Genomic DNA, 535621 nt, shown 5'->3' with positions numbered 1-535621 from the left:
TAACTCTGTGATACCTAATTTCAGAAACTATCGCTCGGAACGGTGGAGTGATGTGAGATGATGGACGGATGCTGATGAGTTGCGTGTCAGATAGAATTAGCCACAACAAACAACAGCCAACAATCAACAAACTGAGCAGTCTAAGAACTCTCAGGACACAAGGGGATGATAAACCCTATTAAACGGTTCAAAGGGGATGAGAAACCCTATTAAACGGTTCAAAGGGGATGGAAAGCCTCCTAAATGGTCCACAAAGACACAATAACGTGCAAATTAACCGCAATCCGCGGAAAAAGAGCAGATGATACATCATCACTCACAAATTAAGAGGAGAGTTCACCTTCGAAATCTCCTCAACAAAAATAAATATATCAAAGAGCTTATTAAGAGTCACCTTCAGACCGAATAACTCATAACCGATAAAAAATCAATAATTCAGCGAATATCAGCTGAAATGCTGCAAATCCGCGGCACCAAACAATCATCAAAGCGATTTGATTCGCGACAAAAATAAATCAAAGAGACTCACAAGAGAGAATCCATTGCGGAAACTCCAGAATCTCAAATATTATATAATCAGAAGCAGAAGAACCTATAACTCTGATGCTCGAAAACAAAAGAGACACCGCTCAAATAAAAAATCGATAATGTCAACGGCATATCGACAGATCCTGGGCAAATGTCTCAAACAAAACCATGTAGAAAACAACATCATCTACATAAAAATAAATCAAAATCAGACAGAAACCACAGTTTCTGGAAGATTTTCAAACAACGAGATCCGCGGAAAACACCGTTTCTGCAGGATTATAAGACAAGACCGTCAAGAAGCTTCCAAAAATGGCATAAAGTCATCGTCACGACTTCGCTACAAATGGCGAAGAAGCGACAATTGCCAGAAGCTTCGAGACACAAACCCTTTTCATTTTTCACAGTTAAAGAGCCTCAATCACGGAAAACACCGTCGCGAATTCGCAACAAATGGCGAAAGAACGACAATTTCCAGAGGCTCCGAGACAAAAACAAGTTGATTTTATATTCTAAACGTTAGGCTATAGCTAGTCTATAGTTGAAGTATGGAAATTGATACATAGATTCTTTAAACTATGGCACTGTCGTCAGACGAAGCCGAATAGTATCCAGGACACTATGGTATCTCAGAGAGCCACCAACTCTCAAAAGACCCAACAAGTTGTACTCACAATCAATGCAAGTGACTCTGACGAAAGACAAGAAGTCTTTAAGTGGCAGTTACAGATTGAAGAAGAGGAAAGTTGTCTGTATTGGGAGTACGTAACCTAATACGCAAAGAGCGTGAAGACAACGAGTTGGTAGCAATAATTGCACAACAAATCTAGGGCTGGTACCCCGAAATTTGAACAAGATCTACAAATATCGCACCATAGCGAGATATAATACGGTCTAGAATGCCGACAGGTTGGCGTTTTTATTGCTTTCTGGTATCAAATCCATACCGATTGATAGCAAAACGTCAGCGATGAATCCGCGGCAAAGATAGTTATGCAAAAAATTCACACTCATAAATATATACGTGTAACGGGAAGCAGAGCGATCGTATCTCTTTAACACGCTAACCCACTGCCCCAAATATACACATTATATAAGAAATCTAAAACAAACAAATCTAAATCAGTCTCAAAAATTATACGAGCAATCTTCCAAACCATAAACTCAACCATCCGGCTAGTAAGTCTCACCCACGATCCCATCGTTCCGAGCGCAGTCCTGTTAAAATATCTCAATTCCATAATGAACCTTTCTTCTGTTCAGATGGCACAAAACCAACCCAATCATCGATTGGCACACGTGTCAAGAGACGAAGAGAGAGCCAGACCACCAGAAATCCGCGGCCCACCAAGACAGAGTCCCACAAGACACCGTCCACCACATCGAAACGACATCCAAGAACAACAGGTCACATATGAACAATTCTTTCATAGAGATACCCCGTTCGATTGGGACACGGTGCAAGAATTCGCGGACAGGGAAGCAAACTGGCCGATCCCATGGCTGCCACAATCACCATTCGATGGAGCGTCCCTCAGACTCTATGTCTGGAATGGATCTCGCCCGACACCCGCGGATCATTGGGAACAGACGGTTGCTCGAATGCCGTTCCTGGCCGACCAGGAGGAAATCAAGAGTTTCGCCTTGAAATTCGCTCGAGCAACCTACGAATGTACCCGCGGAGGAAAATCCAGGCGATGCCCCTATTGTGGGAGCCAATTACTGGGCGAGCCACTTTACGACCATGGCATCTTTGAATGCCCATTCGGAAAGCTGCCAGAACCAGATCGCTTCCGCTTCCTTGCCATCAATCTGGTCTCGTACTGTCAGCAGTGCAATTCGAGATCGGCAACGCATACGGGATGTCGGCCAGTAAATTGCCTGGTATGCAGAAGCCCAGATCACTCCCTGGCATCCGGAATCTGTTTGGATCCAGAATTGAGAGAGCTAACGGCAGAACAACTTCGTGACAGAGCTAACCATCACCGTCGAGACTACCTAAGACACATCCGCGGACTTCTGGCGTCACCAAATAACCCACTCCAATACCGCTTACCGTCCGACTCCCCATACATATCTCTGTACAGAAGAGAAGTACCCGCGGGTGAAGAAAGACGAGGACTACAGATACTCAGAGTGGAAAACAACGAGTTCCCAGGAACTCGACTTGCCGAATACCGCGGAGCACCAGGCAGTCTAATCAGAGAATTTCTAACTCTGCGTCCACCAGAATTCGACAACTGGAACCAACTAATGATTCCCATCTTTGATGAGGATTCAGCAAGGTATCTAGAAGAAATTGCTCGAGTGGTGACGAGAATCAGAGAAGATCCAAATTCAGCCAGAACGGTGAGTATAACCGATAAATACTAAAATCAATAAATAATCAACCTTACATGAAAAACATTATGTTCTTTCAGTTCGAACTACCCGCGGCTCCACATGCGAACCAGAACGGCGTCAGACTCCAACACCAGAATCCAGTGTTGCCAGCAGAGCCTCGAGCTCGCCCAGTTAATAATCGACCCGCGGATGTACCAAATGCGAATCAAGCGATCCGCAGAGAGCAACCACTGGTTGAGACACCGATTCTTCGTGCAGACCCGCCAGGACTTAGAGCACCACCTACCGTGCCACCATATGTACCCGCGGGAACAACGAACCAAGCCAAAGCCAGTGCAGCGAAGAGCAGAGCCCCAACCAACTACATGAGAAGACCACCTCCTCGTCCACTGACAGAGGATCCGGGGTCCCAACCGTGTTCCAGCTCACAAATCGCTCCAGCTACGTCACAGTCGACAGTAAGAACTTGAAAAGAACTAAAAAACCTTAACAAATGAGTTATTCCAGAACTCGAGTGCACAAGCTGCCAGTTCCTCGACAATCAATATTGATAACATGTTCAACCCAGAGACTTACGCGTCAATGGGTCCGTGGTCGAACGAAATGGAGCGCAGAAGTACAGTTCCACTGAGAACCAATTTTGCAAGTGTACCCGCGGGAATTGAGTCACAAGAAGCCCATTCTCAGGATAATACTCTAATTGAGGTAAAATAATCTAACAGAAGTCCCCTAAAAACCATGAAAATTCAGGCTTCTCAAATACAGCCAGCCAACAACATGCAGATGATTCAACCCATGAGCCACCACAGCTCGAATTCTGCCCACAACGAGGTATATTTCAACAATTTTACAGCTTGAAATAGTAAAATTCCTTATTCCAGGGATCAGAATCTCAAAGTCGTGGCAACTCAAGGGAATCCGCGGTTGGAAGACCCAGTTCACAAAACTCATGGCGATCAGCCAGTCCTCAGGTATAGTAGATAGCAACGAAATACCAATAAATCAATATGAAATTGACTACAGGACCAGCTGGAAGCTAATCTCGAAAGAGAGATCCAAGCGAACGCAATCTTCCACTGTCACGAGCATCTACGTGTTGATGGGACACCAATGAGACCGGCATTCCAGCACAGAGCTTTCCAAGAGATCGTCGGCTTAGCACCAGTTGAGAGAACCGCGGCACAAATAATACGTATCCAAACACTCCAATTCATCATCACAGCTCAGAAAGATGAGAGAATGGAGGTATACCACTATCAAAATCCGCGGCTGATCAAAGACTACCTGGACATGCTCATACGTCTTGGAGAAGCGCTGTCAACCACCGACATAATGGTTGTCAAGCTGGAGAAACGCCACAAAACCAACGTCATCCAAAAGCGAAGAGCAGGCACGGACATCTTTCCCGTACCGTCGTTCGATCTGTGGACGCACACTCACGTAGCCAACTCGATGGAGTTTATCCTTGGAACCGGAGAAGTCGGAGTCACAGAGCGTATCTACAACTTCAACGCTCGAGAGCCACGTCTATGGTTCGAGCTCGATTACCCAAGAGACATCGACCTCCCGGCAGAACTCCAAAGAGCCCGTGAGCAGCAGATGCTACAAACAGTTCGACCGACCGAGAGATACCACCCGCGGACACTAGCCCAGTTGGAAGCAACATCCAGACTCCCCATCCCCTTGGACATCGGTGCAATCCACACTCAAATCGAGTGGATGACACTGTACCTTTCGGGAACGTCGCTAGTTGATCAGAACCATGTCCCAGAATACAAAATCATGGCATACGCAGAGATGCTCAGAGCCATCCTGGAGCTCCTCATCTATCTACGCCAAGAATTCCACTTCGATCCAGCAGTCCGTTTTATCGACTGCGGAGAAGAATTAGGTGTCATGGCGGCCCGCGGACACAACATTGTTGCCCCCACTCTGAGACTCTTCGCATACAAAGATGTGGTCCAGGTGAAAGCATACCTTCAAATCGTCTGGAGCTCATTGATCGAAGCACATCAAGACAAACCAGAGGAATGCGAATGCGTCACCACCCCAGAGTGATCGATCCGCGGCTGAATATTGATTGTATCCGCGGAAATAACCAAACAAATCCTACTTGACCTACTCGTGTATTTTTGATTTCAAAATAAATTTGAATTCATATAAACTGTGTTCGTCTTAATGCTCTATAAATACAAAACAAAATAAAATTCTCAAAAACTTAAATACACACGGAATAAAGATTTCTTCAAAAAAGACCTTGTGAAAAAATGCATAACTACCTGACGCAGAATCACTGCTGATGAATTGCTGTTTCTAACCGCAAAAGACCAATGCTGACAAGCTAGCATCGCTAGTGTCACACACCTTTGCGTGGTTGACATGAAAAGGGGACAAGAAATGGGGCTCCCCTTATAAGCCCTTGTCGACCAAGTCCCCGCGATCGTATCTAGCGGGCAATGGTCCGGAACAGTCACAAATTACTGCTCTATTCAGTTTGAGTTACATTCTGTGCGAACGAGTGACACAAATTTCCAGTTTCGAAATCATGGACACATGATTAGATGTAACTCAGGAAGAAGCTAACACCCTTCTTCCCCCGTGGAAAAGGTACTGAGGAGTATAAAATCAACAAAACTAACCCAGACCAATCACAAATTATTGGTCGAAAAGCCACAGATGCACAAATTCATCTATCGGCTGAACCCAGATGCACAAATCCATCTACCCTCTGAACCCGATCACATAGACCAACGGCTAGGGATGCCTGCCGTATGGACCCTGATTTTCACCCACAGCACACCACTAGTGTGAAGTCGTGGGCACACGATTAGGTGTAGGTCAGGTCCTGCGAGTCTACGGGCAAAGAAAAGCACGCATACCATGAGTGCTCAAAGAAATCAAGACTGTGACACACACACAGGCACACCATTAGTGTGGGGTCGTGGGCACACGACTTGGTGCAAGCAGTCCTGTAAGCCGAAGTGGGGAAGGAACGGAACATGACCGAAGACGGACCCGCGGAGGCCCATCTAAGAGCTACTCATGATAGATAAGTCAAGTCCTAACTCGCGACTTCCATCATCTCAAGTCGCTCCACCACCGAGGCTAACACCCCTCATTCTCATCAACATTATTTTTTCTTACAGTTATCTGAACTCCCTTGTCTCTGACAAATCTCCAAGGATGCTAAGCCGTCTTAGCCGCCGTACTTCTAGATCTCCCTTGACGCGCAAAGAGCGCTCTCTTCCAGTTGAAAGAGAGCAGACCCGCGGCAAAATCCGGTCGAAATCGCAACCGAAGTCCGTAATGACCTCGATTGTCGGTCCGACCAAAACGGCGATCACGAAAACTGTGACCAAAGCGAAAGCTCTCAATACGGAAGCTGAAGCCGCGGTTCAATTTCTCCAAGATCCCAACAACAAATACCCCGATGATATTAGTCAAGAGACCATTCAAGCAGCCACATCCCTTGTCATCAACATGAAGACAGTGATGGCGAGAATTGATGGTTTCGACGCATTCATCTATGACCAGTTCCAAAAGCCCGCGATCAAAAAGTTACCGGACAGGGAAACCCTTCTCCGAGACGTCACGGACGCACTCCGCAGAAGCGGAGCAGACGGGTTGCATAAACAACTCACTGCTCAAATCGCCGAAATGGAGCAAATCCTAACGGCTTTTGGAACACCACTGAGTAGCCTCCAACCACCTAACCAGCCCCAAGATCCACAATCTTGTGAAGCGATTACTGAAATGGAAAACTACATCTACGAAGCAAATCACAGCCTAGAGACAATCCATCTGGGTGATGAGCTGCCTCACTCTCTAGACTCTAGAGACGAGTCCGCTTCCAGTTCACATCCTATCACCTCGTCTCAAGACCGTGAACTATCCATGATGTATTCCGACAGTGCGTTTCCAGATCGTACACGAGAAATTCAGCAAAGACTATTAGCTGAAAACCGCCGGTTGAAAGAGGAGAACGCTCAGCACATTCGTGCTCAATATGAAGAAGAAAAGAGAAGATATGCTGCCAACATGCAAGATCTCCAATACCGAGAATCTCTTGCAGCTGAACTAGCGAAGGCTCAAGCCAAAGAGGATAACTGGATATCGCGGCTCAATCAACACGTTGAGACAAGACAAGCACAAGAGAATGCTAACCAGGAATCCGCGGGTGTCATTACCACCAGCTCGCCGTTGCCACCGTTCGAGCCGCCAACCGTAAGAACAATTGCTGATCCGGTGGTAGAGTCTTTCGAACCGGTGACTGACAACAGAGTTGTACCGTCCCCAGCTCAAAGCCAAAGCAATCCAGCGGCAATTATTGTTCCTCAAGAGGAATATGTACAGGAGACTCCGATCCTGCGCACAGCACATCAGATCTATCAACAGAACATTGAGCCGAGAACCGCGGAATCACTACAAAGCACCCGCAATCCTGTTCTAAACGACCTAATGAATGTCCTCTCAAACATTGCCCAAAACCAAAGAGCAACAGAGAGAAACATTCTACAGCAAACAACCCACATGGTCCAAGATATGGAACAGAGACTCGGTGCACAAATACATGAAAGAGCTGAGTCCTTAAGATCCAGAGCAACTAGCAGAAGATCTCGGGCCAGAAGTCCAGCCCGTTCGGACTCAAGTTATGCGCGCAGATACGAACGCGGTGATCCTTCCGACTCGGAAGACGAATCAATCCAGCCGACACCACCTCGTAACGCGCCGACCCACCGAATCCGATCACGCAGCCCAACGCCGATACCTCGTAACAGAGGTCTGAAGCTGGAAGTCAGACTAAAACTTCTGCAAAAGTTCGATGGATCGAATGACTTGGATCATTTCCAAACATTGTTCACAAAATTCGTCCTTGAGGACACGGATCTGAACCCGGAAGCAAAACACGCAGTGCTGATGAACCACATTACCGGTCCAGCTGCAAAATGCGTCTCACACGCCAGAGACCCCTCAGTCGCCATTATGATGACATTCTCAGCACTGAATAAAGTCTATGGAAAAGTGAATAATAAACACAATCTGCTCAGAAAACTGCAAAGTTTACCATTCCATCAAACCGACCCAGAAGCCATGCGGCTAGACGCGGCCTCTCTTACCAACGTCCTACAACAGCTAAAGGACAAAGGAGTACCCGCGGATGATCACATGACTATGTGGGCGATTGCGTGCAAACTCCCCGAGAACATGCAAAAAAGCCTTGCCAAATATACTGTCAAGATGGGAGAAGGTCTAACCCACGATCTTATTCTAGACAGAATCAGTCGAGATATTGAGACGATGGCAATGGAACAAACGTATGTCAGTCAACGCAGTCCCCCAGCCAATGAGCTGACGGGATCTTACGCTACTGTCAACTTTGCAAACGCAACACCGAGCAGACAAAAATCCGCGGTTCAGTCCAAAGGAAATAACCCAAGTGGTACCCGCAAGCCAGTATACGATCCAAAACTGCTCGAATCGGAATACATCGACCCGATTACAAAAGCTAAATTGGAGGGTATCTACGCTCTAGGACCAAAAGGTGTCAATCTCAGAGTCATCTACCGCACATTCCCTTTCCACGAAAAGGAAGAAACCAAATGCAAGGTATGCCGCGGAGATCACCACGAGATCCGATGCACCCTTACAAGCAAAGCATTCCGAGACATGTGCAAGACGAAAGGATTGTGCGCAATCTGTACTCGAAAACATGACATCACAGCTTGCGGTTCCACCTACCGTTGTGGATATTGCAACGGAGCACACCACCTCGGCGGCTGCCCACAGAAAGAGTTCTATAGAGACATGAAGAACTACCCAAAGGACGCTCCAGAAGTGGCCACGTTTTTTCGTGCCCCACACACCAACAAATCGAAGTAAAGGCATTTCGGCAGACACAGAGTCAAAAGTACCGAACTCTGTGTCAAACGCTGACTTGCCAACAGCATCTATCACTAACATTTGCTCTATTACTTCCGTTCCTTGTTCTACTGATATTGTCTCCCAAAATCATAGTTCTCAACCCGCGGTTGCAGAAGGTAAATGCCCTCGATCCGCGGTTCAATCCGTTGCAAATCCCAAAACAATTTCCTATTTCAAAAATCTTGTTAAAACTAATTACGCCGAAAAAGGTGATCCAGAAAAATTGGCCTTACAGCTGTTCACTCAGTTTCTCAAAAGATCAGAACATCATGTCCACTCGGCATTTGCTCCGAATGATACAACACGTCTCACTTTCCTTTACCTGGAAACACCAGACGAACAGCCTCTCCTCTGCCTAGTCGACTCAGGCGCTTCGTTGTCACTCATTCTAGAAGCAACAGCTAAAAATTACCAGCTACCGGTCTTGAAACGAACTAGACTGTCAGTCCAAGGATTCGGATCCACCACATTCGCAAACTCAAATATTTACGCATTACAAATTATGTTACAAGAATCCAAACACGATCTATCAATTATGATTGTAGGATCACCCACGCTACCAAAAACTCAGTATCGAGCTCCAATACTATCTCATGAAGATGCAAGGTTCTTACAAAGACAGAACATTGACATGAGTGCAGCTATCAATAGCGGCGATTATAACGTCCACAATATTCATATGATCATCGGTAACGACATACTGTCGTACATCACAGCACAACCCAACTATTGCAAATATATACTTCCCTCTGGCAGAGCGTTGGAAAGAACTATAATCGGAAACATTGTGCATCCGATACCAAAGCTAGCCTTATGGAACAGAGCAGTTGATCCACCGTTGTCAGATGAATACCAAATCGCTATGAATGTAGCCAACACTCTGTTGAGTAGCTCTGAACCAGAAGACGCTATGACGAAACTGACTCTCCAAATTGCCGAGATGTACAGGTTAGAAAACCTGGGCATTGAAAATCCTTCCGTTTTTGACAAATTCAAAAAATCCACACTGGATCTCCTACAGGAGTTCTTCGATACTGTCAAATTCAACGAGGAAGGCAAACCAGAAGTTGCTCTTCCATACAATGGCAACGAGTCACGTCTAGCTGATAATTACAACGTGTGCTTCAAGAGATTAGTCAGCTTGGTCATAACTCTGAAAAAAGGCGTAGACCTACTCTCAAAATACGATACCATCATTTCTGGTCAAGAATCCGCCGGCTTCATTGAGAAAGTAACCGCGGAAATGCTGAAAGCTAAGGGTCCCAAATACACTATTCCCCACCGAGGAGTGGTGAAAGAAGACTCACTCACAACAAAGCTGAGAATCGTCCTCGACGCATCCAGTCATGCCAGAGGCGAACTCTCGCTAAACGACTGTCTCCACGCCGGAACCAACATGATTACCCCAATCTTCGGAATCCTGATAAGGATGAGATGCCCGCGGTTCATCATTGTTGCTGACATCGAGAAAGCATTTCACCAGGTGCGCCTGCAACCTGAATTCAGAAATGTCACAATGTTCCTATGGCTTAAAGACATTACAGCTCCAGTATCCGCGGAAAATATCGAAGTGTATAGATTCCGTCGAATCCCATTTGGAATGTCCAGCAGCCCATTCTTGCTTGCGGCGTACATTACCTATAATCTAGACATAAATCCCCATGAATTGAATGAGGAAATCAAAGACAACTTGTACGTCGACAATGCTTTATTCTGCACAAATGACAGATCTGAGATTGCTACGAAAATCAAAGGTACAAAATTCATTTTCAAAAGAATGGATATGAACCTGCGGGAATACATCGTAAATGATCCAGATACCATGGAATCACTTCCAGAATCAGAAAAAGCTCAAGCCACCACTATCAAACTGCTAGGTTACAAATGGAATTCTACAGAAGACACTCTCACAGTAAAAATTGCTGTGTTGGATATTGACCACCCCACAAAAAGAGATGTTGCTTCCAAACTTGCTGAGACCTTTGATCCCCTTGGACTTGTGTCACCTATCATGGTCCCTTTCAAAAGGCTCATGCAAAGAATATGGGAAAATGGCAAGAGTGTCAACTGGAAAGATCGAATTCCAAAGGAGTTACTTCCAGATTGGAGAGCCCTGCGGAACATCTTCATTGATAGAGAACTCACAGTCGCGAGACAACTCACGCCAAATTACAATTATTCCGAAGTCCATCTGCTAATGTTCAGCGATGCGTCCCAGGATATGTATGCGGCATGTTGCTATGCTTGCTACATCGTGAAAGGTGAAACACCAGTTGTAACTCTGCTTACCAGTAAGAACAAAATCCGTCCATCTAAACACGAGAGCTGGACCATTCCAAAACTCGAGCTACTTGCAATCCAACTAGCCTCAAATCTTGCGTGTGCCATCGTCGCAGAGCTAAGAATCACTATCAATTCTATCAAACTGTTCACCGACTCTTCCTGCAGTATTTACTGGGTTCTTTCTGAAAATAACCCCCGGCAATGGGTGGCTAATCGGAAAACGACGATCAATGACAATATGAAAAAGATGGAAGAGTGTGGAATTCCCACTACCATCCATCATTGTCCCACCAAGCAAAACCCAGCTGACTACGCAACCCGCGGAATGAGTACCAGAGAAGTACAGAACAGTAAAATGTGGTTCGAAGGCCCAAGCTTCCTGAAAGCTGATCCATCAACATGGCCATGTATGATTGCAGGAAAAGTTACCTGTCCAGCTGAGTTCCGAGAACTGGTGTACTCCGAGATCCTCGATCCGGACACCAAAAAGAAAAGGAAACCACTCATGGAGAAAAAAGTAGCCAAACCAGCCGAGAATGTCCAGCGATCCGCGGTTGAACAGAAGACAGACGACACAGTCATGATTCTAAACAGCCAAACGACGAGACCCGGATCTTTCATCCCATATACAGTAACAAACTCTCTTCAAAAATTGACAAAAATTGTTGTACTAATATTAAAAACATTCAGCACAATCAAAAACAAGTCTTGGGAAAGTCCAGTAATGACTCAGTTCTCAAGTTCTGACTGTCCGCTACATCAAGCGAAAGTCGCCAGATTGCTCATAATCACCGAACACTACAAAGACTGTGATTATCTAGACTACTCATTCCCGTCCGATATCGAGCACTTCACTGATACTTATGGAGTTCGTCGGGTACACAGAAGAATTACATCTCCAGTACTTCCACAGGAAGCCAGTGAGCCAATTCTCATCCACCCGCGGCATCCATTGGCGAAACTCATCGCTCGCGAAACACATGAAATCAATGGACACATGCCAGAAGTCTATACAACTTCAGCCATAAAAACGAGATATTGGATCCCGAAATTGGGAGGCATTCTAAAGAACGTGATCCGCGGTTGTGTCAAATGCCAGAAAGTAAACAACTTTCCATTCGATTATCCATACACCAAAGATCTCCCACTATGCCGGACCACTCCGTCCAAACCATTCTCGAAAGTCGGCTTAGACTACCTTGGTCCAATCATGTACCGCGGTGACGATGGTCAAACCAATAAAAAGGCATATGTCTTGGTCTACACCTGCTTGATAACACGTGGAGCAGTGCTGAGAGTTGTTCCAGATGGAACATCACAAGATACATCCTCACCCTGAAAATGATTTTCAGAGAAATTGGTGTACCCAAGGTCATCTTCTCAGACAATGCTTCCACATTCAAATTAGGCGGTTCCATGATCAATAAAGACATCGAAGATTCAGTATACAGTCATTCCCTCGTCTCATTCCTAGCCACCGAAGCTATCGATTTCAAGTACATCACACCCCTTGCCCCATGGCAGGGAGGAATCTACGAAAGAATCGTGAAACTTGTCAAACACCAGCTAATAAAAGAGTGCGGAATACGAACTTATGACTTCTACGATCTCCAATACATTGTATCAGGTGCACAAGCTATGGTTAACAATAGACCACTAATTCCACACTCAAGAAGTCCACGTGACATGATTGCTCTCAGACCCATGGACTTTATAGCCCCAGGCGTCATGACTGAAATTCCAGCAGACTCAGACAAGTCAGATGCGCTCCCAAGGAGCACAGAAGCTACTGTACGAGCTCATATCGACAAAATGGAAGCAGCCACTGACAGACTCTGGGAGACTTGGTCCAATGGATACCTACTCCATCTCAGAGAGAACATGCACACCAAAAAACGCTCTTCGTTATTACGACCCGCGGTTGGACAATTGGTGATTATTGTTACCAAACTTCTAAAACGGCACAAATGGCCATTGGGACTAATCGTTCATGTCGAAAGATCAAAACGCGACGGACAGATTCGATCCGCGATTGTAAAGTGCAGAGGCAAATTATACTCTCGTGCAGTCTCTCAGCTGATTCCTCTTGAATTAAATCCACTGAACCGCCCTAATATTGCAACAGAGGAAGAGACAGAAGACACACAGGACTCTAGTCCAAGAGAGCTACCAGCACCCGCGGTTCTGTTCGATCCAAACATGAAATACGCCCCAGAGCTATTCCCGTCCAAAGACTTACCAAACATTGCTGAATGTGAAAACAAAAACCCCGATCATAAAATAAATGAATCAAATATTATAAATTTACCACTGAACCTAAACACCGATCATCTTGAGAATAATGTAGTGTCTGGTGATACAGATGACGATTTTGAAATCATTGAAAAGAGATTGGGAACCGCGGATACTTTTCAAGATCCACAAAGAGTCTTACCGGCTGAAGCCGCGGATGACGATATTTCGGAGTTGCCAGCGGGCAGAGTTAGAACATATCTTTCTCGAAAAGCCAAAGAGCTTCCGATCAATTACGTTCATCACGCTGACAGTCGGGAGACCGCTGGCACCCTCCCCCCGGGAATGTTGTCAACTATTTCCCTAAAGACAAATTTGTCGACAACTGAAAGGCTGAATGATGAGCCCCACATGGTTTTCCCCGCAAAACTAGGCTCATCATCGCCTTACTAATCTCTTATTTCAATATTGTTCCAATCTGTTCACTAATTCACTTTATTTATCTCTTTTTAATCTCCTGTTATCAGGAATATTCAAATAATTATAATTCAAATTACCGCTCTTAATTCCCTTTTGTCAGTAAACACGCTCTATCGCTCATCTACTCTCCTCCGCATCAACACTATCTCGTTGTCGGCGGCCGCGACGCGTGTCCGCGTAGCGGTCGACCGCGCATCTCATTCCAATCTCGTACAACGAGAGAGGACCGTTCACCTACTTTTTTGGTAGAATGCGTGAGAGTGAGAGAGTTTTCCGGCGAAATAGATCCATATAATTTTCCAGGACTATTTCTAGCCAATTTAGCGCGAACTGACGCTAGGAAATTCCTAAAAACTCCACCTTTTTGGGCCCTTTAGGCCAATTCAAGCGATCCGCGGTTGTGACCGCTCATTTGTCTACTAATCGACCCGCGGCACTTCCAGCAGGACGCTTCTCTAAATATATAAAATTATCTCTCTTAAATTTATCTAAATCTTTCGTAAATAAATGGATCATTGTCTTAAAACTTGTGTTCTGTTGTCGCATTGCTCATCCTCACACTTATAGCCGTTATTCTCACATTTTAACCAGTTAGGGAAGATTTTATCCGGAGCGGGTCTGTCTCCGACCGCATTTAAGGCCCGCCTCCACAGAAACCACAAACCCGCTTCTTCGACCACAACACTGAAATCCAGTCCAAACAAGTCGGCTGCCAAATCTAAATATCTGGAACCCTCTGAATCTTCTGATTCAGAAATGGAGGAAGATAGCGATGCCGATTCAAACTATGAAGAACCTCTGGCAAAGGTATTTTTGTTTTTAAAGTCACTCGCTTTGGAAAATAATGTTTTTAGAAAAAGAAACTGATCAAAAAGAGAAAAACTCTCAAAAAAGAGTTGGAAGAGGAAGGTTCCGGAGAGGAAGAAGACTCCCAAAAATTGAAGAAGAAGAAGTTGGAAAAGCCAAAGAAGAAGCGAGTAAGAGCACCTGCTCCCCGAATTGAGAGAACGGAGCATCAAAAGAAAGTTGCGCTCAAAACATTGGAGAAAATATATCAACAAACTGATACACCATCATTACCACTGAAAAGAGAAATAGCGGAAGTTCTTCTCACAACAACGAGAAATGTGAGTATTGGAAAAAGTTATTCAAATTGTTGAATATTTTTCAGGTTAGTCGATTCATGAATTACCGTCGGAATAAAGAGCGAAACCAAGGCAAATATGTAAAAGTGAACAAAGAAATCAGTAAAAAGTTAGAAGAATTGTTCAAAATAAATCCGAATCCAACAACGGAAAGAAAAAAAGAAATTGCGGAGGCCAACAAGTTGAAACTACAAGCAGTGAGTTTTAATTCATGAGTAGTTCATTACAGAAAAACCATTTCAGGTTTCTAACTGGTTCATGAACAAAAGGGATCGACTAAAAAATCCCGAGAAATGGGAAGAGTTGAATGAACGGAAACGATTTTTGATGAAAAGGCAACATATGAAAACGAAAGCTCACAATCAGGTAAGAATGATGTAAATAGCAAGGTGAGGGCAGCGGCGACGCCCGGTTTCCGCAACCAAATTCTTCGGTCCCGGTTAATTGTTTTTACAGTATTGTTTCTCAAAAACTGCACTTTTTGCTTAAACAGTTCCCATAAAATCAGGCTATAAAATTCTATACAGTTTCAGTCTATTAAAACATTTTGGGGGTACTCGATTTTAGAACTCGGAAAGATAGAACTGCGACAAAATAAAACTGCAACAATATATAACTGACTAAAATAGAACTGAACAAAATGGAACTGCGACGAAATGGAACTGCACGAAATGGAACTGCTACAAAATATTATAGAACTCTAGTTCGAACGGAGCGCGTTTGCATTCGTGACTTTTTAGAAGAATTATAACCAATTTTCGAGGAGAAAAGTCGACTATAAATACTTATTTTATGGAGATAAAGTCTTTGTCTATTTAATAGTCATCAAAAAACTGTATAAAATAATATTAGATAAGCCCAATAAGCGTTTTCAAAACCAGTGGTAGAGTTCTATTTTGTAGCAGTTCTATTTTAGTCAGTTATATATTGTTGCAGTTTTATTTTGTCGCAGTTCTATTTTTCCGAGTTCTAAAATCGAGTACCCCCAACATTTTGAAAGCCTTTTTTTCGGGTTACTGTATACATTACTCCTCAATCACTTTGTGAAGTGTACACAACTTTTTGGACTAACTAGGGAATGCCTCCAGGTGACCCAGACGTCGAGGGCAAAAACTGAATATATATATATATTTGGAATCAGCGTTTTCTCATCTTTCCAATGATATATGTCACAAACCATAAAAATTACTTTAAGTAAGATTTATTGGCTCTATTCCAGAATGAGGTATAAATTTTGGCTGTTTTCAGTGGAAAATGACCAACTTTGGCAGTGTTTTTCAGTGTCCCCTGATTGTCCGAAAAACTCAAGTTTATTTGGGTTGGACAGAGCAAAAATAGTACATCATTTTTAAAGTTAACCATTTTTTGTATGGACACTACCATGAAAGTTACAAGTAAAGAAACCCATCACTCCCTGAAATCGAGTAATTTCAATGCAAATTAGCGAAAATTTGGAGATTTTCACTATGTCAACCTATAACTTTCAAGATAGTGTTCCTACAAAAAATGGTCAATTACAAAAATGATGTGCTATTTTTGCTCTGTTCAGCCAGTACAAAATTGAGTTTATCGGACAATCAGGTGACACCGAAATAGACTGTCAAAGTTGGTCATTTTCACTGAAAACACCCAAAATTGATAACTTTTTGTCCGGTACTGTACTTTTCAAATATTGCGTTTCGCAACTTTCATAATAAATGAATGAAGTATTCTAAAACAATGTAATGTTTTCATTTCAGCTGAACGGAATCCCTCCGAAAGTAATCTTCTTCGATGAAGATCAGAAGAACTACATGAGAGCAAGATTTCAAGAGTTTAACCTCCCAACAACAAAACAATGCGAGCTCTGGGGACAAGAAATCAATTTGACTGGCACCCAGGTTCGGAATTTAGAGAGAAAAAAGCTTTAAGATACAACTCATCAGTACAGGTTTACAATTTCATCAAAAAAGTAAGAGAGTTCAGTAGACCGGGAGTTCGAGAACAGCGAAATAAGAGGAAGCGAGAAAGGCAAAAAGGAGCACCAAAAGTAAGCCAGTTTAAATGTCATTCTCCCGTATTATTTGTATCATTTGTTTCAGAAACACTATCGTTTCGTTCCAAAAGGACACCCACCACTTTCTGAGGAAGAAGCTCTTCCCATCATTAAGAGAGTTCTCGAGGAAAACCCGGATTACGTAGAAACAAAAAATGGAGTGTTGATGAATCAAATTTACTGGCCCAAATACAAAGTAAGCCAAATCTTGTATGTATACGACTAATATATTACTCTTGTTTCAGATAAACAACTATATCAGACACAATCTACAACAAGAACCCTCTGCTAAAAATGGGAAATTTTTAGAAGAAGAGTTTCAAAAACATCAATCTATTTCGTTGTCTCATGCCAAGGATTTGTCCAAAACGTTGGGAATCAGTATCGAATATGTGAGTAAACTTATGATACTTTCAAAAGTTCCATCAATGAAGTGATTCAGATTCGGAACTGGTTCTCCACACAAAAACGCCGTACTTTGGAGAAGTATCTCGACGAGAAGCAAGAGCTAGACAGATTGCCTGCTCAAATGAAGATATTGGAGATCGAATATCTAAAAAATAATGTGATCAATTCAATTGAAGTGGCGGAACGAATAGGAGGAGTTAAGATCGTAAGTTTTTACTTTAAAAAAAATATACCTACATTAGCGTGCAATGAGCAACACAATTTCAATATTTTCATTTGTTTAACTAAAAACATCAAAATTGGATATCTTATTGCTACTGTACTTTGAACTAACAAACGCTCTTCTAATATTTGAATATTTTGACAACACTATTTTCTCACTATTTGTCTTCTATTAAAAATGTTGTTTACAGGCTCTTGGTTACTTCCGGATGAGAAGAAAATTGGACAGAAAAAGAGGAAAGAAGGTCCCTGAAGAGAAAGATGTCCCAAAAGTCAGAAAACGTCGACAGAGCAAGAAACCTTCCAAAAAACAGGCCATCACGCAAGAAGAAAGCAGTGATGATTCAGATGAATCTTATGGTGATTCAGATGATTCAGATGATTCAGATGATTCTGAGAAGTCTTTCACGGATTCAGATGAATGGGACAGCGACGATGATGATGAAGTCGATAAAGTCTTTAAGAGGGAGCCCAAAGAAGAGCCAGAAGATGAGTAAAATCTTCTATTCTATCATTTTCTGTTTCTTTATTTCCACAGTTCCTCGTTCTCATCTGTTCTCTTACTTTTAATTTTTTCGGGTCTTCATCTCGCTTCTAATACCTCCAAACTCAATTTTCATAACTTCTTCAAGTCTTTCACTTTCCCTCTTAGTATTTGTAAAGTGTTCTCTTCTGAATTCTTGTCTTCCGGGTCATTTTTAATTTTTTTAAATCTAATTTATTTATTGACTGGAATATAAATCATGCAAATTAAACAGGAGTCCGGATCATGCCCCTCACGAGGCTAAAGACCTGGTAGGAGGGCGAAATAAGAGGAAAGCAAGATATTAAGTCCGAAGGTATGGGGAAAAATGGGGGGAACGAGAATTAATTGTCATGAGGAGAAAAGATAAGAATGAAATGGGTGAAGTAACCGAAAAGGGGAAGAGGGGGCAAGGTAAAGAGCAAATTCACAGGGGGAGATCATAGTCTATTAATTGAATTATTGAGCAGGGAGACAACGCAGTTGATTACAGCGGAGTAAAGCTAACGAGGATAATTTGGAAATGTGAAGATCGAATTTGAGATCTGAGTCGGTTAATAGACCCAGATCCCGTACTACTGTAGATTCGGAGATGGGGATGGAGTCTACATGAAATGGGTGACGAGAGTTTTCGGGACCTAGCCTAAGAAGAGAGGTTTTGGTGTGGGCTAATGGGAGAGCGTTGGCGGAGGCCCATTTGGATACTAGGTTTATACCGTGTTGGAGGAGAACTGGGTCGTGGGAATACAGTTTAATATCATCAGCAAAAGCGGCAAAATGAATGTTTGGTGGGAGTTTCAGGAGTAGGTCGTTTATGTAGATTAGGAATAAAAGGGGACCTGATACAGTTCCTTGCGGAACACCCGAGGGAATAGGAGAGATTTTATTGTCTAGGGATCCGTTAACCATTACTGAGAAGGTGCGTTCTTTAAGGAAAGCTTTAAACCAGGAGATGTAAAGGTTTGACAGACCAAAGTTTGCAAGTTTTTTGATCAAAATAATGTGATCTACCTTATCAAAAGCTTTCCTAAAGTCAAAGAAGACAACGTCTAGAGAATGGTGAGTTTTCAGGATTCTTTTATAGTTTGCGGTAGAGAAGACCAGGGAACTAGGGCAGGAACGGCGAGCAAGAAATCCGTGCTGGTGGATGGAGAATCGGTGACCTAGGTCCGTTCTAATTTGACGGCAAAGAATTCTTTCAAAAATGCGGGCGAATGGATCGGTGAGCGAAATGGGACGATAGTTTTGCGGGGATGAGGGGTTCCCTTTTTTGAAAACTGGGATGATAGTCCCATGTTTCCAAGCGCTGGGGACAATAGATGTTTTGAGGGATTCAGAATAAATGATAGAGAGGGGTAGGGCAAGGCTGGTGGCGCAGTTTTTTATTATGTAGTAATTGGCTAGGTGAAGGGAGAACCCACATTTTGGCGGAATTTTGGTGATGACTTGCTCAATTACCCAAGGGGAAAAGGTGTCCCCGGGTGACTGTTGGTGGGCGGAAGACGAGGGGTTATTGGGAACAGAGGAAGATGGGGTGTGGGAGCTAGTGTTATAGTTGGAGAGGAATTCGGAGGCAAATATGGATGCTTTGGAGGAATCTGAAGTAATAAGGTCTGTGCCAATGGATAGATGGGGAATTTTAGACCTACATTTGAGCCGTTTATTGATTAAAGCAAGCGCTGATCTACTGTGTATGGCGGATAATATATGTTTTTCCCGGCGGAACAATTGTTTTTTGATGTCATGCTGAATTTTTTTTAGGCGTGTTTGAAATTTTCGCATTACATCGGGCGCAGGACTGGGAGACTTAAGGACTTTTGAGTAGGAGAAGCGAGCACGTTTGAGCTGTCTGGCCAGATTAGATGGACCACGGGGTTTGGTGGGAGGTATAGTGGAGGTGTGTGAGACAATTAAACTGGAAAGAATTGTAATGAATTTATCATACTTATCGGAAGGAGATGGGTGGGTACTGAAGATTAGGTCCCAGTCGGTAGAGGCCAGCGCTGCGTTTAAATCTCTAAAGTTGCATTTGCGGAAGTTCAGGCGGTTGCAGGGTTTGGGGGCTGGGAGGGTACCGATAGGATTGAGATAAGGGGGACTAAAAACACAATGAATAGATAAATGATCGGAATTAAGGAGAGGTGGGTTTCTTTCAAGTTTGAAGATAGGGAAATCGGAAGAAGATATGATGAGGTCAAGAATGCTGGAGGAGGTTGCGCCGAGTCTGGTGGGAAAAGTGATGTGTTGGGTAAGCCCACGCGAAATTTGTGTTTAGACATGGCGTCCAATGTCATAGTCCTGTCTTAATACGTTTTCTTCCATCATAATTATTCCCATTCCCCCTAAATTTTATCGTTTACATTGTTCTTCTTACTTTTTTTCACAATATCATCAGACCCCTATCTTTCATGACGTGGTTCTTTCAATTCTTGTGTTATTATGTTTCTTAATAAACTTGAAAAAAATACATACCTACTCGACAGTCACATCAGGACCAGACCGGTACTAACGCCGACCAAGATACGGTCAACTTCCTACCAACTTCTGACCCGGACTGACTCTCGACTTTTCAGTGAGAACCTGAAAAAAAACCCTGAAGATTTTCGGTCGTGAGATAAAAATCCACTTACATAACTTTTCCATTAGGCTTGAGCACCTCCACAAGGCCTCCAGAACGAGTATCATGGGATTCAGAAATATAGAAGATCCTAAACGTATCGTCTGTTTTCGGATCGATTCCGATCCACTGTAATACCCAGAACGGTGGTGTTGTGAAGGAGGTTTAGTCGCCGTAAGGAACCGACTGGTCATCTCAACAACGACAAACGGGGAGGCGGTCAACTGTTATTTAGAAATAAGGAGGGCAGACCTCGCTCATTGCACCCTTTCTTTTGTTTCTTGCGTTGCCATTGATTTTCTTTATTTCCTTATTTTGTCCATTCCGTTCGCAATACCTGAATTTTGCAGAGTTATTCAAGGATAAATTGATAATCTTCTGAATATCTAACAACGGTAAGTGTTTGTAACTAATTGCAGACTGAAAGTTTTTACTAAATTTATTATTTCTATTGAACGGAGAAAGAGAGTGAGAGAGAGATAGTATAAAAGAGGCGCAGCATGAGAGAGGAAATATATAACCCACATGTAAACGCGTTGTCTCCCTCAGCACTGGCGTTTTTCGCCGCGTTTTCTTTTAGACAGCAAAAATGGAAAAATAAATAACGTTTTCAGTCTTTGTGGCCGCTTTGAGACCTGACAGACGGGGAGAAGATCTCATGAAATTCACTAGGTTTACTTTATAAAGAAAATGAAAAAAACGAAGAGACGGGTGCACCTTTGGCGCGTTTACAAATAAGAGAAATTAGAATGTGGGTATAACCGAACTTTCCTCATACAGAAGGAATTTTTTTTTGAATTTTAATACACAAAAATAGTTTTCAAGGAATTTTTATAATTTAATTCACTGTAGATCCACTTAAATTCATCAATTTACTCGAATTATAGCTCAAAATATCCCAAAAACTCCTTTTTCAAAATTTACTGTGGAGAAACATGTTTTTCGGGAAAAAGGTCCCCTTTTCAGTCTGTATGGTTAGTTTTTGCTAGCAGTTCCCACAACGTAAGAGGTTTTTTTGTTAGCTGGTGTACCTTCGCCGCGTAGAATTGTCGGTCTATCTTGAGGCTTTATAGATGTTTGGAAAAACCTCTTGGAACCACAGAATACTTCTGTTTTCAGTTTTTAATAAACATGTTTGTGGTGTTTTCTCGAAAATTTGTTATACTCTTTCCTATAATCGAAAAAATAGTTTTTTTTTATTTCAGATGCCTCGCTCAAGAAAAGCTCAAGAAGTGTCCACAGTTTCCAGCCCGGTGAGTATTAATTTACTAATTATAAATTGAGAAAATTCGAATGACAACAACTCCTTCTGGCCAAAACGTTTCAACCACTTTGCGTTATTATCCATTAACTTGTCTTTAAGTTGCAGAGGGCCACCCGCAAAGCCACTGCATCCACCCCGAATTCATCATCCACCGAACCGTTAGCCAATGTACAAACTCCCAAGAGGAGAGCAGTTCACCTTGATGTTACAACAAGAGTGAGTCTATATTTTTATCGAGAAAACAAAAACAATTATCTGATCTAAGCTTAACATTACTTTTTAATCGGTTACAATCATTTTCTAGCAATGTCCGAGTGAATGAACACTCATAAATTCTTAGTTTCTATTACCACTACATCAATAATTTACAGAAGAGGTCTGCTTGTCGTCCCTCAACCTCTACTCACCATGTTCCGGATTTATCGGACGAAGATGAACTATGCGATCCAACTGAGGTCCGATCTCCAGTGAGTAGAATAAGGGCAACGCATTCAGTAAAGTTTGATTTTCAGAAAATTCGAAAGTCTTCTCGGATTCTGGAGAACGACAAACCCGCTTTTTCGTCCAAATCGCTGAAATCCGATCCAAATAAGTCGGCTGCTAAATCTAAATATCTGGAACCCTCAGAATCTTCTGATTCAGAAAGCGAGGAGGATAGCGGAGCCGATTCGAATTATGAAGAGCCTCTATCAAAGGTATTTTTCGTTTTAAAGTCACTCGCTTTGGAAAATAATGTTTTTAGAAAAAGAAACTGATCAAAAAGAGCAAAACTCTCAGAAAAGAGTCGGAAGGTTCCGGAGAGGAAGGCGATTCCCGAAAATTGAAGAAAAAAAAGTTGGAAAAGCCAAAGAAGAAGCGAACCAGAGCACCTGCTCCTCCGAGAACGGAGCACCAAAAGAAAGTTGCTCTTAAAACAATGGAAAAAATCTATGAAGAAACGGATCGACCAACATTAGAAATGAAAAAAAAAATGGCTGAAGTTCTTCTAACAACGCCGAAAAGAGTGAGTATTGGAAAAAGTTATTCAAATTGTTGAATATTTTTCAGATTAATCGATTTCTGAACTATCGACGAAATAAAGAACTAAACAAGGGAAAATTTGTTAAAATCAACAAAGAAATCAGTAAAAAGTTAGAGGAAGAGTTCAAAGTAAATCCGAATCCAACAACGGAAAGAAAAAAAGAAATTGCGGAGGCCAACACGTTGGAACTACAAGCAGTGAGTTTGAAATCATAAGTAGTTCATCACAGAAATGTAATTTCAGGTTACCCTCTGGTTCTTACACAAAAGAGATAGAGTTAGAAATCCCGAGAAATGGGAAAAAATTAATGAAAAGAAACGAATTATGGGACGTGAGGAACGTTTGAAAATCAAAGCTCAGGTAAGAATGATGTTGATAGAAACATACTTTGAGTAAGATTAATTTGTTCTAATCCAGAATAGGGTAATTTAAAATAATTCGTTTCGCAATTACGACGTTTCAAAACCATAAAACAAGCAATAGGTTTTGTCAAAAATCGGGTCAGAAAACTTTTTATCTATTTCTTGTTTTTACATATATTCCCAGGGCTTTTGATACACTAAACATTTTCAACAGACCCTAATATGCAAATGAGGTGTGGTTGCGAAATGTCGTAGTTGTTAAATGACGCAATTGCGAAATGACTATCAGCGAAATTTGTGTCGATTTTTTTTTTCATATTCATCAGATTTGTAACTTCTAAAGTTTCTATTTTGGAATAGAAGCGATTTATTTATCGAAATTAGAAAACTGAACACATGAGCAATTGGTGTGTGTTCATTTATTAAAAAAAAAGAAGTTTTTGAATAATGTTCACTGAATTACTTTCAGAATAAGTTGAACCCACGCCCTACAAAACAAATCTTGTTCAATGAAGATCAGAAGAATTTCATGAAAGCAAAGTTCGAAGAGTTTTACCGCCCAACTACAGACCAGTGTGAAGCCTGGGGGCAAGAAATCAATCTGACTGGCACCCAGGTTCGGAATTCCGAGATAGAAAACTTTAAGATACAACTCATCCTTCCAGGTGTACAATTTTATCAAAAAAGCTAGAGAATATAGTAAGCCGGGAGTTCGAGAACAGAGAAAGAAGAGAGAGCGAGAAAGGCAAAAAGGAGCACCAAAAGTAAGCAAGTTTGAATGCCATTCTCCCGTATAATTCTTATTATTTATTTTAGAAACAATATCGCCTTGTTCCAAGAGCACACCCACCACTGTCTGAGGAAGAAGCTCTTCCTATCATTAAGAAGGTTCTCGAGGAAAATCCGGATTACAAAGAAACAAAAAATGGAGTGTTGATGAATCAAATTTACTGGCCACGGTACAAGGTAAGCCAAAATTTGAATGTATACAATTAATAGATTACTCTTGTTTCAGATAAACAACTACATCAATCAAAAACTACGGACGGAACGACAACAACGCAAGCTAACTCCTCAAAATGTGAAAGTTTTAGAAGAAGAGTTCCAAAAATATCAATCTATTTCGTCTTCTAAAATCAGGGAGCTGTCCGAAACATTGAAAATCAGTAACCAATATGTAAGTAAACTAATGATACTTTCAAAAGTTCCATCAATGAAGTGATTCAGGTTCGGACTTGGTTCTCCAAACAAAGACGCCGTATTTTGAAGAAGTATCTCGTCGAAAAGCAGGAGGTGGACAGCTTGCCTCCTCAGATGAAGATGATGGAGATAGAGTATCTAAAAAATAATGTGATAACATCTATTGAAGTGGCGGAACGAATAGGAGGAGGAGTTAAGATCGTAAGTTCTTATTTTTGAAAAAATACACCTACAGTAGCGTGCAATGAGCAACACAATTTTGAAAACATCAAAATTGGGTATAGTATTGCAACTGCACTTTGAACTAACAAACGCTTTTTTAATATTTGAATAATTTGACAACACTATTTTCTTACTATCCGCCTTCTATTAAAACTTTTTTAACAGGCTCTTGGTTACTTCCGCATGAGGAGACAAATGGACAGAAAAAGAGGAAAAAAGGTCCCTGAAGAAAAAAACGTCCCAAAGGTTAAAGGAAACAAAAAACGCCGACAGAATAAGAAACCTTCCAAAAGACAGGCCATCACGCAAGAAGAAAGCAGTGATGATTCAGATGAATCTGATGGTGATTCAGATGATTCAGATGATTCAGATGATTCAGATGATTCAGACGATTCAGATGATTCAGATGATTCTGAGGAGTCTTTTACGGATTCAGATGAATGGGACAGCGACGATGATGATGAAGTCGATAAAGTCGTTAAGAGGGAACCTAAAGAAGAGCCAGAAGATGAGTGAAAATCTTCTATTCTATCATTTTTTGTTTCTTTATTTCCATAGTTCCATCTTCTCATCTTTTCTCTACTTTTTTAATTTGTTCTTGTCTTAATCTCGCTTCTGATAACTCATAATTCAATTTTCATGATTTATTCAAGTCTTTCACTTTTCCCTCTTTGGGTATTTCTATTTCTGAAGTGTTCTCCTCAAAATTCTTGAACTCCGGGTCTTTATCTACGTTCTTTAGATGCGTCATGGTCCTGGCTTCCTTCAATATGTTTTCTTCCATCCTAATTCTTCCTGTTCCTCTAAATTTTATCGCTCACAATGTTCCTTTAACTTTTTTTTCTAAATATCATGAGAGCCCTATCTTTCATGATGTGGTACCTTCAATTGTTATTTTCAGGAGTTTCTTAATAAAGTTGTAAATATTAAGAGAGGAATATACAATTCCTACAGAATTGTATCTTTTTGCTTGATGTAAGAGTCACAGTTACAATTTCTTTGTCTTGACCCTTTCATCTTTCCGCTCTTTGATGGTTGGCCGTCTGGCTGAATCATCATCTATCTCATACTAACCTTCCTCCAATGTGTTTTCTTCCATCCTAATTCTTCCTATTCTCCGTAAATTTTATCGCTCACAATATTTTTTTTTTCTCAATATCATCAGACCCCTATCTTTTATGACGTGGTACCTTCAATTGTTGTTTTATTCTGTGTTTTTTTAATAAACTTGAAAAAATACACATGTATCAGTTGCATCCCCTGGTTTTACTGAATCGGCCCCTCTCCTTAAATCGCCAATGGACAGGCGCCAAGGTAAAAATAGAATTTTTGAGAGACTAGGAAAAGTACGAAAATGAAATGCCCAACCGGGTTGGTGAACTCGATTACCTTTCTTTTTAGTATAGTTTCATTATTATTTTACATTATTCTAACTGAAAACATCAAACGTCGAACATCCTTTCTTGTTATCGGAAATGTATTTAAAAACAAATACAGTTTTATACTTTTTCTCCCCCGCTGTCCGCACTGCCCCCTTCGACCGAGGTCGCTAGCGCCCTCATTTTTTTTTGTAACAGTAGGCTTCTTGATTCTTTTCTCTTTTGTTTCTACCTACTGTTATATACAGTAGCGAGCATAAGTGAGCACCCCTTCGTTCTTTCATTTATATCTCAGCTAAAACAAGTCTGTTTTGCATAAAACTTTTTTTTTGAAAGGTAGCCAAAGTATTCAGCAATAAAAACTTTTTTTGAAAAATTTCTATCACTGTTTGTTTTTCCGATAATCGATTTTTCCTGATCTTGGTTTGAAAGTTAAAAAAAAGGTTTTATTTTTCTCTTGCAGTCATTGGGTTTTTTGTGTCAAAATGTTTGAAAACACTTCAATACAGTGCGCCCAACCGCCCCTAGATTTTGTGGTTCCAAACAAAACCAGAACAGATACAAAAAATCTGTGATGACCATTCGATTCAGGGTACAAAGAAACCCTGCCGGCCAAATTTTCATGATTTTACCACTTTTCTTATAAGCGTACCACCAAAAAATCATTTTTTCAGCCGTCCAATTTGGATAGAACCACCTGGAAAATCGAATTTTCAGTTGATTTTCAAGAAATATTTTTCTTGGAAACATTTTTAAATCAATCGAAAGATTTTTTTCTGTTGTTTTCAAACAGTTTCATAATAATTGTGGCGTTTTCAACCCCAAAAGCAAATGTTAGCCACCTTCGAATTTTCACCAATCTAAAATCTTCAGAACTTCGGAACGAGTATCTCTTATCACAGATCACGTATCATTGTGAAACTTTCTGGTTAAATTAATAGAGACATTTATAATAAAAATAAGCAATGGATCTGTAAAAATATGCATTTTCTGAAAAGTTATACTCCCGGTTCTCGAACCCATTCCGACCAGATTCTACTATTTTCAAAAATTGTGTCCAAGATATGAATTCTTGGATCTGACTAAAGAAACATTTCAAAAAATGTCAAAATAGTGCTGAAATGCATTGAAGTATAGACAATTTTTCATCGGTCATTAATCGAATGGCCATCACAGATTTTTTGTATCTGTTCTGGTTTTGTCTGGAACTCCAAAATCCAGGGGGGTCCTATCATTATTGGACGCACTGTATATCTATTTTTGCCTGTATTACCTTTGTCCCGGTATTCTCTTCCCCTTGTCATTTTGTTTGTTTTCACTACCCTCCCTTTTATCGTTTTAACATTCCCTTGATTTTTACATTTCTAGGCCCTCCCTGTTTTTTTCACTCGAAACAGTCTCATGAGGTACCGTTTCGAATATTTTGTATCTCTATGTTTTCCTTCTGGTCGCAATAAATAAAAAATAAACATTTGATTCTCAGTGATTTAGAATGTCTTCTCGGATCCTGGAGAACGAATCCGCTTCTTCGATCAAAAAGCTTAAATCTGATTCAAATATGTCGGCGTATAGTTCCGATTATGTTGAAACCTCTGAATCATCTGATTCAGATAGCGAGGAGGATAGCGGAACCGATTCAAATTATGAAGAGCCTCTGCCAAAGGTATTTTTGTTTTTAAAGTCACTCGCTTTGGAAAATAACATTTTTAGAAAAAGAAACTGGTCAGAATGATGAAAACACTCAAAAATCATCAAGAAGATCAAGAAGAAGGTTCCGGAAATAAAGATGGCAACTCCCAAGAAGTAAAGAAAATGCCGATGAAAAGAAAAATAGCGGAAGTTCTACTCACAAAAAATAAAACAGTAAGTATTGGAAGAAGTTATTCAAATTATTGAACTGTTTTCAGATTAATCGATTTCTGAAATACCGACAAAAGAAAGATCAAAACAATGAAAAATATCTTAAGATCAACAAAGAAATCAGTAAAAAGTTAGAGGAAGAGTTCAAAATAAATCCGAATCCAACGACAGAAAGGAAAAAAGAAATCGCAGAGGCCAACAAGTTGGGATTACGAGCAGTGAGTTTGAAATCATGAGTAGTTCATTACAGAAATGTAATTTCAGGTTACCAACTGGTTCTTAAAAACAAGGCGTGAAGCTGAAAATCCCGAGAAGTGGAAAGAATTGAATGAAAAGAAACGAATTTCGGATCGTGAGCGTCGTAGAAGAAAAAAAGCTGAGGTAAGAATAATGTTAATAGAAACATACTTTGAGAAAGATTATTGGCCTCTATTCCAGAATAAGGTATTTTCAAATAATTCATTTTGCAATTCGATGTTTCGCAACTGCAATATTTCGAAACTAAAACGCTTCGCTACCGTTCAACTAGCAATAGTTTGACCTAGTTTTATCGAAAACCGGGTCTGATAACTTTTTTCTATTTCTAACAAGCATTTAAATGTAAGAGACAATGTCTCGCTCAAGCCACCAGGCCATGTTACACATGCACCAAGTTGATCCGGTTCGGCTGATTTTTCAATATAATAGTACCCTAAGAATTCTAAGAATTTCATACCATACCATATTAGGCTCTGCCCCCTTTGACCTACCGAAACGATCAATTGAAGTTGAAAATTGAAAATTTTTCTTTCGAAAGATAGGATCAAAATCTCTTCAGAAATGGATTGCCAGTCTTATTTTGTGCATTTTATAACGTAACAACTTTTTTCTAACTGTCCTGCATCATATAGAAAAAATCACTTTTTTGAAAAATTTGTCTATTTTTTCATGTTTTTTGGATTTTTCGGTTGGTCGAAGTACTGCAGTCCGACGTAAATCTATGATGATTAGATACATATTTGTGTGGGCTATCTGAAAAAAACAAAGACTTACCCCAGATTTGGGTGTCTAGCCGAGTTATGATCCAAAAAGTGACGAAATTTGATGCATTTTAACGTACCCCCCATGGTAAAAAATGGCTGGGTGACAAAAATCAAAAATATTTCTGATTTGAGTTTTCTAGAGCTAGAGTAGTACTCACACAACTTTTCAGACAATTCTGGTTGAGTTTCAGTGAGATACAGACACCTCTTCAAATTTTTCGAGCCAAAAAGTTTGAGCTCTTGTAACTTTCCAGATTATGACTCAAAACCTTAGAAACTTTTAGAAAATGATGAAATATACTTCAAAAACACAAATAACCAGCTGAAAAGAAAAATTTTCATTTTTTCAACTTCAATTGATCGTTTCGGTAGGTCAAAGGGGGCAGAGTCTAATCTGGTATGGTATGAAATTCTTAGAATTCTTAGGGTACTAACATATAAGACGGTTGAAATTTCAAAAGTACAGATAATTGAAGAAAAATTTTAAAAATTCAAGCATTTTTGGACCACTCCATTAATATTGTTTTCTTTTCTTTCCCGTGTTTATGCCGTTAGAAAACATAATATAAAGCAGATATATTCAAAATCCAACAACTTCCTTTTTATCTTAACAAACCACATATTTAAGTGAAAAAATTGGAGCAGATTTATTAAAATATAAAAAATGGACAGAAAATAAAAGAATAGACAGGGCAGATTTTCCAAGTTACAAATTCTGGACCAACATTGAAGATCTGAAAAAAGAAAATTTTTCACGTGAAGTTTATTTTGGAGCAGATTTTTCAATTTGAGAAATCTGGACAGAAAAAATAAATTTTGTTATTTTTGCCGTGAGTTCCAACTCATCCGTTGTTCGTGGTTTTAGGGCAGAAATTGAAAAGGGAAAATTCTGGATCGGGTGGTATGTTAAGAAGGTGAAAAAATAAGAATTCTGAAATTTAATATATCTCATTCAACAGCTGCAAATATTATTAATTTTTCGATAAAGGAGGAAAAATAAAATTCTGAATACGCTGAAACCAACCTAAACAATTGAAACCGAATAAATATAACAGAATTTTTCTACATTTGTTACGTTTGAGTATTGTTCGGTTTCAAATCATCAACACAGCCGATGCGAAGTGAGCAAATTTGGAACCAAAAAGAAAAACTTACGAAACTTCGAAGTTCCACGTGTGCGAAAATTTTGTTTTTGACACATGTCTCGATCAAGCCACTAGGCCATGTTACACATCTGCCAAGCTGATCCGTTTTTCCTGATTTTTTGATATGTTAGTACACTGAAAATTCTAAGAGTTTTATACCACACCCCATTAGGCTCCGCCCCGTTTGACCTACTGAAATATCGAGTAAAGTTGAAAAACGAACTTTTTTCATCCGGTAGTTAGGATCTAAATCTTTTTATAATTAAGATTTCAGTTTTATTTGTACATTTTATTAGTTTAGAACTAATTTCGGCTCTTTATGATTTAACGGGGGTTTTAAGAATTAACGGGGGTTTTAAAAATAGACGGGGGTTTTAAGAATAGACGGGGGTTTTCAGAATAAACGGGGGTTTTGAGAATAAACGGGGGTTTTCGACAAGTTCTATTTACTTATACTAAGAAAACCCCAAAATGGTCAGAAATGACTACACTCCCTCCAGTATACATTTTTTTCATAGGCTTTTCCAATTTTTTTGGTTTTTTTTTTCATTTTCTCATTTACTTATCTATTTTGTACGTCGCATTGTTTTTTGATCAGAGAAGTGTTTTTTTCCTCTATTCGTTTTGAAAACTTCCCGTCAAGTTGATACTTTTCCGTGAATCTAGAGCGTTTCAAACTATTGCCCTACTTTCTTTCTCAAAGATAGCCAAGGACAATACTCAGCGTGAAAGGTCAGATGATGTGGAAAATTATTTAGAATTTTTCACGCGTAGGAGACCGTGGATAGGGGCTTTGTTCAAGGAGGGAATGAAGAGCGCCAACATTGAAAAACGTCTTGACATTCCATTAGCATCAGTACGATGTTGGTTACCTTCAAAAAGGATGGAAGTCTCTAAGAAAGGAAAAAAATCCGGCCGACCAGCAACAGGCAACACTTGTAGGACTCGAGGAATAATCAAAAAAAAATCTCCCGCAATTATGATATCAGCATAAACAAGATCGCTATGGTTCTAAAAATCAATCGTGGGAGTGTCCAAATTATTGTCAAAAGGCACTTCGACCTCAAGTCCGACAAACTATGTCAAAGACAGTCCCTTTTCGTCCAATTCCAAGCTTCACAACTTGAAAAATCGAAAAAGTTGCTTTTCAATCTGCAGGTCAACGCTACCCGTATCGCAGAATCCCTTCAAAGACATCTGCTAGAAATTGGTGAGCTTCCAGATTTACTAGGAAAAAAGGTTAATAGAGCTAAGCCTGAAGCTTCTGAGCCGGGCACCGACCCAGAAGAAGTCGAGTCACTAGGGAGAGCTCTAGTCCAAAGCTATGTTCCGATTATCGACGAAAAGAAAGGTATCATAGCCGACCTACTTCGTATTAAAACGGACTATACTGTCATGAATTGAACGTGAGCGTTCAAAAAAAAAAAAAACGGACTATACTGTCATGAATTGAACGTGAGCGTTCCAGCTTCTCCAGAAGAAAATTTGGACCAACTTCCGAAACCCAAGAGTACAACAACTCTTCGATAACACACATAACACCAACAACTATAGTAATCAACAAGGGCAAAACACGCCAAGATATCCAACTAACACCGAATACTCTAAACAACCTGAACATTCGGCATACAGAGGAAACTCTCAAGATGCCCGTAATGCGCAGAATCCAGAAACCAATCTGGAACGTTCGAGAAGTCATAACAATGAGTCCGTCTCAAATCAACAACGGTTTCTTCAAAATTATCCACGCTTCACTAGTGAGTCCAACCACCAATTAGAATCGAAGGTGAACAGCAACATCGACCAAACTACATGCGAACTCTGCCAAGGCAGATATCCTCTCTCCGCTTGCACAGTGAATAAGGATGTACTCATGAGATACTGTGCCACGACAGGGAGATATGGAATGTACGTCCCTCCTATACGCAATCCGCAACTGTCCTCTACGTCTGATGAAAAAGGAAGACGCCGAATGAAAATTGGAAAAGCCTATGAAAAAAAATGTGTACTGGAGGGAGTGTAGTCATTTCTGACCATTTTGGGGTTTTCTTAGTATAAGTAAATAGAACTTGTCAAAAACCCCCGTTTATTCTCAAAACCCCTGTTTATTCTGAAAACCCCCGTCTATTCTTAAAACCCCCGTCTATTTTTAAAACCCCCGTTAATTCTTAAAACCCCCGTTAAATCATAAAGAGCCCTAATTTCTAGCTTTACTGCATCATGTAGAAAAACAACTTTTTGAAAAAAAGTTCAATTTTTTTTATATTTATTGAATTTTTCGGTTAGTCAAAGTACGGCGTTTTAAAACAAATTTATGACGATAAAAACATATTTGTGTTGGCTATTCGAAAATATAAATACAAAATTTTGTCGATGGTTACGTCTTTATTAGAACATAGAACAATCACCTCTATAACGAAGCCTCAGTGGCTTTTATACATAGAAAAGGGGGGAGGAGTTTTAATATAAACAATAAGTGATGTGGGGGAAGGAATGTCGGGGGATAAGAATGTGAGGATGAGGAAACAATATCAATCAGGAAGCAAAGGGGAAAGTGCAAAAGAGATCAAAAGATTATGATTCATCATCAAAAAGGCACCCGGAATCGGGTTGACTCCCGGCTCGGCAATTGACTTGGCCTAGGTTGATGGATTTCGGTCTGAGTTCGATCTGATTTGCCGTTGGCTTCCATCCCTGCTTTTCCCTCGGTTTCGCTCTTCTCAGTGACTCAGGTCTGCTAGTTGTCGGTCGTATCGGTCTGATAGCTCGTTTTGTCGATCGATCAAGTATCGTTTACTAGGTTTCGATTCCTGCTCTCTCGTTTGACGTTGGATGTTTAGACTCATAAGAGAGAGGCTCCCAGCAGCAAGATTTGGGAGTTACGTCTTCGATTGTTGATTTTTTCGGCACATTCGTTGTGCAATGCACCGTTTTCTCAAGTTGACTGAAACTGGAGATGTCCATTTTAGTCTTAATTAGTAGCACGTTTCAAATCTTTGTTTCGTGCTTCAGTAGGAAAAAATTTCCCAAGAAATTCTCAGAGGAAGAATTCGATTTTCTTCGACTTGCTCTCAGCTCCTTTTTGATCTGTTGTAGAACACATCCTCGCATCGTGTGCCTGTCCGATATTTTGAATCCAAATATCGAACACCAACTGGCTCCTTTAGCTTCATCGTCAGCCAGAATCGCTTTTCTGGCACTGTCACTCGTGTGTCCAGTCCGCGGATTTCTCATTTTTATCGCAACGTTGACTTCTGCATTCTCTGTCCAGTTTCGCTACTTTTTCCTTTGGTTGTTGTTGAGCAAATCGATCTTCTTTCCTCGGTGGTGATGTCCATAAATTGACTCTCCCCAGTGCCTGGAGAGTCTGGCTTGTAGTGGTGATGTCCATATGTCCAACTTCGTTAGTCGCTCGCCCTCCCGGATGGAGTGAGAAGTCGTTCTCCCCGCCCGGGGCCACGCGGTGTTGATCAGAGTTCAAATCCTCGATGCACCATATTTACAAAAAAATATAAAAATTTTACATTTTTAGTCGAAAACTATTTTTTCCAAAAAAAAATCAAGAGCATTTAAAAAAAAATTTGAAAAGTTTTCAAAATGGGCCGATCGGGCTGGACCAAGCTACGGGCCGGGCTACAAACCGAGCCGGGCCGGCCTGTGTCAAGTCTAATCATCAGGAATGACAAATATCCTAAATTAGCAATACCCGACCCGGGTCGGGTAATGCTCGGGTTACCCGGGTTTACCCGGGTCGGGTTTTGTTCGACCCGGGTAATACCCGACCCGGGTCGGGTACCGGCGGGTTACCCGGATACCCGAATTACCCGAGTATCCGGGTTTTTGTCAAACCCGGATCCCCGAGTATTACCCGGGTTTTTGAGCCCGGGGCCGCACTCTGGTAGTTCTTAGGTTGGTTTCAGCGTATTCAGAATTTTATTTTTCCTCCTTTATCGAAAAATTAATAATATTTGCAGCTGTTGAATGAGATATATTAAATTTCAGAATTCTTATTTTTTCACCTTCTTAACATTCCCTTTTCAATTTCTGCCCTAAAACCACGAACAACGGATGAGTTGGAACTCACGGCAAAAATAACAAAATTTATTTTTTCTGTCCAGATTTCTCAAATTGAAAAATCTGCTCCAAAATAAACTTCACGTGAAAAATTTTCTTTTTTTCAGATCTTCAATGTTGGTCCAGAATTTGTAACTTGGAAAATCTGCCCTGTCTATTCTTTTATTTTCTGTCCATTTTTTATATTTTAATAAATCTGCTCCATCTTGTTTTATTCTGACTCCATTTATTATCATGATTCTTGAAAAGTTGGCACAGATCTGCTCTAATTTGGAAATTGCAGCAGTAATGAATGATTTTTTACGAATCAAGTAGATTTTCTGAATTTTTCAATTCCAGAACCATAATTTAAACCTATTTTGAAAATTTAAAAGTATTGCTGCTTAAAAAACAGATATTTCTTATTTTCACACTTTCAAGTAGTAAAATCAAAACTTTTGAAATATCAAGCGTCTTATATTGAAAAATCAGCCGAAACGGATCAACTTGGTGCATGTTGGTGCATGGCCTGGTGGCCTATGCTCGAGCCAGTCATAGATTGTCTCTTAAATATGTTCCCCACTAAACATTTTCAACTGACCCAATTATGCAAAAGATGTCTAGTTGCAAAACGCCGGAGTTTCGAAACGACGTTGTTGCGAAATGTCGCGGAGCCAATCTTTACTAATAATATTCAAGAGATCTGTCTGTCTGTCCGTTTGTCGCCGACTCTACCGCCTTCTGTACTGAATCGTTTTTAATGAAATTTACACAGATCGTTTGAAAATTTTCCCCGGATGATGCCCGTCTATTTTTTTTAGTTCCAATAGTTCCAAACTAGGTCAATAGAGAAAGTGGTTTTCTAACTTTTCACTGCCATTCATTTCCGAAATAGGGAGATAGAAGTTCTCGGGAAAAAACAAGTCCGTTTATCATAAACTATTTTTTCAAAAGTAGCTGAAATATCCAGTAAAACTGGCATATGTTATTTGTTGAAAGTGATCGGCTGATTTTTTCGATTATTGATTTTTCCTGATCTTAGTTTGAAAATTTGGAAAAAACTTTTTAGTTTTGAACTAGACCTTATAGTTTTTTTTTAGTTAAAAATGATGAGCAATGTTCAGGAAAACAAAATATGATGCTTAAATCCTTCTGCGCATCTTGATCACCGTGAGTCGCCGAAAAAAACAATTGGTTGAAAATTGCGGAAAAAGATGTGTATTATATTTCTTAATATTATTAAAATTGAAGATCATGATTTTGAAAGAATTTTTGTTTGGAATTTTTTCACTCAAAAAACTTCCAACTTTTACCCTATTTTTCAGGTTTTTTGATTGTAAAACAGTGACAACTCGCAAATTTGTATTGAATTTATAAAAAATTAAATTAATTTCAGTCCATTTTTTTTTAATGATCAAAAAACAGGAGGTATACTCATCTATGACCGCTACTGTACACTAGCAAATGGTGTGTTCAAAATTTGAGTTTTTGAATAATTTTCACTGAATTACTTTTAGAATGAAGACATCAAGTAATCAAAAACAATCTAATCTTTTTTCAGTTGAACAGACCCCCGAAACGAATGTTGTTCAATGAAGATCAAAAAAATTTCATGAGAGCAAGATTTCAAGAGTTCAACTATCCGACAACAAAACAATGCGAGCTCTGGGGACAAGAAATCCAGTTAACTGGCACCCAGGTTCGGAGTTTTGAGAAAAAAAGGCTTCATAATACAACTCATCATTCCAGGTGTGTAGCTTCATCATAAAAGAAAGAGCGTTCAGCAAACCGGGATTTCGAGAACGGCAAAATGAGAGGAAGCGAGAAAGGCGAAAAGGAGGACCAAAAGTAAGCCGGTTCAGAGCTCTTTCTCCTCCAGTTGAGAGAACGGAGCACCAGAAAAAAGTCGCGCTCAAAACATTGAAAAAAATCTATCAAGAGACTGATAGACCAACTTTGCCAATGAAAAAACAAATAGCGGAAGTTCTCCTCACAACTCCGAAAAATGTGAGTATTGGAAAAAGTTATTCAAATTGTTGAATATTTTTCAGATCAATAAATTTTTTGATTACCATCGGAATAAAGAACAAAACGAAGGAAAATTCGTTAAGATCGACAAAGAAATTAGTAAAAAACTAGACGAATTGTTCAAAATAAATCCGAATCCAACGACAGAAAGGAAAAAAGAAATTGCGGAGGCCAACAAGTTGAAACTACAAGCAGTGAGTTTGAAGTCATGAGTAGTTCATTACAGAAAAACCATTTCAGGTTTCCCACTGGTTCAAAACCAAAAGGGATCGACTAAAAAATCCCGAGAAATGGGATAAAATTAATGAAAAGAAACGAATTATGGGACGTGAACAACGCAGGAAAATGAAAGCTCAAAATCAGGTGAGAATGATGTTAATAGCACGGTCATTATCCGTCTTCTATTCAAAATTTCGTTTACAGGCTCTTGGTTACTTCCGGATGAGAAGAAATATGGACAGAAAAAGAATAAAGAAGAAGAAGTAAAATATGGTTAATCGGAACATAAACTGCTTTTCTTTTTTTGAAAATTCAAATGTTGACGTCTTCTGTTTCTGACGACTTTGCACTGCCACCGCCACCCTGCCACACGCCGAAAAGATTGTCTATACAGTACGCGCCCGCGCCAAAAAGATTATGTTGAAACATCTGAATCTTCTGATTCAGAAAGTGAGGAGGATAGCGATGCCGATTCAAGTTATGAAGAGCCTCAACTGAAGGTATTTCTCTTTTTAAAGTTACTCGATTTGGAAAATAATATTTTTAGAAAAAGAAACTGATCAAAAAGATGAAAACACTCCAAAATCATCAAGAAGATCAAGAAGAATTATCCGGAAATAAAGATGGAAACTCCCAAGAAGTAAAGAAAATGCCGATGAAAAGAAAAATAGCGGAAGTTCTACTCACAAAAAATAAAACAGTGAGTGTTGGAAGAAGTTATTCAAATTATTGAACTGTTTTCAGATTAATCGATTTCTGAAATACCGACAAAAGAAAGATCAAAACAATGAAAAATATGTTAAGATCAACAAAGAAATCAGTAAAAAGTTAGAAGAAGAGTTTGAAATCAACCCAAATCCAACAACGGAAAGAAAAAAAGAAATTGCGGAGGCCAACAAGTTGAAACTACAATCAGTGAGTTTTAATTCATGAGTAGTTCATTACAGAAAAACCATTTCAGGTTTCCCACTGGTTCGTAACCAAAAGGGATCGACTTAAAAATCCCGAGAAATGGGATAAAATTAATGAAAAGAAACGAATTATGGGACGTGAACAACGCAGGAAAATGAAAGCTCAAAATCAGGTGAGAATGATGTTAATAGCACGGTCATTATCCGTCTTCTATTCAAAATTTCGTTTACAGGCTCTTGGTTACTTCCGGATGAGAAGAAATATGGACAGAAAAAGAATAAAGAAGGTCCCTGAAGAGAAAGATGTCCCAGAGTTTAAAGGAGTGTGGATACGTCGACAGAAAGAACAGGTCATCAACCAAGAAGAAGGCTATGATGAATCAGATGAATCAGATGACAATTCAGATGATTCAGACGATTCAGAAGACATGGACATGCACAATTCTGGTTCAGAGAATTTCGATTCGGATGAGTCTTTCACGAATTCAGATGAATGGGACAGCGACGATGATGATAAAGTCGATGAATTCGTGAAGAGGGAGCCTAAAGAAGAACCAGAAGATGAGTGAAATCTTCTATTACATCATTTCTGTTTGATTATTTCCGAAATTCCATTTTCTCATCTTTTCCCCTTCCGTTTCAATTTGTTCTCGTCTTCATCTCGCTTCTGATCATTATAACTCTATTTTATGGTTTATTCAAGTTTTTCACTTTTTTCTTTTTGCGTCTTTCCATTTCTAAAATGTTCTCCTCTGAATTCATGTCCGTCCTGTTTTCCTTCAATGTGGTTTCTTTCATCACAATTCTTCCTTTTCCCCCTATATTGTATCGTTCACAATGTTCTTTTCGAATTTTTTCTTAATATCATCATGCCTCTATATTTTAAGATGTGTTTTAAGATGTGCCTCTATATTTTAAGATGTGCATCATTGTTTTATTCTGTGTTTTTTATTAAACTTGAAAAAATACACATGTATCAGTTGCATCTCCTGGTTTCACTGAATCGGGCCTCTCTCCTTAAATCGCCAATGGACAGGCGCCAAGGTAAAAATAGAATTTTTGAGAGACTAGAAAAAATACATGACAGAAGTGCCAAACCGGGTTGGTGAACCCGATTACCTTTCTTTTTAGTATAGTTTCATTATTATTTTACATTATTCTAACTGAAAACATCAAACGTCGAACATCCTTTCTTGTTATCGGAAATGTATTTAATAACAAATACATTTTTAAACAAATTTTATATATCGAGTAAATCTAAATCGAATTCAGTCATGTTTTTATTATACTTTTTCTCCCCCGCTGTCCGCACTGCCCCCTTCAACCGAGGTCGCTAGCGCCCTCATTTTTTACTTTGTAACAGTAGGCTTCTTGATTCTTTTCTCTTTTGTTTCTACCTACTGTTATATACAGTAGGTGGAAACAAAAGCGAGCATAAGTGAGCACCCCTTCGTTCTTTCATTTATATCTCAGCTAAAACAAGTCCGTTTTGCATAAACGTTTTTTTTTTGAAAGGTAGCCAAAGTATTCAGCAATAAAAACTTTTTTTTGAAAAATTTCCATCACTGATTTTTTCCGATAATCGATTTTTCCTGATCTTGGTTTGAAAATTTAAAAAAAAACTTTTTATTTTTCTCTTGCAGTCATTGAGTTTTTTTTGGGTCAAAATGTTTGAAAACACTTCAATACAGTGCGTCCAATATTGATAGGACCCCCTAGATTTTGGGGTTCCAGACAGAACCAGAACAGATACAAAAAATCTGTGATGACCATTCGATTCAGGGTACAAAGAAACCCTGTCGCCCAAATTTTCATGATTTTACCATTTTTCTTATAAGCGTACCACCAAAAAGTCATTTTTTCAGCCGTCCAATATGGATAGGACCACCTGGAAAATCGAATTTTCAGTTGATTTTCAAGAAATTTTTTTTCTTGGAAACCTTTTAAAATCGATCGAAACATACTTTTTCTGTTGTTTTCAAACAGTTTCATAATAATTGTGCCGTTTTCAACCCCAACAGCAAATGTTAGCCACCTTCGAATTTTCACCAATCTGAAATCTTCAGAACTTCAGATCGAGTATCTCTTATCACAGATCACGTATCATTGTGAAACTTTCTGGTAAAATTAATCGAGACATTTATAATAAAAATAAACAATGGATTTGTAAAAATATTCATTTTCTGAAAAGTTATACTCCCGGTTCTCGAACCCATTTCGACCAGATTCTACTATTTTCAAAAATTGTGTCCAAGATATGAATTCTTGGATCTGACTGAAGGAACATTTCAAAAAATGTCAAAATAGTGCTGAAATGCATTGAAAATAAGTATAGACAATTTTTTCATCGGTCATTAATCGAATGGTCATCACAGATTATTTGTATCTGTACTGGTTTTGTTTGGAACACCAAAATCTAGGGGTCCTATCATTATTGGACGCACTGTATATCTATTTTTGCCTGTATTACCTTTGTCCCGGTATTCTCTTCCCCTTGTCATTTTGTTTGTTTTCACTACCCTCCCTTTTATCGTTTTAACATTCCCTTGATTTTTACATTTCTAGGCCCTCCCTGTTTTTTTCACTCGAAACTGTCTCGTGAGGTACCATTTCAAATATTTTGTATCTCTATGTTTTCCTTCTGGTCGCAATAAATAAAAAATAAAAAATTTGATTCTCAGTGATTTAGAATGTCTTCTCGGATCCTGGAGAACGAATCCGCTTCTCCGATCAAAAAGCTTAAATCCGGTTCAAATATGTCGGCGTATAGTTCCGATTATGTTGAAACCTCTGAATCATCTGATTCAGAAAGTGAGGAGGATAGCGGAACCGATTCAAATTATGAAGAGCCTCTGCCAAAGGTATTTTTGTTTTTAAAGTCACTCGCTTTGGAAAATAACATTTTTAGAAAAAGAAACTGGTCAGAATGATGAAAACACTCAAAAATCATCAAGAAGATCAAGAAGAATTATCCGGAAATAAAGATGGAAACTCCCAAGAAGTAAAGAAAATGCCGATGAAAAGAAAAATAGCGGAAGTTCTACTCACAAAAAATAAAACAGTGAGTGTTGGAAGAAGTTATTCAAATTATTGAACTGTTTTCAGATTAATCGATTTCTGAAATACCGACAAAAGAAAGATCAAAACAATGAAAAATATGTTAAGATCAACAAAGAAATCAGTAAAAAGTTAGAAGAAGAGTTCAAAATAAATCCGAATCCAACAACGGAAAGAAAAAAAGAAATCGCAGAGGCCAACAAGTTGGGATTACGAGCAGTGAGTTTGAAATCATGAATATAGTTCATTACAGAAATGTAATTTCAGGTTTCCAACTGGTTCTTGAAAACAAGGCGTGAAGTTGAAAATCCCGAGAAGTGGAAAGAATTGAATGAAAAGAAACGAATTTCGGATCGTGGGCGTCATAGGAGAAAAAAAGCTGAGGTAAGAATAATGTTAATAGAAACATACTTTGAGAAAGATTATTGGCCTCTATTCCAGAATAAGGTATTTTCAAATAATTCATTTTGCAATTACGACGCTTCGCAACTGCAAGATTTCGAAACTAAAACGTTACGCTACCGTTCAACTAGCAATAGTTTGACCTAGTTTTGTCGAAAACCGGGTCAGATAACTTTTTTTCTATTTCTAACAAGCATTTAAATATGTTCCCCACTAAACATTTTCAACTGACCCAAACATGCAAAAGATGTCTGGTTGCAAAACGTCGGAGTCGCGAAACGACGTTGTTGCGAAATGTCGCGGAGCCAATCTTTACTAATAATATTCAACATATCTGTCTGTCTGTCCGTTTGTCGCCGACTCTAGTGCCCTTTGTACTGAACCGTTTGTAATGAAACTTACACAGATCGGTTGAAAATTTTCCCCGGATGATGCCCGTCTATTATTTTTAGTTCGAATAGTTCCAAACTAGGTCAATACGTGAAAAAGTGGTTTTCAAACCTTTCACTGCCATTCATAGGGATATAGGAGTTCTCGGGAAAAAAACTTATATAACTTTTTATTCTTCAAATTAATTCATTTCTTCAAATTTTCGTGAGGTATTCAAAAGCTTGTACTACAAATCTGGGGTCAGATCTATTCTGCAAACTTTGAACCATTTTTTGCTATAAACAGACGGATATGGACGAGATAAGGAAGATGTTGAAGTGTAGGTTAGACACGGAGCTAGGGCGTGTGAGTACTGTGAGGGTGATTTCGCTGTTTTTTTTTTCGTTGTTCTATTTTGATATGCAACTTAAGAGACTAAATTTTGAAAAGATTTATCAGGGGTGTGAAGCGTATGGTCGCATAAACGCGCTCCGTCGCACAACGATTAGCACGGTGCCAAAGTAAAGTTTAGCGTTGGTTTTTTAATTTAATTTATTTATTGACTGGAATATAAATCATGCAAATTAAACAGGAGTCCGGATCATGCCCCTCACGAGGCTAAAGACCTGGTAGGAGGGCGAAATAAGAGGAAAGCAAGATATTAAGTCCGAAGGTATGGGGAAAAATGGGGGGAACGAGAATTAATTGTCATGAGGAGAGAAGATAAGAATGAAATGGGTGAAGTAACCGAAAAGGGGAAGAGGGGGCAAGGTAAAGAGCAAATTCACAGGGGGAGATCATAGTCTATTAATTGAATTATTGAGCAGGGAGACAAATTTACCGGGGGGGGGGGGGGAGGAAGTCATGGTTTGTTGTATCTTTCAATGAAAAAACGCGACGGGCACGTACTGCGACTAGGGCGAATTCAAAACGTTTCGTTGCGGACCTTACGCCTCGCACAACTTTGATGTATAGCAGTTTTTCCGTATTTTTAGTCAGTTGTTCGACTGTCGCGGGTTTTTGAGGCCCATTCTACTAAAAAATTATTAACAATTTCAAATCAAAAATTTATTTTAAATTTCGCGCAAAAATTTCTCTGATTTCAGCGGAGCTCGGTTGATTTTAGTTTTACTCCCAGACTCCAGGGTTAGACAAATCAACTGTATCAAAGAACCAGATAGTATTATACTAGTTTTGTATGAGCATTATCAAAAGATAAGTATGTCGGTTAAATCGCAGCTGACTCTACAGTGCTCCACATAATCTCACTCTTACTTCATCAGGTTCAAAAACTGAAGTTTTCGAAATTGTCGGGTGTTCATCCAAGAAGTAAAATATGGTTAATCGGAACATAAACTGCTTTTCTTTTTTTGAAAATTCAAATGTTGACGTCTTCTGTTTCTGACGACTTTGCACTGCCACCGCCACCCTGCCACACGCCGAAAAGATTGTCTATACAGTACGCGCCCGCGCCAAAAAGATTATGTTGAAACATCTGAATCTTCTGATTCAGAAAGTGAGGAGGATAGCGATGCCGATTCAAGTTATGAAGAGCCTCAACTGAAGGTATTTCTCTTTTTAAAGTTACTCGATTTGGAAAATAATATTTTTAGAAAAAGAAACTGATCAAAAAGATGAAAACACTCCAAAATCATCAAGAAGATCAAGAAGAATTATCCGGAAATAAAGATGGAAACTCCCAAGAAGTAAAGAAAATGCCGATGAAAAGAAAAATAGCGGAAGTTCTACTCACAAAAAATAAAACAGTGAGTGTTGGAAGAAGTTATTCAAATTATTGAACTGTTTTCAGATTAATCGATTTCTGAAATACCGACAAAAGAAAGATCAAAACAATGAAAAATATGTTAAGATCAACAAAGAAATCAGTAAAAAGTTAGAAGAAGAGTTTGAAATCAACCCAAATCCAACAACGGAAAGAAAAAAAGAAATTGCGGAGGCCAACAAGTTGAAACTACAATCAGTGAGTTTTAATTCATGAGTAGTTCATTACAGAAAAACCATTTCAGGTTTCCCACTGGTTCGTAACCAAAAGGGATCGACTTAAAAATCCCGAGAAATGGGATAAAATTAATGAAAAGAAACGAATTATGGGACGTGAACAACGCAGGAAAATGAAAGCTCAAAATCAGGTGAGAATGATGTTAATAGCACGGTCATTATCCGTCTTCTATTCAAAATTTCGTTTACAGGCTCTTGGTTACTTCCGGATGAGAAGAAATATGGACAGAAAAAGAATAAAGAAGGTCCCTGAAGAGAAAGATGTCCCAGAGTTTAAAGGAGTGTGGATACGCCGACAGAAAGAACAGGTCATCAACCAAGAAGAAGCCAGTGATGAATCAGATGAATCAGATGACAATTCAGATGATTCAGACGATTCAGAAGACATGGACATGCACAATTCTGGTTCAGAGAATTTCGATTCGGATGAGTCTTTCACGAATTCAGATGAATGGGACAGCGACGATGATGATAAAGTCGATGAATTCGTGAAGAGGGAGCCTAAAGAAGAACCAGAAGATGAGTGAAATCTTCTATTACATCATTTCTGTTTGATTATTTCCGAAATTCCATTTTCTCATCTTTTCCCCTTCCGTTTCAATTTGTTCTCGTCTTCATCTCGCTTCTGATCATTATAACTCTATTTTATGGTTTATTCAAGTTTTTCACTTTTTTCTTTTTGCGTCTTTCCATTTCTAAAATGTTCTCCTCTGAATTCATGTCCGTCCTGTTTTCCTTCAATGTGGTTTCTTTCATCACAATTCTTCCTTTTCCCCCTATATTGTATCGTTCACAATGTTCTTTTCGAATTTTTTCTTAATATCATCATGCCTCTATATTTTAAGATGTGTTTTAAGATGTGCCTCTATATTTTAAGATGTGCATCATTGTTTTGTTCTGTGTTTCTTAATAAACTTCAAAAAATACACATGTATCAGTTTCATCCCTGGGGTTCACTGAATTAGGGTAAAAATAAAAATCTTCCGAGAAGCTTGGAAAAAATACAGTGAATTTGAAAAAGATACATGGCAGAAAGAGGATTCTAAAATAAATTAAGAATATGCTAGTGGGGGTTACAGGGTACTGATGCTGTTGAAAATAATATGCGTATTCTTTATGTGGTTCTAGTAAATAAACTTCTGGAAGCAACCCGCCCCCACCGGCTATCCCGAAACCCACGTCACGGACGAGCTTCCAGGAATACTGCCTTTCCCCTTTACGGACCTTACACACTGTCTCGGTCTAATGGTGCATTGTAGAGGTTGGATCCAAAGTGGGTCAAAGCCTGTCCAGGACAGATCCTGCACTATTTACTAACCATCGTGTATTACAGTCTGTCCAATTCACATCTATGTCTCGAACTCTGTCAGATCTGACTTTGTCTTTTGAACGGATTCCATCACGGCCTCCATGAGCCGTGAAAATCGATCGGCAACATTTTTTGAAAATTAACCAAAACTAGCTGTTGTTTTAAACTTCATTAAAATCATATTACATATATCTATCATTTGGAGACAAGAAACATGAGCAAGTATGATTTTCCAAGGTTTCAGATATTTGAATATTGAAGATAGAAGATGCATGCCTCGGAGTAAATTCACGAGGAGAGATGACCATAATTTGAGGAATCGCGCCAACGTCTAAATGTTACATATATGTTTTTTCTAAAACTCGACTTTCTATAAAACTGAAAAAAACTCACATGGATCTTCGCTATTTTTGGAGAAATTATAATGGGTTTTTGCAGATTTTTTGTGAACTTCATCAGGCTTCATGAATAAATTGCAGTTGGATAGTTGAATAATTTCACAGTAGTATTTCAGAATGAATATAATAGAGAATAGAATCAAAACAAAAATAAAAGAGAACAGTATAATTAAAGATGGAGCTAGGAAGTCCATTGAGAAGTTGTGGGAGTGGAAAAGAAGAGCGATTCTCAAAAAGATTATGAACAGATTTATTTTAAGAAGGAAGGTGGGCATATCCGGCTATTTTATCTAACAAAAAATAGAATATCAGGAGTTTTTGAGCACCCACAAAAGTTGGAGATAATCGCAGTTTGACGTTGTTGTGGACTTTTTGTTATTTTCATTTTGCAGGATAAGTTCTATGGTCAATGACTATTTTCCACCAAACAAATAACTGTAAAAGGTGATGTGCCCGGTGTCTCTGGTTAGGCCGTTATCTCATGTTTGATTTTCGTGCAAGACGGTGTCTGAAATTTTATTTCAGGTTTCTTGTCCACCTGTCTTGAGACTCAAATTGATGAAGTACAGTACCGCTTGAAAGGCTATGAACTTTGGCTGTTTTCCGTGGAAAATGACCAAATTTGGCAGTGTATTTAGGAGCTTTTTCTCACTTTGACAAACTGTAACTCTCGTGGTAGTGTGCCTGCAAAAAAAGATTAACTACAAAAATGATGTGCTATTTTCGATCTGTATAGTCCATGCATATATTTCTTTGTGGCTCAATCAGGGATACTGAGACATCCTCTCGAATTTGATCATTTTCAACTAAAAAAGGTCAAATAGTGCACGGTACTACGTGCCAAAAATTTTACCTTGGTTGCGCAAAGTCCCCTTGTGTCTCCTAGACTCGACTTTTCTTGGAATCAATTGTGACAACACTGGCTATACTTTTCTGAAAATCACATTTTTACTCATATTCGAATCGTTTTTTTTATTCGGAACCTTTGATAAATAACCACATAATAAAACCGATTTCGCAGCTTCCCGATATTGAGACGACAATAAAAGACAAATTGTCATATGAGTGGATGTGTTGGCTGACAGAATGATAGTGAAGAGATAGTTGAAGTAATTGAGAAGCAATCTGAAAGTTGAAAATAGATCTCTGACTGAGCCTATTGAAAAAAAAAACCTACAGTAATCCATAGGCATCGGAATAATACGGCTCCAGAGCCGTAATTAATGCCAATGGGAACTCGGCAATAAAAAATGTGATAGTTAGAAAAAGTACTAGTTTTGTGGTTTTTCCAGAACCATTATATGCATTTGAAGATGATATTTTTATCCGATTTTTCTCATTTTTTCGTAGTTTCCAAATCAGAAAAATTGTAGCGATTGGGAACAAGATGGAGGGGATGAACTGAATTCCAAAGTTCAACATGTCTGAAAATTTCTACTCACTTTCGATAAAAACGCATCAAAACTGTTGTAAGCTTTGTACACCATTAGATCATTTCCCATGAAAAACTCAGAAAAATCGAATCGATATGTGACAACTTTTTTGGGTTTGCGATCACAATCATTCGTAGCATTTTCAGAGAGAATTATGAATTGGAAGGAACCAAAAATAGATATAGACACATTGAAAATTAGAATGAACAACACAAAATAAAATGCTGTTTTTGGATTAGATAGTTTCTCAAATTTCGGGTTCATTGGATTGCGGATGACCAACGTTCTGATCAAAGCAATACTAAAGTTGAGCCACGTGGATGATCTTCTGGAAACATCTTTCAGCAACTTTAGTAGAATATCCACTAAGACATTCAAATAAGATGTCCCAGAGAAGCAAGTTTCCAAGTTCTCATAATAACTTTTGACTTTCTGCTCAATTATATAAAACTGCGAGTACATATCTGAAACTGTCGCTGCAGCCATAATCAAATTGATAGATGAGGTTCTCATACACGCTCTTGTTAACACAATAATATGAAACAAATTAATTGAGAAACTAAAGATAGCTATATGGATCTCGAATCCCAGAAGAAAGCTCACGGTATTTCGGAGATTTGTGTAGAAGGTGCAGTCTTCAGACATTGTCAAAAAATATACGAAAATAAATAAGTGAAAGGTGTTACATGACTCAATTTCACTTATAAATATGAATTGGCTGGCGACACTGAAATTGGTTTGTTTTCGAGGAGAAAATTCACATTTTGTTTGTCAGATTGGAGATCAAAACAAAAAACACAAAGATTGAGTTGAGTCTTGTTAACACTTGTGTGTTCCGATTATGAAAACTTTTTATTGTAAAACTTTTAAAAATATGTAAATCTTACTTTGAGAGAGTGTCATGGTAATAATGATTGTCTCATCAAGTAGATTTTTAATGGATTGTACAAATCAAAAGTAGAGCTCCAATTTTGTAGTTCACAATTTCTTTGTACAGACACTCACTAGAGAGTAATGACCATTTTAAGGGAAAAACTCAAAAATCGCACTATTTTGCGCTGAAATGAATCGATTTGAGGGAGAAATTACTTTGTAGTTATGTAATTCTCTAGGGAGCGTCCGTACAAAAAAGTTGCCAACTACAAAAACGGAGTTCTATTTTTGGTCTGTTCGGTCCATAAAAAATTATTTTGTGGGACAGTTAGTTTCACTATGACACACTCTCAAAGTTGGGCGTTTTCGACTGAAAAAAACAAAACTTAATATACTTTTGAGCGGTACTGTATCACCCATTCACTGGTGGCTGGCCGCTTGCTCAAAGTTCGGCGATTGAACAAGGTGTGGGTCCCGTACTTTTAAAACTTTTTTATGTGAGAATTAAGAGCCGCCGTAAATTCGAAATCCCGCCCACACCTCGTCCCCGGGCCGAACTTTGAACGAGTGCTCAGCCACCCGCGAATTGGTAATGTTTCCAATAGTAATACCTATCTCACATACATATAGCCCACCTTATTATTCTAATTAGAGGCCTTCTGGCAGTGCGATTGAGAATGGACAGGTGGAATCAGATAAGTGTGACATCTGCAGTTGTGTAATCCTGGAGAGCGGTGTGTACTGCCTAATTAGAACCAGTCATTACATGCTTACCTAATTGTAGGATCGTAGCCAAAAGGAATTTATAAGAATTGCAAGCGGAGACCTAAATAAGTTTTTGCACTGCTGTAAAAACATCTGCCCGTTATCGTATCAAACCGCTGACAGTTTCGTCGATTCTGGCAATAGAAGACCCCAACGTCTGTCAACTTTCCCATAATCCCTACGTCGGCCACCATCTGCCAAATGCCTACTAATTGTCATAATTGCTCACCAATCACCCGTCACGTGACCCCCTTCCCATAGTCTTATCTACACCGTTTCTCTCATTTCTTTCATTTGCACTCATATTCTAATATGTCTTTTACTCATGACCAGGAAAATGAATTGATTGCTGAAAATGAGCAAGTCATTTCTTTGAACCAAGACACCGAAAAAGCACCTAAACCAAAGATGAGCCCGGAGCTTCAAAAAATGGTTGATGCGATGGTAAGTGAATTATCGATTTTCTTCTTTCTTTCAATTAACAATTTCAGTACGCCTCCCTCCAGCCCCACAAAAACGTCTTCCCATCAGCACCCTTAGCAGGACAACCCGTTATCCCAACCGGTAGACTTGCCAGATGCATCTGCTCCCCAGATTGTACTAAAGAGCTTCCACAACCAGAATACCAAGTCATCAGGGATTCAGAAGAAGACAAGAGATGGATGGTGGAACCCACCCCGACAGACTTCTATCTGCCAATGATTGGTAAGACAAAGGACGGTGAGCTAGTTGGTGTCAACATTCAGATGCATGTCAATGAGAATGGCACTAAAGCCTTTGGAACTATTCATTCGTTTTGTGCTCTTCGGAAGTAAGAAATTTCCAATTTTATTAAATGTTTTGCCTTTTTTCATATTACGAGTATATGTATATGAAGTAATTCAACTCGTAGATTGCACAGTGTTTACGCAGTCCTTGTTTCCAGAAAGCTGAAATTATTATGTTCATAAGTTTTTGTAATCTGACTAAAACGCTGCCTTCGCTTTAGGTACATAACCACACAGTATCAAATCCATAAACGTTCTCCGATATTGTGATGACATGAAAAAACAAATAATCATATGGATTCCAGAAGTTAGAGACAAAACTATAGAGAAAACATACTGAAAATAAACGAGAGCCAAACTGAAAACTGTTGTGTTTCAAGGTACGGCTGAATACTTGAATTCTTACTGAAATCCTTCTTCATTGAGCATAAGCAAGACTGGATTCAAACCATAGGACAGCGCCATTGGAAACTCACCAATGAAGAATGTCAGTGTGAGGTAGAAGATGAGTTTCGTGGTGTTTCCAGAGTCAGACTTTGATACAAACAGATTTTGTCTCGACTTTTCGGCTTTTCGAATTTCAATAATAAGAAAAGTGGTGAAAATTGGAAAGAGGATACATGGAAAAAGCTGGAGTAAAAGAATAAGTGTGCAGGCATTTCAGAAGTTTAAATTCTCACCTTAGAAACCACGCCTTCTGTACCATAAAACAGTTTGTAAACCATATAATCATTGTCAGTGAACCAGTCTGAGAATCCACTGTGTAGTAATAAACGCTCATGGTTTCATTATCTCTGCACTCTACTGCATCCACATTTTCAATCAACCAATTTCCTAAATATTCTACAACTGCTAGCGGGAAGCATAGCACGTAGATCACTAAAATCACGGTGAATGCAGTTTTCGGCTTAGACAACTTCTCATATTTCGGATTCATTGGATTTCTGATGACTAGAGTTCGAATAACAGCTATCGACAAACTGAGCCAAGTTGAGCATCTTCGAGTGAAATTTCGAAGTGCACTCATTACATTTTCAAGTATAAATATGTTGTAATATGTGGCTTTTGAATAACAAAGATATAAATAAATGAAAATTCGAATAATTTCATGGTGTAGTATATACGATTGGGAGCAAATGTCTGAAAGTGCGACAGCTGCCATTATCAAGTTGATACATGTGGTTCTCATAGACTTTTTTGTAAGAACTGTGAAATGAAGAATATTCATAATGACAACCAAAGTAGACAGATAATGTTCTCGATCGACACAAAACTGCACAAATGGAGTAAACCAATTGAATATTGAGCACAATAGTTTAGCTGTAGATTTTTCGACGTTTGGGAAATATGATTCGCAGCTAGTTTCCATTAAAGCGGTATGGCTTAAAGCAGTTGTGAAGGTGTCTACCTATGCTTTGGTCCAATCAAATGAAAATAGTAATAGTGTTCCGTTTTTATAACTTGTTTTCAACCACTTAGGTGACGAATATTAAGAACGGCAGGTGGATAGACAAATTTGATTACGGGGAAAGGAGTATGAGTTAACGAATGTAAAAGCCACGGAAAAATAAATAAATATCAAAGATCGTAATAGCAGCCATCATGAGATTCACAGAGGATGTTCTCATAGAGGCTCTGGTAAGAATGATCAAATGAAAATAATGATGAAACCACAGATTACTGATAAATAACAGTTGTAATGATTAAACTCGCAATGCGAATTCTCTGAAAATTTCAAGTACATCTCTCTTGTAAAATAATACAACTCACTTCAATTTGATTCTCAGAATCACACCAAGTCAAGAATTTTTAAAATTAGGAAATGCAACGTTGATGCAATTTTCCATTAGAAATGAGTAAGCTAGGAAGCAAAGGTGTTTGTTGTAAAAACAGATGAAACACCAGTTCAGGGAGTTTCTGTTAACACACGGCAATGGGAAAAGTGAAAAAAAATGAAAGCAACGTGTCATTGTTAAAGATGGACTGAAGTCACTTCTGGACATCCGGGTCTTCGAGTGGACAGACAGACATCTGAACATGCGCTTTGATAGGCTTGACACACAAGCGCCCGTCCATGTATTTTAAGTTCTTGTTTTTAGGTGATGGTCGGAGATGATTGACTTTGGACGCCCTCATTTGGATTCTGAGTTCACAACTTTTCAGAGCACTTCAGACTCACGCTCACTTTTGTCCGTTGTTCCCACTGTATCATAGATTTCACAGTGGCTCTATATTGAGATGACATGAACAGACAAACTATGAAATGAGTTGAGGTGTTTAGCGAGAATAACATTGAAAACAGATTCCAGAAGTATCGGAGAATATTTCTAAAAAAAATTGTGTGCGCAATTCTCCCGATACTAAAATTGCAACCTACATTAATCCCGGAGTTTCTATAAAAATATAGCCGAGTGCTGAATTTAAACCAAACGGGAACTGAGCTATGAAAAATGTGAAAGTGAAAACGAGTACTAGATTTGTAGTTCTTTTTGAGTCCGCTGTTTTGCTAGTTGATAAAATTTTTCTCCGGTTTTCATCGGTCTTCCAGAGTTCCTTTATTAGCAAAAATGTGACAACAGGGAATAGAAGACAAGGGATCAGCTGGAATAAAACGTTTCTGCAAATGAGCTCTGACAAAACTCACATTCGAAAACGCTGCGTCCACTGCATGGTATGAGTTCAAAATGATTGCATCATTAGCCAGAAAAGTGTCTGAGACACGGTTGTAAAACGCATGAATAGTAATGCTCGAATTACAATATGACTCTATATCATACGACTCAATCGTAAGCTCAAACATTTTGAAGATACCGAGTGAAATACCCGTTAAAAATACAGCAATAATAATGAAGTAGGCAGTTTTTGGTTTTGTTAAGTTCTGAAAAAATGGGTTCATCGGATTCCGTATAACAAGGGTTCGAATAAATGCAATGGATAAACATAGCCAAGTGGAGCATCTTCTTGAAAAATCGGTGAGCATGAAAAAAGGGACTTCCAAGAGAACAAATCCATATGTTGTGGTTTCTAAGCAGTTTCCGAGTATTCTTGACAGTCTGATGTATAGTTGTTCGAGCCCGTGAAAAAATGAGCAGATATCAGAAAACGCTATAGCAGCCATGATGAGGTTTACAGAAGATGTTCTCATAGCTGGTCTGGTTAGAATGATGAAGTGAAATATGTTGATCAACACACAGAATACTGTTAAATAAAATTCATATTGCTTGAGTTGAAAAGTGAAATTCCTGACATCGTTAAATTGGTAAAGACAGTGATTGCAAATGACTCACCTCATGTCTTCTTGAAATCTACATAGACGTAATGCAGTGGGTTTTTTGAATTTCGGAAACTCTATATTCCTACAGAAATCCATTTTAGTTGTTCTGAAGTTTTTGTGAATTTGTTGTCTGGAGTAGTAGACTATAGCTAATTCATTAGTCAGCTAAGCGTGTGTCAGATTTTTTTCTGTTTACCTTTCCCCCCAATCCGAGTTTTTAATTTTCAAACTGTCTAATTTCCGAGATTGTCTACTGGTAATCTTTGTGTTTTGTATCTTAATTAGAATCGTGAATCATATTTATTTTTCTTGAGAGAGATTCGCCGTTTGGCATATGTAAACTGAAACGTCTTGTTTGTAGCCCACATAGCATTACATAGACGGCAAGGCGTCAGCGGGAGCAACTTCGTTTTGTGTCTGAACTCAAGAACAATAACTAGGAAGATTAGCTTTTGTAACCTTATCTTTCGAGTAATACCCACATGACACCACTGACTTCACAGTGTCACAAGAAGAATATCACGACCGCGCCAACTTTAACAGTATTCTTTTATTTCAATAATTCAAGTTTCATTTTTTCTCTGAGGATAAATTAACTTTGGAATAGAGTCTGTGTCTAGTTTCTGAGAATCTTCTGAACCATTCAAAACAGTTATTCGGAAACAAAGTTTTCGACTTAAATTAATTTTTCCAATCACCGCCAGACATATGTTTTTCCAATTAGTTTCATGGGAAAACCTTGTTTTTTTGCTGTAGGATTTTTAAGTTCTGTTTATACAATATCAAAATGGAAGAATGTCGAAAATATGGATTCCCATACTTCAAAAAATCTACCGTATTAGTGTTATGTAGGTTTCAGAATACCTTGAGGTTAGTTTGATTTGAAATTACACAAAGAATTTAAAAACTATAATTCCAGATTATTTACATATTTGATCCTACAATATAATTTTCATATATCAGTCGTTTGTGGAATAATCAATTTGTTTCATTTTATTATCCTTACCAGACAAACTATGAGAACATCTTCTGTGAATCTGATGATGGCTGCTGTGGCCTTTTTCGATATTTGTTCACTCTTTCAGGAGTTTAAACAGTATTATGATATATACATTGCTTCTGACTCGTGTCTATCTCCCGATTCATATGCTTCTGTTCTTTTACAAAGATGTTCTTTTGCATTGACCAATTACTCAAGAAGATACTCCACGTGGGTATGCTTCTTAATTGCATTCATCAGGACAATTGTAGTTCGGAACCCAATGAGTCGATTTCATGAAAACCTAACAAAACCGGCAGCAGGATATTTAGTTATTTTGGGAGTATTCCTGGCCAGTGCCCCTCTGGGAGTTCTGAAGTTGTTGGAGTTCCAGATTGAATGGTCTGAGATTATTTCCTATTGTGATGAAAACGTCACTATAGGATTTTATCACAACAGTATATCGGATCTTTTTGTCGCGAATAATCTTATTATCCTCAACACATTTTATGTAACAGATGCCGTAATATCAAATGTGCTTTTTGTAAAGATTTATATAGACAGTAAAACATCATTTCAGTTAATACCTTGTCTACTGTTCCCTATTGTCACTTTTCTATTGATAAGAGAAGTCAGAAATGTCGAACAAAACAGGAGACGATTGTTCTCATCAGACAAATTGGCTGATTCCAAAAAAGCTACGAGATTCGTGTTGTATTTCACAGTGACATTTTCCATCGCTCAGTTTCCTTTTGGACTTACCGGTTCTGTTCTATATTTATTTGAGGAGATTCCGGGAATGTCGTGAGTCGAAAATGAAGAAATTTTTTTAATTATAGTGTGTTCTAGAAGAATTCTTCACTATTTATACAATTTGTTTTCGACTATGTTCACTGTGAGTACAGTAACCCATTTCATAGTTTGTATTCTTATGTCATCTCAATATCGTGACACTGTGAAGTCAGTGGTATCATGTGGATATTACTCATAAGAGAAGGTTTGTAAAAGAAATTTCTTATTTTACACTCAGTTATTAGAATTTGATTTAGATACAAAGCAGAGTTGCAACCAGTGTATTACCGACAATCACATAATATCATGTGGATACATACCAAGATATGACTCAAGATTCAAATTTAGAGTCAATCTAAACCTTTAATGTTCGTATACTGATATCGTAGCTTTAATACTGTCCCCTTTAAACAACTACTGTAATATCTTCCAAAACGTTGGGCTCGAGTAGTCATAAGATAGAAACATGTTTTACCAATCGGCGACTAAACCTCCTTTTCTACACCCACATGGGCTCGCACCAACTAACTACCGTCAACGTTGCCTAACTTGCCAGATAGGATTCCTGAACGCTCCCAGCTTCACCATTTGAAAGTCGAACTCAGCTTTGAAATATAACGCCCCGCAATGTGAACAAACTTTATCCATCTGATGTAGTGAGGATCGGGTTGTGCATCAGTAGCAGCTACTCCGAAAAGAGCTCACTGATGTGCACATTTGGTCATCGTTGACGTCCTCGTCTTCTGTTGTTCTTCTCAAGCTCTCTGGTGTCTGGCGATAATTAAAATCTTCGTACAAACTCTGAATAAACTTTAATTTTTTTTCAAAAACAAGGTCAGTAAACATACGATTAAAAATCTTTCCAGAATGATTCTTCGGGAATTGGTGAGGCTTTCCAGAAGAGAATCATATCTGCGTGGACATCTTTCTCTTTGGCGAAAACAAAAAAATTATTTAACTTCAGAGTAGATATATATATATGTGCCAGTCGACCTGACGGCGACTAAACCTCCTTTTCTACACTTAGGGTCATTCACTTGTAAGACTGCAAAAAATCTGACCAAGATTTACAGCGAAAGTATTTTTTATGACATCATTTACACAATGCACATTAATCAGAAGACGACGATTCATTCAAATAATTAATTGTACATAACAACGATACAAACTATAAAACAGTGTTAGATGCTCTTCAAATTTGAAACTTGAGTGATGTCTTAGTGTGCATCCACAAGATATTATGTAATTTTCGGTAAGGCATGTCTGGTCGCAGCTCTGCTTTGAATCTAAATTAAAAACTAATAACTGATTGAGAAATTTCATTTAGAAACATTTTCTTTCGAATAATATCCACATGACACCACTGACTTCACAGTGTCACGATATTGAGATGGCATAAGCATACAAACTATGAAATGGGTTACTGTACTCGCAGCGAACAGCATCGATAATAGATTGTATAAATAGTAAATTATTGTTCTAGAACACACTAGAATTGGGCACATTTCTAGATTTTTGACTCACGATATTCCCGGAGTTTCCTCAAATAAATATAGAACTAAACTTGTCAGTCCAAAAGGAAATTGAGCAATGGAAAATGTAAGAGTAAAATAACGCACAAATCTTGTAGTTTTTTTGGAATCAGCTAACTTGTTTGATGAGATTAATCGTTTTCTGTTTTGTTCTATGTTTCTGACTTCTCTTATTAATAGAAAAGTGACAATAGGGAACAGTAGACAAGGTATTAACTGAAATGATGTTTTACTGTCAATATAAATGTTTACTAAACTCACATTCGATACTACGGCATCTGTTAAATAAAATGAGTTGAGGATAAGGTGATTATTCGCAACAAAAAGATCGGATAGACGAGTGTAATACAGTACTATTGTAGTGTTTTCATTACAAAAGGAATCAGTCTCAAACCATTCAATCTGGAGCTCCAACAGCTAGTATCAAAGAAGTGAATGATCTGAAAGTATTAGTTCTAAAAACTTTTATTTTATGTGATTTCAAGTCAAACTAACCTCAAGGTATTCTGAAACCTATATAACACTAAAACGGTAGTTTTTTTGAAATGTGGGAATCCATATTTCAGACATTCTTCCATTTTGATATTGTGAAAACTAAATTTGAAAATTTCACAGCAAAGAAAACAACGTTTTTCCATGAAACTAATTAAAAACACAGAGAGTGACTGGGAAAAAAATTAATTAAAGCTGAATACTTTTATTCCGAATAACTGTTTTGAATGGTTCAAAAGATTCTCTGAAACTAGACCCAGACTCTATTTTAAAGTTAATTTATCAGCAGAGGGAAAACGATTGTTGGATCTGAACAAACAACATACAATTTTCATTTTGAAAGTGCTTTCTTACCAACATCGACCTCTGGTGTGTGTCCGCAAAGTGCGAGAGACTTTGCAGTGATACGGTATTTCGATGACATAAAGCTACCAACTTTGAAATGAAGAGGCAAGTGAAGAATGTAAGAATGTTTTTGTAAGTATCTTCATGGCGTTTCGAGACTTGGCAGACTTACAGAAATCCTGTAGTATTCAGCAATAAATTCATGACCGATGAAATCAGTCCGTACGAAAATTGAACAATGAAAAATGTCAAGCAAGTTTATTCAAGTTGAGTGGTTCTTTGTGAATCATTTAGTTTCCTAGTCGAGATTTTTTTTCCATTTTTCATTGTTTTTCCGAAGTTAAACCACGAACAACAAAGTGATAATAGGAATGAATATACATAGTGGCATCAGCAAAAGACACTTTTATTTAGTTTTGTAAAATCTAGACGACAATTCCCATGAGAGAATATCGACCTGAAAATTGTGAAAAAAATCATCAGGAACTCTTCGTCTTGTAAAAATAATTCAGAGAGGCCATACCAGTGTATTGAGATGTGGGCACTGTGATTACAAGGAGAACATCACGACCGGATGAAAAAGAGCCGCAACATTTGTGTTTTGTTTTCCTGTGACGCTCTATATGCCCGATTTCTTTTGAAGTTTTCCAGGACTGTCTTTTGAAGTTTTCCAGGAACACCGTTATGTAATTTTTCCGAGTTGTCTATTAGAAGAAATTAGCGTCTACTTTAACAGACATCTTTAATTTCAATCATTCAAATTTCATTTTCTTTCTGCTGATAAATTAACTTTGGAATAGAGTCTGTCTCTAGTTTCTGAAAATTTTTTGAACCATTCAAAACAGTTATTCGGAAACAAAGTTTTCGACTTTAATTAATTTTTTTCCAGTCTCCCTCTGCTTTCTTAATTAGTTTCATGGAAAAACGTTGTTTTTTGCTGTGGAGTTTTCAAATTTAGTTTTTAACAATATCACAATGGAAGTATGTCGGAAATATGAATTCCCATATTTCAAAAAATCTACCGCTTTAGTGTTATGTTGGTTTCAAAATACCTTGGCGTGAGTTTGATTTCAAATTACAATTAATTTAAAAACCATAATTTGAGATCATTCACTTATTTGATCACAGCATATAATTTTCATATATCAGTTGTTTGTGGAATAATCAATTTGTTTCATTTTATTATCCTCACTAGACCAGCTATGAGAACATCTTCTGTGAATCTCATGATGGCTGCTGTGGCAGTTTTCGATATTTGTTCACTCTTTCAGGAGTTTAAACAGTATTATGATATATACATTGCTTCTGACTCGTGTCTATTTACCGATACATACGCTTCTGCTCTTTTACAAAGATGTTCTTTTGCATTGACAAATTATTCAAGAAGATACTCCACGTGGCTATGTCTCTTGATTGCACTCATCAGGACAATTGTAGTTCGGAACCCGATGAGTCGATTTCATGAAAACCTTACTAAACCAAGAGGAGGATATTCAGTTATACTGGGAGTATTCCTAGTCAGTGTCCCTCTGGGAGTTCTGAAGCTGTTGGAGTTCCAGATTTTTTGGGAAGAGCGTATTTCTGATTGTGATGAAAACATTACTGTAGTAATGTATTTCACTGGTGTTTCGAATCTTTTTGTTGCGAATAATCACCTTATCCTCAACTCATTTTATTTAACAGATGCCGTAGTATCGAATGTGAGTTTAGTAAAGATTTCTATTGACAGTAAAACATCATTTCAGTTAATACCTTGTCTAATGTTTCCTATTGTCACTTTTCTATTAATAAGAGAAGTCAGAAACATAGAACAAAACAGGAGACGATTGATCTCATCAAACAAGTTAGCTGATTCCAAAAAAGCTACGAGACTTGTATTTTATTTTACTCTTACATTTTCTATCGCTCAGCTTCCTTTTGGACTTACCAGTTCAGTTGTATATTTATTTGAAAAGACCCCATTGTCGTGAGTCGAAAATGAGAAATGTCCTAAATTCTTGTGTCTTCTAGAAGAATTCTCTACTTTTTATACAATCTGTTTTCGACGTTACTCACTGCAAGTACAGTAACCCATTTCATAGTTTGTATTCTTATGTCATCTCAATATCGAGACACTGTGAAGTCAGTGGTATCATGTGGATATTATTCAAAAGAAAAGGTTTGTAAAAGTAATTTCTCATTTTACAATCGGTTTCAAGTTTTTGATTTAGATACAAAGCAAAGTTGCGACCAGTGTATTACCGACAATCACATAATATCATGTGTAGAGCTCGAAACAGGACGAGCTGGGACGTCCCGTGTCCCCGTCACGATTTTTATAGAAGCCACTAATAAAGTTGACACCTTTCATAGAAGCACAAACATTATTTAAAGGATTCATCGTCTTCTGATTAAGTTTTGGTTTTAAGTTGATGATTGGAGATGGTTGACTTTGGACGCCCTTAATTGGATTCTGAGTTCTTATTCAGTACACACCAGACCAACCACGTATCACTCACGTCCACTTTTGTCCGCTCTTCCAACAGTATTCTAAAAATATCGGAGAAAATTTCTTTAAAAAATTTGTGAGTAAAATTCCCCGGATACTACAATTGCAACCTACACAATTCCAGGAGTTTCCATGAAACGAGTGCTGAACTTAAACCAAGCGGGAACTGAGCTATGAGAAATTGAAAATGAGTACTATTGGAGTCAGGCATTTTTCTCCGGTTTTCATCGGTCTTCCAGAGTTCCTTTATTAGCAAAAATGTGACAACTGGAAAAAGAAGACAAGGGATCAGCTGGAATAAAACGTTTCTGCAAATGAGCTCTGACAAAACTCACATTCGAAAACGCTGCGTCCACTGCATGGTATGAGTTCAAAATGATTGCATCATTAGCCAGAAAAGTGTCTGAGACACGGTTGTAAAACGCATGAATAGTAATGCTCGAATTACAATATGACTCTATATCATACGACTCAATCGTAAACTCAAACATTTTGAAGATACCGAGTGAAATACCCGTTAAAAATACAGCAATAATAATGAAGTAAGCAGTTTTTGGTTTTGCTAAGTTCTGATAAAATGGGTCCATCGGATTCCGTATAACAAGGGTTCGAATAAACGGAATGGATAAGCATAGCCAAGTGGAGCATCTTCTTGAAAAATCGGTGAGCATGAAAAAAGGGACTTCCAAGAGAACAAATCCATATGTTGTGGTTTCTAAGCAGTTTCCGAGTATTCTTGACAGTCTGATGTACAGTTGTTCGAGCCCGTGAAAAAATGAGCAGATATCAGAAAACGCTATAGCAGCCATGATGAGGTTTACAGATAATGTTCTCATAGCTGGTCTGGTTAGAATGATGAAATGAAATATGTTGATCAACACACAGAATACTGTTAAATAAAATTCATATTGCTTGAGTTGAAAAGTGAAATTTCTGAAAAAGTTGATTAGATAAAGATATTGATTGCAATTTACTCACCTCAAGTCCTCTTGTAATCTACATAGACGTAATGCAGTAGGTTTTTTGAATTTCGGAAACTCAGAAATCCATTTCAGTTGTTCAGAAGTTTTTTGTGAATGTTTTGTCTGGAGTAGAGAACTTCATTGGTCTGCTAATCGTGAGTCAGATTTTTTTGTTTAGCTTTCCTCTCAATGCGAGCTTTTAATTTTCAAACTGTTTGACTTCCGAGATTGTGTACTAGTATGTTTTGTGTTTTGTGTCTTAATTAGAATCATGAAACATATTTATTTCTCTTGAGATTCGCCGCAAAGCATAAACTGAAACGCTTTTGTGTGTAGTCCATACATATAACTTTACATAGTCGGCATGGCGTCATTAGTACCAATTTGGTTTTGTGCCTGACATCAAGAATAATAACTAGTAGTATTAATTTTTCAACCTTGTCTTTCGAGTAATACCCACATGACACCACTGACTTCACAGTGTCACGATATTGAGATGACAGAAGAATACAAACTATGAAATGGGTTACTGTACTTGCAGAGAATAACATCGAGAACAGATTGTATGAATAGTACAGAATTGTTCTAGAACACATTAAAGTTAGAGGCATTTCTTCATTTTCGACTCACGACATTCCCGGAATCTCCTCAAATAAATATAGAACAGAACCGGTAAGTCCAAAAGGAAACTGAGCGATGGAAAATGTAAGAGTAAAATAAAATACAAGTCTCGTAGCTTTTTTGGAATCAGCTAACTTTCTTGATGAGAATACTTTTCTACTGTTTTGTTCCGTCATCCGGACTTCTTTCATTAGTAGAAAAGTGATGGTAGGGAATAGTAGACATGGGATTAACTGGTTTCACTTTTGTCAGACATTACAAATAATTGAAAATACTTTCACTTACATTGGAAACTACAGCGTCTGTTGCATAGAAAGCGTTCAGAATGATCCGATTATTTGCTGTAAAAAGATCCGACACATGATTGTAATAAAATCTTGTAGTAATGTTTTCATCACAATAGGAGACTGTCTCAAACCAATCAGTCTCGAACTCCAACAGCTTCAAAATTCCAAGTGGGGCACTTGCCAGGAATACTCCCAATATAACTAAATATCCTGCTGCCGGTTTTGTGAGGTTTTCATGAAATCGACTCATCGGGTTCCGAACAACAATTGTCCTGATGAATGCAATCAAGAGACATACCCACGTGGAGTATCTTCTTGAGTAGCTGGTTAAAGTGGAAAGTGAGCTCTCTATAAGAAGAAAGGCATATGTATCTGCAACGATACATGGTCCATAGAGCGCTCTGAGTCTAACATAAAACTGTTTAAACTCTCTGAGCAATGAACAAATATCGAAAAAGGCCACAGCAGCCATCATGAGATTCACAGAAGATGTTCTCATAGCTGGTCTAGTAAGAATGAAAAAATGAAGTAAATTAATTGTTCCACAAATAACTAAGACATAATAATTGTTATTTACAATTAGATATGTTTTAGATCTGGAGTGAATCGTTTTGAAAAATGTGGTTTCGACTCAAACTCACCTCAAGTGTTCTTGAAACCTACATAACACTAAAGCGGTAGACTTTTTGAAATGTGGGAATCCGTATTTCAGACATTGCTCCATTCTGATAATGTGAAAACTAAACTTCAAAATTCTTCGACCAAAACAAGTATATATCCCTTTACTAGAAAACATGTTTATCACAAAGATTGGAAAAAGTTAATTAGAACCAGTAGACTAGCGTCCCCCGCCTCCCGGATGGCTCCGCAGGACTCGGCTCCGCCTCGTGCGCGCTTTTTATCACCTTGCGCATTAGATTCACGGACCATTCTGCATAAATAAAAAAAAACATGTTTTGATAACATGTTTTCTAGTAAAGGGATACTTGTTTTGGTCAAAGAATATTGAAGTTTAGTTTTCACATTATCAGAATGGAACATTGTCGGAACTATGAATTCCCACATTTCAAAAAGTCTACCGCTTTAGTGTTTTGTAGGTTTCAAGAACACTTGAGGTGAGTTTGAGTCGAAACCACATTTTTCAAAACGATTCACTCCAGATCTACAACATATCTAATTGTAAATAACAATTATTATGTCTTAGTTATTTGTGGAACAATTAATTTACTTCATTTTTTCATTCTTACTATACCAGCTATGAGAACATCTTCTGTAAATATCATGATGGCTGCTGTGACCTTTTTCGATATTTGTTCATTACTCTCTCCCGATCCAACTCACCACCATTTCATACGGTATTATCTCTCTTTCAATTGTTCTAAACTTTGTTGTTTCCTCTTTTTGTTCCTATAATCATTTTAATCAATAAATTTAACCGTATTGGTGACGAATAAATCCACATTTGGGGACAATTCGGGGCACATACGGCGCACTTACGGCGTGCTTATGGCAAAACATAGAGGCGTTAGCGGCTGACTGTCGGCAGAGAGCCGCGTAAAACTGGAGTTAGCCGCCCGATTCGAGGTGAGTCCCAACTGCTTTCTTGACACGCTCCGAATCGGGCGGCTAACTCCCTTTTTCATCGGCTAACTCCACGGAAATTACCTGAGTTATTTCTGTAACAGGTTTCCCCTTTATTATAGGGATCGCTTCTATTTCTCAAAGGGATCGTGAAGGTGTGCTTCAATTACAGTATTTATGATTACATTATTATAGCGACGAAATCAATATACGAACTGAATATACAATGTGTTACAATGTTAGATCGTTTCTAAATTTAATTCTTGAGTCATATCCTGGTATGCATCCGCATGGTATTATGTGATAGTCGGTAAGACGTCTCTGGCCGCAACTCTGTTTTGTATCTGAATCGAAAACTAATAACCGATTGTAATATAAGAAATTTCTTTTACAAACCTTCTCTTTTGAGTAATATCCACATGACACCACTGACTTCACAGTGTCTCGATATTGAGATGACATAAGAATACAAACTATGAAATGGGTTACTGTACTTGCAGTGAATAACATCGAGAACAGAAGAAATAAATAGTAAATGATTGTTCTAGAACACACTAGAATTAGGCACATTTCTAGATTTTTGACTCACGATATTCCCGGAGTTTCCTCAAATAAATATAGAACTAAACTTGTCAGTCCAAAAGGAAATTGAGCAATGGAAAATGTAAGAGTAAAATAAAGCACGAATCTCGTAGTTTTTTTGGAATCAGTCAACTTGTTTGATGAGAGCATTTCTCTGTTTTGTTCGACATTTCTGACTTCTCTTATTAATAGAAAAGTGACAATAGGGAACAGTAGACAAGGTATTAACTGAAATAATGTTTTACTGTCAAAATAAATGTTTACTAAACTAACATTCGATACTACGGCATCTGTTACATAAAATGTGTTGAGGATAATAAGATTATTCGCGATAAAAAGATCCGATAAACGGTTGTAATAAATGCGTAAAGTAATGTTTTCATCACAATGGGAAATAGTCTCAGTACATTCAATCTGGAACTCCAACTCACTCAGGTATTTTTTGGCGAGGGTTGGGCAGTGAAAATGTTAAAAGGGCCATGTGGCCATTGAATAGGGCAAATTGCCCACAAAAAGGGCCACATGGCCCAGTGGGCACGAGTTGGGCACCTGTTTGGCCCCGGTTGGGCACCACATTGGCCCGAAGTGGGCACAAGTTGAGAAATCGCGCTCTACAGCACACGCTGATTTTTCACCACGATTTTTCTAATTTATTTTGTTTCTTTTTCAATTCTTTCGTCCTTCTATTTTATGCTACTTTTTTCAATTAGAAGATGAGACAATCTACACAGATCCGCCGATAAAACAGGTAAGACTCTACTATTTTCTTTTTTTCTTTTTATCTTTCAGTTTTTGACAAATTTCAGCTTAACGAGAAATAAATTCAACAATACGAGCATCATCATCAACTACGCGTTTCGGCTACTCCACTGCTCGTCTCTGTTAATTTTCGCATTTACTTTAGATTTTTCGTTTTAATTTGTATATTTGTAACTTTTACTAAAAATTATATTCTTCTCCTGTATTCCTATTCCCCATTTTAAAGTTTGACAAATTCTAGTTTATTTTATTTTATTACTCCCCATTATTACTGAAATTTACTATTTTGTGTTTAATTTTAATGAATAAATAGTAGAAAAGTACAAAAATGTGTAATTGGTTAATTATAGTGCTAAATGGTAAGGAGCGAAAGGAGAGGAATGCCGCTCGTTGTACCAAATCTCGGCACTTTGCCCACGAAATGGGCCATGGGGCCCTCAAAATCGGCACGAGTGCCGGCGTAGGGCAGGCGCCGCGGCCCTTTTCTCTCGGCCATGCTGCCCATTTCGTGGGCAAAGTGCGAAAAAATACCTGAGCAGGTATTTTTGGGCAAGGGTTGGGCAACGAAACTTTCAATTGGGCCATGTGGCCCGTGAATAGGGCACAGTGCCTACAAAAAGGTCCAGGGTTGGGCCACAGATTGAGAGATAGGAAATACTTGGCGGATGTGGGCACAGGTTGGGCGCTTGGTGAGGATGAACGGAGTGGGCACAGGTTGAGAAATCGCGCTCTACTGCGCACTCTGATTTTTTGCCACGATTTTTCTTATTTATTTTGTTTCTTTTTCAATTTTATCGTCCTTTTATATAATTCTACTTATTTCGCACAGAAAATGAAATAAATTTAAACTCGACTTAACAGGTAAGAGAGTATTTTTTATTTGTTTTTGTTTACTTTTGGTGAAATTTCAGCTGAACAAAAAATGATTTCAACAACACAAGAATCACCAACTACGCTCTCCAGCTGCTCATTTTCTTCTATCTTTAATTTTTTGCATTTACTCTGAATTTTTTGTTGTAATTTGTATATTTGTAGTTTTTACGAAAAATTATTTCCTTTTCCTGTATCCCTATGTTCCATCTTCTAGTTTGACCAATTTCAGCTTATATTATTCTATTACTTTCCATAATTATTGAAATAATTGTTTTGTGTTTGAATTTGACAAATAAATAGTAGAAAAATACAAAAATTTGTAATCTTGTTAATTATTGTGATTAATGGGAAAGAGAAAAGGGAGCTGAATGCTGCGCGTTGAACCGAATTTCGGCACTTTGCCCACGAAATGGGCCATGTGGCCCAGAATATGGGCATGATGGCCCGCGTAGGGCGGGCCATACTGCCCATTTGGTGGGCCACATGGCCTATTTCGTGGGCAAAGTGGCCCAAAAATACCTGAGAAAAGTTTCAGAACTCCCAGAGGGGCACTGGCCAGGAATACTCCCAAAATAACTGAATATCCTGCTGCCGGTTTTGTTAGGTTTTCATGAAATCGACTCATTGGGTTCCGAACAACAATTGTTCTTATGAGTGCAGTCAAGAGACATACCCACGTGGAGTATCTTCTTGAGTAATTGGTCAATGTAAAGAAACATCTTTGTAAAAGTACAGAAGCATATGACACGGTTAATAGACACGGTTCAGAATCCATCTGTCTATCATAAAGCTGTTTAAATTCCTGAAAGAGTGAACAAATATCGAAGAAGGCGACAGCAGCCATCATGAGATTCACAGAAGATGTTCTCATAGTTTGTCTGGTAAGGAATCCAACACTTGTTTTCCGAATAACTGTTTTGAATGGTTCAAAAAATTTTCAGAAACTAGACACAGCTATAGCAAAGTTAATTTATCAGCAGAAAGAAAATCATTTTTGTATCTGAATAAACAACATCCAATTTTCATTCTGAATAAGCTTTCTCACCAACATCCAATGCCGATGTGTATCCACCAAGTAATATATATATATGGTATTGAGATGACATAAAGTTAAAAACATGGGTTGTAGTGATGAAAGTGATAAGTGCCAAGAATAGGTAAGCGAATGTTTCTGTAAGTATCTTCAGGACACTTTGAGACTTGGCATGATTGTTTTTCCAATTTGAAACTTACAGAAATCCATGAGTTTTCACAAATATGTATCAGAAACCTTCTTACATTCTTCACTTACCTCTTTCTGACACTTATCACTTTCAACACAACCACTCATTTCATAGTTTGTACCTGTATGCCATCACAGCATCACTGCAAAGTCTATATTACTTTGGGGATACACATCAGATGTGGATGTTGGTAAGGAAGCATTTTCAGAGTAATAATTGGATGTTGTTCATTCAGATGACTCCATTTCCTTTAAAGTTTTCTAGAACGGACAGGTATTGAGATGACATAAAGTTAAAAACATGGGTTGTAGTGATGAAAGTGATAAGTGCCAAGAATAGGTAAGCGAATGTTTCTGTAAGTATCTTCAGGACACTTTGAGACTTGGCATGATTGTTTTTCCAATTTAAAAACTTACAGAAATCCATGAGTTTTCACAAGCACATCAGAGTTGTTGGGAAGTAAACTCGGAAGTTAGACGGAAGTGAGTTTTATTTCGACAATATGAAACGAACTTCAAAAATATGAAGTAAATATGTTGCATTGATGGTTTTACTACCGTTCGAGCATAAAAATTCCGAAATTTTTCTTATCCCTTACCAGTAGACCCGAAAAAGCAGCCGAATTTGAAACCCGGAAGTCGGAAGTCGGAAGTGAAGACTTTTTCAGGTCTACTGGTAGGGGATAAGAAAAATTTCGGAATTTTTTATGCTCGATGGGTAGTAAAACCATCAATACAGCATATTTACTTCATATTTTTGAAGTTCATTTCATATTGTCAAAATAAAACTCACTTCCGTCTAACTTCCGAGTTTACTTCCCAACAACTCTGAAGCACATGACCGATGAAATCAGTCCATACCGTGTTGAAAGTGATAAGTGTCAGAAAGAGGTAAGTGAAGAATGTAAGAAGGTTTCTGATACATATTTGTGAAAACTCATGGATTTCTGTAAGTTTCAAATTGGAAAAAAAATCATGCCAAGTCTCAAAGTGTCCTGAAGATACTTACAGAAACATTCGCTTACCTATTCTTGGCACTTATCACTTTCATCACTACAACCCATGTTTTTAACTTTATGTCATCTCAATACCATATCTATATTACTTGGTGGATACACATCGGCATTGGATGTTGGTGAGAAAGCTTATTCAGAATGAAAATTGGATGTTGTTTATTCAGATACAAAAATGATTTTCTTTCTGCTGATAAATTAACTTTGCTATAGCTGTGTCTAGTTTCTGAAAATGTTTTGAACCATTCAAAACAGTTATTCGGAAAACAAGTGTTCGGCTTTGATTAATTTTTTTTCAATCACTGTCTGACCCATGTTTTTCCAATTAGTTTTGAGAAAACGTTTTTTTTGCTCTGGAAGTTTTAATTAGCTTTTTTGATCGTCGTGCCACACATATTTTCTAGAAAAAGGAATGATGTTTGTTTTGGTCGTAGAATTTTGAAGTTTAGTTTTCACAATATCAGAATGGAACATTGTCGGAACTATGAATTTCCACATTTCAAAAAGTCTACCGCTTTAGTGTTATGTAGGTTTCAGAATACCTTGAGGCGAGTTTGATTTGAAATCACATTAAGCATTTAAAACTTTAATTTCAGTTTATTCACTTCTTTGATCACAGCATATAATTTTCATATATCAGTCATGTGTGGAATAATTAATTTGTTTCATTTCATTATCCTTACCAGACAAACTATGAGAACATCTTCTGTGAATCTCATGATGGCTGCTGTCGCCTTCTTCGATATTTGTTCACTCTTTCAGGAGTTTAAACAGCTTTATGATAGACAGATGGATTCTGAACCGTGTCTATTTCCCGATACATATTTTTCTGTACTTTTACAAAGATGTTTTTTTGCATTGATCAATTACTCAAGAAGATACTCCACGTGGGTATGTCTCTTGATTGCATTCATAAGAACAATTGTTGTTCGGAACCCAATGAGTCGATTTCATGAAAACCTAACAAAACCGGCAGCAGGATATTTAGTTATTTTGGGAGTATTCCTGGCCAGTGCCCCTCTGGGAGTTCTGAAGCTGTTGGAGTTCCAGATTGAATGGTCTGAGACTATTTCCCATTGTGATGAAAACATTACTTTACGCATTTATTACAACCGTTTATCAGATCTTTTTATCGCGAATAATCTTATTATCCTCAACACATTTTATGTAACAGATGCCGTAGTATCGAATGTTAGTTTAGTAAACATTTATATTGACAGTAAAACATTATTTCAGTTAATACCTTGTCTACTGTTCCCTATTGTCACTTTTCTATTAATAAGAGAAGTCAGAAATGTCGAACAAAACAGAGAAATGCTCTCATCAAACAAGTTGACTGATTCCAAAAAAACTACGAGATTCGTGCTTTATTTTACTCTTACATTTTCCATTGCTCAATTTCCTTTTGGACTGACAAGTTTAGTTCTATATTTATTTGAGGAAACTCCGGGAATATCGTGAGTCAAAAATCTAGAAATGTGCCTAATTCTAGTGTGTTCTAGAACAATCATTTACTATTTATTTCTTCTGTTCTCGATGTTATTCACTGCAAGTACAGTAACCCATTTCATAGTTTGTATTCTTATGTCATCTCAATATCGAGACACTGTGAAGTCAGTGGTGTCATGTGGATATTACTCAAAAGAGAAGGTTTGTAAAAGAAATTTCTTATATTACAATCGGTTATTAGTTTTCGATTCAGATACAAAACAGAGTTGCGGCCAGAGACGTCTTACCGACTATCACATAATACCATGCGGATGCATACCAGGATATGACTCAAGAATTAAATTTAGAAACGATCTAACATTGTAACACATTGTATATTCAGTTCGTATATTGATTTCGTCGCTATAATAATGTAATCATAAATACTGTAATTGAAGCACACCTTCACGATCCCTTTGAGAAATAGAATCGATCCCTATAATAAAGGGGAAACCTGTTACAGAAATAACTCAAGTAATTTCCGTGGAGTTAGCCGATGAAAAAGGGAGTTAGCCGCCCGATTCGGAGCGTGTCAAGAAAGCAGTTGGGACTCACCTCGAATCGGGCGGCTAACTCCAGTTTTACGCGGCTCTCTGCCGACAGTCAGCCGCTAACGCCTCTATGTTTTGCCATAAGCACGCCGTAAGTGCGCCGTATGTGCCCCGAATTGTCCCCAAATGTGGATTTATTCGTCACCAATACGGTTAAATTTATTGATTAAAATGATTACATGAACAAAAAGAGGGAACAACAAAGTTTAGAACAATTGAAAGAGAGATAATACCGCATGAAATGGTGGTGAGTGGGATCGGGAGAGAGTGCTGCTAATCGTTTTCTCCATCATTTCTGATTCGACGCGAGCTGAAAAATAATAATATTCCTAGGTCAGCAGTTTAGGATTTTCGATTTTTCCTCCGTTTGGCAGCTAGAAATGTAAGATTAGTGTTTAGAAGTAAGAAATAACAATTTTTATTGGAAATGTGGAAAAAAATTGTCAAAATTGGTTTCGAAAACTCAAAAATCGAAATTCCAGAGTGAAACCTCGAGTTCTTCCAGATTTTACGAATTTGACATTTTCGTAGGTAGTTTTTGCGATTTTCTGTTTACAAATATCTTGAAAACACCGCGAATTTAGCTGTCGAAAACATTTTCAAAAAATTCTGCTAAAAATGCGAAGTTCACTTTGGAATGTGTTCCAAGAAGGTGCGAGGAGTGCATTCATATGTGACTGAAGGTAAGTGTCGAGTTTGGATGTTTTTTGGCGAAAAATGAAAAATTTTCAACCTGTTACTCCAAAATTTCGAAATCTTTGAGAACAACATGAGCGAAACTGTTGATACCTAAATTATTTCTCATTTCAGAAGGTCGAATACTAATAAATGCCGAAAAGATGGAATATTTCCGTGCCGAGAAGCGAAGACTATCCAGTTCTCGTCCGATCGAATCCACATCGCCTCCTCCTGAACTAAAAGCGAGTAGTTCTGAAATCTCGACGTCTTCTGATGGGTCTTCTAATGGAAGTTCCGAGGAAAAAGACGAAGACATATGAAATGGAAAAAAAAATGAAGGCTGAAGAAACTCCAACGGATCCAGAATCTCCATAGTCGTCCGGAATCGACGACTGCTTCAAGAAGTTCTGATTCAGTAGCACCAGTGAGAAGGGTCACGCCCCCAAAGAAAGCGGAGCCAAATGTCAAGAAAGAAGACACCAAAAAGGGGCGATTTCCCGTCTTTGAACTTTTGTGCCAAATTTCAGAAAAAATGTTAAGAAATTAACAGGAATGTACCAGTTTGAAGTTTCTCAGAAATCTCCATCAGTGAGGCCAAAATGGTATATTTAACGTATATTCAACCTAACTTTTTTCTAGAGGAGGTATCGACAAACGCTAAAGTGCATTAGATCCATTGTTTTGAAACTACTTTGGTTCCAAATTTCAGAGAAAATGGAAACAAATTAACAGGAATGCACTAGTTTGAAGTTGAAGTTATTTTGATGAAAGTGGCAGAGGCCAAAACTGGGCATTTCCTATAACTATTTTTCTAGATTTCTCAGAGATTCTGTTGTCAAATGAGCTGAAAATTGGCAGGATAACTATCGATACCATGCTTGTTTAGATGCACGTTACCGTTACACTCTACCTATTCTAGAAAAATAGTTATGGACTTTGTCCGGTTTTGGCCTCTACCACTTTCATCGAAAATTAGGAAATGCAATTTTTCAGAGATTCTGTTGTCAGACTAGCTGAAAATTTATCTTGCCAATTGGTCCATAACTATTTTTAGTCCATAACTATTTTTCTAGAATAGGTTGAGTGTAACGGTTACGTGCATCTAAACAAGCATGGTTTGGATAGTTATCCTGCCAATTTTAAGCTCAACTACTTTTGTGACAAATCATAGAAAAAAAGTGTGTTTCCCTCTTGTTGTTGTCATACTAGAAGAGAAGTCTCTGATGCATTCGTCCATATTTTGTGATGTCGCAAAACACGTTCTTCGTGAGACCTAACCGATTCCTGGTACCTTTGTACACCCATAATTTTATTTCGGGTAGACCCAATAATTTTTAAAAAAACAAGAATTTTTTCCTAAAATGAGTCAGTATTACAAAATAGGAAAGTCTAATTAAGCACAATAATAATTGTTTATTGACAGAGAAAGTGGAACGCATTTTTTCGTGAGTGGAGTTCGATCATGACAGCAATATGGAACGGTATCAACAGAGGAACATGTCATTTTCGATCAAAAAGCATATAAAAAGATAAGGAGCTGAACTACAAATGTCAATATTTCTCATCAGTGTGGTTTCTCTTCTCACTCTCCATCTCATACGTATCCAATGATTTGGGCGTAAAAGCAAACGGCAGAAGTCCATACGTAGTAGTTTCGATGATCTGTTCACTTGTTGAAGAGGCGAGAATGACCTTAATATAAAACGTTCAGTAAATTTCACCATAATTTTGATACCTTGTAGTCCCCGAACTCAATGAGGAACTGCCGACAAATGCCACATGGAGAGCAAGGGTCCTCTAATTCGGTGGCTGAAATACTTGGAATGTTTTTATTAACCACAGTTTTTTAAATCTTTTTTCCAATATTTGTCAATTGTTTCCAACGTATCTCAATAAGTGAGATTTGTGATGTCGCAAAACACGTTCTTCGTGAGACCTAACCGATTACTGGTTGATTGAAATGTAAAACATAGTCGGATATGGAGTTTTTTTGATGTTGAAAAAACTATTGAAAATTTTTGTCACAAGTTATCGTTATATGTGTTCTGAAATATTGGAATCGGCCATTGTACAAATCTGAACTGGATCAAAGCAATTTATTGTTACAACTAGAACGCACAGGGTCATAGAAAGTCCGTATGAAGCATTCGCGCTCCAAAAAAATTGGGTTAAATTAGCACGAAATTCAAAAAGTTTATCCTAAAAATTTTGGTACTTTATGGTTTAACGGGTGTTTATTTAATTAACGGGTGTTTATATAATAGACGGGTGTTTTGAGAATTAACGGGTGCAATACCAAAGTCTAAGAATAAACGGGTGTTTATAAATCATTTTTTCAGTAGTTTTCATTTTTTCTGTTCATTCACTGTTTTACCATTTTTTGCTATTTTCTATCGTTATACATACATAATTTTAATTATTTGGTGCCCAATCACTGATAAGTGTCTTCTAGCATCGCACGCGTAAAACTGATGAAGGGTTGTTACTCGATACGCTGTACTGTATTATCACGGCATGCTTCTTCCAACCGCGCTCTACCGAAACCAAAGAACATTGTGTGCAAAATTGAGAGATGCAGAGAAAAAGAGACAATTTTCAAGGGCATTTTGGTGGAGCGTAGTTGTAAGAACTTCAGTGATTAAGACTAATCGATTGATGTCCCAACGAGGAGAGATGAACGCAAGCTGAGATTTGAAAATCCGTAAGTGCCCTATTAGGATATTCTTTATGTTATATTGACTTCCCCCACCATTCTTATCTGTGTCGGTACCGGTTAGACACGGTCAGTTACGCTGCGTGAGGTCTATACTTATCCGGGCTGTGGGTTTTCTCACGGTAGACGCGGGTTTGAATCCTCCCGATCTAGAGTGTGTTGAAATTTCAATATTAACTAGGGAAGGATCCCGAGTCGAGATGGAGTTATGAGTAGAAACATATATCACTAGAACGGAAATTTTGCGCAGATTTCAAATCTGTGTTCCAATCTTGCAGAACGATTCTCTGAAAAAAGTTATTCAGGTTTTGTGAGTTCTCAGTACTAAAAATGGAAACTTTGAAGTCACATAAATCGTCCAAAAAGTGGATTCAGCGGAAATGAAATGGACCAGAATGCGTTTCAAATGACGGGGAATATTTTGAGCTATTTTTTGAAGAAAAATTTTTTTCGACTAATTTTGAAGTTTTTGGTGGCCAACCCATGGGCGGAAATTCGATCAAAATTTTTTTCGGATTTTTTCTTAAAAATTGTTGTAGCGTGGTTGTAAGTGATTGAAATAAGAGTTTACATCGATTCATTTATCAGATTATCGCCAAGATGGCTTGAAAACGTAATTAGAAGTGAGGTGGATTGATCAAAGGGTTTCACTTTATACGCTTCTTATCATCGATGAACAGAGATATTCAGTTAAAATGACAATTTTTAAATGCTTTAAGCTTGAAACAATCATGTTTGTTAACAGAAACCCATTTTTTGGATCATTATTGACCCATCTACCATTTCTGTAGATTCCAAACGAACACCATTCATAAAAATTTTCAAAAAAAATTTTTGCAAAGAATTATGTAGTTTGACGTGTATGGTTATAGAAAACTCAAAGATCATGATGAAACATGTTTGACGATGCAAAAAACGAGTCTTTTTATTCTCGCAAAAAACAAAAATGAAACAAAAACCTGGAGAGGAACCGAATTTCGGATTTTTGGGTTTCCTATGGTTAAGAAAATGGGGTCAGTGCTCAAACTTTGAGCTCATTTTTCTCCATTCCTAGAGGCGTTCTGCAAAATTTGAAAACAGTTTTGGAAGTTTCAAAGTTCAAGCTTTTCAACCATATAGGTCGTGACGCGGAACTCCATCTTGACTCGGGATCCTTCCCTAGTAAGAAACGTGATAGTTTCTTCCTTTTCTAATTAATTCCCTAACACTTTTTTTTCCAAAAATCAACTGATGCAACGACGGATGACGGAATCAAGGATTAGACTCAGCGACAAGGACAATAAAAAAAACCAGACTTGCAAAATTCCGGGCCGGCCCGGCCCGGTCGGCCCGGATTTGAATTTTTGAACTTTTTTCACTACAATTTTTTGTTCAAAAATTTATTTTCTGAAAATTTTTCATATTTTTCCTCAAGTATATTTTTCAAAAGCCTTCGAAACCTACAAAAAATTGTTTTTAAGAAATATTTTTCAAAAAAAATCGGGAAATTTTCGAAAAAAAAATTTGAATTTTTTTCAGTACTGAACTTCCGGGCCCACCGGGCCGGGCCTGGCCGGGCCCTAGAAATTTTCATTCCGGCCCGGCCCGGCCCGGCCCGGCCCGTTGCAAGTCTGAAAAAAACTTTCAGACTGAAGATATGCTGGCTATGATGATCCGGGATGATGCAAGCGCTAATTTGAAATCTCCCAGTGTAGAAATTAGTTTGAAGCGTAATAACTCGTCATAGGCTAATTTTCGGACCTGGCTCCGAGAGACATTTTTCTTTTGCCGAAAATTCAGAGTCGAGCCACATTAAAAATCTCAATTTTTGGAATGCCGGTGCCCTCTTTTAGCTCTGAGTTTAGCCTTCTTTCATTCGAGCATATTTTTTTTTAGATAACCAAAGAGTGTTAATCATCAAAAAATAAATAACGCCGCCTTTATCATAGATTAACTTGAAGTGGATGATTGAGCAAGAATTGTTGAACAGCGTAATACATCTGTGGTGCTCTCCATTGTTACGCCATAAGTCCGGCTCCGCGGATAGTTATGAAGCTGAGCCCATCGAAGAGTGGTTTGAATCCAGCGATTTGTCTGTCGAACTTCCATGGAGTCTTCTTCAATGTTCTACGGAGTCCCAACTGATCGACGAACTGTTGTCCCATCATGAAGTTGCATGCCATGTCGGTGTCACCGTAGTAGACGAGCACACGAGCGTGGTTCTTGACAATCTTCTTGATGAATGGAGTCATGTCGGTGTATTGCTTTTGGTAGGTGGTGGTCACCTTGTCGGTAGAAGGTAAGAGTGTTTGGGATGGGGTAGTGATAGTTAAGTGGGACTATATTAGTTTAGAATGGCTTAGATCGCCTAAGATTGGCTGAGATAGTCTGAGATCCACTAAGCTAGGCTATGGTCAGTTCAGATCGGTCGAGATCGGTTAAGACAGACTAAACTTGATTAGGATTGGCTGAGAATGTGTAAGCCATGTCTTATTGACACTTCACGGCAGTTAGCAGAAAATGTCTCAGATAGACAAAAATGCCTGGCTAATATAGTCTATGACTTACAAAGCTTTCCTAAGGTATCCTGATACCGGTTAAGTTGGGAAAAACTTATCTAAGCCTGCTGCAAATTGGCTGTAGTTCACAATTGGTTAAAGTACTCCATTGGCAAAACCATGTTTAGGTGCTGTTATCAACCTACTCTTACCTGCAAATATCCCATTTTCCAAGGTTGAACGGAATGTGGATTGCTTTGCAAGTATCCAGCGCTATGCTCCAGCTCAGAGACTCGCATCAACAATGTTCTGGAACTGGTCTATCACTTCAAAAATTGCGGATATCCTGCTCAAATCGAAAAATGATGTGTTAGAAATGTTTCCACACTTATTAGCTCCGCACAGTTCTTACAACTACGCTCCACCAAAATGTCCTTGAAAATTGTCTCTTTTTCTCTGCATCTCTCAATTTTGCACACAATGTTCTTTGGTTTCGGTAGAGCGCGGTTGGAAGAAGCATGCCGTGATAATACAGTACAGCGTATCGAGTAACAACCCTTCATCAGTTTTACGCGTGCGATGCTAGAAGACACTTATCAGTGATTGGGCACCAAATAATTAAAATTATGTATGTATAACGATAGAAAATAGCAAAAAATGGTAAAACAGTGAATGAACAGAAAAAATGAAAACTACTGAAAAAATGATTTATAAACACCCGTTTATTCTTAGACTTTGGTATTGCACCCGTTAATTCTCAAAACACCCGTCTATTATATAAACACCCGTTAATTAAATAAACACCCGTTAAACCATAAAGTACCAAAATTTTTTGACGTGTTGAAAATTTGTATTTTTTCCTTTTTTGATGAATTCGATTTTATTTTTGTGCTATTTTTAACCGAAATTGATTTTTCGATACAAGAACGCTACAAATCAGAAGCGGGAGTTTTTTATATTCTTCTTTCTCAAAGTTTTGAATAAAAAAACTCACCAATTGCCACCAATTTGAACTTTCTGTGTCCCTTTGTGAGTGCCGAGGTCAATGCACTTCTCTCAGCACAGATTGTGGCTCCATACGAGGCATTTTCATGGTTGGCTGAAAAAAATCATTACAGAATTTCTCAAATTAAACTTTTCGTTACTCACCACCAATGATGACTTCCCCATCCTCGCACACCACCGCAGCTCCCACTTTGAAGTTGCTGTACTTGCTGGAATTTCGGAAATGAATTATTAGAAAAACAAAAAGTAACTTTTACCAGTATGCGAATTGCATCGCCTCGATCGCCTTATCCACAATGGATTTTTCGAAATCGGTGAGGTTGGCTCTCGACGAGGTCATTTCTGATAAACTTTAAATGTTTTTAAAATCAATAAACATCAAAAATATTTTTTTAAAGAACCCGAACAATGATTCTTGTGAAGAAGAAAGTTGTGACACTATTCCCCGTATTTCCCTGTCGATAGGCCACGAGGGTTGGTACTGATAAGACAACGATGCGATCAGAAAACCATTGTTTCGTCGACATCGACACTAAATTATTGTGATAAACTACGGTTACGCTGCAGAGAGTGTCAATGTACACTTTGATGAGATAGGAGGCGAGAAAAGGGAAAACTTTTTAATGATTTATTGCAGAGTGTACGAATGGAAAAATTGAATGTTCGATTATTTATTTAGAGGTCGAAATAAATACAAATGAAGTTTAAAGTATTGTCAAGAATTAGACTGGAATCTGTGGGCTTCCTGCAACGGGAATGGAAACTTCTGGAACACTTCCTTCTTGAAGAGACTTTGCTACTCGAGAAGCAATTTGGAAAATGGCTTCGAGTTCCTGGAAAGCAATAGATATAGAAAGAATAAGAATAAGAATATAAACTCGCAATTGGGAATTGTTTTCTCAAGTTCTCGATGGCTTCATTCTGTTGGAGAAGAGTCTGATCCAGGTTATTTAGAATTTGAGTGAGTTGATCGAAGACACTTCCAAGATTAGCAACAACTTCACTGACTCCCGAAAGAAGTTCACTGACAAGATTGGTTACTGTAGAGAGGAGAGTGGCAAGAACATCCTGAAAACAATAGAATAATGATATTATTCTAGAAGCAGTGGCTCACTTGGTTTTGGCCAGAGAGCAAGTCAGTGAGTTGACTTGTGATTTCATTGATGCTCAGAGTATCATCTGAGAGAATTCCAGTGATTTTCTCAACAAGTGGTGCTGGGAGATCTTCCAAGAACTTGGTCAAGAATGTGGGAAGTTCAGTGAGATTTCCAGTGAGTGGCAGTCCCAATCCACCTGGAGATCCTCCGAGAACACTCAAAAGATTATCAAGAACATCTTGATTTCCTCCGAGAAGACCATTCACAATTCCTCCGATTCCTCCATTATCTCCACCAGTAATTCCTCCGATTACTCCTCCAATACCACCTTCTCCTCCGATGATCCCTCCGAGTCCACCTTGACCTCCTCCAATTGTATCTCCCAATCCAAGACCTCCGAGTAATCCATTTGGAGCTCCAGATACAAGAGCAATTGAAGCAACGACAGCGAAGATAGCTTTGGATGCGTACATTCTGGAAATCGAATATTGAAAAAAACAAGTGTATGTATTGAAATGAATTGAAAGTGGATGATGGTTTGTCGAGAGTCCGTCCCATCTATTTATACTCTGAAATAGAGAAATGATCTCTGTCATAAATTAGTCTGAAAATAACGGATTGATTGACAACTCTGTAAATCTTACCCACTCTCCATAGACAAACTGAATATGTGATTAAATTATGGTTTCAGATGAATGTGGTCCTTCTTGAAATATTCAATTCTTACATTCTCTGATCACGTCATACAGACTGACAATAATACGACGATTTGCATAATCTGAAAACAAACAATTGCTCAAAAACCAAGTCAATCTAGTTAAAATATCAAGCACTCAGAAGTTCTGAAATAATATAAAAGTGTGGTCGGAATTCCCAAAACTTCATCAAACCATTTCTCCCTGTTTCAATACTTTCTAGTATCATTCACTTCATATCATTTCCAGAATGTACGCATCCAAAGCTGTCTTCGCCGTTGTCGTTTCAATTGCTCTCGTATCCGGAGCTCAAAATGGATTACTCGGAGGTCTTGGATTGGGAGATACAATTGGAGAAGGTCAAGGTGGACTCGGAGGGATCATCGGAGGAGAAGGTGGTATTGGAGGAGTAATCGGAGGAATTACTGGTGGAGATAATGGAGGAATCGGAGGAATTGTGAATGGTCTTCTCGGAGGAAATCAAGATGTTCTTGATAATCTTTTGAGTGTTCTCGGAGGATCTCCAGGTGGATTGGGACTGCCACTCACTGGAAATCTCACTGAACTTCCCACATTCTTGACCAAGTTCTTGGAAGATCTCCCAGCACCACTTGTTGAGAAAATCACTGGAATTCTCTCAGATGATACTCTGAACATCAATGAAATCACAAGTCAACTCACTGACTTGCTCTCTGGCCAAAACCAAGTGAGCCACTGCTTCTAGAATAATATCATTATTCTATTGTTTTCAGGATGTTCTTGCCACTCTCCTCTCTACAGTAACCAATCTTGTCAGTGAACTTCTTTCGGGAGTCAGTGAAGTTGTTGCTAATCTTGGAAGTGTCTTCGATCAACTCACTCAAATTCTAAATAACCAGGATCAGACTCTTCTCCAACAGAATGAAGCCATCGAGCACTTGAGAAAACAATTCCCAATTGTGAGTTCTTATTCTTATTCTTTCTTTATTTCTATTTTTTCAGGAACTCGAAGCCATTTTCCAAATTGCTTCCCGAGTTGCCGAGACTCTTCAAGGAGGAAACGGAGCAGTTGTCCCAGAACTTCCAGTCCCACTTCCAGAAACTCCACAAGTCCCAGTCTAAATTACAACTAAACGAACAATTGATTGTATTGTATATATTCTGTCTTGTAAATAAATTATCGAACATTCAACTAGTGTGTTCAATATTAATTAGTGTTCGTTACTTTTGGTTTTCAGACAACACCGGGTAAGATGTATCATAGTTCCAGCAGGGATCGACCTGAGTCTGTAGGGTAGATTGGGTTCAGATCCTTTCATAAGCACAATACGAGTGTTAAGTAACAAAAGTTCCTAACTGTTGGGTGTCATACGGTACAGCGGTAAAGGCTAAAACATTAAATTGTTTAACGTTATCGTAGAAAACTGAAATCATAAACTACGGGCTAATTAAGGGTTACTAAATTTTTTGGGCTAAAAAACCAGGTGTATTATTTATTATATGAATAAAATATCTGGGGCCATTTTATCAAGTAAAATATATTAGTTTGTGTGCCATGAAATGAAAAAATGTTTTTCAGTCATACTTTCCACCATTTAGATGTTAGAAATAAATTTCAAGAAGTAAAACAGATACTCTCAGACTAGAGAATCATTTTTTGTTTGAAAGTCTAAAGTTTTGTTCATTTTTACCAGACTTGTGTTGGGCCGAACCGAAATCTGAACTATTTTGAATGAAAAAACCGAAATCTAAGTTTCCACACGACTCAGCCAGTTTTGAACCAAAATTTGAATTTTCTGTTTTTCCTTTGAAAAGGACAAGTTTTTACTAGAATTTGAAAATCAACCAAAAGTGTAGATGTCCAATAATAGAAGCACTTTCACACTGAATTTTCAAAAAAAATTCAAAACATTTTGTAAAATTAATAAGCGTTAACTTTTGAATCCGGGCTAACCGGGCGGGGCCGGTCTGATTTGACTAGTCTGATTTTCACTTGACTAGTCTGATTTTCACTGAACGCTTCTTTTTTTCGATTTTGAATGATGGTTTCATCATGACGACTGCCCCATTCTGAATGAAACAAGTCATCTGCTATCGCCAACGCCAAGGATACAAAGGACCACCCATCGTCGTCAATGCATGAAGACATTCCTCTAACTTAGGTGACTCTCAAATTGAGAGTGCGTTAATAAACCGTTTGTATAATTCATTGTTGGATATCTCTCTAAGTTCACTATCTCTCACTCATTGCGGTCGGTTCGGGGTTCACCTGCCCAATAACTGTCGCAACACAGAGTATTTAGTGGTACTTGAACCATAGATAAGCCATGTAAACCAAGTTCGAAAAATTCTTCGGATTCGAAACAGTTGTCTCGAAATGTGCAACTCATGCTTCGTTACAACAAAATATATGAGATACTGAAGACTGCTGCTTGTTTTTTTTTGAAATACCATCTATCGGCCTATCTTTCTTGAAAGATTAGAATTCAGTATCAAAACATGTTTTTGATTCAGAGAAACATAACCCTCAGAATTAATAAGATGTGTGCCTTGAAAAAAAACTTTCATTCAACGAAAGATTGTTATGTTCTTCTCAAAGTTAATTTTCAAGAATTTTGTCTAATGTCAACAACGTAAGAAACTGGCTGGTCTATTAATCACTGCCGGGAACTCTGCCCTAATGAGAAATGCAATTTGGACAACCAATATTGTAGGCCAAACATCATAAGTGGCACATCAGCAACTGTTCTTATTGATTTTCATACAATTAATAACCCAAACTCAACTAACGTTAGATATACCAGCAACATAGTAAGCTTCACCACTTTCCCATTTCTTTCGGAGTTTTTGTTATAATAATGTATGCTCCAAGAACGTGAAGAGAAACTTGAATAGCAGATAAAGTGTGTGAAGCCAGCTTGAATAGTTCATCTGATTCAAAATAGTATTCCGATAAGTGGAACTCATGGTCTGCGACGAGAACTGTGAGAAAGTAAAGACGGAAGATGATGTTGTTTTGACAGTATCAAACTGTCAGCAGGAAAACAACGTTAATCAGTTGTATGGAAGTTATAACTATCATTCAAGCATTAGATATTCAAAAAGTTCACTCATCTGGTACCAGTAGACCTTAAATTTTCCACATCCAACTTCCGAATTCCATGTGTCGAATTTAGATGCTTTTCAGCTCCACTGGTGCCAGGTAAGTAAAATGATGGGATGTTTTATGATTGAAGAGTAGTTATACCTTCAATACAACTAACTAACTTTGTCTTATTGCCATCACTTTAATACTGCCGAAAAAGTTTCACTTCCGTCTTACTTCCGCACAGCTCTCTCTGCGATCTTACAATGTATGCTCAAATCGGAATGACAACAAATGAAAAAAGTGTTTTGTATTCGTTTAACAAAACAGCAGAACAATATTTCTAACTAATGAGTTGCATAAAACTGAATCGAGTCAATGATATCAAGAAAACAGGTTTATTCAGAGAACAATCCATTATGCGTTGCACGGGGAGACATTCGAACCACTGCCAACTTGTTACTCTTATAAAATCTCTTGATTCCCAAAACTTTCAAGGTTTCTGTTCTATAAGGTTTGTGAATAAGAAGCATAGTAATGGCGAAAAACAATCCGTGTGAAGATATCATAATCACCGAAAAATTGGTATAAGCCATATCGTAATTATTAGTGTAAATTGTTGATAAAATATAGCAAGCTGGAGTCATGATCACCACAAATGGAAGAGCAACTTGAATACATACTGCTCGGAAGAATTCTCGTTGTAGTTGTGTAGTTCGTTGTGATTGAGATTTGATTCCGAATATGAAGTTGACCGTTTTCGCAAAGAAAAAGAAGGTTTGAGTCCAACTAAAAATGGCGAATAATCCAATATAGAAAAAGTTTAGGTATTCATTTCCAACCATGAAGAACGTCGGGTGATTGACTATTTTCAGTGATAAGCAAGGAAGCTTTTTCAGAGCTATTTGTCTTGCAACTGACTGATCCGGCATATTGAGAAAAGCTGGCACGAATGCGTTAAGTGCAATGAAGTAGTTGATGAAATAATGTACCGCTCGTTTGAATCTGCGGCTTTGAGTATCACAGTCCAAACGTACCAAATAGTTGTACCGATTTTCGAAGAACATAGTGACAGCTGGTCCAAAAACTGACAACGGAAACTTGAGAAGATGAACTGGAATTCGGAAAACTTACGAAAAAGCAATGTAAGTCCGATGTAACCTTTGATCCATAGAGGCATCCCAATAGATGAAAGTACTCCAATCGAATAACCTCCGCATATAGGAAACACTATTATTGGGAGTTCAAGGATTGCCCACACGTCATAAGTAACGAATCTGAAAGAAATTTTTGAAAAACTGTTTTATAATTCAACCCACGTCATATGCATTAACAGCATAGAAAACTTCATTTTTCCCATTTCATGTGGGGTCTTCATAATGATCATGTATGCTCCAAAAGTATGGATCGGCACTTGAATAACAGATAAGCCATGTAAACCAAGTTCGAAAAATTCTTCAGATTCGGAATAGTTGTTTCGATATGTACAGGTCATGTTTTGTTACAACAAAATATATGAGATACTGAAGACTGCTGCTTGTTTTTTTTTTGAAATACCATCTATCGGCCTATCTTTCTTGAAAGATTAGAATTCAGTATCAAAACATGTTTTTGATTCAGAGAAACATAACCCTCAGAATTAATAAGATGTGTGCCTTGAAAAAAAATTTTCATTCAACGAAAGATTGTTGTGTTCTGCTCAAAGTTAATTTTCAAGAATTTTGTCTAATGTCAACAACGTAAGAAACTGGCTGGTCTATTAATCAACTCTGCTCAAATGAGAAATGCGAAGTGAGAGGCGTCCGAATAAGAACCGCACTGAGAACTGCCTAAATCAGAACTAGTATCGATCTCAATTCAAATTATTAATTTAAATTTTTATTTGTTCATGTCTCTTGGTTTGATGAGGTCTTGGGAATTCCGACCACACTTTTATATAATACTATTTCAGAACTTCTGAGTGCTTGATATTTTAACTAGATTTACTTGGTTTTTGAGCAATTGTTTGTTTTCAGATTATGCCAATCGTCGTATTATTATTGTCAGTCAGTATGACGTGATCAGAGCATGCAAGAATTAAATATTTCAAGAACGAACTCATCTGAAACCATCATTTAATCAGATATTCAGTTTGTCTATGAGAAGTGGAAAACATTTACAGAGTTGTGAATGAGTATTATTCATCTGACAAACTGATGCACACATTCATCTGTTCAAGTGATAGTCGGTCAACTGTTATTATGCAAATTCATAGTAGAAACAAATGTTTGAGTGACCGTCTGATGTTCGGAAATCAACTATTTTGAATAAGTGTCTAGTTTGAAAAACAGAAACTAAAAACAGAGAGTTGCTCAACAATCAATCCGTTATTTTTCAAACTAATTTATGACAGAGATCATGTCTCTAGTTCAGAGTATAAATAGATGGGACGGACTGTCGACAAACCATCATCCACTTTCAATTCATTTCAATACAAACACTTGTTTTTTCAATATTCGATTTCCAGAATGTTCGCATCCAAAGCTGTCTTCGCCGTTGTCGTTTCAATTGCTCTTGTATCCGGAGCTCCAAATGGATTACTCGGAGGTCTTGGATTAGGAGATACAATTGAAGAAGGTCAAGATGGACTCGGAGGAATCATCGGAGGAGAAGGTGGTATTGGAGGAGTACTCGGAGGAATTACTGGTGGAGATAATGGAGGAATCGGAGGAATTGTGAATGGTCTTCTCGGAGGAAATCAAGATGTTCTTGATAATCTTTTGAGTGTTCTCGGAGGATCTCCAGGTGGATTGGGACTGCCACTCACTGGAAATCTCACTGAACTTCCCACATTCTTGACCAAGTTCTTGGAAGATCTCCCAGCACCACTTGTTGAGAAAATCACTGGAATTCTCTCAGATGATACTCTGAACATCAATGAAATCACAAGTCAACTCACTGACTTGCTCTCTGGCCAAAACCAAGTGAGCCACTGCTTCTAGAATATTATCATTATTCTATTGTTTTCAGGATGTTCTTGCCACCCTCCTCTCTACAGTAACCAATCTTGTCAGTGAACTTCTTGCGGGAGTCAGTGATGTTGTTGCTAATCTTGGAAGTGTCTTCGATCAACTCACTCAAATTCTGAATAACCAGGATCAGACTCTTCTCCAACAGAATGAAGCCATCGAGAACTTGAGAAAACAATTCCCAATTGTGAGTTCTTATTCTTATTCTTGTTATTTCTATTTCTATTTTTCCAGGAACTCGAAGCCATTTTCCAAATTGCTTCCCGAGTTGCCGAGACTCTTCAAGGAGGAAACGGAGCAGTTGTCCCTGAACTTCCAGTCCCACTTCCAGAAACTCCACAAGTTCCTGTCTAATTCCTAATTAAACGAACTTTTATCTGTTTTGTATATATTCTGTTTTGTAAATAAATTATCGAACATTCATCTTTCATTCAGAGGTATGAAAATAGTATTCAACTTTTAACTTTTGAATTCAAAGGAAATTTCATGAAAAATGGAAAAAGTTCCGACCACGGCAGGATTCGAACCTACAATCTTCTGCTCCGTAGGCAGACGCGTTATCCATTGCGCCACGCGGCCACATTTTTATTGGGAATAGAGGTGTCATGATGAATCTGTGGAAGAAATTGGGGGACATAAGAGAGTGGGTATAACAAGTGCACTGTGTCTGTTGGCTGGTGAGATTCTATTCAAATTTTAGATCTTGAAGCTCAGACTTTCCAAACCATCCAGTGTTCAAATTATCTCTTTCCAGAATGACACCGATATCTGTCTGTGTGTCGGTTTGTAGCGATTTCCATCGTTCCCTTTCAAGCAATAGTAGCATAGTACAAGTCCTGAATCTTGTTCTGGAACCGGTTGAAATTTGTATCACATCCGTCAAATTTCGATGGCATTGTCGCCGCCATCGCAAGGAAAAAAGAGAGAGATGAAGTACATTTGTTGAAATGATCACTATCCTTTATTCTTCTTCTTTTCTTCAACGGAGGATTATCCAATGGCGCGTAATATATCGTGGAAGAGAGAAGAGGGGGGACAGCTACCGAGTTTTCTTTCGGTTTTTTTCGCAATAAGCTATTGCGCCATTGGAAATGATAAAGGAGGGAGGGGGGATAATGATAAGAATTTGTGTCGGAGACAGGTTGAGGAGGGGGAGAACGGAGACGGATTGATATGATAATGGAATTTATGTTATTATGGTGTTGAAGGGGAAGGAGAGTTCGGTAGAAGTTTTGAAAAATGGGAGAAGGTAGAAAATCCGAGCATCAAAATTGATGGGACAGAATGGAGATTCAAATTTCATCGGCATACACACACGTGCGTTGCGAGGAGCAAGGTCCGCTAAATTTGAATTTTCCGAGTGGCGTCGCTGCTTATATTGAAAGATACGACAAATGGACGTAAAATTTGAATTTGGCACTCAGCCAAGTCTTTTTCGGCACCGTGCCAACCGTTAGAGCGTTTCCGAGATGTCTCGCACTGCTGTGCACACAGGCAGCTGATAGTGAGAAGCGGATTGATTTGAAATTCCGTTTATGCGCTATTCACGTACTGAAAGCTTCTTTGAATTAGTGAGATTCTGAAAAAATCTGAAAATTTTAGTTTTTTGATTCAGAAAACTTCAAAAAAACTTTATATTCTGTTTTCAATTTTAGTGATAACGAAAATCTTTGAAAGTGTGTCACAGTGTCACTATGCAAGTTTTTGTAGAAATTGTAGATCTAGATCTTCTTTTTTGTGGTTGAAAACCTCTGTGAAAAGTTGCCGTCCGACAACTTATTCCGGTCCAAAATCCCACTATTTGCACAGTGAAAAAATGAGCAACCTTTCGACCGGTACTGTAGCTTCTCGAATAAAATCCCACAGGACATTTTTGAATCTTTCCCAATACTCGAATCTAGAATTCTTTCCTGATCATCAAACCTATTTTCCACCGTCTCTTCTTAATTCTCCCTCAAAACAAACCTTCCTGAAACCTGATTTATCTGCCTGTTCATCTTTCCTCATATTTTTGAATTATTGCGTCAGAATATTCGAAAAGAAAAAACCTGAAACGAGACGTATTTGAATTCAAAGTTCAAAAAGATAGAGGGAAGCCCCGCCCACTTTTCCGCGGAACAGGTTGCAGGAGATATATAAGGGAATCCCTCGGAATGTTCGAAGGCAACATTTTCTTTTTCTTTTTTGTGTAGATCGTATGAAAACTTGAAAACACGCTCCACCGGACATTCAAACATTCTTAATTTCCAGATGAAATCCTTCGCCATCCTCGCTTGTCTTGTCTCCACATCCACCGCCTTCTTATTCGGCGGACTTCTCGGCGGAGGCGGAGGAGGCGGAGCTTGCTGTGGAGCCCCACCACCACCACCACCAGCTCCAGCTGCCGGAGGATACGTCACCGCTCCATCAGCTCCAGCACCACTCTACCCATCAGCTCCAGCTCCAGCTATCCCATCCGGAGGGTACGCCCAGGCGCCAGGAGGGTTCGGAGGACTCGGAGGAGCCGGAGGATCTTATGCCGCTCCAGCTCTCGGAGGAGGACTCGGAGGATTCGGTGGAGCACCAGCTCAAGGAGGATATCAGGCTGCTTCAGGAGGATTTGGAGGGCTTGGAGGTGGACTCGGAGGAGGATACCAAGCAGCTCCAGCTCTTCAACTTCCAGGGTTCGGAACCCCAGCTCAAGGACTCGGAGGACTCGGAGGAGGATACCAACAAGGGCCAGCTCAAGGAGGATTTGGTGGACAACAAGGAGGAGCTCAAGGAGGATACCAATCTGGACCAGCTCAAGGAGGAGCTCAGGGAGCCCAAGGAGGATACCAACAAGGAGGAGCCCAAGGAGGATTCGCCGCCCAAGGACAACAAGCCCAGGGAGCTGGATACCAACAAGGGCCATCCCAACAAGCACCAGCTCAGGGAGCCGGATACCAAGCCCCAGCGGCCCAAGGAGCTCAAGGAGGATACCAAGCCCCAGCCGCCCAACAGGCCCCAGTCCAACAACAACAATCCGCCGGATACCAAGCATCCCAACCAGCTCAAGTGTCTGCTCCAGTGTCCCAAGGATACCAACCAGAGCAGGTCCATCCAGTCGCACCAGCTCCAACTCAAACTCAAGGATATCAAGCCGAGGCGCAAGTTCAACAACAAGTCACCGCACCAGTTGAATCAGTTCAAGCATCCGGATACCAATCTGCCGGAGCCGCCGCTCAACCACAAGCAGGAGGAGCTTATTCTCAGGGAAAGCACTAGATGAATTCATGATTCTAGGATGTGTTAATTTATTTTGAAATTTTGTCATTTTGTTTTGTGTTTGCTTTACACCAAATTTTTTTTTCTACTGCAATAAAGTACGCCGATTAACAGCCGGCGATCACCGAATAAGGTGGTTTATAAATTGTTGTTCTGTCATATTACACCCGGACGTTTTGTAACCGAGACATTTTGAAACTGGGGAAAAAGCATGTTTGTCAAGGCCCGGGTACTTTTTTTTCGCAAAAAAGTCTAATTATCGACAATCGTTCAGAAGAAGAAAATTCGAGAAGAAATTCTGAAAAAATCATAAAAAATGTTCACATTTTCTATGAAAAATTGAAAAAAATGTCAAGTCGTTTCTGGAAGTCTAAAGATTCTGCGCCTTCCATTTCATTGGTTTTATCCACGTGGTTTCGAAACGTCTCAGTTTCAGTATGGTTTCGAAGTGTCTCCCCGTCTAGTGTCTACCCAGGAACGTTTCGAAACCAGACATTTTAAAACCGAGAATACAGTTCCCGTTTATTTTTTGACCGTTATTACTATTTCAATTGTTCCCGTTTAGTGGCAAAACGTCTTGGTTTAAGAACATCCAGTATCAAAATATCCCTGTGCTTGCATCATTTAATTCTCAGCCATTTTTACGTGACCATCTTCCCCCGTACCTTTCAAAAACATACCCCATAAAAAATAAACTCCACGTGACCCTTCCTGAATTCTCTCCCCTCTCCCCCATTATCTTAACAGACACGTGTCTTTCTGAAATTTTCCGCCCAACTTTACTTCTCTATCAATCCTAGAAAAATGAGTGAGAGCAATAAGGATGACGACATTCATAGCAAGGTAACAAATCTCTTCCGTTAAAAAAGAGTCATATGTTCAGAATGTTTCAAGCGAAGAATCCCAACGATCACAGTCACCGGAGTCTTTTGTTGAATCAGGAGTTGTGTCAGAATCGACGAAAGATTTGGGAGCAACGTACTCAGATGAAGAAGACGTTAAGGTAGGAAGACTTTCCGTTATAAAACCGTCCTCCTCAATTTCAAAATGTCGAGGATGTTGGCAACTACGTGTTCTGTGCCTTCATGATGTTCGGATTCGGATCCCTCCTTCCATGGAACATGTTCCTCAATATTGCATTTGATGTGAGTACCTGACCACAGCAGTGCGAGCCGTAAGGTCGCGAAAATGCGCTCCGTCGCACAACGGTTGGCACGGTGCCAAAAAGCCAAATGCCAAATTCAAATATTTACGTTGCAGACCTTACGCTTCGCACCTCTGTGCCTGTACCGTACCTCAATAGAATTTTTCAGTACTACACAATGTTCAAGCTTCGGGAAGAGAGTGGACACGCCAATTGGTTCGCTTCGAATTTCCAAAACGCAATGACGATTTGTGCGCAGATTCCAAGTCTCGGATTCAGTGTGCTCAATATTTTTATCGCGTTGAAGTGAGAAATTTATAAAATTAAAAACTATCCCATGCTCCCTGACAATTGCAGAGGAGACCTAACTCGTCGAATGGGTACTTGTCTTCTCATTGTCCAATCCATGGTTTTCGTCACTGTCCTCTTCATCTACATCGATACCAGCAGTTGTAAGAGCACTTCCGACTTTGAAATTATTCCAATATTCTAGAATTTCAGGGATCCCAGTATTCTTCGTTGTCACCCTCATCTCTATCATTGTGTTGAACGCATCGAATGGGTTGTTTCAGAATAGGTATTTCGCGTCAAAGGCGCGCCAGACTTCAATTTTGAGAATTCAGTTTGTTCGGTCTGGCCTCTCCGTTTCCATTCAAGTATACGAATGCAGTGATTATTGGACAAAACTTTTGTGGGACCGCTGTGACTGCACTGGCAATGTTGACGAAAGCAGGTAGGGACGTTTGGTAACCAGACGTTTCTAAACTTTTTGAAATTCTAGCAAGCGATGATATCCAAATGCGTGCAAATCTCTTCTTCGGCCTATCCTCTGTCGCTGTAATTGTCTGTTATATTCTTCTGAAAGTTCTAAAAAAATTGAATTTCTACCGCAAATTCGGAGAGCTGAAACCCTCCTTGAATAGTGTCGAAGGAGAGGAGGCGAGCACTTGGTCGAATATTCGAGAAGCGTTTTCAAAGGTACGTTTCGCAACCGCTGCGTAGTTGCGAAGTGTCCTTTTTTTAGAGTAAAATGCAATTTCTCAACATTTTCCTATTGTTTTTCGTCACTCTTGCCCTATTCCCGAATGTTTGCATGTATGTGACAGATGCTAAGAAGGGCGAGAAGCACGATTTTGTGGTGTCAGGTAACATATCCGGACAGACAGACACACGAAGAGATCCCAATTTTCAGAAAAATACTTTATGGACGTTGTAGTTTTTCTTAATTTCAACTTGTTTGCATTCATCGGAAGTTTGATGGCTAACTGGGTCAGATTCGTAAGTTATTTCTCTCCTCTCTCTAGACTACAGTAACCCAATTCCAGCCGGGACCCAACACCATCTGGATCCCCGTCGTCGCCCGTTTCTGGTTCATGTTCTATTTTCCGGCTGCCAACTACAATCCGATGGATTTTGCTCGTGCCTACCCGGTCCTTTTCGGCTCCACGTGGCTCTTCGTCTTCAATATTTGCATTTTTGCTCTGACCAGTGGTTACTTGAGTTCTCTTATCATGATGTATGCACCAAGATCTCACGAGGACCCAAAAATCCAACGAATGGCTGGAATGATCGCCTCGTTCTCCTTGATTCTTGGAATCGTAGTTGGACTCAGTTTCTCGTGGCAAATTCGTCTCTTTATCACTGGTTATGCATAAATTATTTTTATTTTTGTTGTGCTGTAGAACATTTATGTACGCCAAAAGAGGCCGGCGTTTCCCGGCGGTTCCATGGTGTAGCGGTTAGCACTCAGGACTCTGAATCCTGCGACCCGAGTTCAAATCTCGGTGGGACCTATCATTTTTTGCATTCTTCGAAACTCATTTTCTGCTTACTCTCCCCCTCTAATTTGCACTGTCTAACCCGAAAAGTGTCTCGTGTGAAACATTTTCACCGTCCATTCACAAGTATCCCATTACACGCGTCTTGCACAATACCTCTTTCTCATTTCACAGCGTCTCATCCGAAAAGTGACGAGAAGCGGAAAAAGTGAACAAATTACAGAGAGGGAAAACACAAACACACTGTTCAGTATGTATTTCTAACCCGGAGAAGGACACAGAGGGGGGTCACTCACTCACTCTTTTTCATCGGGAGTGAGAAGATAGCCATCGCTTGTCTCTGTTTACACGAACAACACATATATTTCTTTTTCCCGCGAAAAAGGGAAAAAGTAGGAGGAGGAGGAACGGAAGGAGATACAAATATACACACAGCACCACGCTCATCATGATTTATTATGTATTTTCAATTTAATACCGTCTCGTTCGTCATCCGCATCGTGGAGAGAGGACGGGGAGGATCATCCGCCTCCCCCACGGCTTTAGTTGTACTAAACGGACTTCAGGATCCACATAAACACTTTATCCTTTTGATTCAAAAGTTGCAAAAAAACGATAGGTCCCACCGAGATTTGAACTCGGGTCGCAGGATTCAGAGTCCTGAGTGCTAACCACTACACCATGGAACCGACGGCCCAGAGCGATTGGGAAAGCGTAAATAAACGACGGGCGAGGGTGGCCTAGAAAGAGACGAAAGGGGAAAGAGTGATAGGAAAAGAGGAAATTTGTAGTGGCTTTTTAGTGGACTAGCTTCCCAAATCGGTTATTTCTAGTCCCTCCGTGTAAATCTAGGTTATATATCATCTAATTTCATCTTCAGAATATTCCTCTTTCGTCTTCGTCTTCCGATTTAGTTTCAATGTTTGTGCTTATCATTATACCAGGATAATCATTTCGCTCTTCTCGTTCCGATTTCTCTTCTCTTTTCACCTTTTCCCCTACACTTTCACCCTATTACATTTCCATATTCTTCTTCTTCTTTTTCTTCTTCTCATTTACTTTTTTTCCAAAAAAAGTTTGATGGAAAAGGTAGAATTGAGGAAAGGAAGGTCGTATATAGCAGGGAGAGAAAGGTATAATTCGAATTAGCATCTATTTTTTTGTCGTGACTTGAATATGTATCATTGAAAAGAATATATAAGTTTGAACGTTTAAATTGCACCTATGAAATCGTAAAATTTTTTGTTTGAACAATTGGAAGACCTCTTCTCTAGAATTCTCAAACTCTTTTTCGTTTTTTTTTTTGTTGTTTTGAATTTTAATAGCAGATTGTCAAGATTTCGTTCAGTATTTGAAGCGGTTCCCTCATTTTTCATGAATTTTTGATTTTGTTCTTTTTTTGAGTTGCGAACTGCGATGAAGCTTTTTTTAAATACTGGCATTATGAAACCGTTTTTGGTTTTCTTGTATAAAAACCAGACGTTTCAAAACCGATTTGAGAATTAAGACACTTCGAACCAGTCACAAATTTTCTAGAACAAACAAGTGTGAGAGATAGTTAATGATCTATTTTTCTAACTGTGTAGTAAAATTGTTCGGGTTCTTTATCGAAATTCAAATTTTTTCGAAGTTTTCGAATTTTTTTGAATTCTTTTCGCGAAAAATTCAAATTTTCGACTATGATTCAGAATTAGAAGAAGTCCTGAAAAATCATTTAAAATTTTAACATTTTCGATGAAAAATCGGGCCCGTACGGAGATTCTAGTAGAAACGGTCTTAACCAAAAATCTGGAATCAAGAGAATTCTGAAAAAGGTTTCAAGTTTTGGCTAGAATCTAGATGAACTGAGATACGATTTGACTTGGTTAATGTTGCCAAAAATGCAACTTCGAAATCCTAAGGTGGCAGTTTTGAAATCATATTAAGAACCCTCGCAATTCTAGCTTTCAAAATAGATAGGCTCCATCTGAAATACTTCAGAGTCAGTTTGATTTCCACCTCAATTTAATTGAAAGTCTGTTGGTTGGTAAAATAGAGAACAATTACTTTTTAAACACGGGTTAAATGCAAAAAAAAAATCGTGTGCTTATAATTTGACCTTATTCATTTTATCTTGTTTTTCTCGTTTACTAGGCCTCGAGGGCAAAAGCTAAATATAAAATTGGAATCAGCGTTTTCTAAGCTTTCAATGATATATGTCACGTCCCATAACTCCAAACTGACTCCATGATCTTCCCTAGTAAACATTCGGAACCCCTTCAACATCGAGTTACCAGTCAAATCATTACATTTGAAAACTCTAAACCCATGACCGACTTTCCCAGATTTCATTTCCAAACTTTCCACCAATCGGTGTCTAGTTTGACACCATAAATATCTCCCCCCCCCCCCTAATCCTAAAAGCAGCTGTTGCTCTCCTCCTGTACCTTCTGCTTCTTGTCCCATTCCATTCAGCCCCACCACCCACTTCGTTAACATATACATCCTCTTTTCTATCCTTCAAATAACAAGTAAACACTGATTTAGTTGTTATGAAGGAGGTGATGTAAGTACATTCATTTTGACCGTATTTACATACCCTTCTCTCTTCTCTCTTTTTCCCTTTATCTCCTTCTCTCAAGAGGGAGATGAGGTCTCTTGTCCACTCGACTTCTTTTCCCACTTAATGACCAATTCCCCCCTTTTTGACAAGAGAGAACAAGCAACTTCTCTGGGTTATCACTATTTGGTCTTCCTGGTTCACACTGTTTTTAGGTTCTTAGGGTTTTCAAAACGTTGAAGTTTTTCTCTACTGAACTCATTTCTCTGTAAATAATGGATACGCTGAAATTACGAAAATTCTGAGTTAGTTATCAGATTTTGCTCCCAATGAAAATGAAGCTAGATACAGTAGTTTTCTACTCGGAATTATGAATACCCAAACTTTTTTGTCTCGGCTCATTTTGATGCTAGAAAAATTTTGAAGACAGATTCTGAATCCTCAAGATCACTGCTTTTGAGCCACACTGGTTTGAAAAAAACAATAATTTTACAGTTGAAGATTTTTCAAAACTTCAGTTGATCGTTCATCCAGTGTCCACTCTTACGACTTATGTGTGTGAAATTCAGCTGTTTTTTCAGGTCCACTGATATCAGATTAGTAAAATGTTGGAATTTTTGTGCTCGAAGGATAGTTATACCTTCAATGCAATTAATTATGTAAACTTGCCTTAATGCCGTCAGTTTCATACTTTCGAAAATAATTTAACTTCCGTCTTTACATCTGGTTCACAGGTTCTAAACTTCAAAAAACCTAAGCCGCTGAAGGATTTCAAAACAGAGACACTTCAAAACTAAACATCTCCATTCTTAACTGTTGCGAACTAGGTCTGTCCGTTTTTGAACTACATAAGAATCTACTTGTATTGGATCTTTACCATCTGGTTAAGATTCGTACTGGTTCTCATTCGTTCTTATTCTGATGATTTTAATGCTGATTTGATTTTGGCAGTTTTTATCCGGGGCAGTTTTCGTTCGCTCTCATTAAGGTAGCACCAGCAAATGCAATGTTTCAGAAAGTCTCCATTTTACGATTCTTCGGTTTCAATATGTCTTAGTTTTTAAATATACCGTTTTGAGACGTCATGTGCCCTTCCAAAAATCTCAATCCACTTGCCACGACTCAAACACCACCACCTTTTGTGTCTTCTTCTCCCTCCACTTCTTTTTCTCTTTTCCCTTTTGAAACTCTTTGCTCAAAAACAAGGAAGCTCACCATCTTCTCTCTCAATCAACTCCGGTGCGACGAGAAAGAAAATGAAACTTGATCTCTATTGGATTCCAATAGGAAATGAAGAAAAAAAGAACTGAAGCATTTTGGAGAAGAGAGAAGCGAATGGAAGAGATAGACTAATTGCTTTCAATTCTTCCTTTTGTTATTTTCAAACGGAACGTTTCTTTTTCTGCCGTTGTTTCGTTTCTAATTGATACGTTGAACTTTTCTATTCTCTCGGCTTCTTCTTTTTTTTCGTTGTTGTTGTTTCATCTCAAATTGCATTGTTTTAGTCTATGTGGGCGGTCGATAGAATATAAACAAATCAGATATCTCTCGATGTGTGTGACATGAAAATTGGCTTGTGTTGGAGATTTATAGCTCTTTTCTGTCAAAATTTTATACAGAATTTAGTTCTAGCAGATCGTCCAGTTCACTTCCTCGCACTTCAACAAACTAGCTCAATTTTTGTCATAATTATGTATTCAGGAAATGTCTTTTGAGGGAAATCTACGAATTTTGCTCTTGCCTTTAACTTCTTTCCGAAAGTCAAAAGTTCATTTTGTTTCGAGAGTTAATCCTTCTATTTTGAGGGACCAAGGAACAATTCATTATCATTGAAAACCTGAAAATGTGACGATTCTAAAACCGTTTCCTGGACTTCGAATAGAGACAGTCCGGTTCCGCTAAATCTCACTTCAATAATCATGTATCTCGGCTCAATTCAATCTTAGACCGACGCTGAAACCAGCTTTTTAGAAAATTCTGTTTCAGCAAAATTTTCATTTTGTCTTCATTTTTCTTTCCTTCAGCTCTTATTTTTAGAAACACGGCAAGTGCAAAACTACCATATTACGAACAGAAAACAATATCGCTCTTGTCATTTTCAGAAATTTATTGGGGTTGGCTGGCCATTCTGGTCGGCCCGGATTCAAAAAATGTGCGCAGTTTTTTCAAAAAGGTTTTTGAAATTTTTATCAAAAATAGTTCAAAATCCTACAGTACCGCCCAAAAGTTTATCAACTTTGGCTGTTTTCAGTTGAAAATGACCAACTTTGAGAGTGTGTCATGGTAATACTGATTGTCGCATCAAGTAGATTTTTAATGGATCATACAAATCAAACGTAGTGCTCCATTTTTGTAGTTGACCTTTTTTAACGAGCACTCTCTAGCAAGTAATTTCTCCCTCAAATCGACCAATTTCAGTGCAAAAATAGCGCGATTTTTGAAATGTCGTCTTAAAATGACCATAACTCTCTAGGGAGTGTCCGTACAAAAAAGTTGTCAACTACAAAAATGAAGATCTACCTTTGTTCTGTATAGTTCATTAAAAATCTACTTTGTGGAACAATCAGTATTACCATGACTCACTCTCAAAGTTGGTCATTTTCAACTGAAAACAGCCAAAGTTGATAATCTTTCGGGCGGTACTGTTAGTACGCTTGAGTTTTTATCAATATTAAAAATGAAGTTGAACATTCGATTGTTTTGCAAAACAAAAAACCAAAAAAATCAAAAAATTCAAATTTTCGTACTGAAACCCTGCCCTGCTCCATCAGACTTCTTCTGTCTTCTTCCCTCAATATCACCTCGTTACCTTCCCCCCTCTCTTATTCATCCTTATTCCTTCCGCTTTTCATCCTTCTCACTCATAATTTGACAGTCAACAAGATATTAAGGAGAGAGACGAGGAGGCGGCCAGGCGGTAGCGTAAAAACAAGCTCTAACTCAAGTGCAAATAGTGCAAGGATCTAGTTTCCACGCTTTTAATTACAAAAAGTAGGGTGACGGTCGTGGTATATTGGTGTCAGATTATTTGATAATCCCAAGAGAAAAAATCTTGTCCCCGGGTTCCCAATCTAGCACAAGTCTACTGTACCTACAGTAACCTACCCAGCACGTCACTTTTCCTCGTAGACAGTTGCTCATCGCCCTTTCTGATTCATTATTTTCCCAGTTGATTTACTCATACCAAAATGTCGGCATCTCCCTCTCTCTTCTGAGTGTAAATCATTTGAATAGTCGTCGTCTCCCCTCCTGTGCACACACCTCTGACAGGGGAGTGACCCAACCTAACGATATACTCAGCTGTCATCAGTTACACATGTATATTGTCATGTGGTGGTGGAGAAGAAAAAGAAGAGAGGAGCCATCTGGTACGAAGTTTTTGGAGAGAGGTAATAAGAAAATTGTTTGGAATTTAGATCTGTTACTTAAGACATCATTGTCGTCGGTTTTACTTGTACAGTACCGTGCAATAAGATATACAATTTGGCATTTTTCAGTTCAAATTGTCCAACTTTGAGAGTGTGTCATGGTTTCACTGATTGTCTCACTAAATATATTTTTTATGTATCATACAGTTCAAAAGAAGAACTTTATTTTTGTAGTTGTCAACTTTTTTGTACGGACACTCTCTAGAGAGTTATAGTCATTTTAAGACGATAGCTCGAAAATCGCACTTTTTGCACAGAAACTTTGTCAGTACGTAACTTGTTAGGGAGTGTTCGTACAAAAAAGTTGTCAACTACAAAAATGAGGCTCTACTTTTGTTCTATTATATGATCCATTTAAAGTTTTACTTAGTAGGACAATCAGTGGTACCGTAACACCCTTCTTTTTACTTCAACTTTTCTTTAACTCATTTTTCTCATTTATTTTAAGTAAAAATTAGTCTATTATCTAGAAACTTACGCGTCTTTTTAAACAAACTGTTCATCAGTACATATAATGCTGAAAATTTCGAATTCTGATTCTAGAACCAAATTTTTTAACTTACGAAACGATTCGAGATATATTTTTTCGCCCCACCGAAACCCCATTGAGAAAAGTCTATTTTTCTCTGCGTCTCTCAATTTCCCACGCAATTTTTCTAAGTTTCGATAGGGCGCAGTTGTACGAACTTTCCCGTAATGTTAGCCAGATTTTACAAAAATTTAGTGCATTTTCCTAGATCTCTGTTAGTTTTCACAATTTCAGATTTTCAAAATTATATTCAGAATCTTTAAAATTTTCAGCTAATCATTTCTAGTTGACCTTCCATGGCATTTTGATGGCCTAGAAACCCCCTCTCTCCTAGATCCTTTACCATCATTTTTTCATTTTCATGTTCTTCATCTTCTCTCCTTACTTTTCTACTTTTTTCATTTCATTGTTCTCTTCCTCCCCTTCTTCCAAAAAGAAACTGTTACACATACTTTCCCTCTCTAAACCAGTTTCCCCTCTCTCCACCTACTGACCCATCCAAGTTCATTCCATCTCTATCGAGAGAAGGTTTGATACTCATCTCTCCTCTCCTAATTCTCTCCTAATCATTTCCTCAAATAATCCGAAAAAGTATCTCCTTAACACAGGAGCCAAAGAGTGACCCAACATGTTCAGAACGATGTTTTTTCTCGTTTTATTTGTTGAATGTATTTGAGATGGGAGGGGAAACGGACATGGGAAAAAGATCACTCCGGACCTGTTGGTTTTGACCCAATCAGTTCCTTTTTTGCGATTTTTCTTGTCAAATCTTATCGTGTTCTAACCTTTTAACGAAATTTCAAACATTTTCAGACGAACCTGCTTGAATACGAAAAGAAATGAGGAGAAGCTGAAGAGAAATTGACAATGAATCTGAATCCGCATGTGAGTTTTTTTTGCTGAAGGGGTTTCCATGGTAAAAAAAAAGTTTCTATGACTCAATTCACAATCATGATTAAGTTATCAATAGAGCAGGTATCTGAAACTATAGTCTGAAATTTCGGAGCGTAGATTTTGTGCGCTCTACTGAATGGTCTACTAATATGGGTCTTCTTTTCCTGAATGTGACAGTAGAGACATTTCGAAACTGTGATGTTACTGGCGCAGTACCGTGCAGGGATATGCGGGACTAAAAATTTCGAAAATTCAGAACTTATCCAATTTTTTGTTGGAAATTTCCGAATTATTCTTTTCGGGAATTCCTGAAATTTCGGAAACTCGGTTTCTCAAGTTTTTCATAGGCAAAAACTATAAATGTGTAGTAAAAACTAAAAATTCTGTAAATTTTGACACATGTGTGACGTTTTGGCACCGTTGGTTTTGCAGCAATTTCTTTTAATTCCGCACAAATTCCTATTTTTATCATCACGAAAATATTTGAAATATTCGGAAATTTCGGAACCAAACTTTATCCGCAAAAAGTTCTCGGAAATCGAAAATTTCCGACAGTTCCGAAAAAATTAAGGAAGTTTTCCGACAAAAACAGAACTCGAGAGACGCAAAGAAAAAAGAGGAGTTCGATAGAGCGCAGTTGTAATAACTGTGATATTCGAATAGGCTTAGTTTCAAATTGTCCCATCATTCAATTTCCATTTTCAGCTGGCCTCCACCTCGTCCACCTCGACATCTTCCACTTCCTCCGCTTCATCTTCCGAATTCCCACGTGTCAGTGTCCAATCCAGACATGCTCCTCGCCTACCCCACCACCTCTCCATAAACGGAGCAACTCAACAGACTCATCACCCAATTTACGCGTGCTCCGATGAGAATTCCTACTACGCCTCACCAATATTTCTGACACGAACGATAGACGAACCTCCGAAGAAGCCAGCGCCCACGTTGAGTCGACAATCGACGTGTCGACCGACAAGTCAGTTGTATTTGCCGAGTAAAAAGAGGAAAACTAGGTGAGTAAGGGTACGGTAGATCTTGAACGCGCGGTACGCGCTGGTGGTTTGACGCTGAAACGTAGAGAAAAAACTAAAAAAAACGCAATTAAACTCCTTCATTACTTTCCTATTTTTATCCCCTCATTTTCATATTTTTTCTCCCATAATAATTCTCATTAAATTACTCTCTCTCCCTTCCCCTCACCCAACTCAGTTCCATTTTTCCGTCATCTCACACCTTCTAATCTGATGAACATGTGGTTTTTCACCCCTAATTAGTTGTTTCTTTTTTGAAAATTGAAAGAAATCGAAAAAAAAAACTCAGTGGGGTGCCGAAAGTCGTCGCCACCAAATTTGTATCTCATTCATGGCGAGTCGTCTGGGCGCAGGAAGTGTGGGTGGGAGAGAAGAAGAAGAATAGGAATTGGGTCAGTTTTTTGAGGGAGTAGAACCAGGAAGAGAATGGGATGTTGGACTTTTAGCTAGATTTTTTGGGGTTTTTAGGTTCTGGAGATTTGTGTATGACATCTTGTGCTTTTTGACAGGTTTGAGTGTAAAAATGCACGTTTTTTGAGTCATGAGTCAAAAGTTTGGCTCAAAACCTGCATACATAACTTGGCACGGTTCAATCATCTGCATCTTCTTTCCTAACATAAGTCTCTATTCTCAATATTCCTCAATATCACCTGCAACTTTTTTTACATTTCGATTGAGCGCATTTACAAAAACCATGCTATCTTAATAGATACCTGACAGAACCTTTTGTATCTTGAGTCGTTATAAGAAGACCTCAATTGTCCATAAACTCATATTCATACACTTATGCCTCATAACTTAACTTACCGCCGTGACCTGACTACCACATTATTATAGAACATTTATCAGGCGTATCTAATACATAAGTTAGTTCAAGTAACGGGAAAAGTTCCAATTCCAATAAAAAAGCTTATTATAAAATGAAACGGTTGGGAGAGTTTCAATTTACCAAGATCGTGTATTGAATTTACGTTACGCAGATGTTTTATTCGTTCATTTAATCTAATTATTCTTCTGGTCATAGATACCCGAATATGTGGAATTCTTTCTTAACATCCCAGGCTCTCTAGACTTCTCGGTTTTCAAAACTTGTATCTAAAAGTAGTTGAAAAGCAATTTTAGTGTTTTTTCTTAGAATAAACTCTTTAAAACCGTCATTTTACCGTTAAAACCCGAAATATGAGAAGTTTTTAATGACTTTCAGACCCGCTCTGCCCGTTTTGAAGTAAGATCCAAAATTTCAAATTATTTTGAAAATGTACAGATTTTTTTTTTGAAAAAGTCTAGTTTTCAACGTAAAGTTTGGAATTCAAGAAAAAACTGACTATGTATGTATGGTAATTTAGGCACTTTTACTTTCAAGACGATTTGATACCAGACATTAAAAATGTCATATTTTGCCACCAGCAATGTTACCGAATTCTCCGTATCGAACCTCCTGGCGCCTCCAAATCTTTAAAAAAGCTTCGCTTCGAAAGTCCAATAGTTTTAGTTTACCTAAACAAAAAAGTTCCCGGAAAACCCGACAATTCCTTGAAAAACGCTGAATACCGAGTAATTTGAAATACAAAATTTTCAAGAAACCTTCTCTTCCCTTCTCCATCTTCTTATTGATGGTTATTCTGCTTCTTCATAGCTTCACCAGTTCTTCATTTCTAAGCCCAGTTTCCTTCCGTTTTTCTCGCCGTTTCTTTCTTCATTCTACTCACCGGAAGAGCCACTAATTAGCTTTCGCTCCTCCATTCCTTTCCACTTTCTTTTCTCCCCATCGCCGTCCTCTAACAGCTTCTTCATTCTTCATTTTTCAAACATTTTTTCCGCGTTTTTTACTGACTGGAATTGTCTGAAAGCTCCTGAGGAACAGCGGACGGGAAACAAGAAATTGAAAAAAAGTTTTTTGATGAAAAATGATAAGAATTATAAATCGGAAATAGGAGATGGAGGGTTTCACATTTAATAGACCGGAGGTTGTCAGTTTTTTCAGTTTTAGTACACATACACAAATTTTATGACTTGGTCTTGATACTGTAGATTAGAGTTACCAAAAAAGGAATTGTCCAATTCATGAGTTAAACCATTTCTAGACATTTCTCCAAAAGGAAAAACGTCCGAACTTTTGTTATTGCATCATCTGACTAAATTTCAAAGTAGACAGGATTCAGTTGTCAGTTTTGATGTAAGGATTAAACTATGTGTCAAAATGATTTATAGAAATCACAATTTTTGAGATTGAGGATGTAGGTACTTTATTCTGTTTCAGTCATACAGAGTCATTTTTCAATTTTTCAATAGGAAGTATATTCATGACATCACCGACCTCCAGGTTTCGGACCGTAAAAGAAAAAATGATTAGAAAAATATGACGATGATATTTTTATACTCATGTTCTGGAACAGTAAGCACTCAACATTCAAAACATGTCTCAATCACAGATTAGGAACAACATTTTTTAGATACAGTACCATTCAAAAAGTTTTTTACTTCCTGTTTTCACTGGAGAGTTAGCAAATTTTGAGAGTGGGTTTCGGTGCCACTTCTTATCGTCAATTTGGCTCAATTCCTAAACCCGGGATTTTTGAAAAACATGGGTCCTCTAGAAATCAAGCACCAGAAAGACTTTATTTCAAGGTAATCACTACTCCTAGAATTCTAAGCCTAGCAGAAAAAATATTACGACGAGGACGCTGCGAGTGTTTGACCCAGATAATTTCAGAGCGAAATCAGTGCTCTGAAACATTGAGGACCCATGTTTTTTTTTCAAGATACCCTGGATTTGGAATTGAGCCTGTCAATTTTCGAAGGAATTCAAGAACAAATCTAGACCCTCACTTTTGTACGAAATTTCTTTGAAAAGCCTCAGATCAACAACGTTATTTTACTTTCGAATCGCCATATTATTGTTCAAAAAAGTGAGATTTAGGAGCTGCATAACTTGATGGACTGTAACTACAAAAAAGAGCTCTTGGCCTACCATTCTCAAAAAATTAATCTTGTCACGGGCCGGGGTTTGAAATTCAAAAATGTTTTGAACTATAATAAATTTTGAACGAAATATTGAAATTTTTTTGATTTTTTTCCAAAAACTTCGAATTTTTTGCTATACTTCAGAATTCAATCAAAAGCTTGTTATGCATCAAGAAATTGGATTTTTTGGTGTAATATTCAAAAATGTTCAAAAAATTTGATCAAAAAATAGGTATCTTCTTGAAGCCGGGCCGAAATTTCACAAGTTTGTTGAAACCATTCAGCACTGTAGATCTGCAGTTTTCTTTCGCTTTGTTCTCACTGTGTCCCATGACTCTGACCCATTCTTTGACCTCTTTCCCCCCTTCCCTCTCCTAAAAACTTCTGATCCATACCCAAAAAACTCCACATTGATCTTGTTTCTGATCCTTTCTAATCTCCCGTCACTCTTCTTTTCTTTTGGTGTGAAACTTTGCGTGACAATGCCATATTCTTCTTCTCCTCCTTGTTCATGCCCATCTTCTTCTTCTGAATTCAGATGAACATTGAGTCTTTTTCTCTCACTTGTTCCCACTTGTATTCTCAAGAAACAAAAGAAAAGAGGGGAGATGCTCCTTCAATAAAATTCACATTTCGCAAAATAAAAAAATAAATAAAAAGAAAAAGAAGGAACCAAAAACTCTATTAAATTTTATGATTCCTCTTTCTTCCAGGAGCAGCAATATAAACTTTTTTTGCTCGAAAGAAAAGTTGTTCTCCGTGACGTGCTCCTGGGAGCAGGTTGATTTGCTCCCGCGAGCCAATCTGTCCTCCACTAACATATGTCTTCTTTCTTCTTTTTTTCCCATCCCGCCAATCGAAAAAATCTCGAAATTAATCATTTGACAAGCTTCTTTCTCTCTTGTTTTCATCCGTTTTTTTGCTACTTTTGATTTTTTTTTCTCTCTTTTTTTCTATTGTTCGTAGTATCTCAAGTTCTGAACAGAGTTGACTCGGGTTACGGGATAAAAGAAAAAAAGAAGATCATTTTTCGAATGTGACGTAAATATCAGGAAGAGGAAACGGAGAAATGAGATAAAATGTTACAAGAAGAAAGAAAATAGAAATCACGAAGCAGGTGTTCAAAATCAGGCTGCGGTTTTTTTCCAATTTTTTTGTTCTGTAAAAATTTTGAGGTAGACTTACAGTTTTTTTAAATGATTTTTTGATTTCTGCTCTCAGGACAAGATTCTACAATTGAGATTAGATCACCTCGAGACTAATAGTCTAGATTTTCAGATAGTGAGATCTTTGGAATTTCTTCCACAGAATCAGATTTGACTCTACGCATTCTTCTGTCCGGATTTTTGATTACAATAATTTTTTGGGTGATCAAAAAAAAAGTGATCGAGATTCGGTACTGCCCTATTCAAAACTGCTCGAAATCCAACTTTTATGAATCAGGATCGAATTACTAAACGCTATATCAAATCCATTAGACCCTATTCAGATGGTTCTGGTAGTTCTGATTTGTACCACTTCAATTTTGGATAGTTTTTATTTAGGGCCGCCCATTTTTGCCAATTTCCAGTATGAAATTGGGCTTTGACGTCTCTGAACTTTTTATGATGAGTTTTAGTTTCAGTTTATAACTCATTATAAGTTTTAGTCCAACTGTTGGCACGGCAGGTGCAAATACTGAACACTTCCCAGTTATCCCAAAAATTCCATGTTTTATGTTCTCGTCTTTAAAAAATTACTGACTCCTACTGACTCTTGTTTATCACTGATTGTGAGATTCCGGATCTGCTACTCAAGAAGTTCCGAAACATTCCGAAACAATTCCAATCATTTGTACCTGAGTCTATTTTGATTTTAGACAAAAATCGAATCCACTGTGGGAACAACTTTAGTTTCTGATTTCTAAACGTTTGTTTTCTGAAATTCCAATACAACATTGACTGACTTGATCATACCTCATTTATTTCGATTTTTACAAAATCTTTTACTCAGCCTTCCGAGAAAACTGTCCACATCTTTTTATGTTTTCTTTTTCTGTAAATCTATTGAATTCTCAATTCCTTGCTTTTCGGCCAAAGGCAAAATGTCAAAAAACTAGAAAAAAATGACCAAAAAGTTACTAACCTGACTTTTGGGACAGTTGATGCAACATATTGGGTACCGAGATGCACTATTTGAGGTCGAGATTCTAAAAATGTAGTAAATTACGTAGAAAATAGTGTAAACTAGCTAAAAACAGCAAACGTTGAGCATAAAAGTTACTAATGCACCATGTTGAGGGTTAAGTACATCATATAGAGATATATTGACTGAAAATATTGAAAATTGATAAAATTCAGATGGTAAATGGTAGTGGATGGTAATAACTTTCTAACCATATTCTTTTTTCTGAAGTTCCAATTCAGCATGTACTAAAAAATACCTTCATCCCGTTTTTTACCCCTGGAAAATAGCATTCCTCCCTCCTTCATTTCATTTTTCGTCTCATAAACATCTAAAAACCAATTTGTGACGCTTCCCCCCATCCAAAGAGTCAAAAATGCTATTGTTTATATCTGTTTGTCCCCAAAAGAAGTCATTTTCTTCTGTCTAGTTACGCGACTCGTCTCCCCCACCAATTTTGTTTTAAAACTTTTGGATTAGCGCCTCGTCTCTTAGGCGAGTACTATACACACATACACACCAACCGTCTCATTTTCGTATGTGTTGGTCAAAAAGAATAACATTTTGAGACTTTATTTTTCTTTGGTTTGTTGCTGCCTTTTCGGAAAAGTACAAAATGTTGGGTACCGTAGGTCCACATATTCATACTTGCAAATTTTCAAGACCCTTCAAGAAACGGTACCTATTTTTTACCAAATTTTACACTGAAAAATTCAATTTTTTGATTCATAGTTAGCTTTTGATCGAATTCTGAAATATAGTCAAAAATTCAACGTTCTCGGAAAAAATTTCAAATTTCTGTTCAAAATTTAGTTCAAAATAATTTTCCCCAGGGCTGTCCGGGCCGTGAAAATTTTCGTCGTGGCCCGGTCCGGTCCGTTGCAAGTTTGCACATATTGCGTGGGATAAGCATAAAGATCAGAGCGGTCACTCAACATTCTGTATTCCTTGTTTGCAGAATATTGTGTCTGACTTTTCGGGGTGAAGAAACATTGACTTATTGTACCGTTGGGAGTAGAGTAGTAAGTTGAAATGGAGAAGAAGAAGGAGGCGTTTATTTTCGTGTTGAAAAGAAACATATTTTCGGCGCAGATTTTTTGGAAGTGGAGGAGGGAAGGGGGAGAGTTCAGGGTACATAGAATCATAGCGCTTCTGATAGAACAAAATTTATTTCGATTTTCAGCAAGACATTTTTAGTGAAAAATAGTTTCACAAAACCTCTCTTGACGCTATTTTATTCAGTTTCCGACGAGTACTACCCCCGACTCTTACGACACCCACTATAAATAAATTCCTACATTTCTAATATTAGCTCAGCACGGCTCTTACAACTGCGCTCCACCGAAATGCCCTTGAAAAATGTCTCTTTTCTCTGAGTTTCTCAATTTCGCACACAATTTTCTTCGGTTTCGGTTGGGCGCGGTTGTAAGAATTTCCTGAACCGATTAGACTCAATTTCATTTATTTTTCAGTTTTTCGGTATTCTGAACTTTTATACAGTAGGTTGTTAACTTCCGCAGTTTTCAGTGCGTTCTTGTCCCACAGTTCCACGTTTTGTAGAAATTGTAGATCAAACCTCGAGATTTACTGTTCTTGTCGACTACTTTTTAGTCCAGAATCTCCCTGATCATCAAAATTCCAGTGTGAGATTTTCGAGATGTAAAAGTTGAAAGACTGTACCTTTTCAGGGAGTTCTTGTACAAAAAGTTGTTAACTGGAAAAATGAAGCTCTACCTTTGTTCTGTATGGTTCATTGAAAATCTACTTGATGCCACAATCAGTATTACCATGACACACTCTCAAAGTTGGTCATTTTCAACTGAAAACAGCCAAAGTTGATAACCTTTTGGGCGGTACTGTATGTACGCTTGAGTTTTTATCAATATTAAAAACGTAGACCAAATTGTACATCTTACTGCACGGTACTGTAGTTCCATTGAAACACTGCCAGCTCAGTGATTTTTTTTTCAAAATTTTCAATTACTTCAAATTTAAAAAGGAACATATTCAAACCTATATCATCTAGTTACTTAACTATCTCTACCATTCCAAAAATGGATCCGACCTCCTCCCCCCTCCGCTCCCCAATTTGACCTATTGTTTGATTATACCCGGATAGACTCCGTTTACGCCTGTCAAATCTTTTCTCCGTATTTATCATCCCCCTTCTCCTTTTTCTTCTTCTTCATACCCTACTACCACCACCATCTAACTCATTTCCTTGTTTTTCTCTCCCTTATTTGACCCCTCTTTTTCTGTTTTTTCCCGTTTCTTAATATTACTCCCTCGACGGCTCTAATAAATATTCTTTTCCGTTTTTTTGCTCCTCATCCGACTTCCCCCCGACTATCCCGACAACTCACATAGAAGAAAAGAAAACGAAGAAACATCCGGTTTTGGTTTCGGAATAACATGTTCGGTTGAGAAGACGAAGAAAAACTAGAAGACAGACAGATTTCTTGTTATTCATCCTCTTTCACTTTTTCTGCGCTCGTTTTGTCGCCTTATCAAGAGAGTCGACACTGTTGTGGATTGAGATTCTCGACGAATGAAGCCCGAGAATGGAGCCGCGCCTTGGCACCCGGCCAAAAGGTTTACAAAGATAGAGGGGGTGGAGTTCTGGTCCTTAAAACTGCTCCAGTTTGAAATAATACTAAAATGCAGGGATAAAACCGTGCGAGCTAGACCTGATACCAATAGAAGCTGACGACAGAACAGTCCGATGCTTTTAGTTGGTTCTAGCTCGTATCAGTTTTAATACGGGCGGTTCTGACTGGTCGTTTTAGAACCATTAAAAACTGAAATATGTAAAATCTGGAAAATCTGAAACTAGACATTTGGAAACTCAGAAATCTTTGTTGGTTTGGTTTTGAAACGTCTGGTTGAAACACTAAATCTTTGGAGACGCGGCTTTCAAACGATCTATAAATTTGGTCACAGGTACTTTCGACTACATGGAGTCCATTTCTCCCATTAAAACCGGATAAATGTCTCTGCGAGCCGAGTTATAAGCTCTCAAACTTTACTTATGGTCAAGCTTTTTCACATGAAATTCTAAATCGGCAGCATACCGCGTCTCCAAAGACTTGCTTTGTCAGAGCCGAGTATTTCACCAAATATGACCCGTACTGGTTCTAATAGCACACCCCGCTCAGCGTGCAATAAAAAATCATAACGTTCAGTTAGATAATTCCCCCAGCACTACCAATACCTATAACTCTTCCCAATATTTTCAATTTTCAGGAGCTGCCTGGGCCGGCTAACCACTCTCGAAACCCTCCTGCTCGTCTTCCTTGGCCTCCTCATCACCGCTCTTCTCTCTGTGTTATTTCTGTGGTTATGGGTACTTGACGGTTACAAAACGTTCACTGACGGTCGTCCAATATATCCACAACCATTCGAAAACTCATCGGTGGCCGTCGATCGATCGGCAAAAAATCATAATGATGTGGTGTGCACGTCACGAGAATGTGTACGTCTAGCCGGCTTTTTGGCTGAAAATTTGAATTCAAAAGTGAGTTTTTATTTGTTAATAACAGGCATCTCAAGTAAAATAGTTTTCAGATAGATCCGTGTGAAGATTTCTACGAATTCGCGTGCGGTAACTACGGATTGAACAAGAATCTACCGGCTAACAAACCACTTCGTCATACGATTAGTGATGTGCAATCACGACTGAACAAACAGGTCAAATCGATGCTTCAATCTCCGATTTCACAAAATGAAAAGTCATGGGACAAGTTGGCGAAAGGATATTATCAGAAGTGTTTGGATGAGGAGGAATTGGAGGCGACTGGCGTCGAGGCGATGAGGGATATTTCGAAGAGAATTGGAGGGTGGCCAACTTTGGAAGGTAGGAAATAGTCTGGGTATCTGAAATTATCAACCTTGTAATTTTTCTATTCATTTAAAGAAAAAATTGTAGGAATTGGGCAGGTTATGGCTCCTCAAAATGGTAATTTTTAAATGAAAACTGTGTGAAAAATCTGTGCAGCCATAAGTAGTTCAGTTTCAGCATTGAAATGTTTTTGACTACGGAAATACAAATAATCAGTAAGTTCTGAATTGCTGAAATTACGCGCTTTATTTTTATAGTTGACAAATTTTTTTGTACGATCCCTACAAATAGAGATAGGGTCTGAGCAAGCGGTCTAGCTATAGCTAGAATCTTTAAAGTTGGTAATACTTCAGAAACTGAAAATTTCTATGACAGCTTGCAAGAATCTCAAAGTTGTCAACTACCTATATTTGGTTAATCTACTCGCTATTGGCATCATTTCTGCATACTTGTCAACCGAATCGAAGGCCGACACTGATAGACGCGTAACTCGCTTCAAACTGGGTTTCAAGAGCTGTAAATATAGCAAAATTAAGCTCCCAGCGAGATCTATAACTGTGAATTAGTGTGTGTCCTCAGAATTTGTTTCTCGAGAGATTTCTCGAAAATTTCTCGAAACGGTCTCGAAGACACATATTGCTGTGAACTACTACCGGCCAATATGGAAAAATTTTTGGCCATTTCCGCGTTTTCCAGCATTTTGTTCCAGCTCGTAGTAAGTCACAGCCATACATTTCGCCGAGATCTACATTTTGGTAAAATCCTTTTAAAAAATTCTTTCTCGTTTCCAGGCGACAAATGGCAAGAATGGACGCATTCCTGGGAAGAACAACTCGCCCTGGTGCTCAACCTCACTGGTGTCAACGCAGTGATTCTTGAGATGGCTGTAACCCACGATCCCTCAAATTCCAGTCGAAGTGTCATAGAGCTCGACCAACCAAAATGGGGAGCCGGATCCCGTTATCCATATCTCTCCGGAGCCAATGATCCAATGCTCCGTAACTACACAACACTCATGAAATTGACTGCAGTGGCACTGGGTGCTGATCCTGCAGTGGCAGATCGAGAGATGAACGAGGCGATGGAATTTGAGTTGAAACTTGTGAATTTTTCTGCGGATGATATGATTCGGAGGGATCCAGAGAGAGGAAACAATCGATTCGAATTGTGGCAGTTGAAGAGTGTCTTTCCATTCGTGAGATTTTCATTTTGAGCCCCTGAATTTTTAAGAAGTTTAAAATGAATGAAAAAAAAGAGTTTCAGATAAATTTCGAGAAGTATCTGAAAACAGTCTTCAAGGAGTTGGTAGATTTGTCGCCGAACCATACAGTGATTGTCAGAGAGATTGATTATTTTGTTGGAATTCAGGTAGGACTTGTAATTAGTCTGGAGGAACCAACTTAGAGTGCAGTAAGATACACAATTTGGTTTTTTTCAGTCGAAAACGGCCAACTTTGAGAGGGTGTTACGGTATCATTGATTGTCCCACCAAACAAAACTTTTAATCGATCATACAGAACAAAGGTAGAGCTTCATTTTTGTAGTTGACAGTTTTTTCACACGAGCACTCCCTAGAAAGTTACATATCGACTAAAGTAATTTTTCCCTCAAATCGTCCAGTGCAAAATAAAATGGTTTTTGAGCTGTCACCTTAAAACCACCATAACTGTTTAGGGAGTGTCCGTACAAATAAGTCGTCCACTACAAAAATGGAGCTCTACCTTTGTTCTGTATGGTTTATACATAATTTACTTTGTGGGACAATCAGTGATACCGTAACACCCTCTCAAAGTAGTTTATTTTCCACTTAAAAAATATCAAATTGTATATCTTACTGCACTGTACTGTATGGTCTCTATCCAGGGCCCAAAATTCAAAACTATCAATTTCCAGCACGTGCTCCAATCCACACCGAAACGAGTCCTCGCCAACTACATCTCGTGGCGACTGGTCCAAGGTGGGCCTACCGGAGACTATTTCAGTATGTTTCGTCTGGTAAAACTCACTCACCGTTTTCTAGTATTTCCTCTTTTCTCCTTTGTACTTTTCTAACAATTTGTCTTTTTTCTCTCATAATTTTCAGCTTCTACTTCTCCAAATTCTAATGAAAAAAAACTGTGACGTGAGGTTGTGTCTTCCAGATGAAACGTACTGTTTTATTGTGTCCGTTGTCTCTGCTGAAAATTCAGTCATAACTTAACTAATCATTTAATTTTTGTCAGGTTTCTCACCATTTTTACCGCCAACCGCCCGAGAGCCGTTCTACCAATTCAAGGCGAATCAGACTGGAATGTTCAATAGCCCACCACCGGATAGGTGAGTAGAGTAGCATTTTGAAATTTATATGACTCTAATGCTGAGGTCGTGGGGATTCTGAATCAATTTATCAAATTTTTCTGGGTTCAAAACGAACAAAGTTGCAAGAACATGACCAAAGTTTCTGATACTTTCAGAATCAACATTTGAAAACAGATATGGAATTCTCATGACTTTTGCTTTTACACATTTCAAAGTCATTCTGTATTTTTTCAGATGGGAAGACTGTGTAACTTTATCAGTGATCATGATGGATATGCCAGTCGGAAGGTTATTCGTTGAAAATTTCTTCGAGAAAGAGAGAGCGATGAATAAGGTTTGTCAAGGGATATCAGTGAGGTGGAAATACTATACATAAAGCGGATGGACTAGAAAAATCTGATTGGAAGCTAGGCCACCGTGGGAGTGAGCAACCGCGCTCTATCGAGCAGGAAAACATTATTACGTTAGAGCGCGGATGCTGATACCTTGTTTATAGGGCAGCTTGAAAAATAGAGTTTCTCACAATTTTGTCAGAAAAGTCGCGCTCCACAGACATTTCAAAAAAAATTGGTTTGTGAAGAGATTCCGTTAGAAGGATGGGTCATGGAGTCAGTTTTGAAGATATGGGACGTGACCTATATTATTCGAAAGCTGAGAAAACGCCAATTCCAAATATAAATTCAGTTTTTGCCCTTGAGGCCTGGTATACGAGAAAAACGGGGCCAAACTATGAAAAAGATAAAGCATTCTCCTTACTTCTCTGAAACGCGAAAGTTGTTTGCTTTATTTGGCGTGGCCTATTTTAAGCATAGAAACTAAATCCCCTCTTTTTCCCAGATGACTGAACTAACTTCCTATCTAAAAAACGAGTTCATAAAACAACTACATGTCCTCGATTGGATGGATGAAACAACTCGTCGTCGAGCCATTTCGAAAGCCAACATGATCGAATACAAATCAGGTTTTCCAATGGTTTTATTCAACGACACCTGGATGGAAAAGAACTGGGGAATGGTGATAAAACCAAGGGAGTACCTCTTGCATCTCACGATTCGAGTGAAGTTGGTCAGATTCACCGAAGAGTTGCTTCGTCTCGATCAACCATTGGATAGATCGATGTGGTTCCAGAGTCCCGCCCAGGTGGATGCTTACTACGCTCCGAATAATAATGAAATGAGTGAGTGAAGATAATGTTACAAGCTAGACCCACCCCTTTTTGCAGTCTTCCCCGCCGGCATAATGCAATTCCCGTTCCTAACTTTGGGTGTCCCCAACTACATCACGTATGGAATGGTTGGAGCAGTCATTGGACATGAGGTATCCCATGCTTTCGATGACCAAGGTGGACAATACGATGAGTTGGGAAATCTCAATGATTGGTGGGATGCTGAGACGGAGGAGAAGTTTATCGAGAAGACCAGGTACCACTCCCTTGTAACACACCAACCATCTAGAGCATTAAATTAAATTCCAGATGTTTCGTCCGCCAGTATGAAAACGTGCACGTCGTTGAGGCGGACATTCATCTCAACGGTCAGCTGAGTCTTGGAGAGAATATTGCCGATAACGGAGGTGTGAAGACGGCATTCAATGCTTATAAGGCCTGGAAATCAAATACAACGGGCATCAGTGAGCCAGCGTTGCCTGGGTTCCAGAATTTCACCAGTCAGCAGATGTTCTTTTTGGCTTATGCTAATGTGAGTTTACTTTGAGGGATATGGTTACTGTAAATAGAACTCTAAACTTTCTTAACCGTCAGTTTCCTGGCGCGCGCTCGGCGGGTTGTAATATAGTCAATTGTCCTGTAACTTCTGTAAATAACTGTGCCACAATACCGTAAATGGAAATTTTGTTGAAATTTTTATATTCACACATTTTTGTACGATCTAGGGGGCAACTCAATTGAGCTAGACATGTCTCGTCGAGCCTTAAAAGCAGACTTGCAACGGGCCGGGCCGGGCCGGAATGAAAATTTCTAGGGCCCGGCCCGGCCCGGTGGGCCCGGAAGTTCAGTACTGAAAAAAATTCAAAATTTTTTTTCGAAAATTTCCCGATTTTTTTTGAAAAATATTTCTTAAAAACAATTTTTTGTAGGTTTCGAAGGGTTTTGAAAAATATACTTGAGGAAAAATATGAAAAATTTTCAGAAAATAAATTTTTGGACAAAAAATTGTAGTGAAAAAAGTTCAAAAATTCAAATCCGGCCCGATCGGGCCGGGCCGGGCCGGGCCAAAACCGGGCCGGGCCGGCCCGGAATTTTGCAAGTCTGCTTAAAAGAGCTCATATGAAAATATTGTCAACTACAAAAATCAACATCTAGAATAGAACTTAGTCATAACCAAGTTAGTTTAAAACACTGATCATCCGTGACATCGCAGTGGGCTCTCGAATTTAAGCAAATCCTACAAATCTCTAAATGCTCGGAAAATGTTCCAAACATCCTCATAATGAGGACCTCATTGCATCAGTTGTCATGGCACAGCATCAGTTTTAAACTTGATACATTACGCAAGTCTAGACATTCATTTTTGTACAACTTTGACAACTTTTTTGCACGACGCCTCCGAATGGTTGAACAAGGGGCGGAACCAAAATTTTCTGATTATTGAGAGTCCGCGCTTTTTCTTTTCATATCTCACTAGGGGGGCATAGTACAAAAAACTAATCAACTACTAAAATAAAGATTTAGATGTTAAATAAAAACCGTCAAAAGCTGAAAATTGTAGCTGCTTATCTGAAATTTCAACTGACTTCTGAAACTTCGGGTCGCTGTAAGAATTTCAGCGTCAGTTAATACTCCTAGTTGCTACTCAGTCATTTTTCCCTAGCATTGAAACTGAGCCAGTATTTTTGTGAGTAGTTTTGCACTGTTTTTTGCAGTTTCGTGATTGAAAATAGGTCAGAAGACAGGCGGATTGTACCAGCAAAACTCATCAAGATTCTGGAGCAGATGTAGGAAGTCCTGGAAACCAGATTATCTGAGAACTCAAGTCGCAGTGTCATTGACCTACGATGCAGATTTCATATTATTTATAGTGACCTCAATCGTCTGTTACACTGACAAAATTTTTTGATTACAGTGTCAAATATCGTCGGTTACAGTGACCAAAATAAGGAAAATCAGTGATCCAACATCTTTTGAAACAAAACTCCGTATCCCCCACCCGAGAGTCGCTACTCATCCAAATCCATTATCTATTTCAGAACTGGTGTTCCCTGGTCCGTCCGAAACACTACATCCAAATAATCCTAACAGACGTGCATGCTCCATCCAAGTATCGCGCAATGATACCACTCCAAAACCGTCCAGAATTCGCGAAAGCCTTCCAATGTCCTATTGGATCTCCGATGAATCCCGAAAGGAAATGCCAAGTTTGGTAGTTTTTTCTCTATTTTCTTTTTGTGTTTTTTGTAAATTTCTCTGTCATTAGACTCCGCCCACTTTCAACATGAGAAGTGGGCGGAGTCTCTCTCTACCCCCACTCGCAACCGGTTTTCTCAATGTGCAACATTTTTAAAAATTTCCCAAAAATTTGAATTTCCCGCCAAAAAGTTTTCGTCCCCCTCCGCTTTACTTCCTCCCTCCCCACCCCACCACTTGCCCCCCGAGTGTCCGTTTTTTCTGAAAATTTCTAGTTTTTCTCTGCTTCGATACCTGAAAATCGCTTCCCTTGATCTCATTATTTCTATCTCCAAAGTTTTCTGAAAAATAATAAATAAATAATACATTTGATTTAAAAAAAACCAATGTCATTTATTGAGTGTTTGAGTCTGAGATGAATGAAATGTGAGCAGTTAAAAGAGGAGAATTTGAAGGAGGAAGATGGGAAATTTTGGAATAGAAAACCCGTAACAAAGATACAAGAAATGGGCAGATTTTGGTGGGGAAAAGAGATAACAAAATGGGAGAAAAAACTGAAAAAAAACTACAGTCACTACTGGGGAAAGAACAACAAAAAAGATCGAGTCGAGTCGGAATTAAATGACGGCGCCCATTCTGCGAAGCTCCTTCTTCATCGCGTTGATCTCACGCTTCAGCTGACGCTCTTTTTGGAGAAGAATTCGATTGTTGTCGATGACGTCTTGGAATTCTCTGAAAATTATGGGAATGTCGAGGGATGAGTTTTAGAGTTTCAGACTGCAGTCAGGGTCAGAACTACAGTACCGCTCGAAAGGCTATCAACTGGCCGTTTTTAGTTGAAATTGGCCAACTTTGAGAGCGTGTTATGGTAATACTGATGGTCCCATCAAGTAGATTTTTAATGAATTATACTGAACAAAGTTTGATCTTCAACTTTGTAGTTGACCACTTTTTATACGGACACTCCCTAGATAGTTAGGGTTATTTCAAGACAACAGCTCAAAAATTGCACTATTTTACACTGAAATAGGCCGATTTGAGTGGGAAATTACTTTGTTGATACGTAACTTGCTAGGGAGTACCTGTACAAAAAAGTTGTCAACTACAAAAATAAAGCTCTGCCTTTTTTCTGAACAATCCATTACAAATCTACTTGATGGGACCATTAGTATTACCATGACACGCTCTCAAAGTTGGCCAATTTAAACTAAAAACGGCCAAAGTTTATAACCTTTCGAGCGGTACTGTAGCATTGGTACGAATTAGAACCGTCCGTTTAAGAACTGGTTTGGCCTAGAACAGAATCACATGGAAGTTCGTTTTAGAACTAACTGTTTTGAAACTAGTACGAGTTAGCTCTGGTACGTATAAGAACTGCCGAATTACAACTAGTACGAATCATAGCATGTCAGAATTGGAATAGATTAAAAATACCCGTTTCAAACACTAATGGTATTTGGAACAATTCAGAACCGACCTAACCCGGTTTCGCCCGTATTAGAACTGGGACAAATCAAAAGAGTCAACTTGCTCTCCGCTCTACTCATAAATAAACCACTCGGTTCAAAATTCAACAATTCGATCTTCTCTATTTCTGATCTTTTCCCCTTTTCTCATTCCTCCCATCTCTTTTGTTCATCAAAGTTGTTCTTTCATGGACTTTGGTACACCCCGTTACAACACCTCGTGATAACCGTATCTCTCTCCTTTCCTATCTTTCACTCTTGTTCATTGATATGAATCGTTTGACGATCATCGGTATGAATTGTCTGTGAGAAAAATAGGATAGGATTCATTCATAATACATATGTAAATTAATTGATCAGAGATGAAAGAGCGGAAGTCAAGTAGACGGAGTGAGATACTAATATGCTAATTGTGGGAATCTGATGGTCATTGAATACCACAAATCTGTAGCACTGACTACGAAAGGGAAGTGGAAGCTCCAGAAATTAAAATGTGATTCCGATAATCACGAGGAACAATTCAAGATTTTCAGAGAGATGACAGAAGTTGTCAGACTAATTCAAAATCTTATCCAGCCTCAAAGATTTCCAGTTTTCAAGGAGAATCTGAAGTCTCAAAGAAGGTTTTGGAAGGAAATGTTGGAATGTATCGTTCCCTTAAATTCCATTCATAAACTTTGGAATCCTGTACTTCTGAGCTCTTTCAAGTGCCTGCCTCCATTGAGTACCCCATACGAAAACCCCATTACCCATTTCTTTGTCGTTCCCTTCTTCTTTCTTTTTCTTTCGAATCTATTTCCCTTTCTTCTCAAAAAAGAACCTTCACATAGATCATAGAACCACCGGGTTCTTCGACACAACTGCCACATGGTCTCTCTCTTTTTCCCTTTCCATTATCATCCCCTCTCTTCACGTCACTCGTCTCCTCTACTATTGTGTGTGGCGCCCCGGTTCAAACAGCAAACAGCCTCGTGGCCGCCGAGTCCAGACACTTTTGAAGATGGAGAGACGTAGAGATATGGGGACAAAGTGTGTGGAGAGAGAATTGCGAAATTGTGAATTTTGGAGTCTCCACGATATTTTTGAGTGTTGCGAAATCGGAGAAATGGGACGAAAATATAGTGACGAGTGTGAGAGAGAAATCTCTGATTTCTACGAGAAGAAGGAGAACTCAAATATTGATCTTTTTATGGGGAAAAGACACTAAATTGTACTAGAGATCACTTGGGGTACGGTAACTAGACCCATAGAAACATTGAGCCATTCTCCTCTAGTACGTCCGGATGTCCACGTTATCACTAAGGATCCCAGAGACATCTTATAAGCGTCTCAAAGTATGACTGACGACATCCGGACTCACAGTCATTGACTGTGAGTCCGGATGTCCGTTAGTCTGGTTACGGTATCTAGACTCCCAGATGAATCAAAGAAGTGTCTTCAGGTATCGGCGCGGTACCAATACAGGGTGCGGCAGAATTACCCGCACAAAAGTTTGGCGCCATAAAGCAAGGCGATTGACGCAATTCTGGCGCGCGTATTATTTAAATTTTTGTTAATTATTTCATTTTTTATCATTGTGCCAAATTTCAGATTGATCGGTTTTGTTTTAGGTAAATAGCACCGCCGAGTCCACATCGCTCTTCTATTTTGAACCTTTTCAAAGCAGGAGTCCCTCCGGTTGACATCATTAAACGGCTCGGAGTCCCAAGTAGAACCGTCTATGATTCGATTTCTCGTTTCAAAAAGCTTGGCACGTTTTTGGATAGATGTGGGAGAGGCAGAAAACCAACAGTCGTGACTCCAGATCGGATTAAAGCTGTGAAAGAGAGAATCAGAAGAAATCCACATCGGAGCATCAGAAAAATGGCGAAAGGTATGAAAATTAGTTCACGTTCGATGGGAAGGATTGTCAAAGACAAGCTGAAACTTACCTGCTACCGTGTAAGAAAAGCAGCCATTCTCTCGGAAGCTACAACGAAGAAACGGCTCGAAAGATCAAAAAAGCTCCTTCAGCGCACGCGCAATGGTGAACACTTGGTGACAGTGTTCTCCGACGAGAAGCTGTTCACGGTACAGGCCGAATTCAATCCTCAAAATCATCGAGTACTAGCTGAGACATCTGAGGAAGCTTTTGCCAACGGAAGGACAATTCATCAAGCCTCTCACCCCGCTAGTGTGATGGTTTTTAGAGCAGTGTGTGCTGATGGCAAGTCACCATTGCTTTTTGTCGATCAGGGAGTCAAAATCAATAAAGAAGTCTACATTTCGCAGATTTTGGAAAAGACACTTCTTCCCTGGGCCCAGAAGCACTTCAATGGACGTCGCTGGGTGTTCCAACAAGACGGCGCACCAGCACACACTGCCAAGTTGTCGCAACAGTGGTGCGAAACCCATTTGCCTGCGTTCATCCCGAAGGACGAATGGCCACCGTCCTCGCCAGACCTCAATCCTTTGGACTACTCCATCTGGGGGGTTTTACAAAACAAGGTCAACGCTAAACCCCACTCAAGTATCGAGGCGCTGAAGAAGACCCTGGTCAAGGAATGGGACGCTTTGTCTCCGGAGTACCTGCGTGCAACCATCGATGCCTACCCTAGACGTCTTCGTGCTGTCATCGAAAAGAGAGGAGGTCGGATGGAACAAGATTAGCTGATAATTGTTGATATGGTCATGAATAAACTTTTTGTTGATTCCCATGGTTTTCTGACTTTTACTTTTTTAGATATAGCACATATAGCTTGTGCGGGTAATTCTGCCGCACCCTGTACAGAAATATTGGACCATTGTCAGTACGACGGGATGTCCGTTTCAGTCAGTGGTGGGCGCGGAGTGAAATTAGTGACTCTCCCCGTGGCGGCAGCGGCCACAGCGCGGGGGGAAGAGAGCGCGAGAGAGCGCGCCCCACCATTGCCGACAGCGAGAGACGCAGACATTTCTCCTCCCCCGTGGATTTTGGAGTGAAGCTCAGCTTCACTCGCGCCCACCACTGGTTTCAGTCTGACTACGGTGCCTAGGATCCTAGATCATCAAACTTCGGACCCTCGAGCTCCAGAGACAAAAGTCCTGTGACTGTCTGTGGGTCCGGATGCCCGATACCTCGCGGTGTTCGGGGTTACGGTGCCAACGCCTTTAGGAACATATTACGATTGTCCGAATGTCCATTAAACGGGTTACGGTACCTAAGTTATGTTCTTGGCACTGTGCCAATCAAGGAGCTTCCTAGCTTTCATCCGGATGTCCACGGGTTACGATACCACAGCCGTCTTAGACGTCTAACAAGTTCGTATATGTATCCGAATGTGCAGTAAACCCTCCAAACCCCTCAAACCTTCTAAAAATTCTCAAAGAAAACTCCTTTGGTGAGAAAAAAAGAGGAAAAAGGTCAGATTTCTCATTAAAAACGATGACATTACACCGTATGATCGTCGTCGCGGGAGCGTGTTTTCGCGTGGCAATGATAAGATGAGTGATGTGTGTAATAATTTTTACAAAACTAGAAAGAAAGATCAGTAACTCGATATGATGTCAAAGAATGTAAAGAGCACAATGACCTAGAAAATTCTAGAAAAAACCTAGTCCCCGTGTCTATAAATTTTGAATTTCTGATACTAAAACTCACTTCTTTCTTCCCATCTTTTCGGCTCGCTTCTTCTCACGATATCTGACTGCAGCGATTCGATTCAACGCACGTCTTCTATCAGTCTCCTCGTCGACCGACGGCTTCAGAACGACTCCACGTTTCTTGAATTTCTGCTTCTCCTCCGACATATAATAATCATCGGAAGCCGGCGTCCACGAACGTTCCGAATCACGACGACGAAGATATGAAGGCGTCGTGGATTTTCGTTGAAGACGTGAGCTGGCTCGTCGCATTTCAGACGCTGGGATGTAGTCGTCATCGTCGTCTTCTTTTTGAATGTAGTCGTCGAAGATATCTTCTTGTTTCGGAATACATAGAAGTGGTCCAGATGAGAAGAGATCGGCGTCGGAATTCTGAATCCGCGGTGGATTCTGTGGATTCTGAATGTGGGAAGGTTGAACTGAAGGCGTCACCATTCTGAAGAGATTCGCAGAAGATGAAGACGTCGACAGATTGAAGTTATAGACTGGATGTTGGTGAGTATCGACAAAGAGTCCGATTCCAGAATCTGGAGAAGAATTCGACGTCATCGAGTTAGAAGACGTCATCATGGGTTCCTCCTTGAAAAATGCTTCTGGACGTTTGAAGACGTCGTCGTCACTCTCCAAATAGTGATTCCAAGCCTAAAAATTCAAATGTTGAATCTTGTCCAAAAGGAGTCCAAAATCTACCTCCCAATCGACAGTTTTCGACTCATGCTCGACGTCCAACTCGAATTTCGACACTTTTCTCTCATGCTGTGGTGGCATGCCGAACTGGAACAGAGATAAATCAATAGAAAGAGGACAGAATACAGGATTATGATACCTCATCTGTTCGAGATGATGGAGCTGCGAACTGATCGATCGATGATTTTGACGGTGATCGGAAGAGTGGGGAGCCCTGAGAAAAGAACGGGTTAATTTGCATATGAGTGGGTGGGAGATAGCTGAAGAGTGGGGAGGGGTTAGACGAGTGCGCGTCCAGGTGAGTGTCGGGATGTCCGGATATCCAGAAACAATTTTTCGGTATGATTCTTTTTTTTAATTTCGACTTTGGATTGAAAAAATAACATTCAAAATTTCGGTATATTTTCTGGAATTTGAAGTATTTTTATTGAAAAATTTAAGATTTTTGCAACAATATTTGATTTTTCGAGAAATTTTTGCAGAAAAAGTGAACAAACATGTGTTTTTCTTCGAGAAATCGCAGGTTTTCTAATGACCGAAATCGGAATTTCATCGGCCCAGCCCGTCTGCCCGGAGTTCGTGATTCAAAAATTTGTTGAGCTAAATTTTGAATTTTTTTCCGAAAATGTCGAACTTTTTTTCCTATACTTCAAAATTCAATCAAAAGCTCAAAAAATGGATTTTTGATGTAAAATTCAAACAAAAAATCACAAAAATTAGGTAAAAAATAGGTAACTTTTCTTCGTGCCGAAATGTGTATTTCTTCGAGAAATCTCTGGTTTTTCTAGAAAAATTTCGAATTTTAGCCAAAAACTTTGTCCGGGTGCCCAACTTTTTTCCAAAATAAAAAAAACAGAATGAAATAAAACACTGTGAGAAAACTCAATCACTCAAAAAAAAAAGCTCAAAATGATAGTTTTTTAAAAGCGATTCCAGAAAAAACTGAAATTTTTCACACACTGTTAGTCTCATTCTTCTACTAGGGGTACTCCACTATTTTCGATGAATCTCCGTACCATATTATCTCCGAAATTCGAGAAATCATGCATCAATTCAGTGGTACTCGAGTGTCCGACATGTCCTTGTGGTATCTGTTGATTCTGTGTCTGATGTGGTTGTTGTCCGTGATGTCCTTGATTCTGCCACGTGTCGGTGGGTCGCCATGCTTCCAGCTCAAAACAATCAGTTGTTTCTATGCCATTTCTACGTGGATCTCTGCCGCAAACCGTGATATTCTTCCCCTCCCAAAATTGATCGAGTTCGAGTTCGTCTGAAGGCGCGGCGCACGGTGCACGCGGCTTCGTATGCCATGAGTCGAGGTCGAGGAGTTCCAGCTCTTTTATGACTTCTTCGTCGTCCATTGGGACGCCGAGGAATGGATCATTGCCGAAACTGGTGCTGAAATTTGAGTTTTTATCTCTTTGCGCATTTCTGTCTATTTTTGAATGTAAGTGCTTCAAAATTCGATGAAATACAGAAATTCTTAGTTTTTTTTTTCTCGAATTCCTTACGTTCTCTGTCTAACTGAATCGGAAAAATTGTGTGCAAAGTTGACCAATTGATCGTTGATCGGTGCGGTGATCTGCAAATTTCTTATCAATTTCTCTTTCTCCATCATTTTTCTCACAAACCTTCAACGGCTGCTGATAAATATTATCTCTGCGAAGCGGACAATTCGATACCGCTTGGGCACCGAAAGTGGTGAGACGTCCCACACGGGAAAACATTTTGATGGTGAAGTTTTCGGATGTGAACGGGTGCGGTTTTTAGGCTGAAAAATGAAGAATTGAAGAAATTTTGGATGAAAAGAGGTAATATAAAGGACAGTGAATGCGAGGAAACGTTCAAGCAGAGTTTTCCCGTTTTTTCAGAAAAATCTGTTGAGCGTGCAATATTTTTTGAAGAATTAACCTTCAAAAATTTGTTTCATCCTATTTACTTTTAATAAATACGTCGAAAAACGATGAAAATTCACGGAAAACAGCAGAATTCGTTACAGCTTGAATTTTCAGCGCTGCTTAACAGCGCTAAAATGTGTGTCGATTTACGGTAAACTGTAAGCTCTTGCGAAATTTCGGAGTGTCGTTCCTAACGGTAAAGCTTTACGGTTTTACGGTTTAGGCTTTTAAGGCCTTAATAAAGGGTTAACTTTAATAGTGCACAGTGTGCACAGCTCAACAGAACTGTACAATGTTCCCTTAAAGTTTATATAATAGCGTTTATAAAATAAATTATGTTTTAGCGCATTTTTATTCAAATTTCACAACTATAATGTCTTGAAAACTAAAAATTTGCAATATTTTTCAGTATCGTGTAAGTACACGCTTGAGAGCTGAGCCCTGTACACTGTACATACTGAAAATACAATATATTTCGTAAATTGCAAACATTTTTCGTATTATTTATGTGAAATTTGCCGTTTTTTCTTAAATTCTGAGGAGAAATGGTTTTAATAAAGCGAAAATTCCTAACTTTTCGACTATTTTGTAGAGTGTACACTGAATTTACACTGTTTTTTTTCAGAAAAAAAGTATTGTTATTTTTTTTCCGTCCATTTTTGCAATATTCGTTGATTCTTCTTATTCAACTTGTACTTTCGTTAGTAGAATTTTTATTGTACTAAAGTTAAATGCCGCTTATTTATCTTTCTTTTTTAACTTTGCTAAGTTTCAATAGTTTTCTGCGAAAAAAAGTGATTTTTAATAATTTAATATTTTAATTTACCTTTTTTTTTTAAATTAACATCACTTCAGAAAAATTAAATCACCCCAAAACAACTAGAAAACTGCAAAAATCCCTTGAAAATCCAGAAAAAAACTCAAAAACTCATCGAAACAATCGAGAAGCTTCTATCATGCAAATTGCATCATGACTCACTTTTGCAGTGCTTCAAGCCATTAATTTTTGGGAAAAAATAATAATAGCCGAGAAGGAAAATGATAAATCGATTCCTATAATTGAGACGATTGACCGTCGAACCAACGGAAACACACACACAGACAAAAACTTGTGTGATAAGATGAGAAGAACAAACGGTGGAGAAAGTGGAATGAGAGGGGCGCAGAATGAAAAGGGAAACGGACTGGGGGGAAATATCATAAAAAACGAGGAGAATGGGTAGAGAGAACGGGAAATAGGAGGAGTCGGACGGGCGGTCTGAGGGGAGAGATGGGTTGAAGGAGCAGGAGAGAAGGTCGGGGAGGGAAATGGAGAAAAGAAGAAAAAGAAGAATTGTTTGAATTACTATTGGTTTAACCTCCTAAATACTCGAAGTAAATATTGGCTTTCTCAGCTTCTTTTTGAATCTTTTTGCATTTTGTGAGGTTGGAAATAAAGTTCACAGGCTAAAAGTTATATGGATGGAGGGCTGAAAATATGGGGATTCTGAATCTGTTTTCTGATTTTGAAAACGATTAAATTGAAACGAGTTATTCAGGCTGAAAGTCATAAGTCATTTTAAGTAATTGGTTATAATAAGCTCCGCCCTCTCTGTCTTCATCATAGAATTTTTTTTATTTTTCAAAAATAAGTTTTCATGATACAGTATACATACCTATTTCAAGCATAGCAACATTCATAATATTTAACTACGGTATTCAGAAGAAGTGGGCGTGGCTTAGTTTGCCGATGTTGCAAATTCGAATACTCGCATGTCTTATGGTAGTTTGAGACTCCGCACAAATAATTTTTTACACCAAGTTTTCAAAATTTCTACGACGAATACAAGGAGGGTGGAGCTTATTATAACTCGTTTCAGAAACGAGTAATTCAGGCTGAAAATAAGCTCCGCCCTCTCTGTGTTCATCGCAGAAAATTTGAAACTGTCATGTTAAAAATTATGGGCGGAGTCTAAAACTACCATAAGACACATGCGAGTTTTCGAATTTACTTTTTAAAGCCACGCCCCCTTCTGAATACTGTAGTTAAATATTTTTGGAAAAATGAAAAAAAAATTCAAAATTTTAGTTATTCACAAAAAATAATCTCGTTCAAAAATCGTCGAACATCTCAAATAATGTCAACAGGAAAATAATGCATGTTTTCGTTTTCTTCAGTGACTGGTTTTTGAGATTTTGGGATATTGAATAAGATTTGAAAAAGGAAAAGAAAATAAGAAAAATTCATATTATTAAAACGCGCGGTTTCAGAATCTTGACGTCAATTAGTTGAAAAAGGTTACTTCATTTAAAACGACGAAAATCGGGATTAATTTTTTTGACAGAATTGGGGAAAAGAAGGACCCGCTAGCATAAAAATATGTGGGATCTTGTACATTATCTGTCGAAAGAATAAGAAGGATAAGGGAAGTTAATACAAAATCAAAATTGGAAAAAGAGGGAAAAAAGTAGAAAATAAATTAAATAAACTAAAATTAATTATAGATTCTCTCTAGTTGAGTTTCGATCCAAAAACGATTGAATTTTCGTGATAAGCTGATATTCTTCGTGTCGCGGATCGCCAGCGAAAAGGCCGCATCTTACGGAGAGACGATTTTTGGCAGTGGTGGAGACACGTATTAGGAGACGGTTGATACTGTCGGCGAGCGATGGGAACTCCTGGAAAATTGAGAGATTTTAGAGAGGATGTCTTTTTTCCTAACTAGAGAGATCATGAAGTCAATTTGGAGATATGGGACGTAACCTATATCAATCGAAAGCTGAAATCACGCTGATTTTTAATATACATTCAGTTTTTGCCCTCGAGGACTAGTATTCGAGAGGAACAAGGTGAAATTTCGGAACAAGAGATAATTATTACCTCTCTGACACGCGAAAAATTGGAAAATTTTCAATTTTCGCTTGTTAAAAAGGTAATAATTTTACATTTTTCAGCACTTTCACCTTGTTCCTCTCGAATACCAGACCTCTAGGGCAAAAACTGAATATATATTTAAAATCAGCGTGATTTCAGCTTTCGATTGAAATAGGTCAGCCTTCGAGGTCTGGTATTCGAGAAAAACAAGATCAAAGTTCTGAAAAATGTCAAATTATTACCATTTTAACGCGAAAATTGCAATTTTTTAAAATGTTTGCGTGTCAGAAAGGTAATAACTCTCTATTGCTCTGAAATTTCACCTTGTTTTACTCGAATAACAGGCCACAAGGGCAAAACTGGATATATATTAAAAATCAGCGTCATTTCAGCTTTCGATTGATATAGGTTACGTCCAATATCTCCAAATTGACTCCATGATCTTCCCTAGTAATATACTAGACGCTTTAAAACCAATATTTATGCTATAAAATTGAAAATGTGATGGCAGTATTCCCACATGTCCAGATTCCCATAAAACCTACCGTAGCCAAAATCATCAACGCCGGTGCCACATGTTTCCATACTTTATACGATGACGGAAGTTCTCCATATTTGTGAAGAGAATGAACGATATCACAAACGACACGGGCGGTCTCCAGTGACTCACGGACTCGGTACTGAAAACATTAGGTGGATTCTCAATGAGTAAATCTTCCCCACTTTTCTGGAAATTTCCGCCGCAAACACAATTGCAAAGAATCGTCTCTCCGGATCAGCCAACGAGAGCATCTCGAGAATCTGAGAGTTTCCAGCGAACAAAGCGGGCACTCCCTCGACGATCTCACGTATTTGACGTAGTGGGAAGCGTTGATGAAGTGCGATTCGAATGAGACCTTCGTAGTCAAGGAATGTTCGATGGATGAATTCACAAGCGATTTGACGGATTTGACGACGTTTTTCTTGGAGTGAGAAGTCCGATGGGTCTGGAATTAATGTGATAATGTAGGTTTGATTTTCAGATTCAAAAACAGGCGGGCACAGTAAAATTAGCATATAAGGCCCGGGTACCAGAGTTGAGCGGAATGCGGTTTTTGAAATGGCGGAAGGCGGAAGGCGGAAAGCGGAATGAACATTTTTTGGGCGGAAAGCGGAAGGCGGAATTTAGAAAATATCGGCGGAAAGCGGAGAGCGGAAGGCGGAAGCGAACATTTTTTGGCGGAAGGCGGAAGGCGGAAAGCGGAATGGAAAAAAATGTCTAAAGGCGGAAGGCGGAACACAATGTCGCTTTCAAAAATACGATTTTGGCCTTATTTTATAGTAAAAACACTACAATGGTTAAATTTGAGTTAAATTTTGTTTTTTTTATAAACACTGATAGCTTTGCTGCAAAAAACCACAAAAATATCAGTAAATTGGAATAGGTGATCAAATTTTTCAAGCTGAGGAAAAAATCTTCAAACAGCGGAAGCTCAGGCAACTCGATATTAATCTAATGAGACGCCACACTAATCTAATCACAATCTAATTAGATTAGTGGATTTTGCTTGCGCAAACTTCGTTCGCGCCAAGGATCCAAGAATAAGTCAGTACAAAACGCTCAAAATTTTTTTCAATTTTTGTTTTAATGTTTTTTTTTCAAAGTTTTAATTCTCTATTTATGTCTCGAAAGTCTGAAATCGTTGCGAAATAATTTCGTTTGCGGTTTTATCGACTTTTTCACGATTTTCCATTATTAAAAATTTTATTTTTCGGTTTCTATGGCTCTTCAAGTCTTCAACTGCACTCTTCAGTCTTCCACAACTTCCATCTGGTTTGGAAGAAAAGTCAACACTGCGATGAAATCATGAATAAATTCTTAGGTAAGCAAATTGTTTCTCTTACAATTAACCGTGAATAATAGTTCATTGTTCAGGTATAAACGTCTACTTCTTCAACATCAGCGCTCTCTACACAAGCTCCGAAAGAAGATTCTTTTGTGAGTTCAGAAATCAAACAGGTTTTTGGTATTAATTTCGTTCATTTTACAGTAAAATTCGCTGAGTGGACGACAACGGGAAGAAACCGGACAGAGAACAACTTGGATTTTTTCCACTTGCAATGGATTTGCGACTAATCTCTAATGTTTTTTTTCTGTTATATTTTTTGTACATTTTGATTGTCAGAACTCTTGTTTTTATTCGAATAAATTTACTATTTCTTATTTTACCTAAAGAATTTTCAAATGTTACAACTAATTACACAAGATTCCACGTCAATCTAATGAGACCGCGCGCCAATCTAACTAGACGGTACGCTAATCTAACTAGCTGCGGCGCTAATCTTATTATGCCAACATAGCATCTAATCTAACTGACGCCGCGTCTAATTAGATTAATATCGAGTTGCCTGAGAGGCGGAAGGCGGAAAGCGGAAATAGGAAAATTTTTGGCGGAAAGCGGAAAGCGGAAGGCGGAATAAAACATTTTTCGGCGGAGAGCGGAAAGCGGAAGGCGGAAAGAAAAAAGTGGCGGAAAGCGGAAGGCGGAAGGCGGAATTCCGCTCAACTCTGCCGGGTACGTAGCGCCAAAGTTCAAATTTCAAATTTTTCCGAATTTTTTCGCGAAAAAGTAAAATTTTGGACTATTATTCAGAAGTAGGAGAAATGCTGAAAAATCACCAAAAATGTTCACATTTTCGATGAAAATATGTCGAAAATAAATTGAAAAAATTGGGTCATTTTTCGAAGCCGGGCCTTTCCGGGCTTTGACAAGTACGAGAATCAGCAATAACGTTTTTGAAACTTTTTTTTCACAAAATGGTTCATTTTCATAATTTGAAAACAAGTTGCAAAACGTCCCATTCTCAAAATAGCAAGCTTCAAATAATAGTGGTTTCTAGGCCTTTTTAGGCGTTTCAGGCGCACTATGGCATCTCAAGGCTTTTCAGGCCGTGTTTAACCCGCTAAGGTTGTTTAAGGCTTATTTCAGTATTTAGGCGTTTTTAGGCACTTCAAGGCATTTTAAGGCACTTTAGGCTCATAAGGCCTTTCTATGCTTTCCTAGGCCGTCTAGTCATTCACAGGTCGTGTTCACTTGGCATCTTCCTTATTTAGGCAGTTTTAGGCCTGGTAAGGCCCTACCGGTGCTTTAGCAAACAAGAATTTTCAGGCATTCTAGGCTGTTCAGGTCTCTCAAGACATTTCTACGTGTTCTAGGCAGTATCGATTCCAAATGTAGGTCTTTTTTTTTAGAGAATTTAAGGCCTTTCAGAGCAATTCAAGCCGGTTTTTGGCGTATTTCAGATAGTTTTCACCGTAATAATGGTGGAAAAGCGAATTTCAGCAAAAACTAAATCTATTTCCAGATTTCCCGAAACATTTCTTTCTTCTCCTTACCATCATTCATTCTCTTTGAATCGAAAACTTCAACCAGAGCATGAATAAGAACACTCTGTTGAATATCCAAATACGCTCCCGTCAGCAGCTCCTTTTCCTTTTTATCCGCATCGAAATCGTATCTGAAAACCGCACTTTTGGGGGTTAATCTTTCTGTTCTCTTCTCCATTTAAACATACGCAGGATTCTTTTTAAGTATTCCCATTCCCTGATTGTAAAGGTGTCTCGCCTCGTAATTTTTCAGTTTATTCTCCATTCGACATCTTTTATTACAGAAGTTAAGAGCTCGAATGAAGCAGTGGAAATGGGCGGGCGATGAGAGAATTCGTCTGTAATTTATTAAAACACTGAGAAGTGCTCTTAAAGAGTATCTACAAACCTATCACATCTAAAAATCAACGAGGGAATTTTGAGTACATCGTTCACATCAATTCCAGTATCATCTCGAATCCACGTGGAAACTGATTGAAGGAACAGAGGAAATGGAATCAGATGTTCGTATCGATTGAAGAGAGTGATGAGTGGTTGCTCGAATCCAGGTGGTGTCGAGGATTTCAGAGATTCCATGAATATGTTGATGAAGATCGGAAGGGCGGCAACCTGGAATGGGATTTGTTTCAGAATATTTCAAACGATTAGTTTCATTTTATAGAGAAATCCATATTATCTCAGCACAGTACTTACAACTGCGTTCCACCGAAATCCCCTTGAAAAATGTCTCTTTTTCTCTGAATCTCTCAATTTCGCACACAATTTCATTCGGTTTCGGTAGAGCGCAGTTGTGAGAAACGTGCCCTGCTAATACCGTCCCATTTCAGATACTGTAACCGGACCATTTTTAAAACCGAAAAATATCGAAACCAAGCGATTTTGAAGCGGAAATTCCGTCTGAACGGTTCCAAGCATACTTGTCAAAGCCCCGGCCAGACCTTTTCAGCTAAATTAAGACCTGGCCCGAAGGCCTGTTCAAAAACGTAAGATTTATCGGTTCCAGGATGTTTCTAAACCTTTCGGATCGTTCCCCAACTGATATAATAATTTGTTGAATTTAGTGGGCGGAGCCTATTACCTGATCCTTGACACTACTTCTACACATCGCTTCCAACACTTTCTTGATATTCTTGCTCTCTTTCAACAACTTTAATCGTCTCTCCTTATCACTCGCTCCAAATTCTTCTTCTTCTATCAATTCAATATTTGCAGACTTCTGACATTCAGCTACAATCGTCATTGATTCCGGTGAGGGTAGACTATATGGATAGATGTTAGTGACTCGTGAGATCTGGGATTCTAAAAAGTTAAAAGAACGTTTCAAACATCGAGATACTCACAATTCTACCTCGGATATTCACAAAATTCGGAAGATCTTGTTCGATAATTGTCAAAAGATATCGGACTGGCATCCGATTGAATATCGATCTGTCGTACATAAATCGTTGTAGAGAAGCGTCTTGTGTGTGCAGATACTCTCGATATGTTGTGAGGAACAATAGGGCAAAAAGACGTTTCGGTATGGTACGAGCATCGAATAGGTCACCGGCGAATGCGTTCTGAAAAAATAGTATGAAATTACAGACTTGCAAAATATCGCCCCGGAGCCAAAAAATGTTTCAAAATGTCTTTGAATATTCATCAAAAATAGTCAAAAATGGTATGTAAGCTTGTGTTTTATTGATATGTAAAAACAAAATCAAATCGAAAAAAATTTCAAAAAATTCAAATTTTTGTACCGTGAGCCGGACCGACCGGTGAAAAGTCTCAAATCGGCCTGGCCCGGTCCGTTGCAAGTCTGTGAAATTAGGTCTGTCTGAACATCCGGATGTCTGTTGAATTTTTGATATTTCTGGGAGGCATTGATGTTAATCCAAATTTGCATACTTATCAAGGCTTGATTTGAAAATGAACCTTTTTTTTTTAAATTTTTGTTGATTTTTCAGAATTTCTTCTGATTCCGAATGATAGTTAAAAATTAACATTTTCGAGAAAAAAATTCAAAAAAATTGAATTCTGGTGACAAATACCCGGGGCGGTCCTTGACAAGTAAAGTAATAATCCAAATTTGAATGTCCAGATGTCTGTCTGTTTGTTCACATGTTCGTAAATATTATGTAGAATTGACAGAAACTCGGACTATATGTCATTGTGTCCGGATGTCAAACGGATCAGTTTGAATTTTTGAATATTTCTAGCATTTTCTCAAACTCTCTTTCTCTCTCAGCTCACCTCCACAAACTCCTTACTGAAACCCCTCTCTTCCCCTGATGCCGTACTATTTCCGAAATCATCGACAATGTCAGCCAACAGTTTTGAAGCGGGCAACTGGATATGATCGAGTTGTACTTCCAGCCAAGGCTGTATACTCAATCGGAACGTATTATAGAGTTGAGCGTTTTGAAGTGCGAAGATTGCTCGGAGCACGAAAGAAGTGTTGGTACCGGATCCTTTAGTGACTGTTTGGGATATGCTTCTGGAAAATGGAAATGAGAAGAGTTTTCGGGTTTGAGTATGTGCGCTCTATTAAGAATTACGGTGTGTACTTCACGAGGATGAATTACACGACACTATCTATGTCTATCCGCATGTTCTTACTTTTTGAATTTTTGAACTTTTTTCACTAGAATTTTTTTTTCTGAAAATTTTCCAAATTTGTTCTCAAGTATAAAAAATCAGCCTGAAGCGAGTTTTGAGACCGCAAAATAGCGAAAATTGCTCCCCGTCGTGCAATTTTTTAAAGTACATTTCGATAAAAATTCTCCTCGTCTGTACGTGGAATGCATTCATAATTGTTCATTTTTCGAATTTTTTCTTGAAAATTTTTGAAAATATTGCTTTCACGTACAGGACGAGGAGAATTTCTATTGAAATGTACTGAAAACTTGGACGACTAGCATCGAGTTTTGGCATTTTTAGGTCTCATAACTCGTTTTAGACTGATTTTCAGACATGAAACCAAAATAAATGTATCTTTTTCCTGGCTTTCTGAAAAGATTCATGTCAAAAATTCTATGTTTGGGAATGGTTTTGTGTCCCCGTTTGAGAATTTTTTCCGAAAAAAACGGAAAATTTTCGAAAAAAAAAGGAATTTTTCTGTACTGAAAATCCAGGCCGAAGAAATTATGATTTCGGCCCGGCCCGTTGTAACTCTGGTTCTTACCGTTTCGCCACCTCGATCTCATTCATACATCTCGTCATCAATGCATTCTTAAGGACTGCCGCATGATTCGGCCGTGTCATCAATTCGACGGGTCGTTTCACTCCTTCACTCGAGTATTTTCCGAGATCATCGAGACGAGAAGTCATAATACATGTGTGAACAAAAATTAGATGTGTGCCAAATGTTGAGGTGACCTAGAAATTTGAGGTTGGAATGACACTGGAAGTGTATTTTATATACACTTCCAGTGTCTTTTTTCACGTTTTAATTCAATTCTTCTACTTTTTGCACTGAAAATCCAGTATTTTCTGGTTTTCAGACGTCACAATGGATAAAAAAAGTCCCATTCATCAGAATTGTGTAAAATAAAGATCTCTATCTTATGAGCCAGAAAACGTGAATTTTGGTCAAAAATTGACTTCAACGGAAAAACGAGTATTCAGAATGATGAGATTTTCAGCAATTTCAGCCAATATATATATTTCTGAAAATTTTAACAGTTTCAGAGCCTCCTCAAGTACATTATGTGCAATTTTCGTTTGAAACAGTTTTCCACAAAAAATGTATACTCAATTTTCTGAAAATCGGTTTTTCTTTATAAAAAAGTCAACTTCTTACCAAAATTCACGTTGTTTGGGTCATTCGATAGAGAATATAATTTCAAACAATTCTGATGCATTTTCATCCATTACGACGTCTGAAAACCTAAAAAAAAATACTGCGTTTTCAGTGCAAGAAGTAAAAGAATTGAATTCAAACGTGAAAAAATCGGCTTCACATTTCTTGCAGTTCCTTTTCGCAGTGTGGGAGACCGTGATTTTTTCCATTTTTCTTCGAAAATTTGAACATTTTTGATGATTTTTTAAAATTTCTTCTAATTCTGAATGAAAATGTCGAACATTTGACTTTTTCACGAAAAATTTCAAAAAAATCGAAGAAATTTTACAGTACCTTCTCCCCAGCCAACACCCTTCTTCTGGAAATTTCCAGCCATTTTTCGACGGAATGATCTGGTGGTTGGACGGCACCCGTGTTATTCGGCGGATACTGTGTGAAAAATGGTACAGCTATGAGGGCGGAGAGCACAAAACACTCGTGTGCATCACCGAATGGAGATGAATCTACAGTAGTCCACAGTGGAATTTGTGGACGTCGAGGCGGTGGACGAGAGGATTCTGGTTCTGAATCCATTACAATAGATTCTTGAGAGTTGGCAATCATTGATGTATCCTGGAAACTTGTATCCATTGGTTCGTCTGCTTCAAGTGGATACGGCATTGGTTGAGTGATGATTGTAGTTCTGAATACAAATTTGGTGACTGTAACGACTTCTCGTTCTCTCCATGGCTCTGTTGCGGCTAGAAGAAGTTCCACAAGACAAAATGCGAGACGAGTACACCATGGAGCAACGGCCATTTCTGATTGACGGGCGTCTGGAGATGGATTGGGATTCAAGACGGCGTCAGCCATGGATAGAAGACGTCCAACAACGATGGGAAGGACTTGACGATTCGAATCGCGCACCACGTTTTTGTAGATTGTGGTTTCTGGAAGTATGGATACTTTTTCAGTTTTTTGAGCGAAAAATCTGAAAATTTGATGTAAACTTGTCAAATTTTGGACCGAATTCAAAAAAAGGTGCTCATTTTGACCAAAATTTTTGCATTTTTTAAATTTAACATTAAAAAATCCAATTTCTTGATGCAAAACAGATTTTGATTTAATTACAGTCAAAAATTCGACATTTTCAGAAAAAATTTCAAAATTTTGTTCATAATTTAGTTTTAAAAAATTTTGGATTTCAAACCCCGGGCTAGGCCGGGGAAAATTCTGTTTTCGGCCCGACCGGTCACAAGTTTGAGTTTTTCAGTTTTGTGAACGAAAAATCTGAAATTTTGATAAAATTTTGTCATTTTTCAGCAGTTTTGGTGCTGAAAACAGGCCGAAAAAATGCAGAAGCTAGGCCATGATTATTCAGAAATATCATTTTCATTTTTCATTCAAAGAATCCATAAAATTCGCGAATTTCTACCTTTCTCAACCAACATCGGTTCCATAAACTCTAAAAACTGTTTATCATTCAAATGATCGACAGCCAATCGACACGCGAACACACAATCGGATCGACGTTCTGCGAATTTATAGATTATCCGTCGAGCGAAATATGGGTACAGTGTGACTATCTGAAAATTGTAAAAATAGAAATTTAGGTGGGAAATTCTAAATATACTTTTCCTATAATGATATTCCTCTTACTCGTCCGGCCGCCAGCTGTTTGATGATCAATCAGAGCATTCACAATGGAGACAAGATTCTCGGGCATTTCGATAAGCAACTGAAAATGAAATTTCAGAATTTTCAGATAATTCCAGAATTGTTTCTATTACTCTCTCCATAACAGCGGGCCCATGCTCGAAAAGTAACCCATTGACAATTTCTTCGATTGTGAGAAGTGATGGCTGATAACTTTGAAGCAATATCAAATTTTTCGCGGTCTTTTCAATACGTAACCGATCGATCCATGTTGGGTACGAGGACAGGGATGGGTCATTGTCTGTAACAATTCGGAGATGAAAATGCAGAAAAATCAGTTGTGTGGGAAATGGGAAATTGAATAGCCAAAGGAACTTCGAGACTGGAAATCTACTGAAACTCACACTGAATTTATATGAAAAAAGATAATTTTTGAAACTTTTCTGAATTTTTGTTCGGTTTTTCCAGTTTTCATATTCGCCGGTTTTATGAACTGTGCTCCACAGAAATTTGTAACGTCTTTCGGTGGAGCGTGGTTGTTAGAACCGTGATGTGCTATTAGAAAGATAAAAGCTATTTCAGAAGATTTCAGTTCGTTGTTCCTTTGTCATTCGGATCAATTTGCAGATTGCTGATGGACACAAACGGAATTGTGTACAAAGAAAAGGAAAACTAGACGCGGCCGTCGGATAAACGTTTTAATTGTCATGATGCCATAATTATAAATTTCAGTTAGGTATCTCGAGATCTCTTAATTATCTTCGTCTATTTAGTTTGTTCATTCAAATCTGCTAATCTACTGTTACTATGATTATCTTCACCTATCTAAATACTCGTGGCAATTTCATGCGACTACAGAATAAATTACACGTTTTTCAAGCTGAAAACTCTGGATCTAATTTCTAGTCTAATTCTTAACAGTATAATAATTTTATGTTCAGAAAGTTCCGGGTGATTTTCACATCATTCACACATTGTTCAGCCATCAGAATTCACTCTTCGATACAAACACGTCCCGACTTGTCTTCGTGTCATCACTACCCACATTTCTTGATTATTTTAACTAATTCCACCATTTCATTGATAAATATGTCTTTTTCTCTTCGAATCGCTTGTTTTCTCGCTTCATTCAGATCCATCGGTTCTCCTTTTCTCGCTCTAATATCATTTCCGGATGAAGATGGAGAAGAACTCGAAGAAGCCTTAGCGGCGGAAGCAGCCGGGCCATCGGACGCCCCATCTGTCGCTGAGGAACTTCCAGAAGTTGCGGAAGTTGCGGAATTTGCGGAATTTCCAGAATTTGAAGAATTCTTGGCAGAACTTCCAGCATTCTTAGCAGATCCGGCTGTCTTTTTTGGTGTTTTTGGTGTTGGCCGTTTCTTTTTATGAACAAGAGTTCCGCGAAGTAGTCGACCTTTCACTACACCCCAATCGACTCTTGCATGAATTTTCGCTGGAATTGAGCATGGATCGAGAACTGTAATCAGCGGAGTCACCAGAGAATCCTAGAAAAAAATCGATAAATTATTCTTAAAACCTAAAATAACTACCGGCAGATCAGGATTCACATTCTTCAAACTTGATTGTGCAGCGGCGACTTCGAAAAATGTCTTTTTTCGCTCCCAAGAGTTCTGAAAGCTTTATTAGACTAATTGTCCTATTTATACAGCGAAACTCACTTTAATTTTAGGTTCTATACATTTTTCCGTCTTTTTTTCGTCCATTACGACGCTGAAACACCTATTTTTCAAGATTGTATCAGCGAAAAATGACTTGAAAATGAATGAATAAAATAATTTTCGAAACAAAAAAGCGCAATGCAAACGCGCTCTATTGAAGCCAGCTGTGTACTCCTCTCGGAGAATAGTTTAATTCGGATTTTTACCCAACTTTGCAAGTTTCAAGCGGAAAAAACGTTGTTTCTCGGCATATTTCGCAGAGAAATAGTGCAGATATTAAAGAAAAACAGTTTAGGAGTGAGTTTTGATCAGAATCAATTAATTTTAATTGCGAAAAACTTCAAAATTTCCAACTTTCAGACAACTGTCCGAAAAATGTCTGCAGAAAAGGCGGGAGCTGCAGGAGACGGGGAAAATCAAATTAAAGAAGAAATTACAATTATTCAAGAAGGTAATCACAACAAAAAATCTCGAAAAATTAACTGAAAATGTGTTTTAGGTAAAGCAAAAGTTGGATTTCATGGTCCTGTCTTCTATAATCCGGTTCAGGAGTTCAATCGAGATTTGACGTTTGTTATTTCTAAAATATTTTGAATTTTATTCATTTTCAGAGTAACAGTTCTTCGCCAGTTCTCTGATGATCACCAGAAATTCCAAAAAGAGCAAGCGGAAGCTCAAAATTCGAAAAATTCCAACGGAGAAGAGCCGCCAAAGAAGAAAAATAAACTGGCGATAAATGAAGATGGAAAAATTCGAATTCTGGATGCCCTCTCGGCTTCTGGTCTCCGTGCACTTCGATTCTCGAAAGAAGTTCCGAATGTTGGATTCATTATGGCCAATGATTTCTCGGATAACGCCGTCGCATCGATTCAGGAGAATGTGAAATTGAATGAGGTTGAGGACTTAGTGGAGGCTCATTTTGGTGATGCTGTGTACGTTTTTTCGCATAGAAAACTCATTAAAAACTATACTTTTATCTTCAGAATGACTATGATGGAGCACCGTGGAATCGACAAACGGTTCCATGCCGTTGATTTAGATCCCTATGGAACTGCGTCCACATTCCTCGACTCGGCAGTTCAATGTGTTGCTGATCGTGGAATTCTGATGGTCACTTGTACGGATATGGCTGTTTTATGTGGAAATACACCCGAAGCTTGCTATAATAAGTATGATGCGGTGACGACGAGAATGAAGTGTTGTCATGAAGTGGTGAGCAGACATCGGAAATCAGAGATTTTGCTGTTTTAACGGAAAAAATACCAAAAATTCACTGATAATTTGTATTTTTTTCCTAAAAAACTAATTTTCCGAATTAAGGTGAAAAACTGGAAAATAGCTGCCGAAACCCCTAAAAACGCTGATTTTCGCTAGAAAATGGATGAAAATTATAATTTTTCAATTAACAATAACGCTGAAGTGTTGAAATTCAGACTGTAAACCATGAAGCAAGACGAAAATTCGGAAATTTTGTTTTTAATAATCTAAAGCTTTAAAAAAATATCTCCAAATGGACAGTTTTAAAGAGAAACTTTATTGAAATGATTCTGAAAATTCTTATACTTTTATTCACAGAATCCTAAAAAACAGCAGAAAACCTCTTGAAATTATTCGAAAAATTCCGCCGATTCAACTCGAAAATACACAATTTTCTACCGAAACTCTCTGAAAATTTTCAATTATACGTGAAAAATAGTTTTTTCAGCATTTTCAGCCAGAAATAAGCAACAATTGAACAAAACAATCATTTTCCAGGGCCTCCGAATCTTGCTCCGTGCAATCGACTCTGCTGCAAATCGCTATACTCGATACATCGAACCTCTCGTCTCAATTTCCGTGGATTTTTACGTTCGAGTATTCGTCAAAGTTCATACTGGAGCATTTCAAGCGAAACAGAGTGGAACGTGAGAGGATTTTCAGCAATTTTCAGCAAAACAACACAATTTATCAAATATTTTCAGAAAAGTGGGAACAGTGCTTGTGTGTTCTGGATGCCATGCAATGGAGCCGTTGCCAATGCTAAAACGAGGAGAAAACAATCAAGAGAACAAGTATTCCCTCCCAACAATCCGTCATTCACTCACTGGACCTGATAGTCTCTGTGTTCATTGCTCCCATCGACTCCATCAAATCGGTCCGATCTATTTGGCTCCAATTCACAGTAAACCATTTGTCACTTCTCTTCTTCAACGTCTCAAATCGACGCCAGAAGCGGAGAGACTCGGAACTCACGCACGTCTTCAGGGAGTTCTGACGATGGTCAACGAGGAATTGGACGAGATTTTGTATTATGAGCACGATCAGATGGCGAATACAGTGAAGGTGTCTGTTCCGAAGGCACAAAGTGTTCGATCCGCGATTCTTCACGCTGGATTCAAAGTTTCCGGATCGCATTGTAATCCAAGAGCGATTAAAACGAATGCACCGATGCAGTTGATATGGGATATTTATAGACAAGTGGTAGGGATTATTACTGTGAAACTGCAGAACTGGGCCAAAACGGGCCGGCGAAAAGTTTTTAGCAAAACAAAACTCAGAAAACTCGTCAAACTCAATATTATAAGCTCAAAAATATACCAAAATGTAGATCTCGATGAGTTCTATGTCTTTTATATAATACGGGCCGGATGGCTACTCGTTAATGTGCCACAGGCCTGGAAAAAGTGCCAAAAACGCGAAAATGGTCGAAATCATAATATTGAGTTTGACGCGAGTTACGCGCCGGCCCGGTTTACAAGTATGCTTATTACTGTTTCAACTAAAATTCTGTAACCTAATTCAGGCCAAAGACACGAACGTCGACCGTGAGAAACGACACGCAAAGGAATCCGCTGGTTACACGATTCTCGGCCATCCCATCACCAACACCATCAATTTCTCCCTTCATCCTGGAGCAATTGAGCAGGCGAAAAAGGAGAATTTGGTACGATTCCAGTGCAATAAAGGAAAGAATTGGGGACCAAGACAGAAGGCGAAGGGATCGGTGAACTCGACAAAAGCGGGATTCCAGTTGACACATGTGGAGGAGCATAAAAATTAATTAATTGACTTTTTTGAATTTGTTATTGTTGTTGTTCATCTTTTTTGTTAGTATTTGTACCGTTATGAATTTGTCTCTTCTCTTCCCCTTTTATCATCAACCGCACTATTCATTTGATTGATAAACATGAAAAAAAAAATGAATATGTCAAGTATGTTTGTTTTGTCAACATCTTGGAATAATTTTGAAAAATAGATATTTTTCACAAAAAAAGTTTTTTTCAGTCAGTGAGGTCCAATGATTACGATTTTATCGCCAACTACGAAAATACTCCATAATAATATTTGAAAAACTAAAGAAATTTTTACAACTTCCATCGGTATTTCCAGTGGATCATAATGGGTGGAGCCTAATTTCAGATACAGCCAGCTTCACTTTTTAACATGACTTCCACCCTGCCCAAAAAAGGACAGGGTCTCCAAAATTTGTACATCGGGTCTTCAAGAAGGCCCTGAATCAGTGTATTGATTACAAAGATAACCTCTTTACCGCGAGAATGTCATCTGCAGTGTGTACGGACATCTCACGGGTTCCGCGCGTCGCTATGTTTTGTGTGGGAATGTGGGCGGGGCCAAGGAAGAGATGGAATTTTCAATAACAATGAAAAATTTTAGCAAATCAAAACTCAGAAAACCTACAAAAAAAGTGAATGAATGAAGAAACTTCCAAGGGATACAGTAATCCTAATGAGCACCCAGAAGTTATTGGAAATTTGAAAACGGGCCAAGTAACAAAAATTGTTCTTTTTGATAGAGGAGTGTTGATTTAATGAAAAAAAAAATTGAAAGATCTTCTGGCATGCTAAATTTTCACATCAAAGGAAAACATTTGCAGGTTTTCATACCAAAACCGAGATGATAACTTCAAAAACGAGATAATGCAAAATTAGGCGTGAATTTTGGTATGAAATTTTCTTTGTAATTTTCTTTCTTCACCTGATAAAAAAAAAACAGAAATTAAAAAAAAATCTTCCATCTTGACCTGACCTGGGCCTGACCTTGCCCTTTGCCCTAACTCTAGTTTTGATGAAAACTAAAGGTCTCTTCAATCATTGTTGAACAATCAACGACGTTTCACTAAGGTACGGTTTGAAAGCTGCTTTTCTCAAATTCTCGTTCAAAAACGGTTCAGAAACAGCGATGACAGCAACAAGAAGCTCCAAGTGGACACTTCTCACAGTTGTGCTCATTGGGATATTCGTAGTTCCAGCGACAGCTCTCGTAGCTCCAACTCCAGCAGAAGCTCCAGACGCTTCAATTGCTCCAAAACGTAGTAGACCAGAGAAACACTCTGTCAAATACAGTGGTGTATGCAAATCACCGGAATGTATGAATTTGGCTCATCAGTTGGTTCGTACTTTTTTGTTTCAATTTTTAGAGTTTTCGGCTTTATTGGCTTCTAGACGTTTCGAAACTGTTCTATTCTAACACTATTTCAACACGTAAAAACATTTTTTATTCCATATTAGCTACAGTACCGTGCAGTAAGATATATGTACGATTTGGCCTTTTTAGTGGAAACTGACCAACTTTCAGAGGGTGTTACGGTATCACTGATTGCCCCCAAAGTAAATTATGTATAAACCATACAGAACAAAGGTAGAGCTTCATTTTTGTAGTTCACAACTTTTTTGTACGGATACTTCCTAGCAATTTACATATCGACAATGTAATTTCTCCCTCAAATCGTCCCATTCCAGTGCAAAATAGAGTGATTTTTGAGCTGTCACCTTAAAATAACCATAACTCTCTAGGGAGTGTCCGTACAAAAAAGTTGTCAACTACAAAAATGAAGCTCTACCTTTGTTCTGTATGGTTTATACATATTTTAGACACTCAGTTATACCGTAACACCCTCTCAAAGATGGTAATTTTCAACTGAAAAAGGCAAAATTGTATATTTTACTGCACAGTTCTGTACATATATAACTGACATCGAACACAATCGCTCCACCCAAAAGCATAAAGGATTTATAAAAAATAAGTGAACCATTATCGTAACAGTTCCAAAATGTCTAGTTTCCAGGTGTCCTAGTACCAGAATTTCAGTTATGACTAGTTTTCAGCATGACTGGAGAAACATATCCGTGGATCCATGCGAGAACTTTTTTGAAGCTACGTGTGGGAAGCATAGCGGTTTTTATGATAGCAGAGTATCCAAGAAAACTATAAAGGTTGCCCAATTTCTTGATGGTAACAAATTGCTAATTATGTTTTCACGTTCTCTATTTTTTTCAGATTTTCTGAAAACACCACAACCATCACTTTCGCCCTCCAAATCCGGAAAGGTTATGAAACAGTTTTACGACTTGTGCGAAAAATGGAAAGTTATGAATGAAACTGAACAGAGAGAAGAACAATCGAAGGCCATTAGTGACATGATCAAGAAATGGGGTCCAATTCCTATGTTTGATAAAAATTGGAAGGAATCTGACTTTGATTTGAACGGTCAGTCTTTCAGGGTTTGGTACCTGATTAAAGGAGGACAGCAGTCATATTCTTCTATTTCAGATTATGATAACTCAGACAAAGGAGCCTTCGTGGAAGAGTTTTTCAACGCGGCCGTGTACTCCTCTCGGACAAGATTTCTGTTCACTTTCTCGTTTTCTAACTTTTTCCAACAGATTTTCCCAGTTTTTTTGCGATATAAATTGAAAAAAACACGAAATATTGTTGAAAAAAGCAAGAAAAATAAAAAGAAATCATTGTGTCCGAAAGGACTACACGGCGGAAGAAACTCGCGTGGGAAAACTCTTCCACGAAGGCTCCTTTTGAGTCAGAAAAACAGGAATTGTAGCGTTTAGAGGGATTTTTAGCGTATGTTCCAGTGTTGAAAGTTTCTTAGAATTGTCTAAAGTATCATAATCTGAAAAAAAAAGAATATGACTCCTGCCCTCCTTTCAATTCCCTTTTTTCAGAACTGTTAATGAGAAGTGCGTCATTTGGAATCTTGGACCTTGCTTTATTTATGGTGGACATTGAAGATGACAACCGAATCCTTCTCAATTACGATTACGTGTTGAAATCGAATGATTTCGAGAATTACAGGACGGTATTTGAAGTATTAGTTTCTGTTTGGAAAACTATTTTATTTCCAGGAAGCATTGAGAAAAAAAAACCGTGTGGACCCAAATGTGATTCAAGATGATTATAATAAACTGGTGAAGTTGAGCAAATACTTGTATATGGTGAGTGAATCATATTGTATGAAAGATAAAAATTATTTTTCCAGAACATCGAATTCTATTCGGACAGTGTAGGGGTCCCGCTTCCTCAACTCCAAGCTAAAGTACCCAGTTTGAATTTTGAGAAAATTTTGAAGCGTCTCTTCCAAGAAAAACGGCAAGATGAAGTATGGGAAAACATCAAAGACAGAATAACTGGATCACATATTCCTTACTTCTTCCACAACTATACCAGTGTAAGAATTGTAACAAAAAACACTGCTCTCAAACTTTTATTCAGCTCGAAGAAACTCTTCAACACACATCAAATCGTACTTTGGCGAATTACATTGGAATTCACTTTATGAATTCGATCAGAAGCACTGTTGGCCTTGAATTTCGTTCAGACAGATGTGCTGCGGTATGTTCTCAACAATTTTCTGAAAAAAAAAACAATTTTAATTCCAGGAAGTTGCCGAGAAGCTTCCATTAGCCTCCCATATAAATTTCGCCCTCAATCGTTTTGACAAAAAGAATATTCAATTGGCTTCTGAAATGGTGGAAGATATCCAAAAGAGTGTTGTAGAAACTATTGAAAAGTCTACTTGGCTCAATGAGTCCACTAAAACGAAAGCTATTCGAAAAGTGAAGACAATGAAGAAAGTGATTGCATATCCGAAAGAATTGGAAAATCCAGCAGAGTTGGACGTCTTTTTTGATTCGGTGAGTAATTGAGAAAGAGAAGTCTTTGGAGAAGCCAAGTTATGAGGTCTTAAACTTTTCATATGGTTAAGTTTTTTCACATCGTATTCCAAATCGGTTCCCCAGCGGTTTACCTGTGCTCGAATGTTGGAAAAATGAGAACATCTTTGAGTATACTATACGCTGATTTTGAATTCCATATGAAAAAGCTTATCCCGATAGAAAGTTTAAGAGCTCATAGCTCGACTCGTCGAGACATTTAGCCGGTTTTGATGCCAGTAATGGACTGCCCGCAGTCGAAAGTACCTTTGAACAAATTTATAGATTGTTTGAAAGCCACATCTCCAAAGACTTTTCTTGTGAGCTCTATTGAACTATTGAGCAAATTATTTTCAGCTTGATCTATCCGAAACAAATTCATTTGTTGTTGCCAAAAGAGCAGTCGGAAGATTTCAAATCCAGCAAAAGATGAATTACATTTCCAAGTTACTTCCGTATTTTCCGAAACTTGAATATGCCAACGGTAAAGGATACTACGATCCTGTCTCGAATCTCTTAACTGTAAGGGCTGAACTTTTGGATGTCTCACTTTTCGATTCAACGTTTCCAAAATATGCGAAAATCGCTAGAATCGGAGAGGAGATCGGTCATGAAATTGGACGTGCTCTCGACCCAATAAACAGAAAACTAGATAGAAATGGAGAATGGTTCACACCGGAAGACGCAACAGAATATGATAGAAGAGCTCAGTGTCTGATTGATCAGTACACCAATTATGATGATCCGTATTTTGAATATGTATGAGCAGAGTTCCTGGGAAAAAGATTATGGTTCATCTTTCAGCTGAATGGAAAATCAACAATCCGTGAATTGACTGCTGACCTGATTGGTATCAATGCATCGTGGAAAACTTATGAGAAAGTGGATTTTTCGAAAGAGCCCAGTGTTTTTGGATTCGAAGACGCGAAGCCACGCAAATTTTTCTTCCAATTGACAGCTGTGGTAGAAATATAAGCCGCCACAAAACGTGAAATTACAATCTCTCCTTTTTTAGAATTTCTGTAAAGCAAAGGGGGATTATCTGTTTGATGGCCACCCAATACCTAGCTTCCGTGTGAATGGAATCTTCTCGAATATGAAAGAGTTTTCTGAAGCATTCAAATGTCCAGTTGGATCACCAATGAATCCGGTCAAGAAATGCGAACTCTTTTAGAAAATGATACTTGAATACATGTAATAATAAATATGTAAAGTGTTTTTTTTTCTTATGACATGAAATTTATATGAACATGAAATTTATATGCGATTTCTCAGAGATTCCTCTGTCAAATGACCTGAATTTTTGATAGAAATACTAAACAAAACATTCTTGTTCAGATGCAATTTAGCGTTTGTCAATATCTCTTCTAGAAAAAAAGTTATAGGAAATGCCTTGAAAAGTAACAGGTAATCAAAGTAATTTCTCTCTTATGTTAACCATGAAAATCTTATAAAACTTTGGAGTTTTCACTCTGACCACCTATAACTTTTCAGGGAATTCCGGTACAAAAATGATGCCAACTACAAAGATAAAGCTCTAGGCTTGATCTACAATCAATTTAAAAATAACCACCGTCACACACTCTGAAAGTTCACCATTTTTCACGACGAACAACAATAGTTTCCAATTTTTTAAACGGTACTTTTATGAGATTAAAATTTAAAAATCTATTTTTTAAACGATGTCACGTAAAAACTGTGTTACGTATTGGAAAACCAGGGCCGTGCGAGAAAATTCGAATAAACCGTTTGAAAAATTTTAATAATTTCTTTTGGTTTTCAAAAATTATGTAATAAAATATGTGATTTCTCGATTTTTCCTGAACCTTCTCCTAATTTTGAACTCAAAAACCGGTTTCTGAGGGATCTGTCCTTGAAATACTTTCAGTTTTCATACAGGTTTAAGATGTTTGCCTCCGAATATCTCATTTTTTCAGAAAGGTTTCTTAATTTTTTTTTTCAATTTTTCGATTTTTTCGGTCAATATTTTTTGAAACAAAACGTTGTTCGATCTTGCCCTAATGCTGGGCGATATCATCGATATCAGCGATAAATTTCAATCAATGAATACTTCTATTTCCAATTCAAATTACCCTGTGACTTGTGTATTGTACATGCACATACATCATCATTCATCTGCCCTCTTCCTCTCAATGCCCTTTTTTCTAATTCTCTTATCACTCACCCACATACATACAGATCATTCTCATTACACCGGTCAAAAACAGTGTGTGTATCTAATTGAGTTGACTTATTGATTATTATGCTGATATTTTTCCTAGTTTTTCTATTTTCCAGTTTACTGGAAGTGACGGTTTCCATTAGGATTCAATTATCGTAAGTTTCTCTTTTCAGAGTTATAAAATTTTCTTGTTTTCTCACACTCAGAACCGGCCAAATCGAGGGAAAACATCTGAATGCGACATATTCTCCACTTGGAAATCAGTCTGCAATCGTGTTCTTCGGTGTTCCATACGTGGAACCTCCAATTGGAGAATTGCGATTCAGAAAGCCACGTCCGCCGGTACCATGGGATGGGATTCTGGAGACGAAAGAGTATAAACCAGCGTGTATGAGCAATATGACGTGAGTTTTTTTTTTCCCTTCGATTTGTACCAACAGGGCAGCCAACCTATGTAGAGACTACACAATACAGAGATCACTTTTCTCTTGGCAACACAATTTTTATCGATTGGTTGTTTCCATGAAACATTGTTTAGATAACACACTTGACCAGTCCAACCTTCTGATAACGGAGAGCATGCCAGTCAGCATCATTGAAAATTTCAAGTGGAAAAGACAAACAGATAGACACAGAAAACTGAAAAATTCCGGAACATGTCTGAAAATGTGCTGAAAAACTAGATTTGTGGACATCTGGACACACCGATGGACCTTTTTAGTCGACTTTTCCCCTAAATCTTCATTTTCTTTTGACAGTATCCACTCACTTTCTGCACGGCTGACTTTTATAATGTATAGACTAAAAAAACTCTAACCTTCTGAAAAATTAATTTTTGCTTCGAAAATACAAAGTCGGAAGACATTGACTCAAGAAAAGAACTGTTAGACCTTTAGACCCCTAAGACTCCGCCCACATTCCCAGACCCCCATACAAAACATAGTGACGTGCGGAACCCGTGAGATGTCTGTACACACCGTCATAGATCCCTCAGCTCTGAGCAGTCTGTGTATGTTATTTCTTCCTCAAGGCCTTCCTTAAGACCTGAAGTACAATTTTTGGAGACCCTGTCCTTTAGTGGGCAGGGTGATAATAGGGCTCGGAGCCATGTCTCTCAAAACTACAGACATCAAAAATATTAGTCCATGTGCCATTTCAACATCAAAGGCACTTGTTCTACAGCAAGATATTGCTTAAAATTAGGGCAACACTCAATCAAAACAAACAAAACCGACTTTTTTTCGGCAATGATTTTTCTACTTTTTTTCTAAATCTATTTAATTTTCAAGTTGAATTCGACAAAAGTAATACGAAAATCCGAAATTCTAGCTTTCTCGATCCCGCGCCGAGAACTGGAAAGTTTTCGATTCATACGCCTTGTATTTGCTGAAAATATTTATTCCAGAAAAACCTACAAAAATGACATTGGCGGCCCGATATCTGAAGACTGTCTGTATGCAAATGTGTTCACGAATCAGTATTGTTTGAACGCGGTACTCTATAAATTTCAAGTTTCATTTCTGATTCCTTTCCAATTTTAGAAGAATTGCTCTGTAATGATTGCTATCCATGGTGGTGGTTACTTATTCGAATCTTCATCTGCCTTCAACCCACAGATTCTGATAAACAATTTCGTAGGACAAGGCAGAAATATAGTGGTTGTTGCAATCAACTATCGATTAGGAGTATTTGGATTTGGCCACTTTGCTGGAGATGTTGGAGAGAAGAATTTGGGTCTTTTTGGTTAGTTTTGGATCAAAGTTCGGACATTTTTTCGGACAAACATACATTTTCAGACATAATGGCTGCTGTGAATTGGGTTCGTAAAGAAATCAAAAGTTTCGGAGGAAACAAAGATAGGATCACTCTACTGGGACACTCTGCGGGTGCTGGATTGGTTACGTCGGTAAGTAACAAGCACATGGGATAACCATTTTTCTTTGTACTTTAGTTCTCAAACTCCCCGTTAACCAAAGGATTGATTCACCAACAAGCTATAATGAGTGGTCCATTGTCGAATGTTTCCAAACAGTCGAATTACAAAGCAACTACAAAAGTGGCCCAGATTGTTGGGTGTCTGGATGAAAAGTTTGGGTTCGAGTGGTTGGAAAAGAGTCAGATTGAGGAGGTGAGGATATTTTTATGGTTATACATAAAGAGAATAATAAATTATCAGACAAGACAACATTCCTATAGACAGGGGGGTATTCAGTCAAATCTTAAATTCACGGGTCTTTTGGTGGCAAAATTTCTGCAAATTCCCGTCAGCAATGATTAGAAAACGGGAAACTCCGTAAATCTAAACACCGGAAAAATCCATTTTACCACGTGCCCGAGTTTTTGCAGAAACTCGGCCATGGGCGTATCCTAGATCTCTAACAAGGGAAGTCTTTGGAGGCGCCACTTTCAAACAATCTATAGACTTGGTTATAGGTATTTTCGACCACGAGGAGTCCATTTCTGCAGTCAAAATCTGCTAAATGTCTATGAGAGCCGAGTTATGAGCTCTGAAACTTTTCATATGGATAAGCTTTTTCACGTGGAATTCCAAATTGACAAGTAGCATACGCAAGATATTCTCATTTTTGAGACGTACAATCACGGGTAAATCGCTGAGGAACACAAATGGAACCGCGCGGTGGCGTATATACCGCCGATTTGAAGTTCCTTGAGAACAGGCTTAACCATTTGAAAAAGTTTGAGAGCTCATAACTCGGTTCGCAGAGATATAGCAGGTTTTAACTGCAGAAATGGACTCCCCGTAGTCGAAAGCACCTATACCGAAATTTGTAGGTCGTTTGAAAGTGACGTCTCCAAAGACTTCCCTTGTCTCCAAAGACTTCCCTAGATTTCAGGCGAGCGCATTTTCCACGTTTTTCTAAACAAGAATGCAATGCTCACTGATTTCTATACAAAATGTATAATGCTAGAAAGCTGAAACCATAATTAGAGACCGCAACATTTTTTTCAAACTCATTTTTTTATAAAAATTTCTATCTTGGCCATACTTGCAACGGGCCGGGTCACAGTACAAAAATTTGAAAATTTGAATTTTTTTGAAAATATTTTGATTTTTTCGCAAAAAAGTCGAATTTTCGACTATGTTTTTACATATCGATAAAACTCAAGTGTACATAGGATTTTTGACGATTTTTGATGAAAATTTTAAATAATTTCGAAAAATGTTGTGAAAAAATTGTGCTCATTTTTTGACTCCGGGCCGACCGGGCCGGGCCGGGCCGACGGGCCGAGCCGGGGCCGGGCCGATATTTTGCAAGTATGATCTTGACCTGTTCTTCAGGTAAATGGAAGTACATTCCCAAAATTTTTCCCGAAAATATTCACATTCTCCGAAGTTACAGGACCTTTTAGTCAGCCATGGTTTCTACTGAATTCTCTTGAGGAATTCTTTCGGTTTCCTGACCACGCAAAAATTGTTTTCTGTTTCACGTTCAATCCGTCAAATTTTTGGAAAATTTAGGAAAGTTCGAACCAGAAACCCTTTGATTCAAAACGCAGCGTGTTATCCAATGAACTAAATGAGCACAAAAATGACGCTGATAATAGGAGAATATATTATTGACGTGATTTTTTTTTTAATTCAGGAGAATTTTTTGAAGGATTTTCAGCATATTTCGAGATAAATCATCAAATATCTAAAGTTCTACAATACGGATTTTTTAATTTCTAAATGGGACTAGATCGAAATTTTGCGTAGATTCTGATTCCGTCGAGAAACGATGCGAGTCTGACTTGCATTAACCTGAACTATCGGGAAAATTGATTTTCTTTTTCAATCTGTTGTCTTCTGACATCGAAAAAATCACATTTTACGAATCAATGAGCTTCCAAATTTTGACCCCAGGTACCTGAAGAGATTTCCGAAAACAATATGTCCAAAAATATATAGGTAATCACTGTAAATTTTTTGAAGTGATGCCTCGAAGTTCAGCTGGCTCCCAAAAAAATTCTACAACACGAAAATTGAATTTTCTTTCAAAACCTATTAGGGTATGTCCAGAACTACTAGAAACAGTAAAAAACGATGCGAGTCTGACCTAGAACAACCTAAACGTGACATTTTTCTGAAAAAATCAAAACGTTTTTTGAGTTTTCTGAGAAAACTAAACATTTGGGTGAAACGAAAGTCTGTTCATTGAATTCTACGTACTCGATTACATAGGGGTGAAAAGTTTTCATTCTGTTTTAGCGTACTGGGCTCTCAGGGCAGACCGTCAAACATTCTGATAATCTCCCCATGACGTCCCAAGAGAAGAAAATGAATAACTCCGCCCACGTTCATTGCGGTCCCTAACCATAATTATTCTGAATCTATTTTCAATATTTTTCTAGGGTTAAAATGAAAACAGTTACACCAGTTTCTGTCTGGAGTCATTTTCAGCTGACTTAAACCCTTGTACCTCGGTTCATTTTGGCGCTAGATAAATTCTGAGAATAGATTCAGAATCCTCACGACGTCTGCTTTCCACTCATGTCTAACACATCCGGACTTACCCTCAAAACTGTTCCAGACCTACACCTGCCTCCGCTCCAAATCTGCCCAAGAACTCCTTGACGCTGAACTTTATGTCATGGAGAACACCACGTACTACTTCGGAGCCCCTCATGTTGACGGAGAGTTTATTGTTGATTACCCCGAAAAATTGTTTGAGAAGAAAAACTCAATCTTTCCAATTAACACACTTCTCGGAACCACCACCGCGGAACTCAGGGATACCATGTCTGTTTTCATTGAATTTCTCTTTAGTGACTCTCTTTTTGGGTTTTCCAGATACATAACTGACCCGAAAAATGCTCATCTGAAAGAGCACCTGTTGAACAATATTTGTGAGCATGTCGCCTATGAGATTTACTCAGAACCGGAGAAGTTTGTGGAAAAGTGTGTGAGCTATTACCAAGATGGAGACCATGCTCAGTTTCTGTCGGATGACATGGAATTCTACTCAAGAGCCATCAGTGTTGCAAACGTTCATGTCAGCAAGGACACCAAGGTTTATATGTATAGGTAGGCTGGAGACATTCGGACAAACAGAGAGACAGACAGACACTTTCAGTTATGCATACAGTGGAGCTGGTCCCGCCTTCAACAAGTATCTCGACGTGCCTTCCCCTCATCACTCGGAAGATTTGATCTACATTTTTGGAACTCATCGAGGAGTAATGCAACCGAAAGATTATATCATTGAGAAGTTTTATAGTGGAATATTCGCGGATTTCATCAATTTTGAGGATCCATCTCCATCGAAAGAGCAACCATGGTTACAGTATACACCAGAGAAGAGGGAATATTTTGTGATAGATTTTGATGAGAACTTTACAATGCCAGGGATGAGAGAGAACTATTATGCAGATGCTTTAAAGTTTTGGAGGTAACTCCGTATCTCTAGTCGCTACCCATCCAATCCCCCCATATTTTCAGCACCGCTGGCACCAAAACCTTCAGTGAAAACTGGTCCCCCTCCTTCGACACTTTTATTATAACCAATGTTATCGGCCCAATTGTTGGCAACCTTACAAGAATCTCCGTTGACGTCGATAAACCTTTAGAATTGACAGACGAATTGTTCGTTGAACGAGAAAAGTTTTTGCAAAAACTGAAATCGGAGAAGAACGTTGAAATGGGGGAAATTAAAACTCGCGCCGGAAATGGGAATGGAGGAAAAAGAGCTGTGGCAAGAAAATTGGAATGGGTGGAGAGAGATTTGGGAAGTGCAGAAGAAAAAGAAGGTGGCGGTGGAATTAGTGAGTTTTTGAACCTTTTGGGTGTTTGGAACAGTAGAAAAAACGTGACTTTCAAATATTTGTGAAAAGAAAATTGGAATTTCTCGTGACTCATTATAAAGCAATGAATAAATTTGGCGCTTATGAGGTCGAAATTTGTAATTTCTGGAATTTGAATTTTAAGATCTTTAAGGTTTTGATGACGAAATGGAGATCGAGTTCTTGAAATTTTCAGTCTGAAAATATTTTTGTGTTTTGTCTCATTTTTCCAAAACCCTGTTTTATTTTTAAAAATATGCACCTCCAAAGATGAGAGATCCAAGAGATGCAGAGTGTGCAGAGAAGCAAGACACTCTAGTTTCTCTGGGCCGTCTCTCTACTAGAGATACCTCTAACCTTTAAAAGTGGATATCTCCAAAACCATCTATCGAAAATTTGTCAACTACAAAAATGGAGGGCTAGGTTTGAACATTTTGAATCCATAAATTTGAACTTGTCCGACAGTTTTCGGCCTTGTAACGCATTCTCAAAAATGTCGTATGGTCGCGCGTAACCTTTTTGAGGTCGCCCATTTTATCAGAATTGAAAATTGATCAATAATGTAACTTGCTTCAACCAAACTTGTCAAATTTTGGACAGGCCGGGCCCGGTCAAGGAAAAGCACCTATTTTTACAGAATGATTTGAATTTTTTTCGAATTTTATACCAAAAAATCCAATTTCTCGACTAGTTTTTGATTGAATTCATATTTATAGTAAAAAGCGACATTTTCGGAAATTAAAAAATTTCGTTCAAAATTGAAACTTCGGGCCGAAAAAATTCCGATTATGGCGCGATGTAGTGGTAATGTGGTGCAGACCGGGCTAGAATAACTTTTCGACCAAAATTTTTTTGTTTGTATTTCCTCGGCCCTTAAAAATCTGCCATCCAGCCCAAAGTAGGTCAGTGTCACAGAGCTCGCCGAGATCTACATTTTGGTATATTTTTCAGCTCTTATCTTAGAGTTTAAACCAAGTTACGCGCTGGACCAATTTGCAAATAAATTGATCTCAATGATCCCAGTTTCTTCCCCTCCCATTCCCCCTCATTTTTTCCAGACATCCTCCTAATAATCTTCGCTGGAACCCTCATCGGCGGCATTCTCTACGTATCAATATCTCATTTCTGTCTACACCATCGATCTCGTGAAGGCTATCAACTCTTGAAATGAGTTCACTTTGACGCTTCTATGAACCCGAACCTAAAAATAAATCTCTTCTCCGCAACAATCTTCTATCTCTTTGATAAACCTTGATTCAACAGCTGATACATTTTGATGGTTGGCAGAGAGAAGTTGTAACACAGAACTTTTACATTTTAGTACAACATATATATATTCCATTCTTCCTGGCAGGAGAAAGAGAAGACGGGGGGAACCACCAGTGAAAAGTCAAGCACGGATTAAATTTCGTTGTGGCGTGAGCCTTCTTCTCTTTCTTCTTCTTCTTCTTCTCCATCATCATCTCCCTTCTTTTTGTGTAAACTGTTTCGAACTCTCGCTCTTTTTCTCTGTTGAGAGAGATATCTTCTAATTATTCAATCTCATCTCCTCTTTTCATTTCTCCCCTCCAGCATCTTCTTTCCACTCTTTATATATGCAGTCAGCCAACCGGATCTTCTTGAGCTCTGACATTGTGTACTACTTTAGTTAATGAGAAAAGTACATTTTGTTTCGTTTTTATTTATTGTTTTGTGTTCAAATTTTCTTTATTGAAGTTGAAAGTAATATTTGACTTCACAATTTGGAAAGTATGTCACTAAAGTCATATTTTTCAGACTTGCAACGGGTCGGGTTTTGAGCTTACATGGGGTGTATGACTATTTTTGATAAAAACTTCAAAAAACTTTTTTAAAAATTCTGAAAAAATTGCTCACATTTTTCGAATCCGGGCCGCGCCGGGCCGGGCCGAGATTTTGCAAGTCTGATATTTTTTGGTACATGTTTAGATCAAAAATCGAGCTAAATTTTTATTGAACACTTTTTGAACGGTTTTATTTTATACACATACCAAAAATTATGATGCTGGGACTATGATTCCGTGGTCCGACGTCAAAATCTGTTGATCGTAAGAAAGAAAAACGCGCCAAAGGCACGCCAGACCTCTTTTTTCGAGAATCTGTGTTTCAAAAAGTTTGTGCAATAAACTATCCTTACCTTCAGCCGGCACATCCTGTTCGACTCAAAAACCACTAGACTTTATGTTTTTTTTCCAAAAAAAATCTTGATTCACTTCAAATCAACAAGTTGATTCAATTAGCTGTAGCCAATGCATCGGAAATCTGGAGCCACTTTACGATTTTTCTTCTGTTTAAAAATAGGAAATGAGGAGTCCTGGATTTGTTTGTTTGATTGGGGTGGCTTTTGAGGGTTTTGGAAGAATTTCAAAAAGCAGCTTCAAACTTTCGCTGCTCAGATTCTGAAAATCTGAACTTTGCATCTTCTCTTGCTGAAATTCAAGCTATTTTTAGCAAAGCTATGAGTCGATGCATATCCGATTAAAAATCTGATGCACCATCTTCTATCCGCTTAAATATTCTAATGATGTTCTAGACTAGAAATCGGGAATACTTGATGTTTCATTCGTCTGAATTCTTCCAAAAAGTCATTTTCTTATTTCACTCAAAAGTGCCTCTGACCTCTCTCTTCCAGAAAAAAAGACTCAAAAACTCATTACTCAAAGAGTTCCCTTCTTTCTCCCTCCCTTCCCAAATACTTCCTTTTCCCTGTTTTTCCACGAAAAATCTCAAAAATGTTTCTGCAATAAAGGCGGGGAAAGGCATTTCTCCCGCTTCCAGTTTTCTTATATAAACAACATATTGAGCTGCTCGTCCCAATCCAATAAATCTCCACACATGTCGTCTTCTTTTTCCATATCTTCCTCTTCTTTGCGATTTCCGTTTTCAAAAATATAAACTTCAAGTTTTGATCTCCGGCGTCGATTCTATGGAGTTATAGTAGTAGGGACTTAGTCATCGGAAAATACCATGTTTGGTGTCGATTTACAGAGTCTCTAGTGCTGTAAATCGACACTAAAGTGACTTTTTTATGCAGGAATTAGTTTTTATAAACTAGTAAATCGTTATTTTTGGCTAAAACTGTTTGAAAATTGTACCAAGTTTGAAGGCTTTTATTCTTAAGTCTTACAAAAACTATTATTTTGGCTTTTTCCAGTTGACATATCGACATAGTAATTTTTTCCTCAAATCGTCTCATTTACGTGCAAAATAGAGTGATTTTTGAGCTGTCCCCTTAAAATGACCATAACTCTCTAGAAAGTGTCCGTACAAAAAAGTTGTCAACTACAAAAATGGAGCTCTAGGTTTGTTCTGTATGGTTTATACATAATTTACTTTGTGGGACATTGATTTCACGAATCATAAGCGTGCACCCAAGCAACATCAGTAACTGATCTTTCGCCTTAATCTTATCTATTTTCACCCTGCCCACTGAAGGACAGTGTCTCCAAAAATTGTACTACAGGTCTTAAGGAAGGCCTTGATGGCAATATAAAATACACAGAATAAATCCAAACTGTGAGAATATGACTAGCGGTGTGTACAGACATCTCACGGGTTCCGCGCGTCGCTAGGTTTTCTATGGGGGTGTGGGAATGTGGGCGGAGTCTTGGGGGTCCAACGGTCTACTGTATGTAAAAAACACAGTTATTTTCTTGGACATTGTAGTTTCGGAGCAAAATACAATTTTTCTGAAGTGTAGAGTTTCTGAAATTGTTTGATGCTGTTCAAAACTTTTAAATAATTCTACTGAAATAAAAAAATGTAACTAACAAAAATGAAGATCATTCGAGTTTTCCAGAAATTTTTTCTAACTTTGTACTCAAAAACATGTTTCTGGGGTCTGTCCTTGAAATGCTTACGGTTTTCATACAAATTCAAGATTTTTGCATCCGAAAAACTCATTTTTCAGGCAGTTTAATGAAAATTTCTCGGTTTTTAGATCAACATTTTTTCGAAAATAAAAGTTCTCGCACGGCCCTGATCCGGAAGTCCTGATTCTGACTCATCAAATTCAACCGAGGTAGTTTAGTCAAAAAGTAGATTTCTTGCATTTTTTCAGTTGTTGAGAAACAGTTGTATACTGCTGCAAACTGTCCATTTATTGCTTAAAAGTTTTTACCAAAATGGACTTTCATAGTCCTACAACATGCATACTCTGCTAAATATCACCAATGCACGCTCCAGCTAATTACGGTCTCTACCTCTCGATCCATACCATATTTCATTGCCATCCACACCCCTCTCCCCGAATGAATAAAACGAGTCAAACAAAACCACCATTCTATCTCTCTAAATCTCCTCTTATTTCTGCATACATAATCCGTGTGAATGACCGTGTCCTCGGATCGGTTCGACCTCAAAGGAACACTAATAGGCCTCCATTTTGTGGGAAACCGTAGGGAACAAGGAATTGGAAGAGAATAAGGAAATAGTGTGGATTTGGAGAGAGACAACAGAGAAACAGAGAGTGACCATTTCATTTCTGGCGCCTCTCGCTTCTCTCGCCTATATTCCTCCTTTTCTCAACAAACCGTTTTTGGTATTTCAATACTGTTTTCCTCTTTTTTTGACTGCGGCAACTGAAAGCGAGATTTTAGACAGAGATTGGAAGTTTTCTTCCACTTCAAGTAACAATTTTTATAACGGTGTTGGTGGAGATCTAAGATTTTGAAATTGTTGGTTGAATTCATGATTCATTTGTATCTAAAGGCTTCTGTAACACTATTTCAATATTGTTAACCTATAACTTACCTCTTCTGAACTCTAGTCAAACTATTTTATTCATACTTGTAAACCGAACTGGCGTGTTGCTTGCTTAAAACTGAATATTATGCGCTGAAAAATATACCAAAATGTAGATCTCGGCGATTTCTATGTCCGTGACTTACTAGGGGCCGGATTGCTTATCGTTAACGTGCCGTGCGCCTGGAAAAGTGCCAAAACGCGAAAATTCCCAAAAAAGCTATTCTATCCCAGTCCGTAGTAGGTCACGGACATAGAATTCGATGAGATCAATATTTTGGTATAATTTTCAGCACAGAATATTCAGTTTTAAGCGAGCTACACGCCGGACCGGTTTGCAAGTATGACTTTATTGTTCATAATGTTCCAGGTCACTAATAAGCTGACCTTTCTCGAAGAAACATCTGTTCACATCACCAATGACACTCAGCAACATGTGTTTGACTGAGAACGAGTCGATGTCTATTACGTTTTCGCACGGATCATTGTAAAAATAGATTATAGTTAAGGTTTTTTTTGAGTTTGACTAGTTTGTTGTAGGAGCTTATGACTTAAAGAACTCACCACAATGCTTGTTTTAGAAATAGGCGTCTTGGTGCGTTTACTAGGCCATTCACAGGTCAATCGCAGGCTTTCAATGCCTGAAATTTTAAGATAGATGAATTTCGAAAACTGGAGTTTTATGTTTGCCGTAACTTCCAAATGTCCTGGTTTAGAATTGTGTTGATTTGGAAGTGGCTAGTTTTGTAACGTCCCTTGCTCTGTTTGAGATTACTGTTAAAACTATATTTTTCAACTGCTATCCAGAAAAGTTTTGAGGTTTTTGTAGACTTCATAGAAACATTTACTAGATGTTCTGTTTGCTATTGTAAATGCTATTCTAATCACGCTGATTTTAATGAGAATCATGGAAAATGTCCCAGTGGTTAATTTTGAGCATTTAGGTGACGTTACAGTACAGTTTTTACGGTAACTTAACATCACTGAATTTTACTAAACTTCTCATTTTAAACTCCTGTAATTACTAAGTAATTTTATCCCACCATCATGAGTTTAACCGTTAATTTTTCTTATACAGAATCGTTTTTTTTAATTCTTCCCTACTTCTAGAACTTTGCACCCCAGTCAAACCTTCATTTCCTGCAAATTCTCCCCTACAAACTGATCAGATCTGTCATTGAATGGCACCATTCAGACAGAAACATTTCTGAAACTATGAATCATTTTGATTTATTTATGTTTTTTTTCAGAAAGTTCAAAAAACGATCAATCCGTTTATCCTGTCCACAGTTTTGTCCTGCTTTCTCTACTTGTTTATTTGTTGTTGTCGCTCACAAAAAGTATTATAACAGTACTACTTTATTACAGTCCCATTACATTTTTTTCCATTCAAACAGGTCTAAAAATACTTTTGGTTTTTCCTTCTCGCAGCTATCCTCCAAAATCCTTTAAAAAACCCAAAAATACCCGTCAAAACGTGTCAAAATTGTGTCGGTGACAGCTGTTCCATCATGTACTTTTTAGCGTCCTCTTGTCTCAGATTCGATTTTATTTTGATCCCTCACTTAATTTAATTTAATTTATTGACACAAAGAAAAAAATCAGTAGTTAACACTTCCACCCTCAAAAACAATAAAACGAACACTCGTCTTTCTTTCAATGACACATGTTTTTTGTCTTGTTTTCTTCTCTTCTTCCTTTTGCTTGTTCCTCATTATTTTTAGACGTTTGGTTGTTGGGTGTTGAGGTGGGTTCAGTTCATGTGTAGAGATGTTATACTCATGTTTTCATTGTTTGATTTTAGGTTGAACTTGATATTTTTAGTGAGGATCTTCCAGTGTTTTGTCAATTTTTTTTTTCGTAGCGAAATGAAACTTTTACAAAATCTCGAGGCTCATTTAAGGACGGGCTAGCCAAACTTTTCCTTCAATTTGGTTGACTGCTGCGCTAATTTTAAACAATATCTTGCTGCAGAACAAGTGTATTCAATGATGAAATGGCACATGGATCAATCTTTTTGATGCCTGTAGTCTTGAGACTCATTGCTACGAAACCCAATTATCCCCCTGCCCAATGAAGGACGGGGTCTCCAAAAATTGTACTACAGGTCTTCAGGAAGGCCTTGAGGAAGAAATAACATACATACAGGGTGGCGAATAAGTATACGACGCTCTTAATTCTTGAATATTCGGCGGGAAAACGCTTGAATCAACAAAAAAACGTTATTAATAGTTGGAATGTTCAAAATAGATTTAGTATACAAAAAGAATTCGAAGTTGGATACTTTGGCTTTGATACAAGCCATCAGACGTGAGACGCCAAAATCGCCTGTGCGCCGCAGGTAGTCGACGTCTACTTCGTCCCATATCTTCTGAAGGGCGGTCTTGAGAGCAACGGCCGTGTTGTAGGAGATTTCTGATAACTCGCTCTTCAAATATTCCCATACGACAAAATCGATCGGATTGAGATCCGCCGACAAGGAAGGCCGAAAGTCGTTGTTCCAGAAGCCGGGAAAATGAGAGAGATGATGAATTTTGTTGATTTGGAACTGTGGGACGTAGCCCAATCTTGTTGAACGATGAAAAAGAGTCCAGTAGAGTGTTGAGCTGTACAGAGGAACAAAACATCCTTCAAAGCCAAGTTTTGGAAGACCCCGAGTTGATTTTCGCATTTTTAAAAATAAAAACTAACGAAGTTCTACCGTAAGATGTCACCGCGGCCCAGACCATCACAGTTTTAGAAAAAAGGTAATTAGGGGCCTGATAACGTTAAGGGGACCTACTATCATCTTTTGATAACAAAAGTTTCTGCTTTTGACGGTTGGAAAAAGGTTCAATAATAAAATGTTCGTCATAAGTCCAGATCACGCCCGATACGCGGCGCACAGGCGATTTTGGCGTCTCACGTCTGATGGCCTGTATCAAAGCCAAAGTATCCAACTTCGAATTCTTTTTGTATACTAAATCTATTTTGAACATTCCAACTATTAATAACGTTTTTTTGTTGATTCAAGCGTTTTCCTGCCGAATATCCAAGAAATAAGAGCGTCGTATACTTATTCGCCACCCTGTAGACCGCTCGGAGCTGGGGGTCTATGACAGTGTGTACAGACATCTCACGGGTTCCGCGCGTCGCTATGTTTTGTATGGGGGTGTGGGCGGAGCTAGATGACGGTCTGACGAGTTAGTTGAGCAATTTTTTGAGAAAACTGTGCAGAAATTTAGTTGACGTACTCCTTCTGACTCTGAAAATTAAAAATTACTTTTGATCAGACTTGCCACGGGCCAGTCTGGCCGATTTGAACCAAAGTTTGAATTTTTATTCAATTTTGAAAAAAGTTCAGTTTTCGACTAAAAATTAAAAATTCTATGAAAAAGTGAATATGTATGAGAATTTTGGAAAAATTTCAAAAAATAATGTTTAAAAATTAGTACCCATTTTCGAAAAGTTTGCTTTTGATGATTCTGTTGCAATATTAACTTTTTAAATTTTTTATCTGTTTTGCCTAGATTTTTTCTACTCCTATGTATTCAGTAACCTAGAAGACCTTCCTGGCTCCACCAAGCAAAACATAGAGACAGGCGGAACCCGTGAGATGTCCGTACACACCGCTGATGGCATTGTTACAGTATTAGAGCCCATTTTATTCTTGTTATTTCTTATTCAGGGCCTTCCTTAAGACACGAAGTACAATTTTTGGAGACCCTGTCCTTAAGTGGGCAGGGTGATCAATGATTACACTGCGGTAGTATTTTAATATCCCAGGGAAAGAAAAAAAACTAAAAATCATTGTGAATAACGGAAAAAGAAATTAAATTAATGACTCTACATAGAGAGAGATGTTTCATTGAGAGACGCGGAGAAAACAAGGAAATGGATGACATCGGATCAAAAGAAGTGTCAAAAACAAGAGGGTCTCAAGTGTACTTTTCCGTTTTTTTCTCACTTTTTTTGAGAATGAAATTGGAGAAACCGACTGACTGATTCATAATGAGGTCATGTCAGATGCAGTGCGGCTGGCGCGCCTTCGCCGCTTTCCAGTCTTATCATCGTCCCTAATCCTCTTATCACAGTTATTTAGTCTTTGCTCTTTTCCACCCTCTCTTATCTCTATTTGGCAACAAAAAAATTCAAAAATAATATTATAAATTCACAACACTGCGCCGCATGGCTTTAAAGGCGCATCTAATTTATTAGAAATTTCGCGGAATGGTCTCGTAGTTGAAATAGATCAAATACCGTACTTTCGAGCTTTGCAGGTCTAAAAATAAATGAAAATAATGTTTTTCGCTTCGAGACCATTTCGAACAAATTAGATGCGCCTTTAAAACATGCGGCGCAGTGTCGTGAATTTATAATAAGTTTTGTTGGCTTCGAACAAAAAAAAAGAAATTTAGTAACCATAAAAAGTGACATGTTTGTTGTTGTGGACTCCTTGTCATATGCAAAAATATTGGATTTTTTAGTTTTGAGGTGTCTTGTCCATGATGGCCTAGAATCCCAATATGCATATTTCTTAGGCCATCAAACATCCTCCTTGTTTTTTTCACACCTCTCAGTTTCAAAAATGATTTCATGACAAATAAACCATTTTTCAAATAATATTATTTCCAGATATCGAGAGCAATTTGTAGAAAATTTTAATTATTTGCTGTTTTAACAACAATTTCTGTGTATTTTGATAGCGACAGGTGCTATTAATGTAAATAAACATTCAAGTTTTTATCCGGCTGAAAATGATAAAAAGTTGCATTGTTTAACTTCTAAGAGTCAATAAACGCATATTTTCTGGCGTACCACTGACGCGTTTCGAGACGTTGAAACAACCGTAACCTGATGAGATTATTCTTATTTGTGTTCTTTCTAACTAAATACTCTCTAAATTAGAACAGCTAACAGATTGCGGATGAGAGTGTTAACCACAATTTTTCTGTTTTCATTGAAAATGACTAACTTTGAGACACTGCCAGGGTGTCAGAACTTATGTTATGGATTTAATGTTTAAACCACTGTAAAGTACTAACCAAGGTCTCCATTTTTGTAATTGATCACTTTTTTAAACAATTCCTTTTTGAAAAGATGTGATCGGAGAAAATAGTGGAGCTCTCCGCTAGGATTCTCCGGTTTCTAACATCCCCTGCTTCCCCGGACAATAACTTTTTAGATTGAAATTTTTCGGAAATCCTATATATTACAAAAATAAAGCCCGTAATTTGTTCTCTACACTTTAAAAGGTTCAAAAGGATGGGATGCATTCTTTTCCATATTTCATTCCATTAAATTTTAGTTTTGGGACGAACAAACACACAGACATACTTTATTTTGTTGACTACTAATACATATTTTCTAAACACGTTTCACTCTTCTTTTGACAGTTTGCAACCCATAATCCTCCTCTGTCGTTGTTTTCTTTCTCTGTTTTCCACTCCTTCTTTTTGAACGCTTTTTTATAAAAAATTTCCTTGTTTCTGACTTATTTTTTAAATATATTTTTACGAATTTCCAGGTGCCATCTAGTGATTTTCCTCTCTTCATCTAACAATGCCTGACGAAGAGGAGACATCTCGATTAGCGTGGACGAAACGTCTATCCCGACGACTAAATAAACGAAGCTCCTCCCTAATCGCGTCTCTTCTCGGAAGTAGAAACGGTGCGACATCCAGTAAAACAATAAATGAACCGACAACAACTGAAGATGAACTAGATGAGGAAAGTATGGAAGACGTCAAGAGAAGAGAGGCGATGGCTGCGAGAAGAGCATCTGCTGCTCCGAATGGAGACAATCGAGTTGGATCGAGAAGTGGCGGAGGCAAGGAGAAATCCACGTCGAGACGGAGAAGTGTCGACAGGATTTGGGCGTATAAACTTAAGGTGGGTCTAGTTTTTTTAATGAATTTTTGTTTATGATCTACAGTACAATATTTTTTTGAAACTGTATTTGTCAAGAGAGGGAGAGAGAGAGCGCAGAGAAGCTAGAGTGTCTGGCATCTCTGCTCCCTCTCGCGTAGGCAACCAATCTTCGATAGCTTATATCCCGAAAACGTGAGGAGCTATGAAAAAGTTGTCAACTACAAAAATGTAGGTCTAAGTTTGATTAGTATACCAACCAATAATTGGTAGTCTGGGATTACATGTCGTTTTGAAACAGATGTTTCAATTTTGGATTTTGTTTACTGATAGTTACAGTATCGAGAAGCTAGAGTGTCTGGCACTCTTACCTTGCTGGGAGCTCTTTAAGTGCTGGAAGCAATTCTTGGGCAAACTCTCATGGAGAGAGCGCATAGAAGTCATACACTCTAACTTCTCTGTGCCCTCTCTCTCTCCTCCTAAAGCATTTGTCTTCAGATGTGCGTATCTTGAAAACCTGCAGAGCTATCAAAAAGTTGTCAACTACAAAAATAATCAGTTTAAAATTTCCTATATTTTAGTAGTTGGTAACTCTTTGATATCTCTGCGAGGCAGAGAGATAGGACGCAGAGAAGTCGGGCACTCTAGCTTCTCTGCGCACTCTTTTCCCCATCGCTCATATTTAACTGCGCGCATATCTCTAAAGCCTGATGTGCAATCTTAACAACAAAAATCAAGAACTAGATTTGATCTACACAACCATTTCAAATTTCTCAATATCCCATGATTTTCTCCGAGTGATCTGTCAGATCCTTCATTTTCCGAGAATGTCCCCCCAGTTGTCATACAAAACCTTTCTCCTGAATAACCTCTGATTATAAGTGAGTAACTCTCTTCTTGCCCAAAGTATTTGCATTTCGAATGACGCAGGTATTGAGTTTCCCTTCCCCCCAGAGAATTCCCCTTTTTCTCCCGTTCTTCGGTTCATGGTCATCGGTTGCCTAAATAGGAGTAGACTAGATACATTTTCAGATATTTTCTCTCATAGAGAAAATATTCAAAAAGAAAACATACATATAAATAGAATTAATGTTTTGATCTTGATCTGTTTATCTGAAAAACAAGAAGGAATCGTAGTTCACAAACAAACAGAGAAGCCGTATACGTGGTTTTTGAGTGGTGGCCTATAAATCCAATTTTGTAAATCTAGGCCACCTAGGTCAAACCTTACGACCCGTCTACTACTCTGTTAATAAAAGAATTCATAAGTAATGAGCTATGTTCTCTGGTCGCTTTGGTCTCTTAAAGTTTTTGTTTATCCCTGGGAGCTCTGGAAGGGAAACAAGTAAGAAAAGTAGTCGTCTAGTCGACTAGACATCATGAAATTTTCTTGAGTAGTTTTTTGATGACGATGTTTCTGGAAGGATCTTGTATGGGGAGGCACGTGACTTTGATTCTTAGGGAATGGTTAAATTTTCAATAGCTATTAGCACGGCCCGCTTCTTACAACCGCGCTCTACCGTGCGAAATTGAGAGACTCAGAGAAAAAGAGACATTTCTCAAGGTCATTTCGGTAGAGCGCGGTTGTAAGAAGCGTGACGTGTTAATATTAAAGATAACTGTATGACACTTCCATTTGTAGTCAGTGCCCACTCCATCAACTTTGACATATCTGTTTTTTCAGAATTTTTCTTTAGGGATGAGTAGAATTTTTGAAATCAGCATACCTGAGTGGACCTACACACAAAATTATAGAAAATTCTGAAAGTCTGGAAATTCATGACTTCTCCACGAGGAGTACACCAATTGCCAACTTCAATGCGTTGTATCTCGGTTCATTTTTGACCTACTTTCAATTTGAAATTAGCTTCAGAATTCTCACGTCTTCAGCTTTCCAGTCATATAAAATACTATTTAAAAATGGTAGACTGTGTCGTGTACTCCTCGTGGACAAGATGGAGGTGAAATCTCATGTTCTGGAGCTGGAACTGCCATTGACCAGACCCAGAGATGCTTATAGGGATTCCTAATTGATTACCAGCTTACTAAGGAAGGTGATCGAGTCAGTTTGGAGTTATGGGTCGTGACCTGTACCATTGGAAAGCTGGGAAAACGCTGATTCCAAATATATATTCAGGTTTTGTCCTCGAGATCTAGTACTCGAGAAAAATGAGGTCAAATGTTGGAATAAAAAGAGAAAAAATTGAAAAAAATTGAAAAAAAATTTCGTGTGTCAGAAAGGTAATAATTTGACATTTTTCAGAACTTTGACTCTGTTTTTTTTCGTATACCAGGCATCGAGAGCAAAAACTAAATATATATTTGGAATCAACGTTTTCTCAGTTTTCCAATGATATAGGTCCCATGTCTTCAAACTGATTACATGTCCTTCCCTAGTTATTGTTTACTCACCTCCCAACTTTTCTTCTTAAAACCATTCTTCGATTTTTCGATCTATCACCTCTCCTCCACCAACCTTTTTCCAATATGACCGCTCTCAAATTAGGTGTCGCGCATGAATTCCGTGACTTCCGGAGCAAAGTGTGTCGCCATTCTTCTTCTTCTTCTTCGAAAAGTGTCATTCGAAACCCAAAACTTTTTGCAACAAGGGAATGGGAAGAAGAATATCCTCTGGGTCCATACATACATCAAAACGTGTTTGCGTCAATAGAAGAAGTTCTTCTTTCTCTTCTTCTTCTTCTTTTTGCTCTCTTGCTCCAAAAGAAGAAAAAGAAAAGAAGGCCTTCTTCTCCCTCTACGTCTCTATCCCCATCTGAACACCGCCTCTCTCAGAAGTCTATGATATTTCTCGTGACGTCTTCTTCTTCTTCTTCTGGTCTCTCTCTCCTCTTTCCGCCCATCGACTTCTTCCTTGGGAGGCAAGAGCAGCAGCAGCTCTCCGCCAAATGACGAGAAAACGACGTCAAATTTATGAGGTCTTTCCAAAAACCATTCAATTAGATTCTCTCTCTCTCTCTCTCTTAAACATCATAAATCTTGAGGGGTGTTCCCCTTTTTTGAATTTGCATCGTAATAGTGGGCGCGCGGGAAATTTGAATTTCAAATTAAGAGGGAATTAGTTGGTTTTGAAAAGTTGCCAACTATTTCGTAACGATACAATTTTTCATACGGAAATTGAATTTTGAATGAGTTTTCGGACTAAAAAAACAAAAAATTTTGATAGTTTACAGTAATTTGAGTACTATATTTTTGCCGGTCGATCAATTTTGATCTACCCTCCGCATTTTAGGAATACTGTCGTGCCTAAGGATGGCGGTCAAAAATTGGTTTGATCTACTCATTTGACACGAATACAATATTGGTAAACCGGCATCCCATTTTAAACATTTTCTTTTTTGGAAATTCAATTTGGAAATTTTTTGTGCTGTTTTGGTTTATAAAATTATCTTTTTTATTGGGAGCATCAATTTTTAGCTAATTTAGGTAAAGATAGTCAATTTTATCAATTTTTCAAACTTCTAGGTGGAAAAATTATCAATTTTTGTCATACCGCAAAAATTGGTTTAAAAAACTTTGAAAAGTAAAAGTTTAGTACTTCATTTTTGTGTTGACTATATTTTGGCGCGAAGCTTCCAAGAAAAAATATGGGTCTGAAAACATGCGAAGTTTTGAATAAAATTAATTTTTAATTTTTGACTATGCTTTTAAATATCGATAAAAATTCAAGCTTACATTGGGGGTTTTGACTATTTTTGAAGAGGGGCCGACAAAAATTTCAAAAAGTTTTGTGAAAAAATTGAGCCCTTTTTTGACTCCGGGTCGACGAGCCGATCTCAATTTGACCTATTTTTAACTTCAGGGCCCAATCTTAATTACAGTTCAATTACAGTTAATTATCAGTACATAAAATTTTCAAGTTTTCTGATTTTTCTTCCTCAAATCATTTTCCAAAACTCCCGTTCTTTGCCCTAAAATTCCTCGTTTTCCCCTTTTCCGCTCCTTCTTCTCCCCCCAATTTTCAGCTTCACTGATTTTGTCCCATTCACTCACTACTAGTTCTTTTTTCTTCCTCTTCTCTTCCTTCTGATGACTAAACATTTCTAGAGAATAGAAAAGCCGAGCTTTCTTAACTAGTCATCTATGAAAAAGCTAAACGATGTCCACGTCATTCATTTTTTATTTTGGAACAACGAATCGAATGGTCTTCTTTATAAGTACCTACTTATTCTGTCTTCTCTAAAAATAGTCCATAAAAATGAAAGCAGCTCTCTCTGGCTTCTGAAGTCGTAACCTCGTTTTGCGCTTTTTTCGAAAAGAAGGCAGAATTTTGAATTCAATTGTGGGGTGCCCCCTGACGAAGCACATCTAAACTTTTGGCTTTTGATTTGTGGCCTAACTTTCATATTGTTGGAAAACTAGTCCTTAGGTTAATACACCACTGCGAAAAACCACGAGCTAATTTGCATTATTCAGAAATAGTATGTATTAGTTATTATTTTTGCATGATGTTCAAGAAAACAAGTTTAGAAATAGGGAGAGATTATGAGTGAGTAATATTAAACTATTTCGAGATCAAACAGGATAAAAACCTCCCGTTTTGAAACCATGAAGAATTCAAATTGTGAAAAAATTGATAAATGACGTCCCGAGGATTCTGAATCTGTTTTCAAATTTTGAATCAGTTTAAGCCAAATTAGAAGTAAATTTGTCACAAACTTTAAAGTCTAGTAGCTGGGCTCAATTTGACGTTAGACAAATTTTGAAAACAGATTCAGAATCCTCATGGCATCAGCTTTCTAATCATATAATTTATATAAAGTTTAGATTTTTGCTTACTGTTTAATTATGCCAAACTGAATAAGAACATCTCGTTCTGAAACTGGCACATACTAGAATCCTTACATCCATTTTCTGATCTTCTTTGATTCCTACCGGTTTCAATTTTTTCATTAGTCTAAAATGAGTAATGTTGTTGAAAAACACTCCCTTGTCCCGAATTAAAACCACCCGTTTGGAAACCGGGACGTTAGAGTACTGTATTTTTTTATTCATACCTCTCTTTCATTTTAATAATTTCCTGATCTTTCTTCCCAATCCCTAGACTCTTGGCGCCTCCTGACAGAAGATTCCTGCACAGAAATAACCAATAAAAATCACTCCACCATCGCCATCATCCTCCATTTCAAATATCTCTGTCACTCTTTCTTATCTCTAATCCATATCATTTCTATTCCATCCCCCCTTTCAAAAAAAAGAGTCAGTTGTCTTTTTTCCCTCTCTGGACCCCACTTCTGATGACCACATCACTTTGAAATGTTTCTCGTTTTGCCTCGTCTTTTCTCTCTTTTTCACCATCAAAATTCGAAACGTTTAGGTATTTTATTCCCCAGATAAGGTCCCTAGAAACGATGAGCTCGGCGTCTGTCGTTGACAAAAAATCAGTAAGTACCTCTATCATTTCCTTCTACTTCTTTCCTAGACCCCTTCGCATGGATTCTTTTCGACATTTTATATATGTATAGTTTACGGAACAATTCGATTTCGCAATGTAATTGCATTTTGAAAGTATTCCCATTCTTCTTCTTCGTTTTTCTCCTTCTTTCGTTTCGAACTTCTTTTCGTTTCTCAGTTATTCTTTCTTTCCCATCTCGTTTTGTGGTTGGTTTTATTCTTGGTTTTACTGTTTCAGAGAAAAGTTGTACTGTTGGAAAGCTAAGAAAACAAAGGTTCTGAAACTGTAAACAAATTTTTTGTAGGTGAAAATTTTGGCGACATACAACTTTTAAATTTCGTTGAATGATAAGTGATAAGCATCTTTAACAGACTTGCGACGGGCTGATTCAATTTTTTTAGCAAAAAGGTCGAATTTTCGACTATTATTTTTTTTAGATATTGAAGAAGCCCAAGCGTGCGAGAGATTTTTGACCATTTTTAATAAACATTTCAACAAATTCGAAAAAATGTGCACATTTTTTGAACCCGCCGAGATTTTGCAAGTCGCATCTTTGATAATTTTCATTCTGAAATAAATTTGAAATCAGATTCAGATCACCCACGTCTTCAGCTTCTGAAAATTGGTGTCGTTCATCTTATTTTTTGATATCGCATCATGTTAAATGACGGGACATCTTCGGTTCTGAAACCCAATTCAAAATCCCCACCCCCTTGTTTCCCGATAACTCTAAATTCTTTTTATAGACCTACCTTTTTCAGATGTTGTTTATTTCTTCTAGGAACCCATCCCCTCCCACAACAAACTTCATTTTAGACATCCTCTGAAGTACTCTCTTCTCAACCTACTAGTGTGACTCCACTCCTCTCGAAACAGGTTATCCGAGAAGTCAGTCAATAGCTAATTTACATGGCGCCACACTGGTCGAACACATTTGTACATATGTATGTACAGACTATTTTTACTCATGTTGTTAGGTAGTTAGTGGGGGAGTATGAATTGCTACGTATAATGTTGCCAGGTTGGGGTAGCTACATTTATTACAGTAGACAGCGCCTCTGTATGCAATTGTATCCAAATATGCTCGGTTTAGCTTTGAGTGTATTGAGTCCGCTTGTTTTTAAGCTTTTTTAAAAAACATGAACGAACAAAAATCCCGAAAAATTCGAACTGTCTCAAAAATGAGTTCTCGGAGGCAAATATCTTGAAATTATATGAAAACAGTAAGGATTTCAAGGACAGACCCCAAAAAACCTATTTTTGAGTATAAATTAGGAAAAATCACTATTTTAAAAATTTTTTTTAAAAACTTTCAGCAGAATTTTTACCGATAATTTTTCGAACGGTTTTTTCAAAAAGTTTGGATCATTTCAAGCTTTGCTTTTCATACCCCTTCTCAGCTCGTTCCATCGCAATGGCTGAAATTTTTAATATACTCAAGTGTAGCCCAGGAAAAAAAAAGAAAATCTGGAATTTGTTTTAAGATTTTAATAGATACAAAAATCCCCCGAGACCTGATGCTATTAGAATGTCAATACCGTTTTGAAAGATCAGAATTCATCTAATTTTATTTCTGAAAAGCTGAAATTTTGGTTTGGAGTGGTGGAAGTTGAAGTCATGAGGATTCTGAATCTGTTTTCCAAATTTGTTTAACGTCAAAGTGAGTCGAGGTACATTTGTTGGATTTTCTTCTAGTACTGACAAATTTACTTCTAATTTGGCTCAAATTGGTCGTAGATTCATTTTAAACACATGCTCAGAATCCTAGGGACGTCAGCTTTCTAATAGCATCAATTTTTACCTATTTGATAACTTCATGGTTTCAAAACGGGAAGTTTTTATTCAGAAATATGCAAATGAGAAAAAAATCTCGAGTCTTCAATATTCCGGTGCTTAATTTTTCTGAACACTCAGTGATGTTACAACCCGAGGACCGTGTGAACACCACCCCTGGCTCCAGATGAGCACACTGACTCTGGCTCCCATGCTCCACGGGTTCAACCCATCTGCGTCTCTCTTTGATTCATCCAAATGTTCCCGTAGGGTTCTCTCTGTTTCCATCCCTCACAAAATCCTCTTCCCGCCAAGAGAGAGAGAGAGCGGAGAGAGGGAGGGGGCCGCCCGAAAAGTGTTCATTTGTCTCTCCTTCCCGTCCCGGGCGGGTTGTTTGGCCTTCGGGTTAAATCGATTTCTCTCTCTTTTCTTCCTCTCTTGTTCCCAAATGATGACTCATTTCAATCCATCCATTCCCTCATGTTGACAGCTGTCTCATTATTATACGTACCTGCCTCATAGTTAGCCTAATTATCAGTTTCTGAAAATTTTAATGAGAAATTCAAATTTCCGCCTCAAAAAGTTGTTTTCGACTCGACTACTAGTTTTCCCCCCAAATATTTGCCCCTCCCGATTTTTCTTGTGATAATAATTCAAATATATACTCACAAGAAATCACAAGAAAAGTCGGAAATAAATCAAATAGAAACGAGTTGAAAGGGGCGGGAAGGCTTGTATGTTTCGAGAGTAAAGGATTCGGGGGAGGTCGATCACTTGGTGTCTGATCGCTATCCCTTCTTTTTTTATTTTAGAGCAGGATTTCTTGATGGATTGTTCAAAAAGTTGAATTTAGGCGATTTTGAGCATCATTTTTCTATATTTATTGCTTCTTATCAATGTCAATCAATTAATTTTGTCATTTTGAGGCCGCATAACAGCGTTCATATATTCGGAGACGCTTAACATAACTTCATTTATAGTTGGTCTGCTTAAAATTTACCCTTTTTCTTTTGGCGCAGTTTAAAATTTTTCGTTTTCAGGGAGATTATTTGAAAACTTCCCTATTTTCGGACACCGAACTCTCGTAAATCGACACAAGCCATCGTAATTTCACCCTAGAGCTATGTAAACCCACAGTTAATTCAGTAGACAGTCATAATTTAAAAAATAAGAAGAAGCTATAGTGAGAGTACAGTAGTCACCGTAATTCCACAGTTGAGCTCCGTAAACCGACGCCAGGGCACGTAAATCTACACAAGGCTCAATTTGAATACAGTAACCGCCGTAAGGCTACACTAACTTTTGTAAATCGACAGACTTGTCAAAAATCGGGCCGGGCCGGGCCGGGCCGGGCCGAGATTTTTCTTGACCGGGCCGGGCCGGGCCGAAATTTCTCTCGGTCCGGCCCGGCCCGGTCGGCCCGGATTCAAAAATGGGTACCCATTTTTACCAATTTTTTTTTGAAATTTTTCGAAAAAAAAAAGAGTAAAAATGCTTTAATTATCATACATATTCACATTTTGATTTAATTTTAAATGTTTATTCGAAAACTATACTTTTTCAAAAAAGTTCAAAAAATTTCAAAAAATTTCCAAAAATTTCCAAAAAAAAGTTGAAAAACAAGAAATTTTTTGAAAAAATGTTTCAAAACGGGCCGAGCGGGCCGGGCCGGGCCGGGCCGGGCCGGGCCGGGCCGAGATTTTTCCTGATTTTGGCCCGGCCCGTGACAAGTCTGTAAATCGACACTAAGACTAATAGGGATACAGTAACAGTTGTAAATCCACACTAGCTCAACTTCACGTCAGGTTTGCTTGAAAATCTAAAATTTCAGTTTTCGTGTTTCTCAGAAATGTAAAAATCTTTTAAAATCCTTTTTGGAGCTGATTCCATTTAGTATTGTTGAACTCCTCTTCTCTGAAATTTGGCGCTACTTTTTTCAAAATCAAGTTCTTAGCGCTGCTAAACAGTCTTAGTTCCTCTTTAGTTCCTTTTCCATATCTTCCAACTTTTTTATTCTCAACAATCCTTTTTCGATTCATCCTTAAAAGTTGCTTACTATTAGAAACTAAGAATCTCTAGAATTTCTTCCATTTTAACACTGTTAACCATCACTAGCACTCAAGAACCGTACCCCCCCCCCCCCCCCCCATCGTTTACCTTTCTCAGACTTTTAATCCGATTATTTTTCTGCTTTCCCTCCTACTACATATTAACATCCCCCCCCCCTTCCGAAACGAACACACATTGACAAATTCATAAATTTGTATATAGATATAACATAAATATATATTACGCGTCGGTGGCGACACAGACCGTGTGCCCGCTCTCTCTCTCCAGAAGAGAGACATCTAACGGTAGAGAAGTGAACCGTATAGAAATAAGAGAGCACCTGAAATTCGGAGACGCAGAGAAACGACCGGTGGTCCCCTCCTCAGGTGAGATGAATGAATGTAAATAGACATGGTCAGTGTCAATGTCTCGGCGTCTCCTCGTTTCACATGATCTCTTGCCAATTCAAGCACCACTGTTTGTTTCTCTGCAGTCTCTCTGGTTCGGACACTCTCTCTCCTCTCGTTTTCTCGCCGGGACGCGGACGCACCCCTCTTGAAAATGGTCGCCGAGACAGAGAGAGAGAGAGAGAGAGAGAGAGAGAGAGAGAATGGTGACCTGATTTCGAAGCAAGTTTTGAAAGGAAAAACCTTCCCCCTCGTTTCGAAGAATTGAACACCTTTTTTCCCTTTTATGAGTTTTTAGATGCTCTGAGTTGCTTTTTGCCGAGTCTTTTTGATCTACATATAGAACTTTGATACTGTACCCCCTCATGACATCACACTCATTTGTCAATCTTGGAATTGAGTCTGATGGAGACACATGACCTCGAGAGAACTCGTTTTCAGGGGGAGATTATTCGAAATTTTCCCCTATTTTTGGAAACTTATCTGAGATCGGACAACTCTTGTAAATCGGCACAAGAATCCCGTAAATTTACACAAGTCATCACCGTAATTCCACAGTAGAGCTCCGTAAATCTACATCGATTTCCGTGAATTGTCATGAGTCCTTCGTAAACCGACACCAATGCCTGTAAATCTACAGAAGACTCAATTAGAATACATTAATAACAGTAAGCCTACTAACCACCTAGCTCTCGTAAATTCACACCAGTCATCCGTAAATCTACACTAAGAATAATAGGGATACAGTAACCGCTGTAAATCCACACTAGCTCCCCTCCGTAAAACCCCCACCTATCCCCTTTTTACCTAAATTTAGTTTCGATTTTCAGTCCCTATCCAATTTCCCTCTGCGCCATCAATCAAACCTGTCTCCCCTCGTGTTTCCTTTTCTCTTCCTAAAAACATGAATATGTATGAATTAGGGCCATTCCGCATGAGTTCAACCTTTTGATGTAGATCAAAACTTGTTCCTTGCATTTTGATTTTTTCATTATGAAGTTCTTCTGTCACACCACCACTTTTGGTGACAACGAATTGATGATAACACAGAGCAATTCGGAGCGAGACAAAAAAAGAGTTTCCTGGTAAACAGAGAGATAAGAAAAGGGAAGAGACACAAACATCAAGGAGCAGGGAAAGTGTCTTTCATAAAAAAGTCGCCCCCAGAGAAAGGTTCACATGGATAAGGCGTTGGCATTTTTAGAGAGGTTGTCCTTGAGACTAGACAACGGAAAGAGTCACTCCTTTTTGTTCGGAAAAAAGGTTTCTCTCTCTCTCTTTCGGTTGAATGGTTTTTGGGCTGGAGGAGTAGGTGGAGGAGACTAACCATGCAGTTCTGGGAAGGGGATGAATTTTTGATTGCGGGGAGGAGTGATGGCCTAAAACTTTTGAGAATGGCGTACTTTTTTTTTGGATATTTGAGCCCAAAAACGACACATTGTGTGGTTTTACGGGAGTTTCTGTAGATTTACGAGGAGACTCTGTTCGTGATTTACGGAAGCTTGTGTAAATTTACGATGGTTACTTTAGATCGACGAAATTTTGTGTAGATTTTCTTATTTTTTCTTACTTGTAAAAGAACTTTTTTTCAATTTTTCATTGAAAAAGTGAATTTTTGAAAATTTTTCAGAATTTCTTCTTATTCTGAATCATTGTCGAAAATGTGACCTTTTTCGAGAATTTTTTAAACTTTGGCGCAGGGACTTGACAAGTATGGGAAAAAAATGAAAATCTACATAAAGATTCTACAGTAATCACCGTAAATTCACCACAAGAGCTCCGTAAATCACGAACGGAGTCTCCTCGTAAATTCACAAAAAATCCCGTAAAACCACACAAATCCAAACGTAGGTATTGACGTATATCGACACTAAAGTCCCGTAAATATACACCCAGTTTTTGTGAACGAACCTACAGTAATCCCTGTGAATCTACAACATACCTCCGTAAATCTACGTGAACCTACATGGGACACTCTGTTCTCTTCCTCTCATTTTCTAGTCCTCCCCATGGATCCAAGGTCATTTTCTCTATTCTCTTTTCCAGCCAAAAAGTCCATCCAACCTTTCTTTTTCTCTCATAGTACACCACCGTCAAAAGTTCAAATCACTCCAGTCTCTCTTCTCTTTTTTCTCTCCAAATGTCTTCTTTCTTTTCCCACCTTCTCTCCATTCTACTACTACCACTCCCTTCTTCTCATTGTTTCTATTTGTTTTACCTTCCACACCACACTCCTCTTCTTCCACTTTTTCTTATTCCCGAATCAAAATGTACAACCTTTTTTCTTCTCACCAGATGGTTATAGAGGGAAGAATTCTGGTTTGTAACCCTTCTCTCTCTCTCTGTCTCATATTATTCAGAACACAAAACATCCAAATGTTCCCTTTTTCCGAGAAACAAGACACACTGATTGAGGCTAGTTGTTGTCAGAAAAGAAGAGACAAGAAGACCATTGTTTGGGTTTCCGATTGAGATGTGGGATGTGTCGAAAAGAGAAACAAAACATTGATGGCCGTAGTTTTGGTGGCTGCCGGAAAGTTAGGCCATGAAATGGGCTCGTGACTTTGAGAAACTAGGCCACCACTCTCAAACTTTTAGATTTTTTTGCGTTTTTTAGGCCATGCTTCTCTGAAAAACTAGGCACCGTCTAATTTTTCGTTTGAAATAGTGATTTCTAGCACTTTTCACTCGTTTTTATACTTAAGAATCTTCAGGGACTAGTTTTTCAATCTGATTTTTCTAGTCCATCAGGGTCCCCGTTTTATCTCACATTTTAAATGGAAATTTCTCTTTTTTTAGGCATCTTTCCGCTGTTTCTGAATGATAAGTTTTGGAGAAACTCATAAATTTGAAAAAACTAGGCCACTACTCTTAAATTTTAGATTTTTGCGTATTCTAGGCCACGTTTCTCTGTGAAACTATGCCAAAATTTGTAATATTCTTAAAAATGCAATTTTTCACTCGTTTTTATACTAAATACACCCTAGAATCTTCAGGGACTAGTTTTTCAACCTGATTTTTCTAGACCATTAGCCGTTTTATCTCTGATTTTAGCGAAATTTCTCCGTTTTTGAATTATCAATTTCACATCAAAAAAATCTCGTGGACTAGTTTCCCCAACTTGATTTTTTTAGGCCACCTACCTCATTTTACCAAATTACTTCAATTTACTATCATTTTTTGTAAAACCGTTTTTCATGTTTTTCAACGCAATTTTTCTGAAAAATCCCATTTTTCCAACTCGATTTACCCCGCGTATTTTTTGTTTAGTTGACTCTGTTCTCTGAAAATATTTCGTTTTGCAACTCATAATTCTCTTCTTCTTCTCACTTTCCGATGCATGCGTCAGTTGTCTCATCTTCTTTTTTCTTTTGAGAAGAAGCCACGAAAATGTCTATTTAAGTGTCTGCACTCTCTCATTTCTCCACACTCTCTCATCTCCATTTCTCTCTCTCTCTCTTCAATTTATTTTTCGTTTTTCTCATCAAGAGAGCACTTTGTGAAACCCTTATCGATTATTTAGAAGAAAAAAAAAGTGTCTTGATCTACTAGAATATTTTTTTCGTTTTATGCTTTGACTATCATTTATCATTTCTATTTTCAGGAGCATGTGAACACGCCTCAAGGGGAAAATAATCAGCAGAAATCATCAAAAGAGAACCAGAAAACTAATAAGGTTGGTTGAGCTTTTTTCTTATATTTTAGAAGAAAATTTTGTAAAAAGTAGACCTAAAAATTTAATTAAAATTGAGTAAATTTGAAATTGGCGCCATTACAAAATTGCCGTGGCCTAGAAATCTCACTTCTGAAATTCTAGTCCCTCTCCATTTTTTCCATCATTTTTCGCATTTTTCACGGTCTTTTCACACGTTAAAACTGATAATTCGAAGCGTTTGATAACGAGAAAAGTAATAAAAATCGATAATTTGTCATTGTTTCTTTATTCAAGCGAGAAAATGATAACAATTCTCTCCGGTTTTCAGGAAAAAACTTCTTCAAACCAACCGCCTGTCCAACTTCCGCACTCAACAAGTAGTAGCGGAACACGGAAATCAAGCGGAAGTGGATTAAAAACTGTTAAGGTGAGAATTGAGACATTTAGGACATTTTTTCTTTAGAAATTGAAAGAAGAAATTTATTTTTTTAATGTTTTTAAGAGGTTTTAGCTTCAGAATCATAATTTTTTCTTTGAAAATTCAAAAAAAATCGCTGAATTTCAATCAATACTCAAATTTCCACGTTTTGCCTCTGGAAAATGCGAAAAATTTGTCAAAAACGATAGTTTTGTGAAAATATTTTTAGCGCTGAGACGTTTCTTTTGTCTGAAAATACCCTAAAACTTTGCAGAATTTTTAGCGTCAAAAACAATACAAATTTTGCAAAAATCATAATTCTTAATGAATTTTGAACATTTTTCTCGATAATATCAGAATTTTTCGGTCCAAAATGTCAATATTTAGCTAAAAATTACTGAAAAATACCCTGAAATTTATATTTTTACCCCAAAAAATCAAAATTTTCTATCATTTTCACACCACAATCTTCAAAAATTCCACCTAAACCCTCTTTTCCTATTTCCACGTTTTTCTTCTGGAAAATGTGAAAAAGTTGTGAAAAAGTATCAAATTTTGATATGGGCCTGTATTTTTTGAAAAAAAATCAATTTTTTGTCTAGAAATGAGTCTTCAGATGAATTTTTGACAATTTTTCATCTCAGAATCATGAAAATTTAAGTAAGATGCAAATTTTCAATTTTTTCACATTTTTTAATGATTTCTAACCGAAAATTTGGTTATTTTTCAATTTTAGCTCAGAATTACCTAAAATTTCTCTATTTTTCCATCGAAAAATGTACTTTTTAAGGTTAAACACCACGAAAAAAAAGCGACTTTTTTCCGCTATGTTTAGCATCACAAAACTCCTCATTCTTAGTCAGTCGGACACACAAAAAGACACACAGAACGGGCGGTCTTTATAACTTGAAGAGAGATTAGTGATAATGGAGAAATGAGAGAGTCGGCGAGACAATCAGACAGAAATTTCTGTTATTTGATGACAACCCCCCTCAACACCGCCGTTCTCTTTTTCGTTTCACTGTATTTTTGTTGCATTTTCTATTCCGTTATTATTAAATTGATTCCCGCTAGAAAAAATTGAATCGAAAAATGATAAATAAAATGGAAAAAGAAATAACCACCGGAAATCGACAAAATGATGAAAAATGGGAAAAAGTGGGCGGAGATAGCGAGAAAAAAGAGAAAAGAATGGAAATGTTGAGAAAAATAGATAGAAAAGAGAGAGAAGAGAGAGAGGTGTTTCCAATATATAGAATCATTCTATTGTCCCCCTCCCGATTCTCGCCTGTTTTCTATTCCGTTTTACCTTGACTTTTCAATTGAAACACGGGTAAAATGTCGACAGTTTCCAGTTATTTTATGGGAGTTGCCAAGAAAAACTCACCCAAAAAGGTATTCTTTTTGATAATTTTTTGTTACTAGAACGATAATTTTTGAGAGTTTTTAGTCTAAAAATACCCGAAAATTCGCTCAAAATAGATTTTTCATCAGAGAAACTGCATTTTTGTCGTCAAAAACCATGAAAATTTAGCCAAAATCATAATTCGCAAAAGTCAATTAAAAACGTAGTTTTAAAAATAATTTTGAGCGCTCTGACGTTTTTGTCTGAAAATATCGGAAAACACCAATCAAAATAGATTTTTCACCAGAGAAAGATCATGTTTAGCCTCAAAAACAAAAAGAAATCAGCAAAAATTAAAGTTCCTGATGAATTTTTATCTTTTTTCTCGTAAAAATTACTCTTTTTCGGTAATTTTCTTATTTGCTGTCACTAGAACGATAGTTAAAAATATATATTTTGAGTGCTTTGTCTGAAAATACCCGAACTCATTGCTCATATTTTTCTCCAATTTTGAACATTTTTCTTGTAAAAATCGGTATTTTTTGTCCAAAATATCGATATTTAGCCAAAAAGTAATGCTAACTCACACTCAGCTCAGTTTCCTGGAACGCTTTTCGAAACCCCAAAAATTCAAATTTTCCATCATTTTTACCCCAAAATCTTCAAACAATCCATCTAAACCATCCTCAAAATTCAGTAAATCCGCCCAACTGCCATATTTTTGAGCGCTGAACGTTTTTTGTGTGAAAATACCCGAAAACTCTACTCAAAATAGGTTTCTCATCAGTGAAAATGTCGATATTCAGTCAAAAATCACTGAAAAACATCCTGAAAACTATATTTTTACCCAAAATTCAAAATTTCCATCATTTTTACACCAAAATCTTCAAAAAATCCGATTTCAGCAAACCCGCCCAACTGCCGAATCCTCATCGTCATCATCATCCCACCATCAACGACGTCAACAGACTGAAATGAACGGAACGACGACAGCAAACGCCTCTTCGGGAGGTGGTGGAACATCATCTGGAGCCACGACGACGTCTTCTGGAGTGCCGACAGCGTCGACTGGAGGCGGATCAGCGAGATATTCGAGCAGTGGACGATCGCATCCGACGACTGGCGGAGGGTGAGACTTTTGAGGATTTTTGTGTGAAAATTTCAGAATTTTGAGAAAAAAAGAAGGAAATGTGTGCGACATGGTTTCCGTCGGAAAGACTGAAAACTTTACGAAGTTTCGGGCTCTAGACTTGGTTTTAAGGTCAATTTGAATGATTTTCGTACTGGAAATTATAGATTTTATTGTTTTTAACGGTGTCAAGGTACCGTGAAAATCAGAATTTGGTGACCCTTTTTACGGTTGGTTTTGATGATTTTCACTGAACATTTTTCGAATTTTTGGGCTCTAGGCTTTGTTTTGAGGTCATTTTTGAACGATTTTTCCTCTAATGAAATAATAGATTTTCTTGTTTTTAACGCTGTGAAAGTGTCGTACATCTCAGAATTTGGTGACTGACCACTTTTTCGGTCGGTTTTGAAGGTTTTTATAAAAATTTTGACTCTGGGGTTCCCAGTTTCTCCTGATTGGTGCTCCCAACGTCCCAAATTGTTGCTCTTTTCTCACTTCCCAATGTGTTCTCTTTCTCTCTCTCTCTCTCTCTGCTTTCAAAGTTGATTTCTTCGAAAATTGTTTGTTTTTCGAATCGTTTCTCATCTCTCTCCCCTCCCCCATCCGTCTCTATCTCTGTTGTTTGCACCCAGATTTCGGCGGCTTTCCCCTTCTTCGTTTTTCTCTATTTTTCCAGTACTTTTATGTGAAAACTAAAACCCGCCTCCTTACTTGCTCTCTCTCCTCGACCCCTTCTTTTGCTCCAACCCAGAAAACTACTCGTTCTTTTTGAAAATAGTACTTTTTTTTGATTGTTATGAAAGAGTACTTTTTCAAAAAGTCTTTTTGAGACAACACTGATAACGATGGTTTTAGTTGTTGTTGTTTGATTGTAAACAGTCAATTCAATTTGATAATTTATTCTATTCTGTAAACCGATTAGTCTGACAGCAGGAGGGTTTTGAAAAGTAGAAAAGTAGCAGTTTACATGATATTTACATGAAATTTGACCTTTCTGACTAAAAAAATAGGTTCCGGAATCAGAAATTCAGACCTCAAAAGCCTCAAAAGAAGTCATCTGAAACCTCCTTTTGATAACGAAGTCATTTGAAGGCGTGACGAAAAATAATTGGAGACCCGAACGAGTCTCCTCCTATAATTAGGAGAAGAGGCACTGCTTCTTCTTCTTCTCCTTCTGCTACTACTTCGGCAACTCGAATATTATGCAAATTACGCGTCTCCTTCATCCTTATTCTACTCCTTATTCTACGTTTTTACTTGCCTTCTTTGTTTCTTTTTCATCAAGGTTTTTAGCCAGATGACGAGCAGTTTTGGAGCAGTTTTAGAGAGGAATTTGGGAGGAAAAGATGGGTTTTCTAGCTGAAAATTAGGAAAAAAAGTCATTTTCTTCATAAAAATTGTCCCTTTTTGACTGAAAACCGTTTTGTTCACCAAAAATGTGACCATTTTTTACCAAAAACCCACTTTTGGAGCAGAGGGGATTTGAGGTAATTTTGAGTAGAAATTCGGGAGGAAGAGAGGGTTTTTTTTAACTCAAAACTACGAATTTTGAGTTGAAAAATAGTGAAATTTGCCTCAAAAATGCAATCTGAAACAACCAATTCCAAACTTTCATAGGAAATCTCGAAAATTTCCGTAAAAACTCGAAAATCCTGACAAAAATGTATAAGCACGACACGCTTCTTACAACCGCGCTCTACCGAAACCGAAGAAAATGTGTACGAAATTGAGAGACTCAGAGAAAAAGAGACATTTCTCAAGGGGATTTCGGTAGAGCGCAGTTGTAAGGACTGTGCCGAGCTACCAGTTTCTGAAAATTTTCAGCTCCTGCACTTCTAATAGAGATATTTTTAAACAAAATCTCATGATTTTTGAACCAAAAAAGGCTCCTCCTCCTCGCGAAAAGTTAGAAAATGATGCTCATCATGCTGTTTTTTTTTCGAATTACATCATCATCATCATATTTCATCCGCGTCTCCTTTTCTCTCTCTCTCTCTCTTCCTTCTTCCTTTTACTATTCAAAGTTCTATCCATCTATGTATATCCGCCCCAATTTTTGTGTCTCTTTCTATTCATATCTCCCCCCGTCTTCCGTCCCCCGGAGCTCAGGGCTCAGTTGAGTTGCTCCGTTGTTCATTCGAAAGAGCTTTACTATTTCCATGTTTGGAACCTTTGAGAGAAGGGGAACAATCTGGAATTTTCAATGAGGTTTCAAATTGAACAGCAGCAGCAGAAACAGCAGTCTCCTCTTCTCTTTTTCAATTTCGGAGCTCCTCTTCTGGCTGGCTCTTCAAAATCTCTTTAATGGTCTTTTAATCCCACAGATGGGCTCTCTCCGTTGTCCTTTTTTCGGACTTCCAGCAGCTCATTATATGTGAAAATCACGTTTTGCTTCTGCTAGACTGAATGCTGATCAAACTAGGAACATTTCTCTTGGAAATTATTATGATTTTCTGCAAAACACTCATTTGTAGTCCGACTAGAGTTATCAATTTGTGATGACGTCAAGGAGAAGAAGAGAGAGAAGTGGAGATAGATTATTTTTTTGTTTTCTCAACACTGATAGCCATTTTGAATGATTTTGAACGGGGATGGAGTTGAAAAATTATAAAAATTAATGGAAATTCTGGCAAATAGGCTGAAAAATGATCTAATTTCCAGCAAAAATTGTCTATATTCTGCTGAAAGTTGTCTATTTTTGAGCGATTTTGAATATTTTCAAGCCGAGAATTCAAAAGTTTTTGACTCGAAATTACACCTACTTTTCTGTCAGAATTCTTTCACAATTTTCAGATTTCGGCCCTTTTCGGTTTTTCCTCTGTCTTACGAGCACGGCTCGCTTCTTACAATCGCGCTCTATCGAAACCGAAGAAAATAGTGTGAGAAATTGAGATACTCAGAGAAAAAGATACATTTTTCAAAGGCGTTTCGGTGGAGCGCAGTTGTAAGAACTGTGCCGAGATAATATCTATATTTCTACACGATTTCTGAAAATATATTTCCGACCCAAATTTCAATTCTTTCCCCAAAATCCGTTCCCCGTCCCCTTCCAAAACGAAGAAACCGATCTGTCATTGAGAGTTTTTTGAGCGCATTCTGAGCTCATCCCGCTCTTCTTCTTCTTTTTGTTTCTTCTTTATTCCTTCTCTTCACACACTGACTTTTTGTCGTCTTCTTCTTCTTCTTAGCCCTCGGGGCCTTCTTCTTCCATATCTCCTAAACAGACTGATTCATCCAAGTGAGCCGACTCTCTGACATTGATGCTCCGCTTCTTCTTCTTCTTTTGTCGGTTTTTTCTTGTGCTCTTTGCTTTTTTGAATCTCTTCTTCCCATTTTTTTCAACAAGCATTCCATTCCGTTTCCTTCCAAAACGTCCCCCAAACGGCTACTCTTCAGTTGATACTCTCTATTCATAAACGCGGAACTAAAAAGTTGGGGCTGAAAGTCTCGGCTGAAAACTTGATCAAAGTGGCGTCGTCGTCGTCATCATTGTGCTATTCTTCACTGCTGAATCAGCGTCAGCGTCGACGTCAACACACTGCCACGTGGAGCTGTAATCAGAGAAGTGATGAAGTTTATGTGGAAACCGCCTGAGTGAGTAGAAACGTGTAGAGGGACATCAGGAAATACAGACAGACGGACAGACAAACTTAGAGAGTTTCAACTAGAGACCAAAATGCTGGAAATCCTTCTCTAGAAGAGCTTTCCTATTATAGAACCGCCCGTTTTGAAACGGTTTCGATTAATCAGTAATTCTGAAAAACGTCGTTCCCAAAGTAGACCGAATAAGAACTGTTACGAACGTGAACTGAGCGTTTTAAAACTGTTACGAATTAGAACCGTCAGTTTCGGATCTATTAGTTTCTGAGTAACGGTTTAACTTTCATTTCTAAAACTGTATCGAATAAGAACTGTTACGAAGATCAGTTCTTACCGAACAAGAACTGACCGTTTTGAAACTGTTACGAATTAGAACCTCAGATCTGAATAACGATTCATTATAAACAGTTTGAGAGTAAACGAAACGTTTTTGTGCCCTTTCCATCTGAAAGTCACTGCAATTTTCAATAAAAAACTCTAGATTCTAGACCCCCGTGTTCAAATAGGAACATTTGCTCAACAGCTCTGAACCTGTTAACCCTCCTAACTATTTCATGTTCGTTTCCACCACCTCCTCCTCCCCCTCATAAAACCTGAATCACTGAGCACATAAAGTTTCTTGTCTGTTATCTATATCGACGAACAGAGACACCTTGGAGACCCCCCAACGGAAATGAGTCATGTGATTTTTGGAGGAACGTTTTGATTTTGAAAGGTGACAAAGAAATGGTATGAGGCTATTCACCTCGAGAAAAACGGCGAAAAACGGGAGCAAAAACTGTTTTTTTCGGTAAATGAACCGAGGGAATAAACGTAGTTCCAGTACATTTCGATGCGAGAAAGTCTGAAAACTGGAAGTTTCATGATCTAGAAGTGACACTATTGTAATGATGTGCTCAGCAGTCGGTATGGTGTCTCTGTAATGATCATGTTACCCCCCTCTCGCTTCCTTCCTTTTCAACCCATTATTGCAGTGGTTGGTGGGGTTCCACGTCAACCTCCCCCACCCGTTTTGACGACAAGAAAGACAACTCTCTTAGTACGATTATAAAGGAAACGGGGAGAACTCTTCCTTCTTCGTCTTCTCGTCTCTACCACCTTTCATTCAATTCTTTTCAATTTTTTATTATTGACTTATCGGAAAGAGACAGTCTCACACTCAGTAGAGAGTGCAGAACGAGAGAGTACCACCCAGACTGACTCATTCATATATTCAACAACTGACTGAACTGGTTGACACACCTGCTCTCTCTCTCTCTATTGCTCCCGTGTTAGGAAACGAGGAGCTCTTTGCCACGTGTCGATCAAAATGACGACCAAAAAATCGTATGCATTCGCGTTGGATCTCGATGATCTCTGTAATGATCCCACTCCGATATATTCTGATTTGTATTCGGAATTCTCGACGCCTCCTCCTTCCACGTCACGAAACGCATATTCTGTATACTATCCGCCAGCGCAACGAATTGTTTTCCCGGAATACGAACTGACCAGGTTTCCTTTTGTTTCTTGTCTGAAAACATTATATTGTGACTCACTTTATATATTTTCTTTTCATTTTCCTCACCAAAAATTCCCAATTTTTCCCCGAAGAACATGAATCATCTCTTGACGCCCTCCCGTCCCTCCTGAAACATATAGTATAGGGCATTCGTGTCCCCCAGCTTCTTCTCTGAAATTCTGAAAAAAAGAAGATTCGAAAATGATGGACACATCGTCGAAGTGGGGCAGGGTGGCCGAGTATAATTAGTAGGTTTTTATTGGGGTATTTGACCTCGAATTCTTTTTTGCAGTGGTTTTTTACTAAATCGTAAAAAGATTAGCTGGGAAACGATAAAATTGGAAATTCCCTGGTTTTTGAGAGCCTGGAGTGAGAAAAAAACAGTTAGAATAGGTCTGAAATTTGCTTTATTTAAAATCAGTCTAATAACTGCCAGAATTGCATTTAACGTGGCCGGTTTCACCCTGAAATAACCTAGTATAATCTGAAATAGTTTGGCTGAAAATGGCTTAATTGTACCTATAACAAGCCTTGAGACCGCTTAATTTAACTTAAAACCGTCCAAATTTTGCTCCAAGTCTCTCCATGACCTACATTTTCCTAAAACTTCTAGCTAGGGGAACCCCGAAAATACCCAAAATTCCATCTACCAAAATACACTCAAAATAAACTTTTCTCTCCGTCATCACTACCAATTTTCTTGCCGATTTTTTCATTAAATCGGCCGTAAAAGTCGTCATTTTCCTTCCCTGACGTCTTCTTCTTCGCTTCGAAATGAAGAATTTGCGCCGTGCCAATAGATGACGTTGACACATCCCGCCGATACGTCCATCATTCCGAAAAAATTCTGTGGAAAAAAGGAAAAAGGAAAGAAGAAATTAGACAGGAGGATTTTATTAGAGCACTTGGAGCATGCACACATACACTTTTCCGCCTCATTTTTGGCCATTTATCGCCTTGCGCGTTTTTTTTGAGAAGATGGGGGGACCCAAGTACGATGAGACAGCGGAAGAGAGGGGACACATATTCTTGTGCTCCCGGAGCAAAAAAGAGGAAGCTTCACACTTTTTGAAGAGAGAGAGAGATGCAATTTGTGGGTCTCCCTGGACAAAAGTGTGGAGAGGCCGCCCATCTCCTTCATCTCTTTTTTTCTCTCTGTGCTGTTTCAGTCGTGCTCCGCCCTTTTTTTGTCCATCCGGAGACCTCTCTCCCGTTTTTCTGTCGTCGTCCGTTGGGAGTGGGCCCATCAATTCGACCCCTAATTCGATATGCTCAACGCGGCATACTCGTCGATTCTCGCTAGATTTATGTGTCAACAGACGACGCAGATTCCGGAAGAAGAAGTCGTACTAATAGCGAAGAAGGTTCGGAAGACGTCGGAATCGGAATCGGAGAAACAGAAGTGTACAGCTACAGTACCCCCTCCCGCTTCGGTTTCAAGTAAAAGACGAACGATGAAGGTGTCACCGGACGGAGATCATGTTACACATCGAAAAAAGTTAATTTTGAGAAAATGTTGAAAATCCAAAAAAATTTAGAAGAATTCCTCCTCCAAAAAGCCTATAAAAGTTGAGTTTTTTCAGCTCGTCATCCCATGCGAGAACCACTGGAGCAACTGGAATGTCGAGTCGATCGGCGGCGCGGCGAAACGATCAAGATGTGCATGTTGGAAAGTATAAATTGCTGAAAACGATTGGAAAGGGAAATTTTGCAAAGGTATGCGGTGGAAATATGCTGAAAATGTGAAGGAAATGAGGCATTTTGGCTATTTTTGAGCTGAAATTTGGTTTTTTTGGCTTAAAAAATTTGTCTGCGGGCTTGAATTTCTTTGGAAATTAAACAAAAACATCGAGAAATGATAGTAAATCGCTGATTTTTAGATAAAAACCCTGTATTTTCAGCCTGAACGAATGAAAAATTATAATTTTGATTTTTTCATCGAAAAGATTTGAAAAAGTGGGAAATGAGTAAAAACCAGTTATTCGGACATTCGTGTTTTTGGCCTAAAGTTTCTGAATTCATAGCAAAATTTTTCGAATTTTTGTCTGAAATATTGAAAATTAAACAAAAACATCGAAAACTCAGCGAAAATCGTGGATTTTTTTTAGATAGAAACCTGTATTTTCAGTTCAAAAAGATTTGGAAATATGTGAAAGTTTGAGAGAATTTGGCTTTAAAAACCGAAAAAACCTAAAAAAAAAAGGGACATCCGGACACTCGGACATACATAATATTTTTGCAGGTGAAACTAGCAAAACATGTGATCACCGGACACGAAGTCGCCATCAAAATCATTGATAAAACTGCCCTGAATCCTTCAAGTCTCCAAAAACTATTCCGTGAAGTGAAAATTATGAAACAATTGGACCATCCGAACATCGTGAAACTATATCAAGTGATGGAGACCGAACAGACACTATACCTAGTTCTGGAATACGCGTCCGGTGGTGAAGTGTTCGATTATCTGGTCGCTCACGGACGAATGAAGGAGAAGGAGGCGAGAGCGAAATTCAGACAAATCGTATCGGCTGTTCAATATTTGCATTCGAAAAATATTATTCATCGAGACTTGAAAGCGGAAAATTTGCTGTTAGATCAAGATATGAACATAAAAATTGCTGATTTTGGATTCTCGAATACGTTCTCACTTGGAAATAAACTTGACACATTTTGTGGCTCACCGCCCTACGCTGCACCCGAATTGTTCTCTGGAAAGAAGTACGATGGACCTGAAGTGGACGTGTGGAGTCTTGGAGTCATCCTATACACCCTAGTATCTGGAAGTCTTCCGTTTGATGGACAAAATCTGAAAGAGCTGAGAGAGCGAGTGCTCCGAGGCAAATACCGTATCCCGTTCTACATGTCGACGGATTGTGAGAATTTGTTGAAGAAATTCTTGGTGATAAATCCGCAACGACGATCGTCACTCGATAATATTATGAAGGATCGATGGATGAATGTTGGATATGAGGATGATGAGCTGAAACCGTTCATTGAGCCACCGAAAGATCAGATTGATGAGCAGAGGATTGAGAAGTTGATTCAGGTGAGAAGCCTTTTTTGGATTGTTTTTAGGCTGAAAAATACCAAAAATTTCAGATTCTGATACTTCAGAAAATTCTGAGCAACTTTTATCATTGGAGCATGTGCTAAAAATCGATCCAAACACTCTAAATTCCCGTTTTCCCGGCTCAAAATGAGCCTTCGTGAAAGAGTTTTCACACGCGAATTTTTTTCCGCCGTGTAGTCCTCTCGGACAAAATTATTTCTCAATTCCTCGCTTCTTCGATTTTTTCAACGAAATTTCGTGTTTTTTCTTCTTCTTTTTCAAAAGTAAATTGAAAAAACACGAAATTTTATTGTGAAAATCTCAGGTATGTGCCCGGGTGGCGTTGAGCGCCTCGCATTTTCAGGCGAAATTTGAAAATGCGACGAGAAAGAGTGTGCGAAATGGAGAGACGCAGACACACTCTCTCGATTTTACACACTCTCTCTCGTCGCATTTTCGCCCACTTTGAATTCTTTCAGCGCCCAAAGCGCCTCCATAGGCACATCCCTGGAAAATCTCTTTTAAAGGGTGTTTTAGTCTGAAAATACCAAAAATTTCAGCTTTTTATCTATTGAAATATCTAAAAATGCTCAAATTTTCAGATTTTCCAGCTCGGTTTCAACAAGGCGACCATCCTGGAAAGTGTCGAAAAAGAGAAATTCGAAGATATCCACGCCACTTATCTTCTTCTAGGAGAACGTAAATCTGATGTAAGTTTCTTTTTTTTTAGAATCCTCCCGCTTTTTTCATGTCCGTATTCACCTTGCCCTCTGAAAAAATTGAACAAATAACCTAAAAGTTTCTGAAATTTTGCTGCTGAAAATTCTAAAAGCATGGTTTCGAATTCCCATTTTTTCTCCCTTCCCGTTGCTAACCAATTTCGCATCTCTCGCTTTTCATATTAAAGTTTTTGAAAATTTCCATTTAATTTTGACCTCACGTGCCGCATGATTTCATATCAAACCATGCGGCACCTTTGAAAAATGGGGGCGTGGCTTACAACCGCACACCGTTCCAACCAACAAAATCTCTCTCTCTTCTCTCTGAATCTGTGTGTCATTTGTCTCTACAGATGGACGCGAGTGAGATCACGATGGCCCAATCGCTTCTCAGCCATTCATCTATCAATGTTTCGTCGTCACTGGGTCAACATCCAGCCGGCGTCATCACTAGGGAGCATGTGACGTCATCGTCAGCGTCTGGAGGCTCTGCTTCAGTGAGTGAATTTCTCTCTCGATCACCCTTGTGTTGTTGTGTGCACCCCAAGAAAAACTACAGTAACCCCCAGAGAAAATGCATGAGAAATTGTCTATTCCAATGTGTCCGTTACTGTTAGAAATACGTATTTTTATTATTATTTTCCTACTTCTCTATTCCCCCCAATTTCCTTTTTTTCAATATCTCTTTAATTTCAGCCATCCCGATACTCTCGATCATCCGCCACCGCTACCGGCCCCTCCATCACTACTGGATCCGCCCTCGCTTCCGCTGCCAACGCTCAGAAACATCAGACTACTGTACCCGCTTCTGGATCCTCATCATCACGAAGAAGCTCTCAGAACGATGCGGCCACCACCGCTGGCGGCACCGGAGCAACCGTTGTGATGAGTGGAACGAGACATGGAGGAGTTCAGATGAGACAACAGCCGACGAGCAGACAGGCGGCTATCAGTTTGTTGCAACCACCCAGTTATAAGCCTTGTGAGTGATTTATATCATACTTGCGTAACTCGCTTCAAACTGAGTTTTAAGAGCTGAAAAATATATCAAAATGGAGATCTCATCAAGATCTATGTCTGTGAATTAGTACGGGTCGGATTGCTATTCGTCTGAAAATCGGGTTTTTGCAATCGGTTTTTTGTTTTTTTCAAAATTTGGAATTCTCGGCCATCATGTGCAAAGTTGGGCAACGGGCGGATTTTGGTCGTTTTTTGCGTGTTTTTGGCTATTTTTCGTTGGAAAAGGTGGTTTTTCGTCACCAAAAGACGTTTTCAGAGCCAAAAACCACAAAAAACGACGAAAAACCACTTGGGGACTTGTTTTCTTGTTATTTGGTTTTCTAGGCCACCGAGTCAGAAAGTTGGGCCATGGTCAAAAATGAGATTTTTGAGCTGAAAACGCGGATTTTGACAAATTTCAAGTCGAAAAGTGCTTCCCTTTTCCCGGAAAACCGCAATTTGATTTGAAAATTGAAGATTTCTAGTGAAAAATCGCTATTTTCATTCTATAATAATCAGAAAATATATGCCGCGGGCCGACACAAAGGGCCAAAAACACGAAAATTTCCAAAAAATCATTCTACCCCGTAGTTAGTCACATACATAGAACTTGCCGTGATCTACATTTTGGTATATTTTTCAGCTCTTAAAACTCAGTTTGAAGCGAGTTACGCGCCGGACCGGTTTGCAAGTATTAAAGAATTCAATCTCTATTTTTTTGTTTAATTTTCAGCATCCAACACCACCCAAATCGCTCAAATCCCGCCACTATTCAATCGTAACTCGACAACTACCTCATCCACCGCTCAGGCATCAACTGGAATTACAGCTGGAGCACGGAAGATTGCTGATCCGAAAGGACGTATCCCATTGAACTCGACTGCTGTTCAATCTCATCGTACGGCGACTGGAGCTGTCGCGGCGAATACCGGTGGAATTCCGAGTCATCGTGACCACGCCCAACAGCAACAGTACATGAATCAACTGACGTCGTCGACGATGATGTCCAAGTTGATTAATAAGACACCGGCTGCTGGTGGAGTGAACAATGCCACGTCTACATCCTCCTCGTCGTCCACCACGTCATCTGCCGCACCACTTCAGAAATCGGGATCTCAAATCTCACACGCCCCGACGGAACCGGTGATTCGAGAGGACGACGATGAGAACAGCAGTGAGCATCAAAATGGAAATGTGCCATTGATTGGAGGTGTTGGACCACAGACATCGCCTGCCACCGCTACGGCTCCATCAGAAGACGTGACGTCTTCGGAAACACAGAAACAGCAGGAGAAGGCGTCGAGTGAGACACCGAAAGAGATCAAGTGAGTTTCTTATTGATTCCATTGCACCATCCACCTGTCACTCCCTATAGTGTAGAAAACACGCTATAATCGGAAATAATGCTTTCACCGGGGATATTTTAAATATCCTCACCTGCACCCAAAAATTATGAAGATTTTCGAAAAAATGGCACTTTTTCAGCTGAAACTTCCGGAAATTAGCTTAAAATCGGCAAAATTTGGCCGGACATCTGGACAAACAGACATACAGATTGATACATCGAAAACTGACGAACTTTTTTGAAAAAGTGAAATCTAGGATATCTGCATCACAGACAGACGGAATCACAGACATCCGGACAGACTTGTACACAGATAGACATCTGGACATCTGGACAAACAGACAGACATACTGTTTATAAATCTAGGAGCCTAATTCTTGAAGCCCAAAAGAAATGACACGAATATTCACTTTTGAGATGAAAATTCCGGAAATTAGCTTAAAATTGACTTCTGAAAATCTGGACAAACAGACAGATAGACTGAAAAATTGAAAGCTGACGAAATTTTTGGAAAAGATAGAATCTAGGGTATCTGCAGCACAGACAGACAGAATAACAGACATCCGGACAGACTTACACACAGATAGACATCTGGACATCTGGACAAACAGACAGACAGTTTATAAATCTGGGAGCCCAATTTTTGCTGAAATATACTAAAACTTCACAATTTTTTTAAATTCCTGAAAATTCCAAAAAATCACCACTTGCACTCACTTCTTCCACACACACTCTGCACCACTATTTCCCCTCTCACTGATTCTAACATTTTTTGTCTTCAAATCAATTTCTATCCTTTTTTCTAACATTTTCCGAATTTTCAGATTTTGCACATCTCATAATGAGATTCTCATTTGTCTGAAAATTTAAAGTATAAATGAAAAAGGATTGGGGCGGGAAGCTATTCCAAAATACGAAGCATCTAAAGCCTTCCCTCTATATATAATCTCTTTTCTCTCACCCTCTGTCTCTCAAAACGCGAAAAATGAAAAAAATAAATGAAAAATGAATGAAAAATGACCACATGACCTCAAAAACGTATAAATTTTCAGCACATTCAATATATATCTTTTCCACAGTTTTCTTCTAATCCTTAGTTTTGTTTTTCATTTTTTCTCACTAACTCTCATTTACTACGCCGCGACACTATATTTATCTCTCCCGTTTTCTCCATATTGATTTTTATTTCTTTAATCGGTTGTGTGTAATGGTTTTCGATGTTCGTTGTTTTGGTATAGTTTTCCGTCTCAAAAAACCATTTTCCGGCATGATTTTCCAGTTTTTTTCTCTCCCAAACTTCCTTTTTCGGTTTTTTTTCTATGTCATTCCTTTTTTTTTGAATTTTTTGTCCACCCATCCCCCGCATGTTTTCTTTCCAATTTGGCTGTAATTCCATTGTGTAGTTGAGTGTGCTCCTTTCGTTTCCAGCCCGCTCATCTGGCAGAATTTGCATCTCAACAGTCTTCTGAAGTCTCTACTCGAATCGACAACGATGTCTTCTGCTTCTGAAACCCCGCGACGCCCTTCTGAAGTGTTGGCGGAACGACGTTCTGAGCCATTGGCTGCTCCACAGCGTCAACGTCGTCAAACGATGGCTGTAGACTCGAGACATCTTCAGCAGACTCCGCCCACTTCTGATAGATCATATCCAGACGAAACGACGTTGGATCGTCAGATGCGTGCACTGTATGTGTCGACGGCTCGAACGCCACGTGGTCATGTGCTTCCGACACCGCCAACGTCGAATTCGACGTCTTCAAGCTTTATTGTGGAGCCACAAACAGCGCCGCCGGTGCTCACGGCCACGACGACGTCTCCATTGAAGACGACGACGTCACCGTACTTCAAGCGGACGTCTTCATTTAGAATGGTGCATTTTTATTAGAGATTATTTTCTTAAATTGCTCGCTGTTTCTCCTCTTCTACAATCTGATCTCATTTTTCATTTTAATTTGAACGAGTTGTTGCTTGTGCAGTTATTAGAGGTTGTGGTTGGTCGTTTTTTATTTTTTTTCACTGAGCGTGGTGATAAGAGAAGAGAAAAAAAATGAATAGAGGAGGGGTTTGAGATCGTAATTAAAATCTTTGGGACGTTTTGAAAGTGAAATTTTAGAGGCTTCAATATAAAAAGAACGCGGTTATCTTGAAGTTTTAAAAGTTTGAAGCTTCTCAGTTTTCGATACCGAGACGTTCTGAAACCGAGTCGTTTCGAAACCGAGTTAATGATATTTTTTCCAATGGATTTTCGCAGTTATTGTTGAAAATTCGATTGAAAATGTTCTGAAAAACCAATTTTGAGTTTCAGAATCTTAGTTTCAGAATGTCAGTCTGGTTTCGAAACGTCCCAAAACTTGATTTTAGAGTTATTCCATTCAAAAACTCTAAAAGATTCCTTTTTTGTCAAAAAAGTAACTTTTCAGCTGAAAATATTCCAGTCTTCCAGTTTCGTAGGTTTTGTGAAAAATTCGATTGAAAATGTTCTGAAAAATCAATTTTGAGTCCCAAAATCTTAGTTTCAGAACGTCAGTCTGTTTTTGAAACGTTCCAAAACTTGTAACCGTTACTCTATTCAAAAACCTTTCAAAAATTCATTTTTCATCAATTTTTTGCCAAAAAAGTAATTTTTCGTTCCAGAAAACATCGTAAAAATACCAAATATGCCCCCATTTCTCCCTCCCACTCCCAGGACGATTTCCCCTCTCATTACCCCTCTCTCAACCGTCTCTCAATTTGCAGGCCGTCGATGATCCACCAATCGCCATCAATGCCTCCATCACAGATGATGACCGCGATGGAATCACTGAAATTGAGCGAGAGTGGACAGGGACAGACGGGCTCTTCGCAGCAACCACCCCAGAGAGCAACATCTCAACAAATGTCCCGTTCGGCCACAACTAATAGTGCATCAAATATGGCAACTGCTGCTTCAAATCAATCAAATCAATCGGGTGCTCCTCCTTCTTCAACGGGTGCTTCTAGTCAGGTAGGCGGGGCGATTTTTCGGTTTTTTTGGATTTTCAGATTTTAAGAGTTTATTAACTGACTATAAGCTCGGTTTATTTCTCTAATCTAATTTTGGCTGAAAATACCCTTATAGCTTCTTTTCTTCCCTTTTAGCCTCCCTTATGTGCATTTTTTTCCTACTTTTTTTCCCTTTGTTGTGAAAAAAAAAAAGAGTTTTATTTGTGAATTTTCAGTGTATTTGCAGTTAGGTTGAAGTGGAAATAATAGTTGAAAATTTGAGATTTTTCGAAAATTTGAGATTTTTTCGAAATTTTCAGATTTTTTCGAAATTTTAGATATCAAAAATACATGTTTTTCTTTCTGAATGCCATTTGCTGAGAGCTCTCAGATTTCTCTAATTTTTAATTTTTCTCTCGATTTTTTCTATCTTTGAGTTATTTGCATCTGCATCATCTGGCGATTTTCAGCAGCATTTCCAACCATTTTCAGCAATATCATTCTTCAACAAAAGCGCCATCGACGTCTTCATCTTCAACGTCATCTGGAACTCATCCACATCATCAACATCAACTAACCCATAACGCGTCGTTCTCGGTCACGCCCTCCACCTATCAGATGCCGCCGACGACGGCCACGACGACGACAGTAGTCTCGTCTGGAATGCCGACGTCGTCATCGTCATCGGCGTTCCCGAGAAATACGAGAAATCGACAAACGTTCCACGGAAAAACTGAAAAGGATAAGGTATAGCTTTCAAACTTTTTTTCGATTTTTGGTTTCTTTTTCTCTCTGAAACATGTTTTTTTCTTTTTCTCATTAAAATCAATTTTCTAAAATTTTCTCTAAACCAACCCTAAAACCCTAAAAATCGCTTTCCAAAATCACCCTGTTCCTTGATTTTTTTCTCTTTTTTCTTTTTTCATTAGATCCGCCTTTTTGTCCGATGTCCCCAACGTCGTCGTTTTTTTGTGCACCGAGTGCAGCCAGCCAGTCATCACCATGTTCTTTTTTGGTGTGTCCTTACGATTTGTGAATGTCCATATGTCCCCAGTGGCCCCGCCCCCTGCGCAAAAAGGCTTAAAAATGCTGAAAATTTAAGTTTTTTGTAGGAACAGGGCTCGTTTAATATTGTAACTATATTAAAATTGATATTAGAACGTCATTTTCCCCTATAGCAATGAATTTGGGACGTTTTAAAACTGAGACGTTTCGCAACCGTTACGTCTTAAAACTGGAAAGTTTCGAGTCGAAACCGAGAAAGCTGAAATTGTTAGTTTTTCGAATCTAATTGTAAGACACCATGTGCTCACTTTTGTCCGGTTTCGAATTTTTCCGGTTTCGAATTGTCGCGGTTTCTAAACGACACGGTTTCAAAACGTCCCAGAATAGTAATCTTCAGACTTAGCGAAAATCGGATCGGCCCGGCCCGGGCTAAACTCTTTCTCGGGCCGGAATTCAAAAATGGGTACTCATTCTTTAACGAAAATTTTCGAAATTTGTCGAAAATTCAGACTAAAAGTGCTTCAAATATCATACGTATTCACCTTCTGGATTGAATGTTGATTTTTTAGTCAAAAACTTTACTTTTTTTCAAAAAAAAAAACACAAATGTTCAAATTTTGGTTCATAACAGTCCTCACAGGCCCGTGACAAGTCTGGTAATATTTTTGAAATTCTAACTTTCATATTCTCAGTTCTGAAACCCAGAATATCATGTTTCTTATCAACAATTTTCAGTTTTTAAACCAACATAACGATTTTCAGCTTTCTCTCTCTATCTATAACTCATTTAAATTCATCATTTTTCTAGGGTGGAGACGACGGTTCGGACGATATTGGCGACACGCCGGGCAACGTTTCAATCGGTGCGACCGGTCCATCGGGCACCAATCCGGAGGGAACGATTTGGAGTAAATTGACGAAGCTGACGAGACGGTTCGTGCATCGAAAACTTTAAATCTTTTTTAGAGATAAAACGTTAAATTTGAAACGAAAAAGAGGAGGGGATCCCCCCGTTCCTTATTAATTAATTAATTAATTAATTATGACACATATCACCTCACACCCTAACTGACTAATAACTGGGTCTTCATGAGGGTTTGGGTATGGTGGGTGGTCTAGAAATGTCTGAAAATGCTTAAAAATTAGCTTTCTTGAAAACTTTTTTGCTGAAAATCTGAAAATCTCAACGTTTCTAGACCATCTATACCTCATTTCCCCCGTTTTCCTCTCTATAACTCTCTTCACCATTTTTCGGGGATGGCCTAGAAATCTATCCGCTTTTCCTCTTCCAATAATCTTTTTTTATTCCAAAAAATAACTTGAATCAATCCGACAAAGCCAAATAATGCATGTAAAATTGTCTGTTTTATTTCCAGAGAAATCGTTTTTTTTTCCAATTTCCCGGTGCCTGAATTCTCTCTTTTCGAATGTTTTTTTACCGGTTTCCATTTTTTCTCTCTCTTTATTGTTCCATTTTCAGCACGTCTTCCTTCTCTCATTTGTTTCAGACATAAAGTGCTTGTGTTTGTGTTATCGTTCTTTTTTTGTGTTGACTAACCAACCTATTTTCAGTTTTTTTTTTGGGATGCGAAGCTGTTGCTGAAATTAACATTTTTGTTTCGTTTTTTTTTGTACTTTTTTTGTGATTTTTTAAATTGAGTTTGGTCACTTTTTGAGTTTTGAATTTTGAGAGGGGGTTTCGGGGCTTTTTGACCCGGGAATAGCTTGAAAATTGGAAATTTTTACGATTTCTGGAAAACGTGGTTTTTTTTTCTAAATCCTCGAGAAAAAACAGCCTAAATTTTCGAATTTCCACCTAAAAATCAATTTTTGCATTGAAAAAAGTTTTTAAAAATCTGCTAAAAAAAGTAAAAAATCTTGAGAAAAAACCAGAAAATTTCCAAAATTTTGCCGAAATTTGTCTTATTTTTCCGCTAAATTCTGATAAAAAGTATAAAATTTTAGAAAAAAACCAGAAAAATTACAATTTTTCTCAATTTTTCCGTCAAACCCCACGCCCTTTCAAACCTCGGAATTCCTCCTTTAGAATCACCCCACCCCACCACCACACACCCCTTCTGAATCTCTCACGTCTTCTGAATAATTTTCACACCCCCTAACACAACTACTACAAAATGGAATCCCATCAACTTTCTACTTCTTCTCCTTCTTCTCCTATCTTTCGTATTGTTACAGTAGCAGCACGGCGGCCGGCCATCAACCACGTGGCGGAGCATCATCACTTCATCATTCGATGTCGATGACACAAAGGTAATGAATTCTGGAAGAGACGCTGACGCTGACGCTGCCACGCCTACAGTAATCCCCGCTTTGTTCTGCTGCTTGCCTATTTGAATGTTTTTTTTGATTGATTGAAGCATGCTTTTTGGCGCCTCTTGTTGCTTATGTGCTAGTCTCGTGTGATCTCTCTCTCCTCCTCTGTCTTCTGAATCTCTGAATCCAAAACGGAGTTCAACTTCTGAAATCAACGGATTTTAGCCCATCCCAACTGTCGTCTCCGTTCACTTTTGCCGCTGCAATCGTGGCGGCGAAACCTCCTGTTGCTCCGCCTCCTCCTGTTGCTCCTCCCCCGACGATGACACAGATGGCTCCACTCCCCCCTCCGTTGCTGACGTCATCTGGCACGACGTCTTCCTTGAAATTCACGAATCGAAGGCCACTGAAGCCGGCGCAGCAGATTTTCAGAAGGCATGAGCACACAGGCACACACACGGCTTCTATTCTATTCTATCTTCTCTTCTGAAAAATATTTTTTGAACCCAATGGATTCAATCCATTCTCTCTCTCTCTTTGTCTAGGTTTTTGAGTGTATTTTATAGGTTTTTTTTAGGTGAATAGATGATTCCTGCGCGCCTAGGCTCCTCCATCCTTTTAGCCACGCCCCTTTTCCCTCCCAAGTTGGAATCCCAACCATCGTATATTTTGCAGAGATCACAATCGAGAAAGTATGACACAACCGGTTTCGAGTAGAGCTGGAACCATTGGAGCAGCTCAAGGACAACACACTGCCGCCGCTCTCGCTGCGATCCGAGAAACGAGTGGACCACTGACACCCGGTAGCCAGACGGGACCGTCCATGCCGATTCAGGAGGGAGATGTGAAGCCACGATCGTTGAGATTCACGTGGAGTATGAAGACGACGTCGTCGTTGGCGCCGGATGATATGATGAGGTGGGTATCAAAAAAAATTCCGAAAAACTTTTTTCCCGAAAGTTTTTGACCGAAAAAAAACCAAAAAAAATTTCAAGAAAATGATCTAAAAAAATTCGATTTTCGGTGACAAAAAACTTGAATTCGTATGAAAATTGTAATTTTCCGGCCCGGCCCGGTCTGGGGCTTGAAATTCAAAATTTTTTGAAAGAAATTTTGAAAATTTTTTTTGGAGTTTTTTCCAAAAATGTCGAATTTTTGACTATAATTCAGAATTCAAACAAACGCTAGTTATGTATCTGGAAATGGGGTTTTTGATGTAAAATCTTCTAAAAGTTCAAAAAAATTCGGTAAAAAACAGCTAGGTCCGAAATTCGACAAGTTTGGTCTTTGAGTACGAAATTTCAAAAAATTTTGGGAAAAATTGAAAATAACTATTTTTGAGGGTATAGAGACTGAAATTGATACAAGATGGATGTGGTATGACTTTCTCTAAAATTGTTTGAAACAAAAAGAGTTCTAGCCGACTTTTGAGATTTCTGGATACTTCCAGATCAGTTTTATTCATCCAGAATCTCAAAATTTGAAGAAAAAAATCCTTCATTTTCAGAGAAATCCGAAAAGTGCTCGACGCGAACGGCTGTGACTATGAGCAGAGGGAACGATACATGATTCTGTGTGTTCACGGAGATCCCAATACGGATTCGTTGGTTCAGTGGGAGATGGAAGTGAGTTGGAGGACATCTGGACATCTGGACACACAGACACACATAATTATGAAAATTAGCCTAACAAATAGTCGAAAAGTGTATTTTTCGAAAATTTCAAACCTAAAAAACCGCCAAATTTAAAGGAAATCAGCGGGAAAAGTGATGAAAATTTGCAAATTTACACAAAAATTAATTTGCAAATTCACACAAATACATATAGCGAAATTTTAGCTGAAAAGTTGGGTTTCTGAGTCTGGAAACCACTAATTTTGATCTGAATTTTCCATATTTTTTGTTGTTGAAAATTTTCTGATCCAGCCAGACATCCGGACCAGGGACGAGCGGCAACGCAAAATTTCGGCAACCCGGCAATCCGGTAATTGCCGACTTCAAAAATCGGCAACTTTCGGCAACATGAAATAATAAGGATTTTCATAAGTCTCTCAATTTCAGAAGAGCCAGGTGGTGCGATTAAATACTTTTTGGCTACTGGATGATTATACCGATGTGAATAACTTGTAGAAAAGTCAAACCTAGAATCAGATTTGGTTTCACAGAAACTACCGGAAAAATACTGTCCTGATTCAGCTTGAAAATTGACTAGATTTAGAAAAAAAAACTGCAAAAAAACATTGCCGGAAAAAAGCCGGCAACCCGGCAACGGCAATGCATTTAAAAAAGTCGGCAATTCCGGCAATTCGGCAACGCGGCAACGGCATTGCCGCTCGTCCCTGATCCGGACATACAGACAGACAAACATCCAAATGAACGAAATCCATTTAATTTCTAACTTGTGGGTTTTTGGGCTAAAAAAATGAATTTTTGTCGAAAATATTCTCAAAATGAGGGGTTTCTTCAAAATTTTTGGTTGAGAATCGATTTTTGAGCTGGAAATGTCAGAAAACCACTATTTTCCGCACATAGTGGTCAAAAAATTCGGGTCTGGCGTGCATTAGGCGCGTTCCGAGTCAAAAATTCCAAAGTTTAGCTTTTCCGAAGAAAACCACACGATTTCCAGATTTTTATTGTGCTGGCGTTCCTTCAACGCATTTTCGAACTCAAAACATTTTAAATAAACAGACCTCCAGACATCCGGACTCACTGATCTAGACACTGACAGACGTCTAGACATCCGGACACACAGACACACCTCCTAATATTCATCTCTCGCTCTTTCAGGTGTGCAAACTGCCACGTCTCAGTCTGAACGGTGTCCGTTTCAAACGAATCTCCGGAACGTCGATAGGATTCAAGAATATAGCTTCGAAAATTGCACAAGAACTCAATCTTTAATTTATGTTCTCTCGCTTCTCTCCGTCTCTTCTCTCTCTCTCTAACCGCCTCACGTTTTAATCCATTTCATTCTCGCTTCGTCTCGTCTCGTTTTCTTGAAAAATATATATTTTCGAAACAATTTCAGTGAAAATTTATCTGAAATTTATTCGACAATTTTATCCCCTCACTCCCTCCCCCACCCCTCTTCTCCAGTACGGTTTTTCTTCATTTTTTTTCGTTTCGTTTCAAATTTTTTTGGTCCAAATCATCATCGTTGTAGGTGGACCAGTCTGAAATTAAACCCCGCCCCCTTTTATTATCATTGTTCTATAATTATCCATTCTATTTCGTTTTTCTTTCTCTCTTTTTATTCTAATTTTTGTCTCGCCGCTGCTTCAAAACAATTGCATTTTCACCCCCATTCTTTAAACCCCCCGGATGATTTAACCACTGCAAACTTTTTATAAATTTAAGATATAAAAAACAGAAAACATATGAAAAATTCTCCCCCCGTCCCTATCTCATTATTTTATATTCGACTCTTTTTGATATTCTTATTTAAATTTTTCTCCTTTTTAGGGTATTCATCGCGTTTCATTCTCTCTCTTTTTGAATATTTCTGTCTCTAACTAATTACAGTAGTCCCTCTCATCAAGTCCCGCCCCTTTCCTCTTCTACTCTTTTTATACAAACCCTCACCACCTCTCCCCCTCTTTTTTTTCTCCGAAACATTTGTTTTCCTTGCGCTCTCTGTGATGATCAAATGAAGAAATGCAAATTATTTTATTTTTTATTGGAATCATGGGATTTCAACAATTTCAGAAGTGTGATTATAAGGTGTCTCCAAATCCTCGAATTTCAGTCTTCCATCACATCCGAGATAGTATTGACGGTGGTCTTGGTGCTGAAAATTTGGAGAATGATTAGGTGGGAGTAGTGGACATCCGGATAAACAGGCACACTGACAAAGACTTGGAAATCTGGACAAACCAACACAAAACAGATGAAGTATCACACTATTCGGACTGACATCTGGACAAACAGACAGACAGACGCTGCGGACATCCGGACACTTTGACAGACATCCGGACAAACAGACACATAGACTGACCTCTTTGAAAAGCGGTAACAAATCCAAATCGCAATACTTTTTGACTTCTGGCAGAAGACAGTCCCCTAGAGCTCTCGAACTCTCACATGTCCACTTTTTTGAGGTTTTCTGAAATAAAATTTCAAAAAATAAACAAGTTTTCCGACATACCCCATCCAAATAGTCTTTTGCGCAGAACGAAAGTGTATCCGGAGAACTTTTCTTGATTTCATTGAGTTTCTTGTCACAAAAAGACATTGGACCAATTGAAAATGCATCATGAGAACATCTGTCAAGAGTCTCGTAGAGGATGTAGTCCTTGTAGCAATTCGTGTTTTGCATGCACGCCTGGAAGTGGAGAGTTTATAGGACTTGAACTGTGGAAAATTCAAGAAGATTTCGAAAACTCACGAAATAATCATTACAATGAGATGTCAATTCATCGTAAGTCCAATTTCTCGTCTGTCCTGGAAACCAGGAGATTGATGTCCGGTGGAACCATGATCGCGCTCCTTCCTGTAAGAAATCTCATTAGTGGTATCCGATATCTCAATAATAAAATCCTGTTCCGTTGATGTCTGTACATGTTTACCACTTTTTTCCCAAATACCGGTCTTACTTTTCCGATTGAAAAATGAATACACATCAAGAATCAAATTGAATGAGAAGATAATGGATTACTAAGAATCGAAAATCAGATATAACCTTCAAACTGATATACAATACCGGCCAAAAATATATCATGTTTAGCATTTTTCAGTTGAAAATGCCCAACTTTGAGAGTGTGTCATGGCAAGTTCTGATTGTCGCACAAGATAACTTTTTATAGGATCAAACAGACCAAGAATAGAACTCCAATTTCATAATTGGCAACGTTTTTGTACGCACACTTCCTAGCAAGTTACATATCAACAAAGTAATTTCTCCCTTAAATCGACCCATTTCAGTGAAAAATAGTGAGATTTTTGAGCTGTTGACTTAAATTTGCTATAACTCTCTAGGAAGTGTCTGTACAAAAAAGTTGTCAACAACAAAAATAGAGATATATTTTCGGCCGGTACTGAATGTCTGTCTGTTTGTCCGGATATCTTCCACTCACCAACCACCAACACCGACGAACTGCGTGTCTTCCGGTTGCATCATCCCTCTGGAGACACTTGGCCTTCAGACGTTTCTTCTCGTACCAATTATGTCGGTTGTCATTATCTGTGCCCAGTCGGCAAGAGACTTCAGTTAGAAATATAAGGAACAGGAAACAAGACATTTTGGAAGAACTCATTTCAGTGAGGTGAAAAGTCAAGTCTCCCAGATTTTGAAAAAGAAGAGGAAGAAGGCTTTTCGGATCAAGTGACAGCAGCTGTTTTTATCTTTTCGAGAGTCAAAACAGATCCATTGAGAAGGATTTATGAGTGAAGTGACAAGAGTCTAGTGATTTCTGAAAAAGAAAAAGAATAAAGATCGAGAAGATACAACATTTATTACAGAATAAACATTATGGCAGTTTTTTCAGTCAATCAAAACAAAAGGTTTTATCGTTGAAGTTAGAGTTAACATGAACCGATTATTGGGTTGGTGGTGGTGGTGGAACTGGTGGGGCAACTCTCTTGGCACGATTGTCCTTGGTTTCAGCCTCCTTAGTCTCAGCTGGCTTGGACTCGGCTTCCTTAGTATCTCTCTTCACTTTTGGACTCTCGGCTTCCTTGGTGTCCGCCTCCTTGGTCTCGGCCTCCTTTTCGGCTTCCTTGGTGTCGCGTTTTACCTTTGGAGTCTCGGCTTCCTTAGTTTCGGCCTCCTTCTCAGCTTCCTTGGTATCTCTCTTCACCTTTGGAGTTTCAGCCTCTTTGGTGTCAGCTTCCTTGGTCTCAGCTGGTTTAGATTCGGCTTCCTTGGTATCTCTCTTCACCTTTGGAGTTTCAGCTTCCTTTGTGTCGGCCTCCTTTTCAGCCTCCTTCTCAGCTTCCTTGGTGTCGCGTTTGACCTTTGGGGTCTCGGCTTCCTTGGTTTCGGCCTCTTTGGTTTCAGCTTCCTTCTCAGCTTCCTTGGTGTCTCTCTTCACTTTTGGAGTTTCAGCCTCCTTAGTCTCGGCTTCCTTTTCAGCTGGCTTTGACTCGGCTTCTTTGGTGTCACGCTTCACTTTTGGGGTCTCGGCTTCCTTGGTTTCAGCTTCCTTGGTCTCGGCTGGTTTCGACTCGGCTTCCTTGGTATCTCTCTTCACCTTTGGAGTTTCAGCTTCCTTAGTCTCGGCCTCCTTCTCAGCTGGCTTAGATTCGGCTTCCTTGGTGTCTCTCTTCACTTTTGGAGTCTCGGCTTCCTTGGTGTCGGCTTCCTTTGTCTCGGCTTCCTTCTCGGCCTCCTTGGTATCACGCTTGACCTTTGGAGTTTCAGCTTCTTTGGTCTCGGCCTCCTTGTCAGCTGGCTTCGACTCGGCTTCCTTGGTGTCACGCTTGACCTTTGGAGTTTCCGCTTCCTTGGTTTCAGCTTCCTTTGTCTCGGCTGGCTTGGATTCAGCTTCCTTGGTATCCCGCTTCACTTTTGGAGTTTCAGCTTCCTTGGTTTCGGCCTCTTTGGTTTCAGCTTCCTTCTCAGCCTCCTTAGTATCTCTCTTCACCTTTGGAGTTTCAGCCTCTTTGGTGTCAGCCTCCTTAGTCTCAGCTGGCTTAGATTCGGCTTCCTTGGTGTCTCTCTTCACTTTTGGTGTCTCGGCTTCCTTGGTCTCGGCCTCCTTGGTTTCAGCTTCCTTCTCGGCCTCCTTGGTGTCACGCTTGACCTTTGGAGTCTCAGCTTCCTTAGTATCGGCCTCCTTAGTTTCAGCCTCCTTCTCAGCTTCCTTGGTGTCTCTCTTGACCTTTGGAGTTTCAGCTTCCTTGGTCTCGGCCTCTTTGGTTTCAGCTTCCTTCTCAGCCTCCTTAGTATCTCTCTTCACCTTTGGAGTCTCGGCCTCCTTAGTCTCGGCTTCCTTTTCAGCTGGCTTTGACTCGGCTTCTTTGGTGTCACGTTTGACTTTTGGAGTCTCGGCTTCCTTGGTTTCAGCTTCCTTGGTCTCGGCTAGCTTAGATTCGGCTTCCTTGGTGTCGCGTTTGACCTTAGGAGTTTCAGCTTCCTTAGTCTCGGCCTCCTTCTCAGCTGGCTTGGTCTCGGCTTCCTTGGTGTCACGTTTGACTTTTGGAATCTCGGCTTCCTTAGTCTCAGCTTCCTTGGTCTCAGCTGGTTTAGATTCGGCTTCCTTGGTGTCACGCTTCACTTTTGGGGTCTCGGCCTCTTTGGTTTCAGCTTCTTTCTCAGCCTCCTTAGTATCTCTCTTCACCTTTGGAGTTTCAGCCTCTTTGGTGTCAGCTTCTTTGGTGTCAGCTGGCTTGGATTCAGCTTCCTTGGTGTCTCTCTTCACTTTTGGTGTCTCGGCTTCCTTAGTTTCAGCTTCCTTTGTCTCGGCCTCCTTCTCAGCTTCCTTGGTGTCGCGCTTCACTTTTGGAGTTTCAGCCTCTTTGGTGTCGGCTTCTTTGGTCTCGGCTGGCTTGGATTCGGCTTCCTTGGTATCCCTCTTGACTCTATCTAAAACTTATTCTATGAAAATTTTCACAAGATTTCCTGATCATACCTTTTTTAGTCTGCTCGGCCTCCTTCGTTTCAGCCTCCTTCTCAGCTTCCTTGGTGTCTCTCTTCACCTTTGGAGTTTCAGCTTCCTTAGTCTCGGCCTCCTTCTCAGCTGGCTTGGATTCAGCTTCCTTGGTGTCGCGCTTCACTTTTGGAGTCTCGGCCTCCTTGGTGTCGGCTTCCTTTGTCTCGGCTGGCTTCTCGGCTTCCTTAGTATCTCTCTTCACCTTTGGAGTTTCAGCTTCTTTTGTCTCGGCTTCCTTGGTCTCGGCTGGCTTTGGTCCTGGATCTGGTACACTATCTCTCTTTGCACGATGTTCCTTGGTCTCGGCCTCCTTGGTATCAGCCTTCAGAGGCATCGCATGAATAAAGACCGCCAAAGCGGCGAAAAGAAGGAAGGTAAACAACAACTTCATTGCTGAACTGAATATTTCCGTATCTCTCCATCCGTTTTATACCGTTTCTGACCGGGAGGTTGGCAGTGAGAGAGTGGGAGGGCGGCAACCCGATTGCATGATTGTTTTCTTTGAATGTTGATAATTGTTGACAAAAAAAAGAAATAGTAGAGATCAAGGATACAGATACACTCTCCTCCAAACTATAGATTTCACTTCTCACTCGTCGAATTTGCGCCCTTCATTCTATTTCCTGAAATATTGGATTCCGGGTAGAAGATGGGTTCATCAAACTTTAGGAGACTGGTGTCACATGTCTGCTTGCTGATATCATCTTTGTTATTCTTGCAATCAGATATTCTTGTATTTAGAAACGACGAATCAGAAGTATAAAGAATAAATCCCGGCGACCATCCTACTTGGCGAATCAGAAACCACTCACTGGTTCTGTGAAAATTCTCATTTGTTTTCTGTGTCCTGATTTTCGCTTTCTGCAAAAAGCATTACAATTACATAAATGGAACACAATAACTGGTTAAAAATTAATTGGTAAACAAGGTTCAACCAAGGTTAACAAGGAATCGTCGTTGATAAGAAGTGTATTCAGTTTCTGAAGAATCCGAATATAGATTTGTGTCTTCTTCAAGACAATTGCATCATCCTGAATAAAGTTTTTCGAAGTTTTCGGAGCAAAAATTGAAAAACTTGAAATCGGTTCTATTCTATTTCTGCGGATATTGAGAAAATTTTTGAAGAAAAAACTGTTTTCGTGATAGGCCCGGACCTAAAATCAGAGTTTTCTTCCACCTGAGCTAGCTCGGTTTGATGCAAGTTTTCAGCTGTTTAGGGTTCATATATTTTTTTTATTTTTGAAGATCGCTTAATTTAACAGTTTTCATACAACATCGACATTGTTTTTGAAAAACTGGATTGCAACGGCTTTGGTTCAGGAATTTCAATACTGAAATTTTTTTTTCGAAAAATAATCCGATTTTTGGTTTTTGAAGAATATACTGGAGAAAAATATGAAACATTTTCAAAAAATATGTTTTCAGAAAAACAATTGTAGTGAAAAAAATTCAAACATTCAAATCTGAGCCGGAATTTTGCAAGTAGGCTGTATGTATACCAAGTTATGTTTCCAAACTGAAATTAAGTTGTAGAAATTTTTTGTTTAATCTTAATTTTTATGCAAAACGGTCAAAAAAATATTTGGCAGGTACAGATGATTGCATCATGTCAGAAATACAATCTTCGATGTCGACAATTTGCAGCTTCGCGGCATTTTGAAATTTTTGCTATCTTAATCAAATTTTGAAAAAAAATTTTCAAATTGATACGCCGTTAGCCCCTGTTCAGTTGTACAAGATCAAGTTTGAGATACATTTTTTTGTTTCTTGTGCAAAAACAGTTTTTTAGTCGATTGATTGAAACCTGTCTCTCTAGAAGACTCCCGGCAGAAGAACTTTAACCTAGAAAAATAAAACTTGGTTTTGCTCAATATACTTGATAGAGACTTTAAAAAGCATCATTCCTGACACTTCGACGAGATTTCAAAGTTAACAGACTTCTCAGCATTAATACAAATGTAGGTTGCACGTTTTCCTGTTTCTCGACTCAAAATTAGATCATAAGATTTTGACAGACTTATCTGCATCGCAATTGTTTTTAACTGTTTATATTTAATGAATGTTCCAAGATCAGGTTCAAATTATGTCCCCCAGCATCAAATGTTCGGTTTGATAAAGTTTGTTTCCGAATGTTCATATTTTCTTCTTTTCTTTTTTTTTAAGAGTCTTTCTCTTTGGTTCTTCACTATCTTTGTAATCAAACAACAAGACACAATTGATTTGAGAAAATGAAATTTATTACATTTGAAACTTTACAGAGTGTACAGAATCATGACATTATTATTACATGGAATTTGATAATATTACAGCTTATCAAAACATTTTAGTTTTTTCGTTGATTCATCACGTTCACCAGAAGAAAAGGGAACGATGGTCATCTACTTCGGCAGAGAAAATATCCTTTGGTTGACGGTCACCGGCTCCTCGGGATGGTCGCATACGTTCTTGATCGGCTTCAGCGGAGAAGAGGTCCTTCTCGTGACGGTCTCCGGCACCTCTGGCTGGTCGTTGTTGCTCAGCTTCGGCGGAGAAGAGATCCTTTGGTTTACGGTCTCCGGCATCTCTCTTCATTGGCTTGTGCTCCTGGTCAAGTCCTTGGGTTTTGGCATTCACTTCGGCTCCACGGGCTGGGCGGGATTGCTCTTGCTCGGCTCCTTGAGTCTTGGCTCCAATCTGGGCTCCGAGTCCTTGGGTCTTGGCATTCATCTCAGTGTCTCTGGTTGGGCGGGATTGTCCTTGCTCGGCTCCTTGTGGTTTGGCTTGCTCTCCAGCAAAGCGGGCTGGGCGGGATTGCTCCTGATCGGCTCCTTGAGTCTTGGCTCCGATCTGGGCATCGGCTCCTGGAGTCTTGGCATGCATCTCAGTAGCTCTAGCTGGGCGGGATTGGTCTTGCTCGGCTCCTTGTGGTTTGGCTTGCTCTCCGGCAGCTCTGGCTGGGCGGTGTTGGCTGGCATCGGCTTCGGCGGAGAAGAGATCCTTTGGCTTGCGCTCTCCGGCTTCTCTCTTCATTGGCTTGTGTTGGTCTTGGTCGAGGGCTCCTTGGGTCTTGGCTCCGATTTGGGCATCAACTCCTTGGGTCTTCGCATTCACTTCAGCTCCACGGGCTGGACGAGATTGTTGTTGGTCAGCAGATTGGGTCTTGGCGTGAACCTCAGCTCCTCTAGCTGGGCGGGACTGTCCTTGCTCGGCTCCTTGGGTCTTGGCTCCAATGTTGGCAGATGCTCTAGCTGGGCGGGATTGTTGTTGGTCGGCAGATTGGGTCTTGGCGTGAACCTCAGCTCCTCTAGCTGGACGAGATTGTCCTTGCTCGGCTCCTTGGGTCTTGGCTCCGGCTTGAGCAGTAGCTCTTGCTGGTCTGGATTGCTCCTGGTCGGCTCCTTGGGTTTTGGCTCCAATCTGGGCATCAGCTCCTTGAGTTTTGGCATGCATCTCAGTATTTCTGGCTGGGCGGGATTGTTGTTGATCGGCGGATTGAGTTCCCTTTCCAGCTTCTTGTCCGGCGGCTCTGGTTGGTCTGTGCTCCATCTCGGTTCCCTGAGTCTTGGCTCCAACTTGTCCCGATGCTCTTGCTGGGCGAGATGACTCGGCTCCTTGTGGTCCCTTTCCATGTGCATTCTCTCCAACATTCTCACCGGCTGCTCTCTTCATTGGCTTGTGTTGGTCCTGATCAGCTTGTTGAGTTCCCTTTGGGTCTTGGGCTCCGGCGGCACGGGATGGTCGGGATTGCTCCTCGAGTCCTTGGGTCTTGGCTCCAATGTTGGCAGCGGCTCTGGCTGGACGAGATTGCTCCTGGTCAGCTCCTTGGGTCTTGGCTCCGATTTGTGCTCCGAGTCCTGTGGTCTTGGAGCTCACTTCGGTGTCTCTGGCTGGACGGGATTGTTGTTGGTCAGCGGATTGAGTCTTTGGTTGCTCTCCTGCGGCACGAGCTGGGCGAGATTGCTCCTGGTCGGCTCCTTGAGTCTTGGCATGAACATCGGCCCCACGGGCTGGACGAGATTGCTCCTCAAGTCCTTGGGTCTTGGCTCCAATCTGGGCATCGGCTCCTTGGGTCTTGGCATGCATCTCGGTGTCTCTAGCTGGGCGTTGTTGTCCTTGTTCAGCTCCTTGAGTCTTTGGTTGCTCTCCGGCAGCGCGGGCTGGGCGGTGTTGGTTGGCATCGGCTTCAGCAGAAAAGAGGTCCTTCTCGTGACGGTCTCCGGCGGCTCTCTTCATTGGTTTGTGTTGATCAGCTCCTTGAGTCTTTGCACTGGCATGAGCGGTGTCTCTGGATGGTCGGTGTTGGTTCTGGTCAGCGGATTGGGTCTTGGCAGCAACATCTCCGGTCTCACGTGCTGGGCGTTGTTGTCCTTGTTCAGCTCCTTGAGTCTTTGGTTGTTCTCCGGCGGCTCTAGCTGGGCGGGATTGCTCCTGGTCGGCTCCTTGAGTTTTGGCTCCAATCTGGGCTCCGATTCCTTGGGTCTTGGCATTCATCTCAGTGTCTCTGGCTGGGCGGGACTGTCCTTGCTCGGCTCCTTGGGTCTTGGCATGAACTTCAGCTCCACGGGCTGGGCGGGATTGGTCTTGCTCGGCTCCTTGTGGTTTGGCTTGCTCTCCGGCAGCTCTGGCTGGACGGTGTTGGCTGGCATTGGCTTCGGCGGAGAAGAGATCCTTTGGCTTGCGCTCTCCGGCTTCTCTCTTCATTGGCTTGTGTTGGTCTTGGTCGAGGGCTCCTTGGGTCTTGGCTCCGATTTGAGCATCGGCTCCTTGGGTCTTGGCATGCATCTCAGTGGCTCTAGCTGGTCGGGATTGCTCTTGCTCAGCTCCTTGTGGTTTGGCTTGTTCTCCGGCAGCTCTGGCTGGGCGTTGTTGTCCTTGTTCAGCTCCTTGAGTCTTTGCCTGTTCTCCGGCAGCGCGAGCTGGGCGGGATTGCTCCTGGTCAGCTCCTTGAGTCTTAGCTCCGATCTGGGCATCAACTCCTTGGGTCTTGGCTCCAATGTTAGCTGCGGCACGAGCTGGACGAGATTGCTCTTGCTCAGCTCCTTGGGTCTTGGCTCCAATTTGAGCATCGGCTCCTTGGGTCTTGGCATGCATCTCAGTGGCTCTAGCTGGACGAGATTGCTCTTGGTCGGCTCCGTCGGTTTTTGGTGCAAATCCTCCGGTCTTGGCATGAACCTCAGCTCCGCGGGCTGGGCGGGATTGTTCTTGTTCAGCTCCTTGAGTCTTGGCTCCAATTTGTGCTCCGAGTCCTTGGGTCTTGGCGCTCATTTCGGTGTCTCTGGCTGGGCGGGACTGTCCTTGCTCGGCTCCTTGGGTCTTGGCATGAACTTCAGCTCCACGGGCTGGTCGGGATTGCTCCTGGTCGGCTCCTTGTGTTTTAGCTTGTTCTCCGGCAGCTCTGGCTGGACGGTGTTGTCCTTGTTCATCTCCTTGAGTCTTTGGTTGCTCACCGGCAGCTCTGGCTGGGCGGGATTGCTCCTGATCAGCAGAGAAGATGTCCATTGGTGCACGGTCTGGGGCGAATCTCTTCACTGGCTTTGGTTCAACGTCGGCTTGGTGTGGAGCACTATTTCCAGCAGATCGGGATCCTCGGTGTTGATCAGCATCGGCGGGTGCCTTATCAGGCTGTACACCTCTGATGAATCGTAGAGAGAATGCATTAGAATAAACCGCTAGAGCGGAAAGAAAAAGGAATGAGAAGACCAGTAACTTCATTGCTGAATTGAAGATTTGATGGTACCTCAACTCCTTTTATACCCTTTCTGGGCGGTTACCAAGGTGTTTCAGAAAATATTGAATAACAAAAAAGAGTAACGATCAAGGTCCTCCTCCTCCTCCGAATTTGTTTCGGATCACGTTGAGATATTGTACTCTTGTTTGTAATCATACTGTTTTCTCCTCGTCGAATTGTCTCGTTTCTCTTTCTTCTTCATTATTCCAAAGTCTGCAAAAATGTGTCGAATGATGTGGGGATTGTTTTGTTTAGTCCCCCTCCCCTCCCCCCAACTTTGTTGACGTGAACAACCACCAACTGATCGGCCGGATCTGATAGCGGGGGGTTTTTTGGCCACCTGTCGGTCTCCCGACGTCTGAGTCTCTTCTTTTTGAGAATTCATCGAATTCTAACTTGTGTACCCCCTTTCCCCTTTGAATTCTAGGTGCACGTCTTCAGACGTGTCGTACCGATAGTGTAGTCTTCCCGTGTTTACTGAAAACAATACTGAAATGATCGGTGTGTTCATTGACCACAACAGTTGGTTATCGAGATAAGAAAGTTGTCGGAACATGGCTAAACTGGTTTTCACCTGTTTGAAATTTCACACATCATACCTGGCTGATCAGTGTCCTTTGAGTGGATTATTCTGGAAGCTCTGTGTAAAAATTGAGCTGTGACAATGTTTCTGTTTCTGCATCCGGAAACGGAAAGTTGTTTTCAAAAAAATTGTTGACACTACTCAAGTTCAAAATATGCAAGGTTGTTTTTTACTTGAGTTATCTGCAAAGTTTATAAACAAAAACTTGAAAACAATGTTTTTCTTGGTTACGTAGTTGAGAAGAATAGATAGAAATTCCTAGAGAGTTTCTTGAACTTTTGTTTGCCGAATCAAAATTCCATTTGTAGATCACGCATTTCTTCGAAATATGATAAGCCGATAGAATAATAAGATTTTCAGTGAGAAAATTTTTTAACTACGGAATTCTAAAGGTACGGTAGTGTCATTTAAGCTGGGAACTACCAATAGAACATGAAAATTCCGTTGTTCATTTTCTGAATCAGTAACAATTTTTTCTTGAAACGCTACAAATCTAATTTTGCATAGTGAATTTTCGTCTCGGTAATTTCAGAAATGTTGGAATTCACATTTCCAGCAGCTTTTGTTGTAAAACACGAAATTTCAGGAAATACAAATGTTCATACTTGTCAAGGCCCGGATATATGGCGCGAACAATCAAAAATTCAAACTTTTCGAACTTTTTTTTGAATTTTTTCGCGAAAAAGTCAAAATTTTGACTATGATTCAGAATTAAAAGAAATTTTGAAAAATGTTCACATTTTTCCATTGAGCAAAACATTTCGGATTTGCTATCAAAGTTTGTCTTTGAAAATCCACAAATATTTTTTTTTATAATAGATCTTCAAATCTTCATTTTTCTCGTTTTCGACAACTTTTTCCCAGAAAATCTTCTTAGAAAGCATTGATAACTTCCAGAATCTCTTCTCGAACTTTGCCCAACTTGATCTTTGAGTGTCTAATTTCTTCAATTTCAGTTCTCGATCATTCACCGAAACCTTCAAACCAACCAACATACTCTAGACTTGTTTATCCCCCCTCCATCTAACCGATCGAAGTCCGTTCTGTTCAGTGACCACAACAACAACTTTCTTGGAAACAACCTGTACACAACTTGGAAGTGATTAATGGGATAAATCGGTGGAAAATCGTACTTCCTGTGTTTGAACTTGAATTTAAATTTTCGAATCCTGTCCGGAATTTGGTTCTTTGCAAATAGGGATAGTTGATTTCTGTAATAACATTTTGTTTCATTTTGTTTTCCAATCTGAAAGAAAGAATTTTGTTATTTACAGTTTCAATTTCAGACTCAGTAATATTTGATCTATACGATTAATTCCGTCATCAGGAATTCATCAAGTTGTTTTTCTAGGAACTAGTTATTAGGAAGGGGTTTCCCGCACTACACATACACATGTTATTGTTCAAATGTGTTGATAAGTTAAGAAGAATGATAAGGTTCAGAGATCTGAAATTCGATATTAGGGTTTTCAGAACTTGAAGTACTTCAGAATCGGATCTAACGCAGGTAGTTCTTGAGAATCTTTGAGAGCTCTAGGCATCGATTATAGATGTTTTACATAACACTAGAGTAAGGAAACAGTGATTCGGCACTAAAAATTATGGGAACTTTTATTTTTGCCCAAAAAATTCGTTGACTTTTTCCAGTACTGTTTCAAAAACCAACCAGAATCTTTTTGGGCCCAAAATGTTGGGAAAGCATCTGAAAGCATCCATAGTTGAAAATTTGTGCCTAAACATGTAAAGAAGATTCCGAAAAACTCTAAATCAACTTTTGGCACATACTGGCCATAAAGAATGCGACACTTGCTATTTTTAGTTGAAAATGATCAACTTTGCGAGTGTGACACGGCCTCCCTGATAGTCTCACAATATTAATTGTTCATGGATTGTATAGATCTCATGTAGAGCATCATTTTTGTAGTTAACAACTTTTTTGTACGAGCACATCCTAAGAAGTTATCAATCGTGCCAAAGAAATTTCTTGCAATTGTGGCCGTTTTTCAGTGCTAAAAGGAGACATTTTTGAGCTTTTCACATACATTCACTTCCTGTAACTTCTTAGGATGTGCTCGTACAAAAAAGTTGTCAACTACAAAAATGAAGCTCTACTTGTGATCTATACAATCCATAGACAAACAATATTGTGAGACTATCATGGAGGCCGGCCTATACTCACAAAGTTGATCATTTTCAACTAAAAACTGCAAGCGTCGCATTCTTTATGGCCAGTTACTGTACATAACTCAGTTTCTGTGCATTTTTCAAATTATTGAGATATTTTCACGTATATTCAAAGTTATTTTTTTCTTTTTTTACTGCATTTATTAATTCCCACATTTCAGAATTCCTGCAAAGGAAACAAGTGCAACCGATCATTTTCAAAATAATATTTGTATTGAGCCATTGGACCAAATTGGTAATCATTCGAGAACATGCTCTCAATATTTTGACACTTTTGAGTGTCTTCAAAAGTACTACGACCTGACGTTTGAAAGGAGCGTCTCCATTCTTTAATAAGAGAAGTACTCTTACTAGTGTTAGAAACGTTGGCGTCTAACAATTCATAAATCTAGAAACTGGGCAAAAATTCTAACTCCTATAATTTAAATGCATACTTTTCATACAATTCTGGTTGCAAAGATGATTCGAATTTGAATGATGGATACTTTCTAGTGTCCCAAAAAATCAGAATTGGTTTAAAAATTGATGAATTGTGTTGATATTTTCTCCTTCTGTAACCAACAGTGACCGGTTCGTTCTAGACTCTAGCCCAACGCTAATTACTATCTGCCAGAGTTCCGCCTGCAATTCAAGCTAGGGAAATTTCCGACTTTACAGTATCCCCCGATTATCAAAAATCCAAAAAACCAACAATAAAAAACTCATAAAACTCCGGAAACTCCCCGAAAAATTCCCATCAATAACTCCGAATTTATGACTTTCCCGTTTTCATTCCACGGGAAACGTCATAATTGAATAGAACAACCCCTATAAATACCCCCATATCTCCCGGTAGAATCCATCAGCTCTCCAGAATTATTTGGGAAGTATGAAGACTTTTCTCTTCCTTCTCTTTATTCTCGTTGCTTGTTCGGCTGTTACGAAGCATTTCCGCTTTGATACAACTGCCGTTTGCCGTGATCGTGTTACTCATTCTCTATTGGAACACTGGTGCTATCGAGTGGAGATTTGGCATGCCTCGACGTAAGTCTAAAATTTTGTAGGTTTCTTAAGGATGGTAAGAGATTAAAATCCAGATTTCAGTCTATGGAACGAGAAGTTGTTCGAAATGAAAGACACGATATGCTCCGAACAAATGACCTATACTACCCTTATTGAAGGAAATCATACTTATCCCAGTGCATATGGCGTAAGAAAACGCTTTAAAGAAATAATAAGAGAGAACAATTTCAGAATAACTACCAAATCTATACCAAAATCTACCACACCTGTACCATCGATGGACGTGAACTGATGAGAAACAGACAATTCTCCTACATCCGTGCTATTGAAGAGTGAGTTGAAATGACACCGTTTAGACTTCTAATTCTGAAATTTCAGCTCGTTGAACTACACGCTTACTGTGGATTTGTTTGAAGATGGAACAGAGATCCAAAAAACAGAGGCGACGACTGAAAGTGATCCAGATGTTTCTGATATCTTGACAATGTTGAAATAATTTATTTATGAAAAATTAACTTGGGATCATCTGGAATATCTAATAAAGCATTAATTCGAATTTTAGTAGTTTATTGTTAGAAAAAAGATAGAATCTGCGAGTCAGTGCGCCAAAGGTGCGCCAGTAACTTTTTGTTTTTCTTTTGAAAAAAAGCACGTGATTTCCACGTGGCAAATTTTCAAAAAAGAAAACTTTTCTCCGAAAACGTCAAATTAAAAACGTGACCTTTTTTTCCAATTCCTCCGGATCTCGGGAAAACTCGTGGATTTTGCCACGACCTCCACGTGTCACTCTATTGACCGCCCATCCCTAATCCACTATATTCAGCCAGTTCCCCTGCTCGTCAGTTCTCGATTTTTCCATAAATGGTTTGGCTGGAGGAGGATTCGCTGGATTTTTGTGAAGGTAAGGAGGGTCTTGGAATTTGGTTTAGGATAAGGGGGAGGCGAAGAAATAGGTCGAAATTCTGATATTGTGGCGCCATTCTTATAATAGCCTTGGGAGTTTGGCCGGTTCCCCGACCGCGTGGGGCAGTCGTTTTGGTTTTACACCCATGAGCGAACAGTCCGGGTTCGGATCCCACTTGGAGTTATTTGGATTTTTTGGTTACTTTTCCAGGAACAGAGGTTTTTGCTTGAAATATGTCACGAGGCATGAGGCCCACAACGAACAAATTTGAATTTTTCCGAGTCGCATTGCTTTGCGTGTTGAGAGATACGAAAAACAGACTTTAAATTAAATTAAATTAAATTGTCACGGGCCGGGCCGGGCCGAAATCAGGAAAAATCTCGGCCCGGCCCGCTCGGCTCGTTTTGAAACATTTTATATGTATGATAATTTAAGCATTTTTACTCTATTTTTTCGAAAAATTTCAAATAAAAAAAAAAAAAAATTGGAAAAAACGGGTTTCCATTTTTGAATCCAGGCCGACCGGGCCGGGGCAAGAGAAATTTCGGCCACCATCACCATTTCAGTAGAAAACGTTTTGCCAAATTCCTGTGTCATAAGCAATGTGTCATCCATTCACTCCACTCAATAATCCAAAAATACCACTCAATAGTCTTACCAATTTTTGAATTCAGATTTTCAAAGAATATCTGGAATTCTAAATAGCTTGGTCTGCTCAGAACAGGAACATTTTGGAGCTATTCTGTTTCATAAAACCATTTCAACTATAAAACTGCAAAAAACAAACATAAAAAATAAAATAAAAGTCACACTTGCTCTTACTGAAAAATTGTTACCTTATTTTGAAAAACTGAATCAAAGCCGCTTGAAAAAACACATAAATTTTGTGAAAAAATCCAAACATTGTAAGCAAAAGTTTTTTCCAATGTGTTCAAAAAGTAAACCGAGGCTCCAAAATGCTCCTGTTCTGAGCAGACAGTTACATAAAAACCCAGATATTCTTTGAAAATATGATAGATTATTATTGAGTGGAGGCAATACAGGACGACGGTCAATCATTCTTTCAAAGACTGACTGTATCATTCTCCTCCGTTTGGGTGACTTTGTGCCTCCAATGTCTTCGGACGTTGCAAGGCTTATCGGATGCTATTGAGTCTTTTATTGGACTCGATCGCTTCTCAGTACCGAAACTTCAAACCTACATCCGAAGAGGTCGACATATTCGGGTGTTGTAGGCTATTCGGGTGACATTAAGTCTTTTACAAGACTCGATCTCACTCTAGTGAAGAAGCTTTATATCTTGCCTATTCATTGTCTATTGGACGATGATAGGCTATCGGATGCCATTGAGACTTTTATTAGACTCGATCGCTTCTCAGTACCACAGCTTCAAATCTAGCTGATTACATATTGGAAAAGCTATTCGGATGACATTTGGTCTTTCACAAGACTCGATCTCATTCTAGTAATACAGTTTCTGTAGTCAATACCCATCCGGGTGAGGATGGTCAGTTCGCAGTTTGGGGAGTGATTGGAGTTGTCTTTAATAACAAGGGAAGAGGAATAACTCAACCCTTGTGACACGGTACTAATGACACAGTACTTATGACACAGATATTTGGCGAAACGTATGATGGTGATGGTGAAACGAAGTATTTGAGAAAATTCCAGAAGATTCATTTTCAAATGACATGTCATTCATGGGAAGATATGTATCAGGATAACTATCTCATATTTTTCTAAAAGCTTATCAAAAAAAATAATTCATTAAAAAATGTATGTTTTTTTGAATACATTCGAACGAATATTCCCCTACTCGCCGAGTGATAAACGAGACGAAATTGTAAGACCAGGTATAATTTAAGTATAGAAGTAAAGAAACCAGTTCCATAGTTTTTTAAAATCAAAAACATTTCTAACTATTAGTTTTTGGAGAAAATTAGATAATTTTTGATAATGCCAATAGACTAGCAGTAGTGTTTTATGAAGACCTTTCCGAGTCCATCTCAATATTTTGAAGGAGTTTTTATTATTAAAAAACAGCAAAGTATGCTCATTAGTCAAAAACAAGAATACGGTAATGGCCATTATTCTAACAACTTTGGCCGTTTTCAGTTGAAAGTTTTCAAATTTGCGAGTGTGCCACGGTATCACTGATTGTTCTGCCAGGTAAATTTTTTTTTTCATACAGAAAAAAAGTAGATCTTTATTTTTGTAGTTGACAACTTTTTTGTACGGACACTCCCTAGAGAGTTATATATCGACAAAGTGATTTCTCCCTCAAATCGTTCTATTTCAGTGCAAAAGTGTGCGATTTTTAAGCTGTTGTCTTAAAATGACCATAACTCTTTAGGAAAGATATACCTTTGTAAAAAATTTTCCACCAAATCAAGACCATTCGAACCCGTATAGTTCTAGAAAAATGATGTAATCTATTTCGTTGAGTGATGAAATTCACAACGCTTTTCTTCACGGTTCAGCCGTTACTCCGCTCTCTTTGATCTGTAAATCATCTGTTATTATTTTCTAGATTTCTGAAAAACAAAGACAATCTCTGCTCTGGAATTTATTGATTGAAGCGGGTTGAGTCAAAATAAGTAGATGACACAAATAATAAAGCGAGAGTTATTATTTAGAGGACCTAAAAGAATGCAGAGTTGATTTTTTGAACTGTAGATTGTGAGAAAAAAGATACATAGAGGGATAGCTAACACTTCTTAACAATCGTAATAACTCTTCAAGTCTACAATATTATATTTGAACGATTGCTGCGCTTCCTTGTCGCATTCCTGTAATATTGCCTCCATGAGAGTCGAACGTTCCTTGAGATCCAGACACTTCTTGGTGATTCCGTAGTTGGTAAAGTCATTGACAAGGGACTCCAGGTCTGGCGATTGAATCGTTTGGTTTTGAAGCTGAAATTACAGTAGATGAGATTTGGTTCCTAACTAAACTACCTAACTTGAAACTACTAATTTTTATTTAGAATTATCATAAATTTCTTATCAATGACTTATATAGAAAACTTACTTTTCGTAGGCAATTGGCGTATGGGCTCTTCAGAAGCATCATCTTCTTACAGACATGTCCGACTTGTGGCATTTTTGGGAGGAAACAGTTGACTCTGTTCATTGCTGGGCATCTCTGAAAATACAGATTTTTTGAATTTGACCTTTCATATTTTCAAAAACTTACGCCGTATCTGTCACATGTCTTCAGCGTCTGTTCAACATCAGAAATATCCAGATTGAGCGTTTCCTTTGTTCCGAACATATTTTTGTCAAAGAAAGTGCTGTACTCAATGAACATGGATTCGACGCCGGTGCAGAACGCATACATGTCCTCCACTAGTTTGAACTGAAATTGGGGATTTGCTAAATGTGATAGAAACATATCAATCTTGAATCTTGAAATCTTGAAACTGTAGTTTTTGTTCATAGAGATGGAAAAAAACGTCGCGAATGTTTTGCAGGTTCAGTTTTTAGACTTTGACAGGGTCCTACTGTTTAAATAACTGTTTTAACCGTTCTTAAGATACCGCAAAAACTGTAATGGAGGCGCCCCTGAAATAGAGGCCCACTTTCGAAAGGGGCTTGAAAAATAGAAACGCGTGAGCCTATAATACAGTTTTTTACTGAATGTAGATCAAATATAGATTTTCCTTTTTGCAATTGACAAGCGGTTATTCTCTAGATAGTTCATCACTATCTTGCAGTAAGCTTCGCAAATTCAAGAGAAATCTGCCACTCTCAAGGGATCGTTTGCACACAAAAGACGTCAATAACAATAGTATAGGTATACAGTAACCGTGTTATTCATTGATCCCTCCACTTCACTCACCCTTTCACAAGCACCTGGTTTCTCAGTTCCATTTCCATTGACGAAACAGAAAACGAGCAATAGGCTCAATAGAGGGAGAACATTCATCGTCGTCCTCGTTTGCGGTCACGACCGAGAATGAAATGGAACTCTGGAAAGGGAGGGAGGCGGGGCGTAGAGTATCCAGGAGAACAGTTGGTCTGTCTCGTTTGTTGTTTCTAATCTGTGGCGTGTCGGAAGTATAGGGAAGTAGGGAAGAGAAAGAAAAGAAATGAGGAAGAAATCCACTAGTCACAAGACTCCAATAAGATGAGTGAACCAATGAGTTGAGCAAAAATGGCTAATTGATAAACAATTTGTTGCTGTTTTCTGCAAGATTGTGTTGGTCAAGAACCACTAGTTCCAATTTTAATGCATTCTTTTTCTATAATTCCAGCAAAATCATTTAACTTCAGTCTAGTCTATTTGCTCCGCCCCTTTTCTAGTGTCTTTCTTCTAAATCGTCAACAACACTTTTGTAGCCTCCCGGATTGCGATTAATTGCTTTTTTGTTGTGCAACACAAGTTCTGTGTTCAAACAGAGAACGATGAACCCTTTGAGCTCATGTGATGTTTGGAGGGACACGCCCACCCGGAAGAATGTTGCAAAGCCGTAAACAAAGGGAAGACGCTGCGGTGATGGGTACGGTAGGTGCTAGTGGGATGAGTATGAGACGGGGGGTCTTCATAGGTTTTGTGATAGAAAATGGAGCATTCTGCGAAAAACACTTTTTGAAAAGACGGTTTTGAATATGAAAAACACGGAAAGGTTGAAAGTTCTTAGCTGATAGTTATGATGCTACCCCTAAATATTCCCTGTACTTTTTAAAGAATTTGCTTTCAAAACAAAATAGTATTTCTCTTTACCGAATCTGACCGTGGTTTTCAGGAAATTAGAAAATTGAGATGTAATCCAAGATTTGGAGCACGGTCTCCCAGTTTCCGAAAAAGAACTGCTAGGGATCTTTCGATCTACTGTCTTATTTTTTTAAATTTCGATTTTAGTATTAGTTTGATAGTATTATCCACCCATTTAATGCAAAAAATCCTGGTTTTAGATATTATTTCAGGTCAAAATGGCAATTTTTCATTTTTCATTTCGTAAATATCTATAAACAGTTTCATTTTTCAAAATTATCAAACGAATAATAGCTTAATACATGCTACAGAAGTATTTACACATTTCTGATGAATGGGGTCAAATTTAACTCATTAGTTTCCGAGAAAATAACAAAAATCAAAACATTTAAAAGCCTAGTTTACAACCGAAATGAATCAATGAAAAGCTAAATATTTATAGTAATTTAAGCACTTTTCCTCTAAATTAAAAAAAATTGAATTTAGTCAAGAAAGAAGTACTCATTTTTGGTTCCGGGCCGGTCCGATTTTTAACAAGTCTGCTAGAAAAAACTCAAAAAAGTAGTCGCCAGGAAGAGTGTAAAGCTCGCTGATTTGAAAATGAACCACTGGTCATTTCTTATTCGAAACCTACGGTGTTTTATCTAGTCATCATCTCATTCATAGTGACTCATCGCACAGCCTCATCTTGATATATGGTTTTTGTTACTGACCTCCTCACTGTGGACCACCCGTATTTGATTAATGTCATTTCTTAATGTGACCAAAAATTTAGCTTTTGACCTCACATATGAATGCAAATGTGTTTCGAAACCACAGTTAAAGTCATTTGGGGTTTTATAGCGACACAAAACCTGAGCCTCGCTCCCATTTGACAAGTGTTAACTTTACGAAAATGTGCCCAACTTTCTTGGTATCTTTTTTCAAGAACTATATTTTCATTAAGCGTTGCTCCACGCGTAGAATGTTTTTACGTTTTTGCCATTGCGATTCTTCAAATATTTTCTCAATCCATTTCTTATACACACGGTGATTTTTTCGGTACCACCTCCTTTCATTCTAGCGAGTTTTTCTCGAAAATTGCTTAAAATTTACCCAAACTTTTTTATAATTATCCGAGGTAACTGGAGGATCTATAGCAGTTAAAAAGAATTTTCCGAAAATTTTCAGCCATTTTCGAGAAAAACTCGTTAGAATGAAAGGAGGTGGTACCGAAAAAATCACCGTGTATACAATGGTACAGTATCCTGCCAGCCAAAGCATTGTACTGTGAAAAAAATAAAGTTTGGCCAAGGATTTTCAAAAAAAATTTTCGCGCCCAAAACACTTTAGTGCATTTGTGAACTAAAGTGTTTTGGGCGCGAAAATTTTTTTTGAAAATCCTTGGCCAAACTTTATTTTTTTCACAGTAGCTGCAGTTATCAACGAAAAAACACTAACTGGAGAGTTACAACTAAATTTCGATAATAGTCCCCTTACGTTCACAAATTTGAGAAAAATATAGGATACTGTAATTTTTGATCGCATTAAACTCGGTAGAAGATACCTATCACATCATTACCTATGCATTACACCGACCTATTACATCAGATTTCTTCCTGGCCTGACTGCTCCTCCGTTCTTATCGTTTCCTACCGTAACCCAAACTTGTCCGGTTCCTGATTCTCTGATCATTCGGTCTAAACTCGCTCACATACTTCTCCGCTTGCCTCTCGTCTTTTCCTTTCCTACCGAAACCCAATTCTGTTTCTTCTCTGAACTCCGTATCCCACTGGGATTGATTCTATGCTTCTTCAATGTTTCTGTTGATTCTTAGTGTTGTGCAATATGTCAAGGATTCGGAAAGAAGAATCTCGTTTCTTCGCCTCACGTACTGGTTTTTATGGGCTCTTTGATGTACGCGAAAGCATTTGAGACACGGCAATTGACCACTCTTTTTTGAAACAAACAAAGCTCCTGGGATCAATTTTATTTTCTCGAAAAAGAGAGAGAGAGAAACGACGTAAACTAGCAAAATTCTGGAGAATAGGAAGGGAAGAGTGATAGGTAAAAGGGGTTCTGGGAAGAATAAGTTCCGGCGGTTTTGAGGAAGTATGTATCATCTGGGGAAATCGAATACTGGTAAAATTCGATGATGTAAAATTTCTGCATTACCAATTACCGAGCTGTCATTTAAAAGTGTCTGAAAATCTATTTACATTTTCAAGTAAGCCTATCTTATCCCCATTTCTACCGTAATCCAAACAACTCTCTTGTTGCTGTGACTGTTGTTGTTGTTGTTGTTGTATTACAATCTAATAAATAACAACACACTTTGAATTCCGATTCAACCCCAGATGCGGCAACATTTGGACCCAATTTATTGACCACCCGTACACTAAATTAATGTTTTTTTTCTTGGTGTAACAAAGACAATGAAACATTTGGTTTCTAAACAAAGACATTTTCAGGGAATAGAGGAAGAAAGAAACTCGTTTCGAAAATAGTTGGGAATTAAAAAATGAAAAACGAGGGGTACTCAAACATACTCAAATGCTGGATATCCATTGTGTTCCAGTATCAAAGCAATCATTAACGAATTCTAATATTCGAGTGAAGAGATATTTGGAAAAGATTGGGGGAAAAATCATAAAAATATCCAAAAAACAGGTGATTTCGGGCGGGATCGAACCGCCGACCTTCTGTGTGTTAGACAGATGTGATAACCACTACACCACGAAACCGCTGGTAGAGGACGGTGGTCGCTGCCTATTTATTCTCCCCATTCCCCTCTCCCTCTACCTTTCATTACACCGCCAATAAAAGTGCCATTGTGTGCGAAGTTCTCTCGGCCTGCTTAGTATAGTGGTTAGTACTCCACGTTGTGGCCGTGGCGACGCTGGTTCGATTCCAGCAGCAGGCAACTCCTTTTCCACTTTTTTCTATATTTTGATTTCAGAAGGTAGGTTTATTCCAGATTGAGGAAACACTAGAAAATCGATCGTCACCTGGAAGGTCTTCACCAGAAATGACAAAAATGAAGTGAACTGTTTATTTATTGTTAATTTATAATTGTTTATTGTTTATTACGACTTCAGGAGTCGTGAAAAGTCGCGACTAAACTTGTGAAAAGAATATAATAGTAAAAAAGAACGAAGAGTTGAAAATTATTTAATGCACTGGACATCCTACAAACTTGGAGACGTAGTCCTGGTTCTGAAAATGAACGTTTTAGACTCAAGATCCGATATTTTCCATAATACCTCACGAAAACTTTTCAGAGTAGAATCTCCACAAGACTTTCCAAAATCTTTCTCGATACATTGCTTCTTGGCCTTGAATTGTGCACATTTCTGTTCTGTTGACATCTGAAAGGCAGATAATTTTTTAAAACTGATAAAATCGGTTGACTAAATACTCTTGACTTATCACTGAAATACCATTGAATACATTCAGTTTTGTCCTTGCTCGCCTTCAGCTGAAAATTTCGAATTTGAAAAGATTTCAGATTGATTTTAATCTAACCTTCGCAGCACACTGTGCGTATGGTCCCTTCATGAAATCAATAGTCTGACACATTTTCGAAAACTTGTTCATCTTTTCCTTGATTGCTTCACACTGGGCCCCGCTGACACAATCCATTGCCTCTTTACAGTATCCTGACATTTTCTGGAGTGTTTCGACAGTGGGGAATCCAGAGTTCAATGGATTCTTTTTCATTTCATCGGTAAGTTTTGCGAGTTTCGGACGGCATGTCACAGTTAACTGAAGATCTTGGGTTGAGCACCCGAACGGCAAGTTCTCAGAAGAAATAATGGGTATGAGAATTATGAGAAAAATGATGGGACTCATGGTTAATGGGACAAGAAAGAATGGGGTGAAGAGGAAAGAAATGGCAGAAAATCCGCTCGTCCGATTTTTTCCTACTTCTGTTATCTGTTATCTTCCTTCTTTTTTCAGGTACAGCTGTTCGCAAATCCCTTAATCTTTCTTTTCAATGTGTTTTCTCCCGGAAAACAATAACAGCTGTTATCTTTTCTTCCTTTGTCATGCGAATTTGTGTTGTCAGTGTCAGTGACCTCCCACCTTCTACCTCAACTTCAAAATTTTTCAAAACCATTTTGTTTTCTGTTTGAAAATGAAAATGTTCTGGATTCTTTTGATTCTATTTTTATCTGGAGCACTTGGTGCTCCAATACATAACTGCTCGATGGCTGATAACATGATAAGCACTCACCTGTTCGAGGTAATAAATCTAAAACCCACAGTCCCTCAATTCCTAAATTTTCAGTTCTCCGAAGCCCTTCAAACAGTTCTGGACGAGAAAAATTCTTTTGAAATGCTTCGTGGAGAGGATGAGGACAACTTCATCTTTGTGCAAGGATGTGAAACTATCGAAAAGGATTTGAGTGCTATCAGTTGCAAAAAATTGAGACTCAAAAACCTGAAAGTTGTCAGACAATGCTACGACGTTGAAATAACTGGGACACCGTTGTCTTATTGTATCAAAAGAAAATTGGACGTAAATAAAGTGACCAACCGATGTGTGAAAACATATTTGGAGCCGAAGGTGAGAAATAAAAATCAGGAAAAACAACAAAAAACACGTGATTTCGGGCGGGATCGAACCGCCGACCTTCTGTGTGTTAGACAGATGTGATAACCACTACACCACGAAACCGCTGGTAGATGCCGGTGGTCGTTGCCTACTTATTCTCCCCATTCCTCACCCCCCACTCTTTGCCACCGCCCCGCCAATAAAAGTGCCATTGTGTGCAAGGTTCTCTCGGCCTGCTTAGTATAGTGGTTAGTACTCCACGTTGTGGCCGTGGCGACGCTGGTTCGATTCCAGCAGCAGGCAACTCTTTTTTGTTTTTCTTGAAGTAGGGCTAGAAATTCCAAAATAAGATGCTCAAAACTCTTCCGTCATTGTTTTATTATTGGCATGTTTTTTCAGAACACCCAACAACTGAAACGTCTTTTCGACACCAATATGAAGTGTCTTGTGGATGGATTCAACCAGTTATGTGGACCTGAATCCGGAAAAATTTTGGAAGAAAATCTGAAGAAAATCAAATATTTGAAAGGAATAAATGAGGTGTTTGATGGAAATCTTATCGCTTTATAAATGAAGAAAAAACTGAGAATTTGAACAATTTGGACAAAAAATGTAATAAAACTTAAATAATAAAAGCTAAACCATTTGTTTTTTATTCAATTTGAAGATTGTTTACTCGCATTTCATGAAAGAGGACTTCAAATGCCAGTACGGCTTGTATTGTTTCCAGTAACTTCTTCCACATGCATCACGAATTGTCCATTTCAGACAGGCACGGTGGTTGATCCATTCGCATCCTGGTTTTTCTTGGGAATCCTGGAAAAACATCATAGATCAAATCACCAACGATCTGAACTCAAACATTCGCGAATGAGGATCCGGGAACAAATATTTTTCAATTTGCGCATTCCTCTCGCCTGCGCCAACTCCGATACACTCACTTTTCTCTATGCCACCTAGGAACATGATTTACCGTGTCCTCGGTAGTATAGTGGTGAGTATCCGCGTCTGTCACATGCGAGACCCGGGTTCAATTCCCGGCCGGGGAGAAATCCTTTTTGATTTTTGAAATCTTACCTTATCAGCATCAAAGAAATTCATAACACACGGAGAAGTGTCTTTTCGTTCCTTCAACTTTTGAGAGCACGCGTAAAAACCACCAGTCAAATATGTCATGTAATTGCACTTTTCGGTGATTGTATCCACATCAGCTTGAGTGATGTCGGAGCATCCAATGTAGGTTTTGAGGCATGTCTGGAATGCCGTTTATTGGAATGACAAAGAACAAAAAGTCACGAATTTAGAAGGACCAAAGGTTTTTCGGTCACATCACACAAAATCAAAAAGTAATCAATCATCTCACCAGTGCAGTCTTGCAGTTTTGATTGATACCAATGTGATCGCTCGCCGTGAATGACTCGTGTTGGCCTTGAATGGACTCGAATGTGGCTGAGAGAACTGTTAGACCCTGAAACTGGTTTGAACTCACTATTCAGATAGTCTAGAACTCACATTTTTACAGCTTTGAGCAGCCCGTTCTTCTTCAGGATCACAAGTTCTATCCTTGGGAATCACTCCTTCAGATTCTTCCAGAAACCCAAAAACTGGGGAAATTGAGAACATTAAGAGATAAAATAGAGTTACCCGAAGCATCTGGAACTGAAAATATTTTGATATTTTATTATCAAAAACTGAGTTTTTCAGAGAAAAAATCTTCTAGACACCGAGAAAATAGTTGAGAAGAGTTCTGCCATTCGGGCTTTCATCTCTATCATCAACAAGAAATCAAAAGAAATCTCCCCTATCCGATGAGTAAGAAACCGAAGAAATCTCAATGAAAAACCGCCACACAAATATTTTGGTTTCTCCTCTTCTTCTTCTCCATCCCATTCAACTAATGATCTGATTTCTGCCCCCGGTTTCTCTTTTCTCTCTCTGTCTCTTCCACTCCAATACTATCTCGTTTCGTTGTTCTAATGACCGCATTAAAATATTTATTGGTACCTTTAGGGCATGGGGGAAATTGGAAAAATGAGGGGCCAGTCAACCGGAATTTTACTTAAGTTGTTTTTATTGCAGAGGGGTTTCGAGGGAAAAAAAATAAAAATGAGTGGATTAGTTCCATTTGGCTCCGATCGTCTTCTCGCAGTCGTTCTCTTTGAAGGAATCTTGGGCAAACTGAAAGAAGAAGATTTAATAAAATAAAATAAAACATTTCTCCCCGGCCGGGAATTGAACCCGGGTCTCGCATGTGACAGACGCGGATACTCACCACTATACTACCGAGGACACGATAAAACAGTGGTCGTGGGGGCATAGAGAAAAGTGAGGGAGCGAGGAGACTACTTGGCGCCAGGGAAAAATAGGTCAATTAACGGGGCGCGAAAACTATAAACTAACCTTCTGCCATCCATCCAACTTATCGTCTCCACACTCCTTCTTGATATGCGTCTTGATACAATCCTTGGATCCCTTCAAGAAAGTACACGTGTCTTTAGTGGTCTTCTTGGTCTCTGATTTAAAGTCTTCCAAACATTTTGCTGCATCTTTATCACTCTTTTTCAGCGCTTGAAGCTTCTTACTGCACTCTTTGAACTCGTCCTGGAAGAGAGCTCTGCCACAGAAATCGATAGTTTCCTTATGGTCATCTTCAAGTGGTTTGCATTTCAGCTCTTTGATGCAGTCCTGGAAAATGTGGATTGCAAGCTAAAAGAAGAAAAGTAGAACATACCACAGTCTCTTTGCAGGAAGCCTTGATCTTCGTCAGATCCTTATCCTTGCTCTTGGCAAAGGCTTTCAGTTCTTTGTCGACTTCATCACTCTTCTGAATTCAAAAAAATTAAAAAAGATCTGCATAGCCTCTCACCAACCTTGACACATTTTGTTGTCTTCAACGAAGTAATAACTCCGCATGACTTCAAATATCTGGCAACCTTCGATTCGGTATCCTTATCAGAACTAGCGGCGAGAACAGAACAAACCAAAACGAATGATAGAATGATAATAGATTTCATGTTGATTATTGTGTTCTGTTCTTCTCTCCATTTCCCCTTTTATACTGACATTTCGAGGTCAGCCGAATGGATAAAAAACAAAGAGAAATATGGAAAAAAGGTGGGTTTTAGATATTGATGACGTTCCGAGATCAAGGAAGATAATGCGAAACCTTTTTTTGATTTTCGGTTTATCAGGTAAACAAGGAAATAGTCTAGAGATGGATGGCCTCATTACTTGTAATACGAAAAATGACCAAAAAAAGTTCGAGATTAAGACAATGTTTTTAACAAGATAACAAACTTTATTAAATAAAAAATTACTTGCTTATGGTCGAAACACAGAATTTCAAAATCTGATTCCTCAAAAATCTTCGAAATGTTTGTTACACTCCAGATTCCACCCACTTTTCTCTAGGCCAACATGTAACATTTAACACGTGTCCTCGGTAGTATAGTGGTGAGTATCCGCGTCTGTCACATGCGAGACCCGGGTTCAATTCCCGGCCGGGGAGAAACCTTTTTGGCCTTTTGAAAAACATCACAACTTTCTAAAAATAAATTTCACAAAAACATTGGAATGCTCATAATTTATTAGGTCATTATTATTAACAACATCAGAATTAACGTCTTCTGAAAGTTCCATCATCGAAGAAGACTCCTCCGTCAATCGCGCAATACTTTGGACATACACCTCTATTACCAGATCCTCCTGCTTGTCCTGGGTTTCCAGGTGCTCCTGGATTTCCATTGGCTCCTGGCTGTCCTGGTGCTCCCAATGGTCCCTTTGGTCCTGGTGCTCCTGGTGTTCCTGGCCCTCCTGGGGATCCTGGTGATCCTGCAGGTCCTGGTGGTCCTTGTGGTCCAGGGGCTCCTGGTGCACCTTGAGAAGATCCTCCTCCATGAGCATCTGTTCCTGGTTGTCCTGGAGCACCCGCATTTCCTGGAGCTCCTGGTGCTCCACGTGGCCCCTTTGGTCCAGCTGGTCCTGGAGCTCCAGTTCCAAATCCTGATCCAGGGGCTCCTGGGGCTCCGGCATCTCCTTGTGGTCCAGGTGATCCTGGGGCTCCAGCAGGTCCTTGTGGGCATGGACGGCACGGTGGTGCAGTGATTGGATTGCATGGTTGTGCAGGTGGTCTTCCAGGGTTTCCTGGTAGTCCAGCGGCACCCGGACGTCCAGGGCGTCCAGGTTTTCCTGGTGTTCCAGAAGGACCAGCGGCTCCAGGAAGACAACAACCTGAGCATGAATCGGCTTGACGTCTCTCACGACGGATGGTTGAGTTGTTTGGATGAGTGCGGATATGGTTGACTTCCGAGTAGATGTCACGGGCGGTGGCACGACAGAAGGAGATTTGATGATCGATTTGAGATTTGATGCCGTGCACGTAGTTGTACATCATTGGGAGGGTGATGGAGAGCTGAAAGTTTGCAGGTACAACCCTTCTGGGACACCTCTGAAACTCACCGACAAAACAGCGACCACTGAGAAGCTGACAGCCGAATAAGCCACAAAACGATAGGCATTTCTTCTCTGAATCTCGTCCATCTTTCTAGAAGGATACTTCTTTTTTCATCTATAGGTAATCCTTTTATACCAAAATTTCTTGACGAAAACAACAAGATGATGAGGAAGTTCCTCCCGTTTCTCAATGCCATTTGAACGGTTCCTTCTTTTTTTCTTTCTCTTGTTCCTTGTTTCTCACAAAAGATCAAGGTAGTGATTAACTAATTGGAGTCATTTTTATAGTTTTTTTTCGGAGAGAGTTATCTACATAATTCAATGGAAGCAAGAATAATATAAACTCGGATAATTTATTATACAGGTACCTTAGTTTGAGAAAGGCTGCAGGTAATTCTTGATAAACGACCACCACGGAATTATTGCAACAAAATATAAATGATTGCGACTTTATTATTTTCGGACACCTCTTTCAGATAAATAGAGTTCAAAAACCAAGCTGCTTATCTTTTCTCAAGCCTTCAACTCCTTCTGAACGGGCGAATCTCCACTATCTGAAATTCATAAATTCATATTTTTCCAGACTTATAAATTGAAATACTAACAGATTTCTTACTACAATACAAAATCCTTTTAACAGTATTCCTATAATGAATTGACATTGTGAAACAAATAAAGCAATGAACAGTAGCATTCAAGGTATTCAGAAAATTAAATAGTAATGCCAGACTGCTCAGAAGGACTCTGAAATTCCCGAAATAGAATATGTTCTAATAAATAAATTAACTTACAAAAATCCAGGTGTCTCTACTAGGACATACTGTAGAATTATTATGATTCCTGCCGGGAATTCCGCCAACAAATAACTTATAGTCATGTAAATCACTAGCTTAGTAGTTCTTGGTCTCTTTTTGGATACATTGACTTCGACTATACTTTTCCTCGATTCCTTGACATATTTCAACTCTTTCCCCAGAAAGAATCCAAGGAAAATGAAAAGAATACATGGTAGAATTTTGGAAAATATTGCATTCAACAGAAAATTCAACTTTAGTACCAGTTCATTGTTCTCATAGTAAATAGGGCGTTGAAGATAACCATATTCACGGACAGTGAAGTTTTCTGGGAAACCACATCTGAAAAACCTACATACTGTGAAAAAAATAAAGTTTGGCCAAGGATTTTCAAAAAAATCTTCGCGGGCTAAAACACTTGAGTTCACTTCTGCACTAAAGTGTTTCAGCCCGCGAATTTTTTTTAAAAAATCCTTGGCCAAACTTTATTTTTTTCGCAGTACATATTTGCTAGCTAGAACTTTACATGCCGCCTGTCAAATTCACAGAGAAAAAAACTTGTTTGCATTCATTCCTCTATTGCGGTCTTGCTTTCCTGTTTGCCTTTTGACTTCCTATCAAATCGTGGCCGAATGGTCTAGTGGTATGATTCTCGCTTTGGGTGCGAGAGGTCCCGGGTTCAATCCCCGGTTCGGCCCAAACTTTTTTTTTGAAAACTTACTCTGGTTTTGGATGCCAATCTGCGAAGTCTACCACGGTAAGACGGAAATGGAAGGGAACTGTGAATAAAAAACTGATAAGAGTTAAGATAATAATAATGTACCAACCAAATCGGATTAGACCTAACTTTGCGGGCCTGAAATTTTATTTTGGATTAATCCTTTTGAAGTAAATATTCTGAATATATAGTTCGAACCTTAGTTTCCGAGTACTCTTCAAACATAAGTACCTGACTAGTGCCAAAGAAACACCCAACCATAAAGAACACCTTCTTGAAAGATCGGTGATACTATAAGAAAATAGTTCAATATAGACACGAAGTTCAGACGGGGGTAGATCACTAAAAATTGGTACGCTTATGCTCAAGATGATACTGGAAGCTTTACCATCCATTTATATCTGCTCTGTCGACCATAGGAGCTAATACTGATAACATCACACTCAAATCATGAACCCCAATCCCGATCAGTAGAACATTTGTTGATGACGTCATCATAGGTTTTCTCGTTAAGACAATAAGATGAAAGATATTAGTAACGATTCCCAATGATGCGACAAAGAGTTCCATATTTGGAAAAGTGACAAAAATTGAATTGATAAATGTGTTAAGATCCCATAGAAAACGGCCAGTTTCATTGTTGAAATCAGGAAAATATCGAGAATATTTTTCTGTCATTTTGACAAAAAAACAGAGAAATTGTGTTTTGGAATGCTTTTGAGAAGGTATAACAAAGGAAATTGAATATCTATTACTCGGTAATGACATATTGAGGGTTGGTTGTTTTCAGAAAAGGAAGATAATTTTCTAATGACCATTTCTAAGTTCATTCTGATTCTGAGGGCTGCAGAAACTGAGCTCTAAAGGGACGCGAACCTGTCTGAACATTCGGATAGCGATTTCCAAGATGCAGGATTTCCCAGAAGTTAATGCTTCCCGTTTTCTCGATCGATTGTTCTTCAGAAGTGCTCTGCGTTAGTAAGTCGCCGGCAAACTCAATTATATTCTAGACAGCGCTTACTCTTTCACCCTTCAAAAAGGTTTTCTTTAGTCCCTCAACTTTACGAAATTTCAAGCATTGCACTTGAAGTCCACTTGAAGGGAAGGCAAATTCTTTTGAAAACAATCGCGTGTTTTTTTTTACTTTTTCAAAAGCTCTATCGATACTGTGGTAATTTATTTCACACAATTCTTTGTTCTATTGTAGATTTCTGAGCATATGATCAAGGAGGCAATTGGTTTGAAATTCAGAAACTCTGACTTCTATCTCCAGACAATATTCACCATATACTTCCTTGCATTTGATTGTGGATAGAAACTCCTGAAGTTTGTTTCTCTTCATTGCTTTATTTTCAACACATGAGAATTTCTATTAGGTTGATGCATAAGTTTCTTTCTTTTTTGAAGGTGTGACTTTGGCCCCCGGTCTCTAAGCGATGAGGTTGTTTTTCAACCCAAACTTTTTCGCATTTTTATGACCTCTTTAGTGGCTAACATATAATGTTTCAAGTTGGTGCCTAGACAGTCCGCTCGTGAAAACGATGGCTTTTTTGATCGCCAACCAAATGCCTGTTTTGGAAAGTTTTTTGATTTTTGTCGCATTGGTATCGAAATGATAAGATCTTCATAAGAAATTAAACGCAATTTATAGAACAAGATTTGATCTTGTTATCTCATTTTAGTTTTCAGTCGGAATGTTGAAAACAAAAAAGTTGCGATAAGACGATCGACAGCAACAAGAAACCATGGTTCAGCTGGGTTCAAACAGATTACAGAAATATTTGAGAGAACATTTGTACCAAACTATTTGTAAAAGTTAGAGGATAACATGAGTAAACTATGTCTTAAAAAAGTTTATGACAAAGCCATCAAATTAAGTGATAAAACTTGGCTGATAAATTTTTTATGATTTTCGCGCATTCGAGAAATTTTGTGTACTATACCTGAGTGGAGTCTAGGTCTCTTCTGAACGCTCACAAATAAGTCTGAATTATTTTATTGTAAGTAATCAATAGTACACACATTGATCTAAAAATGTACTAAATATCTAGTGGATTGCTTTAGAGGTAGGAGCAATAGGCCTCATCAAACTCAAAAATAAAGTGATTTTGATGATGTTGACTTCGGGCTTCCTGCGAAAAAGTACAAATGATGTGAATATTGAAAACAAAGTAAATTTAGAAACATCAATGTCTACTTTACTCAATAACCAACATTTCCACCAATTTCCCTAACTACAGTTAAAGAAATATTAAAAATACTCGCACACTCCTAAATTGCTGATCCTAACCTTTCATCAGGGACCCGCACTGAACTATCGTTGCTTAGTTGGAATGCCTTTATTTGCTTTTTATAAGTAAATGTTTTTGCTTGTTTTAATTCTGAATAGCTCACCAATTCTTGTCAACATTTTCTAGGAAAAAAATGGAGACGAAGAATGGTACCAAAAAAGGGTTCCTCAAGTGTTTTGACGTGCCTCCGGCTGAGATTAGGCGGATGGTGGATGTCAAGTCACAGGTATAATTACAATGAGTTATTGGTACTAGCCAACAATGTGTCTTATTATGTGAACTATTAGTCTTCTAGAAATTTCATACCAAAAATGACCCAAAAAAAGAAAGAAACTTATGCATCAACCTAATACTATGAGTATAGTGGATGAATGTCATATCCATCGTGTTGATAGACAACATATGTGAAGAATAGTCAAGATCCGAGCATGCAAAATTAGCTTCATCATTAGAAAATATGTAATCATATGTTTATTTTCTTCCACGCAATCACAACTTTGTTTCCATGCAGTTAATAAAACATCTTCTTCTTCGAGTCTCCCCCTTTCTCTATCCCTTTACACCACACATTCCTATCATTTACGACACTCTGGAGAGAGATCATTGAACAACAATAGAGCTACAAAATGTTGCTCTTTTCCCTCTTTCTGACCTCCATGCTATACTTCTCCCCTTCTTTTTGTCTTTCTCATCTCCTCTCAACCCTTCATTCAGTCTCGCCGCCACCAGTACACCCTTCTCCCCCACTTTTTCCTCTTTCTCATCTTACACTTGCACCAAATTTATTTATATTGGTTCTTTTTGGTTTCATCTCAGAATGAATGGTCGACGATATTCCTCATTTGCGCCAAAGCCAAAGCCTTTTCGGCTATTTGCACTTCCAGATCTTCCGCTGATAAGAATTCTGAAAGATATGGATATGTAAGGTTTTTTTTTAATAATAGAAGTGTCAAAAAATTTTGAAATACTTCCAGAATAGACTTAGCTCTATGCAGTCATAAAAGCCGGCGTGCCATCAAATCTCTACGAATCAAAGTTGACACATTTACAGTGAACGACAGTTCTAGAAACCGAGGGTTCGAGCTGTCAATCCCACCTAATATATACATAAAATGGAGTTTCGATGATGTACTTGAACACAAACAAGACTGTGGACAGTTTACAGCAAAATACACTCTAAATGACATTGATTTTCCAACGCGGTGAGTTAAAAGTTTTGAAAATTATGGAAGTCTTTATTTTCATTATTTTCAGCATCAGAAGAAACGAGGAGAATGAAAATGAGATAACAAAATGCACACTCTACAACTCCACAAAACCAGAAGAGACGCCATTACAAGAGGTTTTCGAATTGGCACCAAGAAGAGCCAAAGGAAAAAGTTATTACGTTCGGAAGTTTGTACCCACCCCACAAGCGTTTCCTGGATTCCGATTGCCGCCTACCTGGAGTCAGAACGTTTCTGGAGACTATGAAACTGCTATGGATATCTTCATCCCACTTGTAAAATATCTGTTCAATATGGAGCCTAACGGATATTGCATGGAATTTAAATGGGATAAGGACTTTGATGCGTTTTTTTATCCAAATGTGGTACAAAGACAGTTGAAAATCTTTGAATTGGCAGCGGGCCAATACTCATTTTCGGATGTATATTTTATGAGATCGGCGCTACAGTTTGTACCAGAGAACACAAAATTGACACTAGCAGGACCATTCAACGCTTTGCATTTGAAATGGGAGCAGGTGAGGTTTACTCACTCACCTTGTGGATTCGTTAATCAATTTTTCAGCCGCTCAAGCAAAAGTACATGGAATTTCAATGCGGAGTACCATGGTTGACACTTGAACTGCTTCTTAATTCCAACTTCAAACAACTAAAAGTTCACTCTGAGTATCATAAAATATCAGCAGAGGATATTCAGATGTTCATCCAAAATTGGATGAATAGAAGTGACAAAGAACTCGAGTGTCTTGATATTAACGTGTTTAATGTCCCGGATATTCATAGAAAAATTTATGGAATGCTGCCTTCGATGAATTACAACAAAAAAAGAAAATTGGAAGACTTCAAGTAAGTTTTTTTCTTTTTTTTCCATTAAAAAATATAATCATTAAGATCATTTTCAGGAGGAATAAGTCCACTTCAATAATTCAAGAAAACACTGCATACAATTCTTCATTGATGCGAGATATAAAGAGAAAAGATGGACTCGAGGCTACTATCTTTATAAGTAATGTGCATGCTTATCAGAGAAGAAGAGTTGTTTTTCATGTTTGGCATTTGAAATAATTATTTGCAAAATAGCCGACGATTGTAGGTTTTTTGGAGTTTTTAATTTAATAAAGTGCTTGTTTTTTTTCTTTCAAAGTGAAAGATATCTTATGAAATGCTTAATTAGTGATTTTTGAGAGTCTACCAAAACGATAATCGTATCGAGAATATCTCCTTGTACATCTCCAAAAAAGTTGTACCCGAAATGGAGCTATTGGAGTCAACGTTTCATTTAGTACCGGATTCAATCAAAATTGAAAAATATCAAAATTTTTGTAAAGATTATACAACTGCAATCGATATATTTGTGAATCTTGTAAAATATCTCTTCATTAATGTGGAACCGAAGGGATACTGTATGGATTTTCGATGTTGGAAGGATTTTGAAATGCATTTTGCGGAAAATGTAATTCATGAAAGACTTTAAAAATTTCCTACGAGACTGGCGAGACACCTTAGAGAATGCTTTAGAGCAGCAACACGATGTGTTTCTCTTCAAATTTCGGGAAATTTATGCAGATAGTTTTTTTAGTGGGAAAAGCAACTCATTACTGTGGTTAATTGTTAAAATGATTTTAATATCCGGACCCAGAGACTCTATGGTTTTTTTTCTCAAAAATTATCTTACATCCCCCATACCTTTCCCAGAGCTTATTTTTTCATATTTTTTGTTTGTTTTTGGGTTGCAAGCCTTTCTAGAACTTTTCCATTCCACAACTGTCTCATTTCGAAACTGCTCTTTGGATTTTAACTGCAGGTTGCAACCTATTACAACGAAATGATACTTTTCGGGAACAAATTTTAGCAAAAGTGGAAAAAATGATAAGCATCGCATAGTGCTAAAACCAGTTGAATTATTCCTAGCCACAGAAATACTTCTTCCAAGTATTTTGTGCCCCTGACAAACTTCTAGCCTCCATTGTATTCGAAAACAGCCTCACACTTTTTCCAATTCAGCCGAAAATAACTTTGAAAGTGAATAAAGTAGTGTGACCAATCCAATCCAATTTAATCGTGCTCCTCGGGCCCTAAATAACGATCAGACCCCACAGCTCATAAAACTTTCATATCCGTTCCCCCTGCAAACTAATAGACAATGAGCCCCCAGAGACCCCCTGTCTCACTTGATTTATTTCCCTCTCACGCCGTTGTTTTCCAGAGTTAACTCAATTGAGAGTATATATTCTGGGGTATTTCAGAATAACACTGTGTTCGTTCATCTCTCTTTTTCTTTCTTTTCGCTTCTCTCGTGACCACTCAGCTTCACTTCCCTTTGCTTCTTTTTCTCTTTCTCTCAACCTCTTCTCTCTACATCGCTCGTCGACGTTTATTCCCTTCAGTCCCCTTCGTTTTTTCCTTTTTTCCCACTTTTTTCATCTTCTTCAGCTTCTCCCCTTACACTTGCTCCAAGTGGTTACATCGATTCTACAAAGAGTATTCTGTATCCAACAAGCAATGCAGAGTTGTCAACGTGGCAATGGAAGACCAAAACCATTTCGTCTTCTAGATCTTCCACCTAAGATTCTTCTCAGAATCATCCCACTAATTGACATGTAAGTTTAAGTTCTTTACTCTATCCGAACCATCATCCTCATCCACTTCTTCAGCTTCGAACTTGCCTTAGCCACCCGGAAGACTCGTCGAGTCCTCAAATCACTGAAGATCCCAGTCGACCATTTCATCATTCAACATCTCGAAGGAAAGCATGGATTCAGTTTTGGAATTGAGGGAGGCACCGTGGTGTCTTGGTATTTTGTGGATGTTCCACAAGTGAAGGATCCAAAGGATTTTATGTCGTTCTTCTCGATTGAGGGGATCGATTTTCCAACAAGGTTAGTTTTGTGGGGGATTACAACTTTGAATTAGCTCCGTATCGTTATCCTTGTTGCTAGCAGCTCAGCGAATTTGAATTTGCATCATAAAGTTTTTTGTATGCAAGATAGGACCGATTTTTTAGACAATCAGGTTGAAGTTTTTAATTGCTGACTTTATCCTGAATTTGATTCTAAATTTTAATAGTGCTAAAATAAATTTATTGTTCAAAAAAGTCAATCATTTTGGCTCTAAACGAATAGAATATATTTTCAGAATCCCCACGTTTTCAGCTTTCCCACCGTATAACTTTCTATCCATTTCATTTTTCTGCTCTCTAGTAAGTTTTAGTACAAAAGATGAACCATTGAGTCGTCTCGTCTCACATTGCATGCCGTACATTAATTTGAGACGGCGCGGCTCGATGTTTTATTCATCAAACTTTTTCTCATCAGACGGCGAAACTCGAGCCTCTAAATCCCATGAGAACGTGAAAAAAATAAGAAAAAAACCCCCGGAGCATCAACAGAAGGATCATAGTTGAACTAATTATTCCAGTTGTTTTTGTTTTCCCTCTTTCCTTTTTCTTTTCAAAAAAAGAGTTCGTTATTTTTGCAGAACCAAAAACCAGAAAGAATGCTTTGATCATTGCAACGGATACGACAATGTTTCCATCTACAACTCGAGCAAACACAAATCCGGATACCGCCCATTTCGGGAGACCTTTAATGTCGCTGACATCACAAAAAGATCCAAAGGTCAGCAGTATCATAATGTGAGGTACACTCCGATTACAATGAGTGGAGCCGCACTTCCAAAGTGTTGGACACCAAATGTTCCGGATGATTATCAAACTTGTTTGGATTGTTTCATAAGATTCGTCGAAGTAGTCTTCAAGTGTGGTGTCACCGGATACCATATGGACATCAAAAGTGTGCCCAACTTTGGAAAGTTCTTCACAAAGAATGTCATCAAGAACTCATGTAGAACCTTTGAGTTGAGTGGAGTGAGACCTCAAGAGGATTCTCCATTAACAATGGAGGCATATGATATTGACTGGGTGCTCACGAACACCCCAATTAATACCAAATTGACAATTAATTGTGACAGAATTGCTGGAAATTTCAAGCTAGAAGTGGTAGGTCACATCGTGAAAGTGTCTTGTTTAAAAACAATATGTTTTCAGCCCCTAATGCAAAAAGCCATCACTTTCAACTGTGTCATGAAATTCTTCGCATACGAGAATCTGGCTCAATCCCAATGTAATCAACTGGAAATCGGAAGTGGCTCTCAGCTGAGAGAAATTGATTATCGAGAGTTTATCGCCACTTGGTTAGATGGAAACAATCGAGAATTCCGTTATTTGGACTCAAGAATCGGCGCAAAACATGCGGAACATCTCAAGAAGACTCTTTTTGATGCATTTAAAACGGAAAAATGTGACATGAAACGACGAATGGACAATTATGAGTAAGCCCTGCTTTGTTGTGTTGCATTTCAAAAACCTCGTGTTTTCCACTAAACTCTTCTTTTCAGACCCACTCCACTTCACATTTTGTCCGATTGGTATGATGGAACAGTGTACCCGAATGCACGTGACATTCATAGAAGAGATGGAATGACGGCGACGATTGTCGTTCATAATGAATGCTTCATTTTCGTGGTTTGGCACAAGAAGAGTCACAAACATTGATGATTTTAATGATTGCCTATATTAAAAAAAATTAGATTGTATTATAAAAATGTATAATATCTAGCTTCTAATAATGGAACGTAATGCAATATTTTGAAAAAAAAAGTGATGAGTTTGTTTTTTTTTGTTGAAGAGACATTCAGTAACAGGACACTTCAGGCCAAGACATTCTGAAACCTAAACATTTCACAGACATACTAGGGTAAGTAACGGAGTCAGTCTGGGACGTGGCCTATATCATTGAAAAGCTGAGAAAACGCTGATTCCAAATATATATTCAGTTTTTGTCCTCGAGGTCTAGTATTTGAGAAAAACAAGGTCAAAGTTCGGTAAAATATAGAATTATTTTCTTTCTGACACACGAAAAATGTTTTGAAAATAGTTTCAAACTTTCGCGTGTTAAAAAGATAATAATTTTCTATTTTACCAAACTTTGACCTTGTTTTTCTCGAATATCAGACCTCGATGGCTAAAATTGAAAATATATTTGGAATCGGCGTTTTTTCCGCTTTCCAACGATATAGGTCACGTCCCATAACTCAAAAATGAGTCCATGACCTTTCCTAGTAAGTGGAACACATAAATAATGTTTTTGTCGATGTTTTTTTATGATGTTTTTATTTTGAACTTGTTTTCTATTGGCCTTGAAACGTCCGGTTTCCAAGTGTACAGGACTAAATAAAAGATGTAATTTCTCTAATTCCTTGTTTGTAAAAGTTGTCACCACCTCATGAAATTTCAGAAAAGGAAAATGTTGAAATTCTAATAATAACTTCAGACATGATGAGAAAATACCCACCCGTCACTTGACAGCAAGTGTAACGAAACTATGTATTTCATTGGAAATGACCAGGTTCTATCTACTTTTATTTTTATTGATTTGTATTTTACTACTAAAACAACTGGAAATGATCCAAAGAAAGAGACGTGTATTGTGAAATTAAGGCGAGTTGATATTATCTTTTAAATTTAGTTTATAACTAAATCTGTTTCATTCTCTAGTTATTATGGCGTCAGAACTCCATCGCTTGGTCCCCCCGAACAAGCGAGAAATATGACTTTCAAAGAATTGAAAGAGCCCTGTGACCAAAATTTTGTGAGTTTTTTACACCATCTTATTTTCTTTATTCCAGGCTTGCAAAGAAATATCCGGATGTTTCCAAGACTTTGTGAACTTTCAATTTTTAGATCTATGCATCGATGACATGTTTGAACTGGATCCAATTCAATTGTGTGAGGAAAAGTTGAAAGAAGTTTTGAAAAAAAACACCGGATCAAATTTCGGAGTGTGTTAAGAAATACTTTGCTGACGTAAGTGCTTTTGAGATGAGAAAAAAAGAATTGTTGTGTTTCAGAAAGATCCAGAAAAGTTTGACTGCGAAAGCATAAAGGAGAGAGGTGAATGTGTTCTTCAAAATTTTCAAAGAACACCAAGACCTCCGTCTCTACAATCGTGCATGTGACGGACGGTTACGGTACAAGGATTGGGATTATTCGGGTAGTCAGGATTTCGAAATTAGGAATATTCCTGGTGGCGTGAAAATAGTGGATCCGAAGAGGAATATCACAGTGGAGAGGAATTCGACGAATAATTTAAGTTATTTTCTTTTGGTTTTATTAGCGTCTTTGATGTTTTGGCATATCTTGTCTGATATATTCTAAACTTGAATAAAAATTTGAAGAACAAATATTGTCTTTCAAACTTTCACATAAAAAATCAGTCAGCCATGTAAATCCTTCTGAACATACCGAATGAGAGACAACACATGTTTTCATAATTGTTAGGTCAAAGACTACACTGACTCATCCCTTCTCTTTTGAACATAAAAACCGATCAAACTCTATTCGAAACAAAACAAAACACCCGTCTCCCCATAACCTAGTTTCCGATTACCTTCTGATTTTCAACCGCACTTCATTCTCAGTCTCAGACATTCACAAGACAAGACATGTTCTCAAAAACGTCTTTTTCAACAGCCATTATTTTTATCACACTGGTCCCTCAATTCTATGCGTTCTCATATCGCGGAAAAGACGAATGGAAGACAGAATGCACGTATGCTGGGAAACATTCCATTCCTCATTGTCAGTGGATTGTGAGTTGGGAAAGAATGATGGGAATGGGCTATGAAGGGATTTAGTGAATTACGGAAACTATCGGGGAAAGTATCTGGCATATAACTATCCTTGGGAGAATTTTGGCTTGCTTTAGCTTCAAAAACCACTAGGATCATCATTTAGACACGGAAGTACGTAAGTAGTTTTCTCTAACATTCCTCACCAGGAACAACTGTTTGACCCATTCAACTTTTCTCTCAACTTTTCTTTCGTGTTCCCTCAGTTCCTAACTTTTCCACTATGCCCAGCTCCCCCAAATTTCTTCTATTACTTTTCTTATCCTTAATCCCACTATCTCACTCCGGCTCCTCTAGAAGATACGGATTAGATAGATGGAAGACTGGGTGTACTGCTGTGGGAGAGTTTGATATGAGTTATTGTGATTGGATAGTAAGTCTAGAACTTATAGATTCAAATTATATCAATAGCTGTTTCAGGTCGGAATGAAAAACATCTGGAGACATAACTCGATTGCATGGTGGCCGGATCAGACAAAGAACATGAGTTATGTGGAGTTGAAGAAGCATTGTGATGATTCTTTTGTGAGTTTTCCCGATTCTTATTGTTTTTCTAGAAAAAAAAAGTATTGCCAGGTCTGCCTAGAAAACACTGGCTGCTACAAGGACTTTGTAAATTACCAAGAACTTGACAAATGTGTGGATGATGTATTTTGGCTTGGCCCAATGCATTTCTGTGAGAAGAAGTTGAGAGAAGTCTTGGATTCCACCCCAGATCAGTTGGCTCCGTGTGTTAAGGAGTATTTGAAAAATGTAGGCTGCTGCTTTCTAAAAAACCAATACCAAACATACAAATTTTCAGAAAAATCCAGACAAATTCGACTGTTTGAGCATTCACGAGAAGGGACAATGTTTCTTGGCTGACGTTGAAAAGCACTGTGATCCAAAACTGCTGCCAATGTACAAAGAGGTCAGTTATACATATGTCTGTGTGTCTGTGATCCCAAAAATTCAAGCACCAAAGTCTCCGCCTCTTCAATCGTGCATGTGACGGTCGCTTGAGATACAAAGATTGGGATTACAATGGAGCGCAAAACGATGCGCTTCAGTTCAATGTGTTTAGTGTCAAAGCTTCGGACCCGAAGAGGGGAATTCTGAAGAATCCAGATGTTGAAGAAACAACTGATGGAAATAATTCAACAGAGGTTTAAATGAATCGACTGGTATTGTATATAACTTTTATGAAAAACGAAATAAAATAGTGTCATTCATTCCATTTATCGTCCTCTCAAAAACAACGAGTTAACCTTTTGCTCGTATTTCTTGTTTCCAGTCATATAGAGTCCGAAGTCAGTTTTCATTATCTTCTTTATAATCAACGCTTTCTTGTTCTTGTTGTATGTCGTATTTCCTGATTCCACTTTTGCTTTTGTCTGAAAACTCGAAATTCATGGTTCTGAGTGTCAGAACCATCAGATTACCTGAACATTCTCCCAGAACCCACAAGTCTTCTTGTTCTTCCCTGTGCAAACTCTATAGATTTGCTCTTCCTTCACACCATATGTCATCTCAACAATACGACGATAGTTGGCAGAAATTGGCATTGGGATGGTCACATTGTCAAAGAACTGGAAATTTAAAAGTTGAGAAGAGAATGAGAGATTGCATAGCACACCGCAGCGTTGATCGGCCTCGGAGTGGTGGTGTCCACAGATCCAACAATAATCCAACTGATAGCGAGTATGAAAACAGCAAATACGAAACATATTTTCTTTGACATTTTGAGTCAGAATAGTAGTCTAGTTGTACAGAAAGTCAACATGGAGTTATATACTGAAGGGGGGATTATGTATTACCTTTTGGTCTCTATACTTTAAATCCATTGTTTTATTACAGATGGAAATTTTGAATAATTTTGTACGTTTGTACGTTTTATGGGTCTACAAAAGAAGAGGTCGGAAATCGGGGTTACGATTTATGACGTGAAGGTTTGCTGGAGTAGGAACATTTGGAAATGATGTGTTTAGCAGGGGAACTTTTGAGTTCATGAGTTCATGTTCGTCCAGATTGTTGTATAATGAACTAATGACACTCTTGGAGAAATTCGCAGAGTTGAGGTTGATCAGTAGCTGAAAAAATGACATGAATCGAGTCCCCTCTTAAAGATTGGCATGAAACTGACAAGGGCCAGATTGAAAAAGTTTTGTGAAACTTCATCAGTTTTTTTTCTTTGAGCACCTACAGTCTTACCGTAACCTGGAGCCCGACCCCAAAACTTGTTGTATGGGTTACAAAAGATCTATAGTATGCTTGATTGAAATTTCTAGACTGTACCATGCATACATGCTCTTTGGTGCCATCATCGAGAAAACGCGCCGACGGCGCACCAGCCTAGCTGGTTATTACATTTTTTTTGCTTATTTATCATCATGAACCCAAATAATTTTAATCCGAACTTTGGAAATGTTCGTTGATTGACGCTTGATACCTTATCAACATCCTATCAAGCAATTTCAAAAAATCAAACTCCGCCCACTTCACTGAAAATTTTGATCTCCGAAAAAACGTCTGCTTTACTACTAGACATATGTGCACATATCTACAACGGAACAAATAAACATTAGGTTATAAATAAAAAATTCAATTAATTTCTGAATAAATGAAAAAGAAAATCTGATGACCAGAAACCTTGGAGAGCAAAAAAGGAGGCAGCTTAATGAAAAAAAGGAAATCATTTGATCTCTCCCAATTTTTCACTCGAAATCACATTGTACCCGGAAAGAAAGAGTCTGATGATTCTTTGAACCTGATTTTTTTTCTTCTTCTGAAATCTTTTAAAATACTATTTTTTTGAAAAGATCTCTGTCTGGTTCTTATTATTATTCATGTCTGGTTCTTATTATTATTTTCTAAAAAATAAAATATTCTCAGTAAAATTATCGCTTGGGAGTATAAAGTGAGGATATAATAGGGCAGTTTACAGGTTCTTTGAATTTTTTTTGTATTTTTTGTAGTTTTTTTTATTAATCAACGAGCATTTTTGAGCGATCTAAAATCAAGTCAGCAGTACGCATCTTTGTTGTAATTCAACAATTTCAGAAGTAGTTCAAAAAGTTTTCTTCAAAATATATTTTATGGTCAAACTCTGTCAGAACCTCCCCCATGTTCTCTCCATAGATGTGTCACTGCTCCATTTTGAACTCATTTTGTTCCAGATATCACGATACAATTTTCGTTAAAAACTATAACAACATTTCAATCATTTATGTGTCGTAAGTGGGCAGAATCAGAATAAATTAGTATTTGAGGCTAGTCTGGATAAGTTTGTGTTAAACATAACCCACTCGGATTAAGTGATTAGGTTACGTGAGTTATTATGAATGGGAGACTAAAGTGTTGTGGAGATATTTTGAGGTTGAACATTTTGAAACCGAGACGTTTGGGAACTAGACGTCTACAGTTTAATTTCAAAGTTTCTGATTATTAAATACTTATGTTTATCGATTTATGCAGTAAGTTTTTAGTACTAACTACGTGTAGCCAAGTTTCCAAGAACTTTTCGTGTTTTCTAGATGGTTAGTCACCTAACTTACCAAGAGCAACCATTTTGTAAGATCTTTCCAGAACACAATCTCCCCCTGACTACATAATTTCCATTTTCAGATATCTCCTCTAATCTCACATTCCAATTTCTGCTCTTCTGTCTTTGATCGTTTGAATTTTTATAGAAAACGTGTCGGCAGGTGAAGAAGAAGACGTAACAAAACTATAGAGTAGGCTCAGAATTTCAAAGAAATGAAGAGCAATTTAAAGAAAAAGAACTCTGGACCCGAATTAGGTTAGTGAGTAAGTGGTATTTTCTAGAAAACACAGAAGGAAAAGTTCATTTTTATGAGTTCTGAAAACATCTTCTGACTTGTTAGTATAAAAGTGGATTAGTGACCAACAGGTGGATATTTTCAAAAAAAAATTTGAAAAAAAAACTTGCATTATATCCTTTAATTATTTAAAAGTGATTGTCCAAAAATCTCAGAATAGTCACGTATTTACAGAGTTTGCTTTCCCGATTTCAGCTGGATACTTTACAAGAGTTTTCAGCTTTTCTAATTTCCAACTGATCTGTGAATTGTACAACTTTGGTAAACACTGTCTTAATTTCTGTTGTGCTTTGTTCACTCTCAGTAATAAAAGTATTCTTTTTCTTTGTTTTTCCCAATACAAAGTCTCATTCAATTCATAGAAATTGTATCACCCCATGAGATTTTCTTCTCGATCTCTTTTCTCTTTCATAATATTCTCTCATTTACGTAGGCTCATAAATGTCTGTACTACAAGCATAACATCCAATTTCATTGCTCCGCCCCCTAGTCTTCCTTTTCTCACGTTCTCATCAGTTATCAGAAGATCCTACCCAAAATCTGAAATTTTCCCTTTTTACCATTCCAACATATTTCCAGATGTGCTCACCTAGTACTTCAAATGTCCGTTTTATCACGTTTGTGAATACAAGTTACATCGAAGCGGAGAACATGGAAGCTATATTTAGTATTTTGTTGAAAATCGAAGTTGGAGTTCTTGTCTTTAGGTACGTTTTGGGATATGGAAACCAGTGTTTCACTTTCCGGTAAACTGTTACCAAAAATTTAACGGTGAATTCACCGAATCAACCGGTAATTAACCGGTAAATGTTTACCGAAATTTTACAGGTAGATTATCGGTCGGGAATTCACACTGATGGTAGCAAAGACGTTTTCAAACTAGGACATCTCAAATCTAAGACAGTTGGGAACTTACTCTGTTTCCCTAGTTGGGAAATTCCTGATATGAAAAAGTCTGGTTTTGAAATAGTGCAGGCATATATGGCCTGGAAGATCCAGAAAATTTCTGAAGTTCCGACAGCAATGGCCATCCTTTTGATGTTTTAATCTGTGCTCCCAAATTTCGGAACACTATAATTATCCTTCTGACAGCATCCTATCTAATTAGTGATTACAAATTCTTCTTCCTTTTTGTCTATTTTGCAGTTTTTTTCAAAAACAAAAAAGAATAGACCAAACTTGAAATTCAAAAATGTTTTCTCTTTTCAGTTGGATAGAATTTCTGTATTTGTTCTACTTATTCGTCTTCATCAGAGCAATGCATTTCAACCTCACATTCTTGTTCATGAATTACGGTGGCCAATATTTTTGTTCAATGCTTTCAAGATGTATTATTGTCTATCAGCAGCTAGGGAATGATCCGAATAGTAAATATATTTTCACATCTTTGTAATATAATAACTGTTCCATTTCCAGATGACCTCCATCACCTCATCCTCATTGCCAACTATGTCAGAACAATCGGTCTATTCATCGCTATGTACATCCTGCCCATATTTATGATCGAACGATGTCTCGCTACATTTTTAGTGAAAAACTACGAAAAATCTCGCAAAATCTGGGTGTCTCTCATGATACTCTCTATATTTCATCCCCTTGTTTTTGCATCTGCCATTGCTTATATTCAATGCTGGCTTCCAGTGGTCTTCCACGTCATTTCATTCTTTATAGTCAATATTATTGGGTATATTGGGATTCATATTTGTTTCTCTTATAATATCAAGAAGCATGGGTAAGGATAAACTGGGAAAGAGGAAGCTGGAAACTTGAAAAATTGCAGAAAGTTCTACCGCACAACGTGTTTCACTAACGTCAGCTATGGGTTGAGTGAGCGGTTCCAGCTAGCTGAGAATATCAAAATGTGCAAGGTCAGCCAGAATTTTGATCTACATAACATTCTTAACTTTGTTTCAGGTCTTAAAAAAAGTGCAAATCTCCATCATGTTCTTCAATATCGGTTGTTGCTCTATCCTTCTCATGGATCACTTCAAAGTGGAGATGATGATTATCTACTGGTCTTATGTCTCCTTCAACTTCTTCTGTCTAGTCTATGGGATTACTGTACCTATCATACTGTACTCTGCGCTACCGGAGTGGCAGAAGGAGACAAGGAGATTGGTAAGAAATCTTGGTTTGCGGGGAACTGAGGAGGTACATATTTCGAGTTTCAGATATTCATGTGTATACGGAAAGGTCATGTGGAGGAGGAGCCGAAATCTACATTTGGAGAAACAATGATTTATAATGACCATGCGATTGAATCCAATATTTATTTTACACAGTTCAATAAAGCGACGTTTTAATTTTTAATTTCAAGATTATCTAGCATTGTTAGGAAGATAGGTTATTAATAAGAAGGCTTTCTATAATTCTCGCAGAAATAAAAATTCTCATTACTCAACAATCCCACATCTCAAGCACATAGCTTCTGAAATACTCAAAGTTATCCACTGAATCCATTCCACAATGATCCATCATTATATCCTTGACACAGACTGCAGAATCTCTGAATCTTAGACAAGCCATGGAGTCATCATCGAACTGATGGCCAATGAAACATGTGTACTTTAGAAGATCTGGTTGGGTGTTCTCCTTCTTCATCCGACTGAGACATTGCCAGAATGGAGAGGACAGGAAATGTATCTTCTCACAGTATTCATTCGACGTTTTGAGGAATTCAGATGAGATGGCACATTTGCTGGTTAAGTTGGAAAAGCAATTCTGAAATAACAAAGAAGACTCCATGACACTATTTTCTAATCAAACCTGCATTTCATCACAAATAATTGCAACATTCTTGTAATCCTCTCTTGTTTGATTTCCCAATTTCAAAATCTCGACAGACTTCTTAAACGTGTCCATTGTATCTTGACATTCCAGAGCTTCAAATTTCTCATAAATTCCACATCCAATCTTTGTCGGGATCAAGGCCAATTCCAGAAAATACTCATAAGATCTGTCGAGGTAATCGACGACTTCCGTTTCACAGAACAATCGGGAGAACTCTTGGAAACAGAACTTTCCGTGAAAATAGGCGTGGTTTTTGAGGATTGGGTCTTTCTGAAACATAGTAATTCAAATTTCTGTCGAGAATGCCGAAGTGTGTTCGATAGAATGTGTAGATCAATCCTAGAGCTTCACTTTTGTAGTTTACAACTTTGTACGGTCACTTCGGAATAAATTACGCATCGACAAAGTGTTTTCCTCCTCAAATTGACCCATTTCAGTGCGAAATAGTGCAATTTTCGAGAATGTCCATAACTCTCTAGGGAGTGCTCGTACAAAAAAGTTGTCACTCACAAGAATGGAGTTCTACCTTTAAACTATATGATTCATGAAAAATTGGCATTATGGGACAATCACTAACACCAAGGTACTCTCTTAAATTTCGCCATTTCCAAATACACTCACCGACAAAAACTGAAACTCCCGAGTGCAATTATCAAACGATTCTTCTTGAACAGCTTTATAAAATTTGGTCATACAAATTGGAAGACTGCTATGATTCATAAAAAAGTTATGAGGATACTTGTGGAATTTCGTGTAATGGTATTCTCCCTCTCTACAAGCCATCATACGCATACAGGTCTGAAAATCAGAGTAGAAATTTCTAGAAAAAGAAAGAAGAGCTACCGCTGCCTCAAAGCAGTAGTTGGAGATGTTATGGAATTTTCCAATGTTCTTTTCCTTCTCAAACATCTCAATTTTCTGCAAACATTTATTCGCAGGCACCAAGCAATCCATCTCCAAAAATATCATCCGAACCATTCCACACTCCGAGTCATAGGGTTGTCCCCAAGGCGACAACTTGATATTAGGGTCATTCACGTCATAAGTGTCTTCGAGATTCCATGGACCCTTTGCAAGCTTGTTGACTTGAACTGGGAACCATGTTGGAAGGAAGACAATTGCACTAATGTATCCGATTGATAAAGCAAAGAATAAGCAGAGAAGAGCTAGGAATGAGAGGAATATGAAGAGGAGAATCTTGCATAGTTTCCACATTGGACACCAATGTCTGGAATGAAAACGAAATGGAAAAAAGAGAGCAGAAAAGGTTGAGAAGACAAAAGAGCAGAAGAAGACAAGCTCATTTCACTCCCGCCTTTTTGGGCGTCGAGAAATAAATGAATTTGACGGGTGAGATGGATGGAACGGCAGAAATGGATGCACTCCTTCCTTTCAAGAAGAGAAATGACCAAATGTTAATTTCCTTTCTTCCCTTTTTTCCTTCAGATGGAGCCATTTTTCACAAGATGTGGTTTCAGGGAGGAAGGAGGCCTCCTCCGTAGAAGAGTGTGAAATAAGGTTAGGGATGATGAAGAAGAGAAAGGTGAACCTATCAATCTTGGATATTAGAAATTTTGGGATGAAATGAGAAGAAATGGGATGAAATGGGAGGAGATGAGGAGGTGACGAAAAAAATGAAACACTTCTTAGATTTTACCCTACGTCGAGAGGTTTATATTCAGAAGCAGTGTGAGCGATTTCCAGAGAACCGTTCGTTTCCAAATCGACTAGAGTGATAGTCATACTGGAGAACCTAGGTGAAAACGATCTGATTTTCTGTCCAAGATTTTAATTGGATTCCTATTTTTAAAACACCATGAGAAAAACTTGGGTTATACTAGAAGTGAGCTTTATCATACGGTAATTTGTTTTATACGCGGGTCAGCTATACATTACTATATTGAACTCTTCAGGTAGGTTTTCTGACATAAAAACAGTTATTCCGGATTTTTTTTGTCAAGTTCTAAATAGTCAGTTGGACGAGTTTTTTTTTAACTATTGAATTTGAGATATGTACATCAGACTGACTGACACTAGGCGAAGCAATTTTGAAACTAAAAGCGAAAAAAAAAGTTCACAGCTTATTCCATGATCACCTCTATTCACTTATTCTCACGGCATTATATACACTGAACTTTTAAAGAATAAGAAATGATTATTCAGAGTATAAAATTTGGAAGTATCTAAAATAAGCATTTTCAATGAAACTTTTTTTTTGAATTTTGAATTCAACTGTTTTTCCAAAAACTGACTGATCATTAGCCTAGTCTATTTATCATAGCTTCTATACTGTCGATTCAAGAACACTCGCCGAGTGGGTTCAAAGGCGCACCTAATGTGTTCAGTATTCCGCGGCAGAGTCTTGTAATGGAAAAATATCGTAATTTTAGCGTTGCAGGTCTGAAAGGAACTACAAACCGTATTGAAACTATCATTTCCACTGCGAGACCATTGCAACAAATTCCATGCGCTTTTAAACCAACACGGGATGTGTTCGTGAAATACATGTCACTTCAAATAAATCTATGTGAGGAGCATGACCAGTACAAAAATATTAACTGGTTAATTTATCTTTCTCCCGCGAATAATAAACAAATTAGAAAGGTGTAGACATACTTTTATTTCTGGTAGGTCAAAAGAAAAGACCTCACTTCCCTTTATCCACCACACAAGGTGGTTTGAAAAAGACGGGTGTCCTGGTTACCGTCGTCTTCACATTCTTAATGTTCTTCTTACGTCGTCACCAATGTTTTATTCGTTTTTCTTCTCCTCCTTTTCCTCGAAAAAAATGTTTGTGTTCCAGCTGAAAAATGGATGTGCCCAATCCATACCAATACGATCTACTCATGCAGCTCCACTTCTCGGGTATAAGTCCTCCTCAGCTTGTTCATAACTTGCCATTGATTCGAACCGAGTTGAGCTCAGAAGAAAATCAGGAACGTCAATTGCTCCTGAGATCCAGAATTCATCCGCACAACAATGCTGGTGAACAGTCCAAATACGGTACGCCGATAAACTTGTTACTCAAACAAAATGTCAATTTTTAAGGCTCGATCAATAACAACTTCTGTCAGCCTGCTGCATACCAGCAACAAATGCAACAACAAGGAGTGCCAATGATGGGAACTGGCGCCCAACAAAATCATGCTTGGGCACAAGCACAACACGCGGCTCGGATGGCTTATCTGCAGCGATCTCAAATGAATTCTGGACAGCCGCCACCATCAATGTCTCATCCACACCAACAATATTACCAGCAAATGCCTTCCGGCCAGCAAGTCCCACCGGGAAGTCAAGCACCTCCGGGTATGTATACCCAACCTGGATTCTCACCATCTTACTGCTCAGAACCCGTGAATTACAAGCAGTGGATGCAAAGAATGCAGCGTTCAGCGTTGATGATGATGCCAATGTTTCGGCATGAGAGTGGCCAGGGAATTCCACAAATGAGTAGGTCACCCTTGGTTTAGAGATAATTAATCGTTTTTTAATTTCAGACCCCACTGCAAGCACCCATGATCCAGTGCAGTCAGCGACTCCGGTTAACTGTACTGGGAATGAGTCAGAAACCATTCCACTGAGCTTGGCTGACGTTGGAGAACGACCACCTACAAGTAAGAAAGAACTTGGAGGTAACATCAATAAAATGTTTCTCAACTTGAATTGTTTTTTCAGGAAACGCCCCTCACAGGATCCAGCAACACACACGGCAAGATGTTCAGATGCATTCACAGAAGGCTAATCAAGAACCTATAGTGATAAAAAGAACAATGGGCAATGACGGACATCAAGAGATCAAGCACCCCCGTCTGACTCCACCAGCTAGTGCTCATTATATCTCGACGCATAGCAATAAGAGAGGTCACCAATAGATCTAATTTCAAAAATACAACAATCCATTTTCAGATACCACTATTCGGTATGACATGGATGGTCTACTCATCGTCGACGTTACCTCATCGCCCTCAGCAAACATCACTCTGGATTCTTCCACGACTCATCAGTCTCAGAAATGTGCTCGCTCGGAGTCAATGAGCACAACGTGCCAAGAAGCCAATTCTCCGGAAGAAGCATGCAGTGGTAAGTTATATACAAAGATAAAATCACAAAGTACTATAATAGATCTCAAAATGCGTCTCAATGAACGCTTGGAGACGTATCGTTCAAAGGGCTCCGTTTCACCATCCGGAGATCATCACGCATCACAAGGGGGTCAATTTCAACGTGTAGAAGCATATCCACTCTCCTTAAATGACTGTGATCCGAGCTCGCCAACCATAGTGAACTCTTCCGGATATTACCACCAAACTTCATGTCAACAAGAGACTTGTGATTCTGTTCCAGGTACTCCTCACAAAACGTTTTTGCAGTGAACTTTTGTTTGTTATGTTTTCATTTTGTTAACTCCATTTTGTCAATAAATATATCAACAAAACTTCTTTTTCTCAGATGACACCAAAATTCGCGAAGCATCCATCGAACCTCCCAGGCTAACACCTCATCCTCCTATGAGAAGCTCTCCCGACCAGGACACTGCCGACTTGACGTACCTCCCAGGTCCGCTGGAACAATCCGGCCTTGTTCCCAAGGAGCAAGTAAAAGAACAGGAGAATGGTAGCATTTAGGTTTTCCTACTGTAACGTTTAGTTTCTTTTTCTAGACCATGCTCAAACTACCGCGTCTCACATTGACTCTCCAGCCTCAGGATATATCTGTCATCCGAAAAAATCCAAAATCCAAAAGAAGCAGTTGGAGAGAATTGTGAAAGCGAATGAAGTGAAGAGACCAACTTTTCATTTTCTAGACACGAATGGATTAGAGGATGAAATAGTGATGTTTGAGAAAATGAATACCACCCGTTTTGCCAATAAGCTCAGTGATTTCATGTCGAAGAACAATATTTCTCGAGTTCAGTTAGCCGAAATGACAGGCAAGAAATGAATTCCAGTCTCTCACAAATCTATTTTATTCTTTTTTTTTCAGAAACAAACCCCTACTACATTACTTGGTTCTTAGAAAGAAATTTCAAAGATATCCACGTAGATTGTCGACGAATCTACATTATATGGTATCTCAGATGTCGCGCGAGTCCCAAAATGCTTCAGTGCTACATTGGACTTCCGAGGATCCAGTCTTCCATTGATATGACGTTCTCCGAGAGACAAATATCTAGATTGAAAGAACTCATTCCAAAGGATACTGTAATGCAAAAAACTGTCGTGGAGGCTATCATTAAGAAAATCAATGGCGAAATCCCAAAAACTACGAAGACGGTTCATTTGACACCGAAACTTGTGAAAATTTGGTGCAACTGGATAAAAAGAAAGTAATAACTTAATAATTCAAATTCGCTTGTTGTTTTAACGTAATACAAATGTTTTCTTTCACAAAATCAACAATAAACTGTCAAACAATTTTCCAAAAACTAAAATAAAAATAAATGCGTTCGGGGGCCGCTACACCTCCTCGTTCAAGTACCACGTTGCCTAGCAATGGTAGCAAGTTTCTCTTTTTATGTGGAACTTTTTTTTAGTATAGGAGCATGTTGTCTAGCAGAAGTAAAGTGTTGTAGTGTGAAACCTAGTGCCGAAAAATCTTAAAATATGGAAAAATGCTACCGTAATAACGGTCTATTTTCAAAGCGGTATATCTTGGTTCCTAGAAAAGATATCGGAAAGTACTCAACTGCAGAAATATTATTCCAAGCTCATAAAATATTTAATTAGCTGAACGAAAGTTGACAATAACGAAACTATAATTGTTAAGAGTTTTCCAAATTTTTTCATGCGGGTGCTCCTATCGTAAAGCCTGTAATAGGAACGCGCGTAGCGGTGCCTGGTCGCAGCGGTACATCTTGGTTCCCATAGGAAAAATCAAAAAGCTATAAACTGACAAAATATTGCTGAATATTTATAGAATATTTCTTCAGCTGAAATTATTTTCATATCTTAAAAAAGAGCCAAGATAGGATGATCCAAACTCTTGTGAGCCTGTTTTACAGGTTTAACGGTGTTCGGAAATTAATGCGTACAGTAGGGTATCCTGCAGAAATCATGCTCAATGTTATCCATTGTTCTAAGAAATTTTTTCAAACTTCTGGCTTCTGACCTCTGTGCGAGATAGCTCTTCATCAACCCAGAATTTCCAAATAATCAAAAACACATTAGTCTTTTGACCTGTTCCTCTCATATGATTATTCTAATCAGTTGTTAGTGATGAATTAGAAATATCCCCCAAACATCCCCTTCTCCACTCACATCAGGTCATTCAGTCAGTCCTCACTTTCAAAATGAGTGCACTCGCCTTGTTTCTTCTCTTATCCTCAATTTTTCCTACTCTCGACTCATGTCTTGTCACCCGCGAATCTTTCAAATGTAACTGCATTATGGATAGATTAGACAGAAGCAACATTAATGGTGTATATAATCACAAAGACTACAAATATATTATAACACGGAATCTTTTGAGACCGAATGTAACGCAGAAAGGGTGTTGGACAACAGTCTTCTGTGAAAAGGGATATTCTCTCTATATTCTCGATGGAACAGGAATCGGTGGTGGTAATGTAGGTTTCAAAAAATCCATTGATTGAAAAAAAACAAGAGATCTTTTTGAGTATAGTCTCAGCTTGGTGTTGACTTCGTGGCATATGCGTCATGTGACAGAGAGAAGCTTATCTGGTCCGTTCGAGATGGTCGATTCATTCATTATTACACCTATCTGAGACCCATCTGTGTGGATGTGACAAGTTAGTTGACAAAGGGAAATCTTGATGCGAACTATAATTTTCAGCTGTGGATCTATGTACTCCCAAAACGAATACCACATTTCTCTTCGCGTATTCGAATGATATCAGCACTGAGAAAGTGAAAGAGTTCGCTGAAAGTTCTCTTGAAAATTATCGACATGAAAAGTCTCCTCATTTCACAACACTGGCCAATGTTCGTTTGGATGTTAATCTAGGAGTAGAAGAAACAATTAAATATCATTCAGATTTTGAGTATGACCTTTTTCACACCATCATTTCATAGTTCAAGTTTTCAGCGTATGGAAAGCTTCGATTTCTTCCAATCTTCCGGATCCATTACTCGGCTATTCAGACCCAGATGTTGGAAGTGACGTCTTGACATTCATTTCTAAGTTTCTTAATAACACGCAAGCCCCAATCTGTGGATCCAGAATATTCATTCTACTGAAAAGGTCTCCGGATGAAGAAGATATTTCTGCGTTGGTAGCAATCATTAAAAAATATCGTGTGGGTGTTTACACAGCAATATCATCGAACTCCTCGGGAGGACATCATCCAGAAACAATGGTACAACTGGCTGTACAGACTCATGGACTCGCTTTCTATCATGATGACAGGTCTACTAAATTTGTAAGAGATAGCTTCCAGAAAAGTTTCAAAATATTGCTTCTATTTTAAGACGGGCGGGAGCACTCCGTTCTTTACTAGTGACAGTTTAGTATATTCTATTAACATGGATGTAATTTATGAGAAAAGTACCTATTTGCCGAAACTTGACGATTCTTATGGTTACCATTATGGTTATTACTACTATATAGTTTTCCAAAGTTATGGTGCGTTTGAAATTTCATATAACCTTTTAGCATCTCATTATGACCAGGAATGACAAATGGTTTTCAATACTTCAAATTGACAATGGAGCACGGCGCAGATGCAGTCACTGAGATGTTCAATGCAACCCAATACGCTAATGTTTAGCTATTTTTCTTTCGTTTTTCATGTGATATTTTTTTAGACCGGTCATAGTGTTACGTCTGGATACTTGCGAGGTGGGGAATCAGAATACGTATTGATCATGCGTTATCTTTACAATGCGACTACAATGGATACGATGCAGATAAGAATTTACACTCTTGGGTAGAGAAAATATTATGTTTCAACTGAAAGATGGTTTTTTCAGAGGAGTAGACAATTGGATTCCTTATACATAAGTAAATGTCTTATTTTACACAATTATCATTTTAATAAAGTTGTCCTTTCACAGTTTTTTACATCAAACTGTCTCAAGGTCGAGTTTGAAATTATTTCATTTAAACAATAGGCAAAGAAAATTGTCAGATCAAACAAAACAATCAATCATCCAGCGTTTTTTCGGACGCTATTTTGATGAATTGTGTGAATAAATGAATGTTCAATTACTTGTTCCCCAAAAATTAAACTCACTTTTTTTTGCTTATATAATTGTTCTCCATTTGAAACTTCAAACGATTAATGAAGTAACATTTTTTATATGGAGAGGAAATCAATTTGCTAATTTTGGTGAATTTCGACTATTAGTTACTTACATTAAAAATGGAGATAAGCGTACAAGATTTTGATTATAGCCTTCAAAATTTTGTTTAGTAGACATGAATGTGGATCTTGACTGAAAATATGCTATCTGTATTTTACGCTCCGAGACGTTTCGAAACCGGAAATTCCAGTGCGGTTTAATGATAATCTAATGATAGGTCCAGTGCGGTCTAATGATAATGGAGCCGCTCCTATAAAGACACGGAAAAATTATATTTTTTGTGAATCTTGTGGTCATCAATTCATGGTCTCTTTCTCCAATTAGACGAGCAAGAGCCCTCAACAAGCATTGAACAGTCCCACTGTCTCAGTAGACAGCAGCTGTTTGCTACGTCGTCAATCTCGGTTTACGCACACAATATAAATCTTTAAGGTCTCCGAGACTCAACGTGTCCGTTAGCCACGTCATATCTGGGAATCTCCTAGACCTGGAGGTCTTCCACAAACACTGAATACAGCAGTTTCGGTCTACCAGAAAATAACAAACATGGTTTCTATAGAATAAGAATTGTATTTCAGTCGAAAGATTTGATTTTCCAGTTAAAAACTACGAATATCAAATAACTTGATCGATTGCAGACCCTCTCTCTGTATGAGTGAGAGCGAGAGAGCGGGAATCCAAAGGAATGGAAAGTCCGTCCAATGTAAATAGAGGCCTCGGTCACTAGATTATTATCCGTATGAAGGGGAACTCAACAGCAAGGAACACACCTTCTTTTCTGCTGATGTCAACCTTGTGACCACATTGAACGGACCGTCCATTCCTTTTATTTCTCGCTCTCCACTCACTCACCTACTCAGTGCTTTGAGAAGGCCCCCTCTTGGATTTGACCTTTTCGGTTTCCTCTCTCTCTCTCTTTTGTATCGTATATATCCCTGCATCATCTTTTAACCTACTTCACAGTAACAATTTCAGTCAGAAAAACATGCCTGATTCGGCTTCAACAAAACACCAAAGCGGCGTATTCAACATTCCGCTGGAAAACGATATTGTTCTTGAATGGAAATATCGACGAGAAAGGACTGCAGATAAAGCAATAAGTTATAACTCGTTTGTAAGTTTTTTTAATATATGGTTTTTGAAATCAGGGAGATCTAATATTTTAAAGAATGACCAAGTTGAAAATGGCTTGTTTCTTTTCATAGAGGTGTATTCTTGTTTAATTTTGATTTTTGTTTTAAATTTTGCTCTACTCATTTCATACAATTTCATTTACAGAAAATTCTAACGACAATCATGATGATGGTGATGTTTTTTTGCTGGACCATAAGATTTCTGGAGTTAAACAGTTTTTTGCAACAATGCCGCCTTTGTTATATTTATGGTTTCGTGGCTGCACTTATACTCATAAACCTATTTTTTGAACGACGAAGAATCGAGTGAGTATCGTTTCTATCGAAACTTCAATGTATAAACTTTTTCAGAGCAGAATTTTCTGCAAAAAACCAAAATGTGAAAAGAGGATATAAGCAACGAATTATGTCTCTAAAAGAAAAATCTCGTGTATTGGATAAGAAAGAATGCGTTTGGGTTTGTTTTGAAGTTTTCTGAAACGTTCATTTAGAGAATTCTTGGTTTTCTGAATTACGGCTCAACAAGTTTCAGTTTTCAATAGTCATGGAACAATTATATTCTTTCAGGAAACGGTCTTTATTGCAGTGTGCTTATTTTCTGCTTGGACTGGACTAGCTTTTAGATATGCGCAAAACGAAAAAGAAAATTATTCTGCCAAGGCTGCTTTGTTGTGTCTTCATTCTGTTATGCTTTTCGTTGACAGAGTATCAAAAATTGTTATTACATTTGCGAATCCAAAGGATACATATTGGCCGATTCAGAAGATATGGAAGATATGATTCCGGTCAGTATGATGATTATGTTTCGAGTGTTCTTTCAAAAGAAAACTTGTCTTTTTCTAATTGTTTTTTCACTGCATTCGTTATCAAATATTAAAAGTTGTCCTCTTATTCTCATACCTCATATGAAATCAATCATCCAGAGATTTTTCGGAATTTTTTTTTCTGGTTTCCCCATACATTCCACTCACCTCTTTTTTGCTTATCAATACATAATTGTTCTCTGTTTAAAAATAATCAATTACAAATGATAAATGAAGTAAAGTTTTTTGTAAAAGGAGAAGAATTCAAACCGGTAGAGAATTTATACGAAGTACGCATTCAAAGACTCGAATTAGTCACATGAACTCTCACTGCATCCGTTGGAATCAATCTTTTTGTTTTAAAAATTGGATGTGTCATGTAGAAGATCCAAGGGACAACAACAAAGTCACAGTCACTTCCATAGGGTCGCAGTGCTAGCAGGTAGGCAGATGCAGTTGGCCAGAAGATGAAGACGAACTAAAAATTAATTTTTAAAGTTTAATACTGTTTTGTGATTATACCAAGAGCGCCAAATTAGTAATATACGCCGGGAACATTGAAATAGTGATGAGTGTCAGGGAACGTTCGGCCTTCTTTATTTTAATGCTCTCCCTTGTGTGTTGTAGTTGTTTCAAGTTTTTGTATAGAAGAAAATTTGCAATCATGCATCCAGACAACCAGAAGAATGAGTTCAAAATGAGAGTTTCAGCCAGGCGCCACTTAAAATTTTAAGAATTAGAATCTATTTTTAACTTTGTTCTCTAAGTAGAACTTACACCAAACCACGAGCCTCTCCAGTGAAAGTAGATCGCACCAAACTGATATGTTCCCAGAAGTGGACGACAGTCTCCAAGAGCGGGTATCAAAGGGAAACAAAATAAAAGAGGATAGATGAATATAAAGGGAACAGAGATGCGGACAACCTTGGCGCAGATCTGGAATTCAAAAATTTCAAAAGATCTGAAAATCGATAATTAGGGTATACCTCATCAACTCGAACTGGATAATAAACAGGAATAAGTCTCAACAAGGAAAGTACAAATGGGAACAACATGGCTGTGTAATTAAAATATCCGGATAGAAGGAAGAGGGTTTTGATGAAGTGATTAGGTTGTACAGAAGCACACCAGTTAGTGATGATCCCAGTGGACGGAATTCGGATAGTGGTATAGTCGGTGGACATATAGAAGAAACTCTGAATAAGTTGGATGAGTGTTTATTTTAGCCAGCTTTCATATTAGACATTTGGTCGTCTAAGGAATTGACATGGTCTCACTATAGTCGCAGCAACTATGATGCTTACTGGAGGTTCTCAGAAAGAAATCAACTTTCTGATACATTTTCAGACTATACACTTTCAACTACAGCACATGAAACGTGTAGTTTCACAAACCTACGGCAACACCTATTCTTCAATTCTCCCGTCCGTGTCATTGGCCAGTCATACATAAAGTCTTCGATGTCAACCTAGTGTGCATACTGTAACCCGCACTCTCCCAACTCTTACCATAACCAATTGAATCACAATTAGAGTGAACACATGCGGATTGATTGCTTCATCTTTCTTCCAGAACAAATTCCGAAAATAAACTTTCAATATCTTTCCCACAATCACTATCGTTGGAGTCACATAGAACAGTGGAATGATAGCAGCCAGTGTTGGAATAGTATACGGATCAAATTTGTAGTTCAGATAAGCTGGGTCTCCGTTTATCGAAATGTTGTTCATGTCGCTTTGAAATGTTTGAAAGGAATTTGAAATGAAATGTAAGACAGAAAAAGCTGCAAAAGGAGTAAACGAGAAACGAAACTGGAGAAATTATAAGATCGAGAGTGCATAATTATTACTTTTCGAATTCTCGTGTTAAAGCACTAAACACTCAATGGTATAGTAACCTTTATCGTTTATTTTGTAAACAGAAAACACAAAGATCAAACAAGTCACAAAATTTTCAAGATGGGGCGAGTTACTCCAAGGGGGATTATAATTATAAGACAGATCAGACAAAATACTTCCTCATTCATAATTTAACGAAAAAAATCAAAATGTTATCTGACTCATGTGGACTCTTGTTGCCTCGGTGCCCTTCGGTGATGTTCTCTGTACTTTGAATATCGGATGAGTCAGGTAGAAGATCCACGAAACGAAGACGAATTCCACGTCACTTCCGTAGGGTCTCAAAGCGATTAGATATGCAGATGATGTGGGCGAGAGGAGGAAGGCGAACTGAAAATATTTTTGCTTAATTTAACTGAAATCTCTTAGATCCCAATGATCCGGCAAGGACCCAACGCCGACCGAATCGGAGGCAAAAATCTCTAATCGAGACAAAAATTGGATCAGGTTTCCCCGATTTGGATACTTGACTAGGTGGTCCAAAATTATCAGAAACTGACCACAAACGCAAAATTAGTTATATACGCCGGAAACATTGAAAACGTGATTAAAGTGAGCGAGTGCTCAGCTCTTTGTAGTTTGGTGCTCTCCCTTTTATTCCTCATTTTATGCAATTTCTTGTAGAGGACAATGTTGGCTACGGTAGATGCGGTAAGCCAGACAACCGAGTTGAGAAGGAGAGTAGTGGCTTGTTTGATCTGAAAATCTTGTGTGATTGTATGAAATTTGACTTATAGCCTACCTCATACCATGCACCGGTCCAGTAGAAATAAATACCTCCGAACTGATAGGTACCCAAAAGTTGCCGGCAATCACCAAGAGCTGGTATCAAAGTGAAGCAGAACAGAAACGGGTAAATGAAGATAAGAGGAGTTGAGATACGAACTATTTTTGCACTTATCTGGAATAACTTGTCTCATGGACTGTCACTTAAAGTGTCCCCTACCTCATCAACTTTAACCGGATAATAAACGGGAATCAATCTCAATACTGAAATCAGTGTTGGAAACAACATAGCTGTATAATTGAAATAAACGGACAACAAAAAAAGAATTTTGAGTCCATGATTGGGTTGTTGGGAAGCACACCAGGAGGTGATTAGACCAGTTGCAGGAATTCGGATTGTGGAGTAGTCAGTGAGCAAATAGAATATACCCTGAAACAAAATAAGAGTTTTGGAAACTTATAGAAGCAACTTACCAGGACTAAATGAAGTGAAATAACTGAGAAGACATGTGGATTAATCCGTTCGTCTCGTTTGCCCAACAAATTTTGAACATAAACTCTGATAATTTTCACTACAATATACACAGTTGGCACCAAATATGCCAGTGGAATGCATGCAGCCAGTACGGGAATTGTGAATGGATCAAACTTGTAATTGATATAAGCAGGATCACCATGTATTGTAATATCATTCATTCTCTGGACTAGTGAGACGAGTGAATAAAGTTATGACTAACTGGAAAATGGCAAAAAGTGGTCAGCCGTAGTATCTCGATTATCACATATAATTAGTTTGCAACCGAGATTGAGTTTCTTTTCCGCGTACGAGAGGGAAGCGGAAAGGGTGTCACAAACTTTAGATGGGGCGTTTTGAACCTGACTACAAAGAGACCAGAGAGTTTAAAAATCGTCTGGTGCGCCAACAGCTCTTTTTTTTTTGGAATAAATATTTATTTTGGTTCGAGGGAGGACAGATATCTACTGATATAACCAAAGGCAATTTACAAAATGATAACTACAAAAGAAAGAAGACTAATAAGTGAATAGAAATGTTGAGAATACGAAACTTACTAAGAAAGGTCATGGAGTCAGTCTGGAGTCATGAGACGTAACCTATATCATTGTAAATCTGGGAAAACGCTATATATATTCAGTATATATTCAAATATATATTCAGTTTTTGCCCTCAAAGCCTGATATTCAAGAAAAACAAGGCCAAAGTTGGGACCCCTTGCACGCTGCCGATATTTTTCACACGTCAGGAAGGTAATGACTTGCCAGGGGTCCAAACGTTGGCCTCCTTTTTCTCGAATACTAGACCTCGAGGGCAAAATCTGAATATATATTTAGCTTTCCAACGATATAGGCCACGTCCCATAACTCTAGACTGGCTCCACGACCTTTCCTAGTTAGAGAGGTTGAACCGTTTGACATTATATTAATTGAGAGAACAATTCAAGAAGAAATTTTCATTAAAACAACTGCAGCCCATTTTTGTCGTACTTCTTCTGTTGGCAACACTTTCTGTTGTTTAAATATGGGATGAGTAAGATAGAAAATCCATGGAACAGAAACGAAGTCACAGTCATTTCCATACGGTCGGAGGGCTACCAGGTATGCGGAGCTACCCGGCAGAAATATAAAGGCTGCCACAAATGCCAAATTAGTAATATACGCGGATAACATGGAGAGAGTGGTCACAGACAATGAAAACTCTGCTCGTTGCAACTTCAAACTTCTTCTCTTATTTCTTAATTTCCTCAGTTTCAGATAGAGCATTGTATTGGTTACTGTACTGATGAAAAACCATGCTATGACATTTAAAAATAGAGTATTTGCTTGTTTTATCTGAAATTATATTTGATAACAGACACTCAAAAAGATACTTTGCTTACATTAAACCAAGATCGATCATAGAAAATGAAGATAGCTCCAAAGTGATAATCCCCTTTGAGTTGAAGACAAGTCCCAAGTGCAGGGAATAGTGGGAAACAGAATAGAAATGGGTACAGGAAAATGAGAGGTGTGGAGATACTAACGATTCGACCCGATAGCTGAAACAGAATAGGTTTTATTCAATCAACAGGTGTACTGTACTTTCTCATGATTGAATGGGCGGTACAAAGGGATCAATCTTAGTATTGACAGTAAAAATGGGAAAAGCATGGATGTGTAATTGAAATAAACTGAGAGCATGAAAAGGACTTTCAGAAAATGACTTGGTTGTCCGGAAGCACACCATGAAGTCATGATTCCTGTAGATGGGAGACGGATAGTTGAATAGTCGGCGAGCATGTAGCAGAAACTCTGGAAATGCAGTCGAAAATTCTAGTTTTAGTTTGAAAAAAAAAGAACATTAGAGAGATTAGAACCTGCTCCATTCCAATAGATAGCTCACCAAAAACTGAGAGAGCACGATGATTGAAAACACATGTGGATTAATTAATTCTTGTTTCTTCCTTATCAAGCATCGAACATACACTTTAATTATTTTTATCACTATGAAAACAGTAGGAATCACATAGATTATTGGAGCAAATGCAGCAAGAACTGGAATCGTGAACGGATCGAATTCGAAGTTTATATAACGAATATCTCCTTGAATCGATACATTGTTCATAATATAAAGATGAAAACGGAAAAGTTAGATGTGAACAAAACAGAAAACTTGGAGAAAATTGTGAGCTGATATGTACGTGCACACCTAGACTAATCGCACTATAATTTACTTCAATGTTTTCGTTTTGGCCAAAGTTTGGTCGTTTTTCTGATCGAACTGGCTTTTGGCTCACGTATATGAAAAAATACATCATCTTCTTTGTCTCAATGTGGCGGAGATCTCGAAGAAGATGAGGAAACCTAAAACTACCAAGTGATTTTAATATTATGATTTCAAAAGACACCTGATAACGATTGAAAAAATAGCAACATAAAGAAATAGATCCATTCAAGCGAGTCCTTCACCTTCAGTTGTTCACTTTCATCAATATATCTATCATAGTTGTCCGGAATCCGGATTCCGGAAATTCCGGATGCCGGAATTCCGGTTCCTGTTCCAGATTCCGGAAAATGAAATTTTCATTCCGATTCCGGTTCCGGATTCCGTATTCAGGAAAAACTAAAATCTCATTCCGGTTCCGGATTCCGGATTCCGGAAACTGAAAAATGGCATTCCGTACAACTCTGATATATATATGGATTGAAGGAATAAGGGTTTGGGAATACAGTCTCATCCAACATGACCGTACTAATCTAAGAAATTACTCCAGTTTCTTTCTTAACGTAATATCCATCGATTACGGTATCTTTGGTAGTTGCATGAAACAAGGTCAATGGAAGAAGACCGTCTGAAGTTGCATGGAAAAATGCAGCCTGAAATATTTTGAATTCAAAAACTATTGCATGATAACTGTGAATTCGAGTCTGGGAAAACGGTGGCGACTTCGTTAAAACCCCTCTTTATTTTTTTCGTAAAACGTGATCTTATTCTTCAATCGTTCGAATTGCTTTAAAAGTGATGCAGAAGCTTTGAGAGTTCACAGAACGAACAGACATGGTGTACTGTAGCTGCAGCTCTAACCATAACACAGTTATTAGGTGGAACGCGGAAGTCTAGAAAAGGTAGACAGGAATTGACTAATCAGGATGAACTTGATTCTCTTTGTCATAGGATAATTCTTTTCTCAGAGACCTGTTTTGAAAATTTAAAAAATAAAATTCACAACCCGTTTATTAAGAAAATTCATACTCAAGAGCTCAAACTATCGTGTTCGTCCTCTCTAACACCACTCTTTGTGCTCCCAACGGCGTCACTTTCTGTTGTTTGAAAATAGGATGAGTCATGTAGAATATCCAGGGAACGAATACAAAGTCACAGTCACTTCCATAAGGCCGCAGTGCTAGGAAGTAGGCAGATGCAGTGGGCCAGAAGATGAAGACGAACTGAAATTCGAGGTTTATGATTTGACTTCTTCTAGAAGAGTCTCACCACAAGTACAAAGTTAGTGATATAAGCTGGGAACATTGAAATTGTGATGAGGGTTAGTGACCGTTCCGCTTTTCGAAGCTTGGCACTCTCTCGTTTTATTTGAAGCTTCTTGATTTTTTTGTAAAGAATCAAGTTGGAAATTAGACAGGTTGCCAGCCAGAAGATGGAGTTTAGAATTAAAGTTTCAGCCATGCGCCACTTAAAAATTTTTTAATTGGAATCTAGTTTTAACTTTGTTCTAAAGTAGAACTTACACCGAACCATGAGCCTGTCCAATAGAAATAGATCTGTCCAAACTGATACGTTCCTAACAGTTGTCGACAATCCCCAATAGCCGGTATCAATGGGGAACAGAAAAGAAATGGGTACAGGACAATAATTGGAATGGAAACGCGGACTATTTTTTGGCAAATCTGAAATTTTTATTTTTTATTTATTACCAAATAGTTTGGATACCGAATCAAGATTGATCGGATTATAAACAGGAATCACTCGCAGAACGGATAACAGGCTAGGCATCATCATTGCGGTATAGTTGAAATAGACAGATGAAAAATAGAGAATTTTCAGGAAATGGTTGGGCTGTACAGAGGCACACCAGGATGTGATAATACCGGTTGCAGGGATTCGAATTGTTGAATAGTCGGCGAGCATGTAGAAAAAGCTCTGAAAGGTTTTGGTTGAGTTCTAACAAAGGAACTCTTTGGAGACGCGACTTTCAAACGATCTATAAATTTGGTAATAGGTACTTTCGACTACGTGGAGTCGATTTCTGCCATCAAAACCGGCTAAATGTCTCTGCAAGCCGAGTTATGAGCTCTCAAACGTTTCATGTGGTTGAGCATTTTCACATAGAATTCCGATCGGCTGCATATACGCCACCGCGCGTATGTTGCAAAAATGATAACATTTTGCGTATACTATTATCCTATTAGCAGGGTTGGGAAATTCCGGGCCGGGCCGACTGAAAAATTTTTCTCGGCCCGACCCGGTCGGCTCGACTCCTGTAGAAATTTGAAATTTTTTGAAAAAATCTTGAATTATTTTTTGATTTTTTTTGCAAAAAAGTGGATTTTTCGACTGTGTTTTAGAATATCGGTAAAAGACTTAGCGTACGAAAAATTTTGAGAACTTTGACTTTTTTTAAATGAAAATTTTGCAAAAATTTGTGAAAAAATGCTGCTCATTTTTTGAATCCGGGCCGACCGGGCCGGGCCGGGCCGGAAGAATTTTTTGTCAGCCCGGCCCGGCCCGGGATTTCCCAACCCTGCCTATTAGGAATTCCATGTGAAAAAGCTTAAAGTTAGAGAGCTCATAATTCGGCTCGCTGAAACATTTAGCAGGTTTTGAAAGCAGAAATGAACACCCCGTAGTGGAAAGTACCTTCAACCAAATTTATAGATCGTTTCAACGCCGTGTCTCCAAAGACTTCCCTAGTAAGACTTTGTCGTTCTGTGGAGCGGAAGTTCTTTTTCGAATTCTTTGGCTCTGAGACTTTTCGAAACCAGACTTCTCGAAACTAAAGGCACTTCCAGATTCGTCATCAAAGATTGTGAAACCAAAAAATACCCAGTTTTGAAACGTCCGGTTCGAAACTTTCTCACTTACCAAAGTCAATTGAAGGACAATCACAAAGAAGACATGTGGATTGATAGCATTATTCTTCTTTATCACAACGCTATCCACGTAAACCCGAAATATTTTGATAATAACAAAAATAGTGGGTATCAAATAAGCCAGAGGAAGACAAGTTGTTAACACAGGAATAGTGAACAGATCGAATCGATAGTTGATATAACGAATATCTCCATTTATTGTCTCGTTATTCATATTTGGTGGGAAGTGGGAAGAGGGAAAAGCTGGTGGGAAGAGGGAAAAGGGGATTGGTCAGAGAGTGCGCTATCTCTTTGAATTCTATAATTATTCCATATAAATTTGGGGTTGACTAAACGGAATAGCAAATGTCATAGTAACATTTGAGAAGAGAAAAATGTACATTTTGTGATAGTGGAAGTGACAACAAACTACGATTCTGACAAATCCTTACACTTCAAATCAATGAATTCATCCAAAAATTTCTCGACGGGTTTCACCACATCCCTTCCACAATAATCTTTTGTCACAGCTCTCAAGCACTCTCGTTTTGATTTTTGGTATCTTTCACAAAGGAATTCAGGAGTTTTCCGAAAGATGCTTCGGTTTTTCAAGCAGTGATATTTCGAAAACTCTGGAAGCTCCTTATCGATTGTTTGGATACAAACAGTGAAGTGTGATACTGTAAGTTCTGGTACAGCGAGACTGAATTCTATCTCATATTGTTCGTCTTCAGTAAAGCAGAGTCCTTCCATGCAGTCCTGAAAATGATTAACTTTTTGGACTTTGAACAATAAATATATGTACTTTATATGTGTTTCAATGAAAACTCTAAATTCATTTTTAGAATGCCTTTGTGTATCTTATGATGATTCGTTTATGCACTTTTATTTATTCCTGGCACGGAGTACTGAATGAGAGTACACTAATAACCAGTCTTTTGCAAAGCTAAACTTTTGGAAAGTTTCCTAAACGAGGGACTGCGGATAGCTTCTGAGATCAAATAAACAACTTTAGGACACCCAACTCACCTGAATCTCTTTGCACTTCACCATCACCTCCGTCACATTTTTGAACCTCGGCAATCGCAATAACTGGTTTTCAATCTCTTGCTCCATCACATTTTTCTGAGCATAACATCTCTGAGCATTCAATCTATAATATGTCTCGGAGCATCCCGAATGAGCAGGAATGAACGTCAAAGTGTCCACAAGTTCTTCATAATAATAAGCGAAAGTGTTGTGTCTATCAGGATGACACTTTTGTTTCACTATTTTCAGAAAACACTCTTTTCCAGCAATGAATGACTCTCGTTTCTTCACGTTGTCTTTCTGAAACACTATGAATTTTGATGGATATCACAAAAAAGGCTAACCGTTAAAAACTCAAATCTGCTGGAACACCCAAACTCCTTCAAAACCACTGCTTCAAAAAATTTCAGAAAGCAGTTCTTCGTTTTATGATTCAACATCTCCAAATAAAATGGCATACCATCGCAGATTATGGGGGGAAAAGAACAAAATATCAAAAAGAAAAGTACCAGTTTCATGTTGGATGAAACTCGGGAGGATTGAAAATTTCAGATTTTAGATTTGATAAATCAGAGGTTGGAACAGCTGTCTGGTGATAAAGAAAACGAAAATAAGATTGAGAGGATAGCTTAAAGGTCAATAAGAAGTAGATAAGAGGGTAGAGGCTGGAAGTCAAAAATAACTTGTGGGATCAAAAGTTGACAGACGGAGCTGAAAGAACTTTTTTAATTAAAAATGAAGAAGACATTTTGCTCAAGAAGTTAAATCATGTTATGAAAAGTGTAGATAATTGAACTCTGGTTTTTTGAAATTTTATCCGTTCTTGTGATAATGTTCCAAAGATAGGTATCGCTAGGTGGACTCTTAAACATAAACTTGTCAACCGGGCCGAAACGGGCCCCACGGGCCGGCTCGTAGCTTTCTTCAAACTGGGTTTATGAGCTGAAAAATATACCAAAATGTAGATCTCAAAAAGTTCTATGTCCGCGTCTCACCTGGGGCCGGATGGGTAGTCGTTGATGTGCCGCAGGCCGGGACAAAATGTTAAAAACGCAAAAATTACAAAAAAAAGCCATTTTAGCCCTGCGGCACATTAGCGAGTAGCCATCTGATCTGTAGTATGGCACAGACATAGAACTCGTCGAGATCTACACTTTGGTATTCTTGTGCTCATAAAACTCAGTTTGAAAAAAAGTTACGAGCCGGCCAGTTAGAGACTTTTTATCAGATCGACTTTTCATCATATTGGTATTTTTCTTCGATGATTGCTCATTGGGCTAGAATAGCCAGTTTCAAATTTATTTTCACAGATTCATTCACAGTTCAATTATATACAAGTATTTACAATACAATATACATATATTACATAAGAACAACCAAATTTATCATTCGTCACATTTCAAATTATTCAAAAAGCTTTTCAACGTTTTCTCATCATTCTTCATCACATCCTTTCCACAAATATCCTCCGTCACTTGTCTCATACACTCCCTCTTATTCTTCCATCTCTCACAAATCACAGTGGAATCTTTGCTATAAAAATCATGATCATTGAGGCATTCGTATTTCGAGAGGTCCGGCTTCTCTTTGTTGATTTTGTTCATACAAACCGTGAAGTCAGATGTGGTGAGTTCGAGCACGTCGCAGCTGTTCTTGATTTCGTCTCGTTCGATGGAAGTGAATTTGCACGCGTTTTTGATGCAAGCCTGGGATTGAAAATAATGAATGTTTTGGGAAAGGGATTTTTAGTGTTTATCCTGATACAAATCAGAATTGTACCGGTTTAGAACTACATAAAGTGAGAACAAGACTGTAACAGAAAAATCATCTGGCGCCGTTCTTAATCGGTACAGTTCTAATTCGAGAAATTCTTTAAAAGATTGGTATCGGATTTCTGTGAGGAAACTTTATTCTTGTGTTTTGACTAAAAAAAAATTTTCTTTCATTTCCTATCCAAGATCCTACTCACCTGTGCATCTTTACACATCTTTAACACCTTCACTGCTCCATCATGTGTCTCTTTCACTCCAGTTTGATCCTGCATCTCTAATTGAAGAGCATGTTTGTGAGCATTGCATTCAATTGCCTCCAATTGGAAGTATGGAGCAGTGCATGTGATGTTGTCATTCGGTTTTTCAGTCAACAATTTTATCATTTGACTATAATTTTCTTCGAGGAATGTAGCACGATCTGATGGACACTCTCCCTTCATTATCTCCAGTGCACATGGTTTACCTTCCATGTAGGCATCGTGCTTTTCAGATGGATCTTTCTAAAAATGGACTTGCTCGAAAAATGAAGTTTGAAAATGACTAAATAACTAACCGTCAAAAACTCAAACTCCTTTGAGCATTCGTATTTTTCATTTATCAGAGCCATGAAGAATTTCTCGAAACATTCTTCGGACCCTTCGCCCAGAAGATTTCGATGGAAAGATAGTATCGAGCAATTTGCAGATAACACCAATAAGGAAGAAAAGAGCAAAAAGTGTGTAGACATCTTTTCTGAAAATAAGTAAATATTCTGAAATTTCAATAAAGGCAAGCAAATAAAAGTTCAAAAAGAAGAAGATTCTGAAAGAATGGACTCTCTCTCGTCTATTTATAATTGTTTTCCTCGGGGGTCCCGTGTCGTGCCAACTGTTGTTGTTTCTTTTGTTTCTTTAATGATCAGTCCCCGGACAACTGATATTTGTTTGTAGGTCACCGAAATATTCAAAAGAAAAAACAAAACATAGAATAGTGGATCAGAGCTTGGATACTCCTCCTGATTTTTTGAAGATCCCAGTGGGAATATGTTTTCAGTTTTCAGGAAGAAATCGGATTAGCTGGTCATTGGTAAATGAGAATTGGTTCCAGTTAGAAACCATCAGGATCAATAGTTTAGAAGGAAGTTTTTGAACTTTTTTCAAAATATTCATACTTGTGAAGGTCCGGGCCTTGTAAACAGAATGAAGGCCCGGATAATTAGCGCCAAAATTCAAAATTCAAATTATATAAATCTTTTCGCGAAAAAGTCAAATTTTTGACTATGATGCAGAATTAGGACAAATTCGGAAAAATTATCAAAAATTTTCACATTTTCAACGAAAAATTGATAAAAGGGGGGCGTTCGGGCCCCGGGCCGTGCCGGTCCGGGCTGGTCCTTGACAAGTATGAAGATATTCAATCATCTGGTTTATAAATGACCAAAAAATAAACTGGAAGCTGACGTATAGCATCTAATAGCATTGTCAAGATCCAAAGTAAAAATTCCCTTTTATTTTAACTATTCCGAGACTTTTCATAGCTTTCAATTTACATTATCAAGATTTACATCACTATTCCCTTTTTCATTCATCCGGCAGGTAAATGTTTCTATTTCTTCAATTCCTCACATCAGAGTTGCGTTACTGCTCAGTAATAACTCATTTGATATTCAGAAACGCCAAGAACATCAACCCCTTTTCTAGGATTAACGCGTGCTTACAAAGTTTGGCAACGGATTAAAATTTTGACGAAGTTTTTAATGAAAAGTAAATTACGCTGACGTAGTTTTTGAAGCGAAATTTTGGAAATGTTTTATTTTGTGCTTCATTCAACTATTATATTAACAGCAATCAATATGAAATCAGTGATTATTATTATTCAATTCTTCTTGGCTGTTATATTCGAACGGAAGAACGTAGGCCACACTTCTGGAATTGACAAAGAATCGGTGTTTGCTATACTTCCGCAGAAATGGGATCATCTCGACACACTTTCGGCGAACCTGAATTTCGAAAAATTCATTTATTCCTTTCGTTTCGATTTCTTACCGTTTTGCTGAAGTAGAGAAGAAGAATGGGAGGAGAAAGTGTGAGAACATCACTAGCAAACGGAGTGAGTTGCAAGACCCATTCGGCCACCCATGGGCTATCGGGGAACGGATTCCAAATAGTTATGATCGCATTGAAAATAGAGAGAATAGTGAGGAACATGTCGATAAAGAATACGCAGAATGTCATTTGTAGAAGATGTTTGTCTATCACATTGATTCCTTCCCTGGAAACTGATTAGTTGAAATGATGGACATACTTACTGTGGAAAAAGTTTAGTATAAGCTCCGCCCACAACTCCCCGCAAAAATGTTTTTGTAAATCCTTGTCGAAACTTTATTTGTTTCACAGTAAAAGAACTAACCTCCTGATTTTCTTCATTTTCAGATAAGACGACGTGTTGCAAACAATATTCGCAGCTGTAATGATACACAGAATCGGAGTCAAAATTGCGTAAATCTTCCAACGCTCCTGAACAATTCAAATATTTTTAAAATAGAAAAAAAACGATTTCATATCTGAAACTCACAAAAGTGGAATCGACACAAAAGTAGTCTCCAGTACTGTTATACCGATAGTATGAGCGATTGACGAGAATGAACACAGTGCATAGGAAAGGGGAGAGAAACATGGCCAACGCCAGATGGACAAACCACTTGTTCCACCACATTTCACTCGTCAGAGGTTTGAAAATCGCAGTGAATCGATTGAGACACAACAAGCAGTTGTAGATGTACTGACTGTAGGCGAATTGGTAGTGAAGGGTATGGAACACGTAGAGTGGGAACTTTGTTTCCGGGTGGTGAGCGTCATGTTCCAAGAAGAACGAGGCAAAAGAATCATTGATTTTAGTGTTCTGTGGAACACGAAGACTTATAAACGAGTTGATGTAAGTCATCATGTTCTGGAAATTTTGTTTGAAAGATTATACGTTCCCTTGTCACTTACCATGACGTAACCTACAACGAACATCTTATAGAACGAGCTTTTCAAGTTGTATCGATTTTTTACGACCGCCCAGCAGACCCATGTATAGAGTACCATTCCAGTCACCCCATAGAGCAAGGTTAGTCCGAATTTAGGCTTGAAAACTAGATCCATTTTGGTTATGATTCGAGTAAAAAGCGGAAATAGAATAAATGCTAAATGACTAATTGGGCACCAAAAAGGCGGAGCTCGAGAGGATTAGTGGAAAGGTAGACGGTTGCAAAAATTATGATTTAAATGAAAATTCTTCTTTTTTTTCTGTCTGCTCGCAGTGGTCAGGAAGAAAAATTCATAGGGTGGAAAGTTGTAAGATCAGATACAAAAAGGCGAAAAAGTCTGCAACTCGGTGAGTAAGAAGAACATGATAATCGGTAATTGTAGGGGTGAATGAGACATTCGGAATTCGAATGGACTCCGTGCGTCACTGATGTTTTGAACGTTTGCAGAGAGTTGTAGTCCATAGAATATGACTTTTGTGAGTAGGAGAATAGTAGGGGTACTGTTCCTGTGAAAAAGCTGAAACAGTCCCGCGGGTTAACGAGTTAAAGGTTAGTACGCAATGACACAAACACCGAGAGACAGTTGAAAAAATCAACCAATTTCTGCTTAAATTGAGAGGGGGACCAGACCTATCTGAAAGTTATCTGAAAATTCGAAACCCAGAATGGCAGGGGAGGCTGAAACTGTATCAAACCGTTTTCATATCAAATGTCGTAAATTTCTCCAATGAACAACAGTACAAACACAAAATCTTGCAAAAATTTCAAATTTCCACTGCCATCGACTAATATCTGTTCTCCAGACCTTTCAGTTTTTAAAAAGATTTTTAGCTTCCCATCATCGTCATCTCACTTTCCATTTATTAAAGTTCAAACTCTATATTTTTACTCGCAAAAAAGTAATATCTCAAAGATCAAACGTTGCTTTCAATCCCGTTGAGCTCTTAATTACCAATAACACTCTCTAGGTGATACACATTTGTTTTCGCTTCCATTTCAGGAAATTCGACTCGTCATTTGTTTTCGAAGTGAAATATGTGCTCTTGGTCTTTCTGCATTTCATCCTCTAGAGACAAAGTGGCAATAAGCGAAGATGATTATGAGCCATTAGCAGAATGGAGATCACCGCGAATACGTGCTATAACTGTGACGCAAGTGTTTTTGGAAATTTCGATTCGAGATTTTAGGCGGGAAAGTGAGATTTGAAGGAAAGGACTTTTCAAGGGTTTCAAATAATTGGAGCTGCATTTTTGGGTATTTTAGTAGGAGATGTGCACAAAGAAACGCCAAGAGCGGTATTCTCTTTTCTGTGAGAACTCGTCTCTGTAGATAATCTAAAATTCTGCCAGTTTTATTTATTATGTGAAACCTTTTAAAAACGGGAGGCCAGTACCGTTGCAGTATGCCTGATCAGAAAAATACACCGACTCAGTTCTACATATATAGATCCATGAACTCAGAATTACCAGGTTTTTGAATTTCAGTTCCATTCCTTGATTACTGTTCAATATGACATCAGCAAATATAATACCTATTTTTCATACATATGTAAGTACTTATCGCTTCAATTCAACTAGTTCCAGGAAGTGTATCACTTGTTGGTGAAACGATTGAGGAAACACATTTCAGCAATAAAGAAAGTGCATCCGAACCAGGCATTGGCTTGACAATCTGATAATTCAGTAAAAATCTATGAGTACAGAACATTTATTGTTTAAAAATTATGCAAAAATCACTACACAACTTGACCAAGCTTACAACCCGTTGGGTCTATAGTGGGATTGGATGCTGAAGCAGTGGTCACTTGATTAGTAATAGGATCTCTTCTTACTGTAGTCACACTCGTATCCGTGAAAAAGAAAGCTGCAATAATCTTCGGAGAGGTAGAGAATACAGAGGGCTTTTGATTGGGTTCCAGCTTGAAAATATCTTCTGAATTCTCACTTTCCAATCGATCAGCATCTAGTGTGAAGTATTGACAATAGAATGATCCGGGAGTGGTATTACTCGAAGTAATTATCAGTTTCTTGGATTTTGTGGGGGACCATGCAACAATTTGGTCGCATACTAATTTGTCAACGTTGGAAAAAAATCTTCCAAACTTGTGCTCCATCAAAATGTTGATTGGTTTCTCAATTTTGGAGGATGTCTGAAAATAATTCTATGTAAATCTGGCACCTTTGATAATTGAAAAACTCACATAAAATCCGGACAATCCAGTTGAATTTTCGTCATGTTCAAAATTTACAGCCAGTTGCTTGAATATCGAATCATTCACAATAAGTCCAGTAGTGTTTGGAGAAGTTGTTGTATAGCTTTGATCAGGGACATATTTGTTCTCAATAGTCATCTCTACAGGACCTTCCGCTATGAAATACCAATAATCCAATGGAATTTGAAGCGGTTCGATGTGTTCGAAATGTCTAGAAACAAAATGAATTATCAAACACATTTGAAAACAATAAACTTACACTTCCGTCATGCCCGTCAGCTTAGCTTGAAGATCATATCGTTCCAGAGACATCCGAGTTTTGAAGAATTGATTTCCAGTGTCATCAATCCAGCTGGCAGAAGGCACACCCCAGTGGAAGTGGAGATTGTCTTTGGAGGATTGATGAATGTCAGTCACATAAGAGGATTTTGAAGGGGTTTTGTCATTTTTGGAATTGGAATTCAGTAGTTGAGTATTAAGAATGACTACGGTAGTTTTTGACGAGGTGGTTTTGATGGTTGCATTGTCTTTGATGATATGAACGATGAATGTGGGATCTGGAATATGTACATGGATTATATTTGACAGTCGAACGAGTCAATTTAGTTTTTAAAAATTTCCGGAAATCAGAACTGGTAGTAATCATAACTGACTAAAACATGGTTGAAAGCTGTTAACATAGATTTATATTCATACCAGTTCTATATCAGGCAGTTTTGATTAAGTGCCTTAAGGTGACCATGGACAAAAGTTAGTCGAACATTGTGTGTTTTTTTTCGAATAGAATTAAGGCGGGCCTGTTCTTATAGTTTGCGCTTCATTCTCAACCTAGAAAAGTACATATGTTCGAAAGTACTCACCTTCTGCTTGTTGCCTCGTTGTAACATACAAAAATCCAGTCAACTCTTTCGTTTTATATGAACTATTGCTAGTTTTGATTGTCAGTTCCCCTTCAAGAGTGACATATTTCGGAGTTCCATCTTTATTCAAATCACAAATCTCATCTAATCTGAAATTATTTAAATTATACTCGTATTCAAAGTTCCACAATCTTACGTTATTCTCGTCTTTCCTGATCTTATTTCGATATTTTTCAACAAGTCAATCCCATCATTTGAGGCTAGATATAAACGTGATCCTTTCTGAAAATTTTGAAAATGATTTTTAGAGTTTCAGCAAAAAACACTTACCTCAACATTGTCAAACTTGGTTTTGACTCCTGAAGGGCATTTATTAATTGGAACAATTGGAAGAACTGGAGGTGAATCCACAGATTTGAAGAGAGAAGAGAGAAATTGGAAAACCATGATACTAGTGAGAACTGATAAGGTTTCCAACAATTTTCAGTATTTATATAGGTGCAATTCGATGACGTGATTTTGTTAAGTTACGTGGTTTACTCTTATGACTAATTGAGATGGTGGATGAAACAGTTTCATCGATAAATTAAGCGTTAAAACTGGAAACGTGCGGAGAAAATGTTGACTTTTTGATACTTAGATTGGAATGACGTGCTGATTGTTCCCAGAATTATAGATAAGAGATGCTGATAAGAAATACTGATTGAGAAACTTTTTATTGTGGTTTCCCTTAACCTGAACAAGTGAAATCATGTACTCAAAACTTGTTGAAATGCCCGATGTTGTTTTGTCAACTATTTTACAAACCTTGGATTTCAGATCGAAGTAAGTCATTTTATTATATTCATATTTGAGTGTTTGTTTAACCTATTTCTAGACAATCCCTTAAAAAAGTATGCCGAACGTTTCGGAATTTCATTAATGAAATGAAATGTGACTACAATTTGTTAGGAGTTTCAATGTTCTACAGCTCTACCATAATTGAGTTATGGTTGCGAACTGACGATAGATATTTGAAATTTTTCTACCAACAAGAAGCAGATGGTTGCCTGATGTTGGAGGAGAGAAGGTTGGAACCTCCTGATAGGAAAATAATGGTACAATCGAAGAATTTTGTGGAAGTGTTCCTCGGAGATTTTCAAAACCTTATGGATCATCAAAAATCCACACTAGAAGATCTATGGATTTATATTCAAGATCAATTTGGACGACAAGAATTAGATGAGATGGCAGATAAATGGATGAAAGGAATACAATCAGTTTTGAAATCAAGACCAAGAATCCTTAGAGTTGAAAACTTGCAAATGCTCATTCTGAGCCAGAATGATGTTCTGAGAGTTCTCCCTCACCTCCATCCGATGTTTTTGAGACGAATTTGGCTGAACCATACAGTTGATTGGCCTCAACGTATTTTGGCTATCGATAAAGTTGTAGAGTTGGAACAGTGGAAACATTCATACGAGCTTGGAATATACCGGTGTGAAGTTATTGAATCGATTCGAAGTTTTACTCATTTTTCGAAAGTTGAATTGGTATTGAAAGAATGTTGCCTCGAGATGCTTTACGATCTAAAGAAGGTGAGTTTTTGAGATAACAGTTCCTTGATTTACCCGTAGTTTTTAGGATCTATGCAATTCTTACTACTTTGAAAGGTTCAAACTTTATATCGAATCCGTAAACGAACTAGACATATTCACAGTGTTCGGACCACCCGTTATTAAAATGGATAAGAATAAAATTCCTCGGAAAAGGTGCTTCACGAGACAATTCGATTGTGATCAAGTTCTGGAAGTGTCGGTGTATGATATGAACTTAAGTCGGAATTACAAAAGAATCATCATATCTCGTCTTCCTCTTATTTTTGTTCCTCGAAAAGTTGTTAAAAAGAAAATGATAAGATGAATTTTAAGACATAACAATATACTGGATGTTTTCAGTGGAAAATGGCCAACTTTGACAGTGTATTTCGTTGTCACCTGAATGTCCGATAAACTCTTTTTTGTATGGGTTGGATAGAGCAAAAATAGTTTATTTTTTTTTGTTGACCATTTTTTTGTAGGGGCACTACCATGAAAGTTACAGGTAATCAAAGCCATTTCTCCCTGAAACCGACTAGTTTCAGTCCGTTTTAGCGAAATTCCGGAGCTTTTCGTAACTTTGTAACTTCCAATAGAGTATCCCTACAAAAATAATGGTCAACTACAAAAATGTTGTGTCATTTTTGCTCTGTACAATTCATACGAACAAAGTTTGTACACTGTCAAAATTGGTCATTTTCCACTGAAAACAGCCAAAGTTGATAACATTCTGAGCGGTACTTTAAGGGAGCAAGAATCGTACATCTAATACCAAATTCTTAAAATTGAACAATTTTTGCTTTCCGGTGCATGTGAACAATATATTCTCCTCTTCCCCCTCTTGCTTCAATTTTATAATTTGAAATGATTTCATTAGATACATAATCTGCAAATTTCTTGAACTTTTGAAATGTCGAGTGACAATTTTCAAAAAATTTCTCAAAACAAAACCGAAAGAAAAAATTATGATGTTGAACCTAACAATTAGTTTTCGAGATATCAAAAACAAAAGTCCAAATTTTTCGAATAAAAAGCAAATTCTCCTCTTCTCTTCTTCATTTCAACAAAGAAATGGCAACTCCTGCACCATACAACTGGACCGCTTACATTGACTATCCGAACTACTATTATGTTTATGAAGACATGGATTATGAGCCGAACCCCGTTGTGTATACCACCGAGAAGGCCGTTCAGTTGAACACGTATTGTACTTATGCAACTATTATCATTGGTATTTTCCATTTCTTGGTTTTGATCCAGAAGCAATTGCGCTCCAATACAATTTTTATTTATATGATTGGAGTTGTAATTTCGGATATCATAAGTTTCTCTCTATCGTTTTCCGATAAAATCACCGCATCTTTACTTACCCCTCAGCTCATAAAATACTCTGAGAAAGATTGGTGTTATCAAGATCCATGGGTTCCAATTGATTTGGTTGGTCAAGTAATATCAACTTCGTTTGCTGTTACGAGGAGATTATCGATTTGGTTGGGTCTGACTATGGCTGCAATCAGAACTATTTCGGTGATGTTCCCAATGAGCAACAGAGTTGAACGCATTACAAAACCAATGTCCTCTATTGTTTTTATTGTTTTCTTGACTATTATTTGTTTCACACTTGACCTTTATCGATTGATTGGATGGGTTCGAATTTACCAGATCGGAGATATTACACCAAATTTGTAAGACGTCTATTAGGGTGTTTTGATCTACTTGAAATTTCAGTTGTTATGCCTCTGAAGAAGAATCGAAACAATATATTTTGGTGACTTCCATGCATTTAATAGATAGAACTGAACTGAGTCTTACGTATTCTGAAATTGCGATAAAATTCATTCCAGCTGCAATTTATCCGATCCTTACCGTTTTCCTATTCTTTGAACTGAAAAATATCAAAAAACGAAGGAGTAATATGAGAAGTACCGAGAGTCAGAAGGCGAATAACACAACGACTCTGATACTGATTATGACTATTTCCTTTATTGTTACTGAAGTTTTTGCGGCGTTCATGGAAATTCTGAGTTTATATTGCAATCTCGCGGAAAATCCTGATTGTGGAATACCTTGGAAAACGGAGTAAGTCATTCGTAGTGTACAGCTAAAATCCAGTTTCAGAAAACCTATTAATCCCAAATCAATAACTTTCAGCTTTTTTGTCTCAATGTCACACCCTACCACACTTATATTACGAGCTCTCAATTCTTCCTCTCATCCATTCATCTGCACTTTCATGTCGTCGCAATATCGGGATACTGTGAAAGTTATGTTCTGCAGCAATCGGATTAGTCGCAGAGCTATAAAAGTGAGTTTATAATTACAACAAGTATCCTCTCGTTAAATTGTCTTCAATATTTTTCAGATGATGCGACTGGATAGTTCAAAGAAGATAGACTCCCTGGTCTCGCAAGCCTCACCGACTGTGCAGAGTTAACGTTGGGATTTTGTATTATCAAATTGCTTTTTCTAAAAATCATACTTGTCATCCGGGCCGAAACGGGACGACACTGGCCGGCGCGTAATAACTTGCTTAAAACGCAACGGCTGAAAAATATACCAAAATGTAGATCTCAGCGAGTTCTATATCCGCTGGCCGGGCTAGAATGGCTTTTTTGGTCATTTTCGCATTTTTGGCACTTTTTCCCGGCCCGCGACATATCAACGAACAGCCATCCGGCCCGTACTAGGTCACAGACATAGAACTCGCCGAGATCTACATTTTGATTTATTTTTCAGCCCATAACGTTCCGTTTTAAAGGAGGACTGAAGTCATATTTTTTTATTTCAGATTCTGATACTTCAGAAAATTCTGAGCAACTTTCATCATTGGACCATGTGCTAAAAATTGCTCTAAACGCCATAAATTCACGTTTTCCCGGCTCAAAAGGAGCCTAGATGGAAGAGTTTTCCCACGCGAATTTTTGCCCTCGTGTAGTCCTCTCGGACAAAATTATTTCTTTTTATTTCTCGATTTTTCGTTTTCTTGCTTTTTTCAACAAATTTTCGTGTATTTTTCAATTTATATCGTAAAAAAGAAGAAAAAACACGAAACTATGTTGAAAAAAGCAAGAAAACGAAAAATCGAGATATAAAAAGAAATAATTTTGTCCGAGAGGACTACACGGGGGCGAAAATTCGCGTGGGAAAACTCTTCCATTTAGGCTCCTTTTGAGCCGGGAAAACGTGAATTTAAGGCGTTTAGAGCGATTTTTAGCACATGCTCCAATGATGAAAGTTGTTCAGAATTTTCTGAAGTATCAGAATCTGAAATAAAAAAATATGACTTCTGTCCACCTTTAAGCGAGTTACGCGCCGGCCCGTGTTGGCCCGTTTCGGCACTGATGACAAGTATGCTAAAAATAAATTTATTATTAGATCCAATTTAACGTTACACAATGAAAAGTATTAAATACGTTTTTGTACAAGATCACAGAGGTTGCGGACGTGGTCCCGCAAGTCAGACGAATAGGTACAGCTGTGCTGGTTGAAACATTTCTGAAATTTATCATCGAGTCTAGTCGTGTATTCAAAACATAAAATATTCTTACCTGAGCATCTTTGCACACTTTGAACGCGTCCTCCACCAGAGTACTACTGAAAAAAGTGTTGAAAAAAGTGATTTTATCAACTCTGGATTCCGTTTCCTTATACAATGCGAGACATTCGATGGAAGCCAATCGATTAGCCTTGAAGTTGAAAAATGAGCAGTCACCTTGAACTGGTTTTGTAGCAATGAGACTCAGAAATTTCTGATAATTATCTGATAAGTAGTCCAGAGAAAACTCATTGCATTTATCCTTCACATAATTCATGAAACACGACTTTCCGTAGATATACGCGTCTCGTCTGTCGATCTCATCTTTCTGTGATAAATCAGTCGAAACTTTGTTATCAACCACTCGAGCTATACCTCCAAAAAACCGAAATCGTTGAGGCAGGATTGTTTTTTCGACGATTTAGAGAGGTAGACATTCCTCGAAAATCCAATAAAACATTGTTCGACTTCCGGTACAATTGCGATATCGAAATTTTCGGGATTTTTTCATGAAATCGTTTTTATCTCGGCAGTGACACGAGAAGACATTATTTTTTATTTTAAATTCGGCATCTACATAAAATTTGGTATCGGAAACATGTTGTCTCTACTTGTAACCCTATCCCCAAAAAACACTTTTTTTGGAAAGTATGAGAAAAACTGGGGTTTCAATTTTCAAGTCTTTCCAGTAAACTATTTTTGATGTTTCAAAATAATGGTTTTTTGAAGTTTTTCATTCAATCATGTCATTTTTATATAGTTCCGGTACAATTTTTGATCATACCACAAAAAATTTTTCAAAAAATTGAATTTTTTGATTTCTGAAAATTTTCTCCCGAATTGAATCATTCCGACTGAAATGTTAAGGATAGCATCATAAAATCAGGAGAATATAACTGGAATACTCTTTAGGTTTATAAAAAACTTGGTTCCCATTGTCGGGTCACCTGCTACTTACGCGTTCATGGTGAAATTCAGCGAAATTTTCAACTTGGGAAGTTGGTGCAACGGTACTTCATACTTGCAACATTATTTGACAGGGAATTGCAATGAATATGACAGGAATAGTGAGAAAACTGCAAAAATTGATAGATTCAGCAAGATTTCCAAAAAAAACTTTAAAAAATTAGGACTCATAAATGTTCAATGGTATGACCTTTTTATGGATATAAGGAAAAAACTTTTAAAGTTTTTTTTTGGAAATCTTGCTGAATCTATCAATTTTTGCAGTTTTCATACTATTCCTGTCATATTCATCGCAATTCCCTATCAAATAATGTTGCAAGTATAAAGTACCGTTGCACCAACTTCCCAAGTTGAAAATTTCGCTGAATTTCATCATGAACGCGTAAGTAGCAGGTGAGCCGACAGTGGGAATCAAGTTTTTTATAAACCTAAAGAATATTCCAGTTATATTCTCCTGATTTTATGATGCTATCCTTAACATTTCAGTCGGAATGATTCAATTCGGGTGAAAATTTTCAGAAATCAAAAAATTTTTTTGTGGTATGATCAAAAATTGTACCGGAACTAAATAAAAATGACATGATTGAATGAAAAACTTCAAAAAACCATTATTTTGAAACATCAAAAATAGTTTACTGGAAAGACTTGAAAATTGAAACCCCAGTTTTTCTCATACTTTCCAAAAAAAGTGTTTTTTGGGGATAGGGTTACAAGTAGAGACAACATGTTTCCGATACCAAATTTTATGTAGATGCCGAATTCAAAATAAAAAATAATGTCTTCTCGTGTCACTGCCGAGATAAAAACGATTTCATGAAAAAATCCCGAAAATTTCACACATTTTGAAAATTTTTACAATGAAGGTGTTGAGCTGGATTTTTCTTTTAAACACAAAAAATGCTTAAAATAGTGTCTGCAATAACTTCCCGTTGAGATTTCGTACCTAACTACTTTAGGAAAAATTTTCGAAAAATATCGATTTTTTGGTTTTCCTAGGTACCCAGGTGATGGACCCGGCCAAAAAGTACCCCAGTTTGTTGAGAACACTTGATACTATCTTTGATCAAAATTATAGGCAAATCGGAGATGGTCAACTTTTTTCGTGTGTCTACGGGTGATCGAACGAGTCAGAGAGTGCGTCTTAAACATTTATTTTAAAAACCAATTGCTGTCGAAAACTTTGGAACATTTATAAGAATGAAAGTTATTATTAGACAGAAAATTATTAAATACGCTCTTGCAAATCATCACAGGTCTTGTCGAACTTATAGCGAAGAATGGAAGGGATGACGCAATTATTCTCGGCAAAACATTTCTGAAAATTCGAATATGATTTGATTTCACTCTTTGTTTAACCTGAGTATCTTTGCACACTTTCAATGCATTTTCCACTGGGGCACTGCTGAAGAAAGTGTTGAATGCTGTAAGTTCTTTGATCCTGGATTCAGTGATCTCTTGCATTGCGAAACATTCCAATGCTTTCAATTGATGGTTTTTACGATTTGCACCTTCACAATTATTTCCATTTAATTCGGTGGACATCACATCAACAAGTTTCTCATAGTTTTCTTCATAAAGATATTCCATAGAAAACATGTTGCAGTTCTTTTTCACGTATGAATAAAAACATGTTTGTCTTGTATCCTATCCAGCGCCTTTTTCATCGGCATTTTTCTGAAAAAAGAACCAGTTCAAGATGCGTTGGCCATAGTTTTGATAGTACCTGCAGAAAACGAAACTCGCGAAGACACGATTCTTCTGTTAACGACTTCGACAGATACAAATCCTTCAAGAATTCAACGAGACATTGACGAACATCAGGGAAATAGTCAATATTAAAGTCGCAGAATTTTGTGATGGTATTTCTGTATTGCGTCGCCTGTTCACATTCATATGGAGCGAGGCAGCTCTGAAATTGTTCACAATTAAAAACATATTTTTCAATAATAGCCAACACTTACCGCAGCCTCTTCACACAACTGTTCGTTGTTTTGAGAGCACGTTTTACCGTAGAGCATCGACCATGGTCTCTCCAAACAATTCAGTTGTCGATCACATCCGAATTGCATACGCATACTGTCATACATATCACATTTCGTGTTGGGGTGTAACGGTTTTTGTGTGGAAATGAGGAAAAGGCAGGAGAGGATGAGTACGGTTCGAAGAAGGCACATATCTGGAATTAGTTAAGATGAGAAAGCTAAAGTGCAGCTGATTAACGGAAAAGAGAAAACAATTTACAAGATGGAAGACTGATTTTGAAAATTACAGGTGAGTAGGGTGGCGATATAAAGACGTGCGTTCTAATCGGTGCACGGTCAGTGACCCAGCACGGAGAGCGGTTCATTGAATCGAGGCAGAGCGCACATGCGCATCGCGTCTGCGAGAGACTGAGCCCTGTTTCTGAAAAAGAAAAGAAAGGCACTTATGATCTTGGAAATAAGGCGAGTGACCCTCTTTTGAATATGAGGAGATCGATCAATAAGGTGTCGCTGGACATCTGGCACTGTGGGGATATGAGGAAAATATCGTAAAAGAATAAACAGGAACCTGACAGGTCTAATTTGTAAACAACAATATGTCACAGTATGCACGGGCCAATGGGTGAACTCAAACGAACTGTGTCCGGAATCGGAGAGAAGTTGTAGGGGATCTGTAGAGTGGTACCAAGCCTCAAACTTGGGTAATTAAACCAAAATTAATAGTAACAAGAGAGTATAAAGAGAAAAGGAAAGAAAAGAGAAAAAAATGTGACAGAAAAAAGAGAGACGACCGTCCGGTCGCTCTAGAAGCTTGAGAATGAGGAAAGAAGGGGGCGGGACGGTCCCTGGTGAGAGAGAAGAGGGATTATACAGTCCGAGTGAGAAATATTATGGGGGAGACAGAAATATGATGGGAGGGACTTTACAGTCATGAGTTGTGTAGGAGGGGAAGGAAGAAATATATTGAAAGAATTCTATTAAAAGGATAGAGAAGGATTGAGATGAAAGGAAGGTGCTCAGATCGAGCACACACAGTTTGATAATATTTACTAGAAAAAATGGCTCTATAGGCAAAGAATGGTCCCAACCGCAAAGAACGGTCCCAACCGCAAAGAATGGTCCCAACCGCAAAGAATGGTCCCAAAATTTGGCTCTATAGGCAAAGAATGGTCCTAACCGCAAAGAACGGTCCCAAAAAATAAAAAAATGGTCCCAAGGAATTACATGGTCCCTACCGCAAAGAATGGTCCCAACCGCAAAGAATGGTCCCAAAATTTTGGGTGACCCAAATTTCCGAATTACATGGTCCCAACCGCAAAGAATGGTCCCAAAATTTTGGGTGACCCAAATTTCCGAATTACATGGTCCCAACCGCAAAGAATGGTCCCAAAATTTTGGGTGACCCAAATTTCCGAATTACATGGTCCCTACCGCAAAGAATGGTCCTTCAAAATTGATACGAAACACTTTTCACCATTCTCTTAGGCTTAGGTTTCTTAGAAATTGGTGAAAAAATTGACAAAATCGGTTATTAATCGTATTTGTCAATTTTTTCCCAATTTCTAAGAAACCTAAGCCTAAGAGAATGGTGAAAAGTTTTTCGTATCAATTTCGAGGGACCATTCTTTGCGGTAGGGACCATTCTTTGCGGTAGGGACCATTCAATTCGGAAACTTGTGTCCCCCAAAATTTTGGGACCATTCTTTGCGGTTGGGACCATTCTTTGCGATAGGGACCATTCAATTCGGAAACTTGTGTCCCCCAAAATTTTGGGACCATTCATTGCGGTTGGGACCATTCTTTGCGGTAGGGACCATGTAATTCTTTGGGACCGTTCTTTTATTTTTTGGGACCGTTCTTTGCGGTTGGGACCATTCTTTGCCTATAGAGCCGAAAAAATTGCATTCTGAGATTCTGAGCAAATTTGATTGTGACTGGTCTAATATACTCCGGATGATATAACCGGGCAAATTAGGGTTTCACACAGATGCGGCCTCTAACGAAGCTGGTATATACTGTCGAAAAAAATCATTCGATCATTGAAACTGGGTTGGAAATTTTCAGAATTTGAACCCAGAAACGGATGAGATGTAGTATAAAATTTAATTATTAAAAAATTCTTTATTTGAATGATTTGAAAAAACGAAAAAAAAGAGTCAATCAGAGCGATACAATCTTTGACAAAAAACTGTTTGGTTGCTTTTTCATCTGGTTTTTGACAGTGGTAAGATCCTTCTCATCAATAAAAACATCCAAATGAATTATACAATTGTTTTGAGAATCCACGATGTTACATCTTCTTCCAACTTTTTTTTTCTCGACAAAACTATTTTCGTTTTTACTCAAATCACGAACCGAGCAATAAATTGAATGATTCTCTACTGAAAAGCTCAACTCTCTAGACTTGAACAGAATTGAAGACGAGAATTCAATTAATTCTTCCTGGTTGGTCACGGGATTCATACGGCTGAATGATTTTACATCTGCATGGTAACGAATGACCACTTTCAAATTCTTTTGCTCCTCCTTGAAAACAGTTTTCAGAATATTATTGAAAACTTCTTGAATATCTACTTGATTTTTCTGCATCCAATGAGAAAACTTAATTGATATTTGATTTGTTGGGAACTCGTTTCTGATGTTGGCTATCAAGTTTTTGTAGTGATTCCAATCCGAATTGTCATGTGTGATGCCAGTTGCACACTTAGAGGAATCAGACAAATCCACATCAACACGTTCCAATTTTCGATCCAATTCCGATTTATTGACGGAACTCCTTGGTGCGTTCAACTTTAACTTTGTGAAAAAATTCTTCTGATCTACCAAGTTCTTGACAATCAAACTACGAGTTACATTGATAAACTTGATCCCGATTGACTTCACTTTCCATTTGTTTATCATCATCTTCACTATTTCCCGTGGTGAATGTTGATGATCGAGGGGTGCGTTCAAGGCTTCATTGCCAATAATATTATCTTCGTTTACTAGCACTGTACTTTCTGACAGTTCAATTATAAGATGGTCACATGACTTGAACGATGTGATGAACCAATTCAAAAGTCTAAAACATTCTTCTTTTGAACTAGTTGGAGCGAGTCCATGAATCCCTTCGAAAATGCTGCAATTTTAAAAGTGAACTCCAAGCATAAATCAAGTTTAGCAGAAAATAAATTTCAGACATGGGAGGCTACTGCAAAATATAACGGTTCAAAAAAGAGTATTGCGGCTCGTCGAACATGTCTCAAGTTTATTTCAAACTAAAACTCACAATTCAAATATAAAAAGAAGATTTACCTATCAGATAATGTGAGCGACTTGAAATGGAATTGTTCACCAGTACCAATTATTGAAGATAAATTCAATGATCCATACTCTTGACAGTTTCTTGAAATATTCACACAACTGGAGCACCCATGACATAAATCACTCAATCCTCTAACAGATTGAATATCACTATCTTAAAGATAAAACAATATTATGGTTAGGGAATGTAGACCAACTTACAATCTTTTCCAATCAGGGTATTTACAATTGCATCATGAAGACTATTTTGAATGGTTTCTTTCAATCTCCATAGATTTTTCGTTGTTATTTGTTCGATTTTTACAATTTCTAACTTCTTGATGAACCTGAAACGAAGTTGGTTCAAAATTCGAATAACGATGAAAACTTACTTGAAATACCCGTCGATCTCAGTTAATTTGAATTGATCATTATTCACAAATACACGGACGTCTCTATTATGAGCGACAAATATCTGAGCAACCAGTGGGTCTGTTATAGTCAGACGTAAATCACCGAAGATTTTTCCAATATACTCTATTTTAATTTTACGGTGGCTTTTCTGAATTTGACGAAGAATCTCTTTGTTGAATGACTTCGATACGAGCTGGAATAACAAATGAGTTCAACTATGTTCACATAAAAAAGGTACTCACTCGAAAACCAAGGTTTCTCATGATTCCAAATTCAACATGACTCAAAATATTTTCGAGAAGATGTGATGTGGCGAATACTTTTGTCGCTTGCTTATTCGAAGAATCCATTGGATTGGAACTGAGTAAAGTACACTGAATTGCGGTGTAATAGACAGAAAATCAATGAAAACGAGGATAATGCACCAGTCTGAGAAGATGGGATTCTGGGAAGAAATCTCTAGATACACGGCGTCCAGAGCGAGCCGACTCGATTCAAAAATATCTAGTTTCAACGGAGCGCGTTTGCGTTTTCAGCTTTTTTCAGCCGTAATTTTCAATTACTTCGATTACTGCACGCCAAAAACAGTAACCCAAAAAATCACTGAAATGCCTCAAACTGAAAGTTGTGCGACCATGCATTGGTGGTAGCAACCTTGACACCTTAGTACAAGACTCCAAAAAAAAATTTGAGCCAGTTATGTAGGGGTTACGATAGTTATAATGTTTGAAAAATAAAGAAAATAAAGTTTTACATAACTGAGCGGTTATTCTAGAGGCTAATAATCGATTTCTTAGTACCGTGCCTTTTTTGACGCAAATTTTAGAGATTAAAATGGGACTGCGGTATTCCAAAATTCGAAATTCCGTGCGATAGAGTCTTTTTTGACACTTTGAGGCCTCATAACTCGCTTTAGACTAATTTTCGGAACTGCCTCCAAGAGACTTTCCAGTCCCCCTCCCCTTTAAGTCAGGAAATTCTTTCGTTAATTTCAGATTACGGTAAACTCCGAAATTTGCCGTGAAGGTATTTGCGAAATTTTGAACTTTCTTCCTGATTCGTTTCTTCCGCTTTTGTTTATTCCTGATTTTGTTTCTTTCCCGATTCTCCGTGGGGAGTATTTGAGTTTAGAACTCGGAAGAATAGAACTGCGACAAAATAAAACTGTGAAAATATAGAACAGGAAAAAATAGAACTGCGACAAAGTGGAACAGTGAAAGTTAGAACTGCTACAAAACAGAACTCCACGAAATAGAACTGAACACAATGGAACTGTTACAAAATAGAACTGCTACAAAACTGTTACAAAATAGAACAAACAAAATAGAACTGCTTACAAAATAGAACTGCTACAAAATAGAACTGCTATAGAACTCTACCACTGGTTTTGAAAATGCTTATTGGGCTTATCTAATATAATTTTATCCAGTTTTTTGTTGACTATTAAATAGACAAAGACTTTATCTTCATAAAATAAGTGTTTTTAGTCGATTTTTCTCCTCGAATTGGTTATAATTCGTCTTAAAAGTCACGAATGCAAACGCGCTCCATTCGAACTAGAGTTCTCTCTCCCCATTCGGGTCGAGAGAATTAGTTTTCTTTGGTCCTAGGCTAAAAATAGGAAAATTGATTATTAACAATATTTGATATTACAGACTTTATTGGTTTTGTGTTTCGGAAATTGGTATGTTTTGTGTTTCGGAAATTGGTTGGTAGCTATAAATGATACAGAATAATCTATGATTAATCGATAGTCGATAATCGATAATGAATTTACATGATGGTGAACAGGGTTAGTAAAACAGAAACAGTTAAAGTAGAGTAACGGGAACGGTAATTAATAAAACAGAAAACAAATAACTTAGAGTAACAGGAACGGTAATTAGGTAATTAGACAACATGGACTGCTCTCATCCTTCTTCTGGCTGACGTACTAGCACCGGTGGTCCATCCGCCTCCTCCTCCGCTCCGCCTGATATTCCTTGCGCTTCCGGCGTATCCACCAAGTACCTTTCGAGACCAGCATCAGATCGCCATCTCCCACGCGCCTTGATCTCCTCCTTCGAAAGTCCTTGTCTTTGCAAGTCGTTGGCGGCTCCTCGTCTCAATGAGTGGTGAGTCCCATCTATCCCGAACTCCATCAGCTTCTTTTTAACTATGGAGCTTATCGCGCTCGCCGAGAGTCCAGCTCCGTTATTCAAATTTGAAAACAAATACTCACTCTTTCTCGATCTTAGAGATTCGCAAACTTTCCATCGCTTGAGGCGACAGTCCAAATCCGAACCATCCGGACAAGGAATGAACGTGCTTCGACCGAGTGCCTGTTGATCGTTCTTTGCTTTTCTCACTCGGATTTCCAAGATTCCATTAGTTTGAGTTAAGTCCGACCATTTCAGATTCGCTGCTTCCTCAGCTCTCAGTAACGCTTGGTGAGATAGCAACAGAATCAGTGTATCTCTTTCACCTTTCTCATCGTTGCTCTTCGTTCCAGCGACAACTTGCAGCTCACTCCACGACACTGCTTTCGGTTGTTGCCTCTTCTGCACTTCTTTCCTCCGTGTGGCTCGAATCACATCCGCTGCCAACTGACTTCCAACTTTTGACATTTCTGTGTTAGACATCTTGAATGCTGCCACGATTTTCGCCAACGAACCACCGCCCACCAACTCCGACCTGGATGCCAAGTATATCAGAGTGGATGTCTCGTTGAGTGGAAGACCGTTATTTTGTATCCACTTCCTTCTAGCGGCATTTTCTTTCAAGTAGTCCCGAGCTGTCGACGGTGCTTTTCCTTCTAGAGCCGCCCTGGCCAGAAATTCGATTGCTTTCACAAGATTTCCCGGTCCGAGCGAGTTGATCATGTTTTTGACGAACGCCAACTTCTCTCCCTCTGCAAAAACTTATTATTCCTTTTAGCCTTCTTGAGCTGTCCTGCCCCTTTTTTCTCTCCCTCTCTCTTGTTCGTGTTCGTTGGGTCCGGGTGGGAGGGACGTTAACGAACACGTAGAATGAGGAAAAGATGACCTGCTCGCGCATAGCGTGGGCGGCTGTCGCGACGGGACCTTTTTCGCGTAAAAGTCTATGCGCCTTTAAACCGTTCACCGTCTACTTGTACTATAGTACTAGACTACCCTTCCCAAGAAAACAAATAATTCTCTCTCCCCATTCGGGTCGAGAGAATTAGTTTTCTTTGGTCCTAGGCTAAAAATAGGAAAATTGATTATTAACAATATTTGATATTACAGACTTTATTGGTTTTGTGTTTCGGAAATTGGTAGAACACGCAAAGCCATTGGGCTAAAAAGAAAAATCGATAATTGCGAGCATGAATGGGGATCTGCAAAACTCTGAAGCCATTCTTTCTCCTCTCTGGGAGCCTCTACCTGGCGAAATAATTTTAGTATTAACCTTGAATATTCTACTATCTCTAATCTCCGGGATGAACTCTCCCCGCTCATTTACTAACGCTTGATATGAGGGATGTGCTTTCCACAAGGGCGTTGCTAAAATTCCTCTCAATTTCTTCTGCCGTGCCACCCGCATTAGGCGTGGAATAAGAGCAGGAGGAGGTACCCACCAAGCCAATCCGATAGCTCCAGCTTTGTCAACATGCTCGAAGACGTCTGCGCCAAGAGTTCCCGGTTCTGGCAGCCTGGAAAAGAAGAGTTCTGTTTTCGTGTTCTGTTCGTCTGCGAACCAGTCACATTTGACTTCACCCCATCTTTTTTGCGCCCACTCAAACGCCCAATTTTTCACTGCCCAGTCGTCATAATCGAAGTCTCTGCTAGCCTCATCCGCTTCCTTATTCTGTTCTCTGGGAATCCAGATAAATTTCGCCTGGCCGATACTGCGCAAACTCTCCCATACTCTCTCAGCTACGATCTGTAGCGTCCTTCTCATTGAGCCTTTTCTCAAAATGATGACTGCTGCCTGGCTGTCTGTATGGATCAAAACTGCTCCTCTTTTCCACGACGCCATTCTCTCTACTGCCATTTGCACTGCTCTCAACTCTCTCAATGCGCTCGACTCATTCTGGAAACCTGTTCCTCCTAGTTCGGACATTCTCATCACTGTTTGTCCACTCCCGTTCTTCAACACTGCGCCGAGTCCCTCTGCAGATGCGTCGGTGAATAAAAACCACTGTGGCTCAAACTCTTCTTCCATGTCTCTTATCATGCCGCCGCTCTCCAGCTTTTCTTCCCAGAAATCCAATTCAGATATCTCACCTTCACTAAGTTGTCGTCTTATCGATCCAGCTCTTTCGAGCCCAACCGTCTCCTCTGCTATCACCGAAGCCATCTGTCGCTGACGACCAATCGCTTCGTGCCCTGCAACGATCGTCAATGATGACAAATAACCACACATTTTCTGTCGGTCCAGAACCGACGGAGCCCGGCTCCTTTTTAACAACGAGATCTGATCTCGGAGAGAATTCTCTCTTTTCTCAGTCAATCTGACCGTTCTTTCCGTCAAATCTCCTCTTATGCCCAGCCAAGTAAACTGTGCGCTTGGTTCCCAGTTTGACTTATCCTCTGCTACACACACTCCCGCCGCCTTCAAATCCTCTCTCACCATTATCACCGCCCGCTCCGCTTCCTCTCTGGTTTTGGCTAAAATCAAGCCATCATCCAGATAAAGAAATATATTTATTCCCGCTGCTCTCCACCTTCCGACTAAGGGTCTAAAAATTTTTGTGAATAACCAGGGAGCTGTAGAGAGACCAAATGGGAGCGCGTTGAACTTCAGAAACGGAGAGGATGGGGGATCCGAAAGCGAAAAAGCGAGCAAATCTGAAGACGCTTCGGAAATCTTAACATGGTGATACCCACTACGAAAATCAAAAGTAGCTGCATAACATGCTTCACTCAAAAACGGCCAGACCGTTTTCCAGTCCTCTTGCCTGAACCTGGCAGGCGATAACCCTTTATTAAGTTTGGAAAGATCCAAGATTAGTCTCAATTTCTCACCATTTCTAGCCACCTGAAGCGGGCTAACGACCATCGGGCTCTCCGCCACCGACACGACACCCGTCTCTCGTAGTTTATTGATTTCTGTAATTACAAAATTCATATTATTCTTGGCCATCTTTCTCATCTCCTCGGGTGCGGGAAGAGGAAAATGTTTATCTAAGGGAATTTCGTAACCGTTCTTTATTACCTCTAAAATCCAACGTTCTCCTGTTAACTCACACCAAAACTGTATATGCTCCGAAAGCCTGTTGGGGTATACCTTACCTGGTTCGACCGCACTGGGTACTATAGTGTCCAATTTCGCCGCAACTGAAGCATTGGATTTGAGAACGTTTCGGAAAGTCTCCAGAAGTCGAGCTTCCATTGAACTGTCTTTTTGTCCCAAATGCCCTTTCACCTCCATGGCCTCCTCTCTGCGAATAGGCTGAGAAATTGCGGACTCCGGATTGCCTTCCTCCGAAGCCCGCTGCTGGAAACCACTGTCTTCTTGCCCCACTTCTTTGGTTCCGATTATCTCCTCCTTGAGACATTATCTGGGCTAACGCCATCAATTTCGCATCGCCTGCATTGCTTCCTTCCGAACTCGTGACCGCCGCGATTGCCCTCAACTTTTCCACATTCTTCAGAGCCGAAGGGTCCTTGTCCAACAGCAGCAACTCTTGGTTTCTTCTTTTCAGCAGATCGACGACCTCCTCCACAGCTTTCCCCAGATCCGCCGCACCGTTATTCAGACTCTAACGTAAATCGCCGACACAAAATGACCGTCCGCAAATGCGCTCTATTGAACTCAAAAAATAGGCGCGAGATTTGAATTTTTTGACTATAATTATAGAGATATAAAGTTAAAGTCACCCAAGTTTTGTAACCAGTTAATTCTGGGTCAGAAAACTTGAATTTTTAGGAAAACACAGCGAGAAAATACCAAAACGTTTAGCAGAAACTCTAATAGAGGCTCAAAGTAAAAGTATGTTTTAAAATAGTAAAAATCTGTCCTAAAATCTGTCCTAAGGCCCAAAAAGTAGAAAAAACTTCCTAACTTACTAATAAAACTGAGAATTAATGTTTAAAAAATATCAAAAATTTTCGGTAGCATGGGTTCGAACCCAACACCTACTGACTACCAGCCGCACCCTCATCCACTGAGCCACCGAGGCACTGAAAAATGAGGGTGCGGCAGGTCCCTATGTGTGTGGTATTTTTGATAAATTTAAAAATTCAAAATATGGGTGTGCGGTGGGGCGCATTTGCGTACGGTCATTTTGTGTCGGCGATTTACGTTAGACCGTTATTCAGCATATTGATGACTTGTACGTTTATTTCCGCTTGTTTCTGAAGGCCTTTTTGCGACAATTCCGGAACCTTCTCCTCTCCTTTTCTCATTGCGAGCAGCTCCGGAGCGATCATCTCCAGAAATTCGTCCTTGAACTGTCTCATTAGCTCCATTGAAAATGACCCAGTGGCGGGTACTTGTCCTTCGTCGGTCATCTTATTTTCTTGCCGACGATAAATGGTACGAATAGATTCCGATATAACAATTGAATACGGAACTTTACGCAAAAAATACGTAGAAATCGCTACCAACGTTAACGAACACGTAGAATGAGGAAAAGATGACCTGCTCGCGCATAGCGTGGGCGGCTGTCGCGACGGGACCTTTTTCGCGTAAAAGTCTATGCGCCTTTAAACCGTTCACCGTCTACTTGTACTATAGTACTAGACTACCCTTCCCAAGAAAACAAATAATTCTATTTTGTAGCAGTTCTATTTTGTAGCAGTTCCATTGTGTTCAGTTCTATTTTGTCGAGTTCTGTTTTGTAGCAGTTCCATTTTTTCGTAGTTCCACTTTGTTCAGTTCTATTTTTTTCCTGTTCTATATTTTCACAGTTTTATTTTGTCGCAGTTCTATTCTTCCGAGTTCTAAACTCAAATACCCCTCTCCGTGTCAAGAATAAACTATCGGCCTACGGTAGCTTCAAACGTCCGTCAGGTGTTTGCGTACTCGGCATTTAACTTTACGAGCGGAAATTTTGTTTGTGCACGTGTCGGCTTTGCGCAATTTCTTCACCGCATTATCGTTTTTCTGTCAATTTTATTTATTTTTAAACAAAAAATAAGCTTAAAGTTCATATTTTCCAGCGCCACACCACACAAAATGGCCGAAAGTATCCGCGAAACTCCTTTATACCTCCGCACTTGTGTTCTATACGAATTCCTCGAGAAAAAGTCAGTTTTCGATGCGTACAAAAACTTCTGCAGAAAATTAGGAGATTCTGCTATGGATTACGCGGAGTTCGAGTTTTGGTTCTTGAGATTTTCTCAAGGAAAATTCGATTTGAATCATGACAGAAGGTAAGATCCAAAGTGTTCCTAATTATAAATTATTTTTTTTAGTTTGGATCCGAAATCTCATTCGTTCACTGATTTGCTAGTGCCCAAAATTGTTGAAAAACTGATAGAGAATGTCGAATTAAATGAACGGTAAGATTGTGATGCGCTCGCTGAAAAAGGGGCGTGGCATATGAAATAAGCATTTTCAGCATGACACTTCGAAATGTTTGCAAAACTTTCCGTAACGTCATCGACAATTCCGCTCAATATTTCAAAACAATTTCAATCAGTGCAACGGGATCTGCGATTGAACTGGAACTCGATAATCACCCTATTCAATACACCAGAAATTGTCAGAAGTCGTTTTGTGATTTGGCTGTAATTCTGAGCAACTCGAATCTGAAATTGGAACGTCTGGAAATTAGAGAAATCGATGAGAAAATAATGAAGAGACTCTGGGCGAAACTTGATACTTTAAACCAGAAAATCCATGTGGAAAGTGCGTTTATTCAATACGAAACTACAATGGAAGAAACGAATATTTTGAAGTATTTGGAGCCAGGAACACTCAAAACTATCACTTTGGATAACAGAATTGCGAATCAAACGAGACCTGTTCATCCCGATGTAATTATGGAAGCATTGGATAGAGTTATTGAATTGGAACAGTACAAACAGGCGGAAATGTTGCATGTCTGGCCGAATTGCGCTCAGGAGAGCTTTTCGATTCTAGGATTTCTCAATTGTCCACGACTCACTTTTCACTTCTACAAGCATCATAATAGGAGACTGGGAGTGATGCTGTTGGTAAGTATCGAAAGAGTGATGAGGCAAGAAGTAAATCATACTTGTAAGCCGGGCCAGCGCGTAATTCGCTTGAAACTCAATATTATGAGCTGAAAAATATACCAAAATGTAGATCTCGGCGAGTTCTACGTCCTTGACCTACAACGGGCCGGATGGTAATTCGTTAATGTGCCGCGGGCCGGGAAAAAGTGTCAAAAAACGCGATAATGGCCAAAAAAAGGTCACTGACGTAGAACTCGCCGTGATCTATTATCGGAATAAAAAAGTTCTGACATTTTTTACCGACGCGCAAAATTCCCGCCACTGATCTCCGGGAACGCCCACTTATCATCTTGCAATTTCAGGGCACGGTTTCAGTTTTATTTACACTGATTTCGCGGGCAAAATTTTCAAAAAATACTACTTTTTCAATAAAATTTGACAGAAAAAAAACAAACTTCAAGGAAAATAGATCAAATTTAATTGAAAAAGTAGCATTTAATTGCAAGATGATAAGTGGGCGTTCCCGGAGATTAGTGGCGGGACTTTTGCGCGTCGGTAAAAAATGTCGGAACTTTTTTATTACATTTTGGTATATTTTTCAGCTCATAATATTGAGTTTCAAGCGAGTTACGCGCCGGCCCGGCTTATTAGCCGAGCAAATTCGTTACAACTGCGCCCCGCCGCAAACGAGAGAGTGTCGGCGAGAGACGCAGATTTTTTTCTCGCGCCAACAATTATTTTCACAGTTTTTGACCTATTTTTCGAAAGTTTTTATGCAATTTGTTCTTAAAAACAGCGAAAATAGGTCAAAAATGGTAAAAATATTTGTTCGCGCGAGAAAAAATTCTGCGTCTCTCACCGATACTCTCTCGTTTGCGGTGGGGCGCAGTTGTAAGAGGGGGTGGGCCGCTAATACTAGTACGAAATAAAATAATATTTTCCAGAAAATTGTCAGATCCACTGAAATGAAATTTGTGATCCTAAAAACTCAAGTTGATTCTAAATTTGGAAGCGCTAAGGATTATTTGATTAGAAACGGCGGAGAAGTTTCGGACCCGAATCGTCCGAATGTGATCCGCGTGCCAATCAAGGAATCCAACGATTTCTTCGAAGTACAACTCAATTCACTGGAAATTCGTATTGAGAGAAAATCATTTTAGTGTTTTTTTTGCTTCAATTTCCCCAATTCTGTAGTGTAAATAAACAAGAATAATGTTTCACCTTCATTTTCAAAATATAGAGAAAAATCAATATCTATTCGCACTTAAATTGTGAAGCCACTTTGTCAACAATTCTCTCATAATCCTCCACAGCCGCCTCCCCACAGATATCTGACATCACGCTCTTCAAACAGCTTTTCTTAGTTTTATACTTCTCACAAGTGGCTTCTGTGGTAGTAGAATAGAAGTCCATCCCTCCCAAGCACTCGAATCTCGACAGATCCGGCTTTTCATTCATGATTTTCGAAATGCAGACACCGAACTTGCTTTCCATCATTTCGACAAGATTGCAGCTTTGTTGAATTTGTTGGCGGACGGATTCGCTGGCGACACAACTATTGTTCATGCAGGACTGTAAGACGATTGTGACATATTGTGATTTTGAAAATAGCTACCTCAGTTTGTCTACACAACTTGATTGCAATGTCAACTCGAGGGTCGTTCAGATGAATTTTGGTTTTACTGAGCTGTTCGATGCTCGAAGCTGTTTGCTCTGCCACTGCTACACATTGAAATGAATTCAGGAGATGATGAGAAGATTTACAGTTCTTGACAATTGGCTCAGTTGTCATTGTGGTCACGAATTTCTCATAGTTTTTAGAGAAGAACTCAATTGAAGATTCATTGCAACTCTCCTTGACGTAATCCAAAAAACATTGCTGTCCATTGGTGTAAGCCTCGCTTCTCTTCGTCATATCTTTCTGAAATACTTGAATTTTTAGACTGAAACAAGTATGAAAACAAGACTAACCTCTAGGAAATCATAATCTTTAAAACATGAAGTTTCATTCATCATCTCCCTCGCCAAATACACCTTTTTGAAGAATCCAATAATGCATAACTCAAGTTGACTGTCCCGATATTTCACTATATCACAAGCGGCGTCTAATACAATTGTCGCTTCAATGCCTTGTTTGCACTGAACTCTAGAAAGACAGCTCTGAAAAACATGTATTTGGTAAATACTGAAAAAAATGCATCATATAGGTACTTACAGTAGTTTTCTCACACAACAGCGTCATGTTTTCCACGTGTTCCGATGGGGGTTTGCTGTTATGTTGCTCTACGTACCCCTTCAGATTCGATATCAACGGAAGACACGCTCCAAATTCCACTAGATCTTGGAGAGTCGAACAATTTCGAATCTCGGGCGGTGTGGATGGAGTAGATATAGTGAAGAGCACTAGGCAAAAAAGGAGAGAAAGGGTTGAGAAGTTTAGCATATCTGAAATAGGAATCTAGAAGAATTTGCTATCTGTTTTATATGATAGAAAAAAGAGAGAAACAAAAACATTAACAGGAATCATCATAGATTATTCTGAATCATACAGAAACAAAAGAATATTTGAAAACATCAAAGTTAAAAATAGTTTTTATAGACAAAAAGTAAAAATACAGCTTCTTCAGAAGAAATATTGCAATCTGAAGTTGAATAAGAGGCGTGTCATAAAAGACAACTGGCATCTTTCAAAAAAAGTTTCGTTGTGGCAAATGACTGGAGTTCCTGGTCCGAAGAGAGTTGAGATGTAACAGTTGTTTCTTTTCGAGAGACGGAGCAGAAACGTGACAAGGCTGAGTCTTTCAAAGGGTAGGAAAATCAAAATTACAGAATGAAGGGTGGCTATTAAGTATTGAGACTCGTGTTTCTCCGCTAAACAAAAAAAATGGGGGGGGGGGGTCCCAAGGAGAGAAAAGCCACATTTTTAGAAGCAGTCAAGATTTCCTTCAGAAGTCAAAAAGATGGATAAACGCATGATGACTCACCCACAAGGAATACAGGTGCAATGTCCAGTATTGAAAAAATCTAGGTCTAGAGTCTAGACTATTCCCTTGTCAGATATTCTGATTTCAATTCACTTATCATGACGTCCTTCCTCTTCGGTTATGTTTACTATAATCATGATAAATGCCATATTCAACGCGTTTACTTTCGTATCCACCCAAACAACGAGCCCAAAATTTTTTTCTTTCATTTCTTTTTAAATTTTATTTTTTGATATTACAATATAATGTCGAGAAGAATAAACACTATCGAAGAAGCTGAGCGTTTGTTCCCAAGTGTTAAAAATGCTTGGTTCTTATTCAAACTATTCGTGGTTTTGGAGTAAGTAACACATTTCTAACGAGTGTAGCACAGTTTTGAGCATGATTTTTGTATTCAGAGAATACACCCAGGCATGTGTGAAATACGAATTCTTTCTTTCCATAATTGGCTTGACATTCACTTTGTTTCATTTGTATATTCTAACTAGAAAAGGTATGATGACATCATCCATCTTTTCAATCATGATTGGAATTGGTATTTGTGATGCGATATCTATGGTGATAGCAATTTATGATAAACATATCATTGAACAATTATATGGAGATGAATGGTAGTTTTGTGAAAATTATCGATCAAAATCTCAAAATATTTCAGCACACCTCCAGTGTCTCTTTTTATTTACCGTACCTTCTGGATACTTTCTGCTCTACGAGAAGACGTGATTAGATGCTCCCAATGGCTTGGAATTTTGATGGCTTTGATCCGCTACTTGTCCCTGAAATTCGTTACGAAACCAAAGTTTCAAAGAATGTCAAGAATCCGTTACGGTTTCTACGCAACTGGAATCAGTTTTGCTCTTAGTTCAGTGCTCTCAATTTTAAATTTCATGAGGACAAAAATAGTGGAGAGCGGCACTTGGAGCCCAAGTGAAAAGTGAGAATTAAATGGGGATAAATTATATGGTTACTGAAATAATTTACCAGATGTGATATGCAAATCGAAAATGGTTCCACACTGATTGCATATGGATTGCTAGAATCTGAAGTTTTCTTAGCGAATAATGGGTTTTATTTTAGAATTTTCACACTCGCGAATAGTATTTCTTCGAGGGTTTGTCACATTGGTAACTTACTTATTTAAATGAATAATTTCAGCTCCTCCCTTGTATAGTTTTCCCAGTTGTCACAATTCTATTAATAATTGAAATCCATGAGGCCAAGAAGAAAGTTTTGACGTCCAGCTTGACCATTAGGTAATTAAAGTTTTTCAGTTGTTTCAAGTTTAGGGTTTCTTAATTTTTCAGTGCCGAGAGAACGACTTCGTTGGTCATATTCATGGCTGTCACTTTTTTCATTGCATCTCTTCCAACTGGAGTATTCACTTTTTTCTCTGTTATGAATACAGATATCGGATTTCTGTATGTGATCCAAACGTTCCATTAGTTTTTACTAGTTTTCAGGCAACTATCTGTATTCGTTGACCACTTTTGTAATGCAATACTTACCACTAATGCTTCGATTCATTGTGTGATCTGCTTTATAATGTCTTCTAATTATCGAAACGTCGTGAAAGATATATTTAGGATACGATTGAAAAGGCAGATCTCACATTCAATATCTAGAAATAATACTCAAATTTAATGAAAATTGAGCAGGAATGAACATTTTTGTAAAGGACTCTTGTAAACTAGTGTCGGAAAGTCAAAAGTACATAATAAAGGGTGGCTATCAAGTATTGAGACTCCCGTATCTCCGCAAAAAATCTATGTGTCCAAGGAGAGATGAACTGTGTTTTCAGAAGCAGTACAACATTTTGAATATCTTTTCTCAAAAAAGTGAAGTTTGATCCAGAGGTCGCCCGCCAGTCCTTCAGAAATGGCAAAGAAAAAGAGGCGTGGGTAATTGTGAGACTCGTTGGCTCATTTCTTTAGAAACACAGACTTCTAGAACCAGGAATATCGGTTGGAGATTGCTGAGATATTGCTCTCGAAGTTTCATTAATGCAAAAAATGGAGAAATGCATGATCACTCACCCACAAGGAAAACAGGTGCAACGTCCAGTATTGAAAAAAATCATGGTCTAGACTATTCCCTTGGCAGTTACTCTGACTTCAATTCACTTATCATGACGTCCTTCCTCTTCGGTTATGTTTACTATAATCATGATAAATGCCATATTCAACGCGTTTACTTTCGCATTTCACCCAGGCATCGAATCCAAATTTTTTTCTTTCATTTCTGTTTTTTAAATTTAATTTTTGATATTTCAATATAATGCCGAAAAGAATAAACACTATCGAAGAAGCTGAGCGTTTGTTCCCAAGTGTTAAAAACGCTTGGTTCTTATTCAAACTTTTCGTGGTTTTGGAGTAAGTAACACATTTCTAACGAGTGTAGCACAGTTTTGAGCATGATTTTTGTATTCAGAGAATACACCCAGGCATGTGTGAAATACGAATTCTTCCTTTCCATAATTGGCTTGACATTTACTGTTTTTCATTTATATGTTCTGACTAGAAAAGGAATGATGACGTCATCCATCTTTTCAATAATGATCGGAATTGGAGTTTGTGATGCGATGTCCATGATGATAGCAATTTATGATGAACATATCATTGAACAATTATATGGAGATGAATGGTAGTTTTGTGAAAATTAATCAATAGTCATCGAAATCTCAAAATATTTCAGCACACCTCCAGTGTCTCTTTTTATATTGCGATGCTACTGGATACTGAATGCTCTACGACAGACCGTGATTAGGTCCTCCTTATGGCTTGGAGTTCTGATGGCTCTGATCCGCTATCTTTCTCTGAAATTCGTTACGAGGCCTAAGTTTCAAAGAATGTTAAGAATCAGTTACGGTTTCTACGCAACTGGAATCAGTTTTGCTCTAAGTTCAGTGCTCTCCACTTTAAACTTCGTGAAGACAAAAGCAGTAGAGAACGGTTTTTGGCGCCCAAGTGAAAAGTGAGGATTAGACGAGGAAAAATGGAATGGTAACTGGAATAATTTACCAGATGTGATGTGCAAATCGAAAATGGTTCCACACTCGTTATATATGGACTTCGAGACTCTGATGTTTTCTCAGCGAATGATGGGTTTTATTTGAGGATTTTTACACTCGTGAATAGTATTTCTTCGAAGGTTTGCCACATTGGAAACTTACTTATTTAAATCAAAAATTTCAGTTCCTCCCTTGTATAGTTTTCCCAGTTGTCACAATTCTATTAATAATTGAAATCCATGAGACCAAGAAGAAAGTTTTGACGTCCAGCTTGACCATGTATGAACTGTTTTCCAGTTGTTTCAAGTTTAGGGTTTCTAAATTTTCCAGTGCCGAGAGAACGACTTCGTTGGTTATATTCATGGCGATCACTTTCTTCATTGCATCTTTTCCTGCTGGAGTATTCACTTTTTTCTCAGTAATGTATACAGATATCGGATTTTGGTAAGTTCTCCAAACGTTCCAGTTGTTTTACAAGTTTTCAGGTCTCTATCCGTATTAGTTGACCACTTTTGTAATGCAATACTCACCACTAATGCTTCGATTCATTGTGTCATCTGCTTTATAATGTCTTCTAATTATCGAAACGTCGTGAAAGATATATTTAGGATACGATTGAAAAGGCAGATCTCACATTCAATATCTAGAAGCATTACTCAAATTTAATGAAAATTGAGCAGGAATGAAGCGACAAGATCAGTACAATGTTAAATGTTTTATTCTTATATTAGGAATTGTAGAAGTGGATTTCACTGACTTAACCAGAGGAAAATTCGCTTAATATTTTCTACATTTTTTTTCGAAATAACTGTTTTGATGACTTCGTCTGATTCTAAATAAATCGTATTGTATAGAATAGTTTTTTTTTTTGACAAATCTCAAAATAAAACATAACTAGTCATAATCATAATCCTCAGTCTGCTTCGAGCCGCTCTTCAAAACATTCTCAAAATTGTCGTTGAAACTTCGGATCGCGTCTGATCCACACTTCTCCAACATTATAATTTTCAAACAATCTCTGTTTGTTTTGAAATTTTTTTTCAAAAATGATTCTGCCGAAGTCGATGCTTCGATTGCAGTTGTATTTACACAATGATGATCCGAATAATCCGTTTTCTGGGCTCTCAACTCATCCAGACAAGTGTAAAAATACACTCCCTTCGACTTTACAGATTCACACCAACTCAGAATTTGTTCGGTTTGTTTTGCGTAACAATCATCTTCTCCAATGCATTTCTGAATCATGAATAATTGTTAAACTCAAAAAAACTGAAACTACTTTTGTTAATCGACGCTCCTCAACAACTTCTTTGGCCAATGTGGAATTCATTTCTTGACGTTCAACATCTTCCATTGTATAATGAATCAGATCAGTGCATTGATGATTATCGATTTGCGAGAAATGAGATTTGCAATCGTTACCTTCCGGTTTCGTTGTAATCAAATTCACAAAGTGTTCATATTTTGAATTAAGATTTTCTACTCCTGTTTCGGAACAGTGTTTCTTCGCGTAGTTCATAACATACGGCTTTTTAAATAAGAATTCTTGTTTTCGAATCGTCAGATTTCTCTGTAAAATTTTAAATTACTCTCAAAAATTACCCAAAAGAAGAGTACTTACCGAAAAGAAATCACTGTTCTCAATATTCTTCCCGTTATCTCGTTCAATCATATAAAAATCATTGAAACAATAAAAAAGCGAATTGCTGTATAACTCAATATTTTCACATATTACTCGATAAGTCTCAAATAACTTTTGAGACTCTTCAGTGTTGAAAGACTCATAGCATTGCTGAAAGAGTTCAAAACAGTAAAACATTAAAAATATTCAAAACTGACCATCACTTTTCTGCATGCTTCGTCTGTAATCTTTCTTTGCTTCTTGTAATCTTCTGTTGATTCCCTAATTAAGTAATTTACCAGCTTGTCCACAATTGGTCCGCATTTTCCAATAGCCGCGTCAGCTGTTATAACCATTTCCTGGAGTGAAATGTCAATGTTATTACTACTAACATTCATTCTCCGGTATTTGTTGTCATATTCGTTTTTATTGAACCATTTGTAATTGCTTTCGAATTCAATAACACTTTCTTCTCCACACTTTTCCAGCATTGTAGTTCTGATACATTCCATCGTGTTATTACCAGAACAACCATCTATCGATACCGGGCGAATATACCCATATTTTATGATACATTCATAGAAATCAGTTTCGTATCCTGCTAGTTCATTACACTGTTCGACTTGCTTAGCAGGAGAGTTTGTATTGCATTTATCGTTACCGCAGTCCTGAATAAGATCTTACTGTGACATAATTCTCAGATAATACTCACCCTAACTTTTTTGCACAGTTTGCTACTTTTCAACAATGTTTCGTTGTTCTCTTTCAGTACATAAAAGTATTCATGGGTTCTTGCATAATCATCCTCCGCAACTCCTCTCACGTAGAAACATTTATGTGTGTTTATATCCGAGTATACACTTTCACAGTAGTCGTTTTCCGGTTTGATAGTCAGATAGTTTACAAATTGATCGTAATTCGTACTCAAATAATGGAATGCTTTTGTTGAACAATACTTATTGACAATCGATAAAATGCAGGATTGCTCTTCATATAATGCTTTTCGTCTTTCGCCGGGGTTGATCTGAAGAAAAAAACTTGGCATAAGATTTCCAAAACCATAAACTTACAGCTAAAATATCATAATCTGAGGGGCATTTGATATCTCGTAGTCGGATTATTTCATAATGACAATCTATCATGTCATTCTTTCGGAATTCGTGTTTTTCACATCTCAAACCATAGAGTTTCTTCAGTTTTTGAGCAGATTCGCCGCTGAGAGAGTTGATACAGTTCTGAAATTTTATTAGATTTCAGACCGACAATAAATAAAACCTCACCAAGACATTTTTGCACGTTAGTGCAGCATTTGAACTGTATGCAGATTCTTCTAACTCGTTTATATATTCACTGATCAAGAAATCACATTTTCCGAGTTCAGATGAGTTGGAAGTCAAGTTGCTTATTGATACGGAATAGACATTTGAAAATGGTAGAATAAAACCAAACAGAAAATATGAGAACGTAATAATCATGAATTGAAATAAAACGATTGAAGTTTAGAAATGAGGGAAATTTATGATTTTTAATGCGAAGAGGGATCAAAGGGTTTACGAGATTTGGAAATTGTTGGAGTTGTTCTTTTCTGTACTTGTATTTTGGTCGAAGTAGAGTTGTGTCTAGTTTTAGTTCAATTCCAAACGGTTCATTGTCAAAAGTTATTTGTATCAAAAGAGATATGATTCATCAGCATGTATATTCCGAACACTAACCACCCAAAGATTTCAAAATATGATCAAAGTGTTCACTAAAACTTCTGACTGCATCCGATCCACACTTCTCCAACATTATGATTTTCAGACAATCCTTGTTGTACTTGAAGAACTGCAAAAACCATTCCGGTTTTTGCATTTTATGTACAATTGCTTCTGCACAATAATGGTTGTGCCAAGTCAGGCTGCTCAGTTTGTTTAGCTTCGTCAGACAAGAATAGAATGCGGCGCCTCGGAAACTTTCAGATTCACACCAGTTCAACACTTTTGTGGCATCTTCCGAGGGGCACGTGGCGCCGGTCATGCATTTCTGAAAACGTTCTGATATTTTTGAAGAAGTCCAAGTCTAAAGCACTGACCTCTGCCTGCTGACACTCTTTGGAAGATTCATAAGCCATCTTTGAATCCATTTCATTTAGGTCTGTTGTTTTCCAATACATTTGTTCTATAATTTCATTGCATTGAACGTTTTCAGTCCTAGCAAATACAGATTTGCAATTGTCATTTTCCGGTTTCGTAGTGATCAAGTTCACAAAATATTCATATTTCAATTGAAGATATCTCTTCGCTCTCTTCGTACACCGGCCTTCCGCAAACTTCATAAATTTCGACTGTCCTGCCAGAAATCCTCCTCGTTTGCGTGTCAAGTTCCTCTGAAATCATCCTATACAGTTCCCATAATTCAATGATTTCTTACCGAGAAAATGTCTTTTTTGTCAACATCGTAAGCTCCTTCTCGTTGTTTCGAATAAAAAGAAGTGAGACATCCATCGAGGTCGTCGCAGCTAAACTCTACTTTATCACAAATCGATTGATAGGATTTTTTGAGTTTAAGTGCTTCTGGGGTTCCAATTGATTCATAGCAATCCTGAAGAACTGATTGATTTGAAAAATTCAACCTCTGACTAAGAGCAAAATGGGTTAACTCACCATTACTCTCGCACAAGTCTCGTTTGCAATTCTGAAAAGTTTTCTAAAATCGTCGCTTATTCTTCTGGAAAGAAGAGTCACCAATTCATCAACAACTGGTGCACATTTCCCAACTTCCGTATCTTCTATTATTCCATTCTTCTGGTTGTTCTGTTCGTCAAAACTAGAATAGTTCGTATCAATTCGAAGATTTCCAAGAGTCTGATTCAAATTATTCCTGTTGAACCATTCATATCTCCTGTTAAAGTCCACAACAGCGTCACTTCCGCATCTTGCCGCCATAGTAGTTTTTACACAGTCCCTATTTGAATAATTGATTGAACATCCTTCTATTGATACGGGATGAAGTGATCCGTGTGTTTTGAGGCATCGATAGAAATCTGATTGTAGTGCTTCGACGATTTCGCAATGTTGAAGTGACTTTGATAATGGCAAAATGTTCCATGGGTCTAGACTGCATTCCTGAAATAAAAACTTCATACTTTGTGAAACAGTTCAATTAATATTCAAACCTTAACTTTATTGCAATATTTATCATTCTTTTCGACACTTTCAATCTCTAACGACGAACTCCCTCCATTATATGTACTGAACCACATTCCTCGAGATTTAATCATGTCTGCAGACTGCTTGCATTGGTATCTGTTCAGCTCGACGTATACATTCTCACAATTCTCATATTCCGGTTTTACAATCATATAATTAATAAATTGGTCGTAATTGGTGACGAGATAATTGGCTGCGGGTGCAGAACAATAAACACTGGCAATATCTAGAACGCATGGTTTGACTGAATTTAAATAATCTAATAATTGGTGCTCAGAATTTGTCTGAAACAGTTCTTTATTTTATGAGATTCTTATTCTGATAAACTCACAAAGGGGAATTCATATCCATCTGGACAGTTCGACACTTTCGAACTGGATCCTTTATATATTCGTTTATCAATAAGCAATTGAGAACAAAACATCATTTCGTGACTGTAGAACTCATACATTTCACATCTTGAATCATAAAGTTGTTTCAGTTTCCGACCAGATTCGCTTTTTAAGGTTTCCAGGCATTTCTGAAGTCAAATATCTAGAGAACACATTGGAAGATAATACTCACCAACACTTTTCCGCACATCAATGTGGTGTTCAAACTCCCATTATCGTGTTCCAAATCAATCACAAAATCACTGATAATCGAATCACAAGAGCCGACACCAAAATTAGTTGAAGTATTAGAATTGGCAAAGACATTTGAAATCAGAAAAATACTAGAAACGTACAAAAGTAACCTCTTGGCACTCATCATAAAACATTTGAACTGTCGAATTGGAAGAGGAGATTATATTTACGTCGGGTAAAGGGATCAAAAGGTCTATATCCGTTCTGTATATTCTATGAAAGTTGGTCGATGGCTTTGTTTCAAGTTGCACGTTTTTTGAAATGACTCATTCATTTGATCTTCTGAAAACTTTTTTCCGTGGAGAAATTAAATAAAAAAGTTTTAATAAAATCAAGCGTTGACATGGAAAACCTCAGAAGTTAATATTTCATGTTCATTTTTCAACAACTCATCCAATATTTCTATCTTCTTCAACTCTCTTCACAGCATTGTTGAAATTCTCATTAAAATGCCTAGTTGCATCCGTTCCACAATTATCAAACATCAAAAACTTCAGACATTCCTTATTTTCTATGAACTTGGTCAAAAATAATTCTGGTGATGCCGTTCTCGTGACTTTCGAACCCTGACAAGTGAGTTGTTCATCCGCTTCATTGTTTTTCTCTCGAAGTTGTTCAACACATTTCTACAATGAAAACGAATTGGGAAAAAGCAATAAATTTAATTTCTACCCACCTTTGCTCGCTGACAATCCTTGAAAATCCTGTCAACAAACCTTGGTTGGTCCGTCTCCAAATAATTAATATTATGTTGAACATCTCGGATACAAAGCTCGTTTTCGGCTCTTTTAGGTATAGATTTACAACGATCATTCGTCGATTCCGTAGTTAGAAAGTCCACAAATTTCTCATAGTTCAAAGTCAGATACTCTATTCCTCGTTTGATACATTTCGACTCAGCAAACTCTAAGAACATTTCTTTTTTTGATGTGAAAGCTTCTCGTTTCAAAGTGAGATTTTTCTAAAAATTATAAGTAACTTTGAAGGACAATTGAATAGACCTACCGAGACGAAATCACTGGATTTGTTACCTTCTTTCCGTTCGTTTTCATAAAATTTATTAACACAAGAGATTAATTCGGTGAAAGTGAATTCCAGCCTATCGCAAACAACTTGATAAGATTGTTGTAGTTTTTGAGCTTCTGGTGTTCCGATTAATTTGAAACAATCCTCAAAGAATTAGCTTGAATACAAACACAGGGCTAATAACTTAACCTACCTTCACCCTAGAACAAGTTTCGTTTGCATTTTGATAATGTTCGCTGAATTCTTCAAAAGTTCTCCTTAAAAGCAGTGTCACTAATTCATCGACAACTGGAGCACATTTTCCAACTTTTGAATCTTCCGTCACCCCATTATCCTGGGTTTTCATTTCCTCTAGTTCAGTGTAGTTCCCTTTTATTTCAATATCTATGAACTCTTGTTTCAAATTATAAGTGTTGAACCATTCATATCTTTTGTCGAAATCTATAACTGCTTCACTACCACATCTTGCCGCCATTTTTGATTTTACACAGTCTTTGTATTCATTATTCTTAGAACATCCGTCAATTTCAACTGGATGAATATTTCCGTTCTTCATAAGACATTCAAAGAAATCCGTTTGAACTGCTTCAATAATTTCACAGTGTCGAAGTTGATTTGCAAGTGGGAAAATGTTGCAGGTGTCTCGACTGCATCTCTGGAATAATTTACAGTCATACGAATTTTTGGATCTCGAAGATACCTGAAATTTCCAGCACACCTCATTGTCTGATTCTATATAAGAAAAGATGTCACCCGTACTGTCTTCATTTCTGAAAAACAACCAGTTTTTATGTTCGTTGTTCATAGTATTCCGGCATTGAAATCTGTTTAACTCGACTTGGAGATTCTCACAGTTCCCATTTTCAGGTTCAATAGTCAGATAATCCAGGAACTCGTCATAATTTGTCTTGAGATAGTTGAATGCGCGAGTAGTGCACGACTGACTCGCAACTTGGAGAATGCAAGGCTGGGCTATGTTGAAGTAGTTCCGTTTTTGAATAGGATCAGTCTAAAGTCAATACTGAGATCACATTTGAATTGAAACTTACAGCTGAAAAATCATATACTCTCAGACATTTTGATATTTCCGAGAGCTCCCTAAGTTCTCGTTGCTCGAGGATTGTTTGGTAGCAATCCATCATTCCGTGACCATAAAATTCATACTTTTCGCATCTTGAATCATAAAGTTCTTTCAGTTCCCGAGAGGATTCACTATCCAGTGAATTGAGGCATTTCTGAAAAATTTCTCAGTTTAAGAATATTGTAGTTGTTTAGAACTAACCGACACCTTTCTGCACATTAATGCAGTATCCGGACTGCCGTTGTCATATTCCAATTCAGTCACCAAACTACTGATAACAGAGTCACATGATCCAATTCCAGAGTTAAACGATTCGGAGTAAGCATTTGAAATCAGAAAGATAAAAACTGTGGAGATGAAATGTCTCCTGGTACCCATTGAACTTTTCGTATGTGGATAGAAAATTACATTCACAAATGTGGGGGAGAGGGGATCAAAAAATAATCGTTTGTCTTTTTTTGAATTCTATGAATATTGGTCGAAGTATTTTTGTGTAGTTAGTTTCGTAGTTTATAAAAATTAATAAGTGCTATTTCACAACTGAACAATTAGATAAACAAGTACAGCTCAATCGACAAAAAATCCACTGCCCTCACCACCTCTGCCTTCTTTCCTATCACTAGACGGTGGTGTCTCAATAGCTTGTGACTTCTTGTTCTGAAATATTCCACGTTTTCTCTTTGTCTCAGGACCCGATTGCATCTTTGGTGGAGAGTCGGGTCTTGGAGTCCGATTTGATTCGAATCCTTCTCCCCAGTCCTCGATATCCAGCTCATCTTCTTCTAGCTCTTTGAGTATTACTGTCGCATCTTGTTCACTCGATATTTGAGAATCTTGGTCGGAGTGAGGATATTCTGGGAAAGGGGAGGGGAATGCTAGGGAACCTGCTCGAGATCGGATTCCAGCTCCATCGGGTCTTGCTTTTGGGCGGTTTTCTGGTAGATGGGTGTCGGATGGTGTCGGTGGAGAGATGAGAGGCGGATCTATTGATTCGATATCTCTACTTTTGTTTGAATTTTCTGAATCTATGTTTTCAACTTCATCTTTGATAAGAGCCTCCTCTGGTTGACAAGGCTCCGGATCCCCACTTTCATTCACTGGCTCAACAGATGGCTCTTGAACTGCAATACTTGGTGAGACTTGAACCACAAGGGACGGAGTTTCGGTTCGACTATCTTTTTTTTCATCGACTTTTATTACAGGTGGAGGTACCTCTAACTCTTCCGGAGCATGCTCTAAAGGAACTCGTTGTGCTCCAGCACCAGGTGTTGGGGACCTCTTTACACCTCCTGTTTGGCCTTCGGAGAGTCTCTGAAACCGAAAATACTCAAGAATCCGCAGTTTTCATTTGAAAATTCGCAAAATTAGCAACTTTGAGCAAGTGTCACACTGTCACTTATTGTCGCATGAGCTCAGCTCTTGACTAGGTTTGTAAATCAAGAACAGAGCTTCATTTTTGTAGTTGACAACTTTTTTGTACGATCACGATCTAGGGAGTTATACATCAGTAACGTGAGCAGCTCACTATGCCAGCAGTGCGTTAGGGACATGACTTTGTCAATGTATAACACGCCAGGGAAAGTTTGTACAAAAAAGTTGTCAACTATGAAAATGAAGCTCTGCTTTTGAACTACAAACCTATCTAACAATTCAGCTCTTGTGATCATTATTGACAACGTGACACATTGTCAAAGTTGGTCGATTTCAACTTTTTTCTATAACTCACAGTTTCCGAGAACACTTCTTTCGGCACTGCTGGAGTAATCTTGTTCCTCTTACAATTACAACAAATGAAATCCGCTAGAGCAATGATGCACCTGTCGAGCACGGAGACCGGAGCACCATTAGCCATTTTGAGTAATTGAGATCTGCTCCGCGGTGCAGTTCCACCATTTCCGGAAGGATTCAACACACCGCGATACAGTGAATTCAATTGGTATGGATAAGCAAGAAATTTAGAGAAGGAAGAATCTTAAAAATCAACTTTTAATTCAATAGAAATGGATCTTCGAGAACTAATCCACGACCTCACTTGAGAAAAAAAGAGATTCCCTATAAAAAACGTGTGTTATTATAAATTCACGACACTGCGCCGCATGGCTTTTGGCGCCTCTAATTTGGTCAAAATGGTCTCGAAGCGAAAAACATTATTTGCATTTATTTTTAGACCTGCAAAGCTCGAAAATAGGGTATTTGATCTTTTTCAACTACGAGACCATTCCGCGAAATTTCTAATAAATGGGATGCGCCTTTAAAGCCATGCGGCGTAGTGTTGTGAATTTATAATAAAGAGAAAGTGAGAAAAAAAGAGAGAGAGAGAGAGAGAGAGAGAGAGAGAGAGAGAGAGAGAGCAACAATCTATATCTCCAATTGTATAGGGATTTAGTAGGTCTATGAACCAGAGTAGACATATAATAATAGTTGAGAGTATTCGGATGGAATGAGGAAGCGCAGACAACTAAAAGAGAGACAACTATGAGAAGACCAACGAGAGTTGAGGGGCTTCAACTCGAAGAGCAACAACAGGAGACCTGCTATTCTGTCTACGATTTTTGGAAAAGTGGAGGTGGATGTTGACACAAAGATATAGATACAAATATAGAAATGTGTGAAGACCCGATTTAGAAAAGTTTTTTATAGATACTGTCGGTCCTTGGCAAGAAAACTATGAATGCCAAGTGTGTCATAGTAGTAGCCTTCCTGGAATTCTTGTTTCCAATGATTTACAAACGTTTCAGCGAACTTTAATGCTCCAGATCAGTGTGTGTCTTCGAAAGATTTTTCGAAAAAACGTGGTTTTAGAAATTTCTGGAAGCTTCTAGAAAATTCTCGAAATTTCGGGAAAAATCTGGATATAATGATTTCGCTTATGGATGGACAGTTTAGGGTTCCGAAGCACATTTGTGTTCTCGGACACGTTTTGAATTCGTTTTCCAATAAAATTTTGAATATGAGTCATCTCCGGAATCCTAAACTGTATATTCTTAAGCGTAGTTATTGTTTACAGATTTTTTCTGAAATTTCCAAAACACCCAGATTATTTCGAAAAATCTTACGATTTCAATATTTTTCGAAAGCACACACTGCTTTCTTTTCTGAAAATTAAACCTGGAAATATTGATTTGAAAAGGCAATTCCGCTCTGGAATTCTGCGTAAAGACTGAATTCTGCTTAAAGCCAATCCAAAAGTATCAATTTTTCGAACATTGCAAAAAAGCAACGAAAAAAACATGTCAATAAAAGAAACAGAGTAAAAAAATCTACAAAACAAAAGCAATTATCTAACTATTATTGTTTCCATCGGCGTTCTTCGAATCAACAAGACCGTAATGCTTTCGCCACGCGGAAGTTGTCTCCATGAAGGTGTTACGACCATTAATGAGATCATATTCACCGGCAAATTTCTCAAATTTCATTCTCTTCGCTTCTGGCTCCTTCGTTTTTCCGATTTCCATCATTCGTCTCTTGATCACACTGATATCGGCGGGTGCCACTTGCTGATACGAGTGGTTTGGGAGGGGAGTCGATTTTTCCTCGATCTGGAAGCTGTATTTGCACTTTTTGGCAATTTTTAGTTGCGAAAGCACTGGAAAAGAGGCAAAAATATCAAATTTTTAAATTTCCATCGAAAAAAACGCGAAAAATGCATCTCGTTCACCCACTTCTTCTACTAATTCCAACGACTTCTTCAACTTTTTCTTTATCGATTTTCTCAGCTGAATCAAGGACATAATAGCTCCTCCACCTGTCTCTGAAATTAATTAATTTTCACCCAGTTCATGAACTATCCCTCACTCTCTTCACTAGCAACCATAAAACAGAATCCTCGATTCTTCTTCTCTCCTTTATAACTGAAAAGTACGACACGTGGCTTCCTGAATTCACTGAACATATATTCAGCCAACGACCAGAGAATCTGATTTCCAGACGAAGTTTCACAAGATATTGAAACTTGACTCTCAACCGAGATCTTTTGTGTAAAGAATCCAACTCGGCATAAATCGATTTCCGGGAGAAATCCAATGAATCGAATTTTATTAAATAACCAAACCGGTTTGCCTACTCGGTGGGTTTGTAGTACCTGAAACTTATATTTTTCTTTGTTTTTAATCAAATTTATCACCTTAATCTCGAAAGAACTTTTTCCAACTCGACATTTCACCGAATTCTCGCTCGTTTCGTATCGTTTCTCCGACAAAATTTCACTTCTCAACTCGTATAAATCCGCCGGACAAACGAGAAATCGTACGTTCACATTTCCAAGAATCAATAGATTCGTTACTTCTTTCGAAGATTCAAAGTTCTCGTGAAACGTGCGAAGCTCGCCGATCACATACATATTGACGAGATTTGGAGGAAATTTTCGATTGATTAGTTCGAGATCCTGAAAAAATATTTTCAAAAATATACTTTTTGACGATTTTCGGTTAAAAATTCGTCAAATTAGTGAATTTATACAACAACTTTATTAGGAAAAGTAAGCAAAAATCATAAAAAATTCGCTGAAAAACGGAAAATCGTTTGATGTGACGAGCGGCCGGCCTGTAATTTCTGTGTAATTATCTTACCAAATCAACGAACATTTCGGCGTCGGCAAACCAATGAATTTGCTTTTTATCGCATTGTTTCTCTGCTCTCGCCATTTTTTCGATTTCTCGAATCGCGAACTCCGCGCTCGCTTCCCCATTTGATTTCGTCATTTTCGAAATACTTTTTACAACATCCAGCAGTGATTGAAGTTTGTCATCTGAATTTCCACGTGTCATGCTCACTCCGAGATCTGTACTTTTTCCGATCGAAATCTCGACACCACAATCTTTCATTCTTTTTAAATGAAGACGAATTATATTGGAGCAGACTGTCCATCTAGATGCTACAAAAAGTTTTTTTGTGAAATTTTGTGAAATTCGATCAAACCATTAATTTTTCGAGCGTCATTCTCTGTTTCCACAAGTTCTCCTTCGTCTATAAAATCCATTTCGATTGGCGCCGGCCATAACGTTGCCATTGTGTTGCTCATACTCATCAGAAACATTACGCTTTCGCTCGCCATTTTTCGCTGAATATCGGTTTTTTCGGTTATTTTAGTAATGCAAAAAAAGAATAATTGATAGATTATTGACTTAAAATACAGGAAATTGCGTAAAAGATGCTGAAAACGAAGGAAACTGCAACAAAAAAAAGAAAATAAATTGAACGAATAAATTACAAAAGCCCGTAAATCGACACAAAAGGCGCACGCCCAAAAGTTATTTACGAACTCTCGCAGCGAAAACGCAAGATTACGGTAGGTGTGTCGCTTTACGAGCCTTTTGATTTTTTGAAAACAATATTTTTGTACTGGAAAAATCGCTGTTTAAAAAATCATGATTATACAAAAAAAGCAAAAAGTTAGATTAAAAAATCAAAAACCAAACCTTACTGCAAATGTGGCACAGATTTCCAAAGTCTTCTAAAACGTTTAGAAATCAGCACCAAACTGGTTTCACGCTGGACTCTAATTATCGGTTACCCATACTCCACTCTCTTTTTCTCTCAATTTTAGAATTTTTCCCTCATATTTCCAATTTTTCGAATAGAAAAAGTTTCTACCAAAATGGTATTCACTGTTCCACGTGATAAAATTGATTCTCCGTTCGAGCTAGGCGGTATGCCGTTGTGTGCAGAAGACAGGAATTATTTATGCTACTGTTCCACATATAAACCTCCAAATTGCGTTGATCGTGATTCGGCAGTCAAGGTATCCGCGTTTTCACCTGATATCATTCTATTTCATATCGCTCATATTCTTGATCTGTTCTGTCAAATCGAATGTATGCGACAGATTTATATGAAGAAAATGTTGAGACAAGTGAGATTTTTGTGATTTTTGTTAGTTGTTTTTTGTGTATGGTGTCGCTGGTGTTGTCGAGACTATTAACTACTTCGAAAATTTTCCAGGGCTCATTCTTCATCATGGTCTTTTTCTTATCGCTCACTATATCTCTCCGCATTATTTTCTATATGTTCGCTATAACGATATCGGTGTCCTATGGAATCTCAGAGGAACCAGAAGAAACTATGCCTCTCGCCAAATATTCAATGTATCTGGATTACTGTAGCAACTTTTTGTCTACTACTATTATTTTCTGTTTGTCATTGAATCGATGTCTGTTCTTCGTCGCTAAGAAGTGGAATCAGATCATATTCGACAAAAATCACGTGATATTTCCTATTTTCTCTAGTTTTATTCTTTCAATTTCTGGTGGAGTGACGATTGTAACAGGGGGAGAAATGATGAGAAAATATTTCAAGGGTTATGGATTTGTTGATGTAAGTGCTCATAATGAAATAGTACAGGTAAGATATTAAAGCTCCCTAACTAACTAATCCAATAAAGTTCAGACAATCAACAGAATGTTCTGCATATTTCCAATTGGATCTATCATCTCTTACATTGTTCTCTATATTCATTTACGAAAAAGATCTCATTTAGTCTTAACCCGATCTTCGAATCAGAACAGAGGAGAGCAAAAAGTTTTTGTTCAATTATTGATTACTGCTGTACTTTGGACGGTATATATTCAAACGTAAATTACAATCTAACCAATGTGTTCAGGCAATATCCCTAGTCTATGAGTACCTTCAAATAATCAATTGGGGCTATCAAGATAGAGGAGACTATAGAGAAACTCAACAAACTTTGATAATAGTTCTGAAAGTTCTCAATTTTCTCCCCGAGATGTCATTACCCTTCATGATGATTATACATGCATTGAAGACAGAGAACAGAATTGGTGTCTGGATAGCGTTGAAGAATTTGACGTCGAAGAGGAATCAAGGAAATCAGAATTCGTCATTGACTAGTGCCAACACTCAATTATAATTTCTTGTTTATTGTAAAATTATCGGTGAATCAGATTTTCAAATGTAGCCTTGAGTCATGTCTCTGAAATTTATTCGGACACGAAACTGCGAGGTCCGCAACGAAAAGATTTGTTGTTTTTTCGAGTCTCGTTGCGTGCGCGTCGCGGTTGACAGTGAAATATACGACAAATAAACGTAAAATTTGAATTTGGCGCTCAGTCAAGTCTTTTTTGGCACCGTGCTAACAGTTGTGCGACGGAGCGTGCTTCCGCGACCTCGCACTACTGTTTACAGATACAGCACTGATTTTTGTGCGGGTAGTTTCTGCGCCCGTTGTGCTATGATTCGGCATACTGTATCTGTTTTATGGAATCCTCCAAAGAATAGCTGAAAAGAAAAACTGAAGTCACAGATACTTACAGCTTACTAGATTTCTCAGCTCTTTCGAAAATTTTTACACTTCTAATCATAATGCACTTTGCATCTATAATTAACTGACTCAAATAATCACTTCTTCTTTACATCACCTTTGGCAAATCTTTGCACTTTCATGTTAGAAATTCGAGGAAAAATAACATTTATGAAAATTTCAAATAACCCAAAGTACACAACATGTCACTCCCAAGTACTACGAGGCAAATACAAGCGATGATTAAGATCAAATTTGAAATCCTTTCCATCATCCTGTTGAATCGTGAATATTGCAATATTGCTGTTAACAATATTAAAAGTCGCAATTTCTCCATCGAATCGAACAATATGGTATCCGGCGAAAGTGAAACTATACTCTCTCGTAGCCATGCTTTCATTGAATTGGAATAATTGAATATCAGAATTTCTGAAAAGTTATCATTAAACAAAATGATATCATTTATCACAAATCTGTTTCTTACTTGTCAACCAAATTCCTGTCTCGTCGATCTTTGATCGTCACATATGGCCCTTCTACACACTCCTCAATATTGGGGATTTCTTTCAACTCTATCAGAATCTCGATCCAATCCGGAGACCATCCTCCTCTCCACTTCAACACCAGTTCTTGTAGATCAGAAGAACATAAACTCGATTTGAACAATGCTATCTTTTCACAACTCAGGTTAAGAACATATTCCAATTTGACCCAATACGACCAGTAGATTTCAATAAACTCTTCCACATCAAATCTTTCCAAATCGTAAAAGAATTTTGGACTCAATTCACAACGAATGAATATTCCTTTGGTCACTCTCACTCTGTCAAATGCCCAACGAATAAATGTTTCACTGGATCTCTTTGAGCACGAGAGAGCCAGATATTGTAACGGTTGCTGCTCTGCCTTCTGATAGAATCTGATCGTGTTTGCAATATCGAAAAATTCCAAATCAAAGCTCATTAGCTGTCTCGGCTGATTGAACACTTCACTGAGATGCTCATAAAACTTTGTGAGCTCAGGAATCGAGTTGTCAGATAGCAAGTGAAGGGTGCAAAAGTTTGCAAGGATGCCATCGCTGAAAATATAATTTTATGAAACTTACTCTCCTATTCACCTACTATCTTTGTTTCTTGTTTTCAAAAAGTCGTCTTTCATATTTTCTATACGACCAAACAGGAATTTGAATATTGTCCAAAACAAAAGTTTTCTGATCCGCAGTATTATCGGTAATCTGTCGATTTTTCATAAACTGCCAGTATAAGTTCGGATGTTCTTTAAACTCCATTATGATTCTCTGATAGATTGGTCCAATACTCATTTTGAATGGTTTGCAGTCTTTCTTGAATTTCGGATGGCTTCGCATCGATTTTGCAATGTTTTTGGTTTTTCTCGAGCAGAAAGAAAACGCGATTCTGAAAAAAAAAACTATTTTTGCTCTGATGTGCTCATTCTACTGGAATGACATGTGACGTCACCAACTTACAATTCAAACGGACTCAGCATTTCGAACACATTTGAAATCACTTCTTCTGGAAGACCCATCAGCTGAAACACTTCTGGCACTGGTTCTTGAACAGGAGTCATCTCTACTTCTGGTTCAACTTTCAATTTGGGTTTGCAGAAACAACGGGAGAATATTGACATGATCATAATGCAGCTGAAAAAGAAGAAGACGACAAGCAAAGGGAAGAAGAAGAATGAAGTCGCGAGGCGTGTGGGTGTTGGAGTGTGAATAACTTCTTGTCTCTACCCCTTAATTATTATCAGCGAGTGAAAATATGTAGACATATAAATATCAATGTCTCATGGGACTTGAATCAACGAGCCAAGTTTTGTTGTGTCGAGAGGAGAGAAAAGGAAGAGAAGGGTTCAGAGAGATTTTCAGCCAAATCAATAGTGAAACGTCTGACATCTTTTCTTGCTCACTAGGGAATGGTCTACACATATGATGGAATTACGATTGCAATATTATAGCAAATTTTGCGTTGATTCCGAATCTGAGTTCCGTTTTTCCAAAGTCCATCTGTAATCATCATTTTTCATTTAGTGCTGGGTGCTCACAAAAACGTGAATAACTTCTCAGTAAAAGCAAAACACAGATTCGGAATCAGCACAGAATTTGCTTTAAAATAGCATTTGTATCCGCTTGGTACTCCATCCTACATATTTCTAGACCATTCCCTAGTCAGATGTTGGCCATTGTTGGCAACCGTAGACAAAACATCCTAATTGCGCCCAGACTTTTCTAATTGTGAACATTTTCCAATGAACTATCAGATAATATTTAATTTATTTCGAATTATATACATCTCCAATGCACAAATAAAACATTAATCATTCAAAGAACATGATCAAACATAAAACATATTTTGGTGAAGTTAAACTTTGCTCCAAGAGCATGAGAGCTCGAAAAATATCCCATGATTTTTACGTTTTTCTCAAGAGTATAAAAATTTTCGAAAACTGAAAACAACTGGAGGGAAAGACTTTTCGTGTAGTCCTTTTATCTACTTATAACCAAACTAATGTTTCAGAACAAAAGTTACCCCAAATTCTAAATAAAATTATTCAATTTCATCAGACTGCTTGTGGGGTCTGAATTGCATTTGGAGGGTAATCCACAATCAATCCTTCTTGACAGAAAACGTAGTAGAGAACGATCCGAGACCCCGAAATCAACACATTCATGAAGTCGTAATACCAACTCCGCTCTGAAAACTTTCAGCATGGTTAATACTACATATAAAGCTAAATTTACCGTTCCTCAAAAACACGTTCTTTCCATAAATGTCGCTTCCCCGAACATGAATGAAAAAGTTGGAGACAACTCCACGGAGAAAGTATAGGAAGTAAACAATGAGCATACAGACAATTGATTTTCGGAGTCTACTGTTGGTCCTGAAAACATTTAATGTTTGAAAACTTATACATTTCAAGACTAACTTTATAAGCTTCGCATCATCTTCTACATTTTCCATTTGAATTCCATCTTCACTTTCTTCTTGTTCTTTAAAGAATATTACACCGACTATAACTAACAATGTGAACGGAAAAGTTAGGATATAAGTCATCGATAGTACAAAAAACACTATGCCATTTTGAAGGAAGTCTATGTCTGAAATGAAATTTTGATCTAAATTAAGCTAAATTGAAATCATGAAAAAAAAAAATCGAAATCTTACAACGACTCTCAGAGGGGAACACGACGACAGTGACGTCACAGAAACCGGTGTTAGTTATCTGAAAGCCTCCTGTTACAGCCTGTCAGAGTCATCCCGATTACCTCAAGATTCCAAGTTGACAGCACTGTTCCAACGATCGCATAGACAGCTGTCACCGCGGTCAGAGTGGATTTCTTTCTATTTACAGTAAGAAATGAGTATCGTTGACGAATTTTGGATGTACAAGTCCAGAGAAACTTCTCATGAATGATGTACATCATTAGAAGAGGAACAAAGATTCCCACAAACTTTTCCATTGGTTTTATGTAGTATTGAATGGAAAGGTGAACCTCGGCAAGGAACTGAAAATGTATAGAATTGGTGGTGAGTTATTGAAAGCAGACTCACATCACTTTCGAAGAACATGGCGACACTTTTGATTGGATAGTTGTAAAGATAGAGCAGACAGTAGAAGACGTCGGTGAATGCAAGAGCAAAAAGGAATACGGATCCATTGAGTTGCTTTTTGAATTGGGCGATTAGGTGCTGGAAGCGAGAGGGTTATGATTTGGAGACCAAATTCAAACGTTTTGGGAATTAGGTCATGCCTCGTGATAAAGGCTCCGGGACATTTTGAAACCAGACATTTTGAAACCGGTTAAACAAGAGTAAATTTTTTTATAAGTACATAAGTGGTGTCTTGGTTCTGTGGGCCCATGGTTCGACTCCAGGTACTGACATCTTTTTATTTTTTATTTTTGGCTTTTTGGTGCCAATCTGAAAACCAAAGTTCAACCCCCACTGGTGGCAAAACTGTTTTTTTTTGTTTTCAGCTTTTTAGTATATTTATGTCATTCTAAATAATTATTCTTATTCTGTGGAAAACTACTGTTCTGTACAACAATAACATATGTACGTTTATTTTTGACTTACACAATTCAAGACCACTCCCACCATCGCCACGATCCCATAAGTAACATTTGAGTAACTCGGTACATACTCCGGACATTTGTTTCTTATTTCCGTCCAGTTGTACTCCGCCGCCATTTCGTTTAAAAAACTTCTAAATCAATTTGAAATATTGTCTCTGAAAAAAGAAGAAATAAAACATAAGCACTCACTCGTAAAACACAAAAATGGATAAGAATGAAAAGGAAAGCTCAATTTTTGTGTCTGTCGAGGTGCCCGTCCAAAAAGACGAATAGAAATTCATCATGGAGAGGAGGGGGGTTCATTTCAAGGACTGACACCATGGTTCCGGCTTGCGAAACCTTCGAAAAAATTATTCAAGGAGGGATAGATTGCGTCATTAGTTGAGATACGAAATACATTTTTCGTAGTTTTCAGTGCTGAAGTAGACTTGCTCAAAGTTTTGCTCGTCGGTAGTTTTTCTCTTGAGCCCAAAAAAGGTCTGTGAGTCTGGAGAGTCAAGGAAGGCAATAAATCATTTTACGAAGGGTAGATTATGTGAAGTACAAAAAAAAGAGGAGCAGGGACTTTAGTAGTACTTTTATGATTTATTACTTTAAAACTTTAGCTGCGGTTTTTCTGCATGACAAAACTTCATTTTCAAGAGAAGAAAAATAATTCAGGACAGTTCATCATAGTTCCAAGAAGAAATCATTGCGTACTCCATTTGGCTGAAACTCCAAAACCATCCTTTTCCCACAGAACAAGTAGTAGAAAACCATCCGAGATCCAGAGAGAATCACATTCATGAAGTCGAGTGTCCAATTTCTCACTGGAATCATTTTCAGATTGTATAATTTATAATTCACTGTCTTACGAATTCTAGAGTGCATTGATTCTTTATGACGTTCTTCACTGGATGGATTAAAGACGAAATACCAGAACATGTCACGGGCAAAGAAGGTCATGGCAACAAATAGCATGCAGTGAATGGATCGTTTAGTGTACTCGACGGTTCTGTAATAACGTGATATATTGGAGTTTGGGAATAGCTAGTCTGAGATTTGGGTCAACGTGCAGAAATCAGGATGAATACTAGCATGTACATGACAAATCATCTCATAGTTTTTATGACGGTTTCCATGAATTCTTATACTGTAAAAACTTTAATTTCGGTGCAACCATCTCTATTAATGAGAAAATTCTTCACAATTTTTTAAAGAAGCCTTCTGGGGACCACTCTATTAGAGGGGCACTTCAAATAGGCGCCAAGGCAAGGCCCGAGCTGGAAATTTCTGTCTAACTTACAACTCAAAATATGCCGATAAAGAAATGTCTTCCTCAGCCATCGGATTCTCCCCTTCTCCAACTTTTGAAACTCTGCATAACGCGATACCTACGAAAGTGATTGTGAGAAGACTTGCAGAGGTGTAAATTGTTCGAAGGAAATTAGATTGCAGAAATTGCAGATCTGGAAAGAAAACTATGTTTGAGATTTTCGATTACAAGTGTCTTAAAAGATCTTACATGGATTCTCGAATTTGACCAAAGACAATTGAAGATCGCAGAATGGGCTTTCAGAAAATGACTGAATTAAAAAAATGTTTTCACATCATGGCGTTAGAAAAACAACTTACGCCTAATCTCCATGCAACAAACACTGCAGCAATTAGAGATAAGCATACAGTACCTACGGCAAGGTAGAATTTATAGTCGGCGGATGTGAATAATCTCCAAAATCGTCGAGTTCTTGGTCGACAGGTCCACAATAATTTTTCAATGACGATATACAAAATGAGTAGATTCATAGCGGTATCGTAGAAAGCATTGAAAACTTCTGCTTGGAAACTGAATGTGATACGCATTTCTCCGAGAATCTGAATCTGAGAATTGTAGTTCTCCCGGGATGAGAATAGTCCTACGTCACTTTGCAGGTACATGACGATACTTGGAAGAAAGTATTTCCAAATATAAATGAAACATATTCCGGTGTCACAAGCAGCCAGGTTAATGAGGAACACAGACCCCTTTAGTTGTTTGAAGAATCGACGTTGTAATTTCTGGAAGTTTCCTCAACTATGAAAAACTGAAAATGTCTCTAGGGAATGGGATCTCTGACAAATGCACTCCAAAATAGACGGAAATGAACCTCCGAACAAAAAGAACTTACAAAATTCATTACAAATCCGACGAGTGCAACAAGTGCTAATAGGAAATCCGAGGAGCTCAGAGTGAACTCCGGGCACGTATCACTTATTTCCGTCCAGTTAAAACTAGCCATCCTTTCTGAATAGAATGAGGTTAGTTGGCAGGAAATCAATTCCAAGAGGACGTGGCAAAAGAAATGGGGAACCCTCTCGAAAAAAGAGCAACAGAAAAAGAATAAAAAGGAGTATCTCATTTGGAGACGGAGAAACAGAAAAAAAGGGGGGAATGGAAGAAGGAAAAGAGAACAAAAACAAAAATGCACCTAAAGTGTGAGAGGGGAAAGAGAGAACACATAAGATAGCCAATTTGAGGGTGCACAATTCAGTTTTTATGGAGCGAGTCGAAATAATATTTTGACTTTGGCGAAAATTTTCAAATTAGAACATCACCAAGACTTCTTCGAAGTGATAACAAGCAGAAATAAAGAACAGTGGCCTATCAACATGTATATTTTTTGAAAAAATTGGTTCAGCAATGAGCGATTCATGTGCTCCGCCAATAAGAGGCAGCCCACAAGATTTCAGATCTTCATTAAAAGTTCATTTATTTCTTCTGACGCTACGTTTTCCCCAGTAGAGTTTTATTGGAAGTTTCTAGGGTATTTTGAAACCAAAAAGTTTGAAATTATGCTTTTCAGAAAGTACATTAAAGGCGTATTGTGGTCAGTTATGATATTTTCATACCACAATGTATGCATTTCGGCGAGTTCAATTTCAGATTTCAAGAAATTTCCAATTCGGTGCTCAGCCCACTGAAAGCGAACGCCTGAAAGTTTGGTCAGTGTAATGACCGAAATAAATTGCCGCGGTGGCCAAGAAATTCGACTTCAGCCGTGTTGATTATTTAAATTTTGACGGTATTTTCGGTAGTTTTTGTTGTATTTTTCAATAAATTCAATTGAATACGGCAAATATTGATAGAAAAACACTGAAAAGTATAAAAAATAACGCCAGAATACTGAAAAAACCAACATTACCGAATTTGAATTTCTAGAACTTTCTCACTGAAATTTTCAGCGGGTTGTGGACCGAATAAAAAAAATTCTTGAAGTATGAAAAGGAACTCGCCAAAACTCATACATTACGCTACGAAAATGTCATAATTGACCACAATACGCCTTTAATACCTACAGATCTCTGATTTACTATAGTACAAAAAACTGGTTTAAAATGTCTCCGTTTTGAAGTGACGCAGGCTCCTAGAGCTGGTTTCGAACTGTTTCAAAGAAATCACTTCAAAATTGTGGTGAATCATTTAGCACTATAAACTCAATCTTCTTTTTTCTATTTTGTTGTTTTTTCCCGTCGCTTCCTCCATCTCTTTTGCTACCAATTCTCCCTTTTTGTTCCTCAACCTCTGCTCCTCTCTAGCTTCCAAGTCCCACTCTGTTCCACAGAAATCTCCAAGAAAAACAGCAGAAAGCTAACAAACTATTTATTCCCAAATAAATATAATTTTGTCCCAATTATTCTGTTCATCTCTCAATGTCCTAATGCATGTGGAGCATACTCCACAACCAATCTGGCCCGGCAGAAAACGTAATAGATGATGAGCCGAGAGCCGGAGGAAACCACATTCATGAAGTCGTATGACCAGTTTCTTACTGTAAAAAAATACATGAAATCTCAGAAATATTTTATGAAACCTACAAATTCTGCTACTCAATGACCGAGTGGCAATGCTGCTAGTTTCAGGGTGAACAAAGATAAATCCACAGAAGCCACGGACCATGAAAGAGAAGTAAACGGCTAGCATACAGAGGATTGTTCTCTTGATTCTACCGGTGGTTCTGAGAATTCTTGTTTAATTTATCATTTTACGTCTTGGTAATATTACAATCTCGGTGGGCCCCCTGACAAGTTAGCCAGATCTATATCTTCCTGATTGTTTGGTTTCTCTCCGTCTCCAACACGAGGGATTCTGCACAATGTGATCATTGCAAAAACAAATGAGAGAACAGTTGCCACAGTAGAAATCGAATGAATGATATGGGTTTGGAATGTGCGGAATACTTGAATTTTGCTATTATTGAATGAAAAACACAAGTTAAACTTACTTGGTTGATCAGAAAGAGTCAGATGAAATGAGGCATCACAGAATGGAATTTTGGAAAGATTCTGAAAAATAGAAAAATATTAAAGTTTTAATTTCAGGAATTCAGAAAAACTTTCGCAACTAACCATCACATTCCAAGAAGTAAGGCATGTTGCAAACACCCCGTATAACGCAGTAATCACCATCAAGTAGAACTTATACTCTCCCATCGTGAACATTTTCCACATATAACGGGTTCTAGAGGTACACGTCCAAAGAAACTTCTCGAATATGATATAAAATATAAGGAGGTTCAATACAATATTGTAGAAATCTGTGATAGATTTAGTTTGTTGGAGGAACGACACACGGAGTCCCGCCAAAACCTGTAACAACATTTTTGGAAGAATGGGTTTTTATTAATCGTTCTTACATCACTCCGGTAATACATGACACAGCTGGTAAAGAAGTATGACCAGAGGTAGAGCAAGCAGTTGACAACATCGGCAGAAGCCAGGTTGCACAGGAATACAGATCCTTTAAGTTGTTGGTAGAAACGGCATTGGAGGATCTAGAATTTTTTTTCATGAAGAAATGTGGACAACTTGATACAACTAGCTATAAACATACGCTAATAATCGCTCTAAACGCTACAATTTCCGTTCTTTTGACTCAAAGGGAGCCAGAATTTTTCAGCGCGGGCGTGTCCTTTCGGACAAAATTTCTGTTCAACTCCTGGTTTCCTCGCATTTTCCAACAAATTTTCGCGTTTTTTTTCAATTTATATCGCAAAAAAAGAAACACTACAAAACGTTGTTTGAAAAGGGAGAAAACGAGGAATTGAACAGAAATCTTCTCCGAGAGGACTACACGACTACGCTGTAAAACTCTTCCACGAAGGCTTCTTTTGAGTCAAGAGAACGGGAATCGTAGAGTTTAGATACTCCTATGATGGAAGCTTCTTAGAATTGTCTGAAGTATCACAGTCCTCCTTTAAAAAATAGAGACTGTCGTATCCTCTTTCTACAGTACCCCAAAGCCCAACTCACACAACTCATAACCAATCCTGCGAATGCTATAACTGCAAGAATGACATCGGACTCATTTGGGTAAAACTCCGGACAGGTTTTTATGATTAGTGTCCAGTTGAAATGAGTCATGGTATCTGAAAAGAAGGCTCAGAATTAGTAAAAGTGGACCTCCACTATCGGGAAAGACGAGCCCAAGAAAACAAAAGAAACTCAAAGATCTGACAAGAGGAGAAGAAGATGGAGAACCCAATTTATTCTCTTTCCTTTTCTATCTTCTTCTTCGTTTTTTTTGGAACAACCAGTGAAGAAAGGCGGGAAAGAAGAAAGGGAAGAGAAGCTTACTAAAATGGAAGAAAACGTAGAGAGAAGGCGATGAAAAAAGGACAAAGTGAACATGAAAAGGAGGGCTCTACGGGAGGGAAAAAACACGAAGAAGCAGGAGAAGATGGACAATTTGTGGGCGTGTTAAAAGACGACGAAAAGATGGAAAGAGTGGATGAGAGCAAATGGTTCCGTTTTATGGATGGGTTGGTTGGAAGGAGAAGAGACTGGAAAATGAATGGATGAGATATTTAAAATTCAAATTTTAATTAGGTTTTGGCAGGATTTTGAAATTGGAATCATTTGTTATTCGGATGTAAACTGAGTCATACATGAAAATTGGAGAACGAATTGGAGGAAAAACATGAGGAAGGATGACACATTTTGAATCATGTGTGGTTCAAAAAGATGACATTGTATAAATTAAAAAATGGACGAACCTAGATTTCCCTGACTGCTCCAAAATTAGCATTTTTCTAAGGTAGACATATTTTTCTGTTGGTGATCCTTAAACTAAATACCGCCCAATTGTTGCAAACGTTGGGTGTGAAATATTGAAAATTTTTGGGATGATGTTACGGTATTAATGATTGTCCTACACTGTTAACTTTAGTAGGATGTGTAGATCAAACCTAGATCTTTATTTCTGTAGTTGACTTATTTTTTGTGAGAGACTCTGAGCAAACGAATCTCTCTTTCGAATTGCAAAATGGTGAGATTTTCCGCAGTTTTAAATCAACTGACAACAACTTCATAGGAATTCGCCTGACGAAAAAGTACTCAACTACATAAAGAAATATCTTTATTTGATCTACCTGTCTAAAGGATTCCCATTTTCAGTAGGTAGAAAAAAAAATTAAAGTAAAGTCTGTGTTTTAGTAGTTTTTGCTGTTTTCAAAAAAGTTTATTAAGGACAACAATTATCCAATCAATTTAGATAAGTCCGTACTTCTTGAGGCTCTCTGCATAAATCTTCTGGTCTTCTGGAGTCATTGACTTGACAAAGTTCTGCGATTCAACTGTATAATCGGCGATGAACTTGTCTGATGCTTCCTTATTAGCTTGAACAGCTGGGTATTGAACTACGAATTTTTGAGCCAAGGCATGCAATCCGTCGATTCCACTTTGAGACATACCAGCTGCTTTCAACTCAGCGTCGTATTCTTCTTCTGAAATAAAGAGATTGTGAGATGAAGAATGAGATGGTACTTACGAGTTGGGAGATTCATTGTGGCATGAGCCATAACGGCACAGAATGCGATGAAAAAAGAGAGTTGTTTGAACATGATTGGTATGAATCGAAAGTTGATGTTCTCTTCGGATCTCAATTCATTTTTATAGTTTTAAAAATTCAGATCAAAACATTTGTAATCCTTCGAGTAGAGAATCAGACAAAAATCATAGTTTCATGTTCATATCCGACATCAAAAAATCACCAAAAATTGGTTTAGTGTGTCATAATAAAATAGTGATCGAATAACAAGAGACACAGACAGAAATCGTAGTTTCTCTTTGTGTAGCCAGGTGTGTTTCCCAGGTGAGAAATAGGAGTTTGACCAACTAAAATACGAATTTTGTGCAGAGGAAGGGGTATATAAAAGAAGAGCATGTGTTGAGGGGATGTCTTATTCTTTTTGAGATATTACTGCTTGTCTCTTGAAAAAAAAAACGTGCTGAAATGTCTGCTCCTTCTGGTGAGTGAAGTATTTTGATATGGTTTTGAATAACATAAAACAAAAACTTTTACCCAAACTTCAAAATCCAGCTTCACTTTCGAAAACTTTCATTAGAAAATTCAAGTTACCAACTTTAAACTAGTATTTACCAGATTTGTCACGAGCTGGGTCGAAATCAAAAATATTCTCGGTTCTTTTTGAAATTTTTTTTCAAGTTTTTGAAAATTTTGTGTAGAGACCGCAAAATTTTTTAAACTCATTTTCCCATTATAATTTTTACCCTGACTTGTTCTTCAGGTTAATAGAAGTACGTTCCCAATTTTTTTTCTAAAAATATTCACACTCTCCGATATTTCAGGCCTTTTTGTGATCCATAGTTTCTACTGAATTTCTCTTGGGGAATTCTTTCGTTTTCATGACCACGCAAAAAATAATTTAAATTTTCACATAAATTGGTTCTAAAATTTTACGAAAATTTTCGAAAATTAAAAAAAAAAGAGTTCCCACTTTTGAATCCGGGCCGACCGCCCCGATTTTTGACACAAGTCTGGTATTTACAACCACCTTTTTGTCCAGAAGAAGAATCTCAAGCGGAGCTCCGATCCGCCGGAATGACCGAGGCAAGCATCGAAGGTCTCACTGCATTGACCAAACGGTTCCAAACTGGATTCCCAGCTGCCAAGGAGAGCGCCGAAGGTCCGGACAAATTCGTCGAGGAGTACACTGCCGATGCTCAAGCCTTCAGAACCTCCATGCCAGAGGGAGATCAAGCAATCTACAACGACTACTTGAAGAAGCACGGACTCGAATAATTTGATGTTTTTCTTTCATAGACTGCTCAAAAATATCGATCTCATTTTTGACACTGTTAAAATAAAAAGTGCATCTTCGTTTTCAAGTTTCATCATCGCATAATTATCATCACATTTGTCTTTAATGTTTAGTTTTTTGAACTGATAACACTACTTGTCTCCGCCATCTTTCTCGTGCAAGCTACTCCGGACAGATAAGACACAATCCAATTCATATCATTTCTGTTTCGGTGACCAAATAGTCGCCTCCGCTTCAAATGACACGAGTTTCGTTTACATCGAGGTCAGGGACTCTGGTATTCGATGAGAATGAAAATGAGAAACATGAGTGAGTTTAAGTAATATTTGAGATCTGTTTTCTAGGTATCTCTGAATCCAAGTTCCTATCAGTCCATTAGACTAATTTTTTTCCAGCGACAATGAGGCCAGGCTACCAATGCAGCCGTGCTCTATTGATAGAAATGGTACATTTTTTGCGTCACGATGAAACTTCGAATTTATATAGCCGGTATAGTATGCACATAAGTTCGAATATTTACCGTGGCACGAAAATGTACCATTCTTGTCAATAGAGCGCGACTGCAAAGACAGCCCTGGCCTCATCGTGTCCAGCTTAACAAGGCGAATAAGTCTGAAACCATTCGCTAAGCTTAATGAATTCACTTTTTCCATAGTACATTGCTGCGAGTACAGTATGATGTGTTGCTAAAAAAGTAAGAGAAATTTCAGATTCTCCGCCTCCGAAGTCCTAGACAAACGGGAAACCGACTGGAGATCTATGTGGATCTCCATATTCCTTCAACTTTTAGTCGGAGTTCAAGTCTCTGTCTACTACATGTCAATGTGGCCCTATCTACAAAAGGTACGTGTTAGATTTGACATACCTTGAAAAAAAAACTATCTTGAAAATTTCAGCTCGACAAAACCGCAGACGTCGACTTTCTGGGATGGATCGTAGCTTCCTGTAACATTGGGTCCACTATTGTGAGTAATTTTTCCAGTTATTTTCAACTTGAGTGCTTTAGTCTAACCCACTCTACGGGTACTGGAATCAACGTACAATGTCTGTGAAGACTCCTGTAATCATTGGGTTTCTCATAGCTGCAGTTGGTAAGTTTCCGTCTTTCCTTCTAATGTTGTACTCTGAAATTCCAGCTCAAACATGGTACGGACTCCTTTCCCTATTCCCACATGCCAAATGGTTCATGCTAGCTGCTCGAGTGATGACTGGCCTCGGAGTAGGAAATATTGCTGCATTGAGAATCTACGCAGCGACTGCATCTACACCTAAAGATAGAATGAAAGCAATATCTTATGGAACTGGAGGATTCGTTTTGGGTATCTCGTTTGGACCAGTGCTGTCGGTAAGTTGAAATCGATTACTAAGACAACATTCTGAAAATTTGTACTCAGGCCTTTTTCACACCATTAGGAGAAAATGGGTGGAAGCTCGGCGCAATCTACATCAATATGTTCACAGTAGTGTCTTTCTTGATGACTGTTGTCTGTTTGGCTGCATGTGTGATTGTTCAAATTTTCTTCAAGGAAAATTATGTGGGAATTATTGAAGAGAATGAGCCGGGGTCCGAATCGAATGTGGTGATCCCTAAGTATGATTTGATTGGAGCACTGATATGTATCTACTTGTTCATGATTGTCAATATCATTGCGACTAATATTGAAGTGTAGGTATTCCTAGGAAGCAAATACATTCAATTTCTAGTTTTCAGAATGTCTACACCCCTGACTACTGTTCTGTACGACTGGAAAGATAGTCAATCCATCCTTTACAACGGAATCGCTCTCTGTTGCTGCTGCATTGTCTCCGTCGCTCTCAACATCATCCTTGGATCAACTCGCCTCGGAAAACTGTGATGCTGACTTACCCCTGCTCAGTTCTTATACATTTCGACAAACGCATTCAAATGCTCATCGGACTCGGCTTCTTCCTCCTCTACCAGGTGTTCATGTACCCGTGGAACCTCTACTCGGGACCGTTGGACTATCTGCCTGATGGTGAAGACACCGACGTGGCAGGAGGTTGCTATCAAACTTATGAGTGGTGTAAATGGACAACGAGAGTTCCATTACCCATTTACTTGATTTGTTTTATTGTGTTCTTTGGAGTGGCTTTCCCATTTGTGGAATCGCCGTCCGCCGCACTTTATTCAGAGATTTTGGGACCAAGAAAACAGGGAAATATGCAAGGATTGTTCTCATTGGGAGGTAGTTTGGCACCTGTTATTGGCTCATTGAGCTCAACGTAAGCACTCATTTGTCTAAGTATCCGAATATTCTGATTTTTTCAGAGCCCTATTCCAAGCCACCGGATTCCGATATGTGATGGTTTATCAGGCAGGGATTCTGGTGATTGGAGCTGTGCTGGTGTTGGTTTTCTATAAAAGATTGGTGCCGTTGAGACTGAAGTCAATTAAGAAAACTTAATTAATTTTATAAGAATATTTTGATTGATCGGTTGTTTGACGAGCGTGTTCACTTTCGTGACTGTGCTTGCCAAGCTTATGATCTACATGATATCAAATAAACATTTATTCGTTTGTGGAAAACATTTTTCAAAACAAAAATAAAACTGTTTTGTTAAGAAACAATCGAAAAAAACATTAGTCAATATCCCGAATGATTTTCGTACTTATAAATATAGTTCTCGAAGATTCTTTTCTCTTTTGCAGGCATTGAACGCAAAAAGCCATCTCGAAGAAGAATGTACCGTTGGTATTCTTGCGAAACGTATCCTTTTCGAGTTTTTGCTTTAATTTCAGCACGTTTCGTCAGGTAATCTTCATAAATCTTGTTCAGCTTATTGATATTTGCCTCGCTCATTCCTGCTTCTTTGAGGTCAGCAAGCATTTTCTCAGCTGGAAATAAATCACAGTAAAACATGTAATAGAGGCTTTAAAATGGTATATCTTGGTTCCTAACAATTAAAATATAGCACAATATTTACAGAACATTTCTTCTGTTGGAAACTTTTTGTAGCTTTGAAGACAGTCGAGATAACCAAAATCTCGGCTGCACCTTTATTACAGGTTTCACGGTGACAATTGCCAAAACTTACAAGATGGAAATTTGAACTGAGCATTGATGGAATACACGAAAAAAATAAGAAGAAGGAAGAGTAAGAACTTCATTTTTGGGGAAATTTCTAGATTCGTACAAGTTTATACATGCTTTCTGTTAGCAATAAAACTCCGAAAACAGTTTTATTGCGGAGAACGTTTCATCTTTCTTGATATGTTTATCAAGCTCCTTTTGCAGCCATTTTTTAAATATTAAGATCGAAAAAAACAACGGTCAAGGTTGTGTTAATGGGAAGGGGGTTTCGCACGGATGCGAGTGTTGTTTGACAGAACGAAGTTCCGACAGACAACGTTTTTTGGTTCCACAAGGAAACCGGGGTTTCTTCTGCAAGCAGAAAAGACAGTGAGGAATTGATAACCCATCAACATCGGACCGATGCGAAATAGTGGGAAGTTGAGGGTGTTTATATACCGGAGGCTAGGAAAGCAGCGAACGTTTCGAAGGAAAATGGGAATTGTGGGGTATTTCACAATAGAGGAGAAAGTGGCTGGCATAGAAGTAAGAAAGAGAGAGCAATAGAAAGAGACCGAACGTTTACCATGCATCACCGGCTAGTCAAATACAATGAAACTTCAAATTTCAGTTTTCGTCTTCTTTATTATAATATACTTCTTATATTAAGATTCAATAGGGGAATTTTAAGATTCACCAGTTACTGGATACCCATTGGTCCAGTCTAACAAGGAAGTGAGAGACAAATTTAGGAGTACACCAATAACGCTAACAGATTATAAGTGTGTTTACTTTGAATGAATCTGTTACTTCTATAAATATCACATTTATTAATTGAGGAGAGTTCACTTGTGAGATTGACAATTGCTATGAATCACATAAGACACAACAAAGTTGAGCCCAGCATGTGAATAATGAGCAGCAACTGACACAGCACTGACAGCATGCGCAACACGCGATAAAAGATTCGCAACACCCATCGTTGTTTCGAGTTGGTTGAGGTTGTTGTTGGACTCTGAAAATGACAGTTTCACAGCTAGAACTTACAGTACCGTGCAGTAAGATATACAATCTGGTCTTTTTCACTTGAAAATGCCCAACTTTGAGAGGATGTTACGGTGTCATTGATTGTTCCACAAAGTAAATTATGTGTAAACCACACAGAACCAAAACAGAGCTCTTTTTTTGTAGTTGACAACTTTTTGTACGAGCACTCCCTAGAGAGTTATGGTCATTTTAAGAGGACAGCTCAAAAATCACTCTATTTTGCACTGAAATGAAACGAGAAGGAATTACTTTGCCGATATGTAACTTGCTAGTGAATGCTCGTACAAAAAAGTTGTCAACTACAAAAATTAAGCTCTACCTTTGTTCTGTATGGTTTATACATAATTTATTTTATGGGTCAACCAGTGATACCGTAACAGCCACTTAAAGTTTGATTTTTTCAACTAAAAAAATTTTTCAACTAAAAAATGCCGAGTTGTATATCTCACTGCACAGTACTGTACAAGAAAATCCTTTGTTTTACTTACACATAAATTGGCTGTCCAGGTTGACCGTATGGTTGTGCTTGAGGTTGGACAGTGAATACATTCGGTGGATATCCATTCGATGGGGTCGCCATTTCAAAAAATGTCAGGGTGTGTTGGATATAATATGTGCCAGCTTTTATAAGAAAGATTCTCTCCGAAAGATCAAGGAAACAACACAAAATACGAAGTCTCAGTGGTGAGGACGTAAAAAAGGGATGAGAAAACGAATGAGGTCCCGGGCACATTGTCAAGGGCAACGTGGTTTGTGAAACTACGAAAAGTTGTGAGAAGAGAGGGATGGACCATTGAAGACAACAAAATACGAAACGATGATTTTGAAGCTATTTTATGAGTTTGAGCTCGGGACACTTTGCAACTTGTCATTTTGCAGGAACTGATATTCCTGGCCTTTCATTTGTACTCTAAAATGACCCTCTATTCACCGTCACGTCATTCTTTGACTGATTTCTGTCTTGTCTCTAGATTTTCAAAACATGTTTTTCACGAAAAACGGTATTCACCCTGGGATTATACAGTGGTGTCTAGACAAGAACCACTGTAAATTGTGACTCTTGAGAAAGACGAAGTAATAACACATAATTTATTGAAATTCGAAAACAACATGAGCAGAAGAAGGAGAAAGACACAAAATAGAGGAATTAGGAGACTTGAGATCTGGTATCTTGGAACAGTAGTGAAGCACACCCGAGTAGAATCCAGATATTTCAGATATTCACTTCATTATGAAAGACCGTGTCTCTTCACATAATCCCTGTACACCATTTGATCTTCCTTCGACATTGAGCTCACCACATTCTGAGCAATCACTGTGAAATCCGCCATGAATTTATCAGTGGTTTCTTTGCTCCTCGAATGTTTTGGGTACTCCACCTTGAACTTGTTCACCAAATCCCACAGAGCTTGGACTCCGTTGTCAGACATTCCGGATGATTGCATTTCTATGAAGCGATCTTTGACTGAAAATATTTAATATTGATAATAAAAGAAATATAAGGAAAGAAAGTAACTTACCAGTGATGGGTGCAGCCACAGCTAGGAAAGCTATGCAAGCGGAAAGAAGCAAAAATTGCTTGAAAATCATGTTGAAACTTGTCGAAATATGTTCAAAATCTGTCGCTGATGAAATTTATACCTCACACAAACCTCGAAAAGGCGTAGTTGGAATGAAGGGGATTAGCGGTGATGACAAACGGATAAATAAATTCGTCATTCTTTCACAACAAGTAGATGACAGTTCGCAGAGGAATTGTGAGTACGAGGAGGAGATTATTGGATTATGTTCGTTTGCAGGCTACCATGTTCTTGTGTTTGAGACTAACGGGTGGTTTTGTGTCGAATATGTGATTGGCTCTATGGACTTGGGGACGATTTTCAGTGTGACTATTTTGTGATTATCTTTATCGTCCGGCGAATTTCGAAACCAGAAATACTACTGTCAGTTCAAAGCTATATATCTCGGTTCCCAGAAAAGATAACAAAAAGTGTTCAACTTTCAAAATATCAATTTATGTTTATAAAATATTTTATCCGTTGAAAAAACAGTCATGGCATTGAAGCCGACATGGATATGATGCTCCAAACTCTGTGCGTCTCTATTACATGGTTTACGGTGAACCCGGACCGATAAAATTCCCAAGAACCCGTGAATCCAAACAACGTTTTATTTCCATTTCATGGTGTCTTACAAAGTTAAAAAAACTGAATTATCTACACATTTTTATTCCAAAGAGCACTGTAATTATCGAATTCAAAAGTTAAAACAACTGGTCTCCCATCTTCTCCAACACTGAATGTTCCAAAGTAATCAGCAAAAAGATATCATTCAAGTAGATTGCTGAAATAACAAATTACTTACTTTTTTAAAACCATTTACGAACCGAGAGAATTGAAGAGAAAACAGACTTGTAGCATTATGAATTCTGCGAGATAGTACTCTCTATTGACTTCCTCTGTTGCTGCTTCCATTGTATCACTGATAAATTCAGTGTGAGTTTTGTTTATCATACTATCACTCTGTGCCATTCGAAAGTCAAACTCAAACTTGACTAAAAGTGCATATCCGGTATAAACCAATGGGAATAATATGAAAGACAAAATGTTAATCTTCTTCACGACACCTAACCCTTCTTTCCAGAAACGCAGAAGTTTGATACTCTTTGTTGTGTCCTTGGGATCCGGCATACTGTAGCCGGGTTGTAGTCCAAAGAACAATGGGATGAATAGATAGAGGGTTTATTCAAGGGAGATAAACTATAACAGAATAGAAGTCACTGATAAGTTGGGGAAGAAGGAAAGAACTAGAATGAGGTATGTCAGTCCCTTATATGGGGAACTCTGACCAAACTACAAACAATGTGAAAGAGAGACGCGCATACAGACCAACGTGCGCGCTCTTACTTGGGATAGATCAAACCTAAATACTTATGCATGCGAGCCTAGAATGTAACACCTCCCTTTTTAAGATGAATACAATATAAAACAAATGGAAGAACCTAGAAATAGCTTACCGTAAATACTGTATTATAACGGCACCTGTAATAGAACGGCACCTGTATTATAACGGCACCCCATCAATACTCAGAATTCATGAATATGAATATTCCGGTGTTATTTATTGTTTCTGATTAGAAGCAGCGTGATTGATAACGTCTTGATCAACGAAAAGAATGCCCAAAAAAGGTTTTTCGTTTAAGTTTAATGAGTTTTTAAAACCTCAAAATTTCTCTGGGAGGCAGTTGAAAAATATAACGGCATGCCGTTATAATACAGTATTTACGGTAACTACTGGGAAAGAGAGATCCTAACTAACGGTAAGATTTCAAAGATGGTTTGACAATAAATTTTGATGGTGATTTGACATTTCGAGTCGATTTACGAAGTTGTGGTGGTGGCGATGGCGTCCTCGGTTTGACAGGAGTTTTCACTTTGGCCGGGGCGTTGATGAAATTGTCCGGGCGTGTAGTTGGACTTGGCATAAAATCCATGAGGTCCAACGCGTCCAGTGGAACATCCTTAATTGGATCATCACGTCGGCGAAGCTGATTTGAGTGGCGGATCCAGGTAGTGTCGTTGACCAAGACTTTGTAGAGTGTCTTTCCGATGCGACTTTGGATAGTACCTGGAATCCACGAGGCAGTATTTATGTTTCGATAGTCTTTAACATAAACCGTTTCCTCCTTCTGGAAGTTGCGAGGGCGAGCACCATGTTGCTTTTTGAACTGCTCTTCCATCTCTGTATCGTGCGAGACGGTGAGTTGGTCGTTGGGGAGTAGTTGATCCAAGTAGGTGCGGATCTTTCGACCAATGAAGTTCTCAGCTGGTGTTGAGCCATTCAGACTGGCTGTGCAAGGAGTAGAGCGATAACTCTGAAGGAACAAATACAAGGCGGTATCTGTAGTTCCCTCCCCTTTTAACTTGCCTAAGGCCCTTTTCAGGGTATCCACAAATCGTTCCGCCTGACCATTCGACTGAGGGTGGAATGGTGGAGATCGAGTGTGACGAATTCCTCGTTGAATGCAGAATTCGGCGAACTGTGTGGATGTAAATTGAGTTCCGTTGTCCGAAACCAACGTTTCTGGATCTCCAAATTGTGCAAAGAGTTTGCGCATAATGTTGATAGTAGCTGTGGCAGTGATTGATGAGGTTGGAATCACTTCCGGCCATTTTGAATAGGAATCCACTATAACTAGAAAATATGTGCCATCAATGGGACCAGCGTAGTCTATGTGTACGCGTTGCCATGGAGCAGTCGAGATCGGCCAGGAGCAGAGCGTGTTCTTGACAGGATCCTTTGCCACTGCGGCACATTGATCACAACTTCTCACAATCTTCTCGATATCCTTGTCAATGGATGGCCAGTATACGAGAGTGCGAGCCAACTGTTTCATCCTTACGATTCCTGGGTGAGCCCGATGGAGCATTTTGAGCACACGTGTTCGGAGCGAAGTGGGGATGACAATTCGATCGTTGAACATGAGACAGTCCGAGACGATCGATAGTTGGTCACGTCGATTGTGAAAAAGATAAATTTGTGAATTTTTTTCAATGATTTTTGGCCACGAACCTGAGATCGTGTATTGGAACACGTCGGCTAAGAGTTTGTCCTTTCTGGAGTAGGATCGCACCATATCTGCTGTCACTGGTAGTTGCTCACACGTGCTGACCAAATTTGTCACGACTTCCGATTCGATTTGAGCAATGACACGATCCTCACATTCCTTTTGCTGAATTTGCTCGGAAATTAGCCTTGAGAGAGCGTCGGCTTGTCCAAAATCGTGAGTGTTGATGTACTCAATATTGAAGTCGTAGTTGAGCAAGATGATGGCCCAACGTTGGAGACGATTTGCGCTGTACACAGGAATCCCTTTCTTTTCGCCGAATATGGATAGAAGAGGTTTGTGATCAGTTCGCAGTGTGAAGTGTCGACCATGAATGAATCGATGGAACTTGGTGACGGCAGTGATGAGGCCAAAAGCCTCCTTCTCAATCTGGCTGTAGTTTCGCTGTGGAGCAGTGAGAGCCTTGCTGATGTGGTAGATGGCCTTCTCGGAGCCATCCGGAAATCGATGTGATATGACAGCACCGATTCCGTATTGAGAAGCGTCCGCTGCGACGATGATTGGCAGTTTCGGATCGTAGTGTGTGAGCAACAGATCCGAGTGGAGAATCTGCTTGATGTGGTCAAAAGCATTTTGACACTCAGATGTCCATTTGAACTCGACATCCTTTTTGGTGAGAGCATCCAGTGGCGGACGAAGTTTGAAGAGTTCCTTGACGAATGAGCCATAAAACTGAATGAGTCCTAGGAAAGATCGGACTTGACTTTCATTTTGTGGTACTGGCATGTGTCGAATTGCAGAGACTTTTTCCGGATCCGGTCGGCGTCCATCTTTATCAATGATGAACCCAAGAAAAGTTATTTTCGGACTTAGAAAAGTGCATTTCTCTATTCTTACGCGTAATCCAAAGTCTTGAATTCGACTCATCACCGTTTTGAGTCGTTGATTGTGCTCTGCCACTGATGAGCCAGTGATTATGATGTCGTCGAGATAGGCCGCAACTCCATCTAACCCAGAAGTCATAGAATCCATAATTTGTTGGAAGGATCCTGGAGCTGACTTGACACCAAATGGGAGTCGATTATAGCGATACAATCCACGATGTGTGTTGATGCAGAGCATCTGCTTGGCTTGCTCATCAATTTCTATCTGTAAATATGCTTCGGCCAGATCAATCTGCGAAAAGTATTTCCCACCGTTTAGAGTTGAAAAAATATCGTCTGCCGTTGGTAGTGGGTGCTGATGCTGCTGGATGGCATCATTCAATCCAGTGGAGAAATCTGCACACATGCGAAGTGATCCATTCTTCTTTTTGACCAGAACAATCGGAGCTGCCCATTCCGAATGATCGACTGGTGAGATGACGCCTGCTTGCTGTAGACGTTCTAGTTCATCGGATACTGTAGTTAGTGCAGCGTATGGCACAGGTCGAGCTTTCCGGAACACTGGGTGTGCATCCGGCTTAGGTAGAAGAGATGCTTTAGTTTTGGTACAAAGACCGAGTCCTGGCTGGAAAACGGGATCGAATTCCTTCTTCAAATCAATTTTCAGTTGTTCCCGACTGCCGTCCAGGTAGTCGCATGCTGATCCGACATCAGAACGTACTGCATTGACTTGGTTGTTGTTGAGGAGTTGCCAGAGCTTTGTATCCTTTGAAATCCAATCGGTTCCCAAAAGAGTACCCGTCTCAGCTACATGTGCATGTCCAGTTGCTGAATTTCCATTGATGATGAAATTGCACTGGAATGATCCTTTAACAGCAATCGGTTGATGATTAGCCGATTTGACCTTGATCGATGGTGCCTGAAGTTGAGGACGACCCAAACGATTCCAGTCCTTTACGCTGATCAACGTTACGTCGGCTCCGGTATCCAGTTGCATTTGAATCTTCTTTCCGTTGATGGAGATGATACGGTAGATTCGACTGGATCCAGAAGTTGACGCGGTGGAGATGACTACTGATCTGACCTTCTTGTTGACTTTAGAAGAGTCTCGCTGCTTGGATCTGCAAAATTTTGCAATATGCCCGTTCTTATTACAGTTAGAGCATGTGACCTTTTTACTACATTCCTTAGCCCAATGACTACCTCCACACTTGTAGCATGGTGAAGGTGGAGCTTTCTGTGACTTGTCCCTTTTGATTGCGTTGTGTATGGCATTGATCTCGTTTGACACTGCTTCCACTTTTGACACACTTTTGGAGTCAGCTCGGACGTCAAGAAGGCGCTTGATGTCCTGCTCCAATTCGAGAAGTGTGCAATTTGGCTTTGCTTCCATCACTTGTAGGGCTTTGGTGCGGATGTCCGAGTATGAGTTGTCTCGGAGCCCATTTATCCAGACCATGCAGCAGATCTGGTCATCCGACATTTTTTTGAACTCTGATGATGTGAAACGACGGAGCACGAGGCCTGTGTATTCTTCAATTGCTGACCCATTGTATTCCGTTCGGAGAAAATCTTGTCGTTTCCGGAAGATGGAGCTTGTCGACTTGAACGTCTCCTTGAGCTTTTGAATGAGATCGGTGAACCCGAGTGCATTTGGAAGCGTTGGGAGAATACGATTTGCAAAATGAGAATACTCTTTAGCGTTGAGTTTAGCTAGAACTAACCGTGCTTTGGCGTCATCTGTGAGAGATGATCCGTCCTTAGTGATGATGTCCTCGTAGCGGCTGTACCATGAGTCAAACGTCTTGTCCTCATCTGGTTCATATGCGAACATCGGAATCCGGGTTGAGAGTGATTCCACCAGTTGGCTACTTGTGTTGGAGACTGATGAAGATCCTGTAGACGTACCAGTAGATTGAGCCATCTTACTGAACGCTTCGAGCAGTGAAGATATCTGCCTGGTGAGATCCGCCATTGCCATTGCCTGATCGCCAGTTGTTGTGTCCTTGGGATCCGGCATACTGTAGCCGGGTTGTAGTCCAAAGAACAATGGGATGAATAGATAGAGGGTTTATTCAAGGGAGATAAACTATAACAGAATAGAAGTCACTGATAAGTTGGGGAAGAAGGAAAGAACTAGAATGAGGTATGTCAGTCCCTTATATGGGGAACTCTGACCAAACTACAAACAATGTGAAAGAGAGACGCGCATACAGACCAACGTGCGCGCTCTTACTTGGGATAGATCAAACCTAAATACTTATGCATGCGAGCCTAGAATGTAACACTCTTGATATAAACTCCACCCATGGAAGTGAGAATGAGCATAGTGACAAAGACTGAACATTCCATGGGGTACCATAGACGTCCACTAATAGGACCAACAATATAAGAAAAGAAAAGGAGAAAAACGGCCGTGTAACAGATGAGGGCATCTTTATAGTTGCTCGAGATCTCCTTTACCCAAGATTCATGCAAACTGGTGAGTCTACTACCCATTCTCAAAAAAGAAGTTTTAAAGATTTTGGAAAAAGGTGATACTGAAATGTGGAGACATGTGTCTCGAGTCCAACCTACAATTATGGGCGGAGCGTAGACAACGGATTGTGCTCTGTTATCTCGAGAGAATTCCTTGGGTTGGAAAGTCTGGTGTCGAAATGGCAAGACCTGATTTCGAATCATCCTGGAGATCAAAAAGTTAGTGTTAGAAAATAATGATATTTACGTGACCCTTTTCTTTAAAAAACGTTGTACCTTCACTCCAATTACGTGACCCTCTAACCCTTCTGTTGGTTTTTCTGAATTTTGTCCACGTGTCCCAACGAGACGAAAACAATTCAGTTTGAAATATCGTCTTCCTTGGAGAATGGTCCATCCGAAAGTGGGCGCCTACGGAGCACTTGCTCAATATGCTCGTAAAAAACAAAAGGAGAATAGTACTTCGAAGGAAACGAATAAACCACGTATTCTTCCACAAGTAGTGCCATCAACTGTAAATAAGAAACAACCGAAGCAGAAGAAAGGTTTGACTGATAAGCAGATAAGAGAAAAGAATGAAAGAAAGCTGCTGAGACAGGAAATGAAGGTGAGTCAAAAAATCTATTCTGAAAATTAAAAAAATACTTCAGAAAGGAAATATCAAGTTGAAGGACGGAAATTTTGTGGAGAATATTGATGTTTTGAAGTTTGAGAAGAAGTTGGATCTATTGCAACAAGATGAAAAAACAGGAGAAGATCAATCTGAAGTGGATCTCTTGATGAAAGACGGAAAGAAGAAAACGGACGCAGAGTGGAAAAAGGACAGAAAGAAGAAGGATTTGGAGATACAGAAGAAGCCGATAACGCAGACGAAACTGCTTCAGAAATACAAAGTTGATCGAGATGATTACATGCTACAGTATGCCACTGCAGAGGAGAAACCAGTGTATTTTGAAGAGTACGAGCCGAGCGCTTATCCTTGTTTCCACTCGACTAATCCATGTCTATGGGGTGTTGCACGTGAGTGATTTTGAACGAAACATTTCAAATTTCTCATCATTTTCTCGTTTTCCAGCTAACGTTACATGTGACCGTCTTCTGCAGTACACAAATGAGATCATGAAATCATATGTTCCACCGAAAACTGATCATCTTCCTTCACTTCTTGTCAAGTCGGACAAACTGAGAGTCACTTCGCCATACACAAATTTCTGCTTCAATCCAGTACAAGCACTCAGAGCATGGGGTCTTTTGGCCAATATTGCACAGAATAAAACTTTCGATGAGCTGAGAAAGTATATTGATTATTGTAAGTTACAGTACCGGTTGGAATCTGTATCTTCTTTAAAAAAACAGATTTGTCAAAAATCGAAAATTTCAAACATGTTCCCAATTTTACTCCAAAACCCTCATACGTCTTCAGACACTGCATTGGACACCATTGAAAAAAATGGTGATTCGTTGAACAAATTACTCCTCTCTCTACATTATGAATCAGAATTTCTTTTCGATGGATGCGTACGATTGTTTACCGAATTGCCACGTCATCTCCACCATAATGTTGAGGTCCGTCGTAAAATCAGCACTTATTATGGAGGGAGGAGTAAAAGAGCTGGAGTTCAACATCACTGTTTCCAAACAGACTCTGATGGCTTCTACTCTTGCTACCGTATCAATCAGGAGGTTTCGGTGAGTTTCATTATATCCTCTATCTCTAAGGTCTTATAAATTTTCAGCTCTCGACTAGAGGTTCTGTTCGTTACGTGGTTCCAGAGAACAGTGCTCCCAACTGGAGAGCATCGATTGCTCTTGCTTCTGCAATGGATTGTACTTTTTATTGGAAAACTACGGGCGCCCGACCAATAGAAATTAACAATTTTGAGTTCACTGAAAGTATCGATAATGAAGTAAGAAACTCAATGTGTGTGGTGATTTCTGCGGAAGCTGACATAGCTACGTTTGATAAATATGTTCGACTGGAAAGTCATCAACCAGGTGTCTACTTGTATATCATACCGTGAGTTTTCTCTTCTGTAATTAAAATTGAAATTATATTAATATTTTTGTAGTGAGGACCGAAAGAACGCTCATAAAAAGAAGAGCTTTCCATCTAACACCTTGGATATTATCAATGGAGTGTGGACACCTCTATCACGACAAAAAGTGTACATTCCGAAATGCACGACGTCGATACCGATTTCTCTCTATGAACATGCAAAACACTACGGTCTCTCCCGTCTTTTCTCCGGTGAGAAGTCCGAATTACGTCAACTGAACAGTTCGGGATTCGATGCGGCGGGCTCTCCACAATTCGCGACTCTCTTCGATCACTATCACAAGACAGTCTTCGAAATTGAGACTCGCCAACCGGGTTCTAGTGATCTATCGAGAGATTTCGATGAGTTGGCACCGGACAGAGCTCATCAATCGATTGATGATTCTATGGCTAACGTGTTTGGAAAGTTTCAAATGGATGGATGTGAGTTTTACTCTAAATTTGTGAAATTAAACTCAAGTAACCTTTTGAAATGCTGAATTTCAGATCAAAGTTACGATCCCCTGTTCACTTATCATGAAGATCATTTGGATCGATCTCCCACACCCTTCCTGAAATCCAGTGTATTTTACAAAAAAAACAGTCTGTTTCCGTGTTTCAAAACAAAATTTTTATCATTTTTGTTTCAGATGCTGGTCTTGATCTTGCATTCCCATTCTACTATGTTATGACTCGTAAAATAAAAACAATGCCCGTGGGTACTGAAAAAACAAAAAGTGATCCTAGAGACCTACAGGAATCCCCGTTGATTGTTTGTGCTGGATACTTCGTGAGCATTTTTTCCTCATTTTGTCAGTTATTTCTTTTTTTTTCAGAACAACACCCCTTGGGTAAAAAATAAGTAATATGATTGATCAGCTGTATTGAATTGAATAAACAACTCGTTCTAGTTTTACTTATCTTGTTTTATCATCTTACGTTACACAGAATACTGACCAACACTCTCCACATCTAATTTTTTTAAAGCATCGAGCATTTCCAGCGGTCAATATTCAGTCAAAATCTGAGTATGCTATGAGAAATGACGTCAAATGTATTTATCAATTAATTTTTGATAATCAGTTTTACAGTAACTGCATTAATGATACCATGTACTGTGCTTTCCATATGACAATGATTTTTTTGCATCTTGTGTCCTTCATCGTCACAAAAAATATTAATAAGTTATTTTATTCACTGATTTAACATTCAGTAATTCAAAAAACCAATGGAGAGTCATCTTTGTTTTGATTCTTTGTAATAACATATTCCTTCAGACGTCTGATCATAACGAATTGAATGAAGTTCACTGAAAAAATCTTTAAAAATGACTAAAATATTCTCAATGATACTTACGAGCAGACCCACAAATTAAGAAAAATTCTGTTGCAAGTCCTGCAATCAGTGCATTTTTGAACCGAATTTTGACGTCTTTCGTTCCTCCGGCGAATTCCTCAGCCGTATAAGTATAACTCATAATGTCATGAGTATCGCCCAATCCGGATGCAATATAGCATGATAATGTAACTGGTAGAACGCACGTCACAACAATTCCAGTCACCAGAATCAGCAAGAATATATGTTGGCTGAGTTTCAGAGCAAACTCGTTGTAGTTCACAGCTCCGAAAAGCATCAAACAGTGGGTGGCGAAAATGATAATGGTTAAGATAAATTGATTGTATAATGGGTTATAACAAGATATCACAGCACCGAGTATTCCGAGAATCGAGAGAGTAATCAGCGTCGGGCGGATGGGAATGCATCCGAGGTGTGGCTCATTCAAATGAATTGTTGGATTGGGCTTTGCCATTCTGGGGGAAATCACGGTCTGAATAAAAGGAGAATGATGAAAAATGAAAATAGAAACACTATTTTAAAACTTAAATAAACAATCCCAGCAGAAGGTTCTTAGGCGTTTCTGTCAAAACAGGAAGGAACTCTTATCATCACAAAAAAATGTTCAGGACGTCAGTAAACTAATATATTTGTTTTTGTTGTGAAATATACGATTTGTACCAGTTTGGAATATTTAGCACTTTTTTATTAACACAGACTTTATTGAATCTTTCACAAGTGATTGAAAAAGTCAAGTAAACTGAAATCAAACAGAAGATGGATCACACAAACGGCTGAACTCTCCCACCATCTGCATTCTGCAGACTTGTTCCCGGAGACGTTTGATCATGACGTAGTACACATAGGTTCCTGAAAATTGGAAAGTAAGTTATTAGAATTTTTGAGTTAAGGAAACCAACCAGCAGTATAACTTAGTATGAGGAATTCTAACAAGAATCCATCCAACAATCCGAAATTGAAGTTGTGCACAGCTTCCTTAATTCCTGCCTCGTTTTTGTATTTCGTTGGAACATTCATGAAATAATTCAGGTCATATTCGAAAGCCTTCGTTTCATTCATTTTTCCAGTCCTCTTTACTGCCATACCGTACAATCCGGATGCTTTATAACAGGATTTAATCAAGGGATATCCCAACAGACTGAGTATCAATAGAATCACAGCCAGGCCACATACCTTCTGAGAGATACCGAGAAGCATCTTGTTGTATGAATAGGCTCCAAATGCAACACAGAAGTGGAATGCCGTGAATACGAGACTGTTCGGAAGCTGCTCGGGTGCGGTGATACTGACGCCCAAACCGAAGGCCATAGCACTGAGAGAAAAAATGATAAGGACGACTCGGATATGGTATGGTCCATACTTTGATTCATTGGAACGGCGGTTCGAAGTACCCATTCTGGAATTTAATTAGTTTAAAGTTAAGATTCAAAAATGAAAAGTGAAACGAAAAACGGAAATCGAATAAACGAGGAACTGAAATTGTTTAATCTAGAAAACATATTATTGTAAAATAAATATTTTTCTTAGATTTCGTATAGTAGACAATCTCTAGAGATTTCTTACAACTAAGAACACAAAAAGGCGGGGGATGGTGATCAGTGGAATTACAGGGTCTGGCAAAATTGATGGCTACACAATATTTCAAGCAGCTCAAATTACATAAGATAAAAAATCAATATCATGGAGTAAACATTCACGAAAGCAGAGAAGCATTATAAACATTCTAGAATATCTTTTAACTGAGGAATTGGACTTCGGCGTAAAAAAGATACAAGAAGAACTTCAAAAATCGACTATAGTTCGTAAAGCCAATACAAGTATGCGTGCGGACAGGGCTCTGAGCCACGCCGACGCTAAGTAACTGACTTCAGATCTTGTCTGCTTGTTGAAGTGGTACCCCCTTCATTTGTAATTTTTCAAACATGTAGATCTTCGGATTTAATGCAAATATGGTCAGATTGAATTGCACCATTTAATGTGGACACAGGACTCATCTCTTCATACAAGGGGAACTACACGCCCTCTAATCCTTCACCAGCAATGCCGCTACTATTTGATATTCAGATTTCTAAATCTGGAACAGTCCAGTAGCTTACATCATTGCAACCTAATGAATCAATAAAAATCCAAACTTTTTACAGAATTCTTTACTAACATCGTGTCCACTGAAACATTTAAAATAAATTAAGCCAATGGTTGTCCCTTCTCGAAATCAATGGTTGTCCCTTTGTTCGTTGCAATCACATAGTTCTTGAAGCGTTTGATCATGACATACACCATGTAGTTGACTGAAAATAAGATGTTTAGTTCGAGCTTTTTCTAGAGGTAAGAAACTCACAGACAGCTCCAAAAAACAGTCCGATTTCACAAGCAAGTCCAAGTATCACTCCATAGATAAAACGTCTTTCGGTTTCTTCTTCCTTCCTTGACTTTTGTGAAATGTTAATGAGCATTCGTGTCAACTCATTCGGTCCGGTAGGTCCTTCATCTATATCCTCTGAGCTGCTGGAGAGTTGCAATTCTTTCAGAGTGTTCTTATCAACAATTCCTCGGAAAATATCATTATCCATGAGTCCGGAAGAAATGTTGCATGCGAACATCAACGGAAGAACAGCCAAAACGAGAATTGAAATTACCAGAAGTACAAAGTATAATCGTTGACTCCATTTCAACATACATGCGTTTTCCTTGTAAACTGCAAAAAGTACAAACGAATGGAGGAGGATTGCAGCTGCTCCGGAAACGATCGAGTTTTTCGTGCTTTGTGTCGTTGAAAGACAAGCTCCGACAAGACCAATCACGCAGACGATAAGAAGAGTTTGACGGATCGGTAGGCATCCGAGTTTTTGAGGTGTGAACTGGGTTTCGGAAGGGTGAACATAATCACGGGGTTTGCCCATTCTGAAATAAGAGATCTAGGTTTAAACAGAAATGGAAGAACAAAAGAGACAAATTGACAAAGTTAGTTCACAAATATCATTCAAACATCCTTTCAAAAATTGAAATTCTAGTCACGCAGAGACGTGTTGTGAGGGAAAGAAGTGACATGATCAAGCTTTTTTTCTAGAAGAAACATCTGCATGTTTCTTAGAAATCGACACAAATGTAATTCTAAAAATTGTGTCATTTTTGTTTCTAATTTTGGTTCAATCAGACATTACGAAACCGGGCGTTTTGTAACCGGCTGCCAAAAGTTTAGGAATCTAAACGCCCAGTATCGAAACGTCCCAGAGCCACAAAAAATGTTCATTGTGAATCTCAAATGGTGGAAAATTGAAGGAAAAAAATAATTCGGACGTTTTTTTAAAATTTACATTCTCTTAATCTTTTTTTTTCTTAAATTCTGAAAATCTGAAATTTGCAGAATTCACAAAAACTAACTGAAATGATGATGAGAATTGAATATCTTCAACCAAAATCGTTGCAGGAAAAGGCAATGTAACCCAGGCAAATTCGAAAAGAAAAGGGTAATGTGTACTCGTTTGTATTGATTTTCCTACTCTCCTTCTCTAATGATATTGTGAAACTCATGCTCTCCGACAACGTCACCGCCTTCTCTCGTCTCCGTCTCACAGCTCACAACACAATGACGTAGAAAATCAGAAGAGCACACCCTATGGGAACAAAAGTTGTGGTTCTTCTTTGGATGTCTCAGAAACATAGAGCTCATTTACTCTCGTGTTTTAAACTTTAATTAATTCAGAGAGATTGCAATAAAAATTTGAAAGACAGATGAATGTAAATGAACTAAAAACGGAATTGATCAAAATAAGGAGAAAAGAAGGAAATGAGAAAAAAAGAAAGAGACAGAGACCCAGAGAAAGAGAGATTCTTCCACGAGGAGGTTTCTCGGTCACGGCCATGTCCTTCCTTTTTCAAGAAATATGAAATAGGGTTGAAAGGAGTTCAGGGAATTAGTTTATATAAAAAAGTACATTTTAAAAAATTACTGAGCTGCAGCCTGCAGGACGTCATCATTAGTTTTGAAGATATAAAAGATCATTTTTTTAATTTGTTTGTATTTTGACATAATTCAGATATTCTCAATATGTTTTGAGTATGTTATGGAGAAGAAATTTTTTCTGTATTTACTTTAGGATAATGCAAAAATAAAAGTAAAAATACCTCGAATTCATTAAATTTAAAGAAGATAAAACAACAGTGGCACATGTTCCTTAAAATTCTTCCTTTAAAAAGAAATACATCAAACATTCACAAAACAATTAAACCAATGGCTGTGCTCTTTCGAGTTCGTTCGTTGCAATGACGTATTCTTTGAAGCGTTTGATCATGACATATTCCATGTAGTTCACTGTAAAAAGTTGTTTCAACAAATGACACATTTCAAAAATGAAACAGAAAACTCTTACATGCATTTGCTAAAATCATTGCGATTTGAGCAAAGATTCCAGCCATTATTCCAACCACAAACAGATTCTGAGCGTCTTTCTCTGGATTTCTCATCTTGGAAAGTTTATTGAAAATTCTCTCTGCTTCCTCTCCAATCGCCAGTTCACTTTCAATGCCGGATTTTTCATAAGAACCTAAGTGTTGGGCTTTTCTCAAGCTCTCGATTCCATAAAATTCACGATGAACAAATAAACCAGAGGACACATAGCATGAGAATACCACTGGGAAGATGCAAACCATGATAATTCCAAAGATGAAACAGACAAAACATAAGTGTTGACTCCATCTGAGCACGAATTCGTTTTTCTTGACAACTCCGAAAAGTACGAAGAAATTGGTGAGTAGTCCGAAAACAACGTAGAACAGTGGATGGTGGACTTGAAGTATCAATGATACCGCGGAAAAAAATAGACCGAAAACACAGAGAACGATGAGTGTCTCTCGAATTGGTAAGCATCCGAGTTTTGGTGGCGTTAGTTGGTGGGGGCCCATGCTGTAAAATTGGAATGTAAGATATAATAATGGACCTAAAAATATTGAGACACGACAAGAAAATAAGGAAAAAGAGATGTGAAAAAGAGATGTGAACTTTGAAAAGATTCCAAAAAAAAGGAAAATTTAAAGTTATATAAATTGGTACATGCTACATACACCGATATCTTTTATACTTCTATCATCTCGTTGATTTTATTAATAGGTTAGCGTCAGTCACATGAGCAATTGGATATAAGAAATGTGAACGAAAAAAACTGCTCCTCGCGAGATTTTTGTTTTTACACTAGAGTCCTCACTTCATATGACACCGGAAAGAGGTCAGACCAACGCAACTTTTTTTTCAAGTTTAATGAAAAGGCTCATCTCATATCAAATTGTTTCTATTTAATCTAGGATTTCCGGGCAGGAACGTTACCAAGTATAAATGAGTTAACTAAGGCATTTAGAAAATTAACTGGTTCTGGCTTCATTGCTCCAAGCAAAAAAATAAAGTCTAACTTTTGGGGGAACAAAAACGAATGAAAAAATAAATCTCTCCAAATGTGACCGACAAAAGTGTTACAATGAAACGAAACTGATGGAAAATAAAGATGGAGGCTCTATCTGTAGCACACGGGGTCTTAGACAGATTGGAATCTGTGGGAGGAAAGATAAGATAGCACAGACAGTGCTGGATACACAGCATCTGTCCATGACAAAATGTTACAGCTTCTTTGGCACAATTTAAAATTTAACATGTATCAAAAATTTTATAGGGGAAATAGAGAGCATAAGAGCGGTCGGTAGGAGAGTTAAACAAGTAAGAAAACTTTATAAACTGAAGAAATATTTTATCTGAGATTCTCCAGATTCTGAAAAAGTGGAGATCGGAATAAACTACATATAACAAGGGGAAAATAAGATTTTCCATAGATCGTCCATTTGCTTTACATGTTGGCATGGGACTGTGGCATTTCATTAAATAAAACAAGGTTCTGGGACAGGATTTCTGACACAACTGTCTAGAACATTGCAAATTATATGTAAAAAGTGTTACAATGAAACAAACTGATGGAAAATAAAGGAAATGGAGGCTCTATCTGTAGCACACGGGGTCTTAGACAGATTGGAATCTGTGTGGGGGAAGTAAGATAAGATAGCACAGACAGTGCTGGATACACAGCATCTGTCCATGACAAATTGTTACAGTTTCTTTGACACAATTTAAAATGTAACATGTATCTAAAATTTTATAGGGGAAAAAGAGAGCATAAGAGCGGTCGGTAGGAGAAGTAAACAAGTAAGAAAACTTTATAAATTGAAGGAATATTTTATCTGAGATTCTCCAGATTCTGAAAAAGTGGAGATCGGAAAAAACTATAACAATGCAGAAATACGATTTTCCATAGATCGCCCATTTGCTTCACATGTTGGCATCGATTCGTGTCATTTCCTTAATGAAAACAAGTCGATTCAGATAGGCAACGCTGTAAAAAATTCATTTGTAATAATTTTGTTCTTGCTCAAAAGACTGGTCTGAAAAGTTTGAACTTCATATAAATTTCTAGATGACACTCATCGAAACTGCAGTATCAATTACGATCATTATCGATACATCAAAAACCAAAACTTTAACAACAATCTTCCCTAAAAAAACATGATGTTTATTCATGTAACCAGTTCCAAAAATGACCATTACATGTACACATAGTCGTTGTTGTTTTGAATTCATCCCTTCACCTTTCATTTCCTTCGTCTAGAATCTGCTGAAGGTGTTGGAAAATGATGTTGCGCTGAACCCGAAAACTAAACATCCCATCACAAACCAACCAAGTCTGGAAAGCTATGTTCCTGTGTGAGTTTTTTTTTGAATTCCTGTTGGAGCGAATTACAATCTTAACAGTCTGATTTAGCAGATAGTCAGGAGTGTTCCTTTATCTATTTTTGTACTTTTTTGCAGAACCGATCCTCCTAACCCTATCAACCAACCACCAAACCCCAAAAACTCCAATCCACGTGACTCATGCCTTGGCTGCTGCAGAACCTGCCTGAATGCATGTAGTGCTATAAGTATTTGTGGTCTTTAAATTATTTTTTGTACTTTTCTGACTCTCTTATTATTAACATGGGAATTCATTCATTCATCAGACAGACAGAGTGTAATTCAAAAGAGAAAAAAGGAAAAGGAAGGTGTGTGTGTTTGAGAGAAGAGGGGACGGGAAAGGAGCTCGAGATCAGAAAACGGACAGAAGGCGAATCAATAGTAAAGATACTGCTCCTTGAGAGGTTGATTGAAGATCGAATGGAGCCACATGCGCTTGACGAGGTGGTGTTGGACGGCGAGCACTGAAAATTGTTCGAATAAAAAACTTGCTTGAACCCTAAAATCCACGTCAACTTACAAATGATAGTCAAGATACAAGCCATTTCCATTCCGTATCCAGACCAAATTCCTGCTCTGAATGCCTCACGTCTTCTGATGTCATGGATCATGTTGTCGAAGAAGAGACCGGAGATAGTGTGGTTTTGAAGGGCGTGTTCCTTGAGAATCCTGAACTCTCCATAGTCCAGAACTTTGATGACGGTTTCCTTGGATACCTTGTCCAAAAACATTGAATCCACTTTCAACTTGGTATCATCGTCAGTGAAGACTTGGAGGAGTTGATCCTTGGCTTCCTCGTCGAATCGCTTCTCCGCCTCGCTCGGCTCCTTCTCGAACGATTTCCTGATGTAGCTTCCGAGAGACTCGTGAAGCATCTTTGGGGTGTGGGGTGCTGACCCGGACGCCCGCATGCTCGCCATCATGACGGGGAGCACAAAGAAGATGGCGATGTAGAGACAGATGAAGAGTCTCAGGAATCTCTCGGCACACCCGAGAGAGCGTTCGGTGTTGAAGAGGGCACCGAAGAAGAGGATCGCATGGAGAGTCAACGTGGCACAGTTGTTGATTCTCATTATCGGATGACCCTCGCTGATGAAGGCGTAGCTGGTTCCGATGAGCACCAAACTTGAGTAGATCAGAAGGATCGGACGAATGTAGGCACCACGATAGGTGGGCTCTTTTTCAGAGCCACCCATTCTGAAGATATGGAGTTTTGGGTAGGAAGGAAGAAGAAAATCAGAAGAGAAGAAAACCTCTTTTCTCGAAAAAGAGAAATGAGAAAAATAGGAGAAGAAGACGATGATGGGCATGGTTGCTACGGGTAACTACACCCATAATTTGGCGGCGAGTGGGGAGAAGGAGACAACAAAAAAATCATCTTCTCCTCAAGTCGCTGTGAGTCTCGAATGAGAGTTTTATCGACACGGATTGAGCTCCGAGTTGTGAGTTGTGAGTGAGGGCGGAGACACGCAATACTACAATTGAAAGAGGTTCTCGGAAAACATATACATTGAGTAGAGGAGGAGAAGACGAAAATGTAAGAGGGAGATTCTGAAAACCCATAAAGGTATCTGAAATGGGGTATTGACAGTGAGACATATTAAAACCGAGATACATAAAACGACGCTGGACTTTTGAGACTGAAGTACAGAGGGATGCCTAGCCACCTATGAAAGGAATCCGGAGCACTCGAGCTTCTCAAGCTACCGTAACCCAGACTCACCTGAAATCTGATTAGACAATAACAAAATCGGGAACTCCTCTCCTACTCCTTTCTCTTTTATACCAAACGGTATTCCCTCTGAAATTATATAGTGTGTAGACAAGAATAACAGTAATTTAGCTCCTCTCGTAGGAAAAAAACTCGTGAGGAGAGTTTCTAGAATAACAGAAATGATTCATGATAAAAGCTAGATGTGTGGAAAGATGTGAAAACAAGAAATTATCAGAAATGGCACGCATGACTGGACGGGCGTTAATTAGGGATGGAGTCATAAAGATTTTCGGTTTTGGGAGAGATTCGAAAACAAGAAAATGGGAGGTAGCATCTTAGTCAGACTCTTCTTTTTGAGTAACTACAAAATATAACAGAGATAGGTATGAAAAATAGATTTTTATTGATGAAATAAAAAAAAATTAGGCGAGTCCATATTTCTTCAAATAGTTGTTATAAATGGTCTGGTCTTCCGGTGACATAGCCTTCACAAAGTTCTGGACATCAGTTGTGTACTCCGCAAGGAACTTGTCAGTAGCTTCTTTGTTGGATTGAACCAATGGGAAACCGCTGACAAAACGTTTGGTGAATGCGTCTAATCCATCGATACTGGCCTGGGTCATTCCAGCGGCCTTGAGTTCTGCTTTCGATTGCTCTTCTGGAAATAGAAATTGTACTATTGCAAAGTGCAAGTATGTTTTGATATCACGCAGTCTAGAATGTACGTCTGTTGACTGATTTATGAGTGAGAACCGAAATAGTTTGGAGATAAATCAGAAATTTTATGAAAGTAATTTCAAGATAAACTACTTGATGGTTTTTTAGGTCGGAACAGGGACAAATTTTAAAAAGTTTGTCCAAAGTACATAAGAAAACCAACCAGTTGGATAGTTGACTGGAGCTGGAGCTGAAAATGCACAGACGGCGAAGGCGACGAGAAGGATGCTGAGAAGACGGAACATGTTGAAAGAATGAATTCTGATACTTTCTTCTCAAAATCATTTCCTTTTTATAAGGGTCATTTAATTGTTGTGTTGACTCAGCTGGATGAAAACTATGAAATCACAAAAATCGTATTTAGTTTTCATACATAACACTTTCCAGAGGGGACAAGATGACTAGAAAGTTGACTAACACACTACACGGTCAACAAAATACGAAACATGTCTGCGTCTCTTTAGACTGTTCGAACTGTTCTAAAATAGAGATTCAGTAGAAAATCTGTAACTATATAAAGCATTCGAAATATGGAATATCCATCAAAATCTTTTCAAGAAAATGTTCAAGAAACTCTCTTTTCATCGCATGCTGTGCAGTTTTGGCCCATGCCACAATGAATCTTCCAAGTCGTGAGTACCCATAGATCTTTCTCATTCAGTTATTACTTTCCTTATTTTTAGAAGAACAATACGACGCAGAACTCAAAGCAGCTGGAATGTCTCAAAGTGGAGTTGATGGTCTGCATGCATTGGCTCAGAAGTTTGCAACCCAGTACCCGATTGTTCAAGCTAACAAGGAAGCATCAGACAAGTTCATTACGGAGTACACCGTTGAGGCTCAGAATTACGTCAAGGCAATGTCTCCAGAAGACCAAAAGATTTATGCAGAGAGTTTGAAAAAGTACGGACTTATCTAAATGTTTTGGTTTATTGAATTGGATTGATCAATAAATTATCTTTCATACAACTTTTTTTCTCGCGGTGAGATGATGCAAGCTGAAAAATTTATCAGGAAATGATCAAGGAATGACTAAGAATTCAAAACTGTCTAGTGTCTTCCTATCAGTGCTTCTTTCCTGTGTCAACCTTATTGTGAAATATGTTACAACAAGATAGTTGCCTTTCCCTTGGAAATGTCGGCTGCTTGGAATGCCGCTGGTATATAAACATCCTCCGTTTCCCACTTTTTCGCATCGGTCCGGAGTTGATGGGTTATCTGAAATCTTCTTTCTGCCTTCAGGCAACACCCTGGTCTCCTTGTGAAACCAAAACCGTCCATTGAACAAACCCCGCGTTCTTACAAAGAATGCAAACCCTTCCCATCACACCACTTGACCGATCTTTTTGGAAATTTTCACTTGGTCTACGATTTTCAAAAAATCTTATAGATACTCAATCTTGAAGTTTCAATAACGGAGAATTTCCTTTGAAGGTGCTGGGATAACCAGGTGTGTCACGAATCGGTAAATTACATCAATAATTTTTGATCCATATTTTCAGCAATTTCAGTGTTTGAGATTCAGAGTTTTTTTCTACTAAATTTTGAAAAAGTTGAATTTTTCCCGAAAATGTGTCGAATTTTTAACTATACTACAGAATTCAATCAAAAGCTGTCTATAGATCAAAAATTGGATTTTTTAAATAAGAAAATTTTTTAATGCAAAAAAATGGTTAAAAAGTAGATACCTTTTCTTGGAGCCGGGCCGGCCCGGGCCGAAATTCGACAAGTTTGATTTTCAGCATATTTTTCAGAATTTAGGACTTTTCATACTTTCAGAAGTAGGCTATGCTCTCAAGTGTTCGTTTAATACTTATCAGGGTGCTGTATGGCTTTTTTCTAAACTTATATTTTAATGAACATGTTCGATTTATTGGATTTCTAAAAAATCTCAAGTTTCAATGCCTCTTCCCCAATGAACCGTGTTTCTTTTTTTTCCGCTATGTAAACCTAAGGCGGGGAAAAAATCCTCCGAAATGTCGGCTGCTTGCAATGTCGCGGGTATATAAACACCCACAGTTCTTCATTTCTTCGCATCGGTCCGGAGTTGATGGGTTACCATGAAACTTTCCTGCTCGCAGGCAACATTTCGGATTCCCCGTGAAGCCAAATTCGTATATTGGACATTTCTCTGTCTTTACAATTAAATATTCACTAGCATTCTCATTAAGAATGTGAAACCCCTTCCCATTAACACCAACTTGACCGATGTTTTGCAAATTTTAGGTTTTTAAATGATAAATTGTGATTTTGATAAGGAAAGTCAATTGTTTTATTCAAGAAGCTATTAGGCAAGACCATACTTCTTCAGATGAGCATTGTAGATCTTTTGATCTTCTGGAGACATTGCTTTGATAAAATTGTTAGCGTCATTGGTGTATTCCGAAATGAATTTATCAGTAGCTTCCTTGTTCGATTGAACCAATGGGTATCCAGTTGCGAATCTATTAGTCAACGACATCAATCCATCAATACTTCCTTGAGTCATACCGGCAGAAGCGAGCTCAGATTTGAGTTGTTCTTCTGAATATAAATTGACTCGAATACTTCGTTTTGATAGGAAAGATGGCATACCTGTTGGATAGCTCGTGGGAGCTGAGAAAGCAGTAACAGCAAGAATGGCAAGGAAAATGGTAAATTGACGGAACATTTTGGGTTTTGATACTTTGGAAGCATACTTTTATAGTAGAAAATTTTATTGGATTGATGACTCAGGTGCTGAAAACGAAAAACTATGAAATCACAAAAATCGTATTTTCCTTTTTGTGTTCCAATCCACTTTTTCAATGAACCAACTTTCACATTTCTTTCCAGTTTCAATAAATCAATTCTGTCTGTTTCTTTCTCTCACTCTATGTCCCCCCTATTGTGAAATACAACACAACACGCGAATAGCATTCCCCTCGCAAATGTCGGCTGCTTGGAATGCCGCGGGTATATAAACACCCTCCGTTTGCCACTATTTCGCATCGGTCCGGAGTTGATGGGTTATCGAATCTATAAACTGCCTTCGGGCAACACCCCGGTCTCCTTGTGAAACCAAAACCGTCCATTCGGACAAACCCGCGTTCTTACAATGAATGCAAACCCTTCCCATCGATACCAAATTGACCGATCTTTTTGATTTTTTTGTTGTTAGACATGGAAAAAGTTTGCTGAATTTAATGTAAAGGTGTGTATTCCTAGTTTAGTTCTTCGTAGTTTTTGATACGAAAACATTTTTTATGGCGAACCCAAGGAGTTACACTTCAATTTCCATATTTTGCTGACTCGTCAAGAACAACCTGTAGTTTTCTGCACAAAGAATTATAATTACATATAAGAGTGAAACCTTCAGTTCTCCAAAAAAGAGTTTATTGAGTTTTTCGAGATAAAAATAAATATAAGAGAAATGTGACGGGACAAGTAAGTATATGCAACCCCCATATTATATTTCGTAGATTAATGCTTTTGTGGAGATTTCAGGGGAAGTAAAAAATGAGTCATGAAGTATGTACACTGTACAAAAAATGATTGGGATTTGACAGATTATGGGACGATGTACTGGTTTCCTCCTCCAATGTTCTCGGTCGACTTTGCGTATTGCCAGAGACGGTTGACCAAGACGTATTTGAGAATTTCGGCTGAAAAATAGAAAGGGTTAGAGACTATTCATAAGATAGATAATGTCAGCTGAACATTTTTCAAATCAAAAAATCTTACCTCCGATCATCAAGAAAGTTCCGAATTCGAGTGCATAGCCTGAGAGCATTCCACGAACGAACATCTTCTTTTTCTGGTCCTCAGTTCTGATGAGATCATCCTCCAAAGCGATCATTGTGTTGTTCTTATCAGCCAATCCGGAAGCGGTGAAACTGGCGAACATAACTGGCCAGATCATGAACTGAATGACTGCAAGGATTACAGCCAAGAAGACGACTCTCTGCGACCATTTGAGAGCTGGCTCGTTGTTACGGGCGGCACCGAACAGAAGAAGAAGATTGAGGAAGAGGAAAATGATGTCAGCGACACGTTCTCCCCAGTTGCCGGACCAGATGAGAGTAGCAATTCCACGAGCCACTCCGAGGAAGGCGAGAACGCAGACGAGTGGACGAGCTGGGATGCACCAGAGTTTTGGAGTCTCAAGACCGAGGGGTTGACTTTGTTGGTAATCCATTCTGGAAGAATGTCACTTTGAAAGAGGGAAAGGATGAGAAAAAACGGTGTAGAGCTGAAGAGATCGTAAACTTCAAGAAAAGTTCACCGCATCAAGGTACTGAATAGAAAAAAGCCCACCATCAGAACCTGCAAAAGTGAAAAAAGCGAAAGAAAGCAAAGAAGAGAACCCAAATCAAAAAGGAGAGTGAGCAATGTTTATTGGCAAAAAAGAGAAGAGAGATGAGAGAGGACCTAGTTGGCAAAACAACACAATGTGTGACTGAGAAATAGTTCGACGCAGAGATCGAGACATTTGGAAAAATGAGAGAGAATGGGGTAAACAATTCGAATGTTGACCACCACGTCATGCCGAACAGTTGAACAGATTGAGAGAGATAATGATTTTTTAGGTATTGCTGGTTTGTAGGTTATGAGTAATGATTAGCAATAAATTTTGTAGATTCTAAGGAAGAACGGTTCCGAAAAAAGAAGAAAATCTTACAGAAAGTTTTCAAAAGTGATAGAGTCTTCTTGAAAAGCCGCAGGCTGTTTTCAGACAACTGAATTTATATACCGCTCAAAAAGAACAAGACATCAGCTCCAACTTGGAGTGCTGTTACTATGGAAACTCGTTGTTTTCTAGTCTCTATTTCAGAGAAAATGATTAGAAAACAAGCGACCAGAGTGTTCTTTTCAAATCGAAAATAACAAAGTATGATTTCATAGAACGGCGCCAATCTTACTGTTTATATCAGAGAGAAATATGAAACGGAAGTATTGGGAAATTGCACTTGCTCAGGATTTCGAAATGTTCTAGAATCAGGAAAATTTATCTGGAGGACGACGACTAATTCGAAGCCTCATGAAATCATCTTACCCGAAGAAAAAGAGGATTTAAATGAAAATTCAAATATTTTCAAACCGAAAGTGCAAAGAAAAGAGGAGAAGAGGTTTCTCTCCGCACAATCTGCTGCTGCAGAATGAATGTTTTCTGGTCATTTTCATGCGTGGTCGATGAACCTTTCCCCTCTTTTTTCTCACAACAATAACATCTGCTACGGAGCGCATTTGCGTATTTCTTTGGAGGTTAAGTAAATGGTTCAAAGAGTTTCATTGAAAATTGAAGAAATTTATTAGAAAACCAGTGAAATTATTAGAACCGTAAATGAAGAGAATAACCTGTTGAATTGAGAATAATTGACAAGGAAAATATTCTTTTAGACGGTAAACAGACGAGAGAATCTCATCATTTTCTTTGCTGGGTACGATCCACCGCCTCCACCAGCTGGTGCTGCGGCGGCATATCCACCTGCTTCGGTTGCTGGTGCAGCTGGTGCAGCATCTGGAGCAGGAGCTGGTGCTGGTTCTGGGGCTTGCTCAGGCGCTGGAGCTGGCTCTGGAGCGGGTGCAGCTTCTGGGGCAGGTGCTGGCTCGGCTGGTGGAGCTGCTGCATCGGCATAGGCACGGACAACTCTTCTCTTTTTAGCCGGGTAGGATCCTCCTCCTCCTCCTGCTGCCGGAGCAGCAGCGGCATATCCTCCGGCGTCGGCAGCTGGAGCGGCAGGAGCGACGTCTGGAGCTGGTTCAGGGGCGGGCGCTGCCTCTGGAGCTGGAACGGGAGCTGCTTCTACTGGCGGTGCTGGTGGAGCAGCGTTACCTTCTCCACCACTTGCATAATCACAATGAACAGAGAAGATGAGAGCAGATGTAGCCAAAAGAATAAGAAGCTTCATTTCTGAAAAATATATCGTAAAAATAGAAAAGTCCAGAATCAACTCACTTATTTATTCCCTCTGTTTTCAGAGTATAATAAGAAGAAGATGTGATGATTCTTTTCCAACAATTCCGTTCTCTATTATACTAGAAGCCCCCAGTAAAGAATCACCTATATCAGACGGCGGAACTGGTTGACACGAAGGTGTAAAAAGTTGGAAAAACAACATAAATCTAAAATTGAGAAAAAAGAAAGAAGCATAACACAAATAATCGTGCTTTGTGTGAAGAACTGGAAAGTAAAGAGACGGATTTGAATTATGAGTACGGTTGCAGAAAGGCAATGCCGAAAGTAGGTCAGTAGGTTTTATTCACATATGGAAACTCAGAGGATACAAAAAAAGCATTACAATTAAAAATCAGAAGCTTGCCCATAGAATGGTCTTCAAATTGATGTGGAAGTATGGAATGCTCTTGTAATAGGATCTAAGACCTTTGAACATCGCAACAATCATGTCTTTTAGCTTTTCCCCATCGGAGCAATCTTATTTTCAGCCTTCAAGAACTTCTATCAAGTTCATATTCCTAAGTTCCCGGAATTCTTATTGTTTCTCGCAGCTTTTCGTATTTTACACTTTTCTCACTTTCGTTTTCACAACAAAATAACAAAGTAGTAGAAAAAACAGGTTCCACTAGAAGAAGAAGCAGTATAAAACACGGACAGACATCGAGAACAGCATCCAATCATCTACTACTTCTACAATCAGTAAGTTCATTCGGCCTGTGAAATATCTGAAAATCTGATTTTCAGAAATGAAGCTTCTTTTGATCTTGGCTACTTCTGCTCTCATCTTCTCTGTTCATTGTGACTATGCAAGTGGCGGAGGAGGTGGTGGAGGAGCAGGATATCCTGGAGGTGGAGGTGGAGGAGAACCATCAGCACCACCTGCAGAAGTTGCTCCAGCTCCAGAACCAGCGCCAGCTCCTGAACCAGCCCCAGAACCAGCCCCAGTTCCAGCTCCTGACGCAGCTCCAGCTGCACCAGCCGCCGACGCGGGGGGATACGCCGCCGCTGCCCCAGCAGGAGGAGGATCTTACCCAGCCAAGAAGAGAAGAGTCGCAAGAGGATATGCTGATGCCGCATCTCCAGCAGCACCACCAGCCGAACCAGCAACAGCACCTGAGCCAGCCCCAGAACCAGCACCAGCTCCTGCTCCTGATGCCGCTCCAGCTCCTCCAGCCGCCGATGCCGGAGGGTACGCAGCCGCTGCTCCAGGAGGAGGAGGATCTTATCCAGCGAAGAAAATGATGAGATTCTCTCGTCTCGTCGTCTAATTTTATATTTTCACATGATCTTTTTTCACGGTTACTTTTCATCTACGGTTCACTGACCTCAAACTTTATAAAATGTAATAATTCATCAGAAAAATTTTTCATTTCATCATCCATACCATGTCAATTTACATACAATTTTGGGAGTGTTTCGATAAGACTGTCGATGGCAGCTAGCTTTTCAAAACTGCCTTTCACAAACAGTTGAGGAAATGTTTCGCAATCGGATAGGTACTGAAAAAGATAGTTTTCTACGGATTTATTAAAAAATAAAGCTTACTTTCACTATCAAACGAACTTCCGCATCCGTCGAAACATCAAAAATACTGTAATCAATTTGATTCTCATTTAATATTTGCATAGCTTTCAAGGTGCAACTGTCTTCCAGATAGTTCACGAGAAGTACAACAGGTTTCCTGAATATTTTGTAGATTTTCCGTTGGCCACTCAAAATTTTTGAGTTGTCGTGGCGGATCTCGTTTTCTTCCTGAAATAGAAAACCTGATGTTATTATGGGGAGCTAAAACTCACTTCACTCTGAACTTTCTCCTTTTTCAACTGCTCTTGATACTTTTTGGAGTCGTTATTCATTACAGACTTGATCATTTCCTTCGGATGAATCGGAGTTTTTTGGTCAAGATTTTGGAGATTTGGTACATCGAAAGGATTCAGTTTATTAATTAGTTTCTCCAGTTTTTCAATCAAAAAATTGTCTCTCTGAAAGTTTAAAAAATTCAGTTGTGAGATCTAGTTATCTCACCTCAAACTCCCTTATCTCCATCACAACTTGCGTCACAACATAATCGAAATCTTCTATTTTCTGTCTCACCACTTCCATATTTTTCAGTTCTGTATACTCAACTGCAATGGATTTCAACTCTTCGATTCTGTTCTGCACTACCATCACAATTATTTTTAGAGCTTTCACATCATTCTCAATTAAATCAGCCTCGGATTGTTTATAGACACTTTGAAAATGAAGAAATTGGACACGGAGATGGATCATAGCATCTCTGAGATTCCATAAATCACTCACTCAGTCATGCAAAAAGGAACTAACCTCAAAATAGTCAACTTAATTTCCAGATCTTCTTCTTCTTCCGATTCTGTCTCAAACTCACTTGACATCACGTATTCAGATGGATTTTTAGCAAAGTAACTTCCCATTTTGACTGTCAGTTTACTAGTTCGAAAAACGAATGCATTGTCATTTTCATGTTTACTTCTACCCTTTAATCACTGATAACAGAGTCATGCCCCTCTAAAAAGTAAACAAAGTGTCATATGGAAATGAAATGATACTTTATTTTTGAGTTTGAAAAAAATATGAGGTCAGAGAAAACCGTAGAAAAGAAATGAACCAGTTGTTAAGATACAAGATCAATATGAAATGGTGATGATTTAGAGGACGAGGCGCGAGAATCGCATCATCTTCTTTGCTAAGTACGATCCACCGCCTCCACCAGCTGGTGCTGTGGCGGCGTATCCTCCAGCGTCGGCATCTGGAGCTGGTGCTGGTGCTGGTTCTGGGGCGGGTTCAGGAGCTGGCGCTGGCTCAGGGGCTGGAGCTGGAGCAGCTTCTGGAGCGGGTGCAGGCTCTGCTGGTGGGGCTCCTGCATCGGCATAGGCACGAGCGACTCTTCTTTTCTTGGCAGGATAAGATCCTCCAGCTGGAGCAGCGGCTGCGTACCCTCCGGCGTCGGCGGCTGGTGCAGCTGGAGCTGCATCTGGAGCTGGCGCTGGGGCTGGTTCTGGAGCAGGAGCTGGTTCTGGAGCAGGTTCAGGGGCGGGTGCTGGCTCAGGAGCTGGTGCTGGTTCGGCTGGTGGTGCTGCTGGAGATGCGGCATCGGCATAAGCACGGGCAACTCTTCTCTTCTTAGCTGGGTAAGATCCTCCTGCTGGGGCAGCGGCGGCGTATCCTCCAGCGTCGGCGGCTGGGGCGGCGTCTGGAGCAGTTTCTGGGGCTGGTGCAGGCTCAGCTGGTGGAGCTCCTGCATCTGCGTAAGCACGAGCGACTCTTCTCTTTTTGACTGGATAGGATCCACCTCCGGCGGGTGCAGCAGCGGCATATCCTCCGGCATCAGCGGCTGGGGCTGGTGCTGGTTCAGGTGCTGGTTCTGGGGCTGGCTCAGGTGCTGGAGCAGCTTCTACCGGTGGTGCTGGTGGTTCTCCTCCACCTCCACCTCCTGAATATCCTGCTCCTCCACCAGCACCACCACCACTTGCATATTCACAATGGACAGAGAAGATGAGAGCAGATGTAGCCAAGATCAAAAGAAGCTTCATTTCTGAAAATCAGATTTTCAGAAATTTCAAAGGCAGCCGAATGAACTTACTGATTGTAAAAGTAGTAGATGATTGGATGCTGTTCTCGATGTCTGTCCGCCTTTTATACTGCTTCTTCTTCTAATGGAACCTGTTTTTTCTACTATTTTGTTATTTTGTTGTGAAAACGAAAGTGAGAAAAGTGTAAGTAAACGAAAAGCTGCGAAAAACAATAAGAATTCCGGGAACTTAGGAATGTGAACTTGATAGAAGTTCTTGAACACTGAAAATTATTGCTCCGATAGGAAAAAGCTCCAAGAAATTGTTGTGATGTTCAGAGGTCTTAGGACATTTTAGGAGTGCATGCTGTACTTCCAAGTCAATTTGAAGATCTTTCTATTGACGTGGTTCTGAATTGTTTTTTTTGCATCCTCTGAGTTTCCTTGATGTGAATAAAAATCTGCTCTCGGCATTGTCAATATGCAACTGTAGTCATAATTCAAATCCGTCTCTTTACTTTCCAGTTCTTAACACAAAGCACGATTATTTTTGTTATGCTTCTTTATTTTTTCTCAATTTCAGATTTATGTTGTTTTTTCCAACTTTTTACACCTTCGTGTCAACCAGTTCCGCCGTCTGATATAGGTGCTTCTTTACTGGGGGCTTCTAGTATAAAAGAGAAAGGAACTGCTGGAAAAGAATCATCACATCTTCTTCTTATTATACTCTGAAAGCAAAAAGAATAAAGAAGTGAGTTGATTCTGGACTTTTCCATTTTTACGATATATTTTCCAGAAATGAAACTTCTTGTGATCTTGGCTACATCTGCTCTCATCTTCTCTGTCCATTGTGATTATGCAAGTGGTGGAGAAGGTGACGCTGCTCCACCAGCACCACCGGTAGAAGCAGCTCCTGCTTCAGCTACAGAGCCAGCACCAGCAGCCGACGCCGGAGGATATGCCGCAGCCGCACCAGCAGGAGGAGGGGCGTATCCAGCCAAGAAGAGAAGAGTGGCTCGTGCTTACGCCGATGCAGCAGCTCCACCAGCCGAGCCTGCACCTGCTCCAGAAGCAGCTCCAGCGCCAGCTCCTGAGGCAGTTCCGGAACCTGCCCCAGCACCTGCCCCAGCACCTGAACTAGAACCAACCCCAGCTGCTGACGCTGGCGGTTATGCTGCAGCGGCACCAGCAGGAGGTGGATCTTATCCAGCCAAGAAAAGAAGAGTTGCAAGAGCCTATGCTGATGCTGCAGCTCCACCAGCTGAGCCTGCACCTGCTCCAGAAGCTGCTCCAGCTCCAGCTCCTGAGCCAGCTCCAGCTCTAGATGCCGCCCCGGCTGCTCCAGCCGCTGAATCCGGAGGATATGCTGCAGCAGCTCCAGCAGCAGGAGGAGGAGGATCCTACCCAGCAAAGAAAATGATGGCTCGATTCCTTCGTGTTTCAGTCTAATAATCTGATCTTTTCACATTTTTGATCATCTTATCTTACCGGTTTTGTCAGCTTCTACGGTTTTCCTTTTTTCATACAATAATAATTCTTCTCATTTTCAACATTTCCAACTCATTTTTCGCAGACGTTTTCTATTGATCCGAGTCTCTAGTTTTTCTGAAATTGAGAAAAAAAGAAGAAGCACAACACAAATAATTCCCTTTGGTTTTAATACACACTCACTCCCCAGAAGAATAAAATCGTTTTCTGGGTTTTTTTTCAAATAGCGAAGAATTTGAATCGGAAAAGGACGAATAAACAGAGGCATCCGAACCAGGCCCAAAAAGTTAGTTTTTCGTTTTTCGTTTGTATTGAAAACATTTCTTTCAGCAACCGACTAAACAATCTTCATCACGAAAACCGAGCAATTCCGACGATGTTGAAGGTTTTGATATTGTCGAGGTCGATGAGGTCAGCGAAGTTCTCGTGGAACAAATCTTTGTAAAATTTGAAACAAATCTCTTCTGACCTTCACCTTTCTCTATTTCATGCCGCCAGCCACCGAGCAGTCACAACATGGAATGCGAATATAATCCATCCAAACACGGGAGAAAGAATGCACAGGGTCTAGGTGTGAGTAGTGAAATCGTATGCGCTCCACTAGACATTGGCGGTAAATTCAAATTTTAATTTTTTCAATTCGCTGTTTCACTGTGGCACTTTGATACGCAGCTTAATCGACCACTTTTTGAGCCGATTTATGTCTGTTTTCCCGCATTTTCAGTCAGTTTTTCGACCGTCGCGCGTCTTTTCGAGATCAATTCTATTGAAAAAATAGATAAAATTTTTAAATATAAAAATTATTTTGAATTTCGCGCTAAAATTTCAGCTGATTTCAGCGGAGCGCGTTTATTTTCACTACTCATCCTGAGACCCTGTGAGAATGCATGGACAAGAATTCTGGAAATCGGTTTATGAAGAGATACTAACGGAGACCAGAGAGAGAATCCCCCTGATAAAAGGACAAACGAGAATCTGGTGCGCGACGCGGACAAACAATTCGCTGAGCTCAATCTTCACAATTCCAGCAAGCCCAACAATGTCCGAGAAGAAAACTAAAGTTCCGAAACGGAAGACACCTAAATAATATGATTCATTCCTTATTTATTTTGATAGTATTCTGTATTTTTAACTCGTTTTTTTCCCCAATTAGTATAACTCAAGTTTACTCTGTCCAATGAATTATTTATATTTAATTTTAGAGTTTGAGAGCACTGTTCGAGTTCTATTCAATCGATTGAAGCGTTGGAGCAAAAAACCTGTTTTGAATTCCCTCTAAAATGAGAGGACTCCGCCCACTTTTTGCATTTGGCGCGCGAGCTTTTCGCAATTTTCTCACTGCGCGCAGTTAATATTATCTTTCTTTTCACCGCCAATTATGAATTTTGGTGGCTTTTTCAAGATATTTTCCCCCAATTTCTTCCAAATTTTTCTTTGAAAAAATAATAAATGTAATGTTCGCAATTAACCCCTTTAAAACATTATCTTTTTATGACGAGTTTTCACAATTTTTCTGAATTACAGACCCAAAATGTTCCAATTCACACCAATTTTGATCTTCTGGCGCCGGCGGTCACTCGAAAAGTGATAATGATGAACAATCGAAGTGATTTTTCACACTTCGTTCGTTTTCAGTGAGTTTTTAGCATTTTTTTCGTTATTTAGTGTGATCCTCACGAATTTTTCCACAATTTCTTCGTTTTCAGCTCGAACATCGTCCCGCCGACGCTTCAATCTAACGGAAAATGACGAATAAGAATGAGAAATCGAAGGGACAACCGAACCAGGCCCAAAAAGTTAGTTTTCATTATGTTTGCGTTGAAATCATCTGTTCTTTTCCAGCAACCTGCGGCTCCGACGAGAAAAGTCGTCTCCGGCTTCCAATATATCAGACCGGCAGAGGTTAGTAAAGTTTAGATGAGAAGTGCTGCTTTCTGATAACTTTAGAAAATATTTTTCCAAAGATTTCGTCAAAATTTAATTCGCGAACTATAATCCGAGCGCCTCAGACTTGAAAAATATCGGCCTGCCCGACCCAGAGTCAAAATTTTTCGAAATATTAATCAAAAATAGTCAAAAAATCCTATATACGGCTGAGTTTTTAACGGTAGTTTTAAAAAAATTCAACGTTTTTGCAAAAAATTCGAATTTTCTAATTTTTTGTTGCAAGTCCGGAGCTCCTATAATAACTTGAGCGAAATTTCATCATTAATGCTTTCAAACTGTTTCTCAGCAGTTTTTCCAATATTCGAACGGAGAACACGATTAAAATATTCCCCTCCTCGTATATTCATTCTTCTTTTACTTTAGGCCGAACGGGAACTACCGAAAATAAAGTGGAATAAGAAAGCAACCGACCCAACCACCGGAAAAAGAATTCATGGAAAAAAGTTGTTGAAAATCACTCTCGAACAAATGCACGCGGAGTCAGAAGAGAATCCCATGGCTGGAGGGTCGAATGAGAATGTGAAGGGCGACGCGGACAACCAATTCGCTGATCTCAATCATCACAATTCCACGCAGCGCAACAAGGAGACGGTGTCCGAGAAGAATCCAAAAGAAGCGGAGAATAAACCTAAATAATTTGATTCATCACTCATTTATTTTGATCTATTTTATATTTTAATCTCGCTATTTTTACCCCAATGAGTGTAACTCACTTTTACGTTGTCTAATGAATTAGGGTTGTTTAATCTTTGAATTTCAGATTTTTAAAATGTAAGTTTTATTCAATTTCAGCTGGATTTCGTAGTCATATCCATCATTGAAGCTATTGGCAAGCAGCTTTTCGAAAACATTCGTCTACATTCGCTGACTTGAACTCTGGAATTCATCAGAAAGGTGCCGAAACAGACATTTATCATTTAGTTTAAGCAGAATTGTTACAATAAAACTTGAAAAATCAGGTACTAATCCAAGATCAGAGGTGTTGGAGCATTAATCTGGAAGTACAACTCTGAAATTTTTACTTTCTCGTCTCCACTGTTGAAATTGTTCGAGATTAATTCCTTTTCTGGTATACTCGCGTGCTCCCCAGCCTTCAATGTTGTCTCCACTCCAGCACGATACGGAGTAATGACAGAAAGAGTCAATGGAGCAGCGACGTCTTCAAGAATTGGGAAGAGATGAATGGCGTTTCCATTCTGAAAATGAATTCATTTTCTTGATTGTCACAATGCAATCTCATGGTGAATACCTCCAAATTGGTTTCATAGTCAGATGAATTGATCAAGAACAATCCCTTATTAGCTCCCTTTTCTCCAACTTTTCCCTTGTAATCCACCTCAATATACCCTTCTTCTTTGATGGATTCAGAAGTGATCTCATCATAAAGTGGGACATGAATTGAATCGTCTTTCTTTTCAATATCGAAAATCACCTTTCCATCCACTGAAAAAGTGAAATTAGAAGAGAAAATCTGAAAACGAAGCAGTCTCACTTTGAGGATTTCCTCTGGTAATGAACTCAGCCTGCCAGAAAGCAATCCTTTCGATTTCCAGATCTTTTGACATTTTCAAATCGAATTCCTTCACTGGGTCAGTAACTTCCACGTGAATTTTAACATTTCCAATAAAGGTATTTCTGTGAAGAATGACATAAGAAAAAGAAAACCTTGTGGAAAAAGAAACTCACTCATTGAAATCAACAGTCAGTTTTAGTTCGTATTTAGTCGGGGTAAAAGACATTTTCTTTTGGAAAAACGAATGAAAATTCCGATTGGAGGTTTTTATACGGTCAACCAGGAAGTAAACCTTGTAGTTTTGGTTCCGCAATTACTTGTGACATTGCATTTTTCGAATCATCCGTTTTTCAAAGAAGAGAATTGGGAGAAAAAGAAGATATATTTCGCTGGTCGTAGAAAAGAGAAGTTCAGAAAGTGAAAGGCATGTTCAAGAAGGTTTCTGGGACATTTCGGAACCAAGACGTTTCGAAACCGTAGTGAAAAACATTTTCCAGTGAAACTTCTTTATGTTTCGGTTGAGCGCAGTTGCAACAAATATGATATGTTCGTACATATTCGGTGGAATCACAGGTACAGTATTTTCAGAAGACAAGTTTCAGAGATTTCCTAAAAATTGAAAAGTTTTATGGCAAATCTAGAAGTTTTGGAAAATTTGAAAAACCGGGGACTCATTTTTTGAAAATTAGCTAATCTGGCGTGCCGGCGACGCGTCTGTAATCAAAACTGAAAATCTCTAGCTTTGTTCTGTTCCTCCTAGACCCACTTTTGTTTCTTTAATTGATTTGATCTCCCTATCTACCCGTTTTCATTTTGAGTAGATCAATTTTTTTAGAAAACAAGAGTAGTTCAGTTCAATCGCATTCAATCGTTGCCAGTCATTCTTTTCCTCTAGTTTTCTCTCTTTTCATCTTCTTCCACCAACTCAAACTTCTCTATTTTCAGACGACCAATGGGAAACTGTAGAGCCAAAGGCACGGTAGGGACCTCACCAATGGTGACAAGAGCCCAAAGAAGAGCGCAAGCAGCTGCCAATCGGGCCAATGCCGGACCACCTCCACAAGCCAATCCGGCTCCAGCTGCTCCCGCTAACGCGAATCATCAACGAGTCGTCCGAGTTGCTCCAGTTAACCAGGCTCGTCAACAAGCCAACCAGGATCGAGCAGGAGTTTATGGTCCGCAAGGGAATCAGGCTCGTCGTTCTCCAGTTCAAGGAGACTATGGACCTAGTCCTCGACAGAGCCCGAATGCTCATCGTGATCATCTTCCAAGAAGAGTAAACCGTCCAACTCCCCAGCCAAGGAGCACCAGCCAAGGACAAGGAGGAGGACAAAATATGCCGAATGTTGAATGATTCAGGATATAATGAAGACATCAAATGCCTTGAAAATAACAAAAAATAATTGAATCGAAATACTTTATTAATAATTTATATATTCTTATTTCATTTTCAGTATCTATGTCAATCTGTATTTCTGTTGTAACTTTATTTTCGACCTATGTTTCTATTGTTGCTTTAATTTTTACTGATTTTAAGACAATGAAATAGTGATTTGCAACAATGATTCTAGTTTTGAGGGGGCAAGAAATATATCTAGATTGTCTGAGAATTGCTAGAAAAACTAATTTTTTTCAAATCGAATTGAATTTGGGCAACGCTAATTTCTCCAAAATGTCAAATCTGGCAGCATGTTTAGATCAAATCAAGTGCATCAAGTTCGTTGCTAACAACTGTTTTGTACGGTCTCTCTCAATATTCTAATGATTTGAAGCGCAATCTGTGATCTTTTTACCATGGACACTACAGTTTACACATATTTTAATCTTGAGGAGTGTGAAAATTCGGAGTAGTTTGAAAGGATATAACCTATGTACTCTGATGCTTTAACTATGTCTCCATTCAACAGAACTATAAGTCACTCGACAACAAAATTAGTGTTCTGTCCCAAACACAATTATACTGAACTTGATTATCACTATTTGACTAGCACTTCACTAAGAATGAACTATTCTGTCATTCTTAGTGAGCAATGGATTCTCGATTCGACGGCTTCCAGAAGGTTGTGAAGTGAGTTTTCATGGATAGAACCAAACAAACTATATACGGTTTTCAGCCATATTGCTCATTGTCTTCAACGAGCAAACTTCATTTTCAGCTTTGTCTCCGTTTTCATTAACATTTTTCACTTTATAATTCTCTCTCGAAAATCAATGAGAAGTTCTTCAACGAATGTTCTGATGATTGGAATTGCAATCAGTGATATTTGCACTATGCTCACTACGATCTACAAACACTATCAACTGGTTGATATAGAAAATCCAGAATGGTAGTAGATCTACTACACAGCGTTTTTCTATTCTTCAATTTTTAGTGTGACCTCTACCTATAAATACAAAATCTACATGGATCTAGTTGCGTGGTCATTTCACGATCATTTCCGAAGATGCAGCTCATGGATGGGAGTACTCATGGCGACTGTGCGGCTAGTTATCATGAAAAAAACGACTGATAACAGGTATGTCTGAAATTATGTACTTGAATTCAAAAAATAAACATCAGATATCAAAACTGGTCTAAACCCCCAATTGGGTGTTATCTCACTGCTTTAGTTTTCTGCGTCAGTGCAATTCTTTCTTCATTTTATTCGTCTAGATACTTGATAGTCGAGAACAGAACCTTCTCATTGCCAATAAAGTGAGTTCATCTCAACTGCTTCATATTCTTCAAGTCTTTGAACTTTTCAGTTGCGCCGAGTATCAAGATGTCACCAGTCGGCCTCCATATTCTGTGATGTTGACTCCCTTATTTTCATTAGATAACATGATCGTTTTGAGAGTGTATGTCATGTTCGATGCTATTGTGACAAAGGTAATCTGACTTGGTTCAGCAATGTCGTTCTCAAAGTATAAAAGTTCAGTTCATTCCGTGTATTTCATTCCCAATTCTCACTGTATCCCTTCTTCGCCAGTTACGGAAACTTCATAATCTTGGATCATCGATTGGAGGAAAACGAAATGTAGAAAATGAAGAAAGAAATGAGCGTACAACAAAACTGATCGTATTCATGACAATTGCATTTTTCATCGCTGAAGCTCCATTGGGTATGCTCTATATGGTAAAAGTATTTTTCAATGGAAGCGATCAAATTTTGTAAGCTCATTTAGAATGTGAAGCAGATCTAAATGTGTTATTTCAGCCTCTTTTCTGTCGAAATTGCGATCTACTTCACTTTGCTTCGAACACTCAATTCAATTTCCCATTCAATATTTTGTTTTTTGATGTCCAGCGATTACAGGAATACAATCAGAAATATTATAGGAATTCGTGGACGCACAAAACTGTCCTCAGCCGCGAACAAGATCAGTGTGACTTCAGGGAATGTAATCAGAATACATTGAACGAAAATGAATATTACGAACTTTTCCAGTTACTCTGTAATTAAGTTCTAATGACAAGGTTATCTGCCTATAAAGAGTTTGATATTCTCAAGTACATTCCAGTGTTAACAATTACAGTATTCTTTTCAAGACGATTATGTTGCTTCAAAAAATCAAATAAACGTCAAAATTATTGTCATGGTTCATATTGCATTTATCAAAAGATCGAAGCCAATTTCTTATTCGACTGACGTCACAACAGTCTAGATAGAAAGATACGTATCTAGTTCAAATATTCAAACAAATCGTGTCGTTTCCATGTTTCCCTCATGTTCATCCTACATATATTCCTCTATTTCATTCGGTTAAAGATCAAGTTTTCATGGAGAAAACGTTTCATCTGAAACGATACCACTCCCCTTCATCATCCTCACTTCTTTTTTCATTTATTGCTACACTCTCCACCCCTCGCACCGGAAAAATCCGCGCTTATCGTCTGTGTGTGTCTTGGGGGGAGACAAATGAATTCATGGAAATACGACGGATCTCTTATCCATAGATCTCATAAAATGTCTTCAATTCTGATGAAATCCACGAGAAACAAAGCTCATCGATATTTGAAATTCGTCTTTTTATTCGCTCTTTTTCTCGGAATTTACAAGTTTTATACTGTTTATTTGGTAAGTTTTTTTAAAGACATTTTTGTTCTCCTATTACTGTTTCTGATGGGTTTGTGATCCGTTTTTGAGATAATTATTGAAATTAGAAAAACCACGTAGCTGCCGAATTTCAGCTGTATAGATACGGTTGAAAAAAACTTCACATGAGTTCTACAGTAAGAATGAATCAGAAATCGTTTTTAAAGTTTCTGCTATTAGGAAACATAGCTATTGAAATTCGAAATTTTTGAAGTTTCTTGAGTTATTATCGGTTCGTGAACACTTGGTTTTAAAGGCGCATGGAATTTGCTCGGACTGTTTATCACCGTTTTTACCATAGTTTACTGTTCTTTTTTTGAACTACAAAACTGAAAACTACAGTATTTCCTTTTTTCAACTGCAAGACCCATCAGAACCAATTACAGCTTTAACACCAACCGCCGATGGTTCACGAGCCGATAATGAGTCTAGCAAAGTTTATTTTTCCAAGTCACCAGTCATCTCAAAAATAAAACGTTTTGCAACTATGACATTTCGCAAATTTATCTTCCGCCCGATAACTTCGACTCACAAATTGTTTGAATCGTTTTGATCAAAAGAGAAGTTGTTCTTACAAGGTGTCATTGATTCGAAACGTCTTACGTTTTCTCTAATTTTCGAAAATTATAGATCCTGACTTCATGAATCTAATTCGGACCTTCTCAATTTGCAAAACTGATTTTTGAAATTAAGAAAAAATTCCGGAGAAGTTTTCCCCTTATTTTGGAATAATATAGATTCATACTTTATGACTCTCCTTCGGCCATTCTCAACCCCTTTACAACAGGAAACCTTGAAATTACAAACAAAAAATCTAGAGAACAATTAAACCTATTTGGTCATCTTACATTTAAAGTTCCGGAAAAGTTTCCCCCTAATTTTATAACCCACAAAACCGTAACAACAACATTTTTCGATGAGAATCTATTCGATTTTTTTCCAGGACGATCTCAGAGAAGAATCCGCAGATGAAGACGACTTGCAGACAGTTTTCCTTGCTGAAAATAAAGTAGAAGTCTACAAAAAATGGTTGAATTGTGCGAAGTGGAGTCTGATGATTATCGAGGATCCAGTGCAGTTCTGGACACAATTCACAAAAATAACTCAGAAGTGTGATGAAGAAGCGGAAATCGATAAATTGGGTCTGATCACTCTGAAGAATAAAGACGAGGATAAAATAGCAATACTTCCGAGAAATGTGAGTTTTGATTCCTACTCTCTGTGCCCACGTGAGATCAAAACACTCTTGTTACGTGGAATCCTCTTTTGGTCGTGTTCCGGCTGTAAGATGCGTGTATCGCATTGGAGATGTACTGAACGATAGCCAACTATATCGATCACTAAGATCTGGGATTTACGCTAAGAACATGTATCTATATATGGGGATAGGGTATGCGTAGCCACGTGGGTGTGTCGTATGGGAAAGAAAACAAAGAAAGGATGAACATAGAAATGGAGAACACAAGAACAGTGTTTCGGTAGAGCGCAGTTTTCAAAGCAATGACATGCAAATATTTTTTGTCCAAAAGGATTATCACTGATGGTAACTGGTTCTTTGTAAACGTTTTTAAAAGAAATTTTAAAAAGTTGATGTTGGCACCGTGCCAATTTTTCGAATTCCGGGCCAGTACGAATCGGATTGCTAAATTTTTGTATTTCTGTTCAAGTATACAGTACTGTGTAGTAAGACATACAATTTGGCCTTTTTCAGTTGAAAATGACCAACTTTGAAAGTGTGTTCCAGTATCACTGATCGCCCCACAAAATGAAATTGTTAATGGATCATATAGAGCAAAGGTAGATCTTCATTTTTCTAGTTGACAACTTTTCTGTACGGACACTCCTTAGAGAGTTACATTTCGACAAAGTTTCTTCCTCAAATCGTCCCATTTCGGTGCAAAATACCGTGATTTTTGAGCTGTCCTCTTAAAATGACCATAACTATCTAGGTAGTGACCGTACAAAAAAGTTGTCAACTACAAAAATGTAGCTCTAGATTTGTTCTGTTTGGTTTATGCATAATTTACTTTGTGGGACAATCAGTGATACCGTAACACCCTCTCGAAGTTAGTCATTTTCAACTGAAAAATGCAAAATTGTATGTCTTACTGCACGGTACTGTGCTTTTGAACAAAAACCGAAACTGATCAAATTGTTCATGGCCACAGTGCCTCAAAAACGGATTCGAACTCATGTTTGAGGCTTTCTTTCAAAACTGTTCCACTTATCCATAAAGAGAAAGAAATAATTCAAAATATCAGTATTCACCCTCCGAAACATCTGTCGTTCTTTTGACATCTTCTGCCAGACCGGTTCTACCTTTTTTGTGTAAATACCGAGTGGAGATACATAAAATGTAGTTTGAATCTTTGTTTAAAATAATCTACATATTTACAGAACGATGAAAAACATACATTCATCACTCTGGGTATCGGGCGAGATATCACCGGAGAGCAGAGATGGAAGCGAGTGAGTTGCTTGCCTTCCACTTTTTCTATTTAAAAAAATTATTTTCAGAAAATGGGAAAACTCGGAAAAGAAGTTGATTTCTACGGTGCTGATCCGATGACAGAAGTCAATGAGGATTTGTATCCTCAAATTGGAAAATATTTCCCATTTGCAGTGGCCAAGAATCCAGGATACGCTACAGCTAGCGTTTTGAAGAATCGTGAGTTCTAATTGGTTATTCCATATTTTTAATCTGTTTTTTCAGGACAATATGTTAACCAAAGTGTAGTTCATGTGGATATCAACTACTTCATTGAAAAGCTTCTGAGGATTGATGTGAGTTTTCGATGATTCCCAGATCTCTCAAAAAATATAATTAATTCCAGAAAATCGACAACCTGTGGATGGACGCCGAAGGTGCCGAGTACGATCTATTCGAGATTTTCGAGAAAAACGGGAGTTTCGCCAAGAAGGGAATCGAAGTGTGTCAGATTAATATAGAAGTGCATCTGTCAGAAACTGGGCCGAATCATTTGAATTACGAGAGGTTCATGAAATTTGTGAAGATGTTGATTCGAGAGGAGCAGTTTGCAGTGTTCAGGACAGAAGAAGTGATACATATGAGGATGTACATGTTTAATTTTGCAAGCAGTTTTTGTAGGCATAAGTATTGATTGATTTAGGAAAGACTGTTTTTTTAATAGATAAATTGTTTTCTTTTTGATGATGATGTCACAAATGTTCTTTTCAGGGAACCTTTTCTGGAATCAAAATTTTTGGTTTATGTTCTCCTTTACATATATTTCCAGATAGAAAACCAGGATGAACACTCTAGTTTGATCCTCACATCCTACACCCTTTTAATTTTGTTCCTGGTTTGCCGCAAACTCTTTCAAACACCTCGTAACCGAGCATTTGTTGTTGTCCTCTTGACCTATTCATCAGTTCTATCTGTTTCTTCTTTTTTCTCACTTCCTTGTTACAAAAGACAACTGACAACTAAACAATTTTAAACTCATTCTGAAGTTTTTGCAAGCTTCGGAGGCACTTCTTGGAAATGATAGGTCCTCTCCTGATTATCCTAGCTACACTATCTTTGGTGGAGTCTGCTAAGTTCACTCCGAAGAAATATGAGCTCACCTTGACAACAGAGTTCGGTCCAGAGTGAGTTGTCCTAATTCTATTACGGCAATATCTTAATTTCTAAAATAACACATTTTTGCAGAAACACCTTCACTGGGAATGTAAAAATTCACGTAAATGTCACTGGATCCGTCAAGGAGTTTGATTTGAAAGTTTCCAAAGATCTCAATGTGGAGAGAGTTGCTTTCTTTCAAGCAAGCTCGATTATCAGAGGAAGACCTAATAGTGAGTTAATACATATTTCATTAGTTAGCGATTGCTTTCTGGCAAGCTCAATTCATTTTAAGAGGAAATCTTCAAAGTGAGACTGCTTCTTTTCAGATTTTCTCTTCCAGGTAGTTTCATTTTTTCAGCCCTCGGACAGGTGATTTTCGGCGTTGTCAAGAAAGACGATTCAATTCATGTCCCACTTCCTGATGAGATAACTTCTGAATCCATCAAAGAAGAAGGGTATATTGAGGTGGATTACAAGGGAAAAGTTGGAGAAAAAGGAGCAAACAAAGGATTGTTCTTGATCAATTCATCTGACTATGAGACCAACTTGAAGGTATTCACTCTGAAGAGTGAGGTTGTTACAAGTTAACTTCTTTTTTCAGAATGGAAACGCGATCCATCTCTTCCCAATTCTTGAAGACGTCGCTGCTCCATTGACTCTTTCTGTCATTACTCCGTATCGTGCTGGAGTGGAGACAACATTGAAGGCTGGGGAGCACGGGAGTGTCCCAGGAAAGGAATTAATTTCGAACAACTTCAACAGTGGAGACGAGAAAGTCAAGATTTCAGACCTTTACTTCAAGATTAATTCTCCAACAGCTCTGGTTTTGGATAGAAACTGATTTGATAAATGTTTTCTTGAAATGACTCTACTGAAAATAATTGATAAAATGCTTTATTTACAATTTATATGAATTTGAGACATATCAGCGAGTATTCATTCAAAAATAAAGAAAATCATAAGAAACCAACTCGTAATTCGAAAACCTTCAAGAGTAATAAAAAAGTATTGTAGAACAACGACAAGATAATCAACAATAAAAACAAGCCCCTTTCTCCTCTCTGTGACACTGGATGTCTTGAATTGGTCCCTTCACATCAATCGTTCTTTTCTCAAAGTATGTTTCGAAAACTTCTTCAAGATGAACACATGGATAACCTGGTTCTTCTGCCAGAGTAGTGAGAACCTCCTTGAGAAGTTTCACAATATTCTTCCAATATATTGAGTTGAAACGTTTCTCGTCGATAGAGTAAACGATTACACTGAGAATACAGCAGACTAGAAATGTTTTCTCACTCACAGAATTGACGTTTGTAAAGTAATTTAGTTTCGGTTTGCATTTATGCAAGTAGCGTCTGAAATAGGTTTTGATTTGAATCAGAATAGTAACACTAGTGCCTCCCAACCGGTTATTTCACTTACACAAAGCCTCGAACATTTTCCGGTGTTGACAGCTCTCTAATGAACTCCGAGTTTCCAGTTAAAGCCAAAACTATCAACATTTTCAAGCTCTCCACCTGACTGTATCTTATCAAATGTCTCACAAAGATACTCACTCCTCCAGCTTTCACAAAGTTCACTGGATGATACTCGACCAATTTAATAATGAATTTCAGTACAAATTGATATTTCTTGAACTGTTTTAATCTATAGAAAAAGTTGAGAGATTCAACAATATCTCGACAAATATCCAAGTTTCCAAACATCTCTTTCTGATCTTCCGGCTTCATAATCTCAAATGTGTATTTCATAATTTTCATACAAACACTTTGAATGGGGCGTGCTTTTTCAATGAGACAATACTCGAGTGCATTCTCAAAAATCTTCCGGACGTTCAGATTTGGCGTAGAGAGAAAATACGTGTTACCCAATATGAGCCATACACCATGAATTACTTCAGCTTCCAGTTCATCCTCTTTGTAGTCAAGCCTATCATCACAAAGCTTAAACAGGACATTCACTAGTTCGTGACGTTCGGCAAGTGAGAGAGTATGAATCCTCTGTTTTCTGAAACTAATTGAAATTCAGAGGTCCTCTCTTTATCATTTAAACTAACCGGCTTATCTGATCCAAACATTTCAGCGCCCATTTATCAATACATACTCCCGTTGGAAATTGTTTGATAGCTTCGCAAATTGCGCGGAACCAGTCTCTTATGGTAGATTCGTTCTCTTTGTCAAGTTTTTCAATCATTAGCCAAAATGTGTTTTCTAAAACGACTTCTGTTGAGTTATAGTTTTTCAGTTTTGTGTAATGACTCAATGACACACACGCAGTGGGCAAACACTTCTGTACAAGAATCTGGATGCCTGGATAAACCATCTGCAGGTCACTACAGGAGGTCTCTGAAAAAAGAAATAACAATTAATTGTTTCTAGCTTTTTCCAAAGTAAATTGAAATTTGTCATGCTCTAAATAATATCTAAGCTTTAAGAACTCACCAAGAAGTGAAATTTGTTCCAGAGTGGGATGCGTTTTGATAAAGTTTTCAAGTCTATCGAGCAAGATAAAAGTTCCAGACAAATCGATTGATCTCAGCTCCGGCAGGACTTTGTTGCAATCAAGAAATCTGTCAAACATCCACGTGTGTGCTCGTAAATCTCTGGAAAGCGTCATTACTAATGTTTGCTATAATTCAACCTACTTACATTCTACTCGACAAGTCCAAAACTCGAATCTTTTTCAGTTCGAAAATTTCAAGCATACCCAACGAAGTGAGAGATCTCAAACCACCAATGGCTAGTATTTCAATATTTGGTAAGTTTGAAATCCCTCCGAGAGATCTCAAACCTGTATCAGAAATGTCAAGAACACGAAGATTCCGGAAATTGGTGCAAATCGTTCTGAACTCTGTGAGAGACAATTGTTCACTCGCCACGGAAAAGCTGACAAGTGACGGGAACATTTTTGATACCTGGAAAGGTTTAATAGTAAAATAGATGCAAATGAATAAGCTTACATTTTCAAGCCATCCCCTGAAGTAATATACACCGGTGGAACTTAAATCCAAATGACGTAACTGTTGAAGTGTTGTTTCATTCAAACATTTTCTCAGCATTGCCTCAAGTTTGATGCGATTGTGTGATTCTGTAAAAATAATCACATTACAGAACAGAAAAGAAATTTTCACGCTACAGTACCGTGCAGGAAGATATACAATTAACCATACAGGGGAAAGCTAGATCTTCTTTTTTTCGGCAAGTTACATATCGACAATGTAATTTCTCCTTCAAATCGTCCCACTTCAGTGCAAACTATAGCGATTTTTGAGCTGTCCCCTTAAAATGATCATAACTCTCTAGGGAGTGTCCGTGCAAAAAAGTTGGCAAGAACAAAAATAAAGCTCTACTTTTGATCTGTATGGTTTATACATAATTTTACTGTGGTACCGTAATACCCTATCAAAGTTGGCCGTCTCCAACTGAAAAAGGCCAAATTGGATATCTTACTGCACGGTACTGTAAATGTTTTCCATATCAATTGACTACATTAAAAAACCGGTAGATCTAATGGCAACAACAAATGTTTAAATAATTAGAGTTCTTTTAATGAAAATTTTCTTAGATATTAATGAAAATTACCTGTGTTATTCGGTCCTAATTCCGTCAAATCTCCCATTGCCAGCGACACTAAATTCATATTCTTCAGTATAATGAGCTCATTTCTTGTAAGAATAGCATTCGATATATCTATTTCAGTTACGTTGAGTAATGAGCAGAGATCCTTCGCCACTGATCTCGTTACTGCTCCGTCAAATATTCTATTGTGCTCGTCGAAAAGTCGTTTACTTAAGTCGGGGTCAAGTTGGTAGGGTATGGGTGGGAATGTTCCTGATAATGGATGGATTTGAATCAGTTCTATTGGAATAGATAAGTTACCTGCACGAATACATGTTATGACTCGATGAGTTGTGAGGTCCAGAAGGGGAGGAACTGACATTTTTGGTGAAAACACTGGAAACCGTGGTGCAAAGATCACGAGCAAATTGAAGCAGTAATAAATTCACTGGAGCTGAAATTATGAAGTTGATCATAAAGAAAATATACTTTACTTCATTTTCAGCTGAAAATCGAAAAGGAAGTCCTAACATAACTCTTGTTTTGTTGCTTTGATATTTCAATAACTTGAGAAAACATGTTCGAATAGTTTTTTAATTTGGAATTAAGTTGAAATAGTTCTATGCATTTTATTATATGTGGAAAAAAATACATTAAAAAATACAAATTCAAATAACGCACGATGGTACGTCACGTTCTCAATAGAGCGCATTTGAATGATTATCTTGGTCCGCCATCGTTGCCAAACCAACGTAGCGGTAACGAGCAGCTGCCTGTACAAATGACTCTGTTTGAGGTTGCAGGATAAGGTAGGCAAGGAGGAGGGACGGAGACAGTAATGCGTACAGTAACATGAGTCTTCATTTAGAGATTTAAATACCGAAAACCTGTAATATAGTTCCACCCAATAGCAAAAGTTTGAAGCATTATATCTCGACTTTCTTTAGAGTTAGCACAATTTTTTAAAATGAAATCATATTCTGTAAACATTGAACTATATTTTGTTGGTTGACAACTTTTCGATATCTTTTTTGGAACCAAGATATACCGCTTTGAACGAACACCTCTGGGTACACCTCGTTTACAGGTTTTACGGTAGTATAGAACAACATACAGTACCGTGCAGTAAGATATCGTTTGCATTAGAGTCAGGTGTTGAAAACGGAAAACTATGAAATCACAAAAATCGTATTTTACTTTTTGTGTTCCAATCCACTTTTTCAATGATTCAACTTTCACATTTCTTTCCAGTTTCAATAAATCAATTCTGTCTGTTTCTTTCTCTCACTCTACGACCACTCTATTGTGAAATACCTTACAACACGCGGCTAGCATTCCCCACGCAAATGTCGGCTGCTTGGAATGCCGTGGGTATATAAACACCCTCCGTTTCCTACTTTTTCGCATCGGTCCGGAGTAGATGGGTTATCAGAGAATCTTTAAACTGCCTTCGGGCAACACCCCGGTCTCCTTGTGAAACCAAAACCGTCCATTCGGACAAACCCGCGTTCTTACAATGAATGCAAACCCTTCCCATCGACACCAACTTGACCGATTTTTTTGATTTTTTTTGTTGTTAGACATGTAAAACTTGCTGAATCGTCAAGAATAATGTTTAGTTTTCTGCACAAAGAATCATAATTATAAGAGTTTTGAGCTGTCACCTTAAAATGACCAAAGTTGTCAAGACCGGACCCGGCCCGAAGGCGCCAAAGTTGAAATTTCAAATTTTTGGATTTTTAATCGCGAAAAAGTCAAATTTTCGACTATCATACAGAATTAGAAAAAATTATGAGAAATCATCAGAAATTTTCACATTAAAAAAAAAAATGAAAAAGTTTCAAAAAAAAAGTTAGAAAAAAATTGGTTAATAAAGCCGGGACTTCAAATATTTTCCATGACCCGGGCCGGGCCTTGATAAGTATGAGCTTTCCTAATTCTCGTCGTTTTCACAATTGTTGTTACTTCGGCCATCTGCACCAAGTGGGCTGATGCAATAGTGACCAAAAGTTGACCTCTGTTCAGAAATGTATTCCAATTCATTTTTCATATATCTCTCTTTCATTTCTCTCCTCGTGAATCGTTCCAACGCCCCCCTACAAAACCAGTTTTTGCACCTTCCGAATTCGACCATTTCTAACCGTTCTCTTGCATTTCTTATTTCTATCAATCTGATAGAAAATGTCTGAATATCTATGGACATGCCGCCCAACTAAAATTCTTCTTCAACTCGATCCAGACCTTCCAAACGGAACATACAAAGGGAGAGTCAAGATTGACTACGAGTTTCAAGATGAAACAATTGAGATCAAAATCCACGCATCAAGAGATTTCCAATGGACTTCTGTTCGATTGGCCACTTTTTACGAATTCAATGAAGGCTGTCCCGTCTGTAAGTGAAAAATTAAAACTAGATTTAAATTATAACCCTTGAAATATTCAGACGCAAGTGTGGACTCGGAAGATTACGTCCATGACACCGATTCGGAAATCTTGACAATTCCGTTGGGTTCAATCCTGAATCCGGAGAATACCGCGAACGGGTTTTATATCGATTTAGAATGGACTGGGCCAATTGGGCCTCCAGGGTCTTCAGAAGGTTTTTTTGCGGTGGATGAGACTACTATGGAGGTCAATTTGAAGGATGGAAATGGGCATAATGTGTTTCCATGCTATGAAGGAGGAATTGCAGCGAAGATGTGGTTGACAGTGATTACTGATGAGAGAACTAGAGTTGAGACTAACATGGTAAGATTCCTTTTTTCATATCTTCAAATCTATCCGAGTTTCCAGGACGACGCTGGCCACGAAGAGTTTGAGGGTCGTGTCAAGAATAACTTCAACAAGGAAGAAGAGCTCACCATTGAAGATGTTTACTTCAGAATTACACCGATCATTGATATGGAGTGATTCACCACTTTTCGTGACGAAATTTAATCTTGTTGCGAATAAATATTCTTTGCCCGATCTCTAATCTATTGTCATTCCTTTTAGCAAAAAAGGAGTCTAGATCTAACAAAGTTCAATTCGTGGGCACAAAGTTAGCATGAGGTTAAATCAGATTAACTTGCTAAACTCAACAAGTTTTGATTTACAGAACAAAAAAAACATCTGACTGGCAGTTGTGTAGCTATGAATTTCGAGCAGTTTTGGATTCCTCGTAAGTTTTCTCAATTTGAACTTTATAAAGCAATGTTATAAAGTCAGTTTTGATGATACCGTTTTAGTTTTTATTCAATTACAAAGAACACAAAAAGAGCTTCATTTTTGTAGTTGACCACTTTTTTGCACAAACTTCTGGAAAAAAGATACAGTCTGAGAAAAAACGAGCATCTTGAATAGAGGAATCTTAAATAGTAATACCTGGAAGTGAGTCATATCTGTCTAGGTTTGTGTTTTACAAAGAAGTTTTCAAATTAAAATCTTAGAAACATCGTCTCAAATAATGAATTTTCCACATTTTTAACACTATGAAGGTTAAAACTAGGTTTAATGGTAGGTTGCTCAAAAAGGTACAAATCAGGTGGTGACTCCAAATGGTCTGAAACTTTTTACCCCTCATACACGTCTTCTAATAGTCTCACAAGGGATGTTCATGCCGAGGCAAGGTGAACTTTTTCTACAAATTGAACGCCAGATACTTTCGACCCTGCTGATTCCAAAACTGCAAGAAAAATCAGCTAAATGCTCGCGTGGATCGAGTTATGAGCCGTCAAACTTTTCCTATTGAAAAGCATAACTCGATCCAGGTGAGCATTTGGCTGATTATTCTTGCAGTTTTGGAATCGGCAGGGTCGAAAGTATTTGGGGTTCAATTTGTAGAAAGGTTAATTTCGCCTCGTATTGAACTTCTCTTGTCCAAGTTTTTATTCATTCTGTATACATCACGAGAAAGAACAAAACCCACTCAAAATTCTCTTCCTAATGAAATCATATTTTAACTTGATTCCCTCCCCCCATGACACAAATCAAAAACCCCATGTCCCCCTCAAACCCCATGTCCCCCTCTCTCTCCCCATGACAACAATGGCAACTTCAGCTCCCCCTGAAAACGGGAGCAATTCCGATCAAATCGGTCCACCATCTGAAATCGCTCCAATCATTGCCAAATATCATTTCTATAACGATTTGATTGCCGGAGTTTTGAGTATTGTCTTAAACTTTCTGCTGGTTTTTGTGGTTACCAAACGGATTGCATCGGCGTCGAAAGTGTTCAAAAAAGTGTTGAGTCTATCGAAATTGTTCGAGATTTTGTTCAGTACAAGTTATATAATGACAGCGCCGGTACGTTTTGAAACCAAAAAGATGACGTTTCGCAACTTTTCCCCTGCAGGTCTTCACATCGATCGCCATCAAACCCACCTTCTCCGGTCTTATGATAGTGAACACCGGGTGGCAATTCAATTTCCTATGCAGTCTATTATTTCTTTCCGCCGCTTTAGTCTTGTTAACTCAACAAATATTTCTAGCTCCATGGTCATATTATATCAGATATGCTCAGGTTTGTAGGTAATCTTGTTAATAAGCTCGATATCTCTGTTAGTCAATTGAAAAACTTCCAGAAAAGATAGTGTAAAATGCAGTGATATCTTTACTATAATTTTCGTCAATTTGATATTCCAAGTGTTGACTTCGGTATGCTTATGCTATGCCTCTATCCCAACTGCCATCGATATATCATCTCTTTCTGAAACTGCCAGAAAATTCACTGGTATTGATGTCGCATTTCTCCTTCTTTCGTATACTGTAAGCTGTCTTTTCCACTCTTTAATTTTACTATTTTTTAAATTTTTTAAGAAACAAATCACGACGACCAAAGAAAGAATAAATCAAATCGTGTCTATTATATCTGGATTCGGATACCTTGCCAGCCTCCTTTTATCCGTGTTCATTATGATTTTTTGCACTGTAAAAATCAATATGAAAGTTCGCGAATCGAAGAATACCAGCAATAATTTGTTGGCTCTTCAGAAGAAAATGAATCGAGTTTTGCTGACACAGGTGAGACATATGAATTCTCAAATTTAAAGTTTTTGTAATTTTCTGTTCTTCTGTCCTCTTATCTTCATCCAAGTTCCCTTCTACTACTCCGTTCTCGGCCCAATCGCTGGTTTATCTGAGGGCCTTCTCACAGATTTTCTTCCTCTTTTATTCGCCTGGGATCCCGTTATCAACACATTGGCCATCTTCATCTTAAACTCTGAAATTCGGAATGCGCTGATAGGAAAGCAAAGGCTTACAGCCACTTCCGATGCTCGTCGATCTATTGTGAATGAGAATTGAATGAAATAATTTAGAATTTACTGAATTTAAAAACAAATATTTAGAAAAAGTTTACACATGAAATAATTACGGGAAGTCGATTGAATCATTCCTTCTTCAGACTCGAACTGAAAACAATTTATATATTTCAGCTAGACATAATCTGAAACTTACTGATCACTGGATCCACTGAGCACAAGATACGGTGTCGACAGTTGTTTCTGCTTCTTGAGCTGCTTGCTGAGCGTTCCGAGTGGAGTATCGTAGCTGTTTGTCTTCAACATTCTCTCCTCTTTGTCCTTACGATTGGCACGCTTCTCCAGTTGCTTCTTACCAGGATTGCGACCGTGGAATCTAGAAAAAAATTATATAAATTTGAAGCTAAATTCTGAATAACTAACTTGTAAGAGAGCTCTCTGTAAGCGTCCTTCGCATCCATATCACGTCCTTTTCTGTCGACATAACTGATATTGACATCTGGTTTGTAGTCGGTTTTCTCGGCAAATGGCACGGTCGGTCCACGGTTTTGAGCGTTGAGTCGGTCGGCTTTTTTGGCGTTGCGATCGTCGGGGTCACTGGAAAAAGAAAGATTAGAATTATTATATTCATAGTTGTAACCGGGCCGGATCCAGGCCTTGAGATAACTCGCTTCAAAATAACATTTAGGAGTCGCCCACTAAATAGATTTTACAGCGGCTCTCACTGAACTCATAGTGTAAATGAAAATATAATCGTGTAGGGCTCACCGAGATCTACAATTTGACAGGTTGAACGACTCCTAAATGTTATTTTGAAGCGAGATATCTCAAGGCCCGCCAAGGAAGTATGATTATTACAAGGATGTTATATCAAATCTGTAGCGCTAAAAACTTACAATCTGGATCCATCGACACGATGTGATGCCTTGTTCTTCAAATGATCCAATGAAGGACCATTAACAGACTTGGCATTCGGATTATGGAGATATCCCTTCTGTCCAGCCAACTTCAACATCCGACCAACTCCCTTCGATACATCAACCTCTTTTCCGAGTGCTGGAGCATAATCGTCCTTCTCCTCATCATCATCGTCCTCCTCCTCTTCTTCATCATCCGACCATTTTCTCTTCTTCGCCTCCTCCAACGCGTCCTCATCGTCACTATCAATTCTGATGTTACTTGCCATTGGTTTTCCAGCTGCCAGCCATCCCCCTTGATCCGCCAACTTTCTCTTCTCTTTCTCCTTTAAATCTTTATCCACTTTGGCTCGTTTCCACTGTTCGAACCCTTCACTCTCTTCTTCTTCCTCCTCTTGCTTCACTTTCTTCACTTCTGACACATCAACATTTCGGTTTCCTCCAAGACCAAGAGTTGTGATTTCTCCGACATGCCGACAGTACTCTGTGGTAGAATCAATGTATATTTGACCATCTTTTAGTGGTTTCACGTCTTCTTCCTCCTCATCATACTCCATTTTCACTCCATGAGTTGACAGCATATCCTGCACTCGTTTTCCAACATCTTCCTCCATCTGTTTCCCATCGATTTGTTTAACTTTTCGAGTTTTTGCCAGAATCGAATGGAGCTCATCTTCAGCATCGTCGTCAATCACGACACCAGTCAAATCGACACCTCCAGTGAATGCCAGGTCATCATCACTATTCTCGTCTTCATCCTCCATCTGTTTAGCACGAAGCTTCTGGAGACGTTGAAGATCCACTCCGTTTCCACGCATCGCTTTCTTCCATTTTCCATCCTCAGCATCTACTTTAGAAGATTCTGGAGCGTCATCAATCTCACCGTCTTCTTCTACTTCCTTTTTCGTCTTCTCACCATCATCCATTTCTTCATCAGAATCCCTCCGACGTCTACCGAAATCGCTTCTTCCAGCACCAGCCTTCTCCACTGGAACCAAATCAGATGCTTTCAGAACTTTCCGTTTTCTGATATTCTTCTCCTTCTTTCCTTTCTTCACTTTACGGAATTGTGTCATTTCGTCTTGTGTGTAGAATTCAGATGCCAGTTCGTATTTTTTCGTTTCTAAACTCTCCAGACGCTTACCAGCCATCTTCATTCGTCGGAACGCCTCCATCTCTCTGAAATTTGAAGAATAATTTTCAAAAATATTTAATATTGATAAAAACCGTACCGTTTCTCCTCCTCAATATCAACACCTCCGTGCTCATCAAGTCTGAACTGTTTCTTCTGCTCTCCCTCCAAAGTCTCATCGTACTTCGCGAGGACACCGAAATTCTTGAGATTTCCCATTTCATCGACGTCTTCATCAAAGTTCCTGTGTGGATCTTTCCGTTTTCTCAGCTCAACATTTCTGACGTGTCGCTCATCATCCATGAGATTTGGATTCACCAAAACCTCATCTCCATCGTCGAGAATTCCTTTATCTTGAAGAACCAAAATTTGATCTCCATCAACAAAAGCCTCTCTTCCATGTCCAATAACCATTCCAGCAGTGTCAGAAGGCGCTTTTGTCTTCGGTCTTTTTTGTTTTTTAGCTTTCTCGATTGTAGAACTGACTCCGAGCTCCTCATCAAGTTGATCAAAAGCAGCAGCTCTTTCCGCAGCTTTCTTCGCTTCCTCATCTTTTCTACGCATTCTCTCAACGAACCCGGCGGCACTGTCCTCGTCATCAGAATCTGCGAGCTTCTTTGCTTTCAAAACTTTCGAATAAACGTCTCTCTTCTGTTTGGCAATCTCTAGCTTCTCCTTAATCTCTTTTTCCTTCTTCTTCTCAGCCATATTGTCAGCTTTTCGATGTCTGAACTCGAATCCGTCTTCATTATAGATTTTTTCGTTCGTCCCATCGTTGGCGTCACGTTCTTTGTTGTCATTAGCTTCGAGTGGAGCCAATCCAAGTGAAGCACGCAATTTGTTGGTCTCTTCGATTGACATCGATTCAGCTCTGTAAAATCAGAATAGTTGTTTTCAAGTTATTTTGACAAGAAAATCCTCTTCTTTCAATAAAACTATAGAAAATCAATGCTCCAAATGAAATAAAAGATAACTTACGGTTCTCCATTATCCTCTGAATCTTTTTGCTTTGCAGATCTGCAAAAAATAAAGCATTTCAAAAGAGAAAACGGCTGAAAACTTACCTTTTCGATCTTGGAGGTGAGTTCGAGTCCCGCCGACTTCTCCCGGCTTCTGACGTGTCATCATCGAGTTGCTTTCGCTTTTTAGCGTACTTTGAAGACATTTTTCAACCGAATTTCGTCAGAAATTGATGAAAAACTAATGAAAAGCAGTTGAAAAGCACTAATCTTCACTTTCGAAAAGAAAAACGAGAAATGCGCAAGGAAAAAATCAGGTTGTGCGCCAAGGCACCCCTTGACGTGATATCGGATTTTTTTTTCGAATGAAAATTTTAACTGAAATTTTCCAGCAAATTTCTATCAAATTTAATGCAAATGAACAGCTAAGAGACACACAAAAACAATGAATATAGTATGTTGAATGTCAAAGTAATAAACCAACTAGAAAATACATCAAATTTCAGACAAACTTCTCAGTCTACGCACACAAACCTTGTTTTCTACTGGAATGGCCGAACGCCAGGATTCTCTTGGATACCCCGTTCGATTTCACTCCCTTTTTCAGTTTTATGCCACATGTTTATCAATGGTACTTGTTCTAAATCGTAAAGTGTGTGAAAAACTATTTGAAATTGCAGCCCTCGAATTAAAAATGCGCACATTGTCAAAAAATTCGGAATTCCTTATTTGAAAGAGTTGGGAGGTCGGTTTTATGTCGAAGGACCGCCAGAGATTTTTCATGTTTCGGTGAGAAAATCAGTTTGATAAAGAAAACTGAAATATTTCAGACAGACACAATAAATATGGAAACAATTGACGCAATCTTGGTATCCAATTACGAATCGTTCACCGGCCTCCCGTTTTACACAGAAAATACCGGATTTTCAGGCAAAATCTATGTCACTGAAATCGCGTTTCAGTATGGAAAGTTAGTTGTTGAGAAATGAAAACAGAAATTCTCAAAAAATTAAAATTTTCAGACTTCTAATGGAAGAACTGCTGGAATTTATGGAGCGAATCGAGGCAAGGCCTGAAGATAAAAAGTGGAAGAAGGAGGAGGTTTGTGGGTGAGTTTCGAGCAAAAAATTCTCAATTTTGATATCTTTTTTGCAGAAAATTCTCGAATCCGCCATTCCAGAATCCTGCCGAGTGGCGGCCGTTCTACACGACGGAAGATATGCACAGATGCCTCACGAAAGTTATCACATTGAGTTTTAATCAGACTATTGTTAGTTTTTTTTTGTCTCAAATTTCACGTTTTCCCACACAGCGATTTTTTCACTTTTTAAATTTGAGCTGAAAATGCGGTATTTTCAGGTTTTCAGCCGTCGCAATAGACGAAAAAAGGTACCATCCATCAGAATTGTGGAAAATGAAATTATTTATCTTATGTGCCAAAAAACGTAAATTTTGGTGAAAAATTGCATTTTTTGATACAGAAAAACCGATTTTCAGAAAAATGAGATTTTCAGACACTTCAGGCAATATTTCTTTTTCTAACAATTTGTGCAGTTTCAGAGCATCTTTAAGTATATTATGTGCAATTTTTATCAGAAAATGTTTTATGCCCAAAAAGTTATACTCATTTTTCTGAAAATCGGTTTTTCTCTATCAAAAAAGTAAATTTTTGACCAAAATTCACGTTTTTTTGGCTCATAAGATAGATAATTTAATTTTCCACAATTCTGATGGACAGGACTACTTAGTTTTTATCCATTGCGACGTCTGAAAACCTAAACATACCGCATTTTCAGCGCAAAAAATAAAATAATCGGTTATTTTTCGCTGTGTGGGAGACCGTGAATTTCCAAAATAAAACTCAAAAATCTGTTTCCAGGACATATTCCGTATCAAAATAACACCCGTCGTCTCCGGTCACACATATGGTTCCGCCTACTGGACATTCAAAACTGAAAATGAGAATATCGCATATCTGACCGCCTCGAATCCCAACGCAACCGATGTCAAATTAATGGAAATCGCTCCGTTGAGATCTGTTGATTATATACTTGTGACGTCATTAAGTAGACTAATTGATACAACTGTACAAGCAATGGGTGTTGGTTTAACAAGAACAATCACTGAAGTTCTGAAAAATCATGGATCAGTTATCCTTCCAATGTGTCCCATCGGACCGATTTTCGAACTGGTTGAAGCGGTTTCTGATGTTATTTCTGCAACGGTACGTGGCACGATCTCCCACACCGCGAAAAAGAAGTGCAAGAAATGTGAAGCGTTTTTTTAACGTATTAATTCAATTCTTTAATTATTTGCACTGAAAATGCAGTATTTTTAGGTTTTCAGACGTCCCATCCATCAGAGTTGTGTAAAATCAAATTCTCCGTCGAATGAGCCAAAAAACGTGAATTTTGGTCAAAAATTGGCTTTTTTGATACAGATTTTCAGAAAAATGAGATTTTCGGCAATTTCAGCCAATATATATTTTTCCGAAAATGTTAACAGTTTCAGAGCCTCTTCAAGTACATTATGTGCAATTTTCGCTTGAAACAGTTTTCTGCCAAAAAGTTATACAAATTTTTCTGAAAATCGGTTTTTCTGTATCTAAAAAGTCAATTTCTGACCTAAATTTACGTTTTTTCTCATTCGATTGAGAATTTAATTTTACACAACTTTGATGGGACCGTTTTTTCATTGATTGTGACGTCTGAACACCTAAAAATACTGCCGTGGGCTGGAAAAATATACTGAATTCATTTTTTTTAGCCCGGAATCTCCATGGACACGCCCATTTATTTCATCTCCCCTGTTGCTAAATCAGCCATATCAATGGCCAGTATTAGTGCTGAATGGATGTCAGAATCACGTCAAAATGCTGTATATTTACCAGAAGAACCGTATTCACACAACCAACTCATTCGATCGGGAAGACTAAAAATATACGATTCGTTGTATGGAAACTTCTCGAAAGAGTTCAGAACTCCGTGTATTGTAAGAGACAATTTTTTGAAAGTTTTTAAAATAAAATTCAGATTTTCGCTAGTCACGCGTCACTTCGAGTCGGAGACGCCGCGCATATGGTGGAGATTTTGGGTTCGGATCCAAGAAATGCAGTTATTGTGACAGGTAAAAATATAGAAAACGGGAAATTGTTTTTTGAAAATTAAAAAATTAGTGCGTTAGAGCGTTATAGTTTCTCTGCGTCTCTCGCTTTCTCATCGGAGATTTTTTCAAGCATTGAAAATTATTTATTAGCAGAGCATTTTTCTTACAACTGCGCTCCACCGCAAACGAGATTTTTTTCTCGAGCCGACTCAGATTTTCAGTTTTTGACATATTCTAGCATTTTTCATGACAATTTACAAATTTTTTTTTTGAAAAATAGCGAAAATATGTCAAAAACTGAAAATCTGAGTCGGCTCGAGAAAAAACTCTGCGTCTCTCGCCGATACTCTCTCGTTTGCGGTGGAGCGCATTTGTAAGAAAAATGCTCGACTAATAAACGCAACAGTTTATTCAGACCCGATTAAAACAAAAAAGAGTAAAATTTGTCAAAAATTGTCTAAAGTATATCCATCAATCCGGTTAATTCAATGCCATTCGTTGTTTGTCCATTTTTGTAGAGGAGACCTTGTTTTTCCTGAAAACAAACAGATATTTACTATTCCAGAATTAAAAATGGAAAACTTACGATTATCTGTTTCTGAACAAAATGAATGAAGAATGCTCTAAAATTATTATCCGATAAATCCACATTCCCCTCGGTGACCACATCACAAATCGGTTGAATTGGAGCCATTGAGCACGTCGAGATATCATCAACATGCTTGCAATTCAATATTTTCATCAACTCCTTCACAGTCTCCCCGTAGTGTTCTCGACAGAAAAATGTTTTCTTTCGACGAGAATAAACCATTTTGGCATGGTTTTGGGAAACTCGTCCGGTATTTATAGCGGCTATTCCCATCAGAAGCTTCTCTCCGATGATTGTAACATTCTTGGCAGCGAGATGATTACGAAGACGACTGCAGAGAATACAGCGTCGATTGCATTGTTTTCTGGAATAGTTTTTCTTCAGAATTTGATTTTCCGTTCTCAACTTACTTGTAGCCAACATTTGCCATTGCCTGTTCCGACGTAGACGGCGAGTCGCTATAATCAGGAAAGTGCAACAAACATGGATCAATCTCCTCGGTTTTTTCATCTGGATCCATTGCATTCCAACTATCCTCAGTATTATACATCCCTCCAAATATATCAAACGGCTCCGGTTTAACTTCTCCTTTAAGTTGCAAATCCTCTTCAGAAGTCTCCCGACTTTTCTCCTTCACTGCGAACACATTTTTCAGTGCAGCATTTGATAAAACTTCTCTTGGCTTGTAGTTCCTGGGTTTCCACTTCACTCTTGTGGACAGATAATCATATACAGTATTCTGCTCTCCTGGAGGCTTTTTGAATATCGGAATATCCCTCATTTTTGATTTTTTAAATGGTGGCTCATCGTCAGATTCTCTGAAAGCCAGAATAGGCCTAGTGAATCCCTCGCCTTTGTACTCGAATTCAGTTCCACGCCCTCTGAATTGTTGCTCCAATCCTGCGTATTTCATCCAATCGACATTATTATTCTTACTATAAGCCTTGCAAATATGTGAAAATTTTCCACCAGCTCCAAAAAAGAATCCCGAATCGATAGTGACTGCTGGGCACGACAAGAATCCACGTGCCTTCTCGGCTAGCAAAGGCATCCGATCCTGACGCAGAGCCCACCAACTGAACGGATTCTCGTTGTCAGTAGGACGCTCATCTCGGCAAATTCTGCGATAAGTGCTGATTTCTTCAGCCATTTCAGATTCCAGTTTTCTCGCGATCGATGTCCACGTGGCAGTCGGATGTATATCGTTTCTGAATGCATATCTTGGATCCAGAAGCGTTGCACTATTGTATCTCTCACTGACGTCTTCAGTTGTTAATGTAGAGAAAGTGGCAGCGAACAACTTTTTGATCTCCATCCCGAGATCGCCGTTCTGCACTTCAAAATCCTTATCAGATGACAAAAACAAGTGAATCTTAGAAATCGCAGGTATCACTTGAGAGATTGTAGACTTCGAATCACTCAGCTCCTGTGTGCACTTGTTACATTCAGTCAGAACTCGCTGAGCACAGAGTAGATCATTAAATTCTTCCGTTGTGATGTAGTTCTCTATGTTCCATTTATCAGAGAGCATGCGGAATGTTGGGTCCATTTCTAGACATCTCGTCATGAAATGTAACATAGACTGCCATGATTTTCTATCTGCTGGAAGTGTTGGAAGTTTTGGATCCCAATTTTTCATTGGTTGGTTTCTGAAACTTCTTTTTTAAATCTGCATAAAATTGCAAACACTCACTCTAAATAACACTCATAAACCTCTGGAACACTCTTCACAATCTCCAGAAATTTCTCCAAAATTCCAATGGAATTGTTCACTTTCTCAATTTCCAAGACATCTCCGCAGAACTTGCTCATATAGTGATAGAAGCATATGTACTCGTTTCTAGCATTTTCAGATGACTTGAAGATTTCTGAGAGTTCTGGAGACGAGCAGACAACGTTGATTGTGTTGAAATTTGTGTAGGATTTGAAGGCGTTCTGGATTCGAGACCAGAGACTTGTCCAGTTGAATCTCAAAAAATATTGTAATAATCGTCGAAATTCTGGGAGAAAACCATACTGGTCAAGGCCAGGTTATTTTGGCGCCAGAGTGAAAATTTCAATTTTTTAAAAATTTTTCGCGAAATTCTGAAAAATCATCAGAAATTATCATATTTTCTATGAAAAACTGAAAAAAATTCAAAATTTTTTATAAATGTGTACATTTTTTGAAGCCGGGCCTTGACAAGCATGAGAAAAACTCACTGTGCAATCTCCAATTTCTCAAAAAAGATTGTCGCTTTTCGATTATAAAAATCTTGAAAATGATGAATTGAGAAGACGAGATATTCCTCCTCTTGATCCTCAACTCCATTTGTGATATCTATTGTCACACTTATCGAATTTCCTTTTCCACAATCAATCACTTGCTCATTTGCTCTCTTCAAACTTGCTCTCAGTGATTGTTCCGTCGGAATCACACTATCCGGTTCGAAATGTTCGAGAAGTTCTCGGAATGAGTTGCTATTGATATTTTCGAACGGGATTCCTTGAGTGATCATGAATTTCGAGAGAAGTTCGCACATTTTCGTGCTTTTATCGAGATTTGAGGGGGCATCTGTGAGATTGAGATTCATTTGATGAGAGAATCTGAAAGTTATTATTTATAAGGTGCAGCAATGAAAAATTTGGTCGAAATAAATAAAGCAACCATGACAACGTTTTTCGAGAAAATGTGAGTGACGGCGGATGGAAATGGCGGGCAGCGGCGGGCGCGCAACCGGCGAGGCACACGAGACGCAGACAGTATGAAGGACGTATGCGGCTGTCGGCGGGCGAATTTTGTGTCGACGGGGAAAGAGGACAGAGATTATTGAGAAGAAGAGAGAGAGAGAGAGAGAGTGCATGCAGTTTAGGTTTCAAGCAATAGGACCGGAAATGTAGTCTCAACAAAGCACGTTTGCATAGGTTCAATTTGAAATATCATGAAGAAATACATAATGAGAAACAGGAATTTCAGACTTGCAACGGGCCGGATTTCATTGTCAGTTTAAAAAAATTGAACATTTGAATGTTTTGATTTTTGCCAAAATTCGAATTTTGACTATGTTTTAAAATATCGATATTTAAAAATTGAAGCGAACGAGAGATTTTTGCTTATTTTCGGTAAAAACCGGTCCGGGCCGTTATTTTGCAAGTCTCAAAAATTTGAATAAATTCCAGACCCCGACTTGCCATGCGAAGAAGTCCGCGAGCCGTTCCGCACTCTTCCCATCAAATTTCTGAATATTCCAATGGATTTCCGAATGGATTTCAGCACTTTGGCGAAAATGTTGGCTGATGTCAAACCAAAGGTATTATGAATTCATTTTTATCTGTGCATGGGAAGACCGCGCCGCACTCGCGCGGCGGCCACGCCCATTTCTTGCGGCAGTGTTCAAAAATGGAACGCAGCGTTAAAATGGGAGTGGGCGTGGCCGCCGCGCGAGTGCGGCGCGGTCTTCCCATGCACAGATAAAAATGAATTCATAATAGTGGGAATTCCCCAGATTTTTAATTATTAAAAAACAAATTTTCAGTACGTAATGTGTTCCTCATTCTACACAAAACCATTGATTCGACGACCGGATTTGCAGATCAGTTATGTAAGTTTTTGAGTCATTAGGAAAAAAATTAGAAAAAATCCTAAAAATTTCAGGAAAAAGTGTGGCCGATAGAGTACGACGAATGCGTGCAGCTATCGAAACTGTCGCGAAACAAACAGAAGCTTGTCACAGTGTCTGTACATCCGGATGTCGTCGCAAATCTGAAATTCAAGCAACATCCGACGAGAAAAGTGGCGATTGCTTCAGTGGAATGCAATCTTTCCGCATATAATGATGATTTTAAATTGATTCCGACGAATTCGAGAATTGTGAAGAGAAAATATGGAAAAATGACGTTGGCAAAGGTGTTGAAAGAGATGAAAAATCGAAATTTGGATGTGGTTGAGGTGAAAGGAAAAGGAGAAACTGTACTGGAAATTCAGGAGATGGATGCAAAAATTACGGTGAAAAACGACGGAACTCGCACTAAAATTACGGTAATTTCGAGGAATTTCCTTTTCATCGAATTCATAAAACCCTATTTTTTCAGGCCAACGATAACGAAACCCGCCAAAAACTGCTCGAAATTTTGCGCTCACTGCTGGTCGATGACGATGGAATCGTTGGACGACGACTCGAGGGAACGCCTTCTCCGTTTTCGAAACCCTCTGTTCATAAATAACTTTTTCATCATTTATCTCATTTTTATATCAATTTTTTGAAACTTTTTGTTGAAATCTCATTAATTTTCTGAAACTGGTTAAATAAATTTATTCCGTTCTTTTTAAATTTCATCATTTTTAGGTTGAAATTCCGTTTTTTTCATATTTTAATATCATAAAATGTTAAAAAAAAAGAATCTTTTTCAGCATAGTTGTCAAGGCCCGGCCCGGGCAAATTGGCGCGAAAGTCAAATTTTCAAATTTTTTCAAATTTTTTGAATTTTTTTGAATTTTTTTGCGAAAAAGTCAAATTTTCGACTATCAGTCAGAATTAGAAGAAATTCTGAAAAATAGTCAAAAATGGTCACATTTCCGATGAAAAATTGAAAAAATTTCGAAAAAAAAAATTGGGAAAAAAGGGTCATTTTTTGAAGCCGGGCCTTCGGGCCGGGCCGGGCCTTGAAAATTTTCTACCGGCCCGGGCCTTGACAACTATGTTTTTCAGAGAAATGCGATTTCTGAAAGGAATCCGATGGATTTCTACTGTGAACAAGCATCCCACGAGTTTTCAGGTAAACCTTTTTTTCATACTGGTTAAAGCCCATTTTTTCAAGTTTTTTGAAAAATTTTGAAATTTTTTACGAAAAAGTTAAATTTTCGACTATCATTCAGAATTAAAAGAAATTCTGAAAAATCATCAGAAATGGTCACATTTTCGATGGAAAATTGAAAAGTATTCAAAAAAAATTTGGAAAAAAAGGTCATTTTTTGAAGGGCTTCTAAATAATATAGTTTTTTAAAAAATTCGAAATTCAGAGACCCCCATTGGTCACCGAAAGCTCGCAAGTCTTCGATCCCGACGTCTGGCAATCTTCCGAATTTTTTGATGATTCAGAATTCCTGACGTCTTCTGATGTAGCTCCAGCTCCAGAATCTTCCACATCATCGTCAGATCCTGAATCTCCACTCGAGAACACAGAAGAAGAGAGCCAAAAAGCAAAGAAAAAGCCAGAAGACGTCGAGGAGAATCGAGCCGATGGCCACGCCCCCATCAAATCAGCCTTATCAATTCTGATGCAATCTCTTCAGAAGACGTCCTCAATGACAACTTCTCTATCCGATATCGACGTGACTCTCTTCAATTTTCACTCCACAAAATTCGCCGAACGTCTTCTAAATCGTAACGTGTCGAGTGTGGTGATGGTGGAGTCGTCACACGTGTTCTCGAAAAATGCAAAGGTATTTTTGAAAATTATTATTTTTCAGAAAAATAACAAAATAGTTAAGAAAATCATTGAAATCATGAGATATGGCTGGTGGTTGGCTCCATTATAGTAATACTGTGCACTTCGTGCTCTAGCTCGCGAATTCAAGTAGTACATGTCGTCAGTTGACATATCTGTAAATATAAGGAAATCAGAACAGTCTGGGGCGCCGTCGACGCGTTTTCCATTCCACTCACCTAATTCATAATCAATCTGAGCGTCGAAAAGTCGCTCCAACTCGCGATGTCTAACCGGTATCTTGTTGTGGTTATGATGCTGTCTGTTTATCGGTCCATCATTCCTTGCGAACACTACATTTGTGGAAATCTCCGCCTCCTTCCTCGTCATATACACATTGTCATCTGAATTCCGAGAGAATGAGGCAGTATTCTGATTCCAGTGGTCTGATGAGCGATCTCCTCGTTTCTGAAGTTGAATCGGAGAGGTCTCAAGATCTGCGAATTCCACTCGTTCCAGTTGTCCCTCAGGCTTCTCCTCTATCTGTAATTGAAATCAATTGAATAATTAGTCTACGCTCTACTAACCCGTGGATTTAATTGACTTCTCCCTTCCTCCTTCCTCGTCTCTTTCCGAATCCCAATCTCTCCTGGTTTTATACGTCTTCTGCTCGTCAGAGTGTGCGATTTTCCATCCGGTTGTCGAACGGTAACGTGGCACTGCCAGGCTCCACAGTCGGCCGACCAGAGGACTGGTGAGATTTCCATCGAGAAGTCACCAGTGAGCTCATCGTAGTCGAACAGGTAGCGAGCGTTGTTGAGAAGGAGTCGCATGACGGTTTTGCCTGGAAATGGAGGAGATGGATGTTTTAAGGATATTGAGTCCGATTACTAATTAGGATAATTAGAGGATAATTAGTAGAGTGTGAAACTACAGTACTCAAAACCTCTGGCTGAAAAACGGAAATGTTTACGAGAAAAACTGAGTGAAATCACTGAAAATTTGTAAAAACTGCCAATTTTTACTGTCTTTTAGAGATAAGCCACTAAAAATGGGAACTAATCAAAAATAGATTTTGAACCAAGGCTGTCGCACGGCCGGCCGCGGCCCTCGTCTTTTAGGACCGCCGAGGCCGCGGATTAACCAAATGGGCTGAATTTTTGTACATCGACTAATCTTTTGGCCCTCTACAAGGCCGCCTGAAGAAGCGAAAATTTTCCATGGCTGGGAACTCAGATATAGAATCGGCCCACTGCCTTTTTGACAGCCTTGTTTTAAACGAAAAAATTCCCAAAACGTCGACTGAAACTACTGCAAAATCCGTGTTTTTTTCACTTTAAAATTGACAAAATTTGAGCCAAATCGGTTAAAAACGGCATTTTTCACGAGAAAAACTGTCAATAATAGCCATTTTGGCTGAAAATCCGTTAAAAGTTATTCTTCAAGGGTTCTCCTCAAGTTTTAAGGAAATTGCCCCGAGTTTGTTAATTAGGACAATTAGAAAATGGGTAATTAGTAGAGTGTGAACTACAGTACTTAAAATCCCTCGGTTCCCAGAAACAGATTCAGAATCTTCACACCTCTGGTTCTGATTTCAGAACAAAATCTATTTCTGTGTCCCTTCAGAGAAACTCCCTCAGAAACTAGCAACCCCCCTCTTTGATTGGCTCAATCTTTCTAGAACCCTACAATTCAAAATCTTTGACCTATCCTCTTCCCATTTTTTGTCTCCCACTTCTTCGTCTTCTCACAACCTATTATTTATGTTCTTTAGTACTAAAGTTCTTCCCCCTTCTCTTTCTACCACCACCATTACTAACTAATGCATGAAGTGCCACCCTTCTTATACTTTATACCACTGACGGAATTCGTAACTAACCTGACACACGACGCTTGTTAAACGTCGACTCGCCATTCACAACTCGCTGATGGCCATTCTCGATTTTCAGCCAGACAGTCTCGTTGAGTGTCCACACCACTTCAATATGGACCTAAGCTCACAGAAATAATAAGAGTTATGGAAAGTAGAAAGAAAAAAACTCACATTTTTATTACTCGAGTCAACGACATGAGGGCAATTCAAAGAGAACGACTCCAGACGATTCGACTCACGGGGATTTATTACTGATGACGTGGCGGCCAGGACTGGTGTGGAACCTGAAAATCAGTCACGAAGTTAGACTTGATAACTCTGAAATTGGTGAAATACCTCTGGAATGCCTCAACTTGTGTAAATGACGGGTTGGCGTAGTCACATTGCTCTCTTCCACAGTGAATACCACATCAGAAATGGAGAGATGAAGCAGGGAGAGGTAGAGCAATAGTTGAAAGATTTGCTTCTGGAAATTCGGGTTACTGTAGTTTCATTGACCTACAGTACTCACCTCACGAAACCGCATGGAGCATCTGGATACGGATACCGTTGATACCGTTAGAATGGTTGTGTTGTGGTTGTGACCCTGACTCCCTCACTTTGCTCGTCGACTCCTTCAAAAAGTAAATACACTTTTTGTCTCTCTCTTCCTCCTCCCCGCCTTCCTTAGCTCTAGAAAAACGAAAGCAGGAAGGAAGAGGTTACTCTTTCGAGATAGATAGAGAGAGAGAGGGGCCGCCCCAAGAGTCTTGGCTAAAAAGAGAGAGAGAAAGCACTTCACGAATATATATCTGTGACTAACACAACTTGTATTATTGTGTTGTTTTTGTGAGTTGGATGAAGACGTTGACGTCTTCTCCTCTCCTTCTACTCAAATATTCAAAAGTAAAATGAGAAATAACTTTGTTGAATTCGGACACCCATTACCCGAGGGCAATCAGAGAAGGAACAAAAACGGAGCGATGATTCGATTTGAGGAAAAGAGAGAGAAGAAGTAAATAATGTTCGGTTAGGGAGTCCCCATCGGGAAAGAAGGAGATACGAAGAAGGAAGTTTGTGTCAATTTTGATTTATGAAGTCGAATAAATGTCACGTGGAATAGAGGAAAGGAGAGAGAGTTATTGGAACACCGAGTTGAAAGCTCGATTCTGGAGACTAGTTGTCGAGAAGCTAGGTCTCGGTGAATACGGTAGCATGACCTTGGTTTCGCTGAATCCTAGCATATTCAGCTCCGAGTGTACTCCATATGATAGTCTGACTCAGTATAAAGACTTGAAACCAAGAGAACCTGTGGACTTTGAATTTTGTTTCAGTATAGATAATTTCTTCCAGAACTGCAATACATGGATTAGAGGGTGTTTGGAAACAAAGACATTTGGTAACTTTGACATTCCGAAACCATGTCATCTCGACAAAAACGCGAAAAGTCACTCAATTGACTGAAACGGTTGGAGTCTAAAGTTCACGGGTTCTAAACGTTTGATGTCAAAATGGCAGGGTCTCCAAATCTGGAGATCCGGTTCCAGGACACTCCGAAACTGACCAAACCAAAATTTTCCAAAAACCAAGATTTTCCGGAACTGGCATATCTCAACTGTTCTTAAATATTCTGGTTCCGGTGTCAGACTAGAATCCAACTCAGTCTTGATCTTAAAAGGACACGGAAGAGCAGTGCAACAAAACACAAAGGTCTTCTTTATTTATCCTCTAATCTGAGTTTTTTCTCTTTCCAATTGAAGCCCCAAAAGCAACAAGACTCTTGAGAATAACTGATGATGATGTCGAGGAAACGCTCTTTTCTTCATTTTCTTGTTTTTTTGTTCGGATGGGAACGGGACCACGAATTAGAGAACAAAAAAGAAAACAATTCGAGAATAGAAATTCAAATTTGCACTTGTTGGCTCTGAGGGTTCGAGTTGCCTTGGAAACTCCAAAATTTATATATCACTCCATTTTTTTTGTCATGAGTGAGACATGCACTTGAACGATAAAAAAGGAAATTGTGGCATTGAATCATTGAAGTTTGCAAATGACGAAAGATCTAGAAGATTTTCTGGAAATTCTAGTTTCCGGAATTCATCAGAATCCGGGACTCTCTTCTGGTTAATGAATCAAGTTTTCTGCGAGAAGCTCTCACATATGAATTGCTTATTCTCACATATTCTATTATTAACTATTCGAGCGGCGACGACAACTAATTGAACGAATAGAAAAGGATCATATGAGACAACAAAATAATTGAGATTCTAATGAATCAAAGTTAAGAAAACACTCTGCAAGTTTTGGAGGGAAACCTAGGCCACTGAGATGGTTTGTATCAGCTGAGCTACAGTAGTCGGTTGAGAAATCTCAACTCGTCAGAAAAAATCCAAAATTTTGGAATTTCAAGTTACTACGAAATTGCGAAATGAATGAATCATGCTTACATGGAAAACAAGCAGAAAAAAGAGAAAATAATCAAGATTCGCTTGACTTGTGTGACGAAACAAGACTAAACAATATACGAGAGAACCATTTTCTCATTTGACCGGACCTCAGTGCAAACAGAGGAAGGACTAAGAATCAAACCGATTCACAAAGAACACTCGGAGATCCTTCATGGGTGCTCAGACTCCGCCCACTTTTTGTTTTCTCTCTCTCTCCTTTCTGACAACTAAACGGAAAAGAAAAGAAGAAAGGGAGGAGAAGAAGCTCGTGAGAATGAGAATGAATTGTGACAAGTTTCGTCGTGGGAATTCCCCCCCCTTTTCTAACAAAAGTCAATCAGTTTTGCGGCTCTTTCTTACTTTACCCCTTTAAGAAAAAGAGAAGATCTCGTTGAGCACAAAAAGTGACTGAGTAGACCTCCGTTTTTTTGAAGCCACCACCTTTTGTTCGTGTCGAATGAAAAAGGAGAAGAACAAGATGGAGCCCCCATGCAGAGCAAGTGTCATCATCAATTTTCCGCCCCATTCTTTTTTTTTCGAACGGAAATTTTCGTGTTTGCGTGTTGGTGAGAAGAGGCTCTCGACCTCTTGACGCAAATTTTTCAGAAAAAAGAAAAAGGAGGATGAGGAAGAAGACAAACACAACAATTAGCATGCAGAAAACAGAATACAAGTTGGGAGGAGTTAGATGGAGTGGAATTGAATATGGAGTATTCTGGAAGAGAACCAATCATTCGGGAAGTAGATCTCTGGAACCTGACGATGTGTATTCTCCGTCCGGTGCCACCGGCTCAGATATTTCCAGCTCCAGCTCAGCTAAGGGTCAGCTAAGTTGCCAGCTGACCATACTTTTGATCATTTCTGGGAATACGGAAAGATAGAAAAGAGGAATCTTCGCCAGGCAGTTTTTAAACCGTTTTTAAACCGAGACACTACGGTCGAGGAGCACGGTCGAAGAGCCCGAAAACCGCCCTGTCTTCTTCAGCAGACTCTCCTATTTGGGGATCAACATGTGCTGAAGTGTTTCATCGGTTGACCGATGACCGGCAGTGAATGGGGACTGACGGTTTCTGACGGTTTCCCGTTCCTTATATGCACCAGAATGTAGGGCAGATTCTTATTCTTATCTAAGGTCATCATGTTAGAAGGTCACAATTTAAAAAATTTTCATTTTCATTTCGAGAAAAACTTGGTGAATACGGTGGATGTCTTCACATTTTGCACTTCCAGGTCAAAAAAATAATTCAAACTTCTACGAGATTCCCCATTAATCAGTCACCCACTTGAATCCTCATAAATCTAGTACGAATCTCTGTACCTCTCTCAGATATGCCGACCGCCCTGGTACTAACCAAATTAATCTTGGCGAAGCGCCGAAGACAAATTGTCATGTCACGAAGGTCGGCTAGGGAATTGTTTTCATTGAGTACGAACGAAATATATAATTTTTCAAAATAAAAAGATTTTTTGACGGATAAGCTATGAGGGAGTGGAGGGGAACGATTAGCGCTTCAAAAGATAATCCTAATCTTTGCAAAGTCTGAAAATCAGAAAACCGTCATCTGGAGATTCACCGATCCTGACCAGTGTCCAATCCCATCCAATATCTGCTCCTCTTCTCTCCTGTCACCCATCATCTGTCCCCCCAATCAAATTATTTGTGAGTATTCGAATGTGATTCTGCTCCCCCCGTAGCTCTCTGCCTATGTGTAATCCATAAAAAAACACGTCGAATTGGATACGAATTACGAACATATGGTGGCGGTGGTGGGCAATTCACACATTTTTCATTTTTCGAAAAACGAATGGACGGGTGACCAACACGGAGTTTTTGTAGGGTTGGATGGATCTGGGAATATTGAAAGTTGGAAAAGAGGAATCTTTCCAGACCGTTTTTCTGAAAAAGGTGAACGAAGGGCCCACCTGACAAGATAAAGTCTGAACGGTGCTACCCGAGAGATGACTTATCTGTGCCGTTTTGAAACCGAGACACTTGGAAACTCAAGCTAGAAATTTCTGAATTTCAGACTAAAATCACCTATGCTAACATGATTAGGTACTTCTGAAGTACTGTAATCATGTCATTCGCGAGGATAGAAACGAAAGGCATATCTGAGAGGAGGTACAGAGATTCGTACTAGATTTATTAGGATTTAAGTGGGACACTGTGAGAGAATGTACTGAAAAATAAGGCTTTTTTTTGTAAATTTTACCAGGAGCCCCAAGACTCCGGGACGTTTCGTCAAGTAGCTAGACATCAGTTGACATACATTTCAGAGGAATTCAGTAGAACAAAAACATTATAAAGTTTGCTATAATTTTCTCTGAAAACTCAAAAAATCCTACTTTTTTCCAGAAATTCGCCGACAAAATCCCGAACGTCGCCGCCTATCGAGCGGACATATACACTCTAATGGGAGTCGGCCGCAAGAAAACTGCACAGTTCCCCAAGAAACTCATGTTTGCAGGTACCATTCGAAATCTTGCAAAATCTTCATTATTTTTAATTCAGACCTTCGAAAAAACGAGTCTCCCGAACAGTACAATAATATCCAACCGTGGACACTGACCTCGTCTTCTGAATCTGAATCCGAGAATGACCGACTTCCGAAATTCCGCCGACCCCATCTTCTAGCTGTTCTTCCAACGATTACCATGCAAAAGGCTATTCTTGATTCAATGATTCAACACGCGCTTCTTCATCTCTCTGAAATCGACGGGGATACTGTATTCCGATACGGAGAGACCAATTTAATGACGTTCCTAGCTTCTGGAATTCTGTCACAATACATATGTAGCACGGACGATCGTCTCAACTTCCTCTCTCATCAACATCGCCGTCATTCGGCACTTTTTGATAAGCTTTTCGAGCTGAAAATGCTTCAGACAATTCCATCGGAAGATTCTGAATCCTCTGAATCCCCTTGTGGATTCAAGGCGACATCTTTCCATCCAGAGCTACCAACTATCAAGAAAACGACTCATGAAAAGAAGCTAGCAGATTTGAATCTGAAATTGGGGCTACAGTATCCTGTACAAATATTGCCACGGAAAAAATTGTGTCTGTCCGGGAAAGAAGTGACGTCTGAAAATGGGTTGGGGCGGAGTCTGGTAGATTATGCATGTTTTTTGACCCAAATTGGGAGACAACCGAATGCAAAAGCTGTTGAGCAGGTTGTCAGGTAATACTTTCGTATTCTTTTTAATTTTCCATAGTTGTCAAGGCCCGGGTAAGTTGGCACCAATTTTCAAAATTTTCAAAATTTTTGAATTTTTTCCGCGAAAAAAGAAAATTTTTGACTATCCTTCAGAATTAGAAGAAATTCAGAAAAATCATCAAAAATTTCCACATTTTCTATGAAAAATAGGTAATTTTTTGAAGCCGGGCCTTGACAACTATGAAATGTTCAAATCGGCCTCTCTTCTTAAATCCAATTTCTAGTTTCCAGATCCCTCTGGCCACAATCAGCCGATTCCATCCCTCCAGACGTCCTCTCCGATCACAAAATCGGTCAAATCCCGGTGGATCATCTCGAATCGATATTCCAATACGTCCATAAAGAGCTCCAATCCACTCAAATTGCTCAAGCCTATTGTAATGAACTCAAAATTAAAAGAGTAGTTTAGAAATTGTATATGTTTTTTGTTGCTTGTATCCCGCCGGTTTTTTCATATCTTTGTTATTTTGCCTCACTTTTTCATCCCGATTGCAATATCTTTATGATACTCTCTATCTCACACACTATTTAGCCCATGACACTCGAATAAAAATTGTATTATTTTTTGTAGACCCACTTTTGTAAAATTTAATTTTTTTTTGGTCTACCGATTCTTTGATTTGCAATGGAGATCATTCCGCGAAAAGAAGAAATCGATTTTCAAAATGGAATTTTTTTGATTTTTGTGAGTTTTTTTTCTCTATTTTTCTGTAATTTTCCCCAATCAAATAATCTATTTTCAGATGGAAGCGTCCCACCAGATCGCCCTCGAGAGTGAGATTGCTGCACTCACAAACCATCTCATCGAAAAGACGGCAGTGATTGAGGAATTGGAGAAAACTCAAGGAAATCTTCTATTGAAACTGGAGGATTCCGAGCAGACAGTCAGGAATCTTCTGGAAATTCGAGACGAGACACAAAAGAAATATGACAAGGAAACGACGGAGTTGAAGGAGACTATCCGGATTCAAAAGAAGGAAAACGAGGAGTTACAGAGGAAATATAAGGAAACGGTGAGTCTGAAAATGTCTGAAAATTCGAAAAGTCTGAAAATCGCTTTTCGGTGACCTAACTGTTTTGTTTTGGGTTTCTAGGTCGGTAGTCATGTTTTTTTAAAAACCTTTCAGTTTCGATCCAATTATTAGTTTTCTATACAATTTTTATGGGAAAGTTTATAATTTCCAGACTTGCCACGGGCCGGGCCAAAATCAAAAATATTCTCGGCCCATTGTGAAACATGTTTGGAAAAAGTTTGGAATTTTTGAAATTTTTTTTTAGAAAAAAGTGTCGTTTTTGACTAAACATTTGATTTTTTTTGACTAAACAAGTGATTTCTCAGTTTAGTGATAACCCCAAAGTTACAAACTATTTTTATTTCAGGAAGGATGTTCGTCATTTCAAACGCTTCAAATATTATCGCTTGAAAAGCAGCTGTGGAGTGCCACCTCTGAATACATCAAATTGGAAAAGGAACTCTTCAAAAAGTTGGGTCCAGAAGTAAAACCAAAGAAAAAGGAGCAGAAAGATCAAAGCACCGAATACTTCGTCCCTCTGACTGATGCGTCTTCTTCGGATAAATTCGCTGAATTCTACAAGACTCTAATCTGTGATCAACCTGACGATAAAAAAGAAAAAGGACAACTGGAAGAAATGAAAGAACGATTGGTTGAGGTACAATTGAAACATGAGAGAGTTGTGTATGCAATGGATGCACGGATTCGATTGCTGATTGAGGAGAACGAGAAGAATCAGGCCATCTGGGATAACAAGATGGAAGAGTATGAGGAAACTATAGATGTACATGACATGCTATTGAAAGAATGCTTTAATAGAATGCTTTGATAGTTTCGAACTATTCAATTAATTTATAATTTCATCTAATTTAATTAATTATTTATTTATTTATTTGAATAAGTACGTGAATAATTGGTTTTTAAACAATAAATCAGTTTTTCCAATTTATTTTTGCTGTTGATTTTTCAGATTTGTCAAAGAAACACTGACATACCCATCTCGAAGAGGCTGACACCTTACAGAAATAAGAATTGTACCAGTTGGAAGAACGATTCAGGTTGATGACCGAGGAGAATTGGGCGATGAAGAGCAACTGGGAGATCGAAAAGAAGGAATACGAGATGGATATAAATAATTTGTTGTCCAAGTTGAAACATTGTATCGAGTTGCTCCAAAGGCCAAAATCAACAACATTTTAGCAGCTTCAGAACAGAAACGATCCCAGATTTCCTACGATACATTAGCAGCTTTCAGTGATAGAGTCAGTGATAATTCACGTGTTTTATCTAGAGAGTTACAGTCATCCAATCTGCAGGATATTGTTTAGGATGTTTTTTAGGGGTTAGGAGATCTCCGGTGTACAAATCGTTATGTATTTTCCTCTCTCTTCAAGAATATTAATTTCACATACCGACGGATATGTACTCGGTTTGTTCTCACGCTATTATAGGAGTAGTTCTTGTCCTCCACATTTCTGATTGGAATCGTTCTAAGTCTATAAACGAGAACGATGCTATCCAGTCCTGTCTAATCTATCCACTTCCTCACTTCTCTGCTTACAGCGAAGGTCCCATCTAAACTTCACTCTTGCTTTTTTGATGACCACGCTGAGCGTGATCCCTCCCGTCTTTAAATATCATCTCCCTTCGATGACCCCTTCAGTTTTTCTCCCTTTTTAATTTTCCGTCCGGCATCACAATTCTTCTATTTTCACATTCACTTATTTTCCTCGGTTCGCTTGTCACCGGTTTTCACATTGTCAAGTCTCCAAGTACACCTGGACAAATACCTGTCATTTCTGCTCTCACACCTTCAAGATTTCTTCAGATGCTGCAGGGACCGCATTATTATTGTTTAGGGTATCGATTGAGTACACCATATCTTGTCATAGCCGAATAGTTTTTACGTATTCTCAGCTTCACGTCATCTGACCCAGTTGGGAAGAACTGTTTGTTATTCCCATTGTTGTGTCTACATAACATCTGTCTTTTATGAGTTTTCACGTACCGTTCTGGATTCGCATTGTTGGTTCTCACGCTGTTATAGTTACACATCTGCTTGGAACTGTGCCAAGTCTATGGAATAGAACAACTCGTTCTCGTTCTATATAGTCCGATCGGATCCACTTCTTTACTCGTTCATTTGACTATTGCTCACATCGGAGGTGATCCTACACTCATCGCCTAATAGACACAGCAGCTACAGTAGATCTAGTTTAAGAATCACTGATAAACGACATAGTACAGTCTATTACCATGCTTAATCATATTTCCATACTTGTAGCCCCAGTATTGACCTAAATCCTCCCGTCGTGAATTTTCCCACTGGTGGTTATTGATTAACTACTCCCTATCTCGTCGTCACTGTATAGATTTCATATATTCTTATAGTCCTCACGTCACATGACCCAGTCCCTTCTCTATTTGTTGGTCCATTGATCCCTATTAGGTTGCTAACTAGACAGTCATTCTGACTACGTGTGAGTTGGTGTGCTCGAACATATCATCTTTCAAAGCAATGCTATAGATGCGATACGAATCACTACTTCTTTTCCCTGCCTTTTCCAAAAACTTCATTTTTTCAGATCGATTGTTCAAGCTTAACCTGATTTGTTATATTTTCAGATAAGCATCAACATGTCCAAACGACTCCCAACTGCCTCCGTCAAAACCAGCACAGATGCCACAATCACCGCTCTCCAAGAGAAGCTCTCCCAAGTGGAAAAGGAATTCAACAAGTTGAACGAGCAGAGAAACGCTCAAAGAGACACTCTAATTCAAGCTTTTTTCAAAAAAGATAATGAATTGAAAGAGATGAACAGATTGAGTAAAATAGGTGGAGCTGAAAACGAGCCCGAACTTGAAAAGCTTAAAGCGCAGCTCAAAGAGAAAGAGCAGATAATTGACGAGCTGAGCAAAAATGAGTCACTTCTCATCAAGTCGTTTAAGAAAGAGCATAAAGAGCTCATCAAAAAAGAGCGTGAAAAGCTCATCAAGCTATTCGAAAGAGAATATGACGAGAGGTTTTTGGCACAAAAGAGAAGTTTCAATCAGAAACTTAGCAAGCAACACCAAGAGCTCAGTGAAAAATTGGCTGAGAAGAATCAGGTCATCAAGGAGAAAAATGTGAAGATGAATGAGATGATTGCAGAGAAAAAGGCTGCATTGAAAGCTTTGAGGCGCGAACACCAAGAGTCAATTCAATGCACAAAGAGAAGGATAGAAAAGAAGTTTGCGAGAAAGTTCGAAAGATTTCAAAAGTTTCATGAAGTCTCAAGAAAATGTTCACTCAATAAGGAAAGCGTGGATCTAGTATCGACACACGATGGATTAGATGACGATGAAGAGTATTTCTCCTGCTGTGAAGATTTTGAAGAGGATGAAGCCACGACTACAACAGGATCTCCAGCACCAAACTCATGTTCCAATAATGAAGATCTTGCAGAGGAACTCGCTCAAACGAAGAAGGCTCTAGCAGATCTCGAGTTGTCAATGAAGTCTCATACTGATTGGCTCTGTTCATACTTGGATAACAATTCCGTAATGATCAGCCAGACATTCTTTGGCAATGAAATATCACGGGACATTGAGGAAAAGATTGAAGAGTTGGAGCAACAAATCAAAAAGTCTGAAAACGATAGAGATATGGCGGATTTCATGGCAGAGATTCAGAGGATCGAACATCAACGAGAGATCGATAATTTGGAGTTGAGACTGAGAGACGCCTATACTCTTAGAGATATGATTTAAACTTGTTTTTTTCCTATTTGAATAAAGTTTTGAAAAATAATAATTTTTATTTTAAAATAACATAACCTAATGAACAGCAATGGTAGATATCCTTATCACTAATATGGATCCTTCGATTCCAACCTTCTTCCAAGATTTCCTTGTGCTTATCATGAAGGATATTGGCAGAAACAATTCCGGTACAAAGTTGAATAGCTGCACTGTTGGTGTGTACTCTGCACCGAAACATAAACTGTCGTCACTTGGAAAGATGCTTGTGACATCGTGAAAAATGAGAAGAACCTGAAAAATTAAAATGACAAAATGATGCGTGATAAATCAGACACACCCCGTAGATAACTGAAGTAATCATAATATTGAAAATTATGTTGTCTTGGCTACTTTTATAGACCGGATACATTGTAAGAGCACTCTGTTCTGCCAGCTTTCGTTTTTTGCGATAATATATCGAGTAGATTATGACAGATGCAACTGGGAAAATGTAGAACATCCGGTTGATCATCTGGAATATATCTTGGTTCATCAGAAGATCTGGGACGCCTCAGAACTCTTACCTGTTCATAAAATTTAACCTTCCCAGTATGTACAAACACCTTGCTGAAACTTCGTACAATCTCAGACATCTCAATTGAAATCATTGAAGCTGCCAGTGCAAAAGCCAAGCACAATGACAAAATGCAAGCTGCAGCTGACTTTGATCTTCGAATGGCACGCGATTTCTGATTCACTATCATTCCAAAAACGAGAGAGATGTAGAAAAGATACGAGACAAAATCAATATAAAGAGAAATGTGAAGCCACGTATTTACATTGAATCCAAAGGTACCATAATGGCTGGATTTTAGTGTTAAAAGTAGTGGGATATGAAGAAATAAAATAAGGGTCTGTAAAATGATAGCGAAAGAGAAACCAATCAATAGTACAATCAAAGAATTCTGAATTAAATCAGTAGTTAGACATGCTTTAGTGTTTCAGGTCACCTTCTCTTTACTCTTTTTCTTCAAAACGGATACCATAAACCAAATTTGACAAATCAGAGATGTAAATGCAGATGCATATTTTGAAAATGTCGATAGACTAATTCGATCCAATACATTGTCTTTTGCTCTCGTACCCGCAGAGAAATCGCCGCCGTCGTAACAATACTCACGTTGATAATTGATAAAAATCAGAACCATATTGAGTTGAGTTAAATCTTTAGTTCGATCAGTTCTGCAACTAAACAAAAAAAAGAAAATTATAGAGCAGCTTTGGTTGGTTAGTGATATTTGAAAAGCGTTTAGAGATGACAAAGTTTGAGAATTTCGAAAAACAAGATTTCGAAAACTTGTTAAGTGCAACTCAAAAGCTCAGGGAAATGTCAAGAATGACGTGAGAGGTATTTTAGCAGAAGAGTTTATCCGAAAATATCATGGCAGAAGTATTTGAAACCTTGATTAAAGTGGCAATCGGATGATAGGGACCATAATTTTCTTTGATGCCAAACCCACAATAATGACAGATAATGATAGAAAAAATTCGGGTATGTAATGATAAAAATTGAGTTTCAATCTGTTGACTGGATTTCCAACATAACCATAATTGATCCACTAAGCCATCACCATCAGGATCTGAAGTGAAATATTATTTTGTGAGATCATGAGACAACATACTGTGTACATAAAATTTGCTATGAGAACAACGAAACAACAAAAATTTTTCAAGAATAACTTTCTCGAAGGAATTGTTCTCTTGTACAAATGCGAGATTATTGAGCACAATAGAGTGAAAATTGGTGGAATAAAGTATGTGGTAGTCATCCACTGAAAACTTCTTGCTGGTTGCAAAACGTCTTCAAGATGACTTTTAGAAATGTTATTTTACATGTGAGATTTCAAATTATTGAAGCAACTTTCATTAATGCTGATGAGGGATTAACTTTCAACTCCTCGCCCTTCCATATGTCGACAGGATGGATCCATAGTTCGAACAGTATTTCTCGTCAGGTTTTCCTAAAATATTGTCCCAGACTTCAAAACAACCATATTCACTGGAGATTCCAGAACAGTCTCAGATTAGGAACCGTTCCAATTTTTTGATTTTCTTATTTATGAGTGTTTATAAACATGCCATTTTATTCTTTCTTCACCCCATTAATGTCAACATTATATCTCTAGTTGCAACCTAGTATACCCTCTCTTGTCATCCAATAAACTGCTGACAGGTTTCCCATTCCCTGAATCCATTCTCATACGGACCGCAACGCGCCGTTTTCCCGCGCAACGGTACGCTCCGCCCATTTACACATCCCATCCTATGTGATGGTCTTACCGTCATTTATATATTCATTCTACATCTACCCATCCTTCTGGGTTGGTGACTCCAGTATCTCTCTCCTTGTTCTCCCACCGCCCCTATTGCACATATAATATGAGACTTCAGTTTTTCATCGTCACATATTATAGATCTCCGCCTGACCTTTTGTTTCTCATCGTTACTGTTTTTTGTATACATAGTGCGACTACGTTCTTGCTCTCTTTCTCTCTCTCAACCGTCGTGACCTCCTTCCCATTATTAAACATATTTCCAGAACACTACTTCACCAACATGTCTACAATCCAAATGACCATCGAGGAGTACATCGAGCTCCAGGAGAAGATAGCATCGCTCACAAGAACGGTGGGAAATCAGGAATACCAGATCAAGAAGCAGCTGAAGTACATTGTGGATATGGAGCAACTCAGAGAAGTAATCGAGAAGGAAGCTCAAGAGAAGATCAAGAAAATCCAGGAGGAAGCCGATTGGAAAATTGAGATGATGGAATTGGAGTTCCAGGAGCAAATGGAGAGAATGAAGAAGGCGTGTAAAATTGAGGATGCTCCAGTCTTCCTCACCTACAACGATTCGAGAACTGGATGGGATTCCGACGACTCGGGACGTGATACCCCTGGACCGGAGCCAACGAACGATTTCGACGGAATCCAATTCTCACAGGTCTTCTCAGAGATGTCAAATAAGTTGATAGTTGCTGACGAAGTAACCAGCTCGCTGAAAAAGAAGATCGAGGATCAGGAAGAGGTCATTCGGGCGTTGAAAGGAACCAAACCAATTGTACCGATCCGGCCATCATCAAAGCAAGTGAGGTCACTGGAGTCAGTCAAAGAGGAAGTGAAGGCGACAAAGGAAGAAGAGGAATATGACATGGATGTCGAGAATCTGAAAGCGAGAATGATGGATATCAAGTTCATGGAAGAATATTTGTAAATGTGATTATGTTGTTCTTGGTAATTTATGATAAGGTTGTTTATTAAGAAATCGTGAATATAAAGTTTTGAAAAATAATTTGACTTATTGAAGTTCACAATAAAATTATAATAACAAAGAACAGGGCAAGATCAAAAGAGTAAATGGATGGAATGTCCTATACAAATACTTCAAAAGTTCTAAAAGTCATAAAACAAAATATATTTATAAAAACTTTGAAAAAAATATTTCAAAGAGTAGTCGTTGTGGTTTTTGCCTGCTCCGTGACAATAGTCCGATCACTCTTTGGTGCAATCCACGAAGACACTTTCTTCCTGATTTGGACGCTGTTACAGATCAACAAGAGAGGTAATGAGATCTCTGGGAGGTAATTTAGAACACTGAATACTGAAATGAAAGTCAGTTGGAGCGCAGTATCCGACCAGTTGACCAAATTAAGCACCTCATACAGAGTTGACATGATCTGTAAGCATTCAAAAGATGAAATTTCAGTAGCTTTGGAAAATGCTCACTCCATACAAGACTGTAGTGATTAACAACTGAACAAATACTTTCTGCTCTCCTTTGCTTCGATTGGATGTTTTTGTGAGAACTTGTCGGTTTTGTTTCCTCAAGACATAGAATAACACAACATAGCAGATCACAGAACCCATTGGAAACACGAAAAATATTCGATTGATAAGCTGAAATTCAAGATTTTGTTTTTCTCAACAAGTTAACAAACGAGCACTTACAACTTTAAACCCTGTGTCCGACCCCATATCGATGTAACCCAATCCCGGATAGAGCACTCGTATGATGCTCGAAGTGAGGATACAGATGACCGCTCCACTGACTGACACAACTGCACTTAAAACTATCGGGACAATTACATTCTTTCCGTCGAATATTTTCGAATTCCAGTTTTTGGATACAAAGCAGAAACATCTGTTTAGAGACATGAGGAAAGTAATTGCCAATGAGAAGAAGTTACTACAGTAGTCTATGTAGAGTGATGATTTGGTGAGAAAAACGCTGAAGGAGTTGGAGATGACAGCAGTGGTAGTCATAGCCAAGATGTAGAATAAAACACGGAAGGAGATGGTGATGGATAGAATGATAAGGATAGAGAAGAACGTGCTCTGAAAAAATGTGGATAAAACTGAACTGTTAGGACAATTGGTAATTTGCAATCATCTAGAAAACAACCTAACTCACAGGGTATTCCAGCCTCTTCTTTATTAAAATTATTGCACAAATGACCCAACAAATCAGGTCTCCTCCTAACACCACCACCTGCTCCCACGGAAAAGTAATTGGGTTACTAGGACCATTATGCTCTGTTTTCGGAGTTTCGCAATCTTGACGAACACCTACAGTAATACACAGTACGTCATGGATGTAATCAATCAAGTAAAATAATTTATAATTTTTAGGATAGACGCGTGGGAGAACAAACATTTGAAGTGAAAACTTTTCAGTTTGATTTTTTGTTTCTTCCAACTTCAAGGTTTAATGGCAAAAAAGTTATTTGATAATTGGGAATCATTAAAGTTTATATAGAAAATTTCATTGTGAAATTTAAAGTCAAAAATATGAAAAACCACCTAAAATTTTGAAAGTGAGAAAAGCATAGATCAATAATTTTTGAGCTCATCACCAGCCTAACTAGTTGGCTGTTAAAAAAATAGGGATGAGTTGGACAAAAAGGTCTCACTAAGTTTTTAGGTTAAGCTCTGCCAGCCAGTTATCTTTGACAGGAACATCGATAGTGAGGGATAAGATTACTTTTAAAACGCTATGAACCCATCGATTTTATAAAATACGCTTTAGTCTCTCCGTAACAAAGTTTGACGCCATTAATTCTCTCACGGTTCCAATATATTTCTTCCTCAAAATATACTGTATGCAAAACAGCTGAATAATCAAGTTCAGAAGACTAACAACATAATTCAGAATGAAAGCTGCAGTTAACTTTCCATCACTTGAGAATGCAACAAGTTCTTTTAGATTATCTTCATCGGAACATTTTCTTATTCGACAGTCCGGTTTAAAGAGATCAATGACTTGTTGATGAGTTTCAGGCGTCGGAACATAGAAAGAAAAACTCAAAATTTTTATAGCTAGAAATTATTGATATGAGATGGAGAGTTCAAAGAAAGCTAAGAAAGACAAACTTTCGTACTAAAAGAATAGTGAAAAAACAAGTGAGACTTGTAATTATAAAACTTTGAAATACTACAAGTGGGCTGACTGACCAATGGCATATCTGGAAATGGCGTATCTTCAAGAATGTCGTTTTGATATTGAATGTTGGAGAAAACGTGATTTTCGTGTTGCCCTGAGGACTCCCAGGTTGTAGAACATACCGTTAAGAACTATATCATAACGGCATGCCATTATATTTTTCAACTGCCTTCAAGAGAAGTTTTTGAGTTTTTGAGACTCTTGAAAGTTCACTAAAAACTTTCTAAATGTTCTGTTGAGTATTGCTAATGCTATTCTAATCCCGATAATTGTAATCAGAATCATGGAAAATGCCCAGGAGAATACCAGTGGTGAATTTTGAGCGCGTAGAAGGTGCCATTATTATACAGGTTCCCTTATAATACTGTTTTTACGGCAAGTTTCAGAGTTCAAGAAGCGATTCTTCAAAAATTGAGCACCTACCGTACTACCGTAACCGGGAGGCCGAGCTCAAAATGAAGTAAATGAGATACTGAATGCCTATAGTGAATGTAAATATTAAACCCCAAGTCCCAGAATGCTCGAGTCTGACAGGGGCTATGTTGTATAAGGCTGTAATTGAAAATTGGTGCAGAGAAGAAATTAAACAATTATTTTTTCCCCAATATTTTTCCACGTTTTATTAGACATTATTGTGTCATGCTGTTCACGAGCTTGTTGTTAGCCGGAACGAGACAGGTTTCAATTGAACGAATAGCTCACGATTGAAATTGTAAGTTATGATGAAATGAATACTGTTAAAGAATGAGAGACTATTAGTTACAGCTTGAAAACAAAACGCTGGGATTTTCCGAAGGATCCGCTAATTCTCGCTTCAGGACTCTCTAGAAAACAATGTCCACAGTTTCTGAGCTGACAATCAGTCTAACTAGCTGGCTACTATAAAATTGGGGATGGATTAGACAAGACAATCTCACAAAGTTTTTAGGTTGAGCTCTGCAAGCCAGTTACTTACGATCGGAACATCGATAGTAAGTGATAAGATTACATTTTTAAACATTCTGATTTCATTTTAATACGCTTTGGCTTCTCCGTAACAAGTTATGGCATTACTAATTCACTCACCTTTTTAAAATATTTCCTCTTCAAAATGTACTGTATGCAAAACAGTTGAATCAACAAATTCAGAAGACTAACAACATAATTTAGTATGAAAGCTGCAGTTAACTTTCCATCGCCTGACAATCGGGCATTATTATATGCAGCAAGTTCTTCCAGATAATCTTCATCGTAACACCGTACTCTTGGACAGTGCGGTTTTTCGAGATTCGTGGTTTGTGACATATAACCAGGAAGATAGAAAGAAAAACTCATAATGTTTATAGCTAGAAATTATTGATATGAGAGGAAGAATCCGAAGAAAAGCTAAGAAAGACAAATTTTCGTACTAGAAGAATAGTGAAAAAAAACAAGTGAGACTTGTAATTATAAAATTTTCAAATACTACAAAAGGGCTGACTGACCAATGGCACATCTGGAAATGGCGTCTCTTCAAGAATGTCGTTTTGACATTTAAAATTCTGGAAAAAAGTGATGTTGGTGTTGCGCTGAGGCGTCCTAGTATCGGTCAAGAGTTGTTGTGAAACATATTTATTTATTAGTTGTGGAAACGATAGAAAAAATGATACAGAGGTAAGAAAATATAGCTTGAAAACTTCAAATATTATTTAGATGAATTAAACACTCGTCGATTTGATAACTGTGATTCTCTGAACTTCTCTTCTAGGAGCCATACAATTTCTCATAATTCTATCAGCATGAATAGTATCCACAATGAATAAAAACGATAGTGACATTTCCGGAAGATAATTGAAAACGGCGAGCAATTGTAACAATGCAATGAAACCAGCAAATCTGTTATCTATGAAAATAACAATTTCGTAAAATGAGTTAACCATCTGAAATCAAAATATATGTAAAGTCTATGTAATTACTTCAAGTTACTCACAATGTAAAAAACCGAAGTGATCAGTAGTTGAGCAAAAACTTTATTTTCTCCACGTTTCATGAAAAAAGATTTGTTAATCGCATTTTTGTTTTCTTTGTGTAGATAGGAGAATAAAATGATATAGCAGATAACTGATCCGACCGGAAACAAATTGAAAAATCTATTGATACACTAAAAGTTATTTTCAAAAGTGTTAATAGCTCAACTTTCAGGACTTACCACTCTGAACCCATCCTCCCGACCCACGTCTAAAAAACCAATTTGTATGTAATACTCTCTGGTTACGTCCAATGTCCACACAATCCCAACAGATCCCAGAATAGAAATCATAAAGCTAAAAATAATTGGTCGGTATACACGGGATCCTTCGAATATTCGAAAATTCCATTGCTTTGAGACAAAACATAAACATCGGTTGAATGATAAAAAGAAAGTGATCGTCACAGAGAATAAATTGCTGCATACATCCACGTAAAGCGACGAATTCAATAGAAACATTGAGATGACTGTGTCTTTATTATACCGTGGGACTACAGCGAGTGCTATTGAGTGGAAAATTACACGGAAGGAAACGGAAAAAGAGAATATAAGTATGATAATAAAGAACGGGCCTTTTTGAGTGGATCTTTTGTGTAGTAATAAAACAATTGCGACTAATTGAATGAATAAATTGACACTACTCATAATATTGTGTACAGTAATCATTATCTCAGAAGCGATCTGAGACTCCTCCCCTCTTCCCCAGTGGTTTCCTGTCAGATCAGGAGGAGCAATTTCTTGATTATCCGGTTTGAGTCGGAATGAAAACGGGTATAGTAACATTTTTTACGGTTTATTTTTCCCCTGAATCGGGAAAACCGGAGTTATAGAAAAATGTATGAGCTATGTAAAATGAGGTTGTTGAAAAATAAAAATAAATGTGGTATTTGTAAATTAACGAAATGTTGAGCATTTGGAAATGTCGCTAGTATTTCGTGGGTGTGGAAAAATTGGTTTTTTGAGCTCATACTGGGAAAAAGTGCAACAATCTTTTGATTTTTCAGATCTCTCCATTTCAAAGAGCAAGCTGTCTAACAAGACGGGAAATTATTCTTCTGCTGCAAATAAATTATAAACCAACTTTCAAAAACAGAAATTGAAACAAAGTTCAGGATCCCCAGACTGCTATGTCAGACTCACTTTTCATTTTGAATTGGTTACTCCAGTTGACATGCACACGTCACTAGGGGAACTTTATGGTTCTTTCCTTCTTTTCCATTCTTTGTTTGGTTTATTTTTCAATGCACAAACTATGACAACACCTTTCGTATTTCTCATGGTTCTACTGGTTAGACAACACCGTGCTGCAGGTAATCTCATTTTAATTATATCAATTAATGATTTTTCATTAGCCATTACGAAAATGAGTCAAGTGTATGGCACGGTTACCGATGAAAACATAAGCGACGCTCCAATAAATAAGAATTGTGAAGCTACTTGCTATCTTGATACAGATTGTATGCTGGCATTTTTTGATGCAGATAGTCATTGTCTGCTGATAAGTTACAATGCAACTGAAAAATTAGAAGTGGTGTTAACTTCTAAATCTGACGGGCTGCAGGTAACATTTAAGGTATGTATACATCCAGATGTCCATATGTCAAACTTAATGTTCCAGACCAATCCTCCAAGTGACTCCTGTCCTTCGTTCGATGAGTTTCAGCCAGTTTTCAATATGGGAGACAACTCTATTCCCTGGCAGAAAGAGGGCGACACTTGGATATTCCGAAAATGTGTGGGCGACTGGAAACTATTCAAACGTACAGATCCAAATATCACTGTCTGTATGCAGGCGTACCCTTTTGGAACTCCGACTTCAAGAAATGATTCTGATTTATTTTGTGGAAAAATGGGTTTCAAGGTGACTGGTGTGGCTACTGTTGAAGAGATGTCTTGGATTCTGAGTAAGTGACCAAGATTATGTTGGTAACATTCTCAAGATCTGAAAATTTCAGGTAGAATGAACGTGTTGATATCAAACTTCATCAAGTATCAAGGATTCTTTGTAGATGGTATTAGACCTTGTACCGATAACGTTTGCGGAAGATATGTAAATGATTGATCCGTTTACTCTTTTTTACTTCCAACTTTCAGATCTTCGATTGGAGCGATGGCTACACAAACGGAACCGCTCTATTGTATTCTAGCTACACAGAGTTATCTGAGGGCGGAGAAAACTGTTTGACAGTCACCAAAAATGGTCAAGGGTTGGTGAGACTCAACGACGCCAGCTGTGATCCAGCCGGAACTGGTATCGGAGTAGTGTGTGGTTATAAGATGTTGCTATGATATTTATTATTAAAAGTTTAAAAATAAACGTTTTTATTGAAGAAAAATAAATAAATAAGTTTTAAAACATCAGGTTTCTGTATTCGCAGTCAGGGAAGGCTTCGCAGTAACTATTCTAGTAGATCCAGTTCCCAGATTCTTTGAAGATGAAACCCATGACAACATCTTCTTCTTGATATGAAGATTGGTGCATATCAGCAACAGCGGTAGTGACATCTCTGGAAGGCAATTGAATATTCCAAGTACAGAAATGAATGCAAGTTGGATAGATAAGTCCTGCCAGTTCACTAGTGTAATAACTTCGTAGGTTAGGTGGAGAGTCTGAAAGTTATCAGATTGACATGTTGATATTTTATTTCTCACCACATAAAGTACGGTAGTGATGAGTAGTTGCGCGAATACTTTCTGCTCTCCTCTGCTCTGATTGGATTTGGTGAGCACCAATCTAGTTCGTTGGTGTAAATGATAATACAAAATAATATAACAAATAATGGAACCAATTGGGAATAAGAAGAATGTTCGATTGATCAGCTGAAAAATTTGTAGATGAGATGCAATATTCAACCTGCCCAACATACCACTCGAAACCCTTTATCCGGACCAACATCGACAAATCCCATTCTCTCCATAAAGTTTCTTTTAATTTCTGAAGTGATAATACATGTAACTGCTGCAAAAATTGACACCAAAACACTGAAAATTATTGGGAGAATAATATGTAATCCATCGAAAATTTTGGAGTTCAAATCCTTAGCGACAAAACATAAACATCGATTCAATGACATAAAAAACGTGATCGATAAAGAGAAGAAGTTGCTCCAATAATCCACGTAGAGAGAAGATTGAAGTAGGAAATTCTTGGCAGTTGAGTTGGGATCCCGAATCAATGCACTGATTGATATAGTAGAAATTGAGAATAATATTCGGAAGGATACACTGAGAGACAAGATGAACAGTATGATGAAGAAGGGACCCTGAAAATGTTTGCGTTTGGAAATTTAAACGAGTAGATTTCAATCAATTTTTTCTCAAATACCTCTCCTTTGAACTTGATTTTAGGCTTTATACAATTCAGCATCCAGAAAATTAAATTAATAACTAAAACCACTAGATAATACGGATACAGTTGAGAATATTCTTTTTTCACTACAGTCGCCGTTGTTTCTTTCGTAACCCCAAACTCATGACAAACTTGATTAAAATGTTTGTTCAAACAAAAGGAATTGAAATACTCGCTTTCGGAAGGAAACAATATAGACTTGAACACAAAAGGAAGCACGTTCATGCCGGGTTGATGCTCAAAAGACTAATATGATTTTCTTAAGACAAAATATTTTGAGAACCTTTCACTCTAATTAGTGGTTTTCAGGAGGGGGTGGTGGTATTATACAAAGGAGATTTGAAAGTTCAAAATCAAAAGTCTAATTGATTAGTAAAACCGAATGGTTAGTATACCTCTGCTCTCGAACAACTTCTTTTTCTTCTGAAAATAAAAAACATCCATAGCATCATATCAGATATCAGAGCTAGAACTTCATAGTGATACAAAGACATCCGAAATTTATCCGATTTTATGGGAGGACCTTGATCCTGACCACGATTCTCCCAAAAGTTGTGAATATTTCTGTCATAACAAACATTTTCAAAATACTTTTGAAGACAAAAATTGAGAATCGGTTGGTCGTTTCGTGGGGTTTCAAACCAACGAGGGCGGACTACATAACGGAGTGCATTCATTATCAATGGATTTGAGTCAATTATTCAAAAATAAACCTTATTGAATTTCAGAGGGCGTTCAATAATTACATGTTGTCATGTGAGAGAGGTTTGATCTAGAAACGTGAGTTTCAATAGTTTGAACTTTGAGAAAGACTAAGACATTCACAAAATAATGTTAACTCGGGAAGTTTGATCAAATGATAAATTTGAGATCAATCAAATCAAAATCTCAAAATGTTATTTTTCAAGATTATCGAATGAATTCGAAATCCTCCGTTTGTCAAGGAACCAGTTGAGGCTAATTGTTAAGGAGCAAGGAAAATAAGGTTTCAAACTTTTTGAAAATGCTATTCGAAACATTGAAAACATATTTTTATGGGGAACAATTTAAAATTTATGTATGTCTTAAGAAATGTTATGTGTACTATAAAAGTTTGTTTGAAATTCTGTGGCTCTTTGTAATGTTATCTAATTTTCATAATAACAGTAAATACAAATTTTTGAGTAAATACCGTGAGAACTGTATTATAACGGCATGCCGTTATATTTTTCAACTGCCCATCAGACAAGTTATGGTGGGAAGTTTTTAAAAGTTCACTAAAAAACGTTGCTAGGTGTTTTGTTTGCTTTTGTAAATGCTATTCTAATCACGCTGATTTTATCAGAATCATGGAAAATGGCAAGGAAAATGCAAATGGTGAATTTTGAGCTTGTTGAAAATGCCGTTATAATACAGTCTGTTTGGTATTTTCATTAGCTTATCATACAGAATACCGAAAAAGACCTGCTAAGTTTTTTCAATATAAAATTGTTGTTGAGGAAAACAGGAACATCTTTAATTGTAAAAGTGTGTGCGTAGTAAAAAAGCTTAAAAAAGAAGCGGATGGCAACGGCGGTATAATTTCTGGATTGTTTTCTTCAAATTTTTCGTCGAAAATCACCGCACGGATATAGTTATCCTGACGCAATCTAGTTCAAAACTAAGCTTACCTTCTTCGAATTTTTCCTGAAAACAATCAATTCAATTGAAGCCAATTGAATAGCTAGATTGATAATACTAACAGCAAACTGAAGAAAAATCAAAGGGGTCAAAAGGGACATGTTTGGCTCTTTGATCAAATTGTGTGCTTCACATTCTCTAGGATTAGGGTTGAGACATAAAACGCTTCCTGGCTCTTCTGGCTTTCCAAGAGATGTGTCTACATATGAGAATCCCATTATTGAAAAAATAAAGTAGTTGATAGTATCCAATAAAAAATCAACAAACTCCCTTAAAAGTGTGGGTTTTGATTAAAAAAAAACGAAGAAAATATGAGACTAAGGCTGGGGAAAAAATTGAGAAATTGTATAGTTGTATGTATAAGCATATAATTATTTAAGTTCTTAGTAGTACCAGTTTGTCATTTACAACTGAATATGTGAAATAAGAGTTGTCAGGTAAAAGTTTATTATTATTTATAAGGTTTGTTTTAAGAATGAGATCTCGATCTGGATTTCAAAACTTTTCGGCTTGCCCAGACTGCAAATATTATGGCGAACAAAACAGCAACAAAAAGATGATACCCGGAATATACAGCAAACTGAAAAATGAATCTGAGGCTTTAGGATAACTTTAGGAAAATCACAGACCTGCGCTCGAATAGCCAACTTTTCCGCATCGATGACAATAGCTGTCAGTATTGACTGAAGGACTAACGCCATAAAAGTATTGATTCCAAACAGCAATCCGAATAGCCTCGAGTCAAGAGATAAAGCCAGTGTAGATTGTGCAATTGTAGTAGAAAGTTGGTAGATGACACGATAGAGAATGTAACAAATGTACATCACTATTATTTGATGGGATTGTGACATCCAAAATAGGAGACCCGCTTGGAAAAGAGATCCAACAGATAGCAATATATCTCCCCATCGATTCCAGTTCACATTGAGTAGCCTTGTGATGAGATCAGCAGGTATTCCCATCAAAGGAACCAGGGCTTCTGTGATTCCATTGTATTTGTTTTGCGACTCGGGGAGGGTTCCCCAAAGGGTTTGAGTATAGTTAACTATCTGAAAAATGTCGGTGTCGCACTGATTCATACTAGGGTTCAAACTAACCTGATAAAATATACAACTGGATAGTGCTGACCATATAGACCATTTTAAAATAAGAGGGTTTCTGTAAATTGTGTATAAATCTTGATGTAATTCCATGAAAAACAGCTTTAAATAATCCTTGTAATTCGCATCATTCACCAGACTCTCCAGGTCAGTCGATGAACTGTTATCTTCCAATTTCTTCTGATAAGCTTTTCTCCATGCCACTTGCGGTAAAACAGCAGCTAGAAACACTGCAAACGTCATCACTACCAACGTGATAATGTTTAAAGTCATGTAGTCTGCCCATGATAATCCGATTAGTAATTGGGCAAGTGCATAGGCAAGAAATCTGCCAACTAGAAGAGCTGCTCTGGTGAATGCAGTAGCTCTGGAATAATGAAGTAAACAGACACACAGATCTACCACTCACGATTTATATTCGCTTTTTGGAACCATCACATAAATATAAGAGAAGTATGCAATTTCCGTTGCAGTAGCCCACCCGTAGAACAGTTCTAGAAGCTGGAATTTCCGCTCAAAATTTCAAAATATCCATGAGGAAACCCTCACCTGCATACTCCAAACAGATCTTCCGAATACGAAAATCACCCAACAAGCGAAATAAGATAAGGCTTCAATAACTAATATAGGTTTGTAAAGTAGAACATCAGTCAAAAGAAATGATGGAATAAGAGCAACTAGATAACTGTAAGTCCATATTGGGTATACCTGAAAACCAAAATTTCTCGATCTACAATCATAAGGTTAACAACTAACTTTACTATTGAGTGTGTGTTCCGTCATATTCAGTACATTATGCTGATATTCATACATGTATGGCTCAGTGGGTCGAAACTCTTTGACAGCTCCATAGAGACAGATCAAGAACATCACTTTCCATTGATCCATTTGTTTCCTAAAATTTCTAATAGTAATGGAGCTAAACGAGAATTAAAATGTACTTGAAGAAAAATTTTCAAAGAAAATAATATCAAAATCGAATGAAAAGTTTTTCGCGGGTTTTATAGGCAAGCGAGCGCCCAATTTTCTTATCATCATTCAAACCACTCACTGATAATCTGCAAGTCAAACAAATAACTGTCGGCGGCTCTTTGCACACAATTTGTGATGGTGTGAAAGTATAAAACAGTGCGGAAAGGAGACAAAAATGATAAAAATCAAGTATTTTTGTTATGGAAAGTGCAACTTTTCAGTGATAATATTTGTTGGGGCAGTAATACAAAAAGATTAATATATTCATCACTCAAACGCAAAGTCCTGAGCTTTCCTCGCATGCTGTGAAATCTCCGCAAGCCGAACAAGTGTCTCCAACCTCGTAAATATTTTCGTCAACCACATTTCCTCTGAAATATGACATATTTTCAGGATCATAGAATCTCTGATAACCCACTTTTCCATATACTGACACACTACCACAATCTTGAAAGCCTGATCAAATCGGTCCTGGTCTGGTCCACAATTTTTGACACCACATCCCACGAATCCAGTTGTAGCCCAAATCATTTGAGTGGCGTCCCCGATTCCAGAGTCCAGAGCATCCTGGTCAAGAAGATTGGAGGAGATACCGAACTGATTGAATTCGTCTTGCCATGCCAGTGCCGCCTTTTTACCATATTGGTTAAGATCTGTTGGCTTGACTTGTTCCCATGTTTGGAACAGATTCTCTCCAATATCATCGGTTCCAGAATTTCCATCAGGACAACTATTAGCGTACGCTTGAGATGACGCAGCCATTCTAGAACTCCACTTCTGAAAAATACAAAAAATATGCAAAGTTATTTCCGAAAATGTTTCACCATTTTCACCATATTCGCTGCGGAAAGTTGTGGGACTCCTTGAGCCGAAAATGTTCCCTTGGCGAATGCAGATCTGAGACTATTATGTGCTTTCAGAATGTCCGCCTGAGCTGCAGCGCTGAATTGGGCATAGGATGCTCCAAAGAGAGCAAAACAAAGGAGTAAAAGTTGCATTTCAATAAGGGAAATGTTATTGTTTTTGGCTAGAATGGCTTTTATACTGGGTTTTGATATCAGGTTATCAATTGAGCATCAGACGATTAAAACCAGACAAAAGAGTGAACGGAGCAAAAACAATGGGTATGCAACCTTTGATCGAAGATACTTTTCAAAGTAACAACTGTCTGGCATACTAGGTTGACACATGGACAAACAGACCGACAGACAGGAAATTCACTTCCGTGTTTTCAATGGAATGGTGTTCGTGAAATTCGATTAACTTCCCGATTCATAGCAACTTCCTTGTTCCAAACAGTAATTTGCTTTTTCACTATTTTACAACAAAGAAAAAATTTTTAAATTCAAATTCTCCCCTTCTCCTATCAAACTTTTTGTGTAACTTTCGTGTCAATTTCTTTTTTAGGTCGACCTGGCCGACCTTCAAAATTCTCAGAAAAGAAGATAACAAAAGAGATATAAAGGGGCGGGAAGGAAGTTGAATAGTAGTTGTCAAGAAGATATATAAAAAGACGGAAGTTTTCTCCTCTTTCCATTTTCTCCATTAACTACACTTTTTGGTTTTCTTCTCTCTCTCTAGTTGAACTTTTCAAACCAAATTTCAGTACTATTTCAGTATGCAAAAACTGACCATCTTCCTGCTTTTGGCCCTCTTGGGAATGGCTTATTCTCAATGGGGTGGAAACGGTGGTGGATGGGGAAACAATAATGGAGGAGGAAACTGGGGAAATGGAGGCGGAAGAGGAGGAAATAACGGTAAGTCGGGAGGGCTCTATTCCAGTTTAGATGTCCTTTAAAAACTCAAACGTCCCTTAAAACACTTAAACGTCCCTTGAAACACTTAAACGTCCTTTCAAACTCTAATTTTTTTAAAACGTCCTTTCAAAAGTTTAGACGTCCCAAAAAACGTTTAAACGTCCCATAAAATGTTTAGACGTCCCTTGAAATCCCAAAATATAGTTCTGAAGATTTAAACGTCCCAAAAAATATTTAGACGTCCCACAAAACATTTAGACGTCCCAAAAAACATTTAAACGTCCCAAAAAAAGTTTAGACGTCCCTTGAACACTTTCAGTGACTTTTAGTGTTGAAGGGACGTCTAAACATTTTTTGGGACGTTTAAATATTTATTGGGACGTCTAAATGTTTTGCGGGATGTCTAATTATTTAAAACCAAATTTTCGGACTTCAAGGGACGTCTCAATATTTAATGGGACGTTTAAACGTTTTTTGGGACGTCTAAATGTTTTTTGGGACGTTTAAACATTTTTGAACATATTTGGGATCCGAAAGGACGTTTAAATGTTTCAAAGGACGTCTAAGTATTTCAAGGGACGTCTAAGTGTTTTAAGAGACGTCTAAGTGTTTTTTGGGACGTTCAAGTTTTCAAAGGACATCTAAACTGGAATAGAGCCGTCGGGAGTGTAGAAAAAAGTGAGTCTATCAGTTTAATGAGTTGTTTCTTGATTTAGTTAATCCGAAACTTTTTGTTCAGTTAATATTATAGAAAATGCAACTTTTTGTTACGTTAAAAATGTACTGGACATTCTTTTAAGAGAAACGCTCTTTTTTAATACTACCACGACGGAGTGAAACAGTTGCGCTTGAGTTTCTAATACTGTCAGTTGTCTTAACTAAATTCCAAAATTAATCTCACTTTGAAAAGCAGAACGAAAGTCGCCCACGCTATTAGAGACGTCCTTGTCAGGGCTGTTCAAAAACTTCGAAACACTTTTATTTTTCGAAAATTTTTGACCGAGAAAACAGAAAAATTCGAAAAAAAAATCTGTCTGAAAATATTAGTTTTTCGAAGGCAAAAATCTTGAATTCGTATGAAAACTGTAAGTATTTCGAGGATAGACTCCCAGAAACCTGTTTTTGAGTACAAAATAAGAAAAATATTCCGGAGAAAATTTTTTGTCGAAAACCGTCGAAAAAACGAAAATTTTTTTGCACAGCAAAAGAAGCTTTCTTATGAACATGGTTTGCAAAATCACTATATTCCGAACTTTCTGTTATTAAATTCTTCCCACAAACTCATGTTTATCAGTGATGTCAATCGGCCCTGAACCGTTCTAAAACAAAATTTTCTAGAAGAGTTCAATTTTTAAAAGCATAATACCATTATTTAAAATTAATAAATTTGTAAAAGTTTCTTTTTGTTAGTGTGAAAAACTCAGTGAGTCTAGAAATCTTCTGGCTCCTCTAGAAATCGACCTGATTTGGAATGTAGACATTCTCATGACCGGAATATTATTTTCTCGCTGTATATACTCGATCTCACTCCTTGTCAGAACACCACTCCAATAAACGTTCAATCTCTATCTGTCAAGTGACCCATGAAACTGGTACATTCTGACTTCCAAAAACACTTCCGTGTTCTCTTTCTTATCTCTTTTCTCAGAATCAAAACTTTGATCTATCTCTTGTATGGCTGTTTTGGAAGTGACTATCCACTTCCTTGTTTCATTTGTGGTGGATACTGTAGCTGTTTAGTGGCATCATACAAAAAGAACTGATTTTCAGGAGGATGGGGAGGCAATAACGGCGGTGGTCGTGGAGGAAATAATGGTACGGGATATTGAATTTTTTTTAATTAGTGAGGTGAATTTCAGGAGGATGGGGAGGCAACAATGGAGGTGGACGTGGAGGAAACAATGGTATGGTTCAGAGATAATTGAAAGATTCCAGTCAGATGTATTTTCAGGAGGATGGGGAAACAACAACAACGGAGGAAATCGTTGGACTGAAAATCCAAATGGACCTAACCGCGGAGGAAACGGAGGAGGACGTGGTGGAAACCAAGGGGGACGAGGAGACGGAAGAAGTGAGTTTCGTTTTTTTCAGTTTCACTTTGTATCAAAGTTTTTCAGGCCACGGAGAACGCATCACTGACAACGTTCTTGGATCAATCTTCGGATAAATTGACTTCTCGAGAATTCTCTCATTCACTTTCTTGAAAAAAAAAGTGTACTCGACGATATTTCTAATAAAAGTAATGAATACAGTTGAACTTTATTCGTCTCGAAAAACATAATTATTATGTCGCACTGAAAACAACACTTTCGTACAAAAGCCTTCCGTGATAATCACTCACCAAACAAAGAAAACAATTTCAGATTTTTTCCCATCGTATTGACTGAACGGAGGAGGAAAGCCGATCATTCCTCCGTGGTTATAACGAACTCTTGGATATTTTGTCGCATACCACGTTCCGTTTTCACAAATAATTCCGAACTGCGAGAACGCCTCAACTTCCTCCCGTTTCACATCATCCGGTGGGAGTATGTCCTGGAATAATGACATGGAAATTCTGAATGATTACTAGAGTTCGAAGCACAAACAATAGGTTCAAGAGCACTTTCCACTGGTTTGTCTAACTCAGAACGTGAGAATGTAGAACCTAGACCTAATATATTATTGTTTTTACAGAACAGCTTATTAACACATCCAGCTCCCTCGGTGAAAGACATGTTGGAAATAGCTGAAAACTAAATCTGAATCTTTGTCTTTATTGTAAACCCACTCTGAAGGCGTCCTAGCGCAAGGTTTGTAAATGGTTGGCATTCGCACTCATCAAGGCATCCTCCGGATACTTGCAATGTTATAAAGAAGAGAATGACAAATAAGAGAAGGTACTTCATATTTGAAGGAAAGTAACTAATATTGATGATAATGGTTTCTGTTTCTACATTGTTGTTTGGTAAATAGCATTTGTTAGTTGGATATGATAATGAGTTCAAATGATTTCGTTGATCTGTTGAGCAAAAATCGATCATCGGTGGATAAGAACAAAAAACGTTGTTATACAATGGGACGCATCTGAAAATAAAACTGAAGATACAGTACCGTAGAGTAAATTATACAATTAGGCCATTTTCACTAGAAAATGACCAACTTTGAGATGATGCTACTGTATCACTGATTGTTCCACATAGCAAATTATGTATGCATTATTCGGAGCAAAGCTAGATCTTTATTTTAATTATATATAGGAAAGGTAATTGCTCCCTCAAATCGTCCCATTTCAATGAGAAAATAGAGTGGTTTTTGAGCTATCACCTTAAAATGATCATAACTCTCTAGGAAGTGTCCGTACAAAAAAGTTGTCAACTACAAAAATGAAGATCTAGCTTTGTTCTGTATGATCCATTGAAAATCTACTTGATGGGACCATCAGTGATTCCATAACACCTTCTCAAAATTGGTTATTTTCAACTGAAAAAGGTCAAAATATGTATATCTCTTACTGTACGGTAGTTAACCGATTTGAGAATTTTCACCGGCCCGACCCGGGTCACAGTACAAAAATTTGAAAATTATATTTTTTTGAAATTTCGATTTTTCGACTATGTTTTCACATATCGATAAAACACAAGCTTTTATAGGATTTTTGACCATTTTTGATGAAAATTTGAAAAATTTCGAAAAGTTTTGTGAAAAAATAGTGCACATTTTTTGGTTCCGGGCCAACCGGGCCGGGACGGGTCGGCAAATTTCTCTACCGGCCCGGCCCAAGTCTGGTATGAGCATTTCTTTATCTATATTTGGAATTTCCAAACAATACAGAAACATTCACATTTCTGTCTCACATGTCTGTTGCGCACGATAATCCAAGTCGTCGGTGTGAACTGATGATGGACTGAAGTTCAGTTTATTCGCAATTTCAAATTCACTTCAAATAAAAGTTTTCAAAAAATGTTCAAATCCACTGAATTTCTATTGCTACTATTGGCTAGCTTTGCATCTTCTGCTCCATCTCAAAACTCAACAAGTGGAGATGTGACTACATGTCTGAAAGCATTCTACAGAGCTGCGTATAATGGGGATTACAACGGCACTGAAAGCTTTGATTTTTTCATGGTAAGTCGCTAAAAACTTATAAGTCAGTAATGTCCATCATTTTCAGGTCATACCAGAGCTTCAGCAATTAGGATTCACTCTTGCGAAATCTTGTTTCCTGGAAATCGCTAAAGAAGAGTGCTCTGTTTCTCAATACAACTTACTTTCTACGAAATATCAACAATTTTTGGATGTTTTGACTACTCAACCGGCAGCTGGGACCTCTTGTTCTAACTTCTATTTTAAATACAACTCACTAAAGTGCCAACCATTGATAGAAGATCTTGCACAGAAAGCTTTTGTGATTTCCGATCATCATCTGAAGCTGAATGATACAAAAATATTGGATACTATTGATTTGTGCGCGAAAGTTGAGGTACATTTACTCAAGCTCTATCCGTTTAAAATAAAATAATTTTCCAGATGTGCCTGGTACCCGAATGTTATCATACAGAAAAAGCGAAGAAAGGGATTCATGACAGTTGCAAAGAAATTGGAATGCGGAACACGGAGTTTACTGCGTGTATGCTGAAAATCCAGAAGTTGCAACCAGATTTTTCCGAGTACTCCTGTTTGGATGATCTCGATTTCTCTAGCCCGAACGAGCAAGTTGTAATCGAGTTATTCACGACGAAGAAAGATTGTTCTTATAAAATTATGAAAGAATTTTGTGGAGAAAAGGCTGTGCAGGATTTCAATTATTATGCATCGCTGACCGTCAGAGTTAATGTGAAAGCGTCTCAAGTGAATAATGTGGTATATAATAGTCAAGATATACCTTTGTGAATAAATTTTTTGATGTTAAATTTCCATTTTATGTCTGAGTGAGGAGGATAGATTTTTATCATCATTCTCTGCTTCCCCGCAGTACATAAAGCACGGTTCAGTAAGATATACAATTTGACCTTTTTCAGTTGAAAATGACCATCCTTGAGAGGATATTAAAGTATCAGTGATTGTCCACAAAGTAAATTATGTATAGACCATACAGACAAAAGTAGGACTTTATTTTTGTAGTTGAAAAATGTTTTGTACTTTTACTCCCTAGAGAGTTACGGCCATTTTAAGGGGACATCTCAAAAATCACTTTATTTCGCACTGAAATGGGACGATTTGAAGGAGAAATTACTTTGTCGATATGTAACTTGCACTAACTGTAGCTTAACTGTAACTGTAGCTTTTGAATGGTTTATACATAATTTACTTTGTGGGACAATCAGTGATACCGCATGGCGCTGTACAAAATTGACATTTCCACAATAGAATGTCAGATGGAACAATCATCAGCACGATAATTCAATCGTAACCTATGCAAACGCGCTTTGTTGAGACTACATTTTGGTAATATTATTTGACGCCTAAATTGCAATTTTTTGATATTTTTTGTTTTTTCAAAAAATTGGCCTTTCTCGAGTATATTTCTCCTTAAAACTATTTCTTGACAAAGTTTTTCAGTTTAAGCAAAACAATTTAGGTAAGCGACTTTTCTCAAAAGAGCGCGTTTGCATAGGTTTACTTTGAATTATCGTGCATCAGAATTTCCCTCCACAGTCCATCTACTCATCGTGCTAATCCTCAGTATGTACTGACACATCGTCAAAACTACAGTTCAATTTTTTTTCAAGTTCACATTCACTCTCACAACATATCGAATCATGTATATTCTTCTACGTCTTATTTTCACATTCTTATTATTTCTTGGTCTTGCATTCACTGCTCCATCTCAAAACTCAACTAATGCAGATGTGACTTCATGTTTAACAGAATTCTATAGAATGGCTTATACTGGGGAATACAACTGTACAAAAAGTTTGGACTTATTTTCGGTGAGTTTAAAACTATATTGATGCCAATTGAAGATAGTTTTCAGGATAATCAAGAGACTAAAATTGCAAGTTTCAAAAAAGCGAAATCTTGTTTTCTGGAAGTCGCCAAAGAAGAATGTCCAATTTCTCAGTACAACTTTTTATCAACAAAGTATGACAGCTTCCTGGATAGTCTGAGTGCAACACCTCCGGCTGGTACATCTTGTTCAGATTTGTACTATAAATATAACTCAGCAAAGTGTACATCTTTATACGAAGAAACTGGAAAAAAGATGGTGCCGTTAGCAACATTGGATGTGAAAATTAACGACACCAGAATGTTGGAACTTCTCAGATTGTGTGACAAAACGATGGTTAGTCATAGTAAACTGAGACTTCAATATTTCTAAAATTTCAGGCATGTTTGTCTCCGGAGTGCTACTATCCAGAAGAGAAAGTGAAGTATCTCCATGACCGTTGTGAAGAAATGGCCCTAAAGAATACAGAGTTCGCAGCTTGCCTCATTAAAATCGACAAATTGTCCCCAGATTTTTCCGAATATCCTTGCCTAGACGGTCTTGATTTCAATAGCCAGAATGAGGAAACACAAATTGAGATTTTGACATTAAAGAAGAAATGTGCGAAGACTATAATGGAAGACATCTGTGGGGAGAGGGCGGTCGAAAACTTTGATTACAATACTGCACTGACAGTCAGGATTTTCGTTATGAACTCGCAATTGAGAAAAGTTGTTTTTGATAATGTTTGAATACGAATTGAATTATTGATAAACACTCCAAATTTTTTAAATGTAAATTCTCTTCTCACTGCGTTCAATTTAATTTCATTCTTTGAACGAAAATTCTATGACTGCGCAGATTCAACCAAAAAATTGGTCACCGACTAAACTTCATCTCCTCTACACTTTTTTTCATACTTGAATGAATTTCCTCACTTTGCGGTTTGATATGATTTCATTTTGTTTTGTTTTGCTCTTCACTCTATCCATTCCCGTGATTTCAACTCCGTTCAAAAGAAATGCTGAAAGAGATGTGGCGCCCTGCCTTCTAACGTTTTATTCAGCTGTATATCATAAATCTTTCAACTGCACGAATGAGTTCGACTACTTGTCGGTTAGTAAATATATTTTAAACTCATCAAATAAAATCAATTGCAGAGTAATTCTATTACTCAAAAATCTGCCTACACTGCTGGAAAGTCATGTTTTTTGGAGACTGTAAAGAAACTATGCACCCAGGTTCAAGTGGATGAACTCACCTCAGAATATGACTATTTTGTGGAAGTTCTCACAGATAGACCTTCTGATGAAGAAGGTTGTGATAGCCCGTATTATCAGTACAATGGTCTTAAATGTACGCCGATCCTAAAAGACATGTCTCAAGGTGTCAGTCAAATCTTTAATGTCACCACAAAGATGAACGACTCGAGAGTTTTAAACACAATAGATCTATGCGAACAAGCAATTGCAAGTTTTTATTTTTTTAGCTTCATCAAAATAACTTTTTCAGACATGCATTCAAGCAACTTGCTTCTCAACTGACTTTGAAAAAATGCAGATAACAAAATCTTGCGAATTCGTAAAAATGAAAAACACAGAGTTCACTGCCTGTGAGAACCAAATGAGAACAGAATCGCCGGATCTGTTTAAATATTCCTGTTTGGAAAGATCCAATTTGAAAGAAAAGACGAAAGAAGCAATAATTGAAGCATATTACACAGAGAAGGACTGTACCAAGCAAATTATGAAGGATATATGTGGAGAATCGGCGATCGAGAATTTCGATTATTATGCACAGCTTATAGTTAACCAAGTGACCATGATATCATCTTGATTATTTTCGAATAAAGTTTACTGTGTAAAGATTCTGTGTTTCTTTCCGTTGAAAAAACCGACTAATCAACATAGAATAAGTTAACAAATAAAAAAAGTGACCGTCGACTAAACTCCATTTGATGTATTATTCAACACACACCGTTTTTTTTTCATTTTGCATTTCACCATGATCCAAATAGGTTTTGTTATACTAACTGGCCTCTCAATTACCATCAATTCCACCCCAGTTAAAAAAGATGTGGATACTAATATTGGTCCTTGTCTAAGCAGTTTTTATTCAGCGGCGTATCATAAATCTTACAACTGCACGAGTGGTTTTGAGTATTTGTCGGTGAGAAATTCAATTTTCCCCTTTTCAAACTATTTTTGCTTTAGAATAATTCTACCGTGCAAAAGAGTGCATTCACAGATGGGAAATCTTGTTTTATAGAGGTTGCGAAAGATGTATGTGCTCCTACCGACGTCGTGCAAATCAATGCGGAATACAATTCATTCATAGAAATTCTCACAGAGAAATCTTCGGATGAAACGAATTGTTCAGAACCATATTATCAACACAGTGCTCTAAAATGTTTCCCGGTTCTTCAAGATATGGCTGTGAAACTTAAAGATGTAGTTGATGTTCACACCGAAATCAACGACACAAGAGTTCTGAAATTGATTAATTTATGCGAGCAAGCAACAGTAAGCAATTTGAAGTTGTCCGACGTATTTTATGTACTCCAACTTTCCAGGCTTGCATAAAACAAACATGTCTCAAGGAAACAGAGCAAACGCGGATTATAGATACCTGTGCGATGATAAAAATGAAAAACTCGGAGTTCATTGCATGCAACCATAAAATTCAAGAAAAACTAGCCGACTTGTCAAACCACACTTGTTTGGATGACTTTGATTTCAATTTGGAAACGAATGAACTGACAGTCGAATTGTATTCAAAGAAGAAGGAATGCACTCTAGAAATAATGAGAGATTCATGTGGAGAATCGGCTGTGGATAACTTTGATTATTATGCAGACCTTCTGGTAAAACAATCTAATCCTGTTCAGCAACTTGATTAATTTCGAAGAACATATTTTTGAAGTGTCGCGAAATTTGTTTATCAATAAAACTATCATCCGAATTCATATATTTTTGATGTAATTTTTGCAAGACAATACCTTGAACCATACCAATTCAAAAGGGGACACCACTATTCCAAACTTCAAGATTTTTTGATACGAATCGATTCAGGAAGCCAGGAAAAATAGAGATGTCTCTTGGCCTGTCTAATAGAGATTTCTCTTGGCCTGAGTCTGAAATTCAGTCTGAAAGGAGCTACAAGACCTCAAAAGCCAAAAAACGCTCCATGTCGTGCAGTTTTTCAGTACATTACAATTTTCAGATGTTCCCCTCGTCTGCACGTAATTTTCAACACTTTGGGGTCTCGTAACTCGTTTCAGATTAATTTTCGGACTTAGCGATAAGACGATTTTTCTTTTCTCTGGCTTCCTGAATCGATTCGTATCAAAAATTTTTAACTTTGAAATTTTGGGGTCCCCCTTTAACCAGTGAATTCTTCCCTTACAAAATTATTCTTTTGAAAAACTCAACTAGTAAGCACGATATGCATGATTTTACAGCGAGAATTTTATTAACTACCGCCATTCACTAATTCCGTTTGGCCAAAGTACACGATTCTCCACTTTTTTCTATTCATCCTTTCACAGTTTTTCACAAAATTCGGAAAGGCTTGTTCGGTCTGTTGAAAGTTAATAAAATCTTGTTTTCTGGAAGTTGCCGAACAAGAATGCTCTCGTGCTCAATACAATCTTCTTTCCATAAAATATGATCAGTTCATTGAAGTGTTAACTGTGAAGCCATCCGACGCGAGTTCATGCTAATTTTCATACTATAAATACTATTCTTTAAAATGTGGACCTATGATTACTGCTATGAGCTGGAAAGCTAGCTTCCTGGCTAGAATACACACAAAAGTTAATGACACAAGAGTTCTTGAATTAATTGATTTGTGTGACAAAATTCAGGTAAGATTATTCAAAATTGATTATAATTAAAATACGAATAATTTCAGATATAGTATGAGCCCAGACTGCTTCTATTCCGACATTGAAAAGAAAATTATGGTAGAGAACTGTGAAGCAATAAAATCGAAGAACACGGAGTATGTAGCCTGTCAGTGGAAGATCAAAAAAGAGGCGCCCGATTTGTCTAAGTACAAATGTCTCAATGGATTTGATTTTTATAATAATGAAGTTCAAAATCAAATCGAGAAGTTTACAACAAAGAAGGATTGTGTCAAAGAGATATTGGAGGACTACTGTGGGCCAGCTGCTGGAGAAAATGTTGATTATAATGCCGAGATGACTGCAAAAGCGTTAGTCATGTATGAACATGTATCAAGGAAATGATTGATAATTTTCATTTGTCCTATCGTTGATTCTTCTAAATATGAACTTCTTTTAAAAAACAGAATTAAAATACCGCACTGACGAGGGATTAAATCACGAGAGGGATAACAAAGCGAACTATATATTTCGATTAGTTGAAATCGTCCCGGCTACTAGTTACAACATGTTAAAACTTACTTTTCTCATTTTTCTTTGTCTCCTTCTCATTATCCATTCAACTAACGGAGCAAGTTTCCGACTGTGCTCCAGCGAGCAGCTCACTCAATTTGTTGGAAGATGTGGTCCGATAGAGCGCGAGTTGGTTGACTTGAGAAACTTAACAGAGGATTATTATCCAAAAGCTGAAGTTGTCAACAATATGACCGACTTGTGTCAGAAAGTAACTGTAAGTGAAATTATCTTTTAAAAAGTTGTCGGGTTGATATTTCAGAACTGCTACGGTTCAATAAAATGTGCAGCATCCATTGATAAAATGAACCAAAACAAGTTACTATGTGACGAAGATAGACTAATGTTTGGAGAGGTTCCAGAATGTATCAAGTGGTTGTTCAAGGAAATTTATATGGTTGATTACTATGATTGTTTGAAGGATTATGACTTCTTGTCGGTAAGTTATCTATTAAAATCTTTGATCTTTATCAATTTTTATTTCAGTATAACATGGAGACCAAACGAAAAGCATTCACATCTGGGAAGTCTTGCGTATTTCAAGTTTTTAATGAGAGTCAATTCTTTGAATGCGACCGTGATGCAGTTGAATTAATTCACAAAAATTATGACCTAATCGTTGATTACCTGACCACAGATTCATCGAAAAAACTGTGCCGAGGTGTCAATCCGCTTTATCAAAAACTTCAATGCGAAGTGATAAAAGATAAATGGCTTAGCATGGATTCGGAACTGATTAATTCTGGAAACAACACTCAGGAAGAGATTGCTGGCTTTTTGGAGCTGGGAAATATTCTTAAAGTGAGTTATCAATTTTCCAAATACATCCAATTCAACTATTCCAGGAATGCATGTCACATTCCTGTCTCTACACTGAAAAGGAAAAAAGTTATGTGGATTATCGACAGAAAGAAACTAAATTTCGTAACAGTCCGTTCGTGAAATGTACCACAAAAATTTATGAGATGAAAATCGACACGTACGAGAAGTATCCATGTCTGAAAAATCAGGAGCCTAAAGAAAAAACGGAATGTAAAAAATTGATGCTGGAGGAATTGTGCGGAAAAGAAGCAGCAGACAACTTGGAAGAAACTCAAGAATTTTTTGAATTTGCTTTGGGAAACAACACTGAAATCATTCAATAAACTACTGTATACTCTAAAATATTTGGTAAATCATACATTAATCTATAATAAATCGATGTGGATTATCTCAATTGAACTTGAACATGTAGTTCTCGCTATACACAATATGTCTGCCGTCAAATACCTTTTAATTCTTATAAACTTGTTATTTTTGTCTGGAATTCCTGTTGCTGTTCAGAAAACTGAAAATGTCACTCTCAAAAATTGCACCACTGAAGAAGTCTTAGCTGTACAACAAAAATGTGATCTTCTCGCAAAAGAAGTAGACGGATATTTGGAGGATTACGACGGAGAGATTTCAACAGACGAAGTGATGAAGAATATGACAGAGTTGTATGAGAAAGTAACAGTGAGTAATTATTTAATTATTTCCCAATTGCCAAAAGACTGTAAGTTGTTTTTCAGAACTGTTACAGAAAATTCGGTTGTAAGGAAGCTGTAGAATACAATGCGAAATTAGAACGGGAGGCAGCGGATATGAAGGTTTTTAACACTGGAATCAAGGACTGTATGCTAGAATTTTACGGGGCAATCTATGAAGGAACTTATAATTGTACGGCAGGATTTGACTGGTTTTCAGTGAGTTTGTTGTTTTCGATACCGAAAAAGTGTGTTGTTCCAGAAAGATACCGCCGTAAAACGTGACGGATTTATCAAAGGAAGATCTTGTTTGATGGAAATTGCTACTAATGAGTGTTCCAACAAAACTCTGAATTATTTAAATTCCGATTATGAGTCCTTCGTGGACCTGATGACAGTGAAACCGAGTGGACCCACATGTGAAGGACTGCATTACGAACTTAATGACTTGCGATGCAACCAACCGATTGAAAGAGCAATGATGCAAGGATTCAGAATGATTTCGAAACTTATGCCCATGGAAAATGATGAGAAGGAAGAATACAAACCGATCATTGACTTTTTTCAGAAAGATACAACGAATCTTACTTTAATATGTGTCGTGTTGAAAGTAAGGTTTTTAGAAAAAAAGGCTTTTTTTAAATAATTAAAATTATTTGTTTCTTATCCAGGACTGTCTCGATAACTCGTGTTCTCTTCCAAAGGGATTTGGAGATTTTGCTGGAAATCTCTGCAACGAAGTGAAAAAAGCAGAAAATTTGAACGAAGCATTTTTCTCTTGCATGGTACATCTGGATGACAGAATCAATGGAACCAAGTATCCCTGTACTCAAAAATACGAATTTGTATCATTCTTCTCGATTGAGGGGCAGAAAGATTACTTCTGGAAAGATAAGGAATGTGCGAGAAGTGTGATGAAAGGAGAGTGTCCTGAAGGAGCTTTGGTTGACTTTGATGCACAATGGCAATGGGCGACAAACATTGCTATGAAGAATGAAGAATCGAAGAACAATGTATCAGTTTCATTATTCAATTAATCAACTTTGACTCCGACACATTCCAGTTATTTTCAAACTGACTATGAATAAATATTTTCCCTAATAAGTTTTGCAACTTTACACTGACACGGCATTTCATATTATGAATTTCAGGGAGGGAATTTAAAGGAGGACTGAAGTCATATATTTTAATTTCAGATTCCAATACTTAAGACAATTCTAGGAAACTTTCATTATTGTAGTATACGCTAAAAACGCTCTAAACGCAACAATTCCCGTTCTCCTGACTCAAAAAACCTAGATGGAAGAGTATTTCAGGGCGGCCGAGTAGACAAGGTTTCTGTTCAATTCTTAGTTTTTTTTCCACTTTTTTCAACAAGTTTCTGTAGTTTTCAAGCACCAAAGTCCACTCACATCTATACAGAACACAACTATCAAAAACCGTGCAAAATTTTGAATAGATCTGTGAGTGTCTGTGTAGTTTAGAGAATAATGACGCATTAGACTAACGATTATTTAGATTGCAAATTTCATTCAATTTCACTTCATAAAATCAATTGGAGTTCAAAGAATTCAATAAAAACATTTCAAACTGTCTATTTTTGAAAAGTTCAAAAACCGCAAATGACTCAGTAAAATTTATAAATTGATCTGACCGATAAACAAAATACACACCTACTTTTTGGTTCGTAAATTCTCTATTCAGTCGTTTCATTTTGTTCTCAAAATGTTCTTGGCATTGGTGTGTCTCTTCCATGTCGCATCAATCCAAGCTTCTGATAATATTCTCTCTGATTATGTCTTCTCAAAGGATTGTGATCCGAAGGAATCAGTTCTTTCTCTTGGAATGTGCACCCGTTATATCAATCAACTGAGACTGGCGATAGATGAAACACCAAGTGTCAATACTTCTATCGATAAAATGAATAGTGTGTTGAACACATGTCATAGTGTGGTGGTAGGAGACTGTTCTCAGAAATACTAACTATTATATGAGCTTTCAGAAATGTTATAATGGAAGCGAGTGTGCTGACGTTAAGAAAAATGCAGTCACTTTTCAGGAGAAATGTTTGTTTTTGGAGTTCGAATACTTCGGAGTAGCGGATTGCATGTCAGATTTTTATAAAGAAGTTTATGAACCCAACAACAAATAGACAGAAGATTTTGATTGGTTCTCGGTTTGTGCTCTGTTTCTCTGAATAATACAAAGCATGAATAGTTTCAGAAAGATATGGAAGTAAGAAAAGATGCGTACACATCTGGAAAGTCATGTTTTATGAGTTTTTTAAAGAACAACTGTTCTGCAAAAACCAACGAATATATTGATTCCAACTACAATAATTTTGTGAGAATTATGACAGTTGACAGTACTCCGACCACGTGCGGATCACTGCATGATGAGATGAATGGGAAACAATGTTCTCCACTGATTACGAAATACATTGAACAAGTTGAGAAGTACAAGTCAGCAAAGGCACTAAATCAAAGTGTTAAAATTAATCTTACACCGATATGCCTGGAAGCAAAGGTATGAATAGAGTTGACTTCATTATTTTATTTGAAATTGGGACATTAAATTATTCCAGAAATGCTGGGATGAGCAGTGCATGTACCGAGAAGACACAACGAACACAATGGAGAGACTTTGTGAAGCGGCAGCAAATATGAGCAAGCCTACCACGTTCGATGAATGTTTTGTTTTTATTGTGACGAGCACCCCTGCAGCAGAATATGAATGTACACAACAATCCAAACCAAAGCGAAGGATCAACCCTGGACCTGATTTGATATTATCTCCTTATGTCCTTTTACCACACTTCTTGAATGACAAAGAATGTGTTAAGACAATGATGGAAGGAGAATGTGATCAAAGTGCTTTGAAAAGTTTTGAGGAAGACTGGAAGAGAACTTGGAATGAGAAGGATGCTATTAGAGACAAATTGGACATCATTGTGAACACTCCGTAGGTTTGAATTTGTGATTCGTAATTTGTTGTTGTGATCATTTCAATTTTTTCAAAATTTACAATCTCATTTGGAAATGAAGATGTTGCTTTTTGTATTTTAAAGTTTCACCAATGCCAAGAATGCTGATCGATTTTTTTGTTTGTCAGTCATCACTCATCAATCACAGTGTTAAAATGATGGGAATTCACTGCTGAAATCCATTGACTAGAATTATCACGGGACATAAAACTGAAGAATTCTTAACAGGCTGAACTTTTAATAAAATAATAGAATTATCAGACGTTCCAGTTTTCATAGGACAAAACAAAAAATCTCACAATCAATTGAACAGATTGAGAAGGTGCTACATTAGCAGATGCGTTCCAGCCGGTGGCGAGAATTTGTTTGAAATTTTTTTCAAGAATTTCACCTGGATGAGCTGTAATATTGCAGTTAACAAACAGTTTCATGTTTAACTAAACAATTCTTATTGCCGTTATATTTTTCAACTGCCTTGCAAAGAAACGTTATGATTTCAAAACTCTTTAAAATTAAACGGAAAAACATGCCTGCAGTTTCAAATGTCTTTCTTCAACATGATTCCACAAATTACGAGATCCATTACGATTTTCAATTGATGATTTCTTTCAGAAACTTATGTTGATTTGAATATCATCGTATTCATACTTGTCATGGCGCGGCCCGGCCCGAAAGAAAATTCAAAAAAATTTTCTTATTGGGAAAAAATTCAAAAAAATATTGAATTTTGAATAATGGCGCCAACTATCCGGGCCTTTGTTGGGACGGGCCATGAAAATAGAAAAAGAACCTGGAACGAAAGGCTCGAGATTAAGAATTGTTTGGATAATATCGTAAAAAGTCCGGAATTCTAGTTTCTCTTCGCGTGTCTGGGTGTCCGAATCTGATCACCAGCTTTATTCAAACTTTTGAAGTATTTTTTTTTCATATTTGTGCATATTTCAGGAGTGGATTATTCCCTACGATATCTTTTTCAGCCTACGATATCTTTTTCTTGGGAGGAGAATTGTATTGTTTTTTCATATTACGTATCACATGTGTTCCCTACAGCGTGGTGTCTATACAACTTCTAATTTCCGGTTCATCTGAAAGTCACTAACTCCGCCTTGCCAGTTTCGTATAGTTTCATTACGAAAACATTGCCATTTTCGCACAAAAACAGCTCTGTGTTATGATTTTTTCTTCTCAAAACTACGTTTCCTTGATCTCTGTCACTAATTTTGTACCGCAAATCGGATTTGTCTCTTCTATTTTCTTCGGGCTAATTCTGCTAATTTTGAACTACCACGGAGCTCAAAAAATGTTTGGTTCATATAAATTTGTGATAAGTGCATTTACCATGCTGGGAATGCTATTTGCTACAGCCGAAATCATTGTCTATCCGGTACTATAACAAAGGTTAGATATTTGAAATTCCAAGTTTTTTTCAGAACGCTCACAACTACAAAGCCGGCATGCTTTTCTTTAGTTTTACCGAGTCATTTGGATTGAGTGGTTCAAAAACTAAAAATCTTCCTTTAGGTATGTAATTGCTGATGTCTGAAATCAAATCAAGTATCTTTTAAGTTGGTTACACATTCATTCATTCTGCAACAATGTCCTTATTATCAGTTCAGTTTATCTATAGATACTGGGCAGTTTTTGAGTGAGTTCCGGGGGGAAACTGAATAAAGTTTATCAATAAACAATGCGCTTTTTTGAAATAAAAATTTTAGTGTTAATAAACTACAAAACTTCCAAGGACGGCACGCCGTGATTTGGTATATTTACTGCATTTTTTTTGGTTTTCAATATGCTGTATTCTTTCTTTTCTGGGCGTACGATGAAGTGTCATCTGAATACTTTCGAGAAGAAATACTATTTCGTTATAATGCAAATATCTCCAGTTTCCCTGCAATATCCTTTGTTGCTTACGATCCAGTTGATGGATCAGTTCGTTGGTGGAATATTATGGGGGTGCTAAATATATGTTCAGTTATGATCTTTCAATATGGGGTCATGATCTACTGTGGATGGTCTATGCATACAAAAATGGCAGATAAAATTAAAAACTTCTCACAGACTCTGAGAAAACTTCATGAACAACTTTTCAAGACCTTGGTTCTTCAGGTAAATTAAAAAAAATCAAAATGTATTTTATACTCTATAGAAATTTCAGATCACTGCCCCCACACTGACTTTGTTTCTCCCAGCCTCTTTGATAATGCTACTTCCAATCTTAAACTTGGACATTAGCCTTCCATCTGGAGTATTGTTGTGTTGCTTCACACTTTACCCAGCTATGGACTCCATCACTGTGATGTATGTCGTGTCAGAATACAGAATAACTGCGAAGAAGATCTTCAAAGTCATTCGAAAAATTATTATTGAGATCAATCAATCGAGAACTGAGCCAACAGCACCAACGAGTGCTTCATGATTAACTAATTTTTTGTCTGTTGTAAATAATTCGAAATGGTTTTGTCCTGGTGTCGCTCTTGAAAATAAAGTGAATCCTTCCAGACAAGACGAGTGAGTTCAAATTTGAGGAAATTGTGAATAAGCTGAAAGAATGTTTTCCACCGACAAGATCAACATTTCCAGAAGAATGGAATTTTTGAAAATCATAGACGAAGGCGGCGATTTAGGAGAGTACACTGGAAGAGTGAAGAAAGCCTATGTAGATGCCAAATTCAATGAGATGAGTTCAGAGCAAGTGCAGTGTTTGATGTGGATAAAGGGTCTAAGAACTAACGGAACAGTTGATATAAGAGCTCGGGCTATACAGATTATGGAGACAAGACCGACGACGACACTAATTCAATTGGAGCATGAAATCATGAAGTTTCTAGAGTTCAGAGAAGACGCCAAAAACATTGGGGGATGTAGAACAAGTGAAGAACAGAAAAGATCGAGCCAGAGACACTTGCTAAGAAAAGAGAAGCAACGTGAGAACGAAGGAAGTTCTACAGTTGAAAAAGATGATTCGAACGAAGAGATGCCGACGAGAAATCATAATCAGAGAAAGAAGAAATGCCATCGATGTGGAGGTGAGCATAACGCAATGAATCGTTGGGCCAAGAATAAGGAATGTTTTGACTGCGGACGCAGAGGACATATATCCAAGAAGTGCCGAGAACAACAAGATGATGTGAAGTCAGACCGCTCGGGTCACAGAGTTAATCATGTAGTTGCGAAAACACCGAACAGAAGAAGAGACATCTACAAAGTCAATGGCATATACGTGAAGGAATCGAAGCCGAGAAAAAGATCGACAGAGTTTGTGAAGAACGGATCGATGAAGAGACATGTGAGACGTTGGACAGATGAGAAGTTTGTGAAGATTCAGAGGAATCGTGAAGAGACTGGAAAGGAGAGATGCAAGAGTTCCGTGACAAGAAGTCCAAATCCTGGTCGGAAGGAGAAAGTTGGAGCCTTTGAGAGACACGATCGTTGGGAAAAGAAGAATCCTAAAGAGAACTCGAGAATGCAACATGAACTGAAAGTTAGTTTTCCAGAGACGTTGGGGCAGCATTCGCAGCGGAGCCGTGGCTGATATCAACAAGGAAGTAGCACACCGTCGTTGCCAATCCCACCACAACCCAGCTTTGCAATGTACCCATGGAGAAACAATTTTGGATGCTCGGAGATGACCGGACGATACGTGTGGATTCCAAATTGTTACGAGATGAGAATGATGAGTGGACGAGATGCCAATTGGAGGGGATTCGATCAGAATGACGTGGCACCCGTGGACTGTCGATGTTAGAAGGAGAGATGGGGTATATTTACTTTTCGTCCCCCCCTATATTGAAGAATGACCCCCCAAAAAGGACCTGGGAAAAGCCCCCCACCTGATTGATTATTGACCCCCCACCCATTGAACATTAGCTCCCCCCCCTTTCTCTTTTTCGCTTATACTCCTGAACCATTTAGTCAACATAATTCAACTACACCCGAATCTTCAGGCTTAGGAAAAAAGACCCGGAACGACATTTTCGGCATAATTTATATTTATGATGTTCAAGCTTATAGACTGAAAACGTGCTTCCATTTGTTTTATTCATAGTGTGGAATTCAATAGTGGGGGCCTGATGTTCTATGATGGGGGTCTATTGTTAAACAGTGGGGGTTTTAAAGTCATTAATGGGGGACTGAAATTCAATGATGGGGGTCTAATAATCCATAGGTGGGGGACCGATGTTCAATGGTGGGGGGCTATCTATAAATGATTACAGCTAAAGATAAACAGTAAGAATTACAACTCCACTTTCGGTGGGGGGCTCTAGGGGGGTGGGGGCGATAAGTCATGAATACCAGGTTCTTGAACAATCGTCCCCCCACTTTGTACTGGTGGGGGGTCATTGTTTCACACCAAAATTGAAGTAGAGCCCCCCGCCGTGAGGAAAAAGCCCCCACCTGTTTTGTACTGGGTGGGGGGCTCTTCCTAGGTAAATTTCAACGTGGGGGACTCTACTGATGTGGGGGGCGATAAGTAAAGAATCCCGGAGAGATGTTATATCCGTGAGATATGGAAACCTGGCCTAGCACCCTAGTTCACGTGCTCTACTTATTGAACTTGGTTATTTCCTATGGAAATCAGTTTGTAAATTATCGGGTCTTCTGAAACTTACGCTTTAATGATGAAATTTAGCGAAATGTTCAACTAGGGAAGTTGATGGAAAGGAACTTCGTACTTGCAACGTTATTTGACAGAGAATTGTGTTGAATATGACAGGAAAAGTGAGAAAACAATAAAAATTGACTGATATAGCAAATGTTTCACAATATTTGGATGCTTAGGACTGCTTTTGAGCAAAGTCACCACATTGCAGAGAGTTCATTGATTCTTTACTTTGGTCAAGAATTGTTAACATATTCAGGTCTTCGTGCTATTCCCTCAAGTAGAACACACTCACCTCACACTCACCCCATCTGTTTTCGATGTTGTCTCGGATCCCACCATTTTTGACTTTTCCCGACTAAACGAGGAAGTTAACAAGATTCCAGGATTGTGCTCAAAATTGTCATCGCTAGGTCAGCTGACGGTAACAATTCTCGCTTGTATAACAGCAGAATTTGATTGCTTAATTTCAGTTTTAATCTATATATCATCCGTTCCCTCCATCAATTCGTCCATCTTGTTCGAAACTTCTTCGAAGGAAAAAGCAACAAAATTGTTCAAAGTAACGATTTCTTTGTTTTAACACATTTATAATAACTATTCAGGATTCGTTCGATCCGTTGAAGTTTTTTCCACATTCCAAATCCGATCAACAGATCAAGTTCGTAAAGCCGTGGACAATCTCTTGACTGTAGGGGGATCCATGTTCTCACCACAATATGCAGATAATTTCGGTCAATCTATCTCTCAATATGGAAAAAATGTAAGGAAAATGTAACTACGTCACAAAAATATTGATTTCAGCATTCGGTCGAATAGTTATAATTATCAATAGAAAAGCAAGGAAGACACAGCGTCCTCTTCATTCACCGACAGACAATAGTGACAATAGTGAATAATTTAAAACGAAAAGAATGTGGAGTTGGACACTTACCGAAGCAACCTACATTTGACTGAGAAATCGAGTCTTTTATATTTGTTTCCTTTCCCTTCTTCTTGAAATGTTCATTGTGATGTTTCTCCACTTTCACAGAATCGGTATGGATACCGATTCTGTGCTTTTCCATTTTTTTTCCCTTTCCCCACGTGAATTTTTTTTGTTTTTCACAGAATCGGTATGGATACCTATTCTGTGCTTTTCCATTTTTTCCCTTTCCCCACGTGAATTTTATTTTTTGTATTTTGAATTTTTTTTTCGTGAATTTTATTTTTTGTATTACATCTTCTGTTTTCACTTCTTTACCTCCACTTGGTTTTCCCCTATTACTCACTGCGTCTTGTACTTTGATTCCTGATCGCCAATATTGTATAGCTACTTTGCTATCGGAAAGAGAGACGATTACACGTGGTTCTTTACTCTTTATTTTATTAAGAACTGAATTCTAAGGGAAATGAATACTTAGAGTAACCGGGGCACGTGACTAGGGTTTTACGTAGGCGTTCCTACACAACAAAAAGGGTCGAGATCTTTACTATTAACAAACGCAAACGGCTGTATGTTTGTTTGTCTGTCGCCGATCCTACCGCCTTTCCTACTGGACCGATTTTCTTCGAATTTGGACCAAAAGATCAGAAATTTTCTCTTAATGATGCCCGTCTATTTTTTTTAGTTAGAATAGGTCTCGACTAGGTCACCATGTGAAAAAACGTGGTTTTCAAGCCTTTTAGTGGCTTTCAGTTCCGAAATAGGGAAATAGGAGTTCACGGGGAAAATAATTATAGAACATTTTCATTCTTCAAATGAATTCATTTCTTAAAATTTTCAACACGAGTGGTGTAGAAAAGGAGGTTGAGCAGCCGTTAGGCTGCGTTAACCGACTGGTTAAGAATCGTTTGGATAATATCGTAAAAAGTCCGAAATTTTAGTTTCTCTTTGCGCGCCTGGGTGTCCGAATCTGATCACCAGCTTAATTCAAACTTTGGATTTTTTTTCCCATGTGCATATTTTAGGAGTCGATTATTCACTACGATATCTTTTTCAGCAACTTTTTTACATATTCCAATGGGAGAAGCATAGCTTCTTTTTTGTCCCACCTCCTCAATTACAAGTTTTTTTCTCATAATCAATGGGGGAAGGAATGTCGGGGGATAAGAATGTGAGGATGAGGAAACAATATCAATCAGGAAGCAAAGGGGAAAGTGCAAAAGAGCTCAAAAGATTATGATTCATCATCAAAAAGGCACCCGGAATCGGGTTCACTCCCGGCTCGGCAATTGGCTTGGCCTAGGTTGATGGATTTCGGTCTGAGTTCGATTTGATTGCCGTTGGCTTCCATCGCTGCTTTTCCCTCGGTTTCGTTCTTCTCAGTGACTCAAGTCTGCTAGTTGTCAGTCGTATCGGTCTGATAGCTCGTTTTGTCGATCGATCAAGTTTCGGTTACCAGGTTTCGATTCCTGCTCTCTCGTCTGACGTTGGATGTTTAAACTTATAAGAGAGAGGCTCCCAGCAGCAATATTTGGGAGTTACGTCTTCGATTACTACGGGCCGGATGTCTATTCGTTAATATGCCGCGGGCCGGGCTAGAATGGCTTTTTTGGCCATTTTCGCGTTTTGTGGCACTTTTTCAAGGCCCGCGGCACATTAACGAATAGCCATCCTTCCCGTAATAGGTCACGGGCATAGAACTCGTCGAGATCTACATTTTGATATATTTTTCAGCTCGTAATATTTATTTTGACGCGAGTTACGAGCCGGCCCGTGTCGGCCCGTTTCGGCCCGTTGACAAGTATGTTGATTCCTCTGCAGTAGAGGTTGTTTTCGGCTTTCGAGTAGCAGACGCTCTGTTTTGAGAGGGTAGAAGATGAAATTGTAGCCGTTTTCGAGTGCCCAGAGGAAGGGTGTACTGCCATTTTTACAAAATATGGAAATCGAGAGCGTCATCTGGCACTAGGTAAACACCAGTTAGTTCCAGAGAAAGAAACATTATTGGACTTTGCTATGGAACGATTTGCTGAAACTACTGAAGGTCTGAGAGAACACTCAATTCCAAAAGATCTTGTGTTCAAAGTTGCCATCAAAGACAGGTAAAAACACGATTAAAAGTGACATCAATTACACAATACACTTTCAAATAACAGTTTTTTTTTCATTTCCGACACTGAAATTATCAAAGAAGCGTTCTTCTCGATTCGTCACTTCCCAATTCGCTTCTTCTCGATTTGCTTCTTCCAGATCCGTTTCTTCCCGATAGACCGTTTTTTTCCCGATTTGTACGGTCTCACACAAGAACAGTTTTTGTGAAAACAACATAAAAAATCTCCATAATTCTTCATAAAACGGCTGAAAATGCTACCAGTCGTTTGAAACATGCTATGGTTCATTTCAATCCCTGAGATATTCTCAGAGGAAGAATTCGATTTTCTTCGATTTGCTCTCAGCTCCTTTTCGATCTGTTGTAGAACACATCTTCGCATCTTGTGCCTGTCCGATATTTCCAATCCAAATATCGGACCCCAACTGGCTCCTTTAGCTTCATCGTCAGCCAAAATCGCTTTTCTGGCACTGTCACTCGTGTGTCCAGTCCGCGGATTTCTCAATTTTATCGCAACGTTGACTTCTGCATTCTCTGTCCAGTTTCGCTACTTTTTCCTTTGGTTGTTGAGCAAATCGATCTTCGTTCCTTGGTGGGGATGTCTAGATGTCCAGCTTCGTTGCTGAATTTGTCTAAACAATCACCCCAATCGAAGATGTAAGAAAGAAGGCCATCCATGTTTTTTTTTGCCTGACATGAAGCTGGGAAAACGAATTACATCGCATCATCAGGCACTATGGAAAAGGCCGATTAATCGACTCGAAGAGTTGAACGAAGATAATCGAAACAGACAACGACAATAACTCAGGTATTTTTGGCGAGGGTTGGGCAGTGAAACTGTTAAATGGGCCATGTGGCCATTGAATAGGGCAAATTGCCCACAAAAGGGCCACATGGCCCAGTGGGCACATTTGGGCACAAGCTGGAGAGTTGGTTGTCGAAAGGAGAGGCTAGTTGGATGTGGGCACGGGTTGGGCACCTGTTTGGACTCGGTTGGGCACCACATTGGCCCGAAATCGCGCTCTACAGCACACGCTGATTTTTCTTCACGATTTTTCTAATTTATTTCGTTTCTTTTTCAATTATTTTGTCCTTCTAGTTTATGCTACTTTTTTCAAATAGAAGATGAGACAATCTACACAGATCCTCCGATAAAACAGGTAAGACGCTACTATTTTCTTTTTTTTTCTTTTTATCTTTCAATTTTTGACAAATTTCAGCGGAACAAGAAATACATTCAGCAATACGAGCATCTTCATCAACTACGCGCTCCGGCTACTCCACTGCTCGTCTCTGTTAATTTTCGCATTTACTTTAGATTTTTCGTTTTAATTTGTATATTTGTAACTTTTACTAAAAATTATATTCTTCTCCTGTATCCTATTCCTCATTTTAGAGTTTGCCAAATTCTAGTTTATTTTATCTTATCACTCCCCATTATTACTGAAATTACTTTTTTGTGTTTAATTTTGATGAATAAATAGTAGAAAAGTACAAAAATGTGTAATCTTGTTAATTATAGTGCTAAATGGTAAGGAGCGAAAGGAGAGGAATGCCGCTCGTTGTACCAAATCTCGGCACTTTGCCCACGAAATGGCGACAGAAGCAGCTTCTGTCTAGGACAGACTCTAGGTCTCCAGATCTGCCCTTGCTATTTCACTTCACACCTCCACACACATCCCCGGTCTGTCTAGGAAGGCGAACACGCCCCCTACCGACAGAGCTTTTATATATTACCCATCCAATCGACTCAAAGCGAATTAAAACGAATCATATCGACATTCTTTTCACCCCTTTATCAATTTTTTATATTTTTCACCTTATTTTTGATTTTCTTATGAGTTTATCATTCTTCTTGACTTGTTAACTCTTTATTGCTATCATATTATATATATTTTTATATACTTATCTCTCTTAAATAAATGGTTTAATTACCCAAGTTTGAGGTCATCACACAAAACCACCACTCACAATCCGAAATCTCCATTCACTGGGGAGATTTACTTTATTGCAGCAGCTTGGTGTCTATACAACTTAAAATTTCCAGTTCATCTGAAAGCGACTAACTCCGCCTTGCCAGTTTCGTATAGTTTCATTACAAAAAGATTGCCACTTTCGCACATAAACAGCTCTGTGTTATGATTTCTTCTTCTCAAAACTACCTTTCCTGGATCACCGTCACTCATTTTGTACCGCAAATCGGATTTGTCTCTTCTATTTTCTTCGGGCTAATTCTGCTATTTTTGAACTACCACGGAGCTCAAAAAATGTTTGGTTCATATAAATATGTGATAACTATATTTACCATTCTGGGAATGCTATTCGCTACAGTCGAAATCATTGTCTATCCGGTAATATATCACAGGTTAGATATTTGAAATTCCAAGTTTTTTTCAGAACACTCACAACTACAAAGCCGGCATGCTTTTCTTTAGTTTTACCGAGTCATTTGGATTGAGTGGTTCAAAAACTAAAAATTTTCCTTTAGGTATGTAATCGCTGATGTCCGAAATCAAACCAAGTATCTTTTCAGTTGGTTACACATTCGTTCATTCTGCAACAATGTCCTTATTATCAGTTCAGTTTATCTATAGATACTGTTTAGTTTTTGAGTGAGTTCCGGGGGGAAACTGAATAAATAATGCGCTTTATTGAAATAAAAATTTTAGTGTTAATAAACTACAATGCTTCAAAGGATGGAAATCCGTGATCTGGTATATTTACTGTTCATTTTTTGGTTTTCAATATGCTGTATTCTTTCTTTACTGGGCGCACGATGAATTTTCACCTGAATACTTTCGAGAAGAAGTACTACTTCGTTATAATGCGAATATCTCCAGTTTCCCTGCAATATCCTGTGTTGCTTACGATCCAGTTGATGGATCAGTCCGTTGGTGGAATGTTATCGGAATTATAAACGTATGTTCAGTTATGATCGTTCAATATGGGGTCATGATCTACTGTGGATGGTCTATGCATACAAAAATGGCAGATAAAATTAAACATTTCTCAAAGAATCTGAGAAAACTTCATGAACAACTTTTCAAGACCTTGGTTCTTCAGGTAAATTAAAAAAAATCAAAATGTATTTTATACTCTATAGAAATTTCAGATCACTGCCCCCACACTGACTTTGTTTCTCCCAGCCTCTTTGATAATGCTACTTCCAATCTTAAACTTGGACATTAGCATTCCATCTGGAGTAATGTTGTGTTCCTTCACACTGTACCCAGCTTTGGATTCCATCATTGTGATGTTCGTCGTGTCGGAATACAAAACAACTGCAAAGAAGGTCTTCAAAGTCATTGGAAAAACTATTGTTGAGTTCAATCAATCGAGAAATTAGCCAACAGCAATAACGAGTGCTCCATGATTAACTAATTTTTTTGTCTGTTGTAAATAATTCGAAATGGTTTTGTCCTGGTGTCGCTCTTGAAAGTAAAGTGAATATTTTAATAGTACGAAGTGGTATGCATTTTCTAAAAATCACTGAAAAAATAAATTTGATGAGTTCACCATATTGTGATCCCTTGGAAGTGACACATTTAGACACGGGGATAACCAAAAATCTTCTTTGAATTTTTTGCGTATAAATGATTTGTCATTTTTGTTGAGAGGTCATCGTTTTTTGTAGTTTTAATTGGGAAACCCATCAAATACAGATTACGACAGAGATTACCGAGACCAAACAATAAATAGATGCTACTGACACTTTGTTCTCTATTGGTTCGCTTTGACCAACCACTATCGTCATGACTGAAATAGTTCGTCCTTTATTAATTTTTATTTGTTTGTTTATCAACACTATTGCGGAACCGAGTATCAGTAATTTTCAAGAATGCTCCCCAAAAGAAATAGTGATTTCTCATGGAAAATGCTCTTTGTATGTCAATGAGCTCATTTTTCTATCCGAGGAGTATAACAAGGAGGATGTTCCCATGGAGGCTGTTAATAACATGAGCCGTGCATGTCAAAGTATTACGGTAAGCAACCTTTTTTGCTTTACCAAATAAAAAACGTTTTTAGAGCTGTTTCGGGGGACTGCAATGTTTGGAAAGTCAGAAAAACAAGGAGCTCTATCAGAGAAAATGTGATAGCGTCCAGTTAAAAAATTTTGAAGTTGAGAGCTGTCTGACACGTTTTATTAAAGACATTTATGAGAAAAACTCAAGTTGCTCAAGCAAATATGATTTCACTGCGGTAGGTATCATAGTGTTTCTCAGTTCAAATTCAAGACTTGTTTCAGAAAACTTTCCAACAAAAACGCGAGGCTTACACATCTGGAAAATCTTGTTTTTTGGATTTCGTCAAAAATAATTGCTCAGAGAGAGCATTGTCCTATATGAAATCAGACTATGATCATTTTCTGGATATTCTAACTATTCCGTCCGAAAATGGAACATGCACACCGGTTCAGAACACTTTAACCAAAATACAGTGTGAGGCAGTTATGAGAGAAATGCAATTTAAAATGATTGAACTTTCCTTGTCTCGGGACGAGCATGTCAACCAGAACTTGTCGGCGGCATGCCAGGAAGTAGCGGTAAGCACCCCGTCAAACTTTCATGTGTATATCTACTGAATATTGTCCAGTTTACATAAACTTTTTATGACTGATAGCTGAAATATTCAGAAATATTTGTTGAGTGAAAAAAAAATTAGAAAAACATGTTCTCTGAAATTTTCATTTTTCAATGACAGCTTGTGGAACAACTCAAGACGCATTTTTTGGTATATTTTTCAAAAGATTTAGAACATTTTTCGATGAGATTTGACCATTTTCCGAAGGGATCTACTTTTGGCTACTGAAGCTCTCGCACAGTGGTTGGGGTGTCTTAAGCAAATTCAACATCAGGTAGAATAATTTTTCAAAAAACTTATTTTCTTATTTCCGATATTTCGTGTATCTGTCAAGAAAAAGTGTACAAAAGTGAAGGCATACTTTCATGTGTAACTCTGCTGAATCGTGTTCGTTTTGCATAAACGTTTTTTTGGCAGATAGCTGAAACATTCAGCAATACGAAAATAAGTTTTTTGAAAAAGTTAACATTTTTAACTTTATCGATAATCGATTTTTCCTGACCGTGATTTGAAAATTCTTATCTGCCAAAAAAACGTTTATGCAAAACGAACACGATTCAGCAGAGTTACACATGAAAGTATGAATCTGCCTTCACTTATGCTCGCTACTGTATGTAAATTGAACAAGATTCAGTAGAGATATGCGCGTCACTGTTCCTGTATATCTAATGAAAAGATATTATTTTTCAGGACTGTACACGACCGTGCTCTTCTATGGATAGCGAAGGAATTGACAAACTTTGTGGTAACTTCGAATTACTTGATGACAAAGAATTCGTGAATTGTACCGAAAAAATAGGAACAATTCATAAAGAAAACAAGGAAAAACTTTCGGGATATAAATGCATGTCTGGCTTGGATTCAATTAAAACTCTTACCAAAAATAAGGATTGCATGAAAGAAGTTATGAAGGGAGAGTGCGATGAAAGTGCTCTGAAGAATTTCGATAGGAATTGGAAGATATTGGATAATGCGTTGTCTCATTGAAATTGTTTTAAAGATTATTGCTAATAAACATTTTTCTTCTTATTGAGTGTTTTTTTTAAAATAATTGAGCAATCCGCGGAAGACGTCAACACTGACTTTTATCATCAAGTTGCCGGGAATATACGAAATTTTTTTGATGCAATTGCTAGATTGATTTCCGAAGGCTAATTTTTTGATATGAAAATTTCTGAAGTACTTCTAATATCAACTTTGACGATTCAGGTTAAAATTCTCTAGAAATTGTATTTCTCTGAAGTTTCGGGCGGTTCGGAGAAAAAGAAAAACCCTGCATATATTTATTATGTTTTCAAAATTTTTGTAACTTGCTTTCTAATAAAACGGTCGGCCGGTCTATTTTTCACATATCTGTCCAGGAGAAAAAATTGACTAATTGTTTTGTGTTGCATAAAATTTTCTCTTCATTATCTTGATCACATTATTTGCTCTTTACTTCTCTTTGGCATATTTCAACTCAAAAGATGAATTAACAAACTGGGAACAAAATTGGGCATGTCGCAGTATTGCGGTTCTATTCGAGGTACATTGTTAAACGGATTAATGGCTCTCCAATAGACCGAAATTTAGATTTAGACTACGTGAAAAACGGTAGATCATCTATTTTATTTTTTGCAGAACTAACACTCATAAGACCAATCCTATTGGGATTAAAACAGAGATTGGACAGATCAACGCCCTTGTTGAAATTTCAAACCTCTATAGACTCATTTATTTATTTACTTTCAAATGGGTTCAATTTTCATTTTATTCCTATTCCAAGCAATAGTAACCTATGCTGATCCAAAAGTACAAATCGATGACACTGTGAAAGATTGCACCCCAAAAGAACTCGTAGTGGCTCAAGGAAAATGTTCGAAATATGTCAATGATTTGATAGTTCTCACCGAAGAAGGAGATACTAAATCGCGGAATGTCACGGATGCTTGTAAGAGTGTCACTGTAATGCTTCAACCAGGGAGTGTTCTTGAATTATTTGAATTTTATTTAGAGTTGTTTTGGAGGAATTCAGTGTGCAGAAGCAGAGAAAAGTAAACGAACTTATGAGCAGAAATGCGATAAGTTAGAGTTCACGAATAACGATGTTGCATCATGTATGTCGATGTTTTACAATACAGTTTACAGTAAAAAGGAAAATTGTACAGAGGATTTCGATTATTTCTCAGTTCGTGAAAAAAAATCTGAAAATATAAAAAAGACACTTTTCAGAGAGACATGCGAATCAAAAGAGAGTCTTACACGGCTGGGAAATCCTGCTTTTTCAAAACCATAAACAAAACGTGCAACGCCACATCGGTTGCTTATTTGGAAAAGAATTATGAAAAGTTGTTGGACGTTTTGACGATCCCGTCGGATGGTGATGCTTGCAGTAGCTTGCACGATGAACTGAATGCCAGACAATGTGAACCGCAAATGAGGGAATTCATGATAAACGGTATGATACAGGCGATTTCGATGTCATTTGGTATGAAGGAACGAAGTAATACAACTAAAACTTGCTCAGAAACGAAGGTAAGCCTCTTCGATGTAATAAGCTGAAAATATTATCGTTTCAGGAATGTATGAGCCAATATTGCTACTTTTCAAAAAATACGACTCAGCAGCTTGAGCAACTCTGCGATGAATTAAGCAAGAAACCGACTACTTTTAATATGTGTTACATGGGCATAAGAATGAGTACATTGGATACAAAGGAGCCAGCTAATTATGAATGCCAAGAGAAATATGGTCGAAAGCCTATGGTTGAACCTGTAAACAAGGCATTAGAAAAACAATACTTGAAGTTTATGGATGATAAAGAGTGTATGAGGACTATAATGAAAGAAGAATGCGATCAAAGTGTCCTGGACGTTTTTGATGAAGAATGGGACAAGCTGCAGAAGGAAAAGAATAGTAGAACTTCAACTCGTTCGCCATTTTGAGAGGAATATAAATGAAAAGTTTTTTCTATTTTATTATTTTATAAAAAGTAATGAAGATGATTGGGAAAAATATTTGTTGCACGTGAAACTGGATTCAGTTTACCACTTCTTTTCCAGCTTTTATTTTTAGCTAACTCTTTTAAAAAATCAACCTGATCTAAAATTGAGAGCATTAAAGAATTTCGATAAGGAATGGAAAAAAAAACTTGGAACAAGAAAGTCAAGTTTAAAAATCGTTTGGATAACATCGCAAATGGTCCGAAATTCTGGTTTGCCCCCACGTGCTGGTTTTCCAAATATGATAAATAGCTTTTGAAGTTTTTTCCACACATACACATATTTCAGGAGTTGAAAACTCGCTACGGTATCTTTTTTCTAGCAATTTTATGAGGACCTCAATAATAAACAAACATAAATAACTTAATGAATGGACTTGAAATAAAACTAGATATGATCTAAAAAATATTGGGCAAGGCCGTCAAAATATCTTTGTTGAGGATCTACGGGGAGAATCTAAAACTCGATGAATTGAAAAATAAAAATAAAAAACAAAGTTGTTCTTCCCCTATAAAAATCAAACATCTATCTCTCCACACTCATCGTTTTCTCTCCCCGATAACAACTAAACTATTGAACTCCCGTCCGGGTGCCTACAAAGTACACATTTGTCCGCTGCCTGCCTCCCATCTCCCATCTTATTTCGCAACGACTGCACGGAAATTGTGTAGTCTCGTTTATATATAAAATGGTGGAGGAGAACAGTATATTCTTCACTAGACACAATGATTCTCTTTCTGCTTTTCACTTTTACTGTTCTCTACTTTTTCAATGAGTTTTACTGGAAACGTCGAAGTTTGCCACCAGGTATTTTTTCGTATTGATTCTCCTGAAACACTTGAAAGTTTAGGACCGTTTCCCATTCCTGTCATTGGTAACACGATTGAATTGTTCTCTTATCCACCACCCGGTACTGCCGCATATGCTGCTTGGACTAAAAAGTTCGGGACAATTTACACAATGTGGATGGGAACCGACCCAGCAATTGTGATCACTGGATACAAGGAGCTCAAAGAGACATTCATCAATGATGCGGACAGTTACTCAGATAAAATGATTTTTGAAAAGTTCAACACATCGCTTCGTGGTGGGGACTATGGAGTGATTGATACGAATGGGAACACGTGGAAAGAGCACAGAAAGTTTGCATTGCACACTTTGAAAGATTTTGGAATGGGAAAAGAAGCGATGGAAGCGTCGATTCAGCTGGAAGTGGATAGTATTGAGGAGGAGTTGAACAAAATGGAAGGGAAGGAAGTTAACATTCAGGTGAGTAATTTTGTGTGATTTTCAATTAAAAGTAAGGAATTTTCCAGGAACAATACGACATGGCAATTGGAAATGTAATTAATCAATTTCTCTTCGGAGTCCGTTTCAATGATCCCTTGAAATTCAATGAACTAAAACAATTGTTAGATCTTTTCTTTGAAGTCCAAGGCAGTTTCCGAGTATACTTTGCTTATACTGTCAGCTGGCTTCCGCAGTGGATGGTTGAGCTGCTGACACCTGAGTAAGTTTTTGAAAAACAGTATACTGATACAAAATAATTTCTGATTTTCAGTGTCGGGCGTGTTCGAGATGGAGTCTTCCAGTTTTTCCAACAACAAATCGAAGAACATCGTAATGAGATTGATTTCGAAGTGGAGGAGAGTAAGGATTACGTGGAAACTTATATGAAAGAGCAGAAGAGAAGAGAAGCGGAAGGGGACTTCACTTCATTTTCTGATGACCAGTTGAGGAATATGTGTTTTGATATGTGGGTAGCAGGCATGCATACAACTACAAATACAATGGGTTTCCTCACTGCTTATGCCATCAATAATATGGAAGCACAGAGGAAAATGCAGAAGGAACTATCAGAAGTTGTAGGGGACCGAATGGTAACAATGAAGGACAAACTAAATTTGCCATACACAAATGCATTCATCAATGTGAGTTTCATTTTAAGATTTCACATCTAATTCATACTTTTTCAGGAAGCCCAACGCGCGAGCAACCTTCTACCAATGAATCTCCCACACGCCACAACTCGTGAAGTCACTCTTGCCGGTTGCACTATCCCCAAAGGCATGACAGTCATCCATCAAATCAGTAGTATTCTCTCAGATCCGGAGATTTTCCTAGAACCGGAGAAGTTCCTCCCGGAAAGATTCATAGACGAGAGTGGAAATTTGAAGAAAGTCGAGGAGCTGGTTCCATTCTCTGTTGGAAAACGGGTCTGTTTAGGGGAAGGACTCGCTCGAATGGAGCTATTCTTGTTCACTGCTAACTTGTTCAATCGGTTCGAGTTCTGCGAAGGAGCCAATGGACTGCCGTCATTGGACAGGACGTATGCATTTATTGCGAAAGCGATGGATTACACCTGTCAGGTGAAGCGAAGATACGTTAATTGAGATAATATTTTTTGATAACACAACGGTTTTTTTGGGAACAGGACGGTTATATTTAAGAATTTTTAGAATTTACTTTGAACGAATGAAGCTTATAATGTGTTGAAAGTCTTATAAAAAAAGTAAAAAGTATAAATGTTCATGAAGATTCATGAAGACTACGGCAACATTCCACCTGCTGCTTGCTCTTCTCGACAGTCACCATGAATTCACTAGAATTATCAACTGCAACATCAAGATGACTGATGGAAAGAATTGTCTTGCTCATATTGTCATAATAACTCGACACACTACATTTTTCTTCTGACGCATGTTAAATATTTGGCGACATTTAAATTTCACCTGAATAACATTTACAAAAATGTTGGCTTTTCATGTTTTATACTAGATCAATCTTTCAGAGTAATACAGATGACAATGATTTTGCGATGCAAAATTGAGAAAATTACTATTTCAACTTTATGAAATAGAATAAATCCCTGGACTAGTCGACCTGACTGCGCTTTCTCTTGACTTTGACATGTTGTCGACCCAACAAGTGACTTGAATAATTGTTGGCAATATGAACCCAATGATATGAGACATATAATGAGATATATAATGAGATATAATCCCGGTTAACGATAGGATTGAGGCATTCACATTCTCATCAGGAAGACAGTCGAAGTAATTTAAGATAACGGTAAATGCCCAGAACATCTAAAATTACTTATTAATTGTCAATGTATGCCATCAAACTTACAATTTGAATTGCAGTGATTGTAAGTATTTGATATTTGATTTGTCTTTGGAGTGGGTTCAAAGCTCTTTGTGGATCATTGAGCCCTCGATTTCGAAGTTTTTTGAAAATCCAGCAAAATAAGGCAAGAGGCACGAAGGCATCAATTATGCTGATGGACTGAAAATCACAATTCAGGGACAAACCGACAGACAGACAGACTCACAATTAATTGTGTGTAATAAAAACTGAAGTTCCGATCATGAAAGTATACAGCGGTATTAAGAATAAAGTCTTTGGCTATGAAAATTTTCCAAAGATACCGTATCCATATTTTTTTCTCAATTTGTTTCACTCCAATTTCATATTTAGACAGAGGTTCTTCTCTACTCCAAACTACATCTTCAACAAACGAAAATGCAATCAAAGTTTGGTGAACTTGACGAAAAACTGTTATAACATACGAGAAAAAAAACAGAGGGACCCCAAAACCCACCCTGAAAGTGTTTATTTTAATATTATTTGATCAGTTTACGCTTACAGTAACAGCGACAAGTATTCAGTGTTTATTAACAACCCAAAAACCACAATTTGAGCAACCGATATGCCTTGAAAGATTGGAGAATAACGCTTCAAAATGTGATTTGCGTGATGAAAAATAGGATAATCCGACATCTGAATGCGAGAAGATTGTAATTTCAAATTAATGAGTGCTTACTTGTTTCCAGTTGTCTCGATTCTTATTGAATATCCGGTAGTACGGTACAACAGAGATAAACCATATCAAAGCAATCAAAATGAAGAAAAGTCCTACACCGACAGAAAGTGGCAGATTTTCTTGGCTGGACCACACAGAATATTCCCAGGTCAGGAACATTTTGGTAAAAGTCGTAGCTAGCTTGTTACAAAGACAAGGACGCTGGGTTTTGGTGATTTATAAGGATAAATTCAGCTGCCAAGGACTTGCGTAAATAAGGACAGACTACGAATTTAAGTTTTGAAGTTTGCCCCGATTTCTATAGCAACCAATGACAACGTTAACAGTTTTTAGCTGTTTATTCTCGAATGAAACTTCTCTATAGGTTCCGCTTTTCTGTGAATACTTGAAACAGATGGAAAAATAAGAAAACGCAAGTATTTATTAATTGAAAAGCTTTATGTTACAACTCTACGTCTGCTCATACGATCTCTATACCAAGCAGGAATTATATCGTGTTCATTGACCGGATATCTATGGGATGGTGGCTCGATCTGCTTGTCAAGCATAGCAAAACGATCTGAAATCAAATTGGTCACACTTGATAGTTATTGGGCAGTAACCTTTTGAAACGTGCTTCTCGTGGGCAGTTTTCATGATAAACAGACACGTCATAACAACGAAAAAGCAAACGAACAGTTGAATGGATAAAGGAGGCATAGTGTCGTATACAAAATAACATTCCGAACGGATTTTATATAAAAGCCACTGCGTTCATTTCTAGTTTCAGATTTTTTTTCAAATATCGTATCGATGAAACGTGCCGATATATACCAAAGAGATTGAAAAAAGAGTAATAGAAACACTGCGAAACGAGTGGATTCTGTTATCGTGTGAAATCTTTCTACTTTTTCAAAAAATAATGGATTTTAAATCTTGATATCATTTCACTGCATTCAGAAGATGATGTGTAAGAATCATGAATCAATTTTGAAGAAATGAATCTAGAAAGTAAAAAATACGTTTTCCAAACCTTATGATCAGAGTTGAGCGGAATTCGATTTTTGAAATGGCGGAAGGCGGAAGGCGGAAAGCGGAATAAGAAATTTTTGGGCGGAAGGCGGAATTCTAAAAAATTCGGCGGAAAGCGGAAGGCGGAAGGCGGAAGGCGGAAAGCGGAATGAAAAAAAAGCCAAATGGCGGAAGGCGGAATACAATTTCGTTTTTAAGAAGACGATTTTGGCCTTATTTTGTTGTAAAAAGCACTTGTAATGGTTAAATTTTGTTTTTTTCGGTAAAAACTGATAGCCTTGCTGCAAAAAAACGTAAAAAAAATCAGTAAATTGGAGTAGGCAAACATATTTTTCAATCTGATATTCTCTAGGCGGAAGGCGGAAAAATCATAAAATAGCGGAAGGCGGAAGGCGGAAAGCGGAAATAGGAAAATTTTTGGCGGAAAACGGAAGGCGGAAGGCGGAAAGAAAAAAGTGGCGGAAAGCGGAAGGCGGAAGACGGAAGGCGGAATTCCGCTCAACTCTGCGATCTGCTTCATTGCCCTTCAATGTGCCTTTTATGTTTACCAGGTTGGACTATTCGATTATTACTGTTGATTAGAATGTTCTTGAAATAATTCTGTCTAGGGATGATAGTTTCAATGAATGAATACTTTCCTCTATTGGAATTTTATTTTTCAACTTACAACTTCACACAAAAATAACTGACGTTTACATAGATACAGTACTGGTCATAAAGAATGCGACACGTTCAGTTTTTAGTTGAAATTCGTCAACTTTGTGAGTGTGAGTTGGTCTCCCTGATAGTATCACAATATAGATTGTTTATGGACTGTTTAGATCACAAGTAAAGCATCATTTTCGTAGTTGGCAACTTTATTGTACAAACCCTCCCTTGAGAGTTGTCAATCGTCAAAGAAATTTCTCGCAATTGTTGTCCTTTTTCAGTGCTAAAAGGAGAGATTTTTAAACTTTTACAATAAACCTTCTGTAACTTCTTAGGATAGGTCTGTACTAAAAAGTTGTCAACTATAAAAATGAAGCTCTACTTGTGGTCTATACACTCCATAAAAAAAATAATTGCGTTTCAAAAGGTCACATGCTAAGTTTCAATTTTCCCTTTCCATTAAAAAAAATCATCTTCTGTTTTTTGGTGTTTGATGATTAACATGTTCACCCAAAAAACTTTGTAAGACATACCTATTGTTCTAGACGTTTACATTCATTGGAATTTTATTCCAAACTAGACGTTTGATGACCAGCTTTATTAAAACTCAAATATTACAAGTATGACGACACAAAAAAGTCAGTTAATCTGAACATGAGATAACTCATAAGCTCTGCTATCCAAAGATGCAATAACCGAGACTTGATTCGTTTTCTTCAGGCATTTGGGACATAAATGTTTCGAGACAGACTTCCGTATGGAACGATTCAAAGTCAAGTAGACAACGCACACGGAACCTGTAATCAATAATCTAGAAACTTGAAAGCTCTCTTCTGTGCCCACCAGTTCCAAACTGCCAACCGAGTTGACTTATGATAATCAAATACTCTGGAGCCGACACAAACTGCATGTAAACGTATAGAATAGACCCTATGAAATGGAAAATACAGAAAAAGAATGCTTGTAGCAAGATCTGGAAATTCAAAAATACCACATTATTCAAATGTTTGAGCTCACATTAATTTGATATTTTGACAATTTTTGATCTCCACTTGCTCCAGATTTTTTGAGAGTAAAGTATGCAAGATAACCATAAAGAATAACAGTCTCGACTGCCATTAACCCATTGTTAAAAGTATGGGTAAGATTCACGTAAAAGCTTGGCTGAAGCTGTATACTTTTGATGAAAACTCAGTATTTTTTTCTTAGAAACTTACATCATTTCCAACTCCGGGATCAAAAAACCAAGACATGTATTCAGAAGAAAAAGTAACGGGCTTCGAGAGAAAAGCAGCGTACATTCCATAGACAAAGAATAAAAATATGAAATTATAGATTCTTCTCCCTTCAAATAGTTTCCGAATTTTCAGCGTCGGACAAACGTCACAATTTCTAATAATAGCATACTAGTGATACAACAACCCAACCATGAACCAAGGGCAATACTTCCAAACACCAGATTCAGCCGTGGGTAGTCACAATAAGCAACTCCATAGAATCCAAAGACTCCAGTGGCAATGGAGTGCATGAACGTGGATGAGATGTCGTAGATAGCCAAAACAAACATACTTTTATAAGCTGGAGTTTTCATGAGATCGCTGGTAGCGATGGCTACAAAACAGATAATGTAAAGAATCTGAATGAAAAATAATAAACAAATATCGATTATTACCTTACCAAAATCGCAAGCCCACTCAAGAAAAAGTAGGCACCCCAAAATTTCTGTCGAACTCCAACAGGTCTCAATGACACATCATCTGGACATGCGTAGTAGTCAGGATTCACTTCGAACCCGTTCAGAATGAAATAGGTTAGAGACATTTCAAAGTCACCAAATATAAAATCCATTTTTTTGATAAGATTATTATTTTTTTGAAGGCTACTATATATATTTCATGTGATAGACAAGGTCCCATGGGGCCCTTTTCAGACTGGAAAGTTGGCATGTTATTGTTTTGAATCTGCCGTGTGGGAACTGTCGGATGACACCATCTGGCTCCGAGTCCTGGGTTCGAAGGAGATGGTTGGAGAGTGCTTCCGTCTAGAAACATACCAAGTTCCCCAGACAGACTACAAACTATAAGAAACATTGAATGACTCAATAGTTCTTTCCTTGAACGGATTATCACAACCTTTGCCTTTTATCAGCGTCACATGTCTTTATAAGAATGGAAGCAGATGCTTTGAAACTCCAGGAGACACTTTTTAATTGAAAAATTGTTTCTGCCTTGTAAGATTATTTTTTGCTCTTATTATTCTCTATTATTGAGCTTCAGACCAGCTGTCACAAACTAGATTCAACTAGTCACCGGTTGGTCTTTTCTTTGGTGCAGAGTTTTAGCCCTGCTTCCAGAAATGTGTGCTCCAGAAGAACATTTTCTCGATTCCCCATTCGTATTTTCCTTGTTTCTTCACTTCAATATCTACCCCAATCCATTTCCTAGGCTTATATATGATTTTGTTCAAAACTCCAAAATCTATGGGCTCGATGAAGTGGTACTTGTTGAACCTACACATTTGGATAGTCCTATTTGATTATTTTGTGGGACTGCTTATCATCCCAATTATGCTATTACCACGGTTTGCCGCGTTTGGATTAGGAATTTTAAGTCATTTAGGATTCTCTGCAATGCTTCAAACTTTTCTAGTGCTGACTATTCTTGGATGTTAGTGAAAGTGAAAACATCAGAGCGAATTTTCAACTGTAATATAAATTTTAGATATTATGATATCAATCGTGGCAATTTTCGAAAACAGATTATTTTCTGTCAGTATTTTTTCGTGGAAGGGATGTTGGTCCAAATGGAGGAAGTTATGGATTCTAATGCACTATTTATCTGTAGTTATAGTGTTGGTCATTTTTGGTTACTTAGCTCCAGATCAGAAGATAGCAAAACAGAATTTCATAGAGGTTGGTAAATGATTTTTGCTCCGGGTTGGCTTGCTTCTGAATAAACAAAATGTCTTTATTTTCTATTTCAGAACATGCCTTGTCTTCCTGACTACATTCTCCATGCCCATATTTTTGTCATATGCGAGTACTTCACATATCACTTGATTCTTATGATTTCCTTCACTGGGCTGGTATCTTTTGAAGTGTTAGCATTTGTCGGATTCCTCATCTACAACTCTATCCAACAATTACTCAAAAAACAAATATCAAAACGAACTTTTAAAATGCAAAAGAAGTTTTTCATCGCATTAATAATCCAGATTGGCGTTCCGATGATAATGCTCCTAATCCCATTTCTCTACGAGTGGATGTCCATTATGTTCAATTATTACAACCAGTCTTATAACAACTTGTCGATGATTACTGAATCAATGTTGTCGATGATTACTGAATCAATGCCTAGTGTCAACTATTGTCACACTCTCAGTGCATAAACCCTATCGAAAAGCATTGAGAGCTATGTTGTCAAGGCATCTGGGATTGTTTTCTCATAGCGGGAAACATATTTGTTGCCATACTAAACGAAGTATTATCTCTCCAATTCATTTGTATTGAATAAAGATTTTCTGTAGTTTCGAAGAAATTGCTCCTTTGTATTTTTCGTTTACCAGAACATTGTTTTATTATTGGATTCTGACCATTTTGACACAGATATTAAAATTGCATTTGGAACAGCTCAGACAGACATCACTAAATTTCATTTTGCTTAATATTTCCATTAGTCACTCAGTTTCCGGAATTTGTCATTCAAAAAACAAAAAGTGAAAAGATTTAAAATGCTTGACAAAAAAAGAGCATATTGCGAAATATTTCAAAACACTAGTATAAAAGAGCCAGAAGAACGGGATAGCTTTGGTCGGCGGGCAGAATGTCGGAGGATATTTATTTTTGGTGAGTTTTTGAAATAAAATTATTGAAATCTTTTCTTTTTTTTAAGTACAACTGTTAGACGGATTTTTTAAAAGTTGATAACTATGGGTCAGCATAGTTGTCAAGGCCCGGTTCGAATGCGCGGATAAATTGGCGCCAAAGTTCAAAATTCAAATTTTTTGAATTTTTTCCGCAAAAAAGTCAAATTTTCGACAATCATTCAGAATTAAAAGAAATCTGAAAAATCATCAGAAATGATCACATTTTCGATGAAAAATTGAAAAAGGCCTTGAAAATTTTCTAAAGGGCCTTCGTGCCTTCCCGGCCCTTCCCGGGTCGAGCCGGGCCGGGTTTTGACAAGTATGGGTTTCAGTTAAAAAGAATCAAAACTCCAACTTAAAATAATTGTAATTCCAGGACGAAAAATGGCCGCCCTGACCCAAACAAAGACCACGACAGAAATTCCTTCTGTCATTATATGCTGAGCAACGTCAAAACTCAGGGTGTCATTATCAAAACATATCATCTCAAAGAAAGATCTCTGAAAGATGTGAATTTTTTGGAAGATTGCTTTTCTCACCAGGATTTCACCCCATTTGTAAAGTATTCTCTGAACAAAAAACGTCGATGGGAAACTAATGGAAATTCTCACTGTCTTGCAAACCTTCAGGAAAATCATCCGGATATGAAAGTAATGCTCTGTGAACGGGTGGAACATAGATGTTCTCCTTATTTTTGTGAGTTTATTTTTGTATTTTCAAAAATAATAATCTAATCGTTCTTCAGGTTATGCACCTTTCCCTTATTACTTTGACTATTTCAAAGTTAAACAACTTCATGAGCTGAATGATTCAACATACGAAGTAAAATCTACTAAATCTGCCCTTGGTCAACCTTACAAGAACTTTCTGCAAGAAAACTGTCTTCCTGGGAAACCAGAAACTAAAGCTGTTGTTGCTTCCTCAAAACCAATTGTTGCCTATCATCTAATCACTACTCCCAAAAATTTTGAGCAACTCAAAAACAAAGATTTTCACCCGGGAAGACATGACAAGAAAGGTCATCGTACTTTGGCTCATTGGCGGAGAATCAAAACAATGGAGGACAATATTTCAAGTTTAAAGTACGACCAATTCGAAGAAATAGAAGAACGCATGGACATGACCGATGATGATTCGTTTTGGGAATTAGACGAGAAGCCGAAAAAGTTGTGAGTTTCTGAAATGATGTGCATCGAATAAATTGTTATTTGCAGTTATAATCTAGAAGACCACTTCATCGAAACATTTTTGTTTATCAAAGGCAGAACTCGGATGAGACAATTCAATAACTTTTTTGATTTTTATCATTTTCAATAAATTGGTTTTTAATTCCTATGTGATACTTCTGGAAATGAAAAAAGAAGTTTAGTGTTGCTTAATATCACTATTCCACGGACAGGTGATAATAACTTGACTGCTTTAATTTTTTAAACTTCACGAATTTTCCTCATTCGTCAATTTCAGTCATGAGTTCTACAAGTTGTGAACAACAAACATTCTTTGGTTCGATTCACTTCTTATCTCGTTTCCTTCACACTGTATCAACAATTGGGACACCTTTTCACATATACAGTCTTTATTGTATCCTTGTGAAATCTAAAAACTCGTTAAATATCATGAAATGGGATCTTCTTAAGTTGCACTTGGTGAATATTGCATTTCATTACTTTATCAGTGCTCTAGCCTCTCCATATGTGATGCTACCAGCGATGGCTGGAAGTCCATTCGGAATTATGAAACATTTCTCAATTCCGTGCAATGTTCAGATATACATGTCAACTGGTTGTTTGGCTTGTAAGTTGTTCATCATCTGAAAATTTGAAATTTCGGAAAAATTTCAGTGATTGTCATTTCTTCGCCTGTTTTCTACGAACGCTGGTACCATGAACTGTTCAGAAAAAAGTCAAAGACATGGGGCAGAATTAGAAAATGGTGGATTGCATTTCATTACTTTATTGTGATTGGGATAGTGGGATTTGCAGCGAGTGAGGCTCCAGACCAGGCAGAGTCAATTGATATGATTTTTAAGGTTGGTCGAGAAAGTGAAGTTATGTATCATTTCTAGACAATTTCAGCATTTACCCTGTCTTCCTGACTACTTCCATACCTCACCAATATTTGTGTTGTCTGATAAATTCTCCACTATCGTTATTGCATTCACCATACTTGTTTTGATTGTGGCATCTGAAGATATATTTTTTACAATGCTCACTCTTTTGTTCTCTTCAGAAGAGTTACATTCCGGAAAGTTATCCACGCAAACTTTCCAATTTCAAACTCGTTTTCTCTGCAAACTCCATCTACAAGTTTTGATCCCGCTTCCTACTTTAATCTTACCTTTGACCTACGCTATACTATCGATAATCGGTGATTATTATAACCAAGTTTTCAACAATTTATTTGTCATCAGTGCATCATTTCATGGAGTTGTTTCATCGTTGGTACTAATCATCCTTCATTCAGAATATCGGAGACCTCTTTTTTGCTTCCGGCGGAATATTCTGCATGTGGAGGAAATTCAGAAAGATTCTTCGAGTAGCAATGCGGCAGTGGTGTTTCACAGAAGACACAGTATCGTTGTTATCAATTGAAGGATTTATTATTATCGAATGCTTCATATTTTAATACATAAAAAAACTTAATTTCCTTTATTTTTTGGAGTTCGGTATTGAAATTATATTGAATAAATACCAAACGTTTCCAAATGGATCTGATTTTAAATTTTGTGTAAAATCTGATTTCGTCAAGAAACTACGGGTGACCGACCTGCATTAGCCTGAACTGTAAAACTACTTTTCTTTCTGAACCTTTCCTGTTCTTGTTGGTAGTAGGCGTTTCTCAATAAAATTCCACAATACGAAAACAGATGTTTCCTTCACAGCGCATTCGAGTCCGTCTAGAACTATTATAAGCTGCCAAAAACAATGCGTGATAGACCTGATTGAATCAAAACGGGATTTCAGTTTTCTGGCTAAACTAAGCTTTCAGGTGAAATGAAAATCGGTTAATTGACCTCTACATACTCGATTACATAGGTAGAAAGAGTTTTCCTTCGGTTTTAGAGTTCTGGGTTCTCATGACAACCCGCCAAAAATTTCATTAACCTTCCCCATGACGCCCCCAAGAAAAGGAAATAAATAACTACTCCGGCCACATTCATTGCGGTTGCCAGATATGATTCAATTTTTTCAATTAATTTTTTCAAGCAACTAACAAATGTTTTGAAATATTTATTGCATTTTATGAAAAAAGTTTTGTAACAAAAAATACGGATTTTGAATTTTGTTTTGTTCCTTCTCTTTCTCTTCAAACCATAATGTCACTTCAAATAAATGTTTCTTGTATTCCCAACACCGGCTACCTCGACACTCCCGAGTTTTTATCATTTGCTTTACATCTAACTACAACAATATCCACTCCTGTTCACATCCTTGGTATCTACTTTTTACTTTTCAAAACTCCTGAGCAAATGAGCTCTGTGAAGTGGCAAATAGTAAACTTGCGCAGCTGGATTATTTTATTCGACTATTCAGTTGGAGTGCTTACAGTTCCAGTGGTCCTACTTCCAATGTTTACTGGATTTCCAAATGGTGTACTCACGTATTTTAAGGTTCCAGCTGTTTATCAAGCCTTCATAGTATTGACGTTTTTGGGGTGTAAGAAGGATAAAGAAAAATTTTTACAGTAATTCCATAATTTTTCAGATGTTATTGTATCTACAGTGGCGGTTTTTGAAAATCGGTTTTACATAATCTGCAATAATTGGGTTTATAAGAATTACACAAATTCAAGGCAGCTATGGCTTCTCTTACATTATATAGCAGTTGCTTTGGTTCTGGCTCTATTTTGTTACTTTGTACCATATCAAATGACAGCAGTTATGGATGTTTATAGAGTAATCATTTCAAATATTTTCTTACATTAAAAAGCGTCAATGGTTTCAGAATTTACCTTGCCTTTCGGAAAATATGTATCATTCAGATGTATTTGTTCTTGCTGATAATCACCTTTTTCATTTAATCATTATCGTCATATTTATAATGTTGACCTGTTTCGAATGTTTATTATTCGTTGGATGCTGTATTAGAGACATATTCGTCAGAATCAAATCTACAAAAATGTCTCAAAGGACTGTTCAAATGCAGAAGACGTTCTTTTTCGCTCTCCTAATTCAGATGACCGTTCCACTGTTTTTGCTTACCTTTCCTTTTTTCTATGCATGGATGGCAGTCATTCACAGTTATCATAATCAAGCAATGACAAATATTGCTATCATCATCTCATCACTCCATGGATTTGTGTCAACAATAGTTATGCTACTTGTACATCGACCTTATCGAGAAGAGTTGCTGCGTTTAGTTTTCAGAAAGTCAATAGGCAAAGTTTCTTCTCATCAAACTCATTTTATAGAAAATAGGAGTGTAGTTTTGTAGTTATTACTCCATTACTTTGAATAAACTGTCCTCATTATGTTTAGACACTATATTGAAAAGACACTCTCTAGTTTTCTAATTAAAGGAGGACTGAAGTCATATTTTTCTATTTCAGATTCTGATACTTCAGAAAATTCTGAACAACTTTTATCGTTGGAGCATGTGCTAAAAATCGCTCTAAACGCTCTAAATTCACGTTTTCCCGGCTCAAATGGAGCCTTCGTGGAAGAGTTCTTCTTTTTTTTACGATATAAATTGAAAAAACGCGAAATTTTGTTGAAAAAAGCAAGAAAACGAAAAATTGAGAAATAAAAAGAAATAATTTTGTCCGAGAGGATTACACGGGGGCAAAAATTCGCGTGGAAAAACTTTTCCACCTAGGCTCCATTTGAGCCGGGAAAACGTGAATTTAGAGCGTTTAGAGCGATTTTTAGCACATGCTCCAACAATGAAAGTTGTTCAGTATTTTCTGAAGTATCAGAATCTGAAATAAAAAAAATATGACTTCAGTCCTCCTTTAAACAATCAATAAATTGTGGTTTTTAATTCGCGGAATAGAAAATACGTGCAATTTTGCAGGTGTTTTGAACGACTAATAAACATTCTCAGAATTTGATCGATTTGTTTTTCCATGGAGCTCTATTAGCAAGCAATGTTGTCATTTAGATTAATGAGTTTTCCTTGTATTCCGGAAGCGGGATTTTTCGATTCACCAGAGTTTTTATCCTTTGCATTGCACTTTACCACATCTATATCAACTCCAATTCACATCTTAGGATTATACTTTCTACTATTCAAGACTCCGGATTATATGAAAACAGTGAAATGGTACATGGTTAATCTGCATACGTGGATTATTCTATTTGACTATTCTGTTGGGATATTAACTGTTCCTATTGTGTTGCTTCCATCGTTTGCGGGATATTCTTTTGGAGTGCTTACAAAGTTCAAAGTTCCCAACTTGTATCAAGCATTACTGGTGTTGAACTGTTTGGGTTGTAAGTGTTGGTGTATAATCTGTGTAGAGTTATTTATTTTCAGATGTCCAAATTTCCATAATGGCCATATTCGAAAACCGGTTCCACACAATATGTGACTACATAGGAAAAGAATATTGGACATGGTTGAGATACCCATGGTTAGCAACTCACTACTTTGGAGTTTTCGGTGTTTTGTTGTCTTTTGGATATCTGGCCCCTGACCAAAGTTATGCAATAGAAGCTGTTCTAAAGGCAGGAAGCAGCGCTATTCAATTTTGCAACAATCCATTTTTAGAGGTTACCTTGTCTTCCTGATAACTTCTATGATATTCCAATTTTTGTACTTGCTGAGGATCACACGTATCACCTCATCACGTTCATTTTCTTCGTTTGTTCGACAAGCTTCGAAATTGTAGCATTTGTATCCATCATTATTTACAACTCGTTGAGACGGAAATCGATGTCAAAGAAAACATATCAGATGCAGAGAACATTATTCTTTGCAATCATACTTCAGATGGCAATTCCCGCAGTGACATTGATCATTCCATTCATTTATGCAGGGATTGCAGTTCTACAAAACTATCATAATCAAGCTCTCACAAACCTATCAGTAGTCACGGCATCCCTACATGGATGCACTTCTACTATAGTGATGCTGCTTGTACATCGTCCGTATAGAGAAGGACTTTTGTTCATATTTACGAGATCTCCAAAGAGTGTTTTTCCGTCGAGAACTCTCTACAATCGTCCAGTGATTCAGTTAGATTGAAATGAACTATTGAATTTTGTATCTTCTTCTCAATCGCGTATTTTTTTCACACTTGGTATATCGTGGAAACTTCAATTTTGTATTAATTATACTATAGATTATCACTCAAAAATAAACAACTTATCCAATAATAAGTATTTGGTTTTTAAACAAAACTGGATTCTGTGATATTTTCTTTTAAACTAAAAAAAATTATTTTCAAATAACATCTCACATTCAGTTTTTAGTTATTCAAGAGACGCTTCATTCCCAATAGGTATGATCTAGCAGTCAGCAAGTTGTAATGCATTTTCACAAAAACAACTAATATATAAAAACCTTATTTTGTTCTCTTCAAAATGAAGCAGCTGATATTATGCTGATTTTTGTGATAAAAAGTTAATTGAATATGAGAAATTCATTAAAAAAGCAAGATCAGGAATCAGATCAATTCAAGCGCCGGTTGTAACTTGAATTTTGCTTGACCTATTATTCTAGACGCTAGCGTACTCACAAAACTTTTTCAGTTATAACTTTACTCCCGATCCATTTCAATATATTACAACACATAGTTGTTTGAACCATTCAATTGGCAGGTGTTAATTCATTATTAATGTTCACCTGGTATTATTATTGCGGCTGACTTCATGAATTCCCATGTGCCTCTACATTGAATATGCGTTGAAATAATATCTGTTCAATTATCGTATTCAAGAATTAACAAATACTGTAATGATTTTCTCTTTCCTGCATGGAATTGTTTCTATGATAGCAATTTTGTATCTACATTATCCTTATGTATGTTCTAACAAACTGGTGTTCTGCTCTGTGAAGTTACTCAAAGCTATGTATTTATCGAAAAATGTTAATACAATTGCTCCTTGTTAATAAGATGATTTTATTTTATCTGGTTAAAAATCAACTGTTTATTGGTACCAAAGAATTATTGTGAAAAGAAGTGTTCATAAAATCTCTTCTAGAAGATTCAACAGTGTTGTTCGTAGATTTGAACAACATGGAAACCAGCGTATCTCTATACGGTTTGTGGAGTGCCACCATAGTTCCAGTCGACACTACTCCATGTATCGATCCGGTGATAAATGCAAAGTTGACCAATGCTTGGTTGTAATAGTTTGCTAGAACTGAGAACAAGAAGTATAGCAGCGGAAAAATGAGAATAAAAAATGGAACACTACACTGAATGACCAAAGCGGTGAGAAACTTTTTCTGCATCTCGAATGTTCTCTGTGACATGGTTCTCGCTTTGAGTTGCTTGAATATGTTCCAAACCAGACAGAAACAAAATAGAGATATCTGAAGCACACAAATGCACGTGGTCACAAAAGAAATGATAAGATGATAGGTAGTGTCATCTGCTATCACAAAAATTGGTGCCTCATAAATATATTTTGGAAGGCATGGCAGTTTCTGAAATATTGTTTAGAGCCGGCAACCTATTGTTCTGTTCATACCTGATAAACCACTTTAACAGCTGTTTCTTGATCTGGAACTAGCCACGCAACTGGTATCAAAGCAAATATATCTCCTGCGTAATGTGCAAGTAACCAGAATTTTCGCAGATGCTCCCAGATGTTTTTGCCAGGGAATTCACAAATCACGAAAAATCGATTTTCGAAAAGTGAGACAATTGAAATACTCATATCTTTAAAAAGTACACTTAAATTGGGCTAAAGTTGAACTTGCCTTAAAACTCACATGCAAAAAATGTGAGTGTTAATAACATTTGAGCAATTGTAGGAATACCAAACCATTGAAGAACACCCAATGGGTATCCAGCAGCAGCTGGTGCAAGTATGAAGGGAATGACAAGAAAACTGAGACTGAGATCGAATAAAACTGTCCAAATATGAAAAGTGAACATGTACCATTTCACTGATTTCATTTGCTCCGGCGTTTTAATGAGAATACAGTATGCTCCAAACAAATGAATTGGTGCAGAGAATACTGTCACAATATGTAAACTAAGAGAAACAAACTCCGGAGAATCAAAAAAACCGACATTCGGGATACATGTAAGATTCATTGTGTTAAGTTTCCCTTGAGAAAAGTGTTATTTCAAATCAGCTGCATATTTTTTGAGCCTACTACGTACAACGTGCAGTACTTTCCACCAAAGTTCACATAGTAGTACGATCATTAATTTCCAATTGATGCTAATCAACTCTTCTGATTTCTAGTGCAAATCGTTTTTTGAACTTACTGAACGTGATACTGATCTTTTTCGAAAACAAAAATCCAACATAGTTTTCACTTCTCCAGCTTCGTTGCGAGAATGGATTTCCCGTTAAACAGGTGATTTCTCAGCCATCATTAAATCCTACTACAAACTTCTAAAAAACAAATTCTTCGCTCCATCTAAAGGAGGACTGAAGTCATATTTTTTTATTTCAGATTCTGATACTTCAGAAAATTCTGAACAACTTTCATCATTGGAGCATGTGCTAAAAATCGCTCAAATGCCCTAAATTCACGTTTTCCCGGCTCAAAAGGAGCCTAGGTGGAAGAGTTTTCCCACGCGATTTTTTGTCCCCGTGTAGTCCTCTCGGACAAAATTATTTCTTTTTATTTCTTGATTTTTCGTTTTCTTGCTTTTTTCAACAAAATTTCGTGTTTTTTTCAATTTACATCGTAAAAAAAAAGAAGAAACACGAATTTTTCGAATTTTTTTAATTTTTCGAATTTTTTTAATTAAGAATTTTCTGAAGTATCAGAATCTGAAATAAAAAATATGACTTCAGTCCTCCTTTAATACAACTTCCAGGAAACTTGTTCTCAGAAGTCAATCTTGTTTAATTTCCTAGTAATAAATTCTATGGACTCTCTAGCAGATGTTTCTGAATTCTATGAGAACCTTGATCCCATGTCTAGTAGACAAATGCATACATTTAACCACAAGTTATGAATTTTTCTTGTATCACAGATTATGGATACCTTGATTCCCCGGAATTCTTATTGACGGCTCTCCATTTAAGTACAGTAATCTCAACACCAATTCATATAGTTGGCATGTTTTGTCTACTAGTCAAGACTCCAGAACAAATGAGATCAATAAAATGGTATCTGGTGGTTGTGCAGATTTGGATTATTCTATTCGATTACTCTCTTTCTATCTTATTTGTTCCGTACATAATGTTTCCAGCGCTAGCAGGGATTTCTCTTGGTGTACTGAATAGTTTCAATGTGACAGTGGAATTCCAAGGATTAGAAGTTCTTATCGCACTTGGATGTAAGTTTAATAACTTGAAAATATTATTTACAAAAGTTTTCAGATGTGTGCACGGCAATCCTCTTTGTTTTTGAAAACCGCTTCTATACAATATGCGCTCAGAATTGTGAAATTTGGAAGTGGTTCAGACATGTTTGGTTAGCGGGACACTACATTGTAGTGGCAATATTGTATTCAGGATTCTTGTTTTTTATTCCGGATCAAACCAATCTTCCCGAAAACGTGTTTCGAGTAAGTTCAAACTCAAGAAACATATCATACAAAACCAATTTTCAGAGGCTACCATGCTTGCTTCGTAACCTTTACGAAGCTCCAATATTAGTGATAGCAGAAGACTATACCTATCATGTTATAGTATGCATGTCGTTTATAGCGTTTTATTGTACAGAAGGTTTTATTTTCACTGGCTCTATTATTTATCATAGCATAAAACAACTTAAAACGAAAAGGATGTCACGAAGAACATTCAAAATGCAGAAGAACACTTTCATCGCATTAATCATACAAATGAAAGTTCCATTGATCATGATTATAGTACCAAGTCTTTATGGTTGGATTTCTCTATTAACAAACTATCATAATCAAGCTTTGATGAACATTGCTGTGACAATTGGCTCATTTCACGGAGCATTTTCAACGGTGGTCATGATTTTTGTGCATCGACCGTATCGAGAAGCAATAACTTCTATTTTTGTGAAACAGTCGGGAAGAGTGAATGTGACAGAGTTTCAACAGAGAAAAGATATTTTTGTTGTAATAAATTATTGAATATGAAAATGTCATTCTTGTCTGGCGCGTTTTGTTCTGAAATTTTTTTTTCACACAATCTCATAATCATAAAACATTGAAAAAATAGTTTTAATAAGCACATATTCTTGAGAACCTTTAGAATGAAAACTGAAAGACTAACACGTGAAGTCTAAGCAATGAGATGCATGAATGCCTTTTGGATTTCGAGCTATGTTCAGAAATCTGTCAACCCATCACAATGTTTCCTCCTATGCGGTGACTCTGCAATAAATGAAAAATTCCTTCTTAAATATTTATCCTTTTTCAGTTCCCTTCGGTTGTATCCGTGGCTATCAGCCGTTCATCTCGAACCAACAAAAAATATACTAAATCTTACCTTAAAATACTTGTACTTGGAGATATAACAGCAATTGTGCTCCATAATTGATTCCATTCTAGCAATATTTATCAACGCTTTGTCGCGGAGAACATGAAGGTCTTTCACATCATAAGAGATGGAAAATGAAATCAAACTGCAGAATAGAAATAGAAAAAAGGAAAAATTCATCTAGAAATAGAGCGGAAGACTAAATCAACTCTGATCTGGTTCTTTAAAATGACTTGTTTGCTTGAGTTACACGAATGATGTAAAATTCTTAGTATCGTTTTAGACATGGATCTAAAAACCAAGAAGATGATCTGAAGATTTTCCGAGGTTTTCATCTAAACTGTTATTCAGATTTGAAATTTTGACGACATTCAACATAAGTCCAAGTAAAAAAACAATCTGATCTTGACGGCTTGGTTAGATGTAATCAGTGATTATTGAATTAGGTCAGTGAAAGCAGATGGAATTTAATCTCATTCGAATAAAACTCCAACCTTCTCTCGGTCATTCTCTTTTTTCTTTCTTTTCCACAAATGAATTTAACATGCTCGCCTAGTGTCAGCTACTTTGATTCGCCAAGTTTCATTACATGGGCTCTACATTTTGTCACTGTTATCTCCACTCCCATCCATTTTATCGGATTGTATTGTATCCTATGGAAGACACCAGAAGAAATGAAAAGTGCCAAATGGTATCTGTTGAATCTTCATATTTGGATGATTTTTTTCGATTATTCAGTCAGTTTTTTTACTATTCCAATTGTTCTGATGCCGGCGTTCGCTGGAATCCCACTGGGTATTCTTCATGCTTTCAATGTATCCGGTGTCGTACAAGCATTGATAGTACTTCTCTTTCTAGGATGTGAGTTGCAATACGCAGATAGAATTTTAAATTATCAATACTTCAGATGTCATTGCTTCCATCATTTTCATTTTCGAAAATCGATTCTACACAATTTGTGTGTTTGCTAGGTATAGCTTTTGGAGTTGGCTTAGACATATTTGGTTGGCTACCCATTATATTTTAATTGCTGTTCTGTTAACCCCATTCGGTTTCCTAATAGCTGATCAAAATGTGGCCAAACAAAAGATTTTTCAGGTAAACTAGAAATTCTGGTGAAAGTAAGAATTCTAATTATGAACTTTTCCAGTCTCTACCTTGTCTACCAAACTATATCTATGATGCATCTGTAGTGGCTATAGCTGATGATGATACCTACCTCTACCCTTTACTTATGAGTATTCTACTAGTCCTTCTTGCTATTGGAGAAGTGGCTCTCTGTATTTTATTTCTAATGTGGAACACATTTCAACAACTTAGAAGCCGAGCTATGTCTCAAAAAACATTCGGAATGCAGAAGAAATTTTTTCTCGGGTTGATTGTCCAAGTTGCGGTTCCGCTTGTGATGTTTTGCATTCCATTTTTATATGCTTTCATATCTGTGATGTGGAAATATTACAATCAATCTTTCACAAATTTCTCAATTATTTGTGCATCACTACAAGGATCAATGGCTACATTAGTTATGATATTTGTGCATCGTCCCTATCGGAACGCAATATTATCAAAGTTTTGTAAACAGAAAAGGAAAATGGGAAATGTAACAATACTGGGAGCTCACAATGCAAAAAACACAATCTTTCCTGTTAAAACTTGATGAGTGAAGTTTAGAAATAAAATTTCAACTACAAATAGCAAAATGCAACAGAATACTATTGAAAACCTTGAAAACTGTGAATAAAGTTATTAAGAAATCATCTTATGCACCAAACATGCAAAATGCAATGATGCACCTTTCAAAGCAACACATCTTCATAGAATCAAAATGCATTCAAGGATGAATCAATTTGTAGCAGCTCGCTAGATACACATGTTTCAATTTTTATCTCAAAGAGCAACCCAAAAAGGATTCTCGATACCATGAACTTCATCAAATCCAGTACAGATGTTGGAGTTTTCGCATCACCCAATTTTCTCTCAATTTCGTTGCGTGTTGTCAGTGGACTATCCATTCCAATTCATCTCTTCGGAATGTACGCAATTCTACTTAAAACTCCTGACAACATGAGAGCATTGAAATGGTATCTAGCGAGTTTACACATCTGGACTGTGTTATTTGATTACGCAATGAGTGTATTTGCAATCCCAGTCCTTTTATTCCCGGAGTTTGCTGGATATCCACTAGGATTGTTCAAAGTTTTAAACGCGGATTACTATGCTTATTTGGTTGTTATTGAGTTTGTATTTATAGGTTGTACGTAATACAAATAGAATCTATCTACATTCTATATAAAAGATTTCCAGATGTCCTAGTATCAATCATCGCAATATTTGAGAATCAATTCTATACCGTTTGCTCATTTACTGGAAAGACCCATTGGGCGTCACTCAGAAGATCATGGCTTGTGTTTCACTATTTCTTCGCAACTGCTATCTGTATTTCTTTTGGTGGCTTTGTTCCAGAACAGACTCAAGCTAGAAAGAACGTGTTTCAGGTAAGAACAAATGGATTTTTCAAACAAAAAGCCTATTCCAGAAGCTTCCTAACTTGCCATCATACAGTACTGGCCATAAAGAATGCGAAACTTGCAGTTTTTAGTTGAAAATGGTCAACTTTGTGAGTGTGACACGGTCTCCCTGATAGTCTCACAATATTTATTGTTTTTGGACTATACAGATGAAGAGTAGAGCTTCATTTTTGTAGTTGATAACTTCTTTGTACGGACACATCCTAAGAAGTTATCAATCGTCAATGTAAATTGCTCGAAAATCTCCTCTTTTAGCACTGAAAAAGTGCAAAAATTGCAAGGAAATACTTTGCGGATAGATAACTTCTTAGGATATGCTCGTACAAAAAAGTTGTCAACTACAAAAATGAAGCTCTACTCTTCATCTGTATAGTCCATAAACAATGAATATTGTGAGACTATCAGGGAGGCCGTGTCACACTTACAAAGTTGACCATTTTCAACTAAAAACTGCAAGTTTCGCATTCTTTATGGCCAGTACTGTATGTGTATGAGATTCCAATTTTTGTGTTTACTGAGAATGGAAGTTATCATCTTACCATGTTTTTGATTCTCATCCCGTCAATTTGTTTGGAAATCGGCATTTTTGTCATCTCCACTGTCAGAACTACCTCGAAACTATTGAAAACGAGCAAAGTATCCAGAAAAACGTACAGTATGCAGAGAGTCTTCTTCATCGCTTTAGTCATCCAAACCGGACTTCCACTCATCACTTTAGTAGTTCCATTTGCCTATTCCTGGGTATCGGTCATATGGAGATACTACAATCAAGGCCTCATGAATATCGCTGTCATAGTTACAACAGTTCATGGAGTATCCTCTACCCTTGTCATGCTTCTAGTGCACCGCCCATATCGGAATGCTCTTATTTCTGCGTTTTCTATAAGGTCCACTTCTAAAACACAGGGATCTTCGAGAAGGAATGCATTTAAAATGTCTGTGAAGGTTTCTCAAATAAAGACTATCTAAACTTCGATGTTGCATCTCATGCATGCCTGAAAATAATTGATAGTTCAACTTGATCACTTCATACATCTTTATTTAGGCGTATTCGTAGAAATATTCACCATATAATTTGATGTTAGAAAATTAGTGAGATGAAAAATGATGCGGATCTTAAATCTTCTTTATTTATTTATTGAATACGCACGCGAGATACGTGTAAATTAAGAGTTGAGAGTTCAATATGTTCGTGTTCTTTATTCTTTTAAACGTGAACTTCCTTCATTTACTGTATTTCCTTTTCTTATTTCTTGCTTTAAAAGATATTTCGAAAGTGAGAAGCAAAGACCGTACCCGATAGGTACCAGGTGAAACCCACAAGATTGGCGGCCGCATTATTAACTGACTGCGAAACACGAACTTGTACTTTAATTCTCGGAACTTTAGGTTCGCACATCTTTTTTTAGACTTATTCGTAGAAAAATTCACCGTATAATTTGATGTTGAGAAAATCAGTGAGATGAAAAATGATGCGGATCTTAAATCTTTTTGAACTTTAATATCTCATTTTTCGTTGAGTTCTTGTTAGTTTGAACTTTTTATTCAAGATAATGCCTCCCTCAACTTCATACAAAACTTCCGGTCATGAACTTATGCAAATTTGTGAATTTTTGATCTTTTCTGAGAAATGTCTATGTGTGACACTAAACATAATTACACCATCTATGTGCACTTTCCCAGTAATCTGTTTTTTGTTGTTCTCTGCGTTTTCTGATTTTTTTACATAAATTTTTCTATTTGATTTTTTATTCAGAAAATCTAGTCGATGTCTTCCGCCTACAATGCGAACCATAGTTTTCAAAGTGATTTTCTCGATTCGCCTCGTTTTCTGTCAACTACTCTACACATTATCAGTGTAGTCTCCATCCCGATTCACCTCTTTGGAATGTATGTGATACTATTTCAAACTCCGGAAACCATGAATTCTGTGAAGTGGTATCTAGCAAGTCTGCACATCTCCACAGTTCTCTTTGACTATTCTATCAGTATTATGATTCTTCCTGTTATAATGTTCCCTGAATTCGCTGGTTATCCACTCGGAATATTTCGTCTCGTCAGTGAAGATTACTATGTGTATCCAGTAGTTTTGACAATATTTTTCATGGGATGTAAGTTGACTACTTTTTTGTTTCAAATCTACAAAATCAGGTTTTCAGGTGTACTTGTATCCATTATAGCTATTTTTGAAAAACAGTTCTATACACTGTGTTCATTTTCTGAGAAAGCGAAATGGGGATCATTCCGACGTCCATGGCTGATAGGTCACTGCATTCTCACTACTGGATCTTGTATCTCTTTCGGTTGCTTTGTTCCAGAACAGACGAGTGCTCGGAAAATCGTTTTTCTGGTTAGAAACCGTCGAAACAAAATAAAAATATTTAAAAATGTTCCAGAAACTTCCACGCCTACCCGACTACATTTATGAGATCCCAATATTCGTTTTCACCGATGACGGGTCTTATCACCTAACCGTGTTTCTGATTCTCATCCCATTCACTTGCATCGAGATCTCAATATTTGTCATTTCAATCATCCGGACCATATCAAAACTTTTAAACATTTCCAAAATGTCTAGAAAATCTTATCGACTTCAAAAAATCGTTTTCATCGCTCTAGTCATCCAGACCGGTCTGCCATTGATCACACTAATAGTTCCATTTGTATATTCCTGGATATCAATTCTATGGAGATATTACAATCAGGGTCTTATGAATATCGCAGTTATAGTCACAACTATTCACGGATTGTCTTCCACACTAGTCATGCTTCTTGTGCACCGCCCGTATCGAGACAGATTGCTGGCAGTGTTTTGTTTCGAGAGGGATCTTCAAAAAAGTGGGAGAAAAACTCCTTTGATAGTTGCTATACATGGATATTTGACTAGTATTTGACCCAATTAAAAACAAATAAATGTTTGAGTTTAGAATTTTCAGATGTATTAATTAGATTTGTTAGTTTTCAGAACAATATCATAAAAACCAAAAGATAATCTATCAAACTACAAAAAACAATTCCTTGCAAAGCTAACTAACTTCCGTATATTTGATTTTTCCGCTCTCAAGCAACACCTACCCATTTAATTATAGCCCACACACTTTTTCGACAGCTTTTAAGAATTTCTATTCGAATATCAGTTGTTTGACGTGAAATGTTTCTAGAAGAAGTGATAAGTTACTTCGAATCACCAGACTCATTATCATTCACACTTCACATCATTAGTGCAGTGTCAATACCGATTCATTGTTTTGGAATGTATCTGATAATGTTCAGAACTCCAGAAATAATGAAAACTATGAAATGGTACTTATTGAGTCTACATTTTTCCATTGTTTTGTTTGATTATTCGATCAGTTTGGCGATTATTCCCGTCATTTTCTTCCCTGAATTTGCTGGTTATCCGCTTGGTTGGGTCCGCCTGCTTGATGTGAAATATTATGTTTTTGCAGTTGTAATTGGATTGTTCTTTTTAGCATGTAAGTTTATCTCTTCCAGTTTTTGCAAAACTCGTTTTTGTTCTAGCCGTATTAGTATCCATCATTGCATTATTCGAAAATCAATTTGACACACTTTGCTCATTCCCAATATGGTCGCGATGGAGGCGTAAATGGCTTATTGGGCATTGTTTCCTAGCAGTTTCAGTTTCCATTTCTCTCGGCTGTTTTGTTCCGGAACAAAACAAAGCAAAAAAATATTTGTTTCAGGTGTCACTCTTAAACTTTTTTTTAATACCCCAGTTTTTTCCAGAAACTTCCTCATCTTCCCGAATATATCTATGAATGTCCAGTATTTGTGTTTACTGCGGATGGTACTTTTCATTTGACCATGTTTATTATCCTAATCCCATTCATTTGCTTCGAAGTGTCCGTATTTGTCAGTTCTATAGTTCGAACTATGTCAAACCTACTACACACAAAACGAATGTCTCGAAAAACATATCAACTTCACAGGAAGTTCTTCATTGCTCTGGTGATTCAAATAGGTTTACCACTGGTCACTCTCGTCATTCCATTTGTATATTCCTGGGTATCAATTCTATGGAAATACTACAATCAAGGTCTTATGAACATTGCAGTAATAGTCACTACAATTCACGGTCTATTTTCTACAGTTGTCATGGTTTTCGTGCATCGCCCATATCGCGACACTTTATTTTCTGTTATGTGCTTTGGAAATATTTTTCATAAAAGCCCATTACGCAGGAACACTTTAATTGTTGCTATTCTTGGTATGCTGACAAGTTTTTGATCCGTATGCTTGCTATACTGGACGTACCATGAGACGAAAACATTTTTAGTGTAGTTCAAAATTTGTTGTCATTTCTCCAAATAAAATTGTCTCGTCATTACGCATAATCCAATTACCCCGAATATGTTTCAGGAAAGGGATGCATGATTTTTTGAACCTGAATAATGAATTATTACGGGATAATTTAAGGCATATGTATAGTTTACAGACAATATTTCCAGTGACTTTTCAGTAATTCCACCTTTCTGCTAGGTTCTTTAAGTGACAAGTTTTAATTTATTCAATCATTTAGTTATACAGTAAAAGTGACTTGAGGACAGGTAAGGTCCATCACGAGACCAAACCTGAGAAGAAAAACCAGGTATTAATTTTAACAACACTGAGATGATCAGAGTTGAGTAAAGGGGGCTCCTTGGAGATGTGAAGAATTGTAAGATCAGGCGAGGAAATAACAAGGCGTAGCATGTTTGAAGATGTTTTACTCACTCTAACATGATTTCAAGGGTGAACAGACGTTGGGCGTTGAAAATATGATTTCTTTTTTATCAGGTGTCTACCAATTCTATTAAACTATTGGAATGCAGGTGCTGTTTTCGAACAAAAATTCCTCAAAGCTTATTTATTGAGAAATGGAATCGTGTAAAGCTAATGTTGGCCTTATTGCAACTCCTGAATATCTATCATCTGCTCTTCATTTCACATCTATTATTTCTACTCCCATTCACTTTTTCGGCTTCTTTTGTATATTATTCAAAACTCCAGATCATATGAAAAGTGTGAAGTGGTATCTGCTGAACTTGCATGTTTGGGTTGTTTTACTTGACTATTCACTTGGTTTTTTATTCATTCCATATCTCCTTCTTCCATTTCTTGCTGGATTTCCCCTCGGAATTCTGCGCCTGTTTGGTATTCCCACTATATATCAATGTTTGTTTCTGATTCTTGTTCTGGGATGTTCGTTTTGAAGTAATGTTCTTCATACATCTAAAATTGCAGATCTGCTCACCTCCATTGTTGCCGTTTTTGAGAATCGTTTCTATGTTGTTTGTTCCTTCTCTGGAAAAGAATCCTGGAAGTATTGGAGACGTTACTGGCTCGCCGGACATTACATTGCCACTTTTTTCATTGTTCTCTCACTTTTAGCAGTAGTTCCTGAGCAGAAATCTGCGAGACAACGTCTTTTAGAAGTACTCTAAAACTCTATTGACCAGTGAATACATATCATTTTACAGAAAATTCCATGTGTAGAGCGTTATGCCTATGAAGAAGAATTACTTGTGTTTGCAGAGGATCCGCTGCTTTGTTTTATCTTGTGTGTGGTCTATGCTTTTTTAATGATCGGACAACCTTTTTTGTTTGTTGGCTTCCTCATTACTTATACGTTTCGTCAACTGAAAAAGAGAACAATGTCTCAAAAGACGTCCACTCTTCAAAGAAAATTCCTCTTGGCTCTAGGAATTCAAATGGAAGTTCCTCTAGTTATGTTTTTACTCCCATTTATTTATGGTTGGATTTCTATCCTATCTGGCTATCACAACCAGTCATTTGTCAATATAGCAATGACAATTGGCGCCTTTCATGGGTTTGTATCTACAGTTGTTATGATATTTGTCCACTATCCTTATCGGGAAACCCTTTTCAACATGTTCATAGAAACGAGAATGTTGAGGCAAAAATTGGTCGAGAAAGAGGTTACGCAGAGAGCTGGTTATTGATTGTGTCATTGTAAATGAAGTTGTATATGCTGAGAAAACAGAATTTGAACTTACATCATCGATTTCACAAGTTTTCCGGTTGACGTAAAGAAATGTTCCTATATGATAAAGCAAAAGATGCTAATGAAATTTTGAACTCAAAATTAGATTATTCTATTCCCCTGACTCATTTTCAGGTGTTCATGAAAACCAAAATGTTGATGTATCCTTTCTTCAACTTTGAATCAATTCAGTTCTTTCCAGGTGTCAGCAGACAGAGATTTTGTAGATTACAAAATATTTTCAGGGCACAGGAAAGCAGCAAAATTATTGCTTTCAGATAAACGAATAAAAATTATAATTGACGGAATGGTCGAGTAGCTAGACTAGTATTAGTTTTATTCTCTGCAAACATATTTTTTTAAGTCAAGGAAATAAAACTTGCGACGTATAAAAATCATTAAGGTTTGCTGGTGAAATAACCACAAATGGATACTATTGAGAATTTTCAAATATCCAATGAAGATATTGAACTTTATGTTCGTTCAAAGTATTTATAACGAACATTCAAAAGTTTTCAGAACCAAACAAATTTCAGGTAGTTACTATTGTTATTGCACTTCTTGGTGTAGCAACTCGTATCTGTGAAACTTCTGAGATTCTCGATCTTCGAAATAAAGCGAACACAACTTCCCGATAAGGACGATGAATGAAGACCATGACCAACGTTGAAACAATTCCGTTTGTCGAAGCAGTAATCACCGCAATATTCGTAGCTGACTGGTTATAGTAGTTTCTTGTCGCAGAAATCAGCACATATATCAAAGGAGTCAAAAATAAAAATAATGGAACTTCCATTTGAATGACAAGTGTCAAGAAAAACTTTTTCTGCATTTCAAAAGTTTTCGATGACATTGTTTTTGACTTGACTTGTTGGACTGTGTTCCATACCAGAAATACCAAAAATATGAATATTTGAATAGTTATGAAAAAAACAAATGCCAGAACAAATACAATATGAATTGTGTAGTCATTGGCTAAGACAAAGACAGGTGCTTCATAAATGTAGCGTGGTTGACAAGGTAACGTCTGAAAATTTCTTTTAAACTATACTATGCTTTTATAAAATTTCTTCTCACCTCAAAAACTCGTTTCCTGGAACTGATTTGATCTGGAACTGAAAGCCCCAGCGGAATCATTGCGATAGTAACAATAATGTAATTAAAGGCTAACCATGGCCTCCGACAAACTGTCCAATTATGCTTCCAGGAAAACATGCATAGCGTATAGAATCTGTTTTCAAAGATTGAAGTCGTTGAAATGTTTATATCTGAAATTTAACTAAAGATTTATCGATATTATGGCACCTACGTACATGTCATTGCAAGAATGAATAATATCACCTGTAAAACTGCCGGAATACCAATATAGCTTAGAACTCCCAGTGGATACATTGCTACCGCAGGAAATAAAAAGAATGGGACGACCAAAAGCCCCCAGGTGTAATCAAAGTACATTATCCAAACATGCATTGTCACCAGGTACCATTTCACAGAACTCATTTGAATCGGAGTTTTCCACAATAGACAGTACATACCAAAGATATGGATAGGTGTGGATATGAGTGTAGTGAGATGAAGACAAAAGGAATAAAAGTCGAGAGATTCGAAGAGACCGACATTTGGCTCACATGATAGATTCATTTGTGGCAGGAAAAAAGAAGGCAAACAAGGAAACACTTGAATTACACCTGCGCTAATCGACGTCTGATATTAGCAATCAGAAGTCTGAAATGACTAATTTCTTTTGTAAAGATCTTTGAAGCCATTCCTGAGCATTGAAATCAAATAAGGTGTTTGCAACTAAAGGTAAACCCTATTTAGAAAAATAAACAGAATCTATCTCCGAAACAAACCAGAAACATTCCGTTATCATATTATTAGGTACAAAACGTTTGGAATCATCTCATAGAAACTGGAAATGCAACGATCATTCCGTTCAGATGAAAATATAAGACGCCCATCCTGCCTCACTCTGATCTGACAATGTGTTTGGATGACCTATGGTTCTAGAGTCTGAAATAAAGCCTTGGCCTAAGGAACACACGAGCGGACCGGTTGGATGTCAGCTTGACCTGGAGGGTGAGAAAAGTGAAAATTGTAGGTGGTGAGGCTCTTGGCGGGAAACTCCGTCATAGTCAGTGGGGCCCCTACACCCGACGACAATAACAAATTTGAAGGAATCCTGATGGGAAATTTGTTCTGGAAGGGTGAAGGTTAATGGTCGCAGCCTGAGTTCGGGGAGAGCAGTTACCTCAAACATAGTAGTGATGCCGCAAAGAGGGCAAAGATGTTCCCTGTACTCGACCCATCTGCACAAATCCCCTGTGTCTGATGGCACACGCCGTTAAAGAGTCTTGATCTTCGAGGTGTTCTGAAATAATTCCCCAACACAGCTAGAGTGCCTACTGTTAGGTAGACTCCCGCCGCTGTAGAAGGCTCGCCATCAACATCAGAAACGCATCACACCACACCGACGCCGAAAGTAATCTTGGAACGCCCAACACCATCTCTGATGACTTCAAATTAGTCAATCAACACATCCCCCCACTGTGTGACCCCTCTCCTCCCATTTATTATTGTAATTAGCACATCATGTGGGCGGTATTGCTGGAAAGATGGGTGGCATACGGAGATGTCATCCCGTCTGCGTCTATTCCTCTATCATTTTGTTTCTTTCTTCCCACCTCTGTTTCTCTTCAACCACCAATTTCTCTCGTCTTTTTCAATGTTGAAGAAAATGGTTATTCGTTAGTTTCTATTTATATTACTATTTTTTCAGAGAAATGAGTGAAAAAGCATCCGAAAGTACACGGGAGAAGGAGCAAAAACAAGAAAAAGGAAAACAAACGGTTACAGAAACGGAAAAAGAGAAAAGGTGAGTGTTTCGCATATCGAGATTCTGAAAATTCGATCAGAAACTATACATTCTAGAAAATTTTCACCTGAAGGTTCACCTGAAAATGTTCCTTGCAGCAGCAAGTCATTGATCACCCAGACAAAAAGCGCAGGACCTAGCAAATTTTCGAAGCGGAAGATATCTACCAGCCTAGAAAAGAATGAAGAAAGGTGAGAATTTACATTAAATTCATTGTATAAAAACTACCTTGCAGTGGCAAGAGAACCAAACCCGACTGCGAAGTTATAACAGAATAATCCCAGTTGTTCCTAATGAAATATTTCAGACTGTCCCAGTTGAAAGAATGGAGCTTCCTTTGAATCTTTTCAAGTCTATCATCCTCAACAACATATCGAAAGAGGAAGATGATACAAATTCAATCCAGCTGGATAACATACTTGATTGGTTTAAAAACTTTGTTTCTACGTTGAGTAGCAGCGCTCTTCAAAACATAAAAATTATGATAAATGAAGCAAAAGACGAATTCGACAATAAGGGATATGTGAGTTTAAAGACAGTTTTATTCGTTTTCATACCAGTTTCTCATTTTTAGAGAGTGCCGCTCGATAACTTCACTATTCTGATGAAAAACATATATTATTCCATTGTTGCGTTCTCATAATAAGATCTCAGAATTTATTGTTGTGTTTTAATATCATTGAACCTAATCAACTTTCAATAAATTGTTCCCAAAAATTTCGATAAATGTTGTTTTTGTGGGTAACCGGGGACATCAAGTAGTCCTTTTGCTTCGCGTGCGGGCGGGGTAATACAATAGTTGAACGCGCAGTTTGTCTTTCACTCAGCGAAATACGTTTTTCCAAAAGTTTTTTTCAAAGTAGTAATGAATGCTGAACTTGTAAAAACAATTGAATTTCCCCCACCTATTCTTTCCTGTCTCACACTTCTTCAAAGTTGTTTAAAAGCGACTCTTCTAACATCTCAAAACTTCTGCAGATCCAAAAAATTTTCAAAAACCGACTGCCTTGTATCTTCCCCCGAGACTTCTGTTTTCCTGTCTAGACTCCATCACTCCCAAACAAACATGTGAGCGACTATATAATTTGTGATGAGAGACGCCTCAGTCGTCATCTCCGGTTAAATGCAAAACAAGAATAAACCGAAGAGACATAAAGGGGGAGGGACTATGAACCACTCTCTCGTTGCCATGACAACTATGTATTTCTGCGCTGGGATTCTCTTACCTGCCGTTTATCTTTTCTTTTTCTTTTCTTGTGAAAACAAACGAATTTGTATTCATTTGCATACAATTTTTATTATTCTTGCCTTACTCATTTTTTATGAATTCATCTCCAAACAATTGTAGTCCACATTAATCCATTATGTCACGCGATGCTATCTTTCCCTTTCATTATCTAATACACTCTTTCGCCGACTCACACCAATCCGCTTATGAATTTGTATCTTTTGGGATGCTCTTTTTCGGTTTCGTTATTTCTTATTCAGTTTTGACATTATTGTCAGAATAACTCATGTACTTTGTAACCCGGGTATTATTCCACTTCTGACTTGTAACCAACGAGTTTAAACCATTTTCCTTTCCACTTTTTTTCAGAATGGCGGGAAGACAGCGTAGTCAAATGGACAGTTCCGGCAATTTCAATATCAATCACCTGTACAAATTTATCTACGATAAATGCTCCAGTGCATCCACCTTTTTGTGCCTGAAAACCATATGTGAGGCCTATAACAAACCGCCTCGGAAAGTTCTACCAGACGGAGAGATTCTCTATAACCAAGCACTGTACGACTTGATAAATCATGATAGAATTGGATATTTTCATGGCAAATCCGTGATCAAAGTGATATACATACTACGGATCCCTGCCAAACCGAGATTTCTCGATCAGTAAGTGCGATTAGATTTTAATTGACGAGTAGTTGCTTTGTTCAGAATGAGAATTGATTTTCATATCGAAACGGACATCAACAATTGTATCATTTCATGTACTGATAAAAAGGGAAAGCTGACGTTGGGATGGACTGATAATGTAAGCTTCGTTTTTATTTCTCCGGTCATTACTTTATTTTTACAGACTATTCCAGTTGTTTCATACGAAACCCAACACGATCTTCTACACTTCATGGCGGAACATTCTCTGACTATAAGTCAACCTGTTGCAGATGAGGAATTAGCGAGACAATACGCTGAGAAACGTAAAACGTCTCTACCAATAAGTGAGCTAGCCAAGCAGTAAGTGAATCTAATTTTGAAATATTTTTATGAGGAGGATTTCAGAATGAATATAGTGAAACCAGCAATATTAAAAGAACAAACGTATATTTTCCACACAAGGATCCTTATGGCCTTTATGACACAATATCCAGTGGATCAAGCTCTGAAAAAGAAGTGAGTTTTGAGTTTTCTTCAAAGGAACAATGAAATTTACAAAATTTGTTTCAGAATGCATATTCATGGCACAGGAGACATGGATGGTAATATAATCATAACATATACATCGAATGATGGAAGAATAAAGTTAGAAAAACCCGCTACGTCTGATAGGAGTAGTGGAGAGCCGGAAGTAAGACCTGCACTGCAACATTTCGGTGTGATGAAAGCCAAAAGAAAGAGGATGAAGAAGAAATTGAGTGATACTGAAGAGCAAGAGTCGTGAGTTTGGAAAAAGTTAGAACATAATAATTTGGATTTTTCAGGTCAAGTCAAGATGGAGGAGAATTTCAAGAAACCCAAGAAGAGTCACCTTCAACTTCTCATTTTCTAACTCATCAAGCATCACAATATGAAGAAGATCACCCAGGTGGCAAAAGACTCAAAACTGGTCGAAAAAGAAAATCGTGAGTTTTATAGTCAGTTCAGTTTGTTTTTAAAGACCAACATTTGCTGTTTCAGAAAGCAACAAGATTCTTCCATTTCAAGTCAGCCAATTAAAAAGACAGCATCAATATCGTCTACTGCCATCAATGATATGCCTGTGATAAATCAGCTACACACGAATTTAACCCCTGCATCCACAGCTATCACACCTCAATATCCAGGAATTAGCAATCAAAACGCAATAGTTGAAAGAGAAATAAAGCTGGAAGAAGAAGAAATGACGAGTTACAGTGGATTCCAAGAAGAGACCGAGATGATACCTGGAATCAATTGCTTTGGCCAAGATATAGATGAACCTCAAAGAGAGGAAATGTTGAGAAGATTCCAGGAGCGTTGGTTCTTTGTGCCAGGGGTTGCTCCTGATAGTGAGATACCAACCGAACATACTCTCAATCACACTTTCAATCCAGCTATGCCCTCTACCAGTCAACAATATTATGATAGCTTAAAACTCCCTGGAAAAGTTTCAACGTCCGAATTTCCTAAAGTTCCAACACAAAACCTGGAGGCAATAGGCTCTCTTCCTTCATTCATCAACCCGCGAGCTACTGGTAACGCGAAAGCTCCTCTTGGATCCTTTTGGAGTTCAGAAACATATAATATCATTTCAACTATGCCAGAACCTGGAGTTGACAAAATTGTTCAAATCGAATCTCCAACTCCGCCAGGTCCAACCATTAGTGATGATGGTGCTTCAACAAATGACTCCAACAAAACAGATAGTCCACCAACTCTCAACATTTTTTCACCACTACCAACACGAAAATCAAGTGTAGAAGAGGAAAGAAGCAGCCCAGCGAAGGGATGCATCACTCGACAATTCCTCAAAGAACTTCATGGTGCATTCCTATCTTTATCAACTCCGAGATGCTCGGAAATCGTTCGAATCATCACGGAAAAAATGTACAAGACTCGTGGAATCGAGGTTGTTCTTACCATCCTTTCACTAATTTTTGATAATACTTTTTCCAGTTAACTCGAGTGGAAGAGATTGAGTTGGCAATACACTCATCGATCAAAACCATTGGAAAGAATAGACAACTCGCTGAAGAATCTGAAACCTTCATTGATATAGCTGCATTGTTCACTGCGCTTATCAAATTGATCAAAGAATTGAATCTTGAATCTCTCTCATCGCTGGAACAGAGACTTGTTGAACTGTCACAGGAGTATAGTCAAAAGAAATATGTTAGTTTTTGCAGCAATAATTTTGAAAAAAACTCAATATTTTGTTACAGAGTGTCTCGATTGAAACTGTCAAGCATTTAGTATGGAATATATTGGATACGTGTGTGCCATGAAGTTGAACATCGCAAATGAGACGACATGGAGAAGCCTACCTCAAATTATTAATCTTGAACCTTCCTAATTGTGAATAAATTATTAAAAATGCTAGTTTGATCCCACTTTTTGTGGGTTTATTTCAGTAGAGTCTGGAACACTGAACAAGAAGTTTTTAGGGAAACAATTATTTTCAGAACATTGGCTGAATGTGTTCCAAATGTGAGCTCTGAACTGGAACTTTATTTTCATAGTATCTCAAGAAAATTCAATCAATAGGTAAATATACAAGATAATTTAAGCATTTTTACTCTAAATTTTTGAAAATGTTTGGCACTGACAGTTCTGATTGCTTATGTGAACGTTCACGATCAGAAATTTTCATGAATTAAGTGAACTGTTAAATTTTGCGTAATACTGATGGAGTTCCAACCATTAGGAAATTTATCAGAGATCGGAATCAATGACTTGATAGTGAAAACGCTGAAAATATGAGTTATGAGAATTAGAAAAAACTTTTGAACACCACAAAACCTGAAAAAAGAACTATTGGTACCGATAAGGTTTGTGCCGCTACACTATTTTCCTCTCGCGAGAGAAAAGTACGCAGACAGCGAGAGCGTTCTGCAGTCTTTGCGTAGGAGTGTTTGCGGAAGAGAGTATATGTGAACCGACATACTTCAGACACTGGAACAACACAGGGATCATAGAAAGTTCATATGAAGCATATGCGCTCCGGTCAAATTAGAGTTAAATTAGTGCGAAATTCAAAAAATATATCTAAAGTTATTATTGTGTGCAAATTTTTATTTAAAATAGTGAAAAAACAAAGGAAAGTGAACTTCATTCAAAAATTTGAATCCCTATTGTTCTTCCACATTAATCTGAATTCGCATGGACTTAATATGACCCTGTAGAACAGTTTCTTTAAACAAATCGAACAAAATTGTTAATATTTCAATTTTATCAATTTTAAAACTGTGTTTAAATTACAAATTTGAGTCAGAGATTTGGTTTTATTTTTTCCTTTTTCCGCTCGCTTTCTTCCCCGTTCTAATTGTTGTCTCAATGTACCGTAAAGCTTCTAATTAGGCGCACCTGTTGATGCCTGTTCGCAGCGGTATATCTCGGTTCTTAAACGAAATATCAAAAAATTGCTAACTGACAAAAATAGCTTAATACTACTTCAAAGTTCCTTCAGTTAAAAATTTTTATACCTTTAAAAACCGCCGAGATAGATTGCTCCAAACTCATGCAAGCATGTGCGCCTTTATTACAAGTTTTACGTTATTTTTAAAAGTTGGATACAGAGACCCCCACACCCCGCACCGCAATAGAGAACGCTCCCACTTCTTGAAAGGTATTTTCCGAATAATTTTGTCATTGTTTTCACCCGTCTATCTTTTCTCCAGCCATCGTTTGTTTTATTAGTTCCTAATTGTTATCTCAATAATTTCCCTAGTTTCCACACAGTGTTCTTTTTTTCAGAAAATGAACAACGATTCAAATATTTCTTTCACTAACCCCATGCTGGAAGCTTTTTTGAGCAGAATGCTCGAAATTTCCCAGGCGGCTGTGGTCTTCAAATCAATAAAAAATGAGATCTTGGCGTTCTTTGAAAGTTTATCTTTATCTTTACCGGAACGACCTCGACTAATTGATTTCGAAAACAGGTAAATAAAGTTTCAGTCATAGACATTGCAAAAAAACTATAATGTTTTTAGAGTTATTGAAGAATTAGAAAAGGAAATTGATGTTAGACAACGATTTACTGGAATCGATGTATTAAAGATGATCCATGTATTCAGGCTGGAAATGTCGGATTCATGTTATGAAAAGTGAGTTTTTATCACGATAACTATTAAAAAAGTGAATAATTTCAGAATACTATGTTTGGGTAAATTGAGCCTCAGTGAAGAAAAGAAGATCATATCATTTTCATCGAATGATCGAAGCTTCCGGATAAAGGAACCAACAGTATGCTCTAATTATTTCATTTTAAAAGTGGGAATTTTATTGTTTTAGCCGGAAATTATCATAGAATTCATGACTACAATATGCGATACGCTCCACCAATTCAAAACCTTTGTGGATTTAGCTAATAGGTTCCAACAGTGGAGAAAAAGAAAATTTTGGGGACCAGTGGACCACCATTCATTTGTGAATCTGTGAGTTTTTTTCCCAGATTTTGATGGCAAATTTTGAGTTCAGATTCACAAAACTAACTGAAAGGATTTCTGAAGCAGTCCCCTTCTATCACTGCCTCAATCTACAAAAGAAGATTGATAACAAGGAAATAATAGATGGACCTTATTTGATGAAGTAAGTCGTATTCAAATCATTTATATCGTGAAAATCGCTTCGTATTCCAGACTTCGAACTTATTTCATCAACGTTGATCTAGCCGATTGGCCACATGAAGATATTGTAATTAGTTTTAGTGCGCCGTCCAATTGTTTCGATGCGTTTCGTGAGAAGTTACTTGAAATACGAATCATCAAAGAAGAAATATTTGAAACTGAAGAAGTGGGGTCATCAAATCCAAAAGGACAAAGTGAGGCTCTTGAAGATGAAGCTCCAATGACCAAAAAGGCTAAAATTGACAACCAGTCACAATCCAATTCTCCACACCAACAACAGTGAGTTCTAATATCAATAGTTTAAAAATTTACGTATTCTTTTGAAGAAACTTGGACACTTTGGATGCTTCGTTAGACCAGTGTGTCTCTTCGATAGATGCAGATGTGACTGGCCCGTCTACATCGGGAAATATTATTTCAGAAGAAAACATATCGAATGATACTCTGATGGCTGTTGTTCCTTATTTTTGTCATTTTGATGATCATGATTATCTCCAATATAAGGTCGACTTCATACAAGAACAACAGTGAGTTTCAAATTCATAGTTCAGAAATACATAGACGCATTTGAAGAGATTTGGAGCCAGTTTCACCGGAACAACAAATTGAATCCACATCTACGTTAGACGAACATCCGAGTGGAGCTTCAAATCCAGTTGACGAAATTGGGTGAGTTGCTTTATTCTTTTTATTAAAATAAGAGGAATCCGATTGAAAGTGAATTTATCGAAAAGTTCAAACAACAAACAACCTTTTCAAAAACTCTTGTTATTACAATCCTTTTTTCTGTTCTCTCTGGATTTATATTTTTATAAATATTCAGAGAAGCAAATCCCTTCGAGATGGGTAATGGGCATCCGATGGCAAACGGTTCAATTGGCTTTCTAGAGGAGACTGGAAATATCATATCTGATGAGTAAGTTTTATTTTTATTTTTTTTTTTTTTTAGAGTCACTAGTTTGAATTTGCATAAAGTTGTTTAAGGGAACTGAAACCATCGTCCTCTAACCAGAAACAAGCTGATGAAGCCTTGCGCCCAGTTCACCAATCGGAGGTAATGACCACACAGGTTTGTTTTCACATTTCTTCAAGATTCAGTTCTAATGGATTTCACTTCAGAAACAAGGAGAAAGTTGCAATAAAGAGCAACTCAACAAGTTTCTGGAGCTTATTGATCAAATGGTGGCTGCGTTACAAAAAAATAATGACACTATTAACATCGTCGTTAGCGACGAATATTCGAAACTTACAACAAAACCATTTATTTCGTTTTTGACAAGGTAAGTTATCACGTGTGAATTTTTCGTCTGATTGTGGAATCATTTTTCAGAGTTTTTAACTTACTGCGAAACGGCCGCCAGCATAAGTTTGTTGATTTAGACAAACGAATCCTGATTTATTTCGCTCAATATCAACCCCTCCATGAAAGCATAATCGCCGAGTGAGTTTTGAATAACACACTTTATAACCGAAGTAACGTATTATAGGTTAATTTCAACAGAACGAATCGACGATTTTGAGCTTGACTGGCAGGGAAGGATTACTTACTACCAATCAGGAGAGTGGCGGCTCGGGGAGAAAGTAAGTATTGATTGTTATTGATTTTTTTAGAACAATTAGATTTTTCGGCTCTATTACAGTTTGGATGTCCTTTGAAAACTTGAACGTCCCAAAATACACTTAGACGTCCCAAAAAACACTTAGACGTCCCTTGAAACACTTAGACGTCCTTTGAAACATTTAAACGTCCTTTCGGATCCCAAATATGTTCAAAAATGTTTAAACGTCCCAAAAAACATTTAGACGTCCCAAAAAATGTTTAGACGTCCCATTAAATATTAAGACGTCCCTTGAAGTCTGAAAAATTGGTTTTAAATAATTAGACGTCCCAAAAAACATTTAAACGTCCCAAAAAATGTTTAGACGTCCCTTCAACACTAAAAGCCACTGAAAGTGTTCAAGGGACGTCTAAACATTTTTTGGGACGTTTAAATGTTTTTTGGGACGTCTAAATGTTTTTTGGGACGTCGAACTGTTTTTTGGGACGTTTAAATCTTCAGAACTATATTTTGGGATTTCAAGGGACGTCTAAACATTTTATGGGACGTTTAAACGTTTTTTGGGACGTCTAAACTTTTGAAAGGACGTTTAAAAAAATTAGAGTTTGAAAGGACGTTTAAGTGTTTCAAGGGACGTCTAAGTGTTTTAAGGGACGTCTAAGTGTTTTTTGGGACGTTCAAGTTTTCAAAGGACATCTAAACTGTAATAGAGCCGATTTTTCTTATTCCAGAGTAACGTTCATCAATCGTTCAAATTCTTTTGGAAGGATACAACACCTCTTCAAAGAGAGTTACTAATTTTGTTGGCAGATCTCAGCTCACGGAGAAGCTCGATCATGTCACTAGAGGAAGTCATCGATGAATTTCAAAAGATCAATGCAGATATCAGCGACAATATAATTTTTCAAGAGTAGGCTATTCAGAAAAAATTCTCGACCATTATTATTCCATATATTTACAGGCTTATCAATCTGCTTCCCAAACTTCATCTTGCTCCACAGTATAGTGTTAAAACGAGAGTTCAAATGATTTTCTTGACCCAATCCAATCTTAACAAGCAATTCAAGGCAGAGTAAGAGAGCTAATCGTGTCAAATTTAAAGACAAAACCATAATTTAGGCTCGACAAATATGGCAAGTTGGACTGCGATGAGTGTAGAAAGATAGTAAAGTTTGTTACGTCAGATGACACTTTGAAAAATCACAATTGGTCTCTGTCTCTGCATCGAGACTCTGAAATATCATCTTCAAATATGGATGAGTATAATACGTATGTTTTTATTTAGTTTATGATCAACTTAGGAAATCGATAATAGCAAAAAACTTTCATGTTATCACAATTCATTTTTCTGTGCTCTTTTAAACTCCCCACATTTCTAATTTTATTAATATTCAGACGAAAAATCACTCCGAGATGAGTGATGCAATTTTGAGAGTGTGTCATGGTAAAACTAACTGTCCCACAAAATAACTTTTTATGGATCGAACATAAAAGTAAAGCTCCGTTTTTGCAGTTATCTTTTTTTGTAGGGGAACTTCCTAGAGAGTTATTGTAATTCTGAGCAAATAGCTCAAAAATTGCACTATTTTGCACTGAAATGGGACAATTTGAGGGAGAAATTACTTTTTCTATATGTAACTTGCTTGGGAGTGCTCGTATACAAAAGTTGTCAACTATAAAAATAGCTCTACCTTTGTTCTGTATGGTTTATACATAATTTACTTGGTGCGACAACCAGTGGTACCATGACGCACTATCAAAGTTGTAAAAATTCAACTGAACATTCGAAATGATATCTTTTTGGCCTGTAGCGTACTTAATTTTCAAAAGTTAACGATGTCGTTTTGTCACTTGAATATAAACTAAACAATTTCGCTATAATTTACTTTCAGCACAATAACTCGACAGAGTCATCCGTTACTCACTGATGCAACCTCGCTGCCAGTTCAGGTTTGTTTTAGCCTTCTTTGTTTATTTATATTCAGTTTTTATGGATTGTGATTCAGGAACGAGGAGAACGGAATGCGTTCCCGTACAACCAAGTCATTGATTCACTTCATACCAGCTTCTCGAAATCGGCGTCTAATGAGGTCCGTTTGAAGTCGGTTAACATAAAAAAAAAGTGACAACTCATCTCGAATTCAAAATGATATATTTCAGAAACCAATGAAAACTAATTCCCAATTCAGTAATGAAGAAACTGATGATTTGATGGACTATGTATTAGGCGAAATCGAGAAACATGAAGATTCTTTCCGCATGGCAACAACGTGCAAAACGTATCGATTGATGAAAAAATCTGAAAGAGGAGAAAGTGCATTGATCAAAAAGTAAATATTCAATTAGAAATATCTAGTCTGGACGTTTCATTGCAGAGTACAAAAAGAAATACGAGGTCGACTTCAATGTCCGGATTACTCAGTGGAGGAGAGAATTTTTATTAATTGGTGTCTTAAATGGCCTCTTCACAACACCATAGTCAAGGAGTATGTTTTGAATACAAACTCTAACAATCTTATCAAAATCAAACTTGTCACAGGCCGGGGTTTGAAATTCAAAAATTTTTTGAACTAAATTTTTGAATTTTTTTCTCTAAAAATATCGAATTTTTGACTACACTTTAGGATTCAATCAAAAGCTAGTTGTGCATCAAAAAATTGCTTTTTTTAATGTAAAATCTTTAAAAATTCAAAAAATCCGGTCAAAAATAGGTAACATTTTTTGATGCCTTGCCGACTGGGCCGGTCCGGGCTGGCCGACGGGCCAATATTCGACAAGTTTGATCAAAATTATTTCCAGATTGATATTAAACAAAGAAATCGATAACTTTGAAATTGATGAGAAAGGTCTCCTCGTTTACTATGAGTCACCGGAAGAAGGAGGATTGAGTTTGGGAATTAAAGTAAGGGTTTGAGTATTTTGACTCGTAGTACTATTTTTATTTTAAGAGTAAAAATCCATCTGTGCACCACCAATTCTGGATAAACGCCACGGAAATTCAGAAGAAATTGCTGAATATCCTGTCAAGCAAAAGGGCATTAATATCGACAGATGAAATTATTGAAGAATATCAAGAACAAAACGCGCCGCTTGACAAAGAGCAGATTCTTGACGAGTGAGTTATTCTGCTCAATTTTTGATAGACCGTTTGTGATTTTCAGACTGAACCAGCTCCTTCCAAATCTCCATTTAGCTCGTCAATATGATTTGAAAACGAGGGCTAAAATGGTATTTTGGACACAATCGAAGCTCCATGAAATGTTTGAGAAAGAGTGAGAGAAGTTGAGTAAGCTAACTGAAACAACTTCAACTTATTTCAGATTGAGACAACATGGAAAGCTAACTCTCGACAACACTCGACGCGTTGTGAAATATGTCACTAGCCGGTACACCAAGAAGATCTACAAATGGTCTTTATCCTTCCAAAGAGAAACACCAGAATAATATTGAATTGAAAACTGCAAAGTTTTCTTTGTTCTCCTTTCAACCCTGATCTCTTGTCCCGTTTTGTCTTTTCTTTGTTGTTTTTCAATTTTTTTTTTACTGTTTTCTTGTTTCTTGTTATACATATACAGATAATTCTCTGTATATACGCATATAAAGTTTTTTAGACATAATTTCTATAATTGAACCTTTTTCATGAATTGAAGGCAGAGCCATTCCTCCAAACCAGCTGTCTATTCGTAGTAGAACAATGATATGTGCGCTCTCATCTTGTCGCATGCCCTCTCGTTAACGTTAACGCACTCCTGTAGGCCTTCTGATCTCTACACAATCAGCTTTACCTCCTACGAAAACCTTCCTAATCGTAAATATATACATTTTTTTGAGTTAACGATTCAGCTTTTTTTTAAACTGCTGCATGACAGTTTGCCCACATTAGTGCAAGGCCGGGTCGCGAAAACATATTGGTTACTGTTTACTTATCTGACTATAAAGATGAGCCTGTTCTCTCTTTCTGTCGCACATCATCACATAGACATGACATATACACCACTCACATTTGCGAGCCTTCGGACCTCTACGCTAACTGTGCCCTCTCCTCCTCACACATTGATCGCTCTCTTATTTTCATCGTTTCTCCAGTCTCCAGTATCTCAATTTTTTCAATCTTAAGAAAAACGAGTATGACCAATTGGCCAAAAAAGTTTGAGAACACTGGCTTCTTGTGATTCATCTCTCTTTTTAAAGATTCAAATTTCTTCTTGGACCTTAGAGATTACCTGTTTAAAGGTTTCTAGAAAAATATAAATGTTTACAATTTTTGATATTTATATCGAATTTCTTTTTCTCGTCATGTTGGAGTTCTTATTCAAGTTCACTGATAAGAACTTCACTCTAAAGAAATTTTTGTTTGAGAATATTCACACTCTCTTCTTCACCAACTTATATAGAAAACGCGCTCTACTGCAATAATTAAGAAACTGGGAACACCTGTTCCGCAATAACGAACTCTTCCCTTTCTTGAATGGTTTTCTTGTCATTGTTTTCACCCGTCTATCTTTTCTCCTGTCATCGTTTGTTTTATTAGTTCCTAATTGTTATTTCAATAATTTCCCTAGTTTCCACACAGTGTTCTTTTTTTCAGAAAATGAACAACGATTCAAATATTTCTTCCACTAACCCCATGCTGGAAGCTTTTTTGAGCAGAATGCTCGAAATTTCCCAGGTGGCTGTGGTCTTCAAATCAATAAAAAATGAGATCTTGGCGTTCTTTGAAAGTTTATCTTTATCTTTACCGGAACGACCTCGACTAATTGATTTCGAAAACAGGTAAATAAAGTTTCAGTCATAGACATTGCAAAAAAACTATAATGTTTTTAGAGTTATTGAAGAATTAGAAAAGGAAATAGATGTTAGACAACGATTTACTGGAATCGATGTATTAAAGATGATCCATGTATTCAGACTGGAAATGTCGGATTCATGCTATGAAAAGTGAGTTTTTAATACGATAACTATTAAAAATGTGAATAATTTCAGAATACTATGTTTGGGTAAATTGAGCCTCAGTGAAGAAAAGAAGATCATATCATTTTCATCGAATGATCGAAGCTTCCGGATAAAGGAACCAACAGTAAGTTCGAATTATTTCATTTTAAAAGTGGGAATTTTATTGTTTTAGCCGGAAATTATCATAGAATTCATGACTACAATATGCGATACGCTCCACGAATTCAAAACCTTTGTGGAGTTGGCGAACGGGTTCCAACAGTGGAGAAAAAGAAAATTTTGGGGACCAGTGGACCACCATTCATTTGTGAATCTGTGAGTTTTTTCCCAGATTTTGATGACAAATTTCGAGTTCAGATTCACAAAACTAACTGAAAGGATTTCTGAAGCAGTCCCCTTCTATCACTGCCTCAATCTACAAAAGAAGATTGATAACAAGGAAATAATAGATGGACCTTATTTGATGAAGTAAGTCGTATTCAAATCATTTATATCGTGAAAATCGCTTCGTATTCCAGACTTCGAACTTATTTCATCAACGTTGATCTAGCCGATTGGCCACATGAAGATATTGTAATTAGTTTTAGTGCGCCGTCCAATTGTTTCGATGCGTTTCGTGAGAAGTTACTTGAAATACGAATCATCAAAGAAGAAATATTTGAAACTGAAGAAGTGGAGTCATCAAATTCAAAAAGACAGAGGGAGTCTTTGGAAGATGAACCTTTAATGGCCAAAAAGGCTAAAATTGACAACCAGTCACAATCCAATTCTCCACACCAACAACAGTGAGTTTTAATATCAATAGTTTAAAAATTTACGTATTCTTTTGAAGAAACTTGGACACTTTGGATGCTTCGTTAGACCAGTGTGGCTCTTCGATAGATGCAGATTTGCCTGGCCCGTCTACATCGGAAAATATTATTTCAGAAGAAAACATATCGAATAATATTCTGATGACTGTTGTTCCTTATTTTTGTCATTTTGATGATCATGATTATCTCCAATATAAGGTCGACTTCATACAAGAACAACAGTGAGTTTCAAATTCATAGTTCAGAAATACATAGACGCATTTGAAGATATTTGGAGTCAGTTTCCCCGGAACAACAAATTGAATCCAGATCTACGTTAGACGAACATCCGAGTAAGCCTTATTTTTGTTATTTGGATGATCATGATTATTTCCCATCAAGCGCCGGCTTCCCACGTGAACAACAGTGAGTTTCCAGTTGATAGTTCAGAAATATATAGACGCATTTGCAGAAATGTGAAGTCAGTTTCACCGGAACAACAAGTTGAATCCACATCCACGTTAGACGAACATCCGAGTCGAGTTTCAAATCCAGTTGACGAAATTGGGTGAGTTGCTTTATTCTTTTTATTAAAATAAGAGGAATCCGATTGAAAGTGAATTCATCGAAAAATTCAATCAACAAACAACCTTTTGAAAAAACTCTTGTTATCACAATCCTCTTTTCTGTACTCTCCGCATTTCTATTTTTATGAATATTCAGAGAAGGATGTACGCTCGAGATGATCAATGACCATCCGAATGGTTCAAACATTGATTTTCTTGAAGAGACTGAAATTCTCCAGGCAGGACAAAGTTCTCCTCACATGAATGAGTAAGTTTCAGAGTCATTAGCTTGAATTGCACAAATTTTTTAAGGGATAGGGAGCCATTGTCCTCTACACAGGAACAACCAATTGTGTCCGTAGCATTGTCCATCTTGCCAAAGTCCCTTCCGATATCTACTATTCAAGGGCAAACACTTCGTGATGCACCCTTGCGCCCAGTTCATCAATCGGTGGTAATGACCACACAGGTTTGTTTTCACATTTCTTCAAGATTCAGTTCTAGTGGATTTCACTTCAGAAACAAGGAGAAATTTGCAAAAAAGAACAACTCAACAAGTTTCTTGAGCTTATTAATCAAATGGTGGCTGCGTTTCAAAAAAATACAAACAGTATTGAATACATCGTTAGTGACGCTTGCAACAAACTTGAAGGTTTGAAACTAACAACAAGACCGTGGATTTCATTATTGAAAAGGTGCGTTGTCATGTGTGAATTTACTGTCTGAAAGCATTTTTCAGAGCTTCAAGCTTACTGCTGAACGGCCGTCAGCATAAGTTTGTTGATTTAGACAAACGAATCCTGATTCATTTCGCTCAATATGAACCCCTCCATGAAAGCATAATCGCCGAGTAAGCTTTAAATAACACACTTTATAACCGAAGTAATGTGTTCTAGGTTAATTTCAACGGAACGAATGGACGATTTTGAGCTTGACAGGCAGGAAAGGATCACTTATTACCGATCAGGAAGCTGGTGGCTCGGGGAGAAAGTAATTATTGATTGTTATTGAATTACTTTTGGCAATTTGTTTTCCTTTTCCAGAGTAACGTTCATCAATCGTTCAAATTTTTTTGGAAGAATACAACACCTCTTCAAAGAGAATTACTGATTTTGTTGGCAGATCTCAGCACACGGAGAAGCTCGATCATGTCACGAAAGGAAATCATCGATGAGTTTCGAAAGAACAATGCAGATATAAAAGATTATGGAATTTCTCAAGAGTAGGCTATTCAGAAAAAAATTCTCGACCATTATTATTCCATATATTTACAGGCTTATGAAACTGCTTCCCAACATCCGTCTTGCTCTACAGTATAGTGTTAAAACGAGAGTTCAAATGATTTTCTTGACGCAATCCGAACTTAACGGGAATTTTAAGAGCATGTAAGAAAACTAATCGCATCAAATTTGAGGAGAAAACCACACTTTAGGCTCGACAAATATGGCAAATTGGACTGGGATGAGAATAAAAGGATAGTAAAGTTTGTGACGTCAGAGGATACTTTGAAAACTCACAATTGGTCTCTGTCTCTGCATCGAGACTCTGAAAATTCATCTTCAAATGTGGATGAGAATAATACGTTGGTTTTTTTTTCTGTTGATGTTAAACTTAGGAAATCCATACTTGCAAATTTACGGCCCGGCCCGGTAGAGAATTTTCAAGGCCCGGCCCGGCCCGAAGGCCCGGCTTCAAAAAAAAGGTACCTATGTTTTACCAAATTTTTTGAAATTTTTTGAAATTTTACATTAAAAATTTCAATTTTTGATGCATAACTATCTTTTAATTGAATTCTGAAGTATAGTCAAAATTCGACATTTTTGGCAAAAAATTCAAAAAAATTCAAAAAAATTCAAAATTTCGTTCAAATTTTCAGTTCAAATTTTTCAGCCGGGCCTTCGGGCCGGGCCGTGCCTCGGGCCGGGCCGGGCCGGGCCTTGGAAATTCTCGTCACGGCCCGGCCCGTTGCAAGTATAAGGAAATCGATAACAGCAAAAAAACTGTCATGTTATCACAATTCATTTTTCTGTGTTCATTTAAAATCCCCTGATTTCTATTTTTATCAATGTTCGGATAGAAAAATCACTCGGAGATGAGTGATGAACATCCGGTGACGAATGGTTCAAATATTTAAAAAACTTTTTAAGGGTTCCGAAGTTTACATCTTCTACACGGAGACAACCAAATGTTTCATCGTCAGGTCAACTTCGAAACACAATCACTCCAAACTCCTTCGACGGAAGCCGGTGAGTTTCAGAGAGTTCATTTTCAGAATTGGGCAATGATATTTCATTTGTCACTGAAATCTGAACTAAACATTCTCCTTATCATTTACTTTCAGCTCAACAACTCGGCAGAGACAGTGGACCCTTCCGTTACTCACTGCTAACAAATTTCAACGCCGAACACTTCCTGATGCAGCTTCGGTTCCAGTTCAGGTTTATTTTAGTCTTATTTGTTCGTTTATATTCAGTTTGGATGGATTGTGTTTCAGGAACGAAATGTATTCGCAAATCGTCAAGCGCCAACACATACGATGGCTGAGAAACCCTCTAATCAAGATATTCCTCTTCCAATGTAAGTAAATTTCCTGTCAAAATTGCCCAAATAAAATTACAAAACTCTAGCTTTAGGTGTTGGCTAAAATAAACTAATTAACATTTGCCGCTATAAGTTACAGTACTGTTCAGTCAGGGATGCCATTGGGCATTTTTTTTCCATTGAAGATGACCAACTTTGAGAGACTGTTACGGTATCACTGATTGTCTCACAAAGTAAGTTATGTGTAAACCATACAGAAAAAAGTAGAGCTTCAATTTTGTAGTTGATAACTTTTTTGTACGAGCACTTCCTAGCAAGTTACATATCGACAAAGTAATATCTCCCTCGTTCCATTTCAGTGCAAAATAGAGTGATTTTTGAGCTGTCCTCTTAAAATGACCATAACTCTCTAGGGAGTATCCGTACAAATAAGTGGTCAAATACAAAAACAAAGCTCTATTTTTGTTCTGTATGGTTTATACATAGTTTACTTTTGCGAGACAATCAGTGATACCGTAACACCCTCTAAATTTGGTCTATTTCAACTGGAAAAGGGCAAAAAACTTACTGCACGGTACTGTTGTCGAAGTTATAAATACAACATTTGTATTTACAGATACATGATTTTTCTATTCTAATTTCAGAAAATTGATGACGCCAGTGGATTTAAAAATAAATGTTCTGCGTGGTCTAGTGTGCTCAGTTGTCAGTCGGAAAGCCATTCTGAAAATCGTACTCAGCGCCATTCGACAACAACAACGGATCTTGATGCCTTCAGAACTCGATGGCTTCAAAAAGTTTGAAGAAACTGTGGAGGAGTTGTGGAGAAAGACACGGTCTCATGAGGTATTACATTAAGTTTGCTTTATAATATTCATTTTTGTTGTTTTCAGCGTATAACCTCAAGGGCATTGACTGAGTCACTGCTAGAAACACTCGAAAAGGCACAAGGGCATGCAGAGAACAAAAAGAACACTGGTCACGGATCAATACATATCTGGAAAATTCTTGGTTTTCTGAAATCGGTAGCCCGCCTGATTCCTTGTGTGGCAATTCCAACTCTTCTAGATAAACATTTAAATGTCGATAAGTTTAATGTGGGTTTGCTCTTTGTAGAAATGATTAGATTTCACAAATTTTTTCAGGTCATTCCAATTGAGACAGCACTGGAGGCATTCCGTTTGTCCGTGCTGTTTGACCAGTGACATATATCGAGTAAAAACTTATTTTTCATCTGTTTTCTTTTTTCAATTGTTGCTCAAAAATTTGCCCTTTCGGGTTGATATTTTATCTTTTCGTGTTCACTTTTTTTAATAAACGGGTGAGAACTTAAAAACTGTTTTTTTTTCAACTGCATCAAGTATCTACACTTTTATTTCAGATCAGACTGGAACACTGAACAAGAAGTTCTTCACAAAATAGAGTGGCAAGAGAAATAGACGTCCTTGCGAATCGCGATATGCAGTGAGAGATAGAGAAGAGAGAAAAGAAGAGGTGAACGTAGAGGTCAGCCGTCTTGCAACGTGCGAATCGGTCTCTGCGTCACTTGTTTCTACGCTGATGTGTATGTCACTCTCTCGTTTTTCTATTATATATCTTCCCGCGCAAAAAATGGGTCTCTCTTTTTTGCATTTGTTTTTTATTAGCCATTCCGGAGCTGACTTTTTTAGAACTGTCCTATTTTAAAGCTTTAAAAAAATCAAAATATGTCTCTGAAAAGTTACAACCTGTCATAAAAGGTTTGCAATACTAAAAACAGCGGTTTTGTGAATTCACAGTTCTGGAATGAAAAAATTCTGGAAAGGCTTACTAATGAAATAGAAATAGTTGAATTCAAACTTAAAATGATGATTTCCAAGTACGAATTACTTGAAAATATGTTTTTTGTAATTTTACAAATTTCAAATTTCGAAAACAATCCATTATTTCCAGATAATGAGTTATTCAAGCAGAAGCAACCGATCAACTGTCGAAACAACTCGACTTATCGATTTCTTGTTGGAAAAATCCCAATAGTACTCCTCATGTGTTGATTTGAAAGAATTGGCAACTCAATTCAACAAGGAGAATAGAGATCATGTCTCAATCAAAATACGGGAAGATCAGTAAGTTGTTCTCAATTTTTAAAATAATGAATTGGCTGATTGGACGAGTGTCATTATCGGTTTGCGAACACCGCATGAAAGTTACTCAGATGTGTCTCGTAGCTGAAATAGATGAAATACATAGGTATGCAGATGAAATGCGGTATTTTACGAGAAATTTTTTTTTTCACTCAAAAAACTTTAGTTTCCAACTTTTCCCATAATTAATGATCTTCGTACGTATCTCCTAGATGTCTCCAATTTACGGAAGCATAAACATTATATTCTGTGCTTTCTTAAAAATATACTTCTAATCAATGCTTGCAATATCTTACTCTTAATTTCTATAACTTCGAATCAAAATGTCACAAGCGAGATTATAAGCAAATTCTTTTGACTAACTAAACAGTTCTATTTCAGATTCTTGTGCGCCTTACGCCTGGTTCGCGGGTATAACGGGACTGCTAGTGAAGAGTCCCAGCAGAAAATATACAGAATGACGGGATATTGCCCGCAGCGAAAAGCAATAATTAAAGGGTAAGTTGTTGTCTTGTTTGATTTGCAAAAGCGTTCATTCCTAATTTTATAGATCCAGAAACACTCGAACGTGTGTTAGAAAACGAACCCATGATAGCTCTCCTGGAAGAATCATCAAAAAATCAAAGAACTTGAGTTGTACTTCAAAAGTTGCATTCATGTCTTCTCATGAGTAAGTATCGACTCTTTTTCACTGAATCCAACGCCCCTAATCTTTCAGCAACATTCCCGGTGCAGAAGTATCTGATTGAGATCTGGTTCCATCTTCGTCAGCATGTTCTGACTCTCTATCCGATTCAGAAGACCAGTTCAACCAAGAAAATGAAACCACTGTTTGCCGCATAACCTACCTTGAGACGCTTTTCACTGTATTACGGATTGAAGAAGTCTCGTTTTTCTACAACCTGGAAGAAATCGAGAAAGTTGTCAAGGAATATAAAGAAAGAGGAATTAAAGTGGTAACATTTTTCTGTTATAAAAACAAACACCAACACATTTTTGCAGACACTGGACGCTCGGTTGGTCGCCTCAGCGTTGAAAACCACTCTCATAACGCTTCTGAAACCTGAGGAAACAGTTGAGGGAGAAACCGAATCGATCTTCACATGTTTTCTCATCCGAATTTTAAGAGAAATCGTAGAAAAATTGATTGATTCGTATCCAGCATGTGGCTTCGAGGACGTCCTCGACAAAATCTGGGAGGAAACACGAAAAAATGACGAAGAAGCGGATAGAGTGAGTTTTTCTGGTAGTTTTAGACCTCATGGCTAGAAGGTAATACATTTTTTTCAGCGTGTCTCAATCAAAACAACCGTGGCCGTTCTGAACAAAATTATGTTTGCAGGAACTTGCTGATCTCGTCTTTTTCATTTTTATAAAACTGTCGTTTTAAATAAAAACTTTGTTGATTTTTGCTTCATTAATTGTTGTTTTAGTATTTGTAATTTCATATGTATTCTTAATTTTTGTTAAATAAAACATATTTAATTGTTGGTTTGTGTAGTTTGTGTTTGTGTAATGGGTTTCTATCCATCTTTTAATCTTGTTCAATTATTATTATCATTATTCTACTATCAGTTTTACGTACAGTACCGCTCAAAAGTGTGTTAAGTTTAGCCTTTTTCAGTTGAAAATGCCCAACTTTGAGATTGTGTCACAGTAAAGCTAACTGTTCCTCAAAATAACTTTTTATGGGATCAAACAAACCAAGAGTAAAACTCCATTTTTGTAGTTGGCAGCTTTTTTGTACGGACCCTTCCTAAAGAGCTGTAGTAATTTTACGTCAACAACTCAAAAATCGCACTGTTTTGCACTGAAATGGGTCGATTTGACTGAGAAATTATTTTGTCGATATGTCACTTCCTAGGGAGTGTCCGTACAAATAAGTTGTCAACTACAAAAATAGAGTTCTACCTTTGGTCTGTTCGATCTCATAAAAAATTATTTTGTGTGATAGTTAGTTTCACTATGACGCACTCTAAAAGTTGGACATTTCAACTGAAAAAGGCAAAACTTAATGTACTTTCGAGCGGTTACTGTATGTACTTAACTAAAATTGCTTGTTCCAGATAATCAGCAACAAAATGGATCTCAATAAAAGATTAGTTCGTTTCTTAGAAGCAAAAGCAACGATAGTAATCTCCCCAATTTCCCTGAGAGAGTTGGCCGAGATGTACAATGATCACATGACTGATGTTAGAATTCCAGTCGAGGAAATTGTTGATCAGTGAGTTTTTTTTCTTTATTTCATATTCTTTGATTCATTTTTCAGATTTGAAACCATTCTCTCAGAAATCCACAGTATCAAACGTATTCGTCCCACCAAGAAGTTAGCAATCATGTTTATGACGCAACATCCAGTGACCGAGTTGTTAAAATCTGAATATTTTTCAAAAAAGTAAAATTAAACCTACACTTATATTCCAAAACGTAAATGTTTTCAGCCTTCAACGTTGGGGAAAATGGAGGTTGGATGAGGAGAAGCGAATCATCAAGTACTCTTCCAACACACTACCAGTCTTGTGTTTCAATCGAAAAATAAATAGTATTGAGGATGGTTCAGTACATTGGGAATTTGATGAAATTGAACACATGTTGAATTTTATTCATAGAAACGCTTCTAACCCGTCCGCAACTTTTGGCAGAACTTTTCGTAGATATCACTCGTTAGTTCAAAGTGTTAAAGGAAGAACTGTTGGAGACGTTAGAGCCAAGTGAGTTGAAATTTTAGCACTTCTTAGCACAAGTTGTTTTTTTTTCAGAATGATTCAGTGCCTCAATTATGAAATTGAGCTTGGAGTAGAATGCATTGACTACATAGCGTCAATTGTCATAAGATTCGGAATACCGCCAGAGAAGAATCTGTTGGAAGCGTGAGTGTTTTGTAAATGATATTACTATGATAATTAAATATTTTCAGAATGTCAGCTGTAGCAACATATCAACTGGATGCATTGAATTATTTGGTTTTCTACGAACGAGGGCAGTGTCGTTTTGGAAAAGAAGACAAGGTATTCCAATAATTTTGTGAACTGTTAACTAAATTTTCAAAAAAGTTTCAGTCCCGCCTGGAAGCTACAAGGCATCCAGGAAAGGAAATTCGTATAAGTGAACTTCTACAACCTCTACGTGATGCTGTGTCCAACGAGAGGGTCCTGTTCATCTACCCGTTCCTGTTAGATGAAATTGACAAACGACTTCTGGAGATCTCAAATACCAAAGAGGTAAGACTTCAACTTCTTAACAAAAAATACTGAAAGTTGTTCACAGCACATCGAGATAATGTCGGTCAGAAAAACAATGAAAAGGGTCATAGGAACAATTGCTCCATTTTTGGCAAACAACGAAGCTCTGAACAAGGACAGCCCAGTTTTTCTCTGCAAAATTCTTCGCATTGTGTTGGCAGTTGCAAATAAGCTGAGTGACCCAGTTTTCGAGGGGATCAAAAAGGAATTGCGGGAAATGCAGAAGAAAAATGATGGAAGTTTTCAAAGAATCTCGTATGACAGGGCATTGGAAGCTATAAAAGAACTTCTTTATATGAGGAACATTTGAGAAACTTGTTTAATTATCACTTCGAACTCTTAATTCAATGTTTCTTCCAAAACCCCAATGTCTTTAATGATCGTTTCTTTTTTTTTGTGGCTTGGAATCAATTATTTTTAATGATTCATTTATCTTCGCCTATTTTTGATTGAACTATTTTTATTCAGTACACATTCATTCCGTGTTTACTTTCTACAATTTTCTCCTTTTGTTCTATGTAGTTTTGTATTCCACAGTTTTCTCAGATTGAACCATTACGGTGTTCCAATGATCGCACAAAATTTCATATCAAATTTGTTTTATTCTTCCTTACATTTATTGAAAAACGAATAAACAACTTTTCATGTTGCCACTGGACCACCCGATACATTTCTATGATACAGAACCCATCTTTTCGACGTCTCCTCCGATTGATCCCGTCTTCTAACAAATAGATCAAATAGAGCTCTTCAATATGACAAGTTGACATCAACTGTTTTCAATAACTGCCACTGCATTTCTCTGATAACGAAACCATCGTTTTGAGATATTTTTTGAGTTAACCCTCAGAAGATAAAGAAATGATTTCCGATACGGGTAGTGCACACAAATCATGACTAGAGAAGACAAGAATCCATGCATTGATAAAACTGCCACAGCGATATTAATGAAGGCTTGGTTATAATAATCCAATAAGACAGCAATCCAGGCGTAAACAACAGGGAATGCAAACGTGAATAAAGGAACGGATCCCTGGATGACAAGAGCTATCACAAAAGTCTTGTGAAGATGAAATGTTTTTTGAGACATTGTTCTATCTTTCAGTTGTCGTACTGCATTCCAGAAGAGACCAAAAACAAGTGATAGAGTTTTGACACCAAAAGTGATAAAGAAAATCACGAATATTGATAAATGATAGGTGATATTTTCGGTGAGAACGAAATTATCAGCTTGGTAAATGTAATCAGGGAGGCAGGGTAGTCTCTTAAATTAAAGTTTGAGAGTTGATCCATGAGACTTGAACTCTTACAAACTAACCATAAACATGTTTTTCTTTGCCACTTCTTGATCAGGGACCAGAAATGTAAATGAAATAAAAGAAAGACAACCAGCGAGATAGAACAATAACATCCAGATTCGTCTATATCTTGCCCAATATTGTTTACCAGGAAAATTGCAAATTGAATAAAAACGACTTTCGAAAAGTACAGCTATGGAAACCAGCATGTCTGGGAAAGTGTCTGGTTTCTAGTAATAAGTTTATCAAGCATTTTTGCCTTACTTGACAGAAAAACGCAAACCATAACAACTTGAACTATAATAGGAACACCAAAATGTCTGAGAACCCCCAATGGAAATCCAACGAACCTGGGAATCAGTAAAAATGGAGCAGTCAAAATACTGAAAGAGTAGTCAAAAGCGACAATCCAAATGTGAAGATTCAACAAATACCACTTTGCAGATTTCATTTGATCTGGAGTCTTTCGGATTATACAATAGAATCCAAAAAGATGCATTGGTGTAGAGATTGTGGTGTTAGCATGGAGAGCAAATGATAAAAATTTTGGGGAATGAAAGTAGCCAGTGGCAGGGATACACGAGTTAGTCATAACCTAGAATGACTTACATCAAGACTAGCAAATGTAGACTTCTCTAACATGATGTATTTAATTTCCGAGTGTTCGCAGGCACCGCCTCTAAAATCGGAAACTTGATTATATATTTTCCCAAACCAGTCGGTTCTCACGTCGCCTCACGGCGACTAAACCTCCTTCTCAACACCACCTTTCTGGGTGTTACAGTCGATTGTAATTAATACGGAAACAGGCGACACTTTTGAAATCCTCGGTTTTTTTCTGAATCCAATAATACCAAAAAATCTTTCATGTCGTCACTTTTAGGAAACCACCCGTATCTTTATATGACGTGGGACAATCTTGAAACGGACGACACGTACGGAATTTTCTATTTTTTCTGAATCATATGATACTAAAAAAACTTTCACATCCCCACATGTGTTCGAACCAACTAACTGTAGTCAACGTTGCCTAACTTGCCAGATCGGATGCGGCGACGAACGCACCTTGACCATGCGGCGCAGGAAAAATGCCGGCCGGAGCGAGGAAAGAAGAGACGACGCTTTGCAGACCGGATCCCTTTTTTCAGCTTTTTGACAAAATTATTTTTGACAATTTTATCGATTTCAGTTGTTTTTTGTATTCAAAAAATGCAAGTATTATTGTGAAAGTTTTGAATTTTTTTGAAAATGATTTTTTCCGGGTGAAAATAAAAATACTTTATTGAAACGTGAGAAAACAATTACATGTGTATTTGCAGTTTTTACAGTTTTTGACATCGTGGAACTTCTGAGTATGTCACTAATTTTCCACTTTTTGAGCCACAATTCTGAAATTCCCGAATTTCAGCGGAAAATGCAAACGCGCTCCATTTTTCAGGCGCGTCGACCGAATTTTCAAAAACTTTATTCAATGTTTTGTATTTTTCACCTTAATTTTAAATACACCGATTCTCAGATTTTCCACGTTTTTTTTTCATTAAATACACATATTTTCAAAATTTCAGAATATGTCCAACACCGTTCCCACATGGAGAGAAGCAGAAATCATTCAACTCGTCGACTTCGTTGCCAGAGAAGCACAAAACCGCGAAGGCGGTTTCAATGCGTGGAAAGTATGCGAGAAGTACCAGAAAGAAACGAGATCGAAGAGAAAACTGGAAGAAATTATAGAAAAGTGAGCAAAAACTTCAAAAACAAACTGATTATAACAATATTCCAGGTGTCGTCAGTCGATATGCAACCGGCCGATGTATTTGGACGATTATGACTTCGATACACGTGTGAAAGTGTACTTTTCGATGAAAATTCCCGTCAACAATTCATTAATGAAACTGTATGGTTGCTATTGTTGAAATTTGAATCTGAATTATAAAAATTTACAGAATGCGCGAAAACGGCGAGGTGGAACTTGATAAAGTAAATGTGATCGAAATGTACAGAGGGTGTAATCGTGGAATAAAACTTGGATTCGCAGATATCAAAGTAAATATTGTTATTTGCAGAGTTTAATCGATGCCAACCGAAAAGTGACGATCCATTACGCGAATTTTATATTCTCTTCAGTTTTCAAAAAAAAATCGAAAAGTTTGCAATAAATAAGCCAAATTAGACCTTTTTTCAAGTAGAAAACTAAAGAAAATCTGATTTTCAGGCACGAGAACCAGAATCTGAAGAAAAAATGCTTGAATTCCTCGCAAATTTCTCTCGGTACACCAGTCAACCAGTCACAAATCTATGTCTAGCTCAAGAATACAAGAGAATCACCGGCTGTCGTCATCTAATTCCAACATTAGTTGAGCGGTTCGTGATTTTCTCTAATAAATTTCTAATATATATTGTATTTTTTCAGGTTTCGGTTGGTTATCAAGCCAGCAATCCAAACATCAAAACAATACGATCTTCTCGCTCGAATTCGTATGTTGTATGTCTCGAAAACACCCTTAGGCGACGGATTTCTTGCCAAGTATGCTATCTGCCTTGTGTCAAACAAAATAAAATAATTTCAGAATACGGAGGAACGCATTTGTTCAAGTCGACTACAAAAACCGGATTGAAGTCTACATAGCAAACGATGATAGCTTACAGTTATATTGTTTGTCCAAATATAGAGAAAAGGTGGCGATTCCAGTGGCGAATCGAGACTGGGCGACATCCGGTAGAGGAGATGGCAAAAGAGTCGAAGAACGGACTCTAGTTAGGTTAGTATATACGAAAAACTCTCGTAAAAGCTGTGAAGACTTCTCAATTTCCAGGAAAGAAGCTCGTTTCTCTCCGAAAAAAGTTCTCAATCGTCGGGAAGGATCATCAGATTCACCGCTCTTCCCGAAACCCGTCAACAAACAAAAACGTATTCATATGAGTTCCGATGAGAGCGATTCAGACGTCATTTGCGATTCTACCAGTAATAAGAGAGCTGTTACTTTAGAGGCTCAGCCCAATTGTGTGCCGCCGAAGAAGATGGAAAAAGCAGTGGAAATCCCACAACCAGCTGTTCCAGAAAAGGAAATAAAACAAGAAGAAAATGTCGTAAGAGATTTCGCTACGTATCTCAATAGATTACTCGCGAAAAACAATCCACAAATCAATCAGAACACTCTTTTGAATCCGGATCAATTAGTTTACAATGTCCTCAATAGAGAAATAAAACAAGAGGAAACTGACACTTCAGACCGTAGTTGTCCCAGTGTGACGAATGGAACGATGACACCTTCAGCAGTTGGATCACCGAGAAAAGATTACTATGGGGATAACCAACATTTCTTTGTAAATCATGGCTCCACGAGTACACGAGAATTTCTGAAATTACTTCGTGGTCTCGTTTTGACAATGGATTCGCCTATGCTTGAATCAATTGGACTTCTTATTCAGCGAACAATTGATGAGTGTGGAGATGAGGTTCGAGTGGAATGTGAAGAAAAATAACTCCAAAAATGTCTCTATTTTCAGAAAGTATTGATTTCCGACGTTGTACTCGCTCTGAAGACAATTTTCCGTATGGTCATCAAAAAGTCATCAAACAATGAGCCCGAAGAGACGTCACTGAGTGCTACCAAGCTACTGACACTGCTCCAAAGTATCGTATTCAGTCTCGATGCACCCGTCACTTTGGAACTTCGGGATTCGGTTAGAGCGGCGTCTGAAGTCGGCGCTGCTTACGTGAGATTAATTTTCAGATGTTGAAACAAAAAAAAACAACAATTTTCAGAAAGTATCCGTCAAAACTGTCCAGCTGGCATTGGAAAGCTCCATCGAGCTCGTTACTTCTCAACACTCCCGTCTATAATCATTTCGATTATCTTATACTTTATCGTCTGTGTTATTTAATTTTTCTGTAATAAGTTTTTATAGGTCTTCGTTAGAACAATTAGTTTCCCTTATTGCATAGTTATTAGCATAGTTCATTGTTTCGTTTTCATGTTTTATTAGCACTTTTTGCGTTCGTTATTGTGTAATCGACTAGAAAAAGTTTATTTTCGGTTGGTTTCATGTACTGAAAATCCACTGATTCATGTGAGGAGTAGTACAACGTGACAGGTAAGGCTTGACAGTCTTTATTTAAAAAGGAAATATTGGAAAAATTGTGTAATGTATTAGGTGCGTACAACGAGGTGAGTAACACAGAGAAATGAAATGTGCCACACCGAGCACAAGGAAATTAAATTATGGTTTAACGAAATTTTTTGTCTAACAAAATTTTGTGGGGATCAATTTCACTTTAAAAAAAACTACAATAATACCTCTCGGTCGTTCCTCCTTCGAGCTGATCAAGCATTTGAAGAACATCGAGAGCAGTGTTTGTCGATAGGGGTTTTTAATGAAAATCGTACAAAGTCTCAAATATAAAAATCATTATTTTGATAATAGATTTGTTTATTTTCCAGAGAATTTATCATTGCAGAATTTTTAAAAATGAACACGGATGTGGAATTAGTTGCGTAGTCTCGGTCAGTGTAAAACCACAATTTATTTTGACTAATTATTCTGAAGGAACAAATCACGGTTGAGGCTTATCCGGTGCATTTGGGTTATTTGGTGTCGGTGCCACTGAACTCGAACTTTGGGGGCGATACTCATCAGATCTCATGTAGCATCTGAAAACCATTGCGAAGAGGGCTTGACGATAAGGAGCATGGATGAATATCATGACTAGTGTAGAGCATAATCCGTGTAGAGTTTCGAATATGATGACTCCATTTGTAAAAGACTGATCGTAATAATTATAAAGTATAGAGACCCAAGCATAAGTCAGAGGGATCAGCAACATGACTGTCGGAATACCAGTTTGGATGAGTAGGGCAATGAAGAATTTGACGTGAACTTCATAAGTTTTCTGGGACATTCTCTTGGAACGGACACGTTGGAGAATGTTCCAGACTAAACACAACATGAATCCGAAGAATTCAATCATTCCAATTAGTAAGAATACAACGAGAGAGGTGAGATGATAGGTGAAATCTTCAGTGACGACGAATATAGGTCCGGAGCGGACGGAGGGCGGAAGGCAAGGAATTTTCTTCATGAATACATTATGTTGTGAAAAACCCAGTGAAAAGTTTACCTCAAACACATGCTTCTTTGCCTCAATCTGTTCTGGAACTAAAAACCAAAACGGGATAAAAACAAGAACTGCGTACATATAATGTGTTCCCAGCCAGAAATGTCTATAACGTTCCCACTTGGACTTCCATGAATAGGTACAAACAATGTGGAATCTATGTTCGAATATCGCTAGAATAGATAGAAGGGTGTCTGAAATTTAAGTGATTATTCCTAACTTCAACGAAAAAAGTTAAACTTACTAGTACATGCCAATACAATCAACACATTCATCGTTATATCTGAAACTTCCAGATGACGGAGTAGACCGAGTGTATACCCAGACCATGTCGGTAGAATAACATAAGGAATCGTGAGAACTCCCAAAAAATTGTCATAAATAATAATCCAGATATGCAAGTTCAAGAAGTACCGCTTCACTGAGTTCATATAGCTTGGAGTTTTGGTAAGAATTATATATAGACCTAGGATGTGAGTTGGAATAGACACAGCTGTAACCATGTGTACCGCCAGAGATAATAATTCTGGCGTGGAATAGTAACTGTCCACATGGTGACATGTGAATTCAGACGTGTTTGAAACCATTTTTTGAAAAGAAAAGTATTGAAAAAGTATGAGTAATATGCAGTGGTAATGAAATGAGGCAGAGGAACAATTTCTTCCAGTATGGGCTAGTCTGACATGTGAGTGATCAATTTGAACGAGGAAATCTGATTATAAAAAAATTTATAGAATCAAATGGGTTGAGGTCAAACTTTGGCCGGAAGTTTAGTATTTTTGATACAGATATGAGGTGTATAGTGACAGCTTTGATAGATTGAAATCTATAGCCAAAGAGTTGTTGAATAAGATTACCTCCAAAAAAAAAAGACCAAAGAATTCATGACAAAGATTTTTTTGTTAATTAGCCATCCGTATCCCCTGGTGTCTATGTATGTACGCATGGCTGACGTTCGCTGATCAAAAACAACTTCAAAATTTTGCGGCAAAAAGTTTCAAGGTGTCATGTATGAACTCAAAACTGTTGTGGTTACTTTTAATTTCTCACATTTTAACTTCATATGATACTACCTTACAAGGGATATCCTCGAAGTGTCCTCTTTCAAACGACTCAAAAACGTGGCCACATATAATTTCGAGTCCGTACATTCCGAATCTAAAATAAAATTCTGCTAAATCCAGCCGAGTCATGACGTCAAGTTTTCCCTTTGTTCAAGCATTATTTGCGCGACACGCGGTCCGCCGGAATGTCTACCCAAACATATCTCCCAGTTTTTCAACCATCACTACCGACCACGTGGTGTCGGGGTTAGTGATCCCGCAAGACAGTCAAGAAAAGTTTGACGGCTCATAACTCGGTTCACAGTAGGATTATTTTAGATTCGGAATCTACGGACTCGAAAGTATCAGGGGTCAAATTTTTGAGTGGTTTGAAAAAGGACACTTCGAGGATTTCCCTTGTTAGTGATAGTCAATTTTCAACAATCTATAATTTCTAGGTATGATTTGAGCGATCAAAACAATTTTAGATACCATGGAACTATTCTCAAACTTTATCAGCAATAATCAAAGTTGGCCCTACTGAGATGACACTTCTCGGACGTTCTTCTTCAGATTTCATAAGGCATTTGAAGAACATATTCAGAAAAGCTTGTCGATAGGGATAATGGATAAGGATCATGACCACCGTTGCACAGAATCCATGTAATGTCTCGAATAAAAGAACAAAGTTAGTAGATGCTTGGTCATAATAATTATTCAATATTACAATCCAAGTTAAATTCAATGGGACAATTAACAGCACAGTTGGAACCATTGTCTGGATTATCAGAGCTGTGAAGAACTTGATTTGTAGATCATAGGTTTTCTTTGAGATTTTTTTGGAGCGAAGTTGTTGGAGTATATTTCGAACAAGGCAAATAATGAATACAACAAACTCGGTGGTTCCTATAATAAGGAAGGAAACCAGAGAGATTAATTGATAAGTGAAATCTTCAGTGACGACGAATATCGGTTCGACGCGGACCGAGTCAGGGATACACGGAATTTTCTGAATAGTTATCGAAACTTCAAACTATCAATTTTTAAAAGTGTGCAGGTATCGTAATGAGTTTACAAGCATTGCCAACACTAACGACTCCTTCGAGATGGTTCAGTTTTCAATAAACATTTATAGTTTCCAGTTCTGATTGAACTTCGAGTATTCACAGTGATCACAGACAAGTAGTTTCTAATCATTGTTTGATCAATTCTTCAGAAGCACATACGTGAAAACAAGCGGAAATTAATGAAAACCCAATTACTCTAGAGAGGAGTCTACACAGGAAACAGTGGGAACATCTCATAGTTAATGTTGAAAGACGAGCTAGAGAATTACTATTTTTTCGTTCACGAGAAGTGTATCCCATCATCTCATTTCAATAATTGTATAGTTTATTTCATTGATCTGAATACTAGAAAGTTTCTCCATAAATACATCTTTTTTTTTTCAAATTTTCAGTTCATCTGTTTCAAAAGGTGATTCAGATATATGCACATCCGTTGGGCTCATCGTTACCTACCAGCCGTGTCTGGATGCTTATCTTTTGTCGTGAATCCAGTATTGGCATATCTAATATTAACGGAACAGAAATCGACGACGATCGGACGATATCGGTTTTTGATTTTATTCTTTGCAGTTTTTGACATGTTATATTCAACGGTTGAACTTCTGGTTCCACTGGTGAGACTTTCTAAAAGCACTACTCTGTTGAACTTCTTGAATGTTTAGGGTATGAATGGAACTGGCTCCGCATTTGTAACTTATCTAGCTCATGGACCGTTTTTTGGTAAAGACGTGAGTGAAATGAAGCAACTTCGGAGAGCCAAAAACTTATTTCTTTTTTCAGAGAATCCGTCTCGGCCAGCTTGCCATTTCCGTCCGATCAGGATTCATTTCGCTGTCTTACGGAATCTTAATCATTCATTTCATCCATAGATACATTGCACTCTTCTAGTATCATGCGCTTAACATCTTCAATCTCAAAATACTTTTTTTCAGCCCAAAATTTGTTGAACAAATGTTCCGTCCTTTTGGAATATTCTGCATAATTACTTTCTTCTTAATTCATGGAATTGTTTGGGCTGGAATATGTGAACTGTTTTTGTATGCAGATGATGAAATGAGAGATTATATTCGGGAAACTTTTAGAAAAGATTACGAAGTGGATTCATATGACATTGCTTTTGTAGCAGCTCTGTACATGGTAAATGAAGGAAACGTCATCATGATATTTTAATTATAAATTGATCTTCAGGACGGTAGTGCTGAAGTCAATAAACGAGGATGGACAGGAATTCTATTACTTTCTGGAATATCAGTTTATGCTGTATCGTTGTATGTCATTTTGGGAAGAAAGGTGAATGAAGTTCGCAGGGATTTAAACAAATTTCAATTGCCAGATTGTTTTGAAGCTTCGAATTAATAACGCTCTATCCCAAATCACTCAAAACATGCACAAACAACTGTTCACTGTGTTGGCTGTCCAGACTGTAATTCCCGTTTGTGTCAGCTTTTCTCCGTGTATGATGGCTTGGTATGGACCAATATTTTATTTGGATCTCGGTATGTGGAATAACTATTTCGGGGTTATTGCATTTTCAGCATTCCCGTTTTTGGATCCGTTGGCTATCATTTTCCTGCTTCCAAACTATCGAAACAGGCTCACGAGAAATAACATCATCAAACCCTTTGGGAATATTTTATTCAACAGAACGACTACTGTTAATTGAAATATGAAACATCTTCTTCGCCAGTATATTCTTGATTCAAACTGAATAAAAAGAAACACAAGTCAACATACTGTATACATGCAACTAGTGGACAGTCTGCCTTAATTACCCTATATCACGAACGACTTCCCTACACTCGTTTTCAAAAAGCCTAGATTTTTTTGATATGAAAACTACAAGATATTTGATTTGAAAATCGTATTTCCTGAAAAATAAGTAATATATGTATATATTTTTTCCTCTATAACATAAAAATCCGTTGGTAATGAGCAGGAGTTCGCATGCTGCAGATGACAAATCAAAAATATAAAACGACGTACAAATCTTGTCTTCATTTACTCATTTTGTTTCTGTGTTGCCTAGTCACCCAGGAATGATTTATGTCAACTGGTACCACTATCGTATTCCCAAGTTAGGTGTTTTTAGTTTCCTGATCAAAATGAATTTTTATTTATTTGGTCTTGACAAAATTGAAAACTTAAATGGGAAAATATAGATATTTACTGATTTTCTTTGCTCTGTTTGATGTTGTCTACTCAGTTGTTGAACTTTTGATACCGATTGTAAATCTCCCTTTTTCTAGAAAATGTTGAAGAAACCTATTTCAGGCTGTCATAAACACATGCTATGGATTTGTAACTTTTTAAACAGACGGCACATTTTTCGATGACGTCATGGGTGGACAACATGGTGTCGCTTCTCGATGTGGCCTCCTTTCGTTGAGTTATGCTAAGCCAAGTGTATATCCAGACCAAGTTGGTATTAATACAAAAGGAATCACTAGGACACCCAAAAAGTTATCGTAAATTATTACCCAGATATGTGAGTTCAAGAAGTTTCATTTCACTGATTTCATAGAATTGGGAGTATTGGTTAGGGTTATATACAGACCGGGGAGATGAGTTGGGTTGGAAATTGCTGTGACAATATGTACCGTGTCAGCCAAAAACTCAGGACTAGAATAGTAGCTATCCACATTGTGGCAAGTGAGATTGGTGTTTTGGGACATTTTTCTTGCTGCCCAAAGCACAATGAGGCTGCGTTCGACGAATGCAAAAATTATATATTGTAGTTACTTAGAAAGTATATTTTACGTGCAAGTCAATCATAGTCTAGAAGCGTCACTGAGATTTCCATTCTAGACAAGAATGCTGAAAACAGGAAATTGAATTAAAGGTGCTTATGGTTGAGTGAGGTCAATATAATGCAGCGTTCAAATCTAATTATTTTGTCTTGTCAGAATAAATTTAGGTCTCAAGTATTCATATTTATTTGTTAAAATCAAATTTTGTCAGATCTCCAGCTACTTCGTGTCGCCGTCAGCGAAATCGGCGCCACAGAAATCGCACTTCTCAGTCGATCTTGCTTTGGTTTTATCAAACATTTGAAGAACATTGAAATGAATGCTTGTCGATAAGGATAATGAATAGAAATCATGACTAATGTTGAGAATAATCCGTGAAACGTCTCAATTATAATGACACTATTTGAGTAGACTTGATCGTAATAGTTGTATAGAATAGATACCCAAACATAAGTCAAAGGGATCACCAACATGAATGCAGGGACACCCATTTGAATTATCAGAGCGATAAAGAACTTGATATTTTTTTGGACCGTACTTGTTGGAAACCATTCCAAATTAGACAGAGAATGAAAACAGCGCATTCCAAAATTCCCATCAGAAGAAAAGATACTAATGAGGACAAGTGATATAAGACGGTCGAAATTTCAAAATTTCTTGCTCACGAACTTATTTTCTTAAAAATTGAGAAATTTTGTGCTAGTACATATTTATTTTTTAGTCTTAGACTTCGTTCAAAAATGCGTGAAAAATCATGATGTAGAACAAATTTGCTTCACTTCGATCTGTTCACGTCATTTTCTGTTCTTTTTTTCAAAGTTTGTTAAAAAGTACAGAATCGGTATCGATACCGATTCTGTACCAAGAAATTCCACCAGATTCGGTATGCATACCGATTCTGTACTCTGCATAAAAGGTCACGTAAAAAAATTATTTCTCCAAGTTTATTCAAAAGTACAGAATCGGTATCGATACCGATTCTGTACCAAACAACAATTCTGTATAAAAGGTCACGTGAAATATTGAAAATCCACAGTTTCGATGTGTCAAATTTTATTTATGATATTTTCGTTTACGTGGATTCAAATCTCATGTTCATTGAGTGGTCAAAATGACAATTTTCGATGAATAATCACCTAGATTTTGTTATTCGATTTTGATCAACTTCACATTTTCTTACTTTAAAAGGAAACACTTTAAAACCTTTTTTGCAATGTTCATTAACACAAACTTTTTTGTGTTGTTGAATAAGAAAATGTGAAGTTGATCAAAATCGAATAACAAAATCTAGGTGATTATTCATCGAAAATTGTCATTTTTGTCATTTTGACCACTCAATGAACATGAGATTTGAATCCACGTAAACGAAAATATCATAAATAAAATTTGACACATCGAAACTGTGGATTTTCAATATTTCACGTGACCTTTTATACAGAATTGTTGTTTGGTACAGAATCGGTATCGATACCGATTCTGTACTTTTGAATAAACTTGGAGAAATCATTTTTTTACGTGACCTTTTATGCAGAGTACAGAATCGGTATGCATACCGATTCTGTACTTTTGAACAAACTTGGAGAAATCATTTTTTTACGTGACCTTTTATGCAGAGTACAGAATCGGTATGCATACCGATTCTGTACTTTTGAACAAACTTTGAAAAAAGAACAGAAAATGACGTGAACAGATCAAAGTTGTTGTCAACTATTTCCCCAAAGACAAATCTGTCGACAACTAAAAGGCTGAATGATGAGCCCCACATGGTTTTCCCCGCAAAACTAGGCTCATCATCGCCTTACTAATCTCTTATTCCAATATTGTTCCAATCTGTTCACTAATTCACTTTATTTATCTCTTTTCAATCTCCTGTTATCAGGAATATTCAAATAATTATAATTCAAATTACCGCTCTTAATTCCCTTTTGTCAGTAAACACGCTCTATCGCTCAGCGACTCTCCGCCGCATCAACACTATCTCGTTGCCGGCGGCCGCGACGCGTGTCCGCGTAGCGGTCGACCGCGCATCTCAATCTCAATCTCGTCCAACGACAGAGGTCTGTTATCCTACTTTTTGGGTAGAATGCGTGAGAGTGAGAGAGTTTTCCGGCGAAATAGATCCTTCTAATTTTCCAGGACTATTTCTAGCCATTTTAGCGCCAACTGACGCTAGGAAATTCCTAAAAACTCCACCTTTTTGGGCCCTTTAGGCCATTTCAAGCTATCCGCGGTTGTGACCGCTCAATTGTCTACTGTTCGACCCGCGGCGCTTCCAGCAGGAAGCTTGTCTAAATAATTAAATTATCTCTCTTAAAATTATCTAAATCTTTCGTAATAAATGGATCTTTGTCTTAAAACTTGTGTTCTGTTGTCGCATCGCTCATCCTCACACTTATAGCCGTTTATTCACACATTTTAACCAGTTAGGGAAGATTTTATCCGGAGCGGGTCTGTCTCCGACTGCATTTAAGGCCCGCCACCACAAAAGTGGGAAAACTCTGTGCTTCACGTGCAAATTTTTCTGGTAATTGCCAGTTCATTGCATAATCGTTCAAATTCACGGAAATATTGTATTTTCAGTACAGATTGTTTACAGAAATCTATTTTTTAATTCGCTAGCAAAAAATTTTGAAATTTCAGCCGTCTTATTGTCGAAATAAAAAAAGTGATACCCGGTGTTTGCGGACTTAAGGCTAATTTTAATAATTTTTCCACTAAGTCCGCAAACACCGGGTATCACTTTTTTTATTTCGACAATATATGTGTAATTTTCAGCTTTTATGAATATGTCTTTGTTTTGAATAGAACCAGGAAGGCAGGGGATTTTCTGTAAAACGTTATTTGTTTTGTCATTTTTTTAGAAACTGTGAGTTACCTCAATAATATGTTTTTTCGCCTCGAATTGATCTGGGACAAAAAACCAAGAAGGAATGAAAATTAACACCGCATAAGTGTAATGTGCTCCCAGCCAACATTTACGGCAAGGTTCCCACTTTGTTTTCCAAGAAAAATTACATATGATATGAAATCGGTTTTCGAAAATTACGAGACTAGAAATAAGGGTATCTGGTATTTAAAAAAATAATAATGTGATTAAAAACAAAATACTCACTAATATCACAAAAGGGATTGTGAAAACTCCCAGAAAGTTGTCATAAATCATAATCCAGATATGTAAATTCACAAAATACCATTTGACAGAATTCATCGCTTTAGGAGTATTGAACAAAATTATATAAAGTCCTAGAAAATGAATAGGAATAGAGATAACTGTAACTCCGTGTACCGCCCGTTCTAAGAACTCAGGAGTTGAATAATAACTGTCAACACGGTGGCATTGAAGAGTCATGTTGATCGCCATGAATTTTGAAAAAGTGACCAATGGTGCATGAGCACTGTTCGGTTACACGGAGGAGCTAGACTTGGTAATTGAACTCATTTTCACCAAAAACTTTAATTCCATATCCGGATAAGCTACCCATAAAACCAATCATAAAACACAAAACTAAAAGAGGTGGCACGTTTTTGATCTTAGCGGAATGTGCAAATCGGAACAAGCTAAACAAGACGATTAAATCATGGGCGCGCGTAGTTTTTGAGTAAATTGATTAAAATTATTCATATAACACGGACTCCTAGAACGATTTTAGGGGCAGATTTCGTCATCAAACGTGGAATCAACTGTTTCTTCTCGTGTACCCTAATAAGTAATTTAAAAACCTGCTTAATAGAAAAGACCCGCACACAAAAAACATGCCAGTGATTACTTTAATTGAATTAACATTGAATTGGCTCACAACACACAAAGTTCCTGTTCAAGTGTCTAGATTTAAGAGAAATTGGTTCCAGGAATAATTTTTCCCGCAAAAGCCCAAATATTGGAACAGGTGTTTCTCTTATTCAAACAATTCATTTCAAATAAATACCGAGAATATCTAGTTTTAACTATTTTTCTGAGTTTCGATAGCTTGACTTGGTAATTAAATCCATTTTCATAAAAATCGTTAATTTTATATCCGGGTAAGTTACGCATGAAACCAATCATAAAAGACACATATAAAAGAGGTCTCACGTTTTTGATCTTAGTGGAATGTGCAAATCGGAACAAGCTAAACAAGACAATTAAATCATAGGCGCGCATAGTTTTTGAGTAACTTGATTAAAATTACTCATATGAGAAGAAGTTGAACATACAAAACATAGGTTACTGGAAACAGTTATTCCATGAAATGTTTCCAGTACTATTGCAAACGATTTCAAACGATTTAACAATGGAACAACTAACAGAAGACACGGCACCAGCATTTGAACAACTAGAGCCATAAAAAATTTGACTTGCATATGAAATTTTTTTAAAAAACATTTTCTTCGATCGCACTTGATCGATAACATTCCAAATTAAGCAGGCTATGAAAAACTGATTCCAAGACGCCTATCATGTAGCAGGTGAGGGTTATCAAATGATAGGAGTAGTTTTCAGTTAGTACGAACATATGATCCTGAAGGATATAGTCAGGAAGGCAGGGCAGAGTCTGAAACTAATAATTATATTTCTTAAAAGCTCATGCATAGCTCACCTGAAAAACTCGCTTCTTTGCTGCTTCCTGGTCTGGAAGTAAGAACTAAAACGTGATGAAAACAGTTATGACAAAAGTGTAATCAACCAAGGTATTCTGATTTTGTCCCAAGGTTCCTTCCAAGAGTAAGTACAAGTGATATGAAACCGACTTTCAAATATAGAAAGGATGGTATGACTGAAAATTATTGTAAGAATATGTAGAAGTAATGCAACAATCAGCACATCTGGGACACCAAGTTCCGGAAGCAATCCTAGTGAGAACCCGGATAAAGTAGGAAACATTAGAAATGGAATAGATAAAACACAAAGAAAATGGTCATTAACTACAATCCAACCATGTAACATTACAAAATAACATTTAATTGAACTCATGGCTCTCTGAGTTTTTGTGAGAATAATATAAAGACCAAATATATGGCAGGGTGTTGAATTAGCAGTGATACAATGTCCTGCTAGGGTAAGAAAATCTGGTTTAGCGTGGTAGCTGGTTGATGAGATGCATGTTACATCAGTCATATATGTTGAGAAATTGGTATTGAATCAATAAGAACGCTGACGAGGAATAGATTCAAGAAGGAGAGAATATGTAAATATAGAGACTACTTCCTTTTGGTTTGACAACAAAATAGCAATTATTCAAAAATGTGATCTAACGCTTTCTGAGAAGTAAAATAAATGTACGGATAGAACGTCAGAAGCATATTTGAGCCGGTTCAGAGAAGCAATATCTTGAAATTAACCACTAAAAGATTGTAAAACGTGTTTTGTTATTTCTTATTTTCTGTTGTTATGTAACTCAAACTTTATTCATGGACACTCTTAACGGAACTACTCGATTATTTGACACATTGAATCTCTGAGAACTCTTTGATGAAGTACTTCTCGGTCTCTTCGAAAACATGCTAAAGAACGCTTCTCGATAAGGACGATGAATAAAAATCATGACTATTGTAGAGACAATTCCATGTATTGACTCCATTGCGACCCCAATATTTGTGATGGCTTGATTGTAATAATTATAATAAATCACACAGCAGGCATAACTCAAAGGAATTAGAAGAAATATCAATGGAACCATCATTTGTATTACCAAGGCTATGAAGAATTTCTTTTGAATCTCGAATAATTTTTGAGACATTTTCTTTGCTCTTAATTGCTGAATAGTGTTGGTGATAAGAAGCAGAATAATCAAAATTGCTTCAGAGACCCCAAAAATCAGAAAAGTGACTAGAACAGTGATATGGTATGTGTAACTGTCAGACGTCACAAATATGGGAGCATTATAAATGTAGTCAGGTAGACACGGTAATTGCTGAAAATATATTATTTAGAGTTTTCGGCCAACTGAGATAACTTACTTGGAAAATTAATTTCTTGGCAATATCTTGATCTGGAGTCAAGAAGGCAAATGGGATAAGAATAACCAAACCAATCAAATAATGTGCGCCTAGCCAAACACGTCTAATTGATGTCCAGTAAGGTTTCCAATTGAAATTACAAACGATGTGAAAACGGTTTTCAAATATAGCGAGAATAGATAACAGGACGTCTGAAATGAGCTGAACTTTTGTAGTTTTAGATACAAATAACTTACATTCCAAAAAAAGGAGAACTGAAATCGTCTGAAGGATTGTGGGAACGCCCATATTGGTCAAAAGCCCAAGTGTGTACCCTGCCATAGTTGGTAGGAGTAGCATGGGAACTGTCAACAAACAAACTGAGTAGTCATACAAAACAATCCAAATATGTAGATTCACAAAATAAAATTTCACTGATTTCATCTGTTCTGGAGTTCGAAACAATATACAATACATCCCAAACAAATGAATTGGAACAGAGATTGCAGTTGCTCCGTGTAAAGATAACAGTAAAAACTCTGGAGAGGCAAAATAACTAATCTCAGGAGTACACGATGAAATCATTCAAAATGAAAAAGTTGAATCAGAGTCCCTTGAAATCACGTTTCCATAGCAGTCAATGCAATTTGCAATTGGATTTATGTTCTAGAACTCAAACACGTTTTTTTTGTTGAGAGATCAGATCAAAAAGAACAGAGAGCAAAACATTTGATAGAAGAATCAAGCTATCGAAACTCAGAAAAATAGTTGAAACCAGATATTCTCGGAATTTATTTGAAATGAATTGTTTGAAAAAGAGAAACACCTGTTCCAATATTTGAGCTTTTGCGAGAAAAATTATTCCTGGAATCAATTTCTCTTAAATCTAGACACTTCAACAGGAACTTTATGTGTTTTGAGCCAATTTAATTTTGATTCAATTCAAGTAATCACTGGCGTACTTTCGTGTGCGTGGTATTTTCTATCAAACATATTTATTCAGTTCCTTCAGAAAACTATCAGGGTACACGAGAAGAAACAGTTTCAGCTGTTGGATTACAACGTTTTGTTAAATTTCTCAACAGAAGAATTCTACTAATTTCTTCTTTGAATCTTTGTCGGAAAGTAGGAACGAAGAATAAAATGGCCAAGGGATCGAGAAATGGAAATGCAGAAACAGCAATTGCAGCACTGTGGTAGACCGATCTGCAATTTCCGAATAAGGTGATTCGAACCGTCAAACGAGAAATAACAAACCGTCCCAACTCGATCCCAAAAACTGGTTGATACCATGAAAAAATGCAAGGTGCAAAACTGACAACAGTCGGGATAACTGATTGAACTATGAGAGCTTTCATGAGTTGGGCCTGCAATTTCTTCGTCTTCTTGCTCATGATTAGAGTGTTACTTCCTAGCCGTTTCATGATAAGTAGACCGAGAATGAAGTAAATTATAACGGAGTCTACGGAAAGAAATGTGATGGAGACTACCCCGATGAGAGACTTTTGAACAGCGTCATAGCTTCCTTCCTGTAACTGAAACTTTTCAAAAGAAAAATCAAATGAAATATACTCTGTAAAGGGCGATAATCATGTTGATATCCAGAGAGTCCAACCCATAAACTTCTTGAATTGTCTCTCTCATGTACAACTTCCGTTCTCGATCCGCACCAATAAAATAGAAACACGCCTTAAAATCAGAATCATAGGCTCACACTTTTTGCAGCATTCATGCCCGAAACTTACCACAATCCAATAAACCATATGAAACAGACAATACACAATAGATGCAATCATTCCGTACGGTAGGAAATATTTAGCAAGAAACTTATTGCTGTAAGCGGTCACGTTATTACAGATTCTCTGAAAATAGTTCACTTGAATATAACCATGAATCGATATACAAAATGGGCGTGAAGGATTGCGTAGGTGGCCGAAATGAAACTACAACGGAACGCCAGTATGAATTGGTTGATTTCGGAGTACTGAAACCAAATTTGAACAGAAAACTTATCATTTTCACCAACTTTCTCGAATAACCCATCAGAAGTGAACACAGAGAACGCATAACGGTGATCATGAACACACTGAAAAAATTATCTAAAGTGAATTAAAAAATCCATTTCTAACCACTGGCACCAGAATGTCACAGGCGGAGCAAATCATGTTGAAAATGGCAAAGTACAATAGCAAGCATCGATAGTTTCCAAGTTGAAGTCTTTTATCTGCGAAAATGATGAATATGAAAATTGGATTCACAAGAAAAGAGCAGAGTCCATTGAATTTCGGGATGTAGTAGTGAGGCCAGTTGATGTACATCACGGCGAGGAAAAATGAATAGAAGAGTTGTATCGTATATGTTGGAGATAGTTTCGTGACAATACGATAAGAGGAGTTGTTCTGACTTGAGTGGGTGCAGACAGGAAATTAGACTATGTTCCTGTTATCATACGTAATATTACGCGAAATTATGATTTTATTGTTAACAAAGAATATGAACAGTTCAAGAGTTCAAGAAATCTTTCAACATTTTTTTTGAAAATCATGAGAAATCAACGTGAATGTTTTCTGTTTCTCATTGTACGCCTTGTTTGAACCTCGATATTTTCCACAAGTGCCGATCTATTAGAGGGTCACACATTTGGAAAGCCTGTACAGTTGAATCAATCGGAGAATTACCAAGGAGTCACATTTTAGGACAGTTCTCATTCTTCTTTTTTCGTAAATGGAAACATTTACAGATTTTTACTAAAACAAACAACATTTTACGGAACAAACAAGTCAGCTGAACTTCGTTTCCTATCATTTCGTTTTTCTGATTTTTTTTTCTGTTTCAGCTTTGCAAGCTGTTTTCACTTGGAAAACGTGACGTATGTAGTTCCCATACTTTTATTGATCTCATTAAAGAAAATAAAACACGATGGGGAACCAACCATAAAGTAATTCAACGAGAACCCAAATATTTCCGTATTCCTCAAACACCCAGCCCACGTTCATCCCAGTTAACTTACTTCCAGAATATCGGACGTTTTCCTATCATTTCGATCATCGTCACCGGTGTCTGAAATTTTTATGGTTATTTTTCTGAATTCAACTTTTCAAATATCGTCCGCACCGAAATCAGCAAATGTGAAGACTTTCAACACGATTTTTTTTCAAGCTTGATCAATTTGTGTTTATAAATCATTACCTTTTTCAATCCAATAGTTTCCACAATGAGAACAAATTAATTGAAAAAAATGGTTGTCAATGATGTCTGCACAGTTGAATCGCACAACACATTAGATGTAATTCCTATATGAGACGTAGTTCCTTTGTGATACTCATTAGACGTAGTTCATTTACGCCTATTTTCTGACCAGGGAACCAAAACATAAAGAGAACTAACTGAAGCTTCTCTGACAAGAGCTCTAATATTTCATATTTACAAATGTCGTATTCAACTGGACACCCTCCTAACGTTTATCGTCCAATCAACTTATTTCCAGAGTATCAGCAATTTTCGTATCATTTCGATTATGTCTCTATCATCATCGTTTTATCATTCATCTGTTTTATACCTCCCACACTTTGCACTGTAAAAATGTTGGTTTTTTATCTGAAAAGTCCTAACAAAAACACCTCGAAAGATATTCATCCATACGTATTCAAATCATTTCTCTGTATGCAATTCTGTAATATAATTGCTACAACGTTTGACTTCATTGTCTACCGTATCCCATGCACTTCGTTTGTCACTTCATACCTCTCTACAATGAAATCTGATAGTATCATCAGATATTTCGTTGTCTGTCATTACGGATTCGATTACATTTCTCAGTTTTATACTGTTCTGTTTTGTTTCATCAGAGTATTGGTTCTTTTTAATCCAAGAAGCCATTTGGAAGTAACCCTCCAGTTTAAAATGTTCAAATATTTCATCTAGTTTTCAGGTCTGCAGAATTCTTTTTGTAGTATGGTCGCTTGTATCAGTATTACTCAGTATATGTGGTTCTTTTTCTCATATCTGGTATGATGCAGTTGGAATGCAATTAGATTCCCCATTCCAATATGGTGCGATAATTCTAACTACTACGTTTGCTTACGGAAATGTAAGAACTTAAAACAAAAAAGTAATTTGAAAATTGACGACACACTGATGTCATATCAGAAGTGTACCCGTCATGATTAACTGGTCTACTGACTAATATCTTCAGATCAACATTTTGTTCAATTGCTCATGTGTGGCTCATCAAAAAATGATATTATTTCAGCGTCCGCAGAACATCGGAGGCTACTTTTTCTCCTTGATTGTGACAATTTCTATAGTTGCAATTACATTAATAATGTTGATTAAAATGAAAAACCTCAAATTAATGTAAGTTAAGATCTGACCAAGCATGTAGTTCAAATCTATTTTCTTTCTAGAGATCAACATTCCAAACTAAAAGCGAAAGCAGAAACAACACTGAAAATCACAATGTGCATTATTATAATACCCTCAATACTCTCACAAACTTTTGCTGTGAGTTTTCCTACTGCTTTTCCTTGAAACTCAATAAAACTCTATTGCAGTTAGCTAGTTTTTGGGCCTATAATTATGCTTGTTATATTATTCTCGTTCGTCCAGTTTTTTTGGATTGTCGAGTAAACATAGTTTCGTGTTATTTCTATTGGACTCATCCCTATTTCAAACAGACGGTGACACCAAAACCAGTTAGCGTGAAGTCATTGAGCACAAGTTAAATCAATTTCTTTTCAAACCTTCATTTTTCATTTCCGCAGTATTCATTTTATGTTCCCTTTCTCACATTGAGAATGAATTAATTACGAAATTTAAATTGTTCTCAATGATCTATGTTTTTCTTCTCATAAGATGAATCACTCCGCAAACAAGACGAAACTCGACCCAGACGTAGTTCCCATGCTTCGATTCTTCTGACAAGGAAACGAAAACATTGAGGTGAACCAAGCGAAAAGTTTTTTAACGAGGATACACATATTTTCAGTCTTAGAAATGGCGTCTTTGCCCAACGCGTACCTCCCGATCGATTGGTTTCCAGAATATCAGACATTTTCGTACCAATTCGATTATGTCACTGTCATCGTTATTTTATCATTCATTTGTTTCGTTCCATCTGTTTTTGCCACTGTTCAAATGATTTTGTTTTACCTGAAAACCAGCACTCGAAATGGTTCAAAAGAGATTCATCCATATGTATTCAAGTCATTTCTCTGTATGCAGTTCTGCAATATAATTGCTACAGCTCTCGATTACATTGTCAACAGAATTTCATACACAACACTGGTTACTTCTTATATTGCTACGATGAAATCTGAAATCATCATAAGATATTTAGTCGCTGCACTCTATGCATTCATTTACATGTCTCAATTATATACAGTCTTGTTCTGTTTCATCAGAGTATTGGTTCTTTTTAATCCAAGAACTCACTCAGAGGTCAGGGTTTGTTCCGTAGCAAAGTATATCAAAAACATACTTTTTAGATTTGTAGTGTTATTTTCAAAGTATGGTCATTTGCGTCATGTTTATTCAGTATTATTGTTATTTTGACTAACATTCTAAGTAATGCAATAGGAATTCAGTTGGATATTCCATTCCAGTATGGAGCAATAACTTTAACGACTACATTTGCTTTCTCAAATGTTAGTTTATTTCGAAATAGCTAAATGTCTCATGACATGAGAAGCTAATAATGAATTATACTGAACACTGTTTTTCAGCGTCTGCAAACCATTGGAGACGCTGTGTTCTCTTCGATTGTTACTTTTTGTATAATCACGACGGCATTATTGATGATCATCAAAATGAAGACTCTGAAATTAGTGTAAGTTCTGATTGAGCAATAGATCCCAAAAATTTTTAATTTCTCTTCTTTTCAGTGATCAAAATTCGAAATTGAAGGCAAAAGCAGAAACAACACTGAAAATCACAATGTGCATTATTCTGCTACCATCTATGATGACTCAAGTTTTTGCTGTTCGTTTTTGAAATTCCATTTATTCAAAACTTCTGAATCTTTTTACAGATAACATGTTTCTGGGCATCATCATATGTTAGCTACATCTTACTTGTCCGGACGTTTCTTGTGGATTTTCGAGTGAATATTGTCTCTTGTTACTTCTATTGGAATCATCCGTGTTTTAAGCAGACGTTGACTCCAAAACCACTTAGCGTGAAGTCTCTGAGCACTAGCTAAAACATTTTATGTTCATACTTACATTGTTCATTTCATCAGTATTCATATTATGTTTTTTTTCACAAAGAGAAAAAATTAAAGTTGTTCTCAATGATCTATGTTTTTCTTCTCATAAGACTAATCACCTGGAAAACGAGACGAAATTTAACCCAGACGTAGTTCCCATACTTCGATTCTTCTGACAAGGAAACGAAAACATTAAGGTGAACCAACCGAAAAGTTTTTTTAACGAGAACACACATATTTCAGTCTTCGAAATGGCGTCTCTGCCCAAGCGTCAGACCCACGCGTACAACCCGATCAATTCGTTTCCAGAATACCAGACATTTTCCTACCATTTCGATTATGTCACTGTCATCGTTATTATATCATTCTTTTTTTTTATTCCATCCGTTTTCGCCACTGTTAAAATGATCTTGTTTTACCTGAAAGCCAGTACTCGAAATGGTTCGAAAGAGCTTCATCCATATGTATTCAAGTCGTTTCTCTGTATGCAGTCCTGCAATATAATTGCTACAACTTTTGAATTTATTGTCTACCGCATCCCATTCACAACGCTGATGACTTCTTATTTTGCTACGATAAAAGCCGAAATCATTTTCAGATTATTAGTAGCTTCACACTTTGCATTTAACTATATTTCTCAATTATTTACAGTCTTGTTCTGTTTCATCAGAATATTGGTTCTTTTTTATCCAATAACTCATTCAAAGGTCAGTGTTTTTTCCTGAACAAAGTGTATTGAAAACATAATTTTCAGATTTGCACTGTTATTTTCAAAGTATGGTCGTTTGTATCATGTTTATTTAGTCTTGTTGTTTTTATTCCTCACATTCTAAGTAATGCTATAGGAATTCAGTTGGACTTTCCATTTCAGTATGGAGCAATAGCTCTCACGACTGAATTTTCTTACACAAATGTGAGTTTATTTCGAAGTAGCAAAATGCCTCAAAGACATGAGAAGTTAAAACTGAGTACTGATTTTCAGCGTCTACAAAGCATCGGGGACGTTGTGTTCTCTTCGATTGTTACTTTTTGTATAGTTACGATGACGTTAGTGATGATCTTCGAAATGAAGACTCTGAAATCAGTGTAAGTTCCGATTGAGCAATAGCTATTAAAAATTTGTTTATATTCTCCTCTTTTCAGTGATCAAAATTCGAAACTGAAGGCAAAAGCAGAGACAACACTGAAAATCACAATGTGCATTATTCTGATACCATCTATGACGACTGAAATTTTAATTGTTTGTTTGTGAAATTAAATTTGTTCAAAACTTCCGAATTGTTTTCAGATCACATGTTTCTGGGCATCAACATATGCTAGCTACATGATACTTGCTCGGCCTATTCTTGTGGATTGTCGAGTGAATATAGTCTCTTGTTACTTCTATTGGACTCATCCGTGTTTTAAGCAACAGGCAGTATTGAAACATGTGAATGTGATGGCTCTGAGCACAAACTGATTATGAGTTGGTTTCTGGAAATTCGTTGTTCTCAAGTTGTCAGATATTTTCTACGAGTCTCAATTTTCAAATAAAATTTTGTTCCATCCAAATAGTTGAACAATTGTTGATATTATTTATTCAGAAAACCGAATTTTTGAAAAATTTGTTTATTTTGATGTAAAATTAACGTTAAGGGGTCGTTAAATTTTATCCAAATAGTATCGAAATAGAGCTGTTTGGTTTCCTTGGGACAGTATTTGAGAACTCTTCGTCATAATCGCTTTTTCTGAAAACATATTTACAACTACTGTCCGATACGGACGGTGGAGGAAAATCATGACTAGAGTAGAGACACGCCCATGCACAGATTTGATCGATACAGCAATATTCATGAATTCCTGATTATAATAGTTGAAAAATATTGAAAAACAGGAATATGGTAGCAGAATTAGTAATAAGATAATAGAAACCACCATTTGTATAACCAGAGCTAAAAAATAATTCTTCATCTCATCAGTATTCATTTTATGTTTCTTTTTTCACAGTGAGAAAAAATTAATTTCAAAATTAAAATTGTTGTCAATGTCAATGTTTTTCTTCTCATAAAATGAATCACTCCGAAAACGAGACGAAACTCGACCCAGACGTAGTTCTTCTAACAAGGAAACGAAAACATTAAGGTGAACCAACCGAAAAGTTTTTTAACGAGAACTAAAATATTTTCAGTCTTCGAAATGGCGTCTCAGCTCGCGCGTCAGACCCACGCGTACCTCCCAATAGATTGGTTTCCAGAATACCAGACATTTTCCTACCATTTCGATTATGTCACTGTCATCATTATTTTATCATTAATTTGTTTCATTCCATCAGTTTTTGCCACTGTTCGAATGATTTTGTTTTACCTGAAAACTAGTACTCGAAATCGTTCGAAAGTGATTCATCCATATGTATTCAAGTCGTTTCTCTGTATGCAGTCCTGCAATATAATTGCTACAGTTATCGATTTCATTGTCTACAGAGTTCCATACACAACGCTGGTTACTTCATATTTTGCTACGATAAAATCTGAAATCATCATCAGATATTTAGTCGCTGCACTCTATGCATTCAACTACATGTCTCAATTATATACAGTTTTGTTCTGTTTCATCAGAGTATTGGTTCTTTTTAATCCAAGAACTCACTCAGAGGTTTGTGTTGTTTTTCCTGAACAGAGTGTATGGAAAACTCACTTTTCAGATTTGTAGTGTTATTTTCAATGTATGGTCGATTGTATCATGTTTATTTAGTATTGTTGTTTCTTTTCCTAATATTCTTAGCAAAGCAATAGGAATTCAGTTGGACTTTCCGTTCCAGTACGGAGCAATAACTTTCACGACTATATTTTCATACACAAGTGTGAGTTGATTTCAAAGCAGCAAAATGCCTCAAGACATGAGAAGCTATAACTAACATAAGTACTGTTTTTCAGCGTCTGCAAAACATCGGGGACGCTGTGTTCTCTTCGATTGTCACTTTTTGTATAGTTACGATGACATCAGTGATGATCTTCAAAGTGAAGACTCTGAAATTAGTGTAAGTTCCGATAGAGCAATAGCTCTTAAAATGTTTTGTATTTCCAACTTTACAGAGGCCAACATTCGAAACTGAAGGCAAAAGCAGAAACAACACTGAAAATCACAATGTGCATTATTCTGATACCATCTATTATGACTCAAATTTTTACTGTTTGTTTTTGAAATTTCATTTATTTTAACCTTCCGAATCGTTTCCAGGTAATATGTTTCTACGCAACAACCTATGCCAGCTATATTATTCTCGTTCGTCCAGTTCTTCTGGATTGTCGAGTGAGTATAGTCTCTTGCTACTTCTATTGGACTCATCCATATTTCAAGCAGACGTTGACTCCAAAACCACTTAGCGTGAAGTCTCTGAGCACTAGCTAAAGCAATTTATTTTCATTTCTTCATTTTTCATTCCCTCAGTATTCATTTTATGTTTCTTTTTTCACAGTGAAAATAAATTAATTACAAAATTAAAATTGTTCTCAATGATCTATGTTTTTCTTCCCATAAGATGAATCACTCCGCAAACAAGACGAAACTCGACCCAGACGTAGTTCCCATACTTCTATTCTTCTGACAAGAAAACCAAAAGATTAAGGTGACCCAACCGAAATGTTTTTTTAACGAGAACACACATATTTCAGTCTTCAAAATGGCGTCTCAGCTCGCGCGTCAGGCCCACGCGTACCTCCCAATAGATTGCTTTCCAGAATACCAGACATTTCCCTACCATTTTGATTATGTCACTGTCATTATTATTATATCACTCATTTGTTTCGTTCCATCTGTTTTCGCCACTGTTCAAATGATTTTGTTTTACCTGAAAACTAGTACTCGAAATCGTTCGAAAGTGATTCATCCATATGTATTCAAGTCGTTTCTCTGTATGCAGTCCTGCAATATAATTGCTACAGCTATCGATTACATTGTCAACAGAGTTCCATACACAACACTGGTTACTTCTTATATTGCTACGATGAAATCTGAAATCATCATAAGATATTTAGTCGCTGCACTCTATGCATTCAACTATATTTCTCAATTATATACAGTCTTGTTCTGTTTCATCAGAGTATTGGTTCTTTTTAATCCAAGAACTCACTCAGAGGCCAGTGTTTGTTCCGTAGCAAAGTATATCAAAAACATACTTTTCAGATTTGTAGTGTTATTTTCAAAGTATGGTCGTTTGTATCATGTTTATTCAGTCTTGTTGTTTTTTTTACTAATATTCTTAGCAAAGCAATAGGAATTCAGTTGGACTTTCCGTTCCAGTATGGAGCAATAACTCTTACGACTACATTTGCTTCCACAAATGTGAGCTTATTTCGAAATAGCTAAATGCCTCATGACATGAGAAGCTAATACTGAACACTGTTTTTCAGCGTCTGCAAACTATCGGGGACGCTGTGTTCTCTTCGATTGTTACTTTTTGTATAGTTACGATGGCATTATTGATGATCATCAAAATGAAGACTCTGAAATTAGTGTAAGTTCCGATAGAGCAATAGCCCTCAAACATTTTTATATTTTCTTCTTTTCAGGGATCAAAATTCGAAACTGAAGGCAAAAGCAGAGACAACACTAAAAATCACAATGTGCATTATTCTGCTACCATCTATGATGACTCAAGTTTTTGCTGTTCGTTTTTGAAATTCCATTTATTTAAAAGATTCAATTCGTTTTCAGATTACATGTTTCTGGGCATCAACATATGCTAGCTACATCATATTTGCCCGGGCTATTCTTGTGGATTGTCGAGTGAATATAGTCTCTTGTTACTTTTATTGGACTCATCCGTATTTTAAGCAACTGACAGTATTGAAACCTGTGAATGTGAAGTCTGAGCACGAATTGATTATAAGTTGGTTTCATGAAATTCTTTGTACTCAAGAGTCCAGATATTTCCTTCGATTTCTCAATTTTCAAATAAACGTTTTTGTCTTCATGCAAATAGTTTTACAATTATTGATACTACTTATTCAAAAAACAAAACAACTGTTTATATTGATGTAAAATTAAAGTATTTATTGATGACTAAAGTAGAATCAAGTCCATTCACAGATTCCATCGATACAGCAATATTCTGATCATAGTAGTTAAAATAATATTGAAAACGAGAATAGGTAAGAGTAATTAGTAATAAGCTAAGAGGAACCAATGTCACAAAAAGTATAAGAAATATCTGAAAATTTAAGATTTATTCTGATCACATCTCAAGAATCCGAATGGAACAAGAATAGCCAAAGACAGTGAAGCAATGTGCACCTAGCCAAAAAGGTCTGATTAAAGTCCAGTAACGTTTCCAGTTGAAGTTGCAAATCGTATGGAAACGGTTCTCAAATATGGTCAGAATAGATAACATAGCATCTTAAAAAAAACAACTTTTATCCGTTATGAATACTGAAAATCATAAATTTACATTCCAGCAGAAGTAAAATCAAAACTGTCTGAAGTATTTTCGGGTCTCAGTAGAGATATATTAGAGTTCAGAAGCGACAGTAGAAATTCAGGTGAAACAAAGTATTTTGTATCTGAAAGGGAGATTATTGAAGAAGTTTTTCAAGTTCCAGAGTGTGCTGAAAATCATGTCGTATTGAGTTTAGATTGGTGGCTGAATTGGTTCTGTTCGAAACACCTGTAATATTATGAATTCAAATTTTTCTGTGTGCAAGGAAAGCTCGCCCACTCCCATTTCAACGATGCGCTCCATTTTCGAACACTGCCGCCGCCAGACGGCAGAGCGAGCGTTCCTTGCACAGAAAAAATTGAATTCATAATACCTCAGTTCAAAAGTATAAACCGTTAACGTTGTTTTCAAAATAAAATGTTCGTAATAATAATATTAACGTGTTTTTTTTCGCTATTCAACAATGACTTCTACAATAAGACGAAAACGCTAAACCACAAATTCTGCCAAATGAACCACAAATCTTTTGACATCAGTTCTATTCTGAAAGATTCGCTGACGTTATGTTATCTCGTTTCTTTGCAGTGTGAAACACCTGTTGAGGCTTAGACAGATCACTTTTTTCAAACTTTGCGGCTCTATGACTAGACAGACTTAGAATTAGGTTCAAACTTGAAATAACAGACGAATGTTTATGGCAGGCATTTGATTTTAATTCTTATACTTCATTTAACTTCACTAGAAGATAGTAATGCTGATAACAGATACAATAATTAATATTTGAGTATACCAATCGAATTATTCTTCAGATATCGACTCCTCCTGTTCTCCGCTTCATCTTGTTGACCATTTTTCCTGATAAAAATATCCAAAAACGCTTCTCTGTAAGGATGATGAACGAATAACATCACTATTGTAGAGACGAAGCCATGCATTGACCCAATGATAATAGCTATGTTTGTCATTGCTTGATTGTAATATTTCAGCTCAATCGCTATAAAAGCATAGATAAGAGGCAGGAGAAGCATAACAAATGGTATTGCCACCTGAATAACCAAAGCTCTAAAAAGTTTCCGTTGCATTCGATATGTCTTATGAGATATTGCATGTGACTTCAGCTGCTTCAAAGTGTTCATAACTAATAATGTTACAAACGTCGACACTTCTAAACAGAGAATTGCCATATAAGTTACACTGACTGTCATATGATAGGTATAGTCTTCTGCGAGTATAAAAACCGGAGCTTCATAAATATACCGGGGTAGACATGGCAAGCTCTGGAAAAAAGGCAACATTTAAATATTCCAAATATGTAGATCATACCGCAAATACACGACACTTGACTGCATCTTGTTCTGGAACCAGAAATCGAATCGGTATCAAAAGGAAGACAGCGACTATGTGATGTGATGCTATCCAGGGACGCCTCCAAAACGTCCAGCATGTGTTCCCTAATTTTCTATAGACAGTGTAGAAGCGATTCTCAAAAATAGCCGCAATAGAAATCAGTACATAGACAAAAAGAGCAAAAATTAGAAGTGTTTGATCTCTGGTTGAGACGCCAACATGCCTCAAGAGTCCAAGTGGATAACCAGATAATGATGGGATAAGAACAAAGGGAACTGTTAATACACCGAAAGAGTAATCAAAAAATATAATTGAAAAATGTAAATTTACCAAATACCATTTCACATTTTTCATCATATCCGGAGTTTTCCGAAGAATACAGTACAGTCCGAATAAGTGGATTGGTGTTCCAACTGTCGTGGTGAGGTACAATCCAAAAGAAAGAAAATTAGGAGAGTCAAAATAAGAAACGAGTGGAAAACATGATAAATTCATGTCAAACAAAAATGTTTCAATTCAAAGTGTATATATTGGTCGTGTGGTTGCCAAGGTTTAATCTAATTCTTGCTCAAAAAGCAATATCTTGCCTGAAAGTTTAGTGACTGAAGTTCTTTTTCAAGGAAAACGTTTCTATGAATATTGGTCTTGATAGTCACCTTCCATTTCACATTGCAGCAGTAGCATTAATCATTGGTGATAGAAATGTTGTATTAGTCATCAATAATTAGTTTTCAAAAGATATTACTGAACTGGTACTGAACAATCTATTTCATCCTGTAAATCCTACATACATGATTGTAAAAATAGTGAAGAGTCAATGTGTGATAACTAGAGCTTATTCAGAAAACTTTAAACCAAAAACTTCGGAAAATGATTCCCGGAAGCAAGATAATTAGCCCTGAAAACATTTTAGAACACAAACCGAAATCAAATAATGATATGTCTTTGGATTTTTTACAGCTGCCAATTGCGCCTTTAAGTGGGACACTGGGTTTAAAATAATGAGGTTTGTTGAGAGGGCAATGAAGGTAGCGGTCGGAGACTGATCGCCTCTCAGAAGAAATATAAAATCGTCCCTAATTAAAGTGTAATGCGGCATGTTTGTAAGATAAGCAATGTTAGAAAGAACACAGTATCAGTGACCCGTTTATTGAACCTTCTTCTAGGGAATATCCTCGAAGAATAACCAAAATAGAGAAAGGGTGATAAAAAAGAGAATAAAAGAGAGCGTCGTGTCCTGAGGAGATGTTGAGTCGACGAAGACAGAAGAGACGAACGCGGCGGGACTGAACGGCGGGAAAAAGAGACTAAAAGTCCCAAAAACCGGAAGAATATAATTTAGCCTAAGCTCTCAAACTCGCGCCAGATTCTGATGGCACGGGAAAATATAGTGCTAACATCAGAATCTCCTCAACAACTCTCTCAGTGCGACGACGGTCGGCAAGGCGACCGTCGACGGCGGGAAAAACACGAACGAACTGAATTACTCTGGCCTAAAACGGCTAACATGAGCAAAGACACGCGACGCGACCGCTCGCGAGTGACAACATTGGCGTCTGCTTGCAAGAGAGCGTTGCGGAAGAGAGAGTGCTGGGTTTATTGGAGCGCATTAGCTGAATTTGGAGCTTTAGAGCGGTAATTTGAATTATAATTATTTATAATAATTTAGAATAATTTGCAATAAATTGATATAACTCAGATAACTGAGAATAACGAAAATAATGAGAATATTGTTAATGAACAGATTGAATAAGAGGTTAATAAAAAAGGCTCCGATGGTCCTAGTTTTGTGGGGAAAACCAGAGGGGACCGTCGGATTGGCTTTGGTAGCCAAGTAAGGGGGTACCCAAAGGGGGATCCTTGGCTACAAGGTTTTAGAGTTTGTGCTTATTGAACAATTTAATAAAAATTAAAAATTGGTAAATTATCCAGTAGAAGGAAACATTCCGCTTCTATTACTATGGTATACTCCCTTCCGATAGACGTCAACTGATCCAACTGTCCTTTTCCGGAACATAATTCTTATTGCTTCTCGGTATGGACGATGAGCCACAATCATAACAAAAGTAGATACTGACCCGTGCATAGTAATAATGATAATATCGAAATTTGTTATAGCCTGATTGTAATGATAAGTCAGTATTGAAATGAGAAATGTAACGACTGGAGCAATCAACATTAATAACGGAATGGCTAATTGAATAAGAAGGGCTATGAAGAAATTCTTTTGCATTTCATAAGTTCTTTGAGATATTGATTTAGATTTCAGTTGTTGAAAAAAATTCCAGCCGATATAAATGAGAATTGAAAGAACTTCAATCGAACAAATTACAAGATACACTATAAATACACCAAGATGATACGCGTAGTTCTCAGTGAGCACAAATACTGGAGCATCGTAGATGTATTTTGGAAGACATGGAAAAGTCTGAAAGTTAAGAACTAGAGTGTTTTAAAACAAAATATCAAACTTGAAAAATATTTTGAACTGCAAGGTTTTGATTAGGTGTCATAAATTTGAATGGTATGTTCAAGATTATTATGAGAATATAGTGGACACAAATCCACTTCTTTCTGAACGTACTCCAATAATATTGCACTCGAAATGTGCAAACTTTGTTGAACCGATTTTCAAAAACAACAACGATAGAGGTACACATAACTGAAACTGGATACTGGTAACTTATATTAGCTTCGATACTGTGAAAAAATAAAGTTTGGCCCAGGATTTTCAAAAAAAAATTTCGCGGGCTGAAACACGCAAGTCCAAACTTTATTTTTTCACAGTAATAAAAAACTCACAGAAAAAGAAAAGAAAAACCAATACAATTTGGTTTAAAGTGGATACTCCAAAATGACGAAGAATTCCTAGTGGATAACCAGCGAAGCAAGGAATTAATAACAGGG

General features: G+C 38.0%; 147 protein-coding genes across 147 annotated transcripts; 73 read left to right on the top strand and 74 right to left on the bottom strand.

The window, feature by feature from the left end:
• Window positions 1-7329: 7329 nt before the first annotated feature.
• On the top strand, window positions 7330-8751 carry GCK72_020355 (uncharacterized protein; the record flags this gene model as incomplete). The annotated part of the gene is made up of 1 exon (XM_053733528.1): window positions 7330-8751. The coding sequence occupies one exon, from the start codon at window positions 7330-7332 to the stop codon at window positions 8749-8751; it is 1422 nt and encodes a 473-aa protein (XP_053582441.1).
• Window positions 8752-14544: 5793 nt separating this feature from the next.
• On the top strand, window positions 14545-18095 carry GCK72_020354 (uncharacterized protein; the record flags this gene model as incomplete). The annotated part of the gene is made up of 10 exons (XM_003115993.2): window positions 14545-14595; window positions 14643-14915; window positions 14960-15130; window positions 15177-15299; window positions 16673-16813; window positions 16864-16962; window positions 17015-17164; window positions 17214-17360; window positions 17411-17581; window positions 17790-18095. 10 exons carry the CDS (start codon window positions 14545-14547, stop codon window positions 18093-18095), a joined length of 1632 nt encoding a protein of 543 aa, XP_003116041.2.
• Window positions 18096-27678: 9583 nt separating this feature from the next.
• Window positions 27679-32236, top strand: GCK72_020353 (uncharacterized protein; the record flags this gene model as incomplete). Its single annotated transcript, XM_053733527.1, has 5 exons — window positions 27679-27849; window positions 27897-28049; window positions 28094-28264; window positions 28311-28427; window positions 31682-32236. The coding sequence occupies 5 exons, from the start codon at window positions 27679-27681 to the stop codon at window positions 32234-32236; spliced, it is 1167 nt and encodes a 388-aa protein (XP_053582440.1).
• Window positions 32237-33009: 773 nt separating this feature from the next.
• Window positions 33010-33604, bottom strand: GCK72_020352 (uncharacterized protein; the record flags this gene model as incomplete). The annotated part of the gene is made up of 2 exons (XM_053733526.1): window positions 33010-33157; window positions 33420-33604. 2 exons carry the CDS (start codon window positions 33602-33604, stop codon window positions 33010-33012), a joined length of 333 nt encoding a protein of 110 aa, XP_053582439.1.
• A 2244-nt stretch (window positions 33605-35848) lies between these two features.
• GCK72_020351 (uncharacterized protein) lies at window positions 35849-37993 on the top strand (the record flags this gene model as incomplete). Its single annotated transcript, XM_053733525.1, has 8 exons — window positions 35849-35965; window positions 36016-36273; window positions 36318-36488; window positions 36535-36657; window positions 37061-37213; window positions 37258-37428; window positions 37475-37597; window positions 37658-37993. 8 exons carry the CDS (start codon window positions 35849-35851, stop codon window positions 37991-37993), a joined length of 1452 nt encoding a protein of 483 aa, XP_053582438.1.
• Window positions 37994-40114: 2121 nt separating this feature from the next.
• Window positions 40115-43798, top strand: GCK72_020350 (uncharacterized protein; the record flags this gene model as incomplete). The annotated part of the gene is made up of 8 exons (XM_053733524.1): window positions 40115-40285; window positions 40333-40485; window positions 40530-40700; window positions 40749-40865; window positions 42866-43018; window positions 43063-43233; window positions 43280-43402; window positions 43463-43798. 8 exons carry the CDS (start codon window positions 40115-40117, stop codon window positions 43796-43798), a joined length of 1395 nt encoding a protein of 464 aa, XP_053582437.1.
• A 4563-nt stretch (window positions 43799-48361) lies between these two features.
• Window positions 48362-48864, top strand: GCK72_020349 (uncharacterized protein; the record flags this gene model as incomplete). Its single annotated transcript, XM_003116536.2, has 2 exons — window positions 48362-48493; window positions 48541-48864. The coding sequence occupies 2 exons, from the start codon at window positions 48362-48364 to the stop codon at window positions 48862-48864; spliced, it is 456 nt and encodes a 151-aa protein (XP_003116584.2).
• A 40-nt stretch (window positions 48865-48904) lies between these two features.
• On the bottom strand, window positions 48905-49843 carry GCK72_020348 (uncharacterized protein; the record flags this gene model as incomplete). Its single annotated transcript, XM_053733523.1, has 3 exons — window positions 48905-48978; window positions 49293-49446; window positions 49520-49843. 3 exons carry the CDS (start codon window positions 49841-49843, stop codon window positions 48905-48907), a joined length of 552 nt encoding a protein of 183 aa, XP_053582436.1.
• Window positions 49844-60556: 10713 nt separating this feature from the next.
• Window positions 60557-61087, bottom strand: GCK72_020347 (uncharacterized protein; the record flags this gene model as incomplete). The annotated part of the gene is made up of 1 exon (XM_053733522.1): window positions 60557-61087. The coding sequence occupies one exon, from the start codon at window positions 61085-61087 to the stop codon at window positions 60557-60559; it is 531 nt and encodes a 176-aa protein (XP_053582435.1).
• An 8207-nt stretch (window positions 61088-69294) lies between these two features.
• On the top strand, window positions 69295-69655 carry GCK72_020346 (uncharacterized protein; the record flags this gene model as incomplete). Its single annotated transcript, XM_053733521.1, has 2 exons — window positions 69295-69340; window positions 69468-69655. The coding sequence occupies 2 exons, from the start codon at window positions 69295-69297 to the stop codon at window positions 69653-69655; spliced, it is 234 nt and encodes a 77-aa protein (XP_053582434.1).
• A 1231-nt stretch (window positions 69656-70886) lies between these two features.
• Window positions 70887-72629, bottom strand: GCK72_020345 (uncharacterized protein; the record flags this gene model as incomplete). Its single annotated transcript, XM_053733520.1, has 3 exons — window positions 70887-71027; window positions 71071-71144; window positions 72620-72629. 3 exons carry the CDS (start codon window positions 72627-72629, stop codon window positions 70887-70889), a joined length of 225 nt encoding a protein of 74 aa, XP_053582433.1.
• Window positions 72630-74045: 1416 nt separating this feature from the next.
• On the bottom strand, window positions 74046-75870 carry GCK72_020344 (uncharacterized protein; the record flags this gene model as incomplete). Its single annotated transcript, XM_053733519.1, has 5 exons — window positions 74046-74366; window positions 74738-74817; window positions 75520-75624; window positions 75675-75739; window positions 75788-75870. 5 exons carry the CDS (start codon window positions 75868-75870, stop codon window positions 74046-74048), a joined length of 654 nt encoding a protein of 217 aa, XP_053582432.1.
• A 382-nt stretch (window positions 75871-76252) lies between these two features.
• Window positions 76253-77100, bottom strand: GCK72_020343 (uncharacterized protein; the record flags this gene model as incomplete). Its single annotated transcript, XM_053733518.1, has 3 exons — window positions 76253-76363; window positions 76413-76598; window positions 76645-77100. The coding sequence occupies 3 exons, from the start codon at window positions 77098-77100 to the stop codon at window positions 76253-76255; spliced, it is 753 nt and encodes a 250-aa protein (XP_053582431.1).
• A 472-nt stretch (window positions 77101-77572) lies between these two features.
• GCK72_020342 (uncharacterized protein) lies at window positions 77573-78423 on the top strand (the record flags this gene model as incomplete). Its single annotated transcript, XM_053733517.1, has 3 exons — window positions 77573-78028; window positions 78075-78260; window positions 78304-78423. The coding sequence occupies 3 exons, from the start codon at window positions 77573-77575 to the stop codon at window positions 78421-78423; spliced, it is 762 nt and encodes a 253-aa protein (XP_053582430.1).
• A 2361-nt stretch (window positions 78424-80784) lies between these two features.
• On the bottom strand, window positions 80785-81773 carry GCK72_020341 (uncharacterized protein; the record flags this gene model as incomplete). The annotated part of the gene is made up of 3 exons (XM_003116576.2): window positions 80785-81500; window positions 81548-81663; window positions 81706-81773. 3 exons carry the CDS (start codon window positions 81771-81773, stop codon window positions 80785-80787), a joined length of 900 nt encoding a protein of 299 aa, XP_003116624.2.
• Window positions 81774-82893: 1120 nt separating this feature from the next.
• Window positions 82894-83748, top strand: GCK72_020340 (uncharacterized protein; the record flags this gene model as incomplete). The annotated part of the gene is made up of 3 exons (XM_003116373.2): window positions 82894-83349; window positions 83396-83581; window positions 83629-83748. The coding sequence occupies 3 exons, from the start codon at window positions 82894-82896 to the stop codon at window positions 83746-83748; spliced, it is 762 nt and encodes a 253-aa protein (XP_003116421.2).
• Window positions 83749-85644: 1896 nt separating this feature from the next.
• GCK72_020339 (uncharacterized protein) lies at window positions 85645-86640 on the top strand (the record flags this gene model as incomplete). The annotated part of the gene is made up of 1 exon (XM_003116091.2): window positions 85645-86640. One exon carries the CDS (start codon window positions 85645-85647, stop codon window positions 86638-86640), a length of 996 nt encoding a protein of 331 aa, XP_003116139.2.
• Window positions 86641-87444: 804 nt separating this feature from the next.
• Window positions 87445-89439, top strand: GCK72_020338 (uncharacterized protein; the record flags this gene model as incomplete). The annotated part of the gene is made up of 11 exons (XM_053733516.1): window positions 87445-87483; window positions 87557-87643; window positions 87696-87785; window positions 87954-88090; window positions 88142-88236; window positions 88286-88361; window positions 88408-88517; window positions 88566-88762; window positions 88809-88929; window positions 88977-89062; window positions 89110-89439. 11 exons carry the CDS (start codon window positions 87445-87447, stop codon window positions 89437-89439), a joined length of 1368 nt encoding a protein of 455 aa, XP_053582429.1.
• Window positions 89440-96925: 7486 nt separating this feature from the next.
• On the top strand, window positions 96926-97969 carry GCK72_020337 (uncharacterized protein; the record flags this gene model as incomplete). The annotated part of the gene is made up of 2 exons (XM_053733515.1): window positions 96926-96943; window positions 97658-97969. The coding sequence occupies 2 exons, from the start codon at window positions 96926-96928 to the stop codon at window positions 97967-97969; spliced, it is 330 nt and encodes a 109-aa protein (XP_053582428.1).
• Window positions 97970-105658: 7689 nt separating this feature from the next.
• Window positions 105659-112627, top strand: GCK72_020336 (uncharacterized protein; the record flags this gene model as incomplete). The annotated part of the gene is made up of 12 exons (XM_003116102.2): window positions 105659-105702; window positions 106354-106624; window positions 106675-106963; window positions 107740-108143; window positions 108212-108316; window positions 108842-108905; window positions 109171-109264; window positions 109481-109580; window positions 110084-110423; window positions 110469-110667; window positions 110721-110943; window positions 112451-112627. The coding sequence occupies 12 exons, from the start codon at window positions 105659-105661 to the stop codon at window positions 112625-112627; spliced, it is 2310 nt and encodes a 769-aa protein (XP_003116150.1).
• A 5061-nt stretch (window positions 112628-117688) lies between these two features.
• Window positions 117689-120108, bottom strand: GCK72_020335 (uncharacterized protein; the record flags this gene model as incomplete). The annotated part of the gene is made up of 7 exons (XM_003116439.2): window positions 117689-118336; window positions 118385-118468; window positions 118521-118595; window positions 119398-119553; window positions 119608-119779; window positions 119893-119963; window positions 120013-120108. 7 exons carry the CDS (start codon window positions 120106-120108, stop codon window positions 117689-117691), a joined length of 1302 nt encoding a protein of 433 aa, XP_003116487.2.
• A 10898-nt stretch (window positions 120109-131006) lies between these two features.
• On the top strand, window positions 131007-131255 carry GCK72_020334 (uncharacterized protein; the record flags this gene model as incomplete). The annotated part of the gene is made up of 1 exon (XM_053733514.1): window positions 131007-131255. One exon carries the CDS (start codon window positions 131007-131009, stop codon window positions 131253-131255), a length of 249 nt encoding a protein of 82 aa, XP_053582427.1.
• A 2715-nt stretch (window positions 131256-133970) lies between these two features.
• Window positions 133971-136635, top strand: GCK72_020333 (uncharacterized protein; the record flags this gene model as incomplete). Its single annotated transcript, XM_053733513.1, has 7 exons — window positions 133971-134046; window positions 134095-134164; window positions 134207-134527; window positions 134579-134807; window positions 135351-135499; window positions 135557-136055; window positions 136378-136635. 7 exons carry the CDS (start codon window positions 133971-133973, stop codon window positions 136633-136635), a joined length of 1602 nt encoding a protein of 533 aa, XP_053582426.1.
• A 1139-nt stretch (window positions 136636-137774) lies between these two features.
• Window positions 137775-141713, top strand: GCK72_020332 (uncharacterized protein; the record flags this gene model as incomplete). Its single annotated transcript, XM_003115924.2, has 11 exons — window positions 137775-137984; window positions 138701-138827; window positions 138873-139082; window positions 139553-139686; window positions 139733-139822; window positions 139867-140055; window positions 140100-140219; window positions 140267-140521; window positions 140897-141298; window positions 141344-141502; window positions 141555-141713. 11 exons carry the CDS (start codon window positions 137775-137777, stop codon window positions 141711-141713), a joined length of 2055 nt encoding a protein of 684 aa, XP_003115972.2.
• Window positions 141714-142802: 1089 nt separating this feature from the next.
• On the top strand, window positions 142803-149673 carry GCK72_020331 (uncharacterized protein; the record flags this gene model as incomplete). Its single annotated transcript, XM_053733512.1, has 11 exons — window positions 142803-142876; window positions 142928-143125; window positions 144127-144214; window positions 144263-144464; window positions 144518-144627; window positions 144673-144849; window positions 147254-147462; window positions 147514-147747; window positions 147797-148111; window positions 148162-148484; window positions 149561-149673. The coding sequence occupies 11 exons, from the start codon at window positions 142803-142805 to the stop codon at window positions 149671-149673; spliced, it is 2043 nt and encodes a 680-aa protein (XP_053582425.1).
• Window positions 149674-158804: 9131 nt separating this feature from the next.
• Window positions 158805-161140, top strand: GCK72_020330 (uncharacterized protein; the record flags this gene model as incomplete). Its single annotated transcript, XM_003115988.2, has 2 exons — window positions 158805-159134; window positions 161009-161140. The coding sequence occupies 2 exons, from the start codon at window positions 158805-158807 to the stop codon at window positions 161138-161140; spliced, it is 462 nt and encodes a 153-aa protein (XP_003116036.2).
• Window positions 161141-171020: 9880 nt separating this feature from the next.
• GCK72_020329 (uncharacterized protein) lies at window positions 171021-175441 on the top strand (the record flags this gene model as incomplete). Its single annotated transcript, XM_053733511.1, has 5 exons — window positions 171021-171071; window positions 172357-172428; window positions 172736-172834; window positions 175076-175299; window positions 175345-175441. The coding sequence occupies 5 exons, from the start codon at window positions 171021-171023 to the stop codon at window positions 175439-175441; spliced, it is 543 nt and encodes a 180-aa protein (XP_053582424.1).
• Window positions 175442-181668: 6227 nt separating this feature from the next.
• Window positions 181669-188397, top strand: GCK72_020328 (uncharacterized protein; the record flags this gene model as incomplete). The annotated part of the gene is made up of 8 exons (XM_053733510.1): window positions 181669-181898; window positions 181984-182116; window positions 182643-183446; window positions 184052-184159; window positions 184522-184665; window positions 184865-185150; window positions 185901-186492; window positions 187941-188397. 8 exons carry the CDS (start codon window positions 181669-181671, stop codon window positions 188395-188397), a joined length of 2754 nt encoding a protein of 917 aa, XP_053582423.1.
• On the bottom strand, window positions 187967-189379 carry GCK72_020327 (uncharacterized protein; the record flags this gene model as incomplete). The annotated part of the gene is made up of 3 exons (XM_053733509.1): window positions 187967-188266; window positions 188313-188368; window positions 189232-189379. 3 exons carry the CDS (start codon window positions 189377-189379, stop codon window positions 187967-187969), a joined length of 504 nt encoding a protein of 167 aa, XP_053582422.1.
• Window positions 189256-195652, top strand: GCK72_020326 (uncharacterized protein; the record flags this gene model as incomplete). The annotated part of the gene is made up of 8 exons (XM_053733508.1): window positions 189256-189495; window positions 189966-190220; window positions 191287-191411; window positions 192675-192749; window positions 192978-193127; window positions 193428-193670; window positions 194260-194377; window positions 195539-195652. The coding sequence occupies 8 exons, from the start codon at window positions 189256-189258 to the stop codon at window positions 195650-195652; spliced, it is 1320 nt and encodes a 439-aa protein (XP_053582421.1).
• A 781-nt stretch (window positions 195653-196433) lies between these two features.
• On the bottom strand, window positions 196434-197988 carry GCK72_020325 (uncharacterized protein; the record flags this gene model as incomplete). The annotated part of the gene is made up of 5 exons (XM_003116524.2): window positions 196434-196538; window positions 196746-196853; window positions 196896-197072; window positions 197136-197240; window positions 197824-197988. The coding sequence occupies 5 exons, from the start codon at window positions 197986-197988 to the stop codon at window positions 196434-196436; spliced, it is 660 nt and encodes a 219-aa protein (XP_003116572.2).
• Window positions 197989-198285: 297 nt separating this feature from the next.
• GCK72_020324 (uncharacterized protein) lies at window positions 198286-200731 on the bottom strand (the record flags this gene model as incomplete). Its single annotated transcript, XM_003116348.2, has 2 exons — window positions 198286-200273; window positions 200320-200731. The coding sequence occupies 2 exons, from the start codon at window positions 200729-200731 to the stop codon at window positions 198286-198288; spliced, it is 2400 nt and encodes a 799-aa protein (XP_003116396.2).
• Window positions 200732-202689: 1958 nt separating this feature from the next.
• On the bottom strand, window positions 202690-206031 carry GCK72_020323 (uncharacterized protein; the record flags this gene model as incomplete). The annotated part of the gene is made up of 1 exon (XM_003116369.2): window positions 202690-206031. One exon carries the CDS (start codon window positions 206029-206031, stop codon window positions 202690-202692), a length of 3342 nt encoding a protein of 1113 aa, XP_003116417.2.
• A 3651-nt stretch (window positions 206032-209682) lies between these two features.
• Window positions 209683-210312, top strand: GCK72_020322 (uncharacterized protein; the record flags this gene model as incomplete). Its single annotated transcript, XM_003116631.2, has 4 exons — window positions 209683-209837; window positions 209898-210003; window positions 210048-210148; window positions 210195-210312. 4 exons carry the CDS (start codon window positions 209683-209685, stop codon window positions 210310-210312), a joined length of 480 nt encoding a protein of 159 aa, XP_003116679.2.
• A 3125-nt stretch (window positions 210313-213437) lies between these two features.
• On the bottom strand, window positions 213438-214647 carry GCK72_020321 (uncharacterized protein; the record flags this gene model as incomplete). Its single annotated transcript, XM_003115928.2, has 4 exons — window positions 213438-213635; window positions 213751-213864; window positions 213916-214077; window positions 214561-214647. The coding sequence occupies 4 exons, from the start codon at window positions 214645-214647 to the stop codon at window positions 213438-213440; spliced, it is 561 nt and encodes a 186-aa protein (XP_003115976.2).
• Window positions 214648-218586: 3939 nt separating this feature from the next.
• On the bottom strand, window positions 218587-219267 carry GCK72_020320 (uncharacterized protein; the record flags this gene model as incomplete). The annotated part of the gene is made up of 4 exons (XM_003116128.2): window positions 218587-218631; window positions 218679-218783; window positions 218834-218893; window positions 218941-219267. The coding sequence occupies 4 exons, from the start codon at window positions 219265-219267 to the stop codon at window positions 218587-218589; spliced, it is 537 nt and encodes a 178-aa protein (XP_003116176.2).
• Window positions 219268-219553: 286 nt separating this feature from the next.
• On the top strand, window positions 219554-220543 carry GCK72_020319 (uncharacterized protein; the record flags this gene model as incomplete). Its single annotated transcript, XM_003116159.2, has 3 exons — window positions 219554-219661; window positions 219707-219985; window positions 220373-220543. 3 exons carry the CDS (start codon window positions 219554-219556, stop codon window positions 220541-220543), a joined length of 558 nt encoding a protein of 185 aa, XP_003116207.2.
• Window positions 220544-220645: 102 nt separating this feature from the next.
• GCK72_020318 (uncharacterized protein) lies at window positions 220646-221626 on the bottom strand (the record flags this gene model as incomplete). Its single annotated transcript, XM_003116401.2, has 4 exons — window positions 220646-220789; window positions 221051-221227; window positions 221337-221441; window positions 221486-221626. 4 exons carry the CDS (start codon window positions 221624-221626, stop codon window positions 220646-220648), a joined length of 567 nt encoding a protein of 188 aa, XP_003116449.2.
• Window positions 221627-222088: 462 nt separating this feature from the next.
• GCK72_020317 (uncharacterized protein) lies at window positions 222089-222987 on the bottom strand (the record flags this gene model as incomplete). Its single annotated transcript, XM_003116514.2, has 4 exons — window positions 222089-222151; window positions 222374-222658; window positions 222705-222797; window positions 222844-222987. 4 exons carry the CDS (start codon window positions 222985-222987, stop codon window positions 222089-222091), a joined length of 585 nt encoding a protein of 194 aa, XP_003116562.2.
• A 602-nt stretch (window positions 222988-223589) lies between these two features.
• Window positions 223590-224512, bottom strand: GCK72_020316 (uncharacterized protein; the record flags this gene model as incomplete). The annotated part of the gene is made up of 2 exons (XM_003116231.2): window positions 223590-224384; window positions 224432-224512. The coding sequence occupies 2 exons, from the start codon at window positions 224510-224512 to the stop codon at window positions 223590-223592; spliced, it is 876 nt and encodes a 291-aa protein (XP_003116279.2).
• A 426-nt stretch (window positions 224513-224938) lies between these two features.
• GCK72_020315 (uncharacterized protein) lies at window positions 224939-226435 on the bottom strand (the record flags this gene model as incomplete). The annotated part of the gene is made up of 6 exons (XM_053733507.1): window positions 224939-224979; window positions 225042-225169; window positions 225217-225561; window positions 225941-226075; window positions 226169-226279; window positions 226326-226435. The coding sequence occupies 6 exons, from the start codon at window positions 226433-226435 to the stop codon at window positions 224939-224941; spliced, it is 870 nt and encodes a 289-aa protein (XP_053582420.1).
• Window positions 226436-229045: 2610 nt separating this feature from the next.
• GCK72_020314 (uncharacterized protein) lies at window positions 229046-230519 on the top strand (the record flags this gene model as incomplete). The annotated part of the gene is made up of 5 exons (XM_003116147.2): window positions 229046-229149; window positions 229203-229430; window positions 229483-229972; window positions 230020-230300; window positions 230357-230519. 5 exons carry the CDS (start codon window positions 229046-229048, stop codon window positions 230517-230519), a joined length of 1266 nt encoding a protein of 421 aa, XP_003116195.2.
• A 1437-nt stretch (window positions 230520-231956) lies between these two features.
• On the top strand, window positions 231957-234006 carry GCK72_020313 (uncharacterized protein; the record flags this gene model as incomplete). The annotated part of the gene is made up of 5 exons (XM_053733506.1): window positions 231957-232054; window positions 232109-232333; window positions 232932-233451; window positions 233500-233783; window positions 233850-234006. The coding sequence occupies 5 exons, from the start codon at window positions 231957-231959 to the stop codon at window positions 234004-234006; spliced, it is 1284 nt and encodes a 427-aa protein (XP_053582419.1).
• Window positions 234007-236364: 2358 nt separating this feature from the next.
• GCK72_020312 (uncharacterized protein) lies at window positions 236365-237292 on the top strand (the record flags this gene model as incomplete). The annotated part of the gene is made up of 5 exons (XM_053733505.1): window positions 236365-236514; window positions 236562-236666; window positions 236718-236894; window positions 236944-237051; window positions 237098-237292. 5 exons carry the CDS (start codon window positions 236365-236367, stop codon window positions 237290-237292), a joined length of 735 nt encoding a protein of 244 aa, XP_053582418.1.
• Window positions 237293-237358: 66 nt separating this feature from the next.
• GCK72_020311 (uncharacterized protein) lies at window positions 237359-237861 on the bottom strand (the record flags this gene model as incomplete). Its single annotated transcript, XM_053733504.1, has 3 exons — window positions 237359-237514; window positions 237563-237709; window positions 237757-237861. 3 exons carry the CDS (start codon window positions 237859-237861, stop codon window positions 237359-237361), a joined length of 408 nt encoding a protein of 135 aa, XP_053582417.1.
• Window positions 237862-240538: 2677 nt separating this feature from the next.
• Window positions 240539-242262, top strand: GCK72_020310 (uncharacterized protein; the record flags this gene model as incomplete). The annotated part of the gene is made up of 6 exons (XM_003116251.2): window positions 240539-240666; window positions 241169-241326; window positions 241376-241691; window positions 241740-241827; window positions 241874-242077; window positions 242131-242262. The coding sequence occupies 6 exons, from the start codon at window positions 240539-240541 to the stop codon at window positions 242260-242262; spliced, it is 1026 nt and encodes a 341-aa protein (XP_003116299.2).
• A 94-nt stretch (window positions 242263-242356) lies between these two features.
• Window positions 242357-244492, bottom strand: GCK72_020309 (uncharacterized protein; the record flags this gene model as incomplete). Its single annotated transcript, XM_053733503.1, has 5 exons — window positions 242357-242680; window positions 242726-243019; window positions 243371-243547; window positions 243593-243977; window positions 244407-244492. 5 exons carry the CDS (start codon window positions 244490-244492, stop codon window positions 242357-242359), a joined length of 1266 nt encoding a protein of 421 aa, XP_053582416.1.
• A 1067-nt stretch (window positions 244493-245559) lies between these two features.
• GCK72_020308 (uncharacterized protein) lies at window positions 245560-247690 on the top strand (the record flags this gene model as incomplete). The annotated part of the gene is made up of 8 exons (XM_053733502.1): window positions 245560-245752; window positions 245798-246199; window positions 246247-246381; window positions 246425-246610; window positions 246656-246829; window positions 246872-247093; window positions 247199-247363; window positions 247410-247690. The coding sequence occupies 8 exons, from the start codon at window positions 245560-245562 to the stop codon at window positions 247688-247690; spliced, it is 1758 nt and encodes a 585-aa protein (XP_053582415.1).
• Window positions 247691-249038: 1348 nt separating this feature from the next.
• On the top strand, window positions 249039-250638 carry GCK72_020307 (uncharacterized protein; the record flags this gene model as incomplete). Its single annotated transcript, XM_053733501.1, has 5 exons — window positions 249039-249314; window positions 249371-249497; window positions 249542-249749; window positions 249794-250127; window positions 250513-250638. The coding sequence occupies 5 exons, from the start codon at window positions 249039-249041 to the stop codon at window positions 250636-250638; spliced, it is 1071 nt and encodes a 356-aa protein (XP_053582414.1).
• Window positions 250639-253244: 2606 nt separating this feature from the next.
• Window positions 253245-254676, bottom strand: GCK72_020306 (uncharacterized protein; the record flags this gene model as incomplete). The annotated part of the gene is made up of 5 exons (XM_003116515.2): window positions 253245-253424; window positions 253469-253666; window positions 253724-253882; window positions 253933-254142; window positions 254455-254676. 5 exons carry the CDS (start codon window positions 254674-254676, stop codon window positions 253245-253247), a joined length of 969 nt encoding a protein of 322 aa, XP_003116563.2.
• Window positions 254677-254988: 312 nt separating this feature from the next.
• GCK72_020305 (uncharacterized protein) lies at window positions 254989-256266 on the bottom strand (the record flags this gene model as incomplete). The annotated part of the gene is made up of 5 exons (XM_003116621.2): window positions 254989-255174; window positions 255345-255542; window positions 255587-255745; window positions 255791-256000; window positions 256045-256266. 5 exons carry the CDS (start codon window positions 256264-256266, stop codon window positions 254989-254991), a joined length of 975 nt encoding a protein of 324 aa, XP_003116669.2.
• A 759-nt stretch (window positions 256267-257025) lies between these two features.
• Window positions 257026-258190, bottom strand: GCK72_020304 (uncharacterized protein; the record flags this gene model as incomplete). Its single annotated transcript, XM_053733500.1, has 4 exons — window positions 257026-257418; window positions 257466-257624; window positions 257668-257877; window positions 257969-258190. The coding sequence occupies 4 exons, from the start codon at window positions 258188-258190 to the stop codon at window positions 257026-257028; spliced, it is 984 nt and encodes a 327-aa protein (XP_053582413.1).
• A 1136-nt stretch (window positions 258191-259326) lies between these two features.
• On the bottom strand, window positions 259327-261388 carry GCK72_020303 (uncharacterized protein; the record flags this gene model as incomplete). Its single annotated transcript, XM_003116150.2, has 5 exons — window positions 259327-259512; window positions 259559-259756; window positions 259813-259971; window positions 260015-260224; window positions 261167-261388. 5 exons carry the CDS (start codon window positions 261386-261388, stop codon window positions 259327-259329), a joined length of 975 nt encoding a protein of 324 aa, XP_003116198.2.
• A 194-nt stretch (window positions 261389-261582) lies between these two features.
• GCK72_020302 (uncharacterized protein) lies at window positions 261583-262622 on the bottom strand (the record flags this gene model as incomplete). The annotated part of the gene is made up of 3 exons (XM_003116487.2): window positions 261583-261912; window positions 262183-262482; window positions 262527-262622. The coding sequence occupies 3 exons, from the start codon at window positions 262620-262622 to the stop codon at window positions 261583-261585; spliced, it is 726 nt and encodes a 241-aa protein (XP_003116535.2).
• Window positions 262623-263567: 945 nt separating this feature from the next.
• On the bottom strand, window positions 263568-264561 carry GCK72_020301 (uncharacterized protein; the record flags this gene model as incomplete). Its single annotated transcript, XM_003116412.2, has 3 exons — window positions 263568-263888; window positions 264152-264454; window positions 264508-264561. The coding sequence occupies 3 exons, from the start codon at window positions 264559-264561 to the stop codon at window positions 263568-263570; spliced, it is 678 nt and encodes a 225-aa protein (XP_003116460.2).
• A 1230-nt stretch (window positions 264562-265791) lies between these two features.
• Window positions 265792-267079, bottom strand: GCK72_020300 (uncharacterized protein; the record flags this gene model as incomplete). The annotated part of the gene is made up of 5 exons (XM_003116506.2): window positions 265792-265932; window positions 265979-266204; window positions 266343-266449; window positions 266508-266882; window positions 266927-267079. The coding sequence occupies 5 exons, from the start codon at window positions 267077-267079 to the stop codon at window positions 265792-265794; spliced, it is 1002 nt and encodes a 333-aa protein (XP_003116554.2).
• A 1620-nt stretch (window positions 267080-268699) lies between these two features.
• GCK72_020299 (uncharacterized protein) lies at window positions 268700-270483 on the bottom strand (the record flags this gene model as incomplete). The annotated part of the gene is made up of 6 exons (XM_003116432.2): window positions 268700-269113; window positions 269165-269387; window positions 269436-269733; window positions 270037-270185; window positions 270233-270318; window positions 270367-270483. 6 exons carry the CDS (start codon window positions 270481-270483, stop codon window positions 268700-268702), a joined length of 1287 nt encoding a protein of 428 aa, XP_003116480.2.
• Window positions 270484-270995: 512 nt separating this feature from the next.
• On the top strand, window positions 270996-271625 carry GCK72_020298 (uncharacterized protein; the record flags this gene model as incomplete). The annotated part of the gene is made up of 1 exon (XM_053733499.1): window positions 270996-271625. The coding sequence occupies one exon, from the start codon at window positions 270996-270998 to the stop codon at window positions 271623-271625; it is 630 nt and encodes a 209-aa protein (XP_053582412.1).
• A 1059-nt stretch (window positions 271626-272684) lies between these two features.
• Window positions 272685-274047, top strand: GCK72_020297 (uncharacterized protein; the record flags this gene model as incomplete). The annotated part of the gene is made up of 4 exons (XM_053733498.1): window positions 272685-273298; window positions 273342-273692; window positions 273765-273918; window positions 273976-274047. The coding sequence occupies 4 exons, from the start codon at window positions 272685-272687 to the stop codon at window positions 274045-274047; spliced, it is 1191 nt and encodes a 396-aa protein (XP_053582411.1).
• Window positions 274048-275018: 971 nt separating this feature from the next.
• GCK72_020296 (uncharacterized protein) lies at window positions 275019-277710 on the bottom strand (the record flags this gene model as incomplete). The annotated part of the gene is made up of 3 exons (XM_053733497.1): window positions 275019-275108; window positions 275162-275476; window positions 277471-277710. 3 exons carry the CDS (start codon window positions 277708-277710, stop codon window positions 275019-275021), a joined length of 645 nt encoding a protein of 214 aa, XP_053582410.1.
• Window positions 277711-277758: 48 nt separating this feature from the next.
• Window positions 277759-278288, bottom strand: GCK72_020295 (uncharacterized protein; the record flags this gene model as incomplete). The annotated part of the gene is made up of 3 exons (XM_003116677.2): window positions 277759-277788; window positions 277838-278023; window positions 278076-278288. 3 exons carry the CDS (start codon window positions 278286-278288, stop codon window positions 277759-277761), a joined length of 429 nt encoding a protein of 142 aa, XP_003116725.2.
• A 1968-nt stretch (window positions 278289-280256) lies between these two features.
• GCK72_020294 (uncharacterized protein) lies at window positions 280257-282142 on the bottom strand (the record flags this gene model as incomplete). The annotated part of the gene is made up of 5 exons (XM_053733496.1): window positions 280257-281214; window positions 281391-281553; window positions 281601-281725; window positions 281771-281985; window positions 282035-282142. 5 exons carry the CDS (start codon window positions 282140-282142, stop codon window positions 280257-280259), a joined length of 1569 nt encoding a protein of 522 aa, XP_053582409.1.
• An 8991-nt stretch (window positions 282143-291133) lies between these two features.
• GCK72_020293 (uncharacterized protein) lies at window positions 291134-292322 on the bottom strand (the record flags this gene model as incomplete). The annotated part of the gene is made up of 4 exons (XM_003116124.2): window positions 291134-291451; window positions 291495-291800; window positions 291851-292039; window positions 292095-292322. 4 exons carry the CDS (start codon window positions 292320-292322, stop codon window positions 291134-291136), a joined length of 1041 nt encoding a protein of 346 aa, XP_003116172.2.
• A 1036-nt stretch (window positions 292323-293358) lies between these two features.
• Window positions 293359-294306, top strand: GCK72_020292 (uncharacterized protein; the record flags this gene model as incomplete). Its single annotated transcript, XM_003116541.2, has 5 exons — window positions 293359-293474; window positions 293519-293797; window positions 293848-293974; window positions 294019-294116; window positions 294168-294306. The coding sequence occupies 5 exons, from the start codon at window positions 293359-293361 to the stop codon at window positions 294304-294306; spliced, it is 759 nt and encodes a 252-aa protein (XP_003116589.2).
• Window positions 294307-295137: 831 nt separating this feature from the next.
• Window positions 295138-296851, top strand: GCK72_020291 (uncharacterized protein; the record flags this gene model as incomplete). The annotated part of the gene is made up of 7 exons (XM_053733495.1): window positions 295138-295232; window positions 295291-295503; window positions 295555-295833; window positions 295884-296010; window positions 296055-296149; window positions 296201-296314; window positions 296788-296851. 7 exons carry the CDS (start codon window positions 295138-295140, stop codon window positions 296849-296851), a joined length of 987 nt encoding a protein of 328 aa, XP_053582408.1.
• Window positions 296765-298966, bottom strand: GCK72_020290 (uncharacterized protein; the record flags this gene model as incomplete). The annotated part of the gene is made up of 7 exons (XM_053733494.1): window positions 296765-297106; window positions 297150-297440; window positions 297492-297662; window positions 297710-298159; window positions 298204-298515; window positions 298562-298726; window positions 298772-298966. 7 exons carry the CDS (start codon window positions 298964-298966, stop codon window positions 296765-296767), a joined length of 1926 nt encoding a protein of 641 aa, XP_053582407.1.
• Window positions 298967-299198: 232 nt separating this feature from the next.
• GCK72_020289 (uncharacterized protein) lies at window positions 299199-301429 on the bottom strand (the record flags this gene model as incomplete). The annotated part of the gene is made up of 7 exons (XM_053733493.1): window positions 299199-299513; window positions 299563-299856; window positions 299901-300071; window positions 300134-300595; window positions 300646-300963; window positions 301011-301199; window positions 301244-301429. 7 exons carry the CDS (start codon window positions 301427-301429, stop codon window positions 299199-299201), a joined length of 1935 nt encoding a protein of 644 aa, XP_053582406.1.
• A 265-nt stretch (window positions 301430-301694) lies between these two features.
• On the bottom strand, window positions 301695-303790 carry GCK72_020288 (uncharacterized protein; the record flags this gene model as incomplete). The annotated part of the gene is made up of 7 exons (XM_053733492.1): window positions 301695-301931; window positions 301982-302266; window positions 302311-302475; window positions 302525-302986; window positions 303032-303340; window positions 303399-303566; window positions 303614-303790. The coding sequence occupies 7 exons, from the start codon at window positions 303788-303790 to the stop codon at window positions 301695-301697; spliced, it is 1803 nt and encodes a 600-aa protein (XP_053582405.1).
• A 189-nt stretch (window positions 303791-303979) lies between these two features.
• Window positions 303980-305264, bottom strand: GCK72_020287 (uncharacterized protein; the record flags this gene model as incomplete). The annotated part of the gene is made up of 2 exons (XM_003116409.2): window positions 303980-304723; window positions 305139-305264. 2 exons carry the CDS (start codon window positions 305262-305264, stop codon window positions 303980-303982), a joined length of 870 nt encoding a protein of 289 aa, XP_003116457.2.
• A 1429-nt stretch (window positions 305265-306693) lies between these two features.
• GCK72_020286 (uncharacterized protein) lies at window positions 306694-308465 on the bottom strand (the record flags this gene model as incomplete). The annotated part of the gene is made up of 6 exons (XM_003116644.2): window positions 306694-306951; window positions 307075-307163; window positions 307208-307493; window positions 307536-307796; window positions 307981-308285; window positions 308330-308465. 6 exons carry the CDS (start codon window positions 308463-308465, stop codon window positions 306694-306696), a joined length of 1335 nt encoding a protein of 444 aa, XP_003116692.2.
• A 543-nt stretch (window positions 308466-309008) lies between these two features.
• On the top strand, window positions 309009-310277 carry GCK72_020285 (uncharacterized protein; the record flags this gene model as incomplete). Its single annotated transcript, XM_053733491.1, has 4 exons — window positions 309009-309263; window positions 309353-309751; window positions 309797-309967; window positions 310011-310277. The coding sequence occupies 4 exons, from the start codon at window positions 309009-309011 to the stop codon at window positions 310275-310277; spliced, it is 1092 nt and encodes a 363-aa protein (XP_053582404.1).
• A 596-nt stretch (window positions 310278-310873) lies between these two features.
• Window positions 310874-312314, bottom strand: GCK72_020284 (uncharacterized protein; the record flags this gene model as incomplete). Its single annotated transcript, XM_003115883.2, has 4 exons — window positions 310874-311096; window positions 311152-311745; window positions 311789-312082; window positions 312154-312314. The coding sequence occupies 4 exons, from the start codon at window positions 312312-312314 to the stop codon at window positions 310874-310876; spliced, it is 1272 nt and encodes a 423-aa protein (XP_003115931.2).
• A 933-nt stretch (window positions 312315-313247) lies between these two features.
• Window positions 313248-314878, bottom strand: GCK72_020283 (uncharacterized protein; the record flags this gene model as incomplete). The annotated part of the gene is made up of 7 exons (XM_053733490.1): window positions 313248-313381; window positions 313429-313568; window positions 313614-313785; window positions 313853-313910; window positions 313954-314193; window positions 314240-314377; window positions 314765-314878. 7 exons carry the CDS (start codon window positions 314876-314878, stop codon window positions 313248-313250), a joined length of 996 nt encoding a protein of 331 aa, XP_053582403.1.
• Window positions 314879-315432: 554 nt separating this feature from the next.
• GCK72_020282 (uncharacterized protein) lies at window positions 315433-317021 on the bottom strand (the record flags this gene model as incomplete). The annotated part of the gene is made up of 6 exons (XM_053733489.1): window positions 315433-315572; window positions 315618-315757; window positions 316049-316211; window positions 316268-316328; window positions 316378-316800; window positions 316911-317021. 6 exons carry the CDS (start codon window positions 317019-317021, stop codon window positions 315433-315435), a joined length of 1038 nt encoding a protein of 345 aa, XP_053582402.1.
• A 1408-nt stretch (window positions 317022-318429) lies between these two features.
• Window positions 318430-320142, bottom strand: GCK72_020281 (uncharacterized protein; the record flags this gene model as incomplete). The annotated part of the gene is made up of 6 exons (XM_003116305.2): window positions 318430-318551; window positions 318598-318737; window positions 318785-319065; window positions 319129-319368; window positions 319416-319553; window positions 320032-320142. 6 exons carry the CDS (start codon window positions 320140-320142, stop codon window positions 318430-318432), a joined length of 1032 nt encoding a protein of 343 aa, XP_003116353.2.
• Window positions 320143-321267: 1125 nt separating this feature from the next.
• GCK72_020280 (uncharacterized protein) lies at window positions 321268-321620 on the bottom strand (the record flags this gene model as incomplete). Its single annotated transcript, XM_003116668.2, has 2 exons — window positions 321268-321503; window positions 321548-321620. The coding sequence occupies 2 exons, from the start codon at window positions 321618-321620 to the stop codon at window positions 321268-321270; spliced, it is 309 nt and encodes a 102-aa protein (XP_003116716.2).
• A 392-nt stretch (window positions 321621-322012) lies between these two features.
• Window positions 322013-322822, top strand: GCK72_020279 (uncharacterized protein; the record flags this gene model as incomplete). Its single annotated transcript, XM_003116107.2, has 2 exons — window positions 322013-322028; window positions 322587-322822. The coding sequence occupies 2 exons, from the start codon at window positions 322013-322015 to the stop codon at window positions 322820-322822; spliced, it is 252 nt and encodes an 83-aa protein (XP_003116155.2).
• Window positions 322823-323600: 778 nt separating this feature from the next.
• GCK72_020278 (uncharacterized protein) lies at window positions 323601-324697 on the top strand (the record flags this gene model as incomplete). The annotated part of the gene is made up of 5 exons (XM_053733488.1): window positions 323601-323684; window positions 323848-323932; window positions 323978-324186; window positions 324236-324507; window positions 324553-324697. 5 exons carry the CDS (start codon window positions 323601-323603, stop codon window positions 324695-324697), a joined length of 795 nt encoding a protein of 264 aa, XP_053582401.1.
• Window positions 324698-324747: 50 nt separating this feature from the next.
• GCK72_020277 (uncharacterized protein) lies at window positions 324748-325267 on the top strand (the record flags this gene model as incomplete). The annotated part of the gene is made up of 2 exons (XM_003116304.2): window positions 324748-325085; window positions 325132-325267. The coding sequence occupies 2 exons, from the start codon at window positions 324748-324750 to the stop codon at window positions 325265-325267; spliced, it is 474 nt and encodes a 157-aa protein (XP_003116352.2).
• A 180-nt stretch (window positions 325268-325447) lies between these two features.
• Window positions 325448-327500, bottom strand: GCK72_020276 (uncharacterized protein; the record flags this gene model as incomplete). The annotated part of the gene is made up of 3 exons (XM_003116189.2): window positions 325448-325698; window positions 326815-326888; window positions 327409-327500. The coding sequence occupies 3 exons, from the start codon at window positions 327498-327500 to the stop codon at window positions 325448-325450; spliced, it is 417 nt and encodes a 138-aa protein (XP_003116237.2).
• Window positions 327501-328149: 649 nt separating this feature from the next.
• GCK72_020275 (uncharacterized protein) lies at window positions 328150-328510 on the bottom strand (the record flags this gene model as incomplete). Its single annotated transcript, XM_003116289.2, has 2 exons — window positions 328150-328385; window positions 328441-328510. The coding sequence occupies 2 exons, from the start codon at window positions 328508-328510 to the stop codon at window positions 328150-328152; spliced, it is 306 nt and encodes a 101-aa protein (XP_003116337.2).
• Window positions 328511-329183: 673 nt separating this feature from the next.
• GCK72_020274 (uncharacterized protein) lies at window positions 329184-329610 on the bottom strand (the record flags this gene model as incomplete). Its single annotated transcript, XM_053733487.1, has 2 exons — window positions 329184-329263; window positions 329307-329610. 2 exons carry the CDS (start codon window positions 329608-329610, stop codon window positions 329184-329186), a joined length of 384 nt encoding a protein of 127 aa, XP_053582400.1.
• Window positions 329611-335237: 5627 nt separating this feature from the next.
• GCK72_020273 (uncharacterized protein) lies at window positions 335238-337750 on the top strand (the record flags this gene model as incomplete). The annotated part of the gene is made up of 9 exons (XM_003116365.2): window positions 335238-335456; window positions 335500-335869; window positions 335925-336158; window positions 336273-336538; window positions 336586-336866; window positions 336919-337328; window positions 337392-337487; window positions 337535-337674; window positions 337721-337750. 9 exons carry the CDS (start codon window positions 335238-335240, stop codon window positions 337748-337750), a joined length of 2046 nt encoding a protein of 681 aa, XP_003116413.2.
• Window positions 337751-338101: 351 nt separating this feature from the next.
• On the bottom strand, window positions 338102-339635 carry GCK72_020272 (uncharacterized protein; the record flags this gene model as incomplete). The annotated part of the gene is made up of 4 exons (XM_053733486.1): window positions 338102-338193; window positions 338241-338712; window positions 339028-339089; window positions 339140-339635. The coding sequence occupies 4 exons, from the start codon at window positions 339633-339635 to the stop codon at window positions 338102-338104; spliced, it is 1122 nt and encodes a 373-aa protein (XP_053582399.1).
• Window positions 339636-340424: 789 nt separating this feature from the next.
• On the bottom strand, window positions 340425-341140 carry GCK72_020271 (uncharacterized protein; the record flags this gene model as incomplete). The annotated part of the gene is made up of 2 exons (XM_003116508.1): window positions 340425-340528; window positions 340579-341140. 2 exons carry the CDS (start codon window positions 341138-341140, stop codon window positions 340425-340427), a joined length of 666 nt encoding a protein of 221 aa, XP_003116556.1.
• A 1323-nt stretch (window positions 341141-342463) lies between these two features.
• On the bottom strand, window positions 342464-343142 carry GCK72_020270 (uncharacterized protein; the record flags this gene model as incomplete). The annotated part of the gene is made up of 2 exons (XM_003116590.2): window positions 342464-342552; window positions 342611-343142. 2 exons carry the CDS (start codon window positions 343140-343142, stop codon window positions 342464-342466), a joined length of 621 nt encoding a protein of 206 aa, XP_003116638.2.
• Window positions 343143-345381: 2239 nt separating this feature from the next.
• On the bottom strand, window positions 345382-346202 carry GCK72_020269 (uncharacterized protein; the record flags this gene model as incomplete). The annotated part of the gene is made up of 2 exons (XM_003116354.2): window positions 345382-345470; window positions 345527-346202. 2 exons carry the CDS (start codon window positions 346200-346202, stop codon window positions 345382-345384), a joined length of 765 nt encoding a protein of 254 aa, XP_003116402.2.
• Window positions 346203-347142: 940 nt separating this feature from the next.
• On the bottom strand, window positions 347143-347682 carry GCK72_020268 (uncharacterized protein; the record flags this gene model as incomplete). The annotated part of the gene is made up of 2 exons (XM_003116379.2): window positions 347143-347378; window positions 347601-347682. 2 exons carry the CDS (start codon window positions 347680-347682, stop codon window positions 347143-347145), a joined length of 318 nt encoding a protein of 105 aa, XP_003116427.2.
• Window positions 347683-348053: 371 nt separating this feature from the next.
• GCK72_020267 (uncharacterized protein) lies at window positions 348054-348356 on the top strand (the record flags this gene model as incomplete). The annotated part of the gene is made up of 2 exons (XM_003116301.2): window positions 348054-348069; window positions 348121-348356. The coding sequence occupies 2 exons, from the start codon at window positions 348054-348056 to the stop codon at window positions 348354-348356; spliced, it is 252 nt and encodes an 83-aa protein (XP_003116349.2).
• A 1368-nt stretch (window positions 348357-349724) lies between these two features.
• GCK72_020266 (uncharacterized protein) lies at window positions 349725-350087 on the bottom strand (the record flags this gene model as incomplete). The annotated part of the gene is made up of 2 exons (XM_003116094.2): window positions 349725-349960; window positions 350012-350087. 2 exons carry the CDS (start codon window positions 350085-350087, stop codon window positions 349725-349727), a joined length of 312 nt encoding a protein of 103 aa, XP_003116142.2.
• Window positions 350088-350965: 878 nt separating this feature from the next.
• GCK72_020265 (uncharacterized protein) lies at window positions 350966-351593 on the bottom strand (the record flags this gene model as incomplete). The annotated part of the gene is made up of 2 exons (XM_003116248.2): window positions 350966-351060; window positions 351140-351593. The coding sequence occupies 2 exons, from the start codon at window positions 351591-351593 to the stop codon at window positions 350966-350968; spliced, it is 549 nt and encodes a 182-aa protein (XP_003116296.1).
• A 3149-nt stretch (window positions 351594-354742) lies between these two features.
• GCK72_020264 (uncharacterized protein) lies at window positions 354743-355786 on the bottom strand (the record flags this gene model as incomplete). Its single annotated transcript, XM_003116610.2, has 5 exons — window positions 354743-354853; window positions 354900-355106; window positions 355151-355336; window positions 355380-355632; window positions 355680-355786. 5 exons carry the CDS (start codon window positions 355784-355786, stop codon window positions 354743-354745), a joined length of 864 nt encoding a protein of 287 aa, XP_003116658.2.
• A 4330-nt stretch (window positions 355787-360116) lies between these two features.
• Window positions 360117-360954, top strand: GCK72_020263 (uncharacterized protein; the record flags this gene model as incomplete). The annotated part of the gene is made up of 3 exons (XM_003115881.2): window positions 360117-360167; window positions 360214-360273; window positions 360682-360954. The coding sequence occupies 3 exons, from the start codon at window positions 360117-360119 to the stop codon at window positions 360952-360954; spliced, it is 384 nt and encodes a 127-aa protein (XP_003115929.2).
• Window positions 360955-361280: 326 nt separating this feature from the next.
• On the bottom strand, window positions 361281-362057 carry GCK72_020262 (uncharacterized protein; the record flags this gene model as incomplete). Its single annotated transcript, XM_053733485.1, has 4 exons — window positions 361281-361514; window positions 361568-361761; window positions 361811-361953; window positions 362005-362057. 4 exons carry the CDS (start codon window positions 362055-362057, stop codon window positions 361281-361283), a joined length of 624 nt encoding a protein of 207 aa, XP_053582398.1.
• Window positions 362058-362783: 726 nt separating this feature from the next.
• Window positions 362784-363185, top strand: GCK72_020261 (uncharacterized protein; the record flags this gene model as incomplete). The annotated part of the gene is made up of 1 exon (XM_003115997.2): window positions 362784-363185. The coding sequence occupies one exon, from the start codon at window positions 362784-362786 to the stop codon at window positions 363183-363185; it is 402 nt and encodes a 133-aa protein (XP_003116045.2).
• Window positions 363186-363861: 676 nt separating this feature from the next.
• Window positions 363862-370334, top strand: GCK72_020260 (uncharacterized protein; the record flags this gene model as incomplete). Its single annotated transcript, XM_053733484.1, has 15 exons — window positions 363862-363899; window positions 363946-364158; window positions 364204-364347; window positions 364392-364526; window positions 364577-364700; window positions 364750-364947; window positions 366851-367105; window positions 368305-368376; window positions 368425-368575; window positions 368621-368691; window positions 368742-368983; window positions 369382-369519; window positions 369581-369723; window positions 369852-370045; window positions 370095-370334. The coding sequence occupies 15 exons, from the start codon at window positions 363862-363864 to the stop codon at window positions 370332-370334; spliced, it is 2358 nt and encodes a 785-aa protein (XP_053582397.1).
• A 189-nt stretch (window positions 370335-370523) lies between these two features.
• On the bottom strand, window positions 370524-373432 carry GCK72_020259 (uncharacterized protein; the record flags this gene model as incomplete). Its single annotated transcript, XM_053733483.1, has 8 exons — window positions 370524-370848; window positions 370916-371500; window positions 371550-371838; window positions 371935-372095; window positions 372142-372407; window positions 372453-372580; window positions 373075-373323; window positions 373372-373432. The coding sequence occupies 8 exons, from the start codon at window positions 373430-373432 to the stop codon at window positions 370524-370526; spliced, it is 2064 nt and encodes a 687-aa protein (XP_053582396.1).
• Window positions 373433-375231: 1799 nt separating this feature from the next.
• GCK72_020258 (uncharacterized protein) lies at window positions 375232-375960 on the top strand (the record flags this gene model as incomplete). Its single annotated transcript, XM_003115942.2, has 3 exons — window positions 375232-375442; window positions 375494-375798; window positions 375844-375960. 3 exons carry the CDS (start codon window positions 375232-375234, stop codon window positions 375958-375960), a joined length of 633 nt encoding a protein of 210 aa, XP_003115990.2.
• Window positions 375961-377076: 1116 nt separating this feature from the next.
• Window positions 377077-378078, top strand: GCK72_020257 (uncharacterized protein; the record flags this gene model as incomplete). Its single annotated transcript, XM_053733482.1, has 4 exons — window positions 377077-377334; window positions 377384-377559; window positions 377613-377796; window positions 377848-378078. 4 exons carry the CDS (start codon window positions 377077-377079, stop codon window positions 378076-378078), a joined length of 849 nt encoding a protein of 282 aa, XP_053582395.1.
• Window positions 378079-378482: 404 nt separating this feature from the next.
• GCK72_020256 (uncharacterized protein) lies at window positions 378483-381504 on the bottom strand (the record flags this gene model as incomplete). Its single annotated transcript, XM_053733481.1, has 6 exons — window positions 378483-378666; window positions 378714-378887; window positions 379187-380386; window positions 380440-381210; window positions 381318-381356; window positions 381404-381504. 6 exons carry the CDS (start codon window positions 381502-381504, stop codon window positions 378483-378485), a joined length of 2469 nt encoding a protein of 822 aa, XP_053582394.1.
• A 239-nt stretch (window positions 381505-381743) lies between these two features.
• Window positions 381744-389195, top strand: GCK72_020254 (uncharacterized protein; the record flags this gene model as incomplete). The annotated part of the gene is made up of 13 exons (XM_053733480.1): window positions 381744-381752; window positions 381805-381929; window positions 381979-382081; window positions 382129-382268; window positions 382321-382407; window positions 382454-382568; window positions 383178-383522; window positions 384065-384289; window positions 386914-387022; window positions 388152-388282; window positions 388508-388573; window positions 388627-389010; window positions 389064-389195. The coding sequence occupies 13 exons, from the start codon at window positions 381744-381746 to the stop codon at window positions 389193-389195; spliced, it is 1971 nt and encodes a 656-aa protein (XP_053582393.1).
• On the bottom strand, window positions 384861-387514 carry GCK72_020255 (uncharacterized protein; the record flags this gene model as incomplete). Its single annotated transcript, XM_003116396.2, has 5 exons — window positions 384861-384938; window positions 384990-385356; window positions 385403-386641; window positions 386686-386961; window positions 387195-387514. The coding sequence occupies 5 exons, from the start codon at window positions 387512-387514 to the stop codon at window positions 384861-384863; spliced, it is 2280 nt and encodes a 759-aa protein (XP_003116444.2).
• Window positions 389196-389684: 489 nt separating the features above from the next.
• GCK72_020253 (uncharacterized protein) lies at window positions 389685-390510 on the top strand (the record flags this gene model as incomplete). The annotated part of the gene is made up of 3 exons (XM_053733479.1): window positions 389685-389747; window positions 389992-390414; window positions 390463-390510. 3 exons carry the CDS (start codon window positions 389685-389687, stop codon window positions 390508-390510), a joined length of 534 nt encoding a protein of 177 aa, XP_053582392.1.
• A 34-nt stretch (window positions 390511-390544) lies between these two features.
• GCK72_020252 (uncharacterized protein) lies at window positions 390545-392797 on the bottom strand (the record flags this gene model as incomplete). The annotated part of the gene is made up of 7 exons (XM_003116115.2): window positions 390545-390574; window positions 390693-390941; window positions 390986-391242; window positions 392278-392389; window positions 392443-392555; window positions 392608-392737; window positions 392783-392797. The coding sequence occupies 7 exons, from the start codon at window positions 392795-392797 to the stop codon at window positions 390545-390547; spliced, it is 906 nt and encodes a 301-aa protein (XP_003116163.2).
• Window positions 392798-395459: 2662 nt separating this feature from the next.
• Window positions 395460-399757, top strand: GCK72_020251 (uncharacterized protein; the record flags this gene model as incomplete). Its single annotated transcript, XM_053733478.1, has 6 exons — window positions 395460-395519; window positions 397054-397165; window positions 397210-397879; window positions 398147-398315; window positions 398659-398928; window positions 399296-399757. The coding sequence occupies 6 exons, from the start codon at window positions 395460-395462 to the stop codon at window positions 399755-399757; spliced, it is 1743 nt and encodes a 580-aa protein (XP_053582391.1).
• A 1808-nt stretch (window positions 399758-401565) lies between these two features.
• Window positions 401566-402678, top strand: GCK72_020250 (uncharacterized protein; the record flags this gene model as incomplete). The annotated part of the gene is made up of 1 exon (XM_053733477.1): window positions 401566-402678. One exon carries the CDS (start codon window positions 401566-401568, stop codon window positions 402676-402678), a length of 1113 nt encoding a protein of 370 aa, XP_053582390.1.
• Window positions 402679-402744: 66 nt separating this feature from the next.
• Window positions 402745-405860, bottom strand: GCK72_020249 (uncharacterized protein; the record flags this gene model as incomplete). The annotated part of the gene is made up of 5 exons (XM_053733476.1): window positions 402745-402960; window positions 403007-403180; window positions 403233-403512; window positions 405552-405705; window positions 405764-405860. 5 exons carry the CDS (start codon window positions 405858-405860, stop codon window positions 402745-402747), a joined length of 921 nt encoding a protein of 306 aa, XP_053582389.1.
• GCK72_020248 (uncharacterized protein) lies at window positions 405265-405921 on the top strand (the record flags this gene model as incomplete). The annotated part of the gene is made up of 1 exon (XM_003116220.2): window positions 405265-405921. The coding sequence occupies one exon, from the start codon at window positions 405265-405267 to the stop codon at window positions 405919-405921; it is 657 nt and encodes a 218-aa protein (XP_003116268.2).
• Window positions 405922-406150: 229 nt separating this feature from the next.
• Window positions 406151-408167, bottom strand: GCK72_020247 (uncharacterized protein; the record flags this gene model as incomplete). The annotated part of the gene is made up of 4 exons (XM_053733475.1): window positions 406151-406384; window positions 406434-406604; window positions 406656-407042; window positions 408159-408167. 4 exons carry the CDS (start codon window positions 408165-408167, stop codon window positions 406151-406153), a joined length of 801 nt encoding a protein of 266 aa, XP_053582388.1.
• A 1656-nt stretch (window positions 408168-409823) lies between these two features.
• Window positions 409824-410155, bottom strand: GCK72_020246 (uncharacterized protein; the record flags this gene model as incomplete). Its single annotated transcript, XM_003116574.2, has 2 exons — window positions 409824-410045; window positions 410096-410155. 2 exons carry the CDS (start codon window positions 410153-410155, stop codon window positions 409824-409826), a joined length of 282 nt encoding a protein of 93 aa, XP_003116622.2.
• A 1342-nt stretch (window positions 410156-411497) lies between these two features.
• On the top strand, window positions 411498-412423 carry GCK72_020245 (uncharacterized protein; the record flags this gene model as incomplete). The annotated part of the gene is made up of 4 exons (XM_003116223.2): window positions 411498-411695; window positions 411753-412038; window positions 412090-412184; window positions 412229-412423. 4 exons carry the CDS (start codon window positions 411498-411500, stop codon window positions 412421-412423), a joined length of 774 nt encoding a protein of 257 aa, XP_003116271.2.
• A 69-nt stretch (window positions 412424-412492) lies between these two features.
• GCK72_020244 (uncharacterized protein) lies at window positions 412493-413043 on the bottom strand (the record flags this gene model as incomplete). The annotated part of the gene is made up of 3 exons (XM_053733474.1): window positions 412493-412744; window positions 412787-412954; window positions 413002-413043. 3 exons carry the CDS (start codon window positions 413041-413043, stop codon window positions 412493-412495), a joined length of 462 nt encoding a protein of 153 aa, XP_053582387.1.
• A 2568-nt stretch (window positions 413044-415611) lies between these two features.
• On the bottom strand, window positions 415612-417130 carry GCK72_020243 (uncharacterized protein; the record flags this gene model as incomplete). Its single annotated transcript, XM_053733473.1, has 6 exons — window positions 415612-415722; window positions 415772-416191; window positions 416240-416609; window positions 416652-416743; window positions 416792-416950; window positions 416999-417130. The coding sequence occupies 6 exons, from the start codon at window positions 417128-417130 to the stop codon at window positions 415612-415614; spliced, it is 1284 nt and encodes a 427-aa protein (XP_053582386.1).
• A 355-nt stretch (window positions 417131-417485) lies between these two features.
• Window positions 417486-418212, bottom strand: GCK72_020242 (uncharacterized protein; the record flags this gene model as incomplete). Its single annotated transcript, XM_003116229.1, has 3 exons — window positions 417486-417585; window positions 417633-417991; window positions 418039-418212. 3 exons carry the CDS (start codon window positions 418210-418212, stop codon window positions 417486-417488), a joined length of 633 nt encoding a protein of 210 aa, XP_003116277.1.
• Window positions 418213-420645: 2433 nt separating this feature from the next.
• GCK72_020241 (uncharacterized protein) lies at window positions 420646-421175 on the top strand (the record flags this gene model as incomplete). Its single annotated transcript, XM_053733472.1, has 5 exons — window positions 420646-420699; window positions 420742-420786; window positions 420831-420875; window positions 420923-421042; window positions 421089-421175. 5 exons carry the CDS (start codon window positions 420646-420648, stop codon window positions 421173-421175), a joined length of 351 nt encoding a protein of 116 aa, XP_053582385.1.
• A 133-nt stretch (window positions 421176-421308) lies between these two features.
• Window positions 421309-421859, bottom strand: GCK72_020240 (uncharacterized protein; the record flags this gene model as incomplete). Its single annotated transcript, XM_053733471.1, has 3 exons — window positions 421309-421506; window positions 421560-421699; window positions 421742-421859. 3 exons carry the CDS (start codon window positions 421857-421859, stop codon window positions 421309-421311), a joined length of 456 nt encoding a protein of 151 aa, XP_053582384.1.
• A 1054-nt stretch (window positions 421860-422913) lies between these two features.
• On the top strand, window positions 422914-427778 carry GCK72_020239 (uncharacterized protein; the record flags this gene model as incomplete). The annotated part of the gene is made up of 10 exons (XM_053733470.1): window positions 422914-423078; window positions 423125-423433; window positions 423481-423813; window positions 424683-424883; window positions 424928-425236; window positions 425281-425625; window positions 426040-426235; window positions 426999-427048; window positions 427093-427401; window positions 427452-427778. The coding sequence occupies 10 exons, from the start codon at window positions 422914-422916 to the stop codon at window positions 427776-427778; spliced, it is 2544 nt and encodes an 847-aa protein (XP_053582383.1).
• A 1020-nt stretch (window positions 427779-428798) lies between these two features.
• On the top strand, window positions 428799-430441 carry GCK72_020238 (uncharacterized protein; the record flags this gene model as incomplete). Its single annotated transcript, XM_053733469.1, has 5 exons — window positions 428799-429094; window positions 429378-429513; window positions 429559-429735; window positions 429783-430097; window positions 430142-430441. The coding sequence occupies 5 exons, from the start codon at window positions 428799-428801 to the stop codon at window positions 430439-430441; spliced, it is 1224 nt and encodes a 407-aa protein (XP_053582382.1).
• A 106-nt stretch (window positions 430442-430547) lies between these two features.
• On the top strand, window positions 430548-431838 carry GCK72_020237 (uncharacterized protein; the record flags this gene model as incomplete). Its single annotated transcript, XM_003115898.2, has 4 exons — window positions 430548-430790; window positions 430847-431020; window positions 431064-431411; window positions 431473-431838. 4 exons carry the CDS (start codon window positions 430548-430550, stop codon window positions 431836-431838), a joined length of 1131 nt encoding a protein of 376 aa, XP_003115946.2.
• Window positions 431839-432526: 688 nt separating this feature from the next.
• Window positions 432527-433766, top strand: GCK72_020236 (uncharacterized protein; the record flags this gene model as incomplete). The annotated part of the gene is made up of 4 exons (XM_053733468.1): window positions 432527-432757; window positions 432804-432929; window positions 433025-433327; window positions 433386-433766. 4 exons carry the CDS (start codon window positions 432527-432529, stop codon window positions 433764-433766), a joined length of 1041 nt encoding a protein of 346 aa, XP_053582381.1.
• Window positions 433767-443734: 9968 nt separating this feature from the next.
• On the top strand, window positions 443735-444765 carry GCK72_020235 (uncharacterized protein; the record flags this gene model as incomplete). The annotated part of the gene is made up of 5 exons (XM_003116604.2): window positions 443735-443770; window positions 443817-443907; window positions 443953-444031; window positions 444089-444482; window positions 444532-444765. 5 exons carry the CDS (start codon window positions 443735-443737, stop codon window positions 444763-444765), a joined length of 834 nt encoding a protein of 277 aa, XP_003116652.2.
• A 406-nt stretch (window positions 444766-445171) lies between these two features.
• On the top strand, window positions 445172-446987 carry GCK72_020234 (uncharacterized protein; the record flags this gene model as incomplete). The annotated part of the gene is made up of 4 exons (XM_003116284.2): window positions 445172-445402; window positions 445446-445619; window positions 445666-445962; window positions 446691-446987. The coding sequence occupies 4 exons, from the start codon at window positions 445172-445174 to the stop codon at window positions 446985-446987; spliced, it is 999 nt and encodes a 332-aa protein (XP_003116332.2).
• A 744-nt stretch (window positions 446988-447731) lies between these two features.
• Window positions 447732-448924, top strand: GCK72_020233 (uncharacterized protein; the record flags this gene model as incomplete). Its single annotated transcript, XM_053733467.1, has 4 exons — window positions 447732-447944; window positions 447994-448167; window positions 448212-448514; window positions 448559-448924. The coding sequence occupies 4 exons, from the start codon at window positions 447732-447734 to the stop codon at window positions 448922-448924; spliced, it is 1056 nt and encodes a 351-aa protein (XP_053582380.1).
• A 782-nt stretch (window positions 448925-449706) lies between these two features.
• Window positions 449707-451374, top strand: GCK72_020232 (uncharacterized protein; the record flags this gene model as incomplete). Its single annotated transcript, XM_003116310.1, has 5 exons — window positions 449707-449788; window positions 449832-450250; window positions 450298-450491; window positions 450543-450912; window positions 450958-451374. The coding sequence occupies 5 exons, from the start codon at window positions 449707-449709 to the stop codon at window positions 451372-451374; spliced, it is 1482 nt and encodes a 493-aa protein (XP_003116358.1).
• A 3731-nt stretch (window positions 451375-455105) lies between these two features.
• On the bottom strand, window positions 455106-455719 carry GCK72_020231 (uncharacterized protein; the record flags this gene model as incomplete). The annotated part of the gene is made up of 4 exons (XM_053733466.1): window positions 455106-455263; window positions 455310-455439; window positions 455484-455636; window positions 455684-455719. The coding sequence occupies 4 exons, from the start codon at window positions 455717-455719 to the stop codon at window positions 455106-455108; spliced, it is 477 nt and encodes a 158-aa protein (XP_053582379.1).
• Window positions 455720-455832: 113 nt separating this feature from the next.
• Window positions 455833-456314, bottom strand: GCK72_020230 (uncharacterized protein; the record flags this gene model as incomplete). The annotated part of the gene is made up of 2 exons (XM_053733465.1): window positions 455833-456077; window positions 456161-456314. The coding sequence occupies 2 exons, from the start codon at window positions 456312-456314 to the stop codon at window positions 455833-455835; spliced, it is 399 nt and encodes a 132-aa protein (XP_053582378.1).
• A 1137-nt stretch (window positions 456315-457451) lies between these two features.
• GCK72_020229 (uncharacterized protein) lies at window positions 457452-457853 on the top strand (the record flags this gene model as incomplete). The annotated part of the gene is made up of 1 exon (XM_053733464.1): window positions 457452-457853. One exon carries the CDS (start codon window positions 457452-457454, stop codon window positions 457851-457853), a length of 402 nt encoding a protein of 133 aa, XP_053582377.1.
• Window positions 457854-458287: 434 nt separating this feature from the next.
• GCK72_020228 (uncharacterized protein) lies at window positions 458288-464515 on the top strand (the record flags this gene model as incomplete). Its single annotated transcript, XM_053733463.1, has 8 exons — window positions 458288-458310; window positions 458707-459026; window positions 459076-459499; window positions 460006-460124; window positions 460172-460359; window positions 463563-463761; window positions 463805-463986; window positions 464039-464515. 8 exons carry the CDS (start codon window positions 458288-458290, stop codon window positions 464513-464515), a joined length of 1932 nt encoding a protein of 643 aa, XP_053582376.1.
• Window positions 464516-465412: 897 nt separating this feature from the next.
• GCK72_020227 (uncharacterized protein) lies at window positions 465413-466538 on the bottom strand (the record flags this gene model as incomplete). Its single annotated transcript, XM_053733462.1, has 3 exons — window positions 465413-465922; window positions 465967-466157; window positions 466211-466538. The coding sequence occupies 3 exons, from the start codon at window positions 466536-466538 to the stop codon at window positions 465413-465415; spliced, it is 1029 nt and encodes a 342-aa protein (XP_053582375.1).
• A 1106-nt stretch (window positions 466539-467644) lies between these two features.
• On the top strand, window positions 467645-468918 carry GCK72_020226 (uncharacterized protein; the record flags this gene model as incomplete). The annotated part of the gene is made up of 4 exons (XM_053733461.1): window positions 467645-467741; window positions 467785-467972; window positions 468018-468095; window positions 468799-468918. The coding sequence occupies 4 exons, from the start codon at window positions 467645-467647 to the stop codon at window positions 468916-468918; spliced, it is 483 nt and encodes a 160-aa protein (XP_053582374.1).
• A 473-nt stretch (window positions 468919-469391) lies between these two features.
• On the top strand, window positions 469392-472355 carry GCK72_020225 (uncharacterized protein; the record flags this gene model as incomplete). The annotated part of the gene is made up of 5 exons (XM_053733460.1): window positions 469392-469719; window positions 469766-469829; window positions 470799-471112; window positions 471163-471353; window positions 472050-472355. 5 exons carry the CDS (start codon window positions 469392-469394, stop codon window positions 472353-472355), a joined length of 1203 nt encoding a protein of 400 aa, XP_053582373.1.
• A 919-nt stretch (window positions 472356-473274) lies between these two features.
• Window positions 473275-478028, top strand: GCK72_020224 (uncharacterized protein; the record flags this gene model as incomplete). The annotated part of the gene is made up of 6 exons (XM_053733459.1): window positions 473275-473497; window positions 473546-473736; window positions 473783-474224; window positions 476631-476821; window positions 476867-476953; window positions 477927-478028. The coding sequence occupies 6 exons, from the start codon at window positions 473275-473277 to the stop codon at window positions 478026-478028; spliced, it is 1236 nt and encodes a 411-aa protein (XP_053582372.1).
• On the bottom strand, window positions 477923-478923 carry GCK72_020223 (uncharacterized protein; the record flags this gene model as incomplete). The annotated part of the gene is made up of 3 exons (XM_003116678.2): window positions 477923-478417; window positions 478468-478658; window positions 478704-478923. 3 exons carry the CDS (start codon window positions 478921-478923, stop codon window positions 477923-477925), a joined length of 906 nt encoding a protein of 301 aa, XP_003116726.2.
• A 2940-nt stretch (window positions 478924-481863) lies between these two features.
• GCK72_020222 (uncharacterized protein) lies at window positions 481864-484447 on the top strand (the record flags this gene model as incomplete). Its single annotated transcript, XM_053733458.1, has 9 exons — window positions 481864-482156; window positions 482202-482298; window positions 482344-482501; window positions 482547-482657; window positions 482712-482921; window positions 482966-483106; window positions 483162-484071; window positions 484119-484334; window positions 484385-484447. 9 exons carry the CDS (start codon window positions 481864-481866, stop codon window positions 484445-484447), a joined length of 2199 nt encoding a protein of 732 aa, XP_053582371.1.
• A 1507-nt stretch (window positions 484448-485954) lies between these two features.
• GCK72_020221 (uncharacterized protein) lies at window positions 485955-491790 on the top strand (the record flags this gene model as incomplete). Its single annotated transcript, XM_053733457.1, has 24 exons — window positions 485955-486100; window positions 486152-486265; window positions 486311-486404; window positions 486453-486595; window positions 486639-486749; window positions 486800-487066; window positions 487114-487314; window positions 487361-487456; window positions 487611-487703; window positions 487772-487856; window positions 487907-488067; window positions 488118-488228; window positions 488275-488368; window positions 489078-489256; window positions 489308-489418; window positions 489466-489615; window positions 490239-490296; window positions 490353-490436; window positions 490507-490676; window positions 490722-490832; window positions 491146-491248; window positions 491295-491461; window positions 491508-491618; window positions 491667-491790. The coding sequence occupies 24 exons, from the start codon at window positions 485955-485957 to the stop codon at window positions 491788-491790; spliced, it is 3084 nt and encodes a 1027-aa protein (XP_053582370.1).
• Window positions 491791-492973: 1183 nt separating this feature from the next.
• On the top strand, window positions 492974-499230 carry GCK72_020220 (uncharacterized protein; the record flags this gene model as incomplete). Its single annotated transcript, XM_053733456.1, has 23 exons — window positions 492974-493119; window positions 493171-493284; window positions 493330-493423; window positions 493472-493614; window positions 493657-493767; window positions 493818-494084; window positions 494132-494332; window positions 494421-494516; window positions 494563-494658; window positions 494814-494924; window positions 494969-495125; window positions 495176-495351; window positions 495396-495506; window positions 495553-495646; window positions 495700-495878; window positions 495931-496041; window positions 496804-496902; window positions 496998-497094; window positions 497151-497233; window positions 497842-498043; window positions 498091-498294; window positions 498343-498376; window positions 499130-499230. 23 exons carry the CDS (start codon window positions 492974-492976, stop codon window positions 499228-499230), a joined length of 3027 nt encoding a protein of 1008 aa, XP_053582369.1.
• A 98-nt stretch (window positions 499231-499328) lies between these two features.
• GCK72_020219 (uncharacterized protein) lies at window positions 499329-502872 on the top strand (the record flags this gene model as incomplete). Its single annotated transcript, XM_053733455.1, has 13 exons — window positions 499329-499426; window positions 499702-499818; window positions 499871-499990; window positions 500039-500049; window positions 500119-500276; window positions 500323-500553; window positions 501387-501544; window positions 501590-501715; window positions 501762-502031; window positions 502080-502190; window positions 502238-502328; window positions 502380-502541; window positions 502588-502872. 13 exons carry the CDS (start codon window positions 499329-499331, stop codon window positions 502870-502872), a joined length of 1938 nt encoding a protein of 645 aa, XP_053582368.1.
• Window positions 502873-505428: 2556 nt separating this feature from the next.
• Window positions 505429-507704, top strand: GCK72_020218 (uncharacterized protein; the record flags this gene model as incomplete). Its single annotated transcript, XM_003116596.2, has 9 exons — window positions 505429-505595; window positions 505641-505754; window positions 505804-505903; window positions 506073-506221; window positions 506271-506384; window positions 506428-506619; window positions 506674-507316; window positions 507368-507577; window positions 507627-507704. 9 exons carry the CDS (start codon window positions 505429-505431, stop codon window positions 507702-507704), a joined length of 1767 nt encoding a protein of 588 aa, XP_003116644.2.
• Window positions 507705-508415: 711 nt separating this feature from the next.
• On the bottom strand, window positions 508416-509407 carry GCK72_020217 (uncharacterized protein; the record flags this gene model as incomplete). The annotated part of the gene is made up of 3 exons (XM_053733454.1): window positions 508416-508934; window positions 508980-509170; window positions 509221-509407. The coding sequence occupies 3 exons, from the start codon at window positions 509405-509407 to the stop codon at window positions 508416-508418; spliced, it is 897 nt and encodes a 298-aa protein (XP_053582367.1).
• A 1117-nt stretch (window positions 509408-510524) lies between these two features.
• GCK72_020216 (uncharacterized protein) lies at window positions 510525-510794 on the bottom strand (the record flags this gene model as incomplete). The annotated part of the gene is made up of 1 exon (XM_053733453.1): window positions 510525-510794. The coding sequence occupies one exon, from the start codon at window positions 510792-510794 to the stop codon at window positions 510525-510527; it is 270 nt and encodes an 89-aa protein (XP_053582366.1).
• Window positions 510795-511508: 714 nt separating this feature from the next.
• On the top strand, window positions 511509-514166 carry GCK72_020215 (uncharacterized protein; the record flags this gene model as incomplete). The annotated part of the gene is made up of 7 exons (XM_053733452.1): window positions 511509-511700; window positions 511749-511814; window positions 511867-511973; window positions 512019-512223; window positions 512275-512376; window positions 512420-512582; window positions 514045-514166. 7 exons carry the CDS (start codon window positions 511509-511511, stop codon window positions 514164-514166), a joined length of 957 nt encoding a protein of 318 aa, XP_053582365.1.
• Window positions 514167-519208: 5042 nt separating this feature from the next.
• On the bottom strand, window positions 519209-520109 carry GCK72_020214 (uncharacterized protein; the record flags this gene model as incomplete). Its single annotated transcript, XM_003116037.2, has 3 exons — window positions 519209-519724; window positions 519771-519961; window positions 520007-520109. The coding sequence occupies 3 exons, from the start codon at window positions 520107-520109 to the stop codon at window positions 519209-519211; spliced, it is 810 nt and encodes a 269-aa protein (XP_003116085.2).
• A 659-nt stretch (window positions 520110-520768) lies between these two features.
• On the bottom strand, window positions 520769-522067 carry GCK72_020213 (uncharacterized protein; the record flags this gene model as incomplete). The annotated part of the gene is made up of 6 exons (XM_053733451.1): window positions 520769-520955; window positions 521007-521278; window positions 521322-521438; window positions 521495-521611; window positions 521776-521835; window positions 521879-522067. 6 exons carry the CDS (start codon window positions 522065-522067, stop codon window positions 520769-520771), a joined length of 942 nt encoding a protein of 313 aa, XP_053582364.1.
• Window positions 522068-524744: 2677 nt separating this feature from the next.
• Window positions 524745-527413, top strand: GCK72_020212 (uncharacterized protein; the record flags this gene model as incomplete). Its single annotated transcript, XM_053733450.1, has 6 exons — window positions 524745-525194; window positions 525473-525576; window positions 525632-525728; window positions 526937-527040; window positions 527098-527194; window positions 527243-527413. The coding sequence occupies 6 exons, from the start codon at window positions 524745-524747 to the stop codon at window positions 527411-527413; spliced, it is 1023 nt and encodes a 340-aa protein (XP_053582363.1).
• A 716-nt stretch (window positions 527414-528129) lies between these two features.
• GCK72_020211 (uncharacterized protein) lies at window positions 528130-529341 on the top strand (the record flags this gene model as incomplete). Its single annotated transcript, XM_053733449.1, has 4 exons — window positions 528130-528585; window positions 528867-528970; window positions 529026-529122; window positions 529171-529341. The coding sequence occupies 4 exons, from the start codon at window positions 528130-528132 to the stop codon at window positions 529339-529341; spliced, it is 828 nt and encodes a 275-aa protein (XP_053582362.1).
• Window positions 529342-529846: 505 nt separating this feature from the next.
• On the top strand, window positions 529847-531319 carry GCK72_020210 (uncharacterized protein; the record flags this gene model as incomplete). The annotated part of the gene is made up of 6 exons (XM_053733448.1): window positions 529847-530091; window positions 530196-530274; window positions 530343-530446; window positions 530502-530598; window positions 530647-530821; window positions 531267-531319. The coding sequence occupies 6 exons, from the start codon at window positions 529847-529849 to the stop codon at window positions 531317-531319; spliced, it is 753 nt and encodes a 250-aa protein (XP_053582361.1).
• An 821-nt stretch (window positions 531320-532140) lies between these two features.
• GCK72_020209 (uncharacterized protein) lies at window positions 532141-532395 on the bottom strand (the record flags this gene model as incomplete). The annotated part of the gene is made up of 1 exon (XM_053733447.1): window positions 532141-532395. The coding sequence occupies one exon, from the start codon at window positions 532393-532395 to the stop codon at window positions 532141-532143; it is 255 nt and encodes an 84-aa protein (XP_053582360.1).
• Between the last annotated feature and the right edge of the window lie 3226 nt (window positions 532396-535621).

This window comes from Caenorhabditis remanei, chromosome V (assembly GCF_010183535.1).
Source record: "Caenorhabditis remanei strain PX506 chromosome V, whole genome shotgun sequence".
In the NCBI taxonomy this organism is placed as follows: Eukaryota; Metazoa; Nematoda; class Chromadorea; order Rhabditida; family Rhabditidae; genus Caenorhabditis; species Caenorhabditis remanei.
Note: the sequence above shows the minus strand (reverse complement) of the source record. Positions and strands in the feature narration are given on the sequence as shown.